The following is a 429,882-nucleotide window of genomic DNA, read 5'->3' as shown; positions in this document are numbered from 1 at the left end:
AATAAGTGTTTCAGGTGAGTCTCTGTCAGATGTTTTTAGACATTTCCAGAAGAGTGGCCCAGAGACCACTGGTGTGAGATGATCACTTAGAGTCTTGTGAAAAATACAAATTTCCTGGGCATCCTGAATTTTAATAGGGAAAAGGGCGATAGGGAGTGGAGCCCAGGATTCTGCATTTTAAAGAGGCTTTCCAGTTAAAGGTTTACTGGCAAATGTTAAGAACCATCTGCCTAGGGAATAATAAAATGTTCTCTTGGAGAGGAGGGAGGGGATCAGGAAAAAATATTATAACTAGATATAATGGATACTACGCTTAACACCAGGGTGATGAAATAATCTGTGTACCAAATCCCCATGACACATGTAACAAACCTTCATATCCTGCACATGAACCCCTGAACTTAAAATAGAAGTTTAAAAAAATGTTGTCTTGGATGGACCATGACCTGGAAGATGTTTCTGCTAAATCTTATTAAGCTACTTTGGGGGTATTTTCATGAGGAAACACAACCCAAAGACTCAAAGGAGAAATGAAAAAGAGAAAGGGCACTGTCTAAGGGCAGGAGTTTGGTAATAACCAAGAATGGTATCACATCAGGCCGGGCGCGGTGCCTCACGCCTGTAATCCCAGCACTTTGGGAGGCCGAGGTGGGCGGATCACTTGAGGCCGGGAGTTCGAGACCAACATGGCAAAACCCCATCTATCCTAAAAATACAAAAAATTAGCCAGGTATGGGAGCGCACGCCTGTAATCCCAGCTGCTCAGAAGGCTGAGGCAGGAGAATTGCTTGACCCGGGGAGCAGAGGTTGCAGTGAGCTAAGATCATGCTACTGCACTCCAGCCTGGGTGACTCTGCCTCAAAAAAAAAAAAAAAAAAAAAAAAAGAAAAGAAAAGAAAAGAAAAGAAAAGAAATGGTGTCACATCAAATAATTTGTATAGAGTTTCTCCAATGGGAGGGCCACAATGCATTTGCTCCCTACTCATCCTTGCTTTGCCTGCAGAGAGCACAATTTTTCTTACACATAGATGCTCAATAAGTATCTGTTGAATTGTTTTGAATGTATTCCCCTTTGGAGAACTATACTTTCAACATATACATATACATAAACACACACACGTATATATATGTTGGTGGTGTTTGGATGAGCATATATGTGTGTTTATGGGCAGGGGCAGAAGAAGTGATGATGACAGAAAGTGGGTTTGATAAAGGGAGGGAGATAAAATTGAGTGAACTGCTGAGTTGATTTGAGTTATGCTTAAGGAAAACGTCACTACAAGTTCTATTTTGGTTTACTTCCTCTCTTGCCCTGGAATCTTAAGCAAGCAAGTTACTTTCGTTTCTCTATTTCAACAGTGCCTTTTTTTTTTTTTTTTTTTTTTTAGGAATATGCCTTGTGGAATTATTTTTAAAAGTAAGTAATATGAAATTGGAAAGCACCTTTTCCTCTTAGCCAAAAGTGTGCAGAAGAGAATTTCCACCATCTGGGCCACTTCAATAGGAGAAGTATGCTTACTCTCTCTCTCTCTCTCTCTCTCTCTCTCTGTCTCTCTCTCTCTCTCTCTCTCCACCCACCCTTACTCTTCCTCTCTCTCCCCCTCCCTCCCTCCTAAAGATCATTTATTTAGTAAATGTTTATTGAGAATTAATTATATGCTAGAAGTATGCTAGAAGTTGTGATAACTTCTGGGATGGCAAATAAGACATGATTACTGCCCACTATTGTTGTAGAATCTGGAGAATTCAGGGTCTGAATTTTCAGACGGCGGAGGATCAAAGAAAAGTCACCAACCAGCCCTCCTGGCACAGGTGGGCAAGTTCCAGTGTGAGAAGCTAGACTTCCAGCTGTCCAAGTGGAACCTCTCAGCGGGATCCCTCTTAGTGATCGGGGCTTGTACTTGGTGTGGAGCAGACAGCAAGGACATACAGAACTCACCACCACCATTACCTGTCTCTCAATATGGTGGGGAGTGATGACAAGTTGGGATATGCCAATCCCTCTGTGTCCTTCTCCCATAGAATGGCTGCTGGTTCACCTCCACCTCCCATGACCCGTATCTCATGCAGGCTCCTCTTTTTCTAACTTTAACACAAATTATTCAGGGAAGGGGATTCTGGGAACTATAGCTCCAACTTAGCCAAGCTAACACCATTATGTATGAGGAGCTGGGTCAAGAAGTGATGAAAGAGAAGTCTCAGTGCCGACACTTGGCTGAAGGTGTCAAAATCAAAGTAAAGATTCTAAGCAAAAGTGCTTGTTCAGGTGCCAAGCTGTGTGCAACTTCTCAAAAGTTTCTTTGGGTGGTCTCCTGTGTCCGCACTAGAATTTTCCTACATACAGCAAACTGGCTGCATGAAGGTAGAAGTCAGCTGGTAAATAAATATACAGTTGATACCCCAACAGAGTGACCACAGGCACAACAGTTAAGGGTGATTGCTGAGTTTTTATACCTCAGTGTGACACAATAGCTATTAACAATCACTTTAAATTGTAAGTTTTTGTCAGATCTAGATTTATGAGGTATAGAATACTCCTCTGTTCAAATGTTTATTAATGCTTACTATAAGCCTTGTGAAAGTGAAACATCCTACTAAACTCTGTATGAACCAAATACACACCCTTCTATCAGTCCTTGCTTATAACACCTCAAATCCCCTGCCCAACTGTGCCAGATTCTCTGCAAGACTTACAGTAAATAAAACCTAGCGATACACTGAGCCACATGATAAAGTCACAAGCTCTTCGTCCAGAAAGATTGAGCATAATTCCTTAAATTAAGGTGATTTGGAGCCAGGTGCCTGGGCAACAGAGGAAGACTTAAAAAAAAAAAAAAAAAAAGAAGGAAAAAACGGTTATTTGGGTTATTTGGTTAAAAATAGCAGAACTTCAAGGGAACTAATTTAAACTGAAAGTGGGATTTATAATAAGGATACTGGCTTATCTCATTGGACACAAGCACAGGAATGCAGCCAGCCCTCAGGCAGAGACCGAAATAAAGAAGTAGAAGGAGCACTCCACTGCATTTCATTTCTGCTTCTCTCTGTGCACTTGCCCCTTCTGCCTGAAAGCTGAATTTCTCTGTTCTTCAAAACACAAAATGAAACTTGGTGTGGTTCCTCAGGCCTGTAATCCCAGCACTTTGGGAGGCCAAGGCAGGCAGATCACTTGAGACCAGGAGTTCCCGTCTGTACTAAAAATACAAAATTAGCCAGGTGTGGTGGCGTGCGCCTGTAATCCTAGCTACCTGGGAGGCTGAGGCAGGAGAATCACTTGAACCTAGGAGGCGGAGGTTGCAGTGAGCTGAGATCACACCATTGCACTCCATCCTGGGCAACAGTGCAAGACTGTCTCAAAAAAAATTAAAAATTAAAAAATTAGAATGTTTTTAATGGCAGAATAGAAAAAGTAACAATCTTTTGCAAAACGGAAAAAGAAGGAAGACTTAGGGAAAGTTCTTAGATAGAAATGTGAAAATATCATCCCAAGGGACAGGGTGGGAATGACCTCTGTTGGTTGTAGCAGATTATTTGTTGGGAGGTCATCGAATGCCACCTAAGAAGTACAAAGTTGATCCTGGAAGAAACAGGATTTGAGGAGACTGTGTGTTGCGGCATACCCAGATTTATGCTTAGAAAAAGGGAAATCAGTCCATGGCAAGACGGAGAATGGTTTAGAGGACATAAAACTAGGGGCAGGAAGACAAGTTTAGAAAGTTTTGCATGAGGCTGGGCACTGTGGCTCATATCTGTAATCCCAGCACTTTTGGAGGCCAAGGTGGGCAGATCACGAGGTCAAGAGATCAAGACCATCCTGGCCAACATGGTGAAACCCCTTCTGTACTAAAACAACAACAACAACAAAAATAGCCGAGCTTGGTGGCACAAACCTGTAGTCCCAGTTACTCAGGGGGATGAGGCAGGAGGATTGCTTGAGGAGGCGGGAGTTGCAGTGGGCCAAGATCACGCCACTGCACTCCAGTCTGGCAACAGAGTGAGACTGCATCTCAAAAACAAAAAAGAAAAGAAAAAAATGAAGTTTTGAGTGAATGAACCAAGTCAGAATTGAGGGCCGAAACCAAGGAATGGCCTTTGAGATGCAGAGAAACAGAACAGCTATGGGGTAATGGAGGCAGAAGGCTTGGTGACAGGTTGGATGTAAGCACTGTCAGGGATGGAGGAGACTTAGACTGGCTCTTTTTTGAACAGTGGTGAGATCCCAAACTTTTCATAGGAATTTCCCCTGCTTATTAGTTTTGTGGAATAAAATCAGATTGGCATAATTCCTCTCATCCTACACCCCCACTCTTGGGAATATCCAACACACAGATCAGACAGATCTCCTACCTCCAATTGTATTACTAGGCTTAATTAACATAAAAGGGCTGCATCTTAATTTCATGACTGGTATATGGGACTGGAAATCCCCTGGAACTCTACCAAGTCCTTGGCCTTCTGAGCTCAGATGAAGATTTGGAAAGTTTGCTGAGGGTTTTTTCTTATTTCTTTGATGAGTTTTGCTGCTGCAGCATGCCTTCCTGGTGTTCCAGGTGAGAATATCGAGTGCTCACAACGTGCCAGATATTTACTTACATTTTCTCTCTCTCTCTCTCTCTCTCTTCTTTTTTAGAGACATAGTTTTTCTCTGTGCCCAGGCTGGAGTGCAGTGACACCATCATGGCTCACTGCAGCCTTGACCTCCTGGGCTCAAGCGATTCTCCCACCTCAGCTTTCCAAGCAGCTGGGACTACAGGCATGCACTATCATGCCTGGCTATTTAGAAAAATAAAAATTTGTTTTTTTGAGACGGAGTTTTGCTTTTTGTTGCCCGGGTTGGAGTGCAATGGTGTGATCTTGGCTCACTGCAACCTCTGCCTCCTGGGGTCAAGTGATTATCCTGCCTCAGCCTGCTGAGTAGCTGGGATTACAGGCATGTACCACCAAGGCTGGATTATTTATTTATTTATTTATTTATTTATTTACTTTTTTGTATTTTTAGTAGAGACGGGATTTCTCCATGTTGGTCAGGCTGATCTCGAACTGCTGACCTCAGGTGATCCACCCACCTCAGCCTCCCAAAGTGCTGGGATTACAGGCATGAACCACCGCACCCAGCCTTTTTTTCCTTTTTTTTTTTAGAACAGAGCCTCACTACATTGCCTAGGCTGGTCCTAAACTCCTGGCCTCAAGTGATCCTCCTGCCTCGGCCTCCCAAAGTGTCAGAATTACAGCCATGAGTCACTGTGCCCAGCCCATTGTCTCTTTTTATTCTTATAATATCCCATTTGGAGGAACTGAGACTCAAACGTGTTAAGGAACCTGTTGCCTATACATCACTTAGCTACCAAATCCAAAGCTGGGATCAAACCCTCTCTTGGTCTGGACCCAAAGCTTGGTCCCTGAGTCACTGCAAGTTTCTGTGCTCTCACTCTAAGCAGCTGCACTTTCTCCCTCCCTAGAATTAATAGGTCTCCTGATAGTCAATGCCTGCCTATATCCATGAGCCAACCGCTCTGCCTGCTCTCAAAATGGTATTTAGAAACCAATATTTGGGTACGGTTTTGCTATTGCTATTGAGATGTCAATATTCCCAGGTCCTTTCAGGGGATTCAACTAACCAATGCTGTGTGTGTGTATGTACACACATACATATAAGCATGTAGATATATATACAAGAACACACATATAAATGTGTATGAATATGGATATGAAAACATATATGTAAATGTGTGTACACATTTATGTTTATATCAATCTTAATATATTAAAGACCATTAGGTCACTCCAGTACTTCCAATTCTAATCCATCACCACAAGGTTCATTCTAGTTTTCGCTATTTCGTTTTTTTTTTTCAAAACCACATTCAGTTTTTTATTTTATTTTATTTTATTTTATTTTATTTTATTTTTTTAGACGGAGTCTCACTCTGTCACCCAGGCTGGAGTGCAGTGGTGCGATCTCGGCTCACTGCAAGCTCCTCCTCCTGGGTTCATGCCATTCTCCTGCCTCAGCCTCCAGAGTAGCTGGAACTACAGGCGCCCGCCACCGCACCCGGCTAATTTTTTGTATTTTTAGTAGAGACGGGGTTTCACCGTGTTAGCCAGGATGGTCTCGATCTCCTGACGTCGTGATCCGCCCGTCTCGGCCTCCCAAAGTGCTGAGATTACAGGCCTGAGCCACCGCGCCCGGCCTCAGTTTTTATTTAATTTTCCATTGGGCAATTTACATATCTCTTCACTCTGTCCTTTAAGTTAGTGTGACAGGCCGGGCGCAGTGGCTCACGCCTGTAATCCCAGCACTTTGGGAGGCCGAGGCGGGCGGATCACAAGGTCAGGAGATGGAGACCACAGTGAAACCCCGTCTCTACTAAAAATACAAAAAATTAGCCGGGCGCGGTGGCGGGCACCTGTAGTCCCAGCTATTCAGGAGGCTGAGGCAGGAGAATGGCGTGAACCCAGGAGGCGGAGCTTGCAGTGAGCCGAGATCGCGCGACTGCACTCCAACCTGGGCGACAGCGTGAGACTCCGTCTCAAAAAAAAAAAAAAAAAAAAAAAAAAAGTTACTGTGACAATTTTCCATAATAAACTACTTAAAGAGAAGCTTTGGTCAAGAATGGAATGAAGTCGCAAAAAATAAAAAATAAAAAATAAAGCACTGCTTTTAAAAAACCAACACTTTAACCAATTTTATATTCAAACAAAAACCACACGGTATTGGCGTGATACGTGTTCTCAGTGTTTCCTCGGGGCTGGCTTCCTCGCCATCGTGCCACGGCACAGCTGCAATCTGCCACAGTTTGTCCTGCTGGATGGCGGAGGCTCACTCAACTTCACATTATCCGGAGGTCCTGGATGGAAGACTCGAGGGTCTTGAAATCCCAAATTGTCATGGCTCCATCGATGCCAGTAGTGCAAACTTTGCGACATTCTTGCTTGTCCACCTCGAAGAGACTTGAGTGATGCTATTCGGGTGCAGCATCTCCAAGGTCGTGTTGCGGTCCTCAGTCGTCCGTGTTGCCGTCCTCAGTCGTCCGTGTTGTGGAAGTGTTCCATGGCAGACACGTTGCGTTGGATGCTGTGTTTCGGAATGTCTAACTTGGAGATGAAGGTCAGGCAACCTTGGTCATCGTAAAGAGCACTGGGCAGCAGTCATGGCCAGCAGCCACCACGCCGTTCTCTGAGACAAATGAGACACTCAGGAGCGGCAGGAACTCCGTGTGAGACCTGCCCACTTTTTGAGGCCTCAGCAACAGACACGGTGCTGTCGTGGCTGACCCAGGCCAGGCGGCTCCCACTGGCAGAGAAGCTGACCCCATGGACCCAGCCACCAGTGCCACTGCCACCAAACTCTTATATCAGCTGCCCAAAAGGCATCTTGCTGCCCCAGTGCATACTGACTGGCTTTTCATCCACTTTTTTTTTTTTTTTTTTTTTTTTGAGACGGAGTCTCGCTCTGTCGCCCAGGCTGGAGTGCAATGGCGCGATCTCGGCTCACTGTGAACTCCGCCTCCAGGGTTCACGCCATTCTCCTGCCTCAGCCTCCCGAGTAGCCGTCATCCACTTCTTTAATGCAGGCAGAAAACAGTCTGCATTTAAAGTCACATGGTCCTGCTGCCAGCAAAACGTTGTTGGGATGGCAATCCAAGCTGAGCACTGTGGAGCGAATTGGCTCTTTAATGTGCTTGCTCACCCACAGGTCATTTTCAGACTCAAAGTAACAAACAGAAATGAATCGTGCTCCACTTCCCACAGCAAATTTGTTCTCTAGTGGGGACTACTTCACAAAAGTAGCTGCACAGTTAATTCTCAGGATCACCAGGGTTGGCTTCCAGACACCATCTTTCTGACTCCAGACATAGGCACTGTGGTCTGCCCTGCAAGTGATGGTGCAGTCGCTTTTGGGAGCCCAGTCAATACCTGCTGATACGTCCGTTGTGCTCCTTGAGTTCACAGGCTTTCACCCACCGACTCCCGTTCCTCTTCTTCCTTTTTTTTTTTTTTTTTTGTTTGTTTGTTTGTTTTTTGATGGAGTCTGGCTCTATTGCCCAGGCTGGAGTGCAGTGGCATGATCTCGGCTCACTGCAACCTCCATTTCTAGGGGGCAAGCAATTCTCCTGTCTCAGCCTCCCGAGTAGCTGGGATTACAGGCACACACCACCACGCCTGGCTAATTTTTGTATTTTCAGTAGAGATGGGGTTCCACACCATCTTGGCCAGGCTGGTCTTTTACTCCTGACCCCGTGATCCACCCGCCGCGGCCTCTCAAAGTGCTGGGATTACAGGTGTGAGCCACAGCGACCGGCTCCATTCTTCTGATAGATGTGCACTTAGTGATTATTGGAACTGAGGGCAATCTGGATACCATCCTTGTTCCAGGCATGACTGGTGATTGGCTCTAATAAAAACTGATACAGTGACATTATTCTTAGTGTTTTCAAAGGAGAGAAAGCTGGGGTCAGGGGAGTCCCGACGGGCTTGGAGTGGAGGATTTCCGGACTCTGGGCAGTCATCGCAAACAGGCTCGCCACGGGGACAGAGGACTAGTTTTCTCTATTTCTATACTTTAATCCCTTCTCTGACAGTGAGAAATCTGACCCTCATTATCTTTGACATATTAATTTACCTGAATATATTAATCTTCCTGAATAAGACCAACCTCCCATCACCTCCTCCATTCCTTCCCCATGCAGACATCCTCCTCACCTCATTGTATTCTGATATGCAATACCAGGCTACCACAGGCTTGTGGGTGAAAGCCCTCCCACGCCATTGGTGCTGTTGTGTTCTCTGAGCTGCTCCCCTGCAGAAGCAGCTTCCATCCATCAGCCACCCCAGTTCTGACTCCCCACACCAGGTTGCTCCCATGTATGGATGACTTCCTCTTCTTTCTTGGGCTCCAGCACCCAGTGCTGGGCCATTTCCATGAATGGATATCCTCCTAACCCCTTTAGGTTCTGACTCTTCACATCAGGCTACCTCCATGTCTACCCAAAACCTGTGAATGTGATTATTCAGAAATAGAGTTACAGCAGATGTAATCAAGTTAAGATGAAGTCATATGGCTTTAGGGTGGGCCTTAATTCAATGACTGATGTACTTACAAGAAGAGGGAAGGCCTGGAGCAGTGGTTCACACCTGTAATCCCAGCACTTTGGGAGGCCAAGGTGGGCAGATCACCTGAGATTGGGAGTTTAAGACCAGCTTGATCAACATGGAGAAAGAAACCCCATCTCTACTAAAAATACAAAATTAGCTGGGAGTGGTGGCACATGCCTGTAATCCCAGCTACTTGGGAGGCTGAGGCAGGAGAATCGCTTGAACCTGGGAGGCAGAGGTTGCAGTGAGCTGAGATCATACCATTAAACTCCAGCCTGGGCAACAAGACCGAAACTCCGTCTCAAAAGAAAAAAAAAAAAAAAAGAAGAAGAAGAAGAAGAGGGAAATTTGGACTCAGATATACAAGGAAAATGCCATGTGAGGATGGAGGCAGAGGTTGCAGTGATACGTCTACAAGCTAAGGAACACCAAGGAGTGCCAGCAACCACCAGAAGCTAGGAAGAGGGAATGAACAATTCTCCCCTAGAGGCTTGAGAGACAGCATGGCCTGCTTACATTTTGCTTTCAGACTTCTGACCTCCAGAACTATGAGACAATACATTTCTGTTGCTTTAAGCCACCTGGTTTGTGGTCATTTGTTACAGCAGCCCTAGGGAAGTAATACATCTACTTTGTCTGGAGCAAGAGGACAGAAGTATGTACATCCATTGATTTATGTGCAGTTGCTAAGAATTTGGTTGGATGGTCAAGGAAGGAAGAAGATTGAAAGACTGTTGACAAAGAAGTATGGGGAATAGGTATGTTGATGTACCCTTTGGAAAGGACATAGACTGCAAAGACATGTGAGTGCTCATCAAGGGACATTCACAGCTGAGGATGCTCTGAATAACCAAATGGACAAAATGACATACTATGTGGATGCCAAAATAAAATAAAATAAAATAAACTTTTTCCAGATACTTAATGTTTACTTAATGGGCACATGAATAAAGTGGTCATGATGGCAAGAATGGAGGCTAGACATGGACTCAACAACGTGGGCTTCTCCTGAAGCTCCTAACCAAGGTTAGCCAAGCAGACACTATTGCTGAGCACCTTATCTGCCAACAGCAGATGCCAACACTGACCCCTGATATGGCACCATTGCCATATGATTAGCAGCTGTCTGGTAGCAGGCTGATTATACTGGAACTCTTCCATTACTGAGAGGGCAGAAATTCATTCTTATTAGAATTGACACATATTCTGGCTATAGATGCCTTTTCTATTCCTAATGATTCTGCCAGGACCTCCACAGACTCATAGAATACCTTGTCCACTCTCACGGTATTCCACAGAGCACTGCTTCTGCTCAAGAAATTCATTTCATGGTAATGAGAATACAGCAGTGAACTCATGCCTACAGAATGCGGATACTCCATCATCTACAAGTGGCTTCCCTATCTTAAAGGCAAAATTGCTTACTGAAAACTCATTTATGCTGCCTGTCTTAGTCTGTTTGAGCTCCAATAACAAAATACTATGGACTAGGTGGTTTATAAACCAGAGAAATTTACAGTCACGGCTGGGTATGATGTCTTAAGCCTACAATCTCAACACTTTGGGAGGCCAAGGTGGGAAGATTGCGTAAGGCCAGGAGTTCAAGATCAGCTTGGGCAACATAGTAAGACATTTCTACAAAAAAATTAAAAAATTAGCTGGGCTTGGTGGCATGTGCCTGTAGCCCTAGCTACTCAGGAGGTTGAGGTGAATGAATCCCTTGAGCCCAGGAATTCAAGGCTGTAATGAGCTATGATCACGTCACTTCACTGCACCCTGGGCAGCAGAATCAGACTCGGTCTTCAACAAAGAGGAAAGAGAGAAGGAAGGAAGGAAGGAAGGAAGGAAGGAAGGAAGGAAGGAAGGAAGGAAGGAAGGAAGGAAGGAAGGAAGGAAGGAAGGAGAGAGGCAGAGAGGAAGAAAGAGAAAGAGAAAGAGAGAAAGAAAGAAAAAGAAAGAAAGAAAAAAGAAAGAAGAAAGAAAGAAAAATAAGGAAAGGAAAAGAAAGAAAGAGAAAGAACGAGAAAGAAAGAAAGAAAAGAAAGAAAGAAAGAAAGAAAAGAAAGAAAAGAAAGAGAGAGAAAGAAAGAAAGAAAGAAAGAAAGAAAGAAAGAAAGAAAGAAAGAAAGAAAGAAAGAAAGAAAGAAAGAAAGAAAAGGACAGATGGGAAGTAAGGAAGGAGGGGAGGGAGGAAGAGAAAGAAAGAAAAAGAAGAAAGGAAAGAAAGAAAGAAAGAAAGAAAGAAAGAAAGAAAGAAAGAAAGAAAGAAAGAAAAAGAAATTTACAGTTATGTATCATGTAAAAACAGGAATACCTTCTAAGAAATGTCTTCCTAAGTGATTTTGTCATTGTGAATATCTTAGATTGTGCTTACACAAACCTGGATGGTATAGCCTCCTACACCCCTAGGCCATGTGAGATAACCTATTGCTCCTAGGCTACAAACCTTTACAGCATGTTACTGTACTGAATACTATTGGCAGTTGAAATGGTAAGTATTTGTATAAACATAGAAAAGATCATGTGTTGTACTATCACTAGGTATAGGAATTTTTCAACTCTACTATAATCATATGTGACCATCCATCATTGACCATTATGTCACTATGCAATGCAAGATCAAGGTGCCATCCACTTCTGTGTCTGGTGAGATCTCTCTTCTGGATAGACAGCCTTCTTTTCACTCTAACGGCACATGGCAGAAGGGGTGATGGGTCTCTCTCAGTCCTTTTTTTATTTATAAGGGCGCTAATCCCATTCATGAGGGCTATGCCCTCCTGACCTCCCAAAGGCCCCACTTCCAAGTACTATCACCTTGGGGGTAAGGATTTCAACATATGAATTTTGGCGGGACATAAACATTTAGACCACAGCAGTGCCAGATGTGAAACCACACATTAAAAGATAGGATTTTGACTTGTAAGATGCAGTATATGCTTTGAATCAGAGACCATGATGTAGTGCCATCTCCTCCACAGCCAGAACAAGAGTCTAGGAATCAAGGATTATGAATGGGAGTGGCTCCTTTCACTACTGTATCAAATAACCCACTTATAAAATGTTTCTTCCTATCCTGGCAACTCTGAGATTTGCTGATGTGAAAGTTTTTGTTCTCAAGAGAGAAATGTTTCCATCAGAAATATAACTATGTATCCAGTCCACTACACTGGAAGATGAGGACACAACCTGACCATCTTGGGATGCTTATGTCACAAACTAACAGGTAGAATAAGTGGTTTCTATACTGCTGGTGACTGATCCCAACTACCAAAGGGGAACTTAGGTTACTGCTAAACCACGAGTACAAAGAGAACTATGTAAGGAACCCAGGGGATTTCCTGGAACATCTCTTAGTACTTCCATGTCTGTATTAGTCAGGGTTCTCCAGAGAGACAGAACCAACCGTGTGTGTGTGTGTGTGTGTGTGTGTGTGTGTGTGTGCACGATATGGGGAGATTTATTAGAGGAATTGGCTCACATGATTATGAAGACTGAGAAATCCCATGGCAGGCCATCTGCAAGCTGGAGACCCTAAGATGCTGGTAGTGTGACTCAGTCCAAGTTCAAAATCCTCACAGCCCGGGAAACTGATGGTGTAATACTCAGTCCAAGGCCAAGGGTCTGAGAACTGGGGGCATTGGTGTAAGTCCTGGAGTCCCATAATCAGACAGCCTGAAATTCTGATGTCCAAGGGCAGGACAAGGAGAGTATCCCAGCTGCAGGAAAAAGAGAGAGAGAAAGAGAGAGAGAGAGAGAATTCCTTTTCTCTCCTTTTTTATTCTATATGTACTAAACTCCTCAGTAAATGGTCACTTGGCCACACCCTTAGTGTTCTCTCTTGAACTCTTGAACACACTTTTTCATTTTTTACATGACCAGGCTGAAACTTTTCAAATATTTCCATTCTGCTTTTTTTTTTTCTTTTCTTTCTTTCTTCTTCTTTTTTTTTTTTTTTTTTTGAGAAGAAGTCTTGCTGTGTCACCCAAGCTGGAGTGCAGTGGCATGATCTCGTCTAACTGCAATCTCTGCCTCCCGGGTTCAAGTGATTCTCCTGCCTCAGCCTCCTGAGTAGCTGGGATTACAGGCATGCACCGCCATGCTTGGCTTATTTTTTTTATTTTTAGTAGAGGTAGGGTTTCACCATGTTGGCCAGCCTGGTGTTGAAGTCCTGACCTCAAGTGATCCGCCTGTCTCAGCCTCCCAAAGTGCATGGATGACAGGCGTGAGCTGCTTTGCATGGCCCCATTCTCCTTCCTTTTAAATTATGAATTCCATCTTAAGTCATTTATTTCGTCTTGTATCTTACTGTATGTGGTTAAAAGTAGCCACACGGATCCTAAAAATATTTTTCTTAGAAATTTATTTTTCCCAGCTGGGTGTGGTGGCTAACAACTATAACGCCTGCACTTTGAGAAGCCAAGGCAGGGAATTCAGTTGAGCTCAGGAGTTCAAAACCAGCCTGGGCAACAAAATGAGACCCTGTCTCTGCAAAAAATTTAAAAATTAGCTGTGTGGGTGAGTGCATCTGTAGTCCCAGCTACTCAGGAGGCCGAGGTGGGAGAATTGCTTGAGCCCGGGAGTTTGAGGCTGCAATGAGCTATGATCGCACCACTGCATTCCAGCATGGGTGACAGAGCAAGATCCTGTCTTAAAAACAACAACAACATGAAAAAAGCTCTTCCATCAGATACTCTAGCTTATCACTCTTAAATTCTGCCTTCTGTAAAGTCTAGGGCATGAACACAACTCAGCCAAGTTCTTTGCCATTTCATAATAGGGATGACCTTTACTCCAGTTTCCAATAAGGTATTCCTCTTTTCCATGTAAGACCTCATCAGATTGGCCTTTACTGTCCATATTTCCACCAATATTCTAATCATGGTCACTTAGGTAATCTATAATTAGTCTCAACCCTTCCCTGCAGCTCTCCTCTTCTTCTGAGCCCTCACCAGAATCACCCTTCATACTCCATTTACAGCAATCTAGTCTTTTCTAGCCTGCTGCTCCAAATTTTTTTAGCCTCTACCCATTACCCAGTTCCAAAGCTACTTCCACATTTTCAAGTATTTATTATAGTAACAACTCCAATCTTGGTACCAATTTTTTGTCTTAGTTCATTTTGTGCTGTTATAACAGAATGTCACAAACTAGATCATTTGTAAACAGAAGAAACTATTTAGCTCGCAGTTCTGGAGGCTGGGAAGTCAAAGATTGTGAGCCTTCATCTGATGAGGACCTTCTTGCTGCATCATAACATGTTAGAAGGCATCCCAGGGCTGGAGAGCATGCTCAAGAGCAAAAGGGGAACAAATTCACTTTTATAACCAACCCACTCCCTCAATAACTAACCCATTCCTTTGATAACAACATTAATCCATTCATGAGGGTAGAGTTCCCATTACCTAATCACCTCTTAAAAGTCCTACCTTTTAATATAGTACTGTTGTATTGGGGATTAAATTTCCAACATATGGCTGGATGTGGTGGCTCACATCTATAATCCCAGCACTTCGGGAGGTCAAGGCAGCTCACATCTATAATCCCAGCATTACAGGAGGCCAAGGCAGGTGGATCACTCCTGAGGTCGGGAGTTCGAGACCAGCCTGACCAACATGGAGAAACCCCATCTCTACCAAAAATACAAAATTAGCTGGGCATGGTAGCGCATGCCTGTAATCCCAGCTACTCCTAAGGCTGAGGCAGGAGAATCACTTGAACCCAGGAGGCAGAGATTGTGGTGAGCTGAGATCGCGCCATTGCACTCTAGCCTGGGCAAAAAGAGCAAAACTCCATCTCAAAAAAAAAAAAAAAAAAGTTTTCAACATATAAACTTTGGAGGAGAAATTTAAACCAAATCAATGCCCAAGAAAAAACATCACAGAAAACTGTCCCCCTCAAAAAAGTAGAGGCTGGAATATTAAGACTCAGACAATTTAGAAATGAAAGTTTAGGTCACTCCACTAAGACACCTAACCAGCTGAGCTTCCAGCTGATGGCAAAGGGAATACAGAGTAGGTAGTGGAAGAAGGTCATAAATATCAACCAAGGCCTCGTCATCAGTTAAAACACAGGGCTATAGCAGGTTGGCTACATATTTTCTCTTTGCTTGTAATATGTATGTTTATTTCTAAATGTTAACCATTTTCTTTTTTTCCCCCATGATTTAATATACAAGTTGTTGGAGGTTAGCTTTACAATTTAGACTTTAGCTAACAGAATATTTAGTAAACTGTGACTGAATTTGAGAAGGAATAAACTCAGTATTAAAATTTTTTAATTTTGATTTTTAAAATTGTGGTAAAATATGCATAATGTAAAATTTATCATTTTAATCATTTTTAAGTGTACAGTTCATTGGCATGAAGTACATTCATATTGTTGTGCAACCATCACCACCACTCATCTCTAGAACATTTTCATCCTCCCAAACTGAAATTTTGTACCCATTAAGCAATAACTCCTTGTTCTTTCCTTCCTGCCCTCCAGGCCCTGACAACCACTGTTCTACTTTCTGTCTCTATGAATCTGACTATGCCAGGCACCTCATACAAGTGGAATCAATATTTGCCATTTTGTGACTGGTTTATTTCAAGTATAATTTTTTAAAAAGGTAAAATTATAACTCACATACAAATAAAAAATGAATATGTGTGATAGGTTTTATTTACCTCATTAATTACTGAGGGAACCAGTAAGATGTTACAACTAGATCAAAGGATAATTCAAAAAACCACACATAAATAGGCAACAAGGAATGCTAGAATGCATTTATTTAAAAGATGCAAAATGGTCTAACCACAGGGTGGTTAATCGACTATATTCCACCAGACACAAATAATTTTCATTTCTATGAATTAAAATCCTTTGCATTGTTATTGGTTTTCTACAACTTACAGAGCTATAAAATAACCGAAAACAATGAAAGGAAAACCAGGGAGTGTGTCAAAATAGAATATCCAATAATCATATACATAGAGCATGAAAGGATATTGACAGTATAGCCATGAAAGGAAAAAAGAGAAAGGTAGAGTAAGACTGTGCCAGTTATCAATTTATTGCTCCTAAGTCCAAAGCAATCTTTCTCGCTTTGAATTACTGATCTGGATCTGGATCCCATGAACGTTTCTCATTTGCCAGCTGGCGCAATGTTAGGCCTATCAGCAGAGGGCGCTAGAGAGACACTGCAGACATAGCAGAGGCGTTAGCTGCCCTTCCTAGATCTCCTTGTTCCTAGATCTTGTTCTTGTGGTGTCACCTATGGAGTCCCACTGGCACTCACTCTCCAGTAAGTTCCACCTCACCCCAGTAGGTGACTTCCAGCTCACCATCCCCTGCAGCTGCACACCACCTCTAGCTGCAACACTCCAGTGAATTCCTCTGCCATTTACACATATCATTTCTCTGCCATCTAGCTACAGCCCCATCCTTTCCAAGGGGGTCTGAATTTTAGCCTCAGGGTCAAGATCTCTTCCAAGTTTGTTACTCCCTTGGATGTTCTCCCTCAGCCTTAGAGGTAGTCGTGCTGTTTACATTTGCTTTTTCTTCTTCTTCCTTTTTACTTTTTAGAAATGGGGATCCTGCTATGTTGCCCAGGATGGTCTCCAACTCCTGATCTCGAGTGATCCTCCTGCCTCAGCCTCCCAAGTAGCTGGGATTACAGGTGCTAGCCATTGCATCTAGTTGCTTTTTTTTTTTTTTTCACTTTTAATTTTTGGAAACAGGGTCTTACTCTGTCACCCAGTCTGGAGTACAGTGATATAATCATGATTCACTGCAGCCTCGACCTCCTAGGTTCAAACTATCCTCTAACCTCAGCCTCCTGAGTAGCTGAGACTACAGGTATGCACCACCATGCCTGGCTATGTTTTAATTTTTTGTAGAGATGGGGTCTCACTATGTTGCCTAAGCTGTTCTTGAACACCTGGGCTCAAGTGATCCTCCCACCTTGGCCTCCTAAAGTGCTGGGATTACAGGCATGAGCCCTTGTGCCCAGGTTCTGGTATTCTTTAGAGTTATCCTTTACCTGTCTTAATAGTTAACCATGTTTTATTAGTTAGCAAACTTCATATTAAATTTTTCCTGGCTGGGCGCAGTGGCTCACGCCTCTAAGCCCAGAACTTTGGGAGGCCAAGGTAGGTGGATCACCAAAGGTCGGGAGTTCGAGACCAGCCTGGCCAATGTGGTGAAATCCTGTCTCTACTAAAAATACAAAATATTAGCCAGGTGTGGTGGTGGCAGGCACCTTTAATCCTAGCTACTTGGGAGGCTGAGGCAGGAGAATCACTTTGAACCTGAGCTGCAGAGGTTGTAGTGATCTGAGATCGCACCATTGCACTCCAGCCTAGGCAACAAGAGTGAGACTCCGTCTCAAAAAAAAAAAAAAAAAAAATTCGTGATTATTGGTATAATTTCTGTCTCCTGATTGATAACACCATAAGCTTATTTATTTTCTCCCTATTTATTTTAAAGTTGTCAAATCCACATTATTACCCTTGCAAAATAAACATATTGGCATACTTTCATGTCATATTAATATTTTCTAGGAATTTAGTTCTGAGTTGTAATTGAAATAGTTTCTATTTCTCTTTTCTTTGGTTCTCTTCTTTGGATTTTACTTACAGGTTTGATACCTTCTGATATCGCTCCCTCTCTCTTTTTTCTTTTTTCTTTTGAGACACGGTCTCACTCTGTTGCCCAGGCTGGAGTGCAGTGGCACAATCATAGCTTGCTGCAGCCTCAACTTCCCAGGTCCAAGCCATCCTCCCACCTAAGTCTCCCAAGTATCTGGGACCATAAGCACATGCCACCACACGTGGCTATTTCTTTTTTTGAAACAGAGTCTCACTCTGTCACACAGATTGGAGTGCAGTGGTGCAATCTCAGCTCACTGCAACCTCTGCCTCCGGGGTTCAAGTGATTCTTGTTCCTCAGCCTCTCAAGTAGCTGGGATTACAGACGTGCATTGGCACATTTGGCTAATTTTTTATATTTTTAGTCGAGATGGGGTTTCACCGTGTTGGCCAGGCTGATTTTGAACTCCTGTCCTCAAGTGATCCACCCGCCTCGGCCTCTCAAAACTTCTGGGATTACAGGTGTGAGCCACCGCACCTGGGCCATGGCTGGGTTTTTTTTTTTTTTTTTTTTAAAGAGACAAGGTCTTACTATGTTGCCCAGGCTGGTCTTGAACGCCTAGGCTCAAACGATCCTCCTCCCTTGGCCTCCCAAAGTGCTGGCATTATAAGCATGGGCTACCACACCCAGCCTCTGATATCTCTTAAGCAGTATGAATTTCTGCTTCTCTTACACTGTGGGTCCTTGTGTGACAAATTTTCTGTGAACTTGTATGCTTGAGGCTTAATGTCAGCTTTACTATGCTTTTATATTTGAATGATAATTTAAGTGGTAACTTATATGTGTGTGCTAGCACATTCTTACATTGCTATAAAAAATACCTGAGATTGGGTAATTCACTTTAAAAAGAGGTTTAATTTACTCATGGTTCTTCCAGCTTACAGGAAGCATGGTGCTGGCATCTGCCCATCTTCTTAGGAGGCCTCAGGAAACTTTGAATTATAGCAGTAGGCGAAGGGGGAGCAGGCATGTCACATGCCCAGAGCAGGAGCAAGAGAGAAAAGGAGGAAGTGCCACACATTTTTAAATGATGAGTTCTCTCAAGAACTCACTCACTGTCACGAGGACACCAGGAAGATGGTGTCAAACCATTCATGGAAATCTGCCCCCATGATCCAACCACCTCCCACCAGGCCCCACCTCCAACACTGCAGATTATATTTCAACATAAGATTGGAGCAGGGACATACAAACTATATCAATTTGTTTTATATATATATATATAAATATATGTATAATAACATTTATAAATATAAGTACAAAATAAGTATGAAATATAAGTATATTTATAAATATTTATATTATAAATATTTATATTTATAATATATAATATTATAAATTTATATTTATAATATATTATTTATAAATATAAATATTTATAAATATAAATATATTTATAAAAATATATATATTTAGAGAGAGAGAGACTTAGTCTCACTCTGTCGCCCAGGCTGGAGTGCAATGGCACGATCTTGGCTCACTGCAACCTCTGCCTCCCAAGTTCGAGCAATTCTTGTGCCTCAGCCTCCCAAGTAGCTGGGATTATGGGCGTGCACCACCACACCTAGCTAACTTTTGTATTTTGAGATGGGGTTTTGCCCTATTTGCCAGGCTGGTCTCAAACTCCTGAGCTCACGTGATCTGCCCACCTTAGTCTCCCAAAGTTCTGGATTACAGGCGTGAGCCACCATACCCGGCCCCCAAATTATATCAATTTGAATGATAATTTATTTAGAATTTTAAATATGAAATTCTAAGCTCTAGGTTTGTTTCACAATACTTAATAAATATTACTCCTTTGTTTTCTCGTAGCACATGTGCTGTTGAGAAATCTAATATCAATATGATCCTTGTTCCTTCATAGATAACATGTTCTTTCTTTCTAGAAGATTTCAGAATTTCTTCTTTATGTATGTTACTTGGACATTTCATTATAATGTATCTAGTTTGGGCCTTTCCTTTTCTCTTTGGCACCTTTATAAATATTTTCAATCTGAAATCATTCATCTTTCATTATAAGAAATTTTCTTATAATTTCTTATAGTTTCTTTGACTATGTCATCTTTTTTCTTTCTTTCTTTCTTTTTCTTTCTGAGACAGAGTCTCACTCTGTCTCCCAGGCTGGAGCACAATGGCATGATCTCAGCTCACTGCAACCTCTGCCTCCCAGATTGAAGCAATTCTCCTGCCTCAGCCTCCCAAGTAGCTGGGATTACAGGCTCCCACCACCATGCCTGGCTAATTTTTTGTATTTTTTAGTAGAGACAGGCTCTCTCCATGTTGACCACGCTGGTGTTGAACTCCTGACCTCAGGTGATCCGCCTACCTTGGCCTCCCAAAGTGTTGGGATTACAGGCATGAACCACCGTGCCTGGCCTATGTTCTCTTCTTCCTTTTTGTTTCTAATTTCCCCTCTTGGGACCCACATAGATGCTGACACTTGTACTTCTATCCTGTCATGCTGGACCCCTGTTGACTTCATTAGGGATGGCACCATGTTTGAGAGGCTGAAGAAGAGATTTGGAGCCTGCAAACAAGACAGGGTTTATAGAGGGGACTGAAATACAGGGTGGTCTAGTGTTGGTGGCCTGGACAGGAGAACCACAACCAATTGTAAAAAGCATGCAATTTATATGGCATTTTCACTTAACACACTTCCCTAGCAACCTCCACCTGGCAATCTTCATTTAACCCAAAACAAAAGAGAGCCTCCATCCCCTGTACAGCCTGCATTCCATGGAATAGGCTGCAGGCTATGGTCCTCATAGATAAGGAATGAATCTCTGGGCTGGCCACTCCTGGATTCCTTAGTTTGGAACTCCAAACACACATTCTTCTTAGACCATAGGGTCATTCTCAGGGTATGCTTACGTTATTGCTGTCAGGTGAGTCTGCTGTACAGGGTCATTCTCTGGGTATGCTTACGTTATTGCTGTCAGGTGCATCTGCCATACAGGTTCATTCTCAGGGTATGTTTATGTTATTGTTGTCACATGTGCCTACTGTACAATCTTCCATATTTCTTTGATATGTTTTATGCATTATCATTTTCTCCTGGCTTTTCCATCTGTTTAGCTGTGAGTTTTCAGAGGAGGGGCTCAACAAACCACGGCAAACTACAACCTAACACCCACTTTTGTAAATAAAGTTTTATTGGAATAGTCTATTCATTCTCTATGTACTGCCTATGGCTGCCTTTGTGCTATAATAGCAGAGCTGAGTAGTGACAGAGACCATGTGGCCCACAAAACTTAAAATGTTTACTATCTGGCCCTTTACAGAAAAAAAAGTATGCCCACCCCCATTCTAGAAGATAGGAGTCATCTTGTTCTTTTTTTTTTTTTTTTTGAGACGGAGTCTCGCTCTGTCGCCCAGGCTGGAGTGCAGTGGCCGGATCTCAGCTCACTGCAAGCTCTGCCTCCCGGGTTTACGCCATTCTCCTGCCTCAGCCTCCTGAGTAGCTGGGACTACGGGCGCCCGCCACCTCGCCCGGCTAGTTTTTTTTTTTTTTTTTTTGTATATTTTTAGTAGAGACGGGGTTTCACCATGTTAGCCAGGATGGTCTCGATCTCCTGACCTCGTGATCTGCCCGTCTCGGCCTCCCAAAGTGCTGGGATTACAGGCTTGAGCCACCGTGCCCGGCCATAGAGTCATCTTGTTCTATTTTCTCTCCTAAGGGCCTAGAATGTACCCTGTCCCAGGCTTGTTGAATGAATGAATACATGAATAAAGAAATAAGCTTCAAAGGACAGATATTGTATCAAAAGGTGGAGGCCAGGCATGGTGGCTCATGTGTGTAATCTCAGCACTTTTGGGAGGCCGAGGCAGGAGGATTGCTTGAACCCAGCATGGGCAACATAGCAAGATCCAGTCATGTATTTTTTGTTGTTGTTTTTTAAGGTGGAACTAGAGCAGTCTAGCTAAAGGGAACAGAAATAGAATAAGTAAAGACATACAAGTAAAAATCAAGGGCAGCTTTCAAGTAGAGCAAAATGTCTAGCAAAAGTGAAGCCAAAAAGACTGGTTTAAGAAATATTCTGGGGCCAGGCACAGTGGCTCACGCCTGTAATCCCAGCACTTTGGGAGGCCGAGGCAGGTGGATCACAAGGTCAACGTTACCAGTCTGGCCAAAATGCAAAATGGTGAAACCCTGTCTCTAGTAAAAACAGAAAAATTAGCCGGACTTGGTGGTGGGCGCCTGTAATCCCAGCTACTCAGGAGGCTGAGGCAGAGAATTGCTTGAACCCAAGAGGTGGAGGTTGCAGTGAGCCGAGATGACACCACTGCACTCTAGCCTGGTCAATAAGAATTAGACACCATCTCAAAAAAAAAAAAAAAAAAAAAAATCTGGAAAGTCTGGAGTCTAGAATGAGGATTTGATACTGAATTCCCTTTGCAATTGCCACATATCTCACATGACCAGAGGTATAATTAAGGAAGATTAATCTGAGAGTGGAGGTTGCTGTAATGGTGAAGTTCTAAGGAGCTGACTCAGAATGGTGATGGAAAGCTTCTGAGAGACAATGCAGCTGGGTGGAAAGAGACAGGCTTCACAGCCAAACAAACGTCTACACCCCAGCCCCACAACATCCCAGCTGTGTGACGTTAGGCATGTTGCTCAATCTTTCTGATTCGTAGCTCTCCATTTGTCAAACATGGTGATTCAGTGAGAATCCAGTTACAAAAATAACATTCATGCCAGGTAGTTCAGTGGAGAGAATTTAATACTGAAAGACCCAAAAGGGGAAGGTGAGACTATTCAGGGATTAAGCAACTGCCACCCTAAGGTGGGGACTAAGGGAGAACTTAGCGTTACAAGAGCTCAGGAGGCAGAGCTGTTCATCGGGATCTGTAGAAGCTGGGGCTACAGAGGAGGTGCTGCCACTGGGCCAGAGCCATTGCCCAGAGCAGAGAAAGAAGAGAAATACCCAGGAGTTGCCTCTCTTCCTGCCCTTCTATCTCCTCCCAGTGCCTGCCATTGGCCAAACCCACCCAGAAGCCAGTTTCCCAGCAAAGAAGCCCTGAAAAGGTGGTTTGGGAGAATCCACTCCGTGACTGAAGGCAGAGTAGAGGAAGCGCACCTAGACTAGACTAGACTAGATTTGAGGCAAACGAGCAAATGACCTGTGCCATCCGTCTCTGACTTGGGGTTGTGGTGAGGCAGGATGAGCTGACACTGTGGGCTTCCACATAGTCAATCAGTAAATGGTAAACGTTCTTTTTTTCTTTTTAAATCTCCATCCTCACTTTTTACCATTCGCCCCCGAATTTAGACATATTGACATCTTTTTAGTTTCTAAAGGTCACTATGAACTCTATGACTTTGGGACTTGTAGATATTTAACTCCCCCTGCCTACGAAGTTTCATGTCCCCGTTTGATCACACACATTTTCCCCAACTTCCTCTTTTCTTTGGTTTTCTCCTTCCCTCTCCTTCTCTCTTCTCCCTCTTTGGTTTTAGAAATCATCTTAGTTACTACCTCTGCCGGGATTCCTTCCCCAAGTCCGTTAGCGTTTGTTGGATGTCCCTGTCTGTGCTCTGATAGCCTCCTACGCTCTATCATGCATGCCTCTAGCCTAGCACTGAGCAAGATAAAGATTTATTCTTTTGTCTTTCCATATGAGTTTTCTGTCACTGCATAACAAATTACCACAAACTTAACAATCTAAAACAACACCCATTCGTTACCTGACAATTTCTGTAGGTTAGACTTGCAGCACATTTTACCTGGGTCCTCTCTCAGGATCTCTCTAGGATGAAATCAAGGTGTAGCCAGATATATCTTCATCTGGAGGCTTGACTAGGGAAAGTTCATTTTCAAGTTCCCTTGGCACAAACCATTTCTTTGCAGTCATATTACTGTGGTCCTTTTGTTGTTGTTGTTGAATTTTTACTAGTTGTTGGCCAGAGGCTACGCTCAGCTCCCAGAGGATGCTTTCATGTCCTTGCTATATGGCCTCTATACAGCATGGTAATTTGCTCCTTTAGGGCCAACAGAAGAGAATCTGCTGCAGCTTTGGATCTCTCTGACTTACTCAATCTTTGGCTCCTAGATCTTCTTTTCAAAACAGAGCTCACCTGGTTCAGTCAGGCCCATCCACACTCAAGGAGAGGAAATGAAATCACACGGGATTGGGAATCTTGGGAGCCATCTTAGACTTCAGCCTATCACACTCTCCTTCTAGATATGAACTCTCTGAGAACAAGGTTATTCTCTTATTTCTCTTTATATTCCCAGAATTGAGCAGAATTAGTACCTGACACTTAGTAGCTATTTAATACAAGAATAAAGAAATAAAACAAAAAAAGGGAAGATAACTCATAAGGAAGGGAGAAATTTAAGAGGAAAGTTAAATATGACTTGGTAAGTAATGGACACTTGAATCAGAATCCCGAGTCTATAATGGTACCATTAACAAAAGTTGGGAACCAAATAACAGGAATTGGGTAGTATAAGTTCCATGTTAGATACATTGAATTTATTGTGCCTGTGGGACAACCACATGGAATTTCTTGCAAACCAATGAGGGTGATAGTCTGGAACTTAGAAGAGTGATGTGGGTTGGGATGAACTATAGTATTGAGGGCTGAGTTCTTGAAGTTGTGCCATAGTCTTTAGGGTGCTCTTACCTCCAATACTGCTCCACCGGGGCACTGTAACTTAACTTTTTCTAGTCTAACCCTGTCTATTATTTCTTTTCCTTCCCACTTCTCAACTATTTGAGTTTCCCATAATCATTCAGGTTTCATTTTCCTCTTCTTATTTAGTCCTCCAGATATAACTGTCAGCATGAAAACCCCATTATCAGCTCCCTTGAGCCTGCTGATGTGAATTTCACGCTAATAGATATTAGTTGAAACACTTACACTGATCTAATTTTATGTATGTTAAGAACATGTCTTTCAGCCATGGAAGAGCTGAGTTCAAATTCTGCTTCTACTATTCAATTGGTTATATAATCATGATCAAGATGAAATATCTCTCTGAGGTTCTTTATTCATGAACTAGACAATATACCCACATTTTCAAGAAGATTAAATAAAGTTATATGTGTACAATGTCTGGGAAATTGTGGAAACTCAGTTAAATCCCTACATTTGTATTGCGGGATGAAAAAATATTATTGTGCTCACATTGTGTTTTGTTCCAGCTGCACTGCAATTTTGCAAATTACTATTTTAAATGTGAAATCAGTTTAACAATACAACTACATGACTAAAAAGCATTCACAGTCCCCACTGGGATTGGGAAGTAGTGTGTAGCAATGAGGAAAAACTCACATACAATATGAACTTTGTATTTGTTAGAAAAAGTGATGTCAGGTCACTAGGAATCAAGTTTTCTGCAAAGTATTCATCACAAAACACAGACAGCTATTTTAATTATAATAATTGTGCACCTGGTTCTTCTTACAGCAGGTTCACATTTGCATATCTGCCTCCCGGATAGAGACAGATAACTAAGAATTTCTCTATCTGCCCACAATCTATACCTGGCTTTCTGTACATTTTCTTGCATAACCTTAGGGATTATAATTGTAGCCTGACTATCTCCAATCCACTTTCATGTGGCAGTCTTGGTAATCTTTCTAAAATGCAGCATGATCAAATCAGTCTCCTACCCACTGCATTTAGGATGAAAGGAAAGCTCCATAAGTTTGCATGTAGGGCCCTTCGCTATCAGTTTCTGGCTGACCTTTCCTGTCCTATTTCATATCACTGCCCTCCTCATAATCTTTGCCTTGAAATCCTGCTCCTCCTCTTGGTTTGTGTTCTTTTTTTGGGAACTGGGCCTTCCTCTACTTCCCTTAACCTGGCTTAGACTAATCTTTGCTCCTTTTTCCTCCCTCCTCAGTGCCAGCATCTCCCTCTCCTCATCTACACCACTTTCCCCTGAGTGCGGGTTGGCTGTTTAATTTTATATATACATACACACACACACACACATACACACACACACACACACACATATATATATAGAGAGAGAGAGAGAGAGTGTCTCATTCTGTCACCCAGGCTGGAGTGCAGTGGCATGATCATACCTCAATGCATCCTCGATCTCCAGGGCTTAAGTTATCCCCCTACCTCAGCCGCTGAAGTAGCTGGGACCTCGCCAAGTAGTTGTGCACGACCACGCCTAGCTAATTTTTTTGCTTTCTGTAGATACAGGATCTCACTATGTTGCCTAGGCTGGTCTTGAACTCCTGGGTTCAAGTGATCCTCCTGCCTCATCCTCCCAACGTGCTGGGATTATAGACATAATCTACCGTGCCTGGCCTTATTCTATTTTTAATCATAAGTATATGCTCAGGTTAAGATTTATTTATGCCGGGTGTGGTGGCTCACACCTGTAATCCCAGCACTTTGGGAGACCAAGGCGGGCAGATAACCTGAGGTTGGGAGTTCAAGACCAGCCTGACCAGCATGGAGAAATACCCATCTCTACTAAAAATACAAAATTAGCTGGGCATGGTGGCGCATACCTATAATCCCAGCTACTTGGGAGGCTGAGGCAGGAGAATCACTTGAACCCAGGAGGCGGAGGTTGTGGTGAGTTGAAATTGCGCCATTGCACTCCAGCCTGAACAACAGGAATGAAAATTTACATAAAAAAAAATTCATTTATATACTTTGGGGGAAGAAATTAATGCCCTTTGAGATATACATGCAGTCATTTGGAAGAACATAATTTAAACTGCTGGCTTAAAACGCTTGGATCTTGCACAACTGCAGAGTTTAGAAGTACGTCAGCTTGACCAAACAGATGTCCATGTTGTGAGGCTGGGTACATTCCTCACCTGCCTCTATCTTAATGTTGTTTTCCCTCCTCAAGGGCTATTTAGGTGCTCTGAGAATACATCCTGTGAGCTTCTATGAGTCCCAGGGGTTTTACTAATTTGTTTTTAAATTTTAAGTAAAACCATGGCTGAAAATTGTCCAGGTAATATCCTAGGAGTCCTTATATGAAGCAGCAGCTAAAAAGTCCCATCATCATATTTAAAACGGAGATTTTTTTCGGGGGTAGGGGGTTCTGTTAAAAAAAAAAAAAAGCACCGATGTCAGAAACATGTTTCACCTTATTAGAAATATCATCTGAAATGTATGAGACTAGGTTGTCAAAATTAAGAAAGTGCTGGAATTTCACTGAGTGTGCTAAAAATGTAATTTAAGAATTCCTGTTAGGAAGATGATGGAGGAAAGTGTAACTAACAAAGCTAAATATGTGCAACTCCATTACATAATTACTCTCCTTTTGTTTATGTCTGAAATTTAAAAAGTAGATACAAAAAAATTTTTAAAGTAGATATAGTGTAATCACTTTTTAAAATAGCCTTCTTATTGACTATTTTTATAAAGTGACCCGCAGAAGAGAGACAGGCATTTTAAAAAATAATAACAACTCACTGGCATGACTATCCTTTTTTATTCATTATGAGAAAATTAATTTGATTTAGTCTTTTTAAATAGCCAGTCACCATTCAGGAAATAAATCAATAGAAATGTGTATTGGAATTATTTATTTACTTGCTTGTTTCTGCCACCACACTGGAATGTCATGAAAATAGGAGCTCTGTCTTTGTCATCAATATGGCTTGTCACCTAGCACACTGCCTTAAGAATATTGATGTAAATGGAATGAGCTACTCTCTGAACCAAAGTTACATCATCTTCAACAAAATTTTTGCAAAATTACATTCTTCAATTCCAAAGGCAGGAAAATAAAATTATCACACTTCCACTGTCAACATCATTTACTAAGTTGACCACAGTTTGAAGAGCCCTATAGGAGATACTATGGGATGGTACAAAAAGAACACAAAAAAGGAAAACATTTTAGATAGAAGCGGTAAAAGTTTTCAGATTATAATATATTACCATGCTTATACATGTTTCACAATGAAATGTATTCATTATATAGCAAAAACGTTAAAATATTTGTTATTGATTAGAATAGAGATCAGTCTCTGTTAGAAACCTTTAAAAGGCGCACAAACACTTTGTAAGAGGTGACTCCTGTCCCATCCTGCTCAGGGATGACCAAAACTTTCATCCTAGATAGATACACCACCAGGTTTCATCAGGGACACCTTAATTATTTTATCTGTCTAGGTAAACCAATCTCCCGATAGGAGGATATGGAGTAGGGTGAAGAGTTATATTTTGGAAAACAATCCACGGAAAATTAAGTCAAGTAGCCAAAGGTTTAATTTGGAATTGCAAATATCCATCAATTAGGTTTTCAATTATGTGGACAATAAAAGAGTTGAGGAGCAGAGCAGTAGAGACAAAATTAAAAAGGAAAGAACAGAAGGCAGGGAGGGGCTTATTTTCATACATTATACCAATTTACATTACACATCATACTGAATTTAAGTAAGGTGCTTTTCTTCATCCAAATAATTTCACCCATTTTAAACTATAAAATATTGGAGGTGAAATCTCATCTGGGCCATTTGATGTAATCTTTCTGCGTCCCTTTCAGGAAGGAAGGTGCAACCACACAATGAAGACAGCCTGTTGCTTTCCTTGGTATGTTCACAACAGGAACAGGAATCAGGCAGCGACTTAACTAGACCTGAAGTTTCCCCTTCTTCCCAATGGTCTATTTGCCAAAGCCCCCTGAACCTATTAGAATTTTCTGAGGTTGGGCTGGTGGAGGGCAGAAACCCGGAGGCTAGATTCAGGAGACCTGGTTTCCCATGCCACTTAGTAGCTTGTGACACTGAGCACAATACTTTTCAGCGCTTCGGTTTCATTATTTGGGAAATGGGAACAATATATCTGTTTTGTAAGATTGTTGTGAAGATAAAACAGGCCTGTGTGTGAAAGGCCTTTTCTAAACTGTAAAGCCCTCCCCAGATGTTAGTTATTATCTCCTTTAAAGGGCACAGAATCTGTTTCAATAGTACAGGAGGCTGCAAAAAGGCTCCTTGACACTTTTTGCTCAGAACTTGACCCTGAGCTTAATCTCGCCGTAAAGTGAAAGGGTTCTTGCGCCCCCACAGCAACCCGGGGCAGGGTCACCCTCGCGACCGGGGCGGTCACTGCCGTATTCCGTCCTGAGCTGCCGCTCCCCCACGATCCTCCCACCAATCCCGGGAGGGCCGCGACGTCCCTTGCCGCTTGGGTGGCGCCAGCTAGAGGGCGCGGGTCGGGGCGGAACCCGGTACCGCGGCTCGGGAGAAGGTGGGGGCGGGGTGAGGGGCGGGGCCTCGCGCGGAGGGCGTGGCCTCGGGGCGCCCGGGCGGCCGGCGCGCGGAGCTTCCCAGCTTGCTAGCGAGCGACGGGCGCGCGCGGCCCCTGCGCACTCGGCCGCCGCCTGCGCGCGTTGCGGCCGCAGCTGCACCCTTTCCTCCGCGGTTCCGCAGCCGAGCCCCGGCAGGACGCGCTCCTTTGCGTTGTCTGCACTCGCGCCCCTTCCCACCGCAACAGGTCAGGGGAGGGCGGAGGTGACGAGGGCGCCCGACCCGGGACTAGAGGACGGAAGGGTCTGGAAGGTGAGCGCAGCCCTGCGCCCCCCAGGACTGGGGGTCGGTCCGCCTGGCCCCCGACGCCGCCGCCGCGGACTTCTCGGAAGCCTAGGCTCTCCCCGCCTCTCTGCCGGCTTCCCAGCAAGCTGACTCAAGTCGCTGGCGTTCCCACTTTTCCGGAGGGAGCCTTCGGGGAGAACGGGCGAGGGCGCAGAGCTCTCACTGCCCTACTTGCGATCCCGCGGCAGGTAGCGCGTAGAAAAACGGGACGGGGACACGGGAAGATACTCATGCTCCTTCCTCACCCCCAGCCCCCAAATCGGACGTTTGCCTGTGCACCCCGCGTTTTGTGGAGAGCTGTCCCGTTGTTGGGACCTGCTCCCTGAGTTGCGTAATGAGTCCCAGAAGTTTCTAGGGGGGAGGGGCGGGGAAAAGCGGGATTCTTCTCTCCTGCACCCCGGGACCCTCCCCTGTGCCTGTCGTGGAGAGAGATGAGGGCCTCCCGTCGCGTCTCACTCAGAGCAGGAGGGAGACGTGTGTCGGTGGTCCGTAGTCTCCGGGGAGGAGTTGGAGCCACATTCTGAGACTTACTTCTGGGACAGAGGGAGAGGCGTCTTCAGAGTGTGGGACTGGCTAATTTCTCCTGATAATGCTTTTTTCCTTCGGGTGTCCCATCCTCTGTGACCGTCGCACCCCCACCCTCCGACGGTGCGAGCGCCGGAGCCGGGGAATGAGAGGGGAGAGAAGGTGGAGAGTGTGAATCACACGTTACCTTAGTGTGATGGTAGTTACATTAATGGAGCTGCGACGGGCCTGCGGGCGGTTCGATACCGTCCTGTTAGTTTTCCCGGAGCTTCTCCAGCACCAGGACCCGCATATTGTTATGCAAATCATCCCGGGAAGGCACTTGGCTTTGGAGGTGGAGATGTGTCCGAATCTCCTGTGAACCAGTCTCTGTTGGGGGAAAGGCCTTGCAGCCAAGTGATTTGTTTTATTTAAGGGTGGAGCGGAGATAATTTTAACCCCCGCTTCGTGCACGTTGTGGGGTGTGACTTACGGGGAAACCAGACTGATTTAAAACCTCCAGTGCAAACCTGTAAATTAAGGCGAAGACCCAGTGTTCCCTGGGACAGTTGCAAAGTGAGAAGAGCTCAGAAACTGAGGCACAGAAACATTAGGTAGGAGTCTGAGAGGCGTGGAGAATTTGGCTTGTGCAAGATTATTTCAGAGCAAGGTCATGCGGTGTGTGTAGAAGGTAGGTGGCCGTGGGATACTTCTCTCAGACCTGCGTGGTGTCGGCCTCTGGGTGGGGATAAAAGTCACAAAAAAGACCTTTGGACCCAAGAGTCTAGGTTTATTTCTCTGGGACTGAAGAATACCTAGGCATGGCCCTGTTTCAATGTTTACTTCCTCTGTCTAATGTATTTCCTTAGCTCGCCTTTCATCTTTAGTGGGAAGGATTCCTTGAGTGGATATTCTGGAAGTAGATTCACAGGAGAATGGAAAACTCTGGATGGTTTGCCTGCTTTAATTTCAAGGTGTTGTCTCTTGTGGATGTTGGAAAGTATTGTACTTGAATATTTGAAGATAAATATGCAGAAAAAGAGGAGAGAAAGCAAGAGAATACATAAGTAGTACGTAAAACTAGAGAAACTCATTTGAATTAAGCTATGTTTACGGAGAGAACCAAGGAAATAATTTGGGATAGATTTGGTCACTTTGAGACAAGTAGAGATTGAAGAGTGGGATTTTTGGGGAAAATGAGTTTAGATATTGGAGACTTTTCTTTTTTCAAATATAACTTACAAGGTTGATGAGGCTGGAGATGTGGGACTTGCAGGTATGCTGCTGTGAATTCTTTGCTTTTCACCTGCAAGAAAATGAACTGTTAAATATTAATCTGCCTTATTCATTCACTGTAACAATTGAATTTGTGTCTTTGGCATTTGCTTAACTCTTCAACTTTGCAAAAATATAATTTTGAAGAATAACAGTGTGTTAAATTAGCATACAAAGATCATTTAGAGATTGAAAATTTATGACAAAAGTCCAGGCCATTTTAAACATTGCTTTCTCCTACATGCATAACAGGCATGCATTTTTTGCCACCAGAATCACTAATCTACTATAGGGTAATAAGATCATGTCAACACTAGCTGTCTCTTCTGTTTCCTCTCTGGTTTAACTGAATTCCGCAGAGCTGGTTGAGGTGAAAGTTACTTTTTTAATTGACTGAGATACTTGCTTAATTAGATTTTGGATTAAATTTGAAAGAGACTATTCAATTAAAATACATATATATGAGTTACGTCTTTATCAGACACCTCTACAAGTCACTTTATTTATTTTTGAGACAGGTTCTTACTCTGTCACCTAGGCTGGAGTGCAGTGGCACAATCATAGCTCACTGCAACCTCCAACTCCTGGGCTCATGGGATCCTCTCTCCTCAGCCTCCCAAATAGCTGGGATTATAAGCATGTGTCACCATGCCCGGCTAATTTAAAAAATCTTTTGGTAGAGATGGATTGGGGTGGGGAGGAGGGTCTCCCTACGTTACCCAGGTGGGTCTTGGAACTCCTGGCTCAAGCAGTCCTCCCACTTTTGCCTCCCCAAGTGCTGAGATTACAGGTGGAAGTCACCATGCCTGGCCTACAAGTCACTTTAGCCAGGTAATTGTTTAGTTGAAGTTTCATATTGCCTTGAAAGTTGAAAAGAGGGGTGAAAAAATTGAGCTTAGAAAGGGTAAACTTGTTTTCAATATTTTTTTGAAAAGCTGATAGAGTTCTATGTTCAATTCTGTAATTTGTGGGCCCAAAATTCCTTTATTTCAGGGCTCTAGACCATTAACTAATTTTTGGGGAGGTTGAGAAAGTATGTTGGAGAGAGTGCAAATTAAGGAACCTCATTGGGGCTGGGCGCAGTGGCTCATGCCTGTAATCCCAGCATTTTGGGAGGCCAAGGCGGGTGGATCACTTGAGATCCGGGGTTCGAGACCAGCCTGACCAACATGGCGAAACCCTGTCTCTACTGAAAATACAAAAATTAGCTGGGCATGAGGGTGTGCTCCTGTAATTCCACCTACTTGGGAGGCTAAGGCAGGAAAGTCACTTGAACCCAGGAGGCGGAGGTTGCAGTGAGCCGAGATCATGCCACTGCACTCCAGTCTGGGCCACAGAGCAAGACTCCATCTCAAAAAAAAATAAAGTAAAATAAAAAAAAAGGAAAAGGAAAAAAGGAACTGTATTTACCATAAGTATACAGAGTTTCATAAGTGATATTTTCCTCATTAAATAATAAATTCAACAATGGTTTCTCTTCCCAAGTGATGTTTAATTGGCAGTTGCTTTCTAGTAGTCTTTTTTTTTTTTTAATACACAGTAGAAGCTTATTTAATATTGTTGATTTGGATCTTAGATTTTAAAATCGATTACATAAACTCTGTAATCCATTTATTAACATTCTGCCACAGCATGAAAATAAATGTGAAATATGTGGCTCTTTGTAGGTACACATCCATTATTCCTGATTGTTTATATCTGGGCAACAGATTGTTATAGACTTGACACCATGAGACCCCAAGGTCATCAGGGTTGCTAATAGGAGTTTTTGTTGTATGCCTTAGGACAGAACTTCAGTAGTATTCCCGAAGGGAAGAAAATCAGCTGATTTTCTTAAATTATCTGGCCCATTTTAAACATGACTAAGGATTTCTTGCTAGAGTGACTTTTTCCTATTAAAAGACTGAGATTATTGTGACAAATAATGCCTGAAGGAGTCAATTACATCATTAATATAATATCTCATATTCATTCCTAATACCGTGTAAGTATTGAGTAGCTTCTGTGAGGCAGACAGTATCCTAAGCGTTGGAGAAATTGTGATGGTAACATGATGAAGAAAGAAAAAGGGCCTGTGCAGATGGAACTTATATTGGCACTTCACTGTTTACCAACAGTTTTCACATGGCGTAATCATTTAAGCCTAATTGTGACTCTGAAATTGGAATTCATTTTCCATTTTAAAATCAGGAAATTGAGTTGAAGAAGTTAAGTGACTTGACTCTGTGACTCAAAGCCTGGTGCCCTTTCTACTATGGTACACTGTGTTGGCTATGTTGATGTGTGGTTTCCTGTTTTTCAAGAATTACAGCTTGACTCTAAAATATAAATAGTGTTTCTCCTTGGGTAAGTAATTCTTTCTGGTCATTATGGGAATAAAAACAAGTATTTTCATTTAGGATTTTGAACATTTGTGCCTCCAAAGGAAAAAATTATGCAAACCTATTTAACAGACACGTGGTGCTTATTTGCACTAGATAAGAATCCTTACCTTTCTAAAAATTAAATACAGGGCGTTACAGACTAGCTGCCTTAGTGCTTGAAAACTATTATTCAACTTGTGAAAGCTCAGTTTATAAATTTTTGAGAGCATATCCCTGTGTAAATCAGGACATACTCATACCATTTCCTCCTCTCTTATAGATACAGTGAATATGTGCAGTCTGGCAGTAGTTCTCAGACCTATAATGTACTCCTGAAAGGCTTGTGAAAACACAGATGTGCTCCTCTTACCCATCCCCCGAGTTTCTGATCCAGCAGGTCTAGGGTAATGCCCAAGAATTTGCATGTGTAACGTGTTCGCGGCTGATATTGATGCTGTTATTTCTAGAACAACACTTTGAGAACCACTGCGGTATAGCGGAGAGTTTAAAAAGGTTTCTGAGTCAGACAGCTTGGGTTTGAATCTTGGATTGCTACCTACTAAGCTGTCAGACCTTAGGCAAATTACTTTTTTTCAAGAACTATGAAGGCTGACCGAGCACTGCTGCTTATGCCTGTAATTCTAGCACTTTGGGAGGCAGAGGCAAAAGGGTCATTTGAGCCCAGGAAATTTGAGACTAGCCTGGGCAACAAAGTGAGACCCCTTCTTTAAACAACAGCAACAACACCTGTGAAGTCTGAGATTTTACCCTACTCTCAAGCTAACTAACCTGCCACAGTTTCACAGACCCCTGGGTTAGAGAGGAATGAATGACTTTATCACTCATCAAGATAGCTGCAGCCAGAATATCAACATTTTCTTACTCTGGTTTCCTAAGCCCCCGTTTTCCAAAGGGTTATGTGAAGAGAGGAAGAGAGCCAAGTGACACATGCAAAAACAGTGGGTTGCATTAACAGGAAGGGAATCCTGAGTTCAGGGAATCCTAATCTTTTTTTGTGTGTGTCAGACAGTGTCTCACTCTGTTGCCCAGCCTGGAGTGCAGTGGTGCAGTCTCGTCTCACTGCAACCTTAGCCTCCCAGGTTTAAGCAGTTCTCCTGCCTCAGCCACTCGAATAGCTGGGATCACAGGCATGTGCCACCATGCCCACCTAATTTTTGTATTTTTAGTAGAGAGGAGGTTTCACCACGTTGGCCATGCTAGTCTTGAACTCCTTACCTCAGATGACCCACCCGCCTCAGCCTCCCAAAGTGCTGGGATTACAGATGTGAGCTGCTGCGCCTGGCCTCCCTAGTCTTTTATAATTGTCAGTAAGCATATTTGCTCTTCACAGGGAGATTTTATCTTCTTCTTGTTGTTGTTTTTCTCTAATCATTAGAACCCGTGAAGGGAGGGGCTGGGTGGGCATGGTGGCTCATGCCTCTAATCCCAGCACTTTGGAAGGCTAAGGTGGGTGGATCACTTGAGGTCAAGAGTTTGAGACCAGCTTAGCCAACATGATGAAACCCCGTCTCTACTAAAAATACAAAAATTAGCCGGGTATTGTGGTGGACACCTGTAATCCCAGCTACTCGGGAGGCTGAGGGAGGAGAATTGCTTGAACCGGGCAGCAGAGGTTGCAGTGAGCAGAGATCGAGATTGTGCCACTGCACTCCAGCCTGGGTGACAGAACGTGACTCCGTTTCAAAACAAACAAAACCTGTGAAGGGAGAGTTTTATCTTGATTATACTGCATAGTAAACATGCTGCCCTTAGTGCTAGGACACTATCCCTACTTTCCAAGGCTATTCACCATACAAACATCTTTAAAGATAATTTGGAACAGCCAGGTGCAGTGGCTCATGCCTGTAATTGCAGCACTTTGGTAGGATGATGTGGGAGGATTGCATGAGCTCATGAGTTTGAGACTAGCCTGAGCAACATAGTGAGATCTCATCTCCACAAAAATTAAAAAAAAAAAAAAATAGCCAGGTGGGCTGGCCATGGTGGCTCACGCCTATAATCCCAGCACTTTGGGAGGCCAAGGCGGGTGGATCATTGAAGTCAGGATTGAGACCAGCCTGGCCAACATGGCGAAACCCTGTCTCTACTAAAAATACAAAAATTAGCCCAGCGTGGTAGCACGTGCCTGTAATCCCTGCTACTCGGGAGGCTGAGGCAGGAGAATTGCTTGGGGGTGGAGGTTGCAGTGAGCCAAGATCATGCCATTGCACTCCAGCGTGGGCAACAGAGCAAGACTCTGTCTCATAAATAAATAAATACATAAAATAAAAAATAGCTAGGCATGGTGTTGTATGCCTGTAGTCCCAGCTACTCAGGAGACTGAGGCAGGAGGATTGCTTGAGCCTTGACCTAGGCTGTAGTGAGCTGAGATCCTTCTACTGTACTCCAGCCTGGGCAACAGAGCAAGACCCTGTCTCGAAAAAAAAAATCTGAAACAAAACAAAGACAATTGATGCCTCTGCTTGTAAAAATATGCACAAATACCACAGACCCATGGAGAAATTGTCTCCCAACACCTTTCCAATCCTCTGTTGTTTTTTTTTCCTTATAAAATGGAGCGAGCAGTATAGCAGTATCTCCTTTATTGAGTACTTGAACAGATTAAAGGGACTAAGATCTGGCAAGTTCTTGGAGCAGAGCATAGTAAGTGCTACGTAAATGTTTGCTATTATTATTCCTGAAGGAAGAGATTGTGTTCTCAGTCTTTTTTTTTTTATGGTAAATATTGTCTCATAAGATGAAGTAATTGGTTTACTTTGAATAAATTGCAAACTCTGAGTTTGTTCCAAGAAACTTTTGTAAGGGTCCAAATTCTGAAATGAGGACAATGCCTTGTACGATATTTTGCCAGCCCACAGGGAATGAGGCAGAGACATTTTCTACCAATATTCATGTGCTTTTCTGTGTTTCCCAGCTTCTTTATGGTTACACAAAATCAGGTGACTCATCTGTCCAGATAAGCAATGAGTCACAGATAAGCAATAAACATTTATTTATTTATGTAGCATAGGTTAACTCCATATAGTAGTAAGTACTATGAAAAAATAGAAGTGTGGCCAGCACTGCTATTTTTCTCCTCAGTAGCCATTCCTGTTGGTTCTTGTTGTCACTAAGAGAACTTTAATTGCTAAGAGACTACATTTGTCCTGTCTTGGGTAATAGATCATATTTGTTCTCAGCCAGTGATGACAGTTTGTATCTTGATTTACCTGCTTCCTTTAAAGCTAGAAGAGCCCAGGTGACCTAGTTCTGGTTTTTTTCTTAGTCAAGATTTTTGGGAAGGATTTTCCTTTTCTGACAAAAATAGACAAATATGTCAGGCAGAGCTGCACCTTCCTCTTCTCCTCTTCATGCCTTGAATGTGAATGAGATATCTTGTTTATAAGATGTACCATGACAAGCATAAAGACAACATGCTAAATAGGCAGAGCAGAAAAAGTCAGAGTTCCTGATGCCCTCATTGCATAGCTAACAGCATGCCAAGTAGCCACCCTCTTCTAGACTTTCTATAGGAGAAACATAAACTTCTATTAATTTAAAAAGTTGTTACTTGCAGCTAAACACATTCCTAACCCATATAGTAAGCATAATGGAGTAGAGAGTACTCATATGGAGAAGAGAGTACTCTACTCCATTACGGCTGGAGAGAGTCCTTGAGGGACAGCATTGTTACATTACCTTTGAGAGTCAGTGAAGGCCTCTCTGAGAATGTGTCATTGAGCTGAGTGCCTAATGATCAGAGGGAGCCAACAACATGTGGGATGTGTACTTGAGTGTAGGGTAGCTCCAGAACCCCACTGAACAAAACTTCAAAGTGGAGAAGAGATAGTTGGGGAAATTGTATTCCTTTATGGATTTCTGAGTTTGTGAGGTCCATACGTATTGAGAGCCTAGAGGAACTGTAGATAATCAGATCAGTTTGGGGTCCTGGGAGATTATGGGAGAGATCCCAGGGGGTAGATCTCTCTACTTGGAGTAGAGTTCTAGAGAATCAGACTAAAACAGAATGTATGACCCATGACTTATCCCTGACACATTGCCTATTACCAAGAGACTGTTATTCCTGGGTAAAGGAGAAGTATTGATGACGAGGGACTAACCAGCTTACAGGCCTCTGGTCTCTGGACAGAGTAATTTTTCTCATATTCTCCTTTGGAAACTAGATTGTGGTCCTGGGACTGGGGAACTACTTGCTCTGTTTGTCCAGTTGAAAGGTTCCCAGGCTGGACACAGTTGCTCACACCTGTAATACCAGCATTTTCGGGACCAGCCTGGACAACATGGCAAACTCCTGTCTCTACAAAAATACAAAAATTAGCCAGGTGTGGTGGCTCATGCCTGTAATCCCAGCACTCTGGGAGGGCAGATCACCTGAGGTCGGGAGTTTGAGACCAGCCTGACCAACATGGAGAAACCCTGTCTCTACTAAAAATACAAAAAAATCAGCTGGGCATAATGGTGCATTCCTGTAATTCCAGGTAGTCGAGAGGCTGAGGCAGGAGAATCGCTTGAACCCTGAAGCATAGGTTGTGGTGAGCCAAGATCGTGCCATTGCACTCCAGCCTGGGCAACAAGAGTGAAACTCTGCCTTAAAAAAAAATAAATAAATAAATTAGCCGGGCATGGTGGCACACATCTGTAGTCCCAGTTACTCTGAAGGCTGAGGTGGGAAGTTTGCTTGAGCTCAGAAGGTGGAGGTTGTAGTGAGCCATGACTGTGCCACTGCATTCCCGCCTGGGTGACAGAGCAAGACTCTGTTTAAAAAAAAAAAGAAAGAAAGAAAGAAAGAAAGCTTCCCTAGTGTATGGAGTTGCTGCAGCACATGGTTTGGCCAGCCAAAAAAATAACTAAACAACTACTACCATTTATTGAATGTTTACCATGAGCCAGTCATTGTGCTAAGACTTTTACAAATATTATTTTACGTCACCCGACAACAATCCCCTGAAACCGTATATTACTGATGAGAAAGCTGAGGCCTTAGAGAAGAAGAATAATTTTCTCGAGGTTTTTTTTTTTTTTTTTGACAGAGTCTCGCTCTGTCACTCAGAATGGAGTGCAGTGGACTCCGCTCACTGCAAGCTGCATCTCATGGGTTCATGCCATTCTCCTGTCTCACCCCCCGAGTAGCTAGAACTACAGGCGCCCAACGCCACACCTGGCTAATTTTTTTTTTTTTGTATTTTTAGTAGAGACAGAGTTTCACCGTGTTAACCAGGATGGTCTCAATCTCTTGACCTCGTGATTTGCCAGCCTTGGTCTCCCAAAGAGCTGGGATTACAGGCGTGAGCCACCGCACCCGGCCTGGAGGTCTTATAGCTGGTTGCAAAGCGGATCTTCTACCAGCATGTCATAAAGACTCTCGAGAGTAGGTTCCCCAGAGTGTACTAGGTTTGGAAGCACTTAATGACCTAAGTGAACAGAGTATTTGAAAACATCTTGAGTCACTTTTTATATTCATCTTCTCTCTTTTTTTCTCTCTCTATATGTATGTGGTGTGAGTGTCCATAAAACTTACATATATGTGTATATACTCACACATATATGTGTATACACACTCTTGAATTGTGAATTGTTTATTTGGGGAAGAAAAGCAGTTTGATACACATGACACTTTAATTTCTGAATAAATTTGGTAAGCAAGAGAAGGAGGACTATAGAAGGGTCACTTAGATAGTAACGTACATTCCTGCCATGGAACATTCCAAAATGAAAGAAAGTTTACATCATTCACATAAAATTTAATGTAGATGTAGCTGCTACGATGTGTCAGTGTGCTAGGTATTTTAGCTTGGTGATATGATATATGCTTCTCTGTTACTCTAGGTAGCAAGCTCTCCGTTTTACACCACGTAGGGGCACGGAGGCTTAGCTTGTCCAAGGCGATCATGCAGCTCACTTGAGCCTAGCTTCTTTCTGCTGTACAGCACTACGCTGTTTTTAAATAGAGCCGAGTTAGTATCTTCCCTATTTTCTTTTCCTTTTTTTTTTTTTTTTGAGGCAGGGCCTTGCTCTTTCACACAGGCTGAAGTGCAGTGGTATGATCACAGCTCACTGTAGCCTCCACCTCCTGGGTTCGAGCTACCCTCTCACCTCAGCCTTTTGAGTAGCTGGGACCGCAGACATGTGCCACCTTGCCCAGCCTTTCCCAATTTTTTTTTTTTTTTAATAAGACAGTCTTGCTCTGTTACCCAGGTTGCAGTGCAGTGGCACAGATCACAGTTCACTGCAGCTTCCTCCTTCCTGGGCTCAACCTATCCTCCTGCCTCAGCCTCCTCAGTAGCTAGGACTACAGGCATGTGCCACCATGCCCAGCTAATTTTTCTATTTTTTGTAGAGACAAGATGTCAGTACCTTGCGAGGGCTGATCCTGAACTTAAGCAGTCCTCCTACCTCGGTCTCCCAAAGTGTTGGGATTACAGGCATGAGCCACCATGCTTGGCCCGTGGAGGATTATATTGAAAGATTGATATCATAACAGAATAAAAAGTGAAGATGCCCTTTTACATCTCCTGCTCTGGCCCCTTCACCAAATCTCTTCCCTTTCTGGAAAACTACTATTAACAGTTTGGTATATGCTATTCCAAACTTTGTGTGTATGCATAAACTTAATAATAAAGCATTAAACAAACAAAAAACTTGGCTCATATTGTACATTTTATTTAGATCTTGCTTAGATAAACCTATGTAGTTCTTTTTGATGTTTTAAGGCATCTCATTATGATGTATCATAATTAGCCATTTTTAAAATGATATGTATTAGGTTGTTACCAGTTTTCTTACTCTTACAAGCAATATTTTATTGCACATACCTCCTTGTACACATGTGACTGTATTTTAAGGAATGATTCCTTAAAGGAGAATTGCTAAATTGAAGCATACACTAAATTCCTTTCTTGGTGGTTTAGAATAATAATTTCCTGACTATAGTAGGCCACCATTTGAACCAACATAACCTAACATTAATAACGTATCGTAGTGTGTATCTGGGCTCTTCATACAGCTGTGGAAATCACACATCACCCTCAACAGCCTTGCTTAGGCTGACTTTGGTCTTTGTTGTGAGACACAACTGAGATATCAGTCAGTAATCTCATGATGCAGCCTTCCTGCCCCTCTCTCCCTCTGTGGGGAAAGATCAAGCCTTTCGCGAAGTTAAGCGTTTTAGTTGCACAGATAGGTCCCTGGCTGTGTCCAGGGGCTCGATTCCTCAGAAGCTATGGTCTCTCTCACTTTGAACCCCATTCACCTACCCGAGAATCTGTAGTGCTCCTGAGCGGTGAGACCTAGGGCGTTGCTCACTCCTTCAGTCTTCTACTTATCAGTCTCAAGGACCCTTTTTCATTACAGATCTCCACGGCTTGCTCCTCACTTTAAGTCTTTGCTCAAATGTTGTGTTCTCTGACCACCCTACATAAAACTACAGTACCCTACCTTGATTCCTCTCTGTACTCTATACTCCTATTTTGCTTTTCTAACATCTATCTATTTTACTGAATGTGTCTTTGCTTACCTTCTGTAGTATGTAAGCTCAGTGGTAGCAAGAGTCTTTTCTTCACTCTATTTTTTATGTTTTTTGAGACAGGGCCTTGCTGTGTTACCCAGGCTGGAGGGCAGTGGTGCAATCTCAGCTTACTGCAACCTACATCACCCCTCCCATCTGCATCCCTACTCAAGCAATCCTCCCACCTCAGCCTCCTGAGTAGAGTAGCTGGGACCACAGGCATGCACCACCACACCTGGCCATTTATTTTTAATTTTAGCAGAGACGGGGTTTTGTCATGTTGCCCAGGCTGGTCTTGAACTCCTGAGCGCAAACATTCAGCCCACCCTGGCCTCCCAAAGTGCTGGGATTACAGGATTGAGCCACCACATCCGGCCCACTCTCTTTTTTTCTTAGTACCTGGCTTAAAGCAGATACTCAGGATACATTTGTTGGTTCTGTCAGTCAGTGAACAAACAAGTGAACTCAGGACCCCTCTCAGATTGATAGCCACCCAACAGCCCAACCTGTCTCCTTTCCTACTGTTATCACTGTCCACCAAAGAGCCCTAGGGGTGGGTGCTATTGGGTTGCAAGCAGGTTGAGCATCTTCATTGGGAGGGTCATGTGAGGAACTGCCATCAGGGACTCTTCAGGTGCCTCTACAGAGGTGTTATGAAGAATAATGCCAACAGGAATGCAATAGTGTTTTATTGATCACTTACTGTGTGCCAGCCCTGCAAGTCAAGAGAGAGAAAGTGTGAGCAGCGAAGGCAGGGGTAGAGCGAGGAATGCAGAGAAAGAGGAGAAAGTGAGCGATAGTAAGTGGTGAGGGAAAGGGAGGGAGAAGAGTGGGGATTGAGTTGGAGAATTGAGAAAACTTGCCTAGGGGGCCACTATTGCTGGTCAGAGGAGTGACACATGTTTGACCCTGAAAAGTAGATCTCTGCTAGTGTGAGTTAACTAGAATATTTGCAACATCCATGCTGCAATCTTTTGAGAGAGGAGATAGAGTGACAAATTATGTCTGCTAGTATGGAAACATTGTAGTTAGCAAGTCAGCAATTTAAATTCCATGGAGAGGGAGATAAAAAACCTTATCAGGAGTAAGAATAGAGCTATCAAGGACTATATTCAGTGTTTCAACCTCAGCCAAAATTGTAACAGCCTCTTAAACAGAGGTAAGTTAAAATGATTACAAATTTAATGTGTGTTTCCATTTGTATCAAATGGTTTGTTGAGTCTGTACTAAGATAATTTAGTAACATACCTTTGCCTTAAGGATGTTTGAAAAGTAAAACAAACTATTTAATGCAAGTTAGGGTAAGTGTAGTCAATTTATAAATACTTACTAGAGAGGGAAAAGGAAACAGCTGTAGACAGTGTTAACCATGAGAGGTTGTTTCCAGAGTTACACAAGATAGTAGCAAGACTATCTGCCCAGATTGGATACTAATTTTTCCCCCAAATTCAGTCTTGTTTTGAAAGAATGCTCAGTAGTTGTTTTATTTGGGTTTCGTTTTGATTAAGTACCTTTAATGAGTGGAAGTAAAATCTTAAGATTGATTGTTACCAGGACCCACTTTTCTTGTTAAGTGTTGCATTCTCCTGTGAGAATGACCTGTTGATTACCTTTCTCTTGCATACTTGACACTCTTAACTTTTCTTCCTTTTAATTCTAGTGAGGATGCTGACACAACCTGTGACCTTAGGCAAATTACTTAAAACTGAGTCTACATTTCTTTCTTTCTTTCTTTCTTTCTTTTTTTTTAATGATTTTGAGTCTCCATTTTCTTATCTATAAAATAGGATATTAGTATCTGCCTTGCAACTTTATTATAATGTATTAATGAAATGCCATTTTTCAAAGGGCTTATTTATATTTAACACAATGCTTGGCACAAAGTAGGCACCAGGGGAATGGTATTTCCTTTTCTCCTCCCCCTCCTCCTTATGGTAAACTTGTGCACATTGTTTTCTTGCTGAAATGGCTTTGAGAAGCAGCCTCACAGTTAAAAGTGCAATTGGCCTTTGATATATACTAGATAGTTTATTCATGCAACTTGGGAATTGGAGAACCATTTTCTAATTCAAATGAGAACTTGGAATTCTGTCTCCAGGAAAACTTCTTACAGGTCATGTGTATCCCTGAATTTACCCACAGGCTAATGTTCACGGGCTGCTGTTTGTTTCTCTTTCAGATGAACAGACTTGCCACTTTCCACTGACTGGGAACAATGGCATTTACGGAAAGAGTCAACAGCAGTGGCAACAGGTAAGCATGGAATCTATGATTCAAAGACATGCTGATATTTAATTTTATGATCCACTTTTCAATGAATAAGTTTGGTCTTTTTCAATTTGCAACTTAAGAACTCACTGGTGCAGGAAAATGATTGAAATGTTCAGTTTTCTCTACATGAAGTCCAACTTGTTGGACTGGCTACATATTGTCTTTTAAAGCTAGCAATTGCCGAGTCTGTTAACTCATTTTTTAAAAATGTGATGTTAATTTAAATGATTAAATCAGCATTCTAATGCTGTGTTCGCGATAACAAGATTGCACTGATTTGGGGAAAGCGTACACATGCTCAGCCTGTGCTTGAAATAAATAAACGAATCCACCTCATCTGGAAAGCTGTGAAGGAGGGAATTCCTTCATATTTATATTTTGCCCCTTTCACATCTCTCCCTCCAACTCTGCACACACAATTTAGTGCCTTCTTGCATATAGTAATTGATCAGTTTTGATTGAGGGGATATTATTAACATTTTGAAGGAGTTTTAAACAATAACTCATTTGACATTCAGAAAGAATTATCACTGATTAGTTTTTATTTAAACTATTAGCTACTAAAAATATATATATATATATTTATATATATATATTTTATATATATATATATTTTATATATATATATATTTTTATATATATATATATTTTTTATATATATATATATATTTTTTTTGAGATGGAGTCTCACTCTGTTGCCCAGGCTGGAGTGCAGTGGTGCGACCTCAGTTCACTGCGACCTCCACTTCCCAGGTTCAAGCGATTCTCCTGCTTCAGCCTCCCAAGTAGCTGGGATTCACCACGTTGACCAGGCTGGTCTTGAACCCCTGACCTCAGGTGATCCCCCTGCCTTGGCCTCCCAAAGTAGTGGAATTACAGGCGTGAGCCTCTGTGCCACACCAAAAACATATTAAATGTTTTTAAATATTACTACTACCCCTTGTAGTAACATTCTAGCAATTACAGAATTGTTTTTATTGTTACTTTTATCATAATTTCTATTTATTAATTAAATTTTTTTTTTTTTTTTAAGACAAAGTTTTGCTCCTGTTGCCCTGGCTGGAGTATAGTGCCATGATCTTGGCTCACTGCAACCTCTGCCTCCCAGGTTCAAGTGATTCCCCTGCCTCAGCCTCCCAAGTAGCTGGGACTACAGGCACATGCCACCACACCTGGCTAATTTTTGTATTTTTAGTAGAGACAGGGTTTCACTATGTTGGTCAGGCTGGTGTCCTGAATTCCTGACCTCAGGTGATCCACCTGCCTCGACCTCCCAAAGTGCTGGGATTACAGGTGTGAGCTACCATGCCCAGCCATAATTTCTATTTATGATAGAATTATTTTCTCCCTTCTTGCTACTGCATTTGACTAGTCTAAAAAATAAAAACATTATAGGAAATGTAGACTCAGACTTATTTAACTAATATTTATAATGCCACAGAATAGATGATGGTGCCTGCAATTGTGGACCAACCCAAATGTTCTCCCACTTCTCCCCCTTTCTGGTTCACTTAGGAAATGATTCAGTTCCTGGTCATCACTGTGGGCCTGTTAAACTTGGTTTACTCTCTCCCCTCACCAAAGGGAAGACAGTTGACCCTGACTGCTGCAATTCACATTCTGCTAGAGCCTGGGGGAAAGCTGTTATCATTTGTCTTTAGGTTTATTCATAATGTTGGGTTACACATACGTTTTACATTTTTATGTAGTTAAATGTCTTGTCCTTTATGGATTCTGGCCTTGATTGCCCTTAGAAAGGTCTTTCCTCCTCCAAGATTGTGAAAATAATGTCATGTGTTCTTTGCTGGCACTTGTACGATTTCATTTTTGCATTTAAATCAGAACTTGTAAGCTGGTGGACTGTGGGACAGATCTGGTCAACATATGGGTTTTGGTTGGCCTGTCACAGAATTCTGAAAGAAATTATCTGCCAATGTTTTTTACTTAACAATCTTCTATCTTCTCATGAAAAATTTAAGATTTAGCAACCCTGGGCTTGCATTGCCATGTAGCAGTGCTCAGACAGAATTGAATAGCTTCAGCTCTTTTAAGCAGAACACAGGCTTTCTAATTCAGAACTTCCCAAGTGGTATGCCATCAAATGCTTTTCAGGTGTGCCATGATATTGATTTCCCCCCACCCCTCCCCGCAAGCCTAAAGGTCAGCCAGAGCTCCTATCTAATTTCCCCCGCAGACATCTGCTTTGTCCGTTTGCCCCAGAGACTTGATGTAAAAAAAAAAAAAAAGTTGAGAAAGCACTGACGCTTTTCAATTCGTTATAGCCCTCTGCACAGCCAGATTCACACATTTAGTTAGCTGCTTGACCCTCTTTGACTTTTTAATATTTTGATCCATATGTAGTTAACTTGAATATATTGTATATTTCATATTAATAGGAAAAGGTAAAGATGGGGGATGTTAGGGAACCATTTTTTTTTCTTTTTCTTTTTCTTTTTCTTTTTTTTTTTTTAAGATGGAGTCTCACTGTCACCAGGCTGGAGTGCAGTGGCACGATCTTGGCTCACTGTAACCTCCACCTCCCAGGTTCAAGCAATTCTCCTGCCTCAGCCTCCTGAGTAGCTGGGACTGCGGCACACACAACCATGCCCAGCTAATTTTTGTATTTTTTAGTAGAGACGGGGTTTCACCATGTTGGCCAGGATGGTCTTGATCTCTTGACCTCATCATCTGCCTGCCTTGGCCTCCCAAAGTGTTGGGATTACAGGTGTGGGCCACTGCACCTGGCTAGGAACCATTTTTTTTTTTAAGCAAAAAGCTAGACAATTGTTTCATCGTTATTTATTAAATCACCTATCTTTTTCCCGCAGATATGAATGCTAGGTCTAAATTTTATCACAGTTCTGGGGCTGTTGTTGGGCTGTCTTTTGCTCCATTGATGTGTCTTTTGGCAACTGTGGCATATTGTTTCACTGTATCTTTATATGTCTTAATATTGAGGCAGATTCTTTGTAATTCTCATTTTTAGAATTTTAATAGCTATTCATTCTCATGCTTCTCAATATACTCTGAAGTAATTAATCATTTTCTAAAAAAATTATGATTGGCATTTTGATTGGAATCCCTTTGAATTCATCAGTTAGAGTTGACTACTGTAGGCTATTAAAACATCTTCCTATAAGAATGTAGATGTCAGACTGGTGAGAATTTAAGGAGCTGAAGAAATTTTAAATTTTAATTGTAAGATTTTCGTGGAGGTCTGATTTTTCAAAAAGGTTGAGTTATTGACGTTGGTTCGTGTGTTATTTCTGGTAGATGAATCAATTATAGTGGGTAAAAGTATTATCACTGACATGATTAAAAAGATATTTTAGCTTAAAACCTAGATGACAGGTTGATAGGTACAGCAAGCCACCATGGCATGTGTGTACAACCTGCGTGTTCTGCACATGTATCCCAGAACTTAAAGTCAAAAAAATACATATATATATATTTTTTGTTTGTTTTTGAGATGGAGTCTCACTCTGTCTCCCAGGCTGGAGTGCAGTGGTGCAGTCTTGGCCCCTCCACCTCCCAGGTTCAAGCTTTTCTCCTGCCTCAGCCTCCTGAGTAGCTGGGACTACAGGTGCCCACCACCACACCTGGCTAATTATCGTTTTTTTTTTTTTAACATGTCGTCCAGGATGGTCTTGAATTCCTGACCTTGTGATCTGTAAACCACCCCCTACTTCCCGCCTCCCAAAGTCCTGGGATTACAGGCATGAGCCACAGCACCCGGCCTAAAAAAAGATACTTTATATTCTCTTACTTATTTTTTTTTTTTTGGTTTTGCTAATTATTAAGTTTGGATAGGTAACTGCCCCTTATAACATTCTAGCAATTACAGAGTGTTCTTATTATTTGTTACTTTTATCATAATTTCTGGCTCCTCACCTCCTCAGTATACTCCTTTTAATTTTAGTACCTAGTACAAGTGGTAAGCTTGGGGATATCCTTTAAAAAGTTCTATTTTTAATACACACCAGTAGCTCACTTGTTTAAATGTTTAATCATGATAGGTATTTAATCTTTTAGTTGCCCAGAAAAAAAAAAAACATTAAATTCATGTGGAACTGGTCCAGGACTAGGACATATTTGCAAAGGAAAGAGATGTATATTGAGTACGCAGCTCTAATCATTCAAACTAAATTGAAGTCTGAGCATGAACCCTTACTTTGCTCAGGGCTATCAAAAGTCATAAGCATGGACAGAATATTAATGTAATGTGTAAAGACAATATTTGTTGTAGTTCTTAGAAACAATAAGCTTATTCTGTGACTTCCAGATTTATCAGCACTTGACACTGTTGAATTTGAGCTCACTTATATATTTCTTCCCCTTCCTTCCCTCCCCCTTTTTAATAGTTCTTTCTAACAATTGTTACTGGAGTCTAACAGACTGAGAAAGGCAGACGTTGTTAGTACAGTTTAGGGCATTTCCTTTTCTTTTCTCTTTTTTTTTTTTTTTTTTGAGATGGAGTTTTGCTGTTGTCGCCGAGGCTGGAATGCAATGGCATGATCTCAGCTCGCTGGGTCCTCCACCTCCTGGGTTCGAGCGATTCTCCTGCCTCAGCCTCCCGAGTAGCTGGCACACCACCATGCCCAGCTAATTTTTGTACATTTTTAGTAGAGACAGGGTTTCACCATGTTGGCCAGGCCAGTCTCAAACTCCTGACCTCAGGTAATCTACCTGCCTCGGCCTCTTGAAGTGCTGGGATTACAGGCGTGAGCCACCGCGCCCAGCCTAGTTTAGTGCATTTTCATAAAGTGAACACGCTTGTGTAACAGATCAAGACCAGCTTTCTAGAATTCCCCTCCTATCCCCTTTCAGCTACTACCTCCCTTAAAAGTCACCACTGTTCTGACTTCTTCTAACACCCTGCATTTGTTTTGTCTGCTTTTCAATTTTATTTAAATATAATCACATAGTATATACTCCTTTATTTTATAAAGTTTCCATTCATTTTGATATTTGAAACACTGTGAGGTTTAGGGGTCAATTTGCATGACTTTTGGCTCCCCAAAAGCTTAACTACGAATTAGCCTACAGTTGACTGGAAACCTTACAAATAACATAAACAGCTGATTAACACATATTTTGTACATGTATTAAGTACTGTATTCTTACAATAAAGTAAGCTAGAGAAAAGAGAATGTTATTAAAATCATGGCTAGGTATGGTGGCTCATGCCTGTAATCCTAGCACTTTGAGAGGCTGAGGTGGGCAGACTGCTTGAGTCCAGGAATTCATTTGAGACCAGCCTGGGCAACATGGTTAAACCCTGTCTCTGCAAAAAATACAAAAATTAGCTACCTGTAGTCCCAGCTACTGACGGGTTGGGGTGGGGTAAAGGCTTGAGGTGGGAGGATTGCTTGAGCCCTGGAGGTCAAGGCTGTGGTGAGCCGAGATTACACCACTGCACTCCAGCCTAGGTGACAGAACAAGACCTGTCTCAAAAAAATCATAAGATAAAATGCATTTACTGTTCATTAAGTGGAAGTGGATCATCATAAAGGTCTTCATTTTCATCCTCTTCTTGCTGAGTGTAAGAAGAAAGTCTTAATGTCTCTGAGGCAGAAGAAAATCCACATGTCAGTGGACTTGCACAGTTCAAGCCCATGCTGTATTTTATTTCTTCTGTTCAATATATTTAAATATCTTTATCATATATTTTATATGAGGATATTACTTTCCCATCAACTTCTCATGGTCTAAGATGATAATATAATTATCCTTACTCTTTGTTCCACCTCCTTACTGTCACCTTCCCTCCAGCTAGTCTGTTTTGGTTTTATCCAGATTGATAGCATATTTTATTTTATGATTATTTGTGCCCTTGCAAGCTTTGTCTTTAAAATGACAATGAAAGTGGAAAAACCAATAAGCATTATTTACATTATTTTGATTGAGAAGGAAAATGGTGTCTAGGATTTTATTTCTCCTCCAACATCAGCCCCAAAACTACTTGAACAGAAGATTCATATTGATCAGGACTAATGAACTATCATTAACTGAATAACTTGTTCAAATTAATACCAAATTTTAAATTGCTTCATCTTTGAATAGTGCTTTTGCTTTGATTGGACTTTCTAATTTCTTTTTCCTTATTGAAGGAGAAAATGTGCCTTTTTGCCATTTCACTAATGTGTTCCCCTTCTTACTCTTTTGTATCAGCTGCTTGAAATGTCTAATTTTCTCTTTGGAATCTTGAAACTAAAATTAAATTTTACAAAGTGTGTGCTAAATCACATTCTTCTGAAATTGGGCACAGGTAACTGAAGCCAGAGAGTAAAGTTGGGATATATTCTGGGAAATTTTTACTTGAGGACAGGGGAAAATGTGTTAAGGTAAACCATAAGAATGAAAGAAATGTCATTTCAGGCTATACCACCAAATGGATGGGACATAATTTTATTGTCTTCTGCCATTCAGAGTGGGTACTGAAGTGTTTTAGGAGATTTGCTGAGATGCTTTTCAGTTTTTGGGAAGATTTGAGGGATTGGATTTTGTGAACCTTGAATCATATAGGATGGAATACTGTAGCCCTGGAAGCTCTCCTTTTCGAGTTTGAAATAATGTTTAACTCTCCTAATTGAGAAGAGTTTTCAATTATTGAGGAAGCTACAAGGTGTTAAACAGATTAACATCTATTATATGGACAGATCTTCTTTGTGCAAGTAAATCAAGGCCCAAACTTCTAGATGCTTACTAGAGAGATTAATGGCTGTAGGTCATGTTTTCCTGAAATAGTGATTGGCTTGGACATAGTAAATAGTGCACACCTGGAATTGTGAAATGGGGAAATAAGGTTTCCACATTTTCAAGTGAACTAGTTTCTGGCCTGATTTACAAGTGCAAGAATAATTCTTATACAAAACACCTTGTTTTCCTTCACTTTAGAAAATGATTGCTAACTGATAAGTATGTGTCATTGTCATATGTAGTTTAAGATGAGTCACTCAGTTTGATGGGTTTAGAAGAGTTTAGATTCAGACTTATCTGAGAAGTGAGGAAATATTTTTTGGAATTAGTTATTTCCCAAAAGGAAAGTTAAATTTTGCATATAAGGAAACACTGCTACTTAGTATTTACTCTTCTACAAGTGGCAAAATCATGTTGAAAAACAACAGAAGTAACTTTATTGAGGTATAATTTACATGCTATTTTAAGTATACAATTTAATTTTTAGTAACTTTACCGAGTTGGGCAACCGTTAGTACAATCCAGCTTTAGAACATTTCCATCTAGATGGAACTACCTGATTACAGTTAATCCCATTTTCATTCCCAGTCCCAGGTAACCATTAATCCTCAATAATTTTGCCTATTCTGGACATTTTATATAAGTACAATCGTACAATATATGAGTTTTTGTGACTGGCTTCTAAGGATAAAGTTTTCAAGATTCATCCATATTGTAGCATGTATCAGTTTTTTAGTCTTTTTTATTGCTAAATAATATTCCATTGCACAGATGTGCCATCTTTGTACTATTTGTCAGTTAATGGACATTTAGGTAGTATCCACTTTTTTGTTTTTATGAACAGTGTTCCACATGTGTTTTTATTTCTTTTGGGCAGATGTTTAGGAGAGGAATTGCTTGCCTCTAAGGTAGGTTTCTGTTTAGAGTCATCTTTATTCTAAGCTCACAAGCCATTGTGCCCAAGGGTCAGTTTTGTTTATTTGCATGTACTTTTTCTCTCTGTCTTTAGCCCTGAACTCCCTACTAAGGCTAAGAGTTGGAGGAGAATGAATTAATGTTAATAATTATTTTGTGCCTTCAGTATAATGGACACTAGTCCAGGCATTTGGCATTATATCATTTTAGGTGATGAACTTGGTCCAGGTGGTAGATAAGATGAACACTGAGTTGAATTGCTGGGGATAACATTGTCTTTGTAGGGATACTAATTTTATACTGTCTAGATGTGGGAAAGAAACATTTTTCTTTCTGGAGGCCTTCCATTGTAACAGTACTTTTCTTCTGAAGCCATAGTAGTCAGCCTCCTTTAGGAAGAAGAGAATTTCAGTTCCGGTTTCTCCTGTTTTGCAGAAGCTGGGGAACCATTATTTCAAAATCTGAGTCATGTTTTCTATGCTCTGTAAGGTGTTCATATTAGTAGCCTAATTTTACTGGAGAAAGCAAAGGCCTGCAGAGACCTTCATAGCTGAGTATGTGAATCAGACTATGGAGAATGCTGGGACAACTAGGTCATTTCCGGTTGGAATTTTTTTTTTCCTTATTTCTTGAGACGAAATCTCACTCTGTCGCCCAGGCTGGAGTGCAGTGGTGCGATCTCCGCTCACTGCAACCTCTGCCTCCCAGGTTCAAGCAATTCTCCTGCCTCATCCTCCCAAGTATCTGGGTCTACAGGTGCATGCCACCACACCTGGCTAATTTTTTATTTTTAGTAGAGACAGGGTTTCACCATGTTGGCCAGGCTGGTCTCAAACTCCTGACCTCGGGTGATCCTCCCGCCTCAGCCCCACAAGGTGCTGGGATTACAGGCCTGATCCCGCTAAGCTACCACGCCCAGCCCTGAGCCACTGTGCCTAGCCCAATTTTGCCATACTTAAAGAAACAAAAAACAGGCCGGGCGCGGTGGCTCAAGCCTGTAATCCCAGCACTTTGGGAGGCCGAGACGGGCGGATCATGAGGGCAGGAGATCGAGGCCATCCTGGCTAACACGGTGAAACCCCGTCTCTACTAAAAAATACAAAAAACTAGCCGGGCGAGGTGGCGGGCGCCTGTAGTCCCAGCTACTCGGGAGGCTGAGGCAGGAGAATGGCGTAAACCCGGGAGGCGGAGCTTGCAGTGAGCCAAGATCGCGCCACTGCACTCCAGCCTGGGCGACAGAGCGAGACTCCGTCTCAAAAAAAAAAAAAAAAGAAAAAAAGAAACAAAAAACAAAAAAAACACTATCCTTTTTACTTCTTTTCTTTGCTGAACTATTTTAGAGCAAATTCCACTTCACTTCTGCATACTTTATGTGCATCTCTAAAAATATATGGATATTTCCCTACATGAATACATACCAGTCTCACACCTAATAAAATTAACATCTTGGATTCATCTAATACGTAGTCTATCTCTGAACTTTCTTCTTTTTCTTTTTTTTCGTTTTTGAGACGAAGTTTCACTCTTGTTGCCCAAGCTGGAGTGTGATGGTGCAATCTGGGCTCACTACAACTTCTACCTCATGGGTTCAAGTGATTCTTCTGCCTCAGCCTCCCGAGTAGCTTGGATTATAGGCGCACATCACCACGCCTGGCTAATTTTTTGTGTTTTTAGTAGAAACGGGGTTTCACCATGTTAGCCAGTTGGTCTCAAACCGCTGACCTCAAGTGATCTGCCCACCTCAGCAGATCCCAAAGTACTGGGATTACAGGTGTGAGTCACCATGCCCGGCCCCAAACTTTCTAGATTGTTTTAAAATGTCTTTTAAAATTGTTTTTGGCTGGGTGTGGTGGCTCATGCCTGTAATTCCAGCATTTTGGGAGGCCAAGGCGGGTAAATCACCTAAGGTTCAGGAGTTCGAGACCAGCCCAGCCTACATGGTGAAACCCCATCTCTACTAAAAATAAAAAAAATTAGCAAAGTGGGGTGGCATGACCCTGTAGTCCCAGCTACTCAGGAGGCTGAGGCAGCAGAATCGCTTGAACCCAGGAGGCAGAGATTGCAGTGAGCCGAGATTGTACCACTGCACTCCAGCCTAGGCGACAGAGTAAGACTCTATCTCAAAAAAATAAATAAATAAAATAAAAAATAAATAATAAAATTGTCTTCATCCTGATTCAAGGAAACCAAAGTTCACATATTGCATTAGGTTTTGTCTCTTGAGTCTTAATCTAGAGCAGCATTTACTCTATTTACTTGTGGGGTGGGAGCATTTACTAGTTAAGGAAACAGAGTTGAATGTATGTCCTACTTTGTGGATTTGTTTGTTTCCTATTAATGTGTTTAACTTGTTTCAATATACCAGTAGTTCTTAACGGAGGACAATTTTGTTTCCCTCTCTTCCAGGGGACATTTGACAATGTCTAGAGAGATTTTTAGTCATCACAATCTAGTGAGTAGAGGCCAGGGATGCTATTAAACATCTACAATGCACAGAATGGCCCCCACCACAAATAATTTTCTGGTTTCTAATGTCAATAGTGCTGAGATTGAGAAACTGTCAACCTATCCCATGTATTTCCTGAAGAATGAAGTTAGCACTAAAAGCTTGGTTAGATTCAAGATAACTCTTTTTGCTTAAAATAGTTTAATTGCCCAGGAGTGCTGGTATTCTGTTTTGATCTGGGTGTTGGTTACAAGAGTATATCATTCTGTGAAAATTTATATGTGACCTCTGCACTTTAAGAAATGTATGTTATTTTTAATTTTAAAAGTTTACATTAAAAAAAGAAACCTCTTTAGTTGTATTGGGTCCCTTCTTCTTTTTGTCTACTACTTCACACTTCTTAAATAGTTCAATAAATCTTTAAAGCCTCATTCCCTTTTAAAGTTCCTTAATAGTCATGTTTTTTTTGTTGTTGTTTGTTTGTTTTTTGTTTTTTTGTTTTTTTCCAATGTGAGAGACTGGTAGAGATGGGGAAAAAATGGGTGCCTTTTGAACCCATTGTTGGGATGGCTGAGTGTCTGTTAGGGAATTCAGAGTGCTGGTACTTTCCTTGCTCTGGAGAAAATTGCAGAGTTGCCCTAAGGGAGGGACACCTAAATGATAAGTAATGTTAGGCCCCTTGGGTTTTCTGTGAAAGCTTAAAGGAGAAAGTCATTCCAGATGGGATGGTTTGAAAGCAGAGACTGGCTTTCATGAGCTGTGGAATTTGGGAAAGGGGCATTCTGGGCCAAAAGAACCAGGGAAGGTAAGGAATGCATTAGGGGTGTGCTGGGAACCTTTTCTTGAGGGATGTCTTAAAGCCAGCTTCTCTCCTCTGTCTCTGATAAATAATTGGAAGGAAAGGCAATGAATTTTTTTCTGACAGTTGGTTCTAACTGGGGGCCAGGGCCTCGTTTGCAAATGAAAGGACTGCTGTTGGAGTAGTTGAAATCACAATGGGCCCTGACTCTTTTCACATCAAAGTGTAAAAGAATCTCCAGGGGTGATAAATGGGGGCTGCTGGACTCATTACTTGTAAACAAAGCTGAGGGATGACCTCTACATTTTTTTTAATTAAAGGAAAACAGGGTTTCCTAGTGGTGAGCATGGGCCTGCTCTCCGTTTGAATTTTGACTGTTCACACTGGAAAAGATCTTTGTTGAGGTTACAAGGGAGCTGCCACTGTCTCCCAGGATTTACTCCAAATCTCAAACACTACTGGAAAAATGCTGTGCCTAGGACGGCCCTGCAGGTATCCCGCGTGTGTTGAGAATTGAAGTGCAGTGGGTTCTGCTGTGTTATTGTTACAGTAAAGTGGAACAGGGCGGGATTTCTGAGTGCTGCTCCTCTCGGGAGACTGAGGGCTCCTTTACTCCTGTTCCCACCCAACATCAGCAGGAAAACTCCTTTATTCCTGTGCAGTGTAGAAAAAGGTTCGTTTTTAAGTAAATTCTTAGCTCTTTGTAAAAGAAGTCCAAAGGCAGTGGTTTTAGAGTTTAAAGATAGTATTTCTTTTTATTTGTGTAGTTACAAGGCTTTGAATATGATCAAAACCTTTAACCAAAACTAAAGTATGTGCATACTTTATGGTGTTGAAAGCAACACTATTAAAAATAGTACAACATTTTATGGGATTAAGATAGCAAATTGCTGCCTAAATTCAGCCTGCAGTTAAGGCCCACCTTCAGTAAACTCTCCTTGTGTAGTCAGCTCCTCACCAAGCTTATCTCTTACTGTTTTTCCACTTGGCTTCTCTGTTGCGGTCAGTCCAAGCCCTAACCGGATTTTAAACAACTGGAGGTCAGAGACTGCCCTTTGTAACCTGAGTGGAACTGGTAAGGCACTGGGCACCCAATAATTCTAATGTATTTACTGACTTTCCACATGTTTAGTAATCACCGTCTGAGCCTATCTTCCAAGCAAGTTGTGAGACTTGAGAAAGGAGCAGAGGTCACAGCTGGCAAGGAGCACAGCATCCCTGGATGGTTGTCAGAGAGAAGCTGTCCTCCAGCTGAAATGTTTCCAACTACACATAAGAGTATTGAAGGCCTTCCATTCCGCTTTGATATCAGAATGGTGAAAATGTGGGAGACACCACAAATTAACCCTGCTTTCATGAGTACAGATACCCACGGCAGTATTTAATTCAATAAGCACAGTGACCAGACGAGACCTGTGCTAAGTATTTGAAAGGCACGCTTTCAATCACATAACTCCCTGTGAGGTTCTGTTGTACAGATGAAAAAGGGAAAAGAAAGGTTAACTGACTCATCAGTGGCTAGCTTCCTTCCAACACCGGACCCTCAAGTCCCTGTTCCATTTTGTCTTTGTAGAAGCTGGTGGCAAGGATATGATTTCTGAGCTCTGGTTTAAAACTCTGAGTCTTGGGCCACAGATCTCTAGCTGACTCTTCTTTTTTGACATGAATGAGATAAAAAGTTGTTCCTGGGAGATAGTTTCAGCATGGCTACAGTAGTCAGAGAAATGTGCATCTTTTCCAATGAAGGAACAAAGCTGATTTCTTTGCACTGGGACATAGTGGGGGTGTGAGAAGGGGAGGCTGGGTGATGAGATAGGGGTCACTAGTGAGCCATATGGCAGGAAAAAGATGAAAAGATTAGTTACCAAAAAAGAAAAAAAAAATTAAGGAATGGAGGTGGTTCCCATCCTAAATTAGAATCTCCCCAGTTTACCTCTCAGAGCTCTTTTCATCGCCGCGGTGAGATGATGTGTGCTCTCCGAGAACACTTTGTGGTCTGTTACAGCATTGCACAGATGTCAGGTGGCTGCCCTGTTAATAAATCAACCTCTCAACGGTTAGAAGTTGTAGCAGTTCTCGTTTTAGATTATCTTTCAACATCCGGCAGAGGCTTACTGTCCCCCGCAGAGCACTTGGTAAATGAGATATGAAATTGTCCTTTAAGAATGGAGGTTTAATTTTCCAGTATGACAGAGTATTTAATAAATGAGAGTGGAGACTATATTTTATTTGTCTAAAATATATATTTTGAAAAATTTGTTCCTCAGTAGCTTGTAAAGGACAAAGGGAGTTGAGAGCAAAGGGAATGCACGAGGTGAGATAGGAGGATATTTGGAACAGTTATTGTTTCATTGGTTTTTTGTTTGTTTGTTTTTCTGTCTCATGTCCTCAACCTGCAGAAGTGACTCTGGTGAGTGGAACACTTCTTACAGGCTCCCTGGGACCCTGCCACTAAATTTTCAGCTGGAGAGGCAGCCTAATTAGGAGAGTTTGCTTTGAAATCAGTTGTATCTGGGTTTGAGTGGTATCCCCATGAGACAGGTAATGCTGGGCAATTTTCTTAACCTCTCTAAACTCTAGTTCTCTCATTTGTAAACTAAGGATCATAATGAGGACTAAATATATACATTCATTTAAAGCCCACAGAGTGCTTGGTACTCAATTGACATTTAATAAATATTAATTTTCTTCCCTTTCTGTTGACTTGCCTTTGATAATTTCAGCACCTAGGGTGTGGAGAATTTGAACTTCATGATGTTCATAGAACACCTGAGGTTTAAAAGTTTGGGTTTCGTTGGGCAGTACAGGGAAAGCAGCCTTCCCGTGCTCTGAGACCCAACTCTGAAGCATTGTCTGGGACCAGCGCCTGGCACTGTGTGTGAACTGTGTAATCACATGTTCCTGCCAACTGTGAGTTCAGGTGGTGATGAGTCTGATTTTCGTTACTCTGGAACTTATATTATTAAGAGTTTGGGTAATTTGAAATGGTAGGTGACACTATGAATTAATTTCTCAATAAAATTCCCATTTCATATTTCTTACTAAAATATTACTTTAAGATATAGTTTAGGGTACATATGAAGATAAGTGTAGGGCACGCGCGGTGGCTTATGCCTGTAAAACTCAGTGCTTTGGGAAGCTGAGGTGGGTGGATCACTTGAGGCCAGGAGTTCGAGACCAGCCTGGGCAACATGGTGAAACATCATCTCTACAGGAAATAGAAAAATTAGCCAGGCGTGCTGGCACACATCTGTAATCCCAGGTACTTGAGAAGCTGAGGCATGAGAATTGCGCGCACCTGGGAGACGGAGGTTACAGTGAGCTGAGATCGCACTACTGCACTCCAGCCTAGGTGACAGAGTGAGACTCTGTCTCAAAAAAAAAAAAAAAAAAAAAAAAAAAAAAAAGATAACTATGTGTAAAGAAACTAGGTATTCATTTAATAATACTTTTTACCCTTTTAGGTCAAGTAAATAGAAATCATATATTTCCTTCAGGTTAGTTTGATTTTAAGTGGAAGTTCTCTGTTCTTAAGATAATCCAATATTCATTCATTCATCAAAGACTTTGTGGAGAGCCTTTGATGTCAAAAGTGTCAACTAGGAACTAGGGAGAGGGGATGAGAAGAAAAACTGGTATCATGGGGGAGGGAAGGAACTGGGGTGGAGGTAGATTAGTCCACAGGGAGTTGACATTAGAGCTTGCGTTCAGGTTACTATGTGCAGGTATTACCATCTACTTTTGTTCATCTAATGCTTTAAACTTTTTAAAAAGCTTATTCCTAGTCCAGTATTGCACTTTAACCTTATAAAGATCTTGTAGGGTAGATCAGGCAGGTATTTCTATTTGAAGTTTAAAGGGATTAAGTGGTTTGCCAATGATCCCAGGGTTAATAATGAAACTGTTTTCTCAACCTGGAGTGAGTTTTCTCTCCCTTTTCCAGCTCCTCAGTCTATTGATATCCTAGTCATCCTTTAAGATTCAGCTGAAATACCACCTTTTCTGTTTTTTTGAGACAATGTCTCACTCTGTTGTCCAGGCTGGAGTGCAGCATTGCACAATCACGGCTCACTACAGCCTCAGTCTCCTGGGCTCAAGTGATCTTCCCACCTTGGCCTCCCAAATGCTGTGATTACAGGTGTGAGCCACCATGACTAGACTGGTTTTTTTTTTAAATATAATTTTTTTGTAGACCTGGGATCTCACCATGTTGCCCAAGCTGGTCCTGAACTTCTGGCCTCAAGCAGTCCTCCTGCCTCAGCCTCCCAAAGTGCTGGGATTACAGGCATGAACCACCATGCCTTGGGTTGTTGTAGTTTTTTGTTTTTTTTTTGAGACCGAGTCTCGCTCTGTCACCAGGCTAGAGTGCAGTGGTGCGATCTTGGCTCACTGCAGTCTCTGCCTCCCGGGTTCAAGCCATTCTCCTGCCTCAGCCTCCTGAGTATCTGGGATTACAGGTGCACACCACCATACCCAGCTGATTTTTTTTATTTTTAGTAGAGATGGGGTTTCACCATGTTGGCCAGGATGGTCTCAATCTCCTGACCTCATGATCTACCTGCCTTGGCCTCCCAAAGTGCTGGGATTATAGGTGTGAGCCACCGCACCCAGCCGCCTGGGTTGTTCTATACATCTTTATTGTTATTCCTCTATCATAGCTTAATATTTTTAAATATTAAATTTCTGTTTGCATTATTGTATGATTTCTCTCTCCTGATTAGACACAGACTAATAAAACCTTTAGTAATTATTTTCCTCCATATCATATATCCATCTGAGTTGTAAATGTCTTTTATACCAAAGACCTATTTAATCCTTCAGCAATATCTCTGTGTTTTGCAAATAACCAGCAATTAATGAGTGATATGAGTTTGCCGCTATTGGAGTTATTGTTGCTGTCATAGAGAGATGGAGGAGTGCTGATGTGGAGGGTGGTTATAATGGGTATTTATTTGCCCTTTCTTAGAAAAACAACCCAAAGTTCTTACTCTGTTACTAATGGGTTAACTTAGTGTTGCTGTGAAAAAGTCTGTAACTGTTAAGACAATTACTCGTTGTTGACTCAACTGTTGAAAACTACATTTTAAGGCATCTATATAAAGTCTTCAGAATTATGTAAACAGTGATTTACTGCTACCTATTTGTCTTCATTGACCTTTTAAAAACAAATTGCTTGAAAGTACAGGCAAGCCTTAGAGCCAGTGGTGCCTACAAGTTACCTGTATTTCACTTTTCAGGCTAATTTGTCAATGTCTTCTCACAGCAGTGCTTTTGTCTGTTTTAACCAGGCTGTTTGGTTTGGGTTAATGTTCAGTTTCTACACACACTTGCTAAGCTTTTTCTCTTATCCACCTAATAGCAAAAGAGAAGTGAAGGGTATAGCCCATAGAGGGAATTCCCCCTCTTCATTTTGCATTCTAAGTCTGTATCTAGGAGAGCATTGTAGCCAGAAAAAAACTCAGGAGTATTGTCTGTATTTTGAAGATATTTGCTCCAAGATGGCTCATAGAAAAAAAAAAAAAATTGGTAGTATCATTATTAGGCTAATGGGCATTTTTGACTCCCTAAGAGTTACTTGGCTCAGTCAGTCTGCTGGTTGAGGCTTTTGGATTTGCTGATTGTAACCCATAGGTATTTGCATATGCCTTCTCTTCTCCAAAGGCCTTTCTCCTGCATCAGTGCTTGTGATTGCTCAATTCACTGCACCCCTGTCCCTTACACCCACTCACATGACCTTCTCATACTAATGCCTTTTCACACTTCAGCAAGGTTTCTCCTTAATGAAGACAAGGTGCATTAAACTTCCCAGTTCAGAAAATTGGTTAGGGTAATGATATGTATGAAATAAAGTATTTTTAGTTTCTTTTTAAGAGAACTCAGAGCTGACATCCATTGATTCAGGCACTGAATGTGGTTTTTGGTGTGCTGTATTCTCCCCACTTCCCCAGGGTGGTAATTAGTTTCTTTCTTTTCTTTCCTTTCCTTTCCTTTTCTTTTCCTCTTTCTTTCTTTCTTTCTTTCTTTCTTTCTTTCTTTCTTTCTTTCTTTCTTTCTTTCTTTCTTTCTTTCTTTTTCTCTTTCTTTCAAGTTCTGGGATATGTGCAAGGTGATAGTTTCTACAGTAAGATAATAACTTGATAATCTGAGAAATATGCATCTTACACACATACCCCCACCCTAAATGGAGGTACTACGGTATATTTTGCACTTCAGCAAATGCTCAGCACCTACTGTGTGCAGAGTGATATATATTGAATTTTGTGCTTGATGCAGTCAATCCTTCCTCTTCTCTGATTTCTGAGACACATCCTGGCTCGTCTGCCTTGCGATTCTGATGAGGCCCTCTCAATTTCTCACCAAACTTCCTTTTATCTTGCTTGATAAAAGTTGGCATTCCTGAAATCTCTGTCCCTGATTTGCTTTATTTTTATCCTCTGGATTTTCTCTGTATAATCTTTCATAGTGGCTTCACCATCCCCCAATGGGTGATTCCAATATCTGCATTTTCAAACCAGGAAAGCACTGTAGCTCCCCAAAAAGCAGAAATATTGTGTATATTTTGAAGATATTTGCTCCAAGAGATGGCTCACAGGAAAAAAATCATAGTATCATTACTAGGCTAATGGGCATTTTTGACTCCTTAAGAGTTACATGGCTCAGTCAGTCTGCTGGTTGAACCTTTAAGATTTGTTGATTGTGGTGCATGGACATCTTCCTCTACTTCTCTAGATTTAAGCCATTATCTCCCATTCTAATTTAATCACTCTTCCTCTTCTGTTCCATAATAATTAGGAGAAACTTTGTTATACGAGGAAGTTTCCCATACATTCATTTTGCTTCTCTAGTTAAAAACTTCCAGAGCACCATATCGCCTACATTTTAGAGTTTGATTCCCTTAGTGTGGCATTCAGTCCCTTTATCCCCTGGGCCTCAGCTTGTTTTTCAAGTCTCATCTCCCATCACTACTGTCCTTCTCTCAACCTTGGTGCCTTGCTTTAGAGAAGATCTCTCAATTCCACATACAGGCTTTTGTCATTCAGGTACTGTGCCTTGGCATATACTATTCCTTCCTCCCATCCCTGCTTCATCAGTCCATTCTTTGATCTGTGAGTGCTATCAGGGAAATACAGGGTTTTACAGGAACATATAGGAGTAATACCTCAGTGTAGATTTGAGGACTAATCAGAGAAGACTTCTTAGAAGAGGCAGTTAGGCAGAACATTGATGTATGTTTAGAGTTGAAAAAGTTGGGTGGAGGAATGGATAAAAGAGAGATGTGTGTTCCAGATAGAGGAACCATACTTGTGAAGACTTGGGCAAAAAGAAAAAACAAAACAGAAGCAAACCATAGGGTCGTTTTGAGGAACTGAATGAAGTTCACTGTAGCTGGAGCAGAGAGCACCAGGTCAGGAAGTGAGCTGGTGAGCCATGCTAAGAAATTTGACCATATATTTAAGGTAATGGGAAGCCATCAAACTATTTTAAATATGTTAGTGGTTTAATATGATTTTAAAAGGTCACTTGTCAAATGGAGAATGGAGTTTAGTGGGACATAGCCAGGAGCAGAAGCAAAGCAACCCATTGTGGGGATATGAAGTAAGTAGTGCATGGGAGAGCTGGAGAGAATCCAGTGGGCTCTGGATGATTTTTTTTTTTTTTTTTTTTTTTTTTTTTTTTTTTTGGTAAACAGTGAGAAAAGATAGGTAGATTGGATGCATGAAAGAGGAGACTCAAGAACAATTCTTAATCGTTGGTTTTGTCACTGGGAGATGCTGTCATCAAGATGGGAAAGACGGAGGGCGGTACAAGTTCCTTTTTGAGTAGTCCAGGTTTGAAATGCCTGTGAAAATCCTGGCAAGTGGCGATGTTAAGTGGGCAATTGGTTCTCTAAGTCTAGAGTTCATTGGGGAAGGTCTGGGCTTAACACACAATTTATTCAGTAGAAAATGAATCACAATTGTGCATGAGATTTCCCAACAGATGAGAGTGCTCAGGAACTTGAACTACGTAGCAACTTAGTGGGAACTAAGTAGCAGAGAAGGCTTAAGGTGGTTGAGATGGAGCTGATAAAGAAGCTGACAAAACCCAGGAGAGTACTGGGAGCCAAGGGAGGAGCAGGTGGGGAGGAGAGGTTCAGAACATCAAATGCTGTTAAACTATGGATTCAGTCACCTCTTCCGTGAAACCTCCTCTCTCACCCTCAGGCAGTAATGGTCTCCCATTTCTCAAAGATACAACCTTTTATTATGGCATTTAAACTGTTTTTGTTTTTATCTTCCTCACAAGATTCTGTCATTGGACAGCTGATTATGAGCTAGCAGATACAGTAGAAATTCAATCAATTAATACATTAAATAATTTATAGAAGAATGATTATTGGCCTCTGCCCTCAAGAAATGGTTATGTCTTCTTAGTGATTTGCCTGTTTTTTGTCTCCCTGGATTAAGGATGTATTTTTGAAAATATATTGACATTCCTTCATAGATGTTTGTACAGTTTTCAGTACTCACGATGGCAGAAGTGTGATATTTCGACTGTGCCCTATTCTATGCTGGGCAAAGACCTCAAGAACAAAACTCCTGTGACCTTAATAGGGGTCTTACACTGAGGGAGTATGGGAAATAGCAACTCTTGTAAAAATAAGCTGGTCAGTGGGTGGTAGGTAAGCTGAGGGAAAAAGATTTACGAGCAACATCCTGTTCTGGGATCACTGCTGGGGACGGAAGAGGGGGAGAAACTGCTATATAAATCACGAAGGCAGCTCAGGAAATAAAGTCTGCCATTGGAGGATCTCAGGGGGACCCTTTATGGATATCTTTTGCATAACACATGGGCGAAGGAGAATCAATAGGTGTCACTCTTCTTAAGCCCATGTGGGGGTTGGTGCTGGGTTGGGATCATTCATCTTTCATAAGGGAAAAAAGGAGCAGAATATGACAGTAAGATGGCATGGTGGGCCCCAGAGTCATCTCTAGTTTTGTAGTTGCTGGCTGGATTGTGAAGGAAAAAGGAGAGAGAATGGGCCATTTTGCAGGAGCAGAAGATTGTCTTCATTGGTCTTAGGTCTCACGTGGTAGCCTCTCCACAGAGCGCCTCCTTGTTCCTTCAGGTATCTGCATCAGTTTCTGCTCAGTTCAGGATGTGTAGGTGACATACTGTCTTGACCAGAGGGGGCATTTGGCTTGAGATTTTTTTTATTTTCAAATGAAAGACAGTTGAGCCCGGGCACGGTGGCTAACGCCTGTAATCCCAGCACTTTGGGAGGCCGAGGCAGGTGGATCACGTGGTCAGGAGATCAAGACCATCCTGGCTAACATGGTGAAACCTCGTCTCTACTAAAAATACAAAAAATTTGCCGGGTGTAGTGGCACGTGCCTGTAGTCCCAGCTACTCGGGAGGCTGAGGCAGAAGAATTGCTTGAACCCAGGAGGCAGAGGTTGCAGTGAGCTGAGATTGCGCCACTGCACTTCAGCCTGGGCAACAAAGTGAGCTTCCGTCTCAAAAAAAAAAAAAAAAAAAAAAAAAAAAAAAAAAAAAAAAGACAGTTGAATCGGTTTATCAATAGGGTGTTAGATTCTATGTTATGATGTACCTACAAAATAGAAATGAAATCGTTGTTAAAAAAGGGTGAGATAGTTATATGTGCATCAAGATTGCATGATACAGTATACAAATTACAGAATAGAATCAAAGATATCTTATTTTTATGGGTAGGAAGTTAGAGCTATATCTACCTAGATAAACACATGCATAGAACAGGTCTGAAAGGAGATGCACCAACTCTAGCAACATTAATCTTTTGGGGGAATGTAATTATTTAGTTTTTTTTTAATAGGATAACTTTTAAAAATATATACATGGAAGGGTAATATTTGTTGTTTGTTCTTTTCCCATAATGTACATGTATCGGTTTTATAGTTTAAGATATTAAAGTGGGCCAGGCATGGTGGTTCACACTTGTAATCCCAGTACTTTGGGAAGCTAAGGCAGCAGGATTGCTTGAGGTGAGGAGTTCCAGACCAGCCTGGGTAACATGGCAAGACCTCGACTCAAGAACAACAACAACAACAACAACAACAACAAAGATACTGAAGTGGAAACACTTCCTAGAATGTTATTTGAAGAAAATGAAGGAATGAACCCCCATCCCGCTGCCTCCCTCAGAAGATAAAAATGTTGCTCTTTTACTTAACGGTACATATTTTTATTTTTAGTTAAAAATATCTGGAGTGCTTCTTGCATTCTAGGTATTGTTCTATGTAGGGAGGATGCAGTAGCAAAACAAGACAAGGAGATCCTGCTTTCCTGGAGTTTCCATCCTAGTGTGTATGGGTAAACATGTATTATAGATGAAAAATAAACGTGAGTCTTATCAGGGTTATAAAGCAGGTTTGGTGAGGGTAAAGAGTGTCAGCTGGATGAGGGAAAAGTGTTCTGTTTTATATCCACTCATCAGGAAAGGTGCTGCTGCTAAGGTTATGTTCGAGCAGAGACCTGAGGAAGTTTGCCAGACAGAACTGGAGCCGGGAGTGGAGGGAATTTTGCAGTTAAGGGGGAGCTTGTGCATAAACCCTGAGGCAGTGTGTGCTTTGTATTTTTGTGGAAGAGCAAGGTAGCCAGTAAGGCTGGAGCAGAATGATGAGGAGGACAGTGTTTGGGATGAGATTTGGGAGCTGGAATGAGGCCAGATTGCAGAGGGCCTTGTAGGTTATTGGAAAGTTGTTGGACTGAGAGAGAAAGCCATTCGAGGGTTCCACCAGAGAAGTAGCACTCTTCAAATGCCCTTTAACAGGATCACTTGGAAGCTTTATGGAGTTTACACTGCAGTGAGCATGGGAAAAGCATGGTAGAGGAAACTGTCCTTGCAGTGGATGGGGATTATCTTTCCCTCTCATTTTACTAATGGAGAAAGTCAAATGTTTGGCACAGGAACATAAAACATTGTAAGTAGGGACCAGGTCCTGAGTTTTCCCAGTGGTCACTTGAGTGCTCTATTTTTCAGAGGAAGCTATCTGGGAATTTCTGTTTTCTAGCATGCATTATAACATGTTATTTTTAATACCTAGGTCTCTGATCAGTTTTTGTGACTATTGCCCATGATGCTGTATAGTATGTCCAGGGATTCTGGCCTCAGTCTTCTTCTTGCATGAAGATGATCCCTCTGATTTATGATATTTTCTAGAATTCTGGGTCAGAGTATGAGTTAGTATCACTTTTTCCATAACAAGGTGGGAATGCACCCACACATTTGGTTCTTGCCAGCAGGCATTAAGCAATAGTTTAGCTTACCTTGGAACCAGCTGTTCCTTGCAGATGCACTGATATTGAGGGTACACTTGTCTATTATAAGGCTGGTAAATTAGAGTTTGCTTTATCGAAGGTCTGCTGTGTGCAAAGCACTGTGCTGCATTCTTTTAGAGCTGTAAGATAAATATCAACACTGTATCTCTAAGGAGCTTGCAGTCTGTTGGACACCATGGGCAAAAACACTAATGTTAGAGTTGCAAGATGATGTGGAAGCACAAAGGAGATAGAGATGAATTATGAGTGGACAGTATGGGAAAGTCTTCATGAATGAGACAGCAAGTATTTCAACTGGGTGATAAAGTTTGAAGGGGCGCTAGGTAGATTGGCTCATGCCTATTATCCCAGCACTTTGGGAGGCTAAGACTGGAGGATCACTTGAGCCCAGGAATTCAAGACCAGCCTGGGCAACAAAGTGAGACTCCGTCCTATCAAAAAATTCAAAAAAATTAGCTGAGAATGGTGGCACGTACCTGTAGACCCAGCTATATGGGAGGTTGAAGTGGGAGGATCACTTGAGCCCAGGAGGTCGAGGCTGCTGTGAGCTGTGATTGCACTGCACTCTAACCTGGGCAGAGCCAGAGCTTGTCTCAGGAAAAAAAAAAAAAAAAAAAAGTATGAAGAGTAGAAAAGCAGGCATTTCATGCTTAAGGGAGAGCCAGAGAAGTGACATGGAAGGAAAACGGGTCTGTTACATTTCCTTCCATTGCCAGAATGGTCTGTTATAGCTGAGGTTAAAGTATTTTTAAGAGAAATGAAAGTGGAAGGCGGTGGGAAAGAAAGACCGAAAAGTAGATGGGGCCATTCCATCTAAACTTGAACTGTCTTCTGTGGTAGTCATTGGCCATATGTGACTTGTGAGCACTTAAAATGTGGCTGGTTAGAGTAGAGATGTCTTGTCTTGGTAATACACACAGATTTCGAAGACTGGGGGAAAATGTGAAATATCTCAACTTTAATTACAAGTTAAAATGAAGACAGTTTTGGGTTATAAATTTAATGTTATTTATATTTATTTTATTTTAATTTATCTTGAGACAGAGTCTCGCTGTATTGCCCAGGCTGGAGTGCTATGGTGTGATCTCAGCTTACTGTAACCTCCGCCTCCTGGGTTCAAGTGATTCTCCTGCCTCAGCCTCTCAAGTAGCCGGGATTAGAGACGTGCACTACCACACCCAGCTAATTTTTTTGAATTTTTAGTAGAGACAGGATTTTGCTATGTTGGCCAGGCTGGTCTCAAACTCCTGGCCTCAAGTGATCTCCCCGCTCCTGCCTCCCAAAGTGCTGGGATTACAGGCCTGATCAGCACACCTGGCCTAATATTATTTAGATCTATTCCACTCCTTGCTTTTTTAACCTTTTTAATGTGGCTACTTGCAAATTTAAAAGTACATTAGTAATCCCCATTATATTTCTGTTGGTTATAGCTGATCTAGGTTAGGGCTAGTAGCCCTAGAAGAGGGATTGAAAGCAGGGTGAACAAGATAAAAGGGAAAGGGAGAGAAGAAATTGAGAAAGGAGAATCTCTGGGATTTGTAGGAGTTTGTGTGGGAGGGGTCAAAGATACTGCTTCGGCTTCTGACCTTGGTGTTGCAATCAACTTGGAGTGCACTGCTGCACGGAGGCAGTGAAGGGCGGCGGACGATGATTTCACTTTGGGCCTGTTGATCCTAGGCTGTGCTGTAGGGAGATTCCTTTGGCAGCCAACTGTGGAGTGGATTAGCGTTGGCAGAGCTGGAGGTGGGGAGACCAGTTTGGTTGGATCCCATGCCCATTACACCTGGCTGCTGCAGCCTTTTGTATAAGGGGCAGGATGAGGGTGAGGTTTCCGTGTGGTGTACTATAGACATAATCTGCAGAATTGCTTGATCGTTTGTACTGAATTTTACATTGGGCTTCTCAATTCTGCATCAGTTGGTCTCATAATTTTTTTCTCCCTTAAATTACTATACCCCTTACAGTAGATAAAAAAAGTATGTAAGTTATGGTATGGCCAACATTTTTTAATGTATTGAATTTGGATTGGTATAGCAACTTGTCTTTTTCCTTATTTATTTCTGGAAGCAGATTGATTTAGTAAAGAGAAAGGAAGTATCCAGATAACAGGTCTGCTGATTTCTTACCTAGACTCAGAAAATGTTTGTTATGAGGGCCTGCCTCTTCCAGAGTTAACGTTTTCTCTCCTCTCCTCTCCTTCTTTCATGCTACAGATACTTATTGAAGATCTGCTGTCAGATGATGCATTAAAATCTGATAGATCAAAGACAATCTATGGGAGAGAATAGGAGAATAGAAAAATGGGAGTCCCTTTTCTGTTTAACCTGGCAGATAAGCACACAGCCAAATTGTGAAACAGTGTGATAAATGCTCTAGCAGAAGAGCAAATAAAGTGTTAAAGGATCATAGAAAACAGCAAAGTGTCATGCATGAGATCTTTCTAATAAGAACTGTGGTTTTTCTTTTTCTCTTTCTTTTGGGGCCCTTCGGGTCAGGCCATCTTACTTGGAGCAGTGCTATGGCAGAATTCAACTTATTTATTTGTTTATTTTTGAGATAGAGCTTTTGCTCCTGTTGCCCAGGCTGGAGTGCAGTGGTGTGATCTCGGCTCACTGCAACCTCCGCTTCCCAGGTTCAAGCCTTAGCCTCCCAAGTGGCTGAAATTACAGGCACATGCCACCATGCCGGGCTCATTTTTTGTATTTTTAGTAGAGACAGGGTTTTACCATGTTGGCCAAACTGGACTCGGACTCCTGACCTCAGGTGAGCCGCCTGCCTCGACCTCCCAAAGTGCTGGGATTATAGTCATGAGCCACCATGCCCGGCCCAACTCATTTTTTTAAATTTTATCCTACTTAAACTTTGGAGTTTGTTTAAATGCAGGAATTTATATTAAATATGTTCTCCTTCTGTGGCTGTTCTGCCATTGTAACTTTGGTTGCTATGAGGCTGCTTTTTTCCAAGATTTGAAGTGCAGATGAAGGTATTAGACAGGAAATGCCATCTAAAATTGCTAACTTGTGATTTCCCGAAAGGATGGTATTTTTTCTAATTAGCAATATTCATGTAAAATATTTTAAAGGCCAGTGTTATGAAATTACAGGAAAACATTTCATACATACTTAAAGAGCTGTACACGGTGTTTTGCTCACGTTAAGTTAAATTCAGAAAAGAGCTTTGGTGACTAAAAGGGGGATCATAATACAAAAACCAAGTTGTCGGTTTGTGGTGAAGGTATTTTGCCATCATTTCTGATTTTAAATTCTAGGCTTTTTCCTTACCGTCTTTCATCTTGTGAGTGATATTCTCCAGCTAACTGTTGCCTCTTCCGTCCCACTGTGTCCATGCTATAAAGATTTTTGTAAAACCATGACTACTTGACAAACTCCCTAATAGATAATTATGCTCCCTAAAGAAAAATATTGCAAGTCTCTTGCAACCCGATATGCACTTATCTCTTTAGTGCTTTTCCTAGTTCTCTGCACCATATAATACAACCCCAGTTTTTGCTCCGTTGCCCCAAAAGCCATGTTTTCCCATTCCTCTGTATTTCTAACCATATTAGTCCCTTCCAACACTACTTTGTTTTCTTAGGGAAATCCTATTTATCCCACCTTAACCTCTTTTTTTGTTTGTTTTGTTTTTGAGATAGAGTCTCACTCTGTCACCCAGGCTGGAGTGCAGTGTTGCAATCTCTACCCACTGCAGCCTTGACCTCCTGGGCTTAAGCCATCCTCCCACTCCACCTCCCAAGTAGCTGGGACTTACAGGTGCACACCACCACACATAGCTAAATTTTATATTTCTTGTTGAGATGAGGTTTCACAAATTATCCAGGCTGGTCTTGAACTCCTGGTCTCAAGTGATCCTCCCACCTCCACCTCCCAAGTGCTGGGATTACAGGTATGAGCCACTGTGCTCAGTCTTCCACTTTAATCTTTATTTGGTTTCAGTCCAACAAATAGTTGTTGAGATTTTCACACATGCTATGTGTTGGGGATGCAAAACTCATTAAGACAGCCTTCCCCCGCCCCCCAGGAACTAATATAAGGATGCAGGTATATAAACACTTAATACTACCTCTGTATCAGAATTAGGTGTTGAAAATACAGTGACAAATAAAACACAGTTATTCTTTTGCCCCCATGAAGTGTATGTTATATTGGGGGAGATAGAAGTCAAATTTTTAAAATTCACCTATGAGAAGTACTGTGAAGGGGGAAAACCCCTTTGATCTGAGAAACCAAGTAACTTGAGAGGGCATGAAGATCAATTTTAGATAAAGAGGAGGGTCAGGATTAGCCTCTTTGAGGAGGTGACATTTTAAAAAAGACATTTAAACAAGTAATTAGAGTATCATATAATAAGACTTAATTATTATAGGGTGAGTATAGCAGGCCTACGAGAAGAAGTGTAAATGTAAATGAATGGCTATAATACAGTGTGTTAAATTCAATGATGGAGGGATGTAACAAGGAAGGGAACTTCCATAGTGGGAGGAGCACACAGAATTTTTATTGCCCTGCAGTGGAAGGATTTGGGGAGGGTTGCCTATAGGGCCTTCCATGCAGAAGCACAGAGGTTTAAAGCAATTTGGGTTGTGTTCACAGAATTTAAAGCATTCTGGTATTATTACTGGCATTTTGCATTGCAAGGAGCCCAGAAGCAGGTAAGGAGGCAGAGAGGTGGGTGGTGTAGAAGGGTGCTCTGCGTTATGGAATCAACCATGGAGTCAACCTAGGTGCCAGTGGTAGACTAGATAAAGAAAATGTGGTACATATGTACCATGTCATATCATGCACCCATGAAAAAGAATGAGATCATGGCCTTTCCATCAATGTGCATAGAGCTGAAGGCCATTATCCTAAGCAGACTAACTCAGGAACAGAAAACAATACCACTTGTTCTCACGTACAAGTGGGAGCTAAACATCAAGTACATAACGACAGAAAGAAGAGAACAACAGACCTCAGGGCCCTACTTGAGGGTGGAGGGGGAGGATCGAAAAATGACCTAACGTGTACTATGCTTATTACCTGGGTGACGAAATAATCTGTGCACCAAGCTCCCACAACATGTAATTGACCTGTATAACAAATTTGCATGTGTACCCCTGAACCTAAAATAAAAGTTAAGAAAAAGAAATGGACTCTGGAGCCAGAACTGGGTGCCTATCTCTCAGTGTCTCACATGCCCATACCTGATGTCTAGGGCAAGGTTTGTAACTCTTTTTATGCCTCCGTTTCCTCATCTGTAACACTGAAATGATGATAGCACTTACCTCGTCAGATTATTATAGGGATTAAATAACTTAATACTTACGAAGTTCTTGGAACAATATCTGGCACACAGCAAGTGCCCAATATATGCAAGTGATGGTGCCTGTGGGCATTTTATTGCATGGAAATAGTCTTTGACCTGTTGGAGATCCATGAAGGCCTATTTGCAGTGGAATAACTTGATCGTGTTTCTGTTTTTCAAATACAGTAAGTAGTCCCCCCATATGAGGCAGATACATTCGAAGACCCCCAGTGGGTCCTGAAGTCACAGATAGTACTGCACCCTATACACTATATACTATGTATTTTCAACTTATAACTGAAACAGCTACTTACAGGTGAGTAGCATCTATAGTGTAGATATGCTGGACAAAGGGATGATTCACATCCCAGGTGGGACGGAGAGGACAGCGAGAGATTTCATCACACTACTTAGAACTGTGCCATTTGAAACTTATGAATTGCTTATTTGTGGAATTTTCTATTTAATATTTTTAGACCTTGAATGACCATGGGTAACTGAAACCATGGGAAGTGAAACCGCAGATAAGGGGGGACTTCTCTATGGTTTTAGAGGGAGTGTGAGCATGTGTGTGAGGAGGAGGGGGCTGGAATTGCATTTCTGCAGATTCTCCAACGTCACCTTTTTCCCTCACCCCCTGCATAATTACCTGTTCCTTCACCTGTGTTCCCATGGTGTCTTATCTCTGCTGTGGCGTTTTCCCTTTATATTTTATAGTCTCTGTTTCTCATACTAGACTGGGTCCCCTCAGGGTGTTAAGGACTATGTGTTACTCATCTTTACATCCCATTGCCAAGAATAGTACCTAACGCTGGCACATACTGGGCACTCAGTAAATGTTTGTTGAATTGCTTTGAAAGGTTTACCAGGGAGTTGCCCTAACTTATAATTCCGGAGAAAGGTCCTCTCATAGAAAAGTCTGGGCACGTTGCTATGGGAGGCTGTTTTCTTTGTTTCACATACCAAGTATTTATCAAGTGCCTACTGCACACGGTGCTGTGAGGGGATGCATAGATGAGTCAGACGTGTACTCTGCCCTGGGTTGTGTTGACTCTTTTAATCGTGGGTGGCAGGAAGATGGTAAATGGTTGCTGATAGGTTTAATGAGAAATAAGCTATGATGTGGTTTAGTTGTATTGGGGCTTTTGTTTAGATGCATAATTATTTCAATCAAAGAATCTTAGATTTTTTTTTTTAATGATGTCTCATTGATTCACTTTTTACATTCACTTTTTTTTTTTTTTTTTTTGAGATGGAGTCTTGCTCTGTCAGTAGACTGAGGTGCAGTGGCGCAACCTTGGCTCACTGCAACCTCCACTTCCTGGGTTCAAGCGATTCTCCTGCCTCAGCCTCCCAAGTAGCTGGGACTACAGATGCGTGCCACCATGCCCGGCTGATTTTTGTATTTTTAGTAGAGACAGGATTTCACCATATTGGTCAGGCTGTTCTTGAACTCCTGACTTCATGATCCTCCCGCCTTGGCCTCCTAAAGTGCTAGGATTACAGGCATGAGCCACCGCGCCTGGCCTACATTCACTTTTATATTATGATAGAATCTGTCTAGTAAATTTCATAGTGTAGTTTCTTTTTAAATTTTTATTCTTTTAGAGACAGGGTCTTGCTCTGTTGCCCAAGCTGGAGTGCAGTGGTATGATCAATATAATATAAAATTTCGTAGTAAGCCTGCTTGTTTCTTCGATTTTAATGCTGAGTAGAAATGATTCCACTTAATGTGGGATACATCCTTGTCTGTAGCCAGAAGACCTTCATGAGCTCTTACTACTTTTTCTTGGATTTACTTCGTAATCAGTGTTGGATATTATGTTTTACTGGAGGTGCCTAGTTACAAGGGTTTATTACAGCAGTATTTCTAAGCATTTGGTTAGTCTGTCTCTGCTTTTCTCACCATAATTTTCTGGCACTTGTAGCTCACCCTATCTCCCGCTTCCCTTTTTAAATAGAAAACAGGCTTGTTCTGTTTTGACCATGTGTAACTCTTTGCTCAGATTGTCTCTAAAGCCCGGAAAGCTATTCCTCTTGTGGTCCAATGAAGTGTTCCCCATTGAAAGTTTGCCTCATGTACTCTCAATTCCAGTGGTCTTCAAACCACTGGAATCACTGCATACCATCTCCTTTGCATCTGCCTCTCTTTTTATTTTTTTGAGATGGAGTCTTGCTCTGTCGCCCAGGCTGGAGTACAGTGGTGTGATCTTGACTCACTGCAACCTCTGCCTCTTGGATTCAAGTGATTCTCCTGCCTCAGCCTCCAGAGTAGCTGGGATTACAGGCATGTGACACGATGCCTGGCTGATTTTTGTGATTTTATTAGAGACGGGGTTTCGCCATGTTCGCCAGGCTGGTCTCGAACTCCTTGACCTCAGGTGATCCTCCTGCGTTGGCCTCCCAAAGTGCTGAGATTACAGGCATGAGCCACTGCGCCCAGCCTGCCCCTTCCTCTCTTAACACACAGGGGAAGCTTCTGCTACAGCAAAATCCTCAATAAATACGTGTTGATTAGATGAACTGATATGAATAACACCTATATGGAGGTGGAAGGGTTTTTAAATTACTCAGATTTTTAAGGAGGATTTTAATAGTTCCTTTTATCTTTGTGAAAATTTTATTTGAAAGTTCTTATTTTAAAATATCAAACCTGTCAGAACAGTTACACTTTTAAATGCCCCTTTAATATGAAAAGATACTCACTCATGCGTAAAAAGAGAGATGCAGATGAAAACTACATTTCGCTATCATATCTTGTCTATCAGAGTGGCAAAAATAAAGTTTGACAACACGTCTTGTTGAAAAGATTGTAGGGGGAAGATACTATACTTACATACATAGCTGGTGGAAACGCAAAATGCTATGACTGTATTAGGAGAATTTGGCAATATGTAGCAAAATAACATTTGTATTTACCCTTTGGTCAACCAGGCTCACTTCTAGAAATCTCTCTCTCTAGGAATCTAACTCTGTTTTTGTTTTTTTTTTTTTTTTGAGACAGTCTCACTCTGTTGCCCAGGCTGGAGTGCAGTGATGTGGCCTCAGCTCACTGCAACCTCTGCCTCCTGGGTTCAAGAGATTCTCCTGCCTCAGCCTCCCGAGTAGCTGGGACTACAGGCACATGCCACCACACCTGGCTAATTCTTGTGTTTTTAGTAGAGAAAGGGTTTTACCATGTTGGCCTGACTGGTCTTGAACTCCTGGCCTCCAGTGATCCACCCGCCTCTGCCTCCCAAAGTGCTGGGATTACAGGTGTAAGCCACTGCACCTGGCCCCTAGGAATCTAACTTTAAGATACACTGGCAAAAATACGAAAAGAATATCCAGAAGTCTGTTCATTACAGACTATATGTAATAGCAAAAGAGTGGAAATAATCCGAATATCAATAAAGAATTGGCTTAAAAAAAAAAACCCAGCTGGGCATGGTGGTACATGCCTTGTAATCCCAATTACTTGGGAGGCTAAGGTGGGAGTATAGTTTGAGGCCACAGTGTGCTATGATTATGCCTGCAGATGGATAGCCACTGCACTCCAGCCTGGACATTGTAAGACCCGATCTCTAAGAAAATAAAAAAAGAAACCCATTTGGAATTTCAACACAATAGAGTATTAATATACCTGTAAAAGGAAATGAACTATTTTCTACTGTTACATAATCTCTAAGAGATACTATTTTTTAAAGGTACAGGTATTTTTTAAAGGTACAACACGTACAATAATGCTACCTTTAGTAAGGGTAGAAAAAAATGAAAATGTACATTCATTTGCTTATATTAAAAGAATAACTAATAGAAAGCAAACTCAAAAACTGATTGAGGAGAAGAGAACAGATAGAGGAGACAACGATAGAAGCTAGACAATCCTGAATGTACCTTGCTTTGTGGCTTACTTTGGAACTATTAAATGTGGTATATAATTATAAAATAAAATTTTAAAAAGTTGGGGGAGGAACTCATCCTTTAAAAGTTTAAAGTAATGGCTGGGCATGGTGGCTCACACCTATAATCCCAGCACTTTGTGAGGCTGAGGCACCCCCCCACCCGCGTCAAAAAGAAGGAAAGTAACAATGAACAAATGAACTTAACAGTTAAGTTGATTATTTATAGTTACTGAGAGGAATTGTAGGCAGGCCTTGTTTTGCAAGTTCTCATATGCACAAATTTCAGTTATTATGGTTTATTTATTTTCTTTATTTATTTTTGAGATGGAGTCTTGCTCTGTTGATCAGGCTGGAGGGCAGTGGTGCGATCTCGGCTCACTGGGATCTCCATCTCCCAGGTTCAAGCAATTCTCCTGCCTCCGCCTCCCGAGTAGCTGCGATTACAGGCACCCACTACCACGCCCAGCTAATTTTTGTATTTTTAGTAGAGATGGGATTTCACCATGTTGGCCAGGCTGGTCTCAAACTCCTGGCCTCAAGGGATCCACCTGTCTCGACCTCCCCAAAGTTCTGGGATTACAGGTATGAACCAGCACCCCTGGCCTAGTTATTATGGTTTAAATAGCTCCAGCCCCCAACACAGTGGTTTAAATTTCAGTTAGGCCAGTTGTAACACGAAGTTTGCTTCTAGCTTGTTATACCACCGATCACTTTACAAATAACAGTTGTGCATCATGATCTGTAACCAGTTGTTCACTTCTCTTAAAGCCTGGTGGTGACTGGTCACTAACATATGCTCTTCAATTTATGCCCAGACAGCAAGGCGTGTAGTTGTGTTGTCTGTCTCCCAGTAATAAACCCATGTGATATTTTACGTAAATCGATCATCAGAAGAGGAAATGCACCGACGGAGATCAAAGCACGGGAAATAAATGAGAAGTGACAGCACTGAAGTGAGATTCTATAGAACGTTAATGAAGTTACAGAAGAAATAGCTGACTGTGGAAATGTGCATTGAAGAAATTTACTGAAAGTCAACTTACGATATAAATGAGGAAAGTCATTGTGAGGAAAAGGATGAAGATGTCCCAGAGGAAGTGATGCCTCACAAACACTTTGCGTTAGAGAAACTCGCAGAGATATTTTACCACATTGAGGGAGCAAAGGATTCAATGTTGGAAGTTGATCCATACTTAGCAGGGAGTACGACAGTTTGCTAAGGCAAAGAAAAGGTGTTCATGTTGTGTCAGAAGTTATATGACAAGAAGAAGGCAAGCACTGTTCAAAGAGGAAAAATCGTGTTTTTTTTTTTTTTTTTCCCCAAAGTGCTGTAGTCTATTTGTATTCCCCTCCCAAATTTATATGTTGAAATTCTAACCCCCAAAGTGACAGTATTCAGAGGTGGAGCCTTTGATGGTGATTAGGACATGAGGGTGGAACCCTCATGAATGGGATTAGTGCCTTTATAAAAGAGAGAGCTTGGGCTGGGCGTTGTGGCTCGTGCCTGTAATCCTAGCACTTTGGGAGGCTGAGGCAGACAGATCACCTGAGGTCAGGAGTTTGAGCCCAGTGTGACCAACATGGCAAAACTCTGTCTCTACTAAAAATACAAAAAAACCTATCCAGGCGTGGTGGCAGGTGGCTGTAATCCCAGCTACTCCGGGGGGCTGAGGCAGGAGAATTGCTTGAACCCAGGAGGTGGAGGTTGCAGTGAGCCGAGATCACGCCACTACACTCCAGTCTGGGCGATAGAGTGAGACTCTGCCTCCAAAAAAAAAAAAAAAAAAAGAGAGGGAGCTTGTTTGCCCCTTCCACTGTGTAAGGACACAAGTAGAAGGTGCCTTCTTTTTTTTTTTTTTTTTGAAACAGTCTTGCTCTGTCACCCAGGCTGGAGTGCAATGGCACAATCTCAGCTCACTGCAACCTCTGGCTCCCAGGTTCAAGTGATTTTCCTGCCTCAGCCTCCCAAGTAGCTGGGACTACTAGCTTCTGCCACCATGCCCGGCTAATTTTTGTATTTTTAGTAGAGACAGAGTTTCACCATGTTGACCAGGCTGGTCTCGAACTCCTGACCTCAAGTGATCCAACCGCCTTGGCCTCCCAAAGTGCTGGGATTACAGGCATGAGCCACCATGCCCAGTCAAAGACACCTTCTTTTTTAACTGGGAAGTGAGCCTTTACCAGACACTGAATCTGCTTGTGCCTTGCTCTTGGATTTCCAGCTCCAGAACTGTGAGAGATAAATTTCTGTTGTTTGTAAGCAACCCAGTTTTTGGTGTTTTGTTTTAAAAGCCTGAGTTAGACTAAGACACAAGGAAATAAAATATTTTGTCAGGTCAGGCATGGTGGCTCATGCCTGTATTCCCAGCACTTTAGGAGACCAAGGTGGGCAGATCACTTGAAGTCAGGAGTTCAAAACCAGCCTGGCCAACATGGTGAAACCCCATCTCTACTAAAAATACTAAAAATAAGGCCGGGCACAGTGGTTCATGCCTATAATACCAGTATTTTGGGAGGCCGAGGTGGGAGGATCACCTGAGGTTGGGAGTTTGAAACCAGCCTGACCAACATGGAGAAACCCTATTTCTACTAAAAGTATAAAATTAGCCGGGCATGGTGGCACATGCCTGTAGTCGCAGCTACTCAGGAGACTGAGGCAGGAGAATCACTTGAACCCAGGAGGCGGAGGTTGCAGTGAGCTGAGATTGCACCATTGCACTCCAGCTTGAGCAACAAGAGCAAGACTCCGTCTCAAAATATATATATATATATAGATATCTATATCGATATAGATATATAAAATTAGCTGGGCCTGGTGGTGCACGTAATCTCAGCTACTGAGAATTGCATGAAACCGGGAGGTGGAGGTTGCATTGAACCAAGACTGCGCCTCTGCACTGTAGCCTGGGTGACAGAGTGAGACTCTGTCTCAAATGAAAAACCAAAAAGAAAGCAAAAAACAAAAAGCAAATGAAGTACTTTGTCAATGCATCTAATATTTTAAGTCATAGCCTATTAAATATTTTACTTTTTTATTTCTTTATAAATGTATAAGTGACAGAATTGTTAGCATTTTGACAGAAATTTGTAAATGCTATGAACAATCGCAATTTTTCCTGTTGATTCTTAAGGTTGTTTTGCACAGTTTCGGCTTTCACAGTCCTTTCTATGGTCCTGCACTACTTTGCAAAGTGAGAACTGTATTTCACGTGAACTTTTTTTTCCCAGGTGACTTTTAAAAAACAATAATTTGCACCGTCTTAGTAAGATACATCTTTTTTTTTTTTTTTTTTTTTTTTTTTTTTTTAGAGACAGTCTCGCTCTGTTGTGCAGTGGTGTGATCTCGGCTCATGCAACCTCCGTCTCCTGGGTTCAGGCAAGTCTGCCTCAGCCTCCCGAGTAGCTGGAACTATAGGCGCATGTCATCATGCCTGGCTAATTTCTTTTATATTTTAGTAGAGACGGAGTTTCACCATGTTGTCCAGGCTGGTCTTGAACTCTGAGCTCAGGCTATCCGCCTGCTTCAGCCTCCCAAAATGCTAGGATTACAGGCGTGAGCCACCGTGCCTGGCCAAGATACATCTTAAGGATGAAAAAGAAAGAAAGCTGGATACAGTGGTTTAAGCTTGTTATCCCAGCACTTCGGGAGGCTGGGGTGGGAGGATTGCTTGTGTCCAGGAGTTTGACATCAGCCTGCGAAGCATAGCAATATCCTGTGTATTTAAAAATTTTAAAAACTAGCTGGGCATGTAGTTCCACTACTTGGGATTCTGAAGCAGGAGGATTGCTTGAGCCCAGGAGGCTGAGGCTGCAGTGAGCTGCGATGATGCCACTGCATTTCAGCCTGGCAGCAGAGTGAGACTCCATCTAAAAAAATAAAAATAAAAAAGACAAATCTTAAAGTGTTCCTAGCAAACATGTTTAGTAATGGTATTGGTATTATTATTGTACTTGTTAGGAAACAAATAGAGAAAAGAGATACAAACAAAATCAAACAGTTTAAGTAAAACACTGTAATCCTAAATTTAATAGAAAAGGGAAACTAACAACATATATATATATAAATATTAAATATATTAATATATATTTTATATTATTTATAAATATATAGACATATATTTATATTAATATTTATATATATAAATTATATTTTAGGGTGGCCCCAGGGGCTCATGCCTGTAATCCCAGCACTTTGGGAGACCAAGGCAGGCAGATCACCTGAGGTCAGGAGTTTGAGACCAGCCTGGCCAACATGGTGAAACCCTGTCTCTACTAAAAATACAAAGATTGCCGGGCATAGTGGCTCATGCCTGTAATCCCAGCACTTTGGGAGGCCGAGGCAGATGGATCACCTGAGGTCAGGAGTTCGACACCACTCTGACCAACATGGTGAAACCCCGTCTCTACTAAAAATACAAAAATTAGCTGGGTGTTGTAGCAGGCACCTATAATCTCAGCTACTCGGGAGGCTGAGGCAGGAGAATTCCTGGAATCTGGGAGGCAGAAGTTGCAGTGAACCAAGATTGTGCCATAGCACTCCAGCCCAGGCCAACAACAGTGAGACACTGTCTCAAAAAAAAAAAAAAAAAAATTTCGTTCGACATGCTGGCAGGCGCCTGTAATCCCAACTCCTTGGGAGGCTGAGGCAGGAGAATTGCTTGAACCCTGGAGGCGGAGATTGCAGTGAACCCAGATCACGTCATTGCACTCCAGCCTGTGTGAAAAGAGCAAAACTCCATCTCAATCAATCAATCAATCAATAAATAGCAAAACTCCATCTCAATAAATAAATAAATAAATAAATAAATAAATAAATAAATAAAAATTAAAATTAAAATAAGATGATACTAAACAGCAAAATCCAGTAGTTACTTTTGGAAAATGGCAGAAAACAAATTCATAATTTTAAAAAAATGAAAAAAGAATCAACCGTTTATTCTAGTTTTTTGAATAAACTGTAACTCAGTGTAACTAATTAAATGATAGAGAAAAAATTATTTACAGAAAAAAATAGCTAATAAAAAGTGATAACATTATCGTTTTGCATCCTGTCTCTGAATAAGCAAAGATTACCAGTAATTGATAATACTATTAGGTGAAGAGTTGGTGAGAAACTTTATAATAGGATGTCTTAAAGTGGCTAATACCCGAATCTTTTTTTAAAAATGTAACTTAATTTAATTTAATTTTATGTGAGACCGAGTCTCACTCTGTTGCCCAGGCTGGAGTGCAGTGGAATGATCTTGGCTCACTGCAACCTCTACCTCCTGGGTTCAAGCGATTCTTGTGCCTTGGCCTCCCAAGGATCTGGGAGTACAGGCGCCTGCCACCACACCCAGCTAATTTTTGTATTTTTAGTAGAGACGGGGTTTCACCATGTTGGCCAGGCTGGTCTTGAACTCCTGACTGCAGGTGATCCACCTGCCTTGGCCTCCCAAAGTGCTGGGTTACAGGCATGAGCCACCGTGCCTGGCACTGAATCTGTTATTTAAAGTTAAGAATTTTTAAAAAACAGATAACTATTGTGCCTCCTGACCAAGCCAGTGTATACAACATGCATTAGACTGAGAAACATGTTTTTTTTTTTTTTGAGACGGAGTCTCGCTGTGTCACCCAGGCTGGAGTGCAGTGGCGCGATCTCGGCTCACTGCAAGCTCCGCCTCCCGGGTTTATGCCGTTCTCCTGCCTCAGCCTCCGAGTAGCTGGGACTACAGGCGCCCGCCACCACGCCCGGCTAGTTTTTTGTATTTTTAGTAGAGACGGGGTTTCACCATGTTAGCCAGGATGGTCTCGATCTCCTGACTTCGTGATCCACCCGCCTCGGCCTCCCAAAGTACTGGGATTACAGGCTTGAGCCACCGCGCCCGGCCTGAGAAACATGTTAAAGGATTCTTCTTGGATGCTGTCAGCAAAATTCATAATGTGAGAAAATTGTTTTTTCCCCAACAAATAAATCTCATAAACAAAAAAGAATATAGATTATATAAAGAAGCCTAAGAGACATAGCAACCCTTTAATAAAAGGATCCTGTTTGGATCTGAACACACTAATTAAATTGGAAGACTAATTAGATATTTGATGCTATTAAGAGAAAATGTATTAATATTACGTTAATATTAAGTAATACTAAAGGAAACATTTTAGATAGCATAGTAGTATTGTGGTTATTGTTATTATTTTTGAAATCATCATCATTTTTTAAAGACAGGGTCTCTGTCACCCAGGCTAGAGTGCAGGGGTATGAGCATGGCTCACTGGGTACAAATGATCCTCCAGCCTCAGTTTCCTGAGTAGCTGGTACTACAGGTACACACCACCATACCTGGCTAATTTCATATTATTGTTTGTAGAGATGGGGATCTTGCTGTGTTGCTCGGGCTGGTCTCAAACTGCTGGCATCAAGCGATTCTCTTGCCTTAAATCCTCATCTTCAAGCTTATTTAAAACTGAAAACCCTTATCTTGAATTTCTTATCTGTAAAATTAGGAAGAGGATTAAATGTCTTTGCCGCTTTCTCTGTGCTCTGCTCTAGCCGCTATATAATAGCCACTCCCTCTTGATTTCCTTCTCAGAATCTTATTATTATAATGTATATGCAATAGTGTTGCTTGTTGATAAGACTTTATTTAATGCATCTACCTCTGGGGGCAGGAACTTTAGGGCTCAGGCTGGATGGCCTGATTGACCCTAGGAAGGTGCTCTCTACCCTCTTCCTGACCATTTGCCCCCTCCTGAGCAGGATCTGAACATAACAGCTCTGGGCCTTGAGTCAGGGGTCATTTAAGGTCTTGACAACCAAGAATTTGTAGACTGGGATGAGTTAGACTTGGTGGAGAGCCAACCCTCCGTGTGGAAGTCCAAATTCTTCAGTAGGTGATAACTGATTAATACCCATGTGGAAACCAGAAGCAAATGACCACCAGAGAGTAGTAATGATTTAGCACACCACCCCCTTTTTGCAAGTTATTATTTGTGTTTTAAAAATAATTCAGTCTGGCCGGGCGCAGTGCTCACGCCTGTAATCCCAGTACTTGGGAGGCCGAGGCGGGTGGATTATTTGAGGCCAAGAGTTCGAGACCAGCCTGGCCAACATAGCGAAACCCCATCTGTGCTAAAAATACAAAAATTAGCTGGGCATGGTGGCACATGCTTGTAGTCCCAGCTACTCGAGAGGCTGATACAGGAGGATCGCCTGAGCCCAGGAGGTGGAGATTGCAGTGAGCTGAGATTGTGCCACTGCACTTCAGCATGGGGGACAAAATGAGATTCAAAAAAAAAAAAAAAATCCCGTTATAAGCTGGGGTCATGTTATTCCCGCCCACCCTCCAACCCCAGAGTTTCTAGTTCAGTAGTTCTTTTTTTTTGGATATATAATAATTGTACATACTTACGGGGGTACAACATTAGATATATGTATATAATGTGTAATGATCAAATCAGGGCAAATAGGATATTCATCACTTAAAACATTTATCATTTGTGCTGGGAACATTTCAAACCTCTTACAACTGCTTTGAGATTTTTTTTATTATGTATTATATATATTTTATATTTTATTATATAAATTATTTACATAATAAATTATATAAATAAATAATAGATTATATAAATGATATATATTTATTATATAAATATATATTCATTATATAAATTATTGTTAACTATAGTCACCCTACTGTGCTATCAAACACTAGAACCTGTTCTTTTCATCTGACTGTATGTTTTTAACCATTAAACAACCTCTCTCCATACCCTGCCTCCCAGCCTCTGGTCACCATCATATGGTTCTCTACTTCATGAGATCAACTTGTTGTTTTAGCTACCACATCTGAGTAAAAACATGTGATATTTGCCTATCCATAGGACCTTTTTAAGACTGTGAAACTGTACCTAGGAATACAACTTATAAGGGATGTGAAGGACCTCTTCAAGGATAATTAAAAACACTGCTCAAGGAAATAAGAGAGGACACAAACAAATGGAAAAACATTCCATGCTCATGGATAGGAATAATCAATATCGTGAAAATGGCCATGCTGCCCAAAGTAATTTATAGATTCAGTGCTGTCCCTATCAAGCTACCATTGACTCTTCATAGAATTAGAAAAAACTACTTTAAATTTCATTTGGAACCAAAAAAGAGCCTATATAACCAAGACAATCCTAAGCAAAAACAACAAAGCTGAGGCATCATGCTGACTTCAAACTAGACTAGAAGGCTACAGTAACCAAAACAGCATGATTCTGGTACTAAAACAGATATATAGACCAATGGAACAGAACAGAGGCCTCAGAAGTAACGCCACACATCTACAACCATTTGACAAACCTGACAAAAACAAGCAACGAGGAAAGAATTCCCTATTTAATAAATGGTGTTGGGAAAACTGGCTAGCCATATGCAGAAAACTGAAACTGGACCCCTTCCTTGCACCTTATACAAAAATTAACTCAAGATGGATTAAAGACTTAAACGTAAGACCTAAAACCATAAAAACTCTAGAAGAAAACCTAGGCAATACCATTCAGGACATAGGCATGGGCAAAGATTTAATGACTAAAACACCAAAAGCAATGGCAACAAAAGCCAAAATTGACAAATGGTATCTAATTAAACTAAAGAGCTTCTGCACAGCAAAAGAAACTATCATCAGAGTGAACAGGCAACCTACAGAATAGGAGAAAATTTTTGCAATCTATCCATCTGACAAAGGACTAATATCCAGAATCTACAAGGAACTTTAACAAATTTACAAGAAAAAAACAACCCCATCCAAAAGTGGGTGAAGGATATGAACAGACACTTCTCAAAAGAAGACATTTATGCAGCCAACAAACATATGAAAAACAGCTCATCACTGGTCATTAGAGAAATGCAAATCAAAACCACAATGAGATACCATCTCCTGCCAGTTAGAATGGTGATCATTAAAAAGTCAGGAAACAACGGATGCTGAAGAGGATGTGGAGAAATGGGAATGCTTTTACACTGTTGATGGGAGTGTAAATTAGTTCAACCATTGTGGAAGACAGTGTGGTGATTCCTCAAGGATCTAGAACCAGAAATATCATTTGACCTAGCAATCCCATTACTGGGTATATACCTAAAGGATTATAAATAATTCTGCTATAAAGACACATGCACACATATGCATATTGCAGCACTATTCACAATAGCAAAGACTTGGAACCAACGCAAATGCCTATCAATGATAGACTGGATAAAGAAAATGTGGCACATATATACTGTGGAATACTATGCAGACATAAAAAAGGATCAGTTCATGTCCTTTGCAGGGACATGGATGAAGCTGGAAACTATCATTCTCAGCAAACTATTGCAAGGACAGAGAATGAAACACCACATGTTCTCACTCCTAAGTGGCAATTAAACAATGAGAACACATGGACACAGGGAGGGGAACATCACACACTGGGGCCTGTCGAGGGGTGGGGAACTAGGGGAGGGATAGCATTAGGAGAAGTACCTAATGTAGATGACAGGTCGATGGGTGCAGCAGACAACCTTAGCACGTGTATACCTATGTAACCTGCACGTTCTGCACATGTATCCCAGAACTTAAAGTATAATAATGATAATAATAATAAAAAAAGACTGTGAAACTGGCCAGGTGGGGTGGCTTATACCTGTAATTCCAGCACTTTGGGAGGCCTGGGCAGAATTGCTTGAAGCCAGGAGTTCGAGACCAGTCTGGGAAGTATAGTGAGACCTTGTCCCTATTAAAAAAACAAAACAAAACAAAACAAAACTGCCTAACCTGTGGGAGACAGAGCAAGATGCCTTCAGGAGGAACCACTGGCCCTCTCTTTGGTAATATCCAAAAAGCTTTGGTCAGCTGTTGATATCAAAGTGGTGGGAAGAAAATGTAAGGCCTCAAGACTAATCTCTGGAGAGCTGCACACCAGAGGGGAACCTAACTTCTTGAATCCCTGGAGCACCCCAAGTGTTGTTTCAGAGGGGGTGCCATTCATGAGCAACACTGCTAGCCACTAGTGGCCAGCAAGAATGGGAGTGAAAGGAGTATCTTGTAAATGGCAACTTGGGTAATATGAAATTGCTGTCATCAAGGTTTATCAAAAAAACAGAGCTTAAATATTACATGTAGGCAATGTGAGTCTGCCCCAAATGGTGTGTTTCCCAGGAACTTGATTCAACTCTGAGAATAAATGCATGAGTACTGAGAAAACTGTTTGGGTGGAAAATATTTGTTTATTTATTATTTTGTTTTGTTCCCTCAGCTGTGATCTGCTTATTTGAGCTTGTTAGAAATATGTAACCTAGGCTGGGTGCGGTAGCTTATGCCTGTGATCCAGCACTTTGGGAGACCGAGGTGGGCAGATCATCTGAAGTCAGGAGTTCGAGACCAGCTTGGCCAACATAGTGAAACCTTGTCTCTACTAAAAATACAAAAATTAGTTGGGCGTGGTGGTGGGCGCCTGTAATCCCAGCTACTCAGGAGGCTGAGGCAGGAGAATTACTTGAACCCAGGTGGAGGTTGCAGTGAGCCGAGATCATGCCATTGCACTCCAGCCTGGGTGACAGAGCAAGACTCCATCTCAAAAAAAAAAAAAAAAAAAAAAAAAAAGGCTGGGCGTGGTGGCTCATGCCTGTAGTCCCAGCACTTTGGGAGGCCAAGGCAGGCGGATCACGAGGTCAGGAGATGGAGACCATTCTGGCTAACATGGTGAAACCCTGTCTCTACTAAAAATACAAAAATTAGCCATGTGTGGTGGCAGGCGCCTGTAGTCCCAGCTACTCAGGAGGCTGAGACAGGAGAATGGCGTGAACCTGGGAGGCGGAGCTTGCGAGCTTGCAGTGAGTGGAGATGGCACAACTGCACTCCAACCTGGGTAACAGAGCAAGACTCTGTCTCCAAAAAACAAAAAAAAGAAATATGTAACCAACATAACATATATAGCCTTCTGCAGCTATATATTTGTGTACAAAAGAGAAAAATACTGTTGAAATAGTTTTGACTCAGGTTCTTTTAAAATCACTTTATAGTCACAAAATGAAAATGATTGTCCTAGAGGATACCCGCCTCCATAATTGTGGCTACTACCCCTAAGACTCGGAACATTAACTCTCAGCTCTGAAATTTTTTACTACTGTTTTTTTCTAAAGGATGTGAGTGTAGTGGACATCCCTTAACTACATCTTTAATGTGGTTTGCTCATCACTACAGAGACTTCAGTGTTTATGGTACCTGAAACATCTGGAAAATAAATCAACAAATTAATCCAACAGGACTGGGTTTTCATGTTTACTTCAAATTGCTTTTTTTTTTTTTTTTTTTTTACATCCTTTTCTTTTCCATTATTGAAATATGGTAGATGCTTTGGTCCTACGTATTGAATTTTCTTTCAGCCCTCAGACACTTCTCGAGAAAAGCAAACCAACCATGATAATACATTACTATTTACCTTTTGCAGAAGCCGCCTAGCTGAGCTCGAAAGTAACATCAAATTTGGGAGTGCTGTGCTGAAATATACCTAGATATCAGGAAAAGCGATTTTCCAAAGGCTTGTAAAATGTCATAGGATTCTATGACTGCTTCCTCAAGAGTGTAACAATAGCTTATCAAGAGAGACTGCAGCATAGTGATGAAGATTAGGGACTCTCAAGTGCAGGCTTATATCTCAGTCCCACCACTTACCAGTTTGCATGACTGAGAAAATTGCCCATTTTCTGAGGGCCTCATTTTTCTTCTCTCTGAAGCAAGGATGGTGATATTGTACTTGGCTTAAAGGCTTATGCCTGGAATTAATTTAATATAGGGGAAGCACTTAGAGCCAGGAATATTGTGCGTGCTCAGTAAATTCATATTACTTACAAAATTAATTCCTAACACCTTCCTTGCCATTTTGCTGGACTGTGGTATCTAAGATTGTTACTAAGCGTCTCAACCATGTGTACTGAGGGAACATGATCATATTGGGAAGAAAGGCATCTTTATGTGAATTCTCAAGTGACAGTGTAGGGACCCACTAAGTTGTTAAGCGTTGTAAGGCCTGAAGCTGGCCAGCTTTGAGGTGTCAGTGACTTGTAAGGGCACTAACAGGTTTGTCAATTGGGAGCAGAGTTGCCAGCTGAGAGTTCTGACCTTCACAAAGTTCTAATTGGATTAGCAAGGGAAGACCCCCTCCTTTCTGAGAACATAGGAAATACTGTAAACCTCAAAAACTCTATTGCCTCAACTTCTGTAATTTTCTTAAATGAATTCTTAAACATGATGTTTAAAATGACAAGATTTAATCAGCTCAATAACATATAGGTCCTTAATCATGAAAATATGTGTAATTGGTTATTAATCAACTTTTTGTTCTCTAGATTCATTGTAATTTCAAGACATTTAGGATTTAGAAAATGGAATAGCCCTTTCTTTGAGTAAGTTCTCAGAAGACAAAGAGTTTTTAAAAAACATGCTTTCCTATAGGGTTGCATGGGCTTTAGACATAATAAATGCTCAATAAATGTTTATTTGATTTAGTTTTTTTTTTTTTGGAGACAGAGTCTCACTTTGTTGCCCAGGCTGGAGTGCAGTGGTGTGATCTTGGCTCACTGCAAGCTCTTCCCCCTGGGTTCACGCCATTCTCCTGCCTCAGCCATTGAGTAGCTGGGACTACGGGCGCCCACCACCACTCTGGGATAATTTTTTGCATTTTTAGTAGAGATGAGGTTTCACCGTATTAGCCAGGATGGTCTCGATCTCCTGACCTCGTGATCCGCCCGCCTCGGCCTCCTAAAGTGCTGGGATTACAGGTGTGAGCCACCGCGCCCAGCCGATTTGATTTAGTTTTAATCTTCCTGTTTTGCATGTGACCTAGGTAGGAAACAGAGTCCACAACCAATAAGCCTCAAATAAAACTCCCCTGACTTTTTGAAGGACAGCCTCAGTCCTCAGATGGAAGGTAAAATCCATACCTCCAATTTGGTTTTGAATTGTTTGGATTCAAATGTTTGCTAGGAATAAAAACAGCACATTTATGACAGGCTAGGTATTACAGAAAATGCCAGTAGTTGATGTAACCTCTCTTACGTTCGAGGAGACCAGATCTTAGTATAACTTATAAGCTGCAATTTACTGATCTTTGTGGCTTGCCTATATATGTAGTTTTTTCTCCCACAAAAGAGGAAAACATCCCTGCAGAGATTGAGGAATATCTCTTAATTTCCAGTTCTTAAATCCTTCCCCTTTCCTTGTATGTGTTCAGAAAAATTTAGGGATTGTTTCAAGGGCAGGAAAAGCCCCTAACTCATAGATGACTATGCCACAATACTGTTCTGAGACTGTTTCAAACTGAATAATGGTAGTAATTTTGGACACTGGTCTTTTAGAGTTTATGGAATTCCTAAACGTCATAGATTTTATAGTGCAGTGCTTCTCAGAGTTCAATGAGTGTATGAATCACCTTGGAATTTTTTTAAAATGCAGATTCTGGGCCAGGCGCAGTGGCTCACTCCTGTAATCCCAGCACTTTGGGAGGCTGAGGCAGGTGGATTATGAGGTCAGGAGTTCGAAACCCAGCCTGGCCAATATAGTGAAACCCTATCTCTACTAAAAATACAAAAAAAAATTAGCTGGACGTGGTGGTGTGTGCCTGTAATCCCAGCTACTCGGGAGGCTGAGGCAGGAGAATCATGTGAACCCGGGAGGCAGAGGTTGCAGTGGGCTGAGATTGTGCCCTCTGGCCTGGGAGACAGAGCAAGATTCCGTCTTATCAAAACAAACAAACAAACAAACCAGATTCTGATTCAGAAAACTGGGATGGAACCTAAGGCCGCATTTCTCATAGGCCTCTCCTGTTAGAGCTGCTGCTCTGCAGCGTCACTTTAAGTGACAAGACACTAAAACACAGGTTCTAACTCAACTGCACACTAAATTGCCTGAAGGCACTAAAAAAGAGTCCCCCTACTAAATAAACTATATTTAAACAGGCATTTGTTTTCTTACTTGAATTAATCAAAACACACGAAGTTGCTAATTAGACTTCCTCATCAGTGTGGGGCTCACTGGTGCTAGCACACTGAGTTGGCATAAGCTCCAGGAAGGCCCAGAGCGGAGTCCTTCACACACTTCTCATGGTCAGATATGTGGTTTCCTTTGGATTTTTTTAAATGTTGGAAATTGTTCACTGATCCTCACTTGCTCCATTTGTGAATCTGGATCAGAGTCCACTGATTGTGTAATGAGAGAACCCCAGATTGTGCAATCTGGGGGCAGATCTCACCTGCAAACACATGTGTAAGAGGGAATCTTACCAGCTGCAACAGAGTTCTTCACAGTTCTGTGTTTCAGAAATTACCTTTTGGCTGCATTTTTTTTTGGCTGCCTTTCCGCTCAAACAAGCAAACACTCCCCTTGATCCCATCCAACCTCATGACTTGATATGCATGAGAACTAGGAGCTTGTGTTGGGTATAGTGAAGGATAAGCTATCAGAGAAGGCTTCTGAGAAGAGCTGCATTTGTTAGGGTTTGGATAATAGTAGGGGTTCTTCAGCTGGAGAAGGGGGAAAGGGGCATTCTAATGAAGAGAAAATACTCTCTGCAAAAGGTTGATGGCATTAGAGAAGTGTGGGGCTGGAGGGTGTTCATGGGAAAGGGGTGGGGAGGAGACAGAGGGAGGTTTGGTGAATGATAAGGCTACTGAAGTTGGTCCCAATTGGGAATGGTGTTAGATATCCTGTAAGAAACTGTCTCTAGGCCAGGCGTGGTGGCTCACACCTGTAATCGCAGCACTTTGGGAGGCCAAGGCAGGTGGATCACCTGAGTCTAGGAGTTTGAGATGCGCTTAGGCAACATGGTAAAAACCAGTCTTTGCAAAAAATTAGTCAGGTGTGGTGTTGTGTGCCTGTAGCCCCAGCTACTGAGGAGGCTGAGGTAGGAGGATTGCTTGAGCCCGGGAGACTGAGGCTGCAGTGAACTGAGATTGCACCACTGCACTTCAGCCTGGGCAACAGAATGAGACCTTTTCTCAAAAAAAAAAAAAAAAAACCCACAAAAATTTATGTTGAAACTTAAACCCAATGTGACAATATTGAAAGGTGGAGCCTTTAAGAGGTGATTGGATCATGAAGGCTCTGCCCTCATGGATGAATTCATTCAAGATTAATGAGTTTATGGGCTACCATGGGAGGAGAACTGGTGGCTTTTTTTTTTTTTTTTTTGAGTGGGAGTCTTGCTGTGTCGCCCAGGCTGGAGTGCAGTGGCACAATCTCAGCTCACTGCAAACCATGCCTCCCAGGTTCAAGTGATTCTCCTGCCTCAGTCTCCCAAGTAGCTGGGATTACAGGTGCCCACCACCATGCCGGGCTAATTTTGGTATTTTTAGTAGAGATGGGGTTTTACCATGTCAGACTTGTCTCGAACTCCTGACCTCAGGTGATCCACCCGCCTCGGCCTCCCAAAGTGCTGGGATTACAGGTGTGAGCCACCGAGCCTGGCCTGAACTGGTAGCTTTATAAGAGGAAGAGAGACCTACAGTAGCACGTTTGCATGCTCAGCTCCCTCACCATGTGATACCCTGTGTCACTTTGGGACTCTAGAGTCCCCACCAGCAAGAAGGCTTTCATCAGGTGTGGCCCCTTAACTGTGGACTTCCCAGCCTCCATAACTCTAAGGAATAAATTCCTTTTTAAAATAAATTACCCAGTTTCAGGTATTCTGTTATAGGTAGCAGGAAATGGACTAAGGCACATGCATTCTAAATATTTAAAAATGCATACTTGGGTCAGGCGCAGTGACTCACGCCTGTAATCCCAGCGCTTTGGGAGGCTGAGGCGGGTGGATCATAAGGTCAGGAGATCGAGACCATCCTGGCTAACGCGGTGAAACTCCGTCTCTACTAAAAATACGAAAAATAAGCTGGGCGTGATGGCAGGCGCCTGTAGTCCCAGCTACTCAGGAGGCTGAGGCAGGAGAATGGCGTGAACCCAGAGGGTGGAGCTTGCAGTGAGCCAGCATTGCGCCACTGCACTCCAGCCTGGGTGACAAAGCGAGACTCCGTCTCAAAAAAAAAAAAAAAAAAAATAAGAAGCATACTTAAGAGAAAAGGAAAGGATAGAAAAAGATATACCATCAAACAGTAGGCATAAGAAGCTGAGTGAGGCTGGGCGTGGTGGCTCACGCCTGTAATCCCAACACTTTGGGATGCCGAGGCTGAGGTCAAGAGTTCGAGACCAGCCTGGCCAACATGGAGAAACCTCGTCTCTACTAAAAATACAAAAAATTTGCCAGTTGTGGGTGGCACATGCCTGTAGTCACAGCTACTAAGGAGGCTGAGGCAGGAGAATTGCTTGAACCCAGGAGGCGGAGATTGCAGTCAGCTGAGATTGCGCCATTGCACTCCAGCCTAGGCAATAAGAGCAAAACTCCATCTCAAAACAAAACAAAACAAAACAAAACAAAAAAACAAAAGACAAAAAACAAGAAAGCTGAGTGGACAACTATGTTAGTATCAAGAGGGCAGAAGTAGAACTAATGGAACAGGACTCTAGAGAAGCCAATTTTAGCTTCATGGGAGATAGAAGTTTCTAATCCTTATCATTGGCCTGCTGTGGAAGGAGCTGCTTGTAATGACAACAGATGTCCCTGGAGACATGCAAACAAGCTAGTCTCGCTAGAGAAAGAGCCTTCTTGCATGGGGAAGTGGATTAGATGACCCTTATCTCCTTCCTGGAGCTAAGACTTGATTATAGTTGTTTTGTTTTTACAATAATTGTGATTCTGTTTTTCTTTTGTGACTACAGAAAAGGTGTGTGTTCATTTTATAACATTTAGACAATTTTTAAATGCCCAGAAGAAAATAAGTCATCTGATTGTTCCATTCAGAGATACCTACTGCTAGCATTTTGCTACAGAGGCCGTGTCAATCTTTTGAATACACATATTTCATTCAATTTTGACGAAGTGGGATACTAAGCATCATACTGTATTGTACCTGCTTTTTTTCCTTTTAAAAATTATTTTATTTTGTACCTGCTTTTTTATTAATCAGAAAACTCTAATATTATGAATGTCTTCCTTGTCATTAAGTATTTTTTGTAAAGCAAGAAGGTGAAAGCTTATTCAGTGGAGGGGGTGGTAGTGGTGGTGGGAGGAATTAGAGATCAGTGTTAGAAATTCAGAAATAAAGAGAAGTATCTAAAGTGAGCTCTTCCCACTCCCATCCCTCTACTTTCACTATCCCAAGAAATCTCGGGATTTTGGTAGCAATACGTGTGGAAAACAAGCCAGGAAAACGATCTCTAGTTTGGATGATTGGTGATGGGTGCATAAATGAAGGGCCAGGAGGAAAGGAGTGGGTTGGAATTGGGGCCATTCAGATTAATTCTGACCTGGTCTGGCCTCGGGCCATTTCTAAGGCTGTCTCTTTCTCTTCCCTGTTTCCCTTTCCTTTTGAAAGGCATCACTACTCCTTCACACTCACTGATGTTTGCTATTCAACAAATTATTAATGAGGCTGATCTTATTTTAAGGGGTTTATTGCTGATCTTCACAGTTAAAACACACACGATAAAATATACAATGTTTTCGTTTTGTGTTAGCCAAGTCCCTCCTGATCTGCTCATAGGACGCTCTCTTTGAATTCTGCCTTCTGCTTTTGTTCCCAAGGAAGGAACTAACTAAACACACTTTTCCCCTAGTCTTTTCTAATCCCTTCTTTGGTGAAGGAGATACTGTCTTCTTCCTGTATGGAGAAACCACCCCTTACCCTAGAAGCAGCTAAGGCTCATTGATAGGTATCTCTCAGCATCTGTTGTAACTGCATCCAGATGGGGTGGATCTTATTGTGTAGACACAATAAGAACATGTTCTATTTTGGACAACCTCCCAAGTGCCTTTTCATGCCCAGGAAACTGTTTTGGGGCAGCTGGAAAGAATAGTCTTGGAGTTACAGAGAGAAATTTCGGTCGGAGTTACACATTTAGAGAGTTACTGATGATACTGTACAAGACAGCATTTAGATTGAGAAGAGACAACTAAGGTTTGTTAGAGCTCTATCCTGGATCCTGGATGTGTGAGCAGAAAGAATTGTAAAATAAGATTGAGTTGCTCAAAGTCTGCGGAGAGCCTTTCATGGGAGGTGGTCACTGGCATCACAAAGGGAGCCGACTTCTCTTGGTGTAAGAAGCTTGGTAGTGATGGCAGAAGGAGACTGGGTGGTAGTGCTTACGGGGAAGAAACCAATGTATTGGGAGAAATGGCTTGTTCTGGGACGCAGGTAGGGAAAATAGATGATGAGCCTGGAGCATCCTGTAGTAACAGAAAGGAAGGAGTGCTCGAAACACAAAAGGATGGGGCAAGGAGCCAACCTGAAGGGGCTCCTAGTGGCCAAGGCTGGAATGATCTGACAACAAAATCAATCATGTAGTGGATTGTGACACAAAGTCCAAAGGAAATATCTGTGAGACCATGCTCATATAAATACATAATTGAATGAATAAATAAATGGAGAAGAGGCAAATCTTTCTTAGAGAAGAATTTCAAATATGTATAGCTATTGCCACCCCTTTTCCTGTGTCTGCTTCATTGTCTCCCTCCTTTGAAGGGAAAACATGAGCCAAAACCAGATAAAGGACAGGATAGCCAGCCCAAACTCCTTAAAACTGTCAGTCATGAAAAACAAGGAAAAACTGAGAAGTAATGCAGTTTTAGGATACCTTGAGTTGCATCTTGGACCAGAAAGATGTCATTGATGGAAAAACTGGTAAAATCAAAATAAAATCTAAAGTTTAGTTTATAGTAACATACTAATGTTGATTTCTCAGTTTTGGCAAGTGACCAGTTGTAGTGTAAGATGTAAACAGTGAGGAAACTGGCTGGGGGTATAATCCTTTGCAACTTTTCTGTAAATCTAAAGTTATTCTAAAATAAAACATTTATTAAAAAATAAACTCTGTGTGTGTGTTGCAGAGGAAGTGGGGGAACTTGAGCTTGTTTGTAGACTGATAGTAAGTAATTGGTATATTGTAGGCTAATATCCCTGATTGATCAGGATATTAGGGTAAGAAAGGGCATGTTTTATTAATGCACAAATAGGAGGAGATATGGAAAATTGTAGACCAAATCAGGTAAAGAAAAAGACATTGAGTGAAGAGGTAAAGTTGAGCAGTAATTTCTATACGTTTTTGCTTGTATACCTCCTACAAGAATGTTGAAAAACTGTAAATCTTTATTCTCAAACCAAACAGTTGAATCAGATTTACTTTATTAGAGAAAGTCCAACTTTTGATGGCCCTATCCATCTCATTTCATAATTCTAATTTGTATACAGTCAGGCATGGGGACGTTGTCACAAGCTTGTTACCTGGACGTGTTTAATGAGGATCTATCTATTAATATTGATTTAACCTCGGGGACTCTCCTTCTACAGAGAACTGTTCCTTTGGGGGTCTCGGAGGTATTTACACCTGGAGCAATGCACCATTTTAATATTTATTTGGGGTGGATGAGAGGACTGCTTTCCTTTTTCTACTTCTTTTTTTTTTTTTTTTTTTTTCTGTGATGGAGTCTTGCTCTATTGCCCAGGCTGGAGTGCAGTGGTGCAATCTTAGCTCACTGCAATCTCCACCTCCCAGGTTCAAGTGATTTTCCTACCTTAGCTTCCCAAGTAGCTGGGACTACAGGCGCACGCCACTATGCCTGGCTAATTTTTTGTATTTTTAGTAGAGACGGGGTTTCACTGTGTTAGCCGGGATGGTCTTGATCTCCTGACCTTGTGATCCACCTGCCTTCGCCTCCCAAAGTGCTGGGATTACAGGCGTTAGCCACCGCACCCGGCTCGTGCTTTTCTGTTTCAAGTGGAGAAAAGCAAGTGGGAAGTGAGAGCCTGAATCCTGGTTGTAAGAAAGAGGACATTTGGATATTAAGGATCTAGAAATAGATTTACTTAAAACCCTCTTTGCCCTTAGTTCGTGAGAATCTCCAGATAACCCTAGTTTAAAGATAAAGGCAGAGAACCTGGAAAGTATGAAATAAGGATAGGAGGACTGCTTTGTGTTGAGGTCACAGCTGAAGGGAGAGCCAGTTAATTTCCAGTGGTGCTTATTGCTGCCCTCCTTGCTGTCTGCCTTCTGGGGAGTGCCCGTTTTTATTCTCCTCCTTTATCTCCTCCCTTTTCCTGTGTCTGCTTCATTTGAGATCTTCAGTGACAACCTTGAGCACCCTTCTTTTGGCAAAGTGATTTTAGCAGTGTCCTGGTTAAACATTCCATTGAAACGAAGTAGCAGTTCTTAGGGGATTTGACCTATGTAACTTTTAGACCAAAAATGCTACAAAGAGTAGAATTGTTGAATGACCATTGTGGTACAAATGCATATGTTGAATGAGGTATTTTAGAGTTCTGAATAAGGCAACCTGTTTAAATTGTTTCTTTTCTTTTTCTTTCTTTCTTTCTTTCTTTCTTTTTTTTTTTTTTTTCAGAGACAGTCTTGCTCTGTTGCCCAAGCTGGAGTGAAGTGGCTCACTGTAATCTCAAATTCCTGGGCCCAAGTGATCCTCCTGCCTTAGCCTCCTGAGTAGCTGGGACTACAGGTGTGAGCCACCATGCCCAGCTAATTACAAAAAATTTTTTTAGTAGAGGTGAGATCTTGCTATGTTGCCCAGGCTGGTCGTCAACTCCTGGCCTCAAATGATCCTCCCACCTCAGTCTCTCAAGTGCTGGGATTATAGGTGTGAGCCACCAGGCCTGGCCAACTCTTAAGTTTTTAAAAGGGCAATGAAGTTTTTGCTTTTTGGGGTTTTTTTTTTTTTTTTTTTTTTTGAGACGGTGTCTCACTGTGTTGCCCAGGCTGGAGTGCTGTGTGTGCAATCTTGGCTCACTGCAACCTCTGCCTCCCAGGTTCAAGTAATTCTTCTGCTCCAGCCTCCTGAGTAGCTGGGACTGCAGGCGCATGCCAGGAGTCTTGAGACAGGGTTTCACCATGTTAGCCAGGCTGGTCTCAAACTCCTAACCTCAAGTGATCCGCTTACTTCAGTCTCCCAAAGTGCTGGGATTACAGGCATGAGCCACCGTGCCCAGCTGGGCAATAAAGATTAACAGGCGATGTTACTCCTTATTTGTAGGGTAAATTGGCAGGACTGGGTCCAGAGATTCTTAACCTGAAATCCACGGAGCCTCACGTGCTTCCTAAATGGGTTTCAGAGGAATCAAACTGCATGGAAGTTTAACAAAGGTTGTGCTTTAGTGTCCTCAAATTTCATCAGAAAGCCAAAGAATACTGTGCCCCTCAAAGGTTAAGAATGGCTTTTTGTTCAGTTTCACTGCTGATCAAGATGGTGGGTTGGATACAATGGTGTTTTCAAAACACTTGGAAATAATAATGCCCATGTTTGTTTTGTGGTGCTTTTTTAGCCATATACAGTATCCAAGTCACAAACCATTTCTCCTATACCTAGTAATTTTAGATGTATTATAAATCTAGTATCATCCCACTTGTTTCAAATTACTCCCATTAATTTACATTACAAACCATTTTGAGATCCCAGGCAATCTCAGGTGTAATTCTAATCTGGTACTGATTCCATGTGTCTTTGGGGGTAAATATTTGCTATATTAAAAAAATACTTTCCATTTATTCATTTATTTGAGATTAGGTCTTGCCCTGTCATCTAGGCTGGTGTTCAGTGGTTCCCTCATAGCTCACTGCAGCCTTGAACTCCTGGGCTCAAGCAGTCTTCTTGCCTCAGCCTCCCAAGTAGCTAGAACTACATATCCAGCTAATTTTTAAATTGTTTTTTAATAGAGACAAGGACTTGCTATGTTGCCCAGGCTGGTGTCAAATTCCTGCCCTCAAGCAATCTTTTTACCTTGCACTCCCAAAGCGCTGGGATTACAGGCATGAGCCACCATGCCTGGTCTATTTCCTCGAATTTATGTGCTGTCAGATCAATTAACATAGTTCAAAAAGTATAATTTTAATATTATCAATGTTACATTTCTAACCTTTGCTAAGTGGACATTTTATGAGTACGTGCTATGATGAAATATTTTTTTCAGCAATTATGTCTGATACTAATTTGTTTATAGCATAAAAATCATGGTTGGTCTAGATAAAACAGCAAGAGAAAAATGGGGAAAAACAGCCACCAAAAAATTCTTGAGAGTAGACTTTTGCCTGGTTTCCTTGAAGGCTTACCACTTTACTATTGCAAAAGAAAATATGTGTACAAATGTATTTTGTTGTCTGATACAGATTTCTTACGAATGAAAATAAGTGTTGGCCAATTATGGTCCTTAAAATGATTCAAGGATTATAAATCAATACTGAATCAAAAACCTCTTAAAATTATTTTCTAAATAAGCATGATCTAGGTAAATGGTTTTCAAATATAAGCAGACCACAAGCATCACCTGTAGAATTTATTGAAATGCATATCCCTGGGACCTCACCCCACAAGGATTCTATGTCAGTAGTTCTGCAACTAGGATCTGGAGTCTGTGTTTAACATATGCCCCAGGCGGTTTGACCACATTTTGCTAAAACTGATCTAGGTGCTAAGAGGTTACATGGAATAGCTGTAATGTATAACACCTTTAATTAAAAGAAGACTTGATGAGTGTGGAGAGGTGGAGACATGGAAGTATTAGCAAATGATGTGGAATAATTTTGCACCTCAATTATTTTGAAACCCAAAGAGCTTTTGTATATGTACATTTTATATATTGTTATTTACTATATTAAAAATTAAAATTGAGGTATTTAAAATATTTATTTTTAAAAGCCACTATATATTGACCTAAATAAAACCTTTATAAAACCGATTTTCCAAAATTAAAAAAATTATTGAGAAAGAATGGCATTATTTTACATTCATGCAAATCTCTTTACTGTCTAGCTTAATAGAAGACAGCTAGATTCTCATACAGGTTATCCAAAATGCTTGGGACCAGAATTGTTTTGGATTTCAGATTTTTTCTGATTTTGGAATATTTGCAGTATATATTCTTGTTCCAGTGAGCATTTCCTTTGAGCGTCATGTCAGTACTCAAAAAGTTTTGGATTTTGGAGCATTTTGGATTTCAGATTTTCAGATTTGGGATGCCCAACCAGATTGAAACTGATTCTCTATTCAATCTGTTGCAATGTTGTTTTGGTTGAAGTCTATAAAGAAAATTCAACTTCACACAGAAAGAGGATGAGTACTTTTAATACCTTCTTTGATATTATACCAAACCTCCGTAAGTGGTAGTTTCTTAAAGGTTAATTGCATTGTGGAATCTGAAATGAGCTTTTTTATAAAACTAAACCTTTGATACATTAAAATCAGTTGGTCCGCTTTGCACTTTTTTTCAGTGTGTCTTTCATCCATGCATGATTTTGGTTTTTAAGAGGGAGTCTCACTCTGTCACCCAGGCTGGGGTGCAGTGGCACAATCTCAGCTCATTGCAACTTCTACCGCCCAAGTTTCTGGGATCACAGATGGGTACCATCATGCCCAGCTAATTTTTTGTGTTTTTGATAGAAATGGGGTCTCACCATGTTGTCCAGGCTCTGGTATCAAACTCTTGAGTTTAAGCGATCTGCCTGCCTTAGCCTCCCAAAGTGCTGGGATTACAGGCGTGAGCCACTGCACCCGGCCTACCCATGTATGATTTTGTTATACCATTGGTCATTTGGAAACTAAGGCAGATCTTCTCATATAACTTTGATCACTGTCACCCTGATCTCATCAGGAAAGTCTTTTAAGTATTGGTGAATGAAGCTGGCAAGATTATGTGGCAGATGTAAAAAGTCTTCCAAAGTGCTTGAAAGCTCAAATTTCATCATTGGCAATAAGTACTGTCAATTGTTTTCCTCAAAGAAACAGGCTCAACTTTGTTCATTTTTAATAAAATGTCTGCCAAATACCCAAGTCAGAATAACTACGGTTTGTGAATTGTTCAAGTAAAAATGGTAGTCCATGAAAAAACAGCTAGCTCAGCTTGCAACTCAATTACACAAGTGCTTTTCTTCTAGACAGCCATTGTACTTCAGTGTGCGGTGGACTGCTTCATGGGTACTTCCATTTTGTCACAAAGAACATCAAAAAGACCCATGCTCAAGGGTCAAGATTTAATGAAAGTAATAATTCTGACTGCTTGCTTCATTAAAGACAATCATAAAGGAAACTGGCTTAAAAAGAAAAAAACCTAACGTGTGGTAGTGAAGAATGCAGTGACTACTAGTTTCATTTGCTGCCACTGCTTTGATTAGTGCGAAGGCGCCAGCAGTTTCCCCATAATTGCTTTTGCACCATCAGTGCAAATGTCAGCACACTGAAAAGACAATGTCTTTGTGTTATTCTAAAAATAGTTCTGACCTCTGAGACGGTCTTGGGGACTCCCAAGAATCTAGTAAACACACTTTGAGAACCCTTGATAGAGATGCCTTGGGCCTCCCTGCCAGCATTGTCGTTTTAGTGCCAGGCATTAACATGTTTGTATTACACGACGATTTAGTAATACAGTCTGGACTACCTCTTTATGAGACGAGGCAATGTTGTCATGATTTTAGGTAGAAGAAATGGAGAGTCCACAGTGCAGGCAGTTATTCATTATTCATCTAAGAGTCTTCAGCTCCTCCAGTGTACTCGTCCCTATGAGATGCTGAAGCACAACCTCCCTCCATCCCTGCTCATCCAAGTATTTTCCTGCGTTTGAGACGGCTTAAACGCTTTCCGTGGTCTTCTGAGTAGGAAGTGATTTCGTTTGTGCTTCGTATAGGACTTACTATATTGCATGCTCAAGTTTTTTGTTTGCTTCTTGTCAATCCCTTCATTGCTTAAGACCAAAATGAGTTACTGTTTTTCCTGTAATCTACGTGTAGTCCAAAAAAGGCGAGGTGTTTTGTAAATATTTGTCTCTATGTAAGGAAATCAAAACTGAAAGCAAAGTAACACCAAGTGTGCCCGTTTCCTGAGCTCAAGCACTGGAAGGATCAAAAGTAGCGAACTTTTGGTTTACTGCCGCGGTCTTGTTCCTGCTCACTGCCGCCTCTTGGGGCCCCATATTATTCAACAAATATTCAAATTGGAGCTGGAGTTCTGAGCGGCCGGGTACTGTGTATTCCAGCGGTGGGTGTCTGTACGTAGTTAGAACCTGGCAAGAGAGCACTCGCGAGGAGCCCGCAGGCGGGGCTGGTCGGCGCCCGGGTTCTGCCCCCTGCCCGACCCTGCCTGCCGCCTGCTGCCTGCCTCCGGCTCGGGCCGCCGAGCGCCCTGCCCATTTAAGGAGGCGGGCCGTACCACCGCAACTTTCTTGACAGGGGGTATCCCGGCGGACTCGGACAACTTCAAGGGAGCCGAGAGGCGATTTCTCTTCCTTTCTAACTGTGGTCCGCGTTGTGCTGCTGCTGGGCAGGCGCTGGGCGCCGGCGATCTTCGAGCGTGGGGGCCCGTTGGCTTTCCCTTCTCAGAAACTGCGCCGGGGGCGCTCGCTCGCTCCGGATTCGGACGCGGCGCTCCCCAGGCTCGTCTGGAGTGCAGATCGCCGCAGAGGCCCCAGTGCCCGGATGTCCATCAGGATTAGCGCGAGCCAATACGGGGCGAGCCCGGGGCTGCGCCGAGGACGCCCGGGGCTGGAGAGCAGGTAGTCCCGTAACATCGGGGCGCCGCGCCGGTACGCGTACTCGCCCGGCTCCGCCAAATGGTGAGCGCGGCGCTGGCAGCAGGGCCCGCGGGGTGAAGGCGCTCATGGACGGAAGACCCCTGGCTCTATAAGCTGAATTATGGCAGCCCAGTCAAGGTAAGCCGGGTACCAGAGAAACTTTTTAAACGCATTCGTGGCGAGGGGAGCTGAAGGTTGCGGGGGCGGGCAGGGTGCGGGGAAGGAGACCGGCAGGAAGCAGCTTTGTCATTGCCTTCTCATCATTCCCGAGGCTGTGGCTTGACTAAATGTCAGATAAAAAACAGTTTGGAGAACATGCTGAACAATTTCTGCATAGCGGAGAGAAGGATGGAGTTAATGTGAAGATTAAAATTAGATAGCCCCCTTCTTCCCCCAGAACTGTTATTTTCCCGGACATTAAGTTCATTTCACTTGTCCGCCCTTGCCTAAATTTCCATTTCGGTTCTTTGTGCGCCTACCCTTCGGTTCTCTGGATTTCTTGCTTGTTGTCTCGAGGGGAAGTTTAGAAATACGATTAATGTAAAACATAGTTCACCTTGGAGAGGATGGGTGAGAATTTGCCTGGTGAGTGAAAATTTTACTGCTAGAATGTACGATTCCACATAAAACGGCCCCGCTTACGTGAATCTGCTGAGTAGGCAAAGACCTGGAACGCGCTGGGGTGGTGAAGGGGAGAGAGGATAATGAACTGCAGTTGCTGTCAGAGGAGCGCTATTGTAAGAACCTCAAGCCTGTCTTTCCATGGTTTGTTACTGGTTTTGTAATGAGCGTTAAAGAAGAGTGATGACAAGGCATTAGTGATTATTATCCAAACTGTTCTGTGCGATTTTTAGTTTTGACAGCAGTTGGTGCTAAGGGAGACTTAGGAGTTATATATGCATTCTCTTTCAACTGTGTTTTGCTGGAAAGCAGTTTGGTCTCATATTTAAAAATAATAGGGCTCTTCAAGCTGATATTTGATGTAGAACAGTGATTTTGGGAGGTCTCAGAAGACTTAACAAATTTCACGTCTGAAGACTCAGATCATGGAGAGAAATGAATGTTAAATGTTCATGTTTGGGCTGGATGAGACTGAATTTTTTTTCTTACGAAGTAGAACTTTCTAGGAAGGAAAGAGCTTCTCTGTGTAGAGTATCTCCTATGTGCTACCTGCTTTTTATATTTCTTCCTCTCAACCCAGTGGTTTATCCTCTGCCTCCATTTTATTGATAGTTTTAAGAAAGTGGTTCTTAATCTGGGGCCAAGTAGTAGAACTTGGATGAGAAACAGAAGTTGCGTCTCTATTTTTGTTAACCTCTAACTGAAATTTAGTATTTTTTTTTTTTAAAGTAGGAATAGAGATAAAACTATAGTACCAGTCCTGGTGATGTTATCACAAATAGAAACTATGTGTCTTTTCATAATCTTATTACAATTGTTGCAGATATCTTCAGATAACTTTTGCGCTTTCCACTCAGGAAATTAAGGAACTGCTTTATCTTGCTTAATTCAGTCGTAAAGAAAAACAGTACTGTACTATTAATTTCTTTTAAATGTTTTAATAGGTGCTTGTCTATATAATCTGGCCCCTTTGTATTCTTATGTATTTTATTTAATGTATTTAAAAACATTATTTTGATAGTGGTGTTATTCATCAGACTGCTACAGAGGTCTATGGCACAAAATCTTCCATTAAGATACCTTGATCTAAGAAGTTAGTAAATGCTGTGTGACAGAGCTCAGTAATATAGCGCAGGGATTTGAACCCAGGTGTGAGAGATTCAATGCCAGCGCTCTTAAACTAATGATAAAAATAAAATGAGACACAAGCTAAATTGGACACTGCTGTGTGCCAGGCACAGCGTTAAGCAACTTTAATTGGATTAGCTCTTTGACTCTTCTCGGGCACCTAAATAGGTAAGTACTTTTATTATCCACATTTGTTAGTTAAGGAAACTGAGGTCCTGCCTGGCTGTTTCTTGCTTGAGGTCACAAAGGTGGAGCAACGCCTGACTCCAGATCTGCTTTGCACACTTCCTCCCTTACGTGCTTCCTCTTTAATGCTGAGGTGAGATGTTAAAGGGAGCTGCCAAGCCTCAGTATAACAGTACAAAGAATGATTCCTGCTAAAATTGGTTGTTTGTAATATGTAATAATCCTGAGTTATCAATGTGGTGGTTCAGCTTGCCAGCAATTAAAATAGATGAATTGTGGTTATTTCTGATCCTCTACCTGGCCTTCCGACATTCCCTGGAACTAGGAATAGTCACAAGACTGTTACGTCTGCTGTTTTCTTTGTGTGTTGGGAGTATATCTCACATTTTGTAAATGTCCGTTTTCTTTGGTTACACCTGGAATGTGGCCCATGTTCGTTCAGATATTGTGCTCTGTGGGAGAGAAGGTAATCTTTGAGATCCAGAGAGAATATATGGAGAAGATTCAATATATTTTGGGACTTCAGGGAAACTCTAAAGCTGGGCCACGTTGCCCTGAGTAGTGCTAAGAGAAACCGAAACATCACCTGTGATGTAAAAGCTCAGGTAGTGAACCATGTGCTATGCATTAGTGTGTGTTTGCTCTTGAGACAATTAATTTAGACTGACAGACTCATTGTACTTACGATTCATAGCTCGGTGTTTAACCACACTAGTTTCATTGTGCATTGTTTAGTTTGATTCCTGATTTGATATTGATGGGTGATATATGACTTAATTTTTTATGCAAATTGATTAGGCAGTGTATTCCCGTCCCTGTAGTTCACTCCTTAAGGCAAGATATTGTCTCCCACATTTTAGTCTCCCCTACATAAGCTAGAAGTACTTTGAATTGAGAGATTACCTAAGTATTTCTTGGCTTGTGGACTTTTATAAATTAAGGTTGTATATTCCTCTACCTCATTTTAAAACCTAAGAGTAGGAAATTTGTTTTGTGGTTGATTTCTTCTCTTAAAGCTGGAAGACATTTCTTGACTAAAATGCGAATTAAATGCTTTTAAAATTTAAATTTTGGGGGCCATATTTTGAAAACAATGAATATTTGGTTTATTGTGTTCCCAGAGTTGTGGAGAAAGGTGGTCACTGAGAAATGTCATGTCAGTTAAAGCGGATAGTATGCTGTGTCTGGGCTCTCAGATAAGTGTGTGCTTTCTTTGGAACCTATAAACATAACAGACACATTGAATATACTTCCTTGTGGAAATTGCAACAAACTTGCTTTCTTTAATGTGAAATAGTTACAGAACATGACTTTAGTTACTGGACTCTGATGGAAAGTGCATCCAGACTATTTTATAGAAGTATAAAAACTAGCAACTGATTAACGTAACAGTTTATAGACTTTTTTTTTTTCTGCAAGGATTAACAGTGCTTTATACTGAGGAGTGATGTTGATGAATACAGGAAAAAGGAGGGCTTTGTCTGATTCCCCGCCTCTGCTGCTAACCCTCTCATTGAAGCAAATCCCTGAATTCTAGAAAGGAAAATATACATACCTTCAAATACCATCAGGGATTAGCCAGTTAAAAAAAATCACCTGATGCTACCTGAGAACCCCTGGCCCTAGGGGTGTATGCGTGGGAGTGGGGGAGTTGAACTTGCTTCTTTGGGAGAGTTGAATCTGGTGGCTGAGCATGGAGCTTCTCAAAAGAAAGGATTTATAGACAAACTGCAGAAGGAAAGTAGGTTCAGTCAACTCTCCCACAGTTTTTAACTTTTGAATTTGACTAAAATTAATGTTAATGAAGCTTTGAAAAATCAATAAAGAAGCAAAGTCAGATTGTTCCCAAGATTAATATGAAGCTGTTTTTTGGTGGATCTCTTTTACTCTGGGGAGGGAAAGTTTTCCGTTGCGAAAAGCAGTGCTCTTAAACTGGTGTAGAACCAGTTTTGCCCCGCCCTATGCCCATGTCTCTGATTCTTTGAGCTAGTGATTACCTTGGAAGAAAATTCGTGAATGCAAAACAGCTTTGATTAAAAATGAGCCAATATCAAAGAGAATGCTGTGGTTTTGGAAAGGTACAGTTCAGGGAAGAGATTTTGGGACAGAAATAATTTATGTAGTATTTTGATCCATTGAATATTCTCATTTTTTCCTTCTTGTGACACTGTTGTAAACAGTGTCCTTGACAGAAGAGAAACACAAACAGGTCTTTTAAGTGATTTCTTTCTAGTTCATCCTGAGAGCCCAGTTGAGCTTCCTGACTCATAGTCTAGAGCTGCTTCCATGATAAAGACTGAAGGAGCGGTGAGTCATTTTTTAAAGTCAGCTGATTTATGGGGATGTTGTTGTTTTGGCAAAATTAATGCAAGTGATCTCTCGAGAGATTTTGCTGGATTCTCTACCATACCATGAAAAGATATTCCATAGCTGGATTTACACTCTTGAAAATGGGGTTTTTATGGGTGCTGCATTTAAAAATTTTAAATTTCAAATATATTCAGGAATAAAAATATTATAGATGAGAGAGAAATCTACTTTTTCATCTTGGTTCTGTTATTTATTTGCTGTGAGCCTCCAAATCTATTTTTTACATAATAGCTGTAAGATAGAGGAGTTATAAAGCTGATTTGTTAACTATTGCTTTGAGGTATATATAAACTTAGTTTTCTGTTAGCAAATTTCTCCATTTCATTTTTTTTGCATAAATATACCTATTTTAGTAGAGCTGGGATTTCACCATATTGGCCAGGCTGGTCTCGAACTCCTGACCTCAGGTTTCTTTTCCAAGATAGGCAAATAAACTTACTCTAATTCTGTATGTCAGATACAGTGGAAATACAATATGCACCTCTAGGACAAAGTTTCTTAGAGCCACGTTTCTTGGCTCAGAAATAGAAACATATAGTGAGGCTGAGTATAATCTCTTTGTTGTGGTTCAGTTACATTTTATTGATATAGGGTGAGTACATAACTTTTACAGTAAATGATTACCAATCAGTACATTTTATTGATATCGGATGAGTACATAACTTTTACATGTTAAATGATTACCATTTTTACTTGAATGTGAAAATTGGGGGAGCTGAAGTAGTATTTTCTGTCTCCTTCAGATGGTCCTCAATTCGTTTTATTATGAATATAATGTGTTCATTTGCTCAAAATAACACAGCAGGTAGAATGTACAATGTCTTGCTCAAGTACAAATGTATCAGATGAACTTTAGATTTACACTTCAGGAGAAAATAATATGTATAACTTTTGGTGCTAATACTCCAGGGAACTAAAAGTAAAGATTAACTTTAAAACCATGAAAATTGCTGACTTTCTGTGTCTTGGCAGTGATCAGTGTTGAGAATCCCTCCCCTGTGCAAACTTTTTCCTTTTCTTATCTATCCACGGGGAGTTAAAGCTTAACCTGATGGCCACACAGCCAACAGACCTGGCATCTTGAAAGTCTTGTTCTCTGCTGAATATCTGTTTTCTTGTGTTAGTTTATTAGCTTTGTTTTTAATTTAACCAGATTGAACTGCTATCAGGTTCTTTCTTTTTTTTTTTTTTTTTTTTTTTTTTTTTTTTTTTTTGGGTTTCGCTCTTGTTGTCCAGGCTGGAATGCAATGGCGCGATCTCGGGTCACAGCAACCTTCGCCTCCTGGGTTCAAGCCATTCTCCTGCCTCAGCCTCCGGAGTAGCTGGGATTACAGGCATGCGCCACCATACCAGGCTAATTTTGTATTTTTAGTAGAGGTGGGATTTCTCCATGTCGGTCAGGATGGTCTCGAACTCCCGACCTCGGGTGATCTGCCCACCTTGGCCTCCCAAAGTGCTGGGATTACAGGTGTGAGCCACCATGCCTGACTGAACTGCTATCAAGTTCTTAAGGCTATTGCTCGGAGCAGTAATTTGGTGACAGATTTAATATATTAAGAGGAAATCCCAGGGGTAACATCTTGTCTAAAGGAACTCAAGCAGACAAAGGGTAAAATATTTTTATTGACACCTAGATTGCGTTTATTTTGGTATGTTTTCAAAGGGCACTCACTGTTGTATTGCATTCTAAAAAGTACCAAGAATTGCTTTTCCTCCATGGTGGCTCATATGGGTGAGGGCTTGGAGACCCCACAGGCCACATGATCCTTTGTTTTGGTCTGGGGAAGAGTTAAGGCTGTGAGGAAGATCTTACCTCTTTTTTTATTTTTTTTTTATTTTTTCAATTTTTTACTGCTGGATTGGCAACTAAACAAATAAAAAGTAAAAGGGTATTTTAGGGGTAATATGGTCATATGAGGTTCAGGGTTCTCAAACTTGATTAGACACAAAAATCACTGTGGTTGCTTTTTAGTGTGCAGATTCTGCTCCCACTCCCCCAGAGATTCTGAGTGGACAGGTTCTGGGTGGAGCCCTGCTGTCTGTAAGGCCAGGGGCACAGGTACGGTGCTTTGTGAGATTGTGTGTGTGTGAGTGAGAGAGATCATGTAAACCATGTTGTACAATGCTATTAAATTTTGATTTAATATATGCTTATAAATATACGTTTTTCCCTCTCCTGTTGAAACAGACTGGAGGTTGGTAGAGAAGGTGGGTATCCACCTCCATGAATTTATCCTTATATTACAAACTGTTGGTTGAAATGTCCAAATGTGTCTGTTAAAAAAATAATAATAAAATAAAAGATACCGAGAAGCATTGTCCAGTGTTTGATCATACAGCACCTTCCAAGAATTGTCTCTTCTCAAGGACCAGGGTATTTAATTTATGTTTTTCTATCCTTGTGGGCTCCCTCCCCAGTTAAGTCTCTCTCTCTCTCTACCACACACACCCCAGTTTATCAGGTGGCAGTTGTTTTTGTTCCCAGGGAAAAGTTAAAATGGCTTGGTCAGTTGTGTCCAAACTTTGTGAAACTGAAATGAAAGTTTTGTTTTTTAATAAAAGCTTTGCTTAGGGGTACTGCTGAACAAATAACGTTCAACAAGACATTTTAAATGGAACTCCTACTGGGAAGTAAATGTTAAAATTATAGCAGATGTCACTTCCTGTAACAAAATTCAGGAAACAGTCTTTGGTATGTGGGTGTTGTAACTTTTCAATTCTTGGAACTTTCCTTCAGGAAACTGTCCTGTCAGAAGCAAAGCAGTCAATAAAATATGAAGCACAACTTAAATTGTGTTATGCAGTGTAATTAAATTTTGATTTGGTGCATATGTTTTTGTGGTCAAGACAGAACCAAGATTATCACGTGACTTTCATCCTGGACAATGTGTGTCTGGATAACTTGTTAAATTGCCTCTCCCCCACTGATCTCCCATTCTGGTTGCTTTAAAAATACAGGTGTATCTGATTTACTGTGGACTTGAATTCATGGAAAGTGGTATAAATTTAATTAGTTCTCGTTTTGCACAAAACTATGAAACCTGTTTCTAACATGGCCTATCTAGTAAGTTGGTAGCTTTGAGCTTTGATAAAGTTTGAGTCCATGATATTATGGTTTAAGAAAATTTTTCCTTAAAGGAAAACAGAATGTGTTATTGAGTTAATATGCTAGGTTTTAGTTGTTAATTTGCTGAAAGGATATTCATTGGTATAAAGTAACCTGCAGCTCTGTCCTTTTATATTTTTTCAGGTAATTTTGACCTAGCAATTACAGCTATAGGAATGTTTTCCTGTTACTCGTTTATAGTCTGTCTCTCCCTGTCCCCTCCAGCCTCCTTTTAGAGTTAGACAGTGCTAACTCTCCATTTAAAAAAGTTGTGTAAAAATAAACTTTGTACCATAGGGGGAAAATTAGGCAGTAACATTTACTGGCATTAGAATAGTAAAAGGATAAAATGAAACCTAGTGTATTACATTTATACATAACAGGTTTTATAACCTAAAAATATTGGAAAGAATTATTAACGTTATTCGAATTGTCTACTTATCTTGTGACTTGGTTTTAGTAAAATTCAAAGTACCACTGGAACTTAGTTTTTGTTTTTAAGTGGGAACTCTGCCCAGAAGACAAAAAGTCCTAGGTTGGCAGTTATAAAAGATTGAATTTGATAATTCTATCACTGCTGATGGTGTGAGTTTTTTATTTGTTCTTACCCTTAGGGCAGGGAGGGGCCTCCTCTTACAAACACCTTCATTTCTTTCTTATTTTAGGAGTCATGTTTCTTTAAGGATAAAGTAAACTCGTTAAGTTTACTTAATTCCGAGTTTAAATTTGTAGGCTTTACAGAGAGTCTTGGCAGTTTATGATAAGCCTAGCATAAAACTTGATTTCTTTCTGAGGTCACTCGTATTCTGTGTTGACATCCTTACAGTATTGGTATTATCCATGATCTTAGAGTATTTTAAAGAATGAAGTAGTCAGGTGCGGTGGCTCACACCTGTAATCCCAGCACTTTGGGAGGCCCAGGCGGGCGGATCATGAGGTCAGGAGATCGAGACCATCCTGGATCACACGGTGAAACCCCGTCCCTACTGAAAATACCAAAAAAATTAGCCGGGCATGGTGGTGGGTGCCTGTAGTCCCAGCTACTTGGGAGGCTGAGGCAGGAGAATGGCGTAAACCCGGGAGGCAGAGCTTGCAGTGAGTGGAGATTGCGCCACTGCACTCCAGCCTGGGTGACAGAGTGAGACTGTCCCCCCCCCCCCCAAAAAAAAATATTTTATTGAGGTCTATTGTATATGTCATAAAATTCACTCATGTCAAGTGACAACTCAGTGATGTTTAATTATTTTACTGAATGGAGTGACCAGTTTTATAACATTTTATCCCATACCTGGTAAGATCCCTCCTGCCCATTTACAGTTAATCCCCGTCCCCAGCCCTACCGCCATAACATACTTTCTCTCTCTGTAAATATCCCTTTTCTGGGCATTTCACATAGTGGAATCATAAATGAAGTATTATGGTTTCTTGCATCTGACTCTTTTTACTTGCATATGTATATATATTTTAAATTTACCAGCCTCAGCGCATTCTGGCCATACTTGCATAATTTTTTGAGGTTCATCTGTGGCGCACCATGTATCAGTAATTCTGTCCTTTTATCGCTGAATAGTATTCTGTTAATAGATGTGATGGACGGGTTGTCCCAGTTTTTAAAAAATTGTGAATAATGTTGCTATTAACATTTACATGCAAGACTTTGTGTGGACATATGTATATGTGTGTGTGTGTGTGTGTATATATGTGTGTGTGTGTGTGTGTATATATATATATATAGTTTTTTTTTTTTTTGGTTAGATAGCTAAAGGTGGAATTTCTGGGTCCTATGATAGGTTTTTGTTTGACTTTTTGAGAAAATACCAAACTGTTCTTCAAACTATATGCCCAGTCTAGCTTTGAACTGATCTAATTTAGTCAATTTCTTGTAAGTTGTTTGCTATCTTCTTAGTTATTTGGGCTATGAAAGTAGTGGCTCTGAGGTCTGATCAATTTTGCATTTGATTGTTAGAAAATTGTATATTGTTTTCAATTTATATGTAATCTTAAAACACAGCTCATTTTTTCCCCCATATGCAATTCTTTATTGTATTTTGTAATTTGGGCTTTTCGATTAAGAAATTCGTATCAAGGAATGTTTAAACAATGCCAGATTGAGTTTAAAATACCAATGCATGCTGATTATTGTCAAAATAGTAAAGAAAACTCCAGCTCCGCAACTCATAAATCCCTCAAATAGCAGAATTTAAATATATTGTTTGTTAAATAGAAATCCTTTATTTTATAATTGCAAAATGGTCCTGGAAATTGTTATTACAGTGTGCATTTTAAATAAAAGCGCTTGGGCAAAAATGAGCTGTTCTCGTTCACTAGAGCCTCACATGCTAAGATAAGTTATCTAGGTGAAGCGTCTGGAAATTATTCAGACTTGGGTCCTGCCTGGGGAAGGCGGTGACTATGTGCCCTCACTGATGGTGTGCTCCGACTTCAGGAAAAGATAGATCTGTTGCAGAAACAAAATGTTTGATGAAATGCTCTGAAAGTATCTTTAGGAGCATGTGTGATGGTAGTGAAAATGAATCATCTTTTTAGCACTCAGTCATTCTATTAAAAAAAAAAAAAAAAGAGCTGTGAGGCTCTGTCTAGAAGCTGTCTTCATTTCTTCCTTTATGAGCCTTTCAAGTGTTCTTTCAACTTGGAGAGCCTCAGTGCATTGTGGCAAGTTACTGAAATCTGCTGCTCTGCGTATTAATTTACCTACTTAAGAATTATATCAGTATCAGCAGCTTTATGAATGTGGCCAATTCACATGCATTAAGTGTTTTTCATATTATCTGTAAATGTATTGAGTACTTCATTGTTCACTAAGAGCCAACTATTGGTGTGTGCAGGGCTCTGAGTTGGTTTAGATAAATACACTATCTCCCTCCCTACAAGGAGCTCATAGTTTGGTGGGAGAGACAGAAATGAGCAAACAAACTGACAAATAAAACAAGTGCAAATTGTGAAAACACAGTGGCAAAAAACAAACAGGATACTGTGAGGGAATAATAGGGGGTGGGGAATTGGTCTTGGTTTTGGCGGGGAGAACCTCTGAGGAGGGTTACCTGAGGCAGAGAAAAGAGCAGACCATGACACATTAGAGAAATGTAATTGTCCCTCTAGAATGTACATGGAAGTCAGTGGTGATGGTGGTGAGAAGAATGGCTTTTTTTGAGAAAGAGTTTCGCTGTGTTGCCCACACTGGAGTGCAGTGGCGCAATCGTGGCTCGCTGCACCCTCCAAGAATGGCATTTTTAAACAGGGATAAAAATGTTAGGAAATGACCATCATGTGGCAGTTTCTTGAAATAAAAATTTGATCGTTTTAGTGGTTTGTAGTTCTACCAAAACTTAGCCCTGTTTTTATTTTAATAAAGGCAAAGTGAGTACCATAACAACCTAGCTATGAACTTTAAAATAGAGACTATATTTCTGAAACTTAGGCTTAATTGGCACATAAATACAAACACATTAAACAAGTGTTGAAATTTGAGAGGACATTTTTCTTTGGGAGCCATCAAATAAGGGATATGGTAGAATTTAGAAAGACCCCCAGCTCAGTGAGGTACAGTTATAAGGAAGTGAAGATTTAGACAGTAAGGAGGGCATTCCATCTGGCTATTAAATATAAAGGTTAATTTACAAAACAACCTTTTATACGTGTGAAGGACTGTTATGGGAGGTGGGGTGAAAGAAGGCCTCTATCTCTGCCAAAAAAAGTGGTGTTCTTTTTATATATTTAGCAGTAGGAAATAATCTTCTGCCTTGGATATTTTAGGAAGTAGCAGATGGTTTAAGTACCTGTGATATTATGATTATATATTGGTTTTTGTCCATGGTTCCTGGCCCATAACTCCCACAATCCTTGTTAATCTTTTGTTATAATGGTGGGGCACTTTAGGCCTCAGGAAACAGAATCTCTCTCTGTGACCTTCTCTTATCTTCCTTTCACTTGCCCAAGGCAGGACTCTAATCTGATTGTGAGTCTAAAGACTTTTATTCCTGAGAGGTCCTGCCCCATACTCTGGAGGAAGGAATGCTGCACAGAGAGGCCAAGAAAAATCTGAACTGATGGCCTTGCTTGATTTAGATCATACCCTTTTTGTCCAATCACATTTCTACATGGTGGTCAATCTTGCCTATACTATGAAGTCTCCATAAAAGGCCCACGAGGGCTAGGTCTCCAGAGAGCTTCTGGATAGCTGAGCACGTGGAGGTTCCGGGAGAGTGGTGTGCCCAGGGAGGGCATGGAAGCGCCACGCCCCTTCCCCCATATCTCACCCTACACATCTCTTCATCTGTATGCTTTGTAATGCCCTTTACAATAAACCGGTAAACGTTAAGTAGGTGTTTCCTTGAGTTCTGTGAGCTGCTCCAGCAAATTAATCGAAACCATGGGATCCCAACTGCAAGCCAGTCTATGAGAAGTTCTGGAGGTCCAGACCTGTGACTGGTGTCTGAAGGGATGGCGGGGGGCAGTCTTGGGGGCTGAGCCCTCGACCTATGGGATCTGACTCCGTCTCTAGGTAGTGGTGTAGATAGTAGGAAAATCTCCTCCTCCCATGTTTGATCACAGAAATCTTCTGTGTTGATGATTGTTGTGGTGTGAGAGCAGAGGAAAAACACGGTTAGAATTTTTTGAAAACAGCACCTTTTTCTCAAGGGATTCTGTGGTTTCTTGAAACAATGTGATCACAACAAACTACTGTAGGAACTGAAAGTTTTTGTCCTTTGTGTATCACAGCTATATTTAATTACATGAAGTTGCTTCAAAGATCTGCATTCATTATCATCTCATCTCTCTTGTACCTCTCTCCACAGTTATTTTCAAATGAATGTATTGAGTTGTAGACCTTTGTGGCATAATGATTGTTTTTATGAGTGTTTCATAACCATGTAAGAAAGAACGTATTTGCTTTATTTTCAGAGTCCAGAGGTAAATGTGGTTTTGTATCTTACATTATTTCTGTATTCTCATTTTGTCTGTCTGATCTGCCATGGACTGAGAGATGAATAAAAGCTTCATACGAGTACACTACTGTCTTAAGTTTCTTGCTTTGCAAATGTTGATGCCATGTTTTTTATTTTTATTTTTTGCAATGGCGTCTCGCTCTGTTGCCCAGGCTGGAGTGCAGTGGAGCAATCTCGGCTCACTGTAGCCTCCACCTCCTGGGTTCAAGGGATTCTCCTGCCTCAGCCTCCCCAGTAGCTGGGACTACGGGCATGTGACAACGAATCCGGCTAATTGTTTGTATGTTTAGTGGAGATGGGGTTTCACCGTGTTAGCCAGGATGTTCTCAGTCTCCTGACCTCATGATCCACCTGCCTTAGCCTCTCAAAGTGCTAGGATTACAGGTGTGAGCCGCTGCGCCCAGTAATGCCATGTTTTTGATGCACAGATAGTCATCATTGTTAATGTCTTCTTTTCAGATTGTCCCCTTTGGTACTGTTAGTTTTTCATGTATTCTTCCAGGTTTCTTTGAGTATAGGTGATATTTCTTAAAAAGATGTGTATCTTTTAATATTTTCTCCATGTGGATTTTATTTTGGTTTAAGGAGTGATGGAAGGTTTCTGAACCCTTCCTCTCTTCCCCAAGACTCGCCATTCTGTTCTCTATATTTAAGCACCATCATCAAATTCACTGTACCTTTGTACGTGTTTTAATATATGATGAGGCTGATTGCCCTTCTTTACCCTTCTGAGGTGCACTCTCAGAATTTTTGTGGCTGTTTTCTCATGTACTTTTTCCAGATGAATTTGAGTGTTCTGTCAAACAACTTGGGGCCTTATAATAGGATGACTTCCTAACAAATTTGTAAAACCTCATCCTGTTTTTCAGAAGTATTAAAGTTTTAAATGGATTACCGTGTTCTTTGTAGATTTTCATGGAATGGAAAAGGCTAAGTAGAGTGCCAGGGACTCCTGAGTCACTCACCAGACACCACTCATTTATCTTGGAGACATTAGGGAAATCCTGTTTGCCTCAGTTTATCCAGGAGTAAAAAATGTACACTTGCTCTTGTCATAAATGAATGTATTTTTAATGTAACACCGTAAAAGTGGAATCATATTTCTATAGGTGACTTACATCTGGCTTTAGGCAGAAGGAGTGTTTCACAGTATCATTGTTTCTGTGGATAATATCCCACTTTCTGACAGACTTGATTGAATCAATATGCCTTGGAAATAACAGATGTAATTTAGGCTCTTTAAAATCTTTTTTTTGTAGTTCAGTAAAACAGAAGTTAATTATAAGTTAATTGTAGTTAAAAGAGAAATGTCTTCCTGAATCTCAGCAATTTGTCTAAACATTTTCTTTTTGTTCCTTTTCAACTTTTTATTTATACGTTAAATTTTTTCACATGGTTGACTCATTCTTTGTATGTGTTTGATAAGTGATTTAGTCAACACATAGGGAAAAAGGGATTTGGATTACTTTAGACTGTTAGGATTTTTGAGATTGTCATTTTGAAGAGGAACAGATAAATCTTTCAGATCTTTATGCTTAGAAATGCCATGCTAGGGTGGGCACAGTGGCCCACCCCTGTAATCTCAGCACTTTGGGAGGCCGAGGTGGGTGGATCACCTGATGTGAGGAGTTTGAGACCAGCCTGGCCGACATGGTGAAACCCCGTCTCTACACAAAAAAATTAGCTGGGCGTGGTGGCGGCCTGTAATCCCAGCTACTTGGGAGACTGAGGTGGAAGAATGTCTTGAACCCGGGAGGCAGAGGTTTCAGTGAGCCGAGATCGTGCCACTGCACTCCAGCCTGGGCGCGACACAGGGAGACTCCATCTCAAAAAAAAAGAAAATAGAAAAAAAGAAATACCATGCTAAAAACACTTTTAAAACTCAAAAATAGCCCAGGTAATGCTGACTGAAGCAAGGTATTATTTTATACATTGTGCTAGGAGCCAAGGTAGTTACAGAGATATTAACACACTGACACTTAGGTTTAGCAGATGTTCCAGTCTGTTCATGATGCTGGTAATGGGAAGTATTACTGAACACCATACTTAAAAGCTTCACTCATTCATATTTCTTTGTAAGACTGTGGTAGCTAAAGAAGAACTAGTATAGCCCACAAAATCCAAATAAATCAAGGACCCTTCTAGGATGTTTTCTTCCCATGCTTACAGATACATGAGTGTTAGCAAAGAACCCAAGCATTGCCTCAATAAGTTACATTAGAATCATACATCCAAGCCAAAATCTTTATTTATTTTTTAATATAGACGGAGTCTCTGTTGCCCAGACTGGAGTGTAGTGGTATGATCATAGCTTACGGCAAATTTAGACTCCTGGACTCCAGCGATCCTCTTGCCTCACCCTCCCAGGTAGCTGAGACTATAGGCACACACCACCATGCCCAGCTAATTTTTAATTTTTTTGCAGAGATGAGGTCTTGCTTTGTTTTTCAGGCTGGTCTTGAACTCAGGTGATCCTACCACTTTGGGTTCTCAAAGTGCTGGGATTATAGGTGTGAGCCACTGTGCCCAGCAGGCTGAAATCATTTTATAACTGTGCTTTTCAATATTATCTTAAAGTTAGCCGGGGAAGAATTCTATTTAGTTTTTGTTTTTTGGTGTCAGTCTCATTTAAAAATTGACAAGAAAATGGATGGATATGTGGTAACTTTGTAAATTTTAACCTAATTTATGTTTAAATTATAAGAAATAGAAAAATTCAGATACTTGTATATTTATTGACTTATTATAAAAACTGCCTAAACCGAAGGATAGAAAGAACCACTTATTTATTTGAGAAGAAAGTTTCTATTTTAATTAAAAAATGACTTTTTTCACTATATTTTAATGGTTGAACTGGCCAGTGTGGGTAGTTATTTCAATAGGTGTTGGAAATTAAAAAAAAAAAAAAAAGTAGATAGTTTCCAATTTACTAACTGATATTCTTCCAAAAATGTGTTTGGGGCATAGAAAATGTTTTGCAGAAGCAGCAGTGAAAATCATGTGATGAAGGTTAGGCCCTAGGCTAGAGCCAGAATGTTTCTTAACTTGTGCCAAAATGTCAAACATTTGGAAAAATAATGCAAAACGGTGCAATCACTGAAATAAAGCATAAAAACCATGCTTACACAAGAGGGTTCGTTCTATACTTGTGTTAGCTTTTAGCTTTGGGGGGTTTTGTGGAGGGAGAAAGAGGAGTGGTGTAAGGGATCTTTAGGTTACTTGGAGGAGACTGGAAAAAATGGATTCTTTGGGGCAGGGGCATTTCCACTGGTAAACCTGGGCACTTTTAAGGACAGAGGATTATGTATAATTTTGATCTGTGGTAATAGCAGTCTTTTATTAAGCAATTATTTATTGAGCATTCTGTTATGTTCTGATCTCTGAGCAAGGAACTTTGCAAAATGGTATCATTTAATCTGCAAGGCAGAGCTTATCACCGCCATTATACAGATAAACTGAGGCTCATGGAGATTAATTGACTTGGCCACGCTCACACAGGTAGCAAGCGACAGCTGATACACAGCTTCAGATCTACTCCAGACTTACATGTAAATGTCTTCCTTGCCCTTCATACATACATCCATGTGGCCGGTGACCCTTGATTTACTGGCGAAGCAAAGGAAAGCATAGAAAATGGAATATGGGTGGGGTGTCTGTTTATCTCTAAACAGCTATAACTGAAACAAAAAAAGAGGATGAGAGTAGGGAAACGTGGTATGTGTAAAATTCCTCTCAGAGTGAAGAAATGTGAGGTCAGTGTTTCCCAGCGTTAGCCTCTGGGAAGTAAGTGCCTTTTCTCCAGCTTGGTTTCGGCATGGGGAATTTGGAGAGAGATGATTTGTAGTTGTAGGGTATTTGTAACTTGGGGAACTCCAGCAATATTTGGGACAGGGGATGTCCGTGGGTGGAACCTTTTTGTATAAAAGGTGTGAACCTTCATCCTCCTTTAGGATCCTGCCTTTTTTTTTTTGAGTCTTGTTCTGTCTCCCAGGCTAGAGTGCAGTGGCGCTATCTGCTCAGTGCAGCCTCTGCCTCCCGGGTTCAAGCAATTCTCCTGCCTCAGCCCTCCTGAGGCTGAGATTACAGGTGCCCACCACCACACCCGGCTAATTTTTAAAATATATTTTTAAAAATATAGAGATGGGGTTTCACCACGTTGGCCAGGCTGGTCTCAAACTCTTGGCCTCAAGTGATCCACCCACCTCAGCCGCTCAAAGTGATGGGATTACAAGCATGAGCCACTGCACCCAGCCCTGATCCTGATCCTGATCCTGATCCTGCTTCTTTAGAAGAAACTGATATTTAGAATAAAACATTTTTCCACTCCTTCATTTTTAGTGTGAAATGCATGCATCCCTTTGCTTCTGCTGTGAGATATCACATTTTATGCCATCGTTGGGTTCCCCTTTTTTTTCTGACGTTCTCTTATCCTGCTCTGTAGGCTGTCAGCTCTAGTGACTATCTGTCGTGTTTAGTATTGAGTTATCTCCCTTTTTAGGGAGGAAAGGGATGTGATGGGAGAGGCATAGGCAGAATGGAGGAGGGGGCACCAAAGCCTGTGCTCCTTTGCCAGCACTTGGACTCCAGCTGTGTACAATAATAATGACTCACAGTTATTGAACACTAGGCACTGGGCTCAGCACTGTGTCTGCATTAGTTAATGTAATTATTACAACAGCCCAAAACTTTTTGGTACAATTATCATCCCTATTTTAGAGAGGACGAAACTAAGGCTTAGAGAGTGTGTGGCTTACCCTGTTGGCTGTACCTGGTAGTGACAGGATCTCAGAGGTGCCTGTCATAAATGTAGCTATTGGCAAAGATTTCCCCTGTCAGTTCCTTCCGTTCTGCATTGTTGTGGTGGCTGCTATTCCAGTAGAGAAGTAACACAGTGACTTGGGGAATATTTCTCATTCTCTACAGCGGTGGTTCTCCACAGGGGAGGAGATTTTACCCTCCCCTATCCGGGGGATATTTGGCAATGTCTGGAGACAGATATGGCTGTCCCACCTGGGAGGGGGGTGTGCTACCATCATCTCAGATAGAGGCTAGTGATGCTGCCGACGTCCTACAATATACAGGACAGCCCCATCACTAAGAATTACCTGGCCCCAAGTGTCAATAGTGGAGAACTCTCGCTCCACAGGTTTCCCCTAGTTCCTATGCATGGGGATGTTTGTGTTTCAGAGAGCATTTGTACATTGTCATCAGACCCTAAATCATGCTGGCCTCAGGTGTCAGTTACTTGACCTATATTTGCTTAGGACACAGTATGTGCAAGACACTCCTGGGTGCTGTGTGGGTTACACAGCCTTAGCCTACCCGTCACCCCCACATTTAGTGAGTAAATGATTTACCCAAAGAATCACAGTTAGGAAGTGGCAGAGTCTAGGTTTGAATCCTTCTGTAACTCCAGAGACCATGTTTTTTGTTTTTTTTTTTTTCTTAGACTGAGTATCGCTCTGTAACCCAGGCTCTGGAGTGCAGTGGCATGATCTTGGCTCATTGCAACCTCAGCCTCTTGGGTTCAAGCAATCCTTATGCCTTAGCCCCCAGAGTAGCTGGGATTACGGGTGCGTGTACTTGTAATTGAAAATTAAAAATTTGCAGCCTGGCACGGTGGCTCACACCTGTAATCCCAGCACTTTGGGAGGCCGAGGCAAGCATATCACCTGAGGTCGCGAGTTTGAGACCAGCCTGACCATCATGGAGAAACCCTGTCTCTACTAAAAATACAAAATTAGCCGGGTGTGGTGGTGCATGCCTGTAAGGCTGAGGCAGGAGAATTGCTTGAACCCAGGAAGCGGAGGTTGCAGTGAGCCGAGACTATGCCATTGCACTCCAGCCTGAGCAACAAGAGGGAAACTCTGTCTCAAAATAAATAAATAGGTAAATAAAATTAAAAATTTGCCATGCACACCCAGCTAATTTTTGTACTTTTAGTAGAGATGGGGTTTTACCATGTTGGCCAGGCTGGTCTTGAACCCTTGACCTCAAGTGATCCTCCTGCCTCGACCTCCCAAAGTGCTGGGATTACAGGCGTGGGCCACGATGCCCTGCTGAGACCATTCCCTCTACTCGTTTACTGTGATGGTAACCAAAATGTTCCGTCCTGTGTCATGTTCAGCCTTCTCCCTGCCCCCTTCAGTTTCAACAAAGTTGTGGCAGGAGACTGACAAACAGCAGTCTCTGTGTGAGGACCTTGAGTGGCCATCCAGTTGCTCTGTAGTAGGAAGTGGTAGGGAAGTTGGAGGTGAGGAGGGCCTGTTAGTAGGAAACTGAGGCCAGACTTCTAAAGGAGCAAGGAAAGAATTCCGAATGACATGGTTCCTCAGCATGTCTGCAGGGAGGAGATTCATTGCAGCAGCATTTGGAACTAGCTCAGAGGAGAAATAACGGGGGAAGGGAGATTGGTACATACAAAGTAACTACCTATTTTATTACAGATTTGCTTATGTAAAATGCTTTTCTAAAATCTGGTTCTCTCGTATTTTATATATCAGATGTAACTCAAACTAGATGAAATAGAACCATTGACTCGATCCTTCCTAAAAGCTCAAGGCTTTCTGGCTTGGTAATTTTGTGGGGAAGGACTTGCAGGAAAAACACTTTGAAATATGAAGAAGGAAATGTGATTCCGGTGGTTTCTTTATAGGCCCTAAATCAGTACAGGAAGAAATAGGACAAGAACCAGAGAAGATTAACTTTCTGAAACTTCACAAACAACCTAATTCTCAAGTAGGGAAAAGTATGATATTTTAAATAATGAATACTGGGGGAGGAAACCAGGGAAGGTGAATTAAGTCTTCACAGTGGCTGCTAAGGAGATTGCCCTGAAAACTTTCCAGGTCGGAATTTGAAACTTACTCTACAAATGTATGCATGTGTCTCTACTAGATGGCTTGTAGTTTCCCAGTAGAGCAAAAAGCAGTAGCCAGAGAAAGATTTGAAGGTGTTAGGTAAGGGCTCTAGTTTTGCTTGGCGTGCATGCATGGATACACATGTAACATGCACACTTCTGCTATTTCAGTTCTGCTGACAGCTGATGAAATCGTATGTCTCACAAGTTTAGGACCACTCTTGAGTTCTTTTCCTTTCAAAGATTTGCTGTAATATTTCATAGATAAATTTATGCTTCCAAATTACTCCTTTCTGCTAAAATTTAACCAGAAGCTATTTAACTAGAAGCTATTTAACCAGAAGCAGAAATTTAACCTTTCTGCTAAGATTTAACCAGAAGCCTGTAAATACCCTAGAGGAGAGTCTGTTGGAAAAATGTGGGGTACACAATGATCCTACCACAGTGTTTTGACTAAATTTAATAGTTTATTCTTGTGGTTTTTTCTAACATATGAACATTTTCAAACATTCAGAAAAGTTTAATGAATTTCACAGTAAAAAGCCTTATTCCCAGATTGTAAGTATATATTAAATAGTCCTAATCCAAAATCCTAAACATTCCAAAATCTGAAACTTTTTGTTGTTGTTGCTGTTGCTGTTGATTTTCTTTTTCTTTTTTTTTTTTTTTGAGATGAGTCTCACTGTCGCCCAGACTGGAGTGCAGTGGTGTGATCTTGGCCCACCGCAACCTCTGCCTCCTGGGGTTCAAGCGATTCTCCTTTCTCAGCCTCCCAAGTAGCTGGGATTACAGGTGTGCACCACCACGCCTGGCTACAAAATCTGAAACTTTTTGAGTGATGACATGACACTCTAAGTAAATGCTAATTGGTGCATTTTAGATTTCAGATTTTAAGATTAGTGGTGCTCAATGCCAGTGTTCCAAAATCCCCCCCCCCAAAAAAAAATTGAAACCCAAAACACTTACTGTCCCAAGCATTTCAGATAAAGGGATACTCAGTCTGTATTAACATTTTATTTTACTTGCATTACCATATATGCATCTCTTTGTTGCTGTGTCTATCCATTAATGTATTTTTATGCTTCTTATATAAGTTGTGGGGGAGTATACGTCCCGTAAATAGCTTGTATATCATTAACTAAAGTTTGGTATTTTTTTTTTTTAAGTTTTTTTCCTTTTGGTATAAAATGCAGTGAAAGGCACAAATTTTAAGTGTACTGGTCCATTTTGACAGTGCATACATCTGTGTAACTCAGAGCCCTAGTAAGATTTGGAACTATTCTTAAGGTTATTTTTTGATGTATATTTGGGAAGATGATTAGAAGTTGAGTAAACAAACACATAACCTGTTTTATTTTTCTTCCTCTCAGGATGTCGTTTCAATTTTTTTAAAACCTGTTGTATGAAGTTGTATGTGCTTTATAATACCTCATTTTGTAGAGATTATTTAAATAATTTCTTGATGTCTCAGACCAAAGCTCTTGGATTAAGGTATGTTTTTCTTCAACTAGGTTGTCTTTTTTTTTTTTTTTTTTTTTTTGAGACGGAGTCTCGCTGTGTCGCCCAGGCTGGAGTGCAGTGGCCGGATCTCAGCTCACTGCAAGCTCTGCCTCCCGGGTTTTTACGCCATTCTCCTGCCTCAGCCTCCCGAGTAGCCGGGACTACAGGCGCCCGCCACCTCGCCCGGCTAGTTTTTTGTATTTTTTAGTAGAGACGGGGTTTCACTGTGTTAGCCAGGATGGTCTCGAACTCCTGACCTCGTGATCCGCCCGTCTCGGCCTCCCAAAGTGCTGGGATTACAGGCTTGAGCCACCGCGCCCGGCCCAACTAGGTTGTCTTTTGCTGAGAATTAAAGATAAAATTTTTAGAACCAGCCCTTCTCACACTGAAGGAAAAGTGGAGACTCATGTCCATTTAAGACCTCCCCATTTTTGGGTAACAGTAAAATGCATGTGACAGAATGTATTACTAAATCATTCCCTGCCACTTTAGGAGTGCATTTATTAGAGAAATGCTAGGATTATTGGATTGTGTTCTTCCAGTGTTATGCTGTTGAAGTTGTGGGAAGGCAGGTGGAGTGTCCCCAAAGGAGGTGGCCTTAGTTGGTGTCTGTCATCCTACACAGGTGGGGTCTTTTATTTCATGGCCAGGGCTCTCAGGGGCTTCCTTTTGGCCACACTGGGAGAAATCTGGGGGTGAGTGAGTGTCCTCCCAGGTAAATTAATGGTGGGTCTGTGGATAACCAGGGGCCCCAGACTGAAATTGGGCAGGTTGTAATTTGTCAGGTACCTGGATGCATGTTACCTGTTTCTTTTTATTCTGTTATCCTCTAGCATTTGGTAAACTTTGATATAAATATTGTAGCTGTTTCTGAGCTACTTTATTGTAAGAGAATAGTTGGGAGTCTGTGATTAGGCTAGAGTTATAAGGGAAACAGGGTCTCCCTGAGTGCAGGAGGTTTTCAATGGGAAGGAATAGGTGATAAGAATATGTAAGAGGTTCACTCTACCTCCATTTGAAGACAGAGGTTTAATGTTATGAATACTGTCAAGCAGTTTCCTCCTTACACTGTCAGCCTGACAGATTTTTTTTTTTTTTTTTTTGAGACGGAGTCTCGCTCTGTCGCCCAGGCTGGAGTGCAGTGGCCGGATCTCAGCTCACTGCAAGCTCCGCCTCCCGGGTTCACGCCATTCTCCGGCCTCAGCCTCCCGAGTAGCTGGGACTACAGGCGCCCGCCACCTCGCCCGGCTAGTTTTTTGTATTTCTTAATAGAGACGGGGTTTCACCGTGTTAGCCAGGATGGTTTCGATCTCCTGACCTCGTGATCTGCCCATCTCGGCCTCCCAAAGTGCTGGGATTACAGGCTTGAGCCACCGCGCCCGGCCCACTCCTACCAGACTTTTAAAGAATCAGGACATTTGAGGAACAGTAAGTTCTGACCTTTAATTGCGGCCACTGGCTTAATTCTTCATATTTTCCAAACCACACCCGCCTGCTGGAGTAGATAGCACAGGGAAATTGGATGGACTCCCTGTGCCTTGGGAGTTCTTAATCTCAGAGTGTCTCCTAGTGTTTTCTTTTGCTGTGCTGTCTCCTGCATATCCTGTCCTTTCCATTTATTTTACCCTCAAGTTATAAAGAATTGCAGTGTGAAGTCCGTTATTCACTTGAAGATGCAGCCAGAACAGTGACTGGAATGGTTTCATACCTCATGGGTTTCCCACACTTCCGTCAACACACACTTCACAACACCTTGGAGGTATTGTGAAAAGGTCCAGTTTTGGAGATGGGGAAGAGTTCTGAAGATGTTGGATGACATTGTACAGTGAGTGGAGGCTGCCTGCTTGGCACACTTTCCATCACACATCACATTATGCTAATCTTTTGAAATAAGGGGGAAAGACATTTAAATGAGATAATTAGAGATAAGAATGGAGATTTTCATCTTTTTCCTGAAGTCAAGAAGGCAGATAAGGAGAACTTGCTGTCACTGAAAGACTGTATATTCTACAAGAAGTTATTTCAGAAGCAGTCTCTATTCCTTTAGGCTTTACACTGAGCTTTTAAATGAACTTTACAAAAAAAAAAAAGTCACCCCTCGTGTTTCTTACTAATTTAGGGACTAGTCCAGGGGGTCAACAGACCTTTTCTGTGAAGGACCAGATGGTAAATATTTCAGGCTTTGCAGCCCACGTGGTTTATGTTGCCCCTACTCAACTCTGCTGTGGTAGGACCAAAGCATCCATAAGCGATATGTAAGCAAATGGGCATCACTGTGTTCCAGTGAATCTTTATTCATAACAATAGGCAGCTGGTCCAGATTTGGCCCACGAGCCATAGTTTGCCAATCCCTGGGCTAGCCCGTCTTTTTATTTCTTGCTAACTTTAAGGAACATTTTAAAGTTGAAGTTTAAAGATTGGCCAATGTTAAATATGAATGGTTAAAAAAATTCTCCCCCCTTTGCCACTGGCAGTCTTACCCTTCTTTAATTTTACTTACAAGTCTGAAACACTGGTCTAAGCATGTCAGGAAATAAGGGAACAGTTTGGGGGTGGGAGTCTGCAACTAAATATTCGTTTAAAATTTACACTGGGCTTTTTTTTTTCCCCCATTCCATTTCACATTGTTAATGTTGGCTCAGCAAACAGAATGATATGTGGAAGTCTTGTAAAACAGTGTAAAATCATTTGAATTAGGAAGTTAGACCAGACTTTTCACAGCAAAGCTCTGATTAACCAGCATCCTGGTGCTCTGTGCAGACCCAGTGCTGAGTGACTCACATTCCCGAGATTGAGCCTCTTTTGGGCAATGAGGAGCAAAAGGGATCTGGGAATGGTGATCAGTTTTGTTTGTGTGATCATCTGAGGCCCCAACTGAGTGCATTTGCATTCTAAAGTCCCACATCCAGGCTCGGTTCATTTCCCGAAAACTGACAGTTTTCCACGTGCCCAGTAATTTGAGATTGTTGTTTCAGGCTGAGGAAAACCCACAGGCCGTTGTCCGGGGTGGGGGTAGGAGGGTATTGCAGCCTCTGAAAGATAATTGAGGCACTCCAGACCAGTGGAGTGGGTGGCTGCAAGACGTTATCGTCCCCACAGGTTATCAGGCATGCTTTCGGACCCATCCTGTGAGACATCTGAGTGGAGTAAGACGATGCAAACACCCTACGGTGAATGATCACTCCCCTACAACTTAAGTGCTGTCTTGGGGTGGAGGCCTCTTTCTCTCTTGGAAACATCTGCTCATCCTTCAAGATTCAGCTCAGATGTCCCTGCTCTTAATTAAATAAATCACCCCAGGCTCCTCCATTTAGAGTTCCTGTTTTTCTCCTTAGTCCTTTAGTACTTGTAATCAACCTCCAGGATCACACTTAGGTTTTTTTTGTTTTTTTTGTTTTTTCTCCTTCATTGTGTATCTCGCTAAATTGTGGAATCCCTTACCCTTTTATCCTTAGGTCTAGCACATAAGAGGAAGTCAATGTTTACTGGAAATAAGGAGCTTTTCTGTTCTCATTCTGTGAGGCTTACGACCTTGAAGTACAGAAAGCCATAGACAAATGCATTCCTGTTCTCAACTTTGACATAAATAATATTCAAAATACAATTCTGGTTTGAAGAAATTATTTTATAAACTTGTGAAATATAAATTGTCACAGTGTATCTGGTAATTTTGAATGTTTGCTTATTGTTTACTTGCAGTGGATATATTAGTGTCTGCTTTTCAGAGAGTAGATAGGGAAACTTTACAGCCTTATCAAGAACTTAACATTATTAAGGACTCTACAAATTCTCAAATATATGTCTGTCTTAATTGAACTCTCAGATTCTAGTTTTTTAGCGTTGGCTGAAGGTTAGAGGGATGCTTTAAGATTGATAAATACCATTTCTTTTATGCAAGTGAACTGCCTGTTGGTAATGATGGTGAAAAGATGATATATTCTGCATATAAATGTTGACAGCTGGGCCAAAATCCAGCCCAAAGAATCCTGACAAGCTTTGTAAGGCTCACAACATGGCTTAGCAGAGGTCAAATGAAGGGAGACTTCTCCAGAAAAACAATGACTTACTGTTTAACTTTAAGGAGATGCCAATTATAGCGGGTCGTAGGAGGTGAGCTGGGGTTATGATGAAAATGAGAATATTTAGAAACATGTAATTGTTGCTTGTTACCGTATAAAATACCAATAGATGTTTCCAGCTTTCTTCTCCTATAATAATCTCCCTGTTCTTCCTACTTGAAATGTCTGTGGAATGAAATGGAGCAAAATGAAACTGCCTCTAGTTTTTGTGACATTAAGCTTTCTTTCTGTAGAAACAAGTGTGTGTGTGTAATTCAATAACCAAAGGGAAAGATAACCAAAGTCAAGATGTAAAGGAAAGCGCTGATGATACTTTAAAAACATTTATATGGACAACTTATTCTTCCATTTTTTTGTTGTTGTTGTCTGCGTTGTGTAATATGCAAATAAGGTTAAGTATCTGCTTTGTGGCCCATGTGTTGTTTGCTAAGAGCCTGGAAAAAACTCAGTTGTAAGAAGTTTATCTCTTTGTATGGATGTGTCCACAGCAGCCTGTTTAACTAGGTTTAAAATATAATTGACAGTGGTTTCTCCTAGTGGCAGTTGTTGACTGGGGGGATGGAGGATCCTTGAATTTAATTTTGGATATACTCTCCCATGATGGAATGAGCTGGAAGTGGAGAGTGGAAGAGCCCTACAATTTTTTTGGTTTATTCAGCAATTGAAAAATGTGTTGATGGGTTCCTGTGTACTGATTTCAACAATAAATGTTTCAAGCTGTGTGCAGGGACTCACACCTGTAGTTCCAGCATTTTAGGAGGCCAAGGCAAGAGGATTGCTTGAGGCCAGGAGTTTGAGACCGACCTAGGCAACAAAGCAAGACCCCGTCTCTACAAAAATACTTAAAAATTAGCTGGGCTTGATGGTGTATGCCTGTAGTCTCAGCTACTTAGGAAGCTGAGGTGGGAAGATCCCTTGAGCCCAGAAGTTTGAGGCTGCAGCGAGCCATGATTGTGCCACTGCACTGGGTGATAGTGAGACCCTGTCTCAAAAAACAAAACAAGAATAAATGTTTCTTAATATTTTATTCTTTAGAGAAATAAATTGCATCTTGCCAGTTTCCTTATTATCCTATTGTTCCCCACTGTTCTTATCAATACACAGACATTGCTTTTCCTTTCATTTTCCAAGTGTAAGCCTTTTCCTGTTGCTTTTTTGCTGCTGGTTAGCAAGTCTAAATGCTGAGCATTTGTTCTGGCTGAAGCTGTGCTGGTACATTGGCCCAATTTCAAAGGTTTTTCTTATTGTATGTGGTGCAGTTGGTTCTCTGGAATGTATGCGTTAGAAGTTCAGTGGCTGGGAGGGACTCTTCCTTTTGGAATGGTAAATCCTGTCCCGTGTTCCAAGCTTCTGTAGAATGTACCTCATTCAGTTTGGCGTATGTTTGGGATTATCTGGTGCTTAAATTAAGTAAAAGTATATTCACTTAGTATATTTGATCTCTTATGGGCTGTAGAAGTTAGTTGTTTCTTAAAACCGGATTTGCTCCTGAATAACTTGAGAGAAGAGTTGCCTTTTAAAATCGCCTTGGGGACATTTCAGCAGTCTCTTCTTGAGGCAAGATGAATTTGGGAATAATTTGTTTTTCTGTTTTCTGTGTGGGACTTGAAAATTTGATGTATTAATCAGTTTAGAGAATGTTCTTCCTAACTGCCTAGTTTTTAAAAAATGTATTATTAAATGGTTAACTTCAAAATGTATTAAAAAAAAAAACAACTATTGAGTCTCTGGATCTGTATGTAGAGTTAGATGTGCAGAATCTCACTTACTCAACTAATATTCATATGGCCTGATGGGTTAGTGCTGGGTAAATAGGATCAAGAGGGAAGGAGTGACTGACCTGCAGCCACGTGCATTCTTCCTTGGGATGGATGTGGGGAGTCAGATGATGACTGAACAGATGAGTGAGTAGACAGGATCATTTTAGATGGTGACTGAAAGGTGAAGTGCTGGAGAGCACCTGCTGGTGGCGGGGACTGGCTGAGGAGCCAATAGTTATAACCTGAGATATTAGTGGAGAGAGAGCCAGTCATCCTCAGCTTTAGGCGCAGAGCACGCAAACGGGGATTAGCAGTGCACGCAAACGGGGATTAGCAGTGCACAGCAGTGCACAGCTTGACCTGTTCCAGGCATGAAAAGACAGGCAATCTGGCTAGTATTCCAGGGAGGGTAGGGGGAGGAAAGATGCTAGATCTCGGAAGTGTGCTGGGAATGGGGCCTCGTTGGCCAGGCTTCTGGATTTTAATTTTGAATGCTATAGCAAGCCTGTGGAGAGCTTTCAGCAGTGGAAGGACCACTGAATCTGCCTTGCATTTAAAATTCTCTCTCTGGATCCTGTATTTTCTTGTGTTGTTCCCCATGATGCATTTATAGCAGCATGGAGAGATTTGTGTATTGTCCAAGTTTTCGTCCTGGAGGTAGCTTTCTAAAATTATTCTGAATCTGTTGATTTAAAACTAAATGTGTATTTTCTCTAAGTGTTACCCAAACATTGTACCTTTTCTTTTACTGTAGTACACTTGGGGTTTTATGACTAATTAATAAGTATGGTAAACTGAATAAAATCTGTAACATTAACTGATTAACACATGGTGTTAGCTGAGGCAACTTTCTTGGCCCATCTAGGAAAGGGTGTTGTCAGCCTGTCTTCTAGGTTTGAGTCATTTGATGGGTAAAAGAATTTGGTAAAATCAGTTTTAGGTATCAGACAATGAGTCACATTTTGTTGTTAGATAATAAATAGGCTGGCAGAATACAGAATTCTGAATCATTGGAAATTGACTAATGCTTGAATATAATTCAGTCAAAGATGCATATTAAGCATCACATTCACTAAGCACTATACTGGGTAAGGAACCCTCAGAAATAGTCCGTGCCCTTAAGGAGGAGCTCACAGTCTAATAAGGAAAATCTATAGGCACACATATATAAAGTCTATCTAGTTTAAGTAAATAGAAACATAGACAGCAGAGGTATCCTAGAAATGGAGGCAGTGATACTGAGGAAGACTTTTGAAAGGCAGCAGTTAGAGACCGGGCAGGGAGAAGATCTGCTTCCCAGAGCCTCCCTGCTTCTTGTGCTTAAAGGGTAGAGGATGAGGCAGAACGCAGGAAGGATGCTCTTACCTGGAGGGCTGAGGCAGGCAGAAATACCCATAAGGCCTGGCACGGTGGCTCACATCTGTAATCCCAGCACTTTGTGAGGCCGAGGAGTGTAGATCACGAGGTCAGGAGATCGAGACCATCCTGGCTAACACAGTGAAACCCCGTCTCTACTAAAAACAAAAAAAATTAGCCGGGCGTGGTGGCGAGCGCCTGTAGTCCCAGCTACTCGGGAGGCTGGAGAATGGTGTGAACTTGGGAGGCGGAGCTTGCAGTGAGCGGAGATCGCGCCACTGCACTCCAGCCTGGGTGACAGAGCAAGACTCCGTCTCAAAAAAAAAAAAAAGTTCTCATTCAGGAGCTTTAATCCTATAGGCACCAGGGCTCCCAGAAAAGTTTTAGGTAGCTGAATAACAAGATCAGATTTATGATTTTTAGAAAGATCAGTGATGCAGCTTTGTGGAGATGGACAACCCAGAAATAGGAGCCTCTCAGGGCCACATTCTGAGTGAGAAGTGAAGTCCATTTTATTTGAATATTGGACGCTTCATAGATTTAATACCCAAAACATTTTTTTAAAAGCTGGGGAATGAATTAAAGGAAGAAAGCATTAAGAAAAAGACTTTAAGCTTGCTTGTCTACATTCTTAGCTTGTGACTCTAGGATTTTTAATTTTTGTGGCTGTATTGAGAGACTTTCACCAGCCTCATCATTTTGCAGGTGTGGGATGTGGTCCTTCCGGGTCAGTTGAGAGTGTGTGACATGAGTGGCCTGGTAATGAGGCCAGCACTCTGATTGGTCCTACTACAGACCAGAAGAGCAGGGGAAGAGCCAACACCTATCTACATTTCTGATTGGTGCCAAATGAGCAGTGCCAACGAGGCAGTGTGTGGCTGTGCTCACCAGGGGCCTTTACAACTAAAGGGAGACATAAATAACTAGTCAGGTGACAGACTTTATCTCAGGTTAAAAAAACTGGTTTATCTCTGTTGCCATTGTGGAGGGTAATTTCTGTATATCCCCTTGCTTGACTGCTGGTAAGCACTTGACATCAGTCTCAGGGACTGAATTTTCTGAAATTTGTAACATCAATATGCTTACATTGCATATAACATAAAGACATGTTTTATTAACCCCTAGCTATAGATTGCCAGCTTTTTGAGGTGAGAAGTGATTTCTTTGGTGTGGTTTGTGTAATTGTTCTATATGCATGCTGGCCTTGCTTACTCAGTACTAGTTTTTTATTGTTAAAATATGTTTGGAAGATGAGAGGCTTGGTGTGCTGCACATGGGAACACATTAGCTCATCTGTCTCCTCTTCCCCCATCCGACTTTTCTGTTGGAGCTATGTATGCCCAACCACACAGTTTTCCTTACTGCCCCTTAAAAACCGATTGATGAGGAAGACAAGTTCTTGTGTTTTTCTATCTGTAAGGTAAAAAATACCTCTCAAAATAGACTTATGAGATCTATTAAGAGAAACAAAGTAGGTTATATTAACTCCCCCAATTAAAAAACATCAGCTGGGGCCCGGCGCGGTGACTCACACCTGTAATCCCAGCACTTTGGGAGGCCAAGGTGGGCAGATCACAAGGTCAGGAGTTCGAGACCATCGTGCCAAACACGGGTGAAACCCCATCTCTACTAAAATTACAAAAAAATTAGCTGGGCGTGGTGGCAGGCGCCTGTAGTCCCAGCTACTCAGGAGGCTGAGGCAGGAGAGTGGCATGAACCCGGGAGGCGGAGGTTGCCGTGAGCCGAGATTGCCGTGCCACTGCACTCCAGCCTGGGCGACAGAGCGAGACTCCGTCTCAAAAAAAAAAAATCATCTGCTGGTGTTTGAATGTTGGAACGTATTCTCTAATATGGCAGTGAGTTTCTGCTTTTTTTTGTCTCTCCCTGCTTTTTTTGTCTCTCCCTGCCTTGTTTTTGAGACAAGCTTCTTGCTCCGTCTTGCTCTGTTGCTGAGGCTGGAGTGCAGGGTGTGACCTGGGCTCACTCCAACCTCTGCCTCTCAGGATCAAGTGATCCTCCCATTTCAGCTTCCCAAGTAGTTGGGACTACAGGAGTGTGCCACCATGCCCAGCTAATTTGAGATTCTGCTTTACACAGATGGATCTAAAATTACTCGCTAACAATCTAAGACTGAGTTCAGAACCCAAAATCAGTTTTCAGAGCTTCTAATGAGAGTTATTGCAAAAATGATTAACACTTCAGTATTTCTTTATCCCCAACCTGATGTTGCTATAGTATATGAGGCTCTTTCTTTTGTTTTTAATCAGAACTTTTATACAAATAGATGCTTTCTTATTGTGAAAAGAATTTAAAAACAGGATGTTAACAAAATGCTCCCCAAACCACATCACCACTTAACATTCTGTACCCTAATCCCATGCTGCTTGATGGTAGGTTTTTTGTTTTTGTTTTGAGACGGAGTCTTGCTCTGTCGCCCAGGCTGGAGTGCAATGGCGCATTTTCAGCTCACTGCAACCTCCGCCTCCTGGGTTCAAGCAGTTCTCCTGCGTCAGCCTTCCGAGTAACTGGGATTACAGGCACCCACCACCACACCCGGCTAATGTTTTGTAGTTTTGGTAGAGACGGGGTTTCACCATGTTCGCCAGGCTAGTCTTGAACTCCTGACCTCAAGTGATCTGCCGGCCTCGGCCTCCCAAAGTGCTGGAATTACAGGCATGAACCACTGCGCTTGGCCCTGCTTGGTAGGTTTTTGTGAAATGTATCCTTTCAGACCTTTGCTGCATATTAACAGGCATACAGAAGTACCAGGCAAGTTCATTTTGAAAGGTAAATTAACATGTCTTTCCTTAGAATTGATGTGACTTTAGTCCCATTTGCCCAAGTGTAGAGTTTAAAACTTGCAGGATGCATTTAAGATATGCAAAATATCTTACTGGCTCTGAGTCCTGGAGAATGTTTACGACGGGTACCAAGAATGTAAATTTCACTGTCATGTATCACCCTCCTAGAGAATGGCAAGAAGATGTGTGGGCAGTGTTTTCAAGGTTGATTTAATTTTGCAAAATGGGGTCACATAAAACTTTAAAAATAAATACTATAATAAATTATGATAATACTGAACCTTCTGTGGCAAACAGAAGTGAGTAGCATAGAGTGCTAATGCCCTGAGATAATCCCCTGGGGGCTCTTCCAGGAAAACAACTGACATCGTGCTATTTTTTCATTGTACTTGGCTGATATTTTTAATATGAAATCAGATTGTAAGACTTTGTTTTAGGATTAAGTCTCTGATTACTTTCTTTATAAATTTTAAGAACGTTACTCATGTTAGGTATTGAGAGTGAAAACCCTGGGATGATTTAGCTGAGTGATTTTTATTATGAGAAAGTCTCTTACAAATTCTTTCACACGGATGGAGAGAGGAAAAAAGTCTCCATTCTTTGAAGCAACATTTTATCCTGCCTTCAGACATGGAGCCACTTTGATTTCTCATGTTTAAATTGTATTTGGAAGTCAAACTAATATTGTGCTTTGAGGTATGTTGATGTTTTTTCATAAAGCCAATGTGTGAAAAATGTTTCCTGCGTATTAGATGGTAGGAATAGGGGAATGTGGAAACAAAAGGCTAAAAGATGGGCTTACAAAGTTGAGATGTGGCTTTTAAAATAAACAAATCGCTTACATGGTGTGGAAGAACCCTAGCCTCCTGTCTTTTTGCCTCCCTGTTTGTGACAGATCTCTATCTCACCATCCTCTAAGCTGGGGTTGCCCAACTTTTGTGTGTTTATGTGTTGCTTTATCCTTTGTACATTCAAATCACAATGGCATAGTGCTTCTAAACAGTAATAAGACTTAATCCTTTCCAGAGTTAATGTACACTGTTGATTTTAGGATTTTCCCTTTCCTTCCTGTCAGATGTCTCCAGGCTTATGAAGATAAATATATAGGAGAAATCACACTCCACCATCCAAGAGAGAGTTAAAAATTTAAACTCAAATTCTAGAGAGTTGGTGACATCTATCAGAGGAAGGCCTATGTGAAGTGACCAGTCAAGGGTGATAAATGGGTAGTCAGCTGTGCACAGCCAGCCCTGTGGGCCGTGAGTTACCATGGAAGCACCGAATGGCATTCAGCAATCCCGCATGACTAACCTAGTTTAGCAGCAGGGCCCATGGGCTCCAGTCTGGGAGAAGGTGCTTACAGCCAGATGATACCAGAGCCAACACACTGCCCCACGTCTCACGCCCAACTTGGGCCTTTCTGTTACTATCTTTTCCTCATCCACATATGCTATTTCCTTTTTTAGTGTGAGGGAAAGAGAAAAAGGAATTACTCTCACTAATCCTTACAGAGTTGTGATTTCTTACATTTTACCACAATATTTTAAACACATCCATCCCCACCCCCAGGAAGCATTTGAAAAGTCAGAGTAAATGTGCCCTGACAGGCCCCAGCATGGGGTTGACTAAATGGCTGTATTGAGGGGCTGAACAGGCAGCTCTGAATTCCTCAGGATTTTCACCACCTTTCCGAAAGTGAGAGCATCCTGGCACATTTTAGATTTCCAAAGCTTCGTTCAAGCTCTTGTGCTGAGTTAGTGGATTCGGTCAGTGAAACATCTATGGCACAGTCCCCCTCTCATGGCTCAAGTGTTTATGTTCTGCAGGTGAGTTTTCACATGTGACTGCTCTCACCAGGCACTGGACACTGAAGCCTGTGGTTCTCCTCATTTCTAGTTCACTTAACTGAAAGAAAAATGTGGAGGAGGTGGATTGATGGATTGTGTGGAGATCTTTTGATACATCAGGTTGAACCTCAAAGATGGTGGACAGTAGTATGTGATCTGAAGGCAAGAACCTGGTTACTGAAAGGATTATTTCCCTATCTAAATAGATTTTTGTAGACTTCTAGTAGAACTCATGGTGTCTGTGGAGTGGTCAAACTTTGCACCCTCCTTCCCAGGGGCACATCAGAGGCTCTGAAACAAGAATTGTAGCACAGTTTTTATATTTATGTATGTATTTATTTATTTATTTATGAGACAGAGTCTCGCTCTTTAGCCCAGGTTGGAGTGCAGTGGCGTGATCTCGGCTCACTGCAGCCTCCATCTCCTGGGTTCTGGCGATTCTCCTGCCTCAGCCTCAGCCTCCCAAGTAGCTGGGATTACAATCACTTGCTACTACACCCAGCTAATTTTTGTATTTTTAGTAGAGACAGGGTTTCGCCATGTAGGCCAGGCTGGTCTCAAACCCCTGACCTCAGGTGATCCTCCCACCTTGGCCTCCCACAGTGCTGGGATTACAGATGTGAGCCCCTGTGTCCGACCCACAGTTTTTATAACTGAAAGAGCCATGTTATGCCATTGGCCATCCTTTTCTTAAAGGGGCCCTCTGTTAGGTCCTTCCTCGAGGACAGGCCTGTGTGGATCAGTTTAACCAAACATCTGTTTTGTGGCACTGAGATGACCCCGCTGGCAGAGATAATACTAAATTGTTCATGTGTACCTCTTTGAGACTAAGGAATTATGAGTGGTTATGAGTTAGCACACTTTAGCACACCTTCTTTGTCTTCACTGCCCTGTTTAACGCAGCCTGACAGCTTTGCTAGCAGAACTGTGGCTGAGAGTATAAGCTTACTTGCCAGGCATTTGAATGTTCAGGTCTACCATTTGTGAGCAAGTCAGTCCCCTCACTCGCCCCCCGTTTTTTAAAATTGAGACAGAGTTTTGCACTTGTTGCCCAGGCTGGCGTGCAGTGGCACAATCTCCACTCACTGCAACAACCTCCACCTTCTGGGTTCAAATGAGTCTCCTGCCTCAGCCTCCCTAGTAGCACCCACCACCACACCCAGCTAATTTTTTGTATTTTTAGTGGAGATGGGGTTTTACCATGTTGACCAGGCTGATCTCAACTCCTGACCTCAGGCGATCCACCCTCCTCAGCATCAGTTGAGCTGATGCTCACCAAAGTGAGCCCACCACAGTGGTGGGATTACAGGCGGGAGCCACTGCGCCCTGCCCTTTTTTTTTTTTTTTTTTTTTTTTCTGAGATGCGGTCTCGCTCTGTCACCTAGGCTGGAGTGCAGTGGCACGATCTTGGCCTACTGCAACCTCTACCTCCCAGATTCAAGTGATTCTCCTGCCTCAGCCCCCAGAGTAGCTGGGATTACCGGTGTGTGCCACCACACCCAGCTAATGTTTTGTATTTTTAGTAGCGACAGGGTTTCACCACATTGGCCAAGCTGGTCTTGAACTCCTGACCTCAAGTGATCTGTCCATCTCGGCCTCCCAAAGTGCTGGGATTACAGGTGTGAGCCACCACCCCGGCCGCAAGTCAATATCTGAGCTAGCTTTCTTTCACCTGGAAAATGGGGCTAATAATCCCACTCTCATGGAGTTGTTTTGAAAATTAAATAGAAAACTGATGTGATAGTGCCAAAATCAGTGCTGACTAACATGCTAAGTGATGCCTTCCTTGTCCAGGCTGCTGCCGCTGTTACCATTGCTTTTGTATTTTGGTGATCCCCAAAAAGTATGTGCTGTCTTTCGCCCCGGAGATCCCTTGGAAACTTGTTCAACGTGCAAGAAGCCTCAGGCCCCATGTCAGGCCTACTGCCTCAGAAACTCTGCAGGTCTCTGTGATCTGTGTTTTCACAAACCCTCCAACGACTGACTCAGGTTTGAGAACCTCTTAGCTAATGCAAAGTACCATCTAAAATCAGCTAAGGAGAACTTGTCACTCACTATATTCTATTTGGAACAGTGGGAAAGAATGGCCAGGCTGATGTTGGGATGCGTTTTTCCTTAACACAGGACCGAAAAAAAAAAAAAAGCTACCTTTATTAAAGTGACAGTTAACTTGTAGTTATTGAAAGGTGATTATTGACAGCTGGGCGTGGTGGCTTACACCTGTAATCCCAACACTATGGGAGGCTGAGGTGGGTGCATCACTTGAGATCAGTAGTTTGAGACCAGCGTGGCCAACTTGGTGAAACCCTCTCTCTACTAAAAATATAAAAATTAGCCAGACGTGGTGGCAGGTGCATCTAATCCTGTCTCCTCGGGAGGCTGAGACTGGAGAATCGCTTGGACCCAGGAGTCAGAGGTTGCAGTGAGCTGAGATCACTGCCCTTCAGCCTGGGCGACAGAGCGAGACTCCATCTGGAAAAAAAAAAAAAAGTTACTACAGAGTTTGTGAATCATGTAGGGCATTTGCCGCTTCCTAAAATTCCCTCATTAAAAAATTTTCCCATCTGCCTCTTCCTTGCTTGGTTTAAACAGTGATGTGTATAGGCTGAACAAAGGTTTACTTATGGTATGAATAGTGGGTTTATTTTTAAAATTTCATATTCCTTTATCTCAAAATGGAACCAAGAAAAAGGAAATATTCACCAAAGATTTGCCTGGGAGCTTTTAACAGATCATTCCCTAAGCCACTGCAAATTTGCAACAAGAAACCAGAAAGCTATTCAGTGTGACTGGCAAAACAATGTAGTCGCAAGGACAAAGGAGGCAACCCAGAGCAGGGGCTCAAAGCCTACCTCTACTCCTGTGAACTTCCTGCCTCTTAGGTCTTCCTTTGCCCTGCCCAGGAGCCTTTGTGAGTTCCACCCAAGAGGGAGTTGTTGAACAGTGTGGGGAGAGCAAGTTTCTTTCACAAAGCCTGGACCTCATAAAACTCATCCTACCAATGATATCCATGATGTCCTTTTTCACCTCACTACTTACAGGGCTTTTAGTTGAAGGTGATGGTGAATCATAAAAAGAAAATTTGTCTCAGAATAGGTGTAGAATTACATGTCTGCCGATAAAATCTTAGTCTGGGTTTTTTTATTTTTATTTTTTGACGCTAATGAAGTAAAACCTTAATTAACTAGAATCCTTAATTTAATAGGATTTCCTCCCTGTGGGAGACTTCTTGATTTTAGAATCATGTAGTAATAAACTAGTGTTAGGAATTCTGTGAAAGAGTGGCTTAATTGGGTTCTTCTGGTTATTTCTGTAGCAATTTTCAATATTTTGGAATGAAAATCTGGAAGTATGGGAGAAACCCAACTGATGCTGAGATAAGGCTAATACAAGGCTGAGTTGTTTGATTTAAAAATATTTTAGTAATGTAACTTTGTTAAAGGAAAATTGAGTGTGTGGAATTGATGAGAAAGTTGAGGACTCTGAGTAGCCTGTTAGTTGAGGTGTAACTGTTCACACCCACCCTTTTGGATCCTGGACTGAGAATTGCCATTTGGAGTTCCCTTCTCTGAGACAAAGGTAGCATTAATTTAGAAGGGATGGAGCTCTGCCCTGTGAAGTGGAGCCTAAGGCTGAACACTGACCAGCTATAGGGACTCCTGTGTTTTAAGTGGCATATCAGAGAGGGGAGAACTCCCTTGGTGGTGAGAATAGCCAAGCAGACAAACACATGCCCGTGGTAAGCTTCCCCCCACCCACTCACCCATCGGCCTGTCTTGACTGCTGCAAGGTGCATGCACTGGATAGTCTGGGAGAAGAGAAGCTTAGTTGCTCAGAGGATGTTTGCCTGCTTAGCTCCTCCCTGCAAACTGGCTCAAAGTGGCTGTAAAACAAGTTTGAAGGAAAGTTATTTTCTGATCAGTCTGATTACTTGGCTTCTATGGTTATATGCTAATGGCATATGATCTTTTGAACCAACAAGAGGAATTACAAAAATCATAAAACAATTGAAAGGAATTGAGTATCATCAAGTCCAGTGTGCTACTGCCAACCAGAAGTAAGTTTAACTGTCTGAAACAGGTGAGACTCAGACTCCATTGCAGAAGAATTCATGACCAATTTCTGGTTCAGCAGCTTCTTCTTTTCAGTATTTTGACTAGCATAAATTATTAACTTTGTGGTTTTAAGAGTTATTTTAAAATCTGATAATTGCAATATCCATCATCTAGGAAAAGTTTTTGATACACACAGGTCTAAGAAGATAATTCTTTTTTTTTTTTTTTTTTTGAGATGGAGTCTTGCTCTGTCGCCCTGGCTGGAGTACAGTGGTGCAATCTCAGCTCACTGCAGCCTCCACCTCCTGGGTTCAAGCGATTCTCCTGTCTCAGCCCCCCGAGTAGCTCGCACTATAGACACATGCCACCACACCCAGCTAATTTTTGTATTTTTAGTAGAGACAGGGTTTCACCATGTTGGCCAGGATGGTCTTGATCTCTTGACTTCATGATCCACCCGCCTCAGCCTCCCAAAGTGCTAGGATTACAGGCCTGAGCCACTGCGCCCAGCCTAAGGAGATTATTATTTACCACATTGTAGCGAATTCAGTCAGGCAGCTAATTTCTCTCTGTGCATCCTACTCCCATAGATTAAAAGGCTATAGAAATACCACATTACTTTTTAGATGATTTTTAAAAATAATTTTTGCATGTGTCTTCCAGAGTTAAATCTTTTTTAAAGAGTTGTTAAGTTTATAAAAATATATAAGTGTGTAGTGGCTGTTTTTTAATCTAAAAGTATTGAATGATTAGCTTCTATGCAGAGTACCATGCTTTAGCACCAGGAGAGGTGCTACATTTGGGAGGTTCTTTTCTGATGGAGTTCACATGCTAGGGGAGAGGGGAGGAGGAGAGAGAACTGACTGATGTGTTAGGTAAGCACATACTTGGTGGATTTGAGGAAGCCTTTACCTTTAGAGTGAGTGACATTTGAATTATTCCAGAGATTTGCTGGAAGCTGAAAATTAAGGATGGGGATGTGTGGTGGAGAGAGAGGCAGTGGAAATTTGTGGCTGGAATGAAATCATCAAAGTCTAGGATATCACTGAGGAATGGGGAGTAGTCAGGTGTGACTGGAATATAGAGGTGGTTTGTAAGAGAGTCATACTTCCTAGGGAAGCGGGCTCTGGAAGAATTGGTTTCAGTAAAGAGAGCCTGGTGGAAATTAGAGCAAGAGGCTGCCTTGCAGGGTATGTTCAGGGGATGGATGTGACTGACTGTCAAGTGGAATGCATGTGGCCTGCAGGGGGACAGTGGATAATTTCTAGAGAGTAGATCTGCATCAGATTACGGGGAAATTTTAATGCCAAAGCAAGAATTTAGAGTTTATTCTGCAGTAGTAAAGAGCCATCAAATGCTTGTTATTTTAAAATATGGATGGTGACATGAGAACCAGGACCTTAAATCAGGTCTCTTTTCATGAGAAGGCTGAATTAAAGGGATAAGATGTGGGGGAGGCAGGGAGACCAGCAGGCTCTTGTCAGAGGAAATAAGAGAAGTCAGAAGAGGGCAAAGAGGCTGGGAAAGGGGGTGGGGAAGGGTGTCTGACATCAGGGCTAGAATTTCCGAAGGTACTGACCGACAGCCTTAACTAGACAATCAAATGTTTTCCTGTTTGATCAAACGGCATTGGGAGAAAACATTCAGTAGATTCCCTAGGAGCAAGTCTATGAAGACAGAAGTCATTTTATAGTTCTTATGTCACTTTTTAATCATACATTGCATGTGAGGGCTGGGAAGTGGCCCATGGTGCTGACAGTGAGGCAAGCCCACTTTTGGTTTATGTGTTGGCTAAAACTGCACTTCCTTTGGTCTCCATCTCTGATTTGTTTCTCGGTGAATGCCATTTAACCCCTTTGGTGCCAGGGCTGATTTAGGATACATTTTTATGTGGTTTAAGTAGGGCAGTCAGATTATAAAGCATTCTCCGTAGGTAGAGCTGACATCTATAATTGGATTTTCTCATCCCTGACATTTGAAATGAGAAATAAAAATCATTTTTTGTGGGGTTTACATGCCAAGACACTCCCAGTAGAGTAGGCTGAGAAAGTAAATGCTGTTTTGGGTGCCTGGTAATCTTTTAATTATGAAATAAGCCTTTTGATTTTAATCTTTCAAAATGTACGCTACTGATCCAGGAAAACAGCCTTTTTAAAGTTCACATCCTGCTGACTCCTGCGGATGAAAAGCTTCCACCTCTACCCCATATTTTGCAAGCTGAAAATAAAAATATCATTAATCTTGTCTCAGTTCCACTGCTGCCTATAAAAGGCTGTTCAGTTTGGAATCAGTCCTGAGCCATGATGGAGACCATAGCCCAGAGTGAATACTTGGGTTTTGGGAGCCGGGACCCCAGCTGGAGGGTCACAGCCCAGTGACTGAGGTCTCAGCCTAAGGCTGGGTTAAGGAACTTAGGCTTTGTTTAAATCACAGCCGTTATCATTGCTTCTTCCCAGACCTATCCTCGCCTCCCTTCTCGCATGTATGTATGCATGACAAAACTTGGAGACTGATAAATTTTATTGTTTTCGTTCTTTTGTGGCATCTGAAACAGTTTGTACAATGACGACAGAAACCTGCTTCGAATTAGAGAGAAGGAAAGACGCAACCAGGAAGCTCACCAAGAGAAAGAGGCATTTCCTGAAAAGATTCCCCTTTTTGGAGAGCCCTACAAGGTATTTACTGAATACTAGAAGTTGAAGGTCTGATTTATCACAATATTGAACCCTATGATGAAACAATTCAGTATAATTGAGTTCGAACAAGGGTCACAGCTGTGAAAATAAGATAACTTATTCTACCTTATTCTAGAGATTTTTGAAAACGAAGTATGAAAATTCTCTGAACGTTGTTAGTCAGAATTACCAAAGCTTGTGGTTTTCTTTTGTAATGTTAGTCTTCTACAGTTAGTAATATGTATCCATGATAGTCTTCTCAACAGGGGAATTGAGTTAAAATAGCACATTAAATTCTACATGTCATACATTAAGTTCAGAGTTTTTTCCTTAATGGTATTATATAATGTGGTTTGTTAAATGGTAGTTTTCCTTAGTTTTTTTCATTCTCAAATTCTCCTTTTTTTTCAGACAGCAAAAGGTGATGAGCTGTCTAGTCGAATACAGAACATGTTGGGAAACTACGAAGAAGTGAAGGAGTTCCTTAGTACTAAGTCCCACACTCATCGCTTGGATGCTTCTGAAAATAGATTGGGAAAGCCGAAATATCCTTTAATTCCTGACAAAGGGAGCAGCATTCCATCCAGCTCCTTCCACACTAGTGTCCACCACCAGTCCATTCACACTCCTGCGTCTGGACCACTCTCTGTTGGCAACATTAGCCACAATCCAAAGATGGCGCAGCCAAGAACTGAACCAATGCCAAGTCTCCATGCCAAAAGCTACGGCCCACCAGACAGCCAGCACCTGACCCAGGATCGCCTTGGTCAGGAGGGGTACGGCTCTAGTCATCACAAGAAAGGTGACCGAAGAGCTGACGGAGACCACTGTGCTTCAGTGACAGACTCCGCTCCAGAGAGGGAGCTTTCTCCCTTAATCTCCTCTTTGCCTTCCCCAGTTCCCCCTTTGTCACCTATACATTCCAACCAGCAAACTCTTCCCCGGACGCAAGGAAGCAGCAAGGTTCATGGCAGCAACAATAACAGTAAAGGCTGTTGCCCAGCCAAATCTCCCAAGGACCTAGCAGTGAAAGTCCATGATAAAGAGACCCCTCAAGACAGTTTGGTGGCCCCTCCCCAGCCACCTTCTCAGACATTTCCACCTCCCTCCCTTCCCTCAAAAAGTGTTGCAATGCAGCAGAAGCCCACGGCTTATGTCCGACCCATGGATGGTCAAGATCAGGCTCCTAGTGAATCCCCTGAACTGAAACCACTGCCGGAGGATTATCGACAGCAGACCTTTGAAAAAACAGACTTGAAAGTGCCTGCCAAAGCTAAGCTCACCAAACTGAAGATGCCTTCTCAGTCAGTTGAGGTGTGTGGAATTTTCTTATCTTGGGCAATTCTGATTCGAAGACGGATTTGAGATGAAAATGTCTGGAGGATGTGGGGCAAGGTGGGGAGGTTAGTCCATGGCTTTTGGGTAGGGGGAGTTCTTTTTGGCTTTTTGGCTTTAATAACCCATGAAAAACTCAGCTCTGAGATGGACAACTGGTTATAGATATTGAAATGCAGTTTGCAGAAAGGTTTAGAGAACCTTTTTATTGAGCCAAAATTTATATACAGTAAAGCATAGAGATCATAAGAGTACAGTTTGTGTTTCAAAAAATAGATAAACCTGTAGGATCCCAAACCCAATCAACATAGAGAAGATTTCGGTTACCAGAAAGTTTCAGGAAGGTTTTCAGGTGTCTTATTTATTGTTTTGGGAGACACTGGGATAACAATGTGAAGAAAAAAGTTTTTTGATTAATACCTCCTCAGACCCAGTTAGTTTTTCCTGAGATCTAAACTGTAAAAAAGTAAAAACAAGATGACAGAGTCGCTTAATTTTTATTATTTTAAAAGCACTTGTTCCCTGTAAATTGTAAGGAACTTTGTAACTAAAGTTCTGTTCTAATATTTTATTATTTATCACCTAAAAAAGAAGAGTGGGTGTATGGTGACATTTCACTTGAGAGTGAGTCACAAATATAATACAGAATGTTTTTCAACTATGGGTTTTAAAAGTAACCCAAATGCTGTACTTCTTAAAACCAAGAAAAAAAAAATTTCTTTTTCTACTCCGTGGGTGAACAGCAGCATTGTGTTTGAATGAGGAGAATCAGAGCATACATCCTATCACTGAAATTTTAAAGTGGTACCAGTTTCTCCAAAATTAAGATTAGTAGTGCGAAGTGAAATGTTTGAAGTGAATTTTAAAACTTATCTTTTAATGTAAAGTCTATGGTTTAGTTACATCTATTGTATAAACATTCTAATTTGCATCTCCATTGCTCAAAGACATTTGTGCCATCCAGATATGTCTTACATAATGCCAGAAGGTAAAATTCCTTAGGTGGTGGTGTGATTCCTACCCGGAAAGATAACCTTTATCTTCCAGGAGGACAACCTGTAACTTTCTGGTGTCAGCTTCTGGTTTAGAAGAGGGAGGTTGGGGTGCCGTCCTCACTGAGCTTTTGAGCTGAGTGCTTCCAGATGTCTTCTGAATGCCACTTGTTTGGGGGCCAAGGAAAAATAAGAAAGGAGTAAAAGCAATGGTAGAAATGACCAAGATGGCAGAACTGCACCTCCGATCCTAACTTACGAAGATTTAATGCGTTGAGCCATTTATTGAACATTTTGTGCTGTGACAGAGGAAGGAGTAGGCAGCTGAATGAAGGCAAAATAAAGTGAGATTCTCCCTCCTCAAAACAGTCACTCCACCTGCCTTCTAATTCAGGCAGTAAAGAACTCAATGATAGTTTCTTTGCTTTCTTTATCAAATAGGGTTAGCTGTATGTTCCCAGTTGAAAAAAAAAGGGGGGGGGGGAACAACTTAACATTCTTTCTAAAAATAACCTAAAAAATTGCTTTAAAACAATTTTTAGACAAATTAGCAAATATTTACATTGTCTACCAAATGCCCAACCATATGCTTAAGTGCAAGATTCTGTGCCAGAGAAATCGGTCCTTGCTGCAGGACAGATTAGTCTAGTGTAGAGATCAGCCTACACTTATGAAACAATTAGAGAACAATTGAGTTTTCTCTCTCTGGAACTAGGTACTTAAAGAACCTGTGTAATTCAGCCCTAGGTTTCCTAGTAGATGTTTCTGGGAGAGGATTCCGGTTAACTTACTGCTTTCTTGGGTGGAAATAAGTAGGCTGAGTTGAGATTCTTCAGTGTCATAAAACCCCTTATATTTAACACGTATTTCAAACGTAGGACTATGTTAATTGGCTCTTGCATGTTTTCTGAGGAACAAAATCCTCCATAAATTTGGTTATTGAAGAATGGGGGTTTTCTTGGCACCAGGCATCTGCTATCAACGATGGAGTAGAAGTAAACCTTTCATCTGCAGCCTCTGTTCAGTCAGCATTTCCTTTAATGTGATGGTTCCCTCTGGTCTCGGCCAGAGTTCTCATGCCAGGCAGTGGCAGCTGTGGTGCCAACTGCCTGGGAGCCCCGTGGCACTGTTGGTGAGTGGGAGGATGGAACTGAGGGGGTCAGACAGATGGAGGGCTCTAGGTGACCCATGTAAGGACAAATTAGGAGCCAAGAGCGTGGAATGAAGGAGTCGTCAATCCGGGAAGCAGGGATCTTGGAGCTGTCTGGTCAGGTTTTGGATTTGATTTTGCTCTTTTAACAAAGATCTCATGTTTCAGACTTAGCATTAATTTTCTGTTTACACACTTAGCAAAATGGGTATTTTTGAAAGTTTTAAAAATATACTTGAATTTTAAATTTCAAATTTTAATATTTCTTGTGAATCCGGGGATTATTATTCTGGTGAACCCAAGGAAAGTATAGAGATGTGGGACCAAAAATGTGGGAATTGGCCCCAGAGCAGGTAAACTTTGAATATAGGTGAGAATATTAGCAATAGCCTGGGTTATTTTTGGGTTTGCGGCAGAAGGAGAAGCTGGCTCTTGGTAGAGCTGGGAGAAGGGGGTGTGGGAGTAGCTGATTTTCCTTTTATTGCTTAATTGGTCCTAAGGCAAGTCAGGAAATATTCTCTTTCCTAGCACTCTGAGTGTGAGGATAGTTCTGTTTTGTGGTTTGTTTCATTTCTCCCCTACCCCTTCCCACTGCTTCTGTGAAATAGTAATTTTACAAATGAATCCAAATTGGAAAGCCACTCTTTGTATTTTTTGTTTTTTATGTTCCTTCATTCTCTAGCCACCTAAGTGTGGATTCTTTACTCCCTGTCCTTTCCTTTCCCCTTATGGGAAATACTTCATTTTATGTTTTAGTTGATACTATAAAAACTCATATTCTTCTCTGGGATAAGTCTTTCTCAGAATTAAAGTTTAGTTCTTCCAAAGATCCTAAGGGAAAAAATTATCAAAAGGTCAATTTCTGACTAGAAGCCTGGACCACAAAAATCTGCACTTGGTTTTCTCTGGGAGTGTCTGTTTTAGTTATACGTCAACTGGAAGATGTCTACCAGTGTGAAGTGACCAATCTGAGGCCAGGCCCAGAACTCCCCGATCTCACGTAGATCCCTTCCAGCTGCAGAGTTGCCACATCAGAGGTGGGCCTGCCCAATTGGAAGACTGGGATTTCTTTATATCACTCTTTTCTATCTAGAGATAACAAGTGAAAGAGAGAGAAGCCGTGGTATCTCTGTGAGTGCTCATGCACGTGGACCCTGAGACTGGGGGCATTGGGATGGAATGTGGAGGTGGAGAGGTCTGCCTAGATACAGGTTTCAGATAGAGGATTTATGTGCTAGATAGGCTTTTTATTGAAAAGCAGAAATGGAATAAGCAGAGATGGGTATACCAAATCATATACTGAATTTAGAATGTTTGAATTTTAAAGCTAAGGACACAGCTCTTTCATTTTACAAATAAGGTCTAAAAGGGTAAAGTCCTTCATTTTGCAAAAAGTTGTAGTTAATATCAGAGCCAGAGCTAGAACTTTTGACTTGAGTTAGAGTTAGTTCTTTTGACTTGCTGTTTGGTGGCAGCATTGGTGGCGGTGGTGAGATGTTTGTGTTTTTGACCAGAAGAGTTGTGCTTTGTCACCCAGACTGAACCTACAGCAGAGCCATGGAGGATACAGTGAGTTTCATTTCCTGTTGTGTTTCTTGGCCTCACTTTTATCTTTCATCATTCCTCCTTTTCTTTTCTTTTCTTTTCTTTTCTTTTCTTTTCTTTTCTTTTCTTTTCTTTTCTTTCTTTCTTTCTTTCTTTCTTTCTTTCTTATCCTTTCAACAAACTGGTATTTTGTTTATTTTGTTTTGTTTTTTGAGACAGAGTCTCGCTCTGTCTCTAGGCTGGAGTGCAATGGCACAATCTTGGCTCACTGCAACCTCAACCTCCCGGGTTCAAGCAATCCTCCTGCCTCAGCCTCCCGTGTAGTTGGGACTACAGGCGTGTGCCACCATACCCAGCTAATTTTTTGTATATATATATATTTTTGGAGATGGTGTTTCACCATGTTGGCCAGGATGGTCTCAATCTCTTGACCTCATGATCCGCCTGCCTCAGCCTCCCAAAGTGCCGGGATTACAGGCACGAACCACTGCACCTGGCCCAACAAACTGATATTAACCCTCCACTGTGTTCCTTGCACTGTACTAGGCTCTTGGTGATACAGCTGAGATCAAGCTAGACAGATCCCTGGTCTCATAGACCATCTATTCTAATGGGGAGCATTGATAATACAGATATAATGAAATCATAGGCGTTGATAAGAGTGCCGCAAGAAGTAAAGAGGGTGATGAGAATGAGATGAATCAGAGGAGGCTGACTTAAAAATGGTGGTCAGCACAGGATGCTCTGAGGAGGCACCTTTCACAGAGACATGGAGGATGAACATGTGTCAGTCATGAAGAGCTCAGAGACGTATTTCATTTCAGGCAGAGGAAACAAGTGTGAAGGCCTGAACTTAGGAAAAGGAATGGCCTTGTTAATCCCAGCACATTGGGAGGCCAAGGTGGGAGCTTCACTTGAGCCCAGGAGTTCAAGACCAGCCTGGGCTGCATAGTGAGATGCTGTCTCTATAAAAAAAATTAAAAAGTTTTCCCAGCTACTGGGAAAAAATGAGAAGTAGTTCCAGCTACTCAGGAGGCTGAGATAGGAGGATCATTTGAGCCTGAGAGGCTGAGGTTGTAGTGAGTCGAGATACTGCCACTGAACCCCAGCCTGAGTGACAACGGGACCCTGTCTCAGCTGCCCCTGCCACCCAAAATAAACAGAAATGAGGGGAGTATGGTTGGAACACTGAGAGTGAGGGGAGGATGTGAGATGGGACTGGAGACATGGGCAGTAGTAAGACCATGGAGGCCTTGTTGGCCATGAAAGGGCATTTGAGTATTGTTTGTGATGGAGACCACTGGATAATGTTGAGCAGGGGAGGGACATACCTACTTTTTTTTTTTTTTTTCTTTTTAAAAAACTGTAACTCTGGCTCCTGGGTGGGAAATGGATGAGAGGGGCAAAGGTGGAAGCCTGGAGACCAGTTGGGGGATGGGAAATGATACTGGCTTAGGGTAGGATAGTAGCCATGTACATGGTGCGAAGTGGACAAGTTCTGGATTTGTTTGGCAGGGAACTGATAGGGCTCTGTGATTGATGGGAGATAGGAGTGGCCTGAGGTGAGGGAAGGTGAGGCATCAAACAAGGCTGGTAGGCTTTTTACTTGAAAGGCAAGGATGGTGGGATGATACCAGCCACTGAGAGGGAAATGACCTGGAAAACTAAGAACTGTAGTTGGGTCATATATTAAGATCATGTGTTAAGTTTGAGATGCTGTTATGTATCCAGGTAGAGATGACAAGTGGCAGTCATAAATAGCAGTCTAACTCTGGGAAAATGTCAGGACTGGAAATAATTTGGGATTTGTTTGTGTTTATTTAGTAGGTATCTAAAACCTTGGGACTGAGCATGTGTACGTAAGAATCCTTCTATGGTCCTACTTAATTCCTCCTCCAGATCACTCTGGCTTTGAGTCCTGATTGTGACTGATTTCTGCAAAGCAATTACTCTTTTCCTTGTGGCCTCTTGTGGCATCATGTTAGGAATGTTTTGTTGCCACATGCTTGCATCTAATTTCCGAGACCTAAGTGTACATTCATTGTTGGACCACTTTGATTCATTGCAGCTCTTAAGTTGAGCCTCCTATTTTCAATAAAGTACCAGCCTAACAACTGCATGAATTAACCCACAGTGGAAAACTGTGTGATAGTGATTCACTTTGCATTCACATGTACAAACATTCTTTCCTACTTCCATATTTAACTTAAACCTCAAGAAGAGGGACTTCCCTATTATGAGATGATTTAAACCTTCAGGCGGTTTACTTCTGGATATGCCGATGGTGCATATCCTGCTCCTGCACCACTCAAAACACATTTAAGCTGCTCACTCTCTCACAAACACATCATGTATTCAGCATTTTAACCAAAATATCTCGAGCCCCTGTTGTGTGCCAGGCCTGGTTCTGGGGATGAGGTTACAATGATGGGCAAAACCAGGTGCTTCCAGTCCTCTTGGACCTTAACTGTCCAGTTAGAAACTGACATTAGTCAAGTAATCACTCAGATCCATGTAAAAGAAGCTTTGACAAGTGCTATAAGGGAAACTACAAGCTATTCTAAGAGCTGTAAGAGGGGATTGTGACTTAGAACTAAGTAGCTGAGGAAGGCTTCTCTGAGGAAGTACTATTTGAGGAAGTACTATTCGAATGAGAGCTGAAGGTGAGTAGGAGTGCCCCAGGTGAGGGGTGTTGGGGCTTAAGCAGTGTCAGTATTCCAGGAAGAAGGAATAGCATGTGCCACTGGCTTATGCCACACGGTGTACAGAGACCATTAGATAATTCTTCCCAGGATATAAGCCCAGTGCCATAGATCAAAGGGAATTTTTCATTTATTCTGAAACTTGGCAGCACATCAGAATCACCTGGGAAGCCTGTTAAAAGCACAAATTGTTAAAAATAAAAATTCCCAGGCCCTCCCCTAGGTGGGTTGAGGAAACTACATCTCTTGCAGTTTGTTCTGTAGCCTGGAAATGACAACTGTTCCGGAAAAGCTGGTGGGCCACAGGGAGCTGGAGGGGCCCCTCCCAGTGGCTCAAGAAGCCCCCCCGCCATGTAGGTCTCAGGCACAAGGATCACACTGAACTGATAGATGGGGCTTTCATTCCTGAGTAGGATGTCAGAGTAGCCTCAGGGGAGAAGCACAGGAGTGGGATCCCCAAGGCTCTCCTCCTCTTTTCCTCCGCAGCTCATGTTTTTCGTTGTTCTGCCCCCAACATTTTCAAGCTTATGTAGGGAAGGTAGAAGATTATGACACAGTCTTATCTAGCTTTTCAGGTTCTGTTTTCTAAAAATGTTTTGTTATGGTAACTCTAGATTCTGTAAGCTGGACCTCAGTGAGCCTGGGCAGACCTACATGACCTAAATGTGTTAGGAAATTGATAGCAGAGTCAAGTTATCAGTGTGCAGAATTCCCTGCTGCCATGGGTGGTGCCTGGAACAGACGACTTCCATAACCGCTTGTAAGAAAGCATGAAGAATAAGTCACCTGCACTTTAGAGGCCAAATTTTAAACCTGAAAAGATCTAAATATAGAAGGTTTAAAATAGTGACAGGCAGGTTTTTTAGAGCAGAAGCTGTAAACAAGCAGCCTGAGGGCTAGGTTGGGCCTGCAGACAAATTATTTTGTTTGGCCTGTAGGACTTGTTTTCTTTCTTTCTCCTTACTCTCCCTACCACCCCCCACACTTTTAGCCAGTATTTACAAACTGGAGAATTCGGGGGAAAAAATCAGATTATTGGCTGAGTAGAGGCAATTTCTGGAACCTGGCAATCTTTTAATTTTATTTATTAAAAATTTTCTTTTTAGAGACAGTCTTTCTCTGTCAACCGGGCTGGAGTGCAGTGGCACCATTACAGCTCATGTCAGCCTTGAACTCCTGGGTTCAAGCAGTGCTCCACCTTTACCATACTGAGTAGCTAGGACTGCAGGCACACAGCACCATGCTTGGCTGATTTATTTTTATTTTTTGTAGAGACAAGGTCTTGTGGTGTTGCCCAGGCTGAACCTGGCAGTCTTTTGAAGAAACGCTTTAAACTCTGAAGGAAACTTTTAAAGTAATATAGACGCAATTTTTTTGACAAGCTCTTAAATTGCTAAATAAGTTAATGCAAAGAATAGAATTGCTTATAGTAGCCCAAGAGGAAAGCGTAAAATTGAAACTGGAAGAATTTTTTGGGTGGTATTAATTGGAATTGTTTTTACTTTGTGCATTTCACACTCTATTCCTTCTCGAAAATGTCCGAAGTACATTTAGTACCAGGATAAGAAATTCCTGTTCCTCCTTGTTTTCACACTTGAGATGTTTGTGGATGGTTATTGGATCCCCCTGAGTCTCTCCAGTTGTGCCTTTGCCAAAATACAGACATTCAACTCTTTTGAATCTTGCCAGACTGCATGTGCTCTCCCAGGCTCTCACATAGCCACCCGGGTCATTTTAGCTCTTCTCTAGATTAATTGTGTTTTATTTTGAGCCAACTGATAATCTTCAGGGACAGAAACCCAGATATTCCAAGGGGAATCTTGTTGATGACTGAGTTAGTGGTTTGATTTTGGCTGTTTTGGTGGGGGTGACCAACACTCATGAGATGTTTAAACAGTTCCTCCTAAGAGAGGATCCTGGTTCATGTTAACATAGTAAGTTTATTTTTTGATCTTGTATTTCGTCTCTACAGTTGCCAACAGCAGTTTGAAAATCATTATTTTCCAAGGTTAACTTTGCATGTTCACATTTCCCAAGAACTCTATAAGCAGCTATTTTTACATTGATTTTGTTCCTTTCTTTAATTGTTGAAATCACTCGATTGATGGTTTTTCCCACAGAGGTCTAGAGTCCACACAAACTATTAGTTTTCCCTTGAACTTCATTTCATTCCCTATTTAAATTTGGCCTACTTTCTCTCTGCATTTTTTTTTCCTAACCCCGTGGTAATTTGTGAAGCCCATTCTAATCTTCTTAATCCCTTTGGCTGAAGGGTTTTGAGGTTTAATGTTTTAATCTGGAGGCTTCGGTATTTAAGTAATTAGAGGTCCTATTTCTAGCCCTGTCCTTTAGATAAATCACCTTAGGTTTTTTATTCCAATTTACAAATAATAGAACCCTGAAAACTGATATTGGACAAGAATTTGGAGCTTTGAATTGAACTGCATGAATTAAGAAAGGAAGGCATTCTATGTTATGTATATTTCCAGTTATTCTTTTTTTTTTTTTTTGAGACACAGTCTAGCTCTATCACCCAGGCTGGAGTGCACTGGTGCGATCTCAGCTCACTGCAACTTCTGCCTTCCGGGTTCAAGCGATTCTCCTGCCTCAGCCTCCCGAGTAGCTGAGATTACAGGCATGTGCCACCATGCCTGGCTAATTTTTGTATTTTTTAGTAGAGACAGGGCTTCACTATGTTGGCCAGACTGGTCTCAAACTCCTGATCTCGTGATCTGCCTGCCTCGGCCTCCCAAAGTGCTGGGATTACAAGCGTGAGCCACCATGCCCGGCCCCAGTTATTCTTAATCCCACACTTTATGGATTCTTTATGGATTCTCTTTTTCCTTAGAGTTGAATTTTTAAAATACTCTACCCCAAAGCAAGTATTTGCTGTTGCATTTTAGAAAAATTTAAAATAGAACTCTATGGTATAATTAGAATTTGTTACTTACAACATTTTTTCATGCTTGAGAACATGGAACTTGTGAAAACAAATTTTTCCTATTAAATAATATGAACATTCTTACAAAATGTTTTTTAAAAACAACTTTCTGTTTCTTTGTCATAGAAGGATTCGTATTTTTACATTCTTTTCTGTCAACAAATATTTGAACACCCATTAGATATAAAGGGAGCTGATAGGAAAGAAAGACACATGCATGATAAATTTATTATGACATAGCATAAAAAATCCAAAGTGTAATCAGTATGAACAAGGTAAAACGGAACTCTTCATAATACAATGCTGGCATAGTCCCCTTGTTCACATTATGATGGAAACTGTTGTAAGTGCTTTATAGGTGCTAACTCATTTCATCTTCATGATGATCCCATGTGGTAGGTACTGTTACCATCCTGTTTTACTGAGAGATTTAGAGGTACAGAGAGATTGGTTGTCCAAGCTTCTGGAGGCTTTTGCCATTGGATCTGAAATCCAGACTCAAGTAGTCTGGTTCCGGAGTACACAGCCTTAACCACAACACCTACATTATATTGCCTTTCAAAAGTGAAAACTGTACATTTTTTTTTTTTTAAGAGTTGACTTTTGAAGCACTTTGCACTCTGGTGAAAGGTACATCCAGGCCAAAGGCTTAGGAAGAGAAAAGACGTAGAAGCAAGACACGGAGGGAAGTCTAGTGGGAGTGGCAGGGCTTGTGGCTCTAGGAGATTGGGCATGGGCAGAGGAGAGCAGTGGGGAGATGGGCCTGGTGGCAAGATAGGGCCAGCTTTTGAAGTTCTTTAGTTACTTATTGAGTAATTTAGACAAAAACAAGAATCATTAATAAAAGGCAGAGAATTATTTTGGCTTCATGGCAGGCAGTACAGCTTGGGCTTATAATTCTGTGAGACTTCGGGCAAGGAACCTAACCTTCCTGTGTTACCAGTTTATTCATCTGTAAAGCGGGTCTAATAGACTGAGGTAATCTTTGAATTACTTAGGACAGTGCCTTGTACATAGTAAGAGTTCCATACTGTTATTATGTAACTCTTGGTAGTGGTGGAAGTGATTAGAGTAGAGATTTGAACTGGGCCTTAAGAAAAAGATAGAATTTGGACAGAGGGCTATCAAAATGGGGAATTAGTGATGTTGGGGAGTTAGGAAGACTCTGATCATATTGTTTATTGAAACATACTTTAGAAATGAAGTTGGAATTAGATCAAGTAGACCATTAATTCCCAGTTAAGAGTTCTAAGTGAATAAAGCCCCTAAGATTTGATTTTAAAGTTTTAAAAATAAGTAAACAAATGAAAAGCCTAGTGAAAGAAAGTATTTCCTTAGGTTATCAAGCTTTTAAGAACGGGTTTACCATAGTTTTAAACCCCCGCCGCTGTTGTTCAACATTCCCCCGCCCCGCAACCCCAACCCTACCCTACCCGTGCCTGATGGCGTAGTTGCTCCGTGAGCTCACTCCTGAAGAACAGCATTCCCGTGGCTTGGCAATCTCTGGTGTAAACAGTTCACTTTATAAAAATGTATGCACTCTAAAATCTTGTAGTGCCCTTCCCCCTTTAATTTCCAAAGCACTTATTTCTCTCTTGATTATCACAGTAACCTTGTGAGTTACATATGGCAGTTGGCAGGAGTCACCATTTTACATGCTGTGGAACTGAGTCTCTTAAGTTTAATTTAAGCTAGTAAATGGCAGAGATGGAGACATGAAACCTGGATCCTAGTTCCTAGTTCCAGCGCTCCATCTGCCACAAAACATGGTTTCTGTGGAGTAATGATGGCTTATATACACTTTTATTTAAGGTGTGCTGTTTTTCCACATGGCCTTGCTTTCGTGTTGGCATCTGATGAGTCATGCAAATATAGAGTGGCATGGGGATTCAAATGAGAGGATGAGTAAAACTCAGTTTTGGTCTTCGTGGCCATGTGGCTTGCTCTGAGACCTTTAACTTTGCTTCCTGCCTTTCAGAGAAGGAAGCACCAGGTATGAATTCTCTCAATTCTTTCTACCTACAGTGCCACCCCCGCCCCCAAATCATAGCAGCCACCATTTGTCTCTTTCTGTTTAATCTCACAGAAGGAGATGTTCTCAACTCCCCTACCCTCAACCTTTGGTTACCTTAGACCTTTCCCCTATTACTCATCTCTTTCATGATAGTCTATAGTTACATTTAGGCCTTTCCCAACTGAAAGAGCAAAACAAACCCTTCTTCACTCTTGTGTCTTCTCTAATTACTACCTTCTTGTTCCCTTCACAGCAAAAGCTCTGGAGACAGAAGTAGGTAAACACTCTGTGCCTGCTTCCTCTCCTCCCCTCCCCTCCCCTCTACTTGCAACACACTGCAGCCTGCTTGGTGCCTTCACGCCACTGCCTCTGCCGCCACTGCCTCTGCCGGCAGGAGCCACTAGTGGACTGTATTGGATGAATTCGAGGAATGCTGTTTCAGGCCTTATCCTGCTTGACATCTCTGTAGCATTTGACACTTGACTTACCATCACCTTAAATACTCTCCTCCCCTGTTGTCTGAGTTTTCTCCTACCTTTTTGCACATGCCTTAATCTCCTTTGGAGGCTGCTGTTCCCACTGCTTCTCCAGGGCTCTGTCGTCAATCATCTTTTCTCATTCTGCAGCCTTTTCCTGGTGACCTCATTTGCACTTAAGATTCAACTGCTGATGCCCACGAACACCAAATTGATTTGCTAGCCTAAAACTCTTAAACGTATTCTGAGATCTGGTTCCTGCTATCCACCTGCCCGCTGGACTTTTCTTGTAGGTGTTGCACAGGTATCTTGAATTGAACCTGTCTAAAATGGATTTTTTTGTGTCCCTCTCTCCCTATATCACTTCACACACAGAATGTTCTCCTTCCTCCTGGTCATCAGTTCTCAATTCCTTTGTGTCATATACTCCACTGTTTTGAAAGCAGCTTGATCCTATGGATATGGATATTAGGATGCATTTATAAACATTCATAGCTTCCCCTTTTCTCTGTCCCTCATTTAGTATGGATTTTTACTGTTTTTCTTGAAATGTTACAACTTCTTTCTAACCTCTCATCTTGCTGCTTTCTACTCCTCAGGCTGCCGCATTATTTCACATGAGTGATTTGATTAAGTGAAAATCAGATCAAGTCATACTTGTTCAAGATCCTTTAGTACCTCTCCATTGCCTTCAGGATAAAAAGCCAGATATCTCCATTTGCCTTCTTGCCTCTTACCTGTCTTTGCAGCCTTGAGTTCTGGCCCTGCTGCTAGTACTGCCTCGTTCCACTGCAGCCCCCAGACCCTATAGAGATGACTTTCTGCTGTGCGCCCCACTGCTCAGGCCTGAGTTTCAACACTTCTCCCTTGGTATCATTCTGCTGCTTTTTCTCCAGGTGGTAAACATTTTGAGGGCAGAAGTCAATTGTGTCTCATATGCTTGTTTGTCCTTTGTGTTTAGCACAGGTGAGAACTGGGGCCAAATGGGAACTTTGCTGCACTGTTCTCAGCTTGAGGATTTCTTACCCAACTCACTGTGGTCTGGAGTCTGAAAGATAATCTCTTAAATGCTTGGTTTAACGGAGGGGTGAAGTATTGGACCGAATTTCCTATTCAGGACACTTGACTGGGAAACGGGTGCAATGTTCAATAATGTTTTTGAGAAATCCTTTCACCATTTTCTGCCTAAGTATTAAGTAATTTTTGGCATTCCTACATTGAAAATAAACAGCCTAATCCGTTCATTAGGAATTTTTAGTTGAGTTCCAGCCTCATAATTCCTGTATTTTTCAGTATTGAGCCTGGAGATTAATCAGATTGTTTTATATGCTATAAAAGTTGGAAGTTTTATACCTCTTTCTCATATATAGGTGCTTTCTTTTGTATTAAATAAGACACCAGATTTCCTTTAGCATGTGTGTGTGTATATATACTTCTTATAAGTAATGCATGTGATAAAACTGCTGTTAATGTAGAAAAGGATTTGCAATCTTAAATATTTTGCTGTTGAAGGAATCACTTTTTTGGGAATGAGTCATCCAAATGGGTAGGGCATATACTCTTCTAGACCACAATGGTATCATTAACTGGTATCCTAGCAACTTAAGAATTATTAGGCCAGGCATGGTGGTTCACCCCTGTAATCCCAGCACTTTGGGAGGCTGAGGCAGGTGGATTACCTGAGGTCAGGAGTTCGAGGCCAGCCTGACCAACCAGGTGAAATCCTGTCTCTACTAAAAATACAAAACTTAGCCAGGCATGGTGGCAGGTGCCTGTATTCCCGGCTGCTCGGGAGCCTGAGACAGGAGAATTGCTTGAACTCGGGAGGCAGAGGTTGCAGTGAGCCGAGATCACGCCACTGCACTCCAGCCTGGCAAGAGTGAGACTGTGTCTCAAAAAAAAAAAAAGAATTATTGATCCTGAAAATGTCTGACTGGCAACCTGGGCTTAATTTTCCAGTAAGATTAATGGTCTTGCACTAAAGGATAAAACAGGTAACAAGGTCTTTTATCTCCCTTATATTCTCTCAAAATACTAGTGAACTAGTTGCTAAGACAAAGGAAAACACTGATGTGTTGTTCTGAACCTGAGTCTTTTATTATGTTATGACTCACCTGTAGTTAGATTTATTTCATTCAAGTCATGTAAAATAACTACACTGTGGTTTGTTTTGCTTACTTGGTTCATGTTTCTAGTGATCTGTCAGGCTGAGTGTGCACATCCGCTAAAGGTGGCTTTGGCAGGAACTTGCGCAGCAGAGAGGAGACCACAGCAGTAAAGGGAAGAGGCGGCCTCATTCCATAGCCCCTCCAGGCTGAGGACCTATTCAGAATCTCTGTATGGAAACCGAAGATATCCATAGTACATAAAACTGGGCCATGTTTATCACAAAAGGAGATTCTTCTCTTAAAAATGAATACATTTCTTAATCTCTTACTCCCTCGTTCTCCCACTTGTGAGAGAAGGAAACATTAAAAACCAACACTGGGGCATGGCTGCCCACAGAGCGTCAGAGACTGGTATATTGATTTAGTTGCCAACGTCTAAAAATTAGTACCTTCACATTTAAGTCTGGATTTTATTTTTTGTGTTAAAAATGGGAAGAATTGGCCACATACAGTCTTACAGCACTGTCCCTTTAGGCAGGGTGCATGTGATGTCTTGTCCCAGACCTAACTGGGCCCTTCATATCACCTGCTTGATCCCTGTAAGTGTTGATGTTCTCTCCATCAATTCAAGCATTTCTGTGTCTGTACGATGATTCCTCACTTTGAGCAGACCCAAGACATGAGAATCCAGACACGCAAAAGACCTACCTTTTCAGTAAGGTAATGTCGTCATGAAATGTCCTTAAAAAAATGTGATTGATTTCTCAAACTTTTAAAAGAAATTAGGTAAAGTAGAATAAACTTTGCTTTTTTTGACCCTCTCTCCAAACATAGAGATGTTTACCTACAAGTCTTTAAATGTATGATTCAGGCATTCGTTCGTATTTTAATTAAAACAAAATACTATCAAGGTTAGCCTAATTAACTTTTTTTCTTTTTAGATGGCTGTTCCTAAAGCTGTGGAACATGGATTCTTATCCTCCTTGTCACCAAGTAGAATTAGTTTTCCTGTATGCGTAATGAGGAAATGGATAATTATCTTAGTCTAGTCATGCTGCCATAACAAAAGACCTTAGATTGGGTAATTTATAAACAATAGACATTTATTTCTCACAGTTCTAGAGATTGGGGCATCCAAGATCAAGGCACTAACAGTGCCTGATAAGGACTTGCTTTCTGCCTCCAAGATGGTGCATCTTGCTACATCCTCACATGGCAGAAGAGATGGAAGAGACTTGCTCCCTCAAACCCCTTTATACAGGCACTGATCCCATCCATGAGAGCAGAGAGCCCTCATGACCTAAGCACCTCCCGGTAGCTCTGCCTCTTAATACTATCACCTTGGGATTTAAGTCCAACATAGGAACTTTGGAGAGACATATTCAGACCACAGTGGCAGTTATTGATGCTTTTTTCAGCTGTAAAATGTATGGTTTTTTTTTTTTTTCCCCCCAAAAGAGTTTGAATTATGGCACTTAAATGGTGGTGCTGTTTACAATACCAAGTCCAACAGCATATCCTTTAATAACTTTTATTTTAAATTACTTATTTTTATAGCCAGTAATAGGAAGCCTGTTTTAAACATTCATCAGCATACAAAAGTTTCTTTCTTTCTTTTGATTTTAGCAATATGAATCCTTTAGTTAGATAGAAAACTCATGTGTTCTGTAGGGTACAGATGGGTACTTATTTATAACTAGTGGTAAATAAGTATATAATAGAACATGTTATTATTGAATGCTGAATAATCTTTGGATGTTGTTGGAAGGAAGGAAGATATACTTTAAGGTTTTGTTTTTGGAAATAATTAGATGAGACTTTTAGGCATTATATATAGGTAGTGGTTAAAAGCATGGATTTGGGATTAAGGAAGACTTGGGTTTGAATCTTGTTTTTACCTTCTCGTAGCTGTTGTAAGACAGGGAAACTACTTAACCTGTTCAAGGCTCAATTTCTTTTCTGTAAAGTAGCAATGGTAGACAGTTCCTCATAAGGAGACAGTCAGGTTTCAGAAAGAAAATGTATGTTAAACCTTTATATCAATGTCTGGCATATAGTAAGTACATAATAGCTACTGTATCTACATCATAATTATAGTAGTTATTTTAACATTGTCTAAATGTGTAAGCATAGTAGATTCACCTCTTTTTTCTTTTTCTTTTTTTTTTTTTTGAGACGGAGTTTTGCTCTTGTTACCCAGGCTGGAGTGCAATGGCTCGATCTCAGCTCACTGCAACCTCTGCCTCCCAGGTTCAAGCAATTCTCCTGCCTCAGCCTTCCCTGGTAGCTGGGATTATAGGCATGTGCCACCAAGCCCGACTAATTTTGTATTTTTAGCAGAGATGGGGTTTCTCCATGTGGGTCAGGCTGGTCTCGAACTCTCAACCTCAGGTGATCTGCTACCTTGGCCTCCCAAAGTGCTGGGATTACAGGTGTGAGCCACCGTGCCCAGCCAGATTCACCTCTTACCTTGGCTTAGAATCTGAAATTATGGAAGTTTTAGTAGTTTTGAATATTACAGTTTTAAGAAAATATGAGTGGGAAATAATGTTTCTAGTGGACAGAGCTACGGAGTTAGAATGTATGGGTTCATTCTACTTCACATTTAAATGGGACAGTATTTCCTGAGCTGGAGGGCTGTTGTGAGAATTAAATGGGATATGTTTGCCTGATATTTAGTATACTGTTAGGTATACCACCTTTCCTTGACATATTGTATCAGTAAAAGAAAATTTATGCTGTAGGAAAATTGTATATTATCCATCTTCAAGTAGTCATTATTGATGTTACACCTGTGCCTAGAAGTCAACAGAATCCCAAGAAATATCTTTGTGTTTTAGGTTGGTTTGCTGGTATTTCTCAGTTGTTTTGATGACGTAATGAAACTCTGTGTCGTGGATTTAATTTTAATCAAGTTTTTAAATGTTACACTTTTTCAATAAGAGACTTGAATAGATATTTTATGCCCTAATAAAGTACTGAATACTTGCTGTATTTTCAGGATTCCAGAATAGCATTAATTGTGAGAAGTATATGGGGCCAGGGCCAGTGTGTAAAGAGCTTTTTGAGCCCAGTCACATTTCAACATTATGACAAACATGGAAAAAATTACAGTACTGAACTGAACACTGATGTATAAAGTGTTAATTCTGTGGCCTGGGTCACAAATTTAGTAAAAAATTACAGTACTGAACTGAACACTAATGTATAAAGTGTTAATTCTGTGGCCTGGGTCACAGATTTAGTAAGGAAAGATGTAAGACTAAGCATATTTTCATGTAGTCTCTGAAGGTTCCTAAATCCAATATAGAAGATAGGCAATATTTGTATTGACTGATAGAGTAAGATGGTTTTTACAAGGTAGGGAAGCTACCACAGCTGTTCTATAAGCACATGAACAAATGTCCCAAGATACTCATTCAGTTTTTGGTTCACATAGTATTGATGAGCATATCTTTAAAATAGTGTGGAGGCCAGGCACAGTGGCTCACACCTGTAATCCCAACACTTTGGGAGGCTAAGGTGGGAGGATTCCTTGAGCCCAGGAGTTTGAGACCAGCCTGGGCAACATGGTGAGGCTGTCTCTACAAAATATTTTAAAAATTAGCGGCCAGGCATGGTGGCTCACATCTATAATCTCAGCACTTCGGGAGGCTGAGGCAAGTGGATTGTCTGAGGTCAGGAATTCGAGACCAGCCTGGCCAACAGGGTTGAAACCCTGTCTCTACTAAAAATACAAAAATTAGCCAGGCGTGGTGGTGGGCACCTGTAATCCCAGCTACTCAGGAGGTTGAGGCAGGAGAATCACTCAAACCCAGGAGGCAGAAGTTGCAGTGAGTCAAGATCACGTCATTCCACTCCAGCATGGGTGACAAGAGTGAAACTCTGTCTCAAAAAAAAAAAAAAAAAAAAAAAAAAAATTAGCCGGGTGCTGTGGCATGCACGTGTGGTCCCAGCTGCCCAGGAGGCTGAGGTAGGAGGATCATTTGAGCACAGGAGGTGTAGGCTGCAGTGAGCTGTGTTCGTGCCACTGCACTCCAGCCTGGCTGACAGACTCTGTCACAACAAAAAATAGTATGGGGACACCAGCCTTTATGTGTCTTGATGTGATACATTAGTCTGTTTTCGTACTGCTGATAAAGACGTACCTGAGACTGGGCAATTTACAAAGGAAAGCGGTTTAGTGGAGTACTCACAGCTCCACGTGTTTGGGGAAGCCTCACAATCATGGCGGAAGGCAAAGGGGAGCAAGTCCCATCTTACATGAGTGGCAGCAGGCAAAGAGAGAGCTTGTGCAGGGAAACTCCCATTTTTAAAACCATCAGATCTCATGCGACTCATTCACTATCACAAGAACAGCATGGGAAAGACCTGCCCCCATGATCCAGTTACCTCCCACCAGGTCCCTTCCACAACACATGGGAATTCAGGATGAGATTTGGGTGGGGACACAGCCAAATCATGCCTTGTGAGTTAGGAAGAAATATAAACCAGCATATCAAACAAACGTAGGGTTTCACAAATATTGCTTAGGATGAGGTGAGGTAAAAAAGTGAGTTGATCATAAACTGACCTAAAAAAAATGGTACAAGTAGTAGTATGACATGGTGTCACTATCAAAATAGTATAGAAATGACCGAAGTTTGGGAAAAACTGTTTTGGACTATCCTCATATTGTGGAGGAAAGACTGGTTAAAGAAGGGGCAGTGTCAGAAGAAAAATAAGTTTTAGGCCTGGAGGTAATTTTAAACATAATTTCTTGCCTTCACCAGCGGATGGCTTCCTCATGCTTAAAGAACTTAAACAGTTCAGAATTAAATTTTGCCCATTATTTTTCCCCCCTTTCTCTGTGCAACCTCCCTGCCCCTTAATAAATGTTTTTGGTTCTGACTACTGCTGCTCCTGCTACTGCTAATACCATCCTGTAGAAATTTTTCTTGAGTAAGGAATAGTTTTTAGAAGGCTTTTATGATGATAACTGTTTTAAATTTATTTGTAACTATGCCAGCAGGTTATTAGGTATATAGGATTGAGAGGACATTGAGGCTAGAGTCTATTCAAACATTTTCAGAGGTAAAGATGGCACAGGGTTCATGGAGATTTCCTTCATGATATCTGAACAGGGCAGGGTTTCACTGCGTGATAATACCCATGCTTCCGTTGCTTGCAGACCTAATCAGTTTTACTTATTGATTGACACTGTGGGACAAGATCATGACATCCATCCTAATAAGCAGGTCTCATATCAAAAGCTTTAGAATGGAGAAAATTTTAATAATGTTTTATTAGTTGGTTAAGTAAGCCCTGATGTTTGGCTTTCCAGTGACCCGTCATTGCCCTGTAGACTCTAATGGAACAGTTTGGCTGGGTGTAGGGTGTCATGCCAGGCTGAGGTGGGAGGATTACTGTAGGCCAGGAGTTTTGAGACTAGCCTGGGCAACATAGACTCCTATCCCTATAAATATTTAACAATTAGCTGAGCATAATGGTGTGTGTGCCTGTAGTCTTAGCTGCTGAGGAGGCTGAGGTGGGAGGATCACTTCAGCTCAGGAACTTGAGGTTACAGTGAGCTATGACTGCGCCAGTGAACTCCAGCCTGGGCAGCAGAGTGAGACCCTGTCTCAAAACAAAAACAAAAGCACAAAAAAGGTAGAGAGAGACAAGGAGAAGGGTAGTACTGACATGGCCAGTCTTTACTTTCCCCCTCTCAGCCCTGGAACTCTCCACAGGGGAAGGTTTTTTGTTCCTTCTTGTCTAATAAACAGCTTGACTTGAGGGGTAGGGGTATCTTGGAGGCATTCTCGATGCAACCTTGAAGGTTTATCAGCACTTTGCCAGTGGACAGCACCTCAGCCCCTGCCCTGGCTCCTTTCATTCTCATCCCCTAGAGCCAGGATCCCAGCCTTTACAAATTAAGATGTTTCTCCCACGTTAATTAATTCAGAATTTATTAGAAACATACTGCAGACACAAAGGTCAAGTACATGATGACTTCTTCAGAGCTGAAGAGTCTGCAACTGTTTACGATTATATCAGAGGAGGAGATGTAATCAAAGATTGTACTATACAATTATTAAAAGTTACAAAATTTGTTACTATTTGTTTATCATTCCCTTTCCCCTTTCAGAGGACATTTTCACAGAGATTCATGAAATAAAAGTTTGGTTGATGACAGAAGTGGGAAACCTTAGTAGGATGGAAGAAAAGAAAGACTGAGGCTTTTGTGTCATGGTAAGATGGTAAAACAATAAAAAATAACGTCTGCATTTTATTGAGAACATACTCTGTGTGTACAGGCACTGTGTTTAAGCCGTTTCCATGCAACGAGCTTAATAGTTGGAGAATCTTGCTCATAAGCACCTACCCTGCACAGCCAGAACCACCATGGATAACTTCGACAAACATCTCCCGAGATTTTTGAGAATTCCCGTTTGCAAAGTCTGCTGAAGTTGCTCCCATAAACTGCAATAAAGTGTAACTTCACAAGAATTACTGTATGTATCCCTTAAGTGGTGAGTGATGGACTACAATAAGAAGTGGATTCTAGAGTGTTGGATTCACATTTGTGGCTAACCAAGATTACAAATTCATGCATGTTCTGGAATTTCAGGGGCATTGCTAAATGCACAGAGTCAGGGGCCTGCTGGATGTGTTTTTAGTGGCAATAAGTATTACCCAGTCTTTGCTGCTGCTGTAAGCTTTCAGGTAGAGACTTGAGAGCAAAAAGGTCAGCTCATCCTTTGTAGTTGGAACTCAGTTCCTGTAGAATTTCTTTGGAAACATGTGTTTCTAATATGTCAGAATTGGTTTAGCTTAAGCTAAAAAGAAAATTGTAGCCCAATTTGTTTAGAGGAACAAAAATGTCTACATGCCACAGTTTGAATGCACAGAGCATGGTTCAATGCTTGTAGACTTTTATGCTTTTTATTACTCGGATTGTTATTTCTCTATCAATGTACTAGATAAAAAGTAAAGTTATATATAGAACTAGAATACTACCCATAAAAGTTTTATTTCTTATATAGTTTTTTTTTATATGTAAAATTACATGTTGTGAGCTACTTTAATATTAACAAGTAACCTCAGTAAAATACTAAAGTGACTGTGTTGTGGGATAAATAGCAAAAAGAAACTTAGGAAACTTAGGATCATTTGTTTTGAAATCCGTAATACTGGAGTTACTGAATTTTTCCCTCTAGAGTTTAAAAATTCCATTGCCAGTGGAGTGGGGGTGGGGGTGTGTGCACGTGTGTATTGTATTTTTGATTTTTGTTCCTGAGATTGGGCTATAATGTAAGCATGAAAATTGCCCCCCCCCAACTCCATGAATAAATTGCCTTTATATCTTATCTACTAATGATATGCATTTACACATAATGCCTTGTGATAGAATTAATTCTAAAGAAAATTGTTAACTAGATGAGATTTTTCAGACACTGCCTATTAGGCAGGGTTTAATAGGAACTCCCACTGGTGGCTTAACTATTTTGCTTGTGTGCTATCATCTACTTTAAATCCCATAGATTTTTCTATCAGCCTTGAAAGCAAAGGTTATACTATTTTTGGGTCTTCACATCTTAATTTGCAGGGAGATGGGAGGTATGGAGGCATTGCCCATTTCATAAAGCTGTATGTTTTTAAACTATGCACATGGTGCTTTGCACGAATCAAAACTGCCAAAGGGACAGATGTTGCCAATTTCAAATGTACAGGGGGAAGGCAAATATTGCTAAGCAACGGTGTACTTGAGAGAGCATTTTTAGGAGCAGAGCCAGGGGAGTTATGCCTGGGAGCACTCACTGCTTCTTATGGCTCAGTACAAGGGAAGAGATTCAAAGTTCTTTCCTGTAAGGGCCGCCATTGCAGCCACCAGCACACGAGACAGTGACCTAGTGGCACCGATTAGTGCTGGCAAGGGGATGTATGAAAACAGGAAAGCTTTTTTGCCATGTGGGAAGGCAGTAAGACATGTTCACGGAGGTGAGTGCCCCAGTGTGCAGCTGCCCCACAGTAAGTACGCAGCAGCTGGAGATTCAGGTGGGGAGGACGGAGGGTAGGGAAATAAGTGAGAGGTGAGGCCACAAGAGAAAGTGGATGTGTCTTGTCTCTCTTCTCCTTTCTCTCCTTTTCTTTTGCCCCCTGTGGTAGGGGCTAACATGGAAGAAGAGAAGGATCTAAATGACCTCTGTGGTTTGGTGCATGACCTTATAAACAAGGTAAATAAGCTTTACAGCCACAGGTATTCGGCCCCTCCCATGTCCCCTCCCCTCCCTTTGTATAAACTTGATAGGTAATAGACAGGTGGTGTGGTGTGGCCTCTTTTTTTTTTTTTTGGCTACCACTAGAGACTTGGAATACCTCTTGAGATTTGCATGGTTGTTAGTTTAGATTATGGATTCATTCTCTCCCTCCCGTTCCTTCTGTCCTCATCTCCTCTCCTCTTCTGTCTGTCCGTCTCCCTCCCTCTCTTTCCCTCTCCCCTTCTCCCTCTCTTTCCCTCTCCGCTTCTCCCTCTCTTTCCCTCTCCCCTTTTCCCTCTCTTTCCCTCTCCTCTTCTCCCTCTCTTTCCCTCTCCCCTTCTCCCTCTCTCTCACTCTCCTCTTCCTCCCTCCCTCTCCTTTCTCTCTTCTCTCTTCCTTGCTTTCTCTTTCCTCTTTCTCTCCGTCTTTTCTTTCCTCTCTCCTTCTCCTTTTTCTCTCCTCTTTCCCTCTCCTTCCCTCTTTTTCCTCTCTCCCTCTGCTATCATCTCCTCCTCCTTCCCCTCTTCCCTTTCTCCCCGCTTCCTCCCTTCCTTTTCTCTCTTCTCCTCTCCCCCTCTTTCTTTCATTCTATTGAAAGAATGATGAGAGTGACAGTAGAGAAAGTATAACATTGGAGTTTTGTATCTAGAGAAAATCACAGCATATTCTTGGCAATTTATTTGAGAGAAACTCAGAACGTAAACATTAAATAAGCTATTCCTTATCACTCAGGACTTTTTTTTTTTTTTTTTTTTTTTTTTTTTTTTGAGACAGAGTCTCGCTCTGTCGCCCAGGCTGGAGTACAGTGTGGGATCTCAGCTCACTGCGGCCTCCTCCAACCCTGTTCAAGCAGTTCTCCTGCCTCAGTCTCCAGAGTAGCTGGGATTACAGCGTGTGCCACCATGCCTGGCTAATTTTTTGTTTTTTGTTTGTTTTGAGATGCTGTCTCACTCTGTTACCAGGCTGGAATGTAGTGGCAGGATCTCGGCTCATTCCAACCCCTGCCTCCCAGGTTCAAGTGATTCTCCTGCCTCAGTCTCTGGAGTAGCTGGGATTACAGGCACGAGCCACCACACCCAGCTAATTTTTGTATTTTTAGTAGAAACGGGGTTTCACCATGTTGGCCAGGCTAGTCTCAATCTCCTGACCTTGTGATCCACCCGCCTTGGCGTCCCAAAGTGCTGGGATTACAGGCATGAGCCACTGGCCCCGGCCCTAAGTTTTGTATTTTTAGTAGAGAGTCTGTTTCACCTTGTTGGCCAGGCTGGTCTCGAACTCCTAACCTTGTGATCCACCTGCTTTGGCCTCCCAAAGTGCTGGGATTACAGGCGTGAGCCACCATGCCCAGCCTTTTCTTCATCTTTCAAACTCTGGACTTGAATTTCTGCATCGCTTAGCAAATGTTTATGGCTTTTAAAAATCTTCCTTAAGTAAAGCTAAAAACTCAACATATTGGCAGCTTCTAGGCCTAAATATGATGTTTGTGTGTGTGTGTGCATTTATGCATGTGCATGCACACTCCATCCAAGATTTTATTTGTTGTTTCTCATAAGAAACTTAGAATTCAAGTCAAATTTAAAAGATAGTGGGTGCTCCTACCCAAGTTTTAACATATAAACTGTATTAATTTTCACCAGTCTAGGAAAATTTCAAAATAATTTTTCTTCAATACAGACAGGTATACTAGAGAAATTTCAGTGTACTTCTAGCTTTATCATTCTCATTTATTCAGCGTAGTTTGTGATCTGTCTGTATCTGTACGGGGTGTAAATTTCTGTGATGAAGAGCTAATAGGAGAGGGTGATAGTGTTTCCATTTTTTCCCCTCGGTAGACAGGAATTGTTTAAGGTTAGCTGTAGTGAGTCCAGTTAAGTCAGCTCCAAGACAACTGAGAAACTGGCCAAAAAGCAGTGAGAAAGGAAGAAGAACCCCCGAATTATTAGTATAATGTTTTCTTTGATTGATTTGAATATAGGCTAGTTATACCTTTTTGTCTGTTTTTAGTAAGAACTGTGTTATAAAATGAGTTGGAGGACCTGTTACCACCAGACTTAGGAGGCAGTAGTTTTCCAGTGACTTTTAAGTTCCCGACCAATCTTTTTTTCTTTTTTTAAATACAGGGTTCTAGATAAGTGTAGGAAAATACTGGTGTATTTTATTCCACAAGAAGCTTTTGGTAAATTATTAAGGAAACAACTATTGGACATTGAGATGGCTTTTAAAGATTTACCTAGAAGAGATTAATAAAACAGATAAAACTGATCTGCTCAGGGGCCTGTCTTCAGTCCTTTCAGGCTCATTTACTGTGGTGTTCATGCCAGCGCAGCCTGGTAAACAGCGCTGCTGTGGCTGTACAAATAACACTGCTCATTTTTATGGAGGATATTGCTGTATGCCAGTTAAAGAAATTCAAGTTGAAAGACCTTTAAATTTTTTTTTTAATAATACACTTCCTTCCCCACCCCCAAGCTGTCACCATGATTATGATGCCAGGAAAGCAGTGTGGTACCTCCAGGATCATTCTCCCATGGGCTGTGTGCCAGGTTGGTGAAGTAGTCAGGAGGGCCACAGTTGGGTTTATGTACAACCTAGATACCATTTACTTGTGCTGGTGTGACCCTCCCATTTTCTAAAGGCAATTTCCAAAGGCAGTTGCTTTTTTTGTTACTATTAGAACAGTTGCCTATTTTCCATGTGATCTCTTCTCTGTCACTTAGGTTCTGTATTCTATATAGAAAGGTATGGAGGGAAAGAGAAGAAACAGGAAAGATAGTGAACATAAGAATATTGGGGGTTATGATGTGGTTAAGTTACATTGTGCCTCAAAACACTGAACAAGATTGAAGTTTAGGGTCAAGAGCTCTGGATTAAAGTCCAAAGGGAACCTTTTAAACTTCTTGGTTGTGTGTGTCGGTGTATGAAGTCAGGCAGACAATGAGAGAAATAAATTGAGATGGAGAGAAAATAATGTGAATGCTTAAAAGGTTTTAAATTCAGGGCCGGCATGCTGGCTCATGCCTGTAATCCCAGCACTTTGGGAGGCCGAGGCGGGTGGATCACGAGGTTGGGAGATCGAGACCATCCTGGCTAACATGGTGAAACTCCATCTCTACTAAAAATACAAAAAATTAGCCGGGCATGGTGGTGGGCGCCTGTAGTCCCAGCTGCTCGGGAGGCTGAGGCAGGAGAATGGCGTGAATCCGGGAGGCGGAGCTTGCAGTGAGCCCAGATCACACCACTGCACTCCAGCCTGGGTGACAGAGTGAGACTCCGTCTCGAAAAAACAAAAGATTTTAAATTCAGAGGGCGTTAAGAGTAAATTTATTTTTTAAACGATTTTCTCCTTGGCACTTATTAAATACCTATTTAAAATAAATTCAAGAGTAACTTTTATATATCTACTCTGCCCCTTGTATTTATTTATTTATTATTTATTTTTATTTTTATTTTTATTTTTTTGAGATGGAGTTTTGCTCTGTTGCTCAGGCTAGAGTGCAGTGGCACGATCTCAGCTCACTGCAACCTCTGCCTCCTAGATTCAGTGATTCTGCTGCTTCACCCTCCCCAGTAGCTGGGATTACAGGCTGCACCACCACGCCTGGCCAATTTTTTTTGTATTTTTAGTAGAGATGGGGTTTCACCATGTTGGCCAGGCTGGTCACAAACTACTGACCTCAAGTGATCTGCCTGCCCTCGGCCTTCCAAAGTTCTGGGATTACAGGTGTGAGCCTGTGTGCCCAGCCTCTTGTGTTTATTTAAAAAGAAATACTGGCATTTGTCGAATGATGAAGTCTTGTTTTCAAACTTTTGTATTAAACATATTTTTGCTTTCACCAGATCAGTAAATCAGTGTATCAGATGAGTCTTGCTGAAAGTCTGATGTAGTTTGTCTACACTTTTAGACCAAATTTAAATACAGAGATAACGCAGGAAAAGATTATTAAGTCTATCTAAGATTCAGTGGGATTAGTAAGCCTTTAAAAAAAAAAAAAAAAAAGACCAAATGTGTTTATTGATAGGTTATAGAAAAGCAAAATAGTTCCTTAAATGTAGGTACTTTAGGTACTAAATTTAGGTACTTAAATTTAGGCTTAAATAAATGATGTATAACTGTTCATAATGTTCTGATATTAAGTGAATTGTGCATTCCCAGGAAGATCTTGGAGCCCTTTTTCTAGACCCTAGTAATTAACCTGATTGCTTGTTACCCAGCATTAAAGCCCCCCCAAAAAGGGGGCGGGGGATTTACTTGTTCAGAATTAAGATGTCAAGGACAAGGTCATCTTTATTTGCCTTCTCTTTGTTGTGTTTGTTGTAGTGTCAGTAATCCCCAGGGTGTTGGGGCTCAGATTGTTTCCTCAGAGTATATATGCCTCTAGCCTACCACTTCAGTAATTTTCTTTCCTTTTTTCCCCCGTTTTTTTGTGTTGTGTTGTGTTGTGTTTTGTTTGTTTTAAATAATCGATGCAAGGAGACAGAAAACCAACACCTACTCCAGAAGAGGCTGTTGAGATTACTGCTGGAATAAGCCCAGGATAAAATCTTTATGTCCTTTGAGACAAAGCGTGGATTAAATGGTTTATCTGACTCATATGACTGCAGTTTCTTTCAGCCTCATCCAGAAACTGATACAAAGTTGTTTTTTTCTTCTTCCTTTTTTCTGGTGCTTCTATAATCTTAGCTTATGCTCAGCTGTGAAAAAATAAATGTCCAGGCAGGCACTCTGTGCAACATAGAATTAGACATGCTTCCTGAACATTGTTTGCACTTACATTTGACAGAGAGCAGAAATACAGGTTTATGTATCTATAAATCCTGTCATGGTTGACAAAGTAATTTAGTAGTGTTTTGACTCAGAACCATCCGTTAATACGATTTGAGAGACAGAGTGCTCGTGTGTGTGTGTGCGCGCATGTGTGCATGTGTGTGTAGGAATGGATGGGGTGGGTGCAGGGCAGGAAGCACGTGACAGACCACCACCACACTGCAGTTTCACACCCTCTCTGCAGCGATAGGTTTTAACTGAAAGGCTACTACTCATGCTTTACAAATTGATAGTCCCGCTGAAAAAAATATAAATTCTTCCAAAAAATACTCTGAGGTTTTTGTGAGCAGAATTGGTTGTAGAATGGGAAATAGATCATACAGTTTAGGCCATTTGAAAGGATTTGTCAGTTGATTATTGCTGGAACAGAACCAGTGTCTAGACTTCTTGTTTGTGATGCCTTTTTCCACCCCCCCCCCCCCCAAAAAAAAAGCAGTGCCTTTTAGCCGTTCTTACTTAATCATTCATGGCTGCTGTGCCCACAATGGGCTTCATGGGGCCTCATGTGATCTTTCATCAAAGACACAGTGTTTTAAAGTCTTAGACCGTTGGGGATTCTGATTCCCCTTATTACATGGTAAATGGTAATGGCTCATAGTCAATAGTTAGGAAGTTGGTGAATTACTGAGATTAGACATTTACTGTCAAACAGTGATAAGTTTTTTACATTTGTTTTTCATTCAGGTACTTTGTTGTTGAGTGAGTTTAAACCTATCCCAGCACACCCCACTTCTTTTAACTTTTGCACTGTTAGTTGACATATTGTCATAATATGTATTGAAAACATTTCTGTGTATAAAACATCAACACTAAATTGTATTTTTTATATGTACTGTTTCATGTGACTGTACAGAAGCCTTGCAAACATATTAAAAATTATATTGTATGTGATCTCAGGATATATAATGGTAACAAAATCAGTGAATCCAGCATTATTACTACTTTTCTCATATTATTTGCATATTCTTATCAAGTGAGTGTTTACAATTATACATGTGGACAACAACTACTCCTTGTTTTTGTTTTTATTTAAACCGTGTCTTAAGAACTGGAATCCTTGGTTTCATAATTAAAAGATGCCCTCTTTGTAGAGATCAAAACAAAATTTCCAGAATGTTTTAAGTAGCTCATTTAATACAGATTGAGCCTTTACAAATTTTATATGCTTTAGAAAAATATCTTTATGACACCAATTATGCAAATTACCTCACTGGTATAATCAAAATGACCAACTGGAAAGAAACAAGTTTTCTAATTATTCATATTGATCTTTAAAGAACTGCTATTTTATTTTATTTTATTTTATTTTATTTATTTATTTTTTTTTTGAGACGGAGTCTCGCTCTGTCGCCCAGGCTGGAGTGCAGTGGCCAGATCTCAGCTCACTGCAAGCTCCGCCTCCCGGGTTCACGCCATTAAAGAACTGCTATTTTAAAATACTTCTTCCCATTGGATTTTATAAGTTTCAGTGATGTTTTAGGATTTAGTGGCTATTTTTTTTTTAGTTTGTTTTTGCTTTAGTTGATGAAAGATAAGAGGGCAATATTGTTGGCTTATGAAAGAGCAATTTACCTAAAGATAAATTTTAAAAAACCAAATATGTAAATATGTGTACATATATTCACATATATGTAACACATATACACACGTATTCAATATGTATAGGATATATATCTCCTATCTATAGGATATATATTATATCTATATATTACATCTATATATTATATCTCCTATCTATAGGATATATAGGCTCTCATTTATTAAATGAACTGAGGTGCTAGCACATCTCTAACATGATCTTCCAGTGTTTATCTTGGAGTATTATTTCTTCATCTTCTATCTCAAGGAAGCCTACATCCTTTCTTTACCCCACCCAAACATGCTGCCTGATATACCTACCCTCCCCAACCTCACGTTCTGATGTTACTGTCATATCTGAAACTTTGCATTCTGAGAAATATATGTCCCCAAACTGCATTTAGGCAACTATTCCTATAGGTGAAGACATTTGATGAGGTAGTAGTGGTTGATGGATTGTAGTCACAAGATAATACTTTTTTAAAATTTGAAGACTTCTGCATCTTAAAAATATCACTGTTTTGTGAAGTTGTCTGGAGTTATCATACCGATATAAGCTAACATATATTGCTTCCCAGGAAAGAGATTGAAAATTCATGATAAAACAACTCTGTAATTACTTTTTGGTTATCTTATGGATCTGAATTTTGTTTGAGATGTCATGAGATGGCAAAATCGAGTATTCATTTTATAAATATTAATTGTATATCAGTATGAGTCTAGAATTATGCTAAGGCCTTGTGAGGGATGCAGAGATTAATATTAACCCTAGTTCCTGCCTGTGGGAAGCCAGTCTAGAGGAGAAAGATTAGAACACTAAGGGTTACAATCCAGAGTTGAATGTGGTTGGAGAGTCAAGGGAGGGAAGACTTCCAGAAAAGGTCAGCCAGTGGTTGTGACATCCAGTGACACACTACCCCTTTTTCTAGGTTCCCCCAATAGGAGTAGAATTCCTTGTTCGCTCCATGATAAATTTTTGTTGGGAGATAACTGTAGGTGACCTAGAGATTCCTCATTATTTTTAGATAATCTTTTTTATCCACCTCATTTCTCCTCTCCCTGAAAAATCTGTTTAGAGAACTATAGAGATTCTGCAGTTAGGGAGATTCTGCAGTTAGCCTAATTTGTGTTAGCCTTCACATGTGGCAGGCAATTTGACATTAAAAAGAGTCATTCAGGGAACATGAGAGTAATTTTTTGCTACATATTAGAACTTATCACTTTTAAGGAACTATCCAAACCCTTTCCATTATTTAAAGATATCTGGGATGAGATGAAGGGTAACTAATAATTCTTAAGGGAGGATTTAACAGTTAAAGTTGGTTTTGCAACTTAATGTAATATCACTTTATTTTTAGGAAAGCTTTTCAGAGCACCTTATTCCTTGTTTTGTAATCCATCACCCCTCCTTCCATACTAATCTTTTGCGTGGCTGTTTTTTGTTGTTGTTTTCCTTGTTTTAATTCGGACTGTAACTTTGCTCATATATCTGTCCAGGGATTTAAAAAATGTTTATCCTAAAATTCTGGGTGTACAGATAGATATATCTGTCCAGGGATTTAAAAAATGTTTATCCTAAAATTCTGGGTGTACAGATAGATGGGTAGTTGCCCATAGGGCATGATGCTTCTGAAAGTAGAATCACTGCTGGTTCCTTTATACGTTTTCCAGTTGAAGTAACACACCCAGGGCAGTATGAGCATGTTCTTGGAACAGGCTTAGCTATTTATGTAATTTATTATGTATCTGTAAAACACAATTTTATGTCAAACCTTGTTCAGCCCGGCCTTTTGGTCTCCTCCTCTAATTTATCTCTTAGAAATGATGATTATGGTGTCTTCATAGAAATGCATGCATTTATTTGTATGGAACTAGTTTTAACATGCATGATCTTATTTCTTCCTCAAAACAACCCTATAAGATGTTGTTCATTTCAAATGTGTCTTCTCACTATTTAAGTATGACTGATTAACAAAAAGGAGAGCGAGAATAAAAAAATGCTTCTCTTTCAATAACTTTCTAGTCTAGTTTGGGAAATGTGTAAATTTAGCAAGCGAACACTGGGCCAGGCCTTCAGAGCAAGTCCTGTGGCAACTCGAGGTCCACTAGGGAAGGCTGACTGGAAATCTGTTTTGTTTTGTTTTTTACAAAAATTCAATGTGGCCTGTATTATATGGGGTGTGCCCACAGCATCAACTGGCACAGTTGTATTATATGGGGTGTGCCCAGAGCATCAACTGGGGACAGTTTAACCTAGCTGTATGTTTGGAGTAAGGTAAGTTACATAGAGGAAGGCTAATAGAAAATTTAGCTGTACTTTGAGAAGAAGCTTTTGATCCCTATTTATTTCAGTCTAATATTTGTGTTTTCATTTATGAATAGGTAATAGGTCAGAATTTAAAAGGTTAAAAAAAGGATATACATTGAAAATATTCCCGCTACTGCTTCCCCCAGCCTCCATTCCCCAACCTTTCTTTCTAGAAGTAATTGGTGTAAGGACTTTCTTGTGTATTATTCCCAGTGGTATTTTATGCATAATAAGCAGCTCCATATCCATGTTTTCTTCTCATTGATACCTTTTCCATTTATAGAAATGCTGGTATATAATACATCTTTTTAAAAAAATTTATTCTTCTTAACAATATATCTTGGAGATTACCCCAAATCAGTGCACAAAGAGCATCCTCATTCTTTGTCATAGTTGCATAGCATTTATTTCTTTGTAGGTGGCATGTACCATAGTTTTCATAGCCAGTCAGTTACCTGTAGATAGACATTTAGATTGTTTCCAGTATCTTGCTATTTGCAAACTAGGCTGAAGCAAATAACTTTGCAAATTTTTTTTGTACATGTAGGAGGCAGTGCTAGAAGTTAGATAAATGTCTGTGTAATTAGAATTTGCTGGCTATTGCCAAATTAATGTCTTTAAAGGTTGTAGCACTTAACCTTCCTACCAACCACAGGATTTGAGTGCCTGTTTCCCCACGTCTGTCTCATAGATGGAGTATTGTTAATCTTGTGGCTGTTTGCCAATCTGTGTGTGAAAAGTAGTTTCTCAGTAGTTTTAATGTTTCCAGGGAGAAAACAATGCAAAACAATTATCTTTTTGTCTCTTGTATGTTTAGTTCCATGTAGTTTAGTTTGTTAATTAAGGTGTTGCTTTATAATTCAGGCAGCCTACATCTTCTTCAGTGTCTAAAGCTGTAAGAGAAACTTAGTTTCAAATTCTGAGTTCTGGGTCTAAAAATATACCAGCCAATGTTTATGGGGTTGCCTCTGTGTGGCTGGCACCCTGTGATTCAGTGAGGGTTCTGGCCCTAACTTCCATGGAACATGTAATCTAGAGGGAGTAGAGAGGATGCAATAACAGAGAAAGTACGGATAGTTATGGGAGCATCTGCAAGAGAACCTGGACAGTTTTGGAAGTAAGGGAGCATCAGGGATGTTTTCCAAAAGATGTCTTTCATCTGCAACCTGAAGCCTCAGGAGGAATTATCACTGACACAGATGGAAGAGAGAAGAGGGCTCCAGGTCAGGGCAAGAAAAGTGTGAGTTACCTAACTAGCAAGTTGGGGGTAGATGAGCAGCAAATAGATAGTAAAGACTGAACAGTAATCCAAAAGGTGGTGACCCATTTGAAGAAAAATAGTTTGGACTATTTTTATAATACTATAGTATTTTTATAATACTATACCTTATCACAATAAGGAAATAGTCTCAAAGAGGATGAATCTTATCCAAGATTCAGCACCAGTCTTCAGCAGAACCAGATCTAGAATCCAAGATCTTTTGGCTTCCCTCGTCAGCACGTTGCCTTTGTGCTCTGTGTTTCCTGGTTAGTGATAACTAAGCCTTTTTGAGAATAGCATTGTTATAAAAATGCTGCTCTGTTGAAACTTGAGAGACTTAAAACACAATATTGCAAGAGCCTCTCAGTCTCAGTGGCATGTTTCTTCAGCCAGCTCTTTTTAGCTTATTAAAACAAACTGTGTCATGCTTAGAAGACATTCACTCACATATTTTATTTTGGTATCAGTGCATTTCCTTACAATTACACAATGTCATTCCAGGAGGAGTGAGAAATCAGGCCACGGCCAGCACTGCTGCCTTTTCTGGTCCGAAGCACTGGTAGTAGGAAGAGTCAGTTAAATGTGAATACCAAAATGCCTCTTTGTAGAAACAAAGGAAAAATGTAGCTCTTTAAAAAATGTTTTAGGTTATGCGTAGGACACACCCTTCTAAAATACTAATATATTTGTTTCTTGCAGCAGTGTTGAGGTTTTTGGAAAACCGGTATAACAGTATTCTGAGCCAGCTCAGCGGCTTCAGAGCTTTTGTGTGTCCTTGGATAGGCAACTTAATTTCTCTAGGATTCAGTCTCCTCATTTTAAAAACTGGTATAATACCTACCACAAAGGTTGGTGTGAGAATTAAATAGAACTTTATGCAGAATTCCCTCAGGCATTTTTAAGTTTCTGGAATAGGGATGTATCTTACTGTTGATAGGTACATTTAGTGTAGTCCCCCTACCTCCCAAGCTAATAATGGTGCATCTTACAATCGATGGTATCAGATTGAGGTGATAATAACATATTTTAATGCAATATGAAGTACAATATGCATTCAATAAGTAGCTGCTATCATTTTTTAAAAAATTAAATAAGCCTCCTGTGTTAAGACCACATCCCAGGAGGAAAGTGTGGTCTCTCCTGGGAGGCTGGTCTACATACAGGAAGCCAGATGTGTGAGGTGGCTGCAGATAGGCAGAAGAGGAGAGCTCATGTCCTCTAGGAACCTATGAATAGATATTGAGGATGGGAAAAGGCAGTGAGTTTTGTGGTCATGTTAAAGTCAGTGTCTATACCATTGAGGAAAGAGCTAGCTAGAGAAGGACTTACAAACTAGATTTTCTTGATTCATGCAACTATCATGGAAATGCTTATTGTTGCTTTTTATCGTTTTGTGTTCTTTAAGGAAGTCTTACATTGAATGTTTTCAGCCTTATCTCAGTTGTGGTTTAGAGAGAGCTGGCCAGGACCAATTGTTTATTCTTTGACTATGGTGTTAAAGGGAGAGTCTGGCTCCTTTTAGTAGGAGTAGCTCACAGTAGTGACTGGAGACCCTGTTGTGAGAGTGAATTTTAGGAAAGGGGTTAAAAGCCAGGTGCAGGCCGGGCGCGGTGGCTCAAGCCTGTAATCCCAGCACTTTGGGAGGCCGAGACGGGCGGATCACGAGGTCAGGAGATTGAGACCATCCTGGCTAATATGGTGAAACCCCATCTCTATTAAAAAATACAAAAAACTAGCCGGGCGAGGTGGCGGGTGCCTGTAGTCCCAGCTACTCGGGAGGCTGAGGCAGGAGAATGGCGTGAACCCGGGAGGCGGAGCTTGCAGTGAGCTGAGATCCGGCCGCTGCACTCCAGCCCGGGCGACAGAGCCAGACTCCGTCTCAAAAAAAAAAATAAAAATAAAAATAAAAAAATAAAATAAAAATAAAAAGCCAGGTGCAATGTCACACACCTATAGTTCCAGCTACACTCTGAAGGCTGAGGTAGGAGGATAACTTGAGCCCAGGCCAGCCTGGGCACCATAGCAAGACCCCATCTCTTAAAAAAAAAAAAAAAGGGATTAGGGGATTAGGATGTAATGGTTTGTTTAACTACTCCTCCCCTTTTGGAAAACTTCCTTCCAGTGGCATGCTTGGAGGTGCCAAGTTGCACTATGAGACAAGGCAGCCTGTCCTTGTAGCTCTTTCCCTGTAAACAAATCCAAAAGATCTGTCCTCTAGTTTAAATGTCTCTAATTTGGTTGGAGAGAAGAGTGAAGATGTGAATCTCAGCTAGATGGAACATAAAATGAGCTCATACTATGCAAACTTTTCAGTAGCCTCTCTTTTAAATACAGGTTTATATTGTGTTTTGGTATACATTAAAGTAGGGATAAAGGGATGTTAACTCTCTAACTTAAACAGTTCAAAATATAGGTGGGTAGAAGAGAAAAATATAAAGCAAATGAAAAATGCTAATATTTGGGAAATCTGGGTAAAAGCTATGTGGGAGATCCTCCTACTGGTTTTTGTAGTTTTTCTGTAAGTATGAGATTATTATTATTATTATTAATTAATTTATTTTTTTTTTTTTGAGACAGAGTCTTGCTCTGTCGCCCAGGCTGGAGTGCAGTGGCGCAATCTCGGCTCACTGCAAGCTCCTCCTCCCGGGTTCACGTCATTCTCCTGCCTCAGCCTCCCAAGTAGCTGGGACTACAGGCGTCTGCCACCACGCCCAGCTAATTTTTTGTAGTTTTAGTAGAGATGGGGTTTCACCGTGTTAGCCAGGGTGGTCTCGATCTCCTGACCTCGTGATCCGCTCACCTCGGCCTCCCACAGTGCTGGGGTTACAGGCGTGAGCCACTGCGCCTGGCCATATGAAATGATTTTTAAAGAAAACGTTAAAAGTATGTATCTTGAACATCTTTCCATGAAAACACCTATGTTTATGTTATTAAATCTTCATACCATGCCATTGTGTGGATGCACTCACTGTAAAGGCAGTTAGCTAGACTCCTGTTGTTTGGAATTTGCTAATTTCCAATTACTTGCCATTGGAAACAGTGCTTTGTGGATATCCCTAAATATGATATGCCCTCATATATTTGGAGTGAAATCCCTCTCCCCCTTTGAAACACTTTCACTCTCATAATTGACTTGACAGGAAGATTAACAGTAAATTAACCAACTAATGCTTGAATCTAAGACCTTATTTAGAATTTTAAATGGGTTAAATGGTGACTATTAGTATCTGGATAAGGTAAATGTTGCTAATCTAAAGTAAGCTCTCAAAATTTCTTCAGTCCTGGTTCATCCCACATAACAAAACTCTTGGGAAAAAAAACGAATATTTCGGTGACATGAAACATCTTGGCAAAGTGTTGACTGCTTGAGTAATTACGAAGATCAGAAAGAAGTCTTTCAGTCTCTTGAAGGGTGCGGCTTTTTGAACTCACTGTGTTGGAAACAACGGACAAATCTTTTTTGCCTTCTTTTAAAATGTGCTTCACTATTTTTTATTGGTTGCCAAGTATTTTGATTGGATTCTTAGTCTCATTCCAGCAACATGTAGGATGAGGGGAATATTTTTTCCAGACTCAGCATAGTCTTGTGCTTGTTCTATTGATTCACCTTCAACTTTTAATTGTTATTTTTTCTAGTGATCCTTGTAAAAAATTGAAATAGAATACAATTACATTTTACCCTCATGTAAAAACAGCATTTCTGTATCTTACATTTGTGCTAAAATAGAGCACAAATGTTTAGTCCAGTTTGTAGGTGTTTCTTAATGGTTTTGAAAACAAAAAGGCCTGGTTGTTGGCATGCGTAATGCTGGAGATGAGTCCAGTGGATCCTGCCAGATGTAAGGGACACCCTTGATTCTCTTTGGTTGTACCTGACTTCTTGGCCCTACCTTGGTAATAACAAGCTGCCAACATTTTATTAAGACTCTTTGCAGGAAATTTACGTGTTTTAAAAACAGACTGCATCTGAATTTTTTTTTTTACTTTTAAATTTTATTTTTTAATTTTTATGTATTTTGAAATTGGGTTATATGAGACTGGCTAATTTTTGTATTTTTGGTGGAGATGGGGTTTCGCCATGATGCCCAGGCTGCTCTCAGATGCCAGGGCTCAGGTAGTCTGCCCGCCTCGGCCTCCCAAAGTGCTGGGATTACAGGTGTGAGCCACCGTGCCCGGCCTAAATCTGAATTTTGACATGTCCATTAGATTCCATTACAGGACGGTGTGAATGTTTGTAGGCACTATTCTTTCCTTTTTCTTCATCCATGGAGCGAATTGGAATGAGGGAAATGGTAGATTAATAAACCCTAGATTGCAAATTAGCAATCAGTACTATATTAAAGTACACTTAAATTAGAACCAGGAACAGGAAAGAATCCCTTGCCATCTGTTCTCTAGCTGCATGGTAGGTATTGTATTAAATGGGCCAAAAAGAGCAGAGCTTTATGCATAGCAGTGGCAGTAATGGGAAAGTTGTTTGTTGTATAGTACATGCCGTACTGTGCCCACGATGCCTGGCTCATGAATTGACACAGAGCAAGTTGCTATTCTATTGAAAACCATGTTCCATGTCTCTAGTTCAGAAAAAGTATTGATTTTAATTTAACCTTGCCCACTTTCTTTGCTCTTAAAAATATGTAGACTGTAAAATGTCACTCCCTAGGCACTGTCTGGTGGTGAGTAATCATTATTTGTTTAGCCACGTATAAGGAAGAGGTAGAAATAGGTCTTTCCTCTAAGACAATAATTAATCTCCTCTACCCTTCCAGTGTTTCTCTGAAAGAAAATTTGTGTGCATGTGTGTATGTATGTATGCATGTATGTATAAGGTGAAATGCTGACTTTAAGTAGAGATATTTTTAACTTTGAAATGAATTTTGGCAGGCTAGAATATAAAAATAATGAAGAGCTATCCTTCATTGGACTTAGGCCTGCTTACTTTGGACCCACTAACATGTTCAGATGATCATCATCTTTGTCTTCATTTAGTGTGGCTTATTGGTTAGCTGTTGCTATGAGGTAGCTGACCGCGGCACCTATTCTAATCTGATTTTGTACATCTGTTATTCCCTAGGTTTACTAATATACTAGTTTTCTTTAATAAAGAAATTTTAGAAACTTTTGACCTGAGGGTCAACAGTTAGTCTGCCTTTGTCTCCATCATTACTGTGTTTCCGCACAAGATTAAGTTAGATTAATCTCTCTGGTCTTATTTCACCCACCCACATGTAAAGTTGTTGTTGTTTTATATATATATATGCAGCCAGAGTACAGTGGCATGATCTTGGCTCACTGCAGTCTCCACCTCCCTGGCTCAAGTGATCCTCCTACCTCAACCTCCTGAGTAGCTGGGACCACAGGTGTGCACCACCATGCATGGCTAATTTTTGTATTGCTTTTGGTAAAAATGGGGTTTCACCATGTTGCCCAGGCTTCAAATGTAAAGTTCTTAATACTTAGCTAGTAGAAGGTAAGCCTTGAGATGAGTATTGCTGCATTAATAAGATCGTCCACCAGTACCATCACTCTTGACTCTTATTTGCTAACCTTTTATTCTTTGCTTTTCACTTTCAGCAGACCTACTCCAATGAAGTCCATTGTGTTGAAGAGATTCTGAAGGTGAGTTCACTGTTACTCTTTCTCATTGAAAGAAATATTTAAGTAGGTAGATGTACAAACATTTACATTCACTTTAAAGGACAGTTACCATTGGCTGGGTGTGGTGACTCATGCCTGTAATCCTAGCACTTTGGGAGGCCAAGGCAGGCAGATTGCTTGAGCTCAGGAGTTTGCGACCAGCCTGGACAACATGGCAAAACCCCATATCTACTAAAAAAAAATTAGCCGGGATTGGTGGCACATGCCTGTAGTCCCAGCTACTCAGGAGGCTGATTCAGGAGAATCAGTTGAACCTGAGAGGTGGAGCTTGCAGTGAACTGAGATTGTGCCACTGCACTCCAGCCTGGGCAACAGAGTGAGACTATGTCTCCAAAATAAATAAATAAACAAACAAACAAATAAATAACAGTTGCTGTTCCCAAACCCCTTTTAACCATTTCTTCCCCACTCACATCTCCAAAGGCAAAAATAAACCAGAATAGTGACAGAAGTAGTCTTGGAATGTAATTGAATTCTCTACCAGATTTTATTAATTAAATTGAAGTCTACAAACTACAAGGCATTTGGACCAGATTTTTATGGCATCTCTCATAAGTTTTTCTGGTTGTCCATAAAGGCCCAGGAGAGTTGCTCACTTCCCAGAGAGGAAACTTCCTGTATTGATGTGGTGTGGGAGGCACCAGTGGTTAAACAGTGCTTGATTTATACCTCTTGGCATTCTGTATGTGATACCTAATACCTATGGCCTCATACGTACGGCCTGTTCTTCAGTGAGACCATGAAATTTTAAAGGAATAAAAAGAAAAATAGTGGGAAGTAAATGGTCATCTTTAGACTTATCTTGAAGGGTTACTTTTTGCTCTTGTTTATTGAAACTATGCCACGAACATTTGTGCTTCCACAAATACGTCATTGAATACATTACCCACTTGTTCAGTTTTTCTCGTACAAGGATGACAAATTCCTTCTAGAATTTAATTTCAGGGGAAAAATGTTAATTTTACTCATGAACTGGTGTTCTTTCTTTTTATCAGAGAATTGTATATAATGTTTCCCATTTTGCCTTTAATTTCCAGGAAACCTAGAGCTTAATTTTAATGCTGAGGTACGGTAATTATAAAAACTGAGGGTTTTGTGTATTTTTTATCCCTCTTCTGTGGCTTTTAATTTGCTTCTAGTTCAATTTTAATTATATTCTTGTCTTTTACTGTAGGGTTTCTGACTTTTTTTCTTCTTCTTTTTTTAATTAGTAGGAGAGATGTATATAACAAATGTGACTTTTAATTTGAATTGCTACTGCTCGTTTTTTCTCAAAATACATGTTTGCCCAATTTTAGTTTTTTAACTTTTCATTTTAAAGTATTAAGTGATGGTGGTGCTAAAACCAGTAATTAAGTTTATTGATTATTTCCTCACTTGTGAAATTTTTGACACTAGTAGTATCTAACCAGTTGTTTGGAAAACAGCTTGTTTTTGTTTTACAGTCTTTTGTCCTATTTTGTAGTTAGGGTTTTCTGAGAAACAACCTCTAGAGAAACATGCTTTTTTTTTTTTTTTTTTTTTTTTTTTTTTGAGACAGAGTCTCTCTCTGTCACCCAGGCTGGGCGTGATCTCAACCACTGCAACCTCCGCCTCCTGGGTTCAAGCGATTCTTCTGCCTCAGCCACCCAAGTAGCTGGGATTACAGGTGTGCGCCACCACGCCCTGCTAATTTTTGTATTTTTAGTAGAGACGGTGTTTCACCATGTTGGCCAGGCTGGTCTTAATGCCTGACCTCGAGTGATCCACTTGCCTCAGCCCCCCAAAGTGTTGGGATTACGGGTGTGAGCCACCGTGCCTGGCTGAGAAACATACTTTGAACTGCTAAGAGTGAGGGATTTTTGTCAACCAACATGTAAGATTAAATAAGTTACCTTGATTACATTTTTGTGTCATCCTTTTCCTTTTCTATTTCTGAAATTTGTTGGTATGGTAAGTCATAAACATACTAAGGGACTTAATTATAAACTATGGCCTTGGCATTTCCTCTGAAATTGTGAGTTATTTGTTCTGTCGTTATTTCAGAAGTATGTGCAGCAGTGCCGGTTTGTTGTCTTCTGCATATGTCAGATGCTTCTCTTAGGTTTTGGTGTGTGTTAATATAAGACATATCACATCCTTTATTTAGGAATGGTGATATTACAGCATCAGACAAGCATTTTTAATGTAATGAATCCATCCATCCTCCTTCCCTTCTCACCCAACATCATATTAGTGAATTCTTCCTTACCTAGAAATGCTGGAGAGTGAGTGGTTAATGCATAAATCATGCCCATTTATGTTTTGGAAATCATAACTTGGGAAAGCAAACAGAAGGATGTCCAGGACTGAACAGGTCATAGACCTTTTCATATTGGAGGCTGCCCCTTCTCTTCTGTGACCTCAGTTAAGTTCTGTGTCCCTGCTGGGCTTTGGTTTCCTCATTGGTAAAATGAAGGTCCTGGGCTAGTGGATGATCTCCAGGGTCCATTCCAGCTCTCACTTTTGACGCTGATCCAGATACTACTTTCCTTTGTGTCCCAGTTCCCGTTCTTATCTTGTACCAGCAATTTATTAAGATTGCCAGGAATGCACACACAAATCTTTCTGATGGGTGATAGAGACAGTAAATAGTTTCCTAACAGAGAAAATCAATCATAAAAAATAATGTTTGGTTCTCTGGGGTCAGTATTTCAGGGGGAAGTGTTGTAATGAAGGGAAGCGGTGGCCTGTAACTCCAGCAGGCTAATGGAGTAAGAAGATAGCAGATAGACACTGTTAGTTTTGAGGGAATGGTCATGCACTAGGGTCCAGAAAGGGCAACATGTCCTTGGTGTGTGCATGGAGACACCTCAGATTTTCTACTTACAGGCAAGCCTGGCCTCCACAGCATCTTGGGGGGATTAATGTGGTACTAGTAGGCTTTACCTCATTGCAGCATTTCCATGATGCTAGTACAATGAGTGGTAGCACTGTTTGTATGTTCATTCATTTGTTCAACAAATACTTGTTAAGCCTCCACAGCACTAGGATGTTGTAGTGAATAAGACAGAGTGCTTGCTCTCATAGAGGTCAGAGTAGGGAAGAGAAATATATAGTGTCGGGTGTTGATGGTGCTATGAATAATGCAATAGGCCAGTAAACAGAGGGCTAGGCAGAGGTAAGAATTGGTGGAAAAGCCTCGAGATAGTATCAAGTTGGTATATTAGAGGAGCAATTAGAGCTAGACAGTGTCTCCAGAGCAGAATGAGCAAGGAGAAGACAGTAGCTGTGGGGCCTGGAGCGCCAAGGCTGATGTAGGTCCCAGTGATTTGTGTCTGTTTGTGTGACAAGTCATTGTTAACGTAGGAAGTGAAATCAAGGCGTTGTGAGTCTTTCTGGGCAGCCTCTTCTCCTTAATAATGGCCTCAATTCTCTTAAGTCCCTCTAGTAAGCTAGGTATGTAGGGAAGTATATAAATGCTTTCGGACTACCAGGGAACCACTTAGGGTTTGAAAGAATTTATGTACTTTCCAACTGCCTAATTTAATAGCTGGGACAGCCTTAAGCATTGATAGTACAATGGATGTTTAGGAATAATTGGTGACTAAAAGTCATAGATACCATTGAGATTCCAAATAAATTATTGAAAAACATAATAAGGGTGATGTTTTCAGACACCTTCTCAATTATTACATATTTTTGTATTGTAACATTATAATGGTACTGTGCCTTAAAGTATCAAGTAAATAAAACAGCAGGAAGCTCTCTTTGGTGTAATATTGAAATTCTTTTAAAACTGGACTTTTAATTAAAAGTTGTAATGCTTTTAATTTATTAAGTGCCTTCTGTGCACTATTCATTCGAGTACCATACATAGTACTCTTACAATACTTTGAAAATAAGTGATTCTAGTTTACCTCTTAGTGAACATTGAGGCTTAAGGTTCAGATGACTTACATGGCTGACGTGACTGGTAAGGATTGGAGTTAGGATTGCAATCTGGGTCTTTGGCTGTAGCCATTATTCTTTCCAGTGTATTTTAGGAAAGATCTCCTGTTTCCTAAACAAAGCACATGACCAGTCAGTAAATAAGGGCATGATGTCACTTTTAACAAAAATTAAGTAAGCCAACGTCACTTATGTTACCTGTCACTGTGCGAAGTCACTGCTGTCTCTCCTGAGGCTGTGGTAACCCACAGAGCTGCAGTGGGGAAGGGCAAGGGGAGACCTGCACATAGGTTAGAAGTAGAAGTACTTGCTAGAGTGCCATCTCCAGCTGTTGCAAGGATCAAATGGCATTTTTGTGGAGATAGGTTAGCCAGGACTTAGAATGAGGTGTTAGAATACATCATGTGTTATACAGGCGGGGTAATATAGCATGCTGTGGGGTCGCAGATTGCTGGTAGAGTTGCATGTCGATTTTTTGTTGTTGTTGAGATGGAGTCTCACCCTGTCACCCAGGCTGGAGTGCAATGGTGCAATCCCAGCTCACTGCAACCTCAACCTGCCAGTTTCAAGCCATTCTCCTGCCTCAGCCTCCCAAGTAGCTGGGATTATAGGCATGCACCACTATCATTTTTGTATGTATGTATGTATGTATGTATGTATGTATGTATGTATGTATTTTGAGATGGAGTTTCACTCTTGTTGCCCAGACTGGAGTGCAGTGGCACAATCTCGGCTCACCGCAACCTCAGCCTCCCCAGTAGCTAGGATTACAGGCATGCGCCACTAAGCCCAGCTAATTTTGTATTTTTAGTAGACATGGGGTTTTTCCATGTTGGTCAGGCTGGTCTTGAACTACTGACCTCAGGTGATCCACCTGTCTTGGCCTCCCAAAGCTGGGGTTACAGGTGTGAGCCACTGCGCCCAGCCGCATGTCGAGTATTAAGCCAGTTTGCTGGGCAGGTCTGACACATGTGGGAACCGCCTTCGACTTCCTGGGGTACCTTGACTCAGTCATTTTGGACCTCAGTTTTTTTTCAATCTGTAAGATGTCGGGGTTGTAGTTAATGATCTCCAGTGCCATTTTGGCCTTTTAGAAAAGTGTGTGTGTGTATGTGTGTGCACGTTTGCAATTTGACACATCTTTTTTCTGACATACTTGTTTTCCACAAGTATTTTTAGCGAAGTAAAATTTGTGGATGTGTTTAGAAGAAAAGAATTTGTGTCAAGATACATATCTCAATTGTAAGTTTTAGAAATCTTCCCTTCAACCAGAAAATAGTAAAAATTTAGCTTCTCAATGGAAAATAAAGGTAATTTTAAGCTCCTCTCCTTCAAAAAAGTTCTTACTTGCTAATAGTGTGTATCAGGGAAGGGTCAAATCCATTAAAACTCTCCCAAGTGGAACAAGTGACCTGAATTACTTGTTTGCTTAAGTCAAACAGGAAAGTTCTTCTTCCTTTGAACTGAAATAATACCAGGAAATGCAATAAAGAAGCTGAGGGAGAAAGAATGCATTGAGGAGAGAGTGCTTTTCCAGCCCAACCTGTCACCTATAGTCTTCGCAGCTCCACAGGCTCTGGCAGTACCTGTTACATACAGTTTATGTGCTTGATAAATATTCAGGGTGTTAAATTCATTCATGTTCCATACCTTGATTGTCTTCTACAAACTGACGTTTTTTAGTTTTGTATGTTGGAGAGCTTCAACTTTTCAACATAACCCACTGAAATGGTTTTTGTTTTTTTTTTTTAAGTACATGAAATAACTTTTAAGATTGTACTTTCCATTTACGATCAATCCATTCTACATTAAGTTGAAAATGTTAAGTAGCAATGAATGTTCTATTTTTAATTTACTTTTTCTTCCCTTTCCAAATATCTTTCCAGGAAATGACCCACTCATGGCCTCCTCCTTTGACAGCAATACATACGCCTAGTACAGCTGAGCCATCCAAGTTTCCTTTCCCCACAAAGGTAATTCCTTAAAAGTATGGCAGGCACTGCACCCACCTTAGTGAAAAGCATAAGGCATTGCTGTGAGGCATATTGATGAAGTATTACTTGTTCAAATCTTTGGAAATGAGGTTAAAATTGTGATTAATTTAGCTTCTACAGTGCTTCAGAATGCTTTCAAATATTCTCCAACTTACTAAGAACATCTTGGATTTTCATAAAGCTTTATAATTTATAAAAAGCATTCAGGACTTTCCAATACATTCTCTCATTTGAGGATCCTTACTTTAGAAATGGGAAAACAGAGGGGCAGGGAAATTGAGTGTGCGATTTCTCGTTCAGAATTAGATATACACATATGCACATACATCTTACGTGTCTCACACACCCTACATTTTCTTGAGTTTAATGTGATCAGTTACACTAGTGCTGGTTTAATAACAAGCAAATAAACTGCGGACTTGTGTTTCTGTTACAGTATTTATGAACAGTGCGTTAAAACACTGCCATTTTCCTTTTTTTGGCTCATACTTTTGGATAACCTTCAAAATGTAGAAATAGCACCTTCAGATCTGTGTTTTCTTCAATCTGATATGCATGTGCATTGTTTTATATATATAATACAAAAATGGAGAGAGTAGGAGAGCTATTCCTTTCCATGATACTGTTGTGAAAAGAAGTTCTAGGCCGGGCGTGGTGGCTTATGCCTGTATTCCCAGCACTCTGGCAGGCTGAGGTGGGTGAATCACTTGTCCAGGAGTTCAAGACCAGCCTGGGCAATGTGACAAAACTTTGTCTCTCCAAAAAATACAAAAACTAGCCAGGCATGGTGGCATGCACCTGTAGTTCCAGCTACTTGGGAGGCTGAGGTGGAAGAATCACTTGAGCCTGGGAGGTTGAGGCTGCAGTGAGCTGTAATTAAGCCGCTGTACTCCAGTCTGGACGACAGAGTAAGACCCTGTCTCTACCACCAAAAAAAAAAAAGGTTCTATGTACAAAAACTCAAATTTGCCACTTTATATATTTACTTATCTTCTAATAATTTTTAAAAGGTGACTCATGGGCTGGGCGCGGTGGCTCAGGCCTGTAATCCCAGCACTTTGGTAGGCCGAGGCGGGTGGATCACGTGGTCAGGAGATCAAGACTATCCTGGCCAACATGGTAAAACCCCGTCTGTACTAAAAACACAAAAATTAGCCGGGCATGGTGGCAGGTGCTGTAGTCCCAGCTACTGTTGGGGGGCTGAGGAAGGAGAATCGCTTGAACCAGGGAGGCAGAGGTTGCAGTGAGCCGAGATTGTACCACTGAACTCCAGCCTGGGTGACAAAGCGAGACTCTGTCTCAAATAATAATTTTAAAAAAAGTGACTAATTATTGCTTGTTTTAAATTAAAGCAGTAAGCTCTGTAAAAATATCTTTGTGCAACAACAAAGGAAAACGAAACTCTAGGAAAGAAGAGAAGCAATGAAAGCTAAAATTAGGTTAATCAATGTTTTCAGCTTATGCATGGAACAAGTTTGCATACATGGATAGCTGCAAGTTATATAATGAAATAATTACAGAATCTGTGATGGGTGGTATGGGTGTTCTCTACACTGTTTCCATTGTTCTAGATAGTTGAAAGTTTCGTAAGACTATCCTTTTAATACTAAAAGCTCTACAGTTTTCCCTTTAACTTTATAAACCTTAATCTTTTAATAATTAGATATTTTTATTTTTCCTTCTAGGACTCTCAGCACATCAGTTCTGTAACCCAAAACCAAAGTAAGTAAATTTGAAATGCTTATTGGATTGGAGAACAAAGCATAGCTTTTACTGTTTAACATAAAAACATTAGTAAAAAATGCCCCAACAGAGATGAGGCCCTCTTATGTTGAAAGAATAGGAAAGGAGAACAAATATAAAACTGTTCTTTATGTGAAATTTAAAATTGTTGGCCAGGCGTGGTGGCTCATGCCTGTAATCCTAGCACTTTGCGAGGCCAAGGCAGGTGGATCGCTTGAGCCCAGGAGTTCAAGACCAGCCTGGGCAACATGGTGAAACCCTGTCTCTACAAAAATACAAAAATTAGCTGGGCTTGGTGTCATGTGCCTGTGGTCCCAGCTACTTGCGAGGCTGAGGTGGGAGGATCACTTGAGCCTAGATGGTAGAGGTTGCAGTGAGCCAAGATTGCGCCACTGCGCTCCAGCCTGGGAGACAGAGCAGACCCTGTTTCAAACAAACAAAAACAAAAATAAGATTGTTGCAAAGAGTTAATAAAGATGTTTTAGTGAAATACTAAACAAATATAATGTGTTATTACTGACACATAGTAGCTGTACCAAATGTGACTCTCAGAGCTAGGAATTGTATACAACAATAGATTGGAGCGTGTGATTCTTGTATTTTAAAAAGCAAAACTAAGAAATTTTTATAAGGAATATGACATACAGTTTGTCTAGCCCCACTATATTTGTTTGTCATGTAATTCTTTTTCAGTCTCTTTTTCATGGATTGTAAATACTAGAGAACTCAGAGGGAAATAGAAGAACACTAACTGGATCCAGCCTTTCTCTTCAGTAGTTAGTAATCCCTCAAATCAATAAATTCTTTATGTGGTATTTGTAAGGCAGGTCAAGCTTTACAAAAATGACTAGGATAAGCTGGGTGTGGTGGTGTGCACCTGTAGTCCCAGCTGCTCGGGAGGCTGAGGCAGGAGGATCGCTTGAACTCAGGGGTTTGAGACCACCTTGGGCAGTACAGTAAGACCCTATCTCATGTAATTTAATAGAAAAGTAAATAAAATTGACTAGAGTATTTGTAATCATTTAGTTCATCAAAATATGGTTAAGGAGTCCGGGCCTAGTGGCGTGGTTGCAGTGAGCTGAGATTGCACCGCTGCACTTTGGCCTGGCCAGCAGAGTGAGACTCCATCTCAGAAAGAAAAAGAAAAAGGGGGGATGGGGAATAAGACACTTTCATAGGTGGTGATAACATGCATCAGGATGTGGTAATTGCCAAAGTTGTGAAGTATTAGTCTTCAAATGATGGGGAGACCAAAAATAGGGTGTAGAGGTATATATGCATGTTAGGAGAGGAGAGCTTATAGAGATGATTTTTTCTTCAAATTTGCCCACCTCATTCTTTTCCCTCACTTAATGTTTTTTTATGCTATTGTTTGAATTGCAAGGATATGAGGAGGGGGCAAAAAATATTAGAAAAGCAAGAAATAGAATATCCTTTCTCTAGAACAGAGGTGAGGAAACTACAGCCTGAAGGTTAAATCTGCCCTGCAGCTAGTTGTTGTAAATAAAGTTTTATTGGGACATAGCTACACCCATTTCATCTATTATTCTACAAATTATAGCACAAAAAACCTAAAATATGGCCGGGCGCGGTGGCTCAAGCCTGTAATCCCAGCACTTTGGGAGGCCGAGGCGGGTGGATCACAAGGTCAGGAGATCGAGACCACAGTGAAACCCCGTCTCTACTAAAAATACAAAAAATTAGCCGGGCGCGGTGGCGGGCGCCTGTAGTCCCAGCTACTCAGGAGGCTGAGGCAGGAGAATGGCGGGAACCCGGGAGGCGGAGCTTGCAGTGAGCCGAGATCGTGCCACTGCACTCCAGCCTGGGCAACAGCGTGAGACTCTGTCTCAAAAAAAAAAAAAAAACAAAAAAAAAAAAAAAAAAAAAAAAACCTAAAATATTTATTGTCTGGCCTCTGTAGATAAAATTTGCTGTTCCCTGCTCTAGAGATACTGAATAAGACCTTGCAAAGAAATCATGACTCAATTTTCCCCAAAATGCAGATAAATAAACCTGACCATATTGCTACAGTATTGTATGAGTAGCTAGGTAAAATTAACTGAAATGGATGACTCCTTGGGAAGATTGGGAAATCTCTTTTCTCAACATCTTGGCATCTAGCCCAGACCAGTGGAGTGTGCACCGGTCTGAAGGCAGAACACCAGCTCAGCCGTGGTTGGGGTTGCTATGCACCACTCTGCCCCCACCTTCGGCCTGCTTGGGCTGCTGGTCATGCAGGTGGTATGTCTTCCACAGGGTTGCTCATGGTTTGTTTTATTGCTAACTCATGGTTTAGAAAGAACCTTTAGTCCATTAAACCATTTGATTTCCCCTTTTAGCAAAACATAGTTGAAGATGAACTGGTAAGCACTTTCTTGGCCAGGGATGGATCATCCTCTTGCCTTGTGCAGTACTGTGGGCCAATTCCTTGTTACTCTGATGAGAAATTGTCCAACATTGGTGGGTCTCCTGGAGGTCCTGGCTCGCCAGCTGTTTACCCTCACATCTTTTATGCTGCTGTCACTTTCTTCTGCTATTCCGGGAGCCTTATTTATCTTTGTGAGAATGTGACCTGAAAAAGAGGGATCTAGTTTGTTGCATGTTGGATGAAGAGGATGGTGGGGAATGGATGGATATAGCTTTCAGTGAAGAGAAGACACAAATTTCTTAAAGTATGCTCAGTAAGTCAACTCTGATTTCTTCAACACTGATCTTATGGTGGTGGTACATAGGTTTTAGAGTCTCTGGAGAGGGGATGTGGGGGGATTTTACTTGGATGCCCTAGTGTTATGTGTCCACAATTGCAAAACGTAACCAGACCCTGTGGAATTTAGAACCCAGTCACGATGATCGTGTGGAGTCCCTGTGAATGGTCTGAAGAGGAGGGGCCTCTGCCCCTCTCATTTGGAATCTTGGTCCTAGGTTTCTAGACAGAGGGGTGGTCATTCGAAAATACCATATAAGAGCTGCTGCCACCATGAGGGTAAAGTGACAAATTGCAAATATGCAAGGGTCTCCACATGACATTTGTGGGAAATGTCATTCAGCCCTGCCCAAAAGGTACCCATGTTTCTTTTTCACTTCCAATTCTGTTTCAGGTCCCTATTACCTCATGTCTAGACAAATGCAGCTGCCTCCACACGCAACATTTCCTGCTCCTTTCTAAGTTATGCCAGGTAGCACTACCAGAATAATCCTTCTGAGGAATCACTGTGTCATGTTCCTGTTTAGATCATTGATGTGTCTCATAGCCCAGCAAATACAGTCATAACTTCCCATCCTGGCCTTCAGAGCTCTGCTTCCGCATGTTTCAGTGCTGTCCAGCACAGAGTCTGCACCTCAGCCCTGCCCTTTCCAAACTCAGACCCTCTTCTTCATGTTTGCTCCCGCCTTCCTCTCTCTTTTGCCAGCATCACTCTGCCGGAATCTTGGCTGTCCTTTGTGACACAATTCATTTTGTTCTTTCTGTAATTTGCCTTCTTTGGTATTACTAAGAGAGCAACCGTTCTGTGGATTCCCAGGGCATTTAGTTTTTGTAATTGACTTGTGTACTTAATCTCACCCTGCCTTGGATTACAGATGTTTATGGACCCATTTCGTGTCCCTCAGTCAACTGTGAGCTCTTTCAGGACAGGACCAAATGCCTTAAACATGTTGGTATCTATGAGGCAGTCTATAAATAGCTGCTGAATGAATGAATTGCAGGTGGGGAGTTGAATAATGAAGGGACAGGTGGGACGGAGAGCACCTAGGACAGGGCTGTCGAAAGAGAGTGATAACAGATCACTGATACCTGTGTGAAGTCACATGGGGGCCAGGGGACTGGGAGCACAGCCCTTCCGGAGTGCTTCCATGTGGGCCTCCACCCTGTCAAGGACAGGGAGGTCTTCCAAACATAGGAAAGTTCCTGGCATCATAGGTAGGGTGTGCTGCAAGCAATGCTTTTCAAGGTGTTTTTGGCCTATTGAGAGGTTTTTGATTCTGAACAAGCCTTCTCTCTAGAAGTAACATAAATGTCATCTTATAATGGTAAGATTGTACCAAGTGCAGTGTGTTTAGGTAAAAAGTGGGGATGGACATAAAAGAACTTACAACTAACGATCTCGTAAATATGTGTCATTGTGCTGCTCTGATAATGTTTCTCTCCCCCACAGAACAATATGATACATCTTCAAAAACCCACCCAAATTCTCAGCAAGGAACGTCATCGTAAGTAAAATGCTTTTTGTGTATTAAAAATGTGTAGTATGAAATTGTAATGTCTCATGTAAATGCATTGCTTAGATTTTTCTTTTCTGCTTTTATGTAATGACATTAATAAGATACTGCTGCATTGTAAAGGGAAGAAAGGGCCCACGTTAATTTTTTTTGCTTGTTTGTTTGAGAAGAGGTCTTAACTCTGTTGCCCAGGTGAGAGTGCAGTGGCGCGATCTCGGCTCACTGCAGTCTCCGCCTCCCGGGCTCAAGCAATTCTCATGCGTCAGCTTCCCGAGTAGTTGGGACTACAGGTGCCCACCACCATGCCCGACTAATCTTTGTATTTTTAGTAGAGAGAGGGTTTCACCGTATTGGCCAGACTGGTCTTGAACTCCTGACCTCAAGTGATCCACCTGCCTCAACCTCCCAAAGTGTTGGGATTACAGGCGTGAGCCACTGTGCCTGGCCTAATATTTGGATTAAGTTCCCCTGTTGAGGGTGTATGTACCATTGGAGAGTTTGCTAAAGGGTCTTCTTGAGGGGAAAAAAGGTTTTTGAGCCATTACTTACATATTAACTGTGGAAATAGAAGGCCTTGGCTCTTAAGATGTCAGTCTTAAATAGCTTTAGCTGTTGGAAACAAGTTTTGGGGGATGTGCACAATTGAAGATTTTCCACCCTTTTTTGGCCTAATTTACTAATAAGGAGCTAATCTTATTGCCCAGCTATTCTTTATTAAGGCCAGTAAGTCCAGATATCTTTTGGGTTTTTGGAACATTTTAGACTGCGTATTAAAATTTTTTAACTGGCATTTTGACCCAATTTGTCATTTCTTGATGGTGTTGAACTGTTACTTCTTTACTTTCATATGACAAGAGGTGGTCATAGGAACTAAGTGAGGAGGTCTTCCTTCAGTGTCTGATCTGTCACTAACTCTGTGTTGCTGGTCTCAGGATTTTAGGTGGCCCAGGAGTTTAAGCTCCAGCTTTCCTTTAGTTTTAGGCACAATATTTGTTCCATGTATTTTGGAAGGTGGGGATTGCTATGGGTTATTTAAAAAACTATATATTGAGCGGGAGATGTTATTTTATCTCCTTGCCATGACTAAATGTGGGTCTGGGTTAAGTGTTTGTTTCCCAAGTGCCAATTCCTTAATGTACTTTGTTTTCATTTCACCATGGCTGAATGAGGGGAAAAGGAACAAGAAGACGGGGTGTTTTTTTGGTCTGAAAGATGGGTTTTGTGCATGTGGTAAGAATGTATTTTATTTGTGGTTCTGGTAGATGATGAGTTTTTTTGTTGTTTTTAATGCCTTTTGCTGGGAGAGTAAAATGTTACCTTTTATTAGTTATTCCCTTTTTTTTTTTTTTTTTTTTTTTGAGACAGGGTCTTGCTCTGTCACCCAGGCTAGAGTACAGAGGACTACAGACTATAGGGACACACCCTGCTATTTTTATTTTTTTTTAAGAGGTGGGGTCTCCCTGTGTTGCCCAGGCTGGTCTCCAACTCCTGGGCTAAAGCAGTCCTAGTGCTGAGATTACAGATGTCAGCTTCCACACTTAGCCTCTTTTTATCTTTTTCTTTTTCTCTTTGGAGACAAGGTTGCTTTGTTGCCTAGATTGGAGTGCAGTGGCTCTTCACAAGCCCAAATAGCACACTGCAGCCTCAAACTTCTGGGCTCAAGTAATTCTCCTGCCTCAGCCTCCTGAGTAGCTAGGACTACAGGCACAGGCTACTGTGATGCCCAACTCCTCTTCACTTTTCTTTCACCTTTTCTTTTTTTTCTTTTTAATTTTTACTTATTTATGTTTTAACATTTTTAGGGATAGGGTCTCACTATGTTGCCCAGGCTTGTCTTAAAACTGCTGGACTCAAATGATCCTCCTGCCGCAGCTTCCTGAGTAGCTGGATTACCAACACACACCACCACAGTCCCTTTATCTTTTTGGAAATTTTACTGGCTGCTAAATTCTAAGACTCTAGACTCACTGACATGGATTACATTTAAGGAAGGAGGAGGTTTGTTAAACCAGTTGATGGCTGGTAAGGAGTAGAATCTGCAGATCAAGGACCACAACTGTAAGAATTCTGTAGAAGCTCTGTAACCCTCTGTAGGGTTTTACACCGGGTATTTCTTTGTGATGGTTTGTTGTCAAGCCCTGTAGACCATAAAAGACCCTGACCATTGTCTTTGGGGCAGCCAGGAAGGGACGTATCCCAATAGACCCAGGGATAGCCTGGGTATCCCAATTGACTGTAAGCATAGATGGGGGTTGCTCTTCCAGGAGTAGAGTGGGTGGAGCAATTGCACCAAAGTGGGGAAGGGACCGCGTCTCTGGCCAAAGTGGGGAAGGGACCGTAGGTAGAGGAAGAAAGGCAGCTGGGTCTGCCTGAGAGGTAGCCTCAGACTGAGCAGGCAAAAGTCACAGCCTACCACTCCAATTTCCATCAGCTTTCAGACTTTCAGAGACAGACCATTCCTGTGATGACGCTGCTCAGTGAAATGAGTGGTTTTCTTGATAGCAGTGTTAAACCACTCAAATCAGAAGTGCCTGAAAGTTGCTAACAAGTATATCTTGTGACACGTTGTGTTTGCTTTATGGAAACTATTAATTTACTACATATAAAATTATCTAGGAAAGAATATTTGTGATGATCCTAATAGATTTATAGAAGGGGTAGAAGTAGGACCTAGTGGAAGGGAGGAGAGGCAAGAGTAACATGGAAGAGAAGTGATACTGAGGCCGAGTAGATAATGAGTGTTGTGTGGACTTGGTGATTATGTGGGGGATGGACATGGTGGTATTGATAAATGCCAAAATGAAATGTACCCTTGGGAAAAAGGAATGGCTTTTATGAACTCACTTTTAATGGAGATTAGAAGAAAGTGGTGTCCCAATTAATTTGCAAATTGCAGTCATTGTTTCAGATTTTGTATGGCAAACCTCTTAGTGTTCACAGGTTGATTTGATCTATTGTCAGCATTAGGGTTCTATGACATGCAGTTAAACTATTTGAGTGGCACATAGAGTGCTAGGGAGATATTCTAATGCATTTTGAATATCAGAAAAAAATTATTAATTACAGGGTCATTTATACTTTGATTTAAAAAATCAATCTAGGTCTTAATGCTTTTTCTTTCAGAGTTGTGAGGACTTGGGAATCCTTAGACAAGTGGAATAGGACATATAAGAGGATAAAAAGAGAGGCCCAGTAGTAAAGGATAAGCTTGTGAGTGGTCTGTATTAACTCAGATATGGGTAGGGGGTAACAACATGATAGAAGGATGTAGGTATGGAATTAAATGTAATGGTTCAGCATATATTTCTCACTGTAGTTTAAGCTGTAGTTATTTCTCAAATAATGAATTCCTTCTGTAACGTTCTGTAGGTAACTGATTAGCTAGGATGTTAGTGCAATTTGCCCCTAAGTTTAAGAGAGGGTGTATTTGTTTAAGGGTTCTTGGTTTTGGAATCCTCTTCCTTTCCAAGGCTTAGATCTGTGAAGTGCCTAGGACAAAGTACAAAGTATTTATTTACAGTAATTGTGACCTTCATATAATTGTGGACAATTCTCTTTCCGTGCAGCCGGATTTAGTTTACTGGTGTCTGCATTTGTCAGCCTCTGAAAGAGGACAAACGTGTTAATATTTTAGAAACTAAAAAGCAATTTATTTGGATATTCTAGCTAACTTGTTTCTTCCCCTACCCCCAAATTGCCAAGTCCTTACAAAAAGGTACCCTCCATTATTTTTCTTGTTTTTGGCCTCTGAAATCAACACTTAAAGTAAGAGACAGAAATTAGTCATTATAGCAATTTGAAATATTTATTACTTATGTGGAAAGTTTCTTTTGAAGTGAGGGAAATATCTGAATGTGAAGGCTGAGATTGGGATTGTCCCTCGAGTTGGATGAGAAAGACTGGGGCCAAGTTAATAAAGGCTGGGATGAGTCTGATACCTTTTCAAATGAGCCTGAGTTTTCAGCTTTTACTCAAAACATTGTTGGCTTTTAAATATTTTGGTGAATAAGGAAGACTCCTTCTGTTTATTGTAATATAAAATTGTCACATCAGGACATAAGTAGTTGTCAGCTGAAATGTACTAGAATTAAGTCTGAAGACATGCTTTACTTGTAGAATATTTAAATCTTGCTTAGCCTAAGGAAATTAAATTTTTCCTCTTGTTTTCAAATGTTAGTTTATACTGTTTGAACCTGGATATTTAAATGGCAGGTCTAACTGAAAGTACAGTTTGCTGATAAATATTATGGAAGTAGTAGAAATCTGCTCCACATGTAAAGCTTAGAACTTGACATTGAAGTAATATCTACATCTCTTATTCACAGTTCTTCCACTTCCCAAAAACAAGGAACAAACATTTGTGCTGGTTATTTGTACATTTGTAGATCTGCATTAAGCCTTCAGCATCTTAGAACATTTATTAAAAATTTTTTTTCACTAAGTGTTCATCTCACTTTTTCTTTTCCTTTTTTGAGACAGGGTCTCATTCTGTCACCCAGGCTGGAGTGCAGTGGGGTGACCTTGGCTCATTGCAACCTCCACCTTCTGGGGTCAAGCGATCCTCCTACCTTAGCCTCTTGAGTAGCTGGTACTACAGGCACACACCACCGTACCTGGCTAGTTTTCGTATTTTTAGTAGAGATGGGGTTTCGCCATTTGGCCCAGGCTTGTCTTGAACTCCTGGGCTCTGTCCACCTTAGCCTCCCAAAGTGCTTGGATTACAGGCGTGAGCCACTGTGCCCGGCCCCACATGCTTTGTGCTTGGTGCTGCTTTAGGTACTTGGAGAAACTGGTCAATAAGACAAAATCCTTGTCTTCCACATTTTGTAACAAACTGTAGGTGGCATGTAACACAGAACAAGGGATGTGACAGTGACAGGGTTGAGATGAGTTCTTTGGATAGTAGTTATACTTCAGGGAAAAGGGGTCCAGAGAGGGTGACATTTGATAAGAGAAAGGCAGAGACTATTTGCCACGTTGAAAGGGGCTTGACAGATTACGCTTTAGGCTTTGAAAGCTTTTGAAAACCTTAGGGAGTCATTTTTTTTTTTTTAAGTGATTACCTTGAAAAAGCTCATTTGCATATCTAAAACCTGGTTTTGGGGGAGCCCTTATGGGTCCCTTTAAGTGTCATTTAACATCATAACTGCTAATTTACTACAACAGGTGACCCTAGGCTAATTTAAACTAGATTGAAAGACTGAATAAAATATATTTTAATTCACTAGGAATCTTAGCCTTAAGGGTAGTTTGTGTATTTTACCCTCTCTGTGGGATGCTGGGCTATTAAACCAACAAGGTGTGGTCCACTTTCACAAGCATATTCACTTTCCTGCCTCCTTCGCCCCCCAGCAAAGGCCTCCAAGAACCTCCAAAACCTACCCCCTACCACAGCTCCTCCCCGACACACATGTCCACTTTCCGTCTGGCAGCCTTGGCCTCCCTGCTCGTTTTGGTGTTCTGATGACTCTCCACAAGACTTGCATTGTGCTGTCTCCCTCCTTTCAGCTCTGACCTGGGGTGGCCTTTATCAGTAGTTTTCCCTAACTACCCTGTATAAAAGAGTGATCTCTAGCCATCTTTTCTCTTTCATCCTTTTCCCTCCACAGGCTTGTTACCCATTGAGAAATGGTGTATTTTAGTTGTCTTCCTCCTCTAGACTAGCGGGGACATTTTTTGGCTCAGAGTTTTAACCATAGGGTCTAGGGCAGTGCCTGGCACATAGTAAGTGCTCAGAATAAATGCAGAAGGAAAGATATTACACGATAAACTTGATTGAATACCTATGCACAGTATTTAATAGACAGGATTTAAAGTATCTAGATTTTATTTCTAGTTGAAAGTATATAATTCTTGTACATTGTCATACTGATTTAATCTTACTGATTTAACTTCAGATTTTCCCTCATTTATACTCTTGTGATTTTTCTCATTTCCTTATTTGACATCAGATAATCTTCACTTCATCCATGGAGTTTAAATAATCTTTTATGACTCCAGCAACCATTTTTATCATATCAACCATTAACCTTTTTCACTAGAGTTAATCATGTAGAGTCGGTTTCCCCTCTATCTTGTTATCCCATAATTCCTGTGGAAAGTTTCTCCGTGAACTTGAATTCTGCCTTCTAACTATTGTCACCGTTTGGAGAGTTCCTGTTATATGTTGTGTCACAACTGCCGGACATCTGCCTTTTCACTTTTTCATCTATTCTTTGTTTAGCCTGCTTCGTAATTTGTAACCTCCCATCGTCTCTTAGAACGCATGGGCAGTCCTTATTTCTGCCATACATCAAAAAAGGAATCAGAGCCTGATTGCTTTGAAAATGCCAAGATTCTAGGGCCAGGCACGGCAGCTCACACCTGTAATCCCAAAACTTTGGGAGACTGAGACGAGAGGACTGCTTGAGCCTGGGAGTTTGAGACCAGCCTGTGCATATAGTAAGACCTCGTCTCTACAAAAAACTTCTTAAAAAAATTGCCGAGCATGGTGGCACAAACCCGTAGTCCTAGCTACTCAGGAGGCTTAAGTGGGAGGGTCACTTGAACCTGGACGGCGCATAGGTTGCAGTGAGCCATAATGGTGCCACTGCACTCCAGCATGGGTGACAGAGTGAGACTTTGTCTCAAATTTAAAAAAAAAAAAAAAAATTCTGGGATTCTGGCTGTGCTCTGGAGCCCAGCCTCTTTCTCCTGCCTTGTGTGCCATTGCCCATCCTATCCCCGGATCAGTTTTAGATTTGTGAGATTCTGTAAGTTTATACATTCTCACATACTCGTTAGTGGTTCCTGAAAAGTGTTACTTTTCTTATTATTTTTAGCACACCTGATGCCATGGTTGTGACTTACTGATTTTAAATAACTGCTATGAGCTTGACTTCACTTGCTCTTTCTCAAAATGATCATAAGAAATGTTAAGCCAAGAAATAAGGCTATGTAAATACTTTTTGGATCTGAATTGAGATGTTACAAAATATTGGCAGTGAAAGCTTCGGGCAAGCCCAGTACTAAGAAATTGAAAAGAAATGGCGACTTTATGTCTTCATACAGTAGCAGTTGGGTTGACTCACTGCAGCATGCCTGCCAGAACCTGTATGTGGCTCTTTAAGCTTTGCTAGAACAGCTGCCTGAAAAATGCATTTGTACAAAGGGTTTTGAGAATTGTTTGTTACCTGTAAGCAAAAAGTTTACCTAACCAAATGTAAAATATGATTAAATCTACATGTAGTTTAAAGAGTTGCTTTACCTGAGCAATTTGGCTTCTTTTGAACAGTATCAAAGTAGATAATACGGTTCTGTATGTTTTGAAATAACTGCCTTGACTTTGCATTTGGAAATGAAATTTGTTATTTGACCAGTTAAAGTATATAAGATTTAAAGTTAGTTTATCTTCATAAGGGAAGCATAGCATATTGAGTTCCAATAGGAAAGTAGTTTTATTTTAAATCAAAGTCTTCCTCTTGGTGGGTTCTGGAACTTAGATTTAATTACATCAGTTGGGTTTTCTAATCATTGTGTCATCCATTGGCCAGAACAAGGGGATCTTGTATCAGATGGGATAGATTGCATCCCAGCCCCAGCACGTGCCAGCTTCATGATCTTGGGCATGTCAGGTGGCTGTTTCCCTCATCCTTAGAATGTGAAGGGATGGTCAAAAGCCACCACACAGGATCGTAATATAGGCAGTGTCTGTTCTGATCACATAGTGGGCACAGCTACATGATACTATTACTTATTTAACAAAGGGGTCCTATTCAGGCTGCTTTTTTAGGATACCTACCAGTTTCTAGACAGAATATAAAGGTGAAAATGATTTGATCCTAATTCAAGAAAACTTACAGATGAGAAAGAAAAAGCATATCCATTGAGCTTTCTGTTCTCTTGACCTAGGCTTTATTGCTATGGCTGAGACTGGGTCTAAGAGATTTGGATTCTCTTGCTGTGGGGACAGAGGTGCTCACCTAGGTGTGCTGTAGTTCATCTCCTCATTCTTCACATTCAAGGGCTGATTCTTCACATATAGTACGTCCTTGGCTTCAAATATAGTGTGTGGGACAGGCGGAGGACCTTAGCCTCTTAAATTTAAAAGAAATTTGAATTCCTTTAAAATTTGTCCTTATGCCTAAAAATCCTTCACCTGTCATCAAACTGTCTTCGGCTACATGGATTTTCTGTTTGAAAAAAAATCATAATGGTATTCATGATTAATTTTCTATATTAGCATAACTTAGTTAACAACTTGTAACTTAAAGTAGATGTCGTACATGTTTTTTAATCAAAAACTTTAGAAAAAATTTTTTCTTGTGCCATTTTCTCCTCCAGTAATAGCATGCTAGTTTATGTTGAGATACCCACCTCTGGTGATACAGTAAATCATGCTTTCTGAAATATTTTGTGGTTACTCTTGGCTGTGCCAGCAGACACTAGTAATACACAGATCTGCTGATTCTCATGTGAGATACGTTTATTCTTTATCAAATAAATTATACTCACAAATTTTTATTAAGTAAAATACTTTATGTATAAATCCCAATACATCCCAAATGAGGGAGGAGAGATTTTGTTTGACCATGCTGGTTTATCACTTCTGAGTGTTTCTTTGGAGATAGCTTTTGCAATCTTCCTTCAGAGATCACAGTCCCTACTCTTTAGGTTCGGAACAGGTTTTATACCTGCAGGCCTATTTTGTTACTATCTATGTAATTCTCTGCAGGGCAAATTTTTAGAATCTGGGACAGCATTTTCATGGTACCTGTTTATCCTGAAGAGGAAGTGGAGCCAAAAGTCAGAACTTTCTCTAACTTTCTGACTTACTTTAGGAGAGTATATTCTTGGAATTTAGATGTTTAGTAGCTAGAAGAGAAAGTTACACAATTTGTAATCCTGTGCTCAAAACAGGAAGTGTGGTCGGATTACATGATCATTGATGTTACAAGAATTAAGGCAAATCAGTTTTATTCAAAACAAACCTAGTAACTAAGAAAGAGGTCCATTTTTTGTTTTGTTGTGGTTGGTGGCTAATATTGAATACACTTCGCCAGATTTTTTTCTGGTTGTATTATACTTTACATTTATTTCAAAGATACTTCTTTTATCTTTTGTTTGTGTATATCCCAGCCAAGCCACCATTTAGCAATAAACCTGTTGAGTGACTTTTTCTTGTATACCATAATGTTGCTAACTGGCAAGTCCTATGACTGAAGGCTGTATTTTCTAGCCTTGAAAAAATATGAATTTAGCTGTGCACAGCGGCTCACGCCTGTAATTCCAGCAGTTTGGGAGGCTGAGGTGGGCAGACCACTGGAGCCCAGGTGCTCTAGACCAGCCTGAGCAGCATAGTAAGACCTCATCTCTACAAAAACACAAAAATTAGCCAGGCATGGTGGCATGCGCCTGTAGTCCCAACTATTCGGGAGGCTGAGGCAAAAGGGTTGCTTGAGCCCAGGAGGCGGAGGCTGCAGTAAGCCAAGACCACACCTGGGTAACAGAGTGAGACCCTGTCTCAAAAAGAAATAAAAATATGAATTTAGCTTCTGTTAGATAAATATTGTGCAAGACCTACATTTACAAGTTGCTGACAGTTTTCATTTTATTTAGAAACTTATCCCAGTATGTTTTTAGTACATTTATGAAAGTTGTTTCTTGGCAGAGTTACCACCTCATGTAGGCGGTCATTTACAAAACAGCCAAGTTTTATTCATTTTCATTAGAAAATATAGTGATTTTTACCAGGATTTCCGAAGTAACCACGCCTGCTTTCTTCAGTGGTAGATAGTGGCTTTGCAGTAAAAATTGGTGGTCAGATTTTTGAATAGGTATTTTTGGAAATACTGAAGGATTTTAACCTCTAATAATTTGCTTTTTGGAGCATTGGTAATGCTCCAGCAGATTATTTTTTCCTTTTCAGTTTTACTTACAACATTTCCTCAAATAGCCATGTGCATAAAATTTGGGGGAAAAGGAAGAGAGGAAGCAATTACTGATTCATCCCTGTGATATTTGGCTATTTCCATGGAAGAAGGTTAAGGGTAGGGGAGTTTTTAAAATTTGACAACACATGTACAGATTGGAAAATGTTTGCTTTTTACTATTTAGGTTCACGATAAGCCAGAATGCCTACAGATACGTTAATCCAAGTTTGAGGAAATGGATTTTTTTTTTTCCCCACTGAAACAATAGCAATAAGGTTAAACATAATCCGTAGACAATTGCGTTTGTATTACTGTTCCCATTGATCAGTGTTCACATAGGCAAAAAAGAATAATTTATTACATGTGAAAAATAAAGCTCACTATTAATAATGTCCTTTGGACAGAAATGTAAAGTAACTGCACTGTTGGGTGATATTTGCCTTGATAGCGTCATACATCTTACTGTGTATTTAATTCTAATGTTGAACTTTTTATGTACCTGGCACTGTTCTGAGTGCTTTACAAATATTCATTCAACTTTAATTCATTTAATGGCTAATTACTCTAATTCAGTTAGAGCTTTTGGAAGAAAGTAATTGAGTGTATTATGTATCCCCCCCACCCACCCCATTTGTTTTGTTTGCATGGACCCTGACCTCACTGATTAGGAGTGGAGGACTTTAGTCTCAGGGCTCGCAATGAATCCTTGTCTTGTGGTAGTTCTGCTTCAATGTTTGTAACATGTGAAAGAGTCTGTCTTGAGATGGTGAGAGGCTTGCACTTAACTGGTTTCTGTGTTATATAATTATAATTGTATTCGTACATTGTAATTGTATAATTGTAAAACTTACATTTTTTGGAAATTACAGCCTTTAATAAATAAAACGTATACATGTCCTCTCTCTCTTTTGTTTAATTAGGCATATTTTCTATTTACATGCTAGAAAAGTTGTTAGAAATCATTTCACATTCATTCTTCTCTGTGTCCCTGCCCTTTCCAGCATGCTCGAAGACGACCTTCAGCTCAGTGACAGTGAGGACAGTGACGGTGAACAAGTAAGTGTTGCACAGCCTGTAATACCAGGAGTCCTTTTAAATCCATCTAACAGATCTGAGCTGCTTGTTCTAACCTGTTTTTTGTTCTTTTCCTGTTCCTTCTTCCCCTTATTGTGAATGCCTAGACCCCAGAGAAGCCTCCCTCCTCATCTGCACCTCCAAGGTACTGTGTGGGTTTCTCCCCATCTGTACAGAATGTTTGCAGTTTTTTACCAAATGGGAAAAATAAAGCCTTATTTAGTACTTCCACAGTTTTTTCATGGGAAGAAGCTGAAGGATCACAGTAAAAGGAAAGTACCTGTTTAATATTTTGGAAGCTTAAATCAGCCATAAGGAGGTTGTTAACCCTTTAGAAGCGAGAGCCCCACACTGATCTACATCATCAGTATAGATGTTAAAGATTTTTAAGAGTTTACAGGTTGGGCGTGCTAGCTCACGCCTGTAATCCCAGCACTTTGGGAGGCCGAGGTGGGCAGATCACTTGAGGTCAGGAGTTCGAGACCAGCCTGGACAACATGGTGAAACCCTGTCTCTACTAAAAATACAAAAATTAGCCAGGCATGGTGGCGTGTGCCTGTAGTCCCAGCTACTCAGGAGGTTGAGGCAGGAGAATCGCTTGAACCCAAGAGATGGAGGTTGCAGTGAGCTGAAGTCGCGCCACCGCACTCCAGCCTGGGTGACAGAGCGAGACTCTGTCTCAAAGAAAGGAGTTTACACACAAGCTTAAAATACAATTTATCATCAGTGTTAGGTAATCAATATTTGAAAAGTTAAACTGACAAGCCCAGTGTTTTAATGGAGGTAACAGATTTGCTGTTTTCAGTAAAGCTCAATTATTTCCAGAACTTCTTTTCCATTATGGTTGTTTTCTTAGTTACATGAATTTTCATACTGTTTCAGCTGCTTTTCAAAATGACCAGCAGTACATTTCAGTGTGATGGGAAATGGAACAAGCCAGCCATACTTGAGGAAATGTGATGATTTAATTTTTGAATATATGAACTATTTGAACTACTTTTATAATATTTTCCTCTGATATGCCAGATACCTGTCTTTTATGGACAAAGTTTACTCCCTTGAGATGTGCTCATCCACTCAGAGACGAGATTAGTGATAAAATCTTGTCCATTATGCAGGGGATGTTACAGTTAATGTGGAGGAAGCCCATGTAATTATGTGCACTCTTACAGATTCATAAGGTTTGCTTGATTATGTCTTATTTTGTTCAGTAATTTCTGGTGGGTTATGATGACTCATAAAACATGACAAGGTAGCCTAACTTCTAAAAGTGAAGGAAAAGGAAAAAGAAGAGACCAAGCAGGGGTACAGATTTGAGGCAGGAGTAACATTGAGAGTGTAGCCCCTTTTGCTCATCACTGGCTCATGCTCTTCAGCTGCCAGTGGAGATAGGGCCACAGACTGGGTACAGCATTTCTGTGAGGAAATTATATAGTGGTATCGTGTGTGCTTTAAAATTACTTCAACTAGTGATTTTGTTATTGTTTAATACTTTTTATTCTAGTATGTTATTTACGAATCTATTTTGAAAACATTTTAGGTGGATTTGGAATCTGTCCAGATTTTAGTTAATGACTTATTGCTTTAATTAATACCATCTAGGGTGAAGCTTTAAGATTATATATGCTTTGAAATTCTATGTGTGTCTAGCATTGTGATCAATGTGTTTTCTCACTAACTTAGATTTATTGCCCCATTCTTAAAACTTGGAGTAGATAATCTCTCCTTTGGCTGATATTTGGGGATGATCCCTAAATCACTTTTGTAGTTCTGCCAGGAAGTGTGAATGGTTGTTTACTTTTGAGTTCATCTTGCAAAGGAACACCATTTATATTTAGTGGTCTTTGGCTACCACCCAGTTCTTGTATAGAGAATATAGGGAGATTTTAACTTACTGGCTTTTCTTATAGAAATTAATTGGATTTGGTTATGTGTAGCAGAGACCAGCAAACTTAAAGGATCAGATAGTAAATATTTTAGGCTTTGTGGGCCGTATATGTCTCTGTTGCAACTGTTCAAATCTGCCATTGCAGCGTAAAAGCAGACATAGTACATTAAAGAAATGGGTATGGGTGTCTTCCAATAAGACTTTATTTAGAAAAGCAGGCAGCCAGCCTAGGCTATGGTTTACCAACCCTTCATATGAAGCACCCAGCATCTAACTTAAATTTTGGATCGCTTGAAATATTCTTCAGGAGTAAAATTTCACAGGCTTGTCTTTTATGCATTTATCTGGTGAACAGTTTTCAGAGGTTTTTGCTTTTCTATTAAACTACTTTGGGCCTCTCTCAGTTGGATGATGTGATAGTTTAGCAGTGTATCTAATACCAAGACCCCTCCTTTTGAGTAGCAGAAAAATGGGCAAGGGAGAAGGAAGAAATCCACCTTGCATCGTGCCTTCTAATTTTATCTTTTGGTTGCTTTGCAGTGCTCCACAGTCCCTTCCAGAACCGGTGGCATCAGCACATTCCAGCAGTGCAGAGTCAGAAAGCACCAGTGACTCAGACAGTTCCTCAGACTCGGAGAGCGAGAGCAGTTCAAGTGACAGCGAAGAAAATGAGCCCCTAGAAACCCCGGCTCCGGAGGTACCGTGTCCCCCCTCGAGATGGCCACCTTAAATGGCAGCATCCTGCCCTTTGAAGCTAGAGTCTGTGCTGTGGGCCAGGACTGACCATGAGACTGAGTCGTTCTGTGCCATGGGGCAGTGCTCTCCTGCTCCTGCGCTGTCTAGAGCCATCTGTTTCTATTTATTTGCTTCTTACCAAATATTTAGTAAAGGAGAGTTGGAAGAGAGGTCTTCTCCCCCCTGTTGAAAATGATAGGCCTTCTCTGGCATTGCTAGTGGTGTTTTGAAGATCAACTCATTAAGACTGTTTGCACACCATTTTCTTTTCCCTTCTTTTAAAAAGAAAAGTTGGTTTCAGTAGGCTGCTATTTTAATATTAATGAGAATTCTTTTTGAAATTTTAGAAATGCATGAATTAAGGAAAGCAAAAGGAGACCGCCTGATTTAGCAAAGGGCAGGAATGTGAACTAGAAATAAGTCATCAGGAGTTCTATTTTCGAATCACTAAAAGCCATGCGTTAAATTGATGGCAAAGTGATTTTGTCAGGGTTCTGTTTCTTGCTCCCTTCTGCCCCATGTAAAACAGGGATGATGGTGTTTGCTTGTTACCCACCCTCAGGAGAATATTGTAAAGATAAACTGATAAGACTGAAAATCTTAAGCACTAAATAAATATAGAGGGTTTATGCTATTTACTGGATTGTGGAGCCCAAGAAATTGTTAGTAACATCTAACAGGGTTGCCAGATAACCTCAAAATTTGGGTAGCATTGTAAAAATTATGGTGGGGAAAGAATTTAATGAAAAGGGAAGGCATTCTTTTCTTTTTGGTGAATGAGACCAGCCCACATCGAGAAAATTATTCCAGATATTTAATATGGAAATGCCAGGAAATGAAGCTTTCTAATTAGGAAAGCATTAAAAAGCCTTCTGTATTTGTCTCTGTTTAGAAAGCAAAGCAGTTCCAGTGGGGCATTAACTGAATACATCTGGAGCTGATATAGGGAGATTTAAGGGTCTTGTCTGAGGGTGAGGGAGGCTGAGAAAATAACTGGCTGTCATTTTCTGTTAGATGCGAATCTATGTCTGGCGCAGAAAATAAGAGTTTGATATGTTTTGGAGTGGACAGACATGCATCAGTATTAACTGCACTTGAAGTGCCTTTCAGATTTAGAAACTACACTGTGTGTTTCTGGGGCTCTTTGTTTCCTTATATGATACTAATTGCTATTGAAATAATTTTTCTTTGCCTCAGGGAAAAGGATACTGAATATGCTGTGCAGACAAATTGTGCGATGTTCACTGTTAACGTTTATAAGATCTTTGCTTTGTGTTTCACCTTATTCTTAAGAAAAATCTTCATGCTAGTTAGATTACTGACATCAAAAAGATAATTAAATAACATTTAATTAAAATAAAATGGAAATGGTACAGATTTGGCTGAATAATTGAAACTTGATAGAAAGTCTGGTATTTGTAGTAATGAGACATAGATATATTTTATTGCTTGAGAAGTTACTGGAATAGAGTGAAACCTCTTAGGTGTAAAATAAATGGTCCCCTCCTGCCTTATCTTTTAAAATCACTTTACTAAAAAGGGCTAGTATTGGTATGTATTGCAGATCCGTGGACAGTACGTGTTATGTACTGAGGCTCATCCTCCTGGGAATATTTTATCTTTGTTTAGATTTTAAATTTTGAATTTTTCCTAAAGTATTTAACTACATGTCTTTCCTTTTACAGTAAATACCTGCATTATTATAAATCTCTGGTGTTATTTGGGAGTAACACAAATTCCATAATAGGCTGTACATACAGATACTAATGAGAATTCTTTTTCATTAATATTCCATAATCAGTACTGTACATTATGCAGTTTTCAGTTTCTCACTCTTTTATGTCTTTTAATTTTTTGGGTATGTAGTAGGTGTATATATGGGTGCGTGAGATATTTTGATACAGCCATATAATACATAATAATCACATCAGAGTAAGTGGGGTACCCATCACCTCAAGCATTTAAAAAACATTTTGCACTCATATTCCCTGTAGCTATGTAGTGTTACTAAAAGAATAAATCTATATTGTGCATAGCTCAGAACTTCTTAATTCAAAATCATAATTCATTCTAAAGTATACTAACTTTTGCCAATTTATTAAAACACCTAATAAAAAATAATTATATCCTTTTTTTCCTACTTCCAATTTGCAGTATTTGGGTTGCACCGGCACTGGGAGAGCAGATTGGGGGTGGGGTGAGGAGAGGCGGAGAAAGAAATGAAAGTCCAGACCTTGATCCTCTAAACAAAGATAAAATGTTCCCAGGATATTTGAAAGTCTAAAACCTTGGCACTTTTATCTACTTAAACTTTATTTTTAAAAATGTTTTATTTTCATTTTTATTTATTTATTTTTATTGAGACAGAGTCTCACTCTGTCGCCCAGGCTGGAGTGCAGTGGTGTGATCTTGGCTCACTGCAAGCTCCGCCTCCTGGGTTCAAGTAATTCTCCTGCCTCAGGCTCCTGAGTAGCTGGGACTACAGGTACGTGCCACCACGTCTGGCTAATTTTTGTATTTTTAGTAGAGATGGGGTCTCACCATGTTGGCCAGGCTGGTCTCGAACTCCTGACCTCAAGTGATCCACCCACCTCAGCCTCCCAAAGTGCTGGGATTACAGGCGTGAGCCACAGCGCCCAGCCTAAAAAATATTTTAAATCAATCCCTTATGAAAACATTTTTTCCATCTCAATACCCAAATAATATATCAAAGAAATTGTATCCATTTCACAACTTAATATTGGGTATACAGGATTGCCCCTACCTCTTCCCCTTGTCTGGCACAACTACTCAATTTTACCCTCAAATTGGGACATAGGCCTTCCTTCAGAACGTTTTAGGACTGTAATGGAAGAATATATTTTATTTCTGTAACCAGGACATTCTTAGGGACTACTAAATGTATCTCAGTACTATACTGTTCTGAGGGTTGGGGGGAAACCAGATGTTATTTATACCAGGAATGACTTCCCTTTTGGGTTCACACTTAAATTGTCTTCTAAAGAGCATGCCAGGGATTGGGGTGCAGTTGTAAGTATAGCCAGCGGGTGAGGTATGTCCATACCTTTCCTGAGGAAGGGTGTGAAGGCTTCGTGCCTGTTGTGATTGGCAAGTGATGTCTCTCACTACCTTGTCCCATCAGTTAACCGTTTATGTAACCACACCCTGAAGTCGCTGCAGGAAATCATGTTTGACAAGTGGGCATTGTGTGCTAATCTTCTCTCTACTCTTAACCATTCTGCCTTCTTAGAATGTTGCATACAGATTTAGATGTGACAAAATGCCTGCCACTTAGTAGTAGTTTCCTTCTTCCCTCCCTCTCTGCCCTTAAATTCAGATGACAGCATGGGTATACAGTTAACATAAGCGAAGGAAGCCATCAGGAAGATAATGTTATCATAAGCAGCAGTATGAGGTAAACAGAAAGAAAAAAGGAATTATGCAGTCATCTTACTGTCCAAAGAATGTTCTTGCCTGGTTTTTTAAGTTTCTTAGTTCCGTTCCATTAGTCACACTAAACCCGAACCGTCTACCTGATCATTTTATTACCTAACCTTTTCCTGGCCAAAAAGCCTTTATGTCATAGCCACATATTTTGCATCATTAGATTTCCATGTTTTATGAAGTAGAATTATTTGGGATGTTCCACTCGGAAAAATTGTCAGCAGTCTTTCTTCCCCTTAAAACTTTTCCACCTACTGGAGTGTTCTCCTTATCTATAATCTAAGCAAATAAATCTGAAGTGGGATGTCTTTCAGCTAATTTTCTGATGCGTTATGTATATGACTGACTTCTACAAACCACCTCCCAGAGTGGATCTTTAAAGAAATTAGTATTTTTCTTAAGATAAGGACGTAAGGACAGCGATGTGTTCTCTTTAAAATAAATGTAACTATCACTCACTCTGTTAGACACTAATGTTTTTCTATATGATATGAAATTCATGGGTATAGTAATCCACCTAGCGGAATACTCATATATCTCATGCACCCACTATGTGCAAGATAGAGTAGTGGAACTTGGAGACACAAGAGTCTCTGTCATTCTTTTAATAAGGTGTGATAGCTGAGCTGGAGAGACGTGGTGGGATGCAACAGCAGTTAATTTATCGACAAAGGTTGAACTAACAGTTAAGATAACAAGCCAGGAACCTCTGTTTTTATGCCACGCAATTGTACATTCTCATTGCCCCTGACTGTATGCCTCCCTTTGTATCTTAGAAGCATAGGTGCTATTTCAGACCAGGTTGCTTGTAATGAGAGATTTGATGTATGACTTGTTTTTTTTTTGTTTTTTTTTTGTTTTTTTTTTTTTGGGACCGAGGTGTCACTCTATTACCCAAGTTGGAGTGCACATGGCTCACTGCGGTCTCAAACTCCTGGGCTCGAGCAATCCCCACCTTAGACTTCTGAGTAGCTGGGACCACAGGCATGTGCCACCTCTCCTGGCTAATTTTTTACTTTTTTGTATCAATGAGGTATTGCTATGTTGCCCAGGCTGGACTTGAACTCCTGGGCTTAAAGAATTGTCCTGTGTTGGCCTTCCAAAGCTGAGATTATAGGCGTGAACCACCGTGTTGGTCCAGTGTTTGACTTTTCAAGAGTTCACATGGGATTAAATGCTTGGCTAATGTGACCCAGCTGACTTCTTATCAAGGTGTAAAAATTGCAAATCAGTATATACTATATGTGATGTGATAACTTTGTCACATATAAATGTTTACTACATAATGTTTTTAAGTAAAAGAGAGAAATGGGCCTGTTACTCTAGTGCTTTGGAAGACTGAGGCAGGAAGATCACTGGCGGCCAGAAGTTTGAGGCTGCAGTGAGCTATTATCATGCTACTGCACTCCAGCCTGGGCAGCAGAGTGAGACCCTATCACATACAAAAAAGAGAAATCTCTTCTTGAATAAAAGTCATCTTTAGTTGAAAAATATGTCAAAACAAGGATAAAATGTGAGCCCACTAAAACTTAGTTTATTCATTAGCTGCCTTCTGCAGATACTTGATGAAATGATTTTTTACTCATTTCCTCCTGTTATTCCTTAATAGAGTAGTTCACATACCAAAATGTGTCAATTCTGTTTAAATTATACTGTAATTACCATTAGATATATTATAAAGATTTCTCAGCAGTTGGCAGTTGCCTGTTGGTTAATACTTGCTATTACCAAATTTCTAAATCCCACAAAAAAGTGAAGGTTGCTTTAAGAGTTAATTGTTATAGATCTTATAACTTGAGGAGGATGACCGGAACCTAAATTCTGGGTTTGGAGGGATTCGCTCCTCTGCAGGACAGTATTGTATAAGTGGGTGACTAACACAAAAGAATGATTTGTCATCATCAGTCAGTTAACACTTTTCTTTCTTTCCTTATTTTTAGCCTGAGCCTCCAACAACAAACAAATGGCAGCTGGACAACTGGCTGACCAAAGTCAGCCAGCCCGCTGCACCACCAGAGGGTCCCGGCAGCACAGAGCCCCCACGGCGGCGCCCAGAGAGTAAGGGCAGCAGCGACGGTGCCACGAGTCAGGAGCGTTCTGAATCCAAAGATCCTCCCCCGAAAAGCTCCAGCAAAGCCCCCCGGGCCCCACCCGAAGCCCCCCACCCCGGAAAGAGGAGCTGTCAGAAGTCCCCGGCACAGCAGGAACCCCCACAGAGGCAAACTGTTGGAACCAAACAACCCAAAAAACCTGTCAAGGCCTCTGCCCGGGCGGATTCACGGGCCAGCCTGCAGGTGGAAAGGGAGGCGGGACTTCTTCCCTACGGCTCCAGAGACCAGACTTCCAAAGACAAGCCCAAGGTGAAGACGAAAGGACGGCCCCGGACCGCAGCAAGCAAAGAGCCCAAGCCAGCAGTGCCCCCCTCCAGTGAGAAGAAGAAGCACAAGAGCTCCCTCCCTGCCCCCTCTAAGGCTCCCTCAGGCCCGGAACCCACGAAGGACAATGTGGGGGACAGGAGCCCTGAGCACTTTGCTCTTGTTCCCCTGACTCAGAGCCAGGGCCCGCTCCACAGTGGCGGCGGCAGCAGGACTAGTGGCTGCCGCCAAGCCGTGGTGGTCCAGGAGGACAGCCGCAAAGACAGACTCCCATTGCCTTTGAGAGACACCAAGCTGCTCTCACCGCTCAGGGACACTCCTCCCCCACAAAGCTTGATGGTGAAGATCACCCTAGACCTGCTCTCTCGGATACCCCAGCCTCCCGGAAAGGGGAGCCGCCAGAGGAAAGCAGAAGATAAACAGCCGCCTGCAGGGAAGAAGCACAGTTCTGAGAAGAGGAGCTCAGACAGCTCAAGCAAGTTGGCCAAAAAGAGAAAGGTGAGTTCTGGGGAGACTGCCTTGACTCCAGTGTGGACCATCCTTGCTGTTGGCCTGATGGTATCTTTGATCGACCTTTGATTTAGGCCCAGTTGAGTTGTCTCACAAGTCTTTGCTTTGATTCGCTGTAGCCTTTGCGCCTTCTACTAGCGTTAGCTGTCTGGACTTTGCTTCTCATTCTGCATATGGGCGTTAACACGTGTTGTGTCCCTCCATCGGTCTTGCTAGTTTAAAAAAGGCGAGGCAGTCATTAAAAACGATAGCTTCTTTTAGGATAATGTAGCATCTAGGGCTGCCCCCACCCCACCTCTTTTTTTTTTTTTTTTTTTTTTTAAGGCAAGGTCTTGCTCTGTCGCCCAGGCTGGAGTGGTGTGATCTTGGCTCACTTCAGCCTCTACCTCTGGGGTGGAATGATCCTCCTACCTAAGCCTCCTGAGTAGCTGGGACCACAGGTGTGTGCCACCACGCCCGGCTAATTTTTGTATTTTTTTGTAGAGGTGGGGTTTCACCATGTTGGCCAGGCTGCTCTTGAACTCCTGAGCTCAAGTTATCCACCTGCCTCTGCCCAAGTGATGGGACTACAGGTGTGAGACACGATGCCCAGCCTCATTTTCGTTTATTCTTATAACTGGCATTTACCACCTGGCCCATTAGGTTTTGCCCATTAGGTTAGAAATTGAGATATTATATTAATTGAAATGTTAATTCATATTCTGAATTATTAAAAGAACTGCTCTGTACAAATTTTACTCTTGTAGTAGGATCTTTTATACCAATATCACATCCATATTTTAACACATGACCATACAACACCTCATTACAGTTACTAACATATGGTTAGTGTCTCCTTGAGTAATATAGGCTGATAATGGCACATTGCAAAGTGTTGACCACATCATTTTATTTATTATAATTTTGGAAGATTCTTTTGGATACAGAATGGACAGAGTAAAAAAAAAATTGCTGCATTATTTAAGATTGTCTGTTACTTGAACATGCTGCTATTTTAGACAGTCTCCTTTTATTTTGAATCATTGAGCTCTTGTTCTATTTGTTGCTTTTTCATGATGATGAAAGATTAGTGAGCTTTTCTCCAATAGCATTCCCAAGCCAACTTGCCCAAGAATCAGAGACAAAGACACAAGAAGGGCCAACTCTCTCCTGCTGAGAAGGAAATAAAATTTTTAACACTCTTGTAAGTACATGAAAAGCTTCTTACTCAGCTGTGGAAGTTGAGCTAAGAATAACAAAGGGAAAAAAGATTGTGAAGCCTGCTGTCATGTCTGAGATTTGACTGATTAATCCACTGGGTTAAAAATATAACCCGACTTTACCAAATAGTAAAGGGCGACTGCTTTCTTCAGAACCTCCTCGCAGCAGACTAGAGGATGTGTATTGCCACCACATTTGCAGCAGGCAAGTTGAGTGGGATGGTATCCGTGCTAATGAGTGCTCTGTCTCAGCTAGAAGAGGGCATATTTTCATGCCAGAAACTTCTTTAAACTTTTTATATGGGATGGATTGGGGTGTGTATGTGTGTGTGTGTGAGAGAGTGAGTGAAAGGTACAAAACTTTATGGAGAAAATTGTGATGGACCTGGTTAGGAAAAAGATACCTGCATCTGATAACACCTGAGAAAACTTCAGGAACACACTCATGTAGCTCCCTGTCCTGGTAAATCTCTCACCTGTCTCCCAGCTGCTGTGGTCTTGTGTGGTCTCCAGTGCTGGCCGTCTGCATTAGCTGGGGTGGGGACAGGTATTCACTTCTGAAAGGATTACTTACCGGGTGGAAATGTTAGAACCTGGAGGATCCCCCAGAGAGCTCAGTCTAGTTCATACCCCAGTGCAAATCTAGAAGTGTTGCTTGAGGCCCTAGAAAGGGAAGCTTCCAGCTCTCACTGTTGACTGTGGGAACTGTGCCCTCTAAAAGCCGTTCCCAGGTTTTGGCTGAGCACCTCTTGGGCAGCTCATTTATCTTTCTGTTTAGAGCATGAAGAAATAGTGATCCCTTCATCTTAATCAAGTGCATGATTTCTTCAAAAGGCTGTCGAGCTGCTGAGAGATCTGACCTGGGAAACAGTCGGCCTCTTTGGTACTGTCAGGATTGATGTCTGACCCACTGGTTCCAAACTCCGGCTACACATTACAGTCACCTGGGAGCCTTTAGCACTGATGACGGGAATCCCCAACCCCCACTGGTATTTTAAAAAATTCCTCTGGTAATCCTAGTGCCTATCAGGGCTGGGAACCACTGAAGCAGAGCCGTACTACAGGGCCCAAGAGCATACAAAGCTAGTTATTTGGATCCAAAATTGGTCAAGTGTGCAGTATTTAGACATCATGATCTAGGCAAACAGAATTCCTGGCCTGAAAATATGTCACTAGTTACAAACATTAGAAGCTTTCAGGTAAATAAATATAAAGAAACAGTCAACTGTATTCTTACTTCTTCATCAGAGAATCGTGTGTCGTTTGGTTTAACTTCCTGCTGGATTCCAGGTGGGAGATGAGCATATTAATCTCATTATTTATTGTAGAGGACAGGTTGTCCCCCCTTCCTCATTAGTGCCCTGACTGCTTGTTCGGGGTTCTCTGCCCCAGGCCCTCTGACTGGCACGGTTGCTCCAGCAGGCACCAGTGTGTGGGCCTGCTCTCCATGGCAGAGAAAGGGCTGTCAAGTTTGGGTACTGCTAACATTTGGATAATGAGGATATTTTTCATTTTCTTCATTTTAAATGTGAACATTAGAAAAAGCTCTGTGAGCATATAGTCAGAGCAATAGAAGAACATGCTTGATCCCTCACATTAGTGGAATTTAGTGTTTTTATTTAAAGGCCTGTTAGAGTCTGTCCCTCTCTTGGCACAAAGTTTAGCAAATATTTTCTTTCAGAATATTTACAGATTCTTGAATCCACTTCAGACTTAAAAGTGTATGAAGATAATCATAAAGAGTTAATGGTGGCTAACATCTGTGATGAAGTCGTTAGACATGGCGCCTATAGAAATGCACACACATTTTTTTTTACTACTCTGCAGCCGTGGGTAAGGAACAATGCATGAGGAAAAGTAGAGAAAACTGTGAGGGTAAATATGCATGACCTCATGTTGTGTTCTTTACATAAACTACTGAATTTCATCAGTCTGACTGCAGTTTAGATTTTCTAATACCAACTTATGTTTTCTTTTAAAAAATTTTTATTTTTAGCTTAGAGACTATTCTGTTAATTCATCTACTTATTTTTTAGAGACAGGGTCTCACTCTGTTGCCCAGGATGGAATGCAGTGGCATAGCTCACCAACCTCAAACTCCTGGGCTCAGGTGACCCTCCTGCCTCAGCCTCCTTAGTAGCGTGGACTACAGGCACATGCCACTGTACCCAGCTAATTTCTTTTTATTTTTTGTAGAGATGGGGTTTCACTTTGTTGCCCAGGCTGGTCTTGAACTCGGGACCTCCAGCAACCCTACCTCTGCCTCCCAAAGCAGTGGAGGTACTGGTTGAGGGCAGTTGTCTGGCTCATTGGTGTTTTGAACAAAGAATTGGACAAAATGCACACAAAACCAAGGCAGTGAAAACAGATTTATTTTAAATGAAAGTATGCTCCGCAGGGTGGGAGCTGGCTGGAGCAAGAGGCTTGGGAACACTGGTTCTTCTGGGGTTTGTATGCCCTCTAGAGGTTTCCCATTGGTTCACTGTAGTGGCCCACGACTGTTCTGATTGATTGTAGGGGGGACCAATCAGAGTTACTTTCATTTTCCAGCTACCACACAGAAAAAGGAGGGGTTGAAAAGGGAGTAGCCTCTGATATCCAGTCAGTGTAGGTGGGCCTAAGGTTCCCTGCCTTCAGACCCTGTTCTCCTGCCTCACTGGGGTTACAGGCGTGAGCCACCATGCCTGGCCTATATTTTCTTCTTTAGAATTCTTAAACCAAGCTTAGTTTTTTCCAGATTTGGAAGAAAAGTTGAACTCAAGAACTACAATATATATATACAGTAATATGCAACCAGGCCAGTGCAATTGGGAGCCTTCTAAAAATGTACCTAGCTGGGCACAGTGGCTCACATTTGTAATCCCAGCCCTTTGAGAGGCTGAGGCGGGTGGATTGCTTAAGCCCAGGAGTTCAAGACCAGCCTGGGCAACTCTGTGAGACCCCGTCTCTGGGGGAAATTTTTTTTTTTTTTTTTTTTTTTAATTAGCCAGGCGCAATGGTGCGTGCCTGAGGTCCCAGCTACTCGGGAAGCTGTGGTGGGAGGATCACTTGAGTCCAGGAGTTAAAGGTTGCAGTGAGCTGTAATTGAGTCACTGCACTCCAGTATGGGCAACAGAGTAAGACCCTGTCTCTAAAAAAAGTAAAATAAACACGTAACGTGCATAGAGCTACATGTGTGAGCCTTGCATTGTTCTAGGAGCTCATGGAGATAATTCCTCACTTCATTCAGTCATCTTATAGATTCCTTTCAAATGAAGGATAGTCTGTCTTAATTATCATTTAGATGAATAACTGAATAAGGAGGTGCATTCATTCAAGTCTTTCTTTTCCTTTTTCTAAATAATTGCTTTGCCAACCAAGACGCTTTAACTTTTTTGGGAAAGACATTCCAGTGCTATCGTGTATGTGTTTTGAGGAGTGAGGAAGGGAAGTTATGATGTGTAAGAGGAAAATGCAGCTTTATTGCAGGGAATGATTGGTTCAGTCCTTCCCTTGCATCCAAGATCCGACTGTCTTTTCTTGGTTTATTTCTCCAGATCAGCACCCCTGGTTATCTTTCAAAGTGAAAGCTCATCCCTTCTGCTTGACTAAGGCCACTTACATCTAAATTTCTCCATGCCTGTTAGTTACCCTGAGGAGAGCACCACAGCCATATGCATGTGATAGCTTAGGCTGTTCTGAATCAACCGTTCCCTCACCAAAGAGAAAAGTGGATGAATTTCCCTTTTCTGTAGCACTCATCCCAGTGAACACAACCTGTTTGCACAGCAAGTCCCTGGGCCTGATCTTGGTGCAAACTTAAATTGATGTCCCTTGTGTCTTTTTTGTATTGAATCTCCTTCCGAGGCGAATCACAGGGAAGTCCCTGAATTTCCCCCAAAGACTGCTTCTCCAGTTTTCTGTGTTCCATGTGCTACCAAGCTCATTTGCTTCCCTTTAGAAGAAGATAATAGAGCCTTAGAATTTAAGTGTGGAAAGAACCTTAGTGGTCCCTTGATCAGCTGCCACCTTTTATAGATGAGATCCAGAAAGGCACTAACATGGCTTGGCTGCTGAGTAAAAATAGATCTGCAGCTCAGGCATGCTGTCTCCTCCCAGTGCGGTGATCTTTCCTCTTTTTCACACGTGTTTCTGCGTACAAGTGTCTGTCGGGAGGATTCTCAAGAGGCGCACAAGGTCGGCGTACTGGCTCTGACGCCGGTGAATAAGGCGGCTACCACGTCAGCCCTGGCTTGGTTCCTCCACGGCCCCCACCGTTGCCACTCAGTACCACACACATTCCTACTCCACTTTAGCTCCTCCTGCAGATGCCCCCATCTTCCTCCACAGCCAAGCTCCTGGTTAACTACATCTTTCCATCTGCTGGAATCTCTGTGGCCCCAAATAAGTGTCAGTTCTGGAAAAAGCCACCTTTTCCCTGCTTCCTCCAAGTGTCTGCTGGGTGAGCCAGCTGCAGGGCAGCGCAGCCCGCCGAGAGGCTTTCCCTGACGGAAACTGACTCGGCCCCTTGCAAGCCCATGTCTTCCTTTTATGGCCTTCACTCTTGCCCTGTGCTCCACTGTGGGTGGAGTAGCATCTGGCAGACGATCAGGGCTGCCTGACCCAACAGGTTAAGAAAAGCAAACAAGTCTGTGAGGACCAATTTGTCAGCCGGCAGCCTCCCTTTGTGGAAGGTGAGGCACCGTCCTTGAGACACTTAACCTAGTAGAAAAAGAATTTCTGAAACCCATACCTTAAGCCAGATTCCCTGAAGTGGGGGTGACCTGGGGGATAAACCACAGGGCAAAGGGACTTCTTTTTCCTCCTGAAGAGAGAGTATCACTCTCATCTGAATGGCTTCTTGACCCAGAAAAATCTAAAGAACACTGTGCCTCCTGTTTTTTGGCAGGTCTTGTTCTTGGAATTTTGGTCTGCATTTCCGCTCACCCAGTATTGCATGGCTCCCAGGTTAATGACCCTTTCCTACATCCATCCACTTAAAGTTGTAGTGCAGTCCTGCATCCAGTGACCTCAGCTGTGTCCCTGAGCTATTAAGCTGAATTTCTGTGCCACTGACAAATACCGAGTGCCTACTCTGGGGAAGCCTCTGTGACTGTTCCAGAGAGAAGATGACAAAGTTCCAAGTGCATAGTGTACAAAAAAATACTAACCTCATGCCCGCTGGCTTGATTTCAACAGTTAAGCAAAATCAACAGAAGGGGATTTTTGCTTTAAAGTTTGATGGCTTGCTTTCTACCAGCTTATAGAATAGTATCTGCTTCTAGGTTGCTAAATATCAATATAAAGCATATTATTCCAGTAAGTGCCAATGCAGTTGTTAGATGCTGGCGCTGAAGTTAGTGCTCGCTGGTTTCTCTCTTGTTGGCTGTCTACTTGAGTCACCGATTGGCACAGCCAGAGCTATAACCAGTCTGTGAGGATTGATTTGCCCTGACTTGTATCTTCATATGTGGTTTATAAGGTCTGCCAGATTGGCCTATAGTTACAACCAGCATGTCCTAAGCAAAATGAAACTATACGAACAAAAATCAGCTCTCATTCCACTGCTAGACTTTGGTGTTTTCTTTAAGAAGTAGCCTTGTTAATGCTTAGTTTTGCCTTGGGGGCCTTAATGTGTCATTAACTGCCTGGAAATACCTTTCATTGAAGACAGTATATTTTACTACCTCATGTTCAATTTAGTATCCATCTGTATATTTTAGCAAATTTTGACTTTTCAAAGACAAAGTTTCCGTCTTGTAATGTTTCTTGGGCCGGCTATACTTCCTTTCATCTAAAACTCAATACAGTTCACTGGGCCCTTTGGTAACAGGGTAACCTGGGCATAATTAAGTGCTTGATTGACAGAGGAGTTACCAGTACCAGACGTCAGGTTCTATTTTAACCCCATCATTTCCAATTGATTCTTTTTCTCTCCACCATTATTCACTGTCTCTCAAGCGTTGCCACTGTGAGTTGTTGAACGGAGGTTTGTATGCTGCACAGAGCCCTGTCGCAGTGCCCCAGCAAGCTTCTTGTGGCGTGTGGCAGCACCTTTAACCTCTAAATTGTACTCCAGGATCTGCTATAAGTCCATGCTTGCAGGAGAAACAGCTGTGTAGAGTTTCCTATTGCATTTCATTTGTGGGTTTAGAACTTGGTTGCTCATTTCATGTATTATCTCCTTTTTCAGTCCTTCAAGGTACATTTTTCCAACTTCTCTAATGAATGATTACATTTCTGAGTAGCTGATCTGTTTTTATCTTATCTAAGCAGTATATTTATAATTCCTTCTTTGCATTGGCTAATCTGATTAGTAGTTCAGAATTAGTAGTTCAGAACCCAATTTGCAGATTATCTATAGCAAACTCTGAAGAACTGTGCTGTCAAGTAGACATACAGTATAAGCCACATATGTAATTTAAACTTTTCTAATACCACATTAAAAACTGTAAAAAGGGGAGGAAATGGAAAATTAGTAAAAAAAAAAAAAAAAAATTTCTTTTTGAGACAGAGTCTCATTCTGATGCCCAGGCTGGAGTGTAGTGGTGCAATCTCAGCTCACTGCAACCTCCACCTCCTGGGTTCTAGTGATTCTTGTGCCTCAGCTTCCTGAGTACCTGGAACTACAGGCGCCCACTACCACACTCAGCTAATTTTTGTATTTTTAGTAGAGATGGAGTTTCACCATGTTGGCCAGACTGGTCTTGAACTCCTGAGCTCAAGTCATCCATCCACCTTGGCCTCCCAAAGTGCTGGGATTACAGGCATGAGCCACCACGCCCAACCTAACATTTTAATAATTATATCTAATCCAGTATACCTAAAAGATTATTCAACTCCCAAAATATGTATGTCTGTTATATATCAATAAACAAATCACTTAACATAAAAATATTACATTCCCCTTTTTGTACTAGGTCTTTATTTCAGATTAACACCATTCAAGTTCAGGTGCTCCCTAGATCTAGCTGTGGCTGCCAGATGGTAGCGTGCAGGACAGTGAGAACTGATAGCCTTCCGAGGATACAAGCCTTCACTTGGCCTTAATTTCTCTCTTCCTCCTGTATTTTCCCTTCTTAACGTTTTTACTTGTGCACATACTGTAAGATTAAAAACAGGTATCTTTGTAAGCTACTCTCAAGCCGTTTTGAAACAAGGCACTGCATAAATGAATAAAAGTGTTTTTTCCAAAGGAGTCTCTGAAGGGCTGGATGGATGTGCAAATGCGGGCACACTGATTTGTAGGATGCCAGGAGAAGGGAATTTTTTTTTTTTTTTTTCTGTGTTCTATTATTTTGTATGGAGCCAGACTGCTTATTGGTGTCTGGGCAGATTTTGAGCCTACACATCTTAAATTATTCATTTTTCTTAAACTCAGGAGGAGAGGAAGACACAGTGGTGAAAATTGGGGCCTCCCGCAGTTAATTTGAAGAATTTTTTTTTTTAAGAGAGGATTTCAGGTTTGTTAGGGATTGTCCTAAATTGACTGGCGTCCCAGATTTCTAACTTGGTGACCTGACACTTGGGAGGTTTGGTTCTAAATGCACGTGAGAATTAACTGAAGGGCCTCACCCGTCACTTACCTGCCACCTGCTAGACAGTGTGTGGGCTTCCACCTGAACCCAGAGCCGTGGGAAGGAGGCTGGCAGGAAGTCTGCACATCAGACTCCTTAGATAGCTGGTGTATGTGCTAACAAGTGAGGCACGAGAATACCACAGAGACTTTCATCATGAAGAATTCTGTGTTGTTTTAATGATTAAATGTATTTAGCGCTTTAGTTGGTATAAATGGATGCTTTGGAGGTACTTAAATTCTTTTTTCTTTTTTTTTTAAAACCCTACTTTCAAGGGAACAAGTTAGAGATACTTAAATTCAGTAGTCACAGATTCCCTTTTCCTTACTTCCACTAAAATATTTACAGTCTTTTCACGTTTTTTTTTTTTTGGAAAATAGAAACATGTTTCTATATATGGAGAGATAAAAAGTATTAAAAAAATTGTATCAGTGGAGGGGAAAAAAAATGTTAGCTAGAATCCCAGAGCAACTATTTCTATTGTTGTTGTGTATCTTTGTGGTCCTTTCTATAAAATACGCAGGGGATTTTGTAGACGGTTTCCTTTCAACATTATACTTATTTTTCAGTAGAAAATAAAGTAAGCTTTAAGTAGTCCATTTTGAATTTTATACAAACAATAAACTAGTGGATGTAAGTGGATGGTTCTTTTGAAAGAAGTTGGAGGAAACCTCATAAAAAATCATCTCTGTATTATTTGATGTAAATATGCATGTTTCATGGATTCTTTTCTATTTAGAAAAACATCAGTGGTCTATTGAAGTCTACTTGCCTGGATTGTCTGTTACTGTAGACATCTTCCTTTTCCTGCATGGGAGGAGTGGTTTTTCTTTATGCAAAAAAATCTGTCTCAATAGAAATCATGTCAGATCTACATTGTCCCCTGCCCACTCCCCATCACACTCACACACACACAGACACACATGGTAAGTACTAATAGGGTTGCTGTGCGTACAGAAATGTCTCCAAAGGTTAATTTACCCTCTTTGCCTTTTCTATCTTTTCTTTTCTGTTTTGTCTGTACTATTATGTTCGCAATAATTTGCTTTGCTGATTATACTGTAATAACAGGGTGAAGCAGAAAGAGACTGTGATAACAAGAAAATCAGACTGGAGAAGGAAATCAAATCACAGTCGTCTTCATCTTCATCTTCATCCTCCCACAAAGAATCTTCTAAAGCAAAGTGAGTATAGAGATTAGCAGCCACCTCATCTCTACGGGGATCAACACTTCTTGGGTCTTGACAGAGCAAAGACATTTTTCTTCTGCAGTAGAATCAGTGGATTAATAAAGTCAAGCTCATTTGGACAATGTATTAAGTTTGTTTTTGTTTCTTGCATCCTTGAGGACCTTACAGGAATTAACAATTCATGTGGCAGCAAATTTGGATTTATCAGAAACATTTTCAGTATGGATAATTTCTTTAGACATCTGGATTTTTTTTTCCCTAAGGGAAAGTAAGAAAGGTACCATTATTTCTACTTTGCAGAATTGGAAACAAAGACACAGAGAACTAACGACTTGTCCAAAGTCAAATAATTCTTAGTGTTGGAGCCAGCATTTGGACTCTGGGAGCCTGTGTTCAGTGCTGCTTTTTGTAGAGATGACTAAGAATCTGTCGGGCAACTCAGTGTCTGTTGCCGGGAAGAGGGGTGGCAGGTGAGAGGTGGGAGTGCCAGGAAGACGTAAATATAACAAGCAACTATTATTTACTCTGATTTACTCAAGAAATTGCTTCAGAAAATGTCCTGGCACAAACAAGTGCATAATGTCACCATGTGGGAACCGACAGAGATGGGGAAGGCTCAGATGTGGAGGGTGCGGCTCCACTCGCCTTCTCGTCAGGGAAAGGCCTGGGTTGGGAAGCAGCTGAAGCAAGCGTTCGGAATGATTGGGGAAAGTCAGGACCATTGACAGACTCTGCAAGCTTAGAAATTATACAGCTTCCTTTATCACTAATGGGTAGGGCTAGATTTTTGAAAGGCCTCAAAAAGTCCCTGAAGTTTGGCCTGTTTACAACACAGTTTCATGCTTTGTGATACCCTAATCTTTTGTGCCAGCAGCCAGTTTGTAACTAAACAACGAAGCCAAGTGATGTGTGCTTTGCCTCCCCTTAGTTTTACATGATGTTTCACTCCAGGCCCTGCAGGCCCTCCTCAGAGTCCTCAAAGAAGGAAATGCTCCCCCCGCCACCTGTGTCCTCGTCCTCCCAGAAGCCAGCCAAGCCTGCACATAAGAGGTCAAAGCGGGAAGCAGACACCTGTGGCCAGGACCCTCCCAAAAGTGCCAGCAGTACCAAGAGCAACCACAAAGACTCTTCCACTCCCAAGCACAGAAGAGTAGAGGGGAAGGGCTCCAGAAGCTCCTCGGAGCACAAGGTGAGCGGCGGCGGCGGCCATTGTGTAAGGTGGGATGCATTGCTGTACCTTTACGTTCCCAAAGAAGACGAGTTCCTAATGATGGCACTTCACAAGTGTCCATTGCTTTTAATAAGACAATGTTTGTGTTTAAAATGCTAGTTTTTGGAGGGAGAGTAAAAGGTAGTTAATAATACACAAAGATTTAGGTGTCAGTTTATTATTCTTACAGTGATTTCAGAGGTGAAAAATCAAAAGATTGTTGTGCTAGTTTTTGATTGGGTGTTTTACAGTAAGAAATTGTTCCCTTGTGTAGTTGTGCTTTGAATATTTGATCTCAGATACTTTCATTCTAGGTTATAATGGGGGAAAATGATCCACTTTCTCAAATAAAAGTTCCTCTCTTCCTGTTAATCTGGGTGGAGTGGGGTGGTGTGTTTGGATTGACTAAGAGAAAATGTTATGTGTGGCTTTGTGAGTTCTCTGATCTCTTGGACATTCTTGCCTTTTTGAGTCCCCAGTTTAGTCAGAACCACCGCTTCAGTTGAATCTGTAGCTGAGGAAGTGTTTAACCAGGGTCGATTGTGCATTGTTTGATTTACTCTTTTTTGAAACTACTCTTTTGAGCTATTTAAGAGGGATGGTACTTTTAGGACAGTGGTCTTCAATGTTAGAGTGTAATCTGTATACTGATTTTATTTTTTTAAAGGGTTCTTCCGGAGATACTGCAAATCCTTTTCCAGTGCCTTCTTTGCCAAATGGTAACTCTAAACCAGGGAAGCCTCAAGTGAAGTTTGACAAGTAAGACTTCAGATGCTTGCTTCTTGCTCTTTTTTGTTTGTTTTCGATCTCCCCCCCCCCGCCCCAAAGATGGAGTCTCACTCTGTCACTCAGGCTGGAGTGTAGTGGCACGATCTCGGCTCACTGCAACCTCCACCTCCCGGGTTCAAGTGATTCTCCTGCTTCAGTCTCCCAAGTAGTTGGGACTACAGGCATGAGCCATCATGCCTGGCTAACTTTTTTTGTATTTTTAGTAGAGACAGGTTTCACCGTGTTGGTCAGGCTGGTCTCGAACTCCTGACCTCAAATGATCCGCCTGCCTCGGCCTCCCAAAGTGCCGGGATTACAGGCATGAGCCACCACACTCAGCCACTTTTTGCTCTTTCTTCCTCCATTTTCTCCTCTCCTCCTTATTTCCACTTCTCCTTCTTTGTTTACCCTCTGCCCTCCCCTTGCTGTCCTCCCATCCTTTTTCACTCTTGGTCTTAAGTTATCTTGCCCTAGTCTAGTAATCTTTGGCTCATATAACCTGTCCCTGGTTTTTCTTCTTCTTTTTCGCTCATATAACCTGTCCCTGGTTTTTCTTCTTCTTTTTCAGACAACAAGCAGACCTTCACATGAGGGAGGCAAAAAAGTTGAAGCAGAAAGCAGAGTTAATGGTTAGTATTGGCTCTTTATCTCTTTGGTAGAATGTATTCTCATAGTAAAAAGGATTTTTTGGTAGTCTCCATTCTACTGTATTCCCTATCACTCAGCGTATGTGTGGTAGAAAGAAGGGGGTGCAGCAGGCGCAGGAGAAAGGAGTGTATGGGCCCTACTGTTGGCCACAACATACGCACGCAGCAAAATCAGGACCTTAATGATTAAGCGGTAGGTAGTTCTTGGTAGTATTATTTTCTTTGGCTCCACTGATTCAGTCTGATCATGGGCAGATATATAGAGGACCTAGTCACACATTTTATATCTAAGTCAGTGAAAGATAATCTACCTGCTGGTGATTTAATGCATAGGTGCCTTTTTATTCCACTGCATCAATTCCTTGGATGTGAAAAATGAGTCCTGCTGTTGAAACCCAGTCAACGTGTGTTCACTCTAAGACATTTCACAAGGCAGGGAAGCCTGTTTACATTCCAAAATTATCTTAAAGCCTTGAGAGGCTGACCCAAAGGAAGAGTTGAGCTAGGCTATTAGATGAGATTTTAAGATGAAGGTAATAATTATACTGTTGGTAAACATGCTTTAAAGCCATGAATTCTCTTTACCTATTGGCTTTTGGACTTTCTGAAAGATGGTGGTTTTGTAGTTCATTGTGTACATAATTATGCTTTTACATCACTACTGCAATAAATATAATGAGATAATGTTTGCCCTTTGTCATGTGTAGATATCCAAGACTCTGGGGCTTTTGCTTATGTAGTGAGTCCCTAAACCTAAATCCCCACAAATGCAAAAATGCAAAAACCTCCCTGGAAAGCCATATATTGAACTTTGTTACACAGAGGAAGGGCATGAGTTGACTTTTTTGGTCCACATGTAAACCTAATCACACATTTCAGACACCCACAGGGGTCTGAATCAGATTGATTCACCAACAAGATCCTGGCCTGGCGCTCTTCATCCCTCATCTGCAGACCTGTATCTCTTCTGAGACTCTTTCATCAGATACCCTTGCATTAGGCAAAATGTTGATTCTTTACCATGCTGAATTCTGTAAGATAGTCAAATACAGGCTTCTCTAGCCCTGTCCCTAAAACTACCCCGTACCAGGGTGACCTAAGTCAGATTAAGCATCTGAGATTGGCCAGGCGTGGTGGCTCATGCCTATTATCCCAGCACTTTGGGGAGCCGAGGTGGGTGGATCACGAGGTCAGGAGATCGAGACCATCCTGGCTAACATGGTGAAACCCCGTCTACGAGGTCAGGAGATCGAGACCATCCTGGCTAACACGGTGAAACCCCGTCTCTACTAAAAAATGCAAAAAATTAGCTGGGCCCGGTGGTAGGCGCCTATAGTCCCAGCTGCTAGGGAGGCTGAGGCAGGAGAATTGCTTGAACCTGGGAAGCAGAGCTTGCAGTGAGCCGAGATAGCGCCACTGCACTCCAGCCTGGGTGACAGAGCAAAAAAAAAAAGAATCTGAGATTGTGCCAAGCAGTGGTTTCAGCAGCTTCCAGTTTACCAAGCTTGTTACTGGAACTGTATGAATCTTTGGAGTTTTGGAAAGAGTAAATATTTCGCACTGTCAGCCAGTTATCTAAAGCTTACCTTGACGTTGGACACTTTCAGTACTAGATTCCGCGTTATTCAAAGGAGTAACAGTCATCCTCTGGGGAACTTTGTTTTTAATCTATTCATATGCATACATTCTTTCTCCTTACCTAAGGTGACTGTACATCCCAGTGTGCCAGGACAGTCCTAGTTTGTGCCTGTTTCATCTCAGTTTGAGAAATAATTGTATCCTGTTTCACTCTTAAAATATACCAGTTTGGACAATAGGCCCCTGTGGCCACTCACTCCGTAACAATCTCCCTTAACCGCATACTGTTTCGAAGATACGCCTTTGGTGTTCCAAATAGTTACGTACCCAACTGAGTAGAAAGGGATGTATTTCTTCTCTACGTTGTCTTCAACTGATGCGTAGGGAAACTACTTTAACAGTGTTTCAGGAGATACATGGAATCACAGAAATATGGGCATTATTGGCCTTATGATATACTTATCTAAAGGAAGTGAATATTGACAAATTGCTATACAATATTGCAGTTTAGTTCATTTCTAGCCTAAAGCCAATATTAACTTTGGAAATCCCATGAAAGAGATGATGTTGAATAAGCATATTTGGAGAATTAAGTTCCCATCAGTGAAGCAAACCAGTCATACCAAATACTGCTGATTAATTGGGGAATACTCATTTGATTTTTGTTCTGTCACTAATCTGACCCTTAGTTCTCCAGAAAAAGTATTTTTTGATTAAGTTACTTTTTAAAATAAAAAATTTTAGAATAATTGAATATTCTGAAATATACATGTATACATATGTACATATACATGTGTATGTGTATAGCAGCCTAGTTTGTTCTGGTACTGGTAAAACATGAGAACAGTATGCACTCAAATCATTCTGTTGTCAGCTCACTGAGAAGCGTTTCCACCCTGTGTAGAGTGCAGCAGCATCCCTAAGTAGCATGACAGCCCATACCCTCTCATTGCCGACGTGTCTCCAGCTCCTTAGATTCCACTTATGTCTTTACTCTTTTCCTTTCCTTTCCTTTCCTTTCCTTTCCTTTCCTTTCCTTTCCTTTCCTTTCCTTTCCTTTCCTTTCCTTTCCTTTCCTTTCCTTTCCTTTCCTTTCTTTTCGCTTCGCTTTCTTTTCTTTTCCTTTCCCTTTCTTTTCCTTCCTTTCTTTCTTTTCTTTTCCTTCCTTTCTTTTCTTTTTTTTTTTTTTTTTGCGATGGAGTCTCGCTCTGTCGCCCAGGCTGGAGTGCAGTGGCTTGATCTCGGCTCACTGTAACCTCTGCCTCCCAGATTCAAACAATTCTCCTGCCTCAGCCTCCCAAGTAGCTGGGATTACAGGCCCGCCAACATGCCTGGCTAATTTTTATGTAGAGACAGCAGTTTCACCGTGTTGGCCAGGCTGGTCTCAAACTCCTGACCTCAAGTGATCCACCTGCCTCGGCCTCCCAAAGTGCTGGGATTACAGGCGTGAGCCACCACGCCTGGCCCCTATTTTCATTCTTTCCTTTTGAACATAGCAAATACAAAGCAGAAATTACAAACGCTAATCAGTTGCTCTCAATGTGCGGTACATATGCCATATGTGGAGAGAAAGACACAGTTACATCACACTGTCATCAGCTGCACTCGCCGTATGCCACTTAGAAGGGTGCTACATGACAAGGTGTGTATTCAGGTGTAGGGTGACCACCAGTATCTGGTTTTGTTCATATTTCTACGTTCCCTTTAAGGGACTCTGAAATGTTACCCCTGTTGACCTGGGGGGATGGCTTTGTGCACTAAAGCAGACGTCAAAGGAGATTAATCTGTTGGGCTGTAAAATGCATAAAACAATTATTGTTAGCTATTATATCTAACATGCTCATAAACCAAGAGTGTTTTCTGCTTTTTAGTAAACTTCAGCACACACAAAGAAATATGTGTCTGTATTACTCTAGACATGTGGAATAATCTGTTTCTCAAGAAAGTTACAGAATGAGTAATTGCACACTGATAACAAGGAGACTATGTACTTACTGCCATAGTTTGGATATGTGCTTTCATAAGGCTTTGAGAGCATGGTCTTAATACAGGATCGTTTTCTTTTTCCTAATGAATTTCTGCTAAAAGAGTTTTCAGCAGGTCATAGCTAACAGGCTTTGGTTATCATTTTTAGTTCATTCATCCTCACACTTCTCCCTGGCCATAATTAAACTAAGACAGTGGAGGGAAGTCACACTAAAGAATGTGGGTGAGAAACTAAATCAAGGTTTGTCTTCAGCCTAACAATCACCATGTTCTTCTCCCGCAGACGGACAAGGTTGGAAAGGCTTTTAAGTACCTGGAAGCCGTCTTGTCCTTGATTGAGTGTGGAATTGCCACAGAGTCTGAAAGCCCGGCATCCAAGTCAGCTTACTCTGTCTACTCTGAAACTGTAGATCTCATTAAGTAAGTGCCAAGTCATTGTGCTTTCCTTTTCTTTCCTCACCTTTATTGTCTTAACCCATTTGAACCTTAGTGTGAAGATGGCTCAATAAAGGGGAGCCTTTAAAAAGTTATTGGTCCAAGAAACTAGTTTTTGTCCTAAACTAAAATTGCGTTCTAGATGAAGTGCTAGCACAGAGTAACTGGGTCCAACTACATCATTTTGCTAAGTGCACCAAGAAGTGCCAGAGCTTTCAGGGAGAGGTTGGTTTTTTCCAGTTTAACTTTCTTATCAGATGACCTCTCCTCTCAGTTTAAGCTTCTGCTTTGTTTACTTACCTACATTTCAACAGGGGACTCAGTGAGGACACAACTTTACTTGGTTTCAAGAGGTAGACAAGCCACGCAAGAGGCATGTCCTCGCCTGGTTTTCTCAGTGGCCTGGATTGCTGCTCTAAAGCCTTGGGTTTTTCATTTTCTTCCTGTGATGCTCTCATCTGTTTAACATCTTCAGGAAAAGTCAATCTAAAATGGAAACAAGCATAATAAGTTGTATTTGTGTCTGCCTTTGTTTAAAACCTGATGTACTTTTATGTTTTCCTGTAGATTCATAATGTCATTAAAATCCTTCTCAGATGCCACAGCTCCAACACAAGAGAAAATATTTGCTGTTTTATGGTGTGTATTTTCCTTTGTCTAAATAGTACTAAATTTGTTTTTGCATCTGTTGATGTTACAAAAAGATTTTGAAATTTGTTTTCTTCATGTGAAAATTATGAAAAGCAAGTCAGTACTTTGGTCAAAAGGTTAATCCCCCACTTATAGTTCTTACAAAATGGTATCTGCTGCCGTTTTTCTGATGGCTTGTTAAATGCTTTGGTCTTGTGATATAAATTATATCCTTGTGTTTTCCACCGGCATTTACTTTTAGGATAGTATGAACAGAGCAGTAAGATTCTTTACATACCAACTCACACAGGTGGGGAAAACGCAGTGTGTTCGTTAGGCTGTAGAAGGTGAGATGACTGCTTTTCTGTCGTCTGATAGTCACATGCAGTTTCCCTTCTGTCTTTGTTCATAGCATGCGTTGCCAGTCCATTTTGAACATGGCGATGTTTCGTTGTAAAAAAGACATAGCAATAAAGTATTCTCGTACTCTTAATAAACACTTCGAGAGTTCTTCCAAAGTCGCCCAGGCACCTTCTCCATGCATTGCAAGGTAACTCTAATATAAATAATTTCCAAAATTGAGTCATTTCTTTCTTTACTTCTTGCTTTGTGACCATTTGTATGCTTACATATGTGAGTTTGTCTTTTCAAAAATTGTTGGCTTCAACTATGTGCTGATTGCTCCTAAATTTAAATTATTAGCATATTTCTACCTTTTTGAGAAATAGTTATAAATCAAGGTTTTTGCTGATTGGAAAACATAAAAAGGTAATTGCAAAGAATGTAGAATTGAGATTTTTGAGCTTTGAGGGTTGGTTTGTTTTTTGAGACAGAGTCTTGCTGTGTTGCCCAGGCTGGAATGCAGTGCTGCAATCTTGGCTCACTGCAACCTCCACCTCCTGGGTTCAAGCGATTCTCCTGCCTCAGCCTCCCGAGTAGCTGGGATTACAGGTCTGTGCCGCCCCCACGCCCGGCTGATTTTTGTATTTTTAGTAGAGATGGGGTTTTCACCACTTCGACCAGATTGGTCTCGAATTCCTCACCTCACATGATCTGCCTGCCTTGGGCTCCCAAAGTGCGGGGATGCCACAGGTGTGAGCCACTGCGTCCGGCCGAGCTTTGAGGAGCTTTAGATAAGCCGAAGAACACAAAACAAGAGGCAGAGCCATCAGAACCAGAGCCAGAGTCCTTTCTCTGTGTGTGTGTGTCACATAGCTTCTTGGCATTTCAGTAAACAAGACATTTCCAGAGCCATATGCCCTTCATCTTCTCCAGGATCCACACCAGTAATACTAAGAATGAAAATGATTAGCAAAATTATTTTCCCCACTTTGTGAACTAAAATTGTTCGTGTATGCTCTTAAGTTATTAGGAAAAAAAAAAAAAAAAGAATCCTTGTACAAGTGTTTTTAAAATGAAGTTGGAATTTTCTTCCCTGTAGTCCTTGCCTAGTATTTTTTAATTTGGTCATACTCCTTGTGAAGTTCCTAGTTCTGATAAGTTTTGCTATTTTAAGAATATCACTTACACGACTGCCCTATTTCTAGCACAGTCAAAAGAAGAGACTCCCATATGGCCTCTCTTAAAAAAGAAAGTCCTGATTAAGAAGCAACTTCATATTACCTCTGAAGATTTTCATGGCTGCTGCGTCTGAGATATTATTCTAAGCTAATAGATTGTCAGTCAACATTATTTTAGATAACTCCTTCAATCGTTTGTCCATCCAGTATATACTGAGCACCTTCTTCATACCAAGCCTTGTTTTAGGTACTGGGGATACAGTGGACAAGAACCACTGCCCTCATGGAGCTTTCACTCTACTCTTTGCAAATGTACATTCTGCTAGGTCCGTGCAGCCCAAAGGGCAGGTGTAACATCATGAGGCTACTGCCGCTGAGCCATCTTTCCATTTTATATTTATTAACTCTTTTTTATTTAATCCACATTGAGTCACATGTTAACTTGCAGGTCCAGATATTCAGCCAAGAGTGGAGTAAAGAGGAGATTGAGTCTTCTGATGCATGATACTTATATTAGTTCATTCATTGACTCGGCAAGTATTTATCAGGAGCCTGCTTTTAGCACCCATTGTGCTAAGTACTACTAATGCAAAAATTAATAAGACATAATTTCTGCTGTGACCCAGGAAAAGGAATAAACAGTAGATAAATGCAAGAAAAGAGAGATGTTCAAGTGGTGGCAGAAAGGAAGCTATGATGTATCCAGGGTATCCACAGTGTCTAAAAGAATGCATGGTACAGAGCAGGTGCTCGGTTAGTGTTTACTGAGTGGATGAAAGGATGAAATACAGGTGGGTGCACACACATATGCATACATTACATACATAGAGTATTGTCTTACTAGGAGATTCCAGGCAGAGGAAGTAGACTATGCGAATGGCATGGGAAAGCATATTTGGAATACAGATTAGCTCAGCATGGTGTCTCGTTTTCCTTGTAGGAGTGACTTTAGCAGTGGTTATCATTTTGGCAGGTGTGTAGTGAAACTTTGTGTCTTGGACTGTAGTCCCAGACACGTAAATCGGTGATCTGGGGGCTACTGGTGACTGACTGACCAGTTCTCTCTTCTCTTCCGCCTCCCAGAAGCACAGGCACACCATCCCCTCTTTCCCCAATGCCTTCTCCTGCCAGCTCCGTAGGGTCCCAGTCAAGTGCTGGCAGTGTGGGGAGCAGTGGGGTGGCTGCCACCATCAGCACCCCAGTCACTATCCAGAATATGACATCTTCCTATGTCACCATCACGTCCCATGTTCTTACCGCCTTTGACCTTTGGGAGCAGGCCGAGGCACTCACAAGGAAGAATAAAGGTAAATAAATGGCTTTGTGGTGGTAATTACTGGGGTGTGTGGATTGGGAGGAAATAACATTGGTTTATATTTTAAGTTCAGTTTCTTGGAGAAAAGGAAATGTGTAGCTGTTTACTTTAATTATATTTTCTCCATTCAGCCTCAGAACCTAGTTGCAATTATTCCTTGAGCACTGTGGCGTGGAGCTGAATTTCTGTGGCTAGATCTTAGCAAAACCAAAATAGAAGTGGTTTTAGCGCCTTGCCCCTTCTGAAATTCTGTTGTCATTATTTCAGCCTGAGCTCAAATGCTAGCTGAAAGGCAAGGCAAATGAGGAAGAGGAGTCACTGGCTGTTCCTAGGCTCAGCACTTTGGAGATACAAAGTAGCATAACCCAAATACTGAGATTATTGTTTGTTTTTAGTATATGTTAAGAAAGATAGTAGCTATAGTACGAGAGATGCAGTGTAGTAAACGTTATTGAGACTTGTTTAGGGAAGAAGACCCTTGGAGAAATGCAAGGTTTAGGAGAGTTGGAGCCAGCTGGCTGTAACCACTTACTTTCCACATAGCCTCTTAGGGCCTTATCCGTCTTATCAAACTGATAATACTTTTAACTTTTTTTTCCCCCTCATTAATGCATCTTTTGAGGCAAAGGTATAAATTTGGTGTTTTCCAAGTGCCAGCCACTGTGCTAAGCATTATGGATTCCGCTCTAAAGCAAACCGGGTTTATAGTCTAGTGGAGAATTAGCAAGCAGTGACAGTAGATTGTGATCTTTTTTCTGTGATAAAGTGCAGAATATTGTGGGAACGTACCTTCTGGAACCTTGAATTTTAATTTTTGTGTGTGTTTGTGTATTTACTTGTTTTTTGGTTTTGTTTTTGCAGAATTCTTTGCTCGGCTCAGCACAAATGTGTGCACCTTGGCCCTCAACAGCAGTTTGGTGGACCTGGTGCACTATACACGGCAGGGTTTCCAGCAGCTACTAGAATTAACCAAAACACCTTAATGGAGCCCCAGGTTGATTCAATGCCTTGGGAACTATTTTTGCACATTGGAAGCCTCAAAAACAGTCCAGACGTTTGTTTCATCAGGACACCAAACTCTAAAAAGAAGCACCACGAGATGGTCAGGACATTTGTCCACTTAAACTCTCCACAACGGTGTGATCATTGGTTGGACACTATGGTTATGCAGAAGCAGAGATGAGGAGGCTGGCCCCAGAGATGATCTTGCCCTTCCTAACTAAAGGACAGAAGTGCAATGTAGCTTAAATGGGTGTATGAATGGTCTAGAAACATTTCTTTTTTTTTTTTTTTTTAACCAGCAGAATACAAGTTGCAAACGGAATGAGGAGAAGCAGTTTCAACTCTGAAAGTGAATTTACATCATCTCGGTAGCCACACTAGTCCATTCCCAGAAGGAAATTTTTTTTTTAACAATGACTTTTGGTGAAGGGTTTTGTGGATGATTTTTTTTTCTTTTGAGTTTTGGGAGAAATATTTGTTTAATAACTTCTAATGGCCATCTGTAAACCATAAGTAATGAAGGACTCCACTGTGCCCCACTTTCTGCCAATGAACAGTGGCTTGATAATACCAAGTATTGTTGTAATTTATAAAATTGAAGGCAACCCCTGCTCCTGCCGCCCCCCACCCGCCATTGCCTAGAGTGCTGCACATTCACCCCAGCTCTGACTTCTCTGTTTCTGTGCTGAAAGTCAGCCCACGTCGGAGCGGCGAGGAGGAGCCACAGCGCATGGGGTGCCGCCTCGAGGTCTGCACGGGAGGACTCGGCGCTGCCATTTCCCACCCCTGCTTCAGCAAAAGGGACTCTCTAACAGGGCAGTCACTGTTGACTCTATTCTGAATTTCCTACCTTGGGGAAGAAGGGAACCAACGTTTATACCTGACCAGAGGGCTAAAGTGCTTTTAAAGTTTTGTTTGAGTAGAGCTGGAATTTGAGGTGCTGATCTGTGGTCTACAGTTATGTGGTAACTCATGTTGTCCAACCAACTCAGAGTTTTGTCAGTGAACAAGAAAAATGAAATCTGCTTCTTAGAGAGGCTATATTTTTCTGCTACAAATTATTTTATATTTATAGCAAAACTAGACTTTCAGAGTCTTTGATTGTCTAGGGGAAGTTAACTTCCTGAGAGGATGTAGAGATTTGGGGTGTTTAATTAGACTTTTGAAAAACTCGTCACCACATGCCTTCACTCCAGAGTGTTCTCAGCTGGATTTGATTTGGTTGAGGAGGAACTGTGGCCCTCCGTAAGTTATTGCCATAGTGTATACATTAAACCAAGTCCATTTTGAATGACCTAAAATGAAATAACACAATCAGAAATCCCATGTGCCCATAAGCACAGCTTTTTCTTTTTCATTGAAACTTTAATGGTTATTGGAAACATTACTTTGAGTGCAGTGTTTTTAAAAGCCAATTCTTTTTTATCCCTTTTAGAAGTAGAATGTGCACACTTACTACAATTGAGGAGTGTCATCTCTATAACTAGTTTTCTCCACCTTTGCCCTATTCTGACCCGCTACGTGTTTCCTACCAAGCGTGTTTTACATTTTCCTGTTAGTGGAGGAGGGAGAAACATCTTTATTTGTAATGAAGACATCTAAGATCCCTTTGATGAATGCAGGAACTCTCTTGGTTTGTAAATATACAAAGGGATATGGCGAGGGGTGGGAGCGAGGCTTGTCTCTCACAGTGTGAGTGGTCTGTGTGGGGCTGTTCCTTCAGTTTCTTCTCCAGACTGTTGTTTGGTTCTCACTAAGTCAGAGGTCTGGTCCCTCATGTGAAAGCCAGAGAATGACAGCTGTAGTCATATCTGAGCATAAGACCTTGATGTGTGATTCCTGATGACCGGTTCATTTATTCATGTTCTAATGCAAAGCCCCGGGTCCTTTCTAAACTACTAGTTTTAAAAACCTGTGTTAAATGAACAGTAATTGCCTGGTAGGTTTTGTGCGTTTGTAGCATTGTGTGTCCATCTCCTATATGTAAGGGACAAGGCACCAGAATCGGGCTTTATTTTGATATTGAAGATGTTATTTAACATCTTTCTTTTTTCCTTACTCCCTTAGCCATCCCCTCCCCTTTTGCCCCATCATTCCCTAGAACAAGCCACCTGTCAGTTGTGAAAGGTTGTGTTCTTTATGGCAGGTCCTGTCTATGCAGATGGTGCCAGAGCATGTGCGTGTTCTGTTGGCAAGCCACAGTGCTCCCTTGACTGAAGACATTTCCAAGTAGATTTCTCAGCCAGCTCTAAAACAGATTGCTTTTTCAGTGGCCTTACTCTGTGGGGGTTTTTTTTTTCCTTCTGAACTTGATATAAAGATTTTATTTGTCCCTTGAAAAAGTAACACATGTGCATAGATCAATTTGTACTACTTTGGTCATTGGATATTTCTGATCCTTATTGCATTGTACCTAAAAGAGAATAACTAATGGTGACCTTTTTAATAGAGTATGTGAAAGGCAGTGGCTGAGGAATCCTTAATGTTCATAGGGTGTTTTTGCTGTTACAGTTGTATATAGAAGTCTAAAGGATTTTTAAAATCATTTGCACTTTTTCACTGCATGCTTACAATTCCCAAAGGCAAAATCTGTACTGAGGTAGATCATTTTGAAAGGGTTAGATTATAAAATTAAGCCTTTGAATATGCAAAGTTCTTATAACAGTAACAGTACACACTTCACAGTAAGACAAATGCAAAGCATCTTAAGGAGTGAAAATGGAGTGTAAATCTTGCCTTTGGCACTACAAGGGTGTGTGTGTGTGTGTGTGTGTGTGTGTGTGTGTGTGTCTGTCTGTGTCTTTAGTAGGAGATGGAAGAACACTGTTTTATTTTTAGAAGTGTTGAATTACTGAATTTAAGATCCCTGCTAAATAATGAAAAAACACTTTAATAAAATTTATCAAATTATACTGGGTTCAGATTGTGAAAACATTGGCCACCTAGTAGCAGTGATGAGGAGTGGGAGGGCCCAGCAAGCATTTATCAGAAATAGAATCACAATGGGAGGAGAATTTGACTGTCTGATATTATGATTTGATCACAATACTGAATAGGAAAAGCATCTAATATTTTGTAACAAAAAGACCTTTATATTATAGATCTGTTTTGATCAAAACGTGTAGCTATTTCCCTTGGGCAAATTGGACCACACTTATCTCCCTTGTCCTGTATTCTTTAATTTCAGGTCTCGGGATGTTTAAAAAGCTAAAATCCCCTACCCCTTTCTGGCTGAAAACTTGCCTTATTTGGTATCTTACACATTAATGTTACTAGCATCGGGAGCTTACTGATTTATTACAATTCATCTTCAGTAATTTTTAGAAGCAAAAAGAAAACCATTGTATCCTCCACAATTAACAAAACTGTTATCTCTGATATACAAAAGTATATAAATACATAAACAGAGAATAAGAGGCTGATTGAATTGTGCCTTTGAACCTAGTTTTGAAATACTGCTGTGTGTGTTTTGCCATGGCTTCAGGGATGCTACATGACTCTTGCGCCTTTTACTCCTCTGCTTTATGAAGTTTGAGTTGTATTTATGCATCTTAAGGTATATTAAGGCTTGAGGCTGGGCTTTTTTTCTTTATTTTTTGTACTTAAACCTGCTTGCTTCCTACCACAGATTCTTTATTTTCCCAAACACTACAAAAAAACTTTTAGAACTTTGCCATTTCATCTATTTACACTCTTTGCCACTGATTAGCAGTATTTAAATCTTGCAAGAATATTTTGTGCTTCCTTTAGAAACACAAGAGTATAGAGTTTTCTCCCTGGAAGGTGAGAGTTAGGCATTGTAGCCATGGAGGGATGCGGGGATCGATTATGGCAGTACCTTTTTCCCTCCGGGTCTTGAGCCAGTTGCCTTTTGTTTTGGGTCCTACTTAGGATTAATGGGTGTAAGATATTTTCCTGTGCCTTTATCTGTGTCATTCTGTTGGAAGGAGGCGTGATGGCAGAGTAGCACAGTGTGGGGGGTTTTCCTTCAAACGCTGCAAGTGATATTGCCACCATGTGAACCTCAAACATGCAATCCAGTTGTGTTGGTTTCTCGGTGACTTAGAGCGTTCATCTCTTCATGAATTGTGAGCACTGACCGTGTTCTGTAGTTCTTATTTATGGTGAGTTGACAAATACCAACTACTGCTTTGCTTTAGGTGGCTATAAATTTCTTATTGTCAGGGGGAAATGACACTATATTCTGTTCCACTGAGCATCAGAGCTCAGCAGGCAGTGTATTGGGTAGAGAAGTGCCTGTACTTCTCTATCTAAGAGGGCAGGAGGGAAACCCTATAGCTCCTTGTGAGCCTATATATTAGTATGTTGGCCTGGAGGGGACACGGGAATAAGACCACTCATAGTGAGGCTGGCCACGCTGTGCTGGTTGGACCAGGCAGTGGCTGACCTAAGGAAGACAACTTGCTTTTCTTTAAAGTAGGTTTTTAAGCAATGCTTAACACAGGCAGTATTAACTTCACCTTTTGTTCAGGCCACCAACATGTATTGTTAAAATTACTGCACATCCCCCCTCAGATATCAAGTATACACTGTTCATGTTAGGGTGTGTGTATGTGTATGTGTGTATGTATGTGTGTATGTACGCACGCATGTGTCCCAAATCTTGTTTTAATTTTTTTTTTCTGAATGTGATCGTGTTTTGGATAATACCTGAGCAGGGTTGCCTTTTTTTTATTTATTACCATTATATATTATATTATATTATGTATTTTTTGCTTTCTTACAACTTTGGAGGAAATTTAAATCTTGGTATTATTAAAATTGTTTTAAAAAGGAGTAAATTTTCCAGTTGATAAATGAAAAATCACTGGTCTATCTTTAAAATAATGAGTTTTTCTTTAATTACTGTGGAATAATGTGCCAGCTCTCATCAACACAATGATTTTGTACATAGGGTAGGGAAGCAGTGATGCTCTCAATGGGAAGATGTGCAACACAAATTAAGGGGAACTCCATGTATTTTACCTACTTCAGCAATGGAACTGCAACTTGGGGCTTTGTGAATAAAATTTAGCTGCCTTGTATAGTCGTTTGAAAGAGAATATGTGATCTGTGAGATAATTAATAGTTTTTTTTAGAAAAGTCTGCAAAAGATCTTCCCAAAGACAATGTGCCACAGATCTTTTGTTCTCTGTAATGAGGATTAATTGCTGTTTAAACAAAAACGTAATTGTTCATCTTTAAATTCTTTCCTTTTCATAAGAGGATCAAGCTGTAAAAAAACAAAAAAATTAATAAAAATTTCAAGAAATCATTGGGGTTGAATCCATGCTTTTCCCTTTACCTGAATACAGTAATTCTTAATACCGTTATGTGAAATTGCCATCTATAGCCAAGGAGTTTCATGTGAACAATGTGCCCTTATCCACAATATTTATTGCTGGAATGGAGAAAGAACTGTGCTCAGAAGGCAGCTTATCCTTCTGTTCAGTTGTTCTCACTAAGATCATAATCAGACACAAATTGGCCTAACATCACTAGTGTGGCTTCTTATCCTTAACATCAACGAGGGTGTAGCAGTGACGAAATTTGCCATGTAGACAGGTTTGTAGAATGTTGGTATTGAGAGGAATCTAAAGGTTATCTGGCCTTTTCACCCTTTGCCACCGTTAAAGAAAAAATATTCTTCGTGATTTCATGAAATGGGGAAGGACCTAGGTACTGAAATCTCACTTCCTTGTGTTTGGATCTGATTTTCTAGTTTGCTAATGATGTGACCCTTGGTCAAATTAACCTCTCTGCATTTCTCTTTTACAACTGTTGATATGGTATCCACCCAGTAAGATTGCAAGGATCACATTAGACGATGTATGGAGATTGCTTAGCATGGTGTGTGGCATTATGTAATCACTCAGAAACCAGTGGCTATTTGATTTCCTCCCCCTTACTGCACTGCCATATCCCAACTGCTGACCCTCCAGCCGGAACACTCACTGCCTTCCTCTTCCTTTTTAATTTTTTATCCTTCCAAACGTTAGATCATGCTTCACTTGGACTAGTCCTACTGAACAAACATAGACCCAACCCCTGTAAATTTATAGTAAAGTTGAAAAGTCAACAATAACTGTTGTACAAGGCATGCAATAGCAAGTGTGGGGAAAGGGAGGGAGTGTTTTAGATCTGATTGAGAAAAACTACAGGGAAAATAATTGGAACTAGGGCTTGAAAAATGGGTCTCAGTTATCAAGTCTCTTCTGGGTGTTGAACCTTTTTCACCAAAACTTTCCATATCATATCTTGTATAACTTGGTAGTAGTAGTCCAGGTATGGTTGTGCCAATTTAACCTCTTTGTTAAACATTGAGATTGTTTCTAATCTGGCGATATTATAAAGAATGTTTCCATGACCATCCCTGGAACAAAATATTTGGGGAAATTCAAATATTTTTAATTTGGGATATTTCTTTGGAATAAATTCCAAGAAGTGGATTGTATGGTGAAAACATTCATTTTTCTTTCTCTGGGAAAATATTCAAACATATCCTGAAAAAACAGAAATAATGCTATGTATACATATATACTTACCACCTAGATTCAACAATTAACATTTTACCTTATTTTTTATGTAAATGTGTAGGTGTGTACGCTCACGCTGAATAGTGAGTTGCAGACATATTTCACCCCTAAAAGTTGTAGCATGCAACTGTCAGGACACTTTCCAGTGTAGTCACAATACCATTATAGGATCTAAAGTCATTTCTCAGTGCTTAATGTTCAGTCCATATTCAGATTTCTGTAGCGGCCTTCAAACTTACCTTTTGAACATGGCTTCAACTGTTTCATGCATTACATTTAGCGGTTATGTCTCTTTAGTCTTGAGAACAATCCTTCCTTCACCCACCGCAAGCCTTTTTTTTTTTTTTTTTTTTTTTTTTTTTTTTTTGAGACAGGCTGGAGTGCAGTGGCACAATCATAGCTCACTCTAGCACTCGGTCGATCCTCCCACCTCAGCCTCCCGAGTAGTGGGGATGACAGGCACATGCCATCATGCCCAGCTAATTTTTGTGTTTTTTATAGAGACACAGTTTCACCATGTTGTCCAGGATGGTCTTGAACTCCTGCGCTCAAGTGATCTACCCTGCCTAGGCCTCCCAAAATGCTGGGATTACAGGTGTGAGCCACCACGCCCAGGCACCCTCCCCCCTTTTTTAAATGTAATGTCCCCCATCCTCGATTTGTCTGGTTCCCCCAAATGTTCATTAATTTATTCATCTCCTGTATTTTCTACAAACTGGAAGTTCAGTCTAGAGGTCTGATTATATTTGGCAAGAATCCTTCACAGGTGATGCTGTGGGCTTCATGCTGGATCACATCAGGAGGTAATTAGAATGGTTTTTACTGTGTGATAATAAATTTGAGTCTTTGGTTAAGATATAATCACCAGAACTCTCCTTTATAAATAAGATCTTTTTCCCTATCCCCACCACCTTTTACTTGATTTTATTATAGCACACATTGATGATCCTTGCTAAAAACATGATTTCATTGGGAGTTAATGGGAAGAGTGTATTTTACAGGCTCTTGTTATTGTCACATTACCCATAGAAAAGTTTTACTGGCCGGGCGCGGTGACTCACACCTGTAATCCCAGCACTTTGGGAGGCCAAGGCGGGTGGATCACGAGGTCAGGAGATCGAGACCATCCTGGTTAACAAGGTGAAACTCCATCTCTACTAAAAACACAAAAATTAGCCGGGCATGGTGGCAGGCGCCTGTAGTCCCAGCTACTCGGGAGGCTGAGGCAGGAGAACGGCGTGAACCTGGGGGGCAGAGCTTGCAGTGAGCAGAGATCGTGGCACTGCATTCCAGCTGGGCGAGACAGCAAGAATCCGTCTCAAAAAAAAAAAAAAAAAGTTTTATCACATGTTTTCAGAGTATCTACTTTCCAAATCCTTTACCTAATCTGGGTGTTATGTTGGAAAAGGGGAAGGGGAAAAATCACCGAACTTGATAGGTGGCAAATGGTGTGCCTGGTGTGTTTATTCCATGATAGACTATTTTTCCCTCACATTAAGCTGCCATTTGCAGTGCATGGGTTATGTGACTAGTATTCTAGACCCAGTTCAAATGCCCATCTTGGTAGATGTGGGGAAAGCTGTTTTCACCAGTCATACAGATTGAGTTCACCAGTCGGAAGGGTTCTGCTAATAAGGAAGGGGATGCTGAGCGATAAAGATGATCCACCAGGCTGAAAAATGCATGTTTTTCCTTTTGATTTATGTATTTAGAGGATAGTAACCTTTTGTTAAGTATTTCTCTCCAGATTAGTTTTTTGATTTTTATTATGCTGGGCTTTAAAAAAAAAAAAATTTAAGTAGGTAGACTTCTAGCAATGTCCTTGCAGTTTCTGCTTTTGGTGTCTCCATACGATGCATACAGACTATTTCCCAAATGCTGTACAAGGCAGTTTTACTACCACTGAATACTGGCAACTACTCTGTGACGTTAAAGCGGTAATCTCCCTTTGTGTCCTGTCTTTTATTAGCAAGTATCTGGGCACTTTTGGAGCCTGCATTATTTGAATAGGTACTGGCTCACTATTTGCCAGGGTTGTTAGGAATGTAAATTGTCACAATCCAGGCTACTTTTCAGTCAGTCATCTAGGTGGGGCTTAGAACCCTCAAATCCATTCCAAATAACTTTGAAACCCAATGTGTCTTTATCAGAATATAATCGGAGGTTTATCTGCTGTTACTTTGGTAGTGATTAGATAATTGTACTGTCTAGTCTGTTTTGTCTGAGGAACAGGACTCTTTCAGCATTTGTGGTTTTCCAGTAGACCACACTCAGCTGAAAGCAAGACTGTACGGAGACACCAAGGCTCTGATAATAAGGGCCTTTGCCCTTCCAACAGACTGAGGGCGGGCCTTGAAATACTCTTTGAACACAATTCTATTTTAGCTTTAAAAAGACCACGTGACTCCCCTGGATGAGTGCTTTAAATCACCCTTCTCTATTACGGAGGCCCAGTCCTAACATCTCATTTACCTTATTTCATGTGTAGGAGGAAGAAACAATTATGGGTTTTGATATCTTCACTGCTAACTATTCCTATAAATTATCCTCTAAGAAACACCACCACCCCTTCTCAAAAATGGTGCATGAGCATGTATTAGGAGTACTCACACTATTGGATGTGGAAAACTGGTCGTGCTCAACTGAATGAACTATAGAAAAATGCCTTTAGTTTTCCATCTTTGAACTACAATCTTTGAAGAAACTCCTTGTGCAGGTAAAACTTGGTTCCCAGGACTGCAACTGAGGAATTCACAATCTCAAGGGAGAAGCAAGTGATCCTGGTAGGGTGGTTTTAAAGCGCTTCCCAAGCTTATATATACACAAGAATGTAATTTTTTAATCCTATTTTTAAGCTGATTTACAGACTAGTAAAACAAATTACAGTCAGCCTTCCATATCCATGGTGGATTCAACGGATAGAAAATATTCAGGGTGAAAAATTCCCACGAAGTTCTAAAAGACACAATGAATTTGCCACGTGCTGAGTACTATGTTGCATCCACGTGAATGAAGTGATGTGTGGTCATTGTATTGGGTATTGAAAGTAATGTAGAGATGATTTATAGTATATGGGAGGATGTGCACAGGTTATATGCAAATATTGTGCCATTTTACAAAGGGAATTAAGCATCCATGGATTTTGGTATTTGTGAGGATCCTGGAACCAACCCACACTGATACCAAGGGACAACTACATAGAGGCATACAGGGCAAAAAGTGAAAGGGCAAGTGCACTTCGTCCCCAGATTCTACAGCCTCTAAGTTCGTGTGGATCTTTCTACAACTTTTCTGTGCATTTTTTTTTTACACTGTGTATCCTTTTTCAATGTCCAGCGTATTTTGGCTACAAAGGACCATGTAATAAGATATGCCACCATTTACTTAAATATTTTCCCATTATGGACACAGGTCGCTCCTCCCCACAATATTCTGTGGTTACAATGTACTGAAGGAATGGTAGTACACAACATCTTCGTACATTCTTACAAGTATTCTATAGGATAAATTCCTGGAAGGGAAATGTCTGGGTCAAAGCGTAAGCTAAATTTTAAATTTCTGATGTTATAGGCTGGGCGCGGTGGCTCACGCACGTAATCCCAGCACTTTGGGAGGCCGAGGCGGGTGACCTTGATCACAAGGTCAAGAGATCAAGACCATCCTGGCCAATATGGTGAAACTGTCTCTAAAAATACAAAAAAAAAAAAAAAAAATTAGCTGGGCGTGGGGGCGTGCGCCTGTCGTCCCAGCTACTTTGGAAGCTGAGGCAGGAGAATCACTTGAACCCAGAAGGTGGAGGTTACAGTGAGCCGAGATTGCACCACTGCACTCCAGCCTGGTGACAGAGCCAAGACCGTGTCGCAAAAAAAAAAAAAAATTTGATGTTACCAAACTACCTTCCCCACCAACTGCAGATGATCTTACATTTTTGCCAGTTGTGAGAGCAATGTAAAAAACAATCTTACACTACTTGCATTTATCTGACAAATGAAGTTAACCATTTTATCACAAGTTCATTGGTCATTTGTGTGACTTTATGGAATGTTCCTGTACTTAGTTCATTTTCTGAGATTGTCTTTTGCCTACTACTTTGTCGAGTAAGAAGGTTGTACAAGGTTGATTGCCTCCAACCAACTGCATGACTCTTGCTGAGTTTGCTCCACTGCCTACACCTCAGTATCACCTGTGAGCTGCTTACAACAGTTCCCACCTTTACCTTTCTTTTTACAAACGTACCAGAAAAAATGATCAATCCCCGAGTCAGACTCTGTGTGTGTCACCAACTGAGGATCTTTGGCATTTGAAGCTCCACTAATCTTTTTACTACTTGTCCAAGCAAATGATACTTATTCTGGATAAAGTGGAAGCTGTTTAAATTGGCAGTTTTGAAACCCACTGAATGAACATGAATTTCATCATGGATTGTCTTTATGGCCGAGATCAAATCTAAAATTGCTTGCCAAATGTCAGTCCTGAACTTAACTATAGTCCTATTAACCTGATATTTGCTTATCTTGAATGTAGGTTAAGACGATGACACTGGTTTCTTGTCCTTGTGAAATTTACTCACATCCAATCAGTAGTTTCAGTGATTCCTTTGTGTAAAATTACATGCTTCAGTATGTGTGCAGGCATTAAAGCATAGGTCAGGGTGCCCAGCTCCTGGCTCATCTGCCATGTCTCTACCCAAGTTACAGGTAACTTCAGACCTGGTGTTTTTCCATTCAACTAGCCATTGTCTCTGCTTTCAGCCATTCCTCTTAACATAGATGTCACTATGCTAAAACTAGCACCCTGTGGACACACTGTTCAGATTATTTCAAGCTTGAGAGCAGAGCATAAGCCAGTTCATCTGACAGGTGGATGACAGCACTCCTCTTGTACCTATGTATTTGTCCGGAATTCCCCACAGCAAAACACAGCCAACCAGCATTTTCCCCTTTCCTACATCCATGATGCATTCCCATCCCTATGGCACAACACTGACCTAAAAAAGTAAAAATGTGGAGAAGAAGTATGTATGAAGCCACATGCACTATGTACTTTCCATTGCTTGTACTTTGAAACCATCTTTCAAATTAGTCATTATGCTTCACAGATGACACGTGAGCCCAAGATAAGTATAGTCATCCCTTGGTATCCATGTGGGATTGGATCCTGGATTTTCCCCCATACCAAAATCCAAGGATGTTCAAGTCCCTGATATAAAATGGTATAGTATTTTCATATAATCTACACACATCCTCCCTTATACTTTAAATCATCTCCAGATTACTTATAAATGCTATGTAAGTAGTTGTTACATTGTTTAGGGAATGACAATATGAAAGTCTGTACCTATTCAGAATGGATACAACAGCATTCCTTTCACCACCCCCATGCCCTCAATATTTGCAATTCACAGTGGGTTGAATCCATAGATGCAGAACCCAAGGACAGAGAGACAACTGTAATCTGTCCATGGTTAGGAAGCTAGTAAAAGGTGAAGCTCAGATGGTACAGATTCGTCTGATTTCAAGTTATGAAGGCAGTTTTGCTTGTGAGAATAAACTAATGAAAATGTGGTTTTATAAACTGCTTTAATGTTATCTGCAGCCAGTCTTAACACTGTTACCATTTAACCACTTTTGGATTTTACTATAGACAATTAGACTGAGGTCAGACTGGACTGTTAATAGGCCTTAGAGGCTTTATCAACTGGAGCTTGAGAAAGAAGTCCTAAAAATCTGCAGTCGCTAGCAACTCTTCTAATGCGTCATTAGAAGAATGTGTCATTAAAAGAATGCGTCATTAGAAGCACATGGGGGATCATCCCATCCAATGCTGCTTTCCATGTTGCCCTATGGATTTTCTCCATTTACCAGCACTAGTCAAGACACTAGTGCACCTGTAGAGACAGCTAAAATTGACAGTTTTTTTTCCTTATTTGCATGAGGACATGTATTATTTAATAAATAAAAGTTTAATAAAACACTAAATGCTAGTGTAACAGACATTTCAACAAATGAGTATAAAGTAAATGTTTTTAAGTCATGAATAATATAAACTAAGCTTTAATGAGTAAAATCCCAGGAAATAAGAAACGGTAACTAAACAGGCAACAGTATAAATTCCGCCAGGGTCCTCCAAGTTTGAGAGTATAGGGGCAGAATAAAACTTTAATTCTGAAGCTAGTGACCCTGAAGACTGAATGCATTGGCCCCCTCACCTGCCTTATGCTGTCCAGGCAAAACAGCCAACCAGAAACAGAAATAAAAAACATGGCCCTGAATAACCATCCTCTACCTTGCACAAGTTACCTTGCACAAGTTACCTCATCTGTAAGAAAAAAGGAAGGAGTTGAAATATGATATCCTAAAGTATATAAGATAAAGATACTGGTAATCAAATATTTCCCTGTTAAAAATGGTGTATTAAAATCTAAAAAGATACACAGAACTTATTTAAAAGACCACTGTCCTTTAAATCATCTTGGGGGTTTATTCACATTTATTACCACAGTTCAAAACAAATTTAGAACAAAATTCTTTAAAACTGCCTTCAGGGCCCAGCATAGCGGCTCACGCCTGTAATCCCAGCACTTTGGGAGGCCGAGGTGGGCGGATCATGAGGTCAGAGGTTTGAGACCAGGCTGGCCAACATGGTGAAACCCCATCTCTAATAAAAATACAAAAATTAGCCAGGTATGTTGGCACGCACCTGTAGTACCAGCTACTCGGGAGGCTGAGGCAGGAGAATCACTTGAACTCGGGAGGTGGAGGCTGCAGTGAGCCTAGACTGCGCCACTGCACTCCAGCCTGGGCGACAGAGCAAGACTCCCATCTCAAAACAAACAACAACAACAAAAACTGCCTTCAGAACTATGTGCAAGCATATGTACATCCTACTTATTTTATGGTTGCTTTTCTACCAAGAGTTAAACAATCCTATCCACATGAATAACTCATCAGACTTGGCTCCAAAACACAATTGCAAAAGACAGAGGATAAAAATGTGTCCCTATTAGATAATTTCAATATCTACCTAAGTTTTTTTCTTTGGGCAATGATGGCAGCACCATAGGAGTAAGTTTAAAATTTCCACGTTAATTATTTAAAAACCAGTATTCAGCCAGGCACGGTGGCTCACACCTATAATCCCAGCACTTTGGGATGCTGAGGCGGGCAGATCACCTGAGGTCAGGAGTTCGAGACCAGCCTGACCAACATGAAGAAACCCCGTCTCTACTAAAAACACAAAATTAGCCGGGTGTGGTGGTGCACACCTGTAGTCCCAGCTACTCGGGAGGCTAAGGCAGGAGAATCACTTGAACCTGGGAGGCAGAGGTTGCGGTGAGCCGAGATCATGCCATTGCACTCCAGCCTGGGCAACAAGAGCAAAACTCCGTCTCAAAAAAACAAACAAAAAACCCCAGTATTCATGGTGCCAACATTTTATAGGTTCTGATACATGTTTAAAAATTAATTATCTTAATCCTCTTCCTCATATCCAAAGCTTACCCCTAGACTTGGCTAAATGTTCCCTTATCCTAATCTTTATACTCCCTTATCCACCTCTAACTGGTAAGTGGAGTGGACCATACTTACTAAGGAGTGGAATCACTGTGTACCCAATGTCACATGCACAAATGCCCTCTCCTCCCCCTTACCTCAAACTGAGTAAAGCAGTAAGTCAACCATAGGCAGTCCCATCCATCAGGCTCTACTATTCTGTGTTCAGGCATAAAATACACATATGTATACTTAAGATTTCATAGACATGTCAGGACAATAAAATGCATTGTTGGGCAATTTGGAAATCTAAAGCCTAAGAGCTCAGGGAAATTTCACATATATACATTTTCTCCACTTTCTAAAAAATAAATGACATCACCTATATGAGTGATAGCTTTGAAGCAAAAACTTCTTACATTAAATCATTAAATGTTTGGTTCTATTACCCTAATTTCCTGAAGCCACATCTTCTTTTACTTACCAAATACACATTCCTTAAATAAGTAAATCCCTGGCCAGGTTCCTTACTTAGCTCGAAGTGTTAACTTCTTTTCTTCTTTTTTTTTTTTTTTAAAAAAACATGCAGAGTGTTCTGTCTTTTCAGCAGAGCCCTAGGAGCCTGGGGGCAACTGAGACCTAGTCTCCTAAATTTTCACAACTCTCTATCGGCATATTTACAAGGTGTTACCTGAAAATACCAACAAGCCACCAGACACTACATTTGTGTGCAATTCATTAAAAAGAATTTATATTCATTCCACTAGTAAAAATTATTTATTCCTCTGGCTGATTTGAAAGGATGTAATAGGTTTGAGTAAACAATAACCACCTCTGGCCTTTTTTTCCCCTTCTTTGTAGGCGTTAGCCACTCTACAGGTCTAAACCCTTGTTATACCAAAAGATCTTAGTGCATAAAGTGGATAAGATCTAAAGCACACAAATTTAGTTTTGACTATAATGTACCTCTTAGGATTACGTAAAAGCCACAACCAACTAGCTCAGTTTCTGGGTATTATTAATAGTAGTAATGAAGTAAAACATTTTGAAACTGGACTCAAATTGTGTTCAGTGTGCTAAACCAGGCATGCTGTGAAATGAATGTAAATTTTAACAAGCCAATTCTGAGCTGTAGACTTCTCATTAGTGCACCTTTCCCAACTGTAATGTGCAGAATGAGCCACTAGAGGGCAACCATTTTCTTTAGGAAAAAGATGCTGTTTGAAAGCACTGTATATTCATTTAACCACAATGACACCATGTCTCACAGCCAGGAGAATGGATATAATCAACAGAAAAGGCAGTATCAAGTGTTGGAGGAGACAAGGAGCAACTGGAAATCTCATACGTTGCTGTTGGAAATATATGGTACCGCCACTCGGATAACAGTTTGCAGTTTCTTAAAAAGTTAAAATCATGTTACAATAAAACCCAGCAATTCCACATATATGAAACTACCCAAGATAAATGAAAGCATATGGTCAATTAAGATATGTTCATGAACATTCATGGCATCACAAATAGCCAAAAATTGGAAACAATCCAAACAAACCATTATTGGTGAATGAATAAACAAAACGTGATATATACATATGAGGGAATACTATTCAGCTATAAAAATTCTACACTATGGATGAAGTGAACCTCAAAAATATTATGCTGAATGAGAGAAGGCAGATGCAAAAGACTAAATATGGTGTGTGATTCAATTTATATGAAATACCCAGAAAAGACAAATTTATAGACAGAAAGCAGATCAGTGGCTACCTAGGGTGAAGAGAAAGGAGGGGAGGAATGGGGACTGACTGCAGACGGGCTCATGAGAATTTCAGGGAGATGATGAAAGTGTTCCAAATCTGGATTATGATGAGGCTAGCACAATGCTACAGGTTTACTGAATCACCATGTACACTTACAGCAGGTAAATTTAATATAAATCATACTGCAATAAAGCTAACTCAAAAAACACACAGATTTAGTGCTGTATTAGAATAGGTACTGGGAAATGAAACAAGTGAAAGAAAGAAAACTAACAGCACTGCGTATTAGAAAGTAATATAAGTAGCCACTATGTCATTCGGTCCTGAGCTCTGGTTTTCAGACAGGAAAAAAGATCACTGTTTGCAAATGGACTAGGGAAATTTAGGGAATTTATGGTCAGGTAAGAATTTTATTACTTTTGGCCAAAGGCCTATTACATTTGTTACATTAAACAGAAATATTTGTTTAAAAAGAAAGCTTATAAAGTTTCAAGCAGAAAGCAATTATTTTCTGACTCTCCATCAGTACTCTGGAGTCGTATTTATGAAGGGATTTAAAACACATCAATGTGCTAGGGTCTGATGTTATATGAAATAACTAATAACTTGAGATATTCAAAGAGAGACACTTGAAGTGACAGGCATATCCATACCAAGCAATTTTACATTTCCTGAATTATCCTTTTATAAACTCCTAGTTTAAATTTACTTAAGAAACTTCAGGTGTAATAATATATGGGATCAAAAGGCTCATTCTGGCCTGTAATCCCAGCACTTTGCAAGGCTGAGGCAGGAGGATTGCTTGAACCCAGCAGTTCAATACCAGCCCGGGCAACTTAGCGAGACCTGTCTCTACAAAAATATCAAAATTAGCCAGGTATAGTGGTGCGGGCCTGTGGTACTACTCAGTAGACAGAGGTGGGAGGTCAAGGCTGCAGGGAGTCATGGTCATGCCACTGCACTCCAACCTGGGCAGCAAAGCAAGACCCTGTCTCAAAAAAGAGAGAAAGCTCTGTTAAGGTCTATGGCAGCAGTCTCCAACCTTTTTGGCACCAGGGACCAGTTTTGCGGAAGACAATTTTTCCACGGACGGGGCAGGGGTGGGGGATAGGTGGTTTTGAGATGAAACTATTCCACCTCAGCTCATCAGGCATTAGATTTTCTTAAGGAGATTGCAACCTAGATCCCTCACATGCGCTGTTCACAATAAAGTTTGCTCCCCTATGAGAATCTAATGCCGTCATTGATCTGACAGGAGGCGGAGCTCAGGCAGTAATGCTCACTGACCTGCTGCTCACCTCCTGCTGTGCAGCTCCGTTCCCAGCAGGCTATGGACCAGTATTGATTTGAGGCCCGGGGGCTGGGGCCCCCTGGTCTATGGAACATCTTCAACACATAAATTTCAGAGGAGGCTAGTGGTACACAAGAGAAAATTTAGTGAATATCAAGACAAAACTATGTCTTTTCTTTGGCTTCTAGAATGGTAGTGGTTTGTGGGGTTATAAAAGACAAGATCATCTGAAGGGCTCTCCCATTACTATTAGTTCCTAGTTCAGTTATAAACAATATACTTTTAAAAATGCTTTACTGGGGTCTCAAGAAAGCAGGGACACTGAAAGGCTGATATAAGAGATGGAACCTGAGCAGGAGTGGTAACTAAACAGGAAAACCGAAGTTGCCCTGAGGATAAACGCCATTATCAGCACTGGGATTGAGAGACCAAGTTCTAGACCCATAGCAAGAGGAGGAGCCAAGAAGAAAGCTAAAATGTCCCAGGTCAGTTTTGTTCCCTAGCCTAGAGACACAAATGCAAAACCTCTCTGAAGGAGCACATTCCCAGTTAAAGAACCTCTGGATTCTCACAGGTTCTACTAAATACATATTTACAAATAAAAACCACCAAACACAGGAAGAATGGCATACCATAAGGAAAAGCTCAATAGAGACAATAAACAGATTTAGACCCTCAAGGGACTTCAGATATTGGAATTATTGGCTACAGGATATAAAGATAACTATGTATGAAATGCCCAAAGAAATAAGAAAGATAGAAACAAAAGAAACAGAGGAAGTCTAGCCAGAGCAATTAGGCAAGAGAAATAAATAAAAACCTTCCAAATTGTTGCTCTCCACTGAGAATACAATCTTACATCTAGAAAAGCCTCGACTCTGTAAAAAAAACTCTTAGATTTGGTAAATGAATTCAGTAAAGTTGCAGGACACAAAATTAATATACAAAAATCAGTAGTATTTCTATACACCAACAATGAACTAGTGGAAAAAGAAATCAAGAAAGCAATCCTATTTACAATAGCTCCCCATAAAAATAAAATACATAGGAATAAATTTAACTGAGGAGGTGAAAGATGTCCATAGGAAAACTATAAAACACTGATGAAAGAAACTGAAGAGGTCATAAATAAATAGAAAGACATTCCATGTTTCTGAATTGGAAAAATTATTATTGTGAAAATGACTATAATTCCAAAAGCAATCTACAAATTCAGTGCAATTCCTATCAAAATACCAGTGTCAGTCTTCACAGAAATAGAAAAAAAAAAATCTTAAAACACACACGAAAGTACAGAAGGCCCTGAATAGTCCAAGCAATCCTGAGCAAAAAGAGTAATGCTGGAGGTATCCATACTATCTGACTTCAAAAGACACTATAAAACTACAGAAACCCCAACAGCAAGGTACTGGTATAACAACAGACACACAGACCAATGGAACCACAAAAAGAACCCAGAAATAAATACACATATTTACAGTTGACTGATTTTCAACAAAGTGCCAAGAACATTCAGTAAGGAAAGGACAGTCTCTTCAATAAATAGTGCTGGGAAAACTGGATATTCATATGCAGAATGAAACTAAACCCCTATCTCTTACCATATACAAAAAGCAAATCAAAATGGAGTAAAGACTTAAATGTACGACTTGAAACTATGAAACTACTAAAAGAAAACACTGGGGAAACACTTCAGGACACTGTTTTGATCAAAGACTTTTTGGGTAGGACCTCAAAAGCACCAGAAACAAAAACAAAAATGGACAAATGGAATTACATCAAGTTAAAAAGCTTCTGCACGGCAAAGGAAACAATCAATTGAATGAGGAGACAACACACAGAATGGGAGAAAATAATGCGCAATCTCTCCGTCTTACAAGGGATGAATATCCAGAATACACAAGGAATTCAACTCAATGGCAAAACAAAACAAAACAAATAATCTTAGGTCTTACGGGACAATACAGAAAACAAAAAACAAACAAACAAACCCCACAAATAATCCACTTTAAAAATGTGCAAATGATCTGAATAGACATTTCTCAAAAGACACACAAATTGCCAGCAGGTATATGAAAAAATGCTCTACATCACCAATCATCAGAGAAATACAAATCAAAACCACAACAATATCTTATCCCAGTCAGAATGGCTATTAAGATTAAAAAGAACAGATATTGGCAAGGATGCAGAGAAAAAGAAACTCTTACATATTGTTGGTGGGAATGTAAACTAGTACAGTCACCATGGAGATTTCTCAAAAAACTAAAACCAGAATTACCATTCGATCAAGCAATCTCATTACTAGGTATCTATCCAAAGGAAAAGAAATCAATACATCAGAGGGATATCTGCACTTGCATGTTTATTGCAGCACTATTCACAATAGCAAAGATATGGAATCAACCTAAGTGTTCACCAGTACATGAATGGATAAAGAAAATGTGGCATATATGCACAATGGAACACTATCCAGCCATAAGAAAAAGAATGAAATCATGCCATTTGCAGCAACATGGATGGAACTGGGAGTCACTACGCTGGGTGAAATAAGCCAGGCACAACAGACAAATATCACATGTTCTTACTTATATGTGGGAGCTAAAAAATTTGAACACATGGAGGTAGAGAATGGAAAGATAATAGAGGCTGGGAAGGGTGAAGGCAGGGGAGTGGGGGGATGAAGACAGTAGGTTAAAGAGTACAAACATATGGTTAGATAGAATTAAATCCAATGTTTGACAGCAGAGTAGGGTGACTACAGTTAACAATAATGTAGCTGGGTGATGAACACTCTAAATACTCTGACTTGATCACGATACATTATATACATGTGACAAAATTTTACATGCAATCCATCAATATGTATAAATTTTTCTAAAGAGCTCAGCAAACTGGAACTTCCTTGCTCTGCTAGAGTAGCAAAACCAAGGAAGATTCAATATTGTAGCACTGTCAATACTCCCTAATTAATCACTAAATGTGATTCTAGTTGAAAGAAAGAGAAAGAGAGAGATACAGAGAGAAAGCAAGCTGGACACAGTGGCTCAATACCTGTAATCCCAGCAGTTTGTGAGGCTGAGGCAGGAGGATAGCTTGAGGCCAGGAGTTCAAGACCAGCCGGGCAACGAGGCGAGGCCCTGTCTCTACAAAAAATTTAAAAATTAGTTGGGCCTAATGGTGTGCACCTGTGGTCTCAGCTACTTGGGAGGCTGAGGTGGGAGGATTGCTTGAGCCCAGGAGTTCGAGGCTTACAGTGAGCCATGTTTGCACCACTGCATTCCAGCCTAGGTGACAGAGTGAAACATTGTCATAAAATTTAAAAAAAAAAAAAAAAGGACAGAAAAATAAATTTCCTAGAGCTATTTGCTTTTTATCCCAGTTTATCATTTTACAAACTGATTCTCATACTGAATTTAAAAAGCAGGCCAGGCATGGTGGCTCATACCTGTAATCCCAGCACTTTGGGAGGCTGAAGCAAGAGAATTGCTTGAGCCCAGGAGTTAAAGACGAGCCTAAGCAACACAAAGGTGGGGTGGAAGAGTGGAGGGGAGGCAGGTGGGAGTCGTGGGGGTGGGGGATCACCTGAGCCTGGGGAAATTGAGGCTGCAGTGAGCCATGATCATGCCACTGCACTCCAGCCTGGGTGACAGAGCACGACCCTGTCTCAGAACAACAAAAAACAAAACCAAAAGGCCAAGAAGATTCCTTAAGAAAAATACAAAGGTAAGAGACTACCCTTGTCAGTTATCAAGACATATAATCAAGTTATAACAATTAAATAAAGTGATACTTGGCCCTTGCTTAGGCAAACTGACCGATAGAACAGAACAGGAAGTCCCCCAAATAAACATTTGGCTACAATGGCAAATTTCCATGTAAGTAAAGCTTCTGAGGAAAGGATGCATTAGTCAATAAATGGTGCAGAGAAAACTGATTTTCTATATAATAAAAAAATAAAATTTTAAATCTGTATCACACATACACAGATCAACTCCAGGCAGACTAAAAACTGAGATACTTTTTTGATTTTCAGAAGCAACTATAAACAACTATGACCCTGGGATAGGACAAATTTCTTAAAACATAAAAAGGACTCATATTTGAATATATTAAGTTTTGTTTACAAAAAAACCCAAAGTGAAAAGCCACAAACTAGATGAAGATATGTACAAAACAAAAGAACAACAAAAATATCAATATCCTAAATATAAAAAACTCTTAAATAAGAGCAAAAATAGAAAAATAAAAGACATCAAGACGTATTTCACAGAAGAAACAGGAAAGACTAATAAACTGAAAATGTTTTTAACTTATTAATAATCAGAAAAATGCATTTTTTATATTGATGTCACATTCATAAGGAAAATGCAATTTAAAGCCACAATAAAATACCATTTTACACCTCCAGATTGGAAAGAATTGGGTCTTATGATAGCAAGTAAATAAGAAACCATACTGGAAAGTGGTGCAACCAGTTTGGAAAACAACTTGGCATTATCTTGTAAAATTGTTATAAAAGCTGATCAGGCACATGCCTTACAAACCACCAACTCTGAATCTAGGTTCATACGTTAAAGAAACTCTTGGACATGAGCACCAAAAAATTGGATATGAGTGTTCGTTTCAGCATTATTTGTAAAAGCAAAAAACAAAAATGTGAAAACTAGACTTAACAAAATAAATTGTAAAAATAAACCTGTTGCATAAAAACATCAAGTTACATAAGACTACATAGAGAATACTTTTTTTTTTCTTTTTTTGAGATGGAGTCTCCTGTTGCCCAGGCTGCAGTGCAATGGCAGGATCTCGGCTCACTACAACCTCCGCCTCCTGGATTCAAGCAATTCTCCTGCCTCAGCCTCCCAAGTAGCTGGGACTACCGGCACGTGCCACCATGCCTTGCTAATTTTTGTAGTTTTAGTAGAGATGGGGTTTCACTCTGTTGGCCAGGCTGGTCTCAAACTCCTGACCTCGTGATTGGCCCACCTCGGCCTCCCAAAGTACTGGGATTACAGGCGTGAGCCACCACGCCCGGCCAGGATACTATTTTTTATAAAGCTCACAAAAATAAACAATATATAGCCATGGGACATATGTATAAAAGCAAAAGGGGAAAAAAAAAAGAAATGATAGATTCAAAGTAGTGGTTACCGCTAAAGAGTAGGCTGGGGATTGGAATTGAGAGGGAACACAAAGGTAGGGTTAATACCACCAGAAAGGCTCCAGTTTTTAGTGGGTGGCTTCATAGGTATTTTATTATTAAGACTTCGTGTTGCATATATTTTTATGTATGCATCAAATACTACCTATAGAAATGCAGTGACCAGGCCAGGCACGGCTGCTCATACCTGTAATCCCAGCACTTTAGGAGGCCAAAGTGGGTGGATCATTTGAGGTTAGGAGTTCGAGACTAGCCTGGCCAACATGGTGAAACCCCATCTGTACTAAAAATACAAAAACTAGCCAGGTGTGGTGGCTGCAATCCCAGCAACTCAGGAGGCTGAGGCAAGAAAATCACTTGAACCCAGGAGGCAGAGGTTGCAGTGAGCCAAGATCACACCATTGCACTCCAGCCTGGGAGAGTGAGACTCTGTCTCAAAAAAAAAAAAAAAAAAAAAAAAAAAGAGGCTGAGGCAGGAGAATCACTTGAACCCAGGAGGAGGAGGTTGCAATGAGCCGAGATCACGCCACTGCACTCCAGCCTGGGCAACAGAGTGAGACTCTGTCTCAAAAACGACGACGACGACGACAGGAGAAATGTAGTGACCAGAAATACTTTCATACCACTAAGAAGAGACTATAAGAAAAGGAAATTATCTTTTCTTAATGTATGTATTCTGTATTACCTAGTGAATGCAGATGTATATAACTGATATAGGTGGGGCAGTTGAGTTTTTTAATCACAAAGAATATTAGTCAATCACTAACTTAGTTGTGATCTTGGACTAGTTATTTAATGTCTTTGAACCTATTTTTTTTTTTAACTTTTGAACCTAATTTTTAAACTGTAAAGTACTGAATTACTAAGTGACTGGTACAGGCGATATATTTTTTAAATGATAGCTAATACTCCCCATGACTATTACTCATATCTAAGAAACCCCTTATATTCTACTGAACTTAGCCTCAAACCACTAAGATAATGGAAGAGTGACTTGTTAAAAACAACAAAAAACACACCAGAATTTCTGCATTCAAATAAGGTTGCCCCTCAAAGAGACTATACACTTCTTTCACTGACCTTGCCATTGCTCAGGATGATTTTTAGAAATATTTCATTCAGCCGGGCGCGATGGCTCAAGCCTGTAATCCCAGCACTTTGGGAGGCCGAGATGGGCGGATCACGAGGTCAGGAGATCGAGACCATCCTGGCTAAAAAACGGTGAAACCCCGTCTCTACTTAAAAATACAAAAAACTAGCCGGGCGAGGTGGTGGGCGCCTGTAGTCCCAGCTACTCGGGAGACTGAGGCAGAAGAATGGCGTGAACTCGGGAGGCGGAGCTTGCAGTGAGCTGAAATCCGGCCACTGCACTCCAGCCTGGGCGATAGAGCGAGATTCCGTCTCAAAAAAAAAAAAAAAAAAAAAAAAGAAATATTTCATTCAAACTGTTTAGTGTTGAAAACATTTTTACCAGTAGAGGAAAAACCTTAATTCTTTGAAAGTAGATTTTATCTATGAAAATAGACATGAAATATTTTCAATCATGTTTGATGAATAATCAAGTTAAGATTTTGGTCAAAATTAACACATGACTATGATGAGACTAATTCTTTTGAGTGACTTACAAATGATCTCTTCAGGCTATTTTCAAAGATGAGTTTCAAAAGAAGTTTTAGCAATGGCAACCTTAATTTTTTTAAAACAGCTATAACTTTGCAGAAGCTACAACTTTGCAAGGTTTCTACTTGGAAGGACAACAGTCATCCTAATGCGTAGTCTCATTTCTGTATAGTACAAGTCTGAAATTACTGAAGAGACAACTACTTAAGATCAGTGAAACTACTTACATCAGTTACCTTCAACCTTTCATTTTTGTAAGGGAAAACGAAAAGCTTTCTAAAATTTTCAGTTAAACATAAAGATCCTTCATATAAGGAGAAAAATACAGCCAACCTACTGAATTTTGTATTTGAGGAATGGAGAATAAACAATTACACAGTTTTGACAGGATCCCACAACAGCAATCAAATAATGATGAGAAGCAGTTACACAGACCTTACACAAAGAAGTTTGTGCTAACAGAAATATGCAATATATTTTAATTAAATAAATAGCACTGATGTGACCTCAACTTTTTGATATCAATAACTGGTGATATATATGACCATTTATTACATTGATTTGCTGGAGTATTATAACACAAATTTATAAATGGTTTTAAGAAAATATTATAGAGAAGTTTTACTGACACTTGGAATTTTACATGAAGGGGAAAGAGACATAGCCAACAGCACCCCAATAATAATTTCTTTATACATCTGATATGAGAAACCACAGAAACATTCTTAACTGATACAACATGAATTAGATTCTAAAGGCATTCTTTAAGACATAGAGAAAAAAGAAGCAAACAAAATTCTCAAGTTTACCATTTACAATAACAGTTTATGCAATTTCAACAAGTCCTTACCGAGGCATTCAACAGCACTGTAAGTTCAAAGTTCACTGGGGAATTAAAAGAATGAATAAAATACTCCTTAGAGGGAGTATAAAGTTTATTCAAATATTTTAGAAATAATCAATTAATTACATAAGAATATAGTGAAATCCGTCAAAAACAATGTCAAGTAACTTGTTTTTAAAGTGGCAGTGCAATATAGTAAAGCAATGGCTTTAACGACTAAATGAAAGAATCACAAAGCACCTAGAAATATTTATTGAAGAAATAACACATAAATTTTCATGATTTCTTTTGACCATTTACAATTTCAGTATTTTAGCTCTATTTCATATCATTTTTTGGTAGGTGCTGTTAACATATGAGGTTAAAGTGGTAAGTCTCACAATAAAGTAGCCATCTTCTTTGAATGAATATTTGAATATTTCATCTCTTCACTTCTATGACTATAATCAGCTTTCAGCTGCATGATTCCTTCAGCCTGATTCTCATTTCATGTCTCAATAAATGTGTTTTTGCCTGATAAAGAGAACTGTGCACATATTGATTATATTTATTTTTTTCTTTTTTTTTTTTTGAGATGGAGTTTCACTGTTGTTTCCCCGCTGGAGTAAAATGGCGCAACGTCGGCTCATTGCAACCTCCATCTCCTGGGTTCAAGCAATTCTCCTGCCTCAGCCTCCCGAGTAGCTGGGATTACAGGTATGTGCCACCACCCCTGGCTAATTTTTGTATTTTTACTAGAGACAGGGTTTCACCATGTTGATCAGGCTGGTCTTGAACTCCTGACCTCAGGTGGTCCACCCACCTCAGCCTCCCAAAGTGCTGGGATTACAGGTGTGAGCCACCATGCCTGTAATCCCAGGCCTATTTATCTTTTCATACTGGTGTCAGGTCCTTCAAGGCTATGCTTCTGATTGCCCGTACACTTTACTTCTCTTATGAGTATTTCATATTTTATGGGTAGGTAGGGTTCCAACTTAGTATGTTAGATAACTACTGTATAGTAAAAACCAGAAATGAAGATATAATAACCCTTATAACTCCTTACATATAACAAAGACAGAAATATGTCAAAGCAAAAACATTTTAAATAATCTCAGGAAACAATAACAAGATCCTCTTCCCAAAAATAAATATAACAAACATATTAGTAACCACAGCTAAACATGCACTGTTTAAGAACTCCATTAGACATGAGAAATAGACATTGAAGCCAGGTTTTGACACTTATTCTCCACATCCAGCCAGTTGTCACGGTCTACTAAGTGCTACAGGGTTAACTGCCTCTGGACTGACTGAAATATGGTTGTAATGACACAAGAGAACACTGGTTCAGATCCAGCAATGACTTATGAACTTGCCTATAGATGACAGTAGAAAAAAATAGCTTACTGTACTTAAATCTGCTTCATAAGAGATTTTATCTGCCAGCCTGACCCCTCTTAAAACTTTTTTTTTTCTTTTTTTGGTTTGATATACTCAATAGGCACTGGCTTTTGTGATGTGGCTTTCCACACTACTATACAAGTCCAGAATCCCATTTAATAAGATACATGAGCTATCAGTCAATGAACTTTAGGGCTGGATGGATCAAGGAAGTGTTTTTCACTGCCCCCGCTTCCTTATGAATGAGATAACTGACAAGCAGTGAACTACAATAAATTCAAAGACACAACTAACAAAAACTTAGGAAGACCTAGAAGAGAGGTGCCAAATTGCACTGCAAATACAAAATAAAACATTTTCATGTTCTTGCTAAATACTTATTAAAAAAATACATATAATGAATAGGCCATTTTATAGTGCTAGTTAAAACTTTGAAGAGCTGTTTCCATCAATATCCTGGCTTCAAATCGATATGTAGAAATATTTTAAATTAAATTTCAATAAATACACCAGAGGGATTTAAATATGATAAAAACAGTAATTTCAATCTGTTTTTACCAACAATATTTTTAATTGGCTCATGATGGGCTTGAACTAATCAATAAACTACAGTCTACAAAAGGGTTTTTGTAAAAATGCATTCATTTCTGATAATAAGTAAATGCAGATTCTGTACAGTCAGAAAAACCAGGATAGTGGCAAATAGCAAAATAGAGAGTTGATAAATCTTGGATCCAAAATCAAATGATCAAAGAAGAGAGTTAAAGATATTTTCAGACTGCCCACATTAGAGTCATGTAATCTGCATCATTCTTTCTCAAGGTCTCTCAACTGGGCGCCAGACTAACATCAGATCTAAAACCTTGTTCAATATTTCCTCTGGTTCACCTTTTGATTATGTAACAAATACTTCTTGCAAAAGATGAAAAAATAAAACTGTAAAATCATTTGGATGGCATTAGCCCAGCTAGGTCTTTTGGTGTCCTAGCAATTCAAACTGAAATTAAAGGTTTCTTATAGCCTATAAGCTTCTGAAAATGCAGCCAAGTGGCACTCAAAAAGACAGAACATTTTTTCTACTTCTGTAAATATAAAAGAAATTGAAAAATCACCACCTAAAAAAAAAAGCAAGACATAAATGCATCAGCACCAAGTAGAAATGATCTTCAAAAGGGGCAAGTCTTTTATGTATCCTTGTGTTAATGAATAGGTACTAATCTCTCCTCTAGGAAAAATCCACTGCCTGAAGTTAACATCTTTAGGCAAAAGAAAGGGCAAAACTCAACAAATTACATTTTGATTCATCCAAATAAAAAGAGAGAGAGAGAGAGATTTCAAGATTTTTGGCACTACTTTAAGCATTTTTCAGGGTAGGTATGGTTTTAAGTTCAACTGTCTTCCTTCCCTACTCCATTTTTTGCAAAAGCAGGAAATATCAAATTTAATTCTATTACTAATAATTCTTCAGGTATCATTCCAAAAGTTGTACTTAGTCACAATACATCAGTTAACGTTTACATAAGACTCTAGTTGTAGTAAAAAGTGTTGAAAGGTGGTCATATCAAAATCTTGGTTTTCTTTTGTACCTATCAGATACGACTAAATTGTTGGTGGCCAGAACTCAAATCACATACAGTCAACCACATTATTGGATCCATGACCTACATCTCGAATTTGGCTAGTTAAACAGGAACACACAGCTACGCCTGCTCCAGCTCTGCAGTGAGACACAGATCCAACAAGCTCCCACCTGAAAAGACAGAGAAGATAAAATGTTATCTTAAAACAAAGCATAATTTACTTTACTCAAAATACTAACCAAAGACAAAAATTCCCTATGTGGGACTGGTTTTGAAGGATAGCAAGCTTCCAGTGGGAGATAAGATATCCCAAAGCTTAGTATTAACTACGACTAGCAACATTCTAACACTCTGGAGTAATCTACTATTATACCAGAAGATACTATAAAGCACAGAGACAACATGTAAATTACCTATTCAGCACTGGATCAAATGCTTCTACTGTATTTAAGTATGCATTGCCATTATGACCACCAACTGCAAAGATTTTGCCCATCACTGTTGCAATTCCCACTCCACCTCTGGGGGTAGTAAGTGCTGCCACATAATCCCACTTGTTGCTTCGGGGATCATACCGCTCAACTGAACTCAGAGGAGAATTATCATCAAAACCACCTATGTAAAGAAATATTTTAAAAACAGCATTACATTTCTTAGAAATTAACTATTAAATTTCAATTCAATGGGCTTTACACCCCAATCTTTTAAAATCATTTTAGAATGGTTTAGAGAAAATTTTTTAAAAAAATTCATCCAATACCTGTCTACCACCAACAACTACTATTAGACATTGTCTATAATTCAACGTAAGATTAAGTGACATTTTCCTCAACACTAGGATTAAAGATCTTCTAAGTAGGGAAAAACTGGAGTCCCTGTATCTAAGCAGATAATTTGGAGAAAAAGAAAAAACAAAACAAAACACAAACATTCATAAATTTGTCCTTAGCCATCTAGAGACAAGCAAGACAGTACTGAGATTCCTTCTCTGTCTATTGTATCTTAAACAGTAAGAAGGTATAAGAAAGGAATAAACTGAATCATGTGATTCATCCAGATAAAAGTTAAAGTTTTCCAATTGTTTCCCTTAATACTATAATCGCCATCATAATTACAGAGATGGACTATGACTGAATTCTCACCAATTTTTGCCAAAACAACATTTTCCTGCTACATATTCTAGAAGATAGCAGTCCTTTCTATAGCTCATTCTAACAATGTACTTAAATCTATTCCTGAGGTTATAGACACAGTTATTTCAATAGTGCTCCTTCCTTTAAAAACAAGTGTGTCTCTTTTTAGACTCCAAGTCTAAATGAATATAATGGCTTTCTTTGGTGACAGCCTAATTTATTGAGAATAGAAAGTGCTGATAGTATGATCAATCTATTTAAAAACAAAGTCAGAGGCTGGGCACGGTGGCTCACGCCTGTAACCCCAGCACTTTGGGAGGCCGAGGCGGGCAGATCACGAGGTCAGAAGACAGAGACCATCCTGGCTAAATAAAATGATGAAACCCCGTCTCTACTAAAAATACAAAAAATGAGCTGGGAGTGGTGGTGGGCACCTATTGTCCCAGCTACTCGGGAAGCTGAGGCAGGAGAATGGTGTGAACCCACAGGAGGCGGACCTTTCAGTGAGCTGAGATCACGCCACTGCACTCCAGCCTGGGCGACACAGCAAGACTCCATCTCAAAAAAAAACAAAAAAAACCCCACAAAACAAGGTCACAAAAAAAAATTCAAGTCAACTTCTCTAATGGGTTTAATTTTATTAAATCAATTAAAATGAAATTCACCAATTTTATCTGCATTCTTTCCATGAATTCTGACAAATGTATAGTGTCACTGCCATTACAACCATTACATAAAACATTTTTTCATGATAATAAAGGGTTTGGTTTTAATTATTGCTCATGCTAATGTAGAAGATTAAGGGGTTTTTTAAATTTGTTTTTTGTTTTGTTTTGTTTTGAGACAGGGTCTCACTCTGTTGCCTAGACTGGAGTGCAGTAACACAATCACAGCTCACTGCACTGTCAACCTCCTGGGCTCAAGCGATCCTCCCACCTCAGCCTCCCAAGTAGCTGGAACTATATGCACATGCCACCACTCCTGGCTATTTTTTTTTTATTTTTTTAAAATAGAGATGAGGTCTCACTATGTTGTCCAGTCTGGTTTTGAACACCTGCCCTCAAATGATCCTCCTGCCTCCACCTCTCAAAATGCTGGGATTACCCGGGTAATCCCTGCACCTGACCAAGTTTTTGATAGTTATATTTTATATAGTCTTTTTCCATAGTCTTCTTTTTCACTAGTTCCCTATCATTTCCCCAGATAATGCATAAAAACATATTATAATGAAGAATTCAAACCAGGGATAGAAAAAGTAAAATGCAATTAGGATGTTAGACATGCCCACACCTTCAAATTTTTCTTATTCAGATCAGTTGTACCTGTTTTAAGTAGAACTTGAATGACCAAGATTTTTTTAATGTTCAACCTGAATCATTCTTATTTTTACCATGTCTGTTCTAATTATAAGGGTCCAAAAGATTAAAAAAGTAACAGCAACAATGTTATTCCTGTCGACATATAACATATGTCAATGCCTGTGGTAGACAGGGAGCTGTGAGAGGTAGCAATGATGAAACCTAAGAACTTCGGATTCACAGACCCAAGTTCAAATTCCAGCTTTGCCATTTATTTATGCATGTGACCGTGAGTAAATTATTCATTCTCTCTGAGTCTCTTGACTACCTTACAGTTGTGATGATCAGGCAAGATGTAGAGGTAAATTATGTTATTTCCCTTCTTCCTTAATACACATGAGCACTGAAAGATTCAGCATTACTTCTGCTACTTATAGATATTTATATGCATTTTCTTATAAGAAATATGTTAAACACAGCATTCTCTTATAAGAAATATGTTAAGTAACACAATTTACATCAACATATATGAACAAATATGACCTTTGCTAGTGACAACTTCTCTGAATTCATTTCCTCCTCTATAAAGGAAGGTATTACTAATCACAATATAGCTAATCATGTACTGGGGAACTACAAAGTGCCAGACACATTTTGAGATGCTTAACATGTATTATCTCTAATTCTTAAAATGATTCTGAAAGATAGGCATTATTCCCATTTCATAATCATTTAAAGCTTTGCTACTGGAAGTATGTTGTGTGAACCTGAAACTGCATCACTATAACCTGAGAACTGTTTGAAACACAGAAACTAGGCCCCTCCTTTGAAATATAACAAGATGTCCAGATTATTCATATGCACATTATGATCTGAGAAAGCACTGATCTAATGTTCCTCCCAACTCTGCAATTCAGTAAGTCAAAAAGCAATATAGACCAATTACTGAACACTACAGCCAGGGCAAGTCTTGCAGTCCCCAGGTGGTGCACATTCGCTCCCGCAGCCCCGCCAGGAAGCAATGTGCCTGCAGCCCTGAGATGGATGACCTGGGGACCAGCAGGAGGAGAGTGAGGAAGCGGGGGCCGGTCCCGCCAAGAAGGCCCCAGCCAGACAGGACAAGCCCAAGACGCTGCCCTTTTTGCCACTGGGCAGTTGGTCAGTATCCAGAGCAACGAGGCTGCGGCCCTACTCAGGCTCATGGCATGTAACGTGTCCATGGGCTTTGGTGAGAGTTAGAAGCAGCACCTCAACAGAGTTTGGGAAACGTTTTTTATCAAGGTAATTGGTTTGCTGCAGAAGAAAGGAAACATTACACTGTTTACCCACCTCCACACTAAGTCTTCACCTGGATCTAGATGTGTGACATAAGAGATGTGAAGGTTGTCATCCCAGGACAGGATCCATATCAGAGACCGAATCAAGTTCATGGGCTGCTTTAGTGTTCATAGACCTGTTCCACCTCTGCCAGGTTTGGAAAACATTTATAAAGAGCCATCTATAGATATGGATGGTTTTATTCATCCAGGTCATGGAGATTTATCTGGGTGGGCCAAATAAGGTGTTCTCCTACTCCAGGCTGTCCTCACTGTTCTGCCCCATCAAGCCAATTTTCATAAGGAAAGAGGAGGCTGGGAGCAACTTACCAATGCAGCTGTGTCCTGGCTAAATCAGAATTGGAATGGCCTTGTCTTTCTGCTCTGGGGCTCTTATGCTAAGAAGGAGGACAGTGCCATGCACAGGAAGCGGCACCATGTGCTGCAGATGGCTCATTCCTCCCCGTGTACAGAGGGTTCTTTGGATGTAGACAATTTTCTAAGACCAATGAGCTCCTGCAGAAGTCTAGCAAGAAGCCCACTGACTAGAAAGAGCTATGATCCTGAGCTGAGGGGTAGCCTGTCTCCATTGGTGGTTATTGAGAAGCTGTTGTTAAAGTATTTGTCACTTACAAAATCAAACTGAAAATTTTCCTATTAATTCTTAAATACTCTGCGCAAGCGGTAAAGCTTCCATAAAGCAGCCATGAACCAAGTTGCCCAGAAATGGCAGCTTTATGTAGCCACACATAGCAAAGGCTATCCTTTGGCCAAATGTCTCTGCAACATGGCTTCAGCCTAAAATATGCTGACTTCTCAGAAGACAGATGAGGTCAAATGCTCACTTGGCTCTCCTTATCTCGCTACCCCCCGACCCCTTACCTTTATGGTTAAAGTGGGGAAGATGTATACCTTTTAGGTAGAACCATAGTTTGGTGCCTGCTGGTACTTGGTTTCACCTGGTTAGACTTTCAACTACAAAGTGTTTTAGGGGGTATTTTTGCATAGAAAGGCTCCCTTTTCCCAGCCTGGCAGGCATTCCAGTCTGTGCCAAGTACACTGCCCCCTTGATCTTTCAAGGGGCCTTCAGGTCCTTCCTTGAAGGAAGTATGATGGTTTTGCAAGTTTCTAGAAAACTGGCCCTGAAATTAGGGCTCAATTCTCTGATTGTAGCAGAGGTGAAGACTCCTAAGGAAGAGCCCTTGGTGTTGGTCTTAACAGACAAGGGCCGAGGGATGTGAGCTGAGTCTTGTTATTCTTTGGGCGTTTCGTGGAATAAGCAGTGAAATTTAGACAAGAAAGAATAGAAAAGAGAATCTTCTTTAATGGGGGGAGGTGATTTTCTCCTAGGGTTATCCTGAGTTGGGGTTTTTAAGATAGCACAAACTTGCTACATGCTGTTTTTTATGGACTGAAATCACTTTATAATATTTTTTTCTGCAACACTGGAGAGTTTTAGTTTAAAGAAAATATATATATATATATATATCTCCTTCTTTTTCAGGACACAATCTTTACTGAGTCTGTACCTTTATCCTTGATCTTGTTAGCAATGCCATTTTTTTTTTTTTTTTTTTTTTGCTGTTAGGTGGGTTAAAGCATTAACCCTGCATGGGGTTTGGTAATAAAAGCTTGTTAAAGTAAAAAAAAAAAAAAAAAAAAAAGCAATATAAACATTGACATGACCTTTATTTATATGAAATACCTAGGCCAGGTGCGGTGGCTCATGCCTGTAATCTCGGCACTTTGGGAGGCCAAGGCAGGCAGATCACTTGAGGTCAGGAGTTCGAGATCCGCTTGGCAAACATGATGAAACCCTGTCTTAACTAAAAATACAAAAATCAGCTGGGCGTGGTGGTACACACTTGTAATCCCAGCTACTCAGAAGGCTAAGGCAGGAGAATCGCTTGAACATGGGAGGCAGAGGTTGCAGTGAGCTGAGATCACACCACTGCACTCCAGCCTGGGTGACAGAGCAAAACTCCATCTCAAAAATAAATAAATAAATACCTACTGGTTTACTTGAAGCATTCAACATAATTTCCCTTGAAATGAGGCTGAGAAAAACAAATCTTAGACCTTTTAAAATTTATTGTAGCAAAGCACATTCTATCTGTGTCCTTCCATTTAAAAACATATACCTTATTTAAATGTAATCTCCTTCTTTAAATAACTTTATTACTCTTAGAAAAATAAGGTTGTACATGTTTTAAACATGAAAGATGAAGATTTAAACAAAAATTATGAATGTGACCTTAACAATTCAGCTAGGCATGGTGGCCCATGCCTGTAATCCCAGCACTCTGGGAGGCCAAGGCAGGAGGATCACTTAAGGCCAGTTGTTCATGACCAGCCTGGGCAACACAGCAAGGACCCATCTCTACAAAAAATAGAAAAAAACTGGCTGGGTGTGATAGCATGGGCCTGTAGTCCTAGCTACTTGAGAGGCTGTGGCAGGAGGATCACGAGCCCAGGATTTCAAGGCTGCAGTGAGCTACGATTGTGCCACTGCACTTCAGCCTGGGCAACAGAAAGACACTGTCTCCCTCTAAAAAAGAAAAAAAAAAAAAAGAATTCAAAAGCATCAGACTGAACACGTACCATTCTTCTCTGTTAATTATAAACAAAAGTTTTATAAGAAAGAATTCAAAAGCCCATTTCAGCACTGATTCTACTTAAGGCTAAATGCAATGTAATTTTTGTTACTCTGTTATATGACACTTGTCATTGTATATACTGATATATTAGAGAAATACCCATTTACTCACCAACTACGTATAAGCAACCATGAAGCTTGCTAACTCCATTGCCCGCTCTTCGTTGACCCATTTCTTTAACTTCTATCCACTTATCCAGATGTGGATCGTATCTCTCCACACTAGATAAAGAAGCCATTCCATCATTGCCACCTACTGCATAAACATGGTTCTAAACGAAGAGAGTCAAACAAAACACATTAGATTTTGAATTTACTTATATATTGTTCTAATGGTAAATTAGAAGGTACAAGGCAGTATCTCATGAAATAATATGGTATATAATATCTTCATACTGGTGATGATATATTGGACCTTTCCTTATTTTGGTTATGAATGTGATACAATGTAACTTAATGGCAAGTTGCCATATAACTTACTACTAGAGCAACAGAGCCAACTCCTCCACGGGGAGTATTCATTGGTGCCACTGTACTCCACTGATCAGATTCTATGTCATATCTCTCCACATCATTGAAGCAAGTATTGTCATCTAACCCTCCAATTGCATAAATTGGGCCTCCTAAGGAAGCCAAGGCAATTCCTCGCCTGCAAAGACAATAAAACATACTTTAGCAAATGGGTTTGTTTCCAGGAAAAAAGTCATATAAAATATTGTGCTAATGCAAATCATTTATCATGTTAACCTTCAAACAGTATAGTTTGTTTCCATTATCTTTAGATTTATAAAAGCTTTTGACTAGATGGCTACAGAATTGCCAAACTGTCTATGTGAATACTGCCCCCTAAAGTTGAACAGTGCATAGCCTACACAGGCTACTTTAAACTCAAAACAATAAAATATAACCCAACAAAATAGTATAAAAGAGTCCAAAATACTCAATCAGTGCACACACAGTTGCATAATTGAGAGGTTAATGAGTTGACAGAGAAGTTTTGCAGTGGAGGTCAGAAGCCAATCTCACAAATCCATGCAATTACAGAGCTCATTTTGTTGCAGGGTTTTATTATACCACACAAAAGAATATTAAATTTTATATTACAGGTTGTATGTCACATTCCTTTATTTCTTTTTTTTTTTTTTTTTTTTGAGACGGAGTCTCGCTCTGTCGCCCAGGCTGGAGTGCAGTGGCGCGATCTCGGCTCATTGCAAGCTCCGCCTCCCGGGTTCACGCCATTCTCCTGCCTCAGCCTCCCAAGTAGCTGGGACTACAGGCGCCCACAACCGCGCCTGGCTAATTTTTTTTGTATTTTTAGTAGAGACGGGGTTTCACCGTGGTCTCGATCTCCTGACCTTGTGATCCGCCCGCCTCGGCCTCCCAAAGTGCTGGGATTACAGGCGTGAGCCACCGCGCCTGGCCATGAATTCTTTTTTTTTTTTTTTTGAGACGGAGTCTCGCTCTGTCGCCCAGGCTGGAGTGCAGTGGCCGGATCTCAGCTCACTGCAAGCTCCGCCTCCCGGGTTCACGCCATTCTCCTGCCTCAGCCTCCCGAGTAGCTGGGACTACAGGCGCCCACAACCGCGCCCGGCTAATTTTTTGTATTTTTAGTAGAGACGGGGTTTCACCGTGGTCTCGATCTCCTGACCTTGTGATCCGCCCGCCTCGGCCTCCCAAAGTGCTGGGATTACAGGCGTGAGCCACCGCGCCCGGCCATTCCTTTATTTCTGAAGGGTATTTACTTCTCTTTGAAAGTAAGAGACTTAGCCCATGTTAAAAGCTGATTTATTTAACAGTGATCAGAATTTCTTAAAAATTTCTTAAAAAACACATTGCACCAATCAAAAGTTGAACTATCAAACTATTATTTTGTCACTAGCTTGGATAATTTATAAACCTCTACTACCTTATGTCTCATCTGAGACATAGCTGATATTAATGAGTTAATTAATATAAGTAAAGCACTAAGAACAATGTCTGGCCCATATTTAGTGCTATGAAGTATTAGCTTTTACTATTACTGAGAAAGCAGCTGCTTCACTGAGATTCTAACTCTAAATTTACCAGAGAGTATCCAACAAAAGAATTATTAAGGATAATGTTATCATTCACTTTCAGTCTCCTCAACCTCTTTTCTCTTGGGTATAAAGCTATGACTTACCACATACTGTGCTTATAAAAATGTTCAGCTGTGTGAGAACAAGTACATGTGTTCTCTAGAGTGTAAGGATGTTAGGTCAGGGAAATAAAGTAAGTATGCCTAATAATTGTCCCTCCCCTCAAACAACAAAAGCAGACAACATCATTGGGGCTTACTTCCTACTCCTCAAAACTGTCTTCGTTTTCATAACATCACACATTTTAGTCCACTCCTATCTGGCTAGTGCTTTTCAGCTTCCTTTATCAGTGCCTTCTTTACTCCATCATTAAATTATAAAGTTCCCTAAGGGTCACTCTATACCTTCTCTCCCTAAGCAATCCCATTCTTTCCACAGATTTGTGATAATTCAGATATATATTTTCAGACATATACCCAATTTCTACCTCAAATCTGTCTTGCTGGTTCTTCAACCTTAACTTTAATCTGAAATGAAACTCACTGCCCACCTCCCTGTGACGGCAGAATTTTAAGATACTCCCCATCCCCCATGACCTTCAGCCCCTGGTGTTACTCTCATGATTATGCTACATTATATGGCAAAACGGAGGTGACCTTGGTGGGCCTAATCTAATCAAACAAACCTTCAAAAGCAGAGAGGTTTCTCCAGCTGGTAGTCAGAAATTCAAAAAACCAGGTGAATGCAGTGTGCCACTATTTGTTTGAAGGTGTGGGGGGGTGACATGTGGAAAGGATCTGACAGTGTCTCGTAGCCAACAGCCAATAAAAATGAGAAACTCAGTCCTATAGCCACAATTCTATCAATAACCTAAATGGCCTTGGAAGTGGCTTCTTCTCCAGTGCCGCCAGATAAAAGCCTAGCCCAACCTCTTGATTCTGGCCTCGTGGGACCCTAAGTAGAAAGCCCAGCAAAATCTGTATCACTTTTGAACTGTGAGCTAATAAATGGGTGCTATTTTAAGCTGCTAAATTGGTGGCAATTTGTTACACAGACACAGAAAATTAATACACCCCCATGACAAAACAAGCAAAAATTTTATCCCGTTCACCATGTTGCTTTCCTAATTCAGAAATCATACTACCTATCCAGTTGCTAAAGGCAGAAACCAAAGAATCATCTTTGCCTCTATCTAATTGTTCTTTCTAATTATCATAAAGTCTTTTTGACTCTACACCTCTGAACTATCTTTCAAATATGTCCTCTATTCTCTATCTCAATTTCTATCAGTATAGTCCAAGCCACCATTATTTCTTTACATCAAGGGATGAAGAATTACAATAACTCTTTTTGGTCTGTCAGACTGTTTTCACTCTGGTCATCCTCGAATCCCTTCTCCATTTTGTATGCAGAAGTTCTCTGAAAAGAGAAATCTGATCCTATAAAATGGCAGATAAAAATCCCAAAGTACTTCTTTAATCCTTATATCTCTGTTATTATGTCGGTTTTTGCCAAAGATTGGATGAAACTTCTCTAGCAAAACAGCAGTTGAATTTCTGTAATCTTTTAAAACATGCCCTGAGCATTTACAATCTGTGTGAAAAATAATAGAGCTACAATTATTTTGTCATATTACTTGTTTATAATTTATATACCCTCAAATCATCTTTTTAGTATGCATTTCAATAAATTTTCACATGTGAAATATCGGTTATCTTTATTTTTTTATTTCATCTTTCCACTGAAATGGACACCAATGTTTGTTCAAGCTGTGAGTCTGTTGAAACCCATCATCCTGACAGTATGTCTAAAGATTCACGTACCTATTCAACAAAAAAGTTGTAAATGCCCACCACAAGACATACCAAGTGGTCAAGATACCACTTTGTTTTTTGCTACCAGCAGTAAAAAACATAGCCAATGTCTCTGCCTCTGTCTAGCTCACATTGTAGTTATCACATAGTATAAATCACTCCCTATTAAATCACTCCCTATTAAAGTATTAAAATGTCATTTGTAGACAGTGGGAGATAACAGTTTAAGACTAGCTTTTTTTTTTCTAGGATTCTTTCTCACGAGGGGGAAAAAACCTTAAAATGTCTTCACATTTCTTTTCAATCTTTCATATTTTAACACATGAAGCAAAAACTAGTTGAAAATATTGTCATATTATTCAAAAACAGAAAATTAGAGGCAACATATCCCCATGTGTGGTTTAGTTTTTAATTGCTCATTTTGATAACAAGTCATTTTTAACCCTTACAGAGTGTTGCTAATTTGCCAACCATATAAGCCACAATGTCTGAGGTATGGTTTTACTAGTTCAGGTTTGTGTCTTTTAATTAAACCGTGGGTGATACATTTATATATATTAAGGTATGTATCATTATATGTCATATATATATATATATCACCTGCAGGTTTTTTGTTTTGAGACAGAGTTTTGCTCTTGTCATCTGGACTGGAGTGCAATGGCGCAATCTCAGCTCACTGCAACCTCTACCTCCTGGGTTCAAGCGATTCTCATGCCTTAGCCTCCCGAACAGCTGGAATTACATGCACTCGCCACCATGCCCAGCTAATTTTGTATTTTTAGTAGAGACACGGTTTTGCCATGTTGACCCGGCTGGTCTCAAACTCCTGACCTCAGGTAACCTGCCCATCTCGGCCTCCTTAAGTGCTGGGATTACAGGCCTGAGCCACTGTGCCCAGGCCACCTGCAGTTTTATTAAAAGAAACTCTTTAGCGATATTGTCAATATTTACTGAGATAGCCCTCTTCTCTCTTCTTGCATTATATTTTCACTCTGACACAGAGGCAGAAATATTCTACTCTCTAGTTTCATATAAATTATTAAGCTCAGTCTTTGAAATCCTCATGCCATTTACAGAACAATAAAGTTGAAAAGGAAAAATAATAGACAATAAAATTTAATCTCCCATTTGGTACAAAATATATGTGATCTTTCTGACAATACAATTCCAGACACTGGAAGGAATTAGCTTCACTGCTAATATACTGAATCATAAATAAATATTTATTCCTTCCTATGAAAGCAACATACACCTCTTACAATATCTAGTTACTCCTGTAAGTTTTCTTGTCTCCAGATCATAACACTTCAACTATTTTTTGTAGACAACATGGTTTTCAGATGTATTACTAACCTACTAATTTTCTTACATGCATTCCAGATTATCATTCTCACATTTATAACAATCCATTTTTGTGCACCTTCTATATATCTTATTTTCAAATTATAAACACATTAGTGTACTAACAAGTTATGTTCATTATAAAACATCCACCCAAAATAAATTTTTAAAAATGTACAGAGACTCTAATCTTTTATTCTCATACCCCTACTGGTGTTATATATCCTACTTCAACAACACAGCTATAGATACGGAGAGATCAGTGTCAAGAACAATAAAACTACAAACTCCCTTAACCTAAGGCTTCACTTTTTTTAATGTAGGCAACTATATTATATTCACTTTTTTCCTTTCCTTTTATTAAGAGCTGTGTTTCATAATGGTTCAGGTACTTTTCTCCATTTGAAACAAAAACCTGATTTCCCACCATGTTATGTTGTGCTCATGTGATTGAGTTTTTAAAATACCTAAGGCAGGTTTTAACCAGTAACTCTCATTTTAACATTTTTTAGGTTTTTGTCTAGAGTATATGTGGTCTACTTTGTCTTTGGAATCCTAATTTGGTCACATGCCTTAGTGATCTTTCCACCTTAGGATATCTAAAAATTTGGTATTCAAGTCATTAATGAAAGTGTCAAGCAGGTTAGAGTACTAAGTATGTTACTGAAAATCTCCCCTTTAGACTGATACATTAATCAACATATATTCCAGTTTATGTTGATGAGAATATAAATATTAGAACATAAATATGTAAATGAGCACATAAATATGTAAGCAATCACTTAAAATATTACTGCTCATCAGGATAAAAATCAATGAAGAAAAGAGAAATTGAGGACTATTTTCTTAACATGATAAAAATATAGATACTTTAGTCCTAAAGTCAGTATCTTACTTAATAGCGAAACACTAGATACTTTTCTAATAAGATCAGGAACAAGACAAAAACACCTACTGTCTCTGCCACTATTCACCTGTATTAGATTATTAGGCAATACAATTAGACAAGAAAAATCAGTAAGAAGCATAAGGATGTGTGGGGAAGCATAAGGATGTGTGGGGAAAATGACCCAAAAAGTCTACAGATTAATAGTACTGTATCAATGCTAATTTCAATAACCACTATGGCTGTGTAACATGTTAACATTATGGGAAGCCAGGGGCAGGGTAGGTGGCAAGGTTTTGCCATCTCAGCACTGGCATTTGGCATTATCTTTGCCACTGGCATTTGGGCTAGAAGATCCTTGTTGTGCACTGTAGAATCTTTAGCAGCATCTCTGATTTCTTCCCATAGATGCTAGCAGCAATTTTCCCATCTCCAAGCTGTGACAACCAAAAATGTCTCCAGACACTGCCAAGTGTCCCACAGAGGAGGCAAAATCATCTTCAGTTGAGAACCACTGGTACACAGAAACTTTAATATTTTTGCAACTTCTCTGAATAAACTAAAATTATCTCAAAATAAAAAGTTTTAAAAATCAATGCTCATGTATAAGTGAAAACTGTGACTACCATACGGTACTCTAAAACATGACTGCATTTTTAATTCTTAAAAAAAATAAAAGGCGGTAACAAAGTATCACCTTGGACATGCTAACAAAATGTGTTTGAGAAGGTATTTAAAGTTTCTAAAGTAGAAAAAAAAGTTTAAAATAAGGCCTTTAAATTTTAAGAAACCTTATTTCCACCATCAGTTCAAAATAACTTTCCATGCTGATCTACCTCTTTGTGTTCATTGATGCCTTCATCATCCATTTATTAGTGAGAGGATCAAACATCTCCATGCTACCTAAATGTTCATTTCCATCATGTCCACCTACTGCATACACTTTACCTGTCAAATAGAGAAGTATTTTCATTTGACTCCAAATAAATAAATTCATAACATTAATGTTACATATATAAACATTATATAATTAAAATGTCACCATAAGTTAATTTTCAACAATTGTTGTTCTGTTCAACATTATCATCAATGTCATTTCAGTAGTTGAATGAAAAATCAATGTAAGCTTGCACTAAACATGCTGTTCTACATGAAGTTATTTATTAGTAAATGCTCTAATATTTATCGCCCCTTTTAGGTTTCCCAACTTTTTATTACTTGGTAGATGAAATCACTAATCATGCCTTCAAAGAATGCTTAATAAAATGGAAAAACGCTCTTATTAGGTTATATTTTAACATATAAAACTGGTGGCTGAGCACGGTGGATCATGCCTGTAATCCCAGCACTTTGGGAGGCCGAGATGGGTGGATCACCTGAGGTCAGGAGTTCGAGACCAACATGGTGAACGCCTGTCTCTGCTAAAAATACAAAATATTACCCGGGCGCGGTGGTGGAAGCCTGTGATCCCAGTCACTCAGGAGGCTGGGACAGGAGAATTGCTTGAATCCGGGAAGCGGAGGTTGTAGTGAGCTGAGGTCGCGCCACTGCCTTCCAGCCTGGGCAACAAGAGCGAAACTTCATCTCAAAAACAAAAAACAAAAAACAAAACAAAAAATACATATATATAAACTGGTTTGTGTGCGCATGCATGTACACACACACCCACACACACACAACTTCTTTGTTGTTTGGTTTTTCTTTTTGAGACAGGGTCTTGCTCTGTCACCCAGGCTGGAGTGCAGTGGCATTATGACTGCTCAATGCAGCCTCAAACTCCTAGGCTCAAGTGATCCTTCCATCTTGGCCTCCTGAGTAGCTGAGACCACAGGCATGCACTACTACGTCTGGCTAAATTTTTTAATTTTTTTGTAAAGACGAGGTCTCCCTACGTTGCCCAGGCTGGTCTTGAACTCCCAGGCTCAAATGATCCTCCCTCCTCAATCTCCATAAAACTGTTAATATGATCAACTTTTTTCCTAGATGATACAAACAAAAATACACAGAGAAAGACAGGAAAGACTGTGCACCAAAATGTTAACTGTGACTGTTTCTGGGTGTTTGTGTTGCAAGCGGTTTTCATTTTTTATGAAAATGTTTTTATATTGTTAAAAATTCATTTATATTTTTATAATAAAAAAGTGACCTTTTAGAGTTTTCTGACAATTTATCCATGATTCTACAATTAATTCATTTTCAGGAATGAGTATTAAAATAAGATGGGTATTAAAAAAACTGATACGTAATTACAATTTGGGTTCAATAAACATTTTTCCTTGGTTTAGTTTTTTGGTAACTATATAACTCAGAATAGTTTATTTTAACTCTTTATATCTCTTTTCTCTGATATTCATCTCCACATTATGCGCACTGAGCATCTGTGGCACAAAGCAAGTAAATTATCACTAACCAAGCATTTTATTTAAAAATAATTTACAATTTAGTCATTTTCTTATATAAAAAATAAATTCTCAAAGTTGAAATATTTTTAAAAGAGCATTGTGATCATGTGATATTTCAAAGTGGACCCACCTTCCACAGAGATTACACCCACATGTCGCCTTCGACTATTCATTTCTGGTCCAAAGAACCAACTGTTTTTGTTGATAGAATAGCATTCAATACTGCGAAAAGGGTCACCAGATCCACCTCGACCACCTACACAAAACAGCACACCTAAAGGTAAAGCCACAAAATAGAGATAAATCATAGCTGCCAAATGAAAACAAAATTAAGGTGGAAAAATATTTAGAAAGTCAAAACTTTGGGTAAAAGTAAAAAGACAAAAAAAAAAAAGTTATTTGGATAGTATTTAATGTTATTATGTTAGTATAAATCTAATAAAATTTTCTTCCTGTCCCTTCATAGAATAGGGTATATCAACTATCTCTGCTTGCTAATATCCCACTACAATATGGTCTATACTCTCATATACCGTCTAAAATTACTCTTGCTAAGGTTGTAACAAAACGGCCTCTAAGTTAATTTCTTATTGAACACAATTGTAGCACTTGATATGCTGATCATCCCATTTTTTGGGAAACATCTTACTTCCTTGATTTCTATAATATCAGTCTCTTTTTATCTCCAATCATTTATTTCCTTCTATGCTTTCCATGTTCCATCCTTAGCCCATTTCTCACACACTTTTTGTTACAGGAAAAGTTCATCCCTTTGTTTTAGATTCCACCTATATCATAATACCTTCCCATATACATTTCTAAGCCACATCTCCACTTGATGTCCCACAGACACCTTAAACCCAACAAGTTCAAAAGGATCTCCCCTCCTTGCCTACCTAAACAATCTCTTCCTTTCCTGTGGTGTTCTATCTGTTCCTCTCTATTCCCAATGCCACTGGGAACAGTTCATGCTCTCATCAACTATTACCTAACTACTGCAAAATCCTGTCCTCTCTTAATACTAAGCTGTCTTTTTGCATTCAGATTGTCAACATAGTACACTAACGAAAAGGCTCTTTTGATAGCCTTCCATTACCTACACCAGTACTTCTTAAAAACTTCAGTGAATGACACTGAATTGTAAAATGGGCAGGTGCAGTGGCTCATGCCTGTAATCCCAGCATTTTGGGAGGCTGAGGCAGGAGGATCATTTGAGGCCAGGAGTTGGAAACCAGCGTGGGCAACAGAACAAGACCCCCATCTCTACAAAAATTTTTAAATTAGCCAGGTGTGGTGGGGCATGCCTGTAGTCCCAACCCCATGGGAGGCTGAGGCAGGAGGATCACTTGAGCCCATGATTTCGATGCCATAGTGAGCTATGATTGCAACACTGCACTCCAGCCTGAGTGATGGAGCGAGACCCTGTCTCTAAAAAGAAGACAAAAAATGCTTAAAATGGCAGATTTTGTTACATATATTTAACCACAATTAAAAAAAAAAAGTGTAGTGTAATGCAGAATCACCTGAAGGGCATAAAACACAGATTGCTGGGCCTGACTTCCAGAGTTTCTAATTCAGTATGTTTGAGGTAAGTCCAAGAATTTGCATTTCCTACAAGTTCCCAAGTGAAGGCTGATGCTGCTGGTCCAGGGGCGACCACTTCCTTCACACTTTGAGGAGCAAAGGCTGCCTTACAAGGTAAAACCGTATCACAGCATAAAGGTCGTCCAGGATCTAACCCAATCTCCTCCCCTCTTTCTCTCTCTTAAACTTCATGGTCCTGCAACTATGCATGTAGTATACATCTTTGGTGTTCCTATAGCACTTTTGGTAATTAGCATTTATTTAACACATAGTATTAAAATGATCCATTATGCCAACATCTGTTACTAGAGTCTAAGGTAGGTTAAGACTGTGTATTAAGCAATCATGCATGAATAAGGACTAGCACAGTACTTGCCATGTACTAGGCATTCAATAATTGTAAAATGAACTGAACACCCTTACCCTAACTAGCATTCAGAAGAACATTTATTTATTATTCACAACTAAAGCTAAGGTTTACTTTCTCTATAAAACCTTTTCTGACTCTTCCAAGATAAAAATAACTACTGTTTTCTTTGTAAGTCCCATTACACCTTATGATGATATAAATGCACCTGTTAAGACTTTACTGCATTTATTTACTCAAATGTCTATTTTCCTAGACCAGACAAGTTATTCCAAAATAAGTCTGGCTATATTCTGTATGTGCCTGCATTTCTTACACCTAACCCAGAGCCCTTCACATGGTAGGCACTTAATAAATGTTAGCAGAATGACTGCATAAATGAATGCCTTGAAGCTGCCTATGCTATCTTTTTCAACTAATTCAATATTTTAAGTTAGATAAATGTAAAGTCGGAAGAGCAGCTAGGTGTGGTGGCTCACACCCATAATCCCTTTGGGAGGCTGAAGTGGGTGAACCACTTGAGCCCGGGGGTTCGAGACCAGCCTGGGCAGTATAGTGAGACCCACTCCCTACAAAAAAGAAAAAAAATTATCTGGGCATGTGCCTGTGGTTCCAGCTACTCAGGGGGCTGAGGGAGGAGGACTGCTTGAGCCCAGGAGGTTCAAGGCACAGTGAGCTGTGATTGCAGCATTGCATTCCAGCCTGGATGATAGAGCAAATCCCGTCTCAAAAAAATTTTTTTAATAAAAAAAAAAAGTTGGAAGAAACTGTGAAGATCATTTAGTCAAATTGTTTATAAGTAAACAGAGGCCTTGATTAAGAAATTTGTTTATAAGTTGGGCTGGGCGCAGTGGCTCGTACCTGTAATCCAGCACTTTGGGAGGTTGAGGCAGGCGGATTACTTGAGGCCAGGAGTTCGAGACCAGCCTAGCCAACATGGTTGGCTCTACTAAATATATGGGAAAAAAAAAAAAAAAAAAGCCTGGCACGGTGGTGTACACGAGAAACTCTTGAACCTGGGAGGCACAGTGAGCTGAGAAAGCACCACTGCACCCCAGCCTGGGCGACAGAGTGAGACTCGGTCTCAAAAAAAAAAAAAAAAAAAAAAGAAAAAGAAAAAAGAAAACTGATGCCCTGATTAAGAAATTTGCCCAAAATTACAGATGTTCAATGGCACAGCTAGGATTATAATCCCAGAATGTAATGTTAACCTTTGATTAGATTTTCTTTAAGTGAAAACTAGTATTTCATCTATATAGTTCACATAGGAACAAAGTATGGAAGAAAAAAAAAAAACTAAAATAAAAGACCAGGATGCACATCCTTTTTCTGCTATTCCTATGTGTGGCCTTCAGCATACTTTTAACTTAAATCTTAGTCTCCTCATCCTTAAAATGGAATAAAACCACCTATTTCAAAATGAAGATCAAATCCTTCACTAAAACTTACTACATAAAGTTCCTTCAGTCATGTAAGAGATCATTTATATGACTGTCTAGTATATTTTGGCATATAACCTAGGCTGCTAAGATGTTATTTGAATTCCACTCTGAATTTAAAGAATTTCATCAAATACCTTGACTTTCTAAATTCACAACAAAAAAGCTATATAACTAAAAAAAATGAATTATTGGGCTGGGCGCAGTGGCTCATGCCTGTAATCCCAGCACTTTGGGAGGCCAAGGTGGGCGGATCACGAGGTTAGGAGATCAAGACTATCCTGGCTAACACGTTGAAACCCCGTCTCTACTAAAAATACAAAAAAAATTAGCCAGGCATGGTAGCAGGCGCCTGTACTCCCAGCTACTCGGGAGGCTGAAGCAGGAGAATGGCGTGAACCTGGGAGTTGGAGCTTGCAGTGAGCCAGGCGAGATCGTGCCACTGCACTCCAACCTGGGCAACAGAGTGAGACTCTGTCTCAAAAAAAAAAAAAAAAAATTAATTATTTACATCAACCTATAGAAAATGAGGATAATTAGTTTCATGTCAAACTAATTATCTAGAAGAACTACTTCTTCATAGATAGGTGTATGACTTTCAGCGTTTCTTTGTATTACCTAGATAAAATTTCATTCTACTCATAATCATGAGTAGAACATAATCATGTTGTTGTTTTCAGGCTATTTCAAAGACCTCATTATTTGATAACTGCATATTTAGATAGCACCATATATAGAGGAAGTCTCTATTCAGAGCACCTCTTCCCTAAATTTCTGAACCTCATGTATTCCCTCATGTCTCAAATATGTTACACTTTACAAATATTTTATTAAAAAGTGATACTTCTTATAGCATAATGTCTCAAGAAAAAGAAGTGAACATGAAATATTTTCTTGGGAAAATATAAAGCCTAACAATTGTATCAAATAAAGGTGAAACTGCATGCCTCCTAAAACATAAGGGCTTTAGATTCTAAGAGTTTAATATAACCCATTATACAAATGTTAGCTATGTTTAGTGCCCTTTTTATTTGGTAAAATGAAAAAACAAATATTTAGACACACAATGTATTTCAAGCTCCACGCTTGGCCCCAGGGATAGAAACCTAAATAAGATACTCGGCTGTCTTTGAAGAACTCAAGACATTTCAAATGAATAAATGAAAATGCAACATAGTAAACCAAGTTCAGAATCGGGGAAGATCTCAAAAGAAGAGATATTTCAGTAGGCTCTGCAGAGCATATAGGACTGATTATGGCTTTTAAAAAAACTGGCTTATTAGTAAAACTAAATAATGTACAGTAAAAATGATAAATACATATATAGAACCATATTTGCCAATTATTACTTTAAGGCAATCAGAGACTAATTATATTACAACTAAGTTTGGGCACACAAGAACATCCCTCAAATACAACAAAGATCCTTCCAGGAGAGTTGACAAAATAATTTGGTTACCAGCAGTATGCTTCCTTGGGGTAGTCCGAATGGAGTATTCAAAGTCAGGTACTGCTCTGCTACTCAAGTGAAGATGGTAATTTCTTGCTTCATCCAGTAAATCTCTACATTTTAGATTTTGCTTGACAATCTGTTCTTTTGCCACAACACCCATAAGAAAATCAACCGGCAACAATGGTAGACGAACCTAAGATCATGAATAGTTGCAATATAATACATTTTATATTTTCTTGGGAAAATAAAGTCTAAAAATTGTATCAAATAAAGGTGAAAATTAGATGGGTAATTCTCCACTCCTACTGCAGCATGTTCTCTTTTTAAAATTTGTTACTTCATGAAATCTAACATGTTCATGAAATTCAACGTGCCAAATTCTAAAGCAATTTCCAGTATTGGTCTGCTCGAATGGAATCAGACTACACGTTAAACTATATCCACCCACTTTAAATATAGGTTTAAATAGGGTTTATAATTGAATTATCTTCAAATTGCTTACTTCCAAAAACAGTACTGACATAATCACAAGGCCCTTTTGTTGATAATGGTACAATCAAAACAAAAGTGCTGGGCTTTGTTCTTTTGTCTTTTTAAGCTAAGATTAAACATAGGGAAATGTGATTTCTAACTTAAAAATGTAAAAATTAGTATCTGTAACAAGCGTTGTTTTCTTCAAATCAGTGATCTTGGAAGGGAATATACTAACTCAGGGATGCATCCCCTTTTTCAACAGAGGCATTCACCATTCCTCTATTAAAGATGCACTGATTTTCCAGTGGATTAAAAGGGATGATGAAACCAGGTAATGCTATTTTGAGTTAAAAACACACACACGTAAGGGGTTGAATCCGGTCTCTCTCCCCAGCTGCAAGACTTTGTTGCAGCAGTCCCTATATCTACTGTTATGGCCCCCCCTTGAATGAAGTCTGCCTTACCATCTCAAAGAAAAACACATATACACAAATAAGATATAGCTGCACGATAATGAAACTTTCCATTTGCTTTGCTGACAAACTTACTTTCAAAATAATTGAGAGAAGATCCAAACGTGTTCTGAATTTTGATACTCATATGAATGCATAAATATTGTGATATGTACTTGAAAAAATATGTCTTATCATCACACTTTGAATAGGTTTACTTCATCTGCCTATAAATATCTAAAATGACAACACTGGTAATTATAAGCACTTTCATTCTTCCTACTATTTGTTTAACCTTCTGATAATGCTATTAAGAAACTTTATGTTATTAAAAATCACAAGATTATCATTGAGTGCTTTTAATAAGCACTAGCTTTAACAAAGCATTTAATTTAGAAAAAATAAGTAAATAGGAACATTCTTAAGTAGTAAAACATCATTTTACTTCTCAGGAATAAATGAAGAAAGGAAAAAAGGGAGGAAGGGAAGGCGGGAAGGGAGAGAAAGGAGAGGGGAGGAAGACAAAAGAAAAAAAGATCGCGAGGGCCTACAATCTTCTTATCCTGGTAACTGCTACTGACAGTGAAAAATAACAGTAACAATGAGACACATTTCTGAGGTTTAAAAAGTCAAACTATGGTGAAAGAAGAAAATAGAAAGTGATGTCCTATGGTTGTTTACATAATAAATCTTCACACATTAGGAATAACTATACTTTTATTAGCAAAATAATTCATTAATTTAGAAACTTCATTACAAAACAATCATTATAAATTATATTAATTTAGAGCTGTTTCCTCAAACCATTTTCTACTGGCATAAATAAAACATTCATCATTAGTATCCCAAAGGAATATTTTAAATATTCAGGTTAAAAAGCAGAGAATGATACTGGTAATTCAAATGTGACAAATTTAGATTCATCCTGAAACAGCACAGCAAGTTAACAGGAAAATTAGAGAGCTAAAAGTCATTTTTATCATTTATTACATCAATAATTTCTATATTCCTTCAAATAATCTACACTTTTCATAATAAATGAAGCATATTGATTTGCTTCTGTATCATTTCATTTCTGTGTGAAATCTTATTTCAGCCCCTACCTGTGCAAGTGTTTCATCCAACCATTTGGAATGATGCTGAGGATTGGCAAGTAGCCACTTGATGGCAGCATTATAGACCTGCTTTTCATTTTCAATATTTAGATCACTGGAGGACAAAAGCTTATGGAGGTGCTGGGGTGATACACTTACAAAGTCTTCACACTCCACTACTTCAGTAAAATGCTCATAGGCATACTGATCCGCCATGTCCATTAAGTCTATTCGATTGTGACTTTCTGCAAAGGCTCTTACTGCCAGGCAATTGGAGGGATGAAAATGTAACTTCATGTATTCACAACAAGCTCTAGCCACCAGTTCAACCTGCAGAATACAGGCTGCATATAAGAGAGGCTGGACATTGTCAACAGTCAAAGTGAGCCGTGAAGAATAGACAAACTTTACCAAGTCTTCTATTGCGTCACCATCAAAATCTCTAATCTCAATCAGCGTTTGCTTGGCTTCGGCCATTTCAGAAAGAAACATGGCTCTAAAGTAGGGAATAACACAAGCCAATACCAGCTTGTGACAAGAGATTAGCTTTGAGCCAACCTGTTCAAAAGAAACCAAGAAAGATTCAGTTTAATATCAAAATCAGCTTCAGGTCAGCATTTAACATGTGTTTGTAACAGGAACAAAATTTCCAGACAAATTTAGAGTATCTTTTTACAAGGCGAACCTTTGGTCACTTACTTTCAATGTAGGCCAGTTTCTTAAAGTCAAGCAATTTTCATCTTCCAAATTAACCACATATCTCATATGTATACATACATATACATACACACACACACTTTTTATTTATTTATTTATTTATTTATTTATTTATTTATTTAGAGACAAGACCTTGCTCTGTTGCCCAGGCTGGAGAGCAGTGGTGCGATCTCAGCTCACTGCAACCTCTGCCTCCTGGGTTTAAGCGATTCTCCTGCCTCAGCCTACCAAGTAGCTGGGATTACAGGCGTGCACCACGACACCTGGCTAATTTTTGTGGCTTTTGTTTTTTCAGTAGAGACAGGGTTTCACCATGTTGGCCAGGTTGGTCTCGAACTCCTGGTCTCAAATGATCCAGCTGCCTCAGCCTCCCAAAGTGCTGGGATTATCAGTGTGAGCCACCATACTTGGCCTCTTTTATATATGTATCTATAACATACATACAACAAACCATGATTTTCTATGTTATATTTCAGGGACACTGTGTGAATAAATAATAACACCAAACATCAGTTAGCACTCATTACAAGCCAACCACTATTGTAAGTGCTTTTTTTTTTTCGGAGATAGGGTCTCACCCTGCTCCCCAGGCTGGAGTGCAGTGGCGTGATCATGGCTCATTGCAGTGTCAACCTGCTGGGCTTGAGCAATCGCCCAACTCAGCCTCCCAAGCAGCTGGGATTACAGGCACGCGCCACCACACCCAGCTAATTTTTTTATTTTTCAGTAGGGACAGGGTTTTGCCATGCTGCCCAGGCTGGTCTCAAACTCCTGGGCTCAAGTGATTCACCCACTTTGGCCTCCCAAAGTGCTAGGATTATAGGCATGAGGCACAGAGCCTGGCCTTCTAAGTGCTTTTCATATACTAACTCAACTGTCCCAACGCCCCTGTGAGTAAGTACTAGTATTATCCACAATTTGTCAATCAGAAAACTGAAGCACAGAATAAGTATTTAGTAGTATTTACTATGAGCTCAACCGAGGTTTTTTTAGTTTCTATTTACATTATCTTGAAATGATATAGCTTACATAAGAGCAGTTAAAAAAAAAAAAAAACCACTGCAATCTCATCACCTTAATTATTGAAAAATGAGATAGCTTCCAACAGTGTGCTATTACAAACAGCACAGTAGTGAACTTCTTTGTAACTAAATCTTTATTCACATTCTCTATTATTGCAACAGATAAATTCTTAAAAGTAGAAATGCTGCTTCAAAGGATACAATGTGAATATGCGAATACATACTGTCAAACTGTCCATTTCTGAGCTTCTTACAGTATTTGCACCATATCTTGAGTGTTAAGAAACACTTTTTTTTTTGGTACAGACAAAGTCTATGCTGCCCAGGCTGATCTCAAACTCCTGAGCTCATGCAATCCTCCTGCCTCGGCCTCCAAAAGTGCTAAGATTACAGGTGTGAGCCACCATGCCCGGCCATAGTTGCCAATTTGATGAATAAAAAGATCTCATTGTTTATCTTTTTTTTTTTTGCTCTTAAGATTGAATCATTTATAAATTTTGAGCTATGTGTATTTCTTCTATGAACTACAAATTTTTTATAACTACTCCTCATATAATCAGAGTATTAGGTATTTGTCATATATATTTCAAACTTCTCTTTTAGTTTGCTTTCAAATTTTATTCTCTCCCTATGGATTTTTATATAATTAAATGAAGTCTTTTTATTTATTGTTTTAGGTACCCTGCTAGAAATGGGAATCATTCTAATATTCTATATTTACTTCACATATTTTTTATACTACTTTTATGGTTTTATGTTTTACACTTAAATTTTTATTTACATCTGGAAGTTTTTGGTACTGAGTGGGCAGATATCTTTTTAATATAGTATTTATCCCATTTTCCCAGGAGTTTACATTAATCAAATACAAGTAACAGTTATAGTACTATTTAAACAATTTTCCTGTTTTCATGTAGTGTTTTAATTATATAATAAACTTACAGTTGTACCTCACTGAGAAATAATTTTTAAATGACAACTTCTGGAGTGTTCAAATGTATAAATGGTTTTGCTTATAAAAGCCCCTTCCTCAGTGTTTTTTCACTAATGTGGAAGAACCAGTATCACTTATTTCAGCAAGTACAAGACAATCATTTCTGTCTGTTAGGCTATATTAAATTTTTTCACAGAACTCACAAGGCAGGATTTAGATTCCATTGAGACTAACGTTGTAATGTAGACTATAACATAAAGCTTGGCATGTTTTCAAATTCACGTCAGCTCTAAAATGGGATCTGATATCTGATACTAAGTAATTTTTAAATAGCCTAAGCATATCCTTTAAAAAATTATTTCCACATGCCACCACCGGGATTCAGTTTCTATGCAAATATTTGTAAGTCTCACATGACTTAAACCTGCTCCATCAAATAACTTGCCAACACTCTCCTACATAATAGTATCATAAAATATGGTTCTACAATTTCTAGATAACCATTATTTTAACAGTTGCCATTCAAGTTGTACAAATCAATGGCCAGCAAGTCATTTTCATGTTGTTTTTAATAAGATTCTGTCCCTTTACAATTCTATTTGAATCTTGATTCAAATAAACGAAAATGTGGCTATTTAACACATACACCCCATGTACCCTTTTAGAATAAATATCAATCATTACTTTATAAAGATCTTTGAGCCACATGTATAAATAGGAACAGTCAAAAATTTGGCTTTTTAATGCACTGATTCTCCTTTGATGTTATATAGTTCATTACATTCCTGAAAGTTTATTTGTACATTTTCTTTCTCTGGTACATAAAAATAATTACCAATTACCAAAATCATTTCATTAGAAATTTGAAAATGAAAGGAATCTAAGTCTAAAGACCTGATGTTTAAAATTGGATGAAAAACACACAAGTTACAGAATATTAGATACTACCATATAATTTAGAATTACATAAATACTATATGTACCCGATACTAGTTAATTTTCTAATTTATATTCTTTCTTTGTTAGATCAGTGAACATGTGACTAATTCAAGATACTATCACAAAAGAAAAACCTTAGACAAATTTAACAGAGTTTAACTGAGCAAAGATGGATTCAAGAATTAGGCAGTCCTGGAACCAGAAGAGGTTCAAAGAGACTCTGGTGCTGCTGCGTAGTCGAAAATTTACAGACAGATAAAGGAAGGCGGCACAAAGAAAACGGAAGTGAGGTACAGAAATAGATGGGTCAGTTACAGCTCAGGGTCTGCCTTACTTGAACACAGGTTGGACAACTGGTTGCCTATGATTGGCTGAAACTCAGTGATTAGCACAAGAGTAGGTTGCAGTCTGTTTACACATCCAGTTAGGTTACAGTTTACTGTGTACAGAGAAACTTTTAGGCCAAGCTTAAAATACATAAGGCGGGAGCTTTAGGCTATACTTAACAATACTCAGGGAAAAATCACGTCACACTTCAGTATTAAAATATGTAGAATATCAACATTCATTAAATAATTCCTTAGACTTCTGTTTAAAAAGCTTGAAATACCAACCATTAATAAAAACTCTGAGTAATTTTCCAGAGATTACCCAATATGAATGGAAATACAATGAAAAAAGGGCTTTTGGGTTAGTAAAGCACTTGACTATCAACATATAAAGCATTCCTAACTCCACTAGTTAGGACTTCATCATGGCTCTTGAGCGCCACTTGATCGAGCCCACTTCCACTCTGTGGAGTGTACTTTCATTTCAATAAATCTGTGCTTTTGTTGCTATTAAAAAAAAAAAAAAAAAAAAAAAAAAGAGTTCACCATGGTTAACATTTATTTTGTAAACTATTTCCACTTCACTTAAAAAATTTAGCAAAACAAGGGCCGGGTGCGGCGGCTCGCACCTGTAATCTCAGCACTTTGGAAGGCCAAGGAGGGCAGATTAGGAGGTTAGAAGATGGAGATCATCCTGGCTAACATGGTGAAACCCCGTCTATACTAAAAATGCAAAAAAAATTAGCCGGGCATGGTGGCACGTGCCTGTAGTTCCAGCTACTTGGGAGGCTGAGGCAGGAGAATTGCTTGAACCTGGGAGGCAGAGGTTGCAGTGAGCTGAGATTGTGCCACTGCACTCCAGCCTGGGTGACAGAGTGAGGCAGAGGTTGCAGTGAGCTGAGATTGTGCCACTGCACTCCAGCCTGGGTGACAGAGTGAGACTCCATCTCAAAAAAAAAAAAAAATTAGAAAAAGTTAAATTTTATCTTAGTATTATTCACCATTATATAAGCAGGAAAATTTTCCATATCAGTAGTTGAAAAATGCCCTTCTACTCTAATATACTTTAACATTCATCATTAGCAACTCATGAAAGCATTTACTATCTAATATTTTACTCTACATGCATATTATTCATTACCATTTCAATGTTGTTTTCACATTTACATTATGACTTTTTGATTACCGTAAATACTATTATAGTAGATATACAGTTGCATAACTTCGTGAGTAAGAATAATCTTGACACTTGCCGTGACATGATTGCATCACTCTACTCCAGCCTGGGTGACAAGACAAGACCTTGTCTCAAAATAATAAAATAAGCCTATAATCTGTCCTTTCCCCTTATAAAGTAAAAAAATTTTACTATTCCTTCATTCTTACAGTTTTATTTTTATTTTAAATTTATATTTTTATTGTAAATATATATATTTATAAATAATTATATAAATTGTAATTTATAAATAAATATATATTTTTTCGGTTTTTTCAACTTTTACTTTAGAATTAGGGGTGCATATGCAGGTCTGTTGCATAGATATATTGCATCATGCTGAGATTTGCTGTATAAATGAATCTATAACCCAGGTAGTGAGCATAATACACAACATGAAATAAACAGTTTATTTCAATTCATACCCCCACCACCTTCCCTACCTCCCCCATCTTGTATTCTCCACTATTTTTCCCATTTTCATGACCACGTTTACTCAGTGTTTATTCCCACTTACAAGTGAGAACAAGTGGTATTTGGTTTTCTGCTTCTTTATTAGTTCACTTAGGATAATGGTTTCCAGATGCATGTATGTTGCTGCAAATAACGTGATTTCATTCTTTTTTATGGTATAGTATACCACAGTGTAAATATAACACATTTTCCTTATCCAATCCACCACTGATGGGCACTTGGGCTGATTCTGTATCTTTGCTATTTGCGAATCGCACTGCAATGAACATACACACATATGTGTCTTTTTGATAGAATGATTTATTTTCCTCTGGGTATATACCCACCAGGAGGATTGCTGGGTTGAATGGTAGTTCAACTCCCAGTTCTTTGAGAAGAATCCAAACTGCTCTCCACAGTGGCTGAATTAATTTACATTCCCACCAACAGTGTATAAGTGTTCCCTTCTCTCCACAGCCTTGCCAGCATCTGTTATTTTTTGACTTTTTAACAAAAGTCATTCTGACTGATGTGAGATGGTATCTCTTTGTGGTTCTGGTTTGTATTCCTCTAATGACTGGTGATGATGAGTATTTTTTCATATATTTTTTGGCCACTTGTGGGTCTTCTTTTGAGAAGTGTCTGTTCATGTCCTTTGCCCACTTTTTACTGTACCTTTTCTGTTTAGATATGTTTAGATAAACAAATACCATTGTGTTACAAATCCCTACAGTTTTCAGTATGGTAATAGGCTATGCAGGCTTATATCCCAGCAACAACAGGCTATACCATATAGCCTAGGTATGTAGCTTATACTACACACGTAGGCTGTGGTAAGCAGTTCTAATACAGTCATGTGTCACTGAAGGATGGGGATACATTCTGAGAAATGTATCAGGTGATTTTATCATTGTGCAAATGTCACAGAATGTACTTACACAAATCTAGATGGTATAGCCTATTACATACCTGGGCTATATGGTATAGCCTGTTGCTCCCAGACTACAAACCTGCATGGCCTGTTACTGTACTGTACACTGTAGGCAACTGTAGCATAATGGTAACTATCTGCATATCTAAACATATAAACATAGGAAAGGTACAGTAAAAATACGGTATAAAATATATTTTTTTAAAGTATACTTGTATAAGGTATTTGCTATGAATGGAGCTGCAGGGCCTGAAGTTGTTCTGGGTGAATTATTGAGTGGTGAGTGAACGGGAAAGCCTAGGACTTTATTGTACACTACTGCAGACTTTACAAACACTGTACACTTATGCTACACTACATTTTTAAAAATATTTTTCTTTCTTTCATGATTAACCGTAGCTTACTGTGACTTTTTCCATAAACTTTTTAATTTTTTTAAAACTTTTTGACTCTTGTAATAACACTTAAGCCTAAAACACACACATTGCATAGCTCTACAAAAATGTTTTTCTATGCTTATTCCAAAAGCTTTTTTCTATTTAAATTTTTTTTCTTATATGTTTTAAGCTTTTCTGTTAAAAACTAAGACACAAACTCAGACATTAGCCTGCATCTATACCAAGTCAGGATCATCCATATCACTGTCTTCCACCTCCAGATCTTGTCCTACTACAAAGGAGATGACACATGAAGCTGTCATCTCCTATAGTAACAATGCTTTCCTCTTGAATACCTTCTGAAGGACCTGCCTAAGGCTGTTTTTACAGTTAACATTTTTTCTTTTCTTGTTTTTTGTTAAGAATCAACTTTCTGCAATTTTTTTCTTTTTTTAAGTAATGTTCTTTTCTTTAGAAGTAGCAGGAGTACACTCTACAACAATAATAAAAAGTACAATAAATACATAAACCTGTAACACAATCATTTATTAGCATGAACAGGTATTAGGTACTATACATAACCATGTATTATACCTTTTATACAACTGGCAATGCAGTAAGTTTGTTTACACCAGCATCACCACAAGCACGTAAGTAATGCACTGTGCTAGGACACTATGATAGCTACAACATTACTAAGTGATAGGAATTTTTCAGCTCCATTATAATCTTATGGGACCACCATTGTATATGGGGTCCATCGTTGACCAAAATGTCCTTATGTGCCACATGATTATGCCACCTTTCTGAGAAACATGAAAAAGATTAAAATACTGATTTACTAGCTGAATGAAGTAAAAGGTAATCTTCCTTAAACACAGAATCTTAAAATTTCATAATATAGAATGCTTACGTGTTAAATATAGGATCACTTTCTCCATTATTATTTTTCTCTTCTCTCAAATTATGTCTGTGCTATCTTCTAAAGGTCCTCCAAAATTATGTGTTGAAACTTAATCCCCACTGTGCTAATACTAAGTGGGGGAACCTCTGGGAATTGATGAAATCATAAGGGCTCTGTGCTCATTGAATGGATTAGTGCCTTAAAAGAGGACTGGAGGGAACTAGCTTAGGCCCATTTTGTCCTTCTGCCTTCCATGTGAGGACATAGTGTTCATCCCCTCTGGAGGATGCAGCAATAAGGCACTATCTTGGAAGCAGAGAGGGCAGCCCTCACCAGACACCAAACTTGCTGGTACCTTGATTTTAGACCTCCCAACCTTCAGAACTATGAGAAATAATTATCTACCATTAGCACAGTGGCTTACAGTTATAATCTCAGCTTTTTGGGAGGCCCAAGGCAGTAGGATCATTTGAGACCGAGTTTGAGACCAGCCTGGGCAACATAGCAAGACCCATCTCTAAAAAAAAATTTTTTTTTAATTAGTCAGGCATGGTGGTGCATGCATCTAGTCCCAGCTGCTCAGACGCTTGTGGCAGGAGGACTGCTTAAGCCCAAGATTTCACCAAAAAGTTTTAATATTTCACTGAGAGATAAGAAGAAAGTACTTTAAATGTGCAATGAGAAACAATCAGAACACAGGCTTTTCCATACTGCTTTATCACTTTTCCAATTTTATTAAAACTGGTTGCTTTTAGGAGAACAACATGATCCTATAGATTATGAGCAAAGTTCACTGAGGACTTTTTCATCCAAGGCGAAGTAGACTGTATTTCACTATCAGGTGTAGATAAACAATCCCACTTAACAGATGAAAACAGTGAAGTAGAGATTAAATTACTGGAATAGAGATATACAGTAAATCACTAGCTGAGTAAACAATCCAAAATTGCTGACTTCTAATTTACTTCTGTATTCAGAGTAAGCAAATACACCAAGTTATTTAAATTCACAAGTGAAAAGCTTATCTGGTCAACAGCAATTTATTAATTTCACTAATATTTGTTGTTCTAGGGTTTCAGAACTCTCAGAAGTTAAATTAACTAAGAAATAATGAATATCAACATTAAATTAGTACAATAATTTTATCTTATTCTAACTTCTCTTCATTTGCCCTCTGTGTCCTTTCTCCTACACTAAAAAAAAAGATTGAGACTAAAAGCATTCCAACTGTATCACATATGTATAGCACCAAAATTTGCTTTGTGTGGTTACAGAAACCCCATTTCTCATATTACACTGAAGCGGCCTGAGAAAAGTAGAAAAAAGGCAATCTCACCTTGAGTGTGACATCGCAGAGTTCTCCATTTTCATAAAATCGAAGAAGAGAACCATGAAAATCTTTCCAAGCTTCATTTGCTTCAAAAATAAAGGAATCTTCTCCATCACCATCACTAATTGAGGATCTGTTCTTTATTTGCTGGTGCTGTTGTTGCCTTTTCCCCTTTGTAATGTGATTCCTAGCTTGTTTAGTATTCACAGAATCTGAAGCCATTTGCAATATTCCTCTTTCAATATAGCTCTCTTCTCAAGCATGCCATTTATTCTTTTTCAAAGGGTAGGGAGAAGGCAGAGGTAGATGTAGACACTACAATTCAGATGTTTTTCAAAACCCACTCAACTGCCATTATACAGTTTGCTGTGACTGAAAAATCAATAATAAAACACACAGAGACAAACCAAAAGAAAAAAATTATTAACTATAATTTGTTAGTACTATACATGCAAAATAACTATATCAATCATTATTTATAAAATAACAAAAAACTTTGTTTTTATGCTAAATAACACATAATTCACTTCTGCTAATTATTTTATATCAATAAAGGAACTCCTTTAAAATCCAACAAGAACAACTGACTTAAGCACATGACTTTTGAGATGTGTAATATGCTATCTTCAAAGAGAAAGGCTATGAACTAACATTTTTCTATTTTTAAATTTTTATTTCAGAGACGGAGTTTCTCCATGTTGCCCAGGCTGGTCTCAAACTCCTGGGCTCATGCAATCTGCCCACCTAGGCCTCTCAAAGTGCTGAGATTACATGCTTTAACCACCACACACGGCCATGAACTGAAAATGTTAAGTTTTGAGGCTTCACTTGGATTTTTTTTTTTTTTTTTTTTAGCAGAACAACATGATCCTACAGATGATAGGTAAAGTTCACTAAAGACTTTCTCATCCAAGTGTAGATAAACAACCCCACTTAACAGATAACAATTAAGTAGAGATGAAATTACTGGAATAGAGATATACAGTAAAACATTAGTATAGCTGCCTTCCAGCTATACAATTTAGTAATGCAAGGCCAAAACAGAAGGATATTTTGATTGAATTAGGTTCATCCTAGATTCTGAACTCAGATTATGGTTCTACCACATATCAAACATATGAGCTTGAGCAAATGACAACTTGCTTAGACCTCGATCTCTTCTGTAAAATAGAGATACCACTTAAGGAAACATTTTCAGGATTAGAAATATTGTACTGCCAAACATAGGAAATGCTGCACTCTTACAAAGATCTCATTTTATTTGCATTTTCACATAGAACTTATTAGTATTTACATACAAAATCAAACTTTCCTCATCATCAAAGCATATCTGATGAACAGTCACACCATCAATAATTCTATGTTACAATTCTACTTTGCTGACAAGAACAGAGGATTTCAAGTTACTAATAAATAGACACCTATTCCATCACTCACTGGCTGTGTAATTTTTTTTGAGGCTGTGTAATTTGTAAAACTGAGGCTTTACTAATCCTCAGTTTCTTCATCTATAAACAGGGATACCTATATCTCCCTCATGGCACTATCCTGAGAAATACATCAAATACAATAATGAATTTACAAGTGCTTGTTTAAAATATTGGCATTATCAGAGTGGAAAGCTCTGCTTATTATGTAGTTTCAGAAAACTCTAAATATTCTAACCAGAACTTTAGCTATATTAGGTTCTTTATTGTTAATCTCATCATTTCCAGCTTTGACAGAAATCAAAATGGTCAATGTAAGGTTAGAGATTATAGTTATTAATGCCTTCTTATGGTTTCTGTGGCAGACATACATGACAGTGATCCTTAATGAGTCATGGCTTCATATAAACCCCTTGCATGGAGGAAGAACCTGTGACTTGCTTCTAATTGACGGAATGTGGGAAAGTGATGAGATGTCACTCTCTTGATTACGTTACATTATAGAATACTGTGTGAGCAGACTGGAGTAAGAAGTTCTCCTGCAGGCCTTGAAAAACAAACCACCATGGAGATAGCCATGTAGCAGGCAATTACAGGCAATCCCTAAGACCTGAGAGAGGCTTTCACCTGACAGTCAGTAAAAAGCCAGGCCCTCAGTCATATAGCTCCAAGGAAATGAATTCTGCCAATGACCTGAATAAGTGTGGAAGCAGATTTCTCCATAATCGAGCCTCTTCATAATACAGCCTGGCCAATAGCTTTATTGCAGTCTTATGAGATCCTAAGCAAAGGACCCAACTACACTGTGCCCAAACTCCTGATGCACGGCAACTGTGAGGTAATAAATGCATATTGTTTTAAGCCACTAAATTGTGGTAATTTGTTACACACAATAAAAAACGAATACAGACACCTTCTGTCAGGTCTAAAATGTTATCTGAGGAAAGCATCTATAGATATTCTAATAGGCACCAGTCACTGTAATATCTCTTCTAAATGCACATTCCTGCTGTAAAATCAACAAAGAACAGATGGGACAAATAGAAAACAAATAGCATAATCAGGGCTTAAAAACTTTTTCTGTAAAGGGCCACAGAATAGATATTTTTGACTTTCTGGGCCATATGGGTCTCTATCACAACTACTGAACGCAGTCATTGTAACACAAAAGCAGTCACAGACAATAGTAAATAAATAAATATAGCCATGTTCCAATAAAACTTTATTTAAAAAAAAAAAAAAACACTTAGTTGCCGGGTGTGGTGGCTCATGCCTGTAATCCCAGCACTCTGGGAGACTGAGATGCGTGGATTACCTGAGGTCAGGAGTTCGAGACCAGCCTGGCCAACATGGCGAAACCCCGTCTCTACTAAAAAATACAAAAAACAGCCAGGCATGGTGGTGCGCACCTGTAACCCCAGCTGCTTGGGAGGCTGAGACACGAGAATCACTTGAACCCGGGAGGCAGAGGTTGCAGTGAGCTGAGATCACACCACTGCACTCCAGCCTGGGCAACAGAATAAGACTGTGTCTCATAAAATAAAATAAAATAAAATAAAATAAAATAAAATAGGCCGGGCGCGGTGGCTCACGCCTGTAATCCCAGCACTTTGGGAGGCCGAGGCGGGCGGATCACAAGGTCAGGAGATCGAGACCACGGTGAAACCCCGTCTCTACTAAAAATACAAAAAATTAGCCGGGTGCGGTGGCGGGCGCCTGTAGTCCCAGCTACTCAGGAGGCTGAGGCAGGAGAATGGCGTAAACCCAGGAGGCGGAGCTTGCAGTGAGCCGAGATCGCGCCACTGCACTCCAGCCTGGGCGACAGAGCGAGACTCCGTCTCAAAAAAAAAAAAAATAAATAAAAAATAAAAATAAAAATAAAAATAAAAAAAATAAAATAAAATAAAATAAAGAATAAACACTTGGTGAGTGTGATTTAATCCCCAAGCTCATAGTTTGCTGATCCCTGAGTAAGATGTTGATTTAAACACAACAGTATCAATAATCACATTAAATATAAATGGACTAACCACTTCTAATTAAAGGCAGAGACTCAGGAATGCTACCCAGCAATAGGGACAAGCTATTGAAACATGTAACAATCCGGATGAATCTCAAAGTATGCTCAATTTAAAAAAGCCATACAGTATGATTCTATCTATATAACATTCTCAAAATGACAAAGTTATAGAGGTGGAGAACAGATTATTGTTTGCCAGAGGTTAGGGAAGGATGAGAGGAGAAGAGTAGCTATGGCTATAAATGAGTAGTACAAGAGATACTTGTGATGGAACTATACTGTATCTTGATCATATGAATCTACACGTGATAACATACACATACACACGAATGCATGTAAAACAGGTGAAATTTGAATAAGATAGACAATGTATCAAAGTCAATTTCCTGGTACAAAAGTTATACAAGATGTTATCACTGAGGGAAACTGGGTGAAGGAAATATAAGATCTATTATTTGTTAGCATTGCAAGTGAATCTACAATGGTCTCAAATAAAGACTTTTTTAAAAAGAGAGATTTTCAGATTGGATAAGAAAAAGCAAAATCCAACTATCAAATGCGTACAAGAAAAAAAAATCTACTTTAAGCACAAAGACACAGTTAAAGGAATAGGATAGAAAGAAGACACACCATGCCAACAGTAACAACAACAACAACAAAACCCTAAAGAATTTTTTTAAAACTGAAGAGTAGCTATAATATCAAATACATAAAATTGTTAGTGATAAAAAACACTATACAAAAATATCACATGCAAAAGAAAGCAGTTGGACCCTTACTTTACACTATATACAAAAATTAACTCAAAATTCATTAAAGACCTAAATGTAGCCCTGAAACCATAAAATGACTAGACTTGAAACCATAAAGCTACTGGAGGAAAACACACGGGGAAAAGGCTTCACAACACTGAATTTATCAATGATTTCTTGTGTATGACGTAAAAAACACAAGCAACAAAAGTAAACACAGACAAATGGGACATTAAACTTTAAAACTTCTGTGCAGCAAAACAATCAATCAATAGAGAAGAAAAGGCAACCTACAGAATGGAAGAAAACAGTATTTGCAAATATATACCTGGAAAGGGGTTAATATCCAGATATACAAAGAACTACAACTCAATTAAAAAAAAAAAAAGAACCCAATTTTAAAATGGGCAAAAGGTTGGGTGCAACGGCTGGTGAATGACTGTTGTCCCAGCCACTTGGGAGGCTAAGGTAGGAGGATCACTTGAGCCCAGGACTTCAAGGTCAGCCTGGGCAATACAGGAAGCACCTGTCTCAAAACAAAACAAAACAAAACAAACAAAAACTAAAAACATGCCAGGTGTGGTGGCTCACTCCTATAATCCCAACACTGGTAGGCTGAGACTGGAGGACTGTTTGAGCCCAGGAGTTCGAGATCAGCCTGGGCAATACAGACCTTGTCTCTACAAAAAAAAAAAAAACAAAAATTAGCTGGACATGGTATCATGTGCCTATAGTCCCAGCAACTCAGGAGGCTAAGGTGGGAGGATCACTTGAGCTCAGGAATTCAAGGATGTAGTGAGCTGTAATCATGCCACTGAACTCCAGCCTGGGTGACAGAGTGAGACTCTGCCTCAACAAAAAAAAAGATAAAGGACTTCAACAGACATTTCTCCAAAGATGATACACAAATGGTCATGAAGTACAGCCCTTATTCAGTATCCTCAGAAGACTGATTGCAGAATCCCTGCAGATACCAAAATCCATGTATCCTTAAGTCCCTTATATAAACTGGTATGGTATTTGCATATAATCTATGTACATCCTCCTACATATTTTAAATTATCTCTAGATTACTTACGATACCTAAGACAATGTAAATGCTATGTAAATAGTTATTATATTGTATTTTTAAAGTTTGTATTATTTTTATTGGATTAAAAATATTTTCAATCCATGTTTGGTTAAATCTGGGGATGTGTAACCTGCAGACACTGACAGTCAACTGTATATAAAAAAATGTTCAATATCATTAATCATCAGGGATATGTAGATAAAAATCATGAGATATCACCTTACACTTGTTAGGATGGGGAAAGAAAGAAGTGTTGGCAAGGACTTAGAGAAACTGGAAACCCTTTCCACCGTTGGTGGGAATGTAAAATAGCTTCCATAGCTGCTTTGGAAACAGTATGGATAGCCCTCAAAAAGTTAGAAATAGAATTACCATATCCAGCAATTCCACTTCTCGGTACATATCCAAAAGAAGTGAGAACAGGATAGCAAAGACATATTTGCACACCCATGTTCACTGTGGCGTTATTTACAACCCAGAGGTAGAAGCAGCCTAAATGTCCATCATCAGAAAAATGGAAAAAGAAAATGTGACTTATACATACAATGGAATACCATTCAGATTCAAAAAAGATGAAAATCCTGTCATGGATGAATCTTAAGGATATTATACATAGTGAAATAAGCCAGAAACAGATAAGTTCCACTGATTCCACTTATATGAAGCATCTAAAGCAGTCAAATTCATAGAAAGTAAAATGGTAGCTGCCAAGAGGGGTGGAAAGAAGAGTTATTGTATCGTTTCAGTTTTGCAAGATAAAGTTCTAGAGATCTGTTGGACAACAATGTACATGTAGTTAACACTACTGTACTGTACACTTAAAAATTGTTAAGATGGTAAATTTTATGTTGTGTTTTTCACCGCAATAAAAAAAGACACTGCATAATGATAAAAGTGTCAATTCCCAAAGACATACTATAGTCTAAACGTGCATACACCTAACTTCAAATCTTCAAAATACACAAAGCAAAACCAAAAACAACAAAACGGAGAAACAGATAAACCCACAATTACAACTAAAGAGATTTCAACACTCCTCTTCAGTTACAGGACTAGTTAGCAGAGAATTAGCAATGACATAAAACAACAGAACACATCACCAACCAACTGGATTTCACGGGTGCTTATAGAACACTCCTCCCAACAAAAGCAGAATATACATTCTTTTCAAGTGCACGTGGACCTTATTATATAAGCCATATCCTGAGTCAATAAACAACCCTAAACAAATTTAAAAGAAATTACATTGTATAAAGTGTAGTCTCTGATCATAATGGAATTAAACTAGAAATAAGTAATAAAAGACAACAGAAAACTCTCCAAATGCTTGCAAATTAAATGCACACATCTAAATAATCCATGGAGCATAGAGGAAGTCTTAAGAGAAATTAGAAATTTCTTCGTTAAGTTAGTTCTTAACTTACTATGGGTTAGGAGATTGAGACCATCCTGGCTAACATGGTGAAACCCCATCTCTACTAAAAAAATACAAAAAATTAGCCAGGTGTGGTGGCAGGCCCCAGTTACTCAGGAGGCTGAGGCAGGAGAATGGCGTGAACTCAGGAGGCAGAGCTTGCAGTGAGCTGAGATGCGCCACTGCACTCCAGCCTGGGCGACAAAGCGAGACTCCGTCTCAAAAAAAAAACAAAACAAAACAAGGTGAACACACAAAAAATTAATCATACCATAGCACACTGTAGCCTGGGACTTCGAGCCACTGCACCTGGCTATAGTTTCATATAGTTTCTGATGCATTTTATATAATATATAATATATAAAATATATTTTTATGTTATATATGTAACTACACCTAAAACAATAAAACTTTTTGAAGAAAACATAGGAGAAAAACTTCATGACTCGGGGTCAGGCTACTAGTTGTTAAATACGAAAGAAAAAAACTGCTAAAATGGACTCCATCAAAATTAAAACCTTTTGCTATGAGAAAGACCCCATAAGAGAATAAAAAGACAAGCTCCAAACCAGGAGAAAAATGTTGGCAAATCACATATTTGACAAAAAATTTACATTTACATCCCAAATATATAAAACTTTCAAACTTAACAGTAAGAAAACCAACTCAATTAAAATATGGACCAAAGACTTAAGACGCTTCACCAGTGAAGATATATGGATGGAAATAAACACACAAAAAGATGTTCAACATCACTGCCATTAGATAAATGAAAATTAAAATAATGAACCAGGCCCAGTGGCGTGCGCTTATAGTCTCCGCTACATAGGATGACTGTTTAAGCCCAAGAGTTCAAAGTTGTAGTGCACTACCATCCGATCATGTCTGTAAATAGCCACTACACTCCAGCCTAAGCAACACAGCTCCTGCCACACCCCCATACGCACACCCCACAATCTTAATGAAATACCACTACACATCTATTAGAACGGCTAAAATAAACAATAATAACAATACCAAGTGCTAGTGAGGATGTGAAACACCTGGAATTTTCATATACTGCTGGTGGCAATGCAAAACAGCATCACTGTTCTAAAAAAAAAAAAAAAAAAGGTGAAAGTTTCTTACACAGTTAAACATACTCTTACACTATAACCCAGCAATCTGACTGCTGGCAATTTAACCGAGAAAAATGAAAGCTCGTGTTTGCACAAAAACTTGTACATGAAAATGTATAGCAGCTCTAGTCGCAATTGCTAAAAACTGAGAATAATCCAAATAACCTTCAACAAGTGAATGGATAAACAAACTGTGGGTACACCCATACAATAGAACACTACCTTACAATAAAAAGGAACAAACTTGGTACATGCAACAACCTGGATGAATCTCAATGGCTGCTGAGTGAAACAGGCCAGTCTCAATAGGTTACTACACATTCTACGATTCCATTTATATGATATCCTCAAAAGGACAAAATCATAGTGATGAAAAACAGATCCGTGGCTGCCAGGGATGAGGGGTAGGGAAACAGTATGACTAAAAGGAGATGACAAAAAGAGTTTTATGGGATGATGAAACTATTTTGCATCTATTTCAAATGTTAATTTAAAATTGATTTGGGTGATGATGAGACAAATCTATACATTTGTTAAAATTCATGGACTTGTACCCCAAAAATCTCAATTTTGCTATAAGATAAAAAATAAAATGGAAAAAAAGAAAGTTGCATTCCAACATACTCATGGTAAAACTCAAAAGACAAAGCAATATAATCACAAGCCACTCTACTGCTTAAGGGATCAATTAGCCCTAAAATAAAATGCAAAGGCCTGCCAGGCACAATGGCACACGCCTGTAATCTCAGCACTTTGAGAGGACAAGCTGGGAGGATCACTTGGGCCCGGGAGTTTAAGACCAGCCTGGGCAACAGAGTGAGATTCAGTCTCTACAACAAATTTTAAAATTAGCCACGTGTGGTGGCACAAACTTGTAGTCCCGGCTACTTGGCAGGCTGAAGTGGGAGGATCGCTTCAGCCCAGGAGGTCGAGGCCACAGTGAGCTGTGATTATGCCTCTGCACTCCACCCGGGGTGACAGAGCAAGATTCTCACTCAAGAAACACACACACACACACACACACACACACACACACACACACACACACAAAATAAAGGCAGACATCAGCATCATGACAGAAAACACTATCTGCTATCACTGTTCTAATTGCATGTAAATTAAATCATTTAGTCCTCACTACAACTCTATGAAGTAGCTACTTTTATTTTCCCCTTTATTCTCCCGCCTCAGCCCCATTGCCCAAGTAGCTGGAACTATAGGAATGGACCACCATACTGGGCTAATTTTTGTATTTTTTGTAGAGATGGGGTTTTGCCATGCTGCCCAGGCTGGTCTTCAACTCCTGGACTCAAGTCATCTGCCCACTTAGACCTCCCAAAATACTGGGACTACAGGCCTGAGCCACTGCACCCAGGAGTCTTCTTTCACTTAGTTTGCTATGCCATATTTTGTGCCCTATCTGAAGAAACTGAAGCACAGTGAGATGGAGTGAAGCCCAAGTAAGTGGTGGAGCCAGGATGTGAACCTAGGCAGCAGGGCTCCCAGCCTGTGCTATTAACTACCACACTACTGTTCAGAGCACTTTATAAGTGAAATATAATTACAGAACAAAATATATGAAAAACCAAGGTCCTTATCTTTTCCCTCACTATACCTTTAGATTCCCCTACTTTTATAAGTAGCAACACCATTTTTTCAGTTACCCCTACTTCAAAATGTGAGCCATATTTGACTCTTCTCTCCACTTGCACAACCTATCCACTTCAATTCTCCTGGATTCTGCTTGGAAAAATCTCTATTCATCCATCCCTTTCTTCCTATTATCATTGAATTACATTCTCTCTCATTGTACTCTAGTTCAGATCCACATATTAACCTGGATTGTAATGACTTCCCCTAACCAATCACCACATCCCTCCTTCCCATCACTGAACATCGATCAAGGATTAGATGCTGCTAGATTTATCTAACTCTAATTGTCCTTTCCAAACTGCTTAATGTATGTAGTTCAGCTTACCCTGGCATTCAAGGTCCTCATTGCTCTGGCTCTAGTCTACCTTCTTTTTCTCCATTTGTTTTTTACATAAAGTAGGGAAAGGGGGAAATAAGACAGAAAAACTACTTACTAAACCACTGTGCACCACCTATTTTGCCAGAAATCTTAAATATACTCTTGGTTAAGCATCACCTCATAGATGGTTCTAACATCCCTGACTTGCCCAAGGCCACACAGCTAGAAATGGTGGGAGATGGGGCTTCAATCCAGCTGTGATTAAGTCCATTCTTTTTCCACTATATCACAGATTTAATTATTCAGTTTTCCTCAAAGGTATTTGCAAGTGCTCAAGCTGTTCCTTGTGAGGGAATGATGTCAAGGCCCAGCTTAAATAATTCCTTTTTATGAATTCTTTTCTAATTCTCCCAACGGGATGTGATCTTTCTCATAAACCCCCATAGTACGCCGTATTTCTCTGACTTGTTCACTTTCTTTCTTTTGTATTTTAGACTTGCCTGCTTAACACAGTGTACTCTTTCTTGAAGACTGTGTCTTAACAATATCTATGTATTTGTCTACAATGAGCCAGAGTCACGAGTGGCTGAATTAACATGATCTCTATGGGTTGGGTTTTTTTCCCCAATGTAAAAAACTGGGTCAACTTGGTTCTCTGCTCCTCCCATTCAACAGACAGCCGCATCTTCTCATGCATTTCCAGCTGCATCCCTGAGGTGAAGGTGAAGGCCGGAGTCAACGGATTTGGTTGTATTGGGTGCCTGGTCACCAGGGTGGCTTTGAACTCTGGCAAAGTGGATATTGTCGCCATCAATGACCGCTTCATTGACCTCAACTACATGGTCTACTTGTTCCAGTATGATTTTACCCATGGCAAATTCCATGCACCGTCAAGGCTGAGAATGGCAAGCATGTCATCAGTAGAAATTCCATTACCATACTCCAGGAGCGAGATCCCTCCAAAATCAAATGGGGCAATGCTGACGCTGAGTACGCTGTGGAGTCCACTGGTGTCTTCACCCCCATGAAGAAGGCTGGGGCTCCCTTGCAGGAAGGAGCCAAAAGGGTCATGAATCTCTGCCCCCTTTGCTGACGCCCCCATGTTCGTGATGGGCATGAACCATAAGAAGTATGACAACAGCCTCAAGATCATCAGCAATGCCTCCTGCACCACCAACTGCTTAGCACCCCTGGCCAATGTCATCCAAGACAACTTTGGTATTGTGGAAGGACTCATGACCACAGTCCACGCCACACTGCCACCCAGAAGACTGTGGATGGCCCCTCTGGGAAACTGTGGCGTGACGGCTGCGGGGCTCTCCAGAATATCATCCCTGTCTCTACTGGTGCTGCCAAGGCTGTAGGCAAGGCCCTCTCTGAGTTGAACAGGAAGCTCACTGGCATGGCCTTCTGTGTCACCACTGCCAACGTGTCGGTCATGAACCTGACCTGCCGTCTGGAAAAACCTGCCAAATATGATGACATCAAGAAGGTGGTGAAGCAGACGTCGGAGGGCCCTCTCAAGGGCATCCTGGGCTACAATGAGCACCAGGCTGTCTCCTCCGACTTCAACAGCAACACCCACTCTTCCATCTTCGATGCTGGGGCTGGCATTGCCCTCAACAACCACTTTGTCAAGACAATTTCTTGGTATAGTGATGAATTTGACTACAGCAACAGTGTGGTGGACCTCATGGCCCACATGGCCTCCAAGAGTAAGACCACCAGACCACCAGCCCCAGCGAAAGCATGAGAGGAAGAGAGAGGCCCTCACTGCTGGGGAGTCCCTGCCACACTCAGTCCCCCACTACACTGAGAATCTCCCCTCCTCAGTGTCCATGCAGAACCCCTAAAGAGGGAGGGGCCTAGGAGCCCCACCTTGTGTGTACCATTAATAAAGTCCCCTATGCTTAGCCAAAAACAAACAAACAAAAAACAAACAAAACAAAACAAAAAACAAAAACCTGGGTCAACTCTTATTAGTTAGTGAGTCTTCTTCATTTTTTTTTTTTTTTAAGGCAGGGTCGCACTCTGCCGCCCAGGCTAGACTGCAGTGGTGCAATCTCAGCTTATCACAGCCTTGACCTCCCAGGCTCCAGCAATCCTACAGGTGTGCAACCACTATGCTGGGCTAATTTTTGTATTTTTTGTAGAGATGGGGTTTTGCCATGTTGCCCAGGCTGGTCTTGAACTGCTGGACTCAGGCCATCTTCCCACCTGGGTCTCCCAAAATGCTGGGACTATAGGCCTGAGCCACTGAGCCTGGAAGTCTTCATTTTGTCATGCCATATTTTGTGTCCTACATGAGTATTATGACAGCAGGTATCACTAATATCTTATTTTTAAATTTTACTAAGTTAAAATGCATACAATTCAAAATGACCATATACTTTTTCCCCTTACATCAAACTACTCTAGCTCTATCTAGTGAAAGTTTTATTATTGTTGTCACAAAATGTTTTCATTTGTCAGCGTACTATTTCTAGGAAAAGGGCTTTAATAAATATTCATTTTTATAAAATTATTTTTACATTTGAATTCAGATTTGGGCAGGACACAACAGCTCACAATCTGTCTATACAAACTTCTCTTAAACAACTTTAAAAAAATCTATTATATATAATAGAACAGGAAGACAGGAGCCAGAAAAGACTGCTTACTCAAAGACTATTCACTCTGCCTAAGGAACTCAGTAGACTTTAGGACTTATAAAGACTGTATATTAGTATCAAGTAAAAATGTAATTCAGCCTGAACTCCAGAATTTTTTTTAAAATACGCCTAAGATTCTGATTCTTAGGGAGAAAAATAAATGATATTCCTCCTTCCTCAAATATGTTAAAAGATTAAAAGCACAAAACAAGAGAGAGGAAAAAAAAATGGACATCCGTGGTATGTCATTCTCATAACATGCTACAGATGTCCATTTCTATCACACGCTGGCATGTTATGACAATGAAGCGGACAGGAAGTTGATTCCTTTTTTTTTTTTTTTTTTTTTGCTCCTCTAAGTGCCAGTAAAGGCATATCGATCAACAAAATAGGAAGTTATGAAGAGAAAATACTTCAAACAGAAGCAGACAGGTTTATGGTTCAATGCAAAGCATATGTAACAAAATATATTTTTATATGTAGACATTATTTACAATGAATTACAGAAAACAGGACTGATAGCAAAAGCTTAAAGATCCTATTATACTAAGCCAGACCACCTTATTCTTTCTGTAGCTTCCTTTGTACTTACAATTTCTATCACATTTAGCATGTGGTATCAGTATGTAATACCATTACACTGAATACTGTACTCACTTTATACTGTATTATCCTCATAACTCTTTGCAGCATAGTGACTGTGTTTTCATATTACACATTAATCAAAAGACTACTGAACAGAAAGAATTCCAAATGGCACTTGGTGTTCTGTTTTTTTTTTGTTGTTGTTGTTGTTTGGTTTTTGTTTTTGTTTTTGTTTTGAGGCAAGGCCTGGCTCTATTGGCCCAAGCTGGAGTGCAGTGGCACAATCTCAGCTCACTGCAACCTCCGATTTCCGGGCTCAAGCCATCCTCCCACCTCAGCCTTCTGAGTAGCTGGGACTATAGGTACACACCTCCACACCAGGCTAATTGTTGTATTTTCTGTAGAGATGGGGTTTCACCATGTTGCCCAGGCTGGTGGTGAACTCATGAGCTCCAGCAATCTGCCCGCTTCAGACTACCAAAATGCTGGGATTACAGGCATGAGCCACTACGTCCAGCCCCAAATGGCACTTTGAAAGCACCTCTTTAAAAACTCAATGCCAGCTGGGTGCGGTGGCTCACACCTGTAATCCCAGCACTTTGGGAGGCTGAGGCAGGTGGAGCACCTGAGGTCAGGAGTTCCAGACCAGACTGGCCAACATGGTGAAACCTTGTCTCTACTAAAAATACAAAAATTGGCCAGGCGTGGTGGCAGGCAATTCCAGCTACTTGGGAGGCTGAGGCAGGAGAATCACTTGAACCCGGGAGGTGGAGGCTGTGGTGAGCCAAGATTGTTCCACTGCACTCTAGCCTGGGCCTACAGAGTGAGACTCCGTCTCAAACAAACAAACAAAAAAGTACAAATAAAAATAAAAAACCTCAATGCCATAATATAATTGCTGCTGCAGTACTCTATTAGACACAATCTTCTTTAAAGTAATTTTAAAGAAGATATTTTATAATTCAGTTTGATGAAGATTTTAAATGATACAAAATATTATATTTTATAGCCATATCTGATTAGTTTTAGAGCTACAACTAAAAGCTGATGGAAGATGTGTGTACATTTACCAAAATCAACCCTTGCATATTTATGAAATAATAATTGGCCGGGTGCAATGGCTCATGCCTGTAATCCCAGCACTTTGGGAGGCCGAGACGGGCAGATCACAAGGTCAGGAGATCGAGACCATCCTGGCTAACACGGTGAAACCCCATCTCTACTAAAAAAATACAAAAAAATTAGCTGGGTGTGGTGGCGGGCGCCTGTAGTCCCAGCTACTCAGGAGGCTGAGGCAGGAGAATGGCATGAACCTGGGAGGTGGAGCTTGCAGTGAGCCGAGATCACGCCACTGCACTCCAGCCTGGAGGACAGAGTGAGACTCCGTCTCAAATAATAATAATAATAGTAATAATTTAAAAAGTTATTTGACAATTCAGTTAGGTGAAGACTTTGGATACAAGAAGATTATATTTTATAGCAGTACGTGATTAATTTTAGACCTACACCTGAACGTTGATGGCAGATGTGTGTGCATTTACCAAAATTAACTCTTGCATACTTGTGAAATAACAAAATGGCAAACCCCACCTCATGTTCTATAGAGCATGTGTTTAATTTTCCACATACTTTAGGCTATTTTACACCTCTGCCTCCTTTCAGGTTTTCTGCTCTTTCTGAAATGCCCTTTACCACCACTCTCTCCTGCTAACTCTTGCTCATCTTCTAAGACTCAGCTCAGGTTCATCTGCTCAAGAAGCCCATCCCTAAAAATCTTCCGTATTCCTAGTGTACTTCCTCTGCGCTCCCACAAAAATCTGGTATTTTTTTTTTCATTGTACTTACCACAAAGAATATCATACTCAATTTTTGGTCAGATTTAAAATACTTATTACTTGTAAGTGCCTATTCACTACTAGTCTTCCCTGTAATACTACATAAGCCCCTAAAGTAGAGGCACCATCTGTCTTCACTGCTATTACTCCCATGTTCAGTAAACACATTTAACACAATAAACAAACAGAAGTACTTAAAATATTTTTATAATGGATGAACAGATTATGAACACTAGAGATTTTTCTATTATAATCCAAATCAATGTATGCTTAAATAATTTTAACTAAAGTAACACTGTGCATAAGACATTTACTTCAATTTTTGAATCACTTTATTTCAAAGGTAATACTCTTCTTAAAATTTCCACTTTTACTTTTAAGTCAGGAAAAAAGTAGGCTATACTCATTATTTCCTTTTGATTTACATTTAACATTTTGAGTCAAACAGTCTAAAATATACCAATAATTAAAGGAGAATCTGCTGGTTTGAAAAACTGTATAATAGCTTCAATAGTTCCTACTGAAAGTATACATGACTCCCAACAAGTTACTGCTGTGACTTTAAAAAATGTTTTTCTTGGCCAGGCACAGTGGCTCAAGCCTGTAATCCCAGCACTTTGGGAGGCCAAGGCAGGCAGATCACTTGAGCCCAGGAGTTTGAGACCAGCCTGGACAACAAAGCAAAACCCAATCTCTACAAAAAATACAAAAATAAGCTAGGCATGGTGGCACACACCTGTGGTCCCAGCTACTTGGAAGGCTGAGGTGGGAGGATCACTTGAGCCTGGGAGGTGGAGGTTGCAGTGAGCCGAGATCACTGAGTTGGAAAGAATAATTTCCTAATTGGAAGTCAGGGCGTGCTGAAATTCAACACTGATAGGAGAGCCAATGGAGAGATCTAGTAGGCTACTGGAAAGACTGATAAGAGAGGTCACTGGTACTAAAGTCAAAATCATAGTTAAACTTAAGTGTGAATTAGATGCCTGAAACAGCTCAATGTCAGAGTCTTCTTTAGACAGATGTGTTCTTGAAGAATAACTGAGTAGAGACCAACAATAACATGGCCTTCAGTTAGTAGTACAGCAACACTGTCTGCCTAAAACTGTCCTTACATATAGAAAAAAGGCAGATTATACTGAAAGGGAAAATGATCAATGAGATTATTAAAACATCCTTATTAATCAATGAAATTAAATATTGGAAAAGACAAAAAAAAGTAAAATTGGTAGGGCTGTCAGGAAATAAACACTTTCACATTGCTGTTCATATAAGCCTTCCCAGGCTCCATTTAGCTAAGATATCCAAAATCTTTTTAATTTACGTGCCCTCTCATGTACCAGTTCCACTTATTAAGAAATATCTTGATGGGCCGGGCGCGCTGGCTCAAGCCTGTAATCCCAGCACTTTGGGAGGCCGAGACGGGCGGATCACGAAGTCAGGAGATCGAGAACATCCTGGCGAACACGGTGAAACCCCGTCTCTACTAAAAAATACAAAAAAATTAGCCGGGCGAGGTGGCGGGCGCCTGTAGTCCCAGCTACTCGGGAGGCTGAGGCAGGAGAATGGTGTAAACCTGGGAGGCGGAGCTTACAGTGAGCCGAGACCCGGCCACTGCACTCCAGCCTGGGCGACAGAGCAAGACTCCGTCTCAAAAAAAAAATAAATAAAAAATAAAAATAAAAATAAAGAAATATCTTGATGACTTAGGCTGTGAGTTATACAACCTAGCAATTTTTTGAAAACTGAAATGCGTAAAACAACCAGTTACCAACAAGCTAGGAGGACTGCTTGAGCCTACTAGAAGTTCAAGACCAGCCTGAGAAACATAGTGAGAGCCAGTCTTGACAAAAATTTAAAAATTAGCCAAGTGTGGTGGCTTGCACCTGTAGTCCCAGCTACTCGGGGGCCTGAGGTAGGAGGATCATCTGAGCCCAGGGAGGTCAAGGCTGTAGTGAGTCATGATCTTGCCACTGGACTCCAGCCTAAGCAACAGAGTGAGACCTTATCTCAAAAAAAAAAAAAAAGTTGTTCTTAACAATAGCACTTACATTCTTTACAGTCATGTGCTGCATGACCAGCGTTCTGGTCACGATGATGGTGACCAATGCATAGATGATAGTTCCATAAAATTGTAACACTTTATTTTTGCTGTACCTTTTCTGTTTAGACACACAAATAGGTAACCACTGTGTTACAGTATTGATTATAGTATTCAGTACAGTAACATGCTATACAGATTTGTAACCCAGGAGCAACAGACTACACCACATAGCTTAGGTGTGTAGCAGGCTATACCACCTAGGTTTGTGTAAGTATACTCTATGACGTTTGCACAATGACAAAATTGCCTATTAACATGTTTCTTAAGAGTGTATCCCCGTCCTTAAATGATACGTGCAATATTAGATACTACTATTATCAAAGTCTGCTTGTTAAATACTAATGTCATTTCTAGGGTCTATAAGCAACATTTTCACTACATTGAATACTTTGTAAGATGTTTATTTTGGGATGTTTTATTAAAACGGAATTCCATTGACACCTTACAGTAATCATTTCCTTGTTTGAACTGGGCCACTTAGTTTATCACAGTCATAGTGGTCTAAAAGTCTAGTATAAAGTAGTAAAAGAAAGATCTTGAATTTTACCTAAATATGCGAACTACATGCGTGAACCTTAAGAGGGGCCTATATTACTCATTATTTTTACTTGAGAATGTCAGAGAAGTGACAGGGTTGTACTTAAGATAACAAGGCCTACTAAAAATTAATTTATCAATAATTTGTTGCCAAGTATCAAAGTATGGAATACTTCACACTGGATGTTTGAAATTGAACGAAAAGCACAAAGCTGAATACTTACTGAAGGGATAGCTATGCCAACCAGGGACCGACGCTCTGAATAGAGCACATTGCTGATCTTACACAGAGTTTAGTGGGTAGCATGGGATTCAGGAATCAGCGGACTTTCAGAGGCTTATTAACATAGTTACTGACATTAGATTACTACTAGCTAGCTACATTACTGGGAAGTTACTTAATCTCTCTGGGTCTCAGTGTCTTTATTTTTAAAAGAACACAGCATGGCTGTGTTCCAATAAAACTTTGTTTACAAAAACAGGCAGCAAGCTTGGTTTAGCCTACAGGCAGTTGGTAATCAGTTTCCTTCTCGTTCAAAATTATAGTAGCATATTTTGCTGTTTAAAATTATAGAAGCTGTTGCCTTGCTTTTGAGAGAAATCTGTCAGCCATACGTGACACAAGGCATATAAACTGGTGGCTAGCAGCAGAGACTTTAGAGCTAGACAGTTTTGGGATTCGGTGTTAATTGTGTAGCCTTGGGCAAGTTACTTAAAATTACTCTGAGCCTCAGCTCTAAGGTTGCTGTGAGGGGTAAGTGAAGTAATGTATATAAAGTACTTAGCTCTGTATCTAGTACACAGTAAGCATTCAATAAACAAATGTTATTACTTTTACAAATTATGTGATCCTGAGTCCTTGGTCAGGAACACAGTCCGGCAATCAACATTTTTTTCCAGCAAAGAAATAAAATATGCTTTATAATGCTCTACATGAGACTGCAATTATTAGAAACCCACCATAGAAAAGATGGTAATACCCTAAGTCATCTTTTTTTTTAAAATGACAACAGCCAGCATTAATTGGGTGCTTCTATCTACTTATTAGTTGTATATTCGTTGTATAATATTGGTTACGTTACATAATGTTTCATTAGCTTTAGTTTCCTCATCTGTAAAAATGAGGAAAATAATAGTACCAACCTCATCGGATTGCTATAAAGCTTAAATGAGTTAACAAAGTGGCACATAACAGATATATGTATATATGTATGTATGTATATAATTGTCATCATGAGTTAAATACTTACATGTATTCATTTGAATCCTCAGGATAACTGAAAAAGGTAAAATTCCTATTTGTTTACAGCTTTGGATAATGAGACTCATAGAAGTTAAGACACCTACCCAAGGTCTCATAGCTATGAAGTGCAATGTCCAGGATTCAAAAGAAACTTGCCTCACTACAAAGCCCAAGCTCTTATCACTAGGCCAAAGACAGAATTAATGTTATCTCCGTACGGAGGTGCCTATGTGTAAATGACAATGAGAACCAAAATAGTGGTATTAATAATATTCTCCCTATACAGGAAATGTTTCAGGAAGTTTTAAAGGTTTTTTTTTTTTTTGAGATAGAGTCTTGCTCTGTCACCCAGGCTGGAGTGCAGTGGCACAATCTCATCTCACTGCAGCCTCCTCCTCCTGGGTTCACATGATCCTCTAGCCTCCACCTCTCAAGTGCTGGGATTACAACTGTGCACCACCATGCCCAGCTAATTTTTGTATTTTTAGTAGAGACAGGGTTTCACCATGTTGACCAGGCTGGTCTTGAACTCCTGGCCTCAAGTGATCCACCTACCTTGGCCTCCCACAGTGCTGGAATTACAGATGTGAGCCACCCGACTCAGCCAGAAGTTTTAAAGGTTTAAGTGTAGGCCGGGCACGGTGGCTCAAGCCTGTAATCCCAGCACTTTGGGAGGCCGAGACGGGTGGATCACGAGGTCAGGAGATCGAGACCATCCTGGCTAACACAGTGAAACCCCGTCTCTACTAAAAAACACAAAAAAATAAACTAGCCGGGTGAGGTGGCGGGCGCCTGTAGTCCCAGCTACTCGGGAGGCTGAGGCAGGAGAATGGCGTAAACCCGGGAGGCGGAGCTTGCAGTGAGCTGAGATCCGGCCACTGCACTCCAGCCTGGGCGACAGAGCCAGACTCCATCTCAAAAAAAAAAAAAAGGTTTAAGTGTAGAAGAACCCACACAAATCACTGATCTTAAAATGATAGGATTCCCATAGGTAAAATTTTTGCTGAAATTATTCCCTTTTATTTTCCATATCTAATTAACTTAATTCAAACTTTCATTATTAAAGTTAAGCAATCCTCTGCATTAAAATAACTAAAGATCCAACATAGTGACTTATCATTTACATATAAAGTATGCTGCAATACTGGCATTCATCTCTACTGCTAATCTTTGAGGTCTATTTAAGACTTCTCAGACTATTTTTACAAAGAACCATGCTTCTGCTACTTTATTCTATAATTTCCCAAATATTAGTTTAGAACCTTGAACGCCGAAAATCATTTAAACTTTAAATGAAAATATCAGTATCAAAGGAAAAAAAACTCAAGGAAAAAGACATTACTTGATAGATTCATTCACAAGTTTGTATAGCATCACTGGATCCACCTCGTACTCTCCCAGCCTTGGGAATGCTACTGGTAACTGATCCAGAACAGAACTTGGTTTTACACTGTAAAGCCTTATAGCCCAGCAATCATTATACAAGGAAAACAGGGCAAAATTCCAAACTCTTATTCTTATAAGAATAAACTAAGGTTTAAAAGTATATCTGATTCAGAAATTCCAAAAAAGCAAATAAGTTTTAAATGTTATAAATGAAAATCACAAATTATAATATAATCTACAAAAGCAAACTGTAAATTTCTTGAAAACATACATATCCATCTTTCCAAACTAGAAATACCAAAAGTCAAAGTGATAATCAATTAGGATTTAATATAATTTTATACTCTATGATATACAAGAAATATACAACAGATTATGTATATATCATCATCTAGTTTGAAAGATTAAATACTTAATATTCTTTAACATTGGGTGTTTTGTTGTGAAAACAAAGAACATCCAAATTTAGAATAAACAAGCCAAATTATCTTTTGGCATTTTAAATAATATTCTGACATGCTGGATTGTATTAAAGTCCCATTCTCTGCCCCACTGTATTGCCCATCAAGGCTGGGGGTGGGGAAGAAGAGAGGCGTAGACAATATCTGCCTAATCATAATGAAGGTACCACTTCCAGGTAGAAGTAGCAGCACTATTATTCATATAAAGGTAGTGTATCATAAATACCAACTTCTAGCTTTGGAAGAAAAACAGGCACTCAGTGCTTCAAAAATAACCTGTTTTCTTTCCTTTCTGCAATATAAGCTGTTTCTCTTTCCTTTCCACAAAAAACTAATTTTAAAAATAATCTCCAACATTTTTACTAAAGAAACTTGCCTAGATCATTGAAGCTAGTGGTTTCCTCAACCTTTAGTGGGAACAAGATCATGTTGCTCTTTTAATTTAATTTCTCCCCAGAAAAGTAAAATTTTCATTTAATTTCTCCCCAGAAAAGTACAAATTTTCATTTAATTTCTCCCCAGAAAAGTATAAATAGTAGAGTTCACAGACCCTTGAAAGACCATTTATTCGCATGCTAACAGATGCAGGTTAAGAGTCAGAGAGATGAAGTAGAAAATTTCCCAAGGTCCCTCCAACCCTCTTCCATAATTATCTCTCTGACTCATGAGAACCAACTAAATCATTCATAACCAAACCAAACAATATACTTTCTTGGATGACCAACTCATTAAAAAAAAAAAAAAAAAAAAAAAGCAGCTGACAGTATCTATGTAGCAATATCCACCAGAAAATAAATTGTACTGGCAGCATTTTTAAATGCAGCATGTGACTAGTAATATCAATGCATATTATAGTTGACTACAGCTTACAGAATGCTTTCACATGCAACACCAAATAATCCTCAATTCTGGTAAAACAGAAGTACGTATTACTTTTATCCCCCTTCCACAGCTAAGGAAAGAGGTTTAGAAAATTACTTGCCATGCTCACACAGCCAATAAGTGGAGATCTGGGATTCTAATAGAGAATTGTGTAGTAAACCAGAAATGAGCTCAGAACATTATTATAGTCTGGTGCTTCCATAAAAGTCCCTCAAAACAGAGAAAACCGAATTTTTAAAAACAGACTAATGGGTGACATTTTTATTGCAGACACATCTTGACATGAGTAAACAAAAATTAATTTATTTAAAATGCTCAACTCCCTCGTTTTTTTGGTTAATAAAAAACATTTTGTTCAGGAAAAAAAAAAGACATGGTCAAGTGAATTTTAGCGATTGAAAACAACATTTTATTTTATGAAACATTTAACTTCCCTCATCTCTTGCTTTTTTTTTTTTTGGAAATAGGCTCTCATTCTGTCACCCAGGCTGGAGTACAGTGGTGCAATCATGGCCCACTGCAGCGGCACAATCATGGCTCATCGCAGCCTTGACCTCCCTGGACTCTGGTGATCCTCCCACCTCAGTCTCCCAAGTAGCTGGGACCACAGGTGCACACCACCACATATAGCTAATTTTATTTATTTATTTTTTATTTATGTATTTATTTATTTATTTATTTTTGTAGAGACAGGGTTTCACCATGTTGTGCAGACTGGTCTTGAACTCCTGGGATCAAGCAATTGGCCTGCTTTGGCTTCCAAAAGTGCTAAGATTACAAGCATGAGCCACCGAGCCTCACCTTTTTTTTTTTTTTTTTTTTTTTAAATATAGAGACAGGTCTCACTTTGTTGCCCAGGATGGTCTCTAACTACTGGACTCAAGCGATCCTCCTGCCTCGACCTCCCAAATTGCTGCGATTACAGGTGTGAGTTACCACGTGGGGCCCTTTAGTTCTTAATACACAAAAATAAATGTGACTCTTTTGGGAATTCCAATATAAGTAACCAAAAATTTAAACATTCAATTTATAAAACACAAAAACTATCTGAAATTAAAGTTTAAGATGTCTGCAATAGTCTCTTTAATCTTTTTAAAATGACAATATCCATTTCAGTTCTCTACAACTCTCAAAAGTTCTTAATAAAAACAAAAGGGTTATTTGCCCAAACCCACAGAATGTTTAACACCAAGACTGAACCCTAACTGTGGATGTGACAATGATATGTCAATGTAGGTTCATCAACTGTAATATATGTACCACTCTGATGGGGATTTTGGCTCTGTAGGGGTAGGCGATACATGAGAAATCTGTATACCTTTCACTCAGTTTTGCTATGAACTTACAACTGCTCTAAAAAATAAAATTTATTTTTCAAAATAGCAGGTGGGATCAAAATTTACCCAACTTTTTTTTTTTTTTTTTTTTTTTTTTTTTTTGAGACGGAGTCTCGCTCTATTGCCAGGCTGGAGTGCAGTTGCGTGATCTCAATCAGGAGATTCCACCTCTTAGGTTCAAGCGATTCCCCTGCCTCAGCCTCCGGAGTAGCTTGGACTACAGGCACGCGCCACCACGACCAGCTAATTTTTTTGCATCTTTAGTAGAGACGGGGTTTCACCATGTTGGCCAGGATGGTCTTGATCTCCTGACCTCTTGATCCGCCCGCCTCAGCCTCCCAAAGTGTTGGGATTACAGGCATGAGCCACCGCGCCCAGCCCCAACTTTCTTCTTAATGAATGAAGAAATACTGTTTTTAAAAAATTCCCTCACTGAATGTGAACTGAGTTTCTTGTCAAAAAATGTGCAATTGTTACAGAATATATAATCTTAACCAATTATCAGTAATCTTATCAAACGCTAAAAGAATTGGCAGCTTTAAAAATTAAAAGGATTAAGCTAAGTGCTCATATGCAGTTGAATAGAGTATCCTGAGACGTTTTTTTCTTTTTTTGAGATGGAGTCTCACTCTGTCACCCAGGCTGGAGTGCAGTGGCATGATCTCGGCTCACTCCAACCTGTCTCCCGGGTTCAAGCCATTCTCCTGTCTTAGCCTCCCGAGTAGCTGAGACTACAGGCATGTGCCACCCCGCTCGGCTAACTTTTGTATTTTTAATAGAGACGGGGTTTTACCATGTTGGCCAGACTGGTCTCGAAAATCCTGACCTCAAGTGATCCCCCCGCCTCAGCCTCCCAAAGTGCTGGGATTACAGGCGTGAGTCACTGCACCCGGCCCCTGAGACACTTCTTTTTATATTTAGGCTTAGGCAATCTGGTATCTTGAAAGCAATTTTTTAAAAAAGTGACTAAATAAATAAAGTGACTAAAAGTTTGAAGTTTGAACTGGGTCAGTTTGACAAATTAAGGAGGGTGCCAGGAGGAAGTCTGAGGAAAAGCAGCAGCTTAATGCCACCGCCATCTCCAAGCAGCTTTCCAGGTGCCAGCAGTGTTAGCAGCAGTCCTCTGCGTACCCAAGAGTACCGCAGGGCCAGAACATGAGAAAGATGCGGGAAGAGGATTTCCTTCTAGAGAGAGGATAAAGAACACCGAGAGTCCAACAATTACCATCTTGTATGGGAGAAAAACAATGCAAAGGAAAAAACGTGCAACCAGCAGATAAAATACTTATGTCAACCCAGGTTCTAAGGACCTTTTCCCAAAGCATCCCTCTAAACTAGTGACATTAGCTTAGGGCAAAGAGTCAAAAATAAAGTTAGCCATGAACACAGATGAAAACACTGAACGTTTTCTACGAAAAGTCACCCGATTAAACATTGTCAAGAGGGAAAAACAGTGCAAGTCCAGTAAAGCACGAGGCACGTAGAAAATTCAAGCTATGTAGTCAAATCGCTCTCTGAAGAAACCAGCAAGACAACTGAGGCCAGCACGGAGTGGAAGGCGTAAAGAGCTGTCATCGTGTCGGTAACAACTCCATCCGGCGGCTGCGCGTCTAGAAAGAGGCTGCGGTTCCTGGTTCCACACCAGGAGGCACTCTCCACAAAGTCTACACCGCCGCGCCCGGGCAAGCACCTCCAGCGCGGCCAGCAAGCCCCCCGAGTGGGGAGAGGCAGTGCCTTCCTCGCCTCGTCCCCGCGCGGCGTGGACCGGAGGTGGCCCACTCGCCCCGCCCCCGCAGGCAGCGGCTCCAGGGGGCTTCCGGCCGCCCTCCCGGGGCCCCGAACCCGCGCCAGCCGCACAGTGCCTGCCCTCTCCCTGGACCCCGCTAAGCTCCTGCCTGGGTCCCTCTTCGAAAGACCGGGACGAGGGAGCCAAGGAGGCGCCGGCGAGGCTGACGGAGCCAGAGGCTGGGGCTCCCCTCCGGGAGCCGGGAGCAAAATCCTGCTCCTGCGGCCAATGGGGGCGACAGAAGCCGTGCAAGGGAGCTCCGGGGCTGGAGCTCTTGCTGTCAGGCCCCAAGCCCTCTCAGCTGTGGAGTTTCGGTTGGTGCACGAGGGCTCGAATTTCCTTCGCACGCCAGAGATCCGAGACCAGACGGTGTTGCGACTTCGGGGCTGGGGTGAGGGAGGGCTCCGCGCGAGCGGACGGCACCGCACAAAGGAAGAGGGGACTGAGGGGAGACAAGCGTCCCGTTACCTCGATCTTTCGACCCTCCGCTCTATTCTTCCTGGTGTCGCTAAGGTTGCAGCCACGTTACCCGGCTCCCGGAGCCCCGGCCGCCCTCAGCGGCACCTCACCAGCCCTGCGCCAGCACCTGGCGGAGGCGCGCTCTCCTGCACTGCCCCGCAGAGCCCTGGCGGGCGCTTGGCGTCTTCTCACCTCAGCCCCCGCGAGTGGCGGCCTCCGGGGGCGGGGCGGGCTGGGCGGGGCAGGCTGCGCGGGACTGCGCACGGCACTCTGGGAAGTGTGGTTCTCGTAACCTCCTCCCGGAGTCCACCCCACGACCTCGCCCCCGCGTCTCCCGGGTCTCAGGGACTGGGCGGTGTTGCCCGGCCTGGTGAAGGCGGTCCAGGGCGTGGCGGACGTCCCCATAACAAATCTTGAAATAAAACACTGCATGAATACCTTTGAGCTTATCCATGCTTCACTTCTGTGGCAGTACAAAATTTAGTTTCTTTTTATGTCCACCAAATCCCCTTCTGCGGTTGTGAGTGTTCCTGGGATTTATGTCTTTGAAAAAAGAAGGGAAAAAAAAGGTTTGCGTTTATTCCTGTGTCACTTTCACCACGTGCTGATATATAAAACAACTTGTGTTTACAAATACACACCCACAGTTTGTAAACCTAAGGAAGCAGTTGATTGACCTGAGAGCTCGCTGCTAAAAAGCAGTGGAAGTGCGCGGTGGCTTCACGCCTGTAATCCCAGCACTTTGGGAGGCCGAGACGGGCGGATCACGAGGTCAAGAGATCGAGACCATCCTGGCCAACATGGAGAAACCCCGTCTCTACTAAAAATACAAAAATTAGCTGAGCGTGGTGGTGCGTGCCTGTAATCCCAGTTATTCGCAAGGCTGAGGCAGGAGAATTGCTTGAACCCGGGAGTAGGAGGTTGCAGTGAGCTGAGATTGTGCCTCTTGCACTCCAGCCTGGCGACAGAGCTAGAGTCCGTCAAAATAAAAAATAAAATAAAACAGTGCAAGTAAAAATGCTGTGAATCAATTTTTCTATAGTGTCAATAAAGTGGAATGCGTGAGGCGGGAGATCAAGAGACAGTAAAAGAAAACAAAAGTTTTTTAAAGAATGATATTCCCCTAAATGTGTCTTTTGCCAGACTAAACTTTCACAATCTTAGGAGTCTATTTCAGAATAAATTTAATCCTAGGACCTTTATTAACACATATGAACATTAGCACATTGATTTTAATAGAAATGAACATACATATCTGTATATATATATGCATCTTCTGTAAACACCCAAAACAACTATTTGAATTTGAAATTTTATTTCTAGAAAAAAATCACTTTATTTACATTGAAATATAAATAATTCTTAATATTTCAAAATATTCCTCTTTAGAGCATTAGTATTTTGCACATTTAATGCAAATACCTTTAGAAAAATAGAGTAAGATGAGTTTTAAAGAAGTATGCAGTGAAGAAAAGTCATAAAGTGTATCTGGAAGGTGATGTAAAAATTGTTGGGGCTCAGAAACCAAATATGGTGCTTTGCCGCACTGAACTGAGGAAGCAGCTTCACGGTCTCTTTTACCTTCCCCACTACCCTTCCTGCCTCTCAATTCTTTGTCTCTCCCAAAGCACCAAATGAAGTCCTCTGAATTTCTCTTATCTGCCTAGAAACCAGACCTGCCAAAGAGGAACACAAATATAATTGCCTTATCTGAGTTTTCATTTACTTAACTCATAGTGGAGGAAGAAAGACTGAAGTCTGTCAACACTCTTGGACAGACTTTGTCACAAACTATTGTCTGCTCTATGGGCCCAACATACTTTTTCCCAGGCCATTGTATGTTCCTCATTTTCCCCTAAAAGTCCTTTACTATACCTTAAGTTGCCACATTTTGCCAATCTCCCTTTCCCCTGTAAAGAAGAGTATATAAACGTCTCTATCCCATTGAGTTATTGGGTAATCATTCTCCTGAAATCTCCCTGTGTTATGCACGTTAAAATAAATTTTGTATGTCTTTTTTCCTATTAATCTGCCATTTGACAGTTGATTTTTCAGTGAACCTTCCAAGGGAAAAGGGAAAGCTTCCCTTTATTCCCTTTATTAAACACAAAATCCAATATGTATTTTACTTATTTATTTATTTATTTATTTATTTATTTATTTTAGTTTTTTGAGGCGGAGTTTTTCTCTTGGTGCCCAGGCTGGAGTGCAGGGGCATACTCTCGGCTCACTGCAACCTCCACCTCCCAGGTTCAAGTGATTCTCCTGCCTCAGCCTCTGCAGTAGCTGGGATTACAGGCGCCTGCCACCATGCCTGGCTAATTTTTGCATTTTTAGTAGAGAGGGGGTTTTACCATGTTGGCCAGGCTGGTCTCGAACACCTGACCTCAAGTGATCCGCTCACCTTGGCCTCCCAAAGTGCTGGGATTACAGGCATGAGCCACCACGCCCGGCCTACAATATGTATTTAATAAGACCATGTTAATAGAAATTTTATTTTTTATAGCCAAAGCTTTTATTTTATTTTACTTTTGAGACAGAGTCTCACCGTGTTGCTCAGGCTAGAGCGCAGTGAGTAGCACAATCATGGCTCACTGCAGTCTTGATTTCCCCAGCTCAGGTGATTCTCCCGCCTCAGCCTCCCAAGTAGCTGGGATTACGGGCCCACACCACCACACCTGGCTAATTTTTTGTTTTTTGTTTTTTGTTTTTTTTTTTGTAGAGATGGGGTTTCTCCATGTTGCCCAGGCTGGTTCTCAAACTCCTGGGCTCAAGGGATCTGCCTTTCTTGGCCTCCCAAAGTGCTGGGATTACAGGTGTAAGCCACCACTCCCAGCCACTTGTAATAAGATCACGGTAACTCCTAAAAATGCATATAAAAAAGCAGAATGGCTCTTTTTCTTCTGCTAATTGACACACAATAAACTACTTGTAGTTACTAACAAATCAAAGAAATATACATAATATTTCAATAGTATCATCTATTTATTGAAGAATGTTTTTTGAGCACCAGACACTGAGCTAGGAACTGGGAAATATGCAGTAAACAAAACTGAATAGTTCCTGCTGTCATGGAGACTTAGGATCCAGACTGGCAGACAGAGAATTAAACAGTGAATAATGAAAAGGCATGCATGGGGTGGCCAGGGGTTTGGGGAGCACCTAAGGTACACCCAATCTAGAGCTTTTTGTTGGGGTAGAGGAGTCTGGCAAAAATTCTGAAAATTAAATGAAATTTTTAAACCAAATAGCTATAAACTGGGGCGGGGGGGGGTACATCTTTCCCTAAAAAGTGATATATCTATAATGATGCTCTCAAATAATTATTTAAAAAATATATACAGTATCTTACAAAACAGGATATACCTCAACGGAAACAAAACACACATTTCCTAAATCAGAAAAGTATCTTCTTAGCTTTTACCCATTCCTCCCTAGCTCCATTTGAGAATAAGCAAGACTAGCCTATAATAAGTATGGATCTAAGAAATTCCTTCCCTTCCCTCAAAGTCCCATAAATTAAAACTGGAAAGGATCTGATACCTGTTTGTTCATTCTATGACTGTACTTTAGTCAGAAAAAATTGCAATATTTTAACCCCAATCAACATTTGCTTTTTTTTTTTTTTTTTAATTTGAGACGGAGTCTCACCTTGTTACCCAGGCTGGAGTGCAATGGCGCGATCTTGGCTCACTGCAACCTCCGCCTGCCAGGTTCAAGTGATTCTCCTGCTTTAGCCTCCTGAGTAGCTGGGTTTCGGCCTCCCAAATGGCCGGGATTACAAGCGTGAGCCACCGTGCCGGTCAACCTTTGCATTTTAAGTCTTTATCTTTAATCCTGGGATGAAAGGCCTTATAACCATCAAAAGAATTTCAGATGTGGGCTGGCTATGGTGGCTCATGCCCTGGATGACAGAGCCAGACAATTTTTCTTTCTCTAAAGGGGGAAGGGGGGGAAGACTTTCAGATGTGGCTTGCAGAGGGATTTGGAAAGATTAATAAAAAAGGCTATTTTATCTTCATTTGCTAGGGAGGCAAAGCTTGCAACCAGAGAGCAGGTCCCGGAAGAGTTGCTAAGGTTCTTTGTCTATGGAAACATACTTAAAGAGCCTGAACACCACCAGCAAGACCACTACCTCCCTGTCCAGGTCAGGGTTACTGGCTTGTAGTTACATTTCATCCCAATCCCTTGACTCCTATCCTATCACCCTCCTACAAAACCAGTCTTTACTGTGGCACTTCAGCTTCCCTCAACAATGATTTCCTGCCTTTTATCCTAAGACACACGTGTGGATGGCTATGGTTTCTGACCTTAGGCTGGTGGCTCAACTTGTGCTATTTTAACAAATTAATGACAGTTCTTCCAACCACTACCCATGCCATCAGCCTGACATACCTTATCTCTAAACCTTTGCTGACCATTTTTTGATGTATTTCTCTGATGTATATTGTTGTTTTGTTTTTGTCTTTATTTTGTTAAAGAGATGGGTGAGGTGGAGTTTGGTGGGGTGCGGGGATAGGGGGATTTTGCTATGTTGCCATGGCTGGTCTTGAACTCCTGACCTCGAGGGATCCTCCTGCCTTAGCCTTCGGAGTGACTGGGATTACAAGGCTCAAGTCACAGCACCCAGTATCTCTGAAATATTTAAAGTTCCCAGTTTTTCTGTGGGTCTTTGTAATTGCTGTTCCCTCTATCCCTTTGTCTGGCGAACTCTTTCTAATCATCTAGTATTAACTTAGACAACTTTTTAATTAGGAAGGCTTTCTTGGTTACAGTCCCCCCTCTCCAGTTTTGAGTTACTGCCTCCTATATATGCTCATCGTACAACTTATTTTTGCCCCTAAAGTAGCACTTAGTGAGCATTTTAAGAAGTTATATCTTTCATTTGTCTGAAATCTCCTTAAACAGAAAATAACAGCATAGTACTTGATGTATAGATGCTTAATAAATACCTGGACGATAAATGGATGCATACCAACTTTGCGCAATAAACAACCATTCGGTAACTACTTCCTGCCAAAGGTCAGGCAGTAAATATTTCAGGGTTTAGGGCCGTAAGATCTCTGTTGCATATCTATATAAGACAGAATTTGAGTTAAAACTTTGAATGAAAGGAGTAGGGATGCAGCTCTGGGTTAGAGGACATTACTTGAAGATATATTTACATGGCAGGCACACAGTTACTGTTTCCACTGAATATCTGTTTTAGGTAGTTTGCGGGTGGGTCTGTGGGTGAAGCTAAAACAGAAAGCATCATCCTTGCTATGACCACTGCTAGTTCTCTTGGTGCACTAAATAATTTATTTTGAAAATTACTAGTGTTGGTGACTTTTGAAATCTGAGTGTTATTTTTTGTTTGTTTGTTTTCATGTTTAGCATTTTACTTTTATTACGCCATCATACCCAAGTCTAATCAGTTTCCATTTCCCATGAACCTGCCTAGATAGGGTTGAATTCTCAGGCTGAATATGTGGGGGAACTGTGGAATTCTCTCTGGAGCAATATGAAAAATGACAGAATGAGAGCAACTTGCCTTCATCCCTACCACATTCAAAAATTGTGACTTTAGTTACCAGAAAAAAACACATTTAGAGAAACTTTGTTTTTCAGTAACTATTTTTGAAACCTGTGCCTCATATTTCTGACCAAAATTGTATCCATATGTATGGTAGAAATTGGCACAGTGAAACAAATGTAATTGTGTTTCCACTGCAATTTGTATTCCAAATGTACCATGTCTGTGAAAAGTACTTCTATCATTAAGATATAGCTCTATATTAGGCCAGGCGGGATGGCTCACCCCTGTAATACCAGCACTTTGGGAGGCCAAGGCCGGCAGATCACTTGAGATCAGGAGTTCAAGACCAGCCTGGCCAACATGGCAAAACCCTATTTCTACTAAAAATACAAAAATTAGCTGGGCGTGGCAGTGCACGCCTGTAGTCCCAGCTACTTCCGGGCTGAGCAGGAGAATTGCGTGAACCCGGGAGGCAGAGGTTGCAGTGAGCCGAGATTGCACGACTGCATTCCAGCCTGGGCAACAGAGCAAGACTCTGTCCCCCCAAAAATATATATATAAATATTTAATGTATTTATTATATTTATATTATTTAATATAATATTTAATATTTAATATTAATATAAATACATAATATTTAATATAAAATATATAAATATTTATATATAAAATATTTGTTTTCTGATATCACCTTCACATTCTCATTATAGATTCAATCTGAAAAGTTTATTTTTTGATTTATTTTTTGAAATGAAAATAAATGCAACACGGCAGACACTGCTAGCTGCTTAAACAGCATCGTTTTGCCTTCTTCTTTAGAAGGAGAACTCCAATATTTTTAGTGGGATGGCTGTAAGCCCAGCTAAAAGGTGTAACTATTGCACAGGACTTTGGGGATGGCTGCTTACTAATCCAGTTTTAGAGTATCTCTCTTATTTTTCTTTCTTCCTGGAAGTGATGGCTTGAGTTTTAACAGCTATCTTGGACCACAGAGTTATGTGACAGTGGAGATTGGGCACCATGGCTCATGTCTGTAATCTCAGCACTTTGGGAGGCCCAGACAAAGGATGCTTGAGTCTGGGAGTTTGAGACCAGCCTGGGAAACACAGCAAGACTGTGTCTCTACTCAAATTTAAAAAACAAAAAAAATTAGCCAAGATTGTTGGTATGTACCTGTAGTCCCAGCTACCTGGGAGGCTGAGATGGGAGGATCCCTTGAGCCCAGGAGTTGGAGGTTGCAGTGAGCTATGATTATGCCACTGCAGTCCAGCTGGAGCAACAAATCCAGACCTCGTGTCTAAATAATAAATAAATAAGTTATTTGTCTTTGGAAATCATGTATGGAATGATGGAAGAATGACAGAAGGAGCCTGAGTCTCTGATGACCATTAAACCATCATTTCAGTCCAGGATTGCCTACCTTTGTGCAATGAAAATAAGCTTTTATCTTGCTTAAGCCACTGTGTCAGGGCTTTTTGTTTTATATAGCCAGACCTAAACCTGATTTAAGAGCATGCAGAGGTGCATGTGTATTACATTACAGTAAATTATGCAACCCTCTATATTCTCTGCCATTTGATATTAGCTTGATCTCCTGATCCCTGAGGAGGGTAGGAGGCTGGAGTTTGGGTTCAGTCACAGGGCCAGTAATTCAAACACTCATGCCCACATAAAGGAAACTCAAAAAAAACCCTTTGGATGCCAAAGCTCAATGGAACTTCCTGGTTAGTGAACACATTGATGTGTCAGGAGGGCAACACATCCTGACTCTATGAGGAAAGGGCATGGAAGTTCTGCGTGTGGGACCCTCTCAGATCTCACCCAATGTTTCTCTTCATTTGGCTGATACCGATTTGTATCTATTAACATTATAACACAACTGTTATCGTATATATAGTGCTTTCTTGTGTTCTGTGAGTCATTCTAATGAATTATTAAACCTGTGGGGGCCAGGGAGCCCCTGAATTTGTAGTCATTGGTTCAGAATTGACGGTGGTCTGAGGACTCCCAAACTTGCTGCTTGCATCTGAAGCAAAGGCAGTTTTCTCAGGGACTATGCCCTTAACCTGTGGAGTTGGCACTAACTTTGGGTGGTTAGTATTGGATTGCACAACAGTATTATACTTGATTGGTGGCTTCTACCAAAACAGTCTCACTAAAGACCTGGAGGCATTGGAAGTTCCAGTTGCAAAAGGGATAATATTTGCATTGGAACAAATATGACTGCTCCCAAATTGCCAAGTGGACTGCCCAGCCTTTCAGGCTTTCTCTACTTTTTAATCAGCAATTTAGGCCTATTCTTTTACTGGGTCAGTGGAGAAAGAAGGTACAAAAGTCAGGAGTCATGAAGAGATCAGCAGATAAAAACCACCAATTGAGAGATAAACTAGGGTTGAATAATCAGACAGGGTATGTGAATTTACTTCCCTACACCTTGACCATTTTTCATAGAAACTTTAAGAAAATACTTTGAGGTCATATTGCAACCTTTTGTAGGTGATGTAATTCCTTCCCCTAAATGGTTGCTACCGGTCATGAAGCCACAATCTATTGCTCATGTACCCATAATCTTTGCACAGATGGTACAGAAAGAAGTTCAAATTCTCAGGTCCTCTGGCTAAGTGATTCCCCTTGGGAGTTTACAAGCCAACAATGAACATGGAAAATTACATTTAAAAAATTGTAATTGCATTTCTTTTTCAAAGAAGTAGAACCAGAAGAAAAACTTTCAGCCTATTTCCTCACAGGTGAAACTAGACTATTAGAATAAAATCGCCTATTGTTCAGCCTACTTGGAAGGTTTCAGTTGCTCCTTTTATCATCACTAAGACTTGAATTATAGAAGGCCAGAGGGTAATTAGATATATGCCTACCTGGTAGAGGTTCTACACAAAAACTCCTCCTTTATGCTCGCAACTGTTGAATAGAAAACAGATGAGGCCAAGCAGAGCTCAAGACAGATGATATGTGATCACCTTTGCTGCATGGACATTGACAAGCAGCCATTTATACATCAGTCCAGACTTTTAAAACTTCCCTCAGAACATGGTCCTCAAATCTGGAATGTCTTTTTCCTTTTTTTGCGGGGGCGGTGGGGGGACAGGGTCTCACTCTGTCACCTAGACTGGAGTACAGTGGTGCGATCTTGGCTCACAACCTCCGCCTCCCAGGTTCAAGTCATTCTCCTACCTCAGCCTCCCGAGTAGCTGGGACTACAGGTGTGCACCACCACGCCTAGCTAATTTTTGTAATTTTTGGTAGAGATGGGTTTCGCCATGTTGGTCAGGCTGGTCTTGAACTCCTAACCTCAATTGATCCACCTGCCTTAGCCTCCAGAAGTGTTGGAATTACAGGCGTGAGCCACTGCACCTGGCCTACCCTTTTTTTTTTTTTTTTTTTTTTTTTGAGATGGCGTCTCGCTCTGTCACCTAGCCTGGAGTGCAGTGGCACAATCTCAGCTCACTGCAAGCTCCGCCTCCTGGGTTCACACCATTCTCCTGCCTCAGCCTCCCAGGTAGCTGCGACTACAGGTGCCCGCCACCACCTACTCTTTTTCTTTAGATAAAAAATAAAAGAATATTCATTTTACTAACACAGTGAAACCCCGTCTCTACTAAAAATACAAAAAAAAAACAAAAAAAAGAATATTCATTTTACCTCCCTCCCTTCTCAACATGAGCGCTTTCCTCAAGTTTTGCCAAACATCTCACTCCTCCCTCCTCTCAAGTTCATTCCCACCCTCTCAGTCAGGCCACTGGCAGAAAACTCATGGCACACTTCAGCAATTTGAGGAGAGTTTAATAAAGGTGTGAACAGATTCTAGAGTCAGCTGCAAGGAATAATGCAGTACTTCTGAGCCAGTAAGAGAGCAGTTCCTGGAACCTGGAGAAAGGAAGCTGTATGTAGAGCACCTCTTGATTAAGTTCTTGATAAAGGAAAGCAACTAACTCGTGACAACCCTGAAAGAAGAGAGCTGAGAGAGAAACACCCCAATCTCCCTGTCCTTCCCTTTGACCTCCTCAAGTGACACCTCCACCCCCAATATAACTGCTGGAAGCCAGGGGACAAGGATGTCTGTTAATTTCATCCATAATATCCAGTTTTCTGGCACCAGTCAAGGTGGAGAAGGGTGAAGACGAATCTGCAGAGATCTGGAGAGACAAACAGCACCCTTGCTATTAACGTTTTTGTTCAGGCTGGGAGTATCACCTAGATCACCTCATTCCAACTGTCTGGTAATCCTCTAGTCTGGTCTAGAGTACCACATATGACCCACTTTTAAACATAGAAATGCCTCTCTCCTCAGTTAGCATTTTATCTGTATCACTCACACTGACAATCTATACATCTTTTATTACCACTTAAATGTTTCATGTGTATATAAGTACCCATTACATTATTAGCTCTGGGGACCACAGCTTAAGAGTTACAAATCTATTTCCAGCATCTAATGCAGTGTTAAGCACAGACCAGGTGATCAGAATTGTAATCTTCTCAATCCCTGCCCCTCACTTTTTATCCCACTCCCTACCTGCTCCAGGACAGGCTTACACCTTCACATTATTATGGAAAGAATCATTTAAAATCAGTTATTAGGAAGAACCAGAAGCCTAGATGTTAGGATTTTGTGCATAGCATTTTGCACGTGTCAATACGTGTGTTCCTGACATCGGGGCCATGTAGCATGCACGTAGAATGTGGACTTCCGTCTGGAGAAATCTCCAGCCCTTCACCTGAGGGATTTTTCTCTCTGTCTGGGTAGCCCTGGCCGGCAGGGCAGGCTAGAAGTGCTGGGAAGTTTGTCCTCTCTCCCCTCCCCCAAAGCAGATTTCAACTAGTGACTGAAGGGAGTTGGTGTCTGAAAATCATAGCGGCCTTACCTGCCCGGTGGGGGCAACTCTGAGGTGCATTCTGCCTGGTTTCTCAGTTTCACCGGGGAGTAAGCCCGGTAGGCCTCCACGGAATCTGTGTGGTAACAATACCCTTCGTTGGCTTTCTTCCCTTTCTTTCTCTCTTCCCTCCTCTCCTGCCAGTGCCTTTTGGGATCCTTTTCCAAATGAAATACCCTGACTTAATTATTACTAAATCTAAATCCTTACGTCTGGGTTTGCTTCTGGGGTAACCCAACCTAAGACAGGCAGGTGCTGAGTGCCAGCCTTCTGCCTTAACACACCATCTGCGGAAGAATGGCAGAGAATGATGTGATAACCCCATCTGTGAACAGTAATGTTCACCCGACCTGTGGCAGGAATGTACGAGGATGTGCTTTACTGGATATAACTTCTATGTCCCAATATTTTCCTTGTTCTTTGCTTTCATGATATCTAAACACATTTTTGATCCACCTGGGGAAAATCACAAAGACCTTTTTTTTTTTTTTCTTTTTGAGATGGAGTCTCGCTCTTTCACCCAGGCTGGAGTGCAGTGGTGCAATCTCAGCTCACTGCAACCTCCGCCTCCCAGGTTCAAGCAATTCTCCTGCCTCAGCCTTCCGAGTAGCTGGGACTACAGGTGTGCACCACCACGCCCAGCCAATTTTTGTAGTTTTTGGTAGAGACGAGGTTTTGCCATGTTGGCCAGGCTGGTCTCGAACTCCTGACCTCAAGTGATCCGCCTGCCTCGGCCTCCCAAAGTGCTGAGATTATAGGTGTGAGCTACCATGCCCAGTTGATTGTCCACTTTTATTGTTCACACTATCTCACAAATTTTCTCCTAATACTTTATTTCTATAACCATGGATCTAACATAAACATACCAAATTCTATTAGGATGACATCTCCCTTTCAAAGCTAATAATATTTCTAATATTTAAAAATAATTATACATTTCCTATACTTACTGGTATATGAGGTTAATTATTCTTTATTCATGTTTAAAAAGGATAATTCAATAGAACTGTGCACTTACCTCTGTGTGCTCTTCTCCGAACACATTTCTCTTTCTCCCATAGTAAACACTATGTGAATGTGATATTTATTTTTCTCATTTATTTCTTTGTAGTTGTACCCTATTTGCATTTAGTTTGCATGCGTTTGAAATTTAAATGGACAGAATCATACTGTATGTATCTTTCTCCAATCTGCTTTTCTTATTCAACATTGTATTTGTGAGATTCATCCTTGTTGATACGCATGGCTATGGTTTCTTCATTTTTCACTGCTACATACTATTGCATCATATGAATATACCATAATTTACTCATCTTGTTGATGGATACTTGGATTACTTCCAGGTTTTTACTATTACAGACAATGCTGCTATAGACACTCGTGTATATGTCTAAGGGTACATAGCAAATACAAGAGTTTCTCTAGAAGTGGAATTGCTGGTTTTACAATATGCATGACTTTGGTGTAACTAAAAAATGCCAAATTGTCTTCCAAAATTGTCATATCAATGCACACTTTTAAGGAAGTTTTCTGAGGACTCCAGTGATCAAACATTCTGGCCAAGACTTGGTTTTACCAGACTTTTTAATTTATACCAATGGTAGACATAAAATAGTATCTTGTGGTTTTAATTTTTTCCCTAATCTTGTGATCATAATTTGCACTTATCTAGCTATGAATGAGGTTTTAATATGTTTAATATATTTATTACCAATTCAGATTTCTTTTTTTGTAAAATCCATGTTCAATGTGTTGGTCCATTTTTCTATTAGGTTTTTTTTTTCAATTTTTTTTAGGTGTAATTTTTAAATATTCTGAATAGTAATCCTCTGCACATTATGTGAGTATTAAATATCTTCTTCCAGTTTGTGACTTGTCTTACTTTTTAGTGATATCTTTTGATAATCTTGCTTTCCAATGTTTTTTTTTTTTTTTTTTTTTTTGAGATGGAGTCTCGCTTTGTCGCGAAGGCTGGGGTGCAGTGACATGATCTTGGCTCACTGCAACCTCCGCCTCCAGGGTTCAAGCAATTCTCCTTGCCTCAGCCTCCCAAGTAGCTGGGATTACAGGCACAGGCCACCATGCCTGGCTAATTTTTTTGTATTTTTAGTAGAGATGGGGTTTCACCATGTTGCCCAGGCTGATCTCAAACTCCAGTGGGAGGTAGCTTTTGATGAGAATGTAATCAAACTGACCGGGCGTGTGGCTCATGCCTATAATCCCAGCACTTTGGGAGGCTGAGGCATGCAGATCACTTGAGGTCAGGAGTTTGAGACCAGCCTAACCACCATGGTGAAACCCTGACAAAAATTAGCTGGGCATGGTGGCATGTACCTTTGTTCCAGCTACTCGGGAGGCTGAGGCACAAGAATAGCTTGATCTGGGAGGCAGAGGTTGCAGTGCGCTGAGATTGTGCACTGTACTCCAGCCTGGGCAACAGAGTGAGACTCTGTCTCAAAAAATAAAAATAAAAATAAAAGAATGTAATCAAACTGATCAGATTTTACCTATTTACTTAGTGGGTTGAGTTTCTTTTATATCTTCTTTGAGAAATATTTCCTATTTCTGGGACATAAAGATATTTTCTTCTAAAATTTTGAATTTTACATTGTATATTTAAGTCTTTGGTCTGCCTAGGATTTTTTATAAAATAAATTTTTATCATGTTATCATTTATGCCTACACAATCTTGATTGAAGATACTTGATAAATATTTTTCCATTTTCTTTTTTCATTGTTTGATTTTCTATTTTAAACACTATTTTTAAAAATACTAATTTCAGGCTAAGCGTATCTTTTAGAAGCACTCGACAACGCATTCTTTGTCATTGTTTAGACATTTACATAAACTACCAAAAACGCAAGTGAGTCAACTATTTGTCACAATCAGTGTTCAATTATTGGATGAAGAACTACATTTAGAGTAGAATGAGTTCTGGGTCCATACTGTAGATGTAGAGATACTTTAAAGTACAATCATAAATCACATAACGATGTTTTGGTCAGCAAAGGACTGCATGTATGGGTGGTCCCATAAGATTATAGAGCAGCTGGCCGGGCACAGTGGCTCACGCCTCTAATCCCAGCACTTTGGGAGGCCGAGGCAGGCGGATCACAAGGTCAAGAGATCAAGACCATCCTGACCAACATGGTAAAACTGCGTCTCTACTAAAAAATACAAAAAATTAGCTGGGTGTGGTGGTGCACACCTGTAGTCCTAGCTACTCAGGAGGCTGAGGCAGGAGAATCGCTTGAACAGGGGAGGCGGAGGTTGCAGCGAGCCGAGGTTGCACCACTGCACTCAGCCTAGCGACGACAGAGCAAGTTTCTGTCTCAAAAAAAAAAAAAAAAAAAAAAAAAGATTACAGTGGAGCTGAAAAATTCCTATCCCCTAGTGATGTCATATCCATGAGAATGTCTTAGCACAATGCATTGCTCATGCTCATGTGCATATGGTGATGTCGGTGTAAACAAACCTACTGTGTTGCCAGTAGTATAAAAGTATAGCAGATACAATTATGTACATTCTATAATACTTCATAAGAAATGACTACGTTACTGGTTTATTTACTATACTTTTTATTGCTATTTTAGAGTATACTCCTATTTATTTCAAAAAAAGTTAACCGTAAAACAGCCTGGGGCAAGTCCTCCAGGAGGTATTACAGAAGAAGGCATTGTTATCATAGAGATGACAGCTCCATGCAGGTTATTGCCCCGGAAGACTTTCCCAGTGGGGCAGGATGTGGAGATGAAAGACAGTGATATTGACGATCCTGATATTGTGTAGGCCTAGGCTAATGTGTGCTTGTGTCTTCGTTTTTAACCGAAAGTTTAAAAAGAAAAGAAAAGAATAAAAAAGCTTATAGAATACAGATATAAAGAAAGAAAATATTTTTGAACGGCTGTACAGTGTGTTTGCATTGGAAGTTGTGATATTAAAGAAGAGTCTAAAAGTTTAAAAAGTTTTAAAGTTTATAAAGTAAAACAATTACAGTAAGCTAGGGTTAGTTTATTACCAGAGAAAGAATAAATATTTGAATAAATAAATATATTTTATTTATAGTGTAGCCTGACTGTACAGGTTTTGTCAAGTCTACATAGTGTACAGTAATGTCCTAGCCCTTCACATTCACTCACCACTCACTCCCTGACTCACCCAGAGCAACTTCTAGTCCTACAAGCTCCATTGAGGGTAAGTGCCCTATACAAGTACCATATTTTATCTTTTATATCGTATTTATACTGTACCTTTCTCCTATGTTTAGATACACAAATACCATTGTATTCTAGTTGCCTACAGTATTCAGTACAGTAACATGCCATGTGGGTTTGCAGCCTAGGAGCAATAGGTTAGACCATATAAGCAATAGGCTATACCATCTAGGCTTGTATAAGCCCTGATGTTCACAAGACAAAGTGATGCATGTTTCAGAATCTTGTTAAGTAACACATGACTGCATTCGAGGTGCAAATGAAGAAAGTATAAAAAAAATCCCTTTGTCATCATTTGAGATGAATTGAATAAACTACACTTTTGGGGGGCAGGGTGGAGAAAAAGCATAATTGTTATCATTTAATCATCACCTAGCATGATCTCTAACTATAGCAAATCAATCGTTGAAAATTATCCTCTATGTTTCATATTCAAATATGACCTACTGAATTGAATATGGAGAGGTGTGATAAAATGCAGTGTATCTCTCAAACCCTACGAGCTCCTAATACACCCCGAGGGGCAAACAGGACCTTTCAATGACTTGGCACCAGAAGAATTAGGTCAAAACGCGTCTTTGGGAGGAGAGCAGGGATGTTGCGGGCCGCGGGCGGGGCGGGGATCGAAGGAGCCATGGGAAACGTTGTAAAATGCTTGGAGCGCCCTCTGCTGGAATATATTGGTAAAATAGCAGTAGCGACGAAGCGCTCTGCCTCCAAGTTGGTAGAAATAGAAACCAAAAAAAGCGAATGAAATGGCTCTTTCTGCTTCTGCACAGCAAAAGAAACTACCATCAGAGTGAAGAGGCAACCTACAGAATGGGAGAAAATTTTTACAATCTACCCATCTGACAAAGGGCTAATATCCAGAATCTACAAAGAACTTAAACAAATTTACAAGAAAAAATCAAACAACTCCATCAAAAAGTGGGCAAAGGATATGAACAGACACTTCTCAAAAGAAGACATTTATGCAGCCAACAGACACATGAAAAAATCATCACTGATTTTTTCTCATCATCACTGGCCATCAGAGAAATGCAAATCAAAACCACAATGAGATACGATCTCACACCAGGTAGAATGGCAATCATTAAAAAGTCAGGAAACAACAGGTGCTGGAGAGGATGTGGAGAAATAGGAACACTTTTACACTGTTGGTGGGACTGTAAACTAGTTCAACCATTGTGGAAAACAGTGTGGCCATTCCTCAAGGATCTAGAACTAGAAATACCATTTGACCCAGCCATCCCATTACCGGGTATATACCCAAAGGATTATAAATCATGCTGCTATAAAGACACATGCACACGTATGTTTATTGCAGCACTATTCACAATAGCAAAGACTTGGAACCAACCCAAATGTCCATCAATGGCAGATTGGATTAAGAAAATGTGGCACATATACACCATAGAATACTATGTAGCCATAAAAAAGGATGAGTTCATGTCCTTTATAGGGACATGGATGAAGCTGGAAACCATCATTCTGAGCAAACTGTCACAAGGACAGAAGACCAAACACCGCATGTTCTCACTCATAGGTGGGAATTGAACAATGATAACACTTGGACACAGGGTGGGGAACATCACACACCGAGGCTTCTCATGGGGTGGGGGGAGGGGGAGGGATAGCATTAGGAGATATACCTAATGTAAATGACAAGTTAACAGGTGCAGCACACCGACATGGCACATGTGACAAACCTGCATGTTGCGCACATGTACCCCAGAACTTAAAGTATTAAAAAAAAGAAAGAAAGAAATGGCTCTTTCTTAAAGTAAGCCTTGACACGAGGTTCAAACCACAGTAGTCTTTCTTCTAGAGTTTTATGTAAAATTTGTCACTTTTCCTTCTACCTTAAAATATCTACCTTATACCAGGAAAAGGTATGAATTTGATTTCTTTTTCTTTTCCTTTTTTTTTTTTTTTTTTTTTTCAGGCAGAGTCTCGCTCTGTTGCCCAGGCTAGAGTGCAGTGCTGCGATCTCGGCTCACTGCAAGCTCCCCCTTTTGGGTTCAAGCGATTCTCCTGCCTCAGCCTCCTGAGTAGCTGGGACTACAGGCACGCGCCACCATGCCTGGCTAATTTTTGTCATACCCAGCTAATTTTTGTATTTTTAGTAGAGACGGGGATTTTACTATGTTGGCCAGGCTGGTCTTGAACTCCTGACCTTGTGATCTGCCCACCTCGGGCTCCCAAAGTGCTGAGATTATAGGCGTTAGCCACCACGCATGGCCTACGAATTTGATTTCTTAATAGACACCTTAAGGGAGGCAACCCTCCCTTAAGTATGTGTCCTTATAATCTTCCAATATATTATTGGAAGGGCATAACATAACTTTAGAACACTGGGGACTGAAAATTTCATCACAGCCCAGACTTTTATTCATCGCGTACCTTTTGAAAAGTCATTTAATTTATCTGTATGCGTCTATGTTTTTCGAGACAGAGTCTCACTCTGTCGCCCAGGCTGGAGTGCAGTGACATAATCTCAGCTCACTGCAACCTCTACCTCCCGGGTTCAAGCGATTCTCCTGCCTCAGTCTCCCAAGTAGCTGGGATTACAGGCATGTGCCACCATGCCCGGCTAATTTTGTATTTTTAGTAGAGACAGGATGTCACCATGTTGGTCAGGCTGATCTCAGACTCCTGACCTCAGGTGATCCACTCGCTTCAGTCTCCCAAAGTGCTGGGATTACAGGCATTAGCCACCGCACCCGCCTGTATTGTGTCTAATTTTAAAGTGAAGATGACAATAACAATCCCAAACACTTTGATAGTGGGAAGGCAACAAGAAGAAAACAGATGTGAAACAAACTTCCCAAGTGCCACATGTTCTTCCCATTGCTAAAAATCCCAGAACTGGCCGGCAGCCATGTTCCCAGATGAACACAGTATTGAGTCCCAGTCACTGTGTTAGACCTGACAATAGGGTTCTCATCCTCCCAGAACTCCCAATCCAACTGTCTACTGGGGAAGACACTATACTAATGCAAATAACAGCAATAAAACATGGAAAGAAGAATGTATTGGAAGATTATAAGGACACATACTTTTCTAGATAACCAGAGAAGTCTTCAGAGAAAAGCTGTATCTGAGCTGGGCCTTAAATAATGAGATGCTTGCCAATACAAGACATATTTTTTCCCCCTTAAAATTGTTTAACTGTAATCAGTAGAAACTAAAAACAAAACAAAACAAAATGTGTTTTTTCAGCACAATAAAGAACAGAAAGTTAGCCTAGTTCTAGTTTATTTCTTTGGAAGTCTTAACAAACAACATGCTGATGCAGTCACTGATTACATAAACAAGTCATAGCCAGGCACAGTGGCTCACACCTGTAATCCCAGCACTTTGGGAGTCCAAGCAGGCAGATTGTGTGAGCCCAGGAGTCAGAGACCAGTTTGGCAACATAATGAAACTCCATAGCTACTAAAAATACAAAAATTAGCCGAGTATGGTGGCATGCACCTGTAGTCCCAGCTACTCAGGAGGCTGAGGTGGGAGGATAACTTAAGCCTGGAAGGCAGAGTTTGCAGTGGCACAATCTTGGCTCACTGCACTTCAGTTTGGGTGACAGAGTGAGACCCCGTCTCTAATAATAATAATACAGATTTAATGCTGATAATATTAATGAGTTCTGTTTTTGCTCCCCCTTCAGAAAAACATATCAAACATATATGTGTTCAGTTAATGTGTTTTAGTGTTAGAGCTTTTTTTTTTTTTTTTTGAGGTGGAGTCTTGCTCTGTCTCCCAGGTTGGAGTGCAGTGGTGCAGTCCCAGTTCACTGCCTCCTCCTCCTGAGTTCAAGCGATTCTTCTGCCTCAGCCTCCTGAGTAGCTGGGATGACAGGCGTGTGCAACCATGCCGGGCTAATTTTTGTATTTTTAGTAGAGACAGGGTTTCACCATGTTGGTCAGGCTGGTCTCGAACTCCTGACCTCATGATCCACCCACCTCGGCCTCCCTAAGTCCTGGGATTACAGGCATGAGCCACCATGCTCAGCCTACATCTTATATTCCATGCATTTCTTATATTCCCTGGATTTCTTGCCAAGCATACTTGCAGAAAAGAAGAAAAAAGAGAAAATCATTTTTGAAAATATTTGTTATATATTTTCATAAAGCATTTAGGTCAGCACTGTGTAATAGAACTTTTTGTGATAATGAAAATGTTCTTGGCCAGGCACGGTGGTGGCTCATAACTATAATCCTAGCACTTTGGTAGGTACAAGTTGGAAGATTGCTTGAGCCCAGGAGTTCGATACCAGCCTAGCAATACCCTATCACACACACAAAAAAGTTCTATATCTGTTCTTTTTAATAAGGTAGTCATTGGTCACATGTGACTACTGAGCACTTGAAATGGGGCTAGTTTAACACTGAGAAAGAAAATTGTTAATTTTAGTTAATATAAATTGTCACATGTGGCTAGTAGCTACCAAAATGGACAGCAAAAAAGTAAAGCTATCATTCGAAAAATACAAAATGTATTGGACTTCTTTATATTTATTTTAATGAAAGCTTAATATTATTGTGATCTGGAAATACATATGCTAGAAGGAATCATGACTTTTCAGTGCTCAGGCGTCCACAGTTTTTAACCTAGTCCTGTATAAATTGGCTCAATGAGATAATATAATTTTTCATGCTATCTGCCTATATTTTATCATTGTTATGGTGAACTGTAACAATTAGCAATCAAATTTACCATTCCATTTGGTCTCTCTAGTGACTTTTTTTCCATGTAAATATTGTTTCAAGACGCCTATTTTAAGTTCAACACATTCTATTGTATTTTTAAAAATGCAGATTCCCCAGAGCTCTGGATTCTTTTGCCTTCAAGACAATATATACCTTTTCTCACTCAATAAGGTTCTTCTCTAAGTAGTAGTGTTCAATAAATATTTGTGATTAAATATGTGAAATTTAACTTATTTTAAGGTAAGTGGAGAGTATAGTAGATAGAGGAGTTCCCCCAAAAGAGGCTCTGGTGTTTCTTTAAAAGCCTGGAAGATATAGTAGGTGCTCAGTAAATATTTGTTTGCTTGATGAATGAATAAAGTTTGGACTCTTTAAAGATACTCAAGTGGGAAATGGAGCAGGGCTTGGAAAGGAGACCCCAGGGAGAGGCTCCAGTGCTTCTGTTAAGAATCTGACTCCATCTGATGTATAGTACAGACTTGGTAGGAGCAAAGCTCCATTATTTCCCAGTACCTCTCTCCAAGCTTGGCTGTTTATTGAATCATAAGAATTAAGGAACATGTGCACTTCTAATAAGTGAAAAGTTCACTAGGTCCTCTCTGCTTGAAAATAGATCAGAGAAAAGGTGATGAGGTGGATAAGGCCAAGCTTTACCTCTGGGTACCTTCTTCTCAGTTCCCTTTCACCTTCCTTCAGATAATCCAGAACATGTGCAAGAAGCAGCAGGTGTCTCAGTACTAACAACACATCCTCAGAGGATGAATTTGTGAGAACCTTGGGCTGAAACTACCTACATGGCTTCTTCAAGGTAAGATTTATTTGAGAAACATGGTTTGTAAAACCTCCTTGACAGGTTAGTATTATTATTTACAGTAATTTCAAAAATAAAGAAAAAAGAGAAAACCCCATCAGGTCCAGTGCTTCCCTCTTTTTCCCACCCCCTTTTTCATAGGAATTTTGTCCAAGAACAAATCTTTGAGTTTCTATGATCCTAACCCCCTCATTTGGTAGGCACCGATGGAATTTTAAATGTTTGCTGAAAGTCCTAATAATTTACTATCTGGTATTCCATACAAATGAATCACAATGGTTTCTTTTCCCCACAGCACTTTGAGAACACCTCCTCCAGCCAGCTTGGAGAGTGAAAAGGTACATGCTGCCTCTAAAAGCAGCACCCAGGGATTCTGTCTTCTAATTCCATAGACAAAAAAGGTTCTGTCTTCTACTTCACAGTCTTATTGCAACGCTAGATTAAGGAATCGTTAGGTAATCAAACCAAGGCAACACAGCTCACCTGGGTTTTGGGCTGTAGCGTCATTTGCATCAGCTTCTCCTGAAAATGACAGCATCCAAAGAGGAATTACCGGAAAAACACTGGCAGCACTGTCTTCCAAACACCACTTTGTACTTAGAACGTACTTTTTCCATTTGTTGCTCTTTGTAGTCTTCTGTCTTTCATTTATTTGTCCAGTTCAGCCCTTCAGTAGTTTCAGTTGTTCCAGTTCACAAGGTCCTCATTACAGCATGAGTTATCTTTTTGTTTACTCTGCTTGCTTCTGTGTTGGGAATAAATGAGCTGAAACAAAATTATCCAGGAAACACATATCCTGGATCACGTGTCCCTGACGACATTCTCTGTCTCTCCAGGGTGCTCTGAAGCTGAATTGTTTAAAGGGTTATAAGGTTCTCTGAGATAATTAAATCAAAGGTGGTTTAATGGTAAAAATTCATATTAATTGTGTTCTCCCATTATTTCCTCTCATAGACTGAAATAGCCCTTAAGCAGGCAGTCTTATGTAAGACTCACAGATAACAATTCATAACTGTTCAAAAAAGAAAAGCATTCCCTTGGTTTTAAATGACTAATCTTTTCAAAAATTTCTCTTCCAGAAATTTCACTGAATCCATTATTCAAAATGATAATGATATACACATTTATTCTTTTTTCTATTTTTTTTTTGCTTTCTGTTCTATGTCTGAATTAGTATACAAATTTATTTATTAACAGCTTTACATTTGTTTCCCTTTCCTCTGCCAACACCCAATGTATACAGTGGCAATAAGTTTTCAGATAAATCTGTGTGACTCTTCCCTCAGGTATAGCCCTGTACTTGAGAGACATTCAGTAATTACTGGTCATAAAAGGAATCGTATTAGCCACTTCTACATGGTGGAGTGAAGATCTTCTCCATAAAAATCTGCTCCTCCAAAGCAAGAAGATTGGCAAAAATGGTCAAAATCAATATTTTCGGAACTCTGGAAATGCACCAAAGGTTTATAATAATCTAAGAATTATTTATTTTAAAAAATGACTAAATATTGTTAAAACAGTGAGATCTGTGGCATTTTAACTTGCCATATTTCCATTTCTCTCTCCTCAGCTCCCCAGTAGCCTTGAAAATTAACAACCTTGCTAGTATGAGAGCCATGAAACCCAGCAGTCTAGTGGTCTCTGAAGATGGCCAGAATGGATTTGGAACTCTCAAAAGCCCAAAGCCCACAGAACTGTCATTATAAGACACATCTGGCAGCTATCTGGAAGCCCTATTTGCAAAGGTTGTCTTTATCTGATCTAAGAGCTCACTGAATGTGAACAACCTTTTCCCTGGGGCAATTGTTGAGAACAACCAGCAAAGATTTTTTAATATTACAGCTGCCTAATGTGATGGTAACAGTTGGGGCAAACAAGAAGCTGGCCAAAGAAGCTGAAAGAAAAAGGTGGGAAATGAGATGTCCATAGGGGGTCTTTAAAAAGATCTGACACAACCTGTTGGGTACAATGTTCACTGTTGAGGTGATGGGTACACAAAAGCCCAGACTTCACTATTACACAATACATGCATGTAAGAAATCACACACTTTTACTCCCTAAATCTATAAAAATAAAATAATTTTAAAAAATTTAAAAAGAAACTCTGATATATTCCAGAAATCTGGAAGGCCAAGTACACATATGGTGCAGTAAGCATGATGACTAGGGAAGACCTGAGGAGGCTCTGATTTCCCATCTCTGGCTAACTTGAATCTCTGCACAAGTAGAAAGTGAAGACTACAGATAGAGTTGTAAACTGTGTGACAGAGCATTGAAAGCGTGTCCCAATACACTCTGAGTCCCCTGGCAAGGGCTGGAGGACTTCAAGACATTGAAAAAAATTTTTTGTCCAATTATGATCTGTTGACTAAGCTAACCAAATATAGACTTTAGTGGCCACACATGACAAACAATACAGATTTTATAGAATTAGTTCAAGAAAGTCACTAAATAAACAAACAGCAACAGCAACAACAACAAATAGCAGTAATAACAAACCTGTGTTTGTTGGGGGGGGCATCTGATTTCCAGAGTTGCCACATTGTTTTGTTGGAAATGTCCAGTTTTCAACAAAAAATTACAAAAATTACATGTGAAGAAAGAGGAAAGTACAGTGAATACACAGGATAAAAAGCAATAAATAGAAAATGCCCCTAAAAAAGCCCAGACATTGGATTTCCTGGGCAAAGGGTTTACATCTTCTATTATAAAAATATTGAAAGAACTAAGGGAAACTATGTCTAAAGAACTAAAGGAAAGTATGAAAATAATGTCTCACCAAATACAGGATATCAATGAAGAGACAGAAATTAAAAAAACAAGAAGTTCTGAAGTTGAAAAGTACAATAACCGATATTTAAAAATTCATTGGAGAAGCTCAGAAGCAGATTTGAGAAGGCAGAAAGAAGAATCAGCAAACTTGAAGATAGGTCATTTGAGATTATCCAGTCTGAGGACAAAGGGACAAAAGAAAGCAAAAAGTGAACAAAGTCTCAGAGAACTGCAGGACATCATTAAGTGTACCAACATACATAAAATGAGAATCCCAGAAGGGTAGGAAAAAGAGAAAGAGGAAGAAAGAATATTTGAAAAAATGATAGTTAAACACCTCAAATTTAACTAAAAAAATTAATATATACATTCAAGAAACACAATATGCTTCTTTATAAAACCAAAGATAAGCCAGGTGTGGTGGTTCACATCTATAATCCCAGCACTTTGGGAGACTAATGTGGGAGAGGATTGTTTGAGGGCAGGAGTTTGAGATGAGCCTGGGCAACATAGTGAGACTATCTCTGAAGAAAAAAAAAAAAACAACACAGAGAACGAAAGACAAAGAACAAAAGAATGAAAGAAAGAGAAAAAGAAAGACTAAACAAATTATCTGAGAAAGGGTCTCACTCTGCCACCCAGACTGAGTGCAGTGGTATGATCATGGCTCACTGCAGCCTCAACCTCCCAGGCTCAAGTGATCCTCCCACCTCAGCCTCCTGAGTAGCTGGAACTACAGGTGTGTGCCACTATGTCCAACTCATTTTTGAATTTTTGTAGAGATGGGATCTCAATATGTTGCCCAGGCGGGTCTCGAACTCCTGGGTTCAAGTGATCTTCCCTACTTGGCCTCCTCCCAAAGTGCTGGAATTACAGGTGTGAGCCACTGCACCCAATCTGCAAAAATAAATTTAAGGAGATTCACACTGAAACACATTATAATCAAGCTGCCAAAACCGAAGACATAGAGAATCTTGAAAGCAACAAGAGAAAATAAAATCTCATCACATAAAAGTTTCCTCAATAAGATTAACAGCCAATTTTTCACCTAAACCATGGAAACCAGAAAGCAGTGGGATGACATTCAAAGTGTTGAAAGAAAAAGACTGTCAACCAAGAATTTCATATCCAACAAAGCTAACCTTTAAAAATGAAGGACAAATTAAGATATTTCCAGATAAACAAACATGAAAAGAATTCATCACTAGCAATCTTCCCTACAAGATATGCTAAAGGGAGTCCTTCAGGCTGAAGGTAAAGGATACTAGATAGCAATTAAAACCTACTTGAAGAAGCAACAACATAGGTACATTTAAAAGACAATATAAATACAGTTTTATTTGTAATTCTTTTTTTTATTTTATCCAGTTTAAAACATTACTACATAAAGCAATAAAACTGTGTTGACAGGCTTATAATGTATAAAGATGTAAATTCTATGACAATAATAGCATGAAGGAGAGGAGAGGAAATAAAGCTATATAGGAGCAAAGTTTTGTATATAATTGAAATTAATTTGGCATTAATCTGAACTCAGTTTTTATAAATTAAAATGTAAATTATAACCCCGGGGCAAGAACTAAGAAATCAACTAAAAAATAGGTAAATGAACAACAAGGAGACTAAACTTGTTCACTTGAAAATATATACTTAATACAAAAAAAGGGAATAGTAGAAGAATAGAGGAAGAAAAGATGACATAATACATATGGAAAATAAACAGCAAAATGGCAGATAAAAATTTTACCTTATAAGTAGTTACACTGTATGTATATAGATTAATATATCAAAAAGCAGAGATTGGCAGAATGAACACAAAAACATTACTCAACTATTTGCTGAATACAAGAATACACTTTAGAACAAAGACAGGAATAAATTGAAAGTTTAAAAAAATGGAAAAAGATACACCATGGAAACATTAAGCAAAAGAGAGATGAAGTGGCACTCCTAATAACAGACAAAATGAACTTTAAGACAAAATTATTACTAGAGGCAAAAAAGAACATTTCATAATGATAGAAGACATAGAAGACAGAACAATGATAAACATATGTGCACCTAAAAAGAGAGGATCAAAATACATGAAGCAAAAACTGACAGAACTGTAGGGACAAATAGACAATTCTACAACAGTTGGAGCAGCTGGGGACTTCAGTAATCCACTTTTAATAATGTGTAGAACAATGAGAAGATCAACAATGGAATAGAAGATTTAAACAATACTATACATCAACTGGATCTAACAGACTTCTATAGAACATTCTACCCACCACAGCAGAATATACATTCTTTTCACGTGTATATGGAACATTCACTAATTCTCTAGGATAGACCATACATTAGCTGATAAATCACAATACATTTTAAAATATTAAGATCATACAAAATATGTTCTTTGATCATAATGGAATAAAATTTGAATTCATTAACAGAAGGAAAGTTGAAAAATTCATGAAAAAGCAAAAATTAAACAACATAATTTTAAATAACCAATGGGTCAAAGAAAACTTACAAAGAAAATTAGAAAATACTTTGTGATGAGTGAAAATGAAAACATAACATACCAAAACTTACGGGATGCAGATAAAGTAGAGCTTAGAGGAAAGTTTATAAGTGTAAATGTCTATATTAGAAAAAAGAAAGTGCTTAAATCAATAACCTAATTGTACACGTTAAGAAACTAGAGGCTGGGCCCAAGGTGGATGGATCACGAGGTCAGGAGTTCAAGACCAGCCTGGCCAAGATGGTGAAACACCATCTCTACTAAAAATACAAAAATTAGACCGGCATGGTGGTGGGCACCTATAATCTCAGCTATTCGGGAGGCTGAGGCAGAGAATTGCTTGAACCCAGGAGGCGGAGGCTGCAGTGAGCCAAGATTGCAGCACTCCACTTCAGCCTGAGTGACAGAACAAGATTCCGTCTCAAAAAAAAAAAAAAAAAAAAAAAAGAACCTAGAGACTGGGCATGGTGGCTTACGCCTGTAATCCCAGCACTGTGGTAGGCCAAGACAGGTGGATCGTTTGAGCCCAGGAGTTCAAGAACAGCCTGCATAACACAGAGAAACCTTGTATCTACTGAAAATACAGAAAAGTAGTCAGGTGTGGTGGTGCGTGCCTGTAGTCCTAGCTACTTGGGAGGCTGAAGTGGGAGGATCACTTGAGCTGGGGCAGTGGAGGTCACAGTAAGATGAGATCATGCCACTGCACTCCATCCTGGATGACACAGTGAGACCCTGTCTCAAAAAAAAAAAAAAAAAAAAGAAAGAAAGAAAGAAAGAAAAGAAAAGAAACTAGAGAAAGAAGAGAAAATTAAACCTGAAAAAAGCAGAAGGAAGAAATAACAACTGAGTGGAACTACATGAAATAGAGACTATAAAAACAAAAGAGAAAAATAAAAAAAACTAAAGTTTAAAAAAAAAAAAAATATCAACAAAGATTTAACACCACTGAACAAGAACAAAAGGTCCGAGACTTGGCCGGCCGCGGTGGCTCACCCCTGTAATCCCAGCACTTTGGAAGGCTGAGGCAGGTGGATCACGAGGTCGGGAGATTGAGACCATGGTGAAACCCCGTCTCTACTAAAAATACAAAAAATTAGCCGGTCGTGGTGGCGGGCACCTGTAGTCCCAGCTACTCCGGAGGCTGAGGCAGGAGAATGGCGTGAACCTGGGAGATGGAGCTTGCAGTGAGTGGAGATCGCAACACTGCACCCCAGCCTGGGCGACAGAGAAAGACTCCGTCTCAAAAAAAAAAAAAAAAAAAAAAAGCTGGGCGAGGTGGCTCACACCTGTAAGCCCAGCACTTTGGGAGGCCAAGGCGGGTGGATCGGGAGGTCAGGAGATTGATAACATCCTGGCTAACACGGTGAAACCCTGTCTCTACTAAAAATACAAAAAATTAGCCAGGCATGGTGGCGGGCGCCTGTAGTCCCAACTACTGGGGAGGCGGAGGCAGGAGAATGGCATGAACCCGGGAAGGGGAGCTTGCAGTGAGCCGAGATTGCGCCACTGCACTCCAGCCTGGGTGACAGAGCGAGACTCCGTCTCAAAATAATAATAATAATAATAATAATAATAATAATAATGAAAAAGAAAACAACTTCATTTACAACAGCATCAAAAGAGGTACAAGATTTATACACTGAAGACTATAAAACATTGTATAAATAAATGAAAGAAGACCTAAATAAATGGAAAAACATTTTGTGTTCATAGATCAGAGGACTTGCTATTGTTAAGATGGCAATACTTCCCAAATTGATCTAGAGATTACACATATTTCCTGTCACAATCCCAACTGCCTTTTTTTTTTTTTTCAGAAAATGACAAGCTGGTCCTAAAATTCATGTGGAAATACAAGGCACACAGAACCACCAAAACAATCTTAATACATGAACAAAATTGGAGGACTTGCACTTCCCATTTTCAAAACTTACTACAAAGCTATAGTACTCAAGGCAGTGTGATACTGGTAGAAGGATAAATACACTGCCTATGCACATGCAAAAGAATAAATTTGGAACCCTATCTCACATCATATGCAAAAATTAACTTAAAATGAATGAAAGGCCAAATTGTAAAAGTTAAAACTGAGAAGTGAAGCCAGCTAGACTTCCTGGGTCTAGTGGGGACTTGGATAATTTTTCTGTCTTACAAGAGGACTGTAAAGTGCACCAATCAGCACTCTGTAGCTAGGATTGTAAAACGGACCAATCACTGCTCTGTAGCTAGGAAGGGGATTGTAAAATGCACCAATCAGCACTCTGTAAAATGCACCAATTAATGCTCTGTAAAATGCACCAATCAACACTCTGTAAAATGCACCAATCAGCAGGATCCTAAAAGAAGCCTATCACAGGGAGGATTGAATAAAGGGGACTGTGATAGGACAAAAACGGAACATGGGAGGGGACAAATAAGGGAATCAAAGCCAACCACCCCAGCCAGCCATGGCAACCTGTTTGGGTGGGGTACCACCCTGTGTAAGCTTTGTTCTTTTGCCCTTCACAGTAAATCTTGCTGGTGCTCACCCTTTGGGTCTGTGCCACCTTTAAGAGCTGTAACACTCACTGGGAAGGTCTGCAGCTTCATTCTTGATGTCAACCAGACCACAAACCCACGGGCAGGAACCAACTCTGGACACAAAACTACTAGAAGGGGCCTGGTGTGGTGGCTCATGCCTATAATGCCAGCACTTTGGGAGGCCAAGGCAGGTGGATCATTTGAGGTCAGGAGTTTGAGACCAGCCTGGCCAACATGGTGAAACCCAGTGTCTACTAAAACTACAAAAAAATTATCCTGGTATGTTGGCGGATGACTGTAATCCCAGCTTCTTGGGAGGTTGAGGCAGGAGAATCTCTTAAACCTGCTAGGCGGAGGTTGCAGTGAGCCGAGATCATGCCACTGCACTCCAGCCTGGGTGATACAGTGAGACTCCCTCTAAAAAAAAAAAAAAAAAAAAAACTCCTAGAAGGAAACCTAGGCATAAATATTTGTGGTCTTGGATTAAGCAGTGGTTTCTAGATATGACATCCAAAGCACAAGCAACACAAGACAACATTTAAAAATTCGATTTCCTCAAAAAAAACAAAAAACTTTTGTGCTTCAAAGGACACCGTCAAGAAAGTGAAAATGCAACTCACAGAATAGGAGAAAATATCTGCAAATCATATACTTGATTAAGGACTTGTATCCAGAATGTATAAAGAACACTTACATCCCATAAGACAAAGACAACCCAATGTTTTTTGTTTTTTGTTTTTTGTTTTGAGATGGAGTGTCACTCTGATGCCCAGGCTGGAGTGCAGTGGTGCAATCACTCACTGCAAGCTCCACTTCCCGGGTTCACGCCATTCTCCTGCCTCAGCCTCCCAAGTAGCTGGGACCATAGGCGCTCACCACCACGCCTGGCTAATATTTTGTATCTTTAATAGAGATGGGGTTTCACCGTGTTAGCCAAGATGGTCTCGATCTCCTGACCTCGTGATCCGCCTGCCTTGGCCTCCCAAACTACTGGGATTACAGGCATGAGCCACTGCGCCTGGCCGACAACCCAGTTTTTAAATGGGCAAAGGACTTGACTAGACATTTCTCCAAAGAAGATATACAAGTGGCCAATAAGCACATGAAAAAATGTTTAACATCATTAGTCACTAGCAAAATACAAATCAAAACCACAATGAGATACCACTTGACACCGACTAGGTTGGCATTGATTAAAAAGACAAATAATAATGAGTGTTGACAAAAATGTGGAGAAATTGGAACCCTCATACATTATTGGTGGGAATATAAAATGGTGCAGACACTTTGGAAAATAGTTTGGCAGTTCCTCAAATAGTTAAAAATAGAGTTACTACATGACCCAGCAATTTCACTCTTAGATATTTACTCAAAAGGATTGAAAACTGGCCAGGTGCAGTGGCTCAGGCCTGTAATCCCAACACTTTGGGAGGCCGAGGTGAGCGGATCACAAGGTCAGGAGATCGAGACCATCCTGGCTAACACGGTGAAACCCCATCTCTACTAAAAGTACAAAAAATTAGCTGGGTGTGGTGGCAGGTGCCTGTAGTCCCAGCTACTTGGGAGGCTGAGGCACGAGAATGGCATGAACCTGGGAGGTGGAGCTTGCAGTGCGCTGAGATTGTGCCACTGCATTCCAGCCTGGGCAAGAGGGCAAGACTCTATCTCAAAAAAAAGAATTGAGAACTATGTCCATATAACAACTTGTATATGAAGATTCATAGCAGCATTATTCATAATACCCCCAAAATGGAAACAATCCAATGTACATCATCTGATGATTAGATAAATGTGATATTCATGCAACAGAACATTATTAAGTCATTAAAAGGAATAAAATACTGATACATGTTACAACATAAATGAACCTTGAAAACATTATGCTTAGTGAAAGGAGTCAGACACAAAATGCCACATATTTTACGATTCCATTTATATGTAATGTCTAGAATAGACAAATCCATAGAGACTGAAAGTAGGTTAGTGGTTGCCAAGGGCTCAGGGGAGAAAAGAGTGGGGAGTTACCACCAATATGTATGAAATCTTTCAGCAGTGATACAAATGCTCTGTAATTAGATAGTGGTGATGCTTGCACACAACTTTGTGATTATACCAATCAAACTAAACTATTAAAAAAAAAAGCCTCACCAACATTTCACAACTTTGGAGGTAGTCAATAACAATATTTAATATTTTATGGCACTTATGTGCCAGGCTATATGCAAAATCCATCAGATTTTAACCCATTTACTCCTCACTACAAGTTTATGACATACTGTAGTTCTATTGAAACTGACCCAGTAGTCCCATAGACTGTTCTCTTGGATAAACATAGAAATTGACCTTTTTCATTTTACAACTTGAAACTTATATTTGTTTTATCTGAGTTCCTTTCTCAGGAAAGGACCTTCAGACCTCTCAAAAAATAATAATAAAAATAAAACTATCAAAAAACTGAAATTCCCCATATCACTGCATCAAATGCCAGACCCCTCATTCATCATGATTGCCTTCTTGTCCCTCCCTAGTTTCTGTTTTCTTCTATGTTGTTACATTTCTTCCTTGCTGTATAAACCCCTGGTTTTAGTCTGTCAGACAGATGGATTTGAGGCTGATCTCCCATCTCCTCAGCTGCAGCGTCCTATTAAAGCCTTCTTCCTTCTCAATACTTGTCGTCTTAGTGACTGGCTTTCTGTTCAGCAAGCAGCAGGACCTAGACTGAATGCCTGGTGTTTTGGTAACACTATTACTATACTTATTTTTCAGAGGAGGAAACCTGAACTCAGAGAGGTTGAGCAACTTGCATAAGGTTACAAAAGTAAGGGACAGAGTTGGGATTCACATCCAAGTGTTCTGATACAAAAGTACATTGAACCAATACATTATTTAGTTTGTCACTGTGACTGTGTAACAAAAGCCAAAGGAATGGTAAACAGGAAATATATATATATATATATATATATATATATATATATATATAAATACAGGTTCTTGCTCTGTCACCCAGGCTAGAGTGCAGTGGCACGATCATGGCTCACTGCAGCCTCAACCTCAGAACTCAAGCTATCCTCCCACGTCAGCCTCCCAAGTAGCTGGAATCACAGGCCCACACCACCAAGCCCAGCTAATTTTTTATATTTTTAGTAGAGACAGAGTTTTGCCATATTGGCCAGGCTGGTCTTGAACTCCTGGGCTCAAGCGATCTGTCCACTTCAGTCTCTCAAACTGCTGGAATTACTGGTGTGAGACCCTGCATCCAGACAGCAAATAATTTAAAAGATAATTCATTTTCAAATGAATTATTGTGCCTTCTGGAGGATACTGGAAAATCGTATCTTTTAAAACAGGAGAGTAAAACAATTTATTATTAATTTTCCTGGGTTAAAAAAGGTCTTTGCTGGCATTTATATTTCAGCACGCAAATCCCAAAGCTTCCATATTAATTCTTTTTGAAAGGTGGATTTTATTAAATCTCTGCATTTCTATATGCAGTGCTCAATAAAATTAGAAATATTCACTTTATTTTGAAGTGGAAGCTGGACAAAACAGGATGGGGCACTTGGCTCTGATAATTGACCAGGGCCGAGTTTCTTTGAATGCTGCCAACTCAAGTAGACACAGCGAGAATGGCTGCAAGCAGTAGGATTCAGTTCATACTGGCAAGTTTGGCCAGGCTCCACTTTGTCTCTGCACTGAGGGGAGCACTTCAGAGCAAGTGAAGACTATTTTCTGCCACGCCAAGATTAATCTGCTATGGGCTCACTCATGTTACATTTCTAGAATTTTGAAGAGAAGACTGTTTCTTGTCCCAAAGAGGGCTGTTTAGTAGGAAATGTCTAGTTCCAGTGTAGTTATTGAATATCTTGAGAACAGGAAAATCTTCATGTAAAGTCATAATGGAGGGACCACATGGTTCAGGGCAGTGACTATGTGCTGGAGACAGCAATAACTCTGCTTGTTTCCACTCTTGCCCACTATAATCCATTTCCACACAGTAGCCGGAATATGAGCATAAGGCTAGAAAAAACCTAAAATCATAATATTTTACTTTTCTAATTGCTTTCCATTGCACTTGACACCCAAAGTCCTTACAGTGGCCTGTAAAGGCCTACAAAATCTGACCCCTGGCTATATATCTGACCCTGATCTCCTACTTCTAGGTTTTTTAAACAACAAATTGCAAAAAAAGAAGAGTTGGACAGAGAGCTATAGGTTTAAAGAAACTTAAGAGATCTTTATAGATCTCTTTTTCCCACATGCTATGTGTGGGTCCTGTTGGCTTCTTAATTGAACAAAACAACTATAAAAATATAAAGCAATTAGAGTAACTTGAATATGGATTGTATATTGGCATTAATTATTATTAATTTTTAGGTATAATAATGGTAAGGTAATTAGTATATTTTAGAGAGTCCTTATCTTCTAGAGATCCTTATGCAGATGCAAGAATACAATATCTGGGATTTGCTTCAAAATAATCTAGTGGGTAGAGGAAGAAGTGGGGAGGTATAAATGAAACAGCATTGGCTATGAGAAGATAGTTATTGAAGATGGATGGTAAGCTTATTATACTATTTATACTGGGAGTTTATTATGCTATTCTCTCTACTTCTCCTTGGGTCCTTGACAGGACTTTGCTGAAATAAAAAATCATTTGAGTAATTGCCTCTGGAAGAACTCAGTAAGAGAACAAAGTCAGTTTGCACAATGGGGAAGAATCTTTGAATTTAAGCTTCATTGTTAATCAATTTACACATTGATTTAATTTTTTTTTTTTGAGATGGAGTCTCCCTCTGTTATCCGGGCTGGAGTGAAGTGGTGTGATCTCAGCTCACTGCAACCTCTGCCTTCCAGGTTCAAGCAATTTTCCTGCCTCAGCCTCCTGAGTAGCTGGGATTACAGGCATGTGTCACCAAGCCCGGCTAATTTTTTTTGCATTTTCAGTAGAGACGGGATTTCACTATGTTCGCCAGGCTGGTCTCGAACTCCTGACCTCAAGTGATCCGCCCGCCTCGATCTCCCAAAGTGCTGGGATTATAGGAGTGAGCCACCATGCCCAGCCCCACTGGTTAAATTTTTGATTTAGCAATCCTGTTTCCATTCCAGTTGGATATTTTAACATTTCTATAAGCATCTAAAACAATTGTCCTTTTTCTTTTCTTTCTTTTCTTTTTTCCTTTCTTTTCTTTTCTTTTCCCTTCTCTCCTCTCCTCTTCTCTTTTCTTTTTTTTTGAGACAGAGTCTTGCTCTGTCACCCAGGTTGGAGTGCAGCAGCACAATGTTGGCTCACTACAACCTCCACCTTCTGGGCAAGCAATTCTCTGCCTCAGCCTCCCAAGTAGCTGGGACTACAGGTGCCCTCCACCATGCCTGGCTAATTTTTGTATTTTTTGTAGAGATGAGGTTTCACCATCTTGACCAGGCTGGTCTTGAACTCCTGACCTCATGATCCACCCGCCTCGGTCTCCCAAAGTGCTGGGATTTCAGGCATGAGCCATCACTCCCGGCCAACTACTGTCCTTTTTCTATTGAAAGAAGAGGGAAGTAAGGCTATAACTTGTCTTACATTCCCCTTTGTATCACCAATGCTTAGCATGTAATAATGAACAAAAAGTATTTACTGAATTAACATACGACCAACTAAAATCCTTACTACCTTCTCCTTTATTCATTTCAAAGATATTTATAAACATCCTACCACATGCTAGCAAAGACCTTGTCACATTACCACCTAGGGGAAGCGTTCGAGCCAGAGGGAAATGTATATTTATTTTTATTTATTTATTTATTTATTTATTTATTTAAGAAATAGTTTCTCACTCTGTCAGCCAGGCTGGAGTGCAGTGGTGCCATCTGGGCTCACTGTAACCTCCACCTCCCAGGTTCAAGTGATTACCCTGCCTCAGCCTCCCAAGTAGCTAGGATTACAGGCCTAAGCAACCACGCCTGGCTAAATTTTGTATGTTTAGTAGAGATGAGGTTTCTCTATGTTGGTTGGCCAGGCTGGTCTTGAACTCCTGACCTCAGGTGATCCACCCACCTCGGCCTGTGAAAGTGCTGGGATTATAGGTGTGAGCCACCACACCTGGCCTATTTACTTATTTATAGAGACAGGGTCTTGCTGTGTCGCTCAGACTGGAGTGCAGTGGCACAATCACAACTCACTGCCACCTGGATCTCCTGAACTCAGAGGATCCTCCTGCCTCAGCCTCCCAAGTAGCTGGGACTACAGGTGCATGCCACCATGCCCAGCTAATTTTTAAAACTTTTTTTATAGATAGGGTCTCACTATGTTGCCCAGGCTGGTCTCAAACTCCTGAGTCTAAGTGATCCTCCTAACATGGCCTCCCAAAGTACTGGGATTAAATACGTGACCCACCATGCCTGGCAAAATATACATCTGGCCGGGCGCGGTGGCTCAAGCCTGTAATCCCAGCACTTTGGGAGGCCGAGACGGGCGGATCACTAGGTCAGGAGATCAAGACCATCCTGGCTAACATGGTGAAACCCCGTCTCTACTAAAAAATACAAAAAACTAGCCGGGCGAGGTGGTGGGCGCCTGTAGTCCCAGCTACTCAGGAGGCTGAGACAGGAGAATGGCCTGAACCCGGGAGGCGGAGCTTGCAGTGAGCTGAGATCCGGCCACTGCACTCCAGCCTGGGCGACAGAGCGAGACTCCGTCTCAAAAAAAAAAAAAAAAAAAATATATATATATATATATACATCTAAAGGCTCAGTGTGAAGAAACTTGCTGTGTTCAGAAACCAAAAAAAAGGCATTTGTGGCTGAAATTTAGTGTGAAAGCTGATCAAAAGAATTGTGTAATTCTTGTCGTACCCAACTTAATCAGAGTCCAGGGGGAGAAAGCACTCAAGGCACAGAGCAACAGTTCTAAAAACTGAATTTTCTGCAAGCCCAGCCTGCTGTAACACTAAGACCAATTTTACCTAGTAACTGCTGAAGCAACCTGCCTTGACTCTTAAGACTGGTTTTACCTACCACTGTTACTCTCCACCCAGAGCTTGCCAGCTCCCAAAAGTTTCTCTAGTGCCAATGAGATTTCTTTCAAAACAATACATATCATTTCTCTTTCTAATAAAATTCCCAACCTTCTCTTGCTTCTTCCAACATACCAAAGACAACACCAGCATGAGTTTATGCCCAGAATGGCAATTCTGTGATTTCCAAAGAAAGCATTTAATAGAGAGATCTATCTCTATATTTTATTTGACTTTGACAATGACAGAGTGGGAGAGAAGTTGGAAAGGGGATCAGACATATGTATCCAAGGGCCAGATCCTATTGGGCTTTATAGGCCATTGTAAGGGATTTTGTTTTAAGTGCAATAGAAAGCCATTAGGAAAGCAAAAATATAATCTTTTTTTTCTACCCTAATTTTCATTTTCTATATGATGTAGGTGGATTGTAGTGGGGGCAAGAGTATATGAGTATATATTTGGATTTGCATGGGCAATGTCTCTTCTCAATGGGGCTCACCCAGGATTCCCTGTTTACTATTGCACCCATTCATCTTGCACTGCCAGGCCCTCTTCCCTGTTTTACTTGGCTTTCCAAAGTACTTAGCACCTTCTAGTGTACTACGTAACTTATATACTTATTATTTGTTGCCTTCCTTTCTCCTGGTAGAATATAAACTCTGTAAGAACAAGGATATTTGCCTCTTTTGTTCATGGACTATCCAAGAATCTAGGAAGGACATTGCCTGACACATAATAGGCATTCAACAAATATCTGTGGAATAACAAATAAACGAGTGGCAGGATTCAAGGTGATAGAATTAAAGGAGGGGCTGTCCCTTTATGCTTCATACATTTTTTAATTACAGAATTTTTTAACAGTTATATTTTATCTTTGTTATTAAAAATGATGAATAACAGAATTACAAATTATGTGTTTGGTTTTGAAAAGATGTTCATAAAGATATAGTGTCACCGGTCATTTGAGTTTTGAAAACCCTAGTTTTTACTTCATAGTAAAATAAAGGATGTGTTCAATATGAGTCATAGCTATCATTAAAAACCTTGCCAGGGCCAACTATGTCTCATTACAGAAGTATAGAACACGTTTTGGTAGTGTAAAAGAAATTTAGTTAAATTCTAAATGGCTTTATCCTGTATAAATATCCACTGATTTAGGTCTTTCTCTCTTTTTAGACCATTAGCTCCTTGAGTACAGGGGTTGAATCTTACTTAATTTTAGATTCCTCTAAGCAAGGCTCAAATCTCATCTCTTTAATAAAAATTTTCTACCTTCCTAAAGTAATCTTTCATTTTCTATGCATGTGCAGTAAATAAAGAGTGTAAATTTTCCTGAATATGAAATCAATCCAATAGTCCTATAGACTGTTCTTTTTGATAAACATAGAAATTGACCCTTCTGATCTTAAAGCTTGAATCTTTTACTTGTTTGATCTGAGTTCCTTCCTCAAGAAAGGATCTTCAGGCCTCTCGAGAAAGTATCAAAGATGGGCACTCACCAGATCACCACACCAGATGCCTCCTTGCCCCTCCCTACTTCTTATTTTTTACACATTGTTACATTTCTTCCCTGCTATACATTTCTTCCCCTAGTTTTAGTCAGTTAAGGAAATGGATTTGAGACTGAGATCCCATCTTCTCAGCCGCAGCACCCGATTAAAGCCTTCCTCCTCCTTGGCAATACTTGTCATCTCAGTGATTGGTTTTCTGTGCAGCGAGCAGCAGGACCTAAGCTGAACCTCTGGTGTTTTGGTAACAAATAGTTTAGGTTGCAAGTTCTTAGATCATTTTTCTTCTTATACAATTCTCAAAATGTCCTAGTATTTTCAATTTCATTATTTAAGCTGTAACTCCTAAACTTCTCTGTAGTTCTGAGAAGGGGCACAAACATACATTATCAGTTTTAAAAACAGTAGACAGGCTGGCATCTTAGACCATAATCTTTGAAGTCAGATATCTGTGATACTAACTCTGTCCTTTACTAATGGCATCACCTTGGACAACCTCCCCGAGTATGTTTTTATTTTATTTTATTTTTTTTTTTTTGAGATGGAGTCTTGCTCTCATCACCCAGGCTGGAGTGCAATGGCACGATCTCGGTTCACTGCAACCTCTACCACTTGGGTTCAAGTGATTCTCCTGCCTCAGTCTCCCGAGTAGCTGGGATTACAGGTGCCTGCCATAATGCCCAGCTAATTTTTGTATTTTTAGTAAAGACAGGGTTTCGCCATGTTTGCCAGTCTCATCTCAAACGCCTGAGAGTATCTCTTTTCTTTTCTTTTCTTTTTGAGATGGAGTCTCGCTTTGTCACCCAGGTTGGAGTGCAGTGGTGTGATCTGGGCTCACTGCAAGCTCCGCTTCCCGGGTTCATGCCATTCTCCTGCCTCAGCTTCTCAAGTAGCTGGGACTACAGGCTCCCGGCTAATTTTTTGTATTTTCTGTAGAGACAGGGTTTCACCATGTTAGTCAGGATGGTCTCAATCTCCTGACCTCGTGATCTGCCCGCCTCAGCCTCCCAAAGTGCTGGGATTACAGGCATGAGCCACCGTGCCCTGCCCTGTTTTCTTTTCTTTAAAACTAGGGATAGCAAAACCTAATTTGAAGGAAAACTTTGAGAACTAAATGAAATAATATACACAAATCACCAACTATAGTGTCTGACACAAAGAAGATGCTTAAAAACTGGCATGTTTTACTATTTATCAAGAAACAGTAACAAATATCAAAGTTTACTATTATTAGTCATTCAGTTTTTATTTCTTTGTGTTTTTATTGAACTTTTTTGTATCTGCATTTTGTTTTCTCTTGGAGACCAAAATGTAAGCTGCTCATGGCAATTTCCATTTCTGTTTTGTTTATTATGCCTGGAGCAGTGATGGGTATAATAAATAAGTATTGATTGAATTAAGCTAAACAAGATGTTTGGCCTCTGAGTTTAGGCATCAGGAACTAATATTGAATCTCTAACATTGTTCATTGCCTAGGAACAATGCCTATGGAACATCAATGGGTGTGTGGTTTTTTACTAGAGTTATTAAACATATTTATTGAGTACCCAATATGTGGCAAGCCCTGTGCTTGGTACAAGAGGGTAGTGCAAGTCGGAAAGAATTTTCAAAAACTGGTTTAACACTATGAGATTCATTTGTGTATATATATATATTTTCTGTTATTTTTGTTAATGTACATAGTAGCACTTTAATCCATTTGCTGCAGTTCTGTCATGTTTTGTATTAAGACCAATTTACTTGACATTGTATGTGCTTGGCATTAAAAACAGGATAAGAATTCTGTTTTCAAAAGGGGCATAGTTAACTGTTGGACTCTCTGCCAAAGTAATTTTCCCTCCCTTCTTTTAACCTCCCAAGGAGACAATTGGTTACATTCTAAGCAGATGCTTGCTCAGAGAGTGGGCAGCAAGCCGTGGGCAGTCTGCTCGTTTAATTTTAAGCAAGATCTTTGTGTTTTTTATTATATTAATTAGTGTATTGGCAAGGTTGAATGGGATTTTTAAAGCAGCAGGGGTTTTGCTGATCCCTTAATTTGCAGTTTGTGATGGCTCTTTTGTTTTTGTTTTTGTTTCATTTTTTTTTTCACTCATTAAACACTCGAATCTAGCATTAGCTGTGACTCTCAGTAATTCTGGATCTTTAGGGAGTAATGTATAAAGACAGATGGTGGTTATGACGAGGAGAGCAAAATGCAATTTCTCTTTGGTACTACCTTGAAAGTGGGCCACTGTCCTATTTTTTGCATGTAGACAGGCATTTAACTGTAGTTAATGAGCCCGGAGAGAGAAGATACCACACTGTAGGTACTTTTAGTGATTTTTAAAAAAACTCTTCAACGTTTTGTTCAACCTTTAGATTATGCAAATAAAAGATTCTTGTTTTAGACATTTTGTCCTGGTGAAGAGAAGACTGGAAGAAATGCATTGGGAAAGGATTTATTTGTATAATTGAATGTTGAGGGAGATTTTCCTATTGTCTATGAGTTAACTACTTGTCTTCTCATCACTGTTGAGGGAAAAGACATTCCATATGTTACCCCATCTAATCCTCACCATAACTATCTTATTTAATAAATCTCAGTCTAGTCCAGTTTAATGGTTCATTCTCAAATTCCCTACTCCCAGTGCAGGCTTGACCCATGGCTTTGAGGAGAAAACTACACAGGCAGCTCTTGTATCCCTCTGTCCAGCACTTATAACATTAAGGAAATTGTCTATAACTTAAAAATAAATTTTGTTAAGTATTCAAAAATTTTAATACTCTAGGGCTTGGAGTCGGTGGTGTGGTGGGATGGGGTTGGAAAATGCAAAAGAGTTCTTACTGAGGAAAATGTTAGAATTAAAGAGTGACGAATTAGTGAATAGATGCTGCTATGGTTTGAATGTGTCCCCCAAAGTTCATGTGTTGGAAACTTAGTTTCCAATGCAACAGTGTTGAAAGAGAAGATCTTTAAGAGGATTAATGCTGTTATCACAGGAGTGAGTTAGTCCCATGTTATCATGGGAGTAGGTTCTTGATAAAATAATGAGTTAATCTCCCTCCCCCCTCACCCTCTGTCTGTCTCTCTCTCTTTCCCTGGCCCTTCTGCCTTCCACCATGGGATGATGCAGCAAGAAGGCCCTCACCAGATGCAGCCCCTCAATTTTGGACATCCCGGACTCCAGAACTGTAAGAAATAGATCTCTGTTTTTTATAAACTTACCCAATCTGTGGTATTCTGTAATGGCAACACAAAACCAACTAAGCCTTATGGTAACTTAACTTAGCCTTATGGTTAATTTAGCAATATAGTAAAACATCTCATTTTCAAACAGGTTTCTTACATATATGTATGTTTTGCTTTTTTTTTGAGACAGGGTCTTGCTATGTTGCCCATGCTGGAGTGTAGTGGCTAGTCACAGGTGCAATCATAGGTCACTGTAGCTTCCAACTCCTAGACTGAAACAATCCTCCTGCCTCAGTCTCCTGAGTAGCTGGGGCTATAGGCATGCTGTGGCTCCATATGTTTTGATAAATTATCAATGGAACAAGTAAAGTTCATGTAAAAAGATCATAACCAAACCAGCTGTCCCAAAATGAATGGAACTTTTACTTTTCAAAGTTACTACTCCATTTTTTGAACACTTTATAACTGCTGAGGAGAGAATAAGATAAAATAGGCAATCCTATCTTCCTCCCTCCACCGTGAGACCATATGAGTTGTTTGGGAACCACTGGGATTCTAAAAAAAAATAAAACCTATGCCTCAAGCATTCTCTTTTCTTCTTTTCTTTCTTTTCTCTTCTCTCTCTCTCTCTTTCTCTCTCTCTCTCTCTCTCTCCCCCCGCCCCCCCTTCCTCCCTCCTGCCTTTCTTTCTTTTGACAGAGTCTCACTCTATTGCCCAGGCTGGAGTGCAGTGGCATGATCTTGGCTCACTGCAGCCTCCGCCTCCTGAGTTCAAGTGATTCTCCTTGCCTCAGTCTCCCAGGTAGCTGCGATTACAGGTGCCCACCATCATGTCCAGCTAATTTTTCTAGTTTTAGTAGAGATGGGGTTTCACCATGTTGGCCAAACTGGTCTCAAACTCCTGACCTCAAGTGATCCGCCTGCCTTGGCCTCTAAAAGTGCTGGGATCACAGGCGTGAGTCACTGCACCTGGCCAAGCATTCTTTAGGAAAAGGAAAATATGTATATGAAGAGTCATTATTTAAGTCATTTATTATAAAATAGACAATTTATAAATGAATATGTACAATGATGTTCACATTCTGAGAGTTAATCTGTCTTGAAAAAGCATCAGTCATTGTATCTAAAATTAATTTTTATATACACTGCCTCTTTTTGCTTTATTTTTAAATATCTTTTTCGAAGGAAATGATGCTTGAAAGAGTACATGGTATAGTTTTTGAAATGAAGTGTTCTCTTCATTCACTGATAATGAGAAATGGTAGATGAAAACAGAAATAATGAGAAATGTGTGGTATTGGAAAGTACGACTGGGACTGTTGACATGTTTTAGGATCTAAAACGTAATTATTTTGGAAAAAGCAGCAGCATAAGCATTTTGAAAAAGACTAGCATAAAGTATTCGTTAAGTGTCTGAATGCTTTTTTCTCAGAAATGGTCTGCAGTAGCTACAAAACATTAGTGATGATACCTTAGAAGGGATGTTTGCATTATAGTTTGATTTTTAAACTTCCATTTAAATTTTTATTATGTACTATTTATTCTAGGTAGGCACCCATGAATGACTTGTTGATGATGAAAGGTTAGTCATGAGGTGTCCATGTGGCTTATCATCTTCCAGAGCAAGAATTTTCTCTATAAGACAGCATGTGGCTTCTGCTATTTCCCACTCTTCCTTTGAATATCCTTGTAAGGAAATAACTCATCTTGGAAAATTATATAGAACGGTATAGAACACTGGACAAAAGAATTATCTTTGGAATCAAATCAACCCGGCCTTGAGTCCAGGCTCCATACCTTCCTGGCTGTGACACTTTTAACAAGTTACTTAATCTCTTTTAACCTCCGTTTTCTTTTTTCTTTTTTTTTTTTGAGGGCAGTGGGGGACCGAGTTTCACTCTTGTTGCCCAGGCTGGAGTGCAATTGAGAGGTGACAATGTGCTGGTGGCCCTTGCTAGCTCTCAGCACCTCCTCCGCCTTGGCGTCCACTCTGGCCATGCTCGAGGAGCCCTTCAGCCAGCCACTGCACTGTGGGAGCCCCTCTCTGGGCTGGCCGAAGCCAGAGCCCGCTCCCTCTGCTTACTGGGAGATGTGGAGGGTGGGAACCGGGTCCACCTGCCATGCTCGCGGGTCAGCGTGGGTTCTGGGTGGGAGCGGGCTCGGGGTCGGTGAGGCTGGCCGGAGCCTCGGGACCCAGGCAGTGAGGAGCTTAGCACCTGGGCCAGCAGCTGCGGAGGGGGCGCTGAGTTCCCCGGCATTGCCGGCCCACCCACACCACGCTCAAATTCTGCCAGGCCTCAGTCACCTCCCCATGGGGCAGGGCTTGGGACCTGCAGCCCGCCATGCCTGAACCCCCCACAGTGGGATCCCTCACGGCCGGAGCCTCCCTGACTCACTCCCCCCTGCTTCTCCGCGCCTGGGTCCCATGGACTGCCCAAGGGCTGAGAAGTGCAGGCGTGCAGCTTGGGACTGGCTGGCAGCTTTGCCCCTGGCCCTGGGGCAGGATCCCCTAGGCAAAGCCAGCTGGGCTCCTGAGTCAGGTGGGTACTTGGAGAACTTTTATGTCTAGCTAGAGGATTGTAAATGCACCAGTCAGCACTCTGTGTCTAGCTAGAGGATTGTAAATGCACCCATCAGCACTCTGCGTCTAGCTCAGGGATTGAAAACACAGCAATCAGCACCCTGTCAAAACGGACCAATCAGCTCTCTGTAAAATAGACCAATCATCAGGATGTGGGTGGGGCCAGATAAGGGAATAAAAGCTGGCTGCAGGCGTCAGCAGTGGCAACCTGCTCAGGTCCTCTTCAAGGCTGTGGAGGCTGTGTTCTTTAGCTGTTTGTAATAAGTCTTATTGCTGCTGATTCTTTGGGTCTGCACTGCCTTTATGAGCTGTAACACTCACTGTGAAGGTGTGCAGCTTCACTTCTGAAGCCAGCGAGACCATGAACCACCAGAAGGAAAAAACTCTGAACATGTTCAAACATCAGAAGGAACAAACTCCAGATACACCATCTTTAAGAACTGTAACACTCAACAAGAGGCTCTGCAGCTTCATTCTTGAAGTCAGTGAGACCAAGAACCGACCAATTCCGGACACACAATGGTGCGACCTTGACTCACTGCAACCTCTGCCTCATGTGTTCTAGTGATTCTTCTGCCTCAGCCACCAAGTAGCTGGGATTACAGGCATGCGCCACCACGCCCAGCTGATTATATATCTTTAGTAGAGACAGGGTTTCTCCATGTTGGTCAGATTGGTCTCGAACTCCCGACCTCAGGTGATCTGCCTGCCTTGGCCTCCCAAAGTGCTGGGATTACAGGCGTGAGGCACTGCACCTGGTCTAACCTAGGTTTTCTAAATAAATGTAATAAATAGAGAAGGAAGCTGGGCTTAGTGGCCCATCCCAGAGTTTTTGTAATCCCAGAAACTCAGGAGGGTCAGGCCCGAGGATCACTTGAGCTGATATTTATAAAATGTTTAGAACAGTGCCTGGCAGATAGTAAAAACTATATACGTTATTCGTTCAATAACTAACTATAACAGTTTTTTGATTACAATACCTTAAAACAAGTCCATATTTACATTTTTAGGGTAACTTAGTATGAAGTGAGTCTCAGAAGAAATATCTGTGACATATATTCATACGAGGTCCAATTTTGCATTTTCACTGTTTCTTGTACTGCTTGTTATTTTTCTTCAAGTGGATCTTTATTTTGATCCATTTAGTTGCAGGCAAGGGTGGGGGAGTTAAGATTTAGTGATTTATCTTTACAAGGCTTTTTTTTTGTATGTTAACTTGGTTTATCAGACACATAATCTGGCGTTCAGCCCTAATGCCTTTACCAGCATTTCCAACTGGAACATAAGGGCATAGGAAAGTAACAGAAGAATTAATCTTTGTTTTTGTGTGTTTTTTTATTTCTTCGGTTCAGGTGACCAGAGGGACCGATACAAAGAAAATACGTTGGTTCCAAGACTGGTAGTGAGCCCCACCTTCAAATATACTGGTATGCTTTTAAAATTGGAAACTTTTCATTTTAGATGAGGTTGTGACAGATTTTACTTTGAAGCAGACAGCTTTCATTCTTGATGAAGATCCACTTGTTCAATATGCACCATTATTATTGGCTCTGAAGTAGTATTTAGGGAAAGGCATGTCTCTAGTTTTCCTTCTGGGAGCAGTTTACTAGATGCCGAAGCAGTTTAATCCTTTAAAACGAAACAAAACAAAACATGCAATTAGCTCTAATTAAAAAATACTTTTACTGTTTAAAACAATTTGTTTTTCTAACATTTAATTCTTTTCTTTGTTTTCTAATTACAGTTACTATACTCATAATAATTTCAAATCTAGTAACTGTAATAAATAATCTCATTGACTGACAAGGAATTTCTCAAACAGGCAGTCATTACTTTGTGCATTATATGGGACCATAGAAATAGCTATGTGGCCAGGTACGGTGGCTCACACCTATAATCCCAGCACTTTGGGAAGCCAAGGTGGGTGGATCATTTGAGATCAGGAGTTCCAGGCCAGCCTGACCAACATGGTGAAACTCCATCTCTACTAAAAATGCAAAAAAATTAGCTGAGCATGGTGGTGCATGCCAGTAGCCCCAGCTACTCAGGATGCTGAGGCAAGAGAATTGAACCTGGGAGGTGGAGGTTGCAGTGAGCCGAGATAGAGTCACTGCACTCCAGCCTGGACAACAGAGCAAAATGCCATCTCAAATAATAATAATAACAGTGCAGGCTGAAACTATGAAAAGCAATCTTAATAAAGAGAAAAATTACAACTGTTCTGTAATCTTCTGTCAAAACATTAAAAACAAGCTGAGCATGGTGGTGAAACCAGCCCAGTAGTTCCATAGACAGTTGATTGACCCTTCTGCTGTTAAAGCTTCAAAGTTGTATTTGTTGTATCTGAATTCCTTCCTCAGGAAACAACCTTCAGGCTGCTCAACAAAGGTATCAGAGAACTGAAACTCACCAGATCACCTTACCAGATGCCTCCTTGCCTCTCCCTAGGTCTTGTTTCGTTACACGTTGTTACATTTCTTCCCTGCTATGTAAACCCCTAGTTTTAGTGAGGGAGATGGATTTGAGATTGAGCTCCCATCTCCTAAACTGCAGCACCTGATTAAAGCCTTCTTTCTTGGCAATACTTGTTGTCTCAGTGCTTGGCTTTCTGTGCAGTGAGCAGCAGGACTTAGACCAAACCCCTGGTGTTTCAGTAACAGTGGTTCACACTTATAATCCCAGTACTTTGGGAGCTGAGGCGGGAAGATTGCTTGAGCCCAGGAGTTTGAGACCAGCCTGGGCAACATAGTGAGAGCTCATCTCTACAAAAATGAAAAATTAGCCAGGTATGGAGGCACATGCCTGTGTGTAGTTCCAGCTACTTAGGAGGCTGAGGTGGGAGGACCACCTTGAGCCTAGGAGGTCGAGGCTGCAGTGAGCTGTGATGGTGCCACTGCAATCCAGCCTGAGCAACACAGAGAGACCCTGTCTTAAAAAAAAAACCCACAAGACTGTCTTATTTTTAGTTATGAATGTATAGGAAATTTAAAAATAGTAAAATTAGTATTTATTTAGTACACTGTTATTTGAAACATTAGATATCTTGAGAATTAAAATGCTTTAATTATAAAATCAACTTATCACAAGTAGTTTAAATAGTATTTGCCTTCTTCTCATTACACAATTTATGATATGGAGAGAGAAACTTTTTCTTTTTTTTTTTAGAGACAATATCTAGCTCTGTCACCCAGGTTGATGTGCAGTGGCTCGATCATAGCTCACTGCAGCCTTGAACTCCTGGGCTCAAGAAATCCTCCTGCCTCAACCTTCCAAGCAGCTGGAACTACACGTGTGCTACCATGCCCAGCTAATTAAAAAACATTTTTTTTTTGTAGGAACAAGGTCTTACTTTATTGCCCATGCTGGTCTTGAACTCCTGGATTCAAGCAATCATCCTGCCTCTGCCTCTTGGTACTGTTAGAATTACAGGAGTGAGCCACTGCACCTGGCCAAGGGAGCATCTTTTCGATGCCTTGGCTAGTTCTCATACTCTTCTAAGCTTTGATCAGCTTACAACATTTTCTCTTTTGTACTTCCAATCTTGTGAAACATCTCTGAGAGTTGCTTTACTGTGAAGATTTTTGCAATTGTAATTTCCCCTGGGACATCTTCATCCTGTTCATTGTAACTACTTTCCTTACTTATGCTGAAAGTTTGTCTTATAGTTGTCAAAGCTTTTAATAGTACTGATGATTTTTGAAACTGATTTCTTTAGGATAACTGAAATCTATCACCCTGCAGTTTAAATTCATCAGACCTAGTTTTACTTAGGCATAAATAAAACAATTGGAAACTCTCTTCCACATGGATGCTCTTCAGATACTTGGAGACAGCAGTCAGCAATCGTGTGTCGCACAAGTCCTTCTTCATACTGAACACATCTAATTCTGGTATGTAGCTTTCCCCCAAGATGCTTGTCATTTTTACTTCACCAACAAATTCCTCCTCATTGGTCAGAGTTTACCACACAGTAGCAATTTCCCCGGTCACGTCCTCTACATAATAAAACTTAAAACTGTCAGGCAAGTCAGGAAATTTTCAGAGCACTGCTTTTTTAGATGATCGAAGTATAGCCATTTTGTAATTTGCTTATGAAGGCAGCTTCCATTTTCCCCCTTCTATCTGACCAGCACATAGCAGGGACCCTTTGAAAATGATCCTGAAACTATTTCAAAAATAGAAAAAAAATAGAAGAGGCTAGGATTCAAATAATTATACTTGCCAGGCACATATTGGGACTATTCTAGGATATTCAGTGCCCTGTATTCTTGTTTGAGGTATACTTCTTGGATTTTTATCCTTTCAGGTGATGGAACTTTGGAGAAAGACCTGTTATGACTTGCATATTGCTTAAGTTTATTTAATATTGCTATTTGGGCTTCTAAGGCCATACATATTTGGATAAACATCTGGATGTTCTCTCCATGCATCTTGGGTCTAGGCTCAAGAGTATGGAGTCCCCACCTAAGGCAACAGGAGCTGCTTCTGGAAGAGAGCTCTGCAAAGTAAGCAATGTCTTGGCTCCAGGACCAAGGGCCAGAGTAGAGACTAGAAGCAGATGTGTCCGGAATTGGTGGGTTCTTGGTCTCACTGACTTCGAGAATGAAGCTATGGACCCTCACGGTGAGTGTTACAGTTCTTAAAGATGGTATGTCCGGAGTTTGTTCCTTCAGACGTTCAGATGCGTCTGGAGCTTCTTCCTTCTGGTGAGTTCGTGGTCTCGCTGTCAGGAGTGAAGCTGCCGACCTTCGTGGTGAGTGTTACAGCTCTTAAAGGCAGCGCGTCTGGAGTCGTTGGTTCTTCCTGGTGGGTTCATGGTCTTGCTGGCTTCAGGAGTGTAGCTGCAGACCTTCGTGGTGAGTGTTACAGCTCATAAAGGCAGCGTGAACCCAAAGAGTGAGCGGCAGCAAGATTTATTGCAAAGAGCAAAAGAATAAAAACCCCACAGGTTTCGCACATGACCGCCCAGGTTGCCTCTGGCTGGTGCCTGCAGCCTGCTTTTATTCCCTTATCTGGCCCCACCCACATCCTGCTGATTGGTCCGTTTTACAGAGAGCTGATTGGTCTATTTTGACAGAGTGCTGATTGGTGCATTTACAATCCTTGAGCTAGACACAGTCACAGAGGGCAGAGTGCTAGTTAGCTAGATACAGAGTTAGCTAGATACAGAGTACCAATTGGTATATTTACACACCTTTAGCTAGATACAGAGTACTGATTGGTGTATTTACAAACCCTGAGCTAGACACAGAGTGCTGATTGGTGCATTTACAATCCTTGAGCTAGACACAGAGTCACAGAGTGCTAGTTCTCCAAGTCTCCACTAGGTTAGCTAGATACAGAGTATCAATTGGTGTATTCACAAACCCTGAGCTAGACACAGAGTGCTGATTGGTGTATTTACAAACTCTGAGCTAGACATAGAGTGCTGATTGGTGCACATACACTCCTCTGGCTAGATATAAAAGTTCTCCAAGTCCCCATCCAGTTCAGGAGCTCAGCTGGCTTCACCCAGTGGATCCTGCACCGGGGCTGCAGGTGGATCTGCCCGCCAGTCCCCAGCGGTACCTGCACTCCTCAGGCCTTGGTCTGTGGATGGGACGGGGCGCCACGGGACCAGGCGCCACGGAGCAGAGTGCAGCGCCCCTTGGGGAGGCTCAGGCTGTGCGGGAGCCGCGGGAGGGGAGCTCAGACATGGCGAGTTGCAGGTCCTGGAAGGGGAGCTCAGACATGGCGAGTTGCAGGTCATGAGCCCTGCCCCGCAGGGAGGCAGCTAAGGCGCTGCAAGAATTTGAGTGCGGAGCGGGCAGGCCAGCACTGCTGGGGGACCCAACACAACCTCCGCAGCTGCTGGCCTGGGTGCTAAGCCCCTCACTGCCCTGGGCCTGCAGCGCGGGCTGGCCGCTGGGGTGTGTGGCCCGCGAAGCCTGCAGCACCGGAGGGAACTCACCCTGGCCTGGGAGCGCTGCGCTCCACACCTCCCCGCAAGCAGGGGGAGGCGGTTCCGGCCTTAGCCTGCCCAGAGACGGGCTCCCATGGTGCCGTGGTGGGCTGAAGGGCTCCTCAGGCACTGCCAGAATGGACTCCGAGGCCGGAGGCCGATGAGGTGCTGAGAGTGAGAGCTGCTAGCACATTGTCACCTCTCACAGAGACCACAGTTTGCCAAATATATATAGAGTTAAGAACCAAATTTCGGAAGATGAGGGATTTCTTATGCAAATGCCTTGTGGACCAGAACACTATGTAGAATTTAACACATTTATTGGTCAGAAAGACATTAAGTCATGGATGGAGAATTAGTCATTAGGGTCCAGGGTGTACCTGGGGGAGAAATTGATTCCTGCCTTTGCTTTGAAGTCTAAAATGATACAGTTTTCACTGTAAGGGAAGAGTGATGGGTAGGGAGAGGCCCTTGAACTTGTCTTTTAACAGTAATCTTTTTTCTTAAATTGCTATGAGAGCAACATCCTCCAGCTGGTCTTATTTTCCAAATTGTGTTCCTTGCTACCTTGTTGCTTTTCTGATGGCAAAAAGTCCTTTGAATATTTACACAAATGTGGAGATCTTTTCAAATTCCCATTTGGGCACAGCCAAAATACCGGCATATGAGTTGTGGCAATTTACTTTTGAGCTCTGGTAAGCATTTTGCTACCAAGACAAATACATTGGTGCCTTTGAGGCCATGCCAATTCCCAGCACCAGACCCTGCACGATTTATATTAATTGCCATCCTTTCTCTATGTCAGTGATATGTTCTACTCACCACTGCAAATCCTCTTCTCTCATCCCCACTCTTTTCAAATGTGTCTCTAGTTACTGGGGGTATTCAGCCTACACGACGGTTCCCTATATCTGCATGATCAACAGCCCCACAGAGGCCATTTAGTCATTACAGAACCATTTTTAGATAGGTAAAGCAGGATAAGGGCTGGGCTGAAGATTGATGTCCAGCTTGCTGGATGATCAGGAGTTTCTTGAATTTTTGCATTCTGGGAAGCATCTTCACCATCTAACACTGAGTACGAGTGGCTCTCTGTAGGAAATGTACTCTCTTAAATTGTGTCTCCCTTAACCCCATCTCTCCATTCCCAGGTCTATAATCACTGTCTCAATAGTTTCCCTAATTTCCCTGTGACATTAATGTTGAATTCCATAGGCCCTCACAGATCATGCTGTGCTAGTCTATTCCCCTTCCTTCACCAGGAGTCAGACTGCTTTTGTAGCAGAGGAGGAAAAATAGCAACAATAATTAAATAGCATTACATTAATAGAGCAAGGGGCCTACCTTATTCTAGAATGATAGTTCCATCTGAGATCCAGTAAGATCGAATTTACTTACAAAACTTTTCCACCTTAGTTCAAAGCAACCTAGATAAGTTTAGAAACAAAATCACCAAACAAAATATTTGTTACCTATATGTCATTTGTGCACCAGGTTCCTCAAATAATTGACCGAACTTGGCTCAAAATCCTGAAACCAGCCGGGTGCAGTGGCTCAGGCCTGTAATCCCAGCACTTTGGGAGGCCAAGGTGGGTGGATCACCTGAGGTCATGAGTTGGAGACTAGCCTGGCCAACATGGTGAAACTACTAAAAATACAAAAATTAGCCGGGTGTGGCAGTGTGTGCCTGTAATCCCAGCTACTAGGGTAGCTGAGGCAGGAGAATTACTTGAACCTGGGAGGCGGAGGTTGTAGTGAGCTGAGATCGAGCCACTGCACTCCACCCTGCGAACAGAGCAAGACTCTGTCTCAAAAACAAACCAACCAACCAACCTCTAAAATCATGTGAAGGCTTTGTCCGATGGCCTCCTGATTCCTCGTGCTTCTCTCTGCCTTCACCTTTCTCCTTCCTTTCAGATGATCTCTGGGGATGAAATCTGTATGTTCATCATTTTCTACTCACTGAGTCCAAACCTTTTGTAATTTTTTTCCCATAGATCTTCATGAAGAATGGTGCTGGCAGTCTCGGAGAGGCGTCACGTTGTAAGGCTTTCATTGTCTTACTTCCACCATCCCATTCCCTTTTATTCCTCTCTCCCTCTCTCTCCCTCCTCTGAAACTACCAGAAAATCCACCCTCCTGTCTACCTACATTCACACCCTATCAATTTCTCAGCTTCTAACACATACACGTTTGGCAAGGCATTTCCTCTGTAAAATACAGCACTCTCCCTGAAGGGAATTCTGGCTAACTCAATTATCCCACTTTGTTACACTAGAAAAACAGATTACGAAAGGTCCTGCTACAGCAGGAACTACTAAGTGCCATATCTGGGGCAGAAGTAAGATTTCATCTTTACTTTTGTACTCTTTCATTTTTAGTTGATTTTGCCAAACAGCTTCAAATAGCACAAACTAGAATAATTTTTACAGCCTCCTGAGACAGAGGAATACTTTATCCTTGACCCAAATAATGCTGAATTGGTAATGCTTTCTATTTGCATCTCCTTTCTTTAAGACTAATTTGATGAAGAATCTCAGCTCTAGTAATTAACTGCCTTTTCTTTATTGCAGTGTAAACCAAAGCTGACATACTCCCAGGCTTCTTTCCTCTCCATCTCCCTTCTCCTTCTTATTCCTGCTTACCTACTTCTCCTTTGTTTAAGGAGATTGAAAAGAAAGAGGAGGCCAGGTGCCTCCTGTAATCTCAGCACTTTGGGAGGCTGGAGCTGGAGGATTGCTTGAGGCCAGGAGTTCAAGACCAGGCTGGACAACATGGCAAGACCCTGTCTCTCAGAAAAAAAAAAAAGAAAGAAAGAAAAGAAGGAAGAGGAAGAAAGGGAAAAGGAGAAGGAAGAGGAAAAGGAAGAAGAGGAGGAAGGAGAAGAAGGAGAAGGTCTATTTAATCATTGTTGCTATTTTTCCTTCTTTGCTACAAAGGCAGTCAGAAGCCCTGAAGGTCTCATATGTTCCAGTAGAGGACACTGCATGTCCTTTGAAAGAAAATTTCCATTCGATACACATTATTAAGCATGATTTTAGTAAGTGAAAAGAGAACAAACCATTAACGGAGTACCCAGCCAAGAATGGAATATAAGGTAATAAATTTTTTTCATCTTTATTGTGTCGTTAATCTTTGAGGGCAGCAAAGGAGGTTCTGTTCTTTTGTTTATCCCATTATTTCTCTTTCTTGGAGAATCATTGTGTTTTACTAATTTTGTGAAGATTTAAATGAAGGGATTTAAGGAATACTTTTTTTCTTCCAAATGCTTAGGGAATTTACTGAGCAGTTTTCCTGGTCTGGTATTAAATCTATCCCAGATGGGACTTCACATTTGCCCAAGGTTTATATAATAATATCATAAAAATTACCACATCAAAGACATTCTGTTTAGTGCTTGCACACATATACACACACTCTCTGTTTTCAATACTTCACAAATATTTAACATTGTTTCCTTTTACTTCCTTTGACACTGAATTTTTTAATACTTCCTAGGAAGGAAAACTAATATGACTAGGATCCCACTGCCACAGGACTCAAGAGTGCCCTTCCAAACATGACTTTCAAGAAAATTAGAAATGGTGAACAGGGGGCAGATCAGAACTTTCGGCCTATTTAATGATTGACTGTAGACTCATTGCCTAAATCGCTTTAGGCCCTTCCTGATTTCTTTTTGTTCCAGGGTCATGGACTAGTACTTATTTTCATGGATGACTTCTTTCTTTCTTCCTGCTTCAGATGCAGATTGAGAAGGGTGCCCCCACTAATGAGAATAGTCCCCTTCTCCCCCTCCCTCCTGCCCCTCCTCTTCCTTTGTCTTTGTTGAATAAAACAGATGTGGTGAGCAATTCTTTTTGTATCTTTATATTTTCTATTTGAGAAGTGCCCTAAGTAGTATCAATTTCTAACCATCTATCTTTTTATAGTTTCAACTTTTATCAGAGAAATACATGAACTCAGATTAAAAAGTCATAAATGTTTAACAAGGCTTTTAATGAAAACCAGTATCCCCTGCCACATTCATCCCCATCCCCAAGTCAAGGAGTGCTAAAGACTTTAAAATATATGTGCCCTCCACCATTTCACCTCTCTTAGCCATGTCTTTGGATATTTCCATGAATATTTCAAGGAAAAAAGCACATATACAGACTTTTTTCATTCTTCTCAAAATAAACATTTACTTGCTTCAACTAGATCTTCAGGTATTTATTTCCAAATGTCTAACAACATGTTCATACTATTTCTTATTTTTTTGAATGTTATGTATTCCACATTGCTTCCTGTAATTGGACCATCTTGCACTTCCAAAGGCTCCACTCCAAATTTGCCATCTTCTACCCTCTATCCTCCCAGTATAGCTACAGGATTTTTTTTTTACTTAAATAAACACTCACAGTTTACATTTTATGGCTACATATGCATAATTTACAAGTGAGCCATATATCATACTATATTTTCTTTTCAGTACATTTTTTTCCCGAGTTAATGGTCTTTTTAAAAGCTTATTCTTTTTGATATGCTGATTCTTTATTCATTCATAACTCTTTTTTTCTTTTCTTTTTTTTTTTTGAGACAGAGTCTCTCTCTGTTGCCAAAGCTGGAGGGCAGTGGCATGATCATAGCTCACTGCAACCTTTAACTCCTGGGTTCAAGCAATCCTCCTGCCTCACCATTCCAAGTAGCTGGGACTACAGGTATGTTCCATCACACCCGGCTAATATTGTTCAATTTTTAATTTTTGTAGAGATGAGGTCTCTTTATGTTGCCCAGGCTGATCTCAAACTCCTGGCCTCGATCCTCCCACCTTGGCCTCCCAAAGTGCTGGGATTACAGGCATGAGTCATGGCACCCAGCCCATTCATAAGTCTTGATAGGAGGGTAAACCTCTTCTTAAGCTGTATCTATATATCAAGTAAGCTATCAGCTTCTCTCTTTCTGTCTTGCTCTTCTGCAATCACTCTGCTATGGCCTTTTTTTCAATCCTATGACTTTATACCTTTTAAAGTTTCCTTCATTAATATTTTAGAGGAGTTATGAAAGGAATGGTGGTAAGTTTATGTTTAATATATCAATTTACAAGAATTGCCCACTACATTTTAAATGAAAAATTCAAAGGATTTAGGATTAGGTTGCCGTTTCATAAAGAAACACAGCATAGAAAATATTCTTCAATTATCATGAACTAGGTGATTGGTATTATTTTCATTTTAAGATATTAAAATGTAATGTCTCAGTAAACTGTCCTGGCATATAAAACATTTGTTATAAGTATGAAAAGGTACCCTCCTAGATTTTGTTTAAAAGTTCTTGTGAAATTTTTGAGAATTTAAACCACTTGTGATGGCAGTGTTTGCAAAAATCTCCCAAGACAAAGTAGTACTAGGGGCTTGTCTATCTGAAGTGAAAACAAGAGGAGAGAAAAAACAACGTCTCTAAAAATTATTATCCTATGTATATTAAACATAGAAACAACAACTCAAAGGCCTTGTCAGTAATGCTTTCATCCGAGTGGGTGCTTAGATGGCAGATCATTTTGCTCCCTCTGGGAGGAGCTGTCTGCAAGGAGTTTGATGAATCAGCTGTTTCTCAAAAAGAAAGAGAAAGGAGCCATTGTGTAGACTGATTGTCTGCTAGAATACAGATGATCCAAAGTTTAGATAAAACTTGATTTCCCTTAATAACCCAAAGTGGCCAATGTCTAAGGCAGTGGTCTCTCACTTTTTAAACAATTTATTTTAAAATAGTTAATATGTGCATATATATTTAAAAGTCAATAGTGCTAAAGACTTTAAAATATATGTGCCCTCCACCGTTTCACCTCTCTTAGCCATGTCTTTGGATATTTCCATGAATATTTCAAGGAAAAAAGCATGTATACAGCCATCTTTTGATTCATCAATTTTACACGTTATGAATTGACTTCTATGTTAGTCCAGATCCTCCAAAAGGCAGACACAAAGATGGGAAATGTATCAGGAGAAATGCCTGTAGAGATCATGGAGATGGAACTGGGGGAAGGCTGTGAGAGTTCCCAGACTGCCATGTGGGTCTTACCCGGTGCAGGAGAGAGGGGACAGGAGAAAAGGTATGGGGAATCACCTTAGACTACAGTGCCATCTAAGGAAAGGTCAGCAAGGCCATTAGAAAGTCCTCGAACCATAGTCACCCATGGAGGGATCCCCATCCCCCAGGAATGGGCCTTACTTAGCATCCGTTTCACTGTCAGTAATTGGCTGAAAGCAGCCCATGGGCAGCATGAATGCAGTGTATTTCAGAGTACAGCAACTGGACCCGTTGGTCAATTTTGCTCCCTGCAGTTGGAGGTCTGAGAGGGGGCGTTCACGTGCCTGCCACCACGTCCAGTATGACAAGTGAGGATTTTACCTTCCTTCCACAGGTCGCTGCCTGTTTTTCTTCCCTCCAGTGTAATTCTATTTCAATTTGGGTTAAATCCATATTCACTGTTTTCATTGTTATGATTATGTAAATTTTGCTTATAGCTGAGCCAGATAATGCATTATAATTCTAGTTTATTGTACAGCTTCTGTTTCTCTTAAAGGTAATAATTGCCTCATTTTTCCCCACTTGCTTATTTTTCTTTGAACTGATGGACAAAATTTCCCACAATTCTTAATAGCTTTGTAAAATACCTCTTGATATAAATTATCATATAATCAAACTAATAGCAAATCTGCTAAATTCAGGAGTAAGCTGGTAAGTGTTCTACAGAATGTAATTTCCTACGAGGAAGTTACTTTTTTAGTTTGTTTTGGTTTTGGTATTCCTCTGTATCATCGTAGTGGAAGGCTGGGATGCTATAGAACTCAATTTAATATTGTAGGACTGAATTAAAGCAAGGAGACCTTCACTAATTTGCAAACATACTGTTAATCTTGCCACATTTCTGTGAGGTCAAAAAACGCATTATCAAATACTTATTGCACTTTCTGTGTGGCAACTAGCTAGTTAATCACTAATCTCTTTCCTCCTTGTGGAAGATTGTATTTTCCAGAGAAGACCAGAGCATTACCCATCCTGCATAATCTTCTTCTAATATAGCTTTAGCTTCCATCTATCAAGAGATGGGAGCTCTGTCTCCTTCCTTTGAAAGTGAGCAGGCTTTGGGGACAGTTTCAGCCAGTAGAATACAGCAGAAATGATGCTTCGTGACTTCCCAGGGTAGGTAAAAAAAAGGTGACACAACTTTCATCTTGTCTGATGAAACATTTGCGGGACTCCTAAGTCACTCTGTGAGCAGTAGACTGCCCTGAGGTGCTATATTGTGAGGAAGCTCTAAGTAGCCTCTGGGAGGGAACACATTTCCCTAAGTCTACGTGAGGAGAGCCGTCCAGCAGCCCTCAGATGCTGTAGTCCCCACAGGCTCCAGACCCATGCAACTGCTGTCATTGTGCAAATCCATGAGAGACCATGACCCGGAAAAGCTCAGCTGAGCCCTCTCCAAATTCCTGGCCTACAGAAACTGTGACAGACAAATTATAATGATTGTTCTAAGTCACTAAATTTTGGGGAGATTAGTTGGCACAATAGTGAATAGAACACTTATCTTCCTAGGTACACAAAAATCAGAAGTGCCTGAGTTCCCAAGAGTGCAAGAGGAAGTTATATACTTCTAAGCTTAGCACAAAAGTCTCCATGTGTGATCCTCCATTCCTTTTTTCCTTCTGCTACCTGAATCCAGAGGACATAGGGAAGTAGCTTAATTCCCTGAATGGCCATGTTGAAGGTTTCAGACTTCATGTGAGTGATAAAATGCTATTCTATAACCACCGGGATCTAGGGAGTTACCTGTTACAGTGATTAGTGCTACTATAGTTATTAGCGTTACTAATAGAATAGCATTTTATCATTCACATCCTAGAGGCTTATACCACACAACTATCTTGATCCATCTACTCAAGAAATATGTATCAAATGGCAGGCAGGCACTGTGTCAGGTGCTGTGGATACAGTGGTAAATAGGAGGATGCTTGTTCTCTTGGAGCTTACATTCTCATGGAAAGGAGAGAACCACAAAATAAGTAAACAGGCTGGGTGCGGTGGCTCACGCCTGTAATCCCAGCACTTTAGGACGCCAAGGCGGGCGGATCACTTGAGGTCAGGAGTTCGAGACCAGCCTGGCTAACATGGTGAAACCCCGTCTCTACTAAAAATATAAAAATCAGCTGGGCGTGGTGGCACATCTGTAATCCCAGCTACTCCCTATACACCTTTATGTCCTTTCAAAAGAATCCTTTCAGACACTGAAATGCTTCAGACTTCTTTTTTCTTCTTTTCCTGGTGTGGATTCGGTCTCACTTGGCTAGAGAATTATAATGATACGTGCATCCCAGCCTTATTTCACAGGCCGCTTCTCTAAAACCTGTGATCTCTAGGTTCTGCGGGAATTAAACAAGGGTGAGACTAATAAGAGATGTCAGAGAGTTAACAAGGGATCAGATTGTGAAGGGCTTTACTCTAAGGGGGACAAAAGAGAAGGGTCCTAAGCATTATAAGTCTTTTCATTTGTTTGTATTTTGAGACAGGGTCTTGCTCTGTCACGTAGGCTTGACTTCGGTGGTGCGATCTCGGCTCACTGCAGCCTCTACCTCCCAGGCTCAAGCAATCCTCCCACCTCAGCCTCCAGAGTAGGTAGGACCACAGGTGCACACCACCACACCTGGCTAATTTTGTTTATTTTTTGTAGAGATGAGGCTTCTTACTCTGTTGCCCAGACTGGTCTCAAAGTCCTGGGCTCAAGTGATCCACCTGCCTCAGCCTCTCAATGTGCCAGTATTTCAGTATTACAGGCATAAGCCACTATGCCCGGCCAGTAAGTTTTATACTTAAAAAGATGATACTGCCTTGTGAGGGATACTGCAGGAAGCTCAGGAAGAAGCAGGAGAACACTCAGGCTATTGCAACCTTCCAGGCAGAGCAAAATGATTTGGATCAGGGAAGTAGCAGGACAAATAGTGGGAAGTGGTTGAATTCTGGTCATAGTTTGCAAGAATAGTGGAGAGGATTTGCTGATGGTTTAGATATGAAGATGAAGAGTGACAGTCAATGATTACTCCAAGGATTTTAGTCGGAGAAGTCAGAAAGATGGAGTTGCCACCTACTGTGATAGAGAAGCTATGAAAAAAACAGGTTTGGGAAAGCATATTGAGAGTTTGGTTTTGGAAATGTGAAACTTGACATATTTTTTAGACATCATATGCTTCATCTTATTATTTGCCAAAATCATTCTGAAAGTAAGTATTGCTGTCAATTTTGTTTTATAGATGAGGAAACTGAAGTTGAGAGAAGTTAATTGCTCAAGCTCACACACTAGTAAGGGCAGAGCCAAATTTAGAACCTGAGTATTTTGGAATTCAAAATCAGGACTCATCCCACTACCAAGCTGTGCTTACCCACTTCTACAGGCTATTTTTCCCCTTATTCTCTAAATGACCTAGACATTTTCCAAGTTGGTTTTTCTACACATTCTTTTTAATAACTATCCATCTTTGGTTTCCTCCTACTACATGTGGTCTGACAATTAGACATGTGATCTTTCTGTGATGCCCATGCATAGCAGGTTGCTAATATCAAGTCTCCCCAGAATTGCAAATATATACATGGTTTCCTAGCTAGACACTATGTTCCCAGGTCTTGTCACAGCTAGGTGTGACCTTGTGACTAAGTTAAGGCTGGTGTGGAAATGTGTGCAAATTCCAGCTTGTGTACAGTGGACGCTTGAACAAGAGGGTTTACGGTGCTAGCCTCCTGCACAGTTTAAAATCTAAATATAGCTTTTGACTCTCTCCAAACTTAACTACTAATAGCCTACTGTTGACTGAAGCCTTACTAATAACATGAACAATTAACACATATTTTGTATATTATATTATTATACACTGTATTCTTACAATGAAGTAAGCTAGGAAAAAGAAAATGTTATTAAGAAAATAAGAGGGCCAGGCGCAGTGGCTTACACCTGTAATTCCAGCACTTTGGGAGGCCAAGGTGGGTGGATCACGAAGTCGGGAGATTGAGACCATCCTGGCTAACACGGTGAAACCCCATCTCTACTAAAAATACAAAAAATTAGCTGGGTGTGGTGGCGGGCGCCTGTAGTCCCAGCTACTCGGGAGGCTGAGGCAGGAGAATGGTGTGAACCCGGGAGGCGGAGCTTGCAGTGAGCCAAAATCACGCCACTGCACTCCAGCCTGGGCGACAGAGCGAGACTCTGTCTCAAAATAAATAAATAAATAAATAAATAAATAAATAAATAAATAAATAAAATAAGAAAGAGAAAATACATTTGCTGTTTTTCAAGTGAATCATTGTAAAGGTCTTCATCCTAGTCATCTTCATGTTGAATAGGTTGAGGAGGAGGAAGAGTAAGGGTCAGTCTTGCTGTCTCAGGGTGGTAGAGGCAGAAGAAAATCCATAGTCTAAGTGGACACATGCAGTTCAAATCCTTGTTGTTCAAGGGTCACCTGTGCTTAGAAGAAAGCTGCTTGCTCTCCACTTCCTCTTTCCCACTTCCTTTGGACTAGAAAAAGGGGTGTGCTGGTGGACAAGGGGCACACCCTACAGAAAGGTGGAGCAACAAGGTAGAAAGGGTTTGGGTCCCTAAAAGATCCTACAGAGCAATGCTGGCCTCTTCTCTGGGGCCACCTAATAGCTTACACTAAATGACAGAAAACTAAAACTTTTCTTTTGTGTAAGCTTGTATTAAAAACAGCGGAGCCACGGTCTTAGCCAAATATATCACGAATTAGTCACCATGCACTACAGCTTCCCAGAAGGCAATATGGCATTGTGGTTAAGCATATGGACTCTAGAATTAGACTATGGGTCTGTCTAATCCTGGCTATATCATTTAGTCTTGGCCTAGTTATAGAATTTCTGTGTGCCTCAGGTCTTTTATCTTAAAGTAGGGACAGTAAGAGTATCTACCTCATATGGTTAAATAATATATGCAGGACATTTATAGCACTGACTGGGGCATTTTAAGGGCTCAGTAAATATTAGCTATATAAATAACTTATTCAAACAGGTAAGAATAGGCTATTAACGTTGAAAGCAAATATTGATCATGATATATTTTATTTGGATAGGGGTGCATGAGGTTCCCCACTCAGTGCCTTCCTGTTAACCATTTCTGGCTGTGGTAGAAAGGCTAGATGTCCCCCAAAACCTCATGCTGTGCAGTGTGGAGTTACTACTGAGAATCTGCTGCCCAAAGGTAGTTTATTCCCAGATCCTCTCCACTAGTTCTGGGTTGGGGGTTTTAAAAAAAATTTTCGGTAAAATATACATAACATAAAATGTACCCTTTTAACCATTTTTAACTTTACAGTTCAGTTCAGGAACATTAAGTACATTCATTTATTTTTTTTTTTTAGGTGGAGTCTTGCTATGTCACCCAGACTAGAGTTCAGTGGCGTGATCTCAGTTCACTGTGACCTCCGCCTCCTGGGTTCAAGTGATTCTCCTGCCTCAGCCTCCCGAGTAGCTGGGATTACAGGTACGCGTCACCATGGCTGGCTAATTTTTGTACTTTTAGTGGAGACAGAGTTCCCCCATGTTGCCCAGGCTGGTCTCAAATTCCTGACCTCAAGTGATCCACCCGCCTCAGCCTCCCAAAATGCTAAGATTACAGGCATAAGCCACCACACACGGGCCATGGCTAATTTTTTGAATTTTTTGTCAGAAGGTACATCTTTTGACCAGGTGCAGTGGCTCATGCCTGTAATCTCAGCACTTTGGGAGGCCGAGGCGGGCACATTGTTGTGCAAGCATCACCACTGTCTCCAGAACTCTGTCATCATCCCAACTGGAACTCAGTACTCATTTTAAAAGTTTCATGTCCTTTGCAGGGACATGGATGAAGTTGGAAACCATCATTCTCAGCAAACTAACACAGGAACAGAAAACCAAACACCGCGTGTTTTTACTCATAAGTGGGAGTGGAACAATGAGAACACTTGGACACAGGGAGGGGAACATCACACACTGGGGCCTGTCAGGGGCTGGGGGATTAGGGAAGGGATAGCATTAGGAGAAATACCTAATGTAGATGACAGGTTGATGGGTGCAGCAAACCACCATGGCATGTGTATACCTATGTAACAAACCTGCACGTTCTGCACATGTATCCAAGAACTTAAAGTATAATTAAAAAAAAAAAAGTTTCCCATTCCCTGCTCCCCACAGGCCCTGTTAACTATTCTTCTATTTTCTGTCTCCATAAATGTGACTATCTCAGGTACTTGATGTAAATGGAATCATACTGTATTTGTCCTTTTGTGTCTGGTTTCTTTCACTTAGCATGTCTTCAAGGTTCACCCATGTCAGCAAGTGTCAGAATTTCCTTCCTTTTTCAAGCTACATCTTGTTCCATTGTATGGATAGACCACATTTCATTTATCACTAGTCCATCAATGGACATTTGGGCTTTGCTGATGGTTTTTTTTGTTTGTTTTTTTTTTGTTTCTTGTTTTGTTTTTGTTTTTGAGACGGAGTCTCACTCTGTCGCCCAGGCTGGAGTACAGTGGCACGATCTCAGCTCACTGCAACTTCTACCTCCCTGGTTCAAGCGATTCTCCTGCCCCAGCCTCTCAAGCAGCTGGGACTACAGGTGCATGCCACTACACCCGGCTAATTTTTTGTAGTTTTAGTAGAGATGGGGTTTCACCATGTTAGCCAGGATGGTCTTGATCTCCTGACCTCATGATCCGCCCGCCTTGGCCTCCCAAAGTGCTGCGATTACAGGTGTGAGCTACCACGCCCAGCTGTTTGTTTGGATACAGAGTCTCACTCTGTTGCCCAGGTTGGAGTGCAGTGGTGTGATCTCTGCTCACTGCAAACTTTACCTCCCAGATTTGAGCAATTCTCATGCTTCAGTCTCCTGAGCAGCTGGGATTAGAGGCATGCATCACCACGCCTGGCTAATTTTTGTATTTTAGAAGAGATACGGTTTTACCATGTTGGCCAGGCTGGTCTCAAACTCCTGGCCTCAAGTGACCTGCCTGCCTTGGCCCCCCAAAGTGCTGGGATTACAGACATGAGCCACTGCACCCGGCAGGGTTTTTAAGAAGGAGGTAAGGCTTCTTCATTCTCTCTTATACCATTTACTTCAGAGGACTCTGCAGCCCTAGAAAACAGTTGATTTAGAAGAAGGAAACACTCTGCCCTGCAGAATCATTATGGAAGCTACTGACTGAGAAGGCATCCTTGCATTGTTCCTTTATATGAGTAAGAAAAAAACTTTCATTTTGCTAATTAACACTAGAAAGTTTGAATTTATTTCTTACGGCAGTTTGTGTTTCCCTAACAAATTATCAGGCTACTCATACTTTTTAATTTTTTTTGAGACAGGATCTCGTCCTTGTCCAGGCTGGAGTGTGGGATGCAATCATAGCTCACTCGGGTCTCAAACTCCTGGGCTCAAGCCACCCTCCCACCTCAGCCTCCTGAGTAGCTGGGGCCACAGGTGTGCACCACCACACTCAGCTAATTAATTTTTTTTAAAAAATTGTAGAGACAGGGTCCATGTTGCCCAGGCTGGTCTCAAACTCCTGAGCTCAAGTGATCTCCCTTCCTCAGCTTCTTAAAGTGCTGGGATTACAAGCATGAGCCACTGTACCCCATAGGATACTCACCCTTTACTTAACTTGGCAAAACATTTTTGGTCACCTGATCCAACAAAATGATTATTCTCTCTCTCTATCCTACAACAATTTCTCTACTTCTAGAAAACCACTGTTTCTTAAAAATAAATATTGAAGGGCATTTTCCTTTTCCCACTCATCCTGCCATGAAAATAATATGATTTCTTTTCCAGAACCTACTCTAGATTAGCTCATTTCCTATTCTGTCTGAACTAGGAAAAGATATTCCTTTGTGTGAACCCAGATGACATCTCTGTCCAATGTGTTTTGATTTTACTGAAAGGGAGCAAAGTTCTTCACATCAAAATCACCAGACTCCCACATGGGCAGGGGCTTGGGCAAATAAAGAGCTGCTGTTGCCATTGGTTTTGGCACCACCCCTAGATAGGTTTTGTTTGTTTTTGTTTGAAGTGGCCAGTGAAGATTTATAATCCTTACCTTTCTGCTGTTTAGCAAGGTTCTGAAAAAAGAGGACAGCACCTTCTATGAAGAGCGTGGAGACTCTAACGATATGCAGCCACCTCTCGTGATACATTACGTAAGCATGAATAAGCACACCTTGTGCTGACAGGATAGACTACAGAGTAACCTTGCCTTCTCCAAATTTGCAAGAACTTCAGGAGCTTGAGAGATCTCTAGTCTATTCATTTCTTATTTTTCTTTGCTTTTCTTTTCTTTCTTTCCTTTCTTTCCATTTTTTTTTTCTTTTTTGGCACGGTCTCACTCTGTTGCCCACGTTTGAATGCAACGGCGCCATCATAGGTCACTGCAGCCTTGACCTCTCAGGTTCAAGTGATGCTCCCATCTCAGCTTCCTGAGTAGCTTAGACTACAGTTGCAAACCACCATACCTGGCTAATTTTTGGATTTTTTTGTAGAGACAAGGTCTTGCTATGTTGCACAGGCCGGTTTTGATCTCCTGGGCCCAAGCAATCTTCTTCCCTTGTCCTCCCGAAATGTTGGGATTACAGGTGTGAGCCACTGCACTCAGGCTTCAGCTCATATGAAAGAGGTAAATTACTCTTCAAGACACCCAAAGGTGGATTTTTCTTGGATTCAATCCAAAATGAACAAAAAGTAGGGAATAAAAATTTGAAATGTAGGTTGGAAAAGTCAAGAGACAGTAATTGATTCCATCTCTGCATGACCAAAGTAGCCCATGTTTGGTCATTCTGGGATTTTAGAGTTAGCATTAGTTGAAGCACCAAGACTTATTGTCTCTGGCCACACTAGCTCCTGGGGAACCAGCTCTCAAAGGTCTCACCCTGAGCAGAGAATATGGGTGGGTATGGGTAGGATAGAAAGGGAAGGAGGGATGGAAGAAAGGACTGGGAATTTGAAACATCAGAAATAGGGGAAGAGAGGCAGAATGAGGCAGGAAAAATAGGTAAGGTGGTAGGAGAACTAGAAGAGGAAGAAATGGAAGAAGAAAGGAGAATAAGATGGGGAAGAAAAGGGGAAGGAAGAATGGAAAAATGGGAAGGAGAGAGAGGAAGAATGAGGGAAATGAATGGGAGTTAACATTCACTAAGGACTTTTTAGGTAAATGATAACTTTGAGGCTGGAGTCTCACTTTCCAGCTTAAAGGGACTGGGACTGTGGCAGGGATTTAGACATTTAAGGCCATAGTGTCTATAAAATCTTATCCTGGATGAGACCTTATTGGTACTGAAGGTGCCTTCAGCCAGGATCAGCTACCTAATTTGGGCCCCATGCAAAATGAAAATGTGGACACTTTGTTCAAAATTATTAAGACTATCAAGGCCAGGCATGGTGGTTCACGCCTGTAATCTCAGCACTTTAGCCAAGAGTGGTGGTGTGCGCCTATAGTCCCAGCTACTAGGGAGGCAGAGAGCTAGGAGGATTGCTTGAACTCAGGAGTTTGAAGTGACAATGAGCTATGATCACACCACTGCATTCATCTGGGTGACACAGTGAGACTCCATCTCTAAAAAAGAAAAAAAAAAAAAAGAAGAAGAGGAAGAAAGGTAGCTGGGTCTCTGGGCAGGAAGTTCCTAGCATTCCCTGATTCTTGCTCAGATATAGAATAACCAAGATTATCACCCTTTATTTTTACCTTCCCATGGTATGTGATTTCCATCACATTTAGGATTTTAAGAGGGCAAAGTTTTAAGTTTAACTCAAAAGATGCCAATTACATATAGAGAAATTAGCACTCATAGAAAAAAAATTTTAATTCAAAAATGTTTCATTTTGAAATAATTCCAAATGCATAAAGCTGTGGCAAAAATAGCACAAGTATAGCCTTCATTGGTTTCTCCAAATGGTGATACCTTATATAAACTATGGTACAATTATGAAAACTGGTAAACTAACATTGTTATTATTTTATAACTAATCTACAGGCCTTATTCAAATTTGCCAATTTTGCCACTGATTTTAAAATATGCAAACTAGTTTTGTAGTAAGGTGTAGTTAATAACATATAGTTTTTGATGTAAAATGTTTTTCTTAAAGTGTGCTGATCATCTGAATTGTTTGAAGTCTTAGGGCAAACAGTAAGACACTTTGATGCTGCTGAAAATCTGAAGTTGTCACATCAAGGCAGTCTCTAAGATTATCCAGTTTTAGTGCTTGAATGAGGGAGTTTGTTTGCTCTTAACTTTGGAAAGATGAGCTGGTATTATACACTGGATGTGTTTCCTTCCAAATTCTTATGGTGAAACCCTATCCTCTAAATGTGATGGGTGGGAACTTTGGTAGGGTGGGTAATGAGAACATAAGGATGGAGCCCACATGAATGGGACTAGTGTCCTTAAAAGAAGACATATGAGAGAGTTTGCTTCTCTCCTCTCTGCGTGTGAGGCTACAAGGAGAAAACAGCCACCAGCAAACCAGGAAGTGGGCTCTCACGAGACACCGGATGTGCTGGTGCCTTGACCTTGGATTTCCCAGCTCCAGAATGGTGAGAAATAAATGCTGGTTGTTTAAGCCACCCAGTTGTCTATGGTATTTGTGTTATAGCAGCCTGAGTTGACTAAGACAGTGAGTTTCAATAACAATGAAACAAATCCCTAGATTAAAAAAAAATTGAACATTTTACCCATTGATCAGCCTTGTCACTTCTTTGAGTATGCCCTGATATAGTTTGAGTGTGTCCTCCAAATTTCACATGTTAGAAACGTAATCCCAAAATTCATATGTTTATTGGACGTGGGCCCTGTGGGAGGTACTTAGGATTAGGTAAAATCATCAGGGTGGGGCCCTCATGATGGAACTGGTCGCTTTACAGGAAGAAAAGAGACCTGAGCTGATATGCTTGCTCTGTCTTGTCTTGCCATATGATGCCTCCCATTATGTTGTGATGCAGCAGGAAGGCCCCCACCAGATGCTGTTGAGACAGGAAAAATACGGGTGGTCACAGAATAGAAAATTCTAAGCATCAGTTTCACATGACTAACAAAAGGAAACTGTTGAAATAGCTGCAGAAGCTAGGGGCTGATAAGACCCTAAAATCCAGGATGTGGGCCAGGCTGGCTAAGACCAACTGGACCCAAAATGGAACTGAATTTGACCTAGGTTTCACCTAGGACCTCATTATATGCTCATTGACATGCTCAATCACACACCCATCAATGCCATGACAGTTCTGGGAACACCCATATTTGGGGTAAAAATGGGTGGCACCACAGTTCTGAGAAATCTTCATCATTTTCCAGGGATCTTCATGAATATTCCAGCCCTTAGTTAAAGAATTCCATAAAGGTAAAAGCCCCAAACTTCATTGTATTACTGACTCTCTTGAGTACACCCTCAATTCCTCTTTCTTGAATGCGTACTTTTCTCTTTGCAGTAAATCTTTCACATTTTCTGACTCATCCTTGAATTTTTTCTTGTGACAGTGTCAAGAACCTGGACACTGGCTGAAATTAAGGTCCCACCAGCATTTGGGGACCTCCCCCAGCCCAAACATATCATTGGCACCATGTTCTTGGACTTCTCAGCCTCTGGGTTGGTAAACTAATTAAATCTTTATTCTTTGTAAATTACCCAGTCTGGGGTATTCAGTTACAGCAACAGAAAATGGACTAAGACATGCCCTTTTTCCAGTTATATATTGTGTAGCATAATGATTACCCTGATATATGTAAATTTTTTTAGGGTCTTGACAATATAAAATGGCCTAACTTGGATTGGATTAATATGAAATAAAGGAGATTTCCAATAATATGATATGTAGGATTTGCTTAAAATAATAAGAGGTAGAGGGCCAGGCACAGTGGCTCACACCTGTAATACCAGCAATTTGGGAGGCCGAGGCGGGCAGATCACGAGGTCAGGAGATTGAGACCATTCTGGCTAATACAGTGAAACCCTGTATCTACTAAAAATACAAAAAATTAGCCAGGCATGGTGGCATTTGCCTGTAGTCTCGGCTACTCAGGAGGCTGAGGCAGGAGAATCGCTTGAACTCAGGAGGCAAAGGTTGCAGTGAGCTGAGATCACACCACTGCACTCCAACCTGGGTGACAAAGCAAGACTGCATCTCAAAATAATAATAATAGTAGGTAGAATCAACCCAAACATACATTGATAGATGAATGGATTAAAAAAAGGTAGAATATATAAAATGGAATATTCTGCAATTTAAAAAGAAGGAAATCCTGTTACATGCTACAACATAATGAACCGTGAGGACTTTATGCTAAGTGAAATACATTAGTCACAAAAGGACCAACACTGTATGATTCTGCTCTTATGAAGTATCTAAAGTACACAAAACCACAGAACAAAAAGTAGAAGGTGGTGGCCAAGGGCTTGGGGAAAGAGGGAGGCAGAATTAGTATTAAGTGGCTGTAGAGTTTCATTTTTGAAAGATGAAAAGTTCTGGACCTGTTGAACAGCAATGTGCATATAGTTAATTCTACTGTAGTGTACACCTAAAAACAGTTAAGTTGGTGGTGATATGGTTTGGCTGTGTCCCCACCCAAATCTCATCTTGAATTCCCGCATGTTATGGGAGGGATCCAATGGGAGGTACATAGAATCATCTGGACAGGTCTTTCGTGTGCTATTCTCCTGATAGTGGATATGTCTCATGAGATCTGATAGTTCTATAAGGGGGAGTTTCCCTGCACAAGCTCTCTCTCTTTGCTTGCCACCATACACGTAAGATGTGATTTGCTCCTCCTTGCCTTCCACCATAATTATGAGGCTTCCCCAGCCACGTGGAACTGTAAGTCCATTAAACCTCTTTCTTTTGTAAATTGCCCAGTATCAGGTATGTCTTTATCAGCAGTGTGAAAATGGACTAATACAGTAAATTGGTACCAGTAGAGTGGGGCACTGCTGAAAAGATATCTGAAAATGTGGAAGCAGCTTTGGAACTGGGTAACATGTAGAGGTTGGAACAGTTTGGAGGGCTCAAAAGAAGATAGGAAAATGTGGGAAAATTTGGATCTCCCTAGAGACTTGTTGAATGGCTTTCACGAAAATGCTGATAATGATATGGACAATGAAATCCAGGCTGAGGTGGTCTGTATTAGTCAGGGTTCTCTTAGAGGGACAAAACTAATAGGAGATATATATAGATACAATCTTTAAGATATTAAGATATCTTTAAGATATATATATAAATATACATTATATTAATATGTAATATCTTTAAGATATTAAGATATCTTTAATATCTGAATATTTTGTAGCCCTCAGCCCAATCAAGTTGACACTCAATATTAACCATCACATGGTCTCAGATAGAGATGAGGAATTTGTTGGGGACTGGAGCAAAGGTGACTCTTGTTATGTTTTAGCGAAGAGACTGGCGGCATTTTGCCCCTTCCTTCTAGAGATTTTTGGAACTTTGAACTTGAGAGAGATGATTTAGGGTAGCTGGCAGAATAAATTTCTAAGCAGTAAAGCATTCAAGATGTGACATGGGTGCTGTTAAAGGCATCCAGTTTTAAAAGGAAAATAGAGCATAAAAGTGGAAAATTTGCAGCCTGACAATGCAATAGACAAGAAAATCCCATTTTCTGAGGAGAAATTCGAGCCAGCTGCAGAAATTTGCATAAGTAATGAGAAGCTGAATGTTAGTCCCCAAGACAATGTCTCCAGGGCATGTCAGAAATCTTCACAGCAGCCCCTCTCATCATAGGCCTGAAGATTTAGGAGGAAAAAGTGGTTTTGTGTGCCAGGCCCAGGGTCTCTCTGCTGTGTGCAGTTTAGGGACTTGGTGCCCTGCATCCCAGCCACTCCAGCTGTGACTAAAAGGGGCCAACGTACAGTTTAGGTTGTCACTTCAGAGGGTGTAAGCCCCAAGCCTTGGCAGCTTCCACATGGTTTTGAGCCTGTGAGTGCACAGAAGTGAAGAAGTGAGGTTTGGGAACCTCCTGGATACTGCCTGGATACTCAGGCAGAAGTTTGCTGTAGGGGTGGGGTCCTCACGGAGAACCTCTGTTAGGGCAGTGCAGAAGGGAAATGTGGGGTCAGAACCACCACACAAGAGTCCCTACTGGAGCACTGCCTAGTGAAGCTGTGAGAAAAGGGCCACTGTCTTCCAGACCCCAGAATCATAGGTCCACCTACAGCTTGCACCATGTGCGTAGAAAAGCCGCAGACACTCAATTCTAGCCTGTGAAAGCAGCTAGGACGTGGGTTATACCCTGCAAAGCCACAGGAGTGGAGCTGCCCAAGGCCGTGGGAGCCTACCTTTTGCATCTGAGTGCCCTGGATGTAAGACATGGAGTCAAAAGAGTTCACTTTGGAGCTTTAAGATTTGACTGCCTCACTGGATTTTGGACTTGGATGGGGCCTATAGCCCCTTTGTTTTGGCCAATTTCTCCATTTGGCATGACTGTATTTACCCAATGCCTGTACCCATATTGTATCTAGGAAGTAACTAACTTGCTTTTGATTTTACAGGCTCATAGGCAGAAGGGACTTGCCTTGTCTCAGATGAGACTTGGTACTGTGGACTTTTGAGTTAATGCTGAAATGAGTTAAGACTTTGGGGGACTGTTGGGAAGGCATGATTGGTTTTAAAACATGAGGACATGAGATTTGGGAGGGACCAGGGGTGGAATCATATGGTTTGGCTGTTTCCCCACACAAATATCATCTTGAATTCCCACGTGTTGTGGGAGGGACCTGATGGGAGGTAATTGAAGCATGGGGGTGGGTCTTTCCCATGCTGTTCTCCTGATAGTGAATAAGTCTTATGAGGTCTGATGGTTCTATAAGGGGGAGTTTCCCTGCACAAGCTCTCTCTCTTTGCCTGCTGCCATTCATGTAAGATGTGATTTGCACCTCTTTGCCTTCTACCATGATTGTGAGGCTTCCCCAGCCACGTGGAACTGTAAGTCCATTAAACCTCTTTCTTTTGTAAATTGTGCAGTCTCAGGTATGTCCTTATCAGCAGCATGAAAACAGACTAATAAAGATGGTAAGTTTTATGTTATGTATTTTTTTACTACAATAAAAAATAATAGACGAGGTGAGATTTGGATGGAAGTATAGATCAAACAAGTTGACCAAGAGTTGACAACTGGAGAGGCTGGGCGATAGGTGTATGGGGTTCATTATACTATTTTATACATACTCTTGTATAATATATGACATATAAATATATTATATTATTTTATATTTTATAAATTGTCACAATAAAAAGCCCCGATATGGTTTGGCTCTGTGTCTCCACCCAAATCTCCTGTCAAATTGTGATCCTGAGTGTTGGAGGTGGGGCCTGGTGGTAGGTGATTGGATCATAGGGGCAGATTCCCCTCTTGCTGTTCTTGTGATAGTGAGTGAGTTTTCATGAGTTCTGGTTGTTTAAAAGTGTGTAGCACTCCCCTTTGCTTTCTCTCTCCTGCTGCCATGTGAAGATGTGTTTGCTTCCCCTTTGCCCCTACACCAGGTTTGTAAATTTCCTGAGGCCTCCTCAGCCATGCATCCTATACAGCCTGTGGAACTGTGAGCCAATTAAACCTCTTTTCTTTATAAATTACCCAGTCTCAGGTATGACTTTACAGCAGTGTGAGAATGGACTAAAACAGAAAATTGGTACCAGAGAAGTGAGGTATTGCTATAAAGATACCTGAAAATGTGGAAACAGTTTTGGAACTGGGTAATGGGTATATGTTGAAACAGTTTAGAGGGCTCAGAAGAAGACAGGAAGATGAAGGAAAGTTTGGAATTTTCTAGAGACTTGTTAAATGGTTTTGACCGAAATTCTGATGTGGTATGGACAATAAAGTTTAGGCTGAGATGGTCTCAGATAGAGATGAGGAACTTGTTGGGAACTGGAACAAAGGACACCCTTGCTATGTTTTAGCAAAGAGACTGGCAGCATTGTGCCCTGCTCTAGGGATCTGTGGAACTATGAACTTGAGAGAGATGATTTAGGGTATCTGGTGGAAGAAATTTTTAAGCAGCAAAGCATTCAAGATGTGGCCTGGCTGTTTCTAAAAGCCTATATTCATTTGCATAAGCAAAAAGAACTGATATTTAAAAGGGAAACAGAGCATAAAAGTTTGGAAAATTTGCAGCCTGACCATGTGGTAGAAAAGAAAACCCCATTGTATGGGTTGAAATTCAAGCTGGCTGCAAAAATTTGCATAAGTTCAAGAGGAGCCAAATGTTAATAGCCAAGACAATGAGGAAAATGTCACCAGGCATTTCAGAGACCTTTGTGGCAGCCCCTCCCATCACAAGCCCAGAGGCCTGGGAGGAAAATGATTTCATTGATGCAGGGTCCCACTGCTTTGTGCAGCCTTGGGACATGGTGCCTGGCATCCTAGCGGCCTCAACTCCACCTGTGGCTAAAAAGGCCAAGGTACAGCTTAAGCCGTTGCTTCAAAGAGTGCAAGCCCCAAGCTTTGGTGGCTTCCATGTGATGTTGTGCCTGTGGGTGCACAGAAGGCAAGAGTTGAAGTTTGGGAACCTCTGTCTAGATTCTAGAGGATATATGGAAATGCCTGTGTGTCCAGGCAGAAGTCTGCTTCAGGGGTGGAGCCCTCATGTAGATCTTTTACTAGGGCAATGCAGAGGGGAGATGTGGGGTTAGACCCCTACACAGAGTCCCCATTGGAGCACTGCATAGTGGAGCCATGAGAAGAGACCCATTGTCCTCCAGACCCCAGAATAGTAAGATCCACCAACAGCCTGCACCATGCACCTGGAAAAGCCATAGTCACTCAACACCAGCCCTTGAGAGTAGCCATGGGAGCTGAGCCCTAGAGAGCCACAGGGGTGGAGCTGCCCAATGCCTTCGGAGCCAACCCCTTGCATCAGAGTGCCCTGGATGTGAGACATGGAGTCAAAGGAGATTATTTCAGAACTTTAAGATTTAATGACTGCCATGCTGGGTTTTGGACTTGCATGGGGCCTGTAGCCCCTTTGTTTTGGCCATTTTCTCCCTTTTGGAACAGGAACATTTGCCCAGCACCTGTACCTCCATTGTACCTTGGAAGTAACTGACTCATTTTTGATTTTACAGACTCCTAGGCAGAAGGAACTTGCCTTGTCTCAGATGAAACTTTGGACTTGGACTTTTGAGTTAGTGCTGGAATGAGTTAAGACTTTGGGGGACTGTTGGGAAGAGATTACTGTGTTTTGAAATGTGAGAAGGACATGAGATTTGGGAGGGGCCAGGGGCAGAATGATATGGTTGGCACTGTGTTCCCCACCCAAATTTTATGTTGAATTGTGATCCTGAGTGTTGGAGGTGGGGCCTGGTGGGAGGTGATTGGAACATGGGGGCAGATTTCCCCCTTACTGTTCTGAGATAGTGAATGAGTTCTCTTGAGATCTCTTTATTTAAAAGTATGTAGCACTTCCCCCTTCGCTCTGTCTCTCCTGCTACTATATGAAGAGGTGCTTGCTCCCACTTTGCCCTTCTACCATGATTTATTTAAGTTTCCTGAGGCCTCCGCAGCCATGCCTTGTACAACCTGTTGAACTGTGAGTCAATTAAACCTCTTTTCTTTATCAATTACCCAGTATTAGGTATGTCTTTATAGCAGGGTGAGAATGGACTAATATACCCACCAAAAGTTCTATGTCCTGGATAAAATTTTCCTAACATTGTTAATAATCACACAGCATTCTTTATCCAAAATGAAAATAGCTTTTCTCTTATCAAAATTCTATATTTTATTTTATTTTTATTTTTAATTTATCTTTTGAGACAGAGTCTCACTCTGTTGCCCAGGCTGGAGCGCAGTGGTGCGATCTCAGCTCACTGCAACTTCTGTGTCCCAGGTTCAAGTGATTCTCATGCCTCAGCCTCTCGAGTAGGTGGGATTACAGGTGCACACCACCACATCTGGCTAATTTTTGTATTTTTAGCAGAGGCAGGGTTTTACCATGTTGGCCATGCTGGTCTCAAATTCGTGATCCACCCGCCTAGGTGATCCACCCGCCTTGGCCAACCAAAGTGCTGGGATTACAGGCATGAGCCACTGTGCCTGGCCTAAATTCTGTATTTTACATGTTAACTGTCAAAAGAAAAGAAAAAAAAAAAACAAAACGAACCTTTTTCCATCCCAAGTTATGGAAAGACCCAAACAGCAGAGATGACAGTAAAAAAAAATTTAAAAATCACCTCAAATCCTATCATTCACTGGAAAGAAACGTTTGCATATATATCCTTCCAGACATTTCTTAATAAACTGTGAGGGTTTTTCGTTTTTGTTTGTTGTTGTCGTTTTTCAGACAGAGTCTTACTCTGTCACCCAGGCTGGAGTGCAGTGGCATGATTTTGACTCATTGCACTCTCTGCCTCCCAGGCTTAAGCAATTCTTATGCCTCAGCCTCCTGAGTAGCTGGGACTACAGGCATGTGCCACCAGGACTGGCTAATTTTTGTGTTTTTAGTGGAGATGGAGTTTTGCCATTTTGGCCAGGCTGGTCTCGAACTCCTGGACTCAAGTGATCCACCTGCTTTGGCCTCCCAAAGTGCTTGGATTACAGGTGTAAGCCACTGCACCTGGTCCATGAACTTTTTTTTAGTGTCAGTTTGTCGCTGTCAGATAAAAAGAGCCTATATTTATGTCATATGGAAAGCGACTCCTAGTTTATCAAGAATGTCATTCAAAATAAACATATAGATTAGCAATTACTCATTCCATATGCAAAATTACATTAACATTTTTTTTCTTAGAGAAGGAGCCAAAATTTTCATCAGGCGTCAAAGAATATGGTGTCTTGAACAGACTGATACTATAATCTTGAACCTCTTAAAATTACATATTCTATTCAAACATCTCTTTGCAGCCAATCATTTCTTCATTAAAGACAAATTTGGAGGACTTTTATTTTATTGTAATTCAAGTTTGAAATTAATAACACACATCTTCACCAAGGAAAATAACCACAACACCAGATTTTATTTGTTCTACTATTAATAATTGACCTATCCTCCCAGTGAAAAAAAAGTTTGGTTAAAAATGTTGAGGTTAATGTATATTTTATATAAGCTTATTTGCTTTTGTATTTTTCAAGAACTAAAGTTTTATTGTGTTCACTTGCTTATTTTTCACAATTAGCCTAATACTTGCATAAAATATTCCATTAGGTGATATTGAATAAAATGAGTTCAATAAGTCATTTTTTTCTTAAATTACTTAATTCAGAAATAAATTTCAGATTCAAATTCTATTCTCTTACTAGATAAAATGTAACCCCATTATAGAATGGTTTATTACATGGAATTATAATAATAACTTGTGATGATGTATTTAAAATTATCATATAACAATTTGTAATTTTCATTCATTTAGCCATTTATTCACCATATAAAAGACAGCGAACAGGCAGGAAAAATTCTGTTAGTGGCTGAGACTTTGCTCCCAATCTTGAAGTAGAAATGCAAATAGATGGAAGGCTTATTTTCCCAAAACAAATAAAACCTAGAAGGCTTCAAGTCAAAACAAGCCTAATGACCTATTCTGTGAATTTTTTGCAATCTATTTCCTAATCCATTTCTTTAATGTCTTCAAGGTCAACTATCAGCACCAGAAGAAGAGGAACCAGCGTGCATCAGCAACCAGGACTTAGGAGTGCTAAGTGGAGAGTTTGAGGACAGAATAGAGAGGGAGCCTACCAGGATGAGCTGCCTCTTGGCTCTTCCCTTCAAATCACATGAAATGTCACAAATGGTGAGGATTAGACTCCTTTGGGTTAATCCCTAATGTTGTCGAAATACTAACAAGTAATTGTTAAAATTTACATTTCACATGAGTCATTAAATAAAACTTATGGGAGGCCATTGTTTTTGACTGAGCTCCTGCACTAGGCCCCAACAGACCAAACCAAAGTGGAGTCACCTATGTAAAGTGACACATAATCAAAACTTAAAGGAAGCAGAAAAATCCCTAAATAGACCAACTTTTCCTAAAAACAAGAGATTCACAGCAACCAATTGGAAAGGGCCCAGTCAACCTGAGCATGCTAAGAACGTTTCTTCTGCTTTAATTCTTACAAGCAAAGTAACCTGATGTTAAGCAAGTCACTTTTTATGGTATTAATATGTTTCATTGTTCCTGCTCAAGCTACCTTACAAAAACCAATGGTTGTGCTATGCCCAAGGAAGCGCTCTTTATTTTTAGATGGGATGCTGCCCAATTTATGAATAGCTAATAAAAGCCAATTAGATTTTAAATTACATTTGTTGAAATTTTGTTTTCCAACAGAATACACTTTTAGGTTTTATTTTACACAACTGGCTCAAATATTTTATAATATTTGAGAAACAAAAGAGAAATTTGTTTAATTTAATTTAATTTTTTTTCCTTGAGATGGAGTCTTGCTCTGTCACCCAGGCTGGAGTGCAATGGTGCAGTCTCGGCTCACTGCAACCTCCATCTCCTGGGTTCAAGTGATTCTCCTGCCTCAGCCTCCCAAGTAGCTGGGATTACAGGCACCCGCCATCTTGCCTGGCTAATTTTTGTATTTTTGTAGAGATGGGGTTTCACCATGTTAGCCAGGCTGGTCTTGAACTCCTGACCTCAGGTGATCCACCCGCCTTGGCCTCCCAAAGTGCTGGGATTACAGGCATGAGCCACCACACCTGACAGTTTTTATTTCTTAAATATAGTCATGGGTTGCATAATGATGTTTCAGTCAATGACAGACCGCATATACAACAGTGGTCCCAGAAGATGATAATGGAGCTGAAAATTTCCTATTGCCTAGTGATGCTGTGGCCATGAAAATGTCATAGAGTAATGCATTATTCACGTGTCTGTGGTGATGCTGGTATAATGAACCTACTACACTGCCAGTGGTATAAAAGTATAGCACATACAATTAGGTGTAGTATATAACACCTAATAATAATAATAATAAATTACGGTTACTGGCTTATTTATTTACTACACTATACTATTTTTTTTTTTTTTTTTTGAGACAGAGTCTCTCTCTGTCACCCAGGCCGGAGTGCAGTGGCATGATCTCGGCTCACTACAACCTCTGCCTCCTGGGTTCAAGCAATTCTCCTACCCCAGCCTCCCAAGTAGCTGAGATTACAGGTGCCTGCCACCATACCCAGCTAATTTTTGTGTTTTTAGTAGAAACGGGGTTTCACCATGTTGGCCAGGCTGGTCTCAAACTCCTGACCGCTTTGGCTTCCCAAAGTGCTGGGATTACAAGTGTGAGCCACCACGGCTGGCCTACGCTATACTTTTTATTGTTATTTTAAATTGTACTCCTTTACTTATTATTTTTTTACTATATTAAAATATACTCCTTTACTATAAAAAAAAGGTTAACTGTAAAACAGTCTCAGACAGGTCCTTCAGGACGTTTTTCAGAGGAAGGCACTGTAATAATAGGAGGTGACAGCTCCATGCCCATTACTACCGCTTCAGACCTTCCAGGGGGACAAGAGGCAGAGGGGGAAGGCAGTGATATCAATGATCCTGACCCTGTGTAGGCCTAGTGTGCTTGTGTCTTTGTGGTTAACAAAGATTTTAAAAGTGAAAAATAAAAAAAGAAAAAGAAAAAGCTTTAGAATAAGAATATAAAGAAAGAAAATATTTTTGTATAGCTGTACAATGTGTTTGTTTTAAGCTAAAAGTTATTACAGAAGAGTTAAAAAGTTAAAAAAATTAAAAAGTTTCTAAAGTAAAAAGGTTACATCACCAGTAAACTGAGTTCTTCTCCTATTTTATATCAACCAAAATAGCACCCAGTTGGAAAAGAGGCAAGCAGGTTTTATTCCTGGCCAGGAATAGAGGAGGGGCTGTCACTCTCAATGCCACTTTTTCCCAATCAGTAGAGGCATGGGTTTTTTAAGGACTAAGTAGGCATGCAGCCTCCAGACACACAGGCTCAGTTCATGCATATGTCTTCATACAATCCATGTCACAAAGTGATGGATATTTTCTTTTACAGGAGGGAATTTTAGCATTATGGTGAAATGTTAATGACCTAAAGGCAACTAGGGGTCATCTGTTCCAGTTTGTGCCAGTTTGGGAGATCCTGATCTTTCTCTGGTATCTGGTCAGGGATCAGGAAACTCTGGTACCACCCCAGGCCATCTTATTTCTTTAAGCAGTTGTGTTTATAAATAAAGAGACCAAAGAAAAACCATAAGAAAAAAGAACTTTCCCAGCTAATTCATCAGGGCTGCCTGGGTAACAGAGTAAGCTGAGGTTAATTTATTATTGAAGAAAGAAAAATTAGTTTTATAATTTAGTGTAGCCTACCTGTACAGTGTTTATAAAGTCTACAGTATAAATGCCCTAGTTATCTGGGGAATCCACCCCCAATATTTCAACATAGGTTCTTTCTTTTTTCTGTAAGTGTTGGCCGGCTGAGAAATAGAGATAGTACAAAGAGAGGAATTTTACAGCTGGGCTGCCAGGGGTGACATCACATATCAGTAGGACCGTGATGCCCGCCTGAGTCTCAGACCAGGCAGTTTTTATTAAGGGTTTCAAAAGGGGAGGGGGTGTAAGAACAGGGAGTAGGTACAAAGATCACATGCTTCAAAAGGCAAAAAGCAGAACTACTAGTAAGGATCCAACAAAGATCACAAGGCACAGGGCAAAAGCAGAACTACTGATAAGGGTCTATGTTCAGTGGTGCACATATTGTCTTGATAAACATCTTAAACAACAGAAAACAGGGTTCAAGAGCAGAGAACCAGTCTGACCACAAATTTATCAGGGTGGAGTTTTTCCCCACCCTAGTAAGCCTGAGGGTAGTGCAGGAGACCAGGGCATATCTCAGTCCTTATCTCAACCACATAGGACAGACATTCCCAGAGTGGTCATTTATAGACCTCCCCCCAAGAATGCATTCCTTTCCCAGGGTATTAATATTAATATTCCTTGCTAGGAAAAGAATTTAGTGATATCTTTCCTGCTTTCATGTCCCTTTATAGGCTCTCTTCAAGAAGTAAAATATGGCTCTTTTTGCCTGACCCCACAGGCAGTCAGACCTTATGGTTGTCTTTCCTTGTTCCATAAAAATCGCTGTTATTCTGTTCTTTTTCAAGGTACACTGATTTCATATTGTTCAAACACACATGTTTTACAATCAATTTGTACAGTTAACACAGTTATCACAGTGGTCCTGAGGTGACATATATCCTCAGCTTATGATGATAACAAGATTAAGAGATTAAAGATGGGCATAAGAAATTATACAAGTATTATTTGGGAACTGATAAATGTCCATATGAAAATGAAACCTTCACAATTTATGTTCCTCTGCCACGGCTCCAGCTGGTCTTTCCATTTGGGGTCCCTGACTTCCCGCAACATCTCTCCCTTTCTTTTTATATAAATGTGCCATGGTGATGAAGGCTTGTTCTTTCTCACGGTTTTGACACAGGATTCTTTGACTGGTCCTGCACACTAAAAACAAGCTGATTAAACAGAGAAACTTAATTCCAAAATTTACTACAGTGGAGCCCACAATAAACTTAATCCAAGTTGTGGGGTTTAGTCCATAAAGACTTTCTGCTACCTGATCTAATGCCTCAGCTCCAGGCACAATGGATAAATGAGCTTGAGAGGCTTCAAAAATTTGTTTTTTTAATTTAGTTATGTCCAAGGATAAATTATCTTCCCTACCCAGAAGGTGTCCTTTGACCATTTCCCATGACTGACCAGTCTCATAGTAGGAATATGGTATGATACAGAAATCAGAAGTATTCCAATCACACTGCATTTGCATGTGATGTTTGAGACTCATTAGCTGATCTGCAAGCCAAATAACAGACAGTCTTAAACCATTAATTTGATTAGCTAATTTTTGATCTATGCCCTGTTGAGAATTCCACATTTGGGTGAAATTGGCTTACCAATCATTAACAAAATGAGCCGTTTGAATAGGTTGATGTAACGCCATTCTGGCAGTAGTGGCCAGTGCAGTGACTGTAATTAGGCCCATGATCACAGCGATTAAAGTGAAAACAAATCTCTTTTGCGAATTCGTTGTAACACTTCATTAATTAAATGTACTGAGGGGGAAGATTCCCAAGGTCTGGGTAAAGTCACTGGTATCCAGATTCCTTCTCAAGCTCGAACCAACATTACACTTTTCCTGGAGTCAAAACGGGAGTTAACAAAAGTGTATAAATGACAATTAATGCATTGGATAGTTTGATTGCTTGTCTAAATTTTGATATTCCCCACTAACAGCATGTAAGGAGGCTTAACACAACTCTGTATAGGAATAGTCAGGTTGGAGGTAACAAAGCAGAATGTTTGAATCTACATTGTTACTGAGGGAGAGGAGCAGCAGTGGCAACGCCTGATGTTCTCTGGCATAAAGAAGCAATCTGAGGTGCCCGGGGATGCCGAAGAGGTAGAGGGGCATACCTGGGCCGAGAAGAATTATCATAATGCCAATTGGAGTCCCATAAAGGAGGATTGGCATCAAAAAGAGGAAGAGGGTTCAAAGGGGATTTATCATGGGATTCAGAATCATGGATGTGAGAGGCGGTAGTGGGGACAATAGACAGAAAAGTTTCCCCTTCCCATACTCCCAGTCTGGGTATGGCAATAGCCAATTTCCAAAGTTCTGGGTGTTCTGAGCTCAGTATGGGGAATATCATATGAGGCCTCAGGGAGGTGGGGAGGTAATGCCCTTTGCTTCCCATTTTAAGGGAAAGAATGAGCTGAACCTCCTATGCAAAGTAGGATGATGATCCTCGTCCTCCCAATAAGAAATAAAAAAGTAGCCTCCAGGCATTCTCTTCCACCAGAGGAGCAATTGCTTTTTAAATAGCCCTTTGGTGCCCAGTCTGTTACAAAACCATATGAGTCATTTATTAATACTACTGCATGTGAATTAACGCAATCTTCCCAACTTAAAGTTTTAGATGTGCCCTCAAAATTTTTAGAAGATGGTTTTCCTACAGGTTTATGTTGAAAGTATGGGGTATCTCGTATTACTCCCCTTTTCATTTGTCTTAAAGGAGAAAGGGAGAGGCTGGAGACCAAATGTCTTCGCTCCCCTGTGGCTAATCTCTCCAGAAGATAAGCAGCCCAGACTTGAGTTTCTAGATGGATACAAGCAGGTGCATGTCCGAGGCACAGAGGATGGTATTTATAACCCATAGTACCATTAAATGCTCTGCTGAGGCTCCAGCTGGTCCTTCCGTTTGGGGTCCCTGACTTCCTGCAACACCTAGGTCTTCCCATTCACTCACCACTCACTTATTGATTCACACAGAGCAACTTCCAGTCCTGCAAACTTCATTCATGGTAAGTGCCCAATACAGGTGTACTATTTTTAAAATCTTTTATACTATATGCTTACTGTACCTTTTCTATGTTTAGACTCGTTTAGATACACATCTACTTACCATTGTGTTACAATTGCCTATAGTACTTAGTGTAAGAACATGCCATACAGGTTTGTAGCCTATGAACAATAGGCTATACCATATATCTTAGGTGTGTAGTAGGCTATGCTGTCTATGTTTGTGTCAATACACTCTATGATGTTCACACAATAACAAAATCACCTAATGAAGCATTTCTCAGAACGTATCCCTGTCGTTAAGTGACAATGCCTTTATTACATACAGTTGGAAAAGGAGTGAAAGTTACATAGTGTTTATTTAGTAAGGGAAATAAACTCTACCACTGTGGGATCCTATGTCAGTGTTCTATTGCTGAGTAACAAAATACCACAAATTTAGGGACTTAAAACAACAGCATTTATGGGCTTATAGTTCTGTGTCAAAAGTGCAAGGAAGGAATGGCTGCATTCTCTTCTCAAGGTCTTGGAACCTAAATCAAGGTGTTAGCCAAGGCTGTGATCTTATCAAGGCTTGTCCTCTTCTAAGTTCCCTGGAAATTGGCAGAATTAGTTTTTTTTGCAGTTGAAGGACTGAGATCCCCATGTGCATGTTACCTGTGGGCTGAGGACTGTTTTCAGCTCCTGAAGGTCATCCTTCTCAATAAGCAGTTCATAAAACGAATAAACGTTTGCTTTTTTTCCGGACTACCAGAGTGCATTTCTCTGACTTCTCCCGGCACCAGCCTGAGAAAAATGTTCTGCTTTCAAAAAGCTCATGTGATTTGGTTTGGCTCACCAGGATAATCTCCCTTTTTATAAGTCAACTGTGTCATATAACATACCCTCATCCCAGGGTAAAATCCATAGTATCCACAGTCACTGGGATGATGCAGGGCATGCACACCAGGGAAGAGTAGTCTTGGGTGCCATCTTAGAATTCTGCTGGCCACACATCATTTCACTACAACCATTATCTGAGAGACAGCAATATCCAAGGAGCAGGAGAGGGAAGAGAGCTCTAACAAAGAGATTGAGAAAATCGGCCAAAGAAGTCAGAGAAAAACTGGGAGGAACTGAAAAATACAACCTCCTCACGTGAGAGGCCTTCTAGGTGGATGATTAAGACCATGGACACTGTAGCTGGACTGACAACTCCACCATTTATTGGCTGTGTGGCGTTGGATGACAAGGTATTGACACTTTACAGTTGCTTATTTTTAAATTGTAGCCAGTTTAAAAGCAATCCCTACCTCACAGGAGTTTTTGTGATGATTAAATGAGTAAATGCATGTAAGGTTTGCAGGAAAGTGTATCAGAGAATAATAAGTGTTTGCCAATGTTTGGAAGTATTATGTGTTTGCCTGTATGTGTTTGCCAGTGTTTGAAAGGATTATGTGTTTACTTACATGTGTCTGCCAATATTTGAAAGGATTGAATCCCTTTTATATCATATTGATTAATGGAGCATATAATTTCTATTCTCATTGGACATTTAAAGATTCTTTTTAGGCGGGGCATGGTGGCTCACGCCTGTAATCCCAGCACTTTGGGAGGCTGCCGTGGGCGGATCACGAGGTCAGAAGATCGAGACCATCCTGGCTAACACGGTAAAACCCCGTCTCTACTAAACATAAAAAAAAAAATTAGCCGGGCGTGGTGGCGGGCGCCTGTAGTCCCAGCCACTCAGGAGGCTGAGGCAGGAGAATGGCGTGAACGTGGGAGGCGGAGCTTGCAGTGAGCCGAGATCCCGCCACTGCACTCCAGCCTGGGCGGCAGAGACTCCATCTCAAAAAAAAAAAAAAAAAAAAAAAAAGGATTCTTTTTATATCACCAGTTTCCCCCTAGCATAGCCCATAGATGGAGCCACTGCACTCCAGCGTGGCAACAATACAATACAATAGATGAATATAATACAATTATATGCAGCCATTAAGATTAAGAATAATTTAGGTGGTATGGTTCTTTTTAAAAATTTAAACGTTGGCAGGGCCTGGTGGCTCAGGCCTGTAATCCAGCACTTTGGGGGGTCAATGGGAGGACTGCTTGAGCCCAGGAGTTCGAGATCAGCCTGGGCAACATGACAAGATCTCCTCTCTACAAAAAAATGCAAAAAATTAGCAGGGCTTGGTGGTGTGCACCTGTGGTCCCAGCTACTCAAGAGGCTGAGGTGGGAGGACTGCTTGAGCCCAGGAGGTCGAGCTTGCTGTGAACTGTGATGGAACCACTGCACTCCAGCCTGGCAACAGAGAAAGACCCTGTTTAAAAAAAAAAAAAAATTAAAAATTTAAAAATTATGGGCCAGGCATGGTGGCTCACGCCTGCAATCCCAGCACTTTGGGAGGCCGAGATGGGCGGATCACCTGATGTCAGGAGTTTGAGACCTTGAGACCAGCCTGGCCAACATGGTGAAACCCTGTGTCTACTAAAAATAAAAAAAAAATTAGCCAGGCATGGTGGCAGGCAATAAGAATATAATGTATTTGTCATGCATATGCATCAGAAAAAGACTGGAAGATTGTGCATTGACGGCGTGACCTCTGGGAAATGGGATTGCTGGGGGTGAGCTTCTATTTTTTACTTTCCATGTTTCTCTTTTGAATTTTTGTAACCATACTTTAAAAATAATACATTTTACTCATAAATTTCTTGATTATAAGGCAAGAAATTAAAAGAATATTATGAACAAAAATTATTGCCAGTGACTAAGAAAAAAAATTCGAAACAATAGCACTATGCTCAATGTCACAATAGAAAGGACTCAGTAAGTTTCAGTTGATAAACCAGCACTCCTTCTATCAAAGAAACCAGAGTTGAGAAAACCCCGGATTCATTTAATATCTGCCAGATCTAGCTATTTACTATCCATATCCGTGGTTCTTGAAGGACACTCACAGATACAGAGATTAGAAGTCAAACATTTTATTTTATAACTACAAGAGGTTACTTTTTTAAAGCATAATGACATTTATTTTTAGTGAATTGTTTTTGTTAGTGACTTTTAAAAAATCATTTGTTTTTAATAAAAACAAGAGGATAGTCCATGCAAAAGCATTCTATAATACATGTGAAAAACACACAGAACAAGATTAGTGTTGATGTAGTGGGAGTCAGATTATTCTTTCTGTTAAAAAAAAAAAAAAAAAACGGCTGGGACGGTGGCTCACGCCTGTAATCCTACCACTTTGGGAGGCCGAGGAGGGTGGATCACGATCAGGAGATAGAGACTATCTTGGCTAACATGGTGAAACCCTGTCTCTACGAAAAATACAAAAAAATTAGCCGGGCGTGGTGGCGGGCGCCTGTAGTCTTAGCAACTCGGGAGGTTGAGGCAGGAGAATGGCATGAACCCGGGAGGCGGAGCTTGCAGTGAGCTGAGATTGCACCACTGCACTCCAGCCTGGGAGACAGAGCGAGACTCCATCTCAAACCAAACAAACAAACAAAAAACAAAAACAAAAAACAACAAAAACCAAAAAAACCTTTTCTTTCTTCCCTTCCTTCTCTTGGATCCATTGTTAGTTACGTAATAGCCAGTACAGTTCCTTTTCCTGTGTTAGCTTTAATTTTTGAGCCTAAAATTGTCTAAACAGCTCTGGGACCAAGGATATATGTAAGCATAAACTACAAAGAAAGAGGTTATCATGGGACTAGAACTTAAAATTCTCAGATTTAAAATACAGTCGGTCACCTTTCGTAATGTATCTTATAAGATTATAAAAAGGGAGGAAATATAGAGGGTCCACTTTTGGTGGACTTAAGAGTTATACAGAAGACAGATTCAAGTAATGAAGTCCAGAATAGAGTTGCACCGTTTCAGGCTGATGAAAAAGGAAGAGGCTAGGGAAATCTTTCAAATGCTGAATCTTAAAGTCTGTCCAGGTTGAGATAAAGCTGCTTGCTGAAGCTTGCTGTCTTAGCTGTGCACTCATTCTGTGTTCTTGTTGATATTCCGTGGCGTGGCTACAGATTGGAATGCTACTTGAACAGTCTTAAACCTTCCCTGTGTAAATAAGTATCTTTGTATTTCCTCTTAGGGAGGTAGTTTTGTCCACCTTTAAATGGAACAATAAAATATCTTAAAGAAAACCTTTTAAGTATGCTTATGTAAGCACAGACGTTTTTAAGAGGCATGAAAGGAAAAACAGACCTATTAAAAACTACATTAATATTCTTGAGAAACAGGAAGACAGGTAATTAATCTTGATCATTTCACTGCTGCTGGTGCCAAACCAATGTTTTTCATATTAACAGGACTGAAAAAATGTGAAATAAAGCTTTGCAGCATTGATTCTAAACTATTAATATCATTATCATGCATACAACGCTGGCTAGAGCTTATTTATTCATTTCATTTTGATTTTGTTGCCAACCACTGCTTCAAATTGAATATTCTGCATACGATTTAAAAATGCTGAGGCGCGTTCAGGAAGAAACCTGTACAAAAAAGAAAAAAAAATTGAAAAATTTTCAGTTTAAAATATTTGACAACAGAGTTCTTTTTTTGGTCATTTAGAATACACTGAGAGTTATCTGGTTTGTGTTTAATTTTCCTCCGTTCTTCTTTACTTCCTTTGCAATCACCTCTCTTTTATGTGTGGATCTTTTCTTTTTTCTTTTTTCTTTTTTTTGACATAACTTCACAGTGGACTTCATTAGGAAAAGTGTAAAAACATTCAAATTCATAAAATTTAAATGAGACAGTAAAATTATGCCTTGTGGCTACAGTAATTGCCATAATAATCACAAGCAAGGTAAAGTCTAAATTATTGCCTAAACACGCAGCTTGCAGTGAGCCAAGATCATGCCATTGCACTCCAGCTGGGCGACAAGAATGAAACTCTATCTCAAAAAAAGTAAAAAATAAAAAAATAAGTTATTGCCTAAACAAACACTATTTTCTCAAGTTTCTGCTGCAAGCCCAAGGCAGAAAACATTGCAATTATTAAAAGTCAGCCCAATTATGAATCTGCATTTGAAGCTGGAAGAAAAGGAAAAAAAGTGTGTTCTGATTACAGCATCAAGACATTCTAGCCTGCAAAAAAGTAACTTTATTAACGTCTTGCAGCAGAATACATTAGTAATTGTAACCATGCATTAAAATTCTCATTTCATGTCAAAAAGAGAGTAATCCATTTTCTTCATGATTTATGTTTTACTGAATTTCATATGGTTTGTCCCTCTGAAAATGTTTTCGGGAACATTCCCTCTCCAGGGAGTGCCTCCTAAGATACGCTCACCACAGGTCATCTTTGGTCATTTTAAATCAATCTGTCTGAACCTATGTGTGCACCTTTGTAATATTCATAGTTCAAATTGTGTGCAAATATAAATAAAGCACTGATACATACCACTCTTCTCACTCTCTTATCTGATATGAGTAAAGATCTAAAATGAGGGTCTGAGCTCATTGCTGAAATTGCTGATTAATCTTGATGCTAAAATCTCACCAAGAGACACCACCAGAATCCATTCCATCCAAGCGTTCACCTCTCCTTTACTATTTACTGAGTACCTATTACGCACTCTATAATAAGGTGAACTAAAGTACTTAAAAAACAGCTGTTGTCTTTGAGGAACTTATTGTTTAGCTGAGAGGCTAAAATGGTCACCTTAAAACAATTATTGAAAAATATCAGCCATCTAGAATTAAGGGCTATAACTGGAAGCAGGATTCACATGGGCTCGGATAGTGGAGGAAAGCTTCAAAAGGACAACTGATGTCCAGGAATGCATAAGAGATGAGTAGGCAGATGAAAGGAAGAGAGTGGCCTGCCCAGTGGCTCACGCCTGTAACCCAGCACTTTGGGAGGCAGAGGTGGCCAGATCATGAGGTCAGGAGTTCGAGACCAGCTTGACCAACATGGTGAAACCCTGTCTCTACTAAAAATACAAAAAAATTAGCCAGGCGTGGTGGCGCATGCCTGTAATCCCAGCTATTCAGGAGGCTGAGGCAGGAGAATCTCTTGAACCCAGGAGGCAGAGGTTGCAGTGAGCCGAGATCAAGCCACTGCACTCCAGCCTGGGCAACACAGCAAGACTCCATCTGAAAAAAAGGGGGGAAAAAAAAGAAAAAAAAAAAAAGGAAGAGAGTATGTGAATGTAAAGAGGCAGAAATAACATATTCTGCAAAGAAAGTCATATTGAAAATCACTTTGATATTGTTGACTAATGCAAGATTTACTTCCTTGTTTGGGGGGTAGGTGGGTGGAAGATGGGGGAAGGAGCAAACGGGCAGGGAAGATCTGGCTGAAAGAAGGACAAGGATAAGAAGAGAGCTCATGTGGGCCTTTTACCCTCACAAAGAAACCTTCATGCTAGTAATTGCATCTGCTCATAAAATGTTGTCTCTCTGTAAAAGGAATTAAATGCAAAGAAAATTAACAATACATACCTGTTGCCTAGTTACAAACCACCATGACAGCTTTGACTTTTTGAGACTTTTGAGACAAAAGTCTCAAAAAGACTTTGAGACTGTTGTTTATTTTACTGGGATACTATTCTCCAACTCAGGCAGAATAATTGTTTTTATCCCCTTGGTCATATGCATGTATATGCATGTACATATGCATGTAATTTTCAATATTAATATGACTTGCTTTAGGCCCCAAGAGAGTAGGTGTTCCATGAAACTCACTTTCTACAGTGCTTAGTACCAAGACACTAATTTAGTCAACTCTTTTTTTTTTTTTTCATTTTTTTTTTAAATTTATTTTTCCAAGACAGAGTCTTCTGTCTCCCAGGCTGAAGTGCAGTGGCACGATCTCGCCTCACTTCAACCTCTGCCTCCCGGATTCAAGCAATTCTCCTGCGAGTGCCTGGTATTACAGGCACACGTCACCATACCTACTAATTTTTGTATTTTTAGTAGAGCTGGGGTTTCACCATGTTGGTCAGGCTGGTCTCGAACTCCTGACTTCAAGTGATCTGCCTGCCGTGGCCTCCCAAAGTGCTGGGATTACAGGCATGAGACACCACACCCGGCCTAGTCAACTCTTGAGATGATGTTGCTTGGGGGTCAAGGTTCTCCTTATGTTATCTCAAGTCAGTCTATTTAAGCTAAAACAAAATACTGAAATTGATACACCAATGCAGTTTGTACCCTGTTCTCAAATTGTTCTATTTCAAGTTTGTTCATAATTTATATGGATTTGTTTCAAAAAGGTCCAAGGGCTTATGAAGTTAGTATAGTTATCTTCTCACTGATACAATTTCAGTTTATAAACTGCTCCTCAGAAGAAAGCTGAGAGAGTATATCCTCTGGGAATTGTTGCTGTTGCTATTTCATATAAATTCTGTTCTCTAAGATTTTAACATTTGAAGTCTATATCTTTTCAGTGATAGGAGCTTTGTTTCTATTATATTGTTTTATTCTTATGGCATCCTTATAAAGAAGATATCACCATATTCATTTGGCCAGGTGCAGTGGCTCATGCCTGTAATCTCAGCACTTTGGGAGGCCAAGGCAGGAGGATTGCTTGAGGCCAGGCATTCAAAACCTTTGTTGCTTGGGCAACAAAGCGAGACCGTCTCTACTAAATAAATACATAGGCTGGGTGCGGTGGGTCACACCTGTAATCCCAGCACTTTGGGAGGCCGAGGCAGGCAGATCACAAGGTCAGGAGATCGAGACCATCCCGGCTAATGGGGTAAAACCCCGTCTCTACTAAAAAAACTGAAAAAAATAAAAATTAGCTGGGCATGGTGGCAGGTGCCTGTAGTCCCAGCTACTCGGGAGGCTGAGGCAGGAGGATGGCGTGAATCCGGGAGGCAGAGATTGCAGTGAGCCGAGATCTTGCCACTGCACTCCAGCCTGGGCAACAGAGCAAGACTCCGTCTCAAAAAATAAATAAATAAATAAATAAAAATAATAAATAAATAAATAAATAAGACATTCTAAAGACATTAAAAGGATAATAAGGGAATGTTATGTACAAATTTATGCCAAAGAAATTCTACAACTTAGATGAAATGGACAAATTCCTTGAAAGACACACATTACCAAGAATTAATAAGTAAATTGAATTGCCATGTACCTATTAAAGAAATTAAATTTGTAATTAAAAGCTTTCCCAAAAGAAAATTAGAGGCTCAGGAATCTACCAAAAAACAAAACAAAACAAAACAAAAAACTTACTGAGTTTAGCAAACAAAAAGTTTAGCAATTTAGCAAGGTTGCAAAATATGAAATCAAATTACAAAAATCCAATATATACTGACAACAAACAATGGTAAATATACATTTTTTTAAAAATGCCATTTGCATTAGCATCAAAAACTGTGAAATAGGGCTGGGCACGATGGCTCATTCCTGTAATTCCGGCACTTTAGGAGGCTGAGGCAGGTGGATCACATGAGTTCAGGAGTTCGAGACCAGCCTGGCCAACATGGTGAAACCCCATCTCTACTACAAATTCAAAAAATTAGTTGGGCGAGGGGACAGGTGCCTGTAAGCCCAGCTACTTGGGAGGCTGAGGCAGGAGAATCACTTGAAGCCAGGCATCCTAAGTTGCAGTGAGCCGAGATCACACCACTGCACTCCAGCTTGGGCAACAAGGGCAAAACTCTGTCTCAAAAAACAAAAAAAAGAACTCGTGAAATACTTTGGAATAAATCTGATAAAATATGTGCAAGACTTAAACATCAAAAACTACAAAATACAATTTAAAGATTTAAAGATTTTGAAGAAGATTTAAAAAATAGATATTAGGTTCTTGGATTCGAAAACTCAATATTGTTGATATGTCAATTCCCCCCAATTGATCTATAGATTCAGTGCAATCCCAACCAAACTTCTAGCAGGCTTTTAAAAATGGAGTCTTTATTATTAACTACTTCACTATATTGCATTCTTTTTAAACTGTGTTTCCTTTAGTTAGAATAGTCTTCAGCAAAGTTTGCACAGAGACGGTAGATTTGGTAGAGAAAATGAATCATTCTCTTTTTATAGACTGGGTAGGAAAAGAACAGAGGAAACTTAACTGTTCTCCCCAAGGATGGAGAGTTTCCATGCCAATTTTCACAACTGAAAGATTCTCCATAATAATAGCTCTACTGGGCCAGGCACGGTGGCTCATGCCTGTAATCCCAGCACTTTGGGAGGCCAAGACAGGAGGATAACTTGAGGTCAGGAGTTCGAGCCCAGCCTGGCCAGCACGGGGAAACCCCATCTCTATCAAAAAATACAAAAATTAGCTGGGTGTGGTGTGGTAGCACACACCTGTAGTCCCAGTTACATAGGGATCTGAGGCACGAGAATGGCTTGAACCCAGGAGGTAGAGGTTGCAGTGAGCCAAGATCGTGCCACTGCAATCCAGTCAGGGTGACAGAGTAAGACTCTGTCTCAAAAAAAAAAAAAAAAGCTCTATTGGTGTTTTAGTATTTAGGTGTTCTGTGCTGTACTTACTTCTTTAGTATCAGAAAGATATTGATATATGATGGAACAAAAATCATTTTCTTATTGGTAAGTATTCCATCTATCAGACTTCTTACAACTTCATCTGTCTCCAATACAGGCCATAATCTGTGATTAAAAAGAGGAAAGTTTATTTTTATTTTCTAAAATTTTAATTTCATAAGTAAATGATGGTAGGAAAATTATCCTGTATTTTTACTAAATTTAGAATGAAGATTTAAAATATTCCAGGATTTGCTGCATTAATGCCACCCTTCCCACTTCCTCCACATCCCATGTTGATGTTTTGTTATCAGAAACTTATACTTTCATATCCAGTAGGTGTGTTTCATAGCTCACTTAGTCAAAATATCAAAATGGTGGAGAGGCATTAGATGGTAAGGAGTAGAGGAGCCATGCAAGAAAGAGGAACGGCTAGGATTAATCATGGGACAGGAAGGAAAGATCTGACATCTCAAAGCCTGTTGGATGCAAGGGGAAAATTCTATAGCTAAGTATACTTTCTTTCTTGTGGAGGTATTCCATAAAGCTGGATTGTTTTGAGGTCATCATTTTGTCAGAGGCGTTTAAATCAGAGCAACTCCATCTTGAATAGGGCCTGGGTAAAAGAAGGCTGACACCTACTGGGCTTCATTCCCAGGAAGCTAAAGCATTCTTTGTCACAGGATGATAAAGGAGGTTGGCACAAGATTCAGGTCATAAAGATCTTGCTGATAAAATAGGGTGCAGTAAAGAAGCCGGCCAAAACCCACCAAAACCAAGATGGTGATGAAAGTGACCTCTGGTTGTCCTCACTGCTCATTATAAGCTGACTATAATATATTAATTAGCATGCTAAGAGACACTTCTATCAGCACTATGACAGTTTATAAATACCATGGCAATGGCAGGAAGTTACCCGATATGGTCTAAAAATGGGAGGAAATCTCAGTTTTGGGAATTGCTCACCCCTTTCCCGGAAAACTCATGAATAATCCACCCCTTGTTTAGCATATAATCAAGAAGTAACTAAATATCCTTGGTGGAGCAGCCCCAGCCATTCTTCTCGGTGGAGTAGCCATTCTCCTTCGTGGAGTAGCCATTCTCTACTCCTTTACTTTCCTAATAAGCTTGCTTTTGCTTTGCACTGTGGCCTTGCCCCAAATTGTTTCTTGGGAAAAATCTAAGAACCCTCTCTTGGGGTCTGGATTGGGACCCCTTTCTGGTAAGAATTTCATATTTGAGATTCACTTCTGACTTGCCTATCCTGCAGTTTAATGAGAATTTAAGAGGCGCCCAAGGAGTATGACAACTGGAGGTATGACCTTCCTTATACTGAAGGCCGTGTACATGTATTCTTGAGAAATATTCATAAACATAGGCTTAGTGAACAATTGCCTGTTAGTGCAAGATGATGACAGAAAATTAAAACATAAATCGATTTAAAATGTTGTATTCAAATTAAGATGTCTAGGCGTGGACTGAACAGCCAGTGAATGTAAAGGCTGGGTGAGGAGTTAGGAAACCAGTGAATGTTAAAACTCCATTCCCTGGGATGATCTGTGGTTTACTGCAGATTAGTATGTGATTCACTTCTCCACTGCATTGAATAGCAAAGCCAACAGAGAGTAATACAAGTCAATACATTTCTAAATTACTCTGTTCTGCCCTTTCTCTCCCTGATGTCATCTATATGGATCCAACAACCCAGCCTCAGAGCCAAGTGTGACATTACATATCAATGCCTTAGCCCTGACTAAGGAAATTCACAATCCAGCAACCTCTATAAAACCAATCCCAAATCTTTAGCATTGCCTGTGTCTGCCTCTAAGTTAGCCCCCAGGAACCCTATACCCAGAGTTCTATCATCTTTACTCTTCTCATCTATTATGCCTTCCCCAAGAGTGGCAGGATACCCTTAGGAAAGCTCATGGTATGCTAAGCCTGAAAGCCTACCAAGAGGGTTTTTATTGGGCCCAATTCTTTGTCTAAGAAAACAGTCAGGAGTTGCAACAGTACTATAGTATTTACTTGCATGTCGCATACTTATTAAGTACTGTGAGACAACAGAGAAAATGTAAGAAGCCACGTTTGCTCACTTCTGCTTGTCAGCATAATTTCACAAAGTCCCTGACTCTGTGACAATGTGCAGCTCTCTGGAAAGATGCTTTGAAGACAACACAGGATGGAACACACGGCCCCCAGTACCAGAGCAGTCCAGCTGAACCTCTCTAAAGGGCTGCTCTCAGGCTACAGGCCTCCTTCTGTAGTCTTCAGTAAGGCTTCTAAATAAAATCAACACCTTTAATTCTTTAAAAACTTATTTTTTTGGCTGGTTGTGGAGGTTCATGCCTGTAATCCCAGCATTTTAGGAGGCCGAGGCAGGCAGATCACCTGAGGTCAGGAGTTCGAGACCAGCCTGGCCAACATGGCGAAACTCCGTCTCTACTAAAAATACAAAAATTAGCCAGGTGTGGTGGTGGGTGCCTGTAATCCCAAATACTCAGGAGGCTGAGGAAGGGGAATCACTTGAACCCAGAAGGCAGAGGTTGCACTGAGCCGAGATTGAGCCACTGCACTCCAGCCTGGGTGACAGAGCGAGACTCTGTCTCAAAAAACAAAAACAAAAACAAAAACTTATTTATTTTTCTTTAATCAACAGTACCTATGGTCTAACACCATGAAGGACTCCAGTGGCAGGGAGAGACTCCAGCTGCAGAGACCACACAGCTAACTCAGGCTGTAAGAGTCAGTATCCTCAAATGAGGCGGCACTCAACAGAGAATTGTTCAGTTCATTTGAATGAATATGTTTAGGACTAATTCCCTTCCAGTAAAAAATTGGTTTTGAATCATTAAGCTTAGTATATTTTGTTAATCTGCAGCAGAATATATACCAGAATTAGAAAAATTTGTTAAGCAGATGGCTTAATTTTCAGGCCTTATCCACACCTTCCTGCTTTTTTCTTCTCCTTTCAGGACTACTTTTTCCTCTCTTATGGTCTCAAATCCTCTCTCACCAGAGACAAGAGTTCTTGCAGAAATTCACCTTGACTAAGGAGCTAGAGATTAAATTTATTTGCTGGTCCTTGGAATATTTGCATTTTAAAGACAGGGTGGTAACAGCGATCAAATGTATATAGAGATTGTGTGCGTGTGTGCGTGTGTGTGTGTGTATTTAGAGACAGAGGTCTCACTGTGTTGCCCAGGTTGGAGTGCAATGGCTATTCACAGGTGCAATCATAGTGCACTACAGCCTCGAACTCCTACCTTCCTCTCGCCTTAGCTTCCCTGGTCTCTAGGACTACAAGCTTGCCCTCTGATAATATTGAATATATCAAAGTTTTCCAAACCTGCCTCTATTCTCATCTGGTATGCTTGTAAGACAAAACAAAACAAAACTCCTAATTCTTGGAATTAATCCTAGTCTACTGGATCAGAATTTCCTTAGAAATTCCTAAGGACGAGCCTATGAACTTTATTTTTAAAGTAAGCACATGCAATAATTCTTAGGATGAGACAAGTTTGGAAAATGTTTGGGTGCCTTATGTTAACATTGTGGCCAGTGCTGTGGAAGACATAAAAGAGGCATAAGTACCCATACCTTTCCATGCTCTGTTTGAAGAGGATGAACCACTAATGGAAGGGGGGAATGTTAGGTATCATTGATTTTGTGGGTGTGGTGTCCAGGAGAGGAGACTCTGCCGTTCCCTCAAGCACACCTCTCCAGCCCCCCTTGTCCCATTCCCACTTCCCACTTACTCTTGGCACCTGAGTGTGTGTTAAGCTTTTTCCCGGACACAAATAAATATCTCAGTTCATTGGTAGCTGATCATTCCTGCTAGTCCCTAATGTTTTTCCCCTTTATTCCTTTAATTCAAGATAATAATATTAATAAGAAAAAATAATTTTCCTGTTTCATTTTGTTTCTATTAGTTGGCCTGCCTAAACATTTCTCATTAGTTTTCATATCAATTTATCATACCACAGTCTCATTCTAACTTGATTTTGACCTTACCTTGTGCTTGGATTTTTGGTGAACCCAGTATTCACAAAAACTGGGCAGAGACATGAGGTTTTGATACCAGTTTTTCCCAAAGCTTGAAGTTCTGATGTCAGACCTCTGTGAAAGCCAACAGCAGCAAATTTGCTGGAACTGTAAGAGAATTATTAAGCATTGTTAGCTAAGGGAGAGTGAAACCAATCCTCAGTTTTCTGTGAGAAGGCGGTATCATTTGACTTAAGAACAAGTAGATCCTGGCTAACATGGTGAAACCCCATCTCTGCTAAAAATACAAAAATAAATTAGCCAGGCATGGTGGCGGGCTCCTATAATCCCAGCTACTCGGGAGGCTAAGGCAGGAGAATGGCATGAACCTGGGAGGCGGAGCTTGCAGTGAGCCGAGATAGCGCCACTGCACTCCAGCCTGGGCGACAGAGCCAGACTCCGTCTCAAAAAAAAAAAAAGAACAAGTAGAAGCCAAAAATCAGCCACTTGTGATTTTTCTGAGAGTATAAATGGCAATTCATTTTCATTTTTTTATACGATTAAGCAGAATTGTGAACGTATCTCATTTCTTAAACAACGATAGCAAAAGAACAAAAATAACTCTATTGATTGGCTTAATGTTCAGTTTTCCATCCTACATGTAAGGTTTTTCCATTGAATCTTCAAACTGTTTTCTAATCAGTTTTTATTGCTTTTATTTTGAAAAATATGAATCAGGAAAAACATATTTAGTAATTCTACAAAATTGATGTCTGTGTTGACAGACTTCTGTAGGACGCTGCTCATTTCTCCTTTCTCTCTCAATAACTGAGTTGATGGTTTTTCTCTTGATAATGGTTGCCACTTTGGCCTCTTGATTTTATTATGAGGATCTGGAGAAGAGTTTACAGGAAAGGATATTTGGCAAATACAGTAGTATATCCTTAGGGCCTCCCACCTCCTTCCCTTTAAGTCTTTGGTGGTGCGTGGAGTGTGGTATCTGCAACTTTTAGTCAGGTAGAGTTGTTTCTCTCTCTCTCTCTGTCTTTCTCTCTATCTTTCTCTCTCACACACGCACACACACACACGTTCATGGCACAAGCACACTGTAAAATGTTTTGATCCAGGGACCACTATGATTGTCTTATTTTGGGCACCAAGGCCATGACATAGACATGTGTTCTTTTTAGCTTCTGTAGGTTTTGCTTCTTAGTCTGTGGAGGAAACAATGGAAACATGCTTGGCATTACTGTTTTCTCTCATTGTTCTACAGAAGAATTTGCAGAAATCTAAAAGTATTTTAAATATAATTACAACCTGGTTTCATTGCTTTAGAAAAAGTCATTTAAAAAATTCATTCTAAACCACTGTAAATTTATATTCTGTTAACCCAAATCACTCTGCTCCGAGCATTGCCATCTTGAGGCAGGAGAATAGGGTCTGGAGGCAGGGAACATAAGGCCGATTCATGCTGACTTCCTAGAACTAAATCAAATGGAAACACTTCAGTTATGACAGGAAATATCCTCTCCATTTACATGGGGTGTACACTGAGTAAATGACTTTGTAAATTTAATTCATCCTCTTCATTTACATAGGGTGTACACCGAGTAACCAGTGGAAACCTCTAGAGGGTATTTAAACCCCAGAAAATTCTGTAATGGGCCCTTGAGCCCCTGTGCTTGGGCCCACTCCCACCCTGTGAAGCATACTTTCATTTTCAGTAGATCTCTGCTTTTGTTGCTTCGTTCTTTCCTGGCATTTTGGTGTGTTTTGTCCAATTCTTTGTTCAAGATGCCAAGAACCAGGACACCCTCCACCGGTAACAATGTGAAGTGTAATGCTCCCTTCAAAGTGTAAAAATATATAACATGGCTGGCATGTGATACTTACCAATATGGGATGAGGTAAGGAATCACTTCGTGGCCACACACTGAAGCCACCGTGACGATGTGGCCATGATTTCTCTCTATCATCGATGGAAGAAGTGCTTTTGTGATCTTAAGGATCATTGTAGAAAGAAGAAAAACAATGACATAGGTGTTAGGTTTCCAAATCAGGTAGTTTTATTTTTGTTAAGACAGAAAGGCATTTGAGAGAACTTATAAACTGAAATAAAATACTTCCAAGCATTCCATGATTAATTCTATACAAATGATAGAAATAACGATACAAATGTATTGGTATGGTATACCCCATGCCAACACTAATCTCAGTATTCCCCATCCTTCCCTTCAGAAGGAATCAAATAGATCCTTTTTTGGATATGTCATCTAAACAATATTAAGGGAAAAATTCAGAGTTTTCAGAAGTAAAATAATTCCTTATGATAATTTAGTGTCATGTAATTTTTTGGTTTGGGGCTTTATCATTCTAATTAAAAGAGTGAAATCTTGTGTAACTGTATTAAGGCAGTTGAGTAGTGTAAGCTGAGTGTTCTACACCACACTTATGCATCATGATTGAATTCACTATCTCCCTATTTGTAATATTGTATATTATATGTTGATGTTACAGGAAACAAGTCTTTCTTTTTTTCCAAAAACCTCTTTTGTGAGAAACATCGATAAAATTTTATAAGAATGTAGTAAATCCTGTGCAAATTCATAGAACTAGAACTCCCAACCCAAGCTACCCCCAAATTCCCAACCCACAGAAACTGTGAGAGGATGGTGAACATATATTGTTGCTTTAAACCACTAAGTTTTGTATAATTTGTTATGCAGCTATAGCTAACTAATACATGAGGTCTCCATGTAGTTTGGTGGGCATGGGAGCCAATTCACATATGTGAGGAGCTGGTAAAGGTAAGGGGGACACATCTCTTTTTTTTTCTTCTTTCTTCCAGAATCCAGATTTGCCCTAGATTCTACACTAATATTGAGGCACTGGAAGATTAACCATAAAAATTTCTATACAAAGGCAGCTGAAGTTGATATTTCCATCTTCCACAAAACTAACCAATTATATGAGGTCTGTGTAGCTGCATTTCTCAGTTCTAGCATCCCATGGATCTAGAACTTGCCTCAGAGTCTCATCCAAAAGTGTCCTTGACCCTATATACATCCACGTAATTACTTCTGATGTCCTTCCCATTCTAAAATTCCACAAAATGAGGACACATTACAAAATCATAGTGTGGAGGGAAAAAAATGAGGTCACAAGTGAGAGCATTGAAAAGATGTACACTGACAACCCTTAACAAACCTCCACAAACATTTGTTGAATTCTTGGTACATGCCAAGCTTTGTGTCAGATACTGGTGGACAAGACAGACCAAGTAGCTTACATTCTAGTGTGTTGTGTCCACTTGAATTCTGTGTCCTTGTGTCAGAGACTCTGTGGCTCTTCTACTCAAACAAATTTGATGATTCTTGATTAAGGCAAAGATCTGGCCAGTTTCCTGTCCAGAAGTATGTGAACTCCGTTATAAGTTTCATGTATCTTAAGAGAAGGTGCACAAATCTGAAAGGTTTCTGACTCACACTCACCCAAAAATGTCCTAGGATGTTGACCTCAAATGTTTTGGTAATCTCTTCATCCTTGGTGCTGCGAAGATCGGCTGGATATACTGTCCCAGCATTATTCACCACAATTGTCACATCACCCACTTCTTTCTTCACCTTTTGAAATTGAAAGAATACATTCATTGGGTGTGTTATACAAACTCAAAGTTTTGGGACCAATATAATCCAGAGATTAGAGTCTTTCTTCTACTGTATGAGGTCTCTCAGAGTTCAGGCAAGATGGACTGTTGAGCTCAAATAGTGGAGGCCAGCGGAGCACTGTCATAAAGGTGGGATAAACTGTTCTTTTAACATCTAAATTTCAATACCCAGCACATCATGTTTTGCAAGTTTATCAGTAAAGTGAAATTAACATTTATGTTGATAAATTACTATATAAGTTCTGACCAAATATTTTGAAAGTGCTCATTTTTTTAAAAAGTGGTTTTCTTTAATTTTTTTTTTTTTTAAGAGATAGAGTCTCACTACATTGCCCAGGCTGGTCTCGAGCTCTTGGTCTCATGTGATCCTTCCACGTTGGCCTCACAAAGTGCTGGGATTACATGTGTGAACCACTGCACCTGGTCTAAAGTGCTGGTTGGGTAATCCTGGTTTCATAACCTACTAAGTACATGACCTTGGTCTGGCTCAACCTCTGTAAGTCATAATTTGCTTATTTGTAAATGAAGTTTACAGGCTTATTGTAGGGATTTGATTAAAAAATGTAAAGTTTGTTGGAGTGCTTAGTTCATTGTGATTATTTGATATTTACTCTTTTAAAATAATTGTGATAATAATTATTAATATTACATTTTCTATAGAAGACTACATTAACAGCAAAATAAAATTTCACAAGGGAAATAAGTAAAGAGAAGGCAGAATTACTGCAAAGTTAATAGGACTAAAACAAAACTAGGAAGTGATCCATATTCCCTTATGATAAATCTTTTGTCAGTCACTCTGTGTCACTGCTCACACTTCTGATCAGAATGAAATTGATTAATAATATGAATAATAATAATGGGCAGAGTTGAGTGGATTACATACATGAAAAAAAGTATATATCCTTCCTTGGTCACATAACTACTTCAGTTAGCAGCTAAAATCCATTTAAATCAGGCAGTCATAAAGAACTTTCTCATTTTCCATGTCAGCGTCGTAGGAAACAAAATCATCTGAAGAAATTTGTGAACCTGAAGTCTCACCTGATTTAGAGAGCGATAGATTTCTTCTCTGTTGCTGCAGTCTACCACGTACGCATGCGCAGTGACGCCTAGTTTTCGGCACTCAGCTGCAGTTTCCTCCACACCACGCTGTAATTGGAAGAAACAAATTCCGGAAAAAAAGTGGAGAAGACATTGGAGAACAAAAATTTTTAAAAGAATTAACATTCGGCTTGGCGCGGTGGCTCACGCCTGTAATCCCAGCACTTTGATTGGCCGAGGAGGGCGGATCACGAGGTTAGGAGTTCAAGACCAGCCTGGCCAACATGGTGAAACCCCATCTCTACTGAAAATTAGCCAGGCCTGATGCAAAATTAGCCAGGCCCGATGGTGTGGGCCTGTAATCCCAGCTACTTGGGAGGCTGAGGCAGGAGAATTGCTTGAGCCTGGGAGGAAGAAGTTGCAGTGAGCGGAGACAGTGCCACTGGACTCCAGCCTAGGCAAACTGCACTCCAGCCTAGGCAACAATGTGAGACTCTGTCTCCAAAAAAAAAAAAAATTAACATTCATGCCCAAAATGAACGATTAACTTTCGTTTTGGACATGAAGGTAGTTAATCTTTTAAAAATTGGCCTCCTGGGTCGGGTGCAGTGGCTCATGCCTGTAATCCCAGCGCTTTGGGAGGCCGAGGAGGGTGGATCACTTGAGGTCAGGAGTTAGAGACCAGCCTGGCCAGCATGGTGAAACCCCATGCCTACTAAAAATACAAAAAATTAACTGTGCATGGTGGCGGGGGCCTGTAATCCCAGCTACTAGGGAAGTTTAGACAGGAGAATCACTTGAACCCGGGAGGCGGAGGTTGCAGTGAGCTGAAATCATTCCATTGCACTCCAATCTGGGTGACAGAGTGGGACTTTGTCTCAAAATAAAATAAAATAAAATAAAATAAAAATTGGCCTCCTTATTTTTTAGAAAATTTCTCGAGAGTGATTGCCTAGTTGCAACGAGATTACCCCCGGCTTTTCTGCCAGGGAATGCTCATATTAAAACCAAAGCAAACAAAACAAAACAAAATCCCTTCATGCTTTTTCCAGTTTTTCCTCTTGGTTGGAGGCTGTACAGTAGGCAGTTTCTCTAAAGCAGGCTGCTTTCAAACCTTAAAGAACATTCTTGAAAAATGTTGCTCTTTATGGTGCCATGGAAGATGAATTTGGAGAAGAAAGAAAAACTCAGCCATTAATTTATCATACATTTGTTAAGCATGAACTATGTAATAAGCAATAAAGTGCTAAGTAGCAATTCTAAACTAGTGGTAATGGTAAACTACATGCCTCTGCCCATCATACTTTTCTCAATGATTCTGGCTCATCCTCCTAGGAGGGAAGGGGAAAGAAGGCTCTTATAGAAGGACTTTCATAGGGAGACCATGCTGCTACTCTAGGAGATATAATATTACATTCTTCAGGTGTTTGGGAGTGAGATGAGCAAGGCCACTGGATCGATTTCTCATTTATGTACCAACCTTGCCCATAACCATAGGACATGGAGACAGAGCAATTTAGTTTCAGCCTAAATTCAAAGGCCTCTTTCTTAAGATAAAATTGCCCTAATGTTCCTTGACTCACATTTCTGGAAAATTAGAATTCTTTTCAAGTTTTGACATCAGGTGACTTTTATAGAAAAGATTATAAGGTTTTAAAAATTATACTTTTCCATCTCACAATCGGTAATCTCTTCTCTGTGACAAACAGGCAAGGATACCTGAAAAGCCCTATTCTTTGCGTATTTGGATGACAGTGGTGTTGCTACTATTTAGGGCAATCCTCTAACGAGTGGTCTCTGGGTCCTTTGTATTTCACGACTGTAAGCTAAACCCTGGAGCAGCAGTCTGAACTCCCCAAACATGGATGTTAGGACCCAGTCGCAAAGTCAGTATCCCCTCAATTAGCCTTTTGTGGGATTGCAGAAGATTAAAAAAAGGATAGGAGAGTCTTTCACTGACTTAGATGGTAGCTTGCTCACTGCCAGATTGCACAAACCACACCATACTCTCTCATCTGTTTCTAGGTCAGTAGAGAGCATTAGTAACCAGAGCATTCATCAGATGTTTTGATTGAAGAATTAATTATTCAGTTTTGTAACTGAGCTAGATAATTGCAAAATTGCAAAATGTAATGCCTTGTCTTTTTGTTAGCAAAACACTGCTTTAGCTTAAATTCCAGTGTGTTTTTTGAACTGTATTCCCAAAGCAACAGTTTAGATTGCATAAGGGCCAAACTGCTACTGTGTCTCTCATCTCATAGGGCAAAAGGAGCCAGTTATGGTGAAAACTCAGATAGCGTCTTCCTCGCCTAAAGGAGATCTGAGTTACATTACAGCCTTAGAGTGAATCATTCAGTAGCTTAAATGTTTAACCATGAAATTTAATGATTCAAAGAGAATTTTTGATGTTGGGTTACCCATTCTTCTTAAGTCTTTTTTTTTTTTTTTCAGATAGTACCTGGCTCTATCGCCCAGGTTGGAGTGCAATGATGTCATCATAGCTCATTGCAACCTTGGCTTCCTGAACTGAAACGATCCTCCCACCTCAGCCCCCTGAGTAGCTGGGACTATGGGTGCGCACCACCAAACCAAGCTAATATTTGTATTTTTTGTAGAGGTGGAGGTTTTGCTGTGTTGCCCAGGCTGGTCTCGAACTCCTGGGCTCCAGCAATCTGCCCACCTCGGCCTCCCAAAGTGCTGGGATTACGGGTGTAACCCACTGCACCCGCCCTTAAGTCATTTTTAATACGACTTCCTTCTAATTTACTTTTCTCTTGTCTCTGGAAATTTTAAAATAAAAAAAAAACTTAATAAATATGGTCCTTTCCCCAAAAATACACATCTGGAAAGAGATTTGAAGGTTAGATTTCATCAAGCCCTTTTTATAGACTTATACTTATTTATGTTTTTGGACAAATGCCTAAGAACAACAGGCAGCAATTTTCTCGATTTGCAAATTCTTGGTATCTTCCAGAAAGTTCATTCAAATTTCTTCAAAGACCAAACAGATGGCAAATCATTTTTATATACATCAACTCATCTATTATATAAATGCTTATATCTGTTAAATAAAAATGTACTAGCTTTTTTGAATAGCATTCTTCACTATTCAGAAAAAAACAAAAAAGAATTAATTCTCTAAGTTTAAGAGACATTTTAGGTTTCAACTGAACATGACAGCAAAGAACATGAGAAAGAAATAATATAGTGGTAATTAAAACCTCACTGTAATTTGTGGAAAACGTGATTTTCAAGAAGTACTTCACAATTTTTCCAATCCTAACATCCTGTAAACACTTTTCTGTGTATATTTTCATGGCCTTACCAGAATTTACAAGTTTAGAGTAAAAGATACAAGATTTCAGTTACTTCAGTTTTATCTGGGGTTGTTCATGTAGGTGTTTACAAATAAGAACACAGGAAAACTGCTGATGTCCAAGGGAAAGCCTGACTCACTGCACACATATTTTATTTAACACAGTTATTGTTTATCATGTGCCAGGTATCGTTTACTGTGTGCTAAGTACTGAAAATATTACTTATTTAATCCTTTTGACTAGGGACTGGCAAACATTTTCTGTAAAGGGTCAGATAGTAAATATTTTAGGATTGTGTTGCATGTGTATGAGGGGAGGCACTAAAGGTTTCTGTTGCATGTTCTTCTTTGTTTGACTTTTGTTTGGTGACCTTTCAAAATGTAAAACTCATTCTTAGTTCAACAGGCTGCCCACTGGCCAGATTCAGCCTATTAGCTGTAATTTTCAGATCTCGTTCTTGCCCATCTCCTAAGTTATTATCCCCACTTCAGAACCAAGAAAACAGGCTGAGAGATAATACGTGACTTGCCTCATTTAGCAGCTGGGAAGGAGCCTGGCTCCTGAGTCTTTGCTATCAACCTGCACACCATGTCATAAAAATCGCTGCTTAGTTCTCAATTACATTCCCTTCATCTAACTAACCTGATGCATATACAGACTAAGGCACCAGGGAATTTATCAAACTTTGAAAAACAAAATTACGAAGATAAGTAGATGGTAAGTCAAAGAATTCTTAAAATGCTTATCTGACTCTGTGACTTAAAAAGGTTGGAAGATGTATACATTACCTTATTAATATCCCACAGAACCAGTATGCTCTGTTGTTTTGCAAATTCATAGGCAGTCCGCCTGCCTATTCCGTGCCCAGCTCCAGTAATGAAAACAATCTCCCCAGCCACAGATTTTCTCCTCCGAGGAATGAAAAACTTTACCAACGACTCCAAGTAGGAGTAGATGATGGTGATCAGAAGCAGAAGGATTTCCAGGATGATGTTCATGGCTCTGCCCTGTCCTCTTCCTTCTGGTTCAGTCCTTGTATAGTCCTAGGGAGGAGGTACTCTGTACACAGAGCTCCAGGGAAGAGGTGTGCCCCGGTGTTAATGGGACTACCAGATAGAAGCCAGCTTTGGAAGCAGGCCTTGTTCACGTGTCCTAAGGTGTTGGAAACACCTCAGGTTTTTGAAGTGATGCCAAGTGCTAGCAGTAGCTTAGCTCACATCAAGAGAACCCAAGAGAATGTGCTCTCTGGACTTGTTTATCTGAAAAGCAGTTATGTACTATATTTCACCTTGAAGTTTCACCTCTAAAAACAATTCTAGGGGCCAGGTGCAGTGGCTCACATCTGTAATCCCAGCACTTTGGGAGGCTGAGACAGAGGATTGCTTGAGCCTGGGAGTTTGAGACCAGTCTGGGCAACATAGTAAGACCCTGTCTCAAAAAACAAAAAAACAAAAAAAACACTTTAGAAAAAAATGAACTGGATGTGGTGGCATGTGTCTGTAGTCCCAGAGGCAGGAGGATTGCTTGAGTCCAGGAGTTTGTGGTGCAGTGAGCTGTGATTGCAACACTTGCACCACTGCACTCCAGTCTAGGCAACAGAACAAGGTCTGGTCTAAAAAAAAAAAAAAAAGAAAAGAAAAGAAAAGAAAAATAATTCTGGAGATACTGCATCAGCTAATGATCTGTTGTTATCTTTCTGGAAATTGTTTCCTTTTTAAATAGGGAAAAGGAGAATGTAGAGATAAGCTTAAAGAAACTTAAATAAAGTCTGAATGAACCCAGCTTAGCTATATGATTCATTTATTCACAAAAGCTGAGCATCAATATTTCAATTGGCTAATTATTTTACATACAATGACCATTTCCCTGAAAATCTCTTGAGTTTGGGGGACACTTTAGGGTATAGAACCATCAGTTCCTTTTGTGGTAATACTGGAAAGAGCATTAGACCAGGAGTCGGAAATCTCAACTTTAAAGTGGGGTGGCTTCTGTCTTTGTCTGTTGCTGTAACAAATTACCATTGACTAGCTGGTTTATAAATTACAAAAACTTATTTCTCACAAGAAGTCCAAGATCAAGGCACTGGCAAATTCTTTGTCTGGTAAGAGCTGGCCCCCTGGTTTATAGATGGCTGTCATTTCACTGTCACCTCAAGTGGCAGAAGGAGGAAGGAAACCCTCCATGTTCTCTTGTCTAAGGGCAATTATTCCCATGGCAGAACTCTCATGACCTCCCAAAGGTCTCACTTCCTAAAACCATCACACTGGGGGCTAGGATTGCATAATATGAATTTTGAAGGAACACTTGCAGCCTATAGCAACTTCCAATAGCCAAGAAGTGGGAACAACCTCAGTATTCATCAACAGATAAACAGATAAAATACGATATATACATACAATGGAATATTACTCAGCCTTAGAAAGGAAGGAAATTCTGACACATATTACTAGATAGATGAACCTTAAAGACATTATGCGAAGTGAAATAAGCCAGATGCGAAAGTATAAATATTGTATGACTCCATTTATATGAGGTACTTAGAGTAGTCAAATGCACAGAGAGAGACAGAAAGCAGTAAGGTGATTACTAGGGGATGAGGAGAAAAGGAATGGGGAGTGATTGTTTAATGTGTATGGAGTGATTGTTTAATGTGTATGGAGTGATTGTTTAATGTGTATGGAGTTTCAGTTGCAATGAGGAAAGCTCCACAGGAAAATGGTGGTGGTGGTTGCACAACAATGTGAATGTGCCTGCTGCTACTGATCTGTACATTAAAAAGTAGTTAAAATGTAAATTGTGTGTTACGTGTGTGTGATTTCCAGCAATCCTGTTTATTTTCTCCATGCTACATTTTCCTTAACTGGAAAATAGATATTTTTTTTTAAAAAGTATACATGACCCAACACAGACCTTCAGAACGCATAACAACCTCAACCTTCTCTCATACGCCAACACACAAAGTGGCTCTAAGGATCAAATAAGATAATATGTTTATGAAATAGTTTTGCAAGTAGTGAATGGTTATATAAATCAAATAATAATTATAGTAAGAATTCAAATGTGTTAATCACTATATACCATGGACTGATTTAAGGGCTTTACATATCAACTTGTTTAATCTTCCCAAGATACATCTGAGGTAGGTGCTATTAAAATCTGCATTGTACAGATGGGGAAACTGATGTACAGGCAAGTTAGGTAACTTATTTGTAAGCGTAAAGTAACAATTTTATGCTTGTTTTTTAAGAGGTGGAGTGAGGATTTAAACCCAGGAAGCCTGATTCTGGAGCCTCAACTTTTAACTTAGATCGGTGGTTCTCAATTAGGGGTTACTTTTGTTCCACAGGGTACATTTTGGCATGTCTGGAGACATTGTTTGTTGCCACAATTCAGGCATTCCACTGTCATCTATCTAATGCGTAGAGGCCAGGGAAGCTGCTGAACACTTTACAATTCATAGGAAAGCCCTGTGCATTGAAACCAAGAATTATTTAGCCCAAATGTGAGTAGCCTCAACTAAGGTTGAGACCTGGCCTATACTTATATTATATTGGAGACAATGTGATTGGTTCTTTAAGTTTGAACCTTGGATACATTTATGGCAAAAAAAAAAAAAAATAGTACTTGGTTATATCTTTCTGCATGCAGGTTTGCTGTGACATGTATATGGAGCTATTAAATATTAACATAGGTGCTTTAGATCAGACTTCACGCTGGGTTGCAGTGCAGGCATCTGTTTTCAGATTGAATGCCTATAATTTGAATATCCAGCTTGCTCAGAGGGGGCCAGACCAGGGGGACTAATGCTATCTAAATCAATACAGTACTGATGCAGTTTTGAAAGGCGGTTTTAAAATTTACAGTGGAATCTAGATTATTTTACCCACTGGGAGATTTGTATTATGCAAGAATTAAGAATCTTTGAGGCAGTGAACAACACTTCTTAACATTGTTCTCAAATAGTTTGGTTGCTGAGAAATTTTATTTCATGTGAGACATAGTGAGCTTTTTTTTTTTTTTTTTTTTTTGCTTGTTTTCTATGGGACAGAATGTTCATGTTCCTCAATTACAGGGTTCATATTTGTCCCAACAATGCTAGAAACATACACTTTGTCCCTTGATTTTGTTGTCGTTGTTGTTGTTGTTTTGTTTTGTTTGTTTTTGAGACAGATTCTTGCTCTGTCATCAGACTGGAGTGCAGTGGCACAATCTCAGCTCATTGCAACCTCCGCCTCCCAGGTTCAAGTGAGTCTCCTGCCTCAGCCTCCTGAGTAGCTGGGATTACAGGCACCTGCCGCCATGCTCAGCTAATTTTTGTATTTTTAGTAGAGATGGGGTTTCGCCATGTTGGCCAGGCTGGTCTCAAAATCCTGACCTCAAGTGATTCACCCACCTCGGCCTCCCAAAGTGTTGGGATTACAGGCGTGAGCCACTGTGCCTGGCCCCCCCTTGATTTTTTTCCCTAAGTTTTAGAGACTTTTTGTTTGTATGTCTTTATGACATCATTGGCTTCATTTCAACAGATTTTCATAACAAATAAAAATGTTTAATTTGCTTTGATCGCATTTTAGGTCAGTTTCCCACTGATAAGAATGAAGGCATCTTAAATTTATCATTAATTTGTCTTTCACTCACATTTTAGGATGAGATGCTTTCAGTAAAATTTTCTCAACTAAGTTAAAATCATCCATAGCATTTAGAATCTTATTAAAATAAGACATTTTCTAAATTTTTGTCTGCTTTTTGTTTTTCTTTCATTAATGTCCCTTTTGAGAGCCATCTGCCTACCAGTTTTAGAAATGTAATTATCTTTATTCAGGTAAGAATAATTATCTTTGTACAAAGGGTCAACACTAAGCCATCATTTCTCTGAAGATCATAAAGTGAGGAAGTTATGGAAATTATGCACATTAATCTACTGTTTGTTTAGGCTAACTGTAGTAATCTGATAAGTAGAGGTTTGGGGATATAATTTCTTCAAATACATACTCTTTTATTTTCCTTCTTGGTGGGGTTCATTAGTTCATTGTCAAGGGTTCTATTCATATGTACTGCCAAACTGATAACGCAGTATTAGGTATTCTTAAAAGACATATAAACCTCTCCTTGAGGGTCCAAAACCCCTATCCAAATACGCAAACCCCAAACTCATATTTCATGCAGAGCGTTGGCATGTTTTGGTTTATAAAACCTCTTGCTTCATCACTCCATACCAATCCTCCTTGTAGTACCAAAGAGAGAGTCCCCGTCTCTATAGTCTGGTTCTCAATCTTTCTTTTCTTGTTCTCCTCATTCTTCTTCCTCTGTTTATTCCAAACTCTTCCTGCCAAAAAGTTGTCTCTTTTGTTTTCAGATATTTTCAGATCTCTCCCATTATAAAAATATTCAACAAGATCATCCTGTCTTCCACATTTTACAGCCAAATTAGTCTACAGTGATTACCTCGGTTTTCGGGCTTCCCATTTCCTTAAGAAGACAGAAATCTCTTGTCCTTTTACCTCTTGTACTCTCTGCCTGATGCAAAGTGTTATGACAGCTGCATATAAGGAGCAACAGGAGTTCACAGGAAGGGCAAATTACCCAGCTCTGAGGATGGAAGTGGGAGGTGAGCTATAAATGGGGCCCTGAGGATGAGGGGAGTAAGACGGGTGATGAAGGAGATAAGAGTGTTCCATATATAGAAAACCATGTATACCAACACTAGGAGGTGAGGGATTGTGGTGAGGTCAAGGAATAAGAAGTTCTGGCTGGGCACGGTGGCTCACGCCTGTAATCCCAGCACTTTGGGAGGCTGAGGTAGGTGGATCACTTAAGGCCAGGAGTTCAAGACCAGCCTAGGCAACGTGGTGGAACCCCGTCTCTACTAAAATATAAAAATTAGCCAGGCATGGTGACGTGCACCTGTAGTCCCAGCTACTAAGGAAGCTGAGGCACAAAAATCACTTGAATCTGGGAGTCGGAGGTTGCAGTGAGCTGAGATTGTGCCACTGCACTCTAATCTGACAGAGTGACCCTGTCTCAAAAAAAGAAAAACAAAAAACAACAAAAATAAAAAAGAAGTTCTGTCTTGGAAGCAGGGTGTCGGGTAGAGAGAAGTTAGAGAACTTAGCGAAGGCTCAGTCACTCAGAGCATAGGATCAGTAAGGGCTAGTGAAAGGTATTGAGCAGGGAACCGATACCATCAGATGCACACCCCAGGAATGCTGCAGTTTGGAGAATGCATTGAAGGGAGGACAAGAATAGATGGAGGGAGACCAGTTAGGAAGCTTTTCATTAATCTAGACCAGGCTGGGTGCAGTGGCTCACACCTATAATCTCAGCAATTTGAAAGGCCGAGGTGGGTGGATCGTTTGAGCTCAGGAGCTCAAGACCAGCCTGGGCAACATAGTGAGACCCCCATCTCTACAAAAATTACAAAAAGTTGCGGGGCATGCTGGCACATGCCTATAGTCCCAGCTACTTAGGAGGCTGAGGCGGGAGGATCACTTGAGCTTAGAAAGTGGAGGTGGCAGTCAGCCGAGATTGTGCCACTGCACTCTAGGCCTGGGCCTAAGAGTGAGACCCTGTCTCAAAATCATCATCATCATCATTGCCATCCTCTAGCCCAGAAGTCACAGTGGCCTAAATGAGGGTGGTGGCAAACGAGACATTAAGGAAACAGAATAATACGATACATAGGCATTTATTTATTAAATATATAGAAAACACTTGGTTTGTTTCAGAGACTATTCCAGGTGTTTGGGTAATACCAGTGAACAAAATAGATGAAAACAAAACTGTTCCCTTGGGAAACGAACACTCTAGGGTCAATGCAGACAATAAAGAAGATAAATAAACAAAATATATAGAATGCGCCACAGTGATACATGCTAAGGAAAAAAATAGAGAATAGAGGGAGAAATGGAATCTTGTAGGGTGTGGCTGTGTGGGGTAGGGTTGCAGTTTTACCTATAGAGTTAGAAGACCTCAAAAGAAAGAACTAAGCAAAAAGACTTAAAAGAAAGAAGGAGCTAGCTATGTAGATATCTGGAGGAAGAGCATCTAGAGAGAGTGAACAGTAATATACTAAGGCCTTGAAATAGAAACATGCCTGGTGGGTTGAGGAGCATCAAGGGGACCTGTGTAGCTGGAGAAAATTGAATGAGGGTGAGGCTAGTGCGACAGTTAGTTTTACGGGTCTACATGACTAGGCTATAGTCCCCAGTTATCCAATCAAACACTAATCTAGGTGTTGTTGTGAAGGTATTGTAGATGAGGTTAACAGCTATATTCAATAGTATTTAACTAAAGGAAATTATTCTTTATAATGTGGATTATAAAGAATTATAATCCCAACTTAACCAATTAGTTGGAAGGTTGTGAAAGCAAAACTGAGGTTTCCCTGAGTAAAAAGAGGTTCTGCTTCAACATTGCACCATCAGTTCCCACCTAAGAGTTTACAGCTTTCTAGGCTACCCTACAGATCTCAGACCTGCTAGCCTCCCACAATCATTTAAGCCAACTCCTCAATTTCTTGAAGTACATCTGTACTTCAGAATTTCTTGACGTACTCTCTGTCCATGTGTGTGTGTGTGTGTGTGTGTGTGTGTGCTGTGCATATATATAAATGTGTGCATACACAATCTCCTACTGCTTCTCTGGAGAAGCCTGATTTATACAGGCAGTAAGGTAGTGGGTAATTGTAGGGACAAAACGCTGGATTACATATGGCCTTGTAAAGTCACGGTAAGGACGTTAGCTTTAAGTTTCAGATGAGAAATTAATGGAGGATTCTGAGCCTGAAGCATGACATGACCTCATATATCTTTTTTAACTTTTATTTTTAGGTTCAAGAGTACACGTGCAGGTTTGTTATATAGGCAAATTGCATGACATGGGGGTTTAGTGTACAGATTATTTTGTCACCCAGGTAATAAGCATAATACCCAATGATAGTTTTTCGATCCTCACCCTCCTACCACCCTCCGTCCTCAAGTAGGCCCCTGTGTCTGTTCCCTTCTTTGTGTCTATATGTACTTGATGTTTAGCTCCTATGTATAAGTGAGAACATATGGTATTTGGTTTTCTGTTCCTGTGTTAGTTTGCTTAGGCTAATGGCCTCCAGCTCCATCCATGGTTTTGTTTTTTGTTTTGTTTTGTTTTGTTTTGTTTTGTTTTTTTGAGATGGAGTCTCCCTCTGTTGCTCAGGCTGAAGTGCAGTGACTTGATCTTGGCTCACTGTACTCTGCCACCTGGGATCAAGCGATTCTCCTGCCTCAGTTTCTCGAGTAGCTGGGATTACAGGTGCTCGCCACCACACCTGGCAGGGTTTCACCATGTTGACCAGGCTTGTCTTGAACTCCTGACCTTGTGATTCGCCTGCTTTGGCCTCCCAAAGTGCTAGGATAACAGGTGTGAGTTACCATGCCTGCCCTCCATATGAATTTTAAAATAGTTTTTTAATCTAATTTTGTGAAGAATGTCATTGGTAGTTTGATAGGAGTAGCATTAAGTGTATAAATTGCTTTGGGCAGTGTTGTTTTCATACTGCTACAAAGAACCACCCAAGACTGAGCAATTTATAAAGAAAATAAGGTTTAGTTGACTCACAGTTCATCACGGCTGGAGAGGCCTGGGGAAACTCACAATCATGGTAGAAGGCAAAGTGGGAGAAAGGCACCTTTTTCACAAGGCAACAAGAAGGACAAGTGCGCAGCGAAGGGGGAAGTACCCCTGATAAAACCATTAGATCTCGTGAGAACTCACTATCATAACAGCATGGGAGAAACTGACTCCGTCATTCAATTACTTCCACCTGGTCTTTCCCTTGACACATGGAGATTACAATTCAAGATGACATTGGGTGGGGACGCAAAGCCTAACCATATCACAGATCAAGGAGCTTTTGGGCAGAGATTATGGGATTTTCCTAGATATATAATTGTATCTCACCTGCAAACAGGCAGAGTTTGACTTCCTCTTTTCCTATATGGACACCTTTCATTTCTTTCTCTTGCCTGGTTGCTCTGGCTAGGATTTCCAGTACTGTGTAGAATAGTTGTCAGAGAAGGCATCCTTATTTTGTACCAGTTTTCGAGGGGAATGCTTCCAGCTTTTGCCCATTCAGTATTGTATTGGTTGTGGGTTTTTCATAGATGGCTCTATTATTTTGAAGTATGTTCCTTCAATGCCTAGTGTGTTGAGAGTTTTTAACATGAAGAGATGTTGAATTTTATTGAAAACCTTTTCTGCATTTATTGAGATTATCATGTGGTTTTTGTTTTTAGTTCTGTTTACGTGATGAATCATATTTATTGATTTGCATATGTTGAACCAACCTTGTATCCCAGGGATAAAGCCTACTTGATTGTGGTGGATTAGGTTTTTGATGTGCTGCTGAGTTCATTTTGCTGGTATTTTGTTGAGAATTTTTACGTCTATATTCATCAAGGATATTGGCCTGAAGTTTTCATTTTTGTGGTGTCTCTGCCAGGTTTTGGTATCAGGATGATGCTGGCCTCATTGAGTGAGTTAGGGAGGAGTCCCTCCTCCTCAACTTTTTGGAATAGTTTCAGTAGGAATGGTACCAGCTCTTAATACATCTGGCAGAATTTGGCTGTGATTCTGTCTGGTCCTGTGCTTTTTCTTCTTGTTGGGTTTTTATTACTGATTAAAATTTGCAACTCCTTATTGGTCTGGTCAGGGATTCAATTTCTTCCTGGTTCAATCTTGGGAGGTTGTATTTTCAGGAATTTATCCATTTCTTCTAGGTTTTCCAACTTGTGTGCATAGGAGTATTTACAGTAGTCTCTGAGGGAATTTTGTATTTCTGTGGGGTTAGTGGTTACCCTTTGTCATTGCTGATTGTGTTTATTTGGATCTTCTCTTTTTTCATTAGTCTGGCTATGTGGTCTATCTATCTCATTTATTCTTTCAAAGAACCAATTCTTGGATTCGCTGATCTTTTGTATGGTTTTTTTGCATCTCAATTTCCTTCATTTCAGCTCTGAATTTGGTTATTTCTTTCATTCTGCTAGCTTTGGGGTTGGTTTGCCCTCATTTCTCTAGTTTCTCTACATGTGATGTTCGGTTGTTAATTTGAGATCTTTCTAACTTTTTGATTGGGCATTTTGCACCATAAGCTTCCCTCTTAACATTGCTTTAGCTGTGTCCCAGAGATTCTGGTATTTTGTATCTTTGTTCTCATTAGTTTCAAAGTATTTCTTGATTTCTGCTTTAATTTGATTGTTTACCAAAAAGTCAGTCAGGAGCAGTTTGTTCAATTTTCATGTAATGATATGGATTTGAACAATTTTCTTAGTATTGATTTCTATACTAATTGTGCTGTGGTTCAAGAATATGCTTGGTAAGATTTCAGGTTTTTTTTTTTTTTTAATTTGCTGAGGATTGTTTTATGTCCAATTATGTGGCTGATTTTAGAGTATGTGCCATGGGCAAATGAGAAGAATGTATATTCTGTTGTTCGTGGGTGGAGAGTTCTCTAGGTGTCTCTTAGGCCCGTATAGTTAGTGTTGAGCTCAGGTCCTGAAAAATCTTTTGTTAGTTTTCTGCCTTAATGATGTGTCTAATATTGTCAGTTGGGTGTTATTGTCTCCCACTATTATTTTGTGGTTATTTAAGTCTCTTCATAGGTCTCTAATAACTTGTTTAATGAATCTGCATGTGCTCCTGTGTTGAGAGCATATTTAGGATAGTTAGGTCTTCTTATTCCCATTACGTAATGCTCTTCTTTGTCTTTTTTGGTCTTCGTTTGTTTAAAGTGTTTTGTCTGAAATTAGAAGAGCAACCCCTGATTTTTTTTGTTTGTTTGTTTTCTATTTGCTTGGTAGATTTTTCTCCATCCCTTTACTTTGAGTCTATGGATGTCATTGCAGGTGGGAAAGGTCTCTTGAAGACACTGTGTCATTGAGTTTTGCTTCTTTATCCAAATTCCCACTCCATGCCTTTTAACTGGGGCATTTAGCCCATTTACATTCAAGTTTAACATTGATATGTGTGGATTTAATCCTCTCATTTTGTTGTTAACTGGTTATTTTGCGGACTTGCTTGTGCAGTTGCTTAGTAGTGTCAATGGTCTGTGTACCTAAGTGTGATTTTGTAGTGGATGGTAATGGTCTATCTTTTCCACATTTAGCACTCTCTTCAGGACCTCTTATAAGGTAGGCCTGGTGGTAATAAATTCCCTTAGCGTTTGCTTGTCTGAAAAAGTTCTTAATTCTTCTTCACTTATGAAGCTTGGTTTGGCTGGGTATAAAATTATTCATTGGAATTTCTTTTCTTTAAGAGTGCTGAATATAGGCCCCCAATATCTTCTGGCTTGTAGGTTTTCTGCTGAAAGGTCCACTGTTAGCCTGATGAGATTCCCTTTGTAGGTGACCTGCCCCTTCTCTCTAGCTGCCTTGAAAGTCTTTTATTTTGACCTTTGAGAATTGGATGATTATGTGTCTTGGGGATGGTTACTTAGTCCAACAAAAATAAAGAAAAAGATTAGGCTAGGCATGGTGGCTCACACCTGTAATTTCAGCACTTTGGGAGGATGAGGCAAGAGGATCACCTGAACCTAGGAGTTCAAGACCCGCCTGGGCGGGGTGCGGTGGCTCACGCCTGTAATCCCAGCACTTTGGGAGGTGGAGCAGGCAGATCATGAGGTCAAGGGATAGGGACCATCCTGGCCAACATGGTGAAACCCTGTCTCTACTAAAAATATAAAATTAGCTGGGCGTGGTGGCGCACACCTGTAGTCCCTGCCACTCAGGAGGCTGAGACAGGAGAATCTCGTCAGCCTGAGAGGTGGAGGTTGCAGTGAGCTGAGATTGCACCACTGCACTCCAGCCTGGTGACAGAGTAAGACTCCATCTCAAAAAATAAATAAATAAAAATAAAAATAAATAAATAAAAGACTAGTCTGGGCAAGATGGTGAGACCTCACCTCAACAATAACAAAAAATTAGCCAGGCATGGTGTTGTGCACCTGTAGTTCCAGCTATCAATGAATCCCCTGGTTCAGGACCATGGAATATCATACTCGTTGACAATGAGAAATCATTCCCCATTTACCTGAAGACAACCTAAAGCTCTTTGATTTTAGTATGTCTCTCAGAATTAGCTCGATTGATGACCAAGATGAATTTTCCCACCAAACTGCTGAGAAGTGAAATCAGAGTTAGGATAAACTTCATTCAAATAACATTGACAAGTTTTCAGACTTTGAGACACAGGGCTAATTGCCTAATGTTGGTGAGTTAGAGCAAGCTGCTGCTTCTACTTTTTTTTTTTTTTTTTAATGTAGAGAACAAAATTCAAAATCCCCATGATACTATAGTCATTCATCTTTCCTCTAGAGTAAGGGCTATAGACTCCAAGGTTCTTCTGGATTTCTGCTACTACTGCTGTCTTCATAGCTAGTTCAGTGCCTTCTAACAATGCCTTCTGCACAGGACTGCTGAGGGACTAAGTGGCAAACTGTGCCTGACCCATGGTTAACATTCAATAAATGGGGCACACTACCATTTGCCCTCATAACGTTGAAAGAAGTAATGCTTATTTCTCATAATGGTTAATGCTAAAGTACATCCAAATGTTTATTTATGACAAGTGTTTTAGGAGCCAAAATGTTTATCAGGAAAAGCTGTCACTATATTTGGGCCTCGATTATCTTACTAAAGTTTGCTAAAGGCTTTTTCCTAGTCTACTTCACTGGCGGGTGGCTAGCAGTCTGGAACAAGTATAATTTAAACAGAAGAATAAACAATTAAATCTATTTCAAAGTGAGTTAGAAGCTGAGTGTAACAGGCTCTCCACTTTCTAGTGTCATTTCTGTTACCAGGATAGGTGTTTTAATCTAGAAATTCTGTGGATATTCAACCCTAGAGTGCCAGTAGAGTATAGCTGATGTATGGAGAGGAATCTAAGTTATATTATTCAAATATAATGTTTGGGAAACAAGAATTTTTGACCCATATGTATTTACACAAACTAAATGCAAACTGTAGTCCAACAGCAATGGTATTTTGATTCTCTGAGTTAGAAGGTAATTGATGGGAAAGAGGGAGAAATTTACATAGAAATCCTGCTTTCTGAGAAATTATCTTTTTTGTTACAGAATCCATAACATAAGCTTCCTTAAACATATTACCATATGACCCTTATAATTTCTGATGACACTGATGATATTACTTAACTTGTTGAATGGGCTAATTGATGTAAGTTAAGTGTTTAGGACAGTAACTGACATATGTTGAATAAATATTAGCTTCTGCTTAAAATCTGGATCAAAATCTCTCTCCAAAAATTTTCTGAACCTAATGTAGCTCATTTGCTACACTTAACAGGATGTTAAAGGATTCTGCCTTATGTTTTTTCTAAATATGAACTTTCTGATAAAAGGATTAAAGTTCTTCATGTGTTATGTGTTTGACGTAGCCTTTTTTTTTTTTTTTTTTTTTTTTTTGAGATGGAGTCTTGCTCTGTTGCCCAGACTGGAGTGCAGTGGCACAATCTTGGCTCACTGCAACCTCCGCCTCCGGATTCAAATGATTCTCCTGGCGCAACCTCCTGAGTAGCTGGGATTACAAGCACCTGCCACCACGCCCAGCTAATTTATTTATTTATTTATTTAATTTTTTATTATTTTTTATTTTTTTGAGACTGAGTCTCCCTCTGTCTCCAGGCTGGAGTGCAATGGCACCATTTCGGCTCACTGCAACGTCCACCTCCTGGGTTCAAGCGATTCTCCTGCCTCAGCCTCCTGAGTAGCTGGGACTACAAGCGCCCACCACCACACCCAGCTAATGTTTGTGGATTTTCAGTAGAAACGGGGTTTCACCATGTTGGCCAGGATGGTCTCAATTTCCTGACCCCGTGATCTGCCCACCTCGGCCTCTCAAAGTGCTGGGACT

General features: G+C 40.5%; 3 protein-coding genes, 1 long non-coding RNA gene and 3 pseudogenes across 11 annotated transcripts; 4 read left to right on the top strand and 3 right to left on the bottom strand.

Moving 5' to 3' along the window:
- Positions 1-6,743: 6,743 nt before the first annotated feature.
- LOC105479663 (actin-related protein 2/3 complex subunit 1A-like) lies at positions 6,744-8,420 on the bottom strand (annotated as a pseudogene).
- Positions 8,421-29,045: 20,625 nt separating this feature from the next.
- Positions 29,046-232,004, top strand: LOC105479662 (ALF transcription elongation factor 1). Of its 4 annotated transcripts, none has more exons than XM_011737760.3 (21): positions 29,046-29,226; positions 43,106-43,179; positions 139,344-139,464; positions 139,876-140,778; positions 178,517-178,558; positions 184,393-184,479; positions 186,186-186,222; positions 190,398-190,452; positions 201,374-201,428; positions 201,554-201,591; positions 203,875-204,031; positions 209,454-210,386; positions 220,225-220,337; positions 221,295-221,532; positions 222,221-222,312; positions 222,890-222,950; positions 226,816-226,952; positions 227,535-227,606; positions 228,010-228,147; positions 230,201-230,424; positions 231,294-232,004. In XM_011737760.3, the coding sequence occupies exons 2-21, from the start codon at positions 43,142-43,144 to the stop codon at positions 231,413-231,415; spliced, it is 3,663 nt and encodes a 1,220-aa protein (XP_011736062.2). In that variant the 5' UTR covers positions 29,046-29,226; positions 43,106-43,141; the 3' UTR covers positions 231,416-232,004. The 4 variants fall into 4 exon arrangements, with proteins under 4 accessions (XP_011736062.2, XP_011736060.2, XP_011736061.2 ...); XM_011737758.2 differs by having other exon boundaries at positions 29,047-29,226; positions 178,514-178,558; XM_011737759.3 differs by lacking the exon at positions 29,046-29,226 and adding an exon at positions 29,299-29,447 and having other exon boundaries at positions 178,514-178,558.
- A 23,753-nt stretch (positions 232,005-255,757) lies between these two features.
- Positions 255,758-335,950, bottom strand: LOC105479660 (kelch like family member 8). Of its 5 annotated transcripts, XM_071093327.1 has the most exons (11): positions 335,684-335,950; positions 315,497-315,601; positions 290,027-290,392; positions 280,878-281,426; positions 278,855-279,041; positions 274,136-274,279; positions 272,440-272,551; positions 265,986-266,154; positions 265,618-265,777; positions 259,516-259,717; positions 255,758-259,272 (listed from the first exon to the last, which is right to left on the bottom strand). In XM_071093327.1, the coding sequence occupies exons 3-11, from the start codon at positions 290,240-290,242 to the stop codon at positions 259,149-259,151; spliced, it is 1,863 nt and encodes a 620-aa protein (XP_070949428.1). In that variant the 5' UTR covers positions 290,243-290,392; positions 315,497-315,601; positions 335,684-335,950; the 3' UTR covers positions 255,758-259,148. The 5 variants fall into 5 exon arrangements, with proteins under 5 accessions (XP_070949428.1, XP_011736056.1, XP_011736058.1 ...); XM_011737754.3 differs by lacking the exon at positions 315,497-315,601; XM_011737756.2 differs by lacking the exons at positions 315,497-315,601; positions 335,684-335,950 and adding an exon at positions 315,068-315,369 and having other exon boundaries at positions 274,136-274,261.
- On the top strand, positions 261,874-263,547 carry LOC139362123 (uracil-DNA glycosylase pseudogene; annotated as a pseudogene).
- Positions 300,392-301,548, top strand: LOC105479661 (glyceraldehyde-3-phosphate dehydrogenase pseudogene; annotated as a pseudogene).
- A 29,570-nt stretch (positions 335,951-365,520) lies between the features above and the next one.
- On the top strand, positions 365,521-375,720 carry LOC139362189 (uncharacterized). The gene is made up of 3 exons (XR_011620573.1): positions 365,521-365,678; positions 365,769-366,292; positions 374,592-375,720. It is a non-coding gene; the product is annotated as an uncharacterized lncRNA (long non-coding RNA).
- Positions 375,721-397,707: 21,987 nt separating this feature from the next.
- On the bottom strand, positions 397,708-417,092 carry LOC105479658 (hydroxysteroid 17-beta dehydrogenase 13). Its single transcript, XM_011737751.2, has 7 exons — positions 416,773-417,092; positions 412,668-412,775; positions 411,448-411,579; positions 409,850-409,956; positions 407,987-408,124; positions 403,982-404,098; positions 397,708-399,012 (listed from the first exon to the last, which is right to left on the bottom strand). The coding sequence occupies exons 1-7, from the start codon at positions 416,980-416,982 to the stop codon at positions 398,922-398,924; spliced, it is 903 nt and encodes a 300-aa protein (XP_011736053.2). The 5' UTR covers positions 416,983-417,092; the 3' UTR covers positions 397,708-398,921.
- Between the last annotated feature and the right edge of the window lie 12,790 nt (positions 417,093-429,882).

Source organism: Macaca nemestrina, chromosome 3 (assembly GCF_043159975.1).
Source record: "Macaca nemestrina isolate mMacNem1 chromosome 3, mMacNem.hap1, whole genome shotgun sequence".
Taxonomy (NCBI): domain Eukaryota; kingdom Metazoa; phylum Chordata; class Mammalia; order Primates; family Cercopithecidae; genus Macaca; species Macaca nemestrina.
The sequence above is the reverse complement of the archived record's forward strand: the minus strand, read 5'-3'. Positions and strand labels throughout refer to the sequence as shown.

What these genes read in the sequence shown, in the direction of transcription:
- LOC105479662 (XM_011737758.2), top strand. Translation starts at nt 43,142, where the DNA reads ATGGCATTTACGGAAAGAGTCAACAGCAGTGGCAACAG. An exon ending in AGGACAGTGACGGTGAACAA is followed by an intron (nt 201,429 to 201,553) that starts GTAAGTGTTGCA and finishes GTGAATGCCTAG; the next exon opens with ACCCCAGAGAAGCCTCCCTC. An exon ending in GAAGCTCCTCGGAGCACAAG is followed by an intron (nt 221,533 to 222,220) that starts GTGAGCGGCGGC and finishes ATTTTTTTAAAG; the next exon opens with GGTTCTTCCGGAGATACTGC.
- LOC105479660 (XM_071093327.1), bottom strand. Translation starts at nt 290,242, where the DNA reads ATGGCTTCAGATTCTGTGAATACTAAACAAGCTAGGAATCACATTACA. An exon ending in GGGTGTAATCTCTGTGGAAG is followed by an intron (nt 272,552 to 274,135) that starts GTGGGTCCACTT and finishes TCTATTTGACAG; the next exon opens with GTAAAGTGTATGCAGTAGGT. An exon ending in GCATCAATGAACACAAAGAG is followed by an intron (nt 266,155 to 272,439) that starts GTAGATCAGCAT and finishes TTGTCTTTGCAG; the next exon opens with GCGAGGAATTGCCTTGGCTT.
- LOC105479658 (XM_011737751.2), bottom strand. Translation starts at nt 416,982, where the DNA reads ATGAACATCATCCTGGAAATCCTTCTGCTTCTGATCACCATCATCTAC. An exon ending in ACATCCTAGGACATTTTTGG is followed by an intron (nt 409,957 to 411,447) that starts GTGAGTGTGAGT and finishes ATGATCCTTAAG; the next exon opens with ATCACAAAAGCACTTCTTCC. An exon ending in ATCTTTCTGATACTAAAGAA is followed by an intron (nt 399,013 to 403,981) that starts GTAAGTACAGCA and finishes TTTTTTGTACAG; the next exon opens with GTTTCTTCCTGAACGCGCCT.